Below are 479,581 nucleotides of genomic sequence, written 5' to 3' on the forward strand. Positions count from 1 at the left end.
ACAGGGACCGTAGTGAGTAACTGTATCCAGTACCAGATCAACTTTCTCACAAACAGGCATGGTGGAGAATCGGGAAACATCAGGCGGTGATCAAGTCAAGGACCAAACCAGCAGAGGTGACGCTTACAGAGCAGTCTTGTGTGTCAAGCCAAGGACTGAACCGGTCAGCAAGGGTGAAGATTGAGAAGTATCTGGAGTGTCAAACTAGGGACCCAGCAAGGAAGCGTGGGTGACGCATGAGGGAGATACCACTGCACAGATTAGAGGAGCTCAAGGGTTTCAGAGTCAGTGAATCAGTGGGTCTAGTGAGAGACTGGGAGCTCAGTGTTGAAGAGCTACAAGAGGCAGTTGTAGTGAAGTTGAAAGTACTGTTACATAGTTACATAGTTTGAATAAAGACACCAGTCCATCCAGTTCAAACTGAGTGAGTGTCTACAATTGTCCCTATCCCTGTACATTGCACACTCACATCAGTCCCTACCCTCAAGGAGCCCACAATCCAAGGTCCCTATTCATATACTAGGGCCAATTTTGGACAGAAGCCAATTAACCTACCTGCATGTCTTTGGAGTGTGGGAGGAAACCGGAGGAAACCCACGCAGGCACAGGGAGAACATGCAAACTCCAGGCAGGTAGTGTCGTGGTTGGGATTTGAACCAGCAACCCTATTTACTGCTAGGTGAGAGTGCTAACCACTACACCACTGTGTCCGCCCATAATGTTTGAGTTAGGAACTGTTAAAGACTACATGTGCAGATGTGGTGCCTTGCTGGGGCCTTTCCCTACACGGCTGTCATAGTTACATATTAGGTGAGGTTGAAAAAAGACACAAGTCCATCAAGTCCAACCTATGTGTGTGAGCAAATGACAGTATTATATTGTGTATCCCTGTATGTTGTGGTCGTTCAGGTGCATATCTGATAGTTTTTTGAAACTATTGATACTCCACGCTGAGACCACCGCCTGTAGAAGGGAATTCCACATCCTTCCCGCTCTTACAGTAAAGAACCCTCTATGCAGTTTAAGGTTAAACCTCTTCTAATTTTAATGAGTGGTCACGTGTCTTGTTAAACTCCCTTCCACAAAAAAGTTTTATCCCTATAGTGGGGTCACCAGTACGGTATTTGTAAATTGAAATCATATCCCCTCTCAAGTGTCTCTTCTCCAGAGAGAATAAGTTCAGTGCTCGCAACCTTTCCTCATGACTAATATCCTCCAGACCCTTTATTAGCTTTGTTACCCTTCTTTGTACTCGCTCCACTTCCAGTACTTCCTTCCTGAGGACTGGTGTCCACAATTGGATAGCATACTCTAGGTGCGGCCAGACCAGAGTTTTGTAGCGCGGGCATGGGCGTCCGCAGGTAGGGGCAAGGGGGCCCTCACCCGGGTGCCACCTGCCAGTGTGGTGACACCATCAAGGTGCTGTCAAGCCCCCCCATCAGTGTAGTGTGGCTTTGGCTCTTTTGTCTGCTCAGTCCAGCAGAGAACTCTGCGGCGTTGTGACAGGAGAAAGGCGAGCTGCGGGCTGTCAGAGGTTTCCCCCGCTCGCCCCTCCTATCTCCTGTCAGGGAGAAGAGACGTGGCTCCCACCAGGTTCCCTGCCCAGCTTTCTGCTTGCTCCTTCCCTACTGGCCATTACTGAGGACCAATCAAAGGAGACTAGGGGAGGAGAGCATCATGAGACATGTAGTCCCAAAGATTGGCGGCCCCATTTTCCACAGGGAGGAGGCTACAGCTCGATCAAGAGAGAGATTGAGAGACTGCAGCTTGGAAAAAAGCTGAGGGAGAGAGTGCTACAGGACAAAGAACGAGGAAAGTGCTGGGCGGAAGAGAGAGAGTCCCACTGCCAGAGAGTGTGCCACATGGCCCAGCGCCACCAGAGAGAGAGACACACTGCCTAGCGTCACCAGAGAGAGAGCCACACTGCTCAGCACCACCAGAGAGAGCCACGCTGCTCAGCACCACCAGAGAGAGAAAGGCTGAGCCACTACCAGGGTACAGACATACTAAACTACTGACCAGAGTCGCCCCCGGGGAACCCAGAGTGAGAGACCGTCCAGCCGGAGGGATCACTGCTGTAGTTTTCGCTGGGTCTGGTAAGAGGGCCTGTTGGATATTATCCATTACTTATCCTAGGGACTGTGCTATGTCTGCAGACTCTGACCATGATAATGTGATAATGACATTGTTGAAAAGGGGTAGTGCATGAGTGACCCTAAAATGGTGCCCCCCCCCCCGAAAAAAGTTCTACGGACACCCATGAGAGCGGGAGAATTATCGTTTTATCTCTGAAGTTGATCCCCTTAATGCATGCCAATGTTCTGTTTGCTTTGTTAGCAGCACCTTGGCATTGCATGCCTCTTCTGAGCCTATCATCTAGGACCCCCGGGTCCTAGATTCCCCCAGAGGTTCTCCTCCCAGTGTATAGATTGCATTCATATTTTTGCCACCCAAATGCATTATTTTACATTTTTGTGCATTAAACCTCATTTGCCATGTAGTTGTCCACCCCATTAATTAATTCAGATCTTTTTGCAAGGTTTCCACATCCTGTGGAGAAGTTGCCCTGCTTAGCTTAGCATTGTCTGCAAATATAGAGATTGAACTGTTTACCCCATCCTCCAAGTCGTTTATGAACAAAATAAATAGGATTGGTCCCAGCACAGAACCCTGGGGGATCCCACTACCCACCCCCGTCCATTCCGAGGGCCCTTTTTAAATATTGGTGCTACATTGGCTTTTCTCCAATCAGCTGGTACCATTCCAGTCAGTAGACTGTCAGTAAAAACTAGACACAATGGTCTGGCAATTACTTGACTGATTTCCCTACGTACCCTCGGATGAAAGCCATCTGGTCCTGATGATTTATTCATGTTAAGTTTCCCAAGTCTAACTTTAATTCTGTCCAATGTTTACCATGGAGGTGCTTCCTGTGATGTGTCATAAGGATGAACACTGCAGTTTTGGTTACTGAAGCCCCCCGCACAAATTAGAGGAGCTCAAGGGATTCAGAGTCAGTGAATCAGTGGGTCTAGTGAGAGACTGGTATCACAGTGTTGAAGAACAACAAGAGGTAGTTGTAGTGAAGATATGGCACCGTGCTGGGGCCTTTTCCTGCCAGGCTGTCTTCCTATTGAAGTCTCAGAGTCTACCAATTGAATCTACAACTACTTATGGGTGTCCTCACCCTAACCCTCTTTCCCACAAAAATACAAAAATGTTAAAAGAAATAAAACCTCTTTTACTTCCAAGAAGTGTCTGGCGTCCAATGACTTTCACCATCTTTGCATCCACTATGCCTCACAACCCACTACATATGGAAGGATGTCAGCTATCTTTGGCCTTAGAGGTCCTCATTAGACTGGAATAGGTTAAAGACTTTGCTACAGTTATATCAATTTCAAACATTAAACATGTAAGGCCATGGACAGAGTTAATGAAGATGATTCATTGTCTAAGGCCGCGTACACACGCGCGGACTGTTCGCCCAACTTTGTCCGTCCAACAGTTTCAGCAAACAGTCCGCTCAAAATTAGCATGGACGGACATGCCCACACACGACGAACGAACAGTTTGCTGAAACCGTGCGCGATGACGTGAACAGCACGTACGACGGGACGAAAAATACGACGTCCTATACACTGCATTATAGCTTTCGGCGTGAAAATCCTTTCTGAGCATGCGCGCAACTTTGTTTGACGAACAAGCCTACACACGAGCGGGCTGTTCGCTGAAACAAGGTTTCAGCGGACAGTTTTTCGGAAATTCCGAAAAACCTTGTCCGTCCAACTGTCCGCTGAAACTGTCCGCTGAAAGCCCACACACGAGCGGACTGTCCGCCCAAACACTGTTCAGCGGACAAAGTTGGGCGAACAGTCCGCCCGTGTGTACGCGGCCTAAGTTGAAACAAGAAGGTCAGCATGACAGCCAATTGACTAGCATTATGGGAAGAAGAGTTAAGCAATGGCAGCCTCCATGTTTTTCTCCAGACAGGTTGTATTTGAGTATACTGTAGCCCTTTGCTTAAACTAGTGATCAGAAATCTGCCCACCATCTGGAACATTTGTTCATAAAGGATTCTCCTTTTTATATACCGTATGCATTAGTTATAATTATGAGTGGGTGGCTTTTAAAATCCTTTTTCCTAGAACATCAGTTAAGTGAATATTCCATTCTAAAGGCTTTTGAGGATAATAAAATGTAAAATAATCAGCTAAAACCGGAAGTCCTATGGGTATTTTGTATAAGAACATACCGTATATACTCGAGTATAAGCCGAGATTTTCAGCCTCTTTTTTGAGGCTGAAAGTGCCCCCCTCGGCTTATACTCGAGTCATCGCTGTCTGCCCGCTCGATCAGCGTGTCGAGCAGACAGACAGCGGCCATTCTATTCAAAAGCCGCGCCTCCGGCTCCGCCTTCGCCTGTGATAGGCGGAACACTGAATTTCCCAGCAGCCTGTGTTCCGCCTATCACGGACATCGTATCATCCTCGTACTACGGACGAGGATGATACGACGTCTGTGATAGGCGGAACACAGGCTGCTGGGAAATTCAGTGTTCCGCCTATCACAGGCGAAGGCGGCGGCGCAGCTTTTGAATTTTACAATGGCCGCCGACGAAGAGGGCACGGGACGGAGGCAAGGCAAGGCACGGCACGGCACGGGACGGGACGGGACGGGGGCAAGGCAAGGCACGACACGGGACGGATGCAAGGCAAGGCACGGCACGGGACGGAGGCAAGGAGGCAAGGCACGGGACGGAGGCTCGGGACAAAGGTAGGCTGGACACACACACACACACACACACACACACACACACACACACACACACACACACACACACACACACACACACACACGGATGGATGGAGACACACACAGGGATGGATGGATGGATGGATGGAGACACACACACACAGGGATGGATGGATGGATGGATGGAGACACACACACACAGGGATGGATGGATGGATGGATGGAGACACACACACACAGGGATGGATGGATGGATGGACACACACACACACAGGGATGGATGGACGGACACACAGGGATGGACGGACACACAGGGATGGACGGACACACAGGGATGGACGGACACACAGGGATGGACGGACACACACACAGGGATGGACAGGCATGTCTCACCCTCGGCTTATACACGAGTCAATAAGTTTGCCAGTTTTTTTGGGGGTAAATTGGGGGCCTCGGCTTATATTCGGGTCGGCCTATACTCGAGTATATACGGTATTGTATTCTTTATTATGATTCAGATGTGATGCTCTCTTCAAAAATGCAATTATTCACTTGTAAAATGATTCACTTATCTGAAGGAAATGGATAGGGGGTCATTTATAATATCGCCACTGCGCTATTTACTGCAAATTAGCGCTAATCGCACTAATTAGTGCTAAAATGGTATTCACTATAGTGCTGGTGAGAAAATACTCCCAAAATCGAATTTACTATAGTTCCCTGAAACCAAATAGTGCCCAAACCCTTACTCCGCTAAAACCTGGAAAATTGCACATGAAAATATTGTTTAGAGCATGATATAATTTCCTAAATGGTACTGAAATATGCAGTATATTATTTAAAGGTAATCTTCTTTTAAGCTATGTGAAAAAGTGATTTCTACACTGAAATATCTTTAAAAGTCTGAGAAGAGACAAATTCCCCGTTTCTGTACAACTAGGTGCCAGCACAACTGAGCATGCTCAGACCTGCAAATGGCTCTAATTTTGTGGAAGTGAAAATCGGCGCTATTATAGTCCAATGCACGTTTTAGCCATTGATTTTAATGGAACAACTGTAACTTTCACAAATCATTTTAATGTTGAGATGAAATGTATCTTTCTCTGGAATAAATTTTTCTTTGCAACATTGTTGCTTCTACTTCAAATATTTAGTTTTTAAGACTACTAGAATGTGAAATGTTTTGATGTTTTAGTAAAATATATGTTTCTCTGTCACTTTCACTTGTTACTCTCCATCTCACAACAATCTTTACCTAAACTCACACAGGTGTCTTAAAGGGGTGTTCTAGCTGATTTTTTTTTTTTTTAAGTCAGCAGCTACAAATGCGAGGAGGAGAGAAGACTGAAGATCACCGCACAGTAGGAAGAGGCAGATTAGGAAGACTGCCTAGCAACAGGGGTTTCTGGTAAGTTAAACATTTTTTTTTTCAATTTTTGTTTTTACATTTTTTTAAGAATATTAATGCTATTGTTTTTTTCTTAGGGTGGCCCTGTACTTTAACAAAGTGCAAACAATACCATTGCTGACGCAAATTTAAAATGAGTCACAATTTTTAGTGCGTTTTATTATTTCCAAATAATTAGAGCCCAATACATGTGATATGTGTAGCAACATCAGAAATAAAAATGTAATTCCCCAAAATTTGAAGGTAATATCAATATTCTACACTCACCCACAAAAAAACATCAAATATCACGTAATATGTCAAGAAGAATAACTCTTGAGTAATGTAATTCCATCACCTGTATGTCCAAAGAAATGCAGTATTTATGTGTAGGAGTTTTTTAGTTTTTTTTTGCATATGGCAACTTAAAGGTTAGAATTTCTGCTTAGCATTCCTGAGAGTCTGGGTTCAAATCCCAAATGATGCCGCTTCATGTAGAGAAGTTGTCTCATCTCCCAGGTCCTAAAATTATGTCTAAATGTAGTATTTATGTGTAGGAGGTTTCCACTACCATTGTAAATCTTGGCAGATACCCTATCTAGTCAAAAGTATGGGGACACCTGCCTTTACACACACATGGGGGGTTATTTACGAAAGGAAAATTCACTTTGCACTGAAAGTGTAGTGACTCTAAATCTGAGGGGTAGATCTGAAATGAAAGCTAAAATGCTGTTTTTTTATTTTCTTTGCATGTCCCCCTCAGATCTACAGCGACTTTACTTCCAAGTGCACTTTAAGTGCAATTTCAAGTGCACTTGCAGTGCAAAGTGGATTTGCCTTTACTAAATAACCCCCATGAATTTTAATGGCAGCCCAATCTTAGTCCATAGGGTTAAAATGTATTTGGCCCACCCTTTGCAGCTAGAACAGCTTCTGTGAAGGCTAGCAAGGCAGAAGTGCATTTGTGAGGCCAGGCACTGATGTTGGATGAGAAGGCCTGGCTCACAGTCTCTGCACTAATTCAGCCAAAAGGTGTTCTATCAGGTTGAGGTCAGGACTCTGTGAAGCCAGTCAAGTTCCTCCACCCCAAACTCGCTCATCCATGTCTTTATGGACCTTGCTTTGTGCAGTCATGTTGGAACAGATAGAGGCTATCCCCAAACTATTAAGTTGGGAGCATGAAATTGTCCAAAAAGTCTTGGTATGCGAATGCCTTAAGAGTTCCCTTCACTGGAACTAAAAGGCCAAGCCCAACCCCTGAAAAATAACCCCACATCATAATCCCCCCTCCACTAAATGATTTGGACCAGTGCACAAATCAAGGTCCATAAAGACATGGATGAGTGAGTTTGGGCTGGCCTGGACAGAGTCCTGACCTCAACACAACAGAACCCCTTGGGGATGAATTAGAGCGATGAACTGTAAACTAGGCCTTCTCGTTCAACACAAATGCAATGAACCCTATGGACTAAGACTGGGGTGCCATTACAGTTCATGTGCATTTAAAGGCAGGCGTCCCAATACTTAGGCCAATATATTGTATATTGCTTGTGACACTGAGCATGGCTATGGACTTAGGGCTGGTTCACACCACAGAGATGCAGACAACATTTGTGAGGCTGCCTGCTGGCTAAGTGGGTAGCAATTCCATCTAGCAGCGCTGAGGTTGCTGGTTCAATTCTCCAACATGCTAATGTTTGTGTTGAAGTTTATATGTTCTCCCTGTATGGGTTTCTCACCACAATCCAAAGACATGCTGCCATTCTATTTGTCTCCTGTCGAAATCCTGTCTAATGCAAGAAAGTTAGTTTTGAACTTTAGATTGGAAGCTCATTGCAGCCAGGGACTGATGTTAATGTTTCTTAGTACTAATTATGCCTAGGGACTTGGACATTCAAAATTGTAGGGTTTACACTGCACAGTTAGATATGCTTAGAAAACGGTTGCTTTGTTTATGGCCTGTAGTTGGAGATTTGATGCACATAGCCAAGGACTAACACAGTTGCAAATAGTATTATGTGTTCCTGCTCATCAAGTGCAATCACTTTAGACATACACAAAGAGAAAGACTGAAAGATACTGGTGGGCATGCACTTCTATTGGGCGTGTGTCAGTGTGCTAACAATACAACCTACCTTATATAAAGGTCTGCAGTAGGGGGGTTCGTTGGGCCTGAGAAGGCCAGGTTTTTTGCTGTGGTTTGTAGGGGAGAAGGAATGATATTGTGCCTATTGACAAACACCCAACTAGGGCTGTTTTCTGAAATTATTGTGCATTTTTTCAATCAAAAGTGGATTTATGTGGCCATGCTGTCAGTGTTGTGTGTGTATTGTTCCTGTCTGACCATGCAAACATGGTTTGGGAGCATGTGCTGATCTTCTACTCTTTGATCTCATTGCTTAATCATGTACATAGAAATGCAGCTTCCAGCAGAACATGGTCACCAATGTAAGTATGTGTGTGGATTGTGAGCTGGTGGTGGGTGTTACATATTGAATATGTGCCGTTTTTACTACTATGTTGGAATGCTTTGAAAGAATGACTGTTAAAGCGGAAGTCCCACAATTTTTTTTTATTAAAGTCAGCAGCTACAAATACTGCAGCTGCTGACTTTTAAAATAAGGACACTCCCCTGTCCCAGGATCCAGCAATGTCGACACCCAAGGCCGAACTGTCCCTCAGTCCTTGGATGCTCCCACCGCCATCTTGGGTAAGGAAATCAGGAAATGAAGCCTTGTGGCTTCACTTCGCGGTTCCCTACTGCACATGCGCGAGTCACGCAGGGCAATCCGAATTGTCCCTGCTGTCTCTGAGACCCGTGTGTGTCCCAGCAGACAGCGCTGTGGGACAGGAAGAGGCATAGGCTCCCGTGGGAGTCTATGACCGGAAGTGGGTGAAAATACCTGTCTTAGACAGGTATCTGCACCCCCCTCCCCCCTGAAAGGTGTCAAATGTGACACCAAAGGGGAAGAGGGTTCCGAAAAGTGGAGGTTCAATTTTTGTGTGAACCTCCGCTTTAAGTATGTTTCTCTAATTTTGCAGATAAAAATGTGATGTGTTGCCCGTTGTAACTGAAAGTAAAGCTGTCCACGCTAAGGTTTAGACAAATTTAAGATTGAAGCTCCTATGAGCAGGGCCCTTAAAAACCAATTGCTAGCTGTTTTGCTAAATGTAGCACCATATATCCTGTAGAATTTTTTTTGAAGCTAGTAAATGTACACAATTTTGTTTCTGCTGGCAAAATAAAAGTACATTATTGAGCTTGTTTTTTTTTAATTAGTTTTGGGGAAGTGATCTTTTATATATTATAATTTCTATATGTATTTGTGCATTTGTGCACCAAAAAAAATCTGTTCAGCACACCTGCAAGTAAATAATAAGAGTCCATTCACACAGGGGCAACACGACTTCCAGTGCGACTTTTGGAGGCAACTTGGATACAACTTGAATATGAATAACAGCACGACTTGGAGTGACTTCAACACAACTTGGGGTGACTTACAACACGACTTTAAGTCGCCCCAGGCCAGGCGACTTTGGCCGTGGCCAATCATAGTATAATCAGCTCTCGAGGGGGAATTCCACGCCAAATTTTAAATAAAAAAACGTCATTGGATCCCCCTCCAGGAACATACCAGGCCCTTAGGTCTGGTATGCATTTTAAGGGGAGCCCCCTACGCTGAAAAAACAGCGTGGGGGTCCCCCCAAAATCCATACCAGACCCTTATCCGAGCAGCAGCCTGGCTGGTCAGGAAAGGGGGTGGGGACGAGCAAGCGCCCCCCCTCCTGAACCGTACCAGGCCATATGCCCTCAACATGGGGGGGTGGGTGCTTTGGGGAAGGGGGGCGCCCTGCAGCTCCCCCACCCTAAAGCACCTTGTCCCCATTGTTGATGAGGACAAGGGGCCTCTTCCCGACAACCCTGGCTGTTGGTTGTCGGAGTCTATGGGCGGGGGCTTATCAGAATCCGGGAGCCCCCTTGATAAGGGGGCCCCCAGATCCCGGCCCCCCACCCTATGTGAATGAGTAAGGGGTACATCATACCCCTACCCATTCACCTGGGGGAAAAAGTGTCAATAAAAAAAACACAATACAGGTTTTTAAAGTATTTTATTAGCCCCGGGGGTCTTCTTCTGACTTCGGGGGGGTCTTCTTCTGACTTCTCCGCTCTGTTCAGCCTCTTCTCCCGGTGTCCAGCCTCTTCTCCCGCTCTCTGGTGTCATCTACCGCTCTTCTGCCGGCTCCTCCGTTATCACCCCCTTTCCTGACCAGCCAGGCTGCTGCTAGTATAAGGGTCTGGTATGGATTTTGGGGGTACCCCACATAATTTTTTCAGCGTAGGGGGGTTCCCCTTAAAATGCATACCAGACCTAAGGGCCTGGTATGCTCCTGGAGCAGGAACCCATGCTGGTTTATTATTTAAAATTTGGCGTGGAGTTCCCCCTTCGAGAGCTGATTATTCTGTAAGGCAACATTGTCGCTTCAGTATAGATGGAGATCTGACTTGGAGGCAACTTCCATTGAAATCAATAGGTAAAAGTCGCCTAGAAGTCAGATTGAAGTAGTTCAGGAACCTTTTCTGAAGTCGGAGCGACTTCAGTAATGTGCATTAAGACGGCTCTCATTCACTTACATTGATTTTTACATGTAACGTGACTTGAGGTGACTAGGGGCGACTTGGGGTGATATATATACCTCATCCATGATCCGCTGCCAGAGAGGTGGAGCTGGGGCTATGCCAAAAACCATGCGGTTATATTGGAATAATCCTTTATGCGTGTTAACGGTCAACAGATGGCGAGAATTTGGGTGTACTTGCAGTTGCAAGTAAGCTTGCTTTAAGTCTATTTTTGTAAACTTTTGCCCCCCAGCCAGTGAGCCAAATAGATCTTCAAGTTGAGGCAATGGGTCTTTTCAGCCAATAGATGGTCCAGCTCTGCTTCCACTTTCTTTCGCAAGGCAAAGGGCACTGATCTTGCCTTACAAAAATGAGATGTAGCACCAGGCTTTAAAATAAGGTGGGCCATTTTTCCTTTTACTGAGCCCAAAGAGTCCTCAAAAACCTCCTTAAAGCGTGACTTCAGGGATTCCACCCAATCGTCTACCTCAGAAAGCAATGTACATTGGGCAATGGCAAGAGGGGGCATGCCCAGGGCTTTGATCCAGTCCCTACCATACAGCGGAGGACCTCCTTTACTTTCAACATAAAGGCGTAGAGGTTTACTGCGCTTGCCTAATGTCACAATGGGTTTCACATAACCTAAGCAGTTCATTGCTGTAGGTTTGTAGTGTGAGATTTGTAGGTTGGAGCGTCAGGGACAGACCCGATGCCTTTAAATCAGTCCATGAAATGACAGACACAGCTGCCCCTGTATCAAATCCATGGAGAGAGGACAGCCATTGAGTGTGACATCCACTTTTATCACCGGAGTGTTCCCAGCTACCCGAAACAGTCCAACATGCTGGACACAGGTCTCCTCATCAGAGTTGGAGCCGTTCTTGTCAGTATCCACATGAAATGTCTGTTTATCTCTACCTTTTGTGGTAGTGTTCGGGGAGTGTGAGCTGCGGCAAACACGCCCAGTATGACCAGTCTTTCCACAAAGAAAACAAATGACATCTTTGAACTTGCAAGCATGTGCACTGTGAGAAGTGTTACCACTAGGGATGGCCGAAAGGTTCGCCCGGCGGTCATTTCGCTGCGAATTTCGGCTGTTCGTGGCCCACCTGATCGGCGGACTATTGCCGCTGTATGCCCGGCGGACTTCCGTGTTTACTGTGTAAAAGAACTTTGGCCTATAATGACACATCCATCATGTGGTACAGGACAGCCAATTGAGACATTAAAGCACATGGACACTTGGACATTCCCCCTAACTTATAAATAGACCCGATCCGGCAGCCATTTTACATTCTTTCATATGTCACTATAGGGAGAGGTTGCTGTGTGGAGCAGGGAGAGACTGCAGTGACCCAAATCGCTAGATATTAGGTCCAGGTTCTTTTAAGGACTGGTATGGTATAGGTGTTAGGTGTAGTTCAGGATATAGGTTTGAGGCACTGCTATTCAAGTCATTGTTGCAGCAGCCTGTCTTTTCTCAGTGTAGAGAGAGGGACAGGACACTGTGTGCAGCAGGGACAGTCAGTTTAATCATTAGCTGTTACTATTAGGTCCACAAAAGTCCTTTTCAGGACTGGTATGGCAAAGTAGTACAGGATATAGTTTTGAGTGCTATTCAAGTTATTGTTGCAGCAGTCTGTGCTTTGTCAGTTTAAATAGGGACAGGCAGAAGGTTGTGTGTGGCAGTGAGGGACAGTCAGTTTAATCAGTAACTGTTACTATTAGGTCCACAAAGGTTCTTTTCAGTACTGGTATGGTAATAAGCTTGTACATGTATAATATTCTTTCTTCCAAATATAGAAAGAATATTATACTTGACTGCTGCCCTTCTGCTGCAGTAGTCCTTTATGAGTATAGGGACTGAGGTACAGTCTGCTAATCACAACCTACTAGCTCCACAAAGGTCCTTATAAGGACTGGTAAGGTATAGCGTACTACAGTACATAGGGTTGAGTGAGGTACAGTCTGCTATTCCTTAAGGACTGGTATAGGTCCACAATATATAGGGTTGAGGTGCACTACTGCTGACTGCTGCCCTATTCTGCAGCAGCCCTTTATCAGTATAGGGACTGAGGTACAGTCTGCTAATCACAACCTACTAGTTCCACAAAGGTCCTTATAAGGACTGGTAAGGTATAGTGTACTACAGTACATAGGGTTGAGTGAGGTACAGTCTGCTATTCCTTAAGGACTGGTATAGGTCCACAATATATAGGGTTGAGGTGCACTACTGCTGACTGCTGCCCTATTCTGCAGCAGTCCTTTATCAGTATAGGGACTGAAGTACAGTCTGCTAATCACAACCTACTAGTTCCACAAAGGTCCTTATAAGGACTGGTAAGGTATAGTGTACTACAGTATATAGGGTTGAGTGAGGTACAGTCTGCTATTCCTTAAGGACTGGTATAGGTCCACAATATATAGGGGTGAGGTGCACTACTGCTGACTGCTGCCCTATTCTGCAGCAGTCCTTTATCAGTATAGGGACTGAAGTACAGTCTGCTAATCACAACCTACTAGTTCCACAAAGGTCCTTATAAGAACTGGTAAGGTATAGTGTACTACAGTATATAGGGTTGAGTGAGGTACGGTCTGCTATTCCTTAAGGAGTGGTATAGGTCCACAATATATAGGGTTGAGGTGCACTACTGCTGACTGCTGCCCTATTCTGCAGCAGTCCTTTATCAGTATAGGGACTGAGGTACAGTCTGCTAATCACAACCTACTAGTTCCACAAAGGTCCTTAAGGACTGGTATAGGTGTCCTATTTGGTGTGCAGTATATAGCTGTGTAATACACGTATAAAATACTTGCACATACTTGACTTCCTCCTGAGGCTGCTTATTATGAGGGGCTTCCACCATCCCTGTGCTGTGCTGACTTCCTCCTGGGGCTGTACCTCTGCTGTGCATATTATGAGGGGCTCCCACCATCCCTGTGCTATGCTCATTATGAGGGGCTCCCACCATCCCTGTGCTATGCTGACTTCCTCCTGGGGCTGCTTATTATGAGGGGCTCCCACCATCCCTGTGCTATGCTGACTTACTCCTGGGGCTGTACCTCTGCTGTGCATATTATGAGGGGCTCCCACCATCCCTGTGCTATGCTCATTATGAGGGGCTCCCACCATCCCTGTGCTATGCTGACTTCCTCCTGGGGCTGTTTACGGTGCAGGTGTCAGTGTTGTATATCACGGTGCTGGTGTCAGTGCTGTATATCACGGTGCTGGTGTCAGTGCTTTATGTCACGCTGCTGATGTCAGTGCTCTCTATCACGGTGCTGGTGTCAGATCACTCTATCACGGTGCTGGTGTCAGTGCTTTATGTCACGCTGCTGATGACAGTGCTCTCTATCACGGTGCTGGTGTCAGATCACTCTATCACGGTGCAGGTGTCATTGCTGTATGTCACGCTGCTGATGTCAGTGCTCTCTATCACGGTGCTGGTGTCAGATCACTCTATCACGGTGCTGGTGTCATTGCTGTATGTCACACTGCTGATGTCAGTGCTCTCTATCATGGTGCTGGTGTCAGTGCTGTATATCACGGTGCTGGTGTCAGTGCTTTATGTCAGGCTGCTGATGTCAGTGCCCTCTATCACGGTGCTGGTGTCAGATCACTCTATCACGGTGCAGGTGTCATTGCTGTATGTCACGCTGCTGATGTCAGTGATCTCTATCATGGTGCTGGTGTCAGTGCTGTATATCACGGTGCTGGTGTCAGTGCTTTATGTCAGGCTGCTGATTTCAGTGCTCTCTATCACGGTGCTGGTGTCAGATCACTCTATCACGGTGCAGGTGTCATTGCTGTATGTCACGCTGCTGATGTCAGTGCTCTCTATCACGGTGCTGGTGTCAGTGCTGTATATCACGGTGCTGGTGTCAGTGCTTTATGTCACGCTGCTGATGTCAGTGCTCTCTATCACGGTGCTGGTGTCAGTTCACTCTATCACGGTGCAGGTGTCATTGCTGTATGTCACGCTGCTGGTGATCATCTCCTGCACCCTCTTCTTTGCCTACCCTGACCTTCCCTCTCCTCCATTGCCTTCATGCGCTCCACAGTCCTGAATTGTCACAATTTCACATATAAAAAAAGAATGCTTGTAGTTGTCGATCCCAGATTCACCTCATACATGTGTTATGTCATTGGCCATGTGGTGGGACTATGTTTGCACAGCTAGTAATTATTTTGTGGCTGCAAATGTGACCTGTAATTTTGCAAAGTTCGCCTCCCGTTGAAGTCAATGGGGCCCGCCGCGAACGTTACGGTTCGCGAACTATCGGCCGCGTTCGCGGTCCGCATTCGCGAACCATCCTGTCGGAAGTTCGTCCATCACTAGTTACCACAACGGTAGAAAGTTGGTATCCTAGAGACAGAAGAATTAGGGTGGCGAGGTTTAGGTTGATTTGGCGACAGCCGTCGTGGGTGTCAGGTGATAGCAGTGTGGAATATTTCCTCTCTCTGGCTTGCAGGAGGTTCAGGTGGGGACTTCAGTAGGGTGGCGTCCCGTGTAGCCAACTCCATGACCGTAGCAAGGTCCGTGGCTTTTATCAGAGTCAAGTCGGGTTCTGTGAGTAAATGTTTCTGTATGGCTGGGTCGCAGAGTCCCATGACAAACATGTTGCGGAGAGCCGTCTACAGGTAGTCTCCAAACTGACAAGTGAGAGGTAATTTATGTAAAGCAGTGATATAAGTCTTTATATCCTCCCCAGCATGCTGCCTTCTACTGTTGAATTTAAACCGCTCTGCGATTTCTAATGCCTTTGGGTTGTAGTGCTCATGTAGACTCTGAATTAACTCAGGTAAGGGCTTAGAGGCTGGATGGTCTGGAGAAATTAAGTCTCTGAGAGCAGCCTGACCTAATGCTACGAGGAAAACTGAAACTTTGTTTTCTACAGTCACACTATTTGCTTCCTTATACTGCTCCAGCCTCTCCACCCAGGAGATCCATGATTCAGCAGCAGGATCAAATGGTTGAATAAACCCTATGAAAGCCATGTGTGTTAAAATCCACAATCCTCGTTGCCACTGTTATGTCCCTTTGACACAGGGTCTTTCAGGGCGTTGCTAGCAATGCTGCCTGTATCTGCTCGGCAAGTTACACACAGGCTGGATGCACTTCTTAACCAGGGAAGGGTTTATTACTCACTCAGAAAGCAATGTACATTCTTACATGGAGGAGTCCTATACAACAGATCTGGGGGTGTCATTAGCTTTCTACTGACACTCCCAGCAATTTGCATGTGGCAGTGTGAACTGCCTGGATTTGCAGGGTTCCCAAATCACTCCAGTGTGAACTGGCCCTGACCCTAGGTTCACACTAGGGATGAGCTTCGTGTTCGAGTCGAACGTACGTTCGACTCGAACATTGGCTGTTCGTCCGTTCGGTGAAATCCGAACTCTTGGTCCGTTCGCGTCAAAATTCGTGTGGCGCGCACGGCCCACAATGCACTGCGATGGCGCAGTGCATTGCTGGCTCGTGATTGGCCAAGCATGCACTGTGACCCCGCATGCTTGGCCAATCGCAGCGCCAGCAGCGAGGAGAACCATGATTGGCCACAGGCAGGATGCCTGTGGCCAATCATAGCTCAGGCTGTGTAGTGCACGCCCCACACTATATAAGGCCACCTTTGAGGCGGCCTCGTGTAGTGTGTTGGCATCTGAAGCAGTGGGTGTTCTGTGTACCTTCAACACAGTTACACACCAATCGTTTTTGGCTGATTTCCTATCTTGCTCTTGTGTAGTGGTTATTGTCTGTGCCCTGACCGCAGTATACACCACTATATTCACCTCACCTATATAGCTAGTGATCTAGCTTTAATAATAGAGCTTGCAGTCAGTAGTGTTAGGAGATAGTGCGTGCTGTCTGCGTGCTCTGTACCCAGTACATACCGCTATAATCCACCTACATAGCTGTTCTCTATTTGAGCCCAATTGTCATCTGCAGGAGTTATTGGAAGTTGTGTGTGCTTCCAGCACAGCACAGTATACATCTGTATATACCCCTTTATCTCTGCTGTTTTCTGGTTATTGTCTGCGTGCCCTGACCGCAGTATACACCGTGATATTCACCTCACCTATATAGCTAGTGGTCCATCTTTAATAATAGAGCTTGCAGTCAGTAGTGTCAGGAGATAGTGCGTGCTGTCTGCGTGCTCTGTACCCAGTACATACCGCTATAATCCACCTACATAGCTGTTCTCTATTTGAGCCCAATTGCCATCTGCAGGAGTTATTGGAAGTTGTGTGTGCCTCCAGCACAGCACAGTATACATCTGTATATACCCCTTTATCTCTGCTGTTCTATAAAAAAGGCATCTGCAGGAGTTAGTGGGTGTTGTGTGCCTCCAGCACAATATAAACTACCCAACTACTGTTTTACCCAACTCCCTTCAGGCCATTACCATGTCTGGAAGGCCAGCAAGGAGAGGCAGACAGGCGCGAGCCGATAAAAGAGGGCAAGCAGGCTCTGTGTCTAGAGACAACAGTGCTGGTCGTGGACGCGGTGCATTGTCATCAGCACATGGCCATGGGACATGCTTGTCCTTCTTTTCTGCAGCTGGACATGTTGAACCGCAACATGCCAACGACTTGGTAGAGTGGATGACCAAGCCCTCTTCATCCTCCTCATCCTCTCTCACCCAGTCTCAGGGTAGTAGCAAAGCAGCTGCCAACGCATCGTCTTCCCTCCTCTCAATGTCATCATCAGTGACTCCTTCCCTAGACCCACCACGTCCTCCTGAGGAGTCTCCTGAACTCTTTGAGCACAGTGTTGGGTACATGCTCCAGGAGGATGCCCAGTGTTTGGTGGGCTCTGATGATGACACTCAGCTAGAGGAAGGCAGTAGCGTGAGCGCAGAGAGAGGGGATGCTCAAGAAGGACAGCAATCTGGCAGTCATGTTCCACAAGCTGCAGCATACTGCCAGGTTTGCTACAGTGATGAAGAGGGAGGGGATGATGAGGGCACTGACTCCACGTGGGTGCCTGGAAGGAGGGAGGAGGAGGAGGAGGAGGAGGAGGAGGAGGCACATGTCCAACGAGTCAGGATGCCCTCCGGGGGCCAGCTTAGGGGCAGCACACCGACTGAATCACACCGCAGAGCTCCGCCTGCGCAGAGCGCTTCCTCTGCGCGTTATTCTAAAAGTTCTTTGGTGTGGGCCTTTTTTGAGACGAGTGCATCAGATCGCACCGCTGCTATTTGCAACATATGTCTCAAGCGTATCTCACGTGGCCAAAACATCAGCCGCTTGGGCACCACATGCTTGACCAGACATATGTTGACCTGCCATGCAGCTCGTTGGCAAGCGTACCTCAAAGACCCACACCAAAGAACAAAGCGGACCTCTCCTTGCTCCTCATCAGCTGGCATCTCCAACCCCACTAGACCTTCAGTCCTCTCTGAAACCTGCTCTGAGAGGAATGAAGGTGTAGAATTAGGTGTGTCACAGCCAAGTGCTTCCGGGAACTCTGCTAGTGGTACATCCACGTCCGATTATAGCAGGCAAATGTCCCTGCCCCAGCTGCTGGACCGGCGGAAGAAGTTTACTCCCAGCCATCCACATGCCCAGCGGTTGAATGCTAGCTTGGCTAAATTGCTAGCACTTCAACTGCTGCCTTTTCAGTTGGTAGACTCGGCCCCCTTCCGTGAGTTTGTACAATGTGCGGTTCCTCAGTGGCAGGTCCCCAAACGCCACTTTTTCTCAGGGAAGGCGGTTCCGGCTCTCTACCGGCATGTGGAAGGCAATGTCCTTGCCTCGCTGGACAGGGCGGTCAGCGGTAAGGTGCATATTACCGCTGACTCATGGTCCAGCAGGCATGGACAGGGACGTTACCTGTCTTTCACGGCCCATTGGGTCACTCTTCTGGCTGCTGGGAAGGATGCAGGACAAGGTGCAGTAGTGTTGGAGGTTGTTCCGCCACCCCGCCTCCAAAATGCTACTATTGGTTGTGACACACCTCTCTCCTCCACCCCCTCCTCTTCTTCTTCCTCCATGGCCTCTTCCAGTGCTCTGTCCTCAGAACCAGCGGTGCTCCGTAGGCGTTCCAGGGGCTACGCAAGTACGCAGGCAAAACGATGCCATGCCGTGCTTGCGCTGGTTTGTTTGGGGGCAGGAGCCACACTGGGGCGGATGTTTTGTCAGCTCTGCAGGGGCAGGCCGAGAGGTGGTTGACGCCACGCCAGCTTAAGCCAGGAATGGTGGTTTGCGACAATGGCACCAACCTCCTCTCCGCCCTCCGACAGGGACAACTGACCCATGTGCCCTGTGTAGCTCACGTCCTTAACCTGGTGGTGCAGCGGTTCTTGGGCAGGTACCCCGGCTTACATGATGTCCTGATGCAGGCCAGGAAAGTCTGTGTGCATTTCCGCCGATCATTTAATGCCTGTGCTCGTCTGGCTGAGCTCCAAAAGGAGTTGAACCTGCCCAAGAACCGCCTTATATGTGACATGCCCACCAGATGGAACTCAACATTGGCCATGCTGCAGCGGCTGCACACGCAGCAGAGGGCCATCAATGAGTACCTGTGCGACTACGGCACCAGGGCAGGGTCAGGGGAGCTCGGTTTTTTCTCACCACGCCAGTGGGGCATGATCAGGGATGCATGCACTGTCCTGTCACCGTTTGAGGAGGCCACAAGGATGGTGAGCAGTGACAGTGCATGCATCAGTGACACTGTACCTCTTGTCCACCTCTTGGAGCATACGCTGCGTGGAATAATGGACAGGGCACTTGAGGCAGAACAGAGGCAGGAAGAGGAGGACTTCCTTGCCTCTCAAGGCCCCCTTTATCCAGACAGTGTTCCTGCTGTGCCACCCATCACACAGGAAGAGGGTGAGGAGGAGGAAGAGGAGGAGGAGGATGATTGTGTCAGCATGGAGGTGGAGGCTGGCACTCAGCATCAGCATCAGCAGCAGCAGTCTTATAGGGATGATTTACAGTCCCAAGAAACACATGGACTTGTACGTGGCTGGGAGGAGGCAGCTGCGGATCATGTTGTCCTTAGTGACCCAGAGGGCTCCGGACCGAATGCCTCAGCTAACCTACGCTGCATGGCCTCCCTGATCCTGCAAAGCCTGCGGAAGGATCCTCGTATTCTTCGGATCAAGGAGAGGGACCATTACTGGCTGGCCACTCTCCTTGATCCACGGTACAAGGGTAAGGTTGCCGACCTTATCTTGCCATCGCAGAGGGAGCAGAGGATGAGACATCTCCGGGAGGCCTTGCAGAAAGCTCTGTGCAACGCGTTCCCAGAGACTGGGAGGTTACAAACTCCTGGTCCTGGGCAACGTGTTGCTGAGGCATCGGTCAGAAGGAGCGGTGGAGAAGGTGGCCGTCTGACTGATGCTTTCAGACAATTTTTTAGTCCGCAGCCCCAAGGTATGATTGGTTCCAGCACCCATCGCCAGCGTCTAATTTACATGGTGCAGGAATACCTAGGGGCAAGGTCAGACTTGGACACCTTTCCCACCGAAAATCCTCTGGCTTACTGGGTCTTGAGGATGGATCACTGGCCAGAGCTTGCACAGTATGCAATTGAGCTACTGGCCTGTCCTGCATCCAGCGTTCTTTTCGGAACGCACCTTCAGTGCTGCTGGTGGCTTTGTTACCGATCACAGGGTGCGCCTGTCCACCGAATCAGTTAATCGACTGACCTTCATCAAGATGAATCAGTCTTGGATCACCCACAGCTACCAAGCACCTGAAGCTGATGTAACCGAATAATTTTTTTTGAAATACCACATCCCTTCAAGACTGCCTATGCTGATGCTGAGTGACTGTCCTGTTATGTTGATTGTCTATCCTCTTCCTCCTCCGCTGATATGTTGGAAGAACATTTTTGGTTCTGGGTGATGCCAGCAGCCCAATTTTTCTGCCCCTGTTTAACAGGGGCGTTTAATTACAATTTTTGATGCAATGCTTTGCAGCAGGGCTAATTCCTGCAATAAAACTAGAGTATATGGCAGAGGTTGGAGTGTGGTGGCACCAGCACCAGTGCCTAAGGCCCAATTTTTCTGCCCCTGTTTAACAGGGGCGTTTAAGTACAATTTTTGATGCAATGCTTTGCAGCAGGGCTAATTCCTGCAATAAAACTAGAGTATATGGCAGAGGTTGGAGTGTGGTGGCACCAGCACCAGTGCCTAAGGCCCAATTTTTCTGCCCCTGTTTAACAGGGGCGTTTAAGTACAATTTTTGATGCAATGCTTTGCAGCAGGGCTAATTCCTGCAATAAAACTAGAGTATATGGCAGAGGTTGCAGTGTGATGGCACCAGCACCAGTGCCTAAGGCCCAATTTTTCTGCCCCTGTTTAACAGGGGCGTTTAAGTACAATTTTTGATGCAATGCTTTGCAGCAGGGCTAATTCCTGCAATAAAACTAGTGTATATGGCAGAGGTTGGAGTGTGGTGGCACCAGCACCAGTGCCTAAGGCCCAATTTTTCTGCCCCTGTTTAACAGGGGCGTTTAAGTACAATTTTTGATGCAATGCTTTGCAGCAGGGCTAATTCCTGCAATAAAACTAGAGTATATGGCAGAGGTTGCAGTGTGATGGCACCAGCACCAGTGCCTAAGGCCCAATTTTTCTGCCCCTGTTTAACAGGGGCGTTTAAGTACAATTTTTGATGCAATGCTTTGCAGCAGGGCTAATTCCTGCAATAAAACTAGAGTATATGGCAGAGGTTGCAGTGTGATGGCACCAGCACCAGTGCCTAAGGCCCATTTTTTCTGCCCCTGTTTAACAGGGGCGTTTAAGTACAATTTTTGATGCAATGCTTTGCAGCAGGGCTAATTCCTGCAATAAAACTAGAGTATATGGCAGAGGTTGCAGTGTGATGGCACCAGTGCCTAAGGCCCAATTTTTCTGCCCCTGTTTAACAGGGACATGTAATTACAATTCTTGATATAATATTTCACAGGAGGGCCCCTTCCTGTGCCCACCCAGAGTAACGGTGAGGACTTATAGTGTTGTGGCACCAGCACCACAACCACCAAAGGTCAATTTTTCTACCACTGTTCAACAATGGCATGTAATTACAATTCTTGATATAATCGTTCACAGCAGGGCGCTCCAGCGCCCACCAAGAGTCACTTTGAGGGCTTACAATGTTGTTGCAAAACCAACACCTTGTTCCGCCATTTCTGCAGAGCATATAGGGCAGGCCCCTACTTTCAAACATCCAACTTACAAACATCAGACAGCAGCAAGTGAGATGAAAAAAGATGGACGACAAAACAAATTATACAGGGGTGATAACCCTTCCCTATGTTTTCCAAAAAGCTTAAAAATAGTTTTTTTGACTGGAGCTACACTTTAAAAATGTACCAGTTGAAAATTACAAACAAATTCAACTTAACACAACAAACCTACACAGTCCCTGTCTTGTTTGCACCGCCTGTATACTGCTGTTCTGAGTATATAGGGCCTGGGGGCCACACGCATTTCCTTTTTTTAATATGGGTACAGGGTTCCCCTTAATATGCGTACAAGACCCAAATAGGCTGGTAATGGGCAGGGAGGGCTACCCATGCCATTTTTCTGAATGATTTTCAACCATATTGCAGGAACCAGATATAACATTAAAACCGCAAGCAGTTTTAAATGGTGTTATTTCCGTTTAATGTCATTTTGTGCAGGGACTGTTCTAAACACGGGAAACACGTGGCACTTCACAGACATACTACAGACACCCCCCAGGCACCATATTTAAAGGAATATTTCACTTTTTTTTTTTCACTTTAATTGTCATTAAAATCAGTGCTCCCGCCAAAACGGCCGTTTTTAAAACTTTTTTTTGCATTGACCCATGTCCCCTGAGGCAGGAGTAAGGTCCCCAAACCCTTTTTAGGACAATATCTTGCATATTAGCCGTTAAAATTAGCACTTTCCATTTCGAACGTTCGAGTCCCATAGACTTCAATGGGGTTCTAATATTCGTAACGAACGTGGGGTCCGTTCGAAAGTTCTGGTGCGAACCGAACCGGGGGGTGTTCGGCTCATCCCTAGTTCACACCTATGCATTTTTTTGTGCGTTTTGCATTGTTCAGAAACAGTCCATTTAACATGGTTTCCTATAGTACTAGTTCGCATCTATGCGTTTTGCGGCCAGTGCGTTTTTGGAAATGGTCGGGACTTTTTTTCACGTGATTTGCGGGTAATAGATTTCAATGGAACTGCACCAGAAATGCAACTGTCGCATTTGTGATGTGATTTTTGATGTGTTTTATGGTTATTATTTTAACACTGTATGTAGCTGGTTGCTAACTGGGGGTCCAGGAAGCCAGCTGCAGCATCCTTAACAACCAATGAATCTTCAGCTGTCAGTGGATTCCCCACTGAAAGTAAAAAAAATGCCAGCCAAAAAACCGCAAAAAAACTGCATGCCCCCCAGGTCTATACCAGGCCCCTTGAGTCTAGTATGGATTCGGAGGGGACCCCTCACGCCAAAATTTTACAAAAATGGCATGGGGCCCCCCCAGTCCATTACCAGGCCCTTAAGGTCTGGTATGAATATTAAGGGGAACCCTGCATCAAAATAAAAACATGCGTGGGGGTCCCCTCAAAATCCATACCAGGCCCTTCAGGTCTGGTATGGATATTAAGGGGAACCCTGCTCCAAAATTTGAAAAAAAATTAGTGTGGGGCCCCCAAATCCATACCAGACCCTTATCTGAGCACGCAAGCTGGCAGGCCGCAGCAAAAGAGAGGGGATGAGAGAGCAGCCCCCTCCTCCTGAACCATACCAGGCCACATGCCCTCAATGTGGACAGGGTGCTTTGGGGTTCCCCCAAAACACCTTGTCCCCATGTTGATGGGGACAAAGGCCTCATCTCCACAACTCTTGCCCGATGGTTGTGGGGGTGTGCAGGCAGGGGGCTTATCGGAATCTGGAAGCCCCCTTTAATAAGGGGGCCCCCAGATCCCACCCCCCTACTATGGGTATTGGGTACATTGTACCCCTACACATTCACCAAAAAGCAGTGAAATGTGATAAAAGACAATAGCCGGTTTGTGACCAATCCTTTATTTAAAATGCCTTTTTCTTCTTTCCCCGCTCCTTCCTCCGATCTTGTTTCAGTTTTCTTCTTCTTCCCCTCACTTCTTTCTCCGGTCTTCTCTATCTTTCTCCGGTCTTCTCCATCTTCCTCCGGTCTTCATCTTCCCCACTTCGTCCTCCAGTCTTTCTCCTCCGTAGCTCCCGCCAGCGACATGAAAACAACAATGCTCCGGCCAGCGATCTGTCAGCTTCCATAGCACACATATCATATATAACTATGGGGCGTGGCCGCCAGATTACGTCATCAGAAGACCTCGCCCCTTGTGACATCACTGACCTATCATGCCCCATGCGGTAAAGTCACAAGGGACAGGGTCTCGGAGTGATGTCATCGCCCCATCGCAGCATCGGAGGAGGTTTGCTTTTTGAATGTTCAGCGGGAGCAGCGGAGGAGAAAGCCCAGAGGAAGATAGAGAAGATTGGAGGAAGAAGCTGGAGGAAGATGGAAAAGATGGGGAAGAAGAAGATGAAGACCAGAGGAAGAAGCAGGGAAAGAAGAAGACATTTTTACTAAAGGAATTGTCAAAACCTGGCTATTGTCTTTTGTCACATTTCCCTGCTTTGTTTGGTGAATGTGTAGGGGTACAATGTACCCTGATACTCATTCACATAGGGGGCGGCCGGAAACTGGGGGCCCCCCTTATAAATGGGGGCTTCCAGATTCTGATAAGCCCCCCCGCCTGCTGACCCCTTCAACCACCGGGCAAGAGTTGTGGGGATGAGGCCCTTGTCCCCATCAAACTGGCTCAAGAAACAAAGCCAATAAGTATATATTAAAATAGTCCACGGACAAATGTCTGCTGTCAGATTTTCGTGTGTACACAAGTCTGTCGGACAAAAGTCCAAAGTACAAACACGCTCAGAAGAAAGAAAGAGCCGGAAGCGGTCGATTTTGTAAACTAGTGTTTGTAATGGAGAATTAACATTACGTGATGTGGCAAATTATGAAATCTCGAAATGCAGCGCACATTCTCTTCTTTAATGGGATAATAATGAAGCTGCTTTGCCAGCGATACTGATGGAGTTATGGCAAACAAATTTTCAAAGGCTTTTTTTTTCTAGTGATATCAAGAATATTATTATGCTTGTTATTTATTTATTTATTTTTGGTGCAAGTTACCACAACACCATTATCCCATAGTTTTTAAAATCAAAGCTACAACTATGTTGATGTCGCTTTTTTTTTTGTTTTTTTGTTTTTAAATGTAACTGCCTACTCCCAAATTCTCATTTGAAGTAAAACACATAGCCAAGTATTATTTGCTACAATTTTTTTATTGTGCATTAAAAAAAGAAAACAAATAAAATTAGACATGCTATCTGCCAATAGAACTTAACCAAAAAGTGCATTCTATGCATCCAAAAATATAGAAAATATACCAAATCAAATCATTGTTCAACCAAAAAATTAAATAAAAGCCTCATGCATGTGTCCTGCTTCATAAAGTGGGGTGCCCCTAAAAAAAAAGAAAAAAATTAAAAGTCAGCAGCTACAAATACTGCAGCTGCTGACTTTTAATAATCGGACACTTACCTGTCCCAGGGTCAAGCGATGAGGGGGAACGAAGCCCCCCCTCGTTCCCGCTCCACTCACGGCGCCGTCATTCGTACTGTGGGCACCCGGCTGTGGCTTCACAGCCGGCCACCCACTGCGCATGTGCTAGCGGCACAGGGTGCCGTGATACGCCGCACAGTCATCTGGGACACATGACAGGTCCCAGATAACCGTGCGGCACGAGGGGAAGTGATATCACCAGCCTGGGCAAGGAAGAAGGCAGACTGCGAGGGACCCCCTAGCAACAGGTATTTAGAGGTGAGTAAAACATTTTTTTTTCCAATTATTTCTTTCTTTCTTTTTTTAAGAATTTTAAACACTTTTCAATTTTTTGGTGGCAACACCACTTTAATATAGGGGGTCAACAATGCCAAGAGTTGGTGAAAGCAGGGGTCTGTCATCCGGAGATAATTCCGAAAATCATCTGAATTATTCTCCTGGAGCTCCCGCAGCAAAGGCATATGACATAATTGGTCACGAATAATAAAGCAACCACTTTTTGGTCCAAGAAATCCTTCTCCTCCTGTTCTTGGACTGAACTTGGGTAACAGCAATAACTCCAAGGCCAATAATAAATAACATGCTATCCCTCTGATTCTGCAACATGGCTGGTTGACGAACAGCCGCTCTGAAACAAACTGAAAAGCGTTAAATGAAAAGCGTGAAATGAAAAGCGTGAAACGAAAAGCGTGAAATTAATAGCATGATTACACTCTCACCAAACATCTACTAACTCGAAATTAGCAGAAGGAGCCCAAAGTGTGGCGCTAAAGAGGTGAAAAAACACGTAGTATGTCACTACGTTCGTGTTTGTTGCCTGACAATTCCTTGCTGTTTGTATGCAAGACAAGTTCCTGGCCAACGCCCTTTGAACAAAAGTCTGAGGTTTTGTCTGTGGAAAATCTGATCGTGTGTATGAGGCGTAAGTCCAGAGTACAAGCCTTTACCTGGAAGCTCTAGTCTAGAGGAATGAATAAAAGGAAACAGGGTTGTTTACCCGTTATGAGATGGAGAAGGTACCAAAGTAATTGATTCTGTGCACATCTTTGCAGACTGAATGGAAAAGGAAACAATAGTTTTGAACATCATACAATCACCTGCCTGGACAGGTCACCTGGACAGGTTTGTCATTCACAGCCAGATGGCCATCAGAAGTGCAATTATAGCAAAGTTTATACTGTGTTCAAACGTTGCCCTTCTGGTGCAAAATTACAAATTTTTTTAAATGCATTGAAGGCATCACGTGGAGAATTTTTAAGTCCAAGAAGTGAATATTGTGATGTTTAGTGATGACATTTTTTTATATTTTGTTTTAATCCATTCACTAAAATGTATTTTATTGAGCAAGTTTTAATTCTTCACTGGGATATTTTGAAATTACATTAGTTTGAATTATTTACTGATGATGTGTACATTGTTTGTCATAATTTGTAGTAATTTTTTTTTTTTTAATATAATGAGGTTGCACAGCATCATTTATTTATTTATGTATTTACTCACTGGTAATGTTGTGAGAATACAATTGATGTTTGCAGCAACCTGCACAAAATATTATTTGTAGTTATTGTTATCACCTATAGCTGTTCTGTTATACAGTAGTTAGCGCAGGAGTGATATATTTATGAAGGCACTGTAATTGTTTTTTAAAAGCTTAATATTATTACATTTGCCTTACATTTATAAGTGAATGTATTTTTTTTTTTTTTTTTTGCTAAAGTCAATTTGTTTCTTATTTATTAGCGTTTCCTTTTTTTTGCCACCACAAAAATGATTTTAAAAAGACAGAGAAAGGCATCAACAGCTATTTTTCTGTACTTGTTTTTTATAGAGACAAAAGGTGAGAACTTTACATGTATATGGGAATATACATGTATATACTGAATATTTTTTGTTTTTAATTTAGCCCAGACATACACATTAAAAAAGTCTCTATACAAAAATATTAGGAAGTATCAAGAATTATTTTTTTTAAAAGGTGTTTATTTTAGTTTTCAACATTAAAACTTAAATGTTAAGCAGTATGCATAGTATATAATGATACCTAACTAATACAGACAGCTGTATATACCCAAGTATCAAGGAATTTATTGGCCATATCAGTGCAGGAGTCCGCACGTAAAAAACAACTGATAAAGGGTTATATAATAAATATGTAATGTCATCAGAGATGTCTAAAGGGAGTCTTTTCCTCTTGATGTGATGAAAATGGATGTTACACATTTAATCTATTTATTGGCACAGATTAGGTAGCAGGTGGAAACAGTCGAAATAAGTCTTTTGGTAGCAGTGGTGAATCTGTAAATTCTCGGTTGAGATTTAGATATTTTACAAAGCAGAAACCTTCAGATATTATTTTTATATAAAACTGACAGATCCGAAATGATAGTAGTGTTTAATTTATATACAGTAATGTCTCTTATACTTACACTGGTGCTTTTGTACATTGCATGAAAAAACTAAATGGCTCCCTCTGGTGGTCACTATAAATTTCAGCTTGGATGAGCATTTTACTTGCGTCTAGTCAAAAACACGTAAAGAGTGCTATAAAATGCAATGATAATAATGTACCACCATATTAAATGTCTGAATAGTTTACTTTACAATGGTGATATCTTTAAGAGCCAATTTGCATCTATATATTGCTTGAATGAGCACCTTAATGTGTGGCAACACATGTTGAATGCACTGTCGCATTGCGGTGCCATTAATTTTAAAGATGGCAATGAAGGCAATGAAAATGTGTTGTAGCATGCTACAACATATGTAAATGTACCATAGTACGCTGAGGGTGTGTTGCTTTTAAAGTTTGTGACAGATCCAATTTTTAAAATGTCTTTGATGCATTGGCAACCCATTGATTTCAATAGGCTGCCTTAATCCAATGTACATCAACAAATGATATAGCGCATATTAACTCACCACCCAAATGTAAATGGGCCCCTATACTTTTAAATTGTAATTAAACTCTTGCAAAGCATTTAGGTGTGTGAAGCATTGTAAGTAAAACTGGTTCACATTATTTTTTTGCAAAAAATTTCATTTTTACCCTCAGTTCAGTTTTTTTTGCCTGTGGGCTGTTCATATACTGTGGACTCATATGAACTTCCTGTGGTTACGTGCCGCTACAGCTGAGTTGAATAATTATTAACAATTTAGGTAAATAAGAGCTGGTGTTTACACCTTTCTGGTAGGATCACCTTGAATGATTTAGCATCACAGGAATATGAATATTTGGTTGTGCTGGTTGGGTTTAGGCATACTTATATGTTTGTGCTTTTAATATATGAAGGTCATAGAATTAATTAGCTAAATTATTAAATTGTGTTTTTAAAAACAACTTTTTTATTATTGTATAAGAAGTCACCTGAAAGAGAAAATGTTTGCAAGGTGCTGTTAAGGCCTACACCTGGGTTCTGTAAAATGTACTAACAAAGTGGAAGCCCCCCTGCACTGCATGGGTTAAATGCTCATTTGGTTAGGGGGAATATAGTTAGAAATACTTTCCCTGCTCTTTTTACATTTCCTCCACTCCTTGCAACCAGTCCCTGGAAGCCACTGCATTGGTCACAGCTCTCTGACATTATCACATACAATGCAAAACCAGTAGTCCTGTAAAGCATGGCAAGACATCAAGGGTCTGTTCACATTCTGGAATGTTGGAAAGTGGAGGAGAATGCCGGCTGCTGGGAGGGAGTAAAAGAATAAGGTAAGTATTTTTACTGTTTCCTTTCCCCTCCAGTCAAATGTTTCATTTATCCTATTAGACACATAGTGAACCCCACCGCATCAGTAAATTGAACAGCAGCCAGGACCAGGACTTTAAAAAATACAACTCAGAACATGCATTACTTTATTTTAGACCTTCCAAAGGTGTTAGGCTGAGCTAAAATTAAAAATTTGGATGAATTAAGCAGTGATTGTGAGCCTGTAGAGATGAATGCTTAATTACCATAATCAATGTTCCCACTACAGGCTGCTGAGGTCCAGGGGGCACACATAATTTATCAAAAAAAATAAAAATCATACGCAAAGATTTCTTTAGTGAAAACCATGTCAAAAGATCAGTAGATCCCGAGATATACGAGTGGGCATTCAAAAAGTTTGTGGAAAATGATTTTAATTGAAAAATTAAGCAAGCGTTTTAATATCTGTTTATAAGGTCAACATGGACTTGCGTGTTGTAAAATGTATGTATTTAAAGTGGCAATAAACTCAAAAGCAAACATTTATTATATTGCAAGTTGCCAATTATTATATTTGATGTCTTCATTTATTTTCTTTTTTTAGGCTTTCTTTCTTTTATTTTCATCTGGTGATCTGGCCTGTAAATCATTTGTTTTTCAAAAGAACAAGCTCTCCTTCAAATGTATCAAGTTAGAGTGTTCAGACAAACCATTTACCACTGACAAGGATTCTTACAACAATCAGCTTTTATATATTTATGTATATTAGTTATGTATTTATCCCAAAAGAACAAAAAACAGGTACTGCAGTGTGAGCTGGAGTTTGGCTTCAGTTTGTAAATGTATCTAAATTGCTAGTCCATCTAACATTCCCCTCCCCCAGACTGACAATGCCGCTGAGCCCTCTGTGCTCTTTCACTCAGAGTGGGGGTGCTCTAATGCAAAAGATGTGTTACTGGCCAGATCAAAAGGTGTTTTAATACCGCTTTAATTGTCTCAGATTGAAACTTTTGCCAGTGTGGAGACAACTTTCTGTGGAGCATAAGAAATTCTGTTAAAATTGAAGCAAGAACTAACATCAAATTGATGGTGAAACTTGGTTGGAAGAATGAAGCCATACAGTAAAAACAAATCAGCAATTTACAAATGGATACACATAGTAAGGTTGAATAAAGACACAAGCCCATCCAGTTCAATCTGAGAGAGTGTGGGTGCATGTCTACATTTATCCCTATTTTATTTAAGGTACCCATATAGCGCTCTCAATTTGCACAGCGCTCCACACAGACATTGTACACTCACATCGGTCCCTACCCTCACGGAGTCCACAATCCAAGGTACCCAACTCACATTTATATACTAGGGCCAATTTTGGACAGAAGCCTATTAACCTATCAGTATGTCTTTGGAGTGAGGGGGGAAACCGAAGTACCCGGAGGAAACCCACGCAGGCACAGGGAGAACATGCAAACTCCAGTCAGGTAGTTTCGTGGTTGGGATTCGAACCAGAAACCCTTTTTACTGGTAGGTGAGAGTGCTACCCACTACACCACTGTGCTGCCCGAAATAGGTCGAAAGAAAGTTGAAGAGTATGAATGAACCATTGACATCAGTTTGTGGGGAAAGAAATTGATGCTGTTCAAGATTTAATCAAGAATGGCTGATGACAGAAAAAGTAGCTAACAGCCTGGACATCTCAGTAGGTTCTGTTTACACAATTTTATCTCCCACAGTTTTATCTGAGAAAAACTAAGCAAACAGTCTGCTCATTGGGTACTGAAATTGCTGCGCCCATATCAGCAACAGACAACGGCAAAGCTTTCAATGGAGATTCTGAACAAATGGGATCAAAATCCAGAGGAATTTCTGAGGCGAATTGTAACTGTAGATGAAACATTGCTTTATCATTATAATCCTGAAGTCAAAGCAATGGCTACCTAAAGCAGGAAAGGGTCCAGTCAAAGCAAAAGCAAAAGCAAACTTGTCAGAAGAAAAGATTGTGGTGATTCTCTGATGAGAGAATTCTGGTAGTTGACATTTTGGAAGGGAAAAGTAACATCTGCTTATTATGAAAGTGTTTTGAGAAAATTACCCAAACAGCTAGTCAAAAAGATCAGTAGAAAGCTTAATCAGAGAGTCCCCTTCCACCACAACAATGCACCTGCCCATTCCTCTCATCTATAGACATGTGCAAAAGGAAAAAATTTGTTTAGTTTTGTTTCGTTTTAATTTGTTAATTCATTAATTTCGGTTAGTTATATTTGTTAACTTCCTTAAATTTGTTTTCGGATTTCGTTTAGTTTTCTACCGAATTCCAAAAATCAGCCACATTCGAAAATATTTCAACCAAAGTCGAAAATATTTCTACCGGATTCGAAATGATTTCAACATGATTCAAAATTATTTCAACCGCATTCCAAATGATTTCAACATGATTCGAAATAATTTCAACCGCATTCAAAATTATTTCAACATGATTCGAAATTATTTCAACCGCATTCAAAAATATTTTGTGACCCGACTTTAGGGCCATGTATCTCGGGGTCACTTGGTGCTAGAAACTCCATTTGGATATGTTGTAGTGCTGGTACTATTGTGTTTGCATACCAAACTTGGGGTTTCGAGCTATAAGTGACCCCGAGATATGTGGCCCCAAAGTCGGGTCGCAAAATGTCATTCTCTGTTGCAGAAAAGTACTTGACATATTGCCTATATCTATGGGTCACTTGGTGCTAGGAACCCCAACTTGTGGCAGGTGACGCGGCAAGTGGCCAATCCACAACTTGGTCATGTGGCAGGTCATTTGGCACTTGTGGCAGGTCACGTGGTACACGTGGCACTCATGGCTGTTCACGTGAAACTCGTGACAAGTCACGTGGCACCCGTGGCAGTTCCCGTGGCACCCCTGGCAGGTCACGTGGCATCAGTGGCAGGTCACGTGGCACCCGTGGCAGGTCACGTGGCACCCGTTGCAAGTCACGTAGCACCGGTGGCCGGTCACGTGGCACCCGTGGTCGGTCACGTGGCACCCGTGGCAGGTCACGTAGCACCCCTGGCAGGTCACGTGGCACCCGTGGCCGATCACGTGGCACTCTTGACCGGACAAGTGTCACTCATGGCTGGTCACTTAGCACTCATGGCCGATCATGTGGCACTTGTGGGAGGTGTTGTGGCAAGTGGACAATACACAACTTGTGGCAGTTGATGTGGCAAGTGGACAATACACAACTTGTGGCAGGTGATGTGGCAAGTGGACAATACACAACTTGTGGCAGGTGACGTGGCAAGTGGACAATGACATACAGCATATGTACTTGCCTTAAGATCGACATCCGTACTTCTTCAATCAGGCATGCTGACAACTTCATTGATGTGATAAATATAAATGAAATAAGATGTGTGTGTTTTTTTGCACTGGTACACTGCAAGTATGAGAAGTTGATGTGACAGATATATATAAGTAAGTAACTAACCATCTTCCAAAATTTCTAATTCAAATAGAAAAGATTAGAAAAAAATATAATTTAATAGAATAAAATAGAAAGAATATACAACCATCTTCTGAAATTCGAATTTCAAATTGAATGAATAAAATTTTTTAAATTAATTAATTTTAAATTTGGATAGAAAAGATTATAATAAAATAGATAAAATAGAAAGTTGACTAGAAAACAATAGAATAGAATATATTATATTTTATTCTGTTCTTTTCTATTGTTTTTCTAGTCTATTCTTTTATATTCTATTAAAATCTTTTATATTCAAATTCGAATTCATTCTATACGAAATTCGAATTCATTCTATACGAAATTCGAATGTCGAAAAAAAAAAATTATATATATATGTGTATATATATATATATATATATATATATATATATATATATATATATATATATATATATATATATATATATATATATATATATATATATATATATATATAAATTTTTTTTTTGTTTTAGACATTCGAATTTCATATAGAATGAATTTAAATTTGAATAGAAAAGATTTTAATAGAATATAAAAGAATAGACTTATTCGAAATCTTTTCTATTCAAATTCGAATTCATTCTATACGAAATTCGAATGTCTATATAATTTTTATTTTTTTTAGACATTCGAATTTCATATAGAATGAATTCAAATTTGATAGAAATGATTTTGAATAAGTCTATTCTTTTATATTCTATTAAAATCTTTTCTATTCAAATTCGAATTCATTCTATACGAAATTCGAATGTCGAAAACAAAAAAATATATATATATATATATATATATATATATATATATATAATTTTATTTTTTTCGACATTCGAATTTCGTACAGAATGAATTCGAATTTGAATAGAAAAGAATAGAGTATAAAAGAATAGACTTATTCGAAATCTTTTCTATTCAAATTCGAATTCATTCTATACGAAATTCGAATGTCTAATTTTTTTTTTTAGATATTCGAATTTCGTATAGAATGAATTTGAATTTGAATAGAAAAGATTTTGATAGAATATAAAAGAATAGACTAAAAAAACAATAGAACAGAACAGAATAAAATAATATATTCTATTCTGTTCTATCGTTTTTCTAGTCTATTCTCTTTTTCCATTCTAATCTTTTCTATTCAAATTCAAATTCATTCTATATGAAATTCGAATGTCGGAAAGAAATATATATATATATTATAAAACCACCATCTTCCGAAATTCGAATTTAGTATATAATGATTTCACCAAATCACCAAATTTGGGGTTTCTAGCACCAAGTGACCCTCAGATATGTGGCCCCAAATTTGGGTCACAAAATGTCATTCTCTGCTACAGAAAAAGTGCTTGACATATTGTCCATATCAGAGAATGACATTTTGCGACCCGAATTTGGGGCCACATATCCCGGGACACACACTCTAGCTGTAAGTGGCCCCTGAGATACATATCTCGGGGTCACTTGGTGCTAGGAACCCCATAACTTTTGACAGGTGATGTGGCAAGTGGACAGTCCACAACTTGGTCACGTGGCACTTGTGGCAGGCCACGTGGCACCCGTGGCCGGTCAAGTGGCATCCGTTGCAGGTCACGTGGCACTCGTGGCCGGTCACGTGGCACCAGTGGCCGGTCAAGTGGCACTCGTGGCCGGTCACGTGGCACCCGTGGCCGGTCAAGTAGTACCCGTGGCCGGTCAAGTGGCACTCGTGGCCGGTCACGTGGCACCCCGTGGCCGGTCAAATGACACCCATGGCCGGTAACGTGGCACTCGTGGCCGGTAACGTGGCACTCGTGGCCGGTCACGTGGCACTCGTGGCAGGTGTCATGGCACTTGTGGCAGGTGTCGTGGCAAGTGGACAATACACAACTTGTGGCAGGTGATGGGGCAAGTGGACAATCCCCAACTTGGAGTTTGAGTTAGGTTTAGGGTTAGGGTTGGGGTTCGGGTTTCCCCTTGAAGAATAAGGCTTGGACTCAGTGATAGAATAAAAATAAATAGAAAAATAATATTTGATACTATTCTGTTCAATTGTTTTTCTAGTCTATTCTTTTGTATTCAAATCTTTTCTATTCTAATTCATTCTATAGGAAATTCGAATTTCGGAAGATGGTATATATATATATATATATATATATATATATATATATATATATATATATATATATATATATATATATATATATTCATTCTATTGTGTTATTATTTTATATTCTATTTTACTGCATTCTTTTTTAGAAATCGATTTATATTTTTTCGATTTTTATTCAAATTTGTTTTCAAATTCGATTCGACTAGAATTGTTTTCTAATTCGATGTCGAATGCATTCAAATTCATTCGAATTCATTCCTTATATTTCTTTTGTATTCGTTGTAATTCGTTATTTTTTTATTCGGACATTCGGATGCATCCGAATGTCCGAAAGATGCAAAATTCGGCCGAATTTCGATTCGTTACGAAACAAATTGCACATGCCTACTCATCAATCAAGATCAACATTGTGTGAGAATTTTGGTGGGAAATCATAAAACATCCACCTTACAGTACTGATTTAGCACCTTCTGACTTTTTCTTATTTCCAGACTTGAAAAAAATGTTTGAAAGATACCCATTTTGATACCATTAATGATGGAAGGCTGCTTTAACACAGTTAAGTTCTCAGGACCCTCAGTTCCTTTGAAATGGTATAAATGGCTGGTATTATCACTTACAGAAGTGTCTCAATGTGGATGGAGCTTATGTAGAAAAATAAAAGTTATTTCTAAAATTGTGTGCTTTTGATTACATTTATCTATGAACTTTATGAATATAGACGGAGATTTTAAATGCTATTTTTCCTCTAAAGCTTTACCCCACTTCCTTCTTCTTCTTCTTCTTCTTCTTCTCACAACTTCTTAGAGGTCCTTTACTGTGAATATTAGGGGAAAGCTTGACAAAATAGAAGGTTCAGCCTCAGTAAGCAAAAGGGAATATATTTAGACTTGACTTTAAGAAAATCTAGACTAGCATATAACATCAGCTGCTGGAGTCTCTGATTGTAATGCTATGCAATTTCCTAATACATCAGAATTTATGTTATACACTATGCATCTATTTCTGGTCCGACTGAATCTATTTACAGCATAGACTTGTTCTGGCTGCCTATGGTGCTTGCAGCTACTGTATAATGAATATTCTGTGAAATGTAATAGACTTGGAGCTATTTAATGTTTGCATACATCTATTTGCTTATGCCGCTTAATGCCTTAGATTGTTTTAGTATTTTCAATTTGAAATCATTTGTACAGTGATTATAAAGTGATTTATAAATAGAGTGAACTAGAGGATTTGCTACTTTTGACTCCTCTGAACATACTTTATAGGTATGCAATTATTTATGATCTGCAGAGAATCATGAAATGTAGGGATCCAGACAGTCTTTATTCAGCTTTTTAGTATTGGTTGTGATATTCAATGTAAAAGTGATAAAAAAAAATCTCTACTATTCTGCTACTTCTATACATTGATTATTTTATCATCACCAATATTTAATACTTAATTCAGTAATGAAAGATTGATTAATGTAGGGCTACAACTAACAATTATTTTCATAATCGTTAGTTAGCTGATTATTGTTTTGATTAATCGGATAAAAACCTCAAAAAAAGTGTGGTATATAATTTAGTTAATATGTACGTTTAAAAAAAGACAATTTATTCTTGAATATCTATATACAGTGGTAGATATAAATAACCAGCTATATGGTTAGGGAACAAAATATCTAATCCAGTCTGAGAATAACAGACAGAAGAGATGTATACACTATTAAAGGTTGAATCTTGTAGATATAATCAAATACATTTTTTAAATGCCCTAAAATGCTGTTTTGCAGATTTTCAGACAGGACTATAATATAATATTGTACATGACAGACTCCCTTGTTATAGAGAGAAAGCTTGACACAAGCTACCTGCACATGCTGTCACTTATGCTGGCCATACATGAACAAATTTTTCCTTTGAACATTTTTGTTCGATTTTTTAGTTGTTACTGGGGTTTGTTTTCTACCACAGTGATGGGAAAATTTGAAGGAGCAGAACAGAAAACTTTTCTCGATTGAACTAATTTTTGGGCAGTGTGTGTGGTTTTCATACAGAAATTACATTCATTTTAAAATTGAATGTTGAAAGCAAGTGACATTTTTGAATGCCATATGGTCATTCATTGAATTTACAAAGGAAGTGAGTAAGAGTATTCTCGTCTGAAAATCGATACATGTATGGCCAGTATAAGACATTGAGTAGCAGCAGCATGCTTTTTTCTATCACCTGTCATGATGGGGTTAAAAAACAATAATTAGCTCTTTATAGTACAAAAACAGCAGATAATCACTACTATAAGGAGTTAATTTATACAGTGAAGACAATAATGATAATAATATATATAACTGATATCATAAATATATAATAATAAATATACACAGTTGGATATATAGGCTATTTTAACTGGGAGTCATACATGAAGCTACGTGGACCTTGGAGGGGGATATATATATATATATATATATATATATATATATATATATATATATATATATATATATATATAGTAATCCTAAAGGCTGAAACTTTTTTTAAGGATATAATCATTTTAAATATAATGCACAATACCTTTTTACTAAACTTTTACTTTTATTGTAATGCCTTATATTGCCTTCAGTCTGTCAGCCTCCAGCTTCACTGGGTTCAGATGCTGATCTTCTCTGCACAGAGCCCCTAAAGTGACTGTAAATGTTGGATTTGTTTTTTTTTAAATAACACACTTGTCATACTTACCTGCTCTGTGTAATGGTTTTGCACAGGGCAGCCGCAATCCTCCTCTTCTGGTACCTCCTGCTTTCAGAGTGCCCTTAAGGCAAGCACAAATTATAGTATAGAGTATCCCTATCGTAAGGTAGAACAACTCTGCCTTTACAATCACTTTAAGTCACTTCCTTCTCCTGCCCAGGACTATATGTCCCACAAAGCATTGCTCCTCACACATTCGCATTCACAAGTTCCCAGGTACTTACTGATATGTAAGAATGTTGTACTGAGCTGTATGCGTGCTGCACTGTGTAAACTGACATGTATGGACGGTGTACTGAACTGTATGTGCACAGCACTGTATTTCCTGATATGAAAACAAATAATGCATTCTGTATGCAGGCCAACTAATCACCTGACCAACTAATCCATTCTGAAAATAGTTGACAACTATTTTCATAATCAATTTTAATCGATTATGTTGATTCGTTGTTTCATCCATAGATTAATGTGCATTTTGTACTTTACATATTTAGAAATGTTCAGAGAAAGCATTGTTTACGATGACAGCACTATATGATAATTTTTGTTCCTAGTTTCAGCAAATGACTTTTTCTCAGTTGCTTAATCCAGTGTATCAAACAATTGGGCACTGTTTTTTAATGTGTTGGGTCATCGGCAGCTGCTGGAGACAGTGTTGTATGTAGTGTTCATTCAGTGTTATACACAAAGCTTTAATTTAGTTGTGGTTACTACTGAGCGTTACACTAGCACATTTTGGGAATGCTTCATTTGTTGTAAATTAAAGTCGATGTAACCCAATTGGTGAATATCATATTAGCTTAAAATGGTAACGTCTGGAAGAGTGAAAGACCTCCCTTGCAGTGGGGCTGTGCCTGCACTGCATGGGTTAACTGCTCATTCCTGTCTAGAGGACAGCAAAAGTACTTTTACTTACTTATCCTCTGCTCCCCCAGCAGATGATGCTCTCCTATTCCCTAGCAGTGGACTTCCCTTGGTGTTCTTAAAGTTGTAGTTAAATCTATTTGCTTATGTTTTACCTACAGGTAAGTAGTGGCGGCTGGTGCTCCATGTTTTGGGGGGGGGGGGCTCGTCCGTGGCAAGTCCAGGAGAGCTGAACCGAAGTGTCAGGTGCGCCTGAATGACCTGCAGCATACCAAGCTGGATGGATGAAAGGTAGGAAAATGGAAGCCCGTGCTTCTCCTCTCGGCCAATCGGGTCTCAGGACCTGCTTCCTGATTCGCCGGGAGGAGAAGCAGGAAGACAATATTGAATATTAATTTAAATTCATGTGCTTCAAGAAAGACATTGGAATACATGCCTCCGGTGCCCTGCATGCAGATTAGGGGTGGCAGCACCCCCTGTGCCACGTATGAATGGGCCAGCACTGCAGGAAAGCCTATAATAAGGCTTACCTGTATGTACTGTAAATATCTCCTAAACGTGCACTGTAAGCTCATCCACAGCAATCATGTGCTGCTAATGCAAGAGCATGTATACAGAGAGTGACTAAGGCTACTTTCACACTGGGGTGGGCGGGCCAACGTCTGTGGAAAATGGTTTCAAAGGCGCTTCTGTCAGGAGACAATCACTGCACATCAATGGACGTTTCCTTCCACCTGTGGTATGTGGTCATCCAATGGATTTCTGCAAAAAGTTATAAGGAGAAAAAAAGACTCCAATAGTGCAGAGATACCTTTGACTAATTTGTTCAAAAAAGGTACCAAAAGATTCACAATGCATAAGCGTTGCTTGCGAGGATAAAAAGATAAAAAAGGCCCTGCTAATCTCCAAAAAAGTGATTTGCACACTCGCACTGCGTGTATGCGCAACGTCCCTACTCCCTTTTCGTCACAGCTAACATCATCATGGATGCCTTTTTTTTCTCATTATAACTTTTTATCCATTGGATGATCACATCCCACTGGTGGAAGGAAACGTCCATTGATGCGCAGTGATCGTCTCCTGACAGAAGCGCCTTTGAAACCATTTTCCACAGACGTTGGCCTGTTACCTGTGAGGACAGTCGGTGGTACTTCAACAGCAAGCCTGCTGTTCTACTAAGCCTTATGTGAATCCTCTGAACAAGGGTGGTCACTGGCTTTTTGGTACGCTTCCATTGCTTATTCCTAGGTGACGGGCAGCACTAGTGGTGGAAACTTATTATTTGGATTTCATTTGTGAACACTTCTTTGTTGGATTATTTCACCCATGAACTGTTTTTGTGTTTGATAGATGTGTGTGTTGCTCATGGATTGATCATATTAACACATATGGACTATTATGATGTTGTTTTGATCACTTAATTATTTAGAATACTCCTTTGTATAATCACGGTTTTTATTCATAATCACTTCCTTTATTAGTTTATTACCCAGAGCTGTACTTTTTGTCTATTTATTTTTCTTTGTGCCCTATATCGGAGTTATAGTGCTCAGCTGCAGGGTATCCTTCACGATTTATTTATTCATTTATTTATGTATTGTTTATTTCACACCTAGCGCAATTCTTTTCTTTTTTAATTTTCTATATGATGCATATATGACCTTGATCCTATTAAGGGAATTAGGCTATAATGAAAAAAGCTCCCTTCAAGTTTAAAACAAATAACGACCACCCACACTCCACTTTTAGAACTTACCATAAAAAACAAAAAAAACAAAAAAAAAACAGTATTGCATTTTTTTATATTTAGATAATTGTACTCCATGATCACATCACATCAACTGTCTTCAAAAACTGAGCAGTCTTGTCAGTTACCCAACAGCGGCATCCACCACAATTGTAGCCCATTCGCGCCAAAGGGTAAAATAAATCTTAATGCCTAAGCCCCAATTTTGCAACTTTGACACATGTTAGAAAAACCGTACATATCATCAAAACTACTTTGTGCATCCAGGTGGATTATACCTGGATTTTTTTCAGGACAAATTGGGCTTTTATTCTGTGGTAAATGGTAATGAATATTTCCTTATTTCTTTTTTATTATCAAAGGAAAACTGGCCCAATATATATATATATATATATATATATATATATATATATATATACATATACATATATATATATATATATATATATATATATATATATATATATATATATATATATATATATATATATATATATATATTATATATATATATTTAATTTAGCTGTGTATTTCTTGCTACTACCATAACCTACCATCAAAGAACAACCAAAAATAAATTCTCCTGCTTCTGACGATCACAACAATACCACATATGTGTTGTTATGTTAGTTGTTTATTGAACCCGTAGTACAGCCCAGAAATAATAGTGCGCATTTTGCTTTTTTTTTTTATCCTGCCTACAACACACTTATACTGATACTAATTTACAAAAAAGAAAAAACTATCCTAAAAATACTGACCTTTGACCCTTACCGTGATCCAAACACTAACCCTGGCACTGACCTAGATCAAATCTTGAATTTTTAGTTTTTTGGTTTTTTTTCTACACCTACACACATTTTTTTTCTCTCCCTCTGCAAGAACAGAGAAAAGATGCAATGTATCTCTCTCGCCCATTCACAGAGACAGAAAATATGGGGGCGGGCTTCACAGTGACTGATCACTGTGATAGCCAATCAGAGGCTATCACTGTGATTAGGTGACCCGGAATCGGATGTTCGTTCTGGGTCCTGATCATTAGAACGGGGCCATAGGCTCTCAGTGAGACCCTGGTCTCTTAGCACGGCACTATCCCAGCACAAAGGGAGATACGCAAATATGCGCCCTACGGAAAAAAATCCCAGTCCAGTGTAGCCGCATATTTGTGTTACGTCAGCGCCAAGAGGTTAAAGTAGCTTTATACCTTTAGACCACATTCACACCAGAGTGTTTTGTAGCTTGAAACTCCAAAATGCTTAACATTCAAAATCCCATGTATTGCAATGGGGGCTGTTCATTTATGTGTCCTTGCAGCTCAACTCCTGATGCTTTTGATATTCTTTTTTCCCCTAGCCAAATGTATCATCTATACAGCAGATAGTTTAAAACAAAGTGCTTCTTGCCCATGAAAAAAATAAAGTTTATTAGAACTGCCCGGCCAGCGAGATATGTGGGTGGTCTGTTATTGTAAATGATAAGTTCTGTATTACAATCTGTGAAAGTAGAGTAATATGAGATAAAGAACAAGTCAACTTTTTCCCAAGTGCAGTTCAGTTATGTATACTGGATGAAATCAGACTGTGTTCATTACGTGCAGTAATATGTTTTATCCTGCACAGACACAGTGAGCGAGAATTGAAAGATGACATAAGCACTGTTATTATCAAATAAATTCAATTGATGACAACATTCTCCCTGTGGGTCCTGACATTAGGCTACAATTTTGAATATATCCGAAGCCCAAAAAAATATATGCTATTTGAAATATCTTTAGGACAAAAGCAGCTAGAAATCAGAAAAAAATTGTTAAGTTCATTGTAATATATGCAATGTATTTATTTTTCTTTTAAAGAAAACTGGAGTTTCAGTTAACCTTTTGTTTCACACTCAACCGGTTGCAATGCTACTATGATTTCTCAACCACCAATTGTACAATGCTGAGCATGTATGAAAATACAACATTACCCGGTTTGAGCCAACAATCCTTGTTTGTTGTACCTCTGCACTGCTAACTAGTACCCTCTAATTTTTAATATTGTATTTTCATTAAAGTTTTTTTTCTTTATTACAGTTCTACATTTTCATCCATAGTTTAACTGTAGCATTATTGCTACTACTATGATTAACGAATGACTCATAATTTATTACTGTCTTATATGGCTTTTATTAATCTCTGTTTCTGAACATTTTTTTAATAATGACCTCCCTCTATTGGTAATGATTATGTGAACCCTTCACTATTTTCTATGAATTATGAATATCACCACTACATATAATTATGACTTGCATTTTATTGTTTTTTAATTTATATTGTAAAATTATTTCTGCCCATACTAACAAATAGAGCAATGTTCACTTGCCACTACTCCCATCACAAATCTCAAGTTTCTAGTCGTCTTCTGTATGTGAACAAACTGGTCGTGTATCCTGGATAACCAAAATCTGTCATTATGTGGCAGGAGTGCAGCAGGTCAGCATCATCAGGTTGAGGGTTGTTGTAATTGATGAGGATGTGCATTGCTGAACAATGTAAAAGGAAAAGATACATAGAGTAATGGTATATAGTTCAGCCAGCACAAATATCTCTAAGAAAATAAATAATACAGGGCAAGATGAGGTCCATACAAGTCACTGTTCTGTGATATTGGCATATGCTGAAGGATATATGGGGCCACCTGTGGCTGCTGTCCTCTGAGTTATGATGTCTCTGGCGCATCTTTCCCTCTCTCCCAGGAGAGAGGGAAAGATGCGCCAACTAAGTGTCGTATCCCAGTAAGTTTATTACATCGAAAGGGATAAAAAAAACTTACAAGCTATACATGAATAATGGGCTCATCTGCGTGTAAATCTCTTAACAATCATCTCTGTGCATCCTGTAAGATGGTAAGTCATACAGTTCCAGCTGCTCGGCAAGGAGAGAGACAATTCCTGGAGCTTCAAGGAGTCAGAAAGTCACTCTGTACCAGCATGTAACGCACTGTGGATGTGATATCATCGGAAGGATCAGAGGTCGAAGATCACAGCCAAGTGGAAAGACAACAAGTATACGTGCTCGGACTCATTCTACAGGCCTACATAGGCCTTATGACTTACCATCTTACAGGACACAAAATGATGATTGCTAAGAGATCTACACACAGATGAGCCAATTATTCATGTATATCCTGTACGTTTTTTTAATCCCTAAGGACGTTGGCACATCCTTCCCTCTCTCCTGTATTTCTTGAACAATGTGATTGATGTTCAACTTATGCTGGAAAATATTGTACACTTGTTAATCACAAAAAATAAAGTTAATAAAAAACCACACCATGGAAACATTTCTTGTTTAGTGATGTACTGTAGATCCATGTAAATCATGGTAATCTGCTCTGATGAGATTGACCCACCAACACAATGACCTGCCATCCAAGTTTGTTACAAACAGAATTCAGACAGGGATCTGTCATTTATTGGGTTGGGATGTATTTTTGGTTATATAGGTCGAGTAGTTTTGATGTTAGGCGGAACCTCGTCTTGGGCATCCATTGGTTCTACTCTGGATGGCATGGTTCTCCAGTTGGCTGGTCAGAATGCTGCATACCAATTCGGAACTTCCAATTGTGGAATGTCCAGGGTATCATAGAATTGTGGGAGGTCTTTGGAAACTCTTAAAGTGGCTGTTCTGCCTTGGAATGTTGCTAGAAGGCAAAATGGGAACTTCCACTTATAGTGGATTCCTTTCGTACATAGGGTTTCCAGTAAGGGTTGCAGGTCTCTGCGGTGCTGCAGGGTAGTGGCAGACAGATCCTGGTATATTTTGTCATTGCCATCATGGCAGAGTTGAATTATATTATGGACTTTTCTTAGAATTTATTATTTTATCCAATAGTCTACCAGGCAGAAAACCACATCTCGGGGTGGATGGTTATATACAGTATAGCTTGCCTAGAAATCCAGGACCCAGTTGTGTAGCCTAACAGGGATAGTTGAACATTATTAGAAATCTTTAGGGAGGTAAAACTGTAAATATATTTGCATTTTGAATGTGCAATCATCTGTTTGCCTGAATGTCCGCTTTAACGAAAACAATTGAGCCCCCAATTTTGACCGCCTGTAAAAAAAACTAAAAAATACTTGTATTGCTATCTCCACCTTCACTATTTCCCAAGTCAAGCAAGCATACCCAGAGTTAACACATAAATTATTGAAGCCTTTAGATCACCATGACAGCCAAACGCATAGCGATCTAAATACAAAAATACTAAATACAAAAATATAAATATATATAGCAGCCTACATATTTTTTCAGTATGGGTTTTAGGACATAAAAACCAGGAAAAAAATTTAATTGGGTTTTCCACAAATGAAAAAAAATATATATACAGTATATATAAAAAGTGTATGCTCTAACACAATAAATAAATAAAAGAATAATTCTCTTCCAAACAATGTTTCTGAACTGTACTAAACCTTCAGTGCTAAATAACCCATTAATAAGGCACCACTTGTACTCTCTGCAGGGGGAGACTTACAAATTACAACATTATCATTATGTTACAATATTTTCCACTGAATGTGCCAATGTGAAAGTTCTTGTTTGGATTAAAAAGGTGAAACAGAATATGGTATTTAATACAAAAAGTCTTTAGCTTGTGAGGCAAATACACAGTGTTATAGAGGTAATGTACAATACTGAAACACCTTTCACTTTTTTAATACATGCTGCCTCTGCCAAAAAATCAGCAGTGGGAAAATGGCCTTTTTGTTGTCTTTTTTCAATCTTCAACACTTTGATACTTTTACAGAAAGAAAATGCACAGTATTGGAACCTCTTGTCATTTCTGTTTGCCTGGCTCTACACTCTGTAGGTAATAAATCATAATAGCTGTGCCTACAGTTCATTTTGTATTACATTGTAACATTGATACAAAGTCCAAACACTAATCGTTACCAAATATATTGCTCTGCCTAATTTGCAAATTTCTGCAAATATAAGCTGTTTTTCTTGGGTGAAAGATACCCTTTCAATTTAGCTGCATGCATATTGATTTTTTTTTTTTTTAAGTAGAGTAGAGTAAGAAATTTTCATCTTCCATTGCACTTCAAATGACAATTTTATGGTCATGCTACATTTTTATCATGTTTTATCAAAAAAAAGTACATTTTTATCATGTTGTTCACACACAACCTTTGGTGGTATTGGTGGTATTTCATAACCACTGGGTTTTTTACTTTTTGCTAAATAAACAAAAAAGACTAACAATTTTGTAAAAAAAAAAAAAAAAAAAGAGACAGTTCCAGGTATTTAGTAAGAGTTTTTTTGAAGTTGTAATATTTTTGGTCATAATTGTTTGTATACTGTGACCAGTGCAGTACAACATCACATATAACTGGTGTGGTGGTGAATGTGAACTGACAGTACACTGACAGTACAGAAAAAAACCTGTTCATTTTTTTTATTACTTTTTTTTTATGTTTAGAATACACTGTGATCAAAGCTATATAATGTTACCATAGTACCATTGTACTATTCTGGATAATATAAGCAAGCATTGCTATAAACAAGCATTTTACTGAACCGTTCAGTCTGTTTTGTTGTGATTAGCTGTGATTGGTCAAAGCTAATCACATGGCACAGATGGGTTGTGATTGGCCTTGTCCGTACAGTGTGATAAAATTAACCAATCACAGCTAGCAACTCAATGTACACAATGGTTGTCATGAAAGGAAGTCGTCCATTGGGTACAACTGTCTTACGGCCTGGTGTGATTTGTCATGGCGGTCACATGGTATCGGCAGTGACACGGTACTCTGATCAGTCACTGGCTGTGTCCACTGAACACAGCTGGAGACAGATTGCGCCACTGTGCAGCCCCATGGCTGCGCAGTTGGCGCTTCCTGACAGGACATCATATGATGTCCAGCTGGGACAGGAGAGCCCCCATCTGGCTATCAATCTGCTGTTGGCCGGGCAGGAACTGGTTAAGTGTTTTTTTTGTTTTTTTTTATCCGTGTCCCTTCACCTCCTGTTCCATAGCTACAACAGGAAGTGAGAGGAAATCCCTGCAAAGTGAGAAAATCCCAGCATGTCACCAGGGTCACCAGAACTACTTCCCCATTGGAAGATTTCCCTTTTATTAATGTTCTGATGTCAACCCAAAATTTGGTATTCTGTTATTTTTACTTTTGAGGATAATGGTCAACAGGAGAAATAGAGAGGGTGAATCTCGCTAGCAGGGACACTGACAGCAATAAATAAGTGTAAGGGGTTCTAATCCATCTCCACTAAAGCTAAAAAAAAAATTGCCTTTTGTTACACTTTCATTTTAAGTGTTCACAACACAAGCACTAAAATCTTAAACCCCACAGATTTACCAAATCCATGTAGTGCAAGGGCCTGCCTGATTGCATACACATTTAAACTTCTAAAGTTTGACCTCATATTATATGGTTTTGGTAAATCTGAAGGAAAAAATCAGCAGAAAATATGATAGTGTGCCGGCTATGTGCGATCGAAGGCATGAGAGCTAGAACAGAGATGTGTGTGTGTAAACAAATCCCTGTTCTGTGAGGAGATGAGAGACAGATCGTGTGTTCCTACTAGCTAGGAGACAAATCTTTCTGGCCCTGGCTCCATATCTACTTTACATCAATGTACTCTATCTCATGTAAGTATCCAGATTTGGCAACCTTGCCAGTTTCTGTTACTCTTAGTGCCATATTAGACTAATTATATCCTATATTTTGTAGATACTTTTGAGCAAGAATTGGGGATATTTATTATAGCAAAAAGTATAAAATATTGTTTTTTTTTAAAAATTGGCGCTCTTTTTTTGTTTATAGCGCAAAAAGTACAAACCGCAGAGATGATCAAATACCACCAAAAGAAAGCTCTATGTGTGGGGAACAAAGGAAGTCAAAGTTCTTTGGGTACAGTGTCACACGACCGCGCAATTGTCAGTTAAAGCGACACAGTGCCGTATCGCAAAAACCAGGCAGCCAAATCTTCCGGGGCTGAAGTGGTTAAAGTCTTTTTTTTAAAATAATAAACATGTTATACTTACCTGCTCTGAGCAATGATTTTGAACAAGGCAGCCCCAACCCTCCTCTTCTAGGGTCCCCTGCCTGTGCTCCTGGCTCCTCCTGCCTTCAGGTACCCCCCTAGTGAGGATACTCACGTGAGTTTGATCCCAAGCCAAATTGTGTGACTCTATTAATTCATACAGTGCAGCTCAGCCCCATCCCCCACTCCCTCGTGACTGAACATGATTAATAGCAGCAGGTGCCAATGGCTGCACATAAAATATGTTTTACCCTAATGCAGAGAATGCATTGAGTTAAAAAAAAAACTTTCTAAGAGTTTCTAAGCTGTTAGAAAGCTAACTTACTTTAGGGTTCATTCACCAATGTTAATCATGGCATCACATTTGGATTTCGTTTTAGTCATAGTCTTTTGATTAAAATCCCATTTTAGTTTTAGTCGCATCTTCTGCAATTGTTTTAGTCATATTCATTTGACTAAAATCTCCAGTACATTTTAGAAAACTAAAATCATTTTAGACAGCTAAAATGAAACGGGTTTAGTTAAATTGTTTATAAATTTTTCATGATTTAAGCATTTCTCTACAATTTACAACTGCTGCACAGTGCTCTGGATGTTAAACTGAGAAGGCCTGTAATGCACAGTGCCCTGGATGGTGGTTTGAGGAGGCCTGTAATGCACAGTGCTCTGGACGGTGGTCTGCGGAGGCTTGTAATGCACAGTGCTCTGGACGGTGATTTGAGGAGGCCTGTAATGCACAGTGCTCTGGACGGTGGTCTGAGGAGGCTTGTAATGCACAGTGCTCTGGATGGTGGTTTGAGGAGGCCTGTAATGCACAGTGCTCTGGACGGCGGTCTTAGGAGGCATGTAATGCACAGTGCTCTGGGACGGTGGTCTGAGGAGGCCTGTAATGCACAGTGCTCTGAACAGTGGTCTGAGGAAGCCTGTAATGCAGAGTGCTCTGGGATGGTGGTCTGAGGAGGCCTGTAATACACAGTGCTCTGGGCGGTGGTCTGAGGAGGTCTGTACGTGGTGACTAGCCTCTGCTTGGGAGTGATGGCTTGCCGCATGCAGGTATCCTGCCTGCTAATATAAGGGGACAGCAAAGCCAATAAATAATGAAAAATGGAGTCCGTCGTCTGGAGATAATTCTTGAAATCATCAGGGTTAGTCTCCTGGATCTCCCGCAGCTAAGCCATGTGAGATAATTGGTCACGCTGCAGCAACCAATTCTTCGTCCATGAACTCCTCCTCATCCTGTTCATGGACTGGGCTTGTGTCAAAGCAAGAAGCCCAACACCAAGCCCCCACACAGCACGAACCCTACGAGAAGTGCGTACCCACAACATGGCTTCAAAACGGTCGGCTGGTCAGAACGAACAAAACAGAAAGCCCTGAAAAACAGCAAGGCCTGGAAGAACGAGCTGAAAATCAGAAACGAGCAGACAAGAACCCACTGAAAATAAAATACAGTACTATAAATAGCACGCACTGACAAACAAATGCAAACTGACTACACACACTGAAAACCAGATGCGAACCAACAAGCACAAACTAAAGAGCAGCAACGATCTGAAAAGCACGAGGCTGAAAAGCACGAATCGTCTCTCACCAAACTTCTACTAACATGAGATCAACACGAGGTTAGCAGAAGGAGCCCAAAGGGTGGCGCACTGGCTATTGAACTTCCCTTTTCTAGTCCCGTCGTACGTGTTGTACGTCACCGCGTTCTTGGTAGTCGGAATTTGGTGTGACCGTGTGTATGCAAGACAAGCTTGAGTGGAATTCCGTTGGAAAATCCATCCAAGGCTTTTCTGACGGGAATTCCGATCGTGTGCATAAGACTTTTATGGAGCTGAGGTTAGGAGCTTTGGCTAAAAATGCCAAAAGCTCCTAAACTCAAGTTTAGGAGCTGCCAGTGTACATATAGCCAAACAGGTAGATTGTGGCTATCACAACAGTATCACCATTTTTTACAATGATTGTCAGCTTCTCCACTGGCTCATTAGGTATGAAATATGCATATTTACAATCCGCCAAGCTGGACCAATGGAAGTATGCTATATATTGTAGGTCATACCTGCTTTTCAGTTCTAACTATGACGTTACAAACTTTTAAGCCCTGTAAATTGCTTTGAAAGTCTTTTACTTTAATCATTATGCCTAGTTCCATTATTTTTCCCTATGCTATGCTGATTGTGTCCTGCTCTATGCTGAGTCACTCAAGCAAATCTGATTGTGTATTGGCACCTCCTGCTTTATGCTGTATAAAACCAATCAATGCTGTGGTGTCGTTGACCAATTGTACATATTTCACAATTAGAGAGTGTAGCACTCTGGCACTATTGGCACAAAGAATTCCTTTTGTGTTTATTGGAAACTTGGAGACCTGGCTTAGCTGATGACATTAAACGAATGAGAGCATAACTGCAGCAGTAAAAGGGTTAAATTATCATAAATGTATTTGTTGATTGTAAGAGCGTTTCAGTGCTCAGCCAACATAATAATGTACATTTATAAAGAGAATATAATACTGTGTGATACAAACTGTCCCTTAACTTGTTTATGATCCTAAAACAGAGCATATTCAGCCATTTGCAGTCTCAAGGGATCTATGGCTATGAGCATAATTTCCTTAAAAAATGTGTAGCAAAGTCCTGGGGACCTTGAAGCCTAATGGTGACCTCCAGAGTTAGGGGCAGCTGACATCCCTCTATGTAGAGTGGGTTACAAGGCATGGTGTGTGCAATGCAAAATTAAATGGTGGGCGTCAGACACTTTTAGAATGCAAAGAGATTTATTTATTGAACAGAACTGGGGGAGAAAGGGTTAGGGCCAGGACACCTTTAAGCAGAAGCAATTATAATTAGCAGACTCTGAGACTTCTATAGAAAGACAGCTATACAGGTGAAGGCCTCCGGCCGGACACCGCTTCTGTATAGGTAGGACTGCTGTCTCCTATGGCAACAGTCTTGTAGTGGTTACTTTAATTTAATTGTTTTTTATTGAAAAAGAAATTTCACTTCTACATACATAAATAAAACATAGTTTTGCATACATAGAGGGGGTATACATATCAGCCAAAAATACAGAGTTTTTCTTCCAAAGAAACTACTTGACGCCAATGACGTAGTCATATCTATCCCTCTAATTATCGCTAACGCCCCTGTAGGGCTAACCCCTCCTCCCCCCCATACCCCTGTTCTTCAAACACACGCTGCTAAATCCAAACAAGCTTATCTGGATAGCCGATAACGGAGTGGCGAATCCATTCAGGGACAGAAATAAGGAGCTTCCAGTAGGCTCCCAGACCGCCCCCGGCCTGAGACCAATAGGTGCACTCTAGGTCCCATCCTCCACTATCTCATCTAGGGGTAAGCCGATGTCCCTCAACCATGGATTCCATAGCAGCTTGAATTTTTTAAGGTTATTTTGTCTAATATACATTGCCCGTTCGCACCAAATTGTGGAATTGATGGCATTTATCCATGCTTGCAGTGCTGGAGGATTCTTTGCCTGCCAATTCATCGCGATTAAGCGTCTGGCCTGGTACAGGCATCTTAATATAGATGTTTTTGTTGCAGCAGAGATTCCACCCCTTTCCATAATCCCTAATAGACAAGTCCTAGCTTCAGGTTCTAAGGTGGTATTGAAAATTCTATTTATTCTGTGCACAATTTCTATCCAGTACCGATACAGTTTTGGGCACTTCCATACCATATGGAGCAGATCTCCTGGTGCTCTACATCTAGGGCACTCCCCGTTGGACTTATTGCTTATCCTCCGCATTTTTTTGGGGGTATAGTATGCCCTATATAGGAAGAGCTTATGGGACATACGCTGCGATGGGGAGATAGACACCAAATTCCCCTGTGCTAGGATCTCGTCCCATTGTTCCTGCTCAATTGGTCCCAAGTCTTCCTCTCATTCCCTCCTGCTCTTGTCCGGTCCTTCTCCATTCAAAACTTTATCCCTGAGTTTTGTATACAAGCTAGAGATCTGGCCCTTTGTTTGTCCTTGCTCAAGAAATCTCTGTAACAAGGGGTTCTTTGTCCTCTCAATAGTAAGTGTGCCAAACTGTGAATGTATCCCATGCCTCACTTGCAAATATATATAAAATGTTTTATTGGAGATGTCGTATTCCTGGCGGAGGTCTTCGAAAGATTTCATAGTGTTCCCCTGGTAGAGATGCACCAGTCTTCTAATCCCCCTCCTCTCCCACTCCTGGGACCGGGCTATACAGTTTAGTTCGGCCAGTTCTCCGTTGTTCCATAGGGGGGTATACTCAGTTACCCCCCCATAGGCCAAGAGTTGCTTAGTTATCTGCCATACTTTCCTCGCCAAGGTATTGGTGGGGCATTTACAAGCGAATGAGTTAGCCTCCAGAACTTCAACTAGAGTTCTATGATGTGCCTTATTAATCATCAATTTATGATTTGGACAGCCACCCTCTTCCAGTCCAGCCCCAGTCAAATGCTGGAGCTGGGCTGATAGAAAGTATGTTCTTAAATGTGGCAGCGCTACTCCTCCCTTTTTCACCGGGAGCTGCAGCGTCCGCAGCCGAATCCGAGGCTGTCGCTTTTTCCATATTAATTCTCGAATTAATCCCTCCAGTCTGTTAAACCATTTCTGGTTAATCCAGACCGGGGAATTATGGAGGATATATAGGATCTGTGGCTGCCAAATCATTTTTACTAAATTACAACGCCCCGCCACCGACAGGGGAAGGCGACACCAGCTATTAACCTTCTGTTTCAGCTTTGCCAATAATGGTGCCAGATTCTCCTCAACATACTGGTCTATCGCTCTGGGAATCCAGACACCCAAGTATTTCAGCTTGGGTACCACTTCTAGTCCCTCAACTATAGACAATGTTTGGTCTTCAAACTCCGATAGTGGCATAAGGGCTGATTTACTCCAATTGAGGACCAAACCTGATTGCTGCCCAAATTCATCCATCAGCCGTACTACCCTATTCAGAGTGAAGCGCACATCGTCAAGGAAAAACAAGACGTCATCTGCAAACAAAGCCAGCTTCTCCTCCTCTAGTCCACGCCGGAATCCCCGAATGTCCGAGCGTGTTCTCGCCATCACAGCCAGGGGTTCCATAGCTAGCACGAACAGGAGGGGAGACAGCGGGCATCCCTGTCTCGTACCTCTTTCTAGGTAGAACACTTCAGAAAATAGGGTCCCCATTTTAATCTTGGCCCTGGGTCCCCTGTATAGTAGTTTTACCCACTGGATGAATTGGGGGCCAAAGCCGAAACGTTCTAATACACCCCAAAGGTAGTCCCACTCCAGGCTGTCGAAAGCCTTGGCGGCATCCGACGCTAGTATGGCACCTGGGTTATCACTATCTCTAGGTATTTGTAGGTTTAGAAAAACCCTTCTAATATTAGTATTAGTTGTTCTGCCTGGGACAAACCCAGACTGGTCTGGATGTATTAATTTATGTATACAACTATTTAAACGAGTTGCTAGGGCCTTGGCTAGAATTTTTATATCTGAGCATAGCAGAGATATCGGCCGGTATGACGAGACCTCATGTTGGTCCTTCCCCTCTTTAAGGATTAAAGTGATATTAGCCTCGCTCATTGAAGCGGGGAGTTCCCCCGCCTCTAGTGCATAGTTTAACGTTTCCAGTAGTGCCGGGATCAGCTGTTCGCTGTATCGCTTATAAATTTCCACTGGAAGGCCATCGGGACCAGGAGATTTACAATTGGGCATACTATTCATTGCACCTTTTAGTTCTTCCAAAGTAAGTGGTAGATCTAAATTCAATTTATCCTGGTCTGAAAGCACGGGAATACCTGTTTGCTGCAAAAAGTTAGTGTCCAGAGCCTCCCGTCCCTGTGTGTTTGATTTATATAAGGTTCTGTAATAATCACCCAGCACCTTCATAACCTCGGAGGGCCTAGAGACAAAGTCACCCTTCTGTGTTTTAATTGCCTGTATTTCTGTGGGGGGGCTATTGGTGCGAGTCAATAAAGAAAGAGCTCGACCCACCTTCTCCCCTTCGCCAAAATAATATTGGCGTTGGAAAATGCGTTGATTTTCTACCCTTTTTAGAAGTGCCATTTTATATATCTGTTGGCTATCCTCCCAAATCTGTTGTTTCCCCGGCGATGGATCCTCCACGAACTCTCTCTCAGCCTGAATAACGTCATTTCGGATTTTCCCCTCTTGGTCTCGGGATTCCCGTTTTGTCCTTGCAATATTCTGTATGAGTATTCCTCTAAGAAAGGCTTTTAGGGAATCCCAAACCACTCCAGATGCCGCTGTCCCCCTGTTAGTCTGGAGAAATTCCCCTATTTGATCTCCTAAGAGGTTGGATCTATCAATTAGTTCCAGCCAAGCGGGGTTTATTCTCCATTCTCTCAGTGGGGCGCACTCTCCCGTGTTCAAAGTTATAGCCAAAGGGGAATGGTCTGAGATCCCCCGTACCCCGTATTCTATGTCTACCACCACTCCCACTGCCTCATTGTTCCCCAAGCCCATGTCTATTCTTGACAGCGTCTGATGGGTACTAGAAAAACAGGAGTACTGCCTATCCTGGGGGTGTCGCATAAGCCAGATGTCTCTTAAACCAACTTCCATAAGAAGTTTGTGTAATCGACCTGTTCTATTTCCAGTTGGACAAGGAAATCTATCTAGGCGTTTATCTATAGTTTCATTAAAATCCCCAGCAATTATCCATGGGACACCCATTTTACCCAGGCTGAACATGAGAAATTTATCCATAACCTCTAATTTGAAAGGAGGGGGTATATAGATATTTGCTAGAATACATTCTTGCCCAGCCACCTGACAGTGCAAGAAAACAAATCTCCCCTCCCATCTATCTGGGACTCTTTACATAAAAAATCCGTGCCCTTCCATACCAACACGCTCACGCCGCGGGAGTATGATGAATAAAAGGAGTGGTAGTATGCCTGGAATTTCCGATCATGGAGCAGAGGGGCCGTAGTTGGAGTCAGATGGGTTTCCTGCAAAAGAGTAAACCAGGTCCTCTTCCTTCCAGCTCCAACATCACAGACCTCCGTTTCTTAGGGTCTCCCAAGCCCCTCAAGTTCCACGAGGTTATATTCCACCTACCCATCGACTCCAATGATATTCCTCCCACTCATCGACTCCAGTGGTTAATGTGCCCATGAAGGGGAGGGGGTAGGGGGAGAGGGAACCGCTTCCTCCCCCCGTCGCCACTCCCCTTCTCAACCTGCCCCTCATCGCTGCCCCGTTACTCACAGCGTGTGTTCGAAGACTCCCCTCCCTCCCACCCCCCACCCAACCCTGCCCATCTGAGCCACCCTTAGGGGTCTCAATTGTAGCCGGTATAATCATACCCCATTCAAAAATTGTCCGAGCTCACCATCCCCCCACGTGATCTTATCACTCCCCATCAAAATTCTTATGGGGTGGGATCGTAATCCCTCCGTAGCACCCATCATGCCCTACCAAATCCCACACACCCAACTCAACTATAAAGTCTCATTACCCCTTCTAGTGTAGAATTGTGTGTGCTATTTTTTCGCCATATGGCATCACAGTGTTCTATATCCATAGTACTATACCTCAACTTTAATCATTTCATTTTCCCCCCACCCTGCTCAAGCAGCGGGCGACAACAATTTAACCCCCCGTCCCTTTACCAAAATGGGTTCACAAATAGAATTGTTTCCAATAGCATACCTACATAAAATTATATTCTCTCATACAACCCCCCCTCCAACCCCCACACCCCCACCTTCCCACCGTGTCTATAACCGTGTCTTTATATACAAAACAACTCATCTTATAGTGCTCAATTTCTCGTAATGCAAAAAAGGAAAGAAAAAAAAAAAAGGGGGGGGGGGCATGTATCCTCTTCCTTTTTACTCCTCCCCCTCCCTCAGCCCCCCCCCCCCCTCCCCTGGTCTTGTAGTGGTTACTAACGGTAGTATATTCAACTAATGACAACACAAACAGTTCTCTGTTTACTCCACAATCACTCACTGTGGATCATTGCTCAACGAACTCCCAGTCTTTCACTAGACTACGGATCCAATAGCCACTGGATCCCCTGAGCTATTTCATAGTTATCACTCAGTATCTTTCTTAAGCGTCACCCACACTTCCTTGGCTTGGCACTCCACAAGCGTCTCCTCTGCTGTACCGCTGGGTCCCTGATCTGGCATTTGCTGAGGTTTTCCCACTTCTTCAATGTCCCCGGCTGATGAAAAGTCTGCTCTGGTACTGTGCTTAGCTTACTCAGTGGAGTGGACTCCAGTAACAAGGTGGATGGTCCATTAGTGGGGACAGCTTCCCCTTCTACCTCCGACCACAGCTGGTACCCCGTCTGGCTTAACCACTGCTTTTGGTTGGACCACAAGCCCGCAGTCCCAAAGCTCTCCTGCTTCTGGTTAGGCTCTCAGACAACCTAGCAGCCAGATGCCCCCGGGATAGGCCTCAGGCATCTGGCTTAGCAGCCTAGGGCAGCATAACACATGTCCACCCAGACAGCCATCCAGATGGCACAGAGCCCAATCACCTGACTCCACCCAAATAAATAGGCTCTCCCAGGCCAAGGGGCTTAAAGAAACCACCAATTGGCTGAGACACCCCATTCATTCATAATCTGTACTTGCTATGCCCTTGTTTTATCCAATGTCACCAGCTATCATGCCACCTAGTGATAGAAGAGAGAAGTGCAGCAACTCCAGAATTAAGGGGAAATCACTTGATCTCCGAACAACTGGCCAAAGCAACTATCGCCTGACAGCTAAATTTGATAGCAGCCTTGCCTAAACTTCAGGATGCTACAAATGTATTGGCACACTGTGGTCAATATCAAATTTTTTTTCAGGTAATCTTGTCTCAATGTGTAGGAGGAACCTTAATATATGCATTTAACACTGTTAAAAATGAAACAAACTGCTAAATAAACAGATTCAATATGTAGATATGTATGTTTCACTTCCAAAAAAGATTTTGTGTTAGGCTCCATTCACACCTGGGCTTTTGAGATTGCCAGCAGAACCACTGTGATTCTTCCGCAATCCCAAAACACTGTTCAAAATGACAAATCGCACAATGTTTGTTCAGGTGCCATTCATTTTCAATGGCACCCAAAAGCGGGTGCGATATTGCCGCTCTTTGCAATGTGTGAAGTTTGTCGCAAAAAAAGGAGCAGGAGCTTCTTTTGCGTGACAGCTTTGCACAGTGCAGTTTGCCGCAATTGCAGTGTGATTTATCATGCCAGAATCGCAGCAAAATTTCATCCGCATTAAGGTGCCATTGAAAATTAATTGAATGCCACCTGAACCTGAACAAGCATTGTACGATTTTTGCACAGCATTTTGGGATTGTTGGCAGAATTGCAGCAATCACACCCAGATGTGAATGGAGCCTTATGTCGTCCATACACGGTTCTAATTTCAAAAGAATTTTCTTTTGAAAATCGTATCTAAGAATTTTCTAACGAATTTGGTACCATTAGTGGGCTGCAGCAACAGTCGATTTTCATGCGGAAATCAAATTTGAGGAATCGGACATGTTGGAAATTTTTTGAAAAACGAATGATTATCTAATCAATGATGGGAGAATCGTGCAAGAAATGCAATAAGAAAAGACAAATTACGGAGAGAAAAGAAGATTCCCAGCCATGAAAATTCTTTTCTGCAGCATGAGGTGAAATTGAAGGCTTGGTTGGCCGAATTTCGAAAAAAATGAACTTTCTGATTTTGAAAAGAAAATGTGTTCAAAATTTGACCATGTATGACCTGCGTTACTGTCTATCCAGTCCTAGGGTTTTTCACAGCACATCCCTGTCTAATTGTGCAGGGAGGGGATGGAGGCTCAGGGTGGTACTGATTTTTATCTGCTGCAGTTTCACTTTCATTCACAGGTCTGGACCCTTCTTCTAGCCCAGGGATGCCCAACCAGTGGCCCACAGAGCCCTCTGATGTAGCACACGACCTTCTGTTCTGGGATGGCTGTTTGGCAAGCCCAGATCACGGATGGCCGATCCACCATCCAAGAGTATCAGTGTTGTGAACGAAGCTGGTAGTAGAGGAAACAAGCAGATGCAGAGGAGAGCTGCATAAGCCTATTCTTCCTACAAAGCGCTGCCACCTGTCACAGACAGAGTGATACCAAATGCACTATGCCTGGGACAGCAACAGCCGGCGTTACCTGAAGAGAAAGCTGTTATTTTACCATTAAAGGTAAGTTTATGACTAAAATCACAATGTACAGTATATATGTGTATATATGGAAATATGTGTTCTGCAATGGTTACTGGTCTGCTTTCAAACTGATCTGCAGGTGCAGAGCAGTGCACCTGCTAGTTACCTTCACTGAGCCATAGACTTCTGTTATTACCTGTGGGTTTGGTGCACTTTCAGAAAGTGCTCTACACCTGCAGGATATAATAGAAGTCTATTGCAAAGTGCAGCTAACCTGCAGGAAAGCCAGGAACTGCTCTGCCACCTCATGTTGGGTAAACTGCAGAGCATCAGTGTGAATGCAGCCTTAGGCCCCTTTCACACAATCAGTCCAACTCAATCAGACCCTTCATTCAACTTTATGAAGCAGCAGATGTAAACAGACTTGTGTACGTTTACACCCCCCTATCTGCAAAACAGAAGGGGATCTGCCTCCTTTCATCTGAGTGGATTAGTTGGGAGGGCCCATAGAGTATAGCGGGCATATGCAGAGTGGACACAGACCTGCCACCCGTGGCTCTGCTCATTGTGATCCGTGACCGGTTAGCAAGTCGCTTAAGTGGTCCTCGCTCTTCAAAAGGTTGGGCACCCCTGTTCTAGCCTGTGACTGGACAGTGAAATGGGAAGCAGCTGTCATTTTGCCAGTAATTTAATGCACTTGTAAATGTTGCTGTAGTAGGTTGTATAGATTGCACAGTTGCACAACCTCACAGGAAGGGCCAGGGCATCCCCTAGACATGTGATTTAACCACTTGGCACCTACACTATAACCGAAAGATGGCTACAGCTCAGGCTTACATGGCCGGGAGGGTGTACACGCGCTCTGTAATCACAGAGTTCTTGGTACTCGGCTGATCACACATTGGGTAAAGGGCCAATCACAGTGGGCCCTTTACCACATGATAAGCTATAAGCCAATGACAGCTGGTCACAGAAGTAAACAGAAGCTGGTTATTGACTTTTTTTCCCCTCACACTATCAGCATGAAGAGAAGAAGAAAGACGTTAACTGGCTTCTGTTAGAGGGACATTGGTCCCACACAGTGCAGATCAGTGTTGCTATTCAGCGCCCTCCAGTGCCACCTATAAGTGCCCATCAGTGCTCTCAATCAGTGCCCATCAGTGCCTCATCATCTGTTGCCTATAAGTGCCTATCAGGGCCCATAAGTGCCACCTGTCAGTGCCCATCAGTGCTGCCCATCAATGCCACCCATCAGTGTAGCCTCATCAGTGCCCACCAGTGTCGCATATCATTTCCCAGCAGTGCCACCTATCTGTACCACCTCATCAGTGCCCATCAGTGAAGGAGAAAAATTACCTGTTACATAACAAACTATGAAAAACTCCTTTGGTATTTTTTTGTTTAGCAAAAAATTAAAACCCCAGTGGTGATTAAATACCACCAAAACAAATTTATATCCGTGTGAAAAAAATTATAACAATTTTAAATGGGTAGAGTGTCATTTAACCACTTGACAACTGGGCACACTTAAACCCCCCTTGTGACCAGACCAATTGTCAGCTTTCAGTGCTCTCCCACTTTGAATGACAATTACTCAGTCATGTAACACTGTACCCAAATGATTTTTTTTGTCCTTTTTTTTGTACAAATAGAGCTTTCTTTGGTGGTATTTGATTACCTCTGGGATCTTTATTTTTTGTGCTATAAATGAAAAAAGACCAAACATTTTGAAAGAAAAACACATTTTTCTCAGTTTCTGTGATAAAATTTAGCAAATTATTATTTTTTCTTCATATATTTTGGCCACAATTTATACTGATACATATCTTTGATAAAAATAACCCAAATTAGTGGATATTATTTGGTCTTTGTGAAAGTTAGAGAGTCTACAATCTGTGGTGCAAATCATAAAAAATTGATCACACCTGATGTACTGGTGGCCTATCTCATTTCTTGTGACCTGAACAAGCCAGGAAAGTACAAATACCCCCCAAATCACCCCTTTTTTGAAAGTAGACATTCCAATGTATTTAGTAAGAGGCATGGTGAGGTTTTTGATGTTGTTATTTTTTCCCACAATTCTTTGCAAGATTTTTTTTTCCACAAAATTGTCATTGTAATAGGTTATTTCTCTCACATGGCATGTATATACCACAAATGACACCCCAAAACACATTCTGCTACTCCTCCTGAGTATTATGATACCACATGTGTGGGACTTTTTCCCAGCATGGCCACATAGAGAGGCCCAACATGCAGGGAGCATGTCACGTTTTCTAGGAGCATAAATTGCACATCTAACTTCTTGACTACTTATTACACTTTTGAAGGCCCTGGAGCACCAGGACAATGACACAGACGTGGCTCTGATGACAGATGGCACTGATACGTGGCACTGAGGACACATGACACTGATGTGGCACTGATGACAGATGGCACTAATACGTGGCACTGATGACATGTGACACTGATGACAGATGGCACTAATATGTGGCACTGACACATGGCACTGATGACACGAGGCACTAATACGTGGCACTGATGACACATGGCACTAATATGTGACACTGATGACAGATGGCACTAATATGTAGCACTGATGACAGATGACACTAATACATGGCACTAATACATGACACTGATGACAGATGCACTGATATGTGGAATTGATGACACGTGACACTGATAACAGATGGCACTAATAGGTGGCACTAATGACATGTGACACTGATGTGCCACTGATGACAGATGGCACCAATATGGGGCACTGGTGACAGATGGCACTAATACGTGGCACTGACAGATGCCACTAATAGGTGGCACTGATAACATGTGACACTGATGACAAATGCACTTATACCCTGGCACTGATGACAGATGCCACTTATACGTGGCACTGGGGACAGATGGCACTGAACGTGGCACTGGGGACAGATGGCCCTGGGGACAGGTGGCACTGGGGACAGATGGCACTGACGTGCTGTAGGCACTTTATTTTCCCCCTTTTATTTTTATTTTTTACTCACAAGCTGCAGCCGTTCGCTCTCCCTCCTCACACACTGTCTCTGTGAGAAGGGAGAGCAGGCAAAGAGAGATGATCTCATATGTTTACATATGAGATCATCTCCCATTGGACACTGCGATTGAGTGCTAAATGGCCGCTGTGATTGACCATTTAGCACGATCTGTGATTGGCTGTGTCCAATACAGAACTTCCCCGACGCGCGCCCGTGGCAGTGCGCATTGGGGAAGTAAACAGGAGGACGTCCAGGGACACCCTTCCAGGCAATTGGAGTTGGCGCTGTAGCCGTCTTTTAGCTATAGCGCGGACGCCTAGTGGTTAAAGTGTGACAGTGCTGAAAGCTAAAAATTGGCCTGGGCAGGAAAGGGGTATAAGTGCCCAGTAAGCAAGTGGTTAATAGAGCTTTGCATTTTAATGTGTCACTTTACTAAATTCACCGCTCTCAGCCAAATTAATTGCTATTTGTTTGACTTGTCACTTGCCTATTAGAATAGAAAATGTACAGAACTGTTTTTTAACATATGACAATGAGGTTCAGATTCGGCACTTGAACTCTAGTCATGTTCACCGAACCCTGCTTGAACCGAACCAAGATGATTTTGGCACATCATTAATATCACTAATTGAAACTATTTTAAAAAATGCAGTTCAAAAGTTGTGGGTAAAGCACATACACACAGAGAATGAGAGACAGAAAATTAAGGATTAACTACACATAATTAAAATAAATGACAACATAAATAAATGAAAAAATAAAATACACAACCATGACAGGCACATGAGCTTTAATTTGTACTATTAAAATAGGTTCCTCATTTATTGGTACTGCCCAGGCCCATTCACAACATAATGACCTGAGTTATAACAGGTGTTACCATTACACATAGTAATTCATACAGTAATTCAGTTGCACCCCAACAAGATACAATGCATTTAAAATGCATGTGCATTATAGTGCACCTCAATGCATTTCCTCGCCTTGCAGCTGTTTGTGCCCATGCTAAGGTACATTGACAACCTATTAAAAAAACTAGGATACCTATTCTATCCAGAATTTTAAAAAAAAGCTTTTATATTTAATTTGGCTCTTTCAAAACATATCTACATTTTGAGATATCCAAGAATAACATGTGACAATCTTTGACCTGAAAACTTTGTGAAATAACCCTAAGACAAATATATGAACCTAACTCTTTGGCAAATAATTAACTTGATTTGATACAGGTTTTTGCAAGTCATCATGCAAAGACTTTTTTTCATATTGCATCAATCTATTAAATACGCTGTCTAGTTTTAATATGTATGTGTAACTTGTCCTGTGTTTTAGTTTCAACTTTTTGGTGTTTCTTCCCATTTTGTCCCTTCCCATTTTTCCAGCTGATGTCTGGAATGGTTAGAATTCAATCAGGTCACACCGCAGCTTGTCACATGGCACCTCCTTTACCCTGATTCATCCCATCGCTTCATTTCCTTTCCACAGTGCCTGGTGAAAAGCTGGCCTCATTAGACTGAATAAAGCAATGATAACATAAGCAGACAATATTTTACTTCTCAGTTACCTGTCAGATCTCCTTTTTGTGTGCTGGAGGCTTAGAAAAAAATTAGAAAAGTAATGGTTAGATGAGTTAATCAGTCGTGTGTATTTTTTTTTCCTAGTTAAAGTTCTATATGATTAAATATTTCACAGCTTAAAAAAATTTACTGAAAGTTATGACTTGTGAGCATCCAGATTACAGTGGGAAATTTTATCATAAACCTTTAGGGCAATATATGAAATAATAAAATACTAAGGCAAATTTACACGAATATATAATTTCAGTACCTTCACACCTCTGTGTTTTAGAGTAGTGTTTTAACTGGGCACTGTCCTTCTGCTGTTTCAGGCCACTCTGGTGGAGCCCTATTAGTAGAGTGGGGCTTATGATTATGGGGGAGCACATGACCTTATCCATTTGACAGTGTTCAGGCCAAAAGAACCAATCACCAGGCCTTAACAATGTCACATGAGGGGGCCCTGTTTCCACAGCCAGGGGGCCCTTGAGGACTTACAACTTTTACATCACATCCTAGGAATCAAAGGAGGTTGTGCTCTAAAAGGACACATTATGTGACAGGCAATCAGGATATCTTCACTTTCTTAATCAAGGATGTATGTTCATGGCTTATGTAATGTTATGTAATGTTAATGTTAACAGTTTGGATATGAAATATACCCTATCCTCTGCACATGCTTCTTTGAGAAAGCAGACTCTGCCCCATGCAACACATTGGACAACTCCAAACATTTATAAAATATGATGGGACAATAAGCTAATTTTGTAAATAAGTGTGGATATAGCACATAATATACATCTTATGCCATAATTTCATCCTCAGATTTGCCTGCTAGAACCTGTTTTTTTAGCAAATTTAAATCTGCCTTTAGTGAGAAAATGCATGTAATAACGTTATATCAGTTTTTGCTGTTTATTATTGATGAAATGTTGAAATTTCCACCCTAAAATATCCCCCATTGCATTGTGTTTTTTTCTGTTCAAGTTCATATAAGAGATTAGATGTGGGAGATGGTGAAAGATTTAATCAAAGGAGTAATCAAGAAAAACGAGAGATGGATTAAACCCATCTCTGCACTACATGTCCTCATGTTGATTTGTTTCGGTCCGAATAAAAATTCAGACACATTTTTGGTTATTGGAAGATTCTGATGTATCCCAATCTCCAAATGAAATAGTAACTAATTTCCTTGAAATTTGTTAAAATTAGTTTTGTTTATTCGTTTTCTAACAAATTCCAAATTTTTGGAACAATTCAAATTTGGATCAGTCGAAAAATGACGACTTCTTGTGATATCATTGGCCGAGGTATGGTGGGTCATTGATGTCACAAGGAGGCAGGGTCAACAACTATTTAAAAAATGTCAGACAGAGGAGCAGGCAGTCGGTGGGAACCTTCGACTAGACCGGAGCTTTTTTTGGGTATGGTGGTGCGGTGGGCATCATAATTAATAATGGATCTACATGGGGGAACATTGTTTTTGATTTTTTAATAAAGGACGATCATTTTTTAACCGATCCTAATTTGAATATTTCCAAAAATTTGGAATTTACTGGAAAATGAATAAACTAAATAAATTTTAATGAAACGAAATTAAACTAAACGGATTCTGAAACGATACAACAAAACAAGATTAGTAACATAACAAATCTATCTGAAATGAAATGTGTCTTCTAACAAGCAGCACAATATTAACACCATCAAATCTCACTTAAAATATCTGAAGATTAGAAGTCAGTATTGCTAATGACTATAGACTTTCCATGCAAGAAAAAGAAAAAGTATTGATGCATTGTTCTTCTATAAAGTCAGTCTAATAGACACAGTGGAAATCAACTTCTGTTTTCCTTCCAGCCCCTAGCTTCATCCTTCTACATGTACTAATTGATTGTAGATGGCATTGGAATGGTGTAGGGTCTAGACCAAGGATATGCAATTAGAGGACCTCCAGCTGTTGCAAAACTACAAGTCCCATCATGCTCTGCCTCTGGTGTCATGCTTGTGGCTGTCAGAGTCTTGCTATGCCTCATGGGACTTGTAGTTCTGCAACGGCTGGAGGTCTGCTAATTGAATATCCCTGGCCTAGGCAATAACTGTTGGGTTATTAGCATGAACAATCGCAGAACCAGCTCTGGATGGTAGAAGAAAAACGTAATGCTTACATGTTATATGTGAGGACCCCTATGTGCTTTATCTGAGAAACCTCTGCCGCTGAAAACAGGAATGAGAATACAGATGCTGTATCACATGTAGGGCTCACGCATATGGGGTTTCAACAGACATTTTATATCCCTACCATATTTTTACAGGCCTTTCCTGCACCTGGGGAGCTGTATGTGCTGCATATAGCCTGTCATACAAGTAAGTGGCTGTATTCATCCTTGCTCTTGTAAATACTGATGCTTGTTTGCATCTGCATTTAACCAAATATGCGCACCCAGCATATTTTCTGAAAGTAGGACTTTCACGTTCAGAAAATAAATCAAATGTGTGTGCTTGGTTAAGCATCAGCATTTACGAGGTGTCCATGTACAGCCATTCACTGGTATGCAAGGATATACATGGATCCTGTGGCTCCATGGATGCAGGAAATCACCAAGAAAATATGCTAGGCATATGAAATGCCTCTTAAAACCAGGTGTGCGTGAACCCCCGTGTTACTTTTTTAGTTAGGATTACAGAGAGAATATTATCTATGAAACATGCACACATTTTGATAAATAGGGATTTAGGCATGAAAAGTGTGCTAATAAGAACATTTTGTTTCCCATAACAACCAATTACACACCATTGCCATTACTACAGAGCAGATTTGAAAATTAAATGTGGATTTTAGCTTATTGTTATGGACAGCAAGAAATGTTCCTATTAGAGCACCATTTCTACAAAATTCCAAGTGTAGACTGTGATATTAGACATGTAGACCATTTTTTAAATGTTTTTTTTTTTTATGCCTTTTGTCATGTGTCCCTTTATTCCAGAATGGGAAAAAAACAGAGGAGATGCATTGAAATGTTTTGAAAAATTGTAACCCTGCTTTATAAAAAATGTCATACCCTTTAAATGGAATCTCCACCCTGAATTACAATGCCCATATACTGTGTGCGCTACCTTGATTAATTGTGAAACATGGTAGATATTTAATTATCACCAAAAGTTCTGAATTATCAAGAGTTTTCAGTACTACTAAAATTCGACTGACCCATTAAAGTGGTTGTAAACCCTTACAAACCACTTTGACCTACAGGTAAGCCTAGATTAAGGCTTACCTGTAGGTCCAAGAAATATCTTATAAACCTATATGATTTAGGAGATATTTACAAAAAGACAGCCACCGCTGTCTACAGCGCATGTGCCATAGACAGCGACGCGCAGGTGCACTGGGTAGGCCACAGATCGCGGCAATATGCCACGAGTGTCATCTCCCGTGCGCATGCGCGGGAGTGATGTCATCGCCGCTCCGGCGAATCACAGCGACGGAGCAGCGAGACCCGGAAGTCACTCCGGGATCCATGGCAGCGGTGGACATAAGGACGGAGGACCGCTTCAGGGGCTTTGTTCTCAGGTAAGTTATTCATAATGAGCTAGTATGCTATGCATACTAGCTCATTATGCCTTTGCCTTGCAGGTTGCTTTTTTTTCCCATGGGTTTACAACCACTTTAAGCAGACCAGCCAAAGATACTGTATACTGTAGTGTAAACAACCTAGTTTATTTGGTAAGTAACACCCCTGTATAATATTCCACAATACTTACGACAAGGTTCTCCTTCTTTCTAAAGGAAGGAGCTGATTCTGGCTAAAACTTCCAGTATAGACGGGTATGAGCACAGGCTCACTGCTATCAAATGCTTTACCAGGTTCACATGGCAAGCTTGTGCACAGATACAAGAAATATGTTTGCAACCCAGAACTTTCACTTGCAGCACTGCTGGCGCCCCATGGACTTGCAAGCAGGGACAGATTCTGCATAGCCAACAATAGCCAACATAGGCTGTGGCCTAGTGTGGTATGGCTGCTAGGGTTGGCACACAGTCATTCAGACATCATGTTATTGTCTGAACTAGAAACCATACTGAAAGCAAAATAGGGTGACAGTTTGCACTATGGTTTTCATTTTGGCTCCAATATCATAGAATGGGCAGATTCTATTAGCCTCTTTGTCTCCAGCCTTGTGTCGTGCTTATGAAAATAATTTTTCCACACAATAATTAAGAATGAGTCATTTTTAAACAACAATATTTTTAAGATACAGGATCAATCTACTTTAACACATACTAAAATTAGGAGACTTATTCACCAGACATGTATTTATACAAAATAGTTATATATTTTGGTTAACAGAAATACATGTTGCATAAAATATTAAAAACCAATTGAAACACCCGCTAATGGGAATATTGTACTTATTAAATGACACAGAAATAATAAAACTTCCCTGTAGAGTCAATAACCGTGTATATATGCCGATTAGACTGAATATCTGTATTTCACAAATTCAACCGTTACTATACTGCAGGTAAGTGATCAACAGCGTGAAATAAAATAGATGCCTGCTATTTCAACAAACAGAAAAATGGCAAAAATTGTAAGGTAAAAATGAAGTTACAGAGCAATCTACAAGGTGGTTATCAACTGGAGAGAAATAGTTATCCAGCTGTTTATAATAATCAATAAATCAATATTTTCAAATAAAACAGTAGAATATGAGGTAAAAATCAATACAATATAATTACCCTTTCCAAAATGGCTGCTGGTTTAAAAATGGAGGTTACCAGTCTTCTAAAATGACTGCTGTGGTTTCCAAGATGGCTTCTATTTAAGGTAGAGAGAGCTGCGTCTTGTGTCCTCAGAGTTTCAGAGTGTAAGGCGTCAAGGAATCTTCATAATTGGGTGTATGAGTTGATGGATGAAGTATGTGTGTCTGTTTGAGTGTGTCCCTTGGGTAATTGCCAGTGGTCTTAAATAAATGAACAATGAACTCATAAAATATTTTCATAAACCTGGCCCAGAAGGTGTAACTTCTTTTCCATTGGTGGAACATTTTATTGATTACCTTTTTGTAGGTTTAGGTAACACCTCTTTCACCCACCAAGCATGTCATAGGGCAGACATTTTTAACCTGAAATATTTCTATGAGTAGTATATTGTAGAAATATTCATATCATCATGATGTGTATCTGTTGCTAGTATATTAATAATATTTAGAGCTCTGGTAACCAGTACAATATGAGGGTACAATGTTACTCATCAATATCACACATAATTATTGAATATAAATATATGTATTACACTTATAGACACTATGAATGCTTATTCATCTAGGTAAAAACACATACTATATGGATATATATTTATGTATACATGGTTAGAATATTGTATGTCATTAACAACAAAAATTGCTATACTTAAAGCTATTTCTACTTCTATTTCTGCTCCACATCAACATTACATAATTACTATTGTGCCAACATACACTGAAATCATGACTGTATCTACGAGATGGAACATGACATATATATATATTTGGACACCTTTGTATCATATACATTTAAATATAGACAGATATAAACTTAGTGGAACAAGTTTGTTTTTCTTGGATAGTTGCCTTAAAAAATACTTTGGACAACCTTCCAAACTATTTAGACAATGTCCAGCTGGATCAACAACTCGTAAAACCTCCTTGATAAATTTTGTTTAGACAATGGGGGTTATTTCCGAAAGGCAAATCCACTTTGCACTGCAAGTGCACTTGGAAGTGCAGTCGCTTTAAATCTAAGGGGTAGATCTGAAATGAGAGGAAGCTCTGCTGATTTTATCATCCAATCATGTGCAAGCTAAAATGTTGTTTTTTATTTTCCTTACATGTCCCACTCGGATCTACAGGAACTTTACTTCCAAATGCGTTTGTAGTGCAAAGTGATTTTCCCTTTAGTAAATAACCCCCAATGTGTGATTCCCTCTGGAAAGTCATTCAAATGATTGGGCTCATATCCTTTTATTACGGGTACAATGATCCTTCCATTCATTTTTTTAAGGAACAGAGATTGCAGGTTCTTTGGCCTAATGGCCCAGCTTTACAACCAGTTTGTTTGAAATGTTCAAGGATAGGTGATTCATTAAACATTTGGAAATAGCTGAAGTGATTGTGCTCTTATTTTGACTCTACATCATGAGGCTTATTCCTTGTAGAAATTAAGGAAAAAATGCTTTTATTTATTCTCTAAAAAGTCTAAAACTTGGCATGATTTGTCTGGCTATGAAATCTGATCTTTTTAGTGTGGTACCAATACTAACCTAGGGTAGAAGAGGGAAAACATTAGAGAGTTGGCCTAGAGAGAAAGAAGGCATCATCTTGCCCTGTTCACAAGTGCAATACACAGAAAGAATTGCAATATGGCTTGTATTGGGTTTTCTAATTAACTGGAATTATTGTGACTGGAACCTGGGACCTCTGATGTGCCTGTCAATAACTCTTTTCACTGAGTTACCTGATATGCTGGACAGCACCCTGACTAATTCATTGGAAAACCCAGCCTTGTGCCTTGACTTCTGCTGCACCTTAACCCCCCTAGCGGTAATCCCGAGTCTGGCTCGGGTTGGGAATTTACTAGCAGGAGCGGTAACCCCGAGCCAGACTCGTGATCGCTTCGCTGGATGCAGGGGAGGACACAGTGAGACTTACTTACCTTGTCCCCTGGATCCAGCAATGTCCCCCACGCTGTGTGATCGAGCTGTCTTCCGATCGATTCACAGTGCCGAATGCCGCCGAGCTCCGTTCCCTGCGGCGTTACGGCGCACGGGAGCGGGGAACGGCGGCAAATTCAAAAAAGTAAAAGACACAAAACACACACTGCACTGTAATCTTACAGATTACAGTGCTGTATTAAAAAATTACACACACCCTTTGTCCCTAGTGTCTGTGCAGTGCCCTGCATGCACTTTTATATTATAAATACAGTTTTTTCTGCCCGGAATTTGGAGATTGTCCATAGCAACCAAAATGTATCCCTTTTTCAGTGTTTTAGGATTTAATTACATTATTGAATAATTTTTATTATTCTTTATTATATTATAGACTTTATCATACCTGTCTGCTAGACTCTGGTTTGAAGAGATTTAAGAGCGTTATTCCTAAGAATTACAGGACTACAAAATAAAACGCCAGATTTCCATGCAAAATAATTGTACCACTTTCAGCACCTAATTCCAGACTGAATCATACCGCCAGGGAGGTTAAACTCTGTGCTCCTCCCATAAATGTCCTGATTCAAGCCATGTCTCTGCACTTCCTATTTGCCAGATTATTGTGCTCTCTTCAGACAGTATCTCGCTCTCGTCTTCCCTGCTGCCATCCCTATTGTGCTACCACTCATTATCAACCCTTGGCTTGTTCCTCAAGTACACTTGCACCTGATCCCAACCTGAAACTACCCATTACTGACTTTTGGTTTGTTTTACTGACTGCGCTTCTATTTGATCCTTACCAGCTTATCTGCTTCTAGACCCCGGCTTGCTCACCTCCTGGTGGGCTTTCCTAAGGACTGTGAACTAGTACTAACTTGCAGAAACTGGTTAGTACTTAGACTCTGCACCTCAGATGAGGCTGAGTCATCCACCTGGATGACTGCCTGTGTACCTATCCCGCTGGTCAGAGGTAGTCCTGCTACTGCTATAGCAATAGGTACTCCCTGTATTGGGGGGGATAGGGTAGTTAGAAGAGGAGGAGGGCTGTGCCTGTATGCAAACAGCAATTTGTTAGTGAATACAAGGGATGGCATTGCTAAACGAGGAAAGGGAGAAGGATCCTTGTGGCTGGAGCTTTAAAGGTAAGTAAAAAACATTAAATTGATAGTGAGTATATGTAATAATACTCCCTAACCTGAAGAATGACATGAAGATTGATCCCTGATTATAAGGAACTCCAGATATCAGGATATTGACTGGGCACACAGAACGGCTCACTCATCTAAGACTCGTTATTTCTTGACTGTCTGGCAGGACAATTTCATCTGTCAGTTGGTGGATGCCCCAACTAGAAATAATTCTCTGCTAGACCTATTAACCACTTACAGTCTGGAAGATTTGGCTGCTTAATGACTAGGCCATTTTTTGTGACACGGCGCTGCATCGCTTTAACTGAAAATTGCACGGCTGTGCAACACTGTACCAAAACAAAATTGACGTCCTTTTTTTCCCCACAAATAGAGCTTTCTTTTGTTAGTATTTGATCACCTCTGCAGGTTATTTTTTGCTCTATAAACAAAAAAGAGCGACAATTTTGAAAAAAAAACAATATTATTTACTTTTTGCTATTATAAATATCCCCAAAAATTTTCCTAAAAAACAAATTTCTTCCTCAGTTTAGGCCAATATATATTCTTCTACATATTTTTGGTAAAGAAAATCGCAATAAGCGTATATTGATTGGTTTGCGCAAAAGTTATAGCGTCCACAAACTATGGGAAAGTTTTATGTGATTTTTATCGGGACTGCGACATTGCGGCAGACAAATCGAACACTTTTGACACATTTTTGGGACCATTGACATTTATACAGCGATCAGTGCTATAAAAATGCACTGATTACTGTGTAAATGTCACTGGCCGGGAAGGGGTTAGCACTAGGGGATGATCAAGTGGTTAAATGTGTGTTCCCTAGATGTGTTCTAACTGTGAGGGGATAGGACTGACTGGGGAAGGAGACATATCATTGTTCCTACTCAGTAAACGAACGATGTGCCTCTTTTCTCCTGACATAACAGGGATTTGTGTATCTACACACACAAATCCCAGTTCCTGCTCTCCTGCACACAATTGTGATTGCGTTGTGCAGTTGGCCGGAGGGGCACGCAAGTCTGCTATCGTCTTTAAAAGTACAGATGTAGCATACAGCGATTCATGGGAATGAACCACTTTGCCGCCATATATCGGCATGAGCCGGTCAGCAAGGGGTTAATTACAAACAACACAGAGCTGATTGCAGATATGGAAGTAAGGGATAACTTAAAAAAAATAGCAATCACAGAGTAATTATGTTAAATGTAAATCATAGGAAAAGAAGACACAAGGGTAGGACAAGAACACTCAATTTCAAAAGAGCCAACTTTACTAAACTGAGCTCCCTACTACATGACATTAAATGGGATTACATTCTGGAAACAGAGAACACTGAAGAAAACATGAGTGTTTTAACCACTTAAAGACTGGCTCACACCGATATACGTCGGCAGATTGGCATGGCTGGGCAAACTAACTTACCTGCCGCAAGCTCCATGACTGTGCTAGCGGACTGGATGTCCACCGGGTGCCCGCGATCGTGCCACGGAGCTGAAGAACAGGGGCAGTATAAACACAGCATCTTCTTCACTGATCGTCTGCTCTCTCTCATCGGGAGCAGCGATTAATGTCGTGTCCCTGCTAGCCCATACTCCAGACAGTTAGAATCACTCCCTAGGACACACTTAACCCCTTCCAAGCCCCCTAGTGGTTTAATCCCTTCACTGCCAGTGACATTTTTACAGTAATCAATGCAATTTTATAGCATTGATCACTGTATTAATGCCAATGGTCCCAAAAATTTGTCAAAATTGTCCAATGTGTCTGCCATAATGTCGCAGCCATGATAAAAATTGCTGATCGCCGCCATTACTAGTAAAAACAAAATATTAATAAAAATGTCATAAAACTATCCCCTATTTTGTAGACGCTATAACTTTTGCGCAAACCAATCAATAATAGCTTATTGTGATTTTTTTGTACCAAACATATGTAGAAGAATACATATCAGCCTAAACTGAGGAAAAAAATTATTTTATATATATTTTTTGGGGATATTTATTATAGCAAAAAGTGAAAAATATTGCTTTTTTTCCAAATTGTCGCTCTTTTTTCTATAGGAGTTGATCAAATACCACCAAAAGAAAGCTCTATTTGTGGGAAAAAAAGGACGTCAATTTTGTTTGTGAGCAATGTCGCACGACCGCGCAATTGCCAGTTAAAGCGACGCAGTGCTGAATCGTAAAAAGTGGCCTGGTCATTTGGCAGCCAAATGGTCCGCGGCTGAAGTGGTTAATAAATAATGGCATTAGGCAGTGCATTCCAATGGGCAACAAATATAAAGGAACCAAAGTTAAACTGGGTGGCTGAATTCTAGAGTAAAAAAACATATTAGTGTGAATATATAAAATACGTTATCAGTAAAAAAGAGCATATTGGTTCTATAAAATACAATCAGGGGAAGTTGGTTGCAAGTGACAAGCAGAAAGCAACTGTATTAAATACATTATTTTTCTCAGTTATTACAAAGGAGGAGTATAATAAGATTTTGTATTGTTAGTAGCACAACACGGAATGTACCTTATATTCAAAAAACTAACGTGGTACCAATAACCAAAAAAGGGCAGAAATATATACCTGGAAACTACATACAATTAGTACAACCAGTAAACAACCAGTAGGGATGGGCCGAGCAGCAGAACTCCTGAACAGGGGAAATGTTCTAACCCGAACAGTGAACGGCAATGAGGTCTATATGAGGCGAACTGGAAAAATCCAAAGTTCCCATTTTGAAGGTTTATATGCAAGTACTTGGCCATAAAAGGGGTATAGGGGTCTGGGTACTGTCCTGGGGGACATGTATCAATAAACAATTTTTTTTTTCAGTGATTTTAACCGGTTAAGCCCTGGACCATTTGACTGGCCAAAACCAGACCACTTTTTGTGATTTGGCACTGCACCGCTTTAACTGTCAATTGTGCAGTCGTGCGACATGGCTCCCAAACAAAATTGACGTCCTTTTTTTTTCACAAATAGAGCTTTCTTTTGGTGGTGTTTGATCCCCTCTGTGGTGTTTATTTTTTGCGCTATAAACAAAAAAAGAGCGTTTTTTTAAAAAAAAAAACGCATTATTTTTAACTTTTTGCTATAATAAATATCCCCAAAAAATATATAAAAAAACATTTTTTTTCCTCAGTTTAGGCTGATACGTATTCTTCTACATATTTTTGGTAAAAAAAATCGCAATAAGCGAATACTGATTGATTTGCGCAAAAGTTATAGCGTCTACAAAATAGGGGATAGTTTTATGGCATTTTTATTAATATTTTTTTTTACTAGTAATGGCGGAGATCAGCGATTTTTATCATGCCTGCGACATTATGGTGGACACTTCAGACAATTTTGACACATTTTTGGGACCATTGGCATTAATACAGCGATCAGTGCGATTAAAATTGCATTGATTACTGTAAAAATGTCACTGGCAGTGAAGGGGTTAAAACTAGGGGGCAGTGAAGGGGTTAAAATGTATCCAAGGGAGTGTTTTAACTGATGGGACTGGGCAGGGAAACTAACAGATCGCTGTTCATACTCTGTATAAACAGATGATCTGTCAGTTCACTGCTCAGAAAACCGGAAACTGTGTTTACATACACAGCTCCCGGTTCTCTGTGTGCCCCGAGTGATAACGGGAGCCCGGCAGTGATCGAGACCACGGGAACTTACATCGGCTCAGGGAGCCGGCGGTACGCAAGCGCCCGTTTATGCTACTGACGTAGCATAACGCCAATTTGAGCAGCCGAGCCGAGTACAACTGCAGCGGCTGGTTGGCAAGCGGTTAATGATGCTTAAAGTGAAACAATGAAAATGAAAAATTCCTTTAAAGATTGTGCCTGGAGGCCCCCCTTAATGTGCCTGTAAAGTGGCTCATTTGTAGCATATGCAGAACCTGCATAAGAGCTGTCAAAGTGCGGGGCGAGCAGCCTGCAGGAGGCCTCCCAGAAGCCGAAAGCATCTTTTTTTTATATATATTTCTCGGTCCGTCCCAGACTGCATGCTTGGCATGTTCTGTATATGATACAAATGCACCACTTTACAGGCACAATATTTAAAGGAATTTTTTATTTTCATTTCTACATCATTAACCGGTTCTTGACCAGCGCACGCCAATGTACGTGGGCAGAATGGCACGGGCAGGCATATTGGCGTACAAGTACGTCCAATCTTTAATGCCGCCCTGCCATCGGGAGCGTGCCGCCGGCGGCGCGCTCGCGTGTCGGTCTGACCCCCATGAGTCCAGTCGCGGGTCCCGCGGACTCGATCGCCACGGGCATACCCGCGATCGTCTCAAGGGGCGGCTGAATAGAGAAATGCCGTTGTAAACAGCATTTCCCCATTCCGCCTAGCAACTAGTGATGCTGATCTCTGCTCCATGTGATTGGAGCAGAGATCATTGTTCACTAAATGAAAGCCCAGCCCCCCACAGTTAATAACACACCCCTAGGAACACTTAACCCCTACACTGCCACCCACTGGTTAACCCCTTCACTGCCAGTGTCATTTACACAGGAATCACTGCATTTATATAGCAGTGATTGCTGTATAAATGACAATGGTCCCAAAAATGTGTCAAAAATGTCTGATGTGTCCGCCATAATGCCGCAGTCACAATAAAAATCGCTGATCACCACCATTACTAGTAAAAAAAAAAATATTAATAAAAATGTCATAAAACTATCCCCTATTTTGTAAACGTTATAACTTTTGCGCAAACCAATCAATAATCGCTTATTGTGATTTTTTTTATCAAAAACATGTAGAAGAATACGTATCAGCCTAAACTGAGGGAAAAAAACTTTTTTTATATATTTTTGGGGGATATTTATTATAACAAAAAGGAAAAAATAATGTGTTTTTTTCAAAATTGTCGCTCTATTTTTGTTTATAGCGCAAAAAATAAAAACCGCAGGGGTGATCAAATACCACCAAAAGAAAGCTCTATTTGTGGGAAAAAAAGGATGTCAATTTTGTTTGGGATCCACGTCGCACGACCGCGTAATTGTCAGTTAAAGCGACGCAGTGGCGAATCGCAAAAAGTGGTCTGGTCTTTGACCAGCAAAATGGTCCGGTCTGTAAGTGGTTAAACTCACTGCTTCAGAAAAAACGATTGCTTAAAAAAAAAAAAAGTATTGATACATGTTCCCCAGGGCATTACCCAGACCCCCACACCCTTTTTATAGCCAATTACTTGCAAATAATGCCTTTTTTTGACAGCTGATGACTCATCGGTTGTTAAGGACATGGCGGCCAGCTTCCCGTCCCTGTTCCTTAACAACCAGCTTACACTGCACCCTGATTGGGCAAAGCCGGGGAACACTCTGCAAATTTGGATGTTTGGCAAATGACCAAACAGGCAAATGTTCGGCCCGAACACATGCTCGGGCTGAACTGTTCGCTCATCCCTAATAACCAGAATTGATTTATGAAAGATTATTCTTGCTAGACCAACCTGTTATCATATCTTAGTGAACACAATAAACAAGGACATACGAAATGTTAGTTACATAAACACATACACACACATATACACAGGTTGAACTGGATGGACAGGTGTCTACATTTAATCTTACCAACTATGTATGTAACTATGTGGAATGTACACTTACTGCCTACATATTGGACCATAAAATGAATTTTATCAAATATAAAGTAATGTTGTAAACAAAATATTTTAGAGAATCTATTAATTTGCCAATTTCCACTGATACATGCCTACTCCAATCACTCCTGTCAATCTGATTGTAGATACCTACACAGGGTTAATTACCTACTCCCCTCCAGTGTTAAGTCCAGTGATTGGCTGCTCGAGGGTGTGCACGTACCAAGTATTTCTAAGCACTCCTGTAGGTGAAAAGGGCAGCAGAGGGAGCATGCCAAAGGTGAGTATCAGTGGATGAGGGATGCTCTAACAAAAGAGCCTGTTGTCATTCAGGGCAAAGTGATACCTAAACAGCATATAAGTGGAAGTAAGGCAATATGATTTCCTTTAGACATTCAAGGGATACCAGATTCTATGCATAAACTGCATATTATTTTACTTCACCTTTTTTTGCAGACTTCTAAATAAAGCAGCATTCCATTACATCATTAAAGGGATGAATATGCTACAAAAGCCCATTTACAAAATGAATGTTGTTGCAAAGGTAACAAGAAAGAGAATTCCTACGTTTTTGGCAATTATAGAAAAGCATGGCTGATTTCTATACCACTATTGTGAAAAAATTGTATTCATATAACTGTATGTAGGCAATACTGTACCTGTAATGATAGTATTCTACATATGAATTATTTTGTTATTTCAAATTCCTAAATTTATATTTTTCTCCATATTTACAAGCAGGCCAACCTCTCCAGTAAAAGTGACAGGCATTGCGACAAATCTTTATATATCATTTTAAAATAATGTTGATAGAAACTTTATAATATTATATATTATATATAATCTATATATAATCTTTATATATAAATTTAAAAAAAATTATGTAAATGTGTATTTTGCCCACTGTTCTACATTAAATTGAATTGTATTTTTTTAGTTGGCATGGAAAAAAGCTTGTTTATCAGTTTCCAATAATATATTTGTTTTATTCAGACTGACATTTTCTGGCTGTTAATTTTATTATGCTACATAACATAGATACAGTACATAAAATGCTAGTGCATTTTGGATATATCAGCCTTACTCATAGCAATGCTATGAGAAAGGCTGTAATAGCCAAAATATTTTAGCATTTTATGTACTGTATCTACACTAAGTAACTAAAAAAGATTAAGAAGAGGAACACCGAATTGCCATTTTTTTTCTATGGTGGATTGTATTGTATAGGACAATGAACACCTCACCCTGTGCACTTGCCTTCAGCATCTTTCTGTATACTGTGTATTACATACCCCACAAAGTTCCACTATGTACACCATACTTTAGAGTGGTTGTCACATGTATTATTTACTTTGATTCTTACTGTTTTAGGTCCATATTCAGTACAGTGTGTGTGTTTTCCTAAAATTAGCATGCTAAATACCTTAATACAATATACAAGAGTGTACTAAAAAATTCCTATAAATGCCTGCCTAATTAGTACACCACACTGCGCTTTAGGAAACCAATATGCAAGATAAAAGAATAAAATGATATACAGATTGTAATTTTTTAAAAAAATACTTTTTTTTTAAAATACTCCTTTAAAAATATACTCTATTGGCGTAAAATCTCCTTTCTTTAGCTGCTGCTTTAAAACACAGAAATATAAACAATATACAAAAAATTGTAACTTTTTAAAGAAGTCCACTTTTTCATATATAGCAGCGCATATACACTCTTAAAAGATTTTTTATATATAAAGTGAGTTCATTGAAATTTTGATCCGTGTCCAGGATAGAAGGTGCTTATTTTATCTGTTCACTGTTGTGATTAAACTGTAGCTTCCACCATAAAATTCACCACTTGTGGGGCACACACGATCCCCCTTTGGGGATGCACTCACCGAACAGCAAGATCAAAAACGCCTTTAAACTGCCAATCAACAATGCTTCTTATGGCCACTAGATGTCTCTCTTGTTGGAATCCAGTTTTCTCATATAAAAAAGCAAAGATGCCCAAACATAGTGTGATATTGTTTAACACTATTTATTTAGATAAAACGAAACCCAACATATATATGCGTACCAAATAAACAAAGTATTTAAGCATTGAAAAAGTACTGTGCCTTATCCCATTGGTTCAGCTATGATCGAGGAGGAACGAACGTTTTCGCTGTCTCGTGCCTTACTACCGCTCGCTGAAACGCAGGGATTGAGGCGCACTCGTCACTTCCGGTATAGTTACGCCCTGACGCGTTTCGTCATATCCGACTTCATCTGAGGGCGTAACTTGTAATACCGGAAGTGTCTTTTTATCTACAGAACAAACCAATCAACATCCATCACCGCATGATGTGCGGGATTCTGCACCAATCGCTAATTTTATGTCTGAAGCAACTGTGACTAGTGCAGACCCACATCCAATGTAGAGATGTTTGGGAAAATTATGCATTTATAAACAGTATGCGCAAAGTTTAGCAATAGTCCATATGTAAAGATCCATGGTTCTCCACCAATCCAAAGGTATTAGTTAAAAAGAGTATAAAAAACGATCGTATATGCATATGAACACATACGTTAGATCTGATCGGCCGATACGACCGTTTATATTGTCTAATTACAGATTCCTGAGTTAACGTTTGAAGGCTTTATATAAACAGCTAATTAAAATATAGCCATATACGAATCATGCTTGGCTATAGATCACAACGTAATCTCACGTCATCAGCCGATGCGATCGTAATTTAGACATAATAAACCTTCTTTACATGATTATTTAAAATCAAGAAAACTATAAACAACAATATAAAATATCCAAAATAAACTACAATTGTAGATTACAGAATCAAACATTATTAAAAAATTATTAAAAAAAGATTAGTAGAAAAAAGTTAGAAAAGATATATTCTTTTTTATGCATAGGACTACACCTATATTAAACGGAACACCTATATTAAACGGGACGCATAGGCCTACACCTATATTAAACGGGACTGTGTTTCTCTAAAAACACCTAAAAATCGCATGTATAAAAAATCACATGTATTAAAAATTATATTGCTGTATGCACACAAATCCTATAAAATTATATGTATAAAAATCTTATATATAAAAAAACATATATCTAAAAAAGCACCAATTTCAAAACAAAATCAAATTTGCCCAATCGTCTAAAATACCACACATATAAAGCAATTATCTAAAAATTTAAATGAATGACCGATTATAAGTGTGTCCCTAAGTGTCACTTATAAAGCAATTAATGTCTAGTTCTATATTTAAGCCCTTAGGGCTAAGGACGTCAGCAGAATATATCCAATAGGTTTCGCGTTTTGACAATTCGCGAACTAAATTTATGCCTCTCCAGTGTGATTTTAATTGTTCCACTCCCCAAAAACGCAGGCCCGTAGCATCTCTGTTGTGTTTGAGCTTAAAATGTAGTGACACATTGTGGTCTTTGTATCCGATTTTTATATTGTGTATATGTTCGGCTATTCTTACTCGTAATTTCCTTTTTGTTCTACCGATATACATCAGATCGCAGGGGCATGTTAAAGCGTATACCACGTATGTACTATTGCATGTAATGAATTGTTTGATTGGGAAGCTAGAATTATTTGATGGTGAGCAAAAATTATCTAAAGATCTGATTGGGCTTGCTACTTCACGGCACGCCTTACATCTGCGACAGGCGAAAAAGCCGTTTTTCTCCCAAAAAGTGGGAGGAGGTTTAGGAGGGTCTATGACCTTTTTTACAATTTTATCGCCGAAGTTTGAAGCTTTCCTATAGATGAACTGAGGTTGAGTAGGTAATACGGAATACAATTTTTTGTCTAGCATCAAAACATGCCAATGATGTTTAAAGATGTCTTCTACATCTTTGTATTGTGAGTGAAAGTTAGAAATAAATCCCCATTCTTTATCACAATTACTTCTAACAGTCAGTCCTTGATCCGCGTTTAATTCCTCCTCTCTTTTGTCTTTTAGACATATCGATCTAGAAGTGTTCCCCACATCTCTAATTGTTTTCTGCAATTTCTGATAGTCATATCCTTTTGCAGAAAACCTCTTAGCTAGGATGTTGGCTTGCTCGATGTAATTGTCAAACTCCGAACAATTTCTTCGTACCCTAGTCATTTGTCCTTTTGGAATGTTACGCAGCCACTGGGGGTGGTGGCCACTTGTGATGGGTAAATAGCTATTTCGATCAGTATTTTTAAAAAATACCTTAGTTTCCAGTCTATCATCTTTTCTGTATACTGTCACATCTAGAAAATGTATCTCTTTCCTGCTCCACTCCGAAGATAAACTGATATTTCGGTCATTGTTGTTTAATTCCTTGATAAAAAAATTTAATTGTTCTTCGTTCCCCTCCCAAATCAAAAACACATCATCAATGAATCTTTTATAAAAAATTAATTCAGAAGGAGGGTTATTAAAAATCACTTTATCCTCCCATTCCGCCATGAATAGATTGGCTATGCTGGGTGCGAATTTTGCACCCATTGCCACACCTCTTTTCTGCAAATAAAATGTCCCATCATACCAGAAATAATTGTGGCCCAGACAAAAGTCTAGTGCATCTCTTAAAAAAACTTTTTGGTTGTGGGGGAGATCATCTCTTTTACTCAGTGCCCAGTTTAAGGCTAAGAGGGCGTCATCATGCTGTATAATCGAATACAGTGATGCCACATCTGATGTTACCATCAAAACATCACTTTTCTCTTTCAAATCTACTTTTTGTAAAGAGTTCAAAAAACTTTTTGTGTCCTTTAAATATGATCTTGTGTCTGTCACGCTTTTTTGCAGAAAAGTATCCAGATATTGTCCCAGTCTTGATGAGACCGAATCAATACTGTTTACAATGGGTCTGGCTGATGGATTTTTGGGATCCTTATGTATTTTGGGCAAAGTATACAGTGTGGGTATCCTGTTGCTCAAAGGAAGAAGATATCTCTCCTCCTTATTCGTGAGCACATTGATTCCTATCTTAGATTTCACCAATTTTTCCAACTGATCCTGATAGATCCGTGTTGGATCTGATTCGAGTTTTGTATACGTTTGGTTATCTGATAGCATGTCCACAATCTGACAGTGATAAAATTCTTTTGTGAGAATAACCACACCCCCTCCTTTGTCGGCTGGGCGGATGATAATATCTTTCCGTTTTTCTAACATTTCTATTCCCTCATTGATGTGTCTATACTGTAATGATTTTATGGGCTTTAAAATTTCTAAATCTTTTAAAACCAGACCTTTAAAAACCTCTATTTGGTGGTTAGGCAAATTGGGTGGATTGAACAGAGATTTATTTTTCAAACCACTATTAATCGGCTTGTTGGTATACGTTACGGGTGGTCCCACCCGTGGTTGGCTCCCTAGAAAATGTTTCTTTATATTCAATTTACGTATGTATTTGTGTACGTCCACAAATACATTAAATTTGTTAACTGGTTTTTTCATTCCACATTTTAAACCTAGATTTAAAATATTTTGTTCCTTATGGGATAAATCTACTTGCGCTAAATTAAAAATACCATCTACTCCGACTCTCTCCTTCTTTTGTTGGATCCGACGGCCGGCCCTGCACCCCCTGGGTTTGGATCTTTCCACATAGGAAACACCCTGTTGTTTGGTGTTGGATCCTCTTTCCGGGGATAATACAGAGGGCGCCCTGAGTTTTCCACGTCCTTTTGGCCATTGTATGTGTATTGCTGGTATGGTGGTTTTCCCCTGTGTGGATGGTTGCCCCGCCCTCTCCAGTGATTCCCCCTCCCTCTTCCTAAAAAAGGACGTTGTGGGGGAAAAACCTCCCAATTATTATGTGGTTGGAGAGATTGAAACCTATTATGTACAGGGACATTATAAGGTCTGCGTGGGGAATTTTCATATTGTTCATGAGTGTATATAGGGAGGTTTTGAGGAGCTCCCCAAGGGGTATTTTCCAAATGACGTTGGTTGCCTACCCCTCTTTTTCCCTTTCCTTTTCCCTTTATTTGTTTAAAGGGCGTAGATGAATACGTGGGGGGGTTTAAAAATGAACCATTTGGAATTTTTTCACTCATTTCCTGTGCTTGTGACCTGGCCGTTCCAAGTTTAAATACTTGGTCGAGCAGTCGTGGGGGTGGAGGTGGTGGACCTAATCCTTCATGATTAGAATTATCTGTCTGTTGTTGCCAAGCATACACAATATTTGTCTTAAAATCATTTAAATCCCTATGGTATTTCTTTAATTTCTTTTTTTGTGTGTCCCTGTCTACTTTTTCTAACTTTTTTTGTACTCTATCATTAAAATCTTTTAATTCTTGAGATCCCTTAATGGGGTCCAATTGTTCATGTAAGTCCTTAATTTTATTCTCAAGATTTATCATTTTGCGCTTTTTACGCTGTAAAACTAATTGTTGTAGTTTAAAACCTACACCATTAAAAAAATCTAGCCACTCCTGAGTGGAGTCTATATCATTTAAACCGTCCTGCGGGGCTACATCCCACCTTAGACTTCTTAAGATAATCTTATCTTTAGCATACTGTTCCAGGATACAAATATCCCACCAGGTCCGTACCTGTTTTTCTAATGTATTACTGAGTGCAGACATTGCTCCATTATAATTGATCTCAGTACTTATTGGCTCTAAATTAGTAAACAGTGATTGAACATCAATGTTCCTATTTCTTAAAAATTGCAAAACATCCATAGCAGCAGAGAAAGAAATCAATAAAACAATATACAAGAGTGTACTAAAAAATTCCTATAAATGCCTGCCTAATTAGTACACCACACTGCGCTTTAGGAAACCAATATGCAAGATAAAAGAATAAAATAATATACAGATTGTAATTTTTTTTAAAAATACTTTTTTTTAAAAATACTCCTTTAAAAATATACTCTATTGGCGTAAAATCTCCTTTCTTTAGCTGCTGCTTTAAAACACAGAAATATAAACAATATACAAAAAATTGTAACTTTTTAAAGAAGTCCACTTTTTCATATATAGCAGCGCATATACACTCTTAAAAGATTTTTTATATATAAAGTGAGTTCATTGAAATTTCGATCCGTGTCCAGGATAGAAGGTGCTTATTTTATCTGTTCACTGTTGTGATTAAACTGTAGCTTCCACCATAAAATTCACCACTTGTGGGGCACACACGATCCCCCTTTGGGGATGCACTCACCGAACAGCAAGATCAAAAACGCCTTTAAACTGCCAATCAACAATGCTTCTTATGGCCACTAGATGTCTCTCTTGTTGGAATCCAGTTTTCTCATATAATAAAGCAAAGATGCCCAAACATAGTGTGATATTGTTTAACACTATTTATTTAGATAAAACGAAACCCAACATATATATGCGTACCAAATAAACAAAGTATTTAAGCATTGAACAAGTACTGTGCCTTATCCCATTGGTTCAGCTATGATCGAGGAGGAACGAACGTTTTCGCTGTCTCGTGCCTTACTACCGCTCGCTGAAACGCAGGGATTGAGGCGCACTCGTCACTTCCGGTATAGTTACGCCCTGACGCGTTTCGTCATATCCGACTTCATCTGAGGGCGTAACTTGTAATACCGGAAGTGTCTTTTTATCTACAGAACAAACCAATCAACATCCATCACCGCATGATGTGCGGGATTCTGCACCAATCGCTAATTTTATGTCTGAGGCAACTGTGACTAGTGCAGACCCACATCCAATGTAGAGATGTTTGGGAAAATTATGCATTTATAAACAGTATGCGCAAAGTTTACCAATAGTCCATATGTAAAGATCCATGGTTCTCCACCAATCCAAAGGTATTAGTTAAAAAGAGTATAAAAAACGATCGTATATGCATATGAACACATACGTTAGATCTGACCGGCCGATACGACCGTTTATATTGTCTAATTACAGATTCCTGAGTTAACGTTTGAAGGCTTTATATAAACAGCTAATTAAAATATAGCCATATACGAATCATGCTTGGCTATAGATCACAACGTAATCTCACGTCATCGGCCGATGCGATCGTAATTTAGACATAATAAACCTTCTTTACATGATTATTTAAAATCAAGAAAACTATAAACAACAATATAAAATATCCAAAATAAACTACAATTGTAGATTACAGAATCAAACATTATTAAAAAAAGATTAGTAGAAAAAAGTTAGAAAAGATATATTCTTTTTTATGCATAGGACTACACCTATATTAAACGGAACACCTATATTAAACGGGACGCATAGGCCTACACCTATATTAAACGGGACTGTGTTTCTCTAAAAACACCTAAAAATCGCATGTATAAAAAATCACATGTATTAAAAATTATATTGCTGTATGCACACAAATCCTATAAAATTATATGTATAAAAATCTTATATATAAAAAAACATATATCTAAAAAAGCACCAATTTCAAAACAAAATCAAATTTGCCCAATCGTCTAAAATACCACACATATAAAGCAATTATCTAAAAATTTAAATGAATGACCGATTATAAGTGTGTCCCTAAGTGTCACTTATAAAGCAATTAATGTCTAGTTCTATATTTAAGCCCTTAGGGCTAAGGACGTCAGCAGAATATATCCAATAGGTTTCGCGTTTTGACAATTCGCGAACTAAATTTATGCCTCTCCAGTGTGATTTTAATTGTTTCACTCCCCAAAAACGCAGGCCCGTAGATAATTTTTGCTCACCATCAAATAATTCTAGCTTCCCAATCAAACAATTCATTACATGCAATAGTACATACGTGGTATACGCTTTAACATGCCCCTGCGATCTGATGTATATCGGTAGAACAAAAAGGAAATTACGAGTAAGAATAGCCGAACATATACACAATATAAAAATCGGATACAAAGACCACAATGTGTCACTACATTTTAAGCTCAAACACAACAGAGATGCTACGGGCCTGCGTTTTTGGGGAGTGGAACAATTAAAATCACACTGGAGAGGCATAAATTTAGTTCGCGAATTGTCAAAACGCGAAACCTATTGGATATATTCTGCTGACGTCCTTAGCCCTAAGGGCTTAAATATAGAACTAGACATTAATTGCTTTATAAGTGACACTTAGGGACACACTTATAATCGGTCATTCATTTAAATTTTTAGATAATTGCTTTATATGTGTGGTATTTTAGACGATTGGGCAAATTTGATTTTGTTTTGAAATTGGTGCTTTTTTAGATACCGTATATACTCGAGTATAAGCCGAGATTTTCAGCCTCTTTTTTGAGGCTGAAAGTGCCCCCTCGGCTTATACTCGAGTCACCGCTGTCTGACTGCTCGATCAGCGTATCGAGCAGACAGACGGCGGACATTAAAATTCAAAAGCCGCGCCTCCTTCTCCGCCTCCGCCTGTGATAGGCGGAACACTGAATTTCCCAGCAGTCAGTGTTCCGCCTATCACGGACATCCGTTCATTCTCATACTACGGACGAGTATGAGAGGATGTCCGTGATAGGCGGAACACAGGCTGCTGGGAAATTGAGTGTTCCGCCTATCACAGGCGGAGGACGGAGGCGCAGCTTTTGAATCGTAGAATGGCCGCCGAGAAGAGCGGCGATCCATCGGCACGACACGGGACGGAGGAGGCACGGGACGGAGGAGGCACGGGACAGAGGAGGCACGGGACACCGGAAGGCACGGGACAGAGGAGGCACGGGACAGAGGAGGCTCGGGACGACGGCGGCTCGGGACGGAGGCTTGGGACACAGGTAGGCTGGACACACACACAAGGCTGCACGGACACACACACACACACACACACACACACACACACACACACACACACACACACACACACACACACACACACACACACACACACACACGGATGGATGGATGGATGGATGGATACACACACACACACACACACACAGGGATGGATGGATGGATGAATACACACACACACACACACACACACACACACACACACACACAGGGATGGATGGATACACACACAGGGATGGATGGACGGACACACAGGGATGGATGGATGGATGGATGGATGGACACACACACAGGGATGGATGGACGGACACACACACAGGGATGGACGGACACACAGGGATGGACAGCCATGTCTCACCCTCGGCTTATACACGAGTCAATAAGTTTTCCAGTTTTTTGGGGGTAAATTGGGGGCCTCGGCTTATATTCGGGTCGGCCTATACTCGAGTATATACGGTATATGTTTTTTTATATATAAGATTTTTATACATATAATTTTATAGGATTTGTGTGCATACAGCAATATAATTTTTAATACATGTGATTTTTTATACATGCGATTTTTAGGTGTTTTTAGAGAAACACAGTCCTGTTTAATATAGGTGTAGGCCTATGCGTCCCGTTTAATATAGGTGTTCCGTTTAATATAGGTGTAGTCCTATGCATAAAAAAGAATATATCTTTTCTAACTTTTTTCTACTAATCTTTTTTTAATAATTTTTTAATAATGTTTGATTCGCATCGGCCGATGACGTGAGATTACGTTGTGATCTATAGCCAAGCATGATTCGTATATGGCTATATTTTAATTAGCTGTTTATATAAAGCCTTCAAACGTTAACTCAGGAATCTGTAATTAGACAATATAAACGGTCGTATCGGCCGATCAGATCTAACGTATGTGTTCATATGCATATACGATCGTTTTTTATACTCTTTTTAACTAATACCTTTGGATTGGTGGAGAACCATGGATCTTTACATATGGACTATTGATAAACTTTGCGCATACTGTTTATAAATGCATAATTTTCCCAAACATCTCTACATTGGATGTGGGTCTGCACTAGTCACAGTTGCTTCAGACATAAAATTAGCGATTGGTGCAGAATCCCGCACATCATGCGGTGATGGATGTTGATTGGTTTGTTCTGTAGATAAAAAGACACTTCCGGTATTACAAGTTACGCCCTCAGATGAAGTCGGATATGACGAAACGCGTCAGGGCGTAACTATACCGGAAGTGACGAGTGCGCCTCAATCCCTGCGTTTCAGCGAGCGGTAGTAAGGCACGAGACAGCGAAAACGTTCGTTCCTCCTCGATCATAGCTGAACCAATGGGATAAGGCACAGTACTTTTTCAATGCTTAAATACTTTGTTTATTTGGTACGCATATATATGTTGGGTTTCGTTTTATCTAAATAAATAGTGTTAAACAATATCACACTATGTTTGGGCATCTTTGCTTTATTATATGAGAAAACTGGATTCCAACAAGAGAGACATCTAGTGGCCATAAGAAGCATTGTTGATTGGCAGTTTAAAGGCGTTTTTGATCTTGCTGTTCGGTGAGTGCATCCCCAAAGGGGGATCGTGTGTGCCCCACAAGTGGTGAATTTTATGGTGGAAGCTACAGTTTAATCACAACAGTGAACAGATAAAATAAGCACCTTCTATCCTGGACACGGATCAAAATTTCAATGAACTCACTTTATATATAAAAAATCTTTTAAGAGTGTATATGCGCTGCTATATATGAAAAAGTGGACTTCTTTAAAAAGTTACAATTTTTTGTATATTGTTTATATTTCTGTGTTTTAAAGCAGCAGCTAAAGAAAGTAGATTTTACACCAATAGAGTATATTTTTAAAGGAGTATTTTTAAAAAAAAGTATTTTTTTTAAAAATTACAATCTGTATATCATTTTATTCTTTTATCTTGCATATTGGTTTCCTAAAGCGCAGTGTGGTGTACTAATTAGGCAGGCATTTATAGGAATTTTTTAGTACACTCTTGTATATTGTTTTATTGATTTCTTTCTCTGCTGCTATGGATGTTTTGCAATTTTTAAGAAATAGGAACATTGATGTTCAATCACTGTTTACTAATTTAGAGCCAATAAGTACTGAGATCAATTATAATGGAGCAATGTCTGCACTCAGTAATACATTAGAAAAACAGGTACGGACCTGGTGGGATATTTGTATCCTGGAACAGTATGCTAAAGATAAGATTATCTTAAGAAGTCTAAGGTGGGATGTAGCCCCGCAGGACGGTTTAAATGATATAGACTCCACTCAGGAGTGGCTAGATTTTTTTAATGGTGTAGGTTTTAAACTACAACAATTAGTTTTACAGCGTAAAAAGCGCAAAATGATAAATCTTGAGAATAAAATTAAGGACTTACATGAACAATTGGACCCCATTAAGGGATCTCAAGAATTAAAAGATTTTAATGATAGAGTACAAAAAAAGTTAGAAAAAGTAGACAGGGACACACAAAAAAAGAAATTAAAGAAATACCATAGGGATTTAAATGATTTTAAGACAAATATTGTGTATGCTTGGCAACAACAGACAGATAATTCTAATCATGAAGGATTAGGTCCACCACCTCCACCCCCACGACTGCTCGACCAAGTATTTAAACTTGGAACGGCCAGGTCACAAGCACAGGAAATGAGTGAAAAAATTCCAAATGGTTCATTTTTAAACCCCCCCACGTATTCATCTACGCCCTTTAAACAAATAAAGGGAAAAGGAAAGGGAAAAAGAGGGGTAGGCAACCAACGTCATTTGGAAAATACCCCTTGGGGAGCTCCTCAAAACCTCCCTATATACACTCATGAACAATATGAAAATTCCCCACGCAGACCTTATAATGTCCCTGTACATAATAGGTTTCAATCTCTCCAACCACATAATAATTGGGAGGTTTTTCCCCCACAACGTCCTTTTTTAGGAAGAGGGAGGGGGAATCACTGGAGAGGGCGGGGCAACCATCCACACAGGGGAAAACCACCATACCAGCAATACACATACAATGGCCAAAAGGACGTGGAAAACTCAGGGCGCCCTCTGTATTATCCCCGGAAAGAGGATCCAACACCAAACAACAGGGTGTTTCCTATGTGGAAAGATCCAAACCCAGGGGGTGCAGGGCCGGCCGTCGGATCCAACAAAAGAAGGAGAGAGTCGGAGTAGATGGTATTTTTAATTTAGCGCAAGTAGATTTATCCCATAAGGAACAAAATATTTTAAATCTAGGTTTAAAATGTGGAATGAAAAAACCAGTTAACAAATTTAATGTATTTGTGGACGTACACAAATACATACGTAAATTGAATATAAAGAAACATTTTCTAGGGAGCCAACCACGGGTGGGACCACCCGTAACGTATACCAACAAGCCGATTAATAGTGGTTTGAAAAATAAATCTCTGTTCAATCCACCCAATTTGCCTAACCACCAAATAGAGGTTTTTAAAGGTCTGGTTTTAAAAGATTTAGAAATTTTAAAGCCCATAAAATCATTACAGTATAGACACATCAATGAGGGAATAGAAATGTTAGAAAAACGGAAAGATATTATCATCCGCCCAGCCGACAAAGGAGGGGGTGTGGTTATTCTCACAAAATAATTTTATCACTGTCAGATTGTGGACATGCTATCAGATAACCAAACGTATACAAAACTCGAATCAGATCCAACACGGATCTATCAGGATCAGTTGGAAAAATTGGTGAAATCTAAGATAGGAATCAATGTGCTCACGAATAAGGAGGAGAGATATCTTCTTCCTTTGAGCAACAGGATACCCACACTGTATACTTTGCCCAAAATACATAAGGATCCCAAAAATCCACCAGCCAGACCCATTGTAAACAGTATTGATTCGGTCTCATCAAGACTGGGACAATATCTGGATACTTTTCCGCAAAAAAGCGTGACAGACACAAGATCATATTTAAAGGACACAAAAAGTTTTTTGAACTCTTTACAAAAAGTAGATTTGAAAGAGAAAAGTGATGTTTTGATGGTAACATCAGATGTGGCATCACTGTATTCGATTATACAGCATGATGACGCCCTCTTAGCCTTAAACTGGGCACTGAGTAAAAGAGATGATCTCCCCCACAACCAAAAAGTTTTTTTAAGAGATGCACTAGACTTTTGTCTGGGCCACAATTATTTCTGGTATGATGGGACATTTTATTTGCAGAAAAGAGGTGTGGCAATGGGTGCAAAATTCGCACCCAGCATAGCCAATCTATTCATGGCGGAATGGGAGGATAAAGTGATTTTTAATAACCCTCCTTCTGAATTAATTTTTTATAAAAGATTCATTGATGATGTGTTTTTGATTTGGGAGGGGAACGAAGAACAATTAAATTTTTTTATCAAGGAGTTAAACAACAATGACCGAAATATCAGTTTATCTTCGGAGTGGAGCAGGAAAGAGATACATTTTCTAGATGTGACAGTATACAGAAAAGATGATAGACTGGAAACTAAGGTATTTTTTAAAAATACTGATCGAAATAGCTATTTACCCATCACAAGTGGCCACCACCCCCAGTGGCTGCGTAACATTCCAAAAGGACAAATGACTAGGGTACGAAGAAATTGTTCGGAGTTTGACAATTACATCGAGCAAGCCAACATCCTAGCTAAGAGGTTTTCTGCAAAAGGATATGACTATCAGAAATTGCAGAAAACAATTAGAGATGTGGGGAACACTTCTAGATCGATATGTCTAAAAGACAAAAGAGAGGAGGAATTAAACGCGGATCAAGGACTGACTGTTAGAAGTAAATGTGATAAAGAATGGGGATTTATTTCTAACTTTCACTCACAATACAAAGATGTAGAAGACATCTTTAAACATCATTGGCATGTTTTGATGCTAGACAAAAAATTGTATTCCGTATTACCTACTCAACCTCAGTTCATCTATAGGAAAGCTTCAAACTTCGGCGATAAAATTGTAAAAAAAAGGTCATAGACCCTCCTAAACCTCCTCCCACTTTTTGGGAGAAAAACGGCTTTTTCGCCTGTCGCAGATGTAAGGCGTGCCGTGAAGTAGCAAGCCCAATCAGATCTTTAGATAATTTTTGCTCACCATCAAATAATTCTAGCTTCCCAATCAAACAATTCATTACATGCAATAGTACATACGTGGTATACGCTTTAACATGCCCCTGCGATCTGATGTATATCGGTAGAACAAAAAGGAAATTACGAGTAAGAATAGCCGAACATATACACAATATAAAAATCGGATACAAAGACCACAATGTGTCACTACATTTTAAGCTCAAACACAACAGAGATGCTACGGGCCTGCGTTTTTGGGGAGTGGAACAATTAAAATCACACTGGAGAGGCATAAATTTAGTTCGCGAATTGTCAAAACGCGAAACCTATTGGATATATTCTGCTGACGTCCTTAGCCCTAAGGGCTTAAATATAGAACTAGACATTAATTGCTTTATAAGTGACACTTAGGGAGACACTTATAATCGGTCATTCATTTAAATTTTTAGATAATTGCTTTATATGTGTGGTATTTTAGACGATTGGGCAAATTTGATTTTGTTTTGAAATTGGTGCTTTTTTAGATATATGTTTTTTTATATATAAGATTTTTATACATATAATTTTATAGGATTTGTGTGCATACAGCAATATAATTTTTAATACATGTGATTTTTTATACATGCGATTTTTAGGTGTTTTTAGAGAAACACAGTCCCGTTTAATATAGGTGTAGGCCTATGCGTCCCGTTTAATATAGGTGTTCCGTTTAATATAGGTGTAGTCCTATGCATAAAAAAGAATATATCTTTTCTAACTTTTTTCTACTAATCTTTTTTTAATAAATTTTTAATAATGTTTGATTCTGTAATCTACAATTGTAGTTTATTTTGGATATTTTATATTGTTGTTTATAGTTTTCTTGATTTTAAATAATCATGTAAAGAAGGTTTATTATGTCTAAATTACGATCGCATCGGCCGATGACGTGAGATTACGTTGTGATCTATAGCCAAGCATGATTCGTATATGGCTATATTTTAATTAGCTGTTTATATAAAGCCTTCAAACGTTAACTCAGGAATCTGTAATTAGACAATATAAACGGTCATATCGGCCGATCAGATCTAACGTATGTGTTCATATGCATATACGATCGTTTTTTATACTCTTTTTAACTAATACCTTTGGATTGGTGGAGAACCATGGATCTTTACATATGGACTATTGCTAAACTTTGCACATACTGTTTATAAATGCATAATTTTCCCAAACATCTCTACATTGGATGTGGGTCTGCACTAGTCACAGTTGCTTCAGACATAAAATTAGCGATTGGTGCAGAATCCCGCACATCATGCGGTGATGGATGTTGATTGGTTTGTTCTGTAGATAAAAAGACACTTCCGGTATTACAAATTACGCCCTCAGATGAAGTCGGATATGACGAAACGCGTCAGGGCGTAACTATACCGGAAGTGACGAGTGCGCCTCAATCCCTGCGTTTCAGCGAGCGGTAGTAAGGCACGAGACAGCGAAAACGTTCGTTCCTCCTCGATCATAGCTGAACCAATGGGATAAGGCACAGTACTTTTTCAATGCTTAAATACTTTGTTTATTTGGTACGCATATATATGTTGGGTTTCGTTTTATCTAAATAAATAGTGTTAAACAATATCACACTATGTTTGGGCATCTTTGCTTTTTTATATGAGAAAACTGGATTCCAACAAGAGAGACATCTAGTGGCCATAAGAAGCATTGTTGATTGGCAGTTTAAAGGCGTTTTTGATCTTGCTGTTCGGTGAGTGCATCCCCAAAGGGGGATCGTGTGTGCCCCACAAGTGGTGAATTTTATGGTGGAAGCTACAGTTTAATCACAACAGTGAACAGATAAAATAAGCACCTTCTATCCTGGACACGGATCAAAATTTCAATGAACTCACTTTATATATAAAAAATCTTTTAAGAGTGTATATGCGCTGCTATATATGCTAAATACCTTATTTGCAGAGCCCTTCTGTCCTGCCATGTGACCTCCCTCTGCTTCCATTCTCAAGTAAGTGAGAACAGTGGGAGGGGCTAAGATTTCCCTCATATAAATGCAAGCTAGCAGAGGGAGGTCACATGTCTGCACATCAGGGCTCTGCATAGAAGGTATTTAGCATGATAATTTTAGTAAAACACACACACTGTACTGAACAGGGATCTAAAACAGAGGGGATCAAACTAATTAATACATGTTTATTTACTTTATAAGCACGGGAGCACCTTCAGGGAATAGAATTACACAGGCAGGAGAGGAAGGGAGATTGGCTCTAACACAGACTACGGAACTGATAGGAAGAGAAGGAGAGGGAATGGGGGAGATATGCTCTGAGTTATTTTTGTGGATGAGACCTAAATTACTCTATTCATGAACAGGCACAAGTTCAGTTGCATATTTAATTTGTAACACCTTCATCTACACACTTGAAACCATGTCTGGCATCCACCCTGTTTGTGAGCTGGATGTCAGGACGTGTCTTCTTGAGGTTAAGGATACTTACAAGGTACAGTAACATCCCTGTCTGCAGACAGTAACTTTACAACTTAGATCAACTTAGTTGTGTCATACATTAGGACCCTACTGGTCTATCTCCATCTTTGATCACCAAGACCGCAATACTATAGGATATTTGGACTATGGCTTATCATCCTTTGTTTACAGATAAGAGCGCACTACCTATATGGGATAATCACACAAACATGTTACTTTTAAAATACAATCTCTATTACTATAGATTACACATAATGTCTGTTTCAATTTAAGCATATCATATAGCACACTAATATCAGCAACACTAGTTCAAAGGATGTTGCTATATTCCCGGTTCTTCTATATATATCCATAAGTACTTAATTGCCATGACTGTCGATATATTTGCATATAACTACACAACTGATTTGTTGTTTTATATATATATATATATATATATATATATATATATATATATATATATACACACACACACATTATTTTACAGTCTGTACCCTATTTATAGCTAAAGAGCTAACCTGCCTCTGCACTGTGCAGTTGCATGACTCAGGTATGAGACTCTTTGAACACACATTATATACTTAGATCTACTCACACGGATGTACAAACTCAGTTATACACTTGATATACATATGACTATACATAACCCCTATATTAAACTCTGTCATCATCTTTCTCTTACTTGCAGGTCCCTGTCCACCTTTGGCCTCTGTGCTTTCTGCTGTCCATCACCTCCATGGGGAGGCTAAGTACTATGAGAGTCTGTCTCTTAAATTAATTATTTGGTACAGTTCTAAGATCCATAGTCTGCAGAGACACCCGAGCAGGAAACTCTGAGACGCAGTCATTTTTATGTTTTCTTTGATTTTAACCATAGTCTGAAGGAATGTTCATCTGTGATACCATAGCATATGTGAGTGCATTTGATATAATTGTATATTTAGCCTATACAAGGATATACTTTATTACTGTACAATGATGCATCTTTAAACTCATTCTTTTTTTTTTTATTCTTTTTTTTTTGTTTTATACAATACATATTATAACAAGCCACACAAGGTGGGCTGCAACTGGCCACAAACCTCCCGGTACACTACAGAAAAACAATACAACATAAAAGTTCTCACAGAAACTTGTGATACATCCCCCCTAACTTTGCCCAGACAGGTACACAAACGTTCCTACCTCCAGCCGTAGGCAATGGACACAAGGATACAAGTCCGCGGATACAAGTACGCTTTCAACCCCCCCCCCCCGCTCCATAGTGACATGGTTTAATTAAGGAGAGTTACCCATCCCCAACTGTGTAGTGTGCAAATTCTTCAATCACTCACTAATCTATACTTATTCTTTCACAGCTATGTTATAGATATATTATCCTTTTCCTCAAACAACCCTGAAGAAGGAGACACTTATACTCTGAAACACCTCAGGTAAAGGAGGACTTTGTTTGCAATATTGTTTATATGTTGCAATTTACACAGATCTGTAATCATTTTCTATATGTTTCACTGTTTTTATACAATGTGTTTAATAAATATTACTTTTCTATAAATTGTCATATATACTTCGATTCAGTTTTTGCGCCTTAAAAGTCCACCTTAGGGGTACTTCGTTTGATCTGGATTATTGGATGTGGCACTATGAGAGGATACAACTATCGATACAAATCACCTTCATCTACAGTACATTAAATGTTTCACATGTGCCATGCATTTAGGGCAGGCGGGTGACATTTTCTCAATATTCCCCATAAGCTTGATGGGCGCAAAGTGTGGGTCACACGGGAGACCTACCCCGGGATGGGTTCTTTAGTCTAGGCGATGAACAAGATCACTCGTGTCAGCACAGGGGTAACACCTTGCCTGTTGTCACACATTAAGGTAGTCCCCCACCTCTGAGATGAGCCACTTGTGTGTGGTGTGTGGTGTTGTATGCAGAGCTCTTCCAAAGATATTGTCCCTTGTCCTACACACTTGAACAGGTGTATGTGTTGCATAATGAGGGGCATGCAGAGCCTATGCCTACTCCACCAGTCAGTGTACCTCTGTTACCTCACTCCCAGTAACAGAATAGGGTCCCTCCAAGCACACAGTAAAAACCCTGTGCATGCTTCTCTTAACCCTTCCCATACCATACCAAGTGACCAGGTATTAGATCTTCATAACGCTTATCCAGTCCTGGTGACTGATGGAAACAGACAGCTGGGGAGGAAGCCAAATGCTGATTCCTCTTGCTGCCACAGAATCATCACCTATTCAGGTAGCACGCCAACAACTGGTTTCTGTTCTTACTTGCGGTAACCCATAGCAACTTCTTTGCAAGTTGACCTTTTTCATTGAGTGATGTTTCTCAGATCCTATCACAATCAGGTTTTAGGCTCCAAGACCAGTTGCTATAACAGTAGCAGGACTACCACCAACCAGCAAGGTACACAGGCAGTCAACTTGGCAGGTGACACAGGCTCTCCTGAGCTGCAGAGTCTAAGTACTAATCAGTATTCACCAGAGCGCCTGATGGTGAAGATGGATTTTTCTGCATGCTAGTACTAGGTCGCAGTCCTTAGGATCGCCCCACCAAGAGGTGAGCAAGCTGGGGTACAGAAGAGTTATGGATCAAACAGAAGCGTAGTCAATAAAACAAACCGAAGGTCAGTAATGGGTAGTTGCAGGTTGGGATCAGGCACAAGCGTAGTTCAAGAACAAGCCAAGGGTCAATAACAAGTGGTAGCACAATATGGACAGCAGCAGGGAAGATGAGAGCGAGATACTGGCTAAAGAGAGCACAATAATCTGACAAACAGGAAGTGCAGAGAGATGGCCTAAATCAGGAGGTTTATGGGAGGAGCAAAGAGATCAAGGTTCAGCAGAAGTCAAGGCACAAGGCAGGGTTGTCCAGTGGATCAGACAGGGTGCTGGCCAGCACCTCTGGTAGTTTAGCAAGAAGGGTCATTGCCAGACTCATAAGAGGTCCCAGGTTTAAGCCCAGGCAGACCCCTGGTGTGCTAGTCCAGACCCAATTCCCTTAAATAAATATTCCAAGACCCTACATGCACCCCATGAGTAACTTCAGACCAGGCTTTGAGCAGAATAAACAACTTTACAGAGCATTAGGCACAAAATGCACAATATGCAAAAATGTCCTTTCCCTAACTAAACTGTGCCTGTAAGAGTTTAAAATATTTGGGAAAGTCAAAACTTGTGATAGATTGAACAAAGGAGTTTATGTTCTGGGAGTATTACAATGGGTCATCATTCCAACGAGCTTCTGAGGACATAATGCAGAGTCTTCGCGCATACTGAGCTGCTCTAGGGTACTCACTGCCATGTACTTGGTTCCCCTTCCCCCCTAGGATCTGGGCCTCTTCCCTTTATATCATACAGTAGGGAGGCTAGACCCCTGAGGAAAACCTGTGAACACACAAAAAAAGGGTTACATGGGCATTAACCCTTTCCTCCCAATATATAGCCGGTAGACTAACTAAAAAAAGATTAGGCCGCCTGCCTACATGCATATATGTGCTACAGAAGAATCTACTTTTTGTGCTTATATTCTTGATACAGTTGTTAAAGTGGAATCTTGGAATAACCCTAACTACATCTAGCCCCCCCCCCCTCCCATAACACCTATGTTTACAAACTGGTGTAAGAAAAATGTATATACTTACCTACTTTAATGCTACTCCAGTCCGATCATGTGATTCCGCTCCCATGTGTCAGCCAGCGGCAGAGCGCCAACAATTTATGTGTTATATCAAGCCTATGGGTGAGGTCACTGCTCAAGGCTTTATTAGCCATTGTCGGAATGCTCTATTATATCCCTTGCAGCCACTGCAGGCTGATACAGGGAATCACATGACCAGATTGGAGTGGCTTGAAAATAGGTTTTACCATAGTAGACCTTTGTTTCAGTGCTTGAGATGCAGAGGCTGCTTCATCCCTGGCTGTGATGGCATTAGTTTCTCTAGGCTTTAGCACCATCCTTTCACACCCTGATTTCACTTCAATCATCTACTCACCTGCAAGGCAAATTCCTGTTTCTTGATCATACATCACGGGACACAGGAGCTTCATTACATAGTGGGTTATATAGGCACCTCTGGTGATTGGACACTGGTTGACCCTAATTAAGGAGAATTCCTCCCCTATATAACCCCTCCCATTTGGGAGGCACCTCAGTTTTTTCGCCAGTGTCTAGGTGATGGTCACGTAAAACTTTAGCTCTATGCAGGTCCCTGCGAGGGCCGAAGGGCTACAACAAACCGGATCCATACCTCGGGCCGATATTTGACTCCCAAGATGGTATGGTACCCGGGCCTCGTCTGCCGAAGAAGCGAGGTTTTGCCTGTAAGTCCTCTCCATTGGAAGACTGGGCTCTGGGAAAACCAGACTTGGTGTACTCAGAGGCGGCTCTAGGCTTTGTGAGGCCTTAGGCAAAATTTAGACACGAGGCCCCACTCACACCCATAATGGATAAAAAAAAATTCAAGCAAGTAAAAATGGCTGCAGAAAGATGCGTGGATCTAGCCCACAGGCGATCAGCACCACCTCCAGAGCACCCTCCTCAGATATATGCAGCCAATACAACATCTGGGACAGGTGACAAGCCCTCTAGGATTTCCCCCTTTGCCTTGGGAGAATGGGAAGAGGTGTCATTGAATCATTCCACATCCACAGAGGAAGGAGAGTGGGAGGATCCCAGCGCAGTGAGGGAGGGTGACAGGGAGGGAAAGAGAGTGAGGGAGCGGGGGAGAGAGAGGGGGGAGGGGAAGAGAGGGAGTGAGAGAGGGAGAGGGAGGAAGAGAGAGGGAGAGGGGAGGGGGAGAGAGAGGGGGGGAGAGAGGGGGGAGAGAGGAAGGAAGAGATAGAGGGGGAGGGGAAGAGGAGGAAGAGAGGGGGAGGAAGAGGGAGGGAGGGGGAGGAAGAGGGAGGGAGGGGGAGAGAGAGGAAAGGGGGGGAGGGAGGAAGAGAGAGAGAGGGGGAGAGAGGGAGGAAGAGAGAGAGAGAGGGAGAGGGGGAGGGGAAGAGAGAGAGAGGGGGAGGGGAAGAGAGAGAGAGGGGGAGGGGAAGAGAGGGAGGAGAGAGAGAAGGGGGAAGGGAGAGAGAGAAGGGGGAAGGGTGAGAGGGTGAGAGGGGGGAAGGGAGAGAGAGGGGGAAGGGTGAGAGAGAGAGAAGGGGGAAGGGAGAGAGAGAGAGGGGGGAAGGGAGAGAGAGAGAGGGGGGAAGGGAGAGAGAGAGGGGAGGGGGGAAGGGAGAGAGAGAGGGGAGGGGGGAAGGCGGGAGAGAGGGGGGAGGAAGAGAGAGAGAGGGGGAGCGAGAGAGAGAGGGGGAGAGGGGGAGAGAGAGGGGAGAGAGGGGAAGAGAGGGGAGGGGGGAGGGGAAGAGAGGGGAGGGGGGAGGGGAAGAGGGGGAGGGGGAGAGGGAGGAAGGTGGAGAGAGAGATCTCTAGCCCTGTTCCTGTCTGTAGCCCCTCCTGTGTACCATGTCCCAGTCTGCAGTGCCTGTCTATGGGAAGCTGTGTGTGATGCTCGGTACGTTACCTTCCATGCCAGCAGGGTGTTCATGACGGCCAGCAGCAGGCAGGGTCCATTCTCAGTCTGGGTGGGGACAGTGTCCTGCTCCTTCCAGAGGATCTGGTACCTTCCATCTGTCCTCGTTTTCCGGCCCCAGTCAGCCTGTACTCCAGTCCTGGGAAGTCTTTAGAGCTCGTCTCCAGGACTATCGATCCTTGCAAGTCTCGCTGCTCAACTTGCCCACCAGGCCAGGACTGGGACAAAAAATAGACTGAGCAGCCCATAATAGCGGTCTCTTCCACACTCCCCAGCCTGAGAGACCCCTGCAGCAGCCTAAGTGAAAAGAGGGGAAACCTAGCAGAGCTGCCCGGGGGTGAACCCAGAAAGAGAACCAGAAAGAGAACAGGGGTGGCGGAGAGCATTGGAGTGAGGCTGAGAGCAGCAGGGGGGGCAAGAGTGTGGGGGGCATGAGCACTAGGGGGAAGAGAGCACTGGGGGAGCTAGGGCACTGGGGGGGTGCACTGGCGGGAGTGGGGAGCCTGGCAGGGGCAGAGAGCATGGGGGGTGATGGAGAGCATAGGGGCCAGAGAGACCTGGGGAAGGGGCAGAAGAGCATAGGGAGGGTGGGGGGTGGAGAGCACCGGGGGAGCTGGATAGCACAGTGTGGTAGAGAGCATGGGGGAAGCCAGGGAGCACGGGGGAGGTGGGGGGAGTTGGAAAGTACTGGGGGGAGCTGGATAGCATAGTGGAGTGGAGAGCATGGGGGGAGCCAGGGAGAATAGTGGGGGCTGGAAAGCACAAAGGGGAGCTGGAGAGCACAGGGGTAAGTTGAAAGCACAGCGGGAGCATGGGGGGCAGAGAGCACTGGGGGGGGACTGGACAGCACAGGGGGCAGAGAGCACTGGGGGTGCAGTTAGAACTGGGAGAGGTTAGGGAGCACGGGGAGCAGAGCTCTGGGGAGCTGGAGAGCACTGTTGGGGGGAGCCAGGGAGCACGGGTTGGTCGGAGAGCACTGGGGGGAGTGTATGGGGGAGACAGGGAGCACCAGAGAGCACTGGGGGGGGATCAGTGGGGGGGGAGCCAGGGAGCACAGAGCACTGGGGGAGAGGTGGAGAGAAGTGGGGGGGGGCGACTGAACATGACAGTGGGGGGAGAGCATGGGGGGAGCCAGGGAGCACAGAGCACTGTGGGGACCAGAGAGCACTGTGGGGGAGCACTGTGAGGGAGCACAGGAATGGGGGACTGGACAGCACAGTGGGGGGAGAGCATGGGGGGGGCTGGACAGCACAGTGGGAGAGCACGGAGGACCAGAGAGCACTGGGGGGAGCCAGGAAGCAGAGAGGGTATGCAGGGAGAACTGTGAGGAACCAGGAAGCATCGGGGCAGTAAAAGAGTTAGATAGGAGGAGCTCCGGTGATCCCGTCCCAGCGCTTGCTGCAGCCTGGCCGACCCCCGCCAGAGATCGTGAGTGCCCGGCCGTGCCGCCCTCCTGTGTGCCTGGATAGGAGGAGCGGCGGGGACAGCTGCATATGGAGGAATTGAGCTTTCCATATTCTTTCTGCAGCCGGCGAATGCCCGCAGAAGAAGCGGTCATTCAGCGGCTGCAGGAGGAATATGGAAAGCTCAATTCCTCCATAAGCAGCTGTCCCCGCCGCTCCTCCTATCCAGGCACACAGGAGGGCGGCACGGCCGGGCACTCACGATCTCTGGGGGTAGTCGGCCAGAATGCAGCAGGCGCTGGGATGGGATCACCGGAGCTCCTCCTTCCCCTTCACAGTCATAGGGCAGGGATATTTTCCGCAGCCTGGCCGGACTCCTGACCCCAATAGGCAGCCGGCCAGACGCGGAGAGGCCAGGTGGGTGAGCGGCGCGGGCTGCAGGAGCAGCTCAGTTGCTTTAGGGCCCCACATGGACTTGCGGCCCGCCCGGTGTGCCCTATGGCTGCCCGCACGGCTTTTACAGATGGCACCTGGAGCCTGTTGTTCAGTCCAGTGATCGAGCAGATGTAAATTAGGCGGCCACGAGGCCCCTGTGAGGGCGAGGCCTTAGGCGGCCGCCTAATTTGCCTAATTAGAGAGCCGCCTCTGGGTGTACTGTTTATACAGAGCGCACAAAAGTTTCTGGCAGAGCTTTCTACTTGGCCCAGGTGGGAGGTTCTTCCGAGTAAGAGCCCCAGATATACCTGAAGGTTGGCTAACAATACCCGCCGTGATGGGTGAAGGCTGGAATTTGTCTGGTTCAGCAATTCCTGCGGCGGGACAGGTAAGGGAAGTCATCCTGTATATTTAATATATGAATGGATTTCTTAATTGTGAGTAGTTGTATGTCTTACCTGGTTTCCACCACTAGAGGGAGTAAGAGCAGCCTGATGCATACTTACATGCCTTTCAATACACACGCTCAAGTGAAAGCCTGTTTCTCCAGCTAACTCACGTCTCCATTGCAGTCCCTGCCACAAAGAAGGTAAACAGGGGTCCCACGCAGTTCAGGGGTCCCACGCTGCTCCATTTTGGGTTCTCCTCTCCCCCCGGATTCCGCGGTCCTCGTGCACGCGCGCCGGGCGCGCTCCCGGCCTAATGGAGGAGGGGGGGTGTGGTTGCGAGCCGTGCACGTCAGTGTGCACGGCGCTGTACTGCGCAGGCGCCAGGCGGCAGTTTTAAAAGCCCAGAGCGTCAGGGGACTGTAATTGGAGACACAGGAGCTGTGGGCAGTAAGCATCCGTGGGGATTGGATCCAGGCAAACCTTAAGACACCTACTCAGCATCAGGTTGTGCAGTTTAAGCATATATTTATTATTGTGAGACTTTAAGCGCAACAGTGATCGCACTTGTACTAGTACCTCTGCTTTGTAGCCTAGTACTATGTCTCCTCGTAAGAGGGTCTCAGGGGGAGGTAATAAGAGCACTGGTAAGTCACCGCCTAGGTCCAGGGGTTCCAAAAGTGCCTGTAAATTACCATCCCCCCTGCAAGACTGGAGCCAGCCTCTCAAGACGAGTCGGTGCCCCTGTCAGGTTTTGCAGCCTCTCCTAATGTCGCAGCCCCGGTTTATGTCACTGAGGACTCCCTTAGGGCTACATTGGAGGGTTTTGAAGGGAGAATCATGAATTTTATTTCTGCTTCCCTAAAAGATAGCAGGAAAAGGGGTAGATCCCCTCCCTCTGCTGAAATCCCTCTCTCGGATGGTTCTTCTGAAAATGAGGAGGGATCCCTATCTTTGGATAGGGATCATGAGCAGTCGGACGAGTCAGAGGAAGAGGAGATAGTCCCCTCCTCCCAGGCACTCAGAAAGCAGGTGCAGTATTATACTGAATTGGTGCGTACCACATTCAGAATGCCTGCTGCTGAAGTCGCTACGTCCTCTGTTTCTTCCCTGGGAGTCAGGAAAGCCCCACAGACTGCTTATTCCTTCCCAATTCATCCTTTAATGGATAAATTGATGTATGAGGATTGGGGACATCCCGATAAACTGTTTACTCCTCCCAAGAGGTTTTCCATGCATTATCCTGTGGAGGAAAGTTTCACCAAGAAGTGGGGGGTCCCATCTGTCGATGCGGCTGTTTCTTGTGTGAATAAGAACCTAACTTGTCCTTTGGATAATGCGCAGGTATTCAAGGATCCAACTGATAAAAAGCTGGAAACCTTATTAAAAGCCTAATTTTCCATGGCTGGCACTGTGGTGCAACCTACAGTCACAGCCGTGGGGTTGTGTCAGTTCCTCAAGGAACAAGTTAAACAGATGCTTGGGCTCCTTCCCAGTGAGGAAGTAGAAAATTATGCAGAATTGCCTCACATCCTGTGTTTCATAATTGATGCGATTTTGGATTCCGTCCAACAAGCATCACGTTTGTCTCTCATGTTGGTCCACATGCGAAGGGCCCTATGGCTAAAGAATTGGGCTGCTGAGCTGTCATGCAAAAAGCATTTGACTGGGTTCCCGTTTAAAGGGGAGTGTTTGTTTGGGGAAGAATTAGATAAATTCGTCCAAAATATTTCAGGAGGTAAATCTACTCTCCTTCCAGTCAAAAAGAGCAAGCGTCCTTCATTTAGGCGTGCTCTTTCTCCCGAAGCATCAAGCTCTAAACAGTGGCGACGGCCTTCTCAGTCCTCCGCTGCTAGAAAGGCTCAAGGCCGAGCCCAGGGACAGAAAAAGACTTGGGGGCGAAAGTCTGCCAAGCAGAGCCCCAAAACTTCCTTGTGAAGGGGCGCCCCCGCTCGGCAGAGTGGGGGGAAGGCTCCTGCAGTTTGCAGGCGCCTGGCGGGAAGAGATCCAGGACAAGTGGGTGATCTCTTCAGTATCTCTGGGCTACAAGCTAGAGTTTCAGGAGATTCCACCTTCTCGTTTCCTAAGGTCAAGGATCCCCAGGGATCCAGTAAAGCAAAAACCGCTATTTCTGGCCTTAGATCAGTTACTATCCCAGGGTGATAGTAGAAGTGAGCCCGAAAGATCAGGGTTCAGGGTTTTACTCAAATCTCTTCACCGTTCCAAAACCAAATGGAAGTGTCAGACCTATCCTGGATCTGAAAGACCTAAACCGGTTTTTACACATCCAGACCTTCCGAATGCAGTCAATCCGCACTGTGGTCTCCTCCCTGCAAGGGGGAGAATTCATGGCATCAATAGATATCAAGGATGCATATCTCCATGTGCCAATTTTTCCCGCACACCAAAAATGTCTAAGGTTCGCGGTAGAGCGGCGCCATTTTCAATTTGTGGCCTTGCCGTTCGGGCTTGCTACAGCCCCTCGAGTCTTCACAAAGATTCTGGACCCTCTCTTAGCAATCTTAAGAGTTCAGGGCATAGCCGTCATGGCTTATCTAGACAAATTGCTTCTCATGGAGAAAACTGCAGCGTTCCTAAGTCGCAGCGCCACCAAAACGCTAGAACATCTAGAACGCCTAGGTTGGATTATAAACCTAGAAAAGTCATCCCTACAACCGACTACCAGGTTGGAATACCTAGGTATGATTATCGACACCGCTCAAGGCAGGGTGTTTCTTCCAAGGCTAAAGGCCTTGGCCATTGGAGATCTGGTGCGCCTGATTCTGGGCAGAAGATCTTCCTCCATTCGGTTGTGCATGAGACTATTAGGGAAGATGGTCGCCTCCTTCGAGGCCGTCCCATTCGCCCAGTTCCACTCAAGGCCTCTGCAAGGATGCATCCTTGCGGCTTGGAACAGGAAGCCCCAATCCCTGGATCTTCCTATGCGTCTATCCCCCGGGACATGCAAAAGTCTTGTCTGGTGGTTACAAACCAGGAATTTGCTGAAGGGCAAAACTTTTCTTCCCCTCTCATGGAAGATTATCACAACAGATGCCAGCCTGACAGGCTGGGGAGCTGTATTGGAGGGAACGTGCTCGCAGGGGAAATGGTCTGCGACCGAAAGTCTACTGCCCATAAATATCTTGGAGATTCGGGCAGTTTACATGGCACTCATAGAGTGGTCTTACAGACTGCAAGGTTTCCCGGTTCAGGTTCAGTCCGACAATGCCACCGCAGTGGCTTACATCAATCACCAGGGCAGTACCAGAAGTCTGGTGGCCCAAAAGGAGGTGAATCGCATACTTGTCTGGGCAGAAAAGCATGTTCCGTGTCTTTCTGCAGTCTTCATCCCAGGAGTGGAGAATTGGCAGGCGGATTTTCTCAGCCGCCAGCAGTTGTGCCCAGGAGAAAGGGCTCTGCACCCCGATGTGTTTCAGAACATATGTCACAAGTGGGGTACCCCAGACGTAGATCTGTTTGCGTCCAGGTTCAACAGGAAACTGGACAAGTTTGTGTCAAGGACAAGAGATGCACTTGCTCAGGGGTCAGATGCTCTGACGGTTCCCTGGGATCAGTACAATCTGATCTATGCCTTCCCCCCGAGCCCGCTGCTGTCGCGGTTCCTGGGAAGGGTCAAGAGGGAGACGAAGTCGGTCCTTTTGGTGGCCTCGGCTTGGCCCAGGCGACCATGGTATGCAGAAATCATGAAGTTGGCAGTAGGCAGGCCATGGACCCTCCCTCTCCGGCCAGATCTGCTCTCACAGGGTCCAATCTACCATCCTGCTTTACGCAGTCTGAATTTGACGGTTTGGCTGCTGAGACCCACATTCTGAGAGACCGTGGCCTTTCGGGGCCAGTCCTTTCTACTCTGGTCAATGCCAGAAAGCCGGCCTCCAGGCTTATTTATTACAAAATCTGGAGGACATATGTTTCCTGGTGTGAACTCAGGAAGTGGCATCCTAGAAAGTATGTCATTAACAGAATCTTGGCCTTTCTCCAGTCAGGCCTAGAAATGAATTTGGCCATAAGCACTATTAAAGTGCAGATTTCGGCCCTGTCGGTATTTTTTCAAAAACCGCTTGCATCACATTCCCTGGTACGGGCTTTTATCCAGGGGGCTATGCGGACAAAACCGCCAGTTAAACCTCCGGTATGCCCATGGGATCTGAACTTGGTTCTCTCGGCCTTACAGGGGCAACCATTTGAACCTTTGCATCTGGCTTCTTTAGCTCTCCTGACTAAAAAGCTGGTCTTCTTAGTAGCCATATCTACGGCTAGAAGAGTATCAGAGTTGGCAGCTCTTTCCAGTAAAGAGCCGTATTTAATTATCCATAAGGACCGGGTGGTCATGCGTCCCAACAGGTCCTTTCTACCTAAGGTGGTTTCGGGTTTCCATTTGAATCAGGATGTAATCCTACCATCCTTTTTTCTGGACCCTCAGTCCACAGAGGAAGAGTCTTTACACACTTTGGATGTGGTTAGAGCAATCAGTGTTTATCTTCAAGCAACTTCTCAGATAAGGAACACTGATTGTTTATTTATTCTGCCGGAAGGCCCTAGAAAGGGCCAGGCTGCGTCAAAGTCCACTCTCTCAAGGTGGATCAGACAAGTTATTTCTCAGGCCTATGGCTTAAAGGGGAAGATTCCTCCTTTTCAGGTGAAAGCGCACTCTACTAGGGCTGTCAGTGCTTCTTGGGCAGTGCATCACCAGGCCTCCCTGGCTCAGATCTGTAAGGCTGCGACTTGGTCATCAGTCCACACATTCACCAGATTCTATCAGGTGGATGTCAGAGGGCAAGAGGATATCGCCTTCGGGCGCAGTGTACTGCAGGCTGCAGTTTAGGTCCTCAGGTCCCTGGCGGTCTATATTTATGATCTGTGTCTCCCTCCCCTCAATCTGAGCATTGCTATGGGACATCCCACTATGTAATGAAGCTCCTGTGTCCCGTGATGTATGATCAAGAAAATTGCATTTTTATATACAGCTTACCTGTAAAATCCTTTTCTTGAGAGTACATCACGGGACACAGGGCTCCCGCCCCTCTTGGGTTTTACGTGGTTTCTTATTGCTTTGCTACAAAACTGAGGTGCCTCCCAAATGGGAGGGGTTATATAGGGGAGGAATTCTCCTTAATTAGGGTCAACCAGTGTCCAATCACCAGAGGTGCCTATATAACCCACTATGTAATGAAGCTCCTGTGTCCCGTGATGTACTCTCAAGAAAAGGATTTTACAGGTAAGCTGTATATAAAAATCCCATTTTTTATTAAACTACCTTGCACATAATTGATTATTTGAACTGAAGATAGGTACACTGGACTAAATAAACATTCCACTCCTTTGGTAAATTCGAGCTGGTACTATTTTGAAAAGTAAAGTTGAAAAAAATTGCTAGGAGGTAGAATTTATTGGTAGAAGAGTATTTCTATGTGTCGTCTGCAAAAAAAAAGTAAGAGTAATGTAACATGCATGCACAGAAGTTATATGATTAGAGGAGAAAGAAGGAGAGGTCTGCCCAGATATATGCCAGAGAAGATGGTGGTACAGATAAAGTGGTGACAGTGAGTATGGGCCTATAAGCACTGGAGGGGATAAGTCTGTTATGATATGACTGTATGCTGTGTTCCTATGCCATGGAAAAAAAAAATTCTGCTTTAGCAGACTGCAAATCTGTTCACACTGCTATCTTGCAGCACTGTGGCTTTGAACTCCACCCCATACAGAAACTTTACTGCTTTCTGAAAAATTGAGAGGATAGCAAAAATTACATTTGAGTCCCTTGACTTGTTTAAAAACAAATAGCTATTTACAAATTAATATACTACATGTATTGTCAAGTACATAACGTAAAAACCTCACAAACGTGACTATTCTTTGCTACTACTTAAAATTCAAGCAAAGCTTTAATGGTTCTTTTGCTTCTTTTCCTTTGTTAGATGTGTTTCAGCCTGATCTACTTTACTAATTGTCTAAGACAAACACTAGGTTGAGCTTTCTTCATCAAAAGCATCCCACTTTTCCTACTCTTTTAAGTTTCAATCAATTTTGCTAATAACAGAATGATTACTAATGACTTCCCTTATTTCCTAGGTAACAGTTTTTTTCAACTTAATTTGCAAAAGAAAGGCATCAGATTGACATGAAGGTGATGGAAGAAGAGAAATAGTCAACATGTCAAGATGACAATACATATTTCATGGTTAATAGGATGAGTGGTACGTGCCACTGCTTCTGCTGGCTAGTCCTCTGTACTGAATAAATTGCTTCTTTTACCAGGGGATCATGAGAATCTACTCCAGCATGACATGAAAAACATGTTATATTCCGCGCTCTCCAGATGAACAGAATTAGCTAATCGCTATATGTACCAAGTAAGGCTCAACATGTTTACTTGGCTTTTTTCTTTTGCTCTCTAGGGTTAATTTCTTCTTATCGGTAATTTGCACTTGTTATTTAGAGGACCCAAACTATATGCTTAATGTTATGATTTAATCATGTCCCTTTCTCTTTAAAGCAAAATATACTGAACTCTCTTATACTCTATATTATTAACTGTTAAAAAATATTGTACTATTATTATTATTATTATTATTATTATTATTATCAGAGGTCCACTTTCTTTGATTTTAAGAAAGCAATTTAGCATGGCTCCTAATAATACTATGGCAATTTTAGATTAAGGAAATCAGACATTTTGCATAAAAAAGAAAAAAAGAAAAGAAATTTGCAACAGAGCCTCGTTTGGATTTTTCTTCCAATTAAATGGAATCTGTTCGTAGAAATTCCTATTATTTTTTTCTGTCCATGCTTAGCCATATCCCTCTAAAATACTACTTACTATTATAGTGCTGTGATGTTTCCACTATTATTATATTTAATGTCTCAAAGACTTTCAAATCTATCTCATTGAACACTTTTTATTCTTTTTTTGCCATTTTCATTAGATTTTTTTTAATCTAAAATGCAAAAAAAAAGAATCTGTCCAAAGTCAAAAAGAATATTTTTGTCATACAATATAAGAAGATGTAAACAAATGTTGGCAGTAAACCTATGGGAGAATACATAAAATGTGATGTTCTGTTCTACTATGTGTACAGTGCTTTGGACAATAGAATAATTCAAACAATACAACGTGTTGTTTAAAATGATGCCAAGATGATACTCCTAGCCTGTATTTCCACATAGCAATGCATTATTCTAGTATATTAACTAAGTGGATTTGATAACTAGCTATGCTGCCCATTGTACAAAACAGAGCCAAATGGTTGCCCTTTAATTATATTTTATTTTGTGATTACATTGCATGTTAGGAATTTCCTAATTTCTGCTTAAAACCAAATGATGTCACAAATTCGCAATCTTCCACAGAAATTTGCAACAAATCACGACAATGTGGCAAACATCTATTCAGAAGAAATGATGCATTCAATATAACACAATCTTTCAGGCATTATGTTTCTTGATATATGTTTTTGGTAGCTAATTGCAAGAATGTTATACTTAGAAGTTTATGTAAACATATTTATTATATTATTGCGTATTTTTTAGTTGTTTGGTATGTCAGTTATAAAATGTCCTTAGACTAAACGTGCAAATAGCTATTGTGAGAAAAGATCAGAGAACCTCATACTTTTGCAGCGATTTCTGAAAACCAAAGTGGACCTAATTTCCAGCTCTGCATAGAACAATTTGCCTGTATGAATTATGCACCTATGAGATAGGAGTGTTCCTGCATGCTGGAAGATTTGTACAACCAATCCTACCAATTTTAATCTTCAAGAATACTCATGGTTTATCTCTTAACTTATATTCTGAGTAATATTAAGTTTATAGTTAGTGAGTGTTTAGTATTAAAGTCAGTCAGTAGTTATACTGAGTAAAGAGGACTGGATACTATTGAACTAGAAAATATAATTTTTATATGAATTTTATACAGTATATTCTTTTAAGTCTTAAAAAGTAAAGTTGCAAAAATGCATCTTATATTTCTTGCATTTTTTTTTCTTCAAAACTGTTCATTTATTATTTGGAACAGTGGAGCTAGTTAATCACATTTTTTTTTTTTTTTTATTGAATTGAAGTCAGCAAATCAACTAGCAAATGAAACGCCATGCTGAAAAAAAAATATTCGGTAGATTGTCTTGCTTTTAAATCTTGCAATTGCCTTTTAAGGTGCTCAAGGACCTTCTTGGACAGATGTAAAATGCAAATGTTCAGTGATCATTCATTTGAATGACTGTCCCATAAACATACACAGGAATATCAGCCATACCTGCATGTTTATCCTTTGTGCAGGAAGACTTATTTTCAAACAGAATGATGATCAGATAGAAAAATCAAAGCTGGCTAATGATGAATTCCTCTGCACAGATTGCTAATTGCCCATAGACACGCAAGCATTTCTAGATCTAGCCAAAATCACTTTATTTTACATAGCATTAATATAGATTTAAAGAAACATATCCAGATTAAAACAAATTCAGTAAATCATTTTACATTATGTTATATTCATTAAAGAGGTCTATAACTTAATATTGAATTTTTAACAAAACTTTTGTTGATTCGTTTGACAAAGTAATACCTGAAATCCATAGGGATTTTTCTCCGCTACAGTAAATAAGATGTTAAAATATATTCTGAAGTGGTCAAAAATTCTGCTAAATTATACATGGACAAGAAATAATACAGCTGGGTGGATGATCTCCATGCTTATAAATGAAGGAAGAGTAGCCCAGCCAAATTATCAAAGGACAATTATCACAGGACCAGTAAACAGTGATTGGCCATATTGGGAACCATATAGCCAATCCATACTGATGCAAGGATATCTATAAATATATGTTTATTTAAAAAACTGTTTTAATCAAAAAACATTTACAAAATGTAAATAGATTATGTCAACTATTTGACACAAATTTGAATTATATTTAACTAATTGCATTTGCAGCTATTAAAGTAAAACATGTAAAACAGTAGAATGTATAGTATTTTACATTCATAGTAAGGAATCCAATAAAAATTCCGAACCTGAGAGTGTGGTAACCTATTTGATAACAGCAGCCATTTGACAAGTCTGAAGACATTGCGAATAACCTTCCCTTCCACCCGTTACTGTGCTAATAAAAATAATCAAATTCATGTAAACTATAAAACATTACGATGAACATCTTAATAGTTCTCTCTGCCAGTTTTATAGGATTTGGGCATCTAAATCAATCTCTGGCTTGACTCTTCATATGGTCCTTTAACATCATGGATTTCTGGGCCCTCTAATCTGAGACCATAAAACATATGCCAATATCTTGGACTTTTCATTAGTCAGATGCCATTCTAGGCTATGCAACTTCAAAGTTAACACCTCTTCCACTTTTCTTACCCATTCTTATTATTTATATATATATTTTTTGTTTTGCTTTTTGCTCTTTTTTTTTTATCTTCTTCTTTGAAGAACATTTGGTTTATCTTTAGTCATTATCCACTTATAATTTTGTTTTGTTTTTTACCTACGTAATCTGAATGTATACAACCTTTCTACCTGATAGATTTATTTTAACTTTGTAAGCAAGAGGGGCCCCCTAAGAATTGTGGCATGCCTGATGTTAGAATGGCATGTAGAAAGTCCATAAAGCCCAGTTGACTAATAACCCTGGGCTAGTGAGGCTTCACCAGCTAAGGACATCAGGCTGCACAGTTCCTACAGCTCTATTCACTCGGCCCTGATGAAGGAAATGTAATGCAGAAGCATGCTGTTAGTCATTGACAATAATATAATAAACATTGTATGAGGCATAGCAGGAATTTCTGTAGTTTATTCTGCAATAAGCACTTGCACATTTCTACTTCCTAAGACATTTCCAGAAGGATCTGTTCCTTTGTTAAATGAGAAGCCCTTTTTACATTTGAGTCTATAAAGTGTATAAAAATAATGTCACCTCTAAATATGCTTTACACACTTCCTTTGACCCTCTGGACTTACACATGGCTAAAAGGACCTTTTTGTATTCTAATTCTACTTGCCACATTCTGTGCATCGCCCAGCCTCTACAGATACCTATCTGGTCTCTTTATTGTGATGTAGGTTAAGGGAGGCCATCTCTACATATTAATGCTATAGTTCCAAGCAGCATCTGCTATAAAATAGGGGAGAGTACAACACATCCAAATTTCCCAGGCGGTCTCAAAGAAGTAGGAATATTTCAATATGGTCATAGTGGGCACTAGGGATGAGCTGAACACCCCACGGTTCGGTTCGCACCAGAACTTGCGGACAGGCAAAAAATTTGTACGAACACGCGAAAGTCTATGGGACATTAATAATAAAAAATCCAAATTTTAAAGGCTTATATGTAAGTTATTGCCATAAAGAGTGTTTGGGACCCGGGTCCTGCCCCAGGGGACATGTATCAATGTAAAAAAAAGTTTTAAGAACTGAAGTTTTTACGGGAGCAGTGATGTTATTGAAACAATAAGGCAAGTGAAATAATAAAAATGAAATATTCCTTTAAATATCATGCCAGGGGGGGGGGGGGTTTGAATCCCTGTAAAGTAGCATGTTTCCCCCATGTTATAACAGTACCACAGCAAAATTACATTTCTAAAGGGAAAAAGTCATTTAAAACTACTAGCGGCTATAATGTATTGTCGGATTACAGCAATATAGATGAAAATCATTGAAAAAACGGCGTGGGTCCCCCCAGTTCATTAAGATCCCCTTTGGGTCTGGTATGGATATTAAGGGGAACCCCACACCCAAATTTAAGAAAGAAATTGTGTGGTAGTACCCTCAAAATCCATACCAGGCCCTTCAAGTCTGGTATGGATATTAAGGGGAACACTGCACCAAAATTTAAAAAGAAAATGGCCTAGGGGTCCCACCCAAAATCCATACCAGACCCTTATCTGAGCACGCAACCTGGTAGGCCACAGGAAAAAAGGGGGGGATGAGAGAGCGGCCCCCTCCTGAACCATACCAGGCCACATGCCCTCAACATGAGGAGGATGCTTTGGGGTCACCCCCAAAGCACCTTGTCTCCATGTTGATGGGGACAAGGGCCTCATCCCCACACCCTTTGCCCAATGGTTGAGGGGGTCTATTGGAATCTGGAAGCCCCCTTTAACAAGGGGACCCCCAGATCCCGTCCCCCCACTATGTGAATGGGTATCAGGTACATTGTACCCCTACACATTCACCAAAAAAAGTGTCAAAATGTTAAAAATGACAAGAGAAAATTTGGGACAAGTCCTTTATTTAAAAAAAAAAACTGTCCTGCGATGTCCATTCATCTTCAAACACAGCGTTCGAGAACCAATAAAAAAAATAGGTGACCCTGCCCCCTCTGTCATGTGATGTCACGTAGTGTCAGAGGGGGGCAGGGTCATCCGTTTACGTCACGATAGCTGTCATCGCGAAGAGGCTTCAGTCAGCGCGTTTTTTCTGTTTTTTTAATCGGGTCATCGGACGCTGTGATCGAAGATGAATAGAATTTTTTTTATTTCAATAAAGGACTTGTCCCAAATTGTCTCTTGTAATTTTTAACATTTTGACACTTTTTTGGGTGAATGTGTAGGGGTACAATGTACCCGATACCCATTCACATAGAGGAGGAAGGGATCTGGGGTCCCCTTGTTAAAGGTGGCTTCCAGATTCTGATAAGCCCACAAACCCCCACAACCACTGGGCAAGGGTTGTGTGGATGAGGCCCTTGTTCCCATCAACATAGGGACAAGGCGCTTTGGGGGCAATCTCAAAGCATCCTCCCCATGTTAAGGGCATGTGACCTAGTACGGTTCAGGAGGGGTGGTGCTCTCTCATCCCCCCTCTTTTGCTGCAGCCTGCCAGGATGCGTGTCCTCATATAAGGGTCTGGTATGGATTTTGGGGGGACCCCTACCCTATTTTTTAAAAATGTTGGCTCTGGGTTTCCCTTAAAATTCATACCAGACCTGAAGGGCCTGGTATGGATTTTAGGGGGGACCCCATGCCATTTTTAAAAAAAATTATGGTGCAGGGTTCCACTTAATATCCATAACAGACCTGAAGGGCCTGATGTGGATTTTGGGGGGCCCCCACTCAATTAAAAAAAAATGGGGTGCGGGGTTCCCCTTAATATCCATACCAGATCCAAAGGGCCTGGTAATGGACTGGGAGGGGGGAACTCATGTGTTTTTTTTCAATGATTTTTTTTATCTATATTACCGGGACCCAACGATAAATTACAGCTGCAAGCAGTTTTAAATGACTTTTTTTCCTGTAATTTTGCTGTGGTACTGTTATAAACATGGGAAAAATGTGCTATTTTACAGTCATACTAAGCACACCCCCCAGGCATGATATTTAAAGGAATATTTCATTTTTATTGTTTCACTTTAAGCATTATTAAATCACTCAAGTTTTTAACACTTTTTTTGCATTGATACATGTCCCCTGAGGCAGGACCCGGAACCCAAACACTTTTTATGGCAATAACTTGCATATAAGCCTTTAAAATTAGCACTTTTGGTTTTTCATGTTAGTGTCCCATAGACTTTAACTACGTTTCGCAGCTTTCGAATTTGCAGAGAACGCTGCATATTGTTCCCTGTTCATTGAACTGGCGAACACCCGATGTCTGGCTCGAATATCGGGGCCCATCTATAGTGGGCACTAACAAGACATTAGACTAAAACAATTTTAAATTATAACATAAATTACTATTACTTTGGATATGTGACCAAATTATGCGTATTCATGCAACAAATTGAAAATCCAAGCAATACTCATGTATCATTGCTAAAAAGCATTGAGATGAAATAAAATCTGTTGGAATTCTCCTACAAATCATTCTCTTTTTCCCCAAAAACAAGGACTTTACCATGAATGCATTCAAAAAATGCTTTCACCAGGAGCAGTAGTTGTCTTTATTTTGATTGCTAGGTGGTTACAACAAAGAGTAAACATTTCATCTTTTGTCAGAACTAAAGCTGGCTAGATTAAAACTGTAGTGTAAATGTTGGGTTCCGTCTGGCAAGATTGTATTACCTGCTTGCTTGCTGATTGTAGTAATTTAAACTGTGTGACTTTATGCCAATCACTAGTATCAACTGCTCTCTGCTAATTCACAGGCTAGGATAATTGATATGGTTAACCCTGCTAATTTTTGGTCCATGTTGGGAGGTAGAGAAACTAAAATATAGAGGACAAATTAAGTCAGCAACAAAATGTCAACAATTAATGAATAATAATTTATGTAGCAAACATATGAGAAAAAAGGTACATATGGCTTACATTTAACCTGTTCCATTACTTTATTTTAATAAAGTTTATATTTTTAATAAACAACATCATGTACTATGGCATAAGATTATTGAGAAAATGTGCTTATTTCCTGAAAATTTACATGAACCCGTTAATCTGTCAATAAAAAAATACCTGAAGCTCCCTGCAAAAGCAGAGGTTATATATTCACCTCGCAGGCATCCTATGTCTATTAACGGCTCTCATTTTCAGTGCTGCAACCACTTTGATTCTTTTTGCTTTATGATACTTCCACTAGTGGCAGATGCCTGTCCTCTGTTTACCTGCTGTGGCATCTTTTTCCTACCCTATATCACTGGTTGATGCTTTTGAGTTTTATGGAGGCTGCAGTGCTGGAAAAGAGGGAAAAAGAAAGATGGGGCACGCGGAGAGGTGATTATATCCCCCCTTCTATTGCAGGAAAATTCAGGTAGGATTTTTTTTTTGAGACTTACAGAGTATCTATAAAGTGTTGAGTCCAAAAAAATGTTTTGCATCATTTTTGGATAGATTGGGGGGAGAATGTAAAGCCTAACTTCAACCTTCTGTTACTTTGAAATGGGTTGGACCACGATGAGCTGGTCCAAAGGAACTGTAACCCTCACTAACAGATTTTCTCACTGTGAGCCCTTTATAAACTCTATGCAGAATCAACTAAATGCAGTATACAGTGCTCTGTTCTGGCAGTGGGACAGGGACATTCCATCCTCCTCTGGGAACAAAATTGAGTTAAGCTGAGTCCTGCTTAGCTATTCACTGGAAGCTTTGTTTTTTTATGACGGACTACAAGACTTCCTCTGATTGACTGTGGTAGAGATCGTGACATCATCCATCCACCTCTCCACCTCAGCCATTCGAGGGAAGCCTTGTATTCATTCATAAAAATACAAGGCCTCCTGTGAATGACTCAGCCTGTCCTGATTTTGTTGTGGGACCAGGACAGGAAGTTCTCATTTTGCTGCAGGAACACAACACTGTATACTGTGTGTAGCTGATGCTGTAGACAATTTATATAATGCTCACCTTCGGTAAATCTATTAGTAAAGGTAATAGTTAATTTCATTAAAGTGACAGAAAGCTGGAATTAGGCTTGATGAAGTAATTATTGCCCTTTGATGGAGTCATTATTGATGTAAAACATAGGGCGGGGTGCCACAAGGTATATAGCTAGCTGAGTGGAGATCTTGCTTGGAATCACAGCCCGATTTATATGATTGCTTCAGCTGTCAGTTGGACTCTACAGAGAGCCATACGCCGTTGGATGCATCCCGCTTTGGTTAGCGGTGTTCTGCCTCTTGTACAGTGATATTTGTAAGTGTGGTTTTAACACATTAAAAAAGGGATTAATACTTTCAAGTGAAGAACACTATTTGTTGTCCTTTGTATCCTTTTTGTGGCCAGATTTCCTACCATGGTGTTGTTGATCAGTTGAAAGAGGAGAACCATGTAAGCCAACAGTGTAGATGAGCTTTTAAAGGAAACCAGCATTATAAGACCTCTATAATGTGAAGGTCTAAATTTTAAGGTGAGAGTCCGTCTAACGGCTGCTTGTTGGTGGTGGAGATTTACACATACACACTGAGATTTGCTGCTGATTCAAGCAAAAGGATTTTCATGTTTTTGGCATGGAATGACAATTATATTTTGGCACGGACTAATAATGTGTTTCCGGTTGTTTACATATCAATTTATAGCACTGTAAATATTACAAGCCTTGTTGTATATTATCACAGTATTTTATTCATTTATATTCTGTACAATATTTCAAAGTGTACATTTGATTTTTACTTGTTTATATTAGCATTGCACATTTTGTAGTATATTTATAGAAATCTTGTGAAATTTTAAGTGCTGCCGATTTCTATTATCACATAATTTGACAGAAAGAAGGTGAGCGTGAAGGTTTTTTTTTTATATATATATATATTTAAAGTGTGATGACACTGCCACTTTCAATAATAAGAAAAATATGCAAAACATTTTAAAAATATATGGGACACAAAAAAATATAACAACATAAAAAAAAATCTAACAAATTATGCAAATTATATGTGTGTGTCAATTTTAAGGTACTTCTTTTTCAAAGGAAGCACATGATCTGAAGTGGCATTGAAGAGTCATAGATCAGTTAACCAAAACCACATAGAGGCTGATTTACTAAACAAGTTAAAAATGTTCACACAAAGAAGATTCACTTCAATAAATCGTTTTTAATTTCATAGTGTTCAAATAGTATTTAAATTAATCTTACAGTATTCATTTTAAAGCATTAAAAACCCTGCTAGAATCACAGTTAGGTCTAAACCCTCGTTTGAAATGCCGTTACTTCAGTGCGATTTCAAAGATGCACATCAGTGCAATTTGAACTGCCAATTTCATTGTGGTTTTTAAATTAATTTAACAGAATTCTATGCAAGTTGCAATGAAATAAAATAAATAAAAAAGTAATGCAGGAACCTTTTTCATAATCGCTGCGATTTGAGTAGCTGCGATATGAATGGTTCCATTGCCGGCACCCGTGTGAATGGGGTCAAAGACTAAGCTAAGTCTAAAACGAATGTAATTTTTTTTTCTAAAAAAATAAGTAATAACTGTCATTTTATAGCTATAATGACATGAGTGAAATAAAAAAGCAAATGTGTTTTCACTACTTGGAAAAAATAAATAAATTAGTATTTGTATTATTATTAATGAAAAATAATAATAATACATTAATTCTAAGGTAATAATACATACATTCGAAAGTACATACAATGCATGTTCCAAAAAGTTTTTTTAATAGTTGTATAATCTTGAAGTACTACTCCTCACCCCCTGTTCTGAATCATACCCCATTGATTTTTTAAAATCTTTTTAAAGAAGTTATAATGCAGTAATGTTCTTTTTTCAGATTCTTTTCCTGGCAGTGGGTGGTCCAAATTTTTCTCATAACCAATGCACTTTAAACTATTGTTAAGTAAGGAAATCTATCAGGCTGACCCTCCAGATTATCATATTAACTGTGCAATCTACGAAGGTTTTGCAAGATATTGGCAAAACAAAAAGAAAAAAAAATAGAGTGTTCAATAGAGTGTTCACTTAATGCTCTAGTATCTTGCAGATCAAATTAAACATATTGCATTTTCATTAAAAGAGAAGTATGACTTTTTAGTTTTTTTTCTTTTTACAAATCATACTTACCTAGGCGGACTGCAGAAAATGCAGTTAAAATCACACCTTTAATAAGATAGCAAAAAATAGCACTGTTCAGGAGCGTAGTCAAAAACTGAAGCCAGGGTTTGGATGTCAGAGCAGGTAATCAAACGAGCCGGGGGTCAGGAAGCCAGAAGTCTGCTTAATATGGAGCAAAAACAGGAGCAGGTATCGAAAGAGAAGTCAGCCATGTCAAGTTATACACAGGAACACATCGGACATCATAGACCACACAAGAGTGCTATAAATAAAAAAAGGGCGACAATTAAAAAAAAAAAAATGTACTGTCTGCTATAAAACATTTCCAAAAAAAAAGTATTCGTCAGTTTAGGCTGATATGTATTATGCTACATATTTTTGGTAAAAAAAAAATCCCAGTAAGTGTATATTGATTGGTTTGTGCAAAAGTTATGTCTACAAAAATGGGATAGATTTATGGCATTTTTTTTATTATTTCTTTTGTTTACTAGTAATGGCAGCGATCAGTAATTTTTAGCGGGACTATGACATTGTGGTAAACATATGCTGGGTCTGTATTTGCACTATGGGGTATGAAGCAGCACTACTACTAAGAGGGTTAACTTGGGACGACACTAGTGGAGGAGTGTAGTTGCTATGAGTAAACAAGCAAAGGAACAAGCTACAAGCAACCAGTCCATAGGCGTGTGCACAGGGTGTGCCTGGTGTGCCCAGGCACACCCTAATCACCCTGTGCAGCACAGATTCCCCCTACTACCCTGGCTCCCCCCTCCTTCCCTCTGCAGCACTGCCAGCTTTCCTCCTCTCCCGCCAGATGTTGCGGCGGGGATGTTTTAGGATGAGTGAGGGAAGGGGCCAGTAAATATGTATTTACCAGCCCTCTCTTTCTGAATAAATATTGTGCGAGATCAGTAATGTGTGTTTGAGCTTTGGGGTGCACACCCTAATGCAATAGGCTGCGCACACCTATGAATCAGTTTTTAGGTGTGGTACCTGGTAAGGTGGCAGGTCCTCCAGTAGTGAGGGAACCAATATTCTGGCTACCTCCCTAGATGTCTGTTAGGATCTTGATGACCGCAATCTTGGCATGGTTCCTGGCATTGATGAGAATGCTCTGCATGAAGAGTACGTCCTTGTGTACGGGTGTAGATGACCCTGTCCACATGCAGACTCCAATTGCAACAGTATATGCTTTAGAAACTGCAGCAGCCTTCATGATACTCCCAATATTTTCGGAGGCATTCTGTTCATTCCCTCTCCCTCCTCAAGTCTGGTACTCCAGTCCAGTCATCACATCTCCTTTGCTTGCTATATGAGGCTTCCTGAGCCTAGGGCCAAAAACAGTAGAACCACACTGGACAGGAAGAATTATTATGCTCCCAGACCTCTGTTCCAAGTACTTGTGCAAAGGCCTCCTGGTCTAGTCACTCAGTTGGGGAGATTTACTAAAACTGTAGCACTGGTGCAGCTGTGCATGGTTGCCATTCAGCTTCTAACTTCAGCTTGTTTGATTAAGCTTTGACAATAAAACCTGAAGTCTAACTGGTTTCTGTGCAGAGCTGCACTAGATTTTGCACACTCCAGTTTGAGTTAATGCCCCAGTAGCTTCACATAGGCACACACCCAGGCTGTAGCCCAGGAAGAAGAGAGAGCTCACATGGTCCACACTAAATATTGATGCTCTTCCCCTGCATGCACCAGTGGCAATAAACCTCTTGCTGGTTGGCTAAGGGAAACATAAACATTTATAACTCAGTATTGCTGTGGAATATCATTCTATTGCCAGAGGTACCAGTGACACTTACTGGCAGCAGAGAAAAAGTACAGCTTCACTGAGTTTAGGGGAAAACCAGATAAACAAGTAAACCATAAATCTGTCTAGGCCTACTATCACAAAGACTACATTTGGATAGTACCCCCTGTTTAGGACAGGGCGCTGCATTAAATACTAGTAACCCATAACAATCAATAACATTTCAGCTTTCTGGAGCTACCTAAAAATTTACTTTTGGTTACTTTGGGTCACTGCGCTATGTACAACTTTAGTGTTTTGCGCTGGCTCATTGCTTCCCTTCATCTTCTCTTCATCAGGAATCAGAAGTCTGGGTAGGATTATATTACAAAAGACGCTGGAAGATCTCAGCCAGGACGGTGACACAAACATTTCCAGGTATGCTGCTGAGCCATGGATGACAGTGATAGTGCCTGAGGCACTGTAGTTTACTATGGAACCAAGGTTTGGAAAGTGATATTTCAAGAAAAACTGCACTGAGTCATAAATGGCAGGGACATTTTGTTGCAGATCTGCAAAAGAAGGGCAAAGGGTATTTGTAGAGACATTGCTAAGTCAGAGATCAAAAATTTTTAGATTTCCAAAGACTACACAAGATTTTCAGGCATAGTGTACTGTACAGCTGTGCCGGGTATACCATTCCCAGGGGTGGTAGTGAAGCAAGTATAGCTGGCTTGGCTATAAGGTCATCATGCAGACATTTTGATCTTGATGGGACATAATGCAAATGTGTTGGCAGCACTGGGGGTCTTGTAGGACAGGATTAGGATAAGTAAAATGTGTTCATAACAGGATGAATATGAGACATGATAGAGTGATCAGGAGAGAAGGATCCAATAGGTTTAGGACTAGTATGGAACAGTATATTCAGCTTGCCTTCAATTCTTACCTAAATTTGACCTACTTCTAAGCTGCATCAAGCTGTTTTTGTGTTCCCATTGACTTATATTGGAGAGAAGTAGCTCTGATAGGATTAAAAGCTTGTCAAATCTTGTCAAATCAAGTTTATGCCACGTACACACCCATCGGAATTTTGGTCGGAAAAAGCTCTGATGGTTTTCCCGATGGAATTCCGACGGGATATCACTCAAGCTGTCTTGCATACACACGGTCACACCAAACTACGACCATCAAGAATGTGGTGATGTACAACACATATGATGGGACTAGAAAAAGGAAGTTCAATAGCCAGTAGCCAATAGCTTCTGAATCTGAGTATGCGTGAGTTTTTAAAAATAAAAGGGGTAGGTTGCGCTAAGGAACTTATGGGCGAATCCACATAAAATATAAAAAAGGAAAATAGGTAAGAGCTGCCTCTATTACTATCCACCTGGTGGGGTGGAAAATGTTAGATAAAGGAGTGCTATGAATAGATCTGGCGCTATACCCGTGTATCAGAAACTTAATTAATGTGCTAAATTAAATTTAAAATTGTTACATTAATCCGGTGTGTAAGAGTTGGTGTGCAATATATTAGTGTTGGGATAAAATATAAAATATAAACTGTAGGTGGGAAGTAAAAACTCAAAAATATATGTGTATAAATCGTTAAAAATTTACCAGCATGCTGGCTGGAAAATAAAATATTGTCTCAGGTGCGATAAACCTAAATGGGTGATTACCTTATGCACTCTTAATCACATGAATACCTTAAACATGTGAACTACTTAATAAATCAGGTAAAAATATTACATGTAAATATGAACCATAAACATAATACAATTGTGCACAAATGTGACAAATAAAATCTATGCGTGCAGTAATACAATTGTGCACAAATGTGACAAATAAAATCTATGCGTGCAATACTAAAATGTACAATAAATCCGTGATAAATATCAATACCCCACGTGAAACATGCCAAATATTACGAGTGCAAAAAGAAAAATTGAAAATGGAAATAAATTTAAAAGGAGGTGAAAAAATTCCAGAAATAGAATAAAAAAAAAAAAATAAAAATAAAAAAAAAAATAAAAAAAAAAAAAAAATAATGCGTGAGTTTTTGCTCGTCGGAATTGTATACACACGAACGCATTTTCGGAAAGGAATTTTTCCAACCGAAAAATTGAGAACATGCTCTCAAATTAGGCCAGCAAAAGCATACACACGATCACATTTTCTGACCAAAAGCTCTCATCGGTCTTTTGCTGGCCGAATTTTCGATTGTGTGTACGCGGTATTAGTGTTTTTACCAAAGAACTGTTACCATATTTTAGCAGTGTTGAAATCCAGTAAAACCACCAAAAAGAACAGTTCATAATTAGGGCTGTGGAAATTAAAGATTAATTCCTCGAGTAATCGATTCATTTTTTTGATCGATCAAAATTATTTTGATCGATACTCACCTCTCCGCCTTCGGGGTCTTCAGGGAGTTCCATCGGAGATCCGGTGATGTCACGGACATCGACGTCACTGGACTCCTCCCCCCTTCCCCAAGTGCCTCCGTCTGCTAATGAAGGGAAGGAGGGAGGAGTCTGGTAATGTTGAAGTTCTGACTGAACGTAGCGCATACGGGGAGGAGGTACGCATGACGTCACCCGCAGCTGCCCTACGGAACTAACACAATTGTCAGCTTTACATGCTGTGTTTTTATCATCTTTTTGTGAGTAGTTTGTGTTTGAACACAAAAATGAAATCTTATACTTAAGCGGTGAGCACTTAGATCTTTTCCTTCTATCCATGACCTGGCGTCCTTGCTGAGATCTAAGGAGACATGAGAGAAGCTTATAGTCCGAGTTAACTCTTTTGATACCCGCTTGCATGACCAACTGTTTGCACAGGGGTCCATGCCATAAGGTGAGAGTGATTAGTTAGATCGGAGTTGGAAAAAAAAAAGACTTGTGTCAGTGCTACAGTTTGAACTTAAAACGTATTTGTGTGAACTGTGAAGTTAAGTCATGGATTGTGGAAACGAACTAGTGTCGGGCAATTTTATATAGTGTATACCACACTTACCACTGACTAATGCAGAGTTTCAATGCAAGGAGATCAGCTAAAAGTAGCTGGATCTGTATGTGCATTATAATTAATTGAAATTAGTCTGTTAATCGATAAAAAAAAAAAAAAAGATTAATCAAACACAAAAATTTTAATCAGTAACAGCCCTATTCATAATCCATGGAGAAGAGGGGTGCAAAGCTTTTACCATATTCTTTCTAAGCGCTGAAAATTGTTAGTTGAATAAGGAAGAACAGATTGCACTGGCTCTTACGAGCTATGCAACTCATTTGAAAACAATTACTTATCTCGCCATTTATCAACAACAATAACATCTACAGTATGTCTGTGGTTTTCTCATTGTGTTATAAACAAAGTATGAAGCCTGCTTATACAGACAGAAGGAATGTCAAATCAGAATGAATAATATTATTGCACAACATAGTACTTCAGCAACTAATACAGCAATACAACAAACACTATTTTGTATAAACCACATAATATAGTACAATATGCTGTGTGTGTCAAGAGAAAAACTACTCGGCCTGGAAAAATCAACACAACAGTCACAATTAAACAACCTCTAAATAAAGCACTGTGTCAATGATAATAGCCTGACATCTACAAAAAAATAATAATAAAAACATTAATATTTCTAACAGCTATTATTATAAAACTGTAGTGGGGGAGATTATGCTGTAGCGTAAGCTATGTTGTTACAACAAATACATGCAAATTATAAGATACATCAGGGAGTTAAGTAAAAGCAATCATGAATTGCAGCAAAATGATCACCTATATATCATGTGAGATGGCTATACTATACACCTGATACATCAGCGGTTTATGAACTGCAGCCCGAGGGCCATATGCGACCCTTTGCTTGTCTTAAAGTGATTGTAAAGTCTCATTTTTTGTTTTCAAATAACAAACATGTTATACTTATTTGCTCTGTTCCAGCGGTTTTGCACAGAGCAGCCCAGATCCTCCTCTTCTCGTGTGCCTTTTTGGAGCTCCTGGCCCCTCCCACCTGTTGAGTGCTCCCACAGCAAGCAGCTTGCTATGGGGGCACCAGAGCCAAACTACAGCTCAGTGTGTCCATTCAGACACAGAGCTGCTATTCAGCCACACCCCTCTCTATCCTAATTGGCTAACTGACTTTGATTGCCAGCAGTGGGAGCCAATGGCGCCGCTGCTGCGTCTCAGCCAATCGGGAGCGACAGTCTTGGATGGCCGAGGAACTCGTGGAGATCGCTGGACAGAGATGAGGATCATGTAAGTATTAGGGGGTGTTGGGGTGGCTGCTACACACAGAAGACTTTTAGAATGCATTAAGATAAAAAAACCTTCTGCCGTTACAACTACTTTAATTCAGCTCTTGGTGCACTATTCCTCCCACTGACACAAAGCACTATTCCTCTTCAACAATGGTAAATGGGGAATTATTCCTCTCACGACACCAATGATGAGGCACTTTTCCTTCTACTGACTCCAGCAATGGTGATTTATTCCTCCAACTGACACCAACAATGTGAAACTATTGCTTCCACTGACACCAACGATAGGGCACTATTCCTGCATACGGATGGCAATGATGGGACACTATGTAGAAAAAAATGCAGTGCTAAAATATGAAGAAAGTTGTTGGGCACAAGTTACAAAAAAGTGAAAATTGGTGACCATATAATGTGAACAGTGTTACCCTAAATCACATATAAAACAAAAAAATGCTAAATACTGTAAATAAATAAAACTTGCATAGATCAAGCAAAACTGAGGAATATACAAGACCAAAAGATCATATATATATATATATATATATATATATATATATATATATATATATATATATATAAAAAGTTATACAAACAATCCGTCAATATATATATGAGAATATCAGTATAAAAACAGCGCTTATTTAAAAAAAGTCCTTTATAGAAGTCGTAATATACGAAAAATCACTAGACAGTTCCAAATGTGCAGATAAAGTGTCTATAGTGATCTAATCAGCGTTGTAAGGTGATCAAAGTGCTGCCAAACTTTCTTCCACCATAAACCGGGAGTGCTTCACCACATGCGATGCATACCCCCCTCGGGGGTTAAACTCACCAGACACTGCTGATAAGGTAAGCCTTAAGGAGTAGTCACTTCATTGGATATAGTAGTGTTCATATATATCCCCCTTTAGCGTTGCAGTCCCAAGCAGTCCTCCAAGTTTATCATAAAAATGAAACAGAGTGTGCACATAGCATATTACTGTTTTATTTTTTAAAAAGTTTCACACACATCTATAAAATCACCCACTTCAATATATGCGTACATTAACATAGAGCAACATCAGCGTTATAAAAACGTGTACTTCACCGAAACTTCCGATCCCAGAATCATTCACCAGTGTTTCCCTGTGTACACTGGGTATCACGGTCCGTGGTTAGCGGTGGAGCGCACACCTCACTTCCGGTAGCGTTGTGTAGGCCACGCCCTGACGCGTTTCGTCACTTCCGACTTCAACCGAGGGCGTGGCTACACGACGCAAGCGGCCAATATATGTACAACCCTCCCTCTCTCCGCCAGCCAATCAGACAGCAAAACAATGTCCAGCCCACACGACGCTGCACATCGTTGTGGAAACCGGACGTAAACAGCCTGATAGTGAAATACGGGGAGGAGATGTGTCCATAAGCATAAAAGATCGCCACATACATCGCGACCTCCTAATTACAGAAGCAAGACAAACATTATGTCACGAGCAGCACATGAATGAAAAAGACAAAAAATATCCCTAAAGATATAAAATTACAAATAAAAATATCCTCAATTTATAAACAACTACAAAAATCACAATAACTATGGATAACACAGGAAGATGATAAAACAGACCTAAAGTCATCATTTAATCCCTGTATGTGTATATAGTGCACAGACAGGGACTTTCTATATACACTCAGGTTTCCAGGTTGTCTCTCTAAAAAATAGGCCCTCTTAGAGCCAGAATAATATAAATGTTATATGCATCACCCAAAATATGTGTATATATATATATATACAACGATTACTGCATATGTAAAATACCTGCATCACATATCACCCTGAGACATGCATCCCAGTAAAACTGGAATAATAATTAAATTATAAGAAACCACCATCCCCAGGGTTTTTATTCTCACTAAGGGGTGCCATTTTAAGGGGCTTCCTACTAGTTGTACTCCTTTCATCCATACAAAAATCGCAGAAAAAATCGCAGACGGAAAAGGAAAGATAGAAACTACAAATATTTAAAATATTCAACATATTAAAAATGTTAAAAATATTACAGATATTACAAATATTGAAAAACTACTGTGAATATTATACATTTACCTCCAACAGAGGTAATCGTTCTATGGTAATCCCAATACCCATAATCATCAGCTCATATCAAAAATGAATGCTGCATAGTGTATCGGCCATGGGGTAAATACAGTAGCAAGGCACCAACCAATGCCAGTAAACCTCTATATGTATGTGATAATAATATGTAAAAGTAGGTATGGGTGAGTATAAAACACTTTATAGAGGTAATATCGCAATACATGCACAAAACTCCATATCATGGATGTCTTTGTTACTCCATTCGTTATACCTAATGCCCTACCTGCCCACTAGATATTGCTAAAAAAAAAATTAACATTAAAATATTACAACATTAAAAGAAAAAAAGGCTCAATCCAAAATTTAATATTCACTGATAAAGCAATTAATATCTAGGTCAACATTTAACCCCTTTGGTGTTAAAGTGTCAACCGAATATATCCATTCCGTTTCGCGTTTGGATAATTCTCGTACCAAGTTAGACCCTCTCCAGGAGGGTTTCATATGCTCTACTCCCCAAAATTTGAGTCCAGATGGATCTTGATTATGACAAATCTTAAAATGTAGGGACACATTATGGTCCTTAAAACCCAATTTAATATTAGCCACATGTTCCGCTATTCTTATCCTTAAAAGTCTTTTAGTACGGCCTATATATATTAACCCGCATGGGCATTGTAAAGCATACACAACATACGAAGTATTGCAGGTAATAAACCCTTTGATTGTGAATTCTTTACTGTTACCAGTTGTTATAAACCGTTCCATTGCTCTTATTGGTGCATTTACTTCTTTACAAGCCCTACACCGTCTACAGGCAAAAAACCCTTCTTTCTCCCAAAAAGTAGGTGGATGGGTGGGAGGGTCTATCACTTTTTTGACTATCTTGTCAGCATAGTTAGGAGCCCTTCTATAAATAAATCCAGGTTTTACAGGTAGCACTGGTTGTAGTGTTTTATCCATCAAAAGGAGGTGCCAGTGTGTGAGAAATATATTCTCCACCTCTCTGTATTGTGAATGATATCCTGAGATGAAATTCCATTCATGACTATTGGAACTGTGATTAATCTTATTGTTATTCAAGAGGATATCTCTTGATGTGGATGCTACTCCTTCAATCACTTTATCCAATTGTTTATCACAATAACCTTTTTCCAAAAATTTTTCTTTCATTATATTTGCCTGGGAATAGAAGTCATTATCATTGGAACAGTTTCTTCTGATCCTGGTCACTTGGCCCTTAGGAATGTTCTTTAGCCAGATCGGGTGATGACCACTCTGCATTGGTAGATAACTATTTGCATCCGTAGGTTTAAAATAGGCCTTGGTCTCCAGTCTCTCTCCATGTCTGTAGATACTAACATCAAGAAAGTTGATGCTTTCAGCACTTATTTCACTCGTCAAATTAATGTGGCTAGTATTATTGTTCAGTTCTGCAAGAAAATCAATGAGGGAAGATCTTGTTCCAGACCAGATGAAAATCAGGTCATCTATATACCGTCTGTATATCAGTAATTCTTGTCTCTTGATAGAGAAGATCTTCTTGTCTTCCCACTCCCCCATAAAAAGGTTCGCTATGCTAGGTGCGAACTTGGCACCCATTGCGACGCCGCGTTTTTGGGAGTAAAATTTTCCTCCATACCAAAAATAGTTATGTCCTAGGCAGAAATCAAGAGCATTTCTTAAGAAGACTTTTTGGTTATGTGTCAAATCATCTCTCTGACTAAGTGCCCAATTCAGAGCCAGAATCGCATCGTCGTGTTGGATGATGGTATATAGAGACGCAACATCAGCTGTGACTAAGTATACCTCTTCTTTACCAGTTAGGTCCACCTCCTCCAATATTTGTAAAAGATTTTTAGTATCCTGCAAATATGCTTTTGTTTGTACCACACTTTTTTGCAGATATAAGTCAAGATATTGGCCCATTCTAGATGTGATGGACCCTATCCCATTAACAATTGGTCTGCCAGGTGGACATTGTATACTCTTATGGATTTTTGGCAAAGTATAGATACCGTATATACTCGAGTATAGGCCGACCCGAATATAAGCCGAGGCCCCCAATTTACCCCCAAAAAAACTGGCAAACTTATTGACTCGTGTATAAGCCGAGGGTGAGACATGCCTGTCCATCCCTGTGTGTGTGTCCGTCCATCCCTGTGTGTCCGTCCATCCCTGTGTGTCCGTCCATCCCTGTGTGTCCGTCCATCCATCCCTGTGTGTGTGTGTGTCCATCCATCCATCCATCCCTGTGTGTGTGTGTCTCCATCCATCCATCCATCCATCCCTGTGTGTGTGTGTCTCCATCCATCCATCCCTGTGTGTGTGTGTCTCCATCCATCCATCCATCCCTGTGTGTGTGTGTATCCATCCATCCCTGTGTGTGTGTGTGTCTCCATCCATCCATCCGTGTGTGTGTGTGTGTGTGTGTGTGTGTGTGTGTGTGTGTGTGTGTGTGTGTCCAGCCTACCTGTGTCCCGAGCCTTTGTCCCGAGCCTCCGTCCCGTGCCTTGCCTCCTTGCCTCCGTCCCGTGCCGTGCCTTGCCTCCGTCCCGTGTCGTGCCTTGCCTTGCCTCCGTCCCGTCCCGTCCCGTGCCGTGCCTTGCCTTGCCTCCGTCCCGTGCCCTCTTCGTCGGCGCCTCGGCGGCCATTGTAAAATTCAAAAGCCGCGCCTCCGCCTTCGCCTGTGATAGGCGGAACACTGAATTTCCCAGCAGCCTGTGTTCCGCCTATCACGGACATCGTATCATCCTCGTCCGTAGTACGAGGATGATACGATGTCCGTGATAGGCGGAACACAGACTGCTGGGAAATTCAGTGTTCCGCCTATCACAGGCGAAGGCGGAGCCGGAGGCGCGGCTTTTGAATTATAGAATGGCCGCTGTCTGTCTGCTCGACACGCTGATCGAGCGGGCAGACAGCGATGACTCGAGTATAAGCCGAGGGGGGCCCTTTCAGCCTCAAAAAAGAGGCTGAAAATCTCGGCTTATACTCGAGTATATACGGTAGTAGGAATCCTACTACTACTGGGGGTTAAATATTTCATCTCTTTATTAGTTAGAACCCCAGTTGAGACACCAAAATCCACTAATACTTTCAGCTCCGCCTCATATTGTTTGGTAGGGTCTTTATCCAGTTTCTTGTACGTATCTTCTTCCATCAACATTTCTGTTAGTTGGTTATGATAAAATTCTTTAGTCAATAGAACAACACCGTCCCCTTTGTCAGCGGGTCTTATGATCAGCTCCTTTCTCTTTTCCAAGCTCTTAATGCCTTCATGTATATATCGAGGATTAGCATTTTTTTGGGGTATTAGAGTTTCCAAATCACGTAGCACCAGATTCCTAAAAACATCTATTTGTTGATTGGCACTATTAGCTAGGTTAAATAGTGACTTATTCCGTAGACCGCTATCAGTCTGCACTGATGAGGTCGCAGTAGCAGGTACATGAAAGAAAAAATTATAGTTAGAAGTTTACGGTGGGAGGTAACTCCCCAAGATGGGTTGGATGACCCAGACTCCATGAAGGAATGGCTGGAATTTTTTAATGGGGTGGGTTTTAAACTACAGGATTTAGTTTTAAAAAGGAAACATAGGAAGATGATGAATTTAGAAGCAAGAATTAATGAGTTAAAAACACATACAAGACCCTATTACAGATTCACAACAATTGGTAGATTTTAATACACGCATAAAAAAGAAATTGGAGAAAGTGGATAAGGATACACAAAGAAAGAAAACAAAGAAATTCCATAGAGACTTGGGAGATTTCCACACCAATTCCATCTATGTTTGGCAGCAGACGAGTCGATGCCCATTAGAGGAAAACAAAGAAATAATCAGACAGGATGATGATCCACAGATGGAATTTCAACATGTGGATAGTCATAACTATACAACTAGGACTCGCCCTACCAATGATGGACCTGTGCACCAACCGGTATACCAATCTACACCAGTTAGGAAGGTGAACAACAATGGGAGAGGTCAGAATGTAAGAGGAAAATCCCTAAATCCTCAAAGACCATCAACACAGAATAATTATTATCATGTCCCCGTTCATAACAGGTATAATCCATTACAATATGAAAAGGATGAATATCAACAGTCACCACGTCCTTTTTTAGGGAGAGGGAGGGGATGGCAGAAGCGAGGACGGGGACGTGGGTACCCCAGAAGGGGGAGACCCCCGATGCAAACCTATCCACCACAAGACCCCCATTGGAGGGAACAGACACAATGGGAAAGGAATCATACATATTCCCCAGACCACAGGAGAAACGAACGAGAGGCAGCAGAGCAGGACGAAGGGTCCAGGAAAAGAAGAAGAGAAAAGGATTAGGAGGGATTTTTAATCTAGCTGGAGCCCCTTTGACTCATAAAGAAATCAATATATTAAATTTGGGATTAAAATGTGGCCTGAAGAGGCCATTAAATAAATTTAATGTATTTATTGATGTACATAAATTTATGAGGCAAATTAATATGAAAAAATATTTTTTGAATAAAAATTCCCATCCTGCTACTGCGACCTCATCAGTGCAGACTGATAGCGGTCTACGGAATAAGTCACTATTTAACCCAGCTAATAGTGCCAATCAACAAATAGATGTTTTTAGGAATCTGGTGCTACGTGATTTGGAAACTCTAATACCCCAAAAAAATGCTAATCCTCGATATATACATGAAGGCATTAAGAGCTTGGAAAAGAGAAAGGAGCTGATCATAAGACCCGCTGACAAAGGGGGCGGTGTTGTTCTATTGACTAAAGAATTTTATCATAACCAACTAACAGAAATGTTGATGGAAGAAGATACGTACAAGAAACTGGATAAAGACCCTACCAAACAATATGAGGCGGAGCTGAAAGTATTAGTGGATTTTGGTGTCTCAACTGGGGTTCTAACTAATAAAGAGATGAAATATTTAACCCCCAGTAGTAGTAGGATTCCTACTATCTATACTTTGCCAAAAATCCATAAGAGTATACAATGTCCACCTGGCAGACCAATTGTTAATGGGATAGGGTCCATCACATCTAGAATGGGCCAATATCTTGACTTATATCTGCAAAAAAGTGTGGTACAAACAAAAGCATATTTGCAGGATACTAAAAATCTTTTACAAATATTGGAGGAGGTGGACCTAACTGGTAAAGAAGAGGTATACTTAGTCACAGCTGATGTTGCGTCTCTATATACCATCATCCAACACGACGATGCGATTCTGGCTCTGAATTGGGCACTTAGTCAGAGAGATGATTTGACACATAACCAAAAAGTCTTCTTAAGAAATGCTCTTGATTTCTGCCTAGGACATAACTATTTTTGGTATGGAGGAAAATTTTACTCCCAAAAACGCGGCATCGCAATGGGTGCCAAGTTCGCACCTAGCATAGCGAACCTTTTTATGGGGGAGTGGGAAGACAAGAAGATCTTCTCTATCAAGAGACAAGAATTACTGATATACAGACGGTATATAGATGACCTGATTTTCATCTGGTCTGGAACAAGATCTTCCCTCATTGATTTTCTTGCAGAACTGAACAATAATACTAGCCACATTAATTTGACGAGTGAAATAAGTGCTGAAAGCATCAACTTTCTTGATGTTAGTATCTACAGACATGGAGAGAGACTGGAGACCAAGGCCTATTTTAAACCTACGGATGCAAATAGTTATCTACCAATGCAGAGTGGTCATCACCCGATCTGGCTAAAGAACATTCCTAAGGGCCAAGTGACCAGGATCAGAAGAAACTGTTCCAATGATAATGACTTCTATTCCCAGGCAAATATAATGAAAGAAAAATTTTTGGAAAAAGGTTATTGTGATAAACAATTGGATAAAGTGATTGAAGGAGTAGCATCCACATCAAGAGATATCCTCTTGAATAACAATAAGATTAATCACAGTTCCAATAGTCATGAATGGAATTTCATCTCAGGATATCATTCACAATACAGAGAGGTGGAGAATATATTTCTCACACACTGGCACATCCTTTTGATGGATAAAACACTACAACCAGTGCTACCTGTAAAACCTGGATTTATTTATAGAAGGGCTCCTAACTATGCTGACAAGATAGTCAAAAAAGTGATAGACCGGGGGGGCGTGGCTAACCGCCGAGCAGGATGGACGTCTGACTCCTCAGCTCCCGCACCGACCGGACTATCAACCGGAGCATCGCCGTACAGAGTACCCGTACGAACTCCTTACCGCGACAGGGTGACTACCATAGAGCCCAGCTATGCCTCAGACGAACCGAAAGCGGAAGGAATACTGGACGCCGAAGAAATTGACCGACTATTTTACTCAGCCGCCTGACACAGAAATCCAAGATGGCGCCCGCGGCCCTGTCAGAGAATCTTCGGCTTACACTGACCTCCCTGATGCGACCGAATCTGCAATATCCCTCCAGCAGCACTCCCCTGCAATATCTCCACAGAATTCTCCCTCTTCAACCAGTAACAGCCCTGCCAAAGCGCGGATGCGAATGGATTCTGCGGGGCCTAACTCAGAGGTAAGCCCTGCATCCATCTTACCCACACACCAGCCCTCAGCTATTGCGGCCTTCCCCACATCAGACCAGCCTGTCCTGGACACTACTATGAAGGAGATGCTCATCTCCTTACAATCCTCTATCCATAATGAACTATCATCCATGTTTACCCAGTTTTCATCTCATATGCTACATATGGGGCAAAAAATCCAACGTATTGAACACCATATGAGTGACCTGACTATTACGGTTAATGACCTAGTGGATGCCCAAGACCACACACATGACGAACAAAAATGGATGAAATCCAAAATGGCGGACCTCGAAGACCACTCTAGACGTAATAACGTCAAGATCAGGGGTATCCCCGAATCGGTATTACCTCATGACCTTAACACCTACACCAGGAAAATGATCTCAACACTGCTACCTGACCTGTCACCGATGGAGACCATTATTGACCGCATACACCGCATCCCTAAGCCGTCGCACTTGGCAGACACCATACCCAGGGACGTCCTGATGAGGGTGCACTTTTATCATGCTAAAGATCAGCTAATGTTCAAGTCCCGGCATATGAATAGGCTACCAGAACCATTCTCTGATCTACAACTATTTGCGGACCTGTCTCAACACACCAGACAACTGCGCAAACAGCTGATAACGATTACCAAACCGCTGTTCAACCACAAAATCCCCTATCAATGGGGTTACCCGACTAAACTCATTGTATCCAGGAATGGGTCTAAACACATTATTACATCAGTCCCTGAAGGCATAAAGCTTCTACAACAATGGGATATTCTCCCGGAAGAGCCTACCGTACAGTCCAACAACCGCAGAGGGCCTTCTCCGCCTCTTTACCCCAAACAACCGCCTAATGCCCGCTGAATCTTTACTGCTGGCGATGCTCACCCGCTTCAATTCATGTTCTGCACCACATTACTCCGGTTGGTGCCCTGCTCGGGATGTGTTAACCATAAACTTTCACCCCGTATAGTTCCAACAGCCTAGTGTTTTTTTTTTGGCTGTTCTACACTACAGTATTAATTACCTTTTTATTGTTCTGCCTACCACTAACGAAGTACTAATTTCTACCCTTTCCTTCCACTGCTCCGGCTTCTCCTCTTCCCTGGTTTACCTCTGTTTTGAGAACTGCACCTGCTCCGGCTACAGGAACCCGCATCCGGACACCTTCTGACATCTCATAGAGAATCTCGCTCACTGTAAGTACCTACCACTACGCCTGACATCTGCACCTGACCTACATAATGCCGAAATTTCTATCCCTTAACACTAAGGGACTTAACCACCCAGCGAAGAGATCCTCCATGTGGAGGACCGCTCTCCAATCCAAATGTGATGTCCTCTGTCTCCAAGAGACCCACTTCAAAAAGCTAGGCAGCCCCCGCTGTTCCAATCGCCATTTTCCTCACATCTTTCAATCCTCAGGACCTGACAAACGTAATGGGGTTATGATAGCGGTAAAAGACACTGTCACCTTCACCCTCCACAATAGCATGGAGGACGAAGATGGAAGATATATAGCCCTGGATTGTACCCTCAACAAAACCAGATATACTATCGTAAACGTCTACTCTCCCAATACTGGCCAAATTAAATTCCTCTCTAGACTGATGAACAAGCTTAACAAGTTTCGACAGGGATGTCTCATTGTATGTGGAGACTTTAACATAGTTCCAGATAATTTCATGGATGCCTCCTCCGGTTCCTCCAGGCTATCCTCCCCTATGACTACCTTCATACGGAACAACAATTTATACGACATCTGGAGATGCCAACATACCACCGAAAGAGACTACTCCTTTTTCTCCCACAGACATAACTGCTACACGAGCATTGACTACTTCCTTGTAGATAAATGGACGCTGACCAACTCCACCGAATCAGGCATTGGTACGATCACTTGGTCGGACCACGCTCCAATCTCACTCACTGTCACCGATCATCTGAACTCTCCCCGGCATACGGTATGGAGAGCGAATGCGGACATCATTCACTCTCCGGAACACTCCTTGTACATACGTAACCAGCTTGAAGAGTTTTTTACCCTAAATACTGGCTCAGTCTCCAGTAATACTGTCCTCTGGAATGCTCATAAGGCATTCGTCAGAGGGATTATAATGCAACTCTCTGCTCGAGAGAAGAGGAGGAGATCACAGCGTCTAGACACCTTAATAGCCAAAATTCATGCACTCGATGTTCAAAACCAAACCACACCAGACCCTAATTTAAAAGACCAGTTAGTCCTCCTTAGACAGGAACTTAGAAATTGACTCCTAGAATATCACACTCGCACCAACACGAAATTCAAAGCACACTATTATACTACAGGTAACAAGGCGGGGAAAGCACTTGCTCTAAGGATCAAGGGTCACTATGCTAAATCTAGAATACATCATCTCTTTCATCCAACCACAAAGCAGAAACTTTTAGACCCTCAAGCTATTGCAGATGCCTTTAGCCAATACTACCATACTTTATACAACTTGAAAGATGACCCCAACACCACTCAACCCTCTATTGTTGACATCAATTCCTTTCTTCGAACGATCGACATACCAACATTATCACAACAACACATCTCTGACCTGAACACCCCTTTCACACAATTAGAAGTTCAAAACATTGTATCAACCTTGCCTTCCCACAAATCACCAGGGCCTGACGGCTTAACTAATGAGTACTATAAACAATTCAGTACTACCTTGGCTCCCTACCTATCCCAAGTGTGCAATGACGCTGCCTCCTCCTCTTCTCTTCCCAATGAAATGCTTAATGCTCTGATAATTACTCTACCGAAGCCAGGGAAAGAGCCCAACACACCACCAAATTTTCGGCCAATATCTCTTCTTAACACCGACACCAAAATCTTCGCTAAACTCATAGCCAATCGCTTAGTCCAAATTATGCCCACTTTGATACACCCTGATCAATCAGGCTTCACGAAGGGTAGACAAACTTATGACGCTTCAAGGAGATTGATAAACATAATTCATCACGCTGAGACTAGCAGAACACCTTCTCTGCTTCTATCTCTAGATGCAGAGAAGGCGTTCGATAGAGTCCATTGGGCTTACCTAGAAGCTACCCTTAAAAAAATTTGGATTCCAAGGCCATATTTTTTCAGCAATTATGGCCCTATATTCTTCTCCATCGGCACAAGTTTACACGGACGGAATAACCTCCCGTGCTTTTCCAATAACCAATGGTACCCGCCAGGGTTGTCCCTTATCACCACTTATCTTTAACCTGAGCATGGAACCCCTGGCAGCACATATCAGAAATTGCACAACCATCTCTGGCTTTAAAATAGGCCACATAGAACACAAAATAAATTTATTTGCAGATGATGCCATATTGATGCTTACTAACCCTATGACTTCCCTGGCTTCGGTACAACATGTTTTAACTACCTTTGGCTCCGTCTCTTATTATAAGGTCAATGAAACCAAATCATATATTTTAGAACTGGGCCTTGATGCTGTCACCAGCAATATTATAAGAAACCAATATGCATACCCTTGGGCCGACCAAGGAATACCGTACTTAGGCATTGTACTCACTAAATCGGTGTCTAGATTGTTTCAAGCCAACTATGTTAAAACCAAACAATTATTAATCAAAGATCTGTCCAACCTCGCCAAATTTGAACTTTCATGGTCGGGTAGGCTCGCTGCGTTTAAAATGCTCACATTACCTAAAATTCTATATCAATTTCGCACCCTTCCCATCCCCTTATCCAAATCATACCTAGCTTCTTTGCAATCTATTCTTAGTAAATACATGTGGCAAGATAAAAAACCTAGAAGCAACTATTCCAAACTTCTCAAACATAAGCATGCTGGGGGTATGGGATATACAGACATCCGGGACTATTACTTGGCCACCATCCTTTCCCAATTACGGGAATGGACTAACCCCCCCCATACTACGCTATGGGGAGATATAGAAAATCGTGCCACACCTGGTCCCGACCTCAAAAGCTGGTTATTTAGCTCCCTAGTCTCGGTGACAAATTTCAACATCTACTCACCCACCATAAAAGCATCGCTTTCTGCATGGAAAATACTTCGCAATAGCAAATGGTCATCCTTCCCTATGAAAGACATACCGGTATCTTTACAGACCCTCCAAATCTTATCACCTGATCTAACCATCCCTACATGGCTCACGTCCAGGGCATCCCACACTAATGACCTTAGGACCCTCACGGATAACAAATCTTTCCCTGAGATCCAGTCCATTTATGGGGCACCCTCCTCAGATTTTTTTAATTATCATAGGTTACGCTCCTGTCTGACCACACACACCCGCATAGAGGGTGCAATACCCTTGAAACTATGGAATTACTATTTCAAACAAGATTCCACATATAAAGGTATATCGATTATTTACCCCCTGTTGCAGGAGAAAAATATCTTCTTCAAATCCAAACCCTTTCTAGATTGGGAATCAGACACACTTCTCCACTTCTCTGACGCCCAATGGCAACAAGCCTTTACTTCTATATACAATAGACATGTGCATTCGTTTTCGTCCGAATGCATTTTCGTCCGAATTTCAGCTATTTTCGTTTTCGTTTTGACAAACGATAACGAAAGCACAAAATCCGAAAAACGAAAGATCCGACATAAATAAATGCTTTATTTTCGTTTTCATTGTTACAACAGTTCGATATAGAATCCGTCGCTGGATAGCAAGAGTGGATTACCGCCGCTGGAATCTTTTTTTTATTTTTTTATTTTTAATAAAGGAATTTTTCAAAAGTGTGTTTGTTTTATTTAACCATTTTTTACACTTTCTTTGTGAAATGGTAGGGGTACTTTTGTACCCCCCAACCATTTCAAACAGGGGGGGGCCGGGATCTGGGGGTCCCCTTGTTAAAGGGGGCTTCCAGATTCTGATAAGCCCCCCGCCCGCAGACCTCCACAACCACCGGCCAGGGTTGTGGGGATGAGGCCCTTGTCCTCATCAACATGGGGACAAGGTGCTTTGAGGGGTCACAGACCCCCAAAGCATCCTCCCAATGTTGAGGGCATGTGGCCTGGTACGGTTCAGGAGGGAGGGGGGGCCGCTCTCTCGTCCCCCCCTCTTTTCCTGCGGCCTGCCAGGTTGCGTGCTCGGATAAAGGGTCTGGAATGGATTTTTAGGGGGAACCCCACGTCAATTTTTTTTTAAATTTGACGCGGGGTTCCCCTTAATATCCATACCAGACCTGAAGGGTCTGGTTATGGATATTTAGGGGGAACCCCACGTCAAATTTTTTCTTAAATTTGAGGCAGGGTTCCCCTTAATATCCATACCAGACCTGAAGGGCCTGGTAATTGAATTTGGGGGACCCCCACGCTTTTTTTTTTATTTATTTATTTATTTTTTTATCAATGACTTTCAATGAGTGTTCTCTGTATTACGGAGCCGACAATTCATAATAGCTGCGAGTGATTTTAAAGGACTTTTTTTCCTGCATAAATGACACTTTGTGCAGGGACAATTCTAAGCACGGGAAACATGCGCCCCTTCACAGGCATACTATAGACAACCCCCCCTACGAAATTTAAAGGAATATTACACTTTTATTGTTTCACTTTAATCATTATTAAAGTCACTGCTCCCGAAAAACGGCCGTTTTTAAAACTTTTTTTTGCATTGATCCATGTCCCCTGGGGCAGGACCCAGGTCCCCAAACACTTTTTAGGACAGTAACTTGCAAATTAGCCTTTAAAATGAGCACTTTAGATTTTGAACGTTGGAGTCCCATAGACTTTAATAGGGTTCTAAAGTATGCTATATACTAGCTCTGTCGAATCTTCTTTATACATTCGACAGACACCATAAGCCTTCAAAGACAGATTCGACCGTGATTCATGTGGATTTTCGGACGAATGCAATTTTTGAACGAAAAACGAAATAAATAAAAACGAATTTCGGGAGTAACTAAATAAATTAAGTTTTCAGACGAAAACGAAATTCCGAAACGAAATATTTTACTCTGCACATGTCTAATATACAAAGCCACACGGTGCACAGGCTTATGGGAACTGACGTCAAAAATTACTCTTCGCTGGTATATGACTCCCCATAGACTCGCTAAATTTCAACCCGGCACTGCCCCACTGTGCTGGCGCAACTGCAACCATACAGGAACTTTATTCCACATTCTGTGGCAATGTCCACATATTAATCTCCTTTGGTCAGACGTTACGAAACGTATTCGGGACGTAAGCAATGTTCCAATCTCTTTGTCACCACAACTTGCTATACTCAACATATTTCCGGACGATGTCCCTCATACATGCCGCACAGTCATTACTCATATTCTTCTAGCAACTAGACTACTCCTAACCAGAAACTGGAAATCCTCTACCATACCTAGCATCCTAGACGTTACCACACTAGTGCACTCCCACTATACATACGAGCTGATTGGGTCCAGAGGCCTACCATCCTATGCAAAAACCCAGGCCCAATGGCTCCCATGGCACAAATGGTACTCATCCCAGATAACCTGACTTTGTTCCTGATGAATATCATTCTTGTTAACTTACTTGTGATTGCTGGTTCATCATTCCATACTTTGTTCTCAAAACCTCCCCCCCCCTTCCCTCCCACCCCCCAACCTCCCCCCCATCTTTTTCCCTTCTTTTTATCCGTCTCTCCCTCCCTTCATTACCCTACCCTCTACCCCACTTTTACTGCTGTACTATGTTCAAGGCACACCCTTGAGTTACACAATGCTAATACCTGTTTTTTGATTTAGATACACCTATGTGCCGAAGTTATTGTTGTTGATATCGTCATTGTTTATGCTGACTATATCTGTATGACATCCAAGAATTGTATTGGATGTAGTTGCTATGCATGCTTTTGTATCTTGTGAAATTTAATAAACATCATTTTGAAAAAAAAAAAAGTGATAGACCCTCCCACCCATCCACCTACTTTTTGGGAGAAAGAAGGGTTTTTTGCCTGTAGACGGTGTAGGGCTTGTAAAGAAGTAAATGCACCAATAAGAGCAATGGAACGGTTTATAACAACTGGTAACAGTAAAGAATTCACAATCAAAGGGTTTATTACCTGCAATACTTTGTATGTTGTGTACGCTTTACAATGCCCATGCGGGTTAATATATATAGGCCGTACTAAAAGACTTTTAAGGATAAGAATAGCGGAACATGTGGCTAATATTAAATTGGGTTTTAAGGACCATAATGTGTCCCTACATTTTAAGATTTGTCATAATCAAGATCCATCTGGACTCAAATTTTGGGGAGTAGAGCATATGAAACCCTCCTGGAGAGGGTCTAACTTGGTACGAGAATTATCCAAACGCGAAACGGAATGGATATACAGGTCCTTCTCAAAAAATTAGCATATTGTGATAAAGTTCATTATTTTCTGTAATGTACTGATAAACATTAGACTTTCATATATTTTAGATTCATTACACACAACTGAAGTAGTTCACGCCTTTTCTTGTTTTAATATTGATGATTTTGGCATACAGCTCATGAAAACCCAAAATTCCTATCTCAAAAAATTAGCATATCATGAAAAGGTTCTCTAAACAAGCTATTAACCTAATCATCTGAATCAACTAATTAACTCTAAACACCTGCAAAAGATTCCTGAGGCTTTTAAAAACTCCCAGCCTGGTTCATTACTCAAAACCGCAATCATGGGTAAGACTGCCGACCTGACTGCTGTCCAGAAGGCCATCATTGACATCCTCAAGCAAGAGGGTAAGACACAGAAAGAAATTTCTGAACGAATAGGCTGTTCCCAGAGTGCTGTATCAAGGCACCTCAGTGGGAAGTCTGTGGGAAGGAAAAAGTGTGGCAGAAAACGCTGCACAACGAGAAGAGGTGACCGGACCCTGAAGAAGATTGTGGAGAAGGACCGATTCCAGACCTTGGAGGACCTGCGGAAGCAGTGGACTGAGTCTGGAGTAGAAACATCCAGAGCCACCGTGAACAGGCGTGTGCAGGAAATGGGCTACAGATGCCGCATTCCCCAGGTCAAGCCACTTTTGAACCAGAAACAGCGACAGAGAAGCAGCACTGGACTGTTGCTCAGTGGTCCAAAGTACTTTTTTCGGATGAAAGCAAATTTTGCATGTCATTCGGAAATCAAGGTGCCAGAGTCTGGAGGAAGACTGGGGAGAGGGAAATGCCAAAATGCCTGAGGTCCAGTGTCAAGTACCCACAGTCAGTGATGGTCTGGGGTGCCATGTCAGCTGCTGGTGTTGGTCCCCTGTGTTTTATCAAGGGCAGGGTCAATGCAGCTAGCTATCAGGAGATTTTGGAGCACTTCATGCTTCCATCTGCTGAAAAGCTTTATGGCGATGAAGATTTAATTTTTCAGCACGACCTGGCACCTGCTCACAGTGCCAAAACCACTGGTAAATGGTTTACTGACCATGGTATTACTGTGCTCAATTGGCCTGCCAACTCTCCTGACCTGAACCCCATAGGGAATCTGTGAGATATTGGGAAGAGAAAGTTGAGAGACGCAAGACCCAACACTCTGGATGAGCTTAAGGCCGCTATCGAAGCATCCTGGGCCTCCATAACACCTCAGCAGTGCCACAGGCTGGTTGCCTCCATGCCACGCCGCATTGAAGCAGTCATTTCTGCAAAAGGATTCCCGACCAAGTATTGAGTGCATAACTGAACATAATTATTTGAAGGTTGACTTTTTTTGTATTAAAAACACTTTTCTTTTATTGGTCGGATGAAATATGCTAATTTTTTTAGATAGGATTTTTGGGTTTTCAGGAGCTGTATGCCAAAATCATCAATATTAAAACAAGAAAAGGCTTGAACTACTTCAGTTGTGTGTAATGAATCTAAAATATATGAAAGTCTAATGTTTATCAGTACATTACAGAAAATAATGAACTTTATCACAATATGCTAATTTTTTGAGAAGGACCTGTATTCGGTTGACACTTTAACACCAAAGGGGTTAAATGTTGACCTAGATATTAATTGCTTTATCAGTGAATATTCAATTTTGGATTGAGCCTTTTTTTCTTTTAATGTTGTAATATTTTAATGTTAATTTTTTTTTAGCAATATCTAGTGGGCAGGTAGGGCATTAGGTATAACGAATGGAGTAACAAAGACATCCATGATATGGAGTTTTGTGCATGTATTGCGATATTACCTCTATAAAGTGTTTATACTCACCCATACCTACTTTTACATATTATTATCACATACATATAGAGGTTTACTGACATTGGTTGGTGCCTTGCTACTGTATTTACCCCATGGCCGATACACTATGCAGCATTCATTTTTGATATGAGCTGATGATTATGGGTATTGGGATTAGCATAGAACGATTACCTCTGTTGGAGGTAAATGTATAATATTCACAGTAGTTTTTCAATATTTGTAATATCTGTAATATTTTTAACATTTTTAATATGTTGAATATTTTAAATATTTGTAGTTTCTATCTTTCCTTTTCCGTCTGCGATTCTTTCTGCGATTTTTGTATGGATGAAAGGAGTACAACTAGTAGGAAGCCCCTTAAAATGGCACCCCTTAGTGAGAATAAAAACCCTGGGGATGGTGGTTTCTTATAATTTAATTATTATTCCAGTTTTACTGGGATGCATGTCTCAGGGTGATATGTGATGCAGGTATTTTACATATGCAGTAATCGTTGTATATATATATACACATATTTTGGGTGATGCATATAACATTTATATTATTCTGGCTCTAAGAGGGCCTATTTTTTAGAGAGACAACCTGGAAACCTGAGTGTATATAGAAAGTCCCTGTCTGTGCACTATCTACACATACAGGGATTAAATGATGACTTTAGGTCTGTTTTATCATCTTCCTGTGTTATCCATAGTTATTGTGATTTTTGTAGTTGTTTATAAATTGAGGATATTTTTAATTGTAATTTTATATCTTTAGGGATATTTTTTGTCTTTTTCATTCATGTGCTGCTCGTGAAATAATGTTTGTCTTGCTTCTGTAATTAGGAGGTCGCGATGTATGCGGCGATATTTTATGCTTATGGACACATCTCCTCCCCGTATTTCACTATCAGGCTGTTTACGTCCGGTTTCCACAACGATGTGCAGCGTCGTGTGGGCCGGACATTGTTTTGCTGTCTGATTGGCTGGCGGAGAGAGGGAGGGTTGTACATATATTGGCCGCTTGCGTCGTGTAGCCACGCCCTCGGTTGAAGTCGGAAGTGACGAAACGCGTCAGGGCGTGGCCTACACAACGCTACCGGAAGTGAGGTGTGCGCTCCACCGCTAACCACGGACCAGGAAGTGATACCCAGTGTACACAGGGAAACACTGGTGAATGATTCTGGGATCGGAAATTTCGGTGAAGTACACGTTTTTATAACGCTGATGTTGCTCTATGTTAATGTATGCATATATTGAAGTGGGTGATTTTATAGATGTGTGTGAAACTTTTTAAAAAATAAAACAGTATTATGCTATGTGCACACTCTGTTTCATTTTTATGATAAACTTGGAGGACTGCTTGGGACTGCAACGCTAAAGGGGGATATATATGAACACTACTATATCCAATGAAGTGACTACTCCTTAAGGCTTACCTTATCAGCAGTGTCTGGTGAGTTTAACCCCCGAGGGGGGTATGCATCGCATGTGGTGAAGCACTCCCGGTTTATGGTGGAAGAAAGTTTGGCAGCACTTTGATCACCTTACAACGCTGATTAGATCACTATAGACACGTTATCTGCACATTTGGAACAGTCTAGTGATTTTTCATATATTACGACTTCTATAAAGGACTTTTTTTAAATAAGCGCTGTTTTTATACTGATATTCTCATATATATATTGACGGATTGTTTGTATAACTTTTTTTATATACTTTTATTATAACATTTTCTAATGGCTGCTATTATTGTCCGCACTGCTGGGTTTTAATATACTCAGCAGTTTTTATTAAGTATAGTGTGGTTCTGGCATTTATTATTTGTGCAGGTATCTGCATAAAGATAAGTGTATATGTGTTTGTGTATATATATGTGTGTATATATGTATATGTATATATATATATGCTCTTTTATTCACGTGTGTACGTCCACTATTTAGGAGGGCTCATATACGTGAATATATATATATAATTTTGGCAGGTGTGTGAAGGTCCTAGTTTGACGCAGAGAGGTATATGATAGGCCGTTTTAAAATATACCTGTTGTTGTTTGTTTATATATATATATATATATGGAGAGTGCTACAATAAAAGTGCAAAAAAATATGGTGACCTTTTTTTTTATAGTTAATATCTAAAGGAAGTTCATAAAAGTGACAAAAAAATCTTCATAGGAATATGTGACTTGGTGTGATTGCTTGAACTCATGATACCCATCACTAGTGATGGACGAACTTCAGACGGGACGTTTCGCAAAAGCGGACCGCGAACGCGGCCGATAGTTCGCGAACCGTAACGTTCACGGCGGGCCCCATTGACTTCAATGGGAGGCGAACTTTGCAAACATACAGGTCAAATTTGCAGCCACAAAATAATTACTAGCTGTGCAAACATAGTCCCACCACATGGCCAATGACATAACACATGTATGAGGTGAATCTGGGATCGACAACTACAAGCATTCTTTTTTTATATGTGAAATTGTTGTGACAATTCAGGACTGTGGAGCGCATGAAGGCAATGGAGGAGAGGGAAGGTCAGGGTAGGTAAAGAAGAGGGTGCAGGAGATGATCACCAGCAGCGTGACATACAGCAATGACACCTGCACCGTGATAGAGTGATCTGACAGCAGCACCGTGATAGAGAGCACTGACATCAGCAGCGTGACATACAGCAATGACACCTGCACCGTGATAGAGTGATCTGACACCAGCACCGTGATAGAGAGCACTGACATCAGCAGCGTGACATAAAGCACTCACACCAGCACCGTGATATACAGCACTGACATCAGCAGCGTGACATACAGCAATGACACCTGCACCGTGATAGAGAGATCTGACACCAGCACCGTGATAGAGAGCACTGACATCAGCAGCGTGACATAAAGCACTCACACCAGCACCGTGATATACAGCACTGACACCAGCACCATGATATACAGCACTGACACCAGCACCATGATATACAGCACTGACATCAGCAGCGTGACATACAGCAATGACACCTGCACCGTGATAGAGTGATCTGACACCAGCACCGTGATAGAGAGCACTGACATCAGCAGCGTGACATAAAGCACTCACACCAGCACCGTGATATACAGCACTGACACCAGCACTGTGATATACAGCACTGACACCAGCACCGTGATATACAGTACTGACACCTGCACCATAAGCAGCTCCAGGAGTAAGTCAGCATAGCACAGGGATGGTGGGAGCCCCTCATAATGAGCATAGCACAGGGATGGTGGGAGCCCCTCATAATATGCACAGCAGAGGTACAGCCCCAGGAGGAAGTCAGCACAGGGATGGTGGGAGCCCCTCATAATAAGCAGCCCCAGGAGGATGTCAACATAGCACAGGGATGGTGGGAGCCCCTTATAATAAGCAGCCCCAGGAGGAAGTCAGCACAGCACAGGGATGGTGGGAGCCCCTCATAATGAGCATAGCACAGGGATGGTGGGAGCCCCTTATAATATGCACAGCAGAGGTACAGCCCCAGGAGGAATTCAGCACAGCACAGGGATGATGGGAGCCCCTCATAATGAGCATAGCACAGGGATGGTGGGAGCCCCTCATAATATGCACAGCAGAGGTACAGCCCCAGGAGGAAGTCAGCACAGCACAGGGATGATAGGAGCCCCTCATAATAAGCAGCCCCAGTAGAAATATGACACCGCTCAACCTCTTCAAACAGGAGGGTACGGGCATATAGTACGGTGTGCTTTTTTTGGACAAGGAAGTGAGCCAAATGAAGAAAGAAGGTCTGTGTGCTCGATTAAAAAAATTGTTTCTAAACGTATTCATGGTCTACTGGTCACATGTGTTGAATTCCTCCGAGATCCATGCCTCATTCATTTTTAGAAATGTGAGGTAGTTAACACTGTCGTGAGCTAGGCGAGTACACTTTTTGGTCACAATCCCCCCTGCTGCGCTGAACGTCCTTTCGGACAGGACACTGGACGAGGGGCAAGCCAACAGTTCGATTGCAAATTGGGCAAGCTCTGGCCAGAGGTCAAGCCTGCCCACCCAGTAGTCCAGGGGTTCATCACTCCTCAGAGCGTCCACATCGGGCGTTAACCCGATGTAGTCGGACACCTGACGGTCTAGGCGTTCCCTGATGCTGGATCCGGATGATTACTGTCGATGGGTCGGCTGAAAGAATGACCTCATATCCGAAGTCACCAACACATCTTCAAACCGGCCTCTTCTTGCAGGCGCTGTTGGATTGGTACCCGCAACTCCTTCTCTGGGAGTGGGAATTGCTCCTCTGCCAGCGCACGCAAAAGCAGAATGCAGCATTTCTCGAAGCAAGGCCTGGAAGTGCTGCATTCTGACAGCCCTCTGTGACGGCGGTAACATTTCCGCCATTTTGTGTTTGTACCGGGGGTCTAAGTACGTTGCCACCCAGTACTGGTCCTTGACCCTTATGCTTTTTATACGGGGGTCCCTATTAAAACACTGGAGCATGAAGGCCCCCATTTACACTAAACTGGAAGCGGTGTGGTGGCCTGGCTCCTGCTCATCATCCAGGATAATGTCGTCCTCTTCATTCTCCTCTCCCCATCCACGCACAACAACAGGGATCCCAGAAAGGTTTAAAGCATGCTCTTCTTGCTCCTCCTCATCCGCCCCGGCACCATCCTCCTCTGACTCCTCTTCAGACTCCTGTTGTTGACTTGTCTCAGATAGAGTAGCCCCCCCTGGGAATTCATCCAGCATTGCGACTTCCTCATCTTACCGCTCCTGCTCCTCCACAGCTTGATCAATGACACGACGCAATGCACGCTCCATAAAGAAGGCATAAGGTACCATGTCACTGATGGCGCCATGGCTGCGACTGACCAGTTTGGTGATCTCCTCAAATGGCCGCAGAAGTCTGCATGCGTCGCGCATGAGCAGCCACTGGCGCGGTGAAAAAAAAACCAGCTCCCCAGAACCTGTTCTGCCACAGAGTTCATACAGGTAGACATTAACTGCACGTTTCTGCTGAAGCAGCCTATCAAGCATATAGAAGGTTGAGTTCCATCGCGTCGAGCAATCGCAAATAAGACATCTGACCGGCAGATTGTGTCGCCGCTGAATGTCAGCAAGGCGAGCCATGGCCGTGTAAGATCTTCTGAAATGGGCCGAGATTTTCCTTGCCTGCCGCAAGATGTCCTGGACCCCAGGGTATTTGACAACGAATCGCTGCACGACCAAGTTTAAGACGTGTGCCATGCATGGCACGTGCGTGATTTTGCCCTGTTTCAATGCGCTAAGCAGATTTGCACCGTTGTCACACACCACTTTACCAACTGTCAAATTGAGCGGTGTTAGCCACTGATCTGCCTGTGAACGCAAAGCTGAAAGGAGTGCCGGGCCAGTGTGGCTCTTGGATTCCAGGCACAACAGACGCAGCACGGCATGGCAACGTCTCACCTGGCATATCGAATAGGTTCTGGGGAGCTTGGGCGGCACAGCGGAAGAGACGCTAGCAGCGGAAAAGGAGGAGTCAGCCAAGGAGGAGAGGGAGGAGGATGGAGTAGGAGGAGGAGGAGAAGAAGAGCCAGGCCTGCATGCAATCCGTGGCGGTAAAACCAAATCTACATGGGTGCCACGGGTTACATGCTTGACGGCCATCAGAAGGTTCACCCAGTGGGCAGTAAAAGTGATATACCTTCCCTGTCCGTGTTTGCTAGACCACGTGTCTGTGGTCAGATGTATCTTGGCACCGACACTGTGTGCCAGAGATACATTCACTTGCCGCTGAACATGGCCATAAAGCTCTGGGATGCCCTTCTCTGAGAAATACTTCCTTCCTGGGACCTTCCATTGTGGTGTTCCAATGGCCACAAATTTTCGAAAGGCCTCCGAGTCCACCAGTTTATATGGCAGTAGTTGGTGGGCTATCAGTTCTGACAAGCCAGCCGTCAACCGTTGGGAAAGAGGGTTATCCGGCGTCATCATTTTTTTACGTTCGAACATTAGGCCCACGGAAGCCTACCTTTTTGCAGAAAAACGTGAGCTTGGCGTGATGGAAGGTGGAGTGGAGGACAATTGTGAGGAGAGAGGAGAAGTAGAAGACGAGGCTGGACGGTGAGAGCCTGGAGTGTGGCTTTGTGTGTTCTGTTGCTCCCACTGGGCTCGGTGATGGCTGCTCAAGTGCCTTCTTTAGGCGGTCGTCCCTAGGTGAGTGTTGGGCTTACCGCAACTAATGCGTTGACTGCAAAGATTGCAGATGGCAAAGCTATTGTCAGCAGCAGACACGTTAAAAAAGCCCACACTGCGGAGCCATGTGACGGCGTCCTGGGAGTGCCAGATGTGACAGTACATGGTCGATGACTCGCTCCTGATACTTTAGCAGTCTGCTTTATCCCTCCTGTGCAATGTAAGTTATTCCTGCTGCTCCTCCCTATCTGCTGGTCCATATCTCCCTCTGAACTCCCCTCCTCTTCCTCTCTTGTGGGCACCCACGTGACATCACTAGACACGTCATCATCGACGTCACCTTCCCCACCGCTATAAGTAGAGATCTCGGAGTAGGCAGCAACACCGGGGACCAACCTCCTCCTTGGGCTGATCTGGGTACTGTCGTCAGACTGCTGAGTGGCGGTTGTTGCTACCTCCTCTTCCTGATCCAATACCAAGAGTGGCTGCGCATCAGAAATGTCTTGATATGGATCGGAAAATAATTCCTGTGACTCAAGCAGAATGTATGTGGTGGTGGTGGTGTTGTTGGTGGTAGTGTCTTTGGGGGTGCACATGGCAGAGAGTGAAGAAGAGGGTGCAGATCGAGAGGATGAGTAGGGTGCAGAAGAGTAAGGCTGAGTGAGCCACTCAACCAAGTCTGGTGTGTCCTTTAAAGTAATTGAATGCACCTTCTGCAACCTCCCACTTTGGCTCAAGCCTGTTGCTCCTGCCCTACCCCTACCACCCCTGTGGAAGGGCCTGCCTCTTCCTCTGCCTGTCATTTTTTAAATGACCCTGTGACAAAACTCTCAGTCCCTATACTGATAAAGGACTGCTGCAGTATAGGGCAGCAGTCAGCAGTAGTGCACCTCAACCCTATATATTGTGGACCTATACCAGTCCTTAAGGAATAGCAGACTGTACCTCACTCAACCCTATGTACTGTAGTACCCTATACCTTACCAGTCCTTATAAGGACCTTTGTGGAACAAGTAGGTTGTGAATGATTAGCAGACTGTACCTCAGTCCCTATACTGATAAAGGACTGCTGCAGCAGAAGGGCAGCAGTCAGCAGTAGTGCACCTCAACCCTATATATTGTGGACCTATACCAGTCCTTAAGGAATAGCAGACTGTACCTCACTCAACCCTATGTACTGTAGTACCCTATACCTTACCAGTCCTTATAAGGACCTTTGTGGAACTAGTAGGTTGTGAATGATTAGCAGACTGTACCTCAGTCCCTATACTGATAAAGGACTGCTGCAGCAGAAGGGCAGCAGTCAGCAGTAGTGCACCTCAACCCTATATATTGTGGACCTATACCAGTCCTTAAGGAATAGCAGACTGTACCTCACTCAACCCTATGTACTGTAGTACCCTAGGGTCAGAGACTGCCGACAGGGTACAGGAGAGGGTCAGAGACTGCCGACAGGGTACAGGAGAGAGTCAGAGACTGCCGACAGGGTACAGGAGAGGGTCAGAGACTGCTGACAGGGTACAGGAGAGGGTCAGAGACTGCCGACATGGTACAGGAGAGGGTCAAAGACTGCCGACATGGTACAGGAGAGGGTCAGAGACTGCCGACAGGGTACAGGAGAGGGTCAGAGACTGCCGACGGGGTACAGGAGAGGGTCAGAGACTGCAGACAGGGTACAGGAGAGGGTCAGAGACTGCAGATAGGGTACAGGAGAGGGTCAGAAACTGCAGACATAATACAGGAGATGGTCAGAGACTGCAGACAGGGTACAGGAGAGGGTCAGAGACTGGGGACATGGTACAGGAGAGGGTCAGAGACTGGGGACATGGTACAGGAGAGGGTCAGAGACTGGGGACATGGTACAGGAGATGGTCAAAGACTGGGGACATGGTACAGGAGAGGGTCAGAGACTGGGGACATGGTACAGGAGAGGGTCAGAGACTGGGGACATGGTACAGGAGATGGTCAGACTGGGGACATGGTACAGGAGAGGGTCAGAGACTGGGGACATAGTACAAGTGTTTCCTAGGCTAGCAGTGACCAGTGTGGAAAATCATTGATCACAACACACATGTGTAAACAGTTTACAAGATATAACAATGTGCCAAAAAAAAAAACTAACAGTAATTTCTCAAGCAAAGGAGGACAGTAAATGGTTAACAGGTCTGAGACGCTCCCAGCCTGGCCAACCTAATTCCTTCAAAGATAAATAAAAGGTCAAACAAATCATGGATGGGACTCTAGCACATATAGCTATAGAAACAGCAGTGGTTGCAGGTCTTGCAGAAGTCTAATCAACATTCTCCTGTCCTGTGTTCAGTGTAAATAAAAACACAGATAAGAAGCAGCATGAGAAGACAAGGGGAAGTCATCCCTATCAGTGTGATCTCTGCATATCCTACACACAGCACCAGAGAAGGAGAACACTGATACCTGTCTGCAGCCAGCATTGTGACAGGTTTTATCTCATACCTTCACCATGCTCAGGTATGTCGGTGAGGTCCTCTCCATCCCGCCCTGCTCTGGCCAACATCTTCTGGTCAAATGTGGCGGGCTGGACAATATGATTGGCTAAGGAGTTAATAGGAGGCGGAGCAACTTAGCAGTCATGCCCTCCCACTCAGAAGAGGAGCGCTATTGGCTGCCTGCCATGTTACACAGACGTCCCTCTCGCTCCAGGCTCCATCATTGTGAAAGCCTGGGGGAGAGAGGGGAGAAGCTGCACACCACAGCGCAAGGCTACCACCCGCCCGCCACACTGAACTCCTTGCTCTCTGGGTCCCCTATAAGCGGCTCTGCCAGGAGCTTGGGGGTGGGAGAAGAGGAAGAAAGGGGGAGGCAAGGGTCGGCTGCGTCCTTAGGCGGCAGTGCGCCCTAGGCGGCTGCCTAATCCGCCTAGTGGGTGCACCGGCCCTGACCCCAGTGATAGATCAGTATCTTATTGCTTTTGGGGCAATAGGTCCACAGTAAGGGGAAATTAATATATATATATTTCAGGACAACTCTGGTCAGTGCACTACTCTGGTGACAGTATGTAAAGAAAAAAATGAATTTTTTTTTTAAATACATACTGTCACAGTCAGTGTCCCTAATCACCACCACCCAATCAGAGTTCCTAATCACTACTGCACCATTCGCATTGTCCCTGATCACTTTATTTAGCTTCCTGTACCTCCTGCCAAGTGAACATGGCATTCCCAGGGGCAGCCAAGGACTAGTAGGCTGCTTTTCCAAATGTGGTCATTTTTTGGGGTGTTTCTACTGTCCCGGTGCTCCAGGGCCTACAAAAAATGTAATAGATAGTCAGGAAATTAGATGCGTAATTTATGCCCCTAGAAAGCCTATTGCCGCATACACACGACCGTTTTTTCCATCAGAATAAACTCTGACGGTTTTTCCAAAGGAGTTCTGATGAAACAGACTTGCCTACCCGCGATCACACCAAAGTCCGATCGTTTAGAACACGGTACGACGGGACTAGAAGAAGGAAGTTCAATAGCCAGTAGCCAATAGCTGCCCTTGCGTCGCTTTTTGTCCGTCGGGAAAGAGCATACAGACGAACGGTTTTCCCGATAGGAATTGATTTAGTCAGAAAGATTTTAAACATGTTTTATTTCTAGGTCCATCAGAATTTTCGAGAAAAAAAATCCACTGAAGCCCACCCACGATCGGAATATCTGATAACCCAATTCCGTCTGAAAAAGGTGCTTTTTGGATTTTGGGCCCTTCTGTGTGGCTAGACTGGGAAAAAATATTTTTGGTATCTCCATACTCAGGAGGAGTAGCAGAATGTGTTTTGGGGTATGCCTATGAATTTCACCCCAAAAGCTGTGAAAAAATAAATATCTTATTTGACAACTTTGTGTAAAATAAATAAATAAATAAAGTAATTTTCTTTCCTGCATTTTCCAAGAAATTGTGTCAAAAAATTAAATATCAAAAGACTCATTTTACCTCTTACCTCTTCATTTTGTACAATGTTCTACTGTCCTGGTGCTCCAGGGCCATCAAAATTGTGATAGGTAGTCAGGAAACTAGACGAGTAATTGATGCTCTTTAGAGTTTGGGCCCTTCTATGCATTTAAGCTGTGAAAAAGTCCCACACATGTAGTATCCCCATACTCAGAAGGCAGAGTGAGGCACAATGTGTTTCAGGGTATAATAATAAAAAATATGACTATTCTGTGTGTGCAACGTGTTAAAATGACAACTTTGCAAAAAAACAAACAAACAAACAAACAGAAAAATGTAATTGAATTTCATAATTTTCAAAAAAATAGTGAGAAAAAAATTACAACTTCAAAAACCTCACTATGGCTCTTTTTAAACATTTTGGGTTGCCAGATTTCCAAAAGGGGTCCATTTGGGGTATTTGTACTGTCTTGGAATTTAAAGTCCTCAACAAATGAGATAGGCCATCAGTACATCAGGATTGATCCATTTGTAAATATATATACTATACAGTAGATTGTAAACTCAATAACTTTAACACAGACTGGATAACATACAGTGCTTTGGGTTATTTTTACCAAAAAAATGTAGCAGCATACATTTTGGCCTACATTTATGAAGAATTTTTTTTTTTTTACAAATGTTATAACAGAACTGAAGAAAAAAGATTTTTTTTTCTGTATTTTTTCGTTTATATAGCAAAAAATAAAAAAATCCAGTGGTGATTAAATACCAAAAAAAAATGGTAAATAAAGCAATTGTCATTCAAACTGTGACAATCCTGAAAACTTAAAAATGGCCTGGGCAGAAAGGGGGGAAAGCATCTAGTACTGAAGTAGTTAAGGAGACATCCCAGGATTTTTTTTAGTGAGCATCAATAAAAAGATTTTTGTTTGTACCTTAGAGTGACTGCCACCTATCTGTTCACATACCGTTATTACCTATTATCTATTATATTCTAAACCCTAAGGTGAAAAGTCTGCCCACGCTGTCTCTGAGTTCCCACCGTGCTTCCAGGGATTGGCGCCATTTAGAGCATAAATTGGAAAACTAGAAAGACCCTGTTTGCTTGTGACAATATGCACAATATGTCCATATTGTAACAAATTGGGGTCTCTGCTCTCCCATTTCCTGGCTTTTTATCAGACTACCAGCGATTCGGTTATAATAATGCTGCAAAACAAGGCAATGTTCTTGATGTTTACATCGGGCTTATAAAAATGTGCATTATTTTAGGTAATTTATGTTTGTTCTTAAAATGCATTTGCACAATTCAAAAATTAAAGTAAATCCATTTTACAATGTAGTGAGCCTATAACGGCCTTAAAAGATTTTCTGAACTCTTGAATAACAAAGCTGTTTAATAATTAGCTAGTTTATCTGTGACACATTACACAAATTCCCTTCTTATCAATAAGCAAAACATTATGAAAAGAGGTTTTTTTTTCTGATCCTAGAGATTGCACAGGATATGTACTAAAGTTCTGCTGCCAGGAAACTTTATAGATTATAGAATAAAGCATTTTGTAAAAAAAGTATAATAAGTTAAAATACATTTTTATTTGCAACATAATTAAAGTGGTTGTAAAGGTTTGGTTTAAAAAAAATAAACAACAAACATGTCATACTTACCTCCGCTGTGCAATTGTTTTTGCACAGAGTGGTCCAAAGCCTCCTCTTCTGGGGTCCCTCCGTGGTGCTCCTGGCTCCTCCTCTTCTTAAATGCCCTGGAGAAGTGCTCTCCTTCAGGGACACCTGTGAGGGCGCGCTCCCTTATCCTGCTGCTGCATCCGTAGACATAGACAGCAGGACTCTGTTCTGCCTCCCTGGCGCCTAGGTCATTGGATTTGATTGGAAGCAGTGGGAGCCAATGGCTTCCCTGCTATCAATATATCCAATCAGGACATGAGACATGGCCGGGGCTGGTGTGCTCGTTCCCACTGTGGGAATTACGGGGCTCAGTTAAGTATAAGGGGGACTCGGGACGCTGCTGCAGCACAGGAGGTTTTTCACCTTAATGCATAGAATGCATTAAGGTGAAAAATGGCTAGAGTTTACGACCCCTTTAATCCTTGCATGTAGTAGTAACAGAAGAAGAACTTTGATCTTGGCTTAGTACAATCACCAGCCTGGATTTGCAACAAACAGTACAACAAAATGTAGTAGACTAGAGAAGATAGGCACAGGCCTAAAAGTTTCATATATTGGAATAGTGATTAGGTTCTTGTCAGGATTCTTTGATAGTGAGCCCTTATAGAAAGCCAACTTGAGGCAAACTCCAAAGTATGGAGTCTAAGCCCCAACTTACTTCTTCACCAGGGCCCCACATGGTGGGGATTGACTTGCAGCACAGCACACTAGAACCGCCCAGTTACACCCACCTGACAATATGGAGACCCCGCACGTGTGCAGAGTACAGATGGCAAGGTGGATGAAAGACAAGAGAAAATGGTACAGAAAACAAGTCAAACTAGGAAGTTTCTCAGGCAACCTGGGCACTGAGCATGTCTATTAAGGCTGGCCATACATGATACAATTTTCTTGTACAATTTTCCTTTAGAGTTACCAAAACCATATAATATGAGGTCAAACCTAAACTCTTTCAATTGTCATGCAATCAGGAAGGCCCATGCACTACATACTGTAGTTGAAGGTAAATCTAAAGGGAGTTGAATAAGAACATTGTATAATGTATGGCCAGCTTTATAGGGAAGCAGATTGGGAGGCAGGCCAGGAAGTGATAGAAGGGAAAAGGATATAAATCCACAGTAGAGCAGGCGATCCTCATAGATAGATAGGAGCTTGAGCTTGTAGTGCACCTGGGTCTGAAAAAAGCAATTCTGAGCAAAAAAGAAGCTCAATACCTTATGCCTGAATCAGCAAGAACACCAATCATTTATTATTTACCTAAAATCCATAAGGACAAGACCAACCCTCCACCTAGGCCCATTGTAAACGGCATAGATTCCCTTACCTCAAGGATGGAATCCTATATAGATAACTTTTTACAGCCTACAGTACAGAAGACGAAGGCTTATCTTCGCGATACCAAGCACGTCTTGCAGATTTTGGAAGAGTTTGCACATGATGGACCTTTTACTTTGGTTACGGCAGACGTGACTTCGCTTTATACCATAATTCCCCATCATGAAGCATGCGAGGCCGTTAAGTGGGGTTTGAGAAATCACTCTGACCTCACTTGCTCTCAAAGAAAGTACCTAGTCAAATGTCTCGACTTTTGTCTAAAAAATAATTATTTTTGGTTTAACCGGACGTTTTATCACCAAACTACAGGTGTTGCCATGGGGGCTAAATTTGCCCCGAGCGTTGCCGGTTTATTTATGGCTAGATGGGAAGAGAACGCAGTATTTTCAAACCCACCTGAAGAACTAGTGTTGTATAGGCGCTATATCGACGATATTTTAGTACTTTGGAAAGGGAGTAGTGCCAGCCTTAATTTGTTCCAAAAAAAATTGAATGAGAATAATTTGAATATAATGCTGACCTGGAATTCAGATGAGAAAGAAATTGTCTTTTTGGATTTATTAATTTCACAAAAGGACGGGAGAATAGAAACCAAGACACACTTCAAAAGCGCAGATAAAAATAGCTATCTCCCGACGACAAGCTGCCATCATCAAAATTGTCTCTTTAATATCCCTAAAGGGCAATTTATGCGCTTACGGAGAAATTGCAGCAAAAAAGAAGTGTTCCTTGAACAAGCTGAGTCCATGGGACAGAGATTTCAGGAGAAAGGCTATGGCAAGAGTGTAATTCAAGAAAAAATATCAGAAGTGGAAAAGATGGATCGTGAATATCTCCTTAAAGACACGAAAACACAACGTAAAGATAAAAAAGGAGTAGAAGGAGCAATAATTTTGGATTATAATAATCAATATAAAAATATAGAAAAAATAATCAAAAAACACTGGCACATCCTCTTGAATGACAAAGATTTACACGAAGTTCTACCCCCTAAACCGAAGTTCATTTACAGACGCACCCCTAGCCTCAGAGACATGCTAGTTAAAAACATACCCGACCCTCCCGTGAACAACTTTACGTTTTTCACGGGGAAAGGCTTCTTCCCCTGTAAAAGGTGCTTGGCGTGCACAAGAGCGAGTAAACCGAATAAAGTTTTTGAATTTTTAGCCACAAGCACCGGCAATACACACAAGGTTAAAGATTTTAAAGAGCACATACAAAATATACAGAAGGGGTACGATAAACATAATGTTTCTAAACATTTCGCTATTTATCATAATAGAGACCCCAAGCATCTAAAATTTTGGGGCATTGTCCCCTATGTCAAACATTGGAGGGGAGGGCACAAGGTGAGGACCCTGAGTCAGATAGAGTCCAAATGGATATATACCCTTGATACTTTTGCCCCCAGGGGATTGACTATAGAGTTCGATTTGAACTGCTTTATTAGCGATTTTTAGCCCCCTAATGATACTCGTGTGTGCAACTTCGCGCCATGGATTTTTTAGGTTCTGTTTTGATATCTTCGTTTTTACCATTTATATATCTTTTAAAGCGATTCATTTATATACGTTTATTAAACCTCATGCGATTTCTTAAGACATGTTTTCATGCTTTTAGGATGTATGGTTTAAATCTCTCTTGCGATTTTATGTATTTTAGTTTTTTAGATATATCTTTTTTATTACATATACTTACCCATATCAATATGGTTTTAAATTAATTGCTATGTTTTGATGTTATCTAGAATATGTACGTCATCTCCGTGTCTCCATAAAATTATACACTTCTATGTATATACATTGTTGCCTAGTAAACTATTTTTGGATATATATTTTACTTAAAATTTTAAAAGAAAATTATTATCCGTCTCTCTAATATAGCTACTTATACACACCTTCTTGTACCTGTACTTATAGATACAAGGTGGACATTTTTTACTTTTTTGACATTTTCTTCATTATCCTTTTTTGATCTATCAGGATATAACAGTTTTTAATGCGTGGTTTTGTGTTTGGTGTGGTTCCATGTCTTCCTCATAAAACTCAGTTTTCAGTTATTGCTGACATGAAACTGTTGCCCCAGATACTGCTAGACCACCAAAAATATGGCCACCTGCATAACTTGAAATTAACTCCAACAAAATGGCCGCCGGGCGTGCTCTATCGCTGTATAATATTAGAGCGATAGTTAGTACGCTCTAAATCACAATACGGCGCTATTTGCAGCTGACATAATTCAATATCTGGCTATTATAAATCTTTTAGTAGGTTAAATAAGCATATTGCTCGTTCCGTCCCTCCCGCCCCTCTATCTGTCCTCCTCCTTGCGCTGCCGCCCATAAATGTTACATACTCCCAGATGTGAGGGTATCTAGCTTGTCTATTTTGAATTGGCCCGCCCCCACTAGCATTGCTGTGTCTGCACAGTGATGCAATGGTATGCTAATGAAATGGGCGGCGTAGCCCCGCCCAGTACACCTATAAATCACTTCCTGTACCCTGTGAAAATATCCCAGTTGAAGTCTCGACGACGTAACGCGTAGGAACCCGGAAGTGACGTCCATATCCGTTTTTTTCTGCTGTCTGTCAAATGTGCTTATCTCTGCTTCACTTGTGAGTAGTTTTAATCCTTACAATTAAAATTGATACATTTTAAAATACTACCCTATGGCGGTTTTCTCTGATCTATTTCCCTGAGTTTACCTACCATCCATGAGGAAGCTAGAGAAGTCTCCCAAAGAGTTTGTTATACAGCCATCCCTGCAATCATCTTGGTGTCCATTACTAATTTTGCTGTGTACCCACAGCAGTGAGGTAATTGCATAGCATTAACACTATCTGCACGGATCACCACGGATGGATTGACTACCCAGCACGCTGCACGTTTAATTTAGTGTGTTTACCGAATTGCACGATTTGATTTGATTGTGTATGGGACATTTTATTACAAATCACGATTATCACCTGGATTTAGAATCTGTTTATTTTTCTTTTTTTCTTTGTTCATATAAATTTTTGGCTCCATTTCTTCACACATTTTAATACGTTTACACATCCTATATATGAATTTTGATATGTATGCTAAACTTGCGTTTGTTTGCACATAGAGTCACTTTATGGTCTATGCACTAGGTTATCACTTTATGGTTTATTGTAGCTCTACTTTAGTTCATTGTTATATATGCACAGAGTGATTCTCTGATTTATTTATGCATGGTTGCACTTTATACAGTTCTATAATTGCACATTACTGGTTTTATTGTGGCTATTGAATGTTTTGTAATTAGCGCATCACATTTTTTATTTATTTATTTTCATTAGTGAGAGACAGCTCATTTAGTGACTGCTGCTTTTTTCATTAGTTATTCTCGCTCTCTCCTATTTTTTCCATAGAGCGCAGAAGCCTTTAGATACAGATCCTCATAGATAAAAACAGGAGCAAGCAGCACATGTGAATGCAATCACAAATCTAGCAGAATCAATCAAAAAATTGATGTTGGGAGTGATGTTCCATTTGGGGCCTAGTGCAAATAATAATCAATACTGTGCCCACTGATACATAAATATGTTGGAGGCTTTTTTCTGTTACTAAATTACACTCTAATGTAAATTTCTAGATTTAAAAATGGCTGTTGGGCATCCAGTTCAAATTGGAGACTAATGCAAATAACATATATACTCGAGTATAGGCCGACCCGAATATAAGCCGAGGCACCTAATTTTACCACAAAAAACTGGGAAAATGTATTGACTCGAGTATAAGCCTAGGGTGGGAAAATGCAGCAGCTACTGGGTATACAATGCCCATCTGCAGCCTCACTGTGCCCATTTGCAGCCTCACTATGCCCATTTACAGCCTCACTGTGCCCATTTGCCGCCTCATTGTGCCCATTTGCAGCTTCATTGTGCCCATCTGCAGCCGTACCTTTGATTACTAAAACAGCGGGTGTCTCCCGCTGTGTCATGCAGTCTGTTCGGTGCCCGTCCATTCTAACAAAGTCCTGCCTTCTCCTTGTCTGTGATAGACAGAAAACTGATACAGTTTCCCAGCACTGTATCAGTGTTCCTCTATCACGGATGAGGAGGAGGAGGGGCTTTGTTACAATGGACAGCCACCGAACAGACTGCATAAAACATCAGGAGACAGATGGGCACCCTCACTCTAGTATAAGCCAAGGGGGGCTTTCAGCCTAAAAAATGGGCTGAAAAACTCAGCGTATACTCAATATATGGTATATATATATATATATGGTATATATATATATATATATATATATATAATATAACAATATATGGTATATATATATATATATATATATATATATATATAGTATATATGGTAATCTAATTCTATGCACATAGGCACAATCATTTTTGGGGATTTTTGTGTTTGGAAAATAATCAAACACTGTAATTTTTTTTGTTCATCCTGTTCAAATTGGGACCTAGTGCAAGTCATTTAACACACACAGACACAGCAATCTTTTGGGGGCTTTTTTATGCAAATAAATTGCACTGTAATGTTTATTTCTTGATGTGTGTTTGACTGCCTTGCCCATTGATGCCAGAACATTCCCTTCCAAGTGATGGTAGAGAGCTGGAACAGCCTTACATGAAAAGTAGTAGCGACTGGGAACCTGCCATGGTGGTACAGCACATTGTACAAATTCATGGAAGAGGGCAGAATCCACCAGGTTGAAAAGCAGAAGTTGGCGAGCCAACAGCTTTTACAAGCTTGCATTCAGACACGGGCATGTGGGTGGCAGGGACTGTATTTTTTTTCCGCTGCAGCAGATGGGGCAGGGAAATTTGCCGGCTACAGTCTACCTGGGACATCCTGTGCTATACCATCATCCCTGTCAGTGGAGGCTGCTAAGAGGTAATGACTCAGTATCGCAGGGGCAGACTGAAGTGGGTAAGAAGGAGGAGGAGGACCAGATTTGTGTCCTTTTTGTGTGGCTTTTAGGTACTCTTGCCAACGGGCTGAGTGGTTGGATGTTAAATGGCTTGTTAAGCATGTGGTACCCAAATGGTTGGTGTTTTTGCCACGTTTGATGTGCCTGAGACACGGCTGTAGATAGCAACAGTGCGTTCTACTGAAGACGTGCTGAAAAAGGCCCAGACAGCTGAGCTTTGGGGATTGGGTCGGGAGATAACAGCTGCAGAATGTGATGGAATAGAGTGGCTGCTCTCAACTCTTTCTTGATGTCAGCCTCCTTGGGGTTTCCTCCTCTGCTCTATCTGGCACCCAAGTCGCATCAGTGACCTCATCATCGTCATCATCATCTCCATCGCCTCCATCTTCATCATTACCACTGGAGACAACTTGGCAATACGCTGCGGCTTGGGGAACATGAATGCCAATTTGTCTACCAGTGTTCCTCCCTCTCTCTAGGTTCATGTTCCTGTCATTCTCAACCTCAGAACCAACATCTGGATCCAGTAATGAGTGGGCATCTTTAAGGAGCAAATGGCTGATGCTGTGGTCAAATAACTCAGCCGGCTCCTCAATGGCTGATGTTGGGGCTATGGCAGGAATAGATGTGGACAAGGAGGCAGGTTTATCCATTCTGGCAACTGCAGGGGACTGCACATTTGTCTCTGCTTGAATGACAGAGGATGAAGAGGATGAGGAAGGTTTAGTAAGCCAGTCCACCACCTCCTCTGCATGCTGTGGCTGGATAGCATGGCCAAACTCACTAAACAGAGGAAATGATGCCCTGCCTGAGGACTCTGCCTGTGGACACATTTGTTGCTGGCACCCTTACAGTGACATGGGAATGTTTGTCTTCCTTGTTGTCCTCCCAAACATTATTGGGAGAGAGGGTGCGGTGTAAAGCAAATGTAAAGAATAAGTTGAAATCTGTACGTAGATGCACTTTAATCAATGTAAAGAGGTGTTTGGTGCACTTTAATTTGAGTACTCACACTACACAGACACACTCCACGGATACACTACAATATACTGCAATATAATGCGCCAAACGTACAGTGACACACAGAACTATATGGCGTTAAACTGGCAGTAACGCGCACAAAACGATATGGCATTAAACTACCAGTAACCCACACAGAACTATATGGCATTAAACTGGCAGTAACGCACACAAAGCGATATGGTGTTAAACTGGCAGTAACGCACACAGAAGTCAATGGCGTTAAGCTTGCAGTAACGCACAAAACTATATGGCGTTAAACTGGCAGTAATGCACACAGAAGTAAATGGTGTTAAACTGGCAGTAACGCAAACAGAAGTAAAAGGCATTAAACTGCCAGTAACTCACACAAAACTATATGACATTAAACTGGCAGTAATGCACAAAGAACAATATGGCGTTAAACTGGAAGTAACACACACAAAACAATATGGTGTTAAACTGGCAGATACGCACACAAAACAATATGGCGTTAAACTGGCAGTAACGCACATAGAACTATATGGCGTTAAACTGGCACTAACGCACACAAACGGATATGGCGTTAAACTGGCAGTAACGCACACAGAAGTAAATGGCGTTAAACTGGCAGTAACGCACACAGAAGTAATGGCGCTAATCTGGCAGTAATGCAATCAAATAGACGGTGTTCAGCCATCACTGAACTGACGCTTTCTGAACTGTCCTTACTCTAGCTGTACACTAATGTAAAGATTACTGACACGGCCTCACTACACTACATTGAAACTATCTGAGCTGTCTCAACTCTACACTAATGTATGTATGAATGACACAGTCTCACTACACTACACTGAAACTATCTGAGCTGTCCCTAATCTAGCTGCACATTATGCAAACTGAATGATAGTCCTCCTCACTACACTCGTGCTATCCCTAGACTGACACTAAACTAATATTCTATACTGACAATTGAAGCAAAATAGCACAGTATAGCACACTAACTAACTAAAAGCACTGAACAGAGCCCTATTCTATCGCTTTCCATGCCGAAATCACACTGAAAATGGCTGCCATTGAAAAAATACTGTGGGGCGGGAATGAGCCATGAATGGATAAAGTCATGATGACAGTATCCATTCATGACTCTGACAGTGCTCTGTGCCCTGATTGGCTAAAGCTTTCAACGCTTCAGCCAATCAGGGCTTGCAATGCATTGTGGTCAGTTCGGGGGGGCGAAAAAACAGTCAAACGATGCGTTTGTTCGGCTGTTCACCAAACGACTGAACAACGAAAGTTAGGCCTGAACTTATGCTCGGGCTGAACTGTTCGCCCATTTAAAGGGGACATGCTCTGGTCGGCTAGTGGTAAAAGGAATCTTAGACATATATAATTAAAAGGATTGGTATTTTCCAATATATCCTTTGAAGTTGCATTAAGTTGTATTTTACAATAGTGTTAATAGTAGCAAGCGCTGTTCTTCTCAGGCTAGAGTTAATGTTTTACTTTAGTGGATGATGGAATCTGTGATGAGCCTATTCATATAGGCCTTAGGCAAACCAATGCTTATGACTTAGAATAGCTAAAAAGTCAATAAGCATTTTAAATAGCACAATGATATTCTAGTTATCCTAGGGAAATTCCAAGATATCCCTACTAACATAAAAATTAAATACCATGCTTCATCCTTAGTGCAAAACGAAATGGTAATGGTGAAAAATATTTTATAATCTGCTAAAGAAGAAAAATCTCTCAGAAAATATTTAATAAAACACAGCCACACATTTGTTATTGTAGCTTTATACATGGTATAGGGTGCCAGTAAGTACTAGGAGTACCTTTGTTATTCAGTTGACCAGTCTGTGGTGTCTTGTGAGATGATTCAATTGCTGGCTTCTTATATCTTATGAAGAATTCAGGGGCTGAATCTCCTTGTCATAATTGCTAGCTCAATGCTTCCCCGCTTTAAATGTTTGCCTATTACCACACAAGTTTGGGTTTCTCCCCTTTTAGAAGTCTCCATAATGTAAAATAAAGCCAATGTCTAAGAGGAAAAATGTACCTACCTTGTAATAACCTACCTACCTTGTAATAGCAATGGCAGGTGTACTAACCTGTACAACTTCCAATATTAGGTTAAAAAGAAATTGGATGCATTGTTTACATCCTGATTGACCTACACAATTTGAATGCAGTCTGAAGAATAACAAAATTGACCTATGGATGATGCCATTGTATCTTTAGAATGTCATAGATGAGTAGGTCTAACTCAGGAGAAAACAGTTTTTACTTCTGTGCCAGTCAAATGATAACCGAGGGTGACTCCAGCTAAATCCCAATTGGCCTAAAATGAGGGGAAACATTTTATATAGGCTATAGAATTATAGCATAATCTGTCAGGACATAAAACTTAGCTTTGCTTTTACACCTTTAATGCTGCCTGGAGCCCTCCAAGGTTAATATACACATAGATAATTCATTCATAGTTAGTAAGGCTGAATAAAGACACCAGTCCATCCAGTTCAACCTGAGTGAGTGTCTACAATTGTCCCTATCCCTGTACATTGCACACTCACATCGGTCTCTACCCTCAAGGAGCCCACTATCCTAGGTCCCAATTCCTATACTAGGGCCAATTTTGGACAGAAGCCAATTAACCTACCTGCATGTCTTTGGATTGTGGGAGGAAACCGGAGTACCCGGAGGAAACCCACGCAGGCACAGGGAGAACAAGCAAACTCCAGGCAGGTAGTGTCGTGGTTGGGATTTGAACCAGCGACCCTTTTTACTGCTAGGTGAGAGTGCTAACCACTACACCACTGTGCTGCCCATTTCATGAAGATTGAAATATACAAATATTATATATACCTATTGTGTCCCACACAACAATGTGGCTACTGAAAGAATGCTGGGCCTCGGTTATTAAAATCTGGAATTAAAGCAAGGAACATGCAAGTTCTTGCAGTGGAGAAAAAAAAATCAGGCATTCTTTATTCAGCCCCATGGGGCAAATGGAAAGATAAATACTACTCGTTCATCTATCATATATCCCCATGACTTCCCATGATTTATAATAAGTGATACTATTTTTCACTATTATTTTTTACTATTTTTCAATTTGCATTATTCTGCAAACCTGAACTTTGTGGAAATTTCATTGAAGTCAAGGTGGTGACTACTAAACTATTGTCAAAAAAGGGCCTGGGCAACTGGGCATTTATCAAAGAAAAAATTATGAGCTATTCAATAAAGAACACCAGTTTCCCAGGGCCTTTCCTTGTACAATAATTTCACATTTACTCATATATGGTGTAGTCTTTGCAGCATGGCCATCATGGGGTCACTGACCTTTCATGCTGGGCCTGGAGAGCTGCCAGCAACTCTGACGCAATGTGTCTCCTGTCCCCAAGACATATGAGCTGCAATACAGCATGGTAAAAATTTGTCTGGGATGCAGCATATGCTCTGGGGTACTTGGGGGAACTGCTAATTTTGAGGCATCAGTAGATGCCAGTGAGGTGAACAGATTTACCGGTGACTGCTCTGTCACCATTGTCCAAGCCATATGTTGGATCTATATCCAGCTGTGTGCTCCATCCTACATTCTTCCCATGTTTCCATCAGAAAATTGACCTAGCAAGGAATATGTGGTGTCCCTGTGCTTGCATACTGGACCATGTGGGTAACGACATGCACCCGGCAGTGGGTTCCAGCAACACAGACACATTACATTTCACATGCTGGTAAAGGGCAGGGATGGCCTTTTGGGCAAAATAATGGTGGCTTGGTACCTGTCACTGTGGTGTGGCCAAGTTATAAACTTTCAGAAAGGGGCTAATTCCATTAAGGTGGAATGAAAACAGCTGCAAAGCCAGCAGTTTTAGCAAGGTGACATTAAGATACTAGGCTCGATGAAAATTGGGGATATTCCCTCTTCCACTCCAACAACTATAATGTACACTGATGAACCAAAGACTCTGACCCAGCGCTCACAATAAAATTTTAAGAGCCAAAACTGGATAGTAAGCCTATAAACCTAGGAATGAAATAGTGGCAAATGGAAGGTAGGAGATCGGAAAGAGAAACCACCAGTCAGTCAGATAGGAGCAGAAAACTAGGAGTGGAATGGATCCAAACACAGGCACAGATTATTATTATTATTATTCAGGATTTATATAGCGCCAACAGTTTGCGCAGCGCTTTACAATATGAGGGTAGACAGTACACTTACAATACAAATCAATACAGGAGAGATCAGAGGACCCTGCTCGTTAGAGCTTACAATCTAGAAGGGAGGATGAACAGATCTGCAGCTTTTGGAAAAGATAGATTCAAGGAAGATCCAAAAATATGCAAAAAAAAAAAAAAACTAAAAAGTGCAAGTATTTAATAAACAAATAAAATCCAGACTTACATGTAGACAAAGGTAAACCAGCATTGAGGTGGAGGGGAGAAACTGGCATTATACAGAATCAGGGATCAGCAGGGACCAATGAGCGGAATGGTTGGAAATCCAGACCCGCCAAAGACCATGCCGAGACTGGGAGCAGCAACGTACAATGGCTGGGCAGACGCGTTTCAGGGCCTCACCCTTTTTTCAAAGACAGGGTCAAGGAGGAGGAGTTGGGCCTTTTGCTGCTGACTTGATATATTGAGGTGCTGGTTTCTTTATGCATGTGGTACCCAAATGGTACATGGCATGGAAGGTGCAGCAATAGATACTTTAAAAAAGGTCCACAAAAAAAAATCTGACAACTACTCCTTGCCAGTTTTTGAGGCTATGGCTGGATTAGCAGAAGAGGAGACAGAAGAACTATTAGCAGCAGTTTCAGATGACTGGCTATTTTGCACCTGTGAGGAGGAACAAGTGGAAGCCTTTGCCAGAATATTCAACTATATCCTGCTTTTGCTGTGGCTGTATTTCACAGCCACGCTTAGAAAAAGTGGATGTGCCCTGGTTCTAGATGGTGTGACCTGACAACCCCTTTGTTATGCAGAACTTGCTCGCCTCCTACTACCTCTGTGTGCAGAAACTCTGCCTCTCAATCTGGGCCTTCACAATGTTTTTAATAATGGAGACTGCCAAAATGTAATTTCAGAATTGGAAGCGTGGGTAATAAATATGTGGTGCTTTGGTGCACACTACTTTACAGCACAAGTACAGTGTGTGGTGACATGCTGCAAACAAAGTGTCAGCAACAGTGTATGCTGTGGACCCCATAATTAAACAAGGAAAAATAAAATAAACTAAAATAAACCTATCCTTCCACCCCCAAGAAAACCCTGAAACACTAAACTCCAACCCATTTTTTGAACTTAGCAGATAAAATGGATAAGTGCGGGCCCAGCATTATTGAGTAGGGTTACATACCTAGCCTCGATGCCTGTTACAAAGCCAGGCACAGTGGCTAACAGCACTATGCATATTGATTCTGAACCTGCACTTTAAACATGCTCTGCATCACTGAAGAGGTTCAACCGCTGCACTTGCCCATATGACGGGCACAAAGGTTGGGCAGGGAGCTCATTAATGCTGAGCCTGTGGTTTTATCAGGCTCATCAATACTGAATTTCACTGAGGACAGATTGTCTGGTATAGACACACCCAAATCAATACCACCCCATCATATCTCCATTAGTGCCTCCTAAAGCAGCCACCCTAATTTGCATAATGGGCGTCATGGCCCTGACCACAGATTTTGAACATGCAGTATCCACTGTGAACTCATAATCATAATCATGGTAATGACTAAGCGCACGTAAAGTGTGTGAAACGCGTCTACCCAACATTCTGATTCCTGTCGTTTTTGGGACGTCCAAATAAAAAGGATTTTGATCTAGAGTGGTGCGTGGCCATTTCTTCTAAATTCATGAGGCAAGCTGAGGCGAGCACCTACTGGATCATTAGGCTTCCTGGTCTCACCTGAAGCAGCGGGTGTGTCTTTTTCCATTCCGCTGTGAACCCAACCAGCATCCCTACTTATTATTTATCACACTTGATATAAGATTATTATATGTGGTCAAGTACTTTTTCAATATCCTGTTTTTTCTGTAGATTATTTCAATAGTTTTAAAAATGTGTTATAAAAGAAAAAAAAATCTGAAAAAAAACTCAGCATTTACAAATGACATAGAAAAACATTGTTTAGACAGGGCTTTTTCAGCTTTGAGGCCTAAACCACCCTTATATATTGTCCTATACATTGCATTTATACTGCTTTGACTTTGTTTATTAGAAAAGCAAGTTACACACTGTATATTACATATATCTAATAATTTCTTTATTTTCTACAGAATTGCAGTGATTGTGCACACTAGCATCCGACACAAAATTTCAGCAATGTTATACTTACAAAGTGGTATGTATACATATGTAATATAAGGTAATATTATAATTGCTATACTGTACAATTTTCCAACAGGGAACACACAGTCTTTAATGTATGTTGTTTTTTTTTTTTTTTTTTTTTTTTGTGTCTGGTATATTGAAACTGAAATGCTTTTGATCTTAATAGTCAGTGAAGTGGGTAAAGAACCTGTACTGCTAAATTTAAGGGTTCAAGTATTTTATAAAGTGGTGCTCTGCACTTGAAAACCCTGGTAACCATACATTGCTGAATTATATATTTTAAAGTGGTTGTAAACCCTCCCCCACAACTTTGTCCCATGTAAATCAGCATAAAAAAAACCTAATGAACACTGTTTGTAGATATCTCCTTACTTGCTTAGTATTGTTGTAATCCTTTTTGTTCTGTAGAATGAAGTCACTGAGCATGCCCAGATCTCCCCTGGTTTACAGTACACTTTCTATGTGCTTATCTATCTGTTATCAGGACTTCCTACGGCACAACACTGAACTCCCAGGAGACTGCTAATCATGCAGAGCTTCCTCCTACACACCATGTGACCATGTGACTTCACATACAGTCTAAACGTGGCCATTACTGCAGTCTTATCAGCTGAAGCTGATAAGTCTGACATTAGACATCGGCACAGGTAAATACTATGAAATAAACAAGTAAGCTATGAACGGGGAAGGAAGGTTGCCATAGAAACGATGGATTGAGAAGGAGGCTTGGTTGACAGTACAGGAAGTGCTCAATGTAAGGGTGGAAATACACTCCACGTGGACTCAGAAAACAATACTTAAGATGGCGCTGCCTAACCCCTGGAAACAAGTTTTTTTAAAGTTTCTTTAAACAGTAAGTAATATGTGATTTGGGCTGGATTACAGTGGCTGTAGTCTGATAATGACTTATTATAATGGACTAAATGAAAAGAAGCATCAGAGTGGGAGAGTTTACTTCCTCTTTAAGGCATTGCCTGGCAGGATTGTGGATGGCATGTATGTGTCACCAAGTACACACTTATATATCTACCGAGGGGCTCAAGGCTTTATTATTGATAAAACAAACTTGTTCTTGGAGTTTTGGTTGGGAAAAAAGTCTCCATTCCCAGGTCCAAATTTATATTTACTTGCATATTGTATTTGAAAAAATGAATAAGTCTGACTTATCACGCGTTGATGACAGCGATTTGTGATAGCATCCTATGTCTAAAGAAATGCTGCATCATAGCAGGGGGAGGACCTCACTTTAGTCTTAACATTGTAAGGTATGCCTTGAAACTTGAAATCTGATCTCCAAGAAAACAGTAAGCTACACAGAGGGAAAAAAAAAACATCTGTACTGCTTTACCTGCCAAAATATTTGGAATTGTTTATAACCCATTCTAAAACCTTTCAGCAGCCTATGCTATGGTTATGCAATACAGCAATACAGCGTAGTCGAACGCTTGTCCCAGCCTGTGATTTGACAATGTATGATTACAGCATACCAATAAGCTCATCAATATGCAATAGAGTAGAGCCTGACTGCTTTATATTACTGCCTCTCCTGCTCTCAGTCCTGCAGCACAGGGTATAACAGGAGTTTTTTTTAAGAGTAATTTAGATACTTTTTCTTTAAAAATACATATAATATTTTTTAATAACCCCATAACTGAATAAAAGCAGTCCACTTAGGGACCAAGTCTATTTTTCACACTCGTGTGTTTACAAGTTAAAATCTTTTTTTTTTGGCTAGAAAATTATTTAGAACCCCCAAACGTTATATTTTCAGACACCCTAGAAAAAAAAATGGCGGTCATTGCACCACTTTATGTCACACCTCATTTGCGCAGAAGTCTTACAAACAATTTTTTTTTTTTAAATACACTTTTTTGAATTAAAAAATAATAAAACAGTAAAGTTAGCCCAATGTTTTTAATATTGTGAAAGATAATGTTATGCAGAGTAAACTGATATCCAACATGTCATGCTTCAAAATGATGCCCACTCGTTGAATGGCTTTGACACTTAAAAATCTCTATAGGCGTTGTTTAAAATTTTCTACAGGTTACCAGTTTTGAGATACAGAGGAGGTCTTTTGCTAGAATTATTGCTCTTGCTCTAACGATTGCAGCGATACCTCACATATGTAGTTTGAACACTGTTTACATATACATTTTTTTGCTAGAAAACTACTCAGAACCCCCAAACATTACATATATATATATATATATATATATATATATATATATATATATATATATATATATATATATATATATATAGCTATATATATATATATATATATATATATATATGTATATATGTATTTATTTCTAGCAGACACCCTAGAGAATAAAATGGTGGTCATTGCAACTTTTTATGTTACGTGATATTTGCGCGGTCATTTTTCAAACCCAATTTTTTTGGAAATAGTTTTTTTTCATGAATAAAAAAGAAAAACAGTAAAGTTAGCCCATTTTTTTTATATAATGTGACAGATGATGTTACACTGAGTAAATAGATACCTCACATGTCATGCTTTAAAATTGTGCACACTCATGGTATGGCACCAAACTATAGTACTTAAAAATCTCCATAGGCGGTGGTTTACATTTTTTTACAGGTTACCTGTTTAGAGTTACAGAGGAGGTGTAGTGCTAGAATTATTGTTCTTGCTCTAACAAGAGTGGTTTGGACGTTGTTTACATATGCGGGTGCAACTTAAGTATGCGTTTGCTTCTGCTTGCAAGCTCGCGGGGATGGGGGCACTTTCATTTTTTTTTATTATTATTATTTATCTATTTTTTACACTTTCCCTTTAGCAATGGTTTTTGTTAACTTTTATTCCTATTACAATATAAACATCCCTTGTAATAGGAATGGTGCGTGACAGATCCTTTTCATGGAGAGATATGGGATCTATACGACCTCACATCTCTCCTCAAAGCTGGAAAGTCTCAGATCAAAAAAAAAATTGATGATCTGATGCTTTTCTAGCCAAGGTCTCAGCTTTGTTTACATTTGCGGCCTGCACGTGACATCATAATGTCACACCCGGGCCCATGAAGATCATAGAGATTGCCGGGGACCATCTGTCCCTCAGGAATCTCGCTTCATTCTCCAAGTCCCCGATAGCACGGGAGAGCCCAGAGGAACACCGGAGAAGCACCAGAGGGTGGCGTGAGGTGAGACCTCACCCCTCCCCCCCCACACACACACACACACATTCCTATTGGCCCATCACCAAGATGGGCTACCTGGTTGGTCAATAAAAATGTGCAAGAAGCAGAAATGGGGTGGAGAAGCTTTGTCACTATTGGAAAGTGACAGTTCTACCGTGTTCTGAGAGCCCCCAGCTCTCAGGACACACTAGAACTGGCACTTTCCAATAGTGACAACGTTTCTCCACCTCATTCTGTAAAGTCAGGAATCATTTGTTATTTCTAGCATTTTTTTATGAAAGACATTTGAAAAAGAAAGTTGACAAGTGGCAGCCAACATTTTTATTCAGGTCTCTGTTAAGAAGGCCATTTGTGCATGTGAATCCATAATTTTAAGGTATAATATTTGCTTTAAATTTGATATATCTTTGATTTATTAAAACTATTTATTATCAACCGCCTGATAAAAGTTTTGGGTGAAGGAAGTTGACTGGCCTGACGTCAACCTGATAGAACACCTTTGGGATGGATTAGAGCAGAGACTGCGATCCAGACCTTCTCATCCAACATCAGTGCCTAACCTCACAAATACGCCTCTGGAAGAATGGTCAAACATTCCCATAGACACACTCCTAAACCTTGTGGACAGCCTTCCCAGAAGAATTGAAGCTGCTATAGCTACAAAGGGTGGGCCAACTCAATATTGAACTCTACAGACTTAAGTCTTGTACATACGATCAGATTTTCCAACAGGAAATGTGTGTTGACAGGCTGTTGTCGGAAAATCCAACAGTTTTTACGCTCCATCGGACAATTGTTGTCGGAATTTCCACGGACAAATGTTGGATGGCAGAATTTAAAATTTAAAAATGTCTGTTGTTGGACAAATTTTCCGTCGGACAAAAGTCCAAAGTGCAAACACGCATGCTTGTAAGCAAAGTCTATCTTGTAAACTAGCGTTCGTAATGGAGAATTCAATTCTCTTCTTATTTAATGGGATAATAATGAAGCTGATTTGCTGGTGATACTGATGGAGTTATTGCAAACAAAAGGCTTTTTTTTTCTAGTGATATCAAGAATAATATTATTATGCTTTTTATTTTATTTATTTGTGTAAGTTACCACAACACCATTATCCCATAGTTTTTAAGATCAAAGATACAACTATGTTGGTGTCCCTTATTAATTGTTAATTTATGTCATACTGTCATTTGAAGTAAAACACATTGGCAAGTATTATTCTACACAATTTGTTTATTGTGCATTAAAAAAAAGAAAACAAATAAAATTAGACATGCTTTCTGCCAATAGAACTTAACCAAAAAGTGCATTCTATGCATCCAAAAATATAGAAAATATACCAAATCAAATCATTATTCAACCAAAAAATATAAGCCGCATGCATGTGTCCTTCTTCTTAATATAGGGGTCAACAATGGCCAAGAGTTGGTGAAAGCAGGGGTCCGTCATCCAGAGATAAAACATCATCTAGGTTATTCTCCTGGAGCTCCCACAGCAAAGGCATATGACATAATTGGTCACGATTAATAAAGCAACCAATTTTTGGTCCAAGAAATCCTCCTGTTCCTGGACTTGACTTGGCTCAAAGCAATAATTCCAAGGCCAATAATAAATAACACGTTATCTCCTCCGATTCCGCAACATGGCTGGTTGACAAATGGCCGTTCAGAAACTAACTGAAAAGTACGAAACGAAGAGTGCAAAATGAAAAGCGCAAATCAACACTCACCAAACTTCTACTAACAGGAAAATTAGCAGAAGGAACACAAAGGGTGGAGCCTGACAATTGTACTTCCTCTTTTTTGGCATGTAGTACGTCTAGTATGTCCCTATATTCGTGTTTGTTGGCTGATAATTGTGTATCTTTTGTATGCAAGACAGAATCCAGGCACACGCCTTCAGACAAAAGTCTGAGGATTTGTCTGCGGACAATCCGATAATGTGTAGGAGGTTTAAGACTGGGATGCCATTAAAGTTCATGTGCATGTAAAGGCAGGCATCCCAATACTTTTGGTGATATTACAATTTGACAATTGATTAATCCTGATGTACTGGCTGCCTATCAAATTTTTTTGACGCCCTAAAATGTCAGGATAGTAAAATTACCCCTGAAATTACCCCTTTTTGGAAAGTAGACAGTCTAATGCCTCGTACACATGATCGGACTATCCGGCGGACAGTCCGACTGACTTTGCAGCTTAGGTCCTCTGGACGTTTGACCACTTCCCACCCGGCCAATGTACATATACGGCCGGGTGGGAGCTCTCTACTTCTGAGAGGACATTCAGGAACGTCCTTCAGAAGGTGGGGGATCGCGCACGGGATCCTGATGTGCTCGTGTCACCCGGACACGGCGCATCTCGGATCGGCAGGAGGGCTCTGTGATTGGCCCTCCTGATCACATTACGGCTGTGTCCAATCACGCCCGTCATGTGATGTAAACAAACAGCTGGTTGCTAGGCAATCGGCTCTCCTCTCCTCACACAGAAGTCGTCGCTGAGGAGAGGAGAGCAGATCGCTGCAGCCAGCTGGTGATCAGTGAGTATGAGCTGTTTTTTACAGCTTTTTACAAACTGATCACCAGTCTAGTGTAAACCTACAGTGTAAACACACATGTCACCACAATATACATGTCACCACACATGTCCCCAAAACACACATGTCCCCAAATAATAAAAAGACATGTCCCCAAATAAAAAAACATATGTCCCCCACATATGTCTCACTAAAATCACATGTTCCAATGATTATCTGCACACATATGTACGTGATCACCTGCACACATATGTACACGATCATTTGCGTACATATGTCCGTGATCACACAAACCAATTATTATACACTTAACAGAATTTTTTTTACCAAAACATGTAGCAGAATACATTTTGGCTAAAATTTATGACAAAATTTGATTTTATTGGATTTTTTTTAAAATAGAAAAACGAAAATATAGTTTTTTTTCCAAATTTCCGCTTTTTTGCGCTTATATCGCAAAAAATAAAAAACGGAGTCGTGAATAAATACCACCAAAATAAAGCTCTATTTGTGTAAACAAAATGATAAAAATTTCATTTGGGTACAGTGTAGCATGACCGCACAATTGTCATTGAAAGTGCGAGAGCGATGAAAGCTGAAAATTTGGCTGGGAAGGAAGGGGGCGAAAGTGCCCTGTATTGTAGTGGTTAAGCGAACGGACTTGGCCCCACACAATCATTCCAAAAGTCCAGCGGATTCTAAAGTGATGACGTAGAATAAGGAAGTTCATAGCCAGTAGCCAATAGCTCCCCTAGCGTCGGTTTTAGTCCGCCGTACTAGCACACAGACGAACAGATTGTCTGCTAAAAGCCGAGTCCGGCGGACAATCTTGAAGCAAGTCTTATTTCTAAGTCCGCCAGACTTTTGGGAAAAAAAAGTCAGCTGGAGCCCACACACGATTGAATTGTCTGGCAGACTCTGGTCCACCGGATAGTTCGATCGTGTGTATGCGGCATCAGACTGGGATGCCATTAAAGTTCATATGCTTGTAAAGGTGGTTGTCACAATACTTTTGACTATATATATATATATATATATATATATATATATATATATATATATATATATGAATAAAATAATTTTTAGTTTTTTTCATTAAAGATGTTTCAGCACAATAATTGTTATACATAACTATCAGGACCTTGTCCACCTTTTTCCGACTCATAAAGCTATGGTAAAATCCAGACTTATTAGCCCTTATAAACACGGTCAGACATTCCGACGGAAAATGTCCGATCAGACCGTGTTGTCAGATAATCCGACCATGTGTGGGCTCCATCAGACTTTTTCCGTCGGAATGTCTGACCAACCAAGTTTGAGAGCTGGATATAAAATTTTCCAACAACATGGTCCGATCGGACTTTATCCAATCGTTTTTAGAGAATTCCGATTGGACAAAGTGCCACGCATGCTCAGATCAAATTACGAGACCAAAGCTATTGGCTACTAGGCACAACGTAGTCCGGTCGCAACGAACGATCGTCATCACGTTATGAACGATCGGATTTTCCGACAACCGTGTGTATGCAACACCAGTTTTGGACAAAATCCGTCTCAAAAAATCTGATGGATTTTGTTCTCGGAATGTCCAACCATGTATGCAAGGGCTTAGGCACAATCAACCTTATTAATATTCATGTGATTACTAAAGCAGCTATGTTAGCTGAAAACCAAATATTTGTATTTATGTTCTTTCACTGTTATAACATGAAATGATATTCCACACAAGTAAATATTCAGCCTACTTTAGTGTTTTACTAAAACAGGAGATCACAAATACTATGTATTTCGCACATGGTAAAAACCAAAGACGCTACTAGAACCATGAAGATCCTCCCTGACCAGTGGGGTCCATTCCATCGGAGCTGGGACACTTTCTTGTCTGGTTTTGAGTGCCATAGACTGCAATGTTAAATCACAAAAGTCGCAAGCAAGTCGCAACAAAGTTGCAAACAGGTAGCAAACAAGTTGCACAACTTATGGGTCGCAGCAGTGGGAACCTAGCCTTACGGTCCCACAGCCATCTTGCCCCCCCCCCCCCCCAATGCGGCAGAATGACAGGGCCCAGACACATAAATAGCACTGCTGAGACACTGCCAGCCCAGGCCAATAGAAGGAGCTAATGCTCCAAGCATGTAGCCTGACAGCCCATCTTCTCTCCTTATGACAGCTCCCCCTGATGTGATCCCGCGGTCCGTGACGTCACTTCTGTGCGTTCCACGCTGGTTCCGGTCTCTTTCCTGGTGGCCACAGGACGAGCTGTGGATCAACGATCAACACAGCCATGCACTGGAACCTTTTCTGAATACAAGGAGCCCCTGGGACCACCGATACAGATGAGCTTATGTCCTTCTTGCTTCTTGTAAGTGTGTATTTGTACCTTGCCACTAAAGCCCTGATTTTAATACTGCACTTAGGTGGCGCTTCTGGTGTTCTCCCTTTTTATCTTTCTGTGTACAGAGTCAGCTCTCTGAGGACAGCAGCCACCCTTGCCACCCCATCATTGTACTTTTAACCCTTGGACTAATGATTTGTCTATGGACTGATGATTCCCTTATGAATTGATATAGACTTAGTAATAGTGATCTTTATTACTATTATTCCCTTTAATCACACTGTATCTTGCACAGACTTTACAGTTACACTACCACCACTGGTAAAAACAGACATAGTTCACCTAATTTTAGAGCAGCATAAAAAGGCACAAATACTACTGCTGCTCTGCAAAGTATATCCCAGTGCATGCAGTGTATCCCATGGTCAGAATATACTCAAGACCACATGCTAGTCAGTGCAAATGGGCTAGCAGGACAATGGAGCCCAAATGGGGCTCACACTTGAAAGGAACCATGCCACCACTGCACTCTAAACTTTAATTTCATAAACCTAAAGTGGTAATAAATATTTGTTGTTTTTTTTGTTGTTTTTTTGGTAACAAACAGGGCTCTACTTAATTGTTCTGTACAATGGAATTGCACAGCATGGCCCCAAACCTAATTTTCCCGGGTCCCCCCCTGAAGCTTTTATTGGGGCATTCATGTGGGCTCACTCCTGTCTACATACACAGACAGTGGGTCTTGGCCCCACCTCCCACTGTCTTTAAAGGTGTAATTGTATTGTATACAAACAACAGGTACACACAAACAAGCACAATAGAGCAAACAGTGCTCAATGATGGTTGTGCAAATCTAGAGCATATCCAGTCAATATACATTAATTAATAGGTAAGTGTCCAGTATATATAGGTAGCTCAAACAAATAGAGATAAATCAAATGTTCATAGCAGTGACACACAGTTAGTTAAACGAAAAGAGAAGGATGTAACTGGGATCTACATCCCTAACCTATAAATTAGGAAGTAGGCAGGGTATAGTGTGATCTGAACTCACCCAGCAGTCCTAGATTTGATAAAACTTACCAGCACAACCCCTGGCCTCATACATCAATTTGTGTAGTGGTAGTGCTTGATTAATAATAGTAAGCCAAAAAATGATGGTGGGTGGAGTCAGTCATTTCCAGTGCATGAGAGAATGAAAGGTAATTTGAAAGTTGTGGGAGTGGGAAGGGAGCTGTACAAATTAATCTCCTTATACCAATTCACAAACCAAAATACCAAAAGGAAATGTTGGACTATACCGGTACTAAATTGGATACATAAAGATCACAAAATATATAATAGAATTTCATATAAATTTTAATACAAAAAATAAAGCAAATTTACATAACACAAGAAGAAAAAAATTATTACACAAAGACATATCATATTTAAAAGCTAGTACACCCCAGGTTCGTATGTACAGTTACTCATGGTGGAGTTCCATTCTAGGGGTACAGATGGGGAGTTCCTCGACTAGTTTCGCTGAATTTTCCGCTTCATCCGGAGGAGGTCTAAAAATTGGATATACATTAGACAATGCGTACCTATTAATAGTTAATATAGTTGTACAGTCGTATGAATATATACAAAAGAATAAACAAAAATAAACAAGAATATATAATTGTATTTACAGAAAGGGGATTATAAGAGAAATGTATTACCTAGAAGGAACAAAAAAAACTATCCTCCAGAGAGAAACCCTCTGGATTGAGCGTCTTGAGGCCACTCACCCTCCCGGGTTGAATGAAACCATTTCATACAAATATTTTTTGTAATTTAGAATTTATAATTTTTTTTCCCTTTATTGTCCTCTCTGATGACTTTGGTAACCCCTTATGCCAATTTGTAATATTGTAATAACATTGTAAATTTATTTTATTCATTATGTATATATATTGTCTTATTATGTTCATTGTATTTCGTTCTATTATAATTGTACTATTGGAGACGTTTTTACTTAGATTTTTTTTTTTTTTTTTGCCCTCATTTGGATGATTGTATCATATGGTCTGTCTTTTCCTTGGAGTTGTTTGGTTCTCTCTCCTTTCTCCCCCTGGCAGACATGTACACCTCCTGGCCAGGAGGGGGAGTTAATTCCTTTCTCTTCCCCTCCTTTTAGGCTTGCTGGTTCTTTTGGGCTGGACATCGGTGTATCTGATGCCTTCCGCCATTCCCTAGCGCACTTCCGGTGTGACGCCAGATTGGCGCCCACCTGTTTAGTGTGGAGGTGTTGGCGGTGTGACGATGGGCTTCCTGCCGGCGGGAACGGCGGCGGCGTCTGACCTCACATCCGTTGGGGATCCCATATAACAGCGGTCTTGACTGACCGCTGTTCTGGGCTTGCATTCCATGTGATGGATGGGAACTTGTTGTCTCTCAGCTTGACTTATGCTATCTAGACTACCAGGTATGTGGTTATTTGCTAGACTGTTCCATTACCCATTTTACCACTTATCTATACTATGTATGGCCATATGAGGCACCCCTTTATATAAGACCCAATTTCTATATATATTTATTTATAGGAACATTCTACTTCCTTTTGGAACTACTGAACTTGAGAAGCCCTCACCCCTGTCGACCATTCTTGGATGGGTGTGGGATATCTTGGTCTCCATGCCTAGCAATTACTGGCAGTAATCTCTTTTAATATTGTGGCTAATTTATACTACCAATCTTACCATTGGGATACCCCCCGTGTCAGGTATATTCTTTGTCCTAATAAGCTTTATAATTTAATTTATAGTTTTATAACATACCTCATCATACTATTTGGATTTTCTTTTCCTCTTTCCTTGTCCCCTTCCGACCCCCTCCCCCCCTCTCTGTTTTACAGCTAGCGTGGTTAGCTAAAGCACATATTTAATCTTTCGGGTCAAAACCCCCAAACATATATTGGCCAACGTCACTTACCTGATGCACAGTCTCTAGCAGGTAACATTTATATCAAATTATGTCATTTTTTGACCTTCATATTTCATACCTATTATACTTCATTATAAGATCATAAATATCATTATAAGTTTCCCTTTTTTTTTTTTTTCTCCATTATATGCACTATATCCCCCATGTCCGCCGGTGGGGGAAATTTTTGGAGTGGACTCGACTCTTGTTTTATGTTTGGTATGCCTGTTCCCCTTCCCCTCCCCCCCCCCCCTTTTTTTTTTTTTTTGTTCCTTCTAGGTAATACATTTCTCTTATAATCCCCTTTCTGTAAATACAATTATATATTCTTGTTTATTTTTGTTTATTCTTTTGTATATATTCATACGACTGTACAACTATATTAACTATTAATAGGTACGCATTGTCTAATGTATATCCAATTTTTAGACCTCCTCCGGATGAAGCGGAAAATTCAGCGAAACTAGTCGAGGAACTCCCCATCTGTTCCCCTAGAATGGAACTCCACCATGAGTAACTGTACATACGAACCTGGGGTGTACTAGCTTTTAAATATGATATGTCTTTGTGTAATAATTTTTTTCTTCTTGTGTTATGTAAATTTGCTTTATTTTTTGTATTCAAATTTATATGAAATTCTATTATATATTTTGTGATCTTTATGTATCCAATTTAGTACCGGTATAGTCCAACATTTCCTTTTGGTATTTTGGTTTGTGAATTGGTATAAGGAGATTAATTTGTACAGCTCCCTTCCCACTCCCACAACTTTCAAATTACCTTTCCTTCTCTCGAATTACTACTGGATGATGGTACATCGTATATTAACAATTATCTTTTGTATTGAGGCTATACTTCAAAAAATTCTTCTGCTATTTCCAGTGCATGGTTACAGATTAGAACATTTTTAGAAATACCTTCATTATGAATGTAGCCCAGCAAGCATCTCAAGGGGTTACATACGTTGGGTATTTGGGTAATGAAGCTGATGAAAGCAGTGACCTCTTTGAACAAAACTTTCTGATTGGCGTCCACTCCCAACATATATTGATAAGCATAGCACGAGGAGGTGCACCATATGGAAGGGGGCGCAAGAGAATTCTATGCGCTCATTCTATAGCGAATAATGAAGAGAACTAAACCAGAAAATTCCATCCGTTCTGAGGAAAAACTCCAGCAGACATGGATTTCCCCATAAGTGAGCACTAGGTGAGTATATGTTGTTAGCATGGGAAGGTAATCATTTTGAGAGTTTAAATATATGTATCAAGTAGAAATATTGATACTTTTTTTCAAGAAGTACTCGCCGATACTGATTACCGATACTTTTTTTCTGTTCAAATTTTTTGTAAATAAGTACTTTTTCTCCTCCACTGATGTGCACTAATCAGGCTGCACTAATGGAGCACTGTTGAGACGGCACTGACGAGCACTGATGGGGTGGCACTGATGGGGAGGCACTAATATGCAGCACTGATAGCACTGATCGTGATCGTGCATTCAGAAAGAACACTGGATGCAGGACAGGCCAGTAGCTCAATTGCATATTGAGAAAGCTCTGGCCAGTGGTCCATCCTCAAGACCTAGTAACCCAGTGGATGTTCTGCTGGAAAGGTCTCCAAGTCTGATCTTGCCCCTAGATATTCCTGCACCATGTAATTCAGATGCTGGCGATAGTTTATGGAACTGAACAGACCTTGACGCTGAGGATTGAAGGATTGTTTGAAGGCATAGGTCAGCCGGCCACCTTCTCCACCACTCTTTCTGTGACTGAACGAAGCCTCAGCAACGCGTTGTTCAGCACCAGGAAATTGTAACCTCCCAGGCTCTGGAAACGCATTGCACAAAACTTTCTGCAAGGCCTCTCGAAGATGTATCATCCTCTGCTCTCTCTGCGAAGGCTGAATAAGTTCTGCAGCCTTACCCTTGTAACGTGGATCAAGAAAGGTTGCCAGCCAGTAATGACTATGGGTGCACTATTGGTGCACGGTACTGTGTACACCACCAAAAGTCTAATAGCAACTATGGGTGTACTGTATTGTGTACTGTGTACACCACAAGAAAAGTAGTAGCAACTGCACTATGGGTGTATGGTACTGTGTACACCAACAGAAGTGCAATAACAACTATGGGTGCACTGTATTGTGTACTGTGTACACCACCAGAAAAGTAGTAGTAACTGCATTATGGGTGCACGGTACGGTGTAGTGTGTACACTACCTGAAGTATATTGTAAATGTACACCAGGGATGGCCTGCAGTCAGATATAGGCTTCACTGGATGCAGTGTATATATATGTATGTGTATATATATGTGTATGTGTGTATATGTGTGTGTGTATATATATATATATATATATATATATATATATATATATATATATATATATATATATATATATATATATATATATATATATATATATATATATATTTTATATATTTATTTATTTATTTTATATATATATATACATATATATATATATATATATATATATATATATATATATGTCACTTGCCCAACGGATTAAATTCAAAATACTAATATTAAGTTACAAAGTCATCCACAACTCTGCCCCCAGCTACATCACTAGCCTAGTCTCAAAATACCAACCTAATTGCCCTCTTCATTCCTCACAAGACCTCCTGCTCTCTTGCTCCCTCATCACCACCTGCCATATTCGCCTCCAGCTCTTCTCCCGAGCTTCGCCCATCCTCTGGAATTCGCTACCCCAATCTGTCAGACTGCCTCCAAATTTATCCACTTTTAGGCGATCCCTGAAAACTTTCCTCTTCAGAGAAGCCTATCCTGCCTCCATCTAACAACTGCACTATTTTCTCCTTTAGCTCATCCCCCACAGCTATTACCCTTTTGTATAACTTGACCCTCCCTCCTAGATTGTAAGCTCTAACGAGCAGGGGCCTCTGATTTCCCCCCTGTATTGAATTGTATTGTAATTGTACTGTCTGCCCTAATGTTGTAAAGCGCTGCATAAACTGTTGACGCTATATAAATCCTATATAATAATAAATAATAAAATATATACGAGACTGAATGTATATATGTATATATGTATATATATATATATATATATATATTAAATACACTGCAGCTAACTGAGTAACTGAATAACCTGCCTGCCTGCCTGCTCAATCTAAATCACACTCTCTCTCTGTCCACAGTGCCAACAACACACTACACAGGGCCGACGTGCAGGCAGCCTCAGTCCCCCTGACCCTGCCTTTGGGCAATTATGGCTCACTTAGCTGAGGGCGCTGGGATTGGCCAAAGCATGCAGAACACGGTGCTCTAATTTGCTTTTTCAATGAATGGGCGAACACCCGATTTTCGCGTCAAACTCATGTTTGACCCGAACATAAAGCTCCTCCATATTCAGAAGATCCTGAAGTAGAAAGTCACATGCAGCGGGGTGGAGAGCAACTGTTCGGGCAATGTGGGTCAGGCGATCCCAAAGCGTCTACCCAGTGAGCCGCGTCCTTCGGATCTGTAAGCAGTAGGCTTTGTCCTGGTGGATGACATGCAGTCGTGCAGGATAGAGCATGCTATATGGCAATTGTAATTATCTTAGCCTCCGTTTAATAGCAAGGAAGGTCGCTCTCTGTTTTTGCGTAGCTGCAGAGAAATCAGGAAAGATTGTGAACCCGTTGCCATTAAAGGAGACACAGCCTTTTTTTTCTGGTGGCCCTCAAGACCGCTTCCTTATTCCGAAAGTGTAGTAGTTTGATAAACATAGCACGAGGAGGTGTGCCAGATGTAGATGTCAGCCGTTGTTCCATAAAGTTATGTAAATCCTGCTTCAAAAAGGATAAATACATCTGGATTGAATCCATCTGGATGGTCAAGGAAGCATGGCTATGCTGAATAGCCTCCATTTTTTGAGTCAGCTCTGCAAGGGCTGCAGCTGTGTTGGTAGTGCTGTGAAACACAGGATCAGTGTCCTCAGGAGAGGAGTAGCCCACCGCATCATAGTTTGACGGGCCAATTTTAACCATCCTCTGAGGATTCCGGATGACCAGAGAGGCTGAGGAGGCAGATGGAGCCCAAAAAGAGTGGCATGGTCAGCATGATTACTGCAGGATCAGCACGGGCAGCACGGAGTTCCAGCGGTGTGCATCCTCGCATCCCAGTAGTTGGCCGTGCCCCCAGATAGTTTTTTTTTTTTACATTGTTATGGGCATCACAGTGGTTTAGTTGGCATCTCTATTTTGTAGCACTTGAGTCATTGGTTTAAATCCTGACTAGGATGCTGGTAGATTAATTGTCTCCCTATTGAATGTATGTGAGATAGAAACCTCTGACTGTAAGCTACCTGAGGACAGAGACGGATGTGAATTTGCATTATGTAAGGTGCTGCATACATTATTGGCACTATATAAATGACTATAATAAATGACTGGAGATTTAAATGCCCTATTTTCAGTGGAAATACTGTCATGAATGCTCAAATGAAAGAGCTGTAACCAGAATTGAGTGATCAGTGTAATAAAAATGCCCATGGATTAGTTTGTCATTTATTTAGCGATAGTGTGCTTGCTGCAAGATGTGCATTGTAAAGTAATGTACTGTTTCCTGTGTGGGTGTGCTTTCTCCCTTGTAGATTCTGTTGGCTGACTTTGCTTGGCCTGACACCACCTGCTTGCTTAATCTGCTGACTGTCAAGCCAATTTGGCTCCAATGTTTTGGCTGACTTCCTACACTTAACTGTTGACTTTACCTTATCTTTCTCCTCTTGTACTGTAACTGCCTGTCTGGCATTGACTCTTGACATACTTCTGACCACATTCAGCCTGATTCTCTGTTTCCAGTGTCCCCATTCATATCTGCTCGTTCCAGGTATACACCAAATGGGTTGCTGTCACCTTACAAATCCACAAACATGTCATGCAGGTGTGAAAGGGGATAAGTATCTGGTATTTGCAATAGATAAATATAAAGAGGAGGCACAGGACCTAAGACTATAAAAGGCTTTGTAACTGGAGTCAATCTGTGGATAGTATGTCAAGGAACAAAGAGCAACAAAGAACATAGACCTGAAGTGTGCCGGGGTCACGTGGTCAGTATGCCTAAAAGGGGGCATACCCAAGTATAAAATATAATGAATGAAATGAAAAAAGGGAATGGGTGGGTGGCACACGAGAGCCGGCATCCACGAGAGGAGGAGGCAGAGGAGGGCAAGCTTTATGCAGCCTGACTCCTCCTACAAACACAGGCTGCCTTGCGGTCAGCCTTACCTTTGTACTCGGAGTCAATCTGTGGATAGTATGGCAAGGAACAAAGAGAAACAAAGAACATAGACCTGAAGTGTGCCGGGGTCACGTGGTCAATATGCCTAAAAGGAGGCAAAAAATACAGTAGGATGAAAGCTTTAATAACCAGATTACACTGTGAATTGACATTTAACCTGGGGTGGCGGCAACGAAAGTATGAACCTAGCTGCAGAAAGGGGGAGCGCTAGGAAAGGCAGCAGAGGACCATCCTAGGGTTTGGCAAATGTAACACACAAGCTCGTATAAACCAACCCGAGCACCACATCTTACTAGGCTCCAAGAACCTGATAACAGAGCCACCCCTGAAAGCTGAATCTCGAACATACAGATGTAACAGAAAGCCGGGGTGCAAATCAGTTGATTGACTAAAGTAAGCGAGACCTTGGGCCAGAAGCACCACTCCCCCTGGCCCTAGGAACAACAAAACAGCTATAGCCCTGCCTTGAGCACCGGGCTGGTAAACCAACGTAAAGGAGACCTGAGAGTATGACAGATATGTCACGAAAATGAGACCCACAATGGGAGGTCGGCTGAGCACAGTTGGGGGACTACTCTGCTGGATCCCCTGAGGATGGCTTCAACCGGAAGTGCCGAAAATAAACCAACCTGATCGGTTACCCAACCTGAAATGGTGAGACTCAACTCGATCCGACCTGAAAGTGCTGTGGCCTGATATGAGCTGGAAGAGGCAAAAAAAAGAAACAGAAAAGCAAGTAGGAACTGGATGTTAACCATCAGGACTGGAAACCTAGACCGGAAAACATGCCAAGCAGTGACATGAGACAAACCTAACCTGTGACAAAAAAGAAACCTGCGTGAAGGAAACATGACTGAACAGGAAACATGAGTAGCGAGAGCTGATACAACCGAGAGCAGAAAAAGAACTGAGGCTGCAAGAAAACACCATCTGCATAAGAAACGCAGTTTGCATGAGAACGTGAATTGATGAAACAACGAGAAAAACCTAGGAAAAATGAGAGAAACCTAGGGCCACTGGGGACACGAGAGGGAAACCTGGGGACACGAGAGGGAAACGTAACATAGCAAGAGAAACGTAACATAGCACGAGAACCAGAATATTCCACAAGAAACAATTTGCATGAAAACTTACCTGCATTAGAACAAACCACATGAGAAATGTAAGTTAAAAAGAAATGTGAGTGGTGAAAGAACAGATGAGGAGACTTGCCACCGAACAAGCCAATTAAAACGATCACCTCAATCTGTTAAACCCACAAGCGTGATGGGTAACCTGCGGTGGAAGAACATGGACAGCACAGCTGTGTGAAACAACCAGAGAACATGATAGACCACCTACTCATGACATAACCAGCCCCCTGGTATCTGCTAAATATAAGGACATGGGTGTTGAAATGACAGGACCAACAGCGCAGGAATGTGACCCTAATGACACTACCCTAATGTATGCAGAAGTGAGCCCGAGCAACCTGCAGCGCTAAGACAGGAAATTAAAACGAACACTCAAGGCTAAAGTACCCACAGACCGTGGTGGGTAGTAGAAGAGGTATAAAGGTGAACGTAAAGTATGACGTACGGACTACAGGCGAGAAGATTGTGGGACGACAATCAATCAATAACGAAACCTCAGATCGTAAGGACCTGTAAACGTGACAGACCCTGGATGCAGAACAGAAAAGCAGCGAACGAAGGGCAACGACAAGAAAAGCATAAGACATGAAACGTGCGGCATATAGGAATACGTAAGAAACACGAGAAAAGGCAAAAAAACACGAGAAACAAAAGAAACATGGGAAACGCGAGAAGATGCATGAGACACGCAAATAGCATCAGACTCGTACAATACATCCGACACGTAAAAACCATGAGGAACGTAAAATGCCTGAGAACCATGAAATTACACAAGGGCAATGACATGAAAGGCATAAGACATGAAAAGTGCGGCACATGGGAAACACGTAAGGAAACACGTGAATACGTCAGAACCATGGGAATACGTCAGGAAATGCTAGAAAAACAGACACGTACATTACATCTGATACGTAAATTGCATGAGAAATGTAAAATGCCTGAGAACCATAAATTCATGAGAACCATAAATGCGTAAGAACTGTAAATCGTTTAAAAAATGTCAACTGCATGCGAAACGCAAAACGCACGAGAAACCGTAAAATTGCATGGAAAACCGTCAATTGTATGAGAAACACCAACTTCATAAAAAAAGTAAATCACATGAGAGACCCAAATCGCATGAAAAACAAAATTGCGTAGGAACCGTAACTTACATGAAAAACATCAACTGCATGAAAACCGTGAATTGCATAAACTGTGAATTGCATGAGAAATGGCAATTGCATGTGAAACCGTAAAAACGAGTAAGAAAGGTGCGTGAAAACATAAAGCATGAGAATGTCAAACCGAATTAGAACGAAAAACGAAACGAGAACATAACTGCATGAGAACGTAAAACGAAATGAGAACATAACTGCATGAGAACGTAAAACGAACGAGAACATAACTGCATGAAAACGTAAAACGAAACGAGAACATAACTGCATGAAAATGTAAAATGAAACGAGAACATAACTGAATGAGAGCGTAAAACGAAATGAGAACATAACTGCATGATAACGCAAATGCATGAAAACGCAACTGCTTGAAAACGCAAATGCATGAAAACGCAACTGCTTGAAAACGCGAATGCATGAAAACGCAACTGCATGACAACGCAACTGCATAACAACGCAACTGCATGAAAACGCAACTGCAGGAAACGCAACTGCATGAAAACGCAACTGCATGAAAACGCAACTGCAAGAAAACGCAACTGCAAGAAAACGCAACTGCATGAAAGCACAACTGCTTGAAAACGCAAATGCATGAAAACACAACTGCTTGAAAACGCAACTGCATGACAACGCAACTGCATGAAAACACAACTGCAAGAAACGCAACTGCAAGAAACGCAACTGCAAGAAACGCAACTGCATGAAACGCAACTGCATGAAACGCAACTGCATGCAAATGCAACTGCAAGAAAAAGCAACTGCTTGAAACGCAAATGCATGAAAACGCAACTGCATGAAAAACGCAACTGCTTGTAACGCAACTGCTTGAAACGCAAATGCATGAAGACGCAAATGCATGAAAACGCAAATTCATGAAGATGTAATCGCTTTGAGAACGTAATCGCATGAGACCATAATCGCGTGAGAACGTGAATGGCCTGAGACAGAAATTGCCTGAGACCGAAATCGCATGAGACCGCAATCGCATGAGAAAACCATAAAATGCACAAGAACCTAAAATTGCATGAGAAAACCGTGAATAGCACGAGGACATGAATAGCACGAGAATATTAATAGCACAAGAATGCAAATTGCACAAGAACGTAAATAGCACATCGTACGTGGAGCTCAGGCGGGGGGAGGCCCGCCATGTGGAGGGAGGCCCACTACGTGGAGCTCAGGCAGGGGGAGGCCCGCCACGTGGAGCTCAGGCGGGGGAGGCCCGCCACGTGGAGCTCAGGCGGGGGGAGGCCCGCCACATGGAGCTCAGGCAGGGGGAGGCCCGCCACCTGGAGCTCAGGCGGGGGGAGGCCCGCCACGTGGAGCTCAGGCAGGGGGGAGGCCCTCCATGTGAAGCTCAGGCGGGGGGAGGCCCTCCATGTGAAGCTCAGGCGGGGGGAGGCCGCCACGTGGAGCTCAGGCAGGTGGGAGGCCCGCCACATGGAGCACAGGCGGGGGGAGGTCCGCCATGTGGAGCTCAGGCAGGGGAGGCCCGCCACGTGGAGCAAGACCCACCACGTGGAGCTCAGGAGGGCAGGTTCAGGAGAGGGGGAAGACCCACCAGAGGCCCTTTATCCATTGAGAAAATACAAGGCTTTTCCCTGAATAGTGACAAAGGATGAGTTAGAGGAGGAGCAGATGTAAAAACATTTCTCCAAAATCCCTTGAATTAACATGACATTACTGCCTGACTTCTGTATATCCAGTGTCAAATTATTTAATATTAAAGCTGAATTCCATGACTCATCCTCCCCCCTCCCCCCCCGGCGGGCGAAGCATTCTCCCCCTCCCCCCGGCGGAACACCGGGAGAAGGAGGCAGGCGGGAGAAGCAGCTTTCCGCAGTCCCCGGGCGGACGACCCCTCCGGCAGAAGCAGACCACCGGGAGAAAGGAGGCGGGCGGGAGAAGCGACCCCCGCCGCCGCTCAAAATACCCAGCAGAACACATGGAGCCGGACGAACCTCCCCCTCCCCCGGCAGCACGCCAGGAGAGGGAGAAACAAACAGATGTCCTCTCGTGGAGCTGGACAAGCCGACACGAGAGCCGGCATCCACGAGAGGAGGAGGCGGAGGAGGGCAGGCTTTATGCAGCCTGACTCCTCCTACAAACACAGGCTGCCCTGCGGTCAGCCTTACCTTTACGACCTGGGATTTATATTGAGGAATGGGAAATCCAAAAGGTAATTAGATCCAACTAGTGAAAGAGTCTGCTTTATAATTTTGGAAAATAACCTGTTTAGTAAATGGGTGTCAAATGATTAGTGAAGCAATCACGCATTTATTTAAAATTGCCTATTGCACTGAAATAAAAAAAAAAATTGGTATATGTTTCATTAAGACTATTGCATCCCCAAAGTTGCACGATTTTCCAGCAATTTTTTGGCGTGATTTTACCGTGACTTTTTTTTGTCGCACCTTGAAGCAATGCCTGTGTATTCTTGAGGTCTATGGACTTCAAGTCGCATCAAAATGGGACCAAAGTAGTGCAGGGACTACTTTGAAGTCGTTGCATCTTGAAGTTGCACAGATATGAACGGTACTCACTGGAAATCATGGAGTCATGTGACTTTTCAATCCCAAATCGCATGAAAAGTCACACTAGTGGAAACCTAGCCTAAGTCAGATAAAGAGTACCACATGCTTACAATTTTTTTCAAACTTTACTTTCCTTGTTTAATGTATTTATTAAGAATTTGATAAATTCAAACAAGAACAAACACAGTATTTCACATACAGGATATAGAATAGCCCAACAAGGGACATCAGAATAGAATAAAAATGGAAGAAGACACAATGATGGACAATTGCAATCACAACAATCACAGTAGTAAACAAAGTCTGCATGAATGCAGAGGAACAGTGTAAACATAAAAAGCCCTCCACCTTCCCAAAGAAGCCCCCTCCTTGAACATAACGCATATCTGGGGCAGAGCTTAGTGGGGTTATGTCATCATGTGGCCATCTTGGAATCGGTGTCAAATGCTGGCCGATGCTTGTACATGTATTTTGAAGTTAGTACTGGTTGCAGTGCTATTCATCTAAGTGCACTACGACTATTTCATTTTTATATATTTTTTTTAAACGGAAAGAACACTAGATTTTGTGTGCTTTCTCTTTGCTCCCATATATACATCTGTTGTCTCTGAGGATCAGTGTGCCCATTTTTGGGAGAGAGTGAAGACTCGCCGAATGATCATTGGACCCATTGTCCCTGAAGGTAAAAAAAAGCTTGCTTTGACCTTTCTGGTAATGCAGGGGGCATGGTCGCGAGGTGGCCATTTTATATGGTGGTGGAGACACAAAGCACACTATATAATCCAGTTCACATTGTCGCAGTGGTGGCTGAATAATTTATTGGACTTTTTTTATATTGTTATATATTTGAATAGAAACATATTTATATATATTTTTTCTTGTAAATTAGCACAGTGAATTGTTTTTCACTGCACATTTAATATTGAGTGTTTATTTGTTGAGTTAGATTGCACTAATCATAGTTATTTATGTTGTGACAGCACTGCTCTGTTTAGTTTCATATCAACAGCAAATACTGAGCTTGAACTATTCATACCAACCTTTATATCGTTTATGAACAAGTTAAACAAAATTAGTCCCATGACAGAGACTTGGGGCACCCCACTCACAACTCCAGACCATTCAGCAGCTATTCTATTTATCACCACCCTATGGACGTGCCCATGTAACCAGTTTTCTATCCAGTTAAATAAACTATCGTCAGTGCCAACATACCTCAGTTTGTAAATTTTGCATTGTCACCAAAATGCTTTGGTGACATCTAGATACACTAAATCCACAGGCTTTTCCCTATCCAGATTACAGCTTACTTCTCATAGAATGTTATCAGGTTCCTTATCACCACCATACCAGCATCACTAGACCTGAGTAAGCCAGCAACAGTGTCCCTGATTGTCACCACACCAGTCCCAGTGTCATCGGGCCAGTGTAAGCCAGCAATAGTGTTCCTGATCACTGACACACCAGTGCAATGTTTGCTTGCCACCTGTACTAACCCTGGCCTGTTTATTGACCATGTTTCTGCCTGCTGCCTGGATTGATCCTCTGCTTATTTGCTGACCATGTTTCTGCCTGCTGCCTGGATTGATCATCTGCCTATTTGTGACCATGTCTCTGCCTGTTGCCTGAACTGACCCATCTGCATGTCTGAGTGACTACATTCCTGTGAGACACAAGTCCCAGACATCCCTTTTGGATAACTGCACTCCTGGAACCACATCAACAGATTTGTTCTTCTTTTCTTCAGCCTCTTGTACTTCCTAGCCAGTGACCATGGTATTCCATAGGGCAGCCACATACCAGTAGACTAGGCTTGCTTGGAATAGAGGAATGGGAACTACTATAGGTGATGCTACTCTAAGCTATACTCCTTAACCATTCATATACCAGCAACCATTACAGTACATTGGGTTTGATACATTTGGTTGATTTGTGAGATACACAAGATACACAAGATAGAATGTAAAAGCGCTAGCATGAAGGGCAATCTGCAATATTGAGTCCAATGACCAAGGTTCAATAGAGAATCCAGCCTTTAAACAGTTAATAGGTTAATCACCCAAGTCTTGAATCTCTCTGAACCAATGAGAACTGGTAACTGTAAAACATAACAAACAAAAGAGCCTGCACTGGTGCAATAATCCTTCAATAAAGAAATAAGAACAAAGACAAACTTTAAACTTGTGACAGGCACATTTAAAAATGTGAAACAACTGTCCCAGACCTCTGTGACATTCCTGTGCTTTGGAGCTCTTCTGCTGTCTCACAGCCAATCTACTGAATAGTCCCAGGCTGATGATAAGATTGAACCGCCTGGACCAGCAACGCTGTACACTGACACACCACTAATGGTAGCTTGAGTGCAGGATGCACCTGGCATCTTAACTGGTTGACAACTGGCAGAGGATAGGGTGGGCTAGTGGTTGCTAGGACTACAGAACATAGGATGGGCTAGTGGTTGCTAATTCCTAGCAACTACTAGCTCATCCTACCCTGTCAGCTGTCAGCCAGTTGGGAGGTATAGCAGAATGTGTTTTTGGGTGTAATTGTAAGTATGACAATGCTGTGTGTGAAATATAGCTTGTTAAAATTACAAATATGCCTTTTACTAAATACCTTGGACTGTCTACTTTCCAAAAAGGGTCAATTTCAGGGGTATTTGCACTAACCCGGCCTTTTAGGGCATCAAAAAATTTGATCTGCAGCCAGTACATCAGGACTAATCAATTGTCAAAAACACTATAGTACCAAAAGTATTGGGACACCTGCCTTTACACGCACATACATTTTAATGGCATCCCAGTCTTAGTTTGCAGGGTTTCATATTGAGTTGGCCCACCCTTTGCAGCTATAACAGCTTCAACTCTTCTGGGAAGGTTGTCCACCAGGTTTAGGAGAGTGTCTCTGGGAATGTTGGACCATTGCAACTCGCAGTCTCCACACTAATTCATCCCAAAGGTGTTCTATCGGGTTGTGCTCAGAACTCTGTGCAGGCCAGTCAATTTCCTCCACCCCAAACTCGCACATCCATGTCTTTATGGACCTTGCTTTGTGCACTGGTCCAAATAACATGGTGGAAGGGGGATTAGGGTATGGGGTTTTTCAGGGGTTGGGCTTGGCCCCTTAGTTCCAGTGAAGGGAACACTTAAGGCACCAGCATACCAAGACATTCTGGACAATTTCATGCTCCCAACTTTGGATGAGCGAGTTTGGGGTGGAGCCCTGACCATAATCTGATAGAAACAAAGACAAACTTTATTTTTTTCTTTAAAATGTTTAATCTTTTTGCCTTTATATAGCTAAAAATAGAAAAAAAAAAACAGTGGTGATTAAATACAATCAAAAGTTTGCTAAAAACAATTAAATATGATTTATTTGGATACGGTGTTGAAGTGGATGAACAATAGATTTTTTTATCATTGAGATAATTCATTTAAAAAGTAAATATGATTTTAATCTGAAGAGATTTCTGCTTTTTTCGTTTTTTTTTCTACAACACTGTGTTCATGTTTCATATACAGTCAAGTGAAAAATCAAGCATCATGGAAATTGATGACTTTTCCAACATATCTGAACAGGCAAACATTAGAGCTTAATTTCATCAATGCTAAAGATATTTTATATAATTGAATATGAACACAATGAAAATTTGTCATTTTATTACATTATTTAATAAAATATCAATATATTTATTTATTGGCGTACTATAAAAAAGTGGGTACATCCTTGGACCCAGAAGCTGGTATTGACCTCTTACTTCTTGTAAGAGTTTTGCACAAATGCATACCAGTCTCTGATGTCAAATCAGTCGTTTTTTTTTTAGCACTCCTTCATCCAAAATTCTTCAGTTAGAAGATGTTTGTGAGTTTTTTTTGCATGGACTTCTTGCATACCAGTATACCATTTCAATGGGATTCAAATCAATGGTTTGACTGGGACAGCCCATAACATTTCTTTGTTTTAAAGCGGGAGTCCCCGTTTTTTTTTTTTTTTAAAGCCACCAGCTACAAATACTGCAGCTGCTAACTTTTAAAATAATGACACTTACCCACCCAGCGCGCCCGCGATGTCGGCACCCGAAGCCGATCTCTCGATCGTCTCTCGGGTGCTGCCGCCGCCATCTTGGGTATGGGAATCAGGAAGTGGAGCCTTGCAGCTTCATTTCCCGGTTCCCTACTGCGCATGCGTGAGTCGCGCTGCGCAATAAGGATGGTCCCCGCTGTCTCTGGGATCCGTGTGTTTCCCAGCAGGCAGCGGGGGACCTTCGGAAAGGGGCGTAGATTCTGCAGAAAGGGGCGTAGCTTTTGCAGAATCTACGCCGGAAGTGGGTGCAGATACCTGTACTGTACAGGTACCTGCACCCCCCTCCCCCTGAAAGGTGCCACTTGTGGCGCCGGAGGGGGGGAGGGTTCCAATGAGCGGAAGCTCCACTTTAGGGTGGACCTCCGCTTTAAGCCATTCATTGGTGAATTTTCTAGTGTGCTTCAGCTCATATTGGATTGAAAAATACATTTGGTTCAACTTAATTTTTTGAACAGATTGCCTCACATTTTCATCAAGCACACTTTAAAATGATGAAGAATTCATAGCTGACTGATAACTGCAGGCTTGACAAATCCTGAAGCAGCAAGGCAACCCAAACCCTAACATTTCCACCACCATGCTTAGTAGTTGATAAGAGGTGCTTCTCCTGAAATTCTGTCTTCGATTTGCACCGTGTCTATTCTTACTGTGGCCAAACAACTTTATCTTTGATTCACCAGTCCACTGCACATTGTTCTAGGTGGACCTTTCCCTACTTATATGATCAATCGTAAACTGCAATCTTGCTCTAATGTTCTTTTTTAGCAGCAAAAGCTTTTTTTCTGGCATGTCTCCTATGCAGGTTTAATTGGTGCAATCTCTTTCTGAATATAGATGAATGGACTTTGAAATTAACTGTTGCAAGAGATACCTGCAGATCCCCCAATTACATGTTTAGGTTCTTGAAGACCCCTTTACCAGCAAATGGTCAACTTTGGCTAAATTGGCTGGGACAAATTATCAGCCTATTAAAATCTATGGCTTTTGTGTGTCTTTTTCTCACAGTAGAATTAATGATTTTAAATCATTTGGTAATCTTTTTGAATCCCTTGCTAGACTCATGGGCATCCAAAACCTTCTTTCTGAGGTATTTAGAGTGCTCTTCTGATTTCTACATGATTGCATCACACACCTCAATAGCAAACAAGAGACCAGGTGCAAGATGCCTGAGGTTTAAATAATAAATTATCCACCAGCATACTCCTAAGTGGGTTCTAATCATAATTCAATCTGAAACACTTGATTCTAATATTATGGATTTGACGTGGCATTAAATGAAATGGTGTACTTGCTTTTTCCAGATAAAAATCTGCACTTTCATGAATTTAGAATAGATTATAATGAGAATGAATACACTGGGGTTGATTTTATAAAACTGGAGAGTCCAAAATGCGGTGCAGCTCTGCATGGTAGCCAATCAGCATCTAACTTTAGCTTGTTCAATTAAGCTTTGACAATACAACCTGGAAGCTGATTGGTTTCTTTGCAGATATGGACCAGATTTTGCATTCTCCAGCTTTGGTAAATCAACCCCACTCTGTAAATTTTACGTGCCATTTGTTCAGGTAGTAAAACATGTAAAAAACACTCAAACATAAAAGTATATAAGCAGCAAACCTCTTGTGAGATATATGCACAATAAAAGCATAAAAAACATATAGGTTGCTATAATAAATGAAAAGTTGAAATGAAGAAAAATAGTCCACAAGTGATATGATGTGTTGAATCCTGATGTCACTCTACACATTCACCACCATAGTGAATATATGACAGTGCCTCCACCAATCAGCAGAAAAGCTTGCTTACCAGTTCCAATTGATCCCTCATTACAAGGGATCAAATGCACTTGTGGCTTTAACCCAGCTTAGGCCTTTCTCCTGATCCAGATGGTCTCCTATGCAGGATCACCGCTTGGCAACAAATCAGATAAGGAGATTTCTCCAAAAAGAAACAAAGTGTTCAACATATAGTAAAATCCTTTTACCGTTTATTAAATTATGAAAGATTGCACATACAAGAGCCTTTTGTTTAAAGTGTATTGACGGTACACAAACAACGCCATCCTTCTAAAGCACATGTGGGATTGGTGACGTCAGCACTTTGCTCCGCCCTATGCATTTTGTCATAGATGACATCGTCCAGGGGCATTTGTTCAGGTATGCTACCTTTAAAGCGGAAGTAAACTTCCATCTTTAAGTTTTACCTGCAGCTAAGCCTATAATAAGGCACCGTCTAGGAGATATTTACTGTATACTGTGCTGATGACATCATCCATGCATGAGCTCTGTACCGTTGCTTCAGAGCCCTGTGCCTTGTTCAGCCTTGTTCAGCATGCCGTCATCACGGCTGTGGTCAGTCACAGAGCCGAAGTCTGTGAACTCAGAAGGAAGACTGAGTGAAGATGGACGCCACCTCCAGTGATGACATCGCTGGAAGGCTTTGTCTTGAGGTAGGTTTTACATAATGTGCTAGTATGTGGTGCATACTAGCACATTATACCTTTGTCTTGCAGGTAAGGAAAAAAAAGTGCAGCATTAAGTTGAAAAAACTTGACCAACCCCCTTGCCACCCCCCCCCCCATTTTACTCACATGACCCCCTTCCATCCCTCAGTGGAGATGCGCTATACCTCTCTATATACCCGGGTTCTTGTCTTTTGATTGGATTGATTGATAGCGCAGCCATTGAATCCCACTACTGTCAATCAAATCCAATGATGTGGGTGCCAGGTGGTTGGCCAGAGTCCCACATTCTGCATCTATGGATGCAAATGCTGGACGCGGGAGTGCACCTGTAGGGTAACTTCCCCGGGAGAGTGCTTCTTCTAGGGGGTTATATGATGCAGGGAGGAGCTGATAGCACTGCCGGGAGACCCCAGAAGACGATGATCAGGGCCGCTCAGTGCAAAACAAACTGCACAGAGGAGGTAAGTATGATATGTTTGTTATTTAAAAAACAAAAAAAAAGCAAAGCTTTACAATCACTTTAAAGTGTAAGTAAACCCCCCATCGTTTTCAGCCAAGGAAGCTGCCATCTTTGCCTCTGTTTAATATAAAACTACCATGATGCTGCACATGTGATCAGTCATGACACCAGCCATTGGATGGTTTAATAGTTTGATTGAGAGCACAGCCAATGGGAGTGTTACATTTCCAGCATGCCCCGGAAATGAAACTGTTTTATGGATGGGTTTACTTCAGCTTTAAGTCACTGTTTGGATAAAGATCCAATGTTTGCCTGTCCAAATATGTTAAATAAGTCAACAATGTTCTTGAAACAAACCTGAATAAAATAATTAAAGATAATTTTAACTGTTGGTAAAGAAAAAGTCATAAAAACAGCCAACACTTGGATGGACTTCACAGAACCATATTGAAAACAGTAGTGAGCTCTCCTCATGGAGTAACAACTTGACAGCAGTTGCTGAGAAGTAACTATGGTGCAAAAATATAGTAGACATAGTAGCACTACAAACCTGAATACTCCATTTTAAATACTCATAAATAGAGTTATGCTGTATATGATTGATATATATTGTAATGGTATTTTATTTTATGCTTGCAGTGTTTTCGTTTTGGGTATAATGTGTTGCAGCCAGCCAACTTGAGTACCTTTGTACACGTCACTGTTCCATGTGTACAAGTTGTCCACCCCTTCAAGCACTTGACCACCAGCTACGTAGCCTCCTCTAATGGACAGTGTAGGATGCAGATTATGATTTTGTAAGGGCTTGCAACCTGTACACTTACGTCTGCGTCACTGCTTGCATTCTTCTGGCAGATAAACATAACTTGTCAACATTCTGCTGAATTCAGTTAATGCTCAGAGGTACTGAAATTATATGGCATTATGGTCTAAAACATGCCGGTTCTGTACAATTATACTGATTATTTCAAATAGAGCATGTTTCTACAATAGACTGATTCATTACCCATTTATATGCCAGTGATTTTCTTCGAACATCTTTGTAAAGTTTAATTATGTGATCTAATTCCATAGTCTGTTTATAATCAGAATTTGCCTTCCGATTCTATGATGGGAGAGTCCCCAGTGTCCAAAACATGTGGAAAAACAAAACATTTATCAAAATAATACAAACTGTATAATTGTATACTGTTGTGTTTACTGCGATTATTGGTAAAGAGGGGTTATTTTCAGAAAATAAGATTTTTTTTTGTATTAATAAGAAAGTGCTAAATGTATATATAAAGGTATATTATCAAACAATTACTATGTATATTGTGTATAAAAATGAGAATATTATAATGAGCCTGATTTACTAAAGGTGTTGAGAATCTTAACACAATGAATTGTGTGAATGTTAATTTCCATGTATATGAAAAGCAAAGTCCTTCATCTCATCTGCACATAACTGGATAAGTAAAGTTAATACTTACACTATTTATTATTTTAAGATTCTCAACTCCTTGAGTACATCAGCCCAATCATCTTACATGTAAGTTTGATTAATGTAGATGTAAATAAAACTAAATTACATTTACTTTTCTTTGCTATGTGCACTGTCTATCATAAACAATTGCAACTTTTTTTTTTTAACATTCTGTTTCCCCGTTTTTCACTCTTTATTGATTCTTAGTACTGCTATCCTCCTGCAGCCTCTTTGCAGTGACTTCTTATCTATACGCATGCACTCCAGAGATGGAATACAGCATTTCTCAGAGCAGGTTTCTTGATGGTGACAACAGTGGAGCATGCCTGTGCAATGTGAGTTGATATGTCCACATGTAGTCTCCATCAGAAGCCTATGTGACTGGGTGACAATGCAATAGCATAACCAGTGGGTGGGGACAGTGTTTTCATCCTATAACACAGAGTGCCTGAATGTGGCAGGATCACTAGGTATTGTTTTAAAGTGTTACTAAACCCACGTTAGTAAAATCAGTCTCTATATGCAGTAAAGCATGCTTGTTATACTCACTGTGGTACCTAAAGGGTTAATCCTTTGCATTGTGTAAAAGGGCTGTTTGATCCTGTCTTCCTTGATCCTGCCTTCTTGCACTGTCCCCAGCCCATCTCCTGTTAGTACAGAGCCTTTCAAGTCATTCTGCACATGCTCAGTTTGGTGTGTATTGATAGAGATTTTATTTCTTGAGATGGTGTGGTGTACAGGACCAATCAGCACTGTTCAGACAGAGGGTCAGGTTGGGGCAGTCTGGGAGCCTCATAGGACAGTCAGAGTAGAATGAAAACTTTCCTACAAGTTTTAACCAGACACTGATAGAAGTCATGCTGCTGATGAGAAAAGGTATTTAGCAGTTTATATTTACTAAAATAATTGCATTTCTGTATTCTGTGTACTGTGGGAGACCAGACTTAATGAATGCAGGGTACAGGGTTTAGTAACACTCTAATAAAAATGTTAAGATGAAAAAAAAATGATACATTTGAATTAACATTAACATGTTAAAGTATATCTTGCAACTTTTTTTTCTACATTTTGGATAGGGTGGGTAAGGAGGATTCGAACTCCTGTCAGGTTTCACCATCATGGTCCCTAGAGTCCCCAAGATAGGGCAACACAGATATATATATTATATATATATACAGCCTCATCAGTGCCCATAAGTGCAACCTCTTCAGTGCCCATCAATGCAGCCTGATCTGTGCCCATCAATGCAGCCTCATCAGTGCCAATCAATGCAGCCTGATCAGTGCCCATCAATGCAGCCTCATCAGTGCCAATCAATGCAGCCTGATCAGTGCCCATCAATGCAGCCTCCCCAGTGCTCATCAATGCAGCCTGATCAGTGCCCATAAATTCAGCCTCACCAGTGCCCACCAGTGCAGCCTCATCAATGCCGATCAATGCAGCCTCACCAGTGCCCATTAATGCAGCCTCACCAGTGCCCATTAATGCAGGCTCACCAGTACCCATCAATACAACCTCCCCATTGCACATCGATGCAGCCTCATCTGTGCCCATCAATGCAGCCTCACCCATGCCCATCAATGCAGCCTCATGAGTGCCCATCAGTGCAGCCTCATCAGTGCACTTAAATGCAGCCTCATGAGTGCCCATCAATGGAGCTTCACCAGTGCCCATCAGTGCAGACTCGTCAGTGCCCATCAATGCAGCCTCATCAGTGCCCATCAATTCAGCCTCCTCAGTGCCCATCAGTGTAGCCTGATCAGTGCACATCAATGTAGCCTCATTAGTGCCCATCAGTGCAGCCTCATCAGTGCACATCAATGCAGCCTCATCAGTGCCCATCAATGCAGCCTGATCAGTGCCCATCAATGCAGCCTCACCTGTGCCCATCAATGCAGCCTCACCTGTGCCCATAAATGCTGCCTCCCCTGTGCCCATCAATGTAGTGGAATTGGGGCATAGGTGTGATAGATGGGGGTTGGAATTGGAGGCATAAATATGATTCAGACCTATGCCTGCAATTCTACCCCCCAATCCATTTCACCTTTGCCTCCAATGACCCCCCCCCCCCCCCGCCCACACCCAATCCAGCACATCTATGCTTTAAATCCCCCTTTTCCTTTTGGCACACATCTTGTTGAATTTCCCATTCAAGGCCTCCAACCCCCTCAAACACATGTACTGCTTCAAATCACAGCACATTTATTTATGTATTTAATTTATTTATGTATTTATTTATTAGAGAATGTGAGAACCTCTGCCACCTTTTAACTGTTGTCCATTTCCCTGGTGAAGATTTTCCTTCACTTTCTTTATGATAGAATGTTGTCCCCAGAACAGGAAGTAAGAGAAAAGCTTTTTAACAAACTTTGGAAAACATAAAAAATTGTACAGGGGACCTAACCATTCCCTATGAAGTGTGTTAAAGCATAGAAACCAATTCTACTTTACATAATTAACGCACAATATTACAGCCAGTGGTACATCTGCTCTAAAGCGTAATTCTGACCGATTCAAAGGGTATTCATGTACTTTAAGTCCCCTTTCACACTGAGGCAGTTTTCAGGTATTTTAGCGCTAGAAATAGTGCCTGTAAAGCGCCTGAAAAGTGTCTTCTTATGACGCCGGAGTGCTTTCACACTGGGGCGGTGTGCTTGTGGAAAATGTCCTGCAAGCAGCATCTTTGGGGCGGTTTGGGAGCACTGTATACAGTGCTCCCAAAACGCTGCTGCCCATTGAAATGAATAGGCAGTGTTTCCAAAGCACCTGAAAAGTGCTTTGGAAGTGCCGCAACACGGGCGCTTTTAAGCTTTTCCTCCGCCACTAGCGGGAAGGGGGTCTTAGAAAGATAGAACTGATAGAAACTATCCATTTAAAGTTTTAAAAATATTTCAAAACATACATAAAACAGATATTGGTAAGCACTTTTTGTTTTTAAACACAAAGGGGATTGTTCAGAAATCCATACATTTTAGGTTTTTGCTAAAATTGACAGGGGCACACTTCCACAAAACTGTACATTTGTACATCATTTGTCATCAATATGGGTACATCACGTGTCAGAGAAACATTAAAAGACTATTTAGGATCTGTTGCTATGGGTTACTGTTTTCGCTTTGTTTTTTTCGCGTTCCGTGTGCGTTTCCCACGCCACATTCAAATAGCACTTGCTCTTGCAATCTACAGCTGGTGTCAGTGCAATCTTAATGACACCCCAAACACAAGTCACAAAATGCAGTGCATTTTCCTGCGCTGGATCACATGGTAAAAACCAATCATATGAACTGATCGTGCTGCGTTCCCAAAATTGCTGCATGCACGATTTTTGTGCGATGTGATGCGATTTGAGCCCATTAAAAATGAATAGGCTCAAATTGCACTGCACTGAATTGCATGTGAATTGTACAGGAATTCATATGCGATTTATAGTGTGAACCTAGACTAAATATAAAAGATCTACAACTGAAAGCGTCTTCTTGAGGACTTGTTCATATGGGAGATAGCCCTTGCTACCTCTCTGTAAAAAGCGATCTGTGGTGTATTGCTGTTCAGAGGTGTTTGGCAAGCAGTGAGGAGGGTGAGGAGGCAATATGTCACCTTTTCACCATCTATTTCAACCCTAAAAATGCTCAACAACAGCACAGCAACTACACAGGGTTGAAGGACGGTTACAGCATGGTCCCATTTACTGGCATGAGTTGTGCCCAGGGAATGTGACACGCCATGTGACATGCCATTTCATTTTTGCCTCACCTGAAAAGCAAAGCATTGAGTCCAGGGCATGTGTACAGCCATGTTGCCTTATGAGTTTATGTGAAATCTCCATTAAGATCTGGAAAATATTGTAATTATGAACAGCTATATCTACCTCTTCCCAGTCTCACATCTGAATGAGCTAAAGGCTTTAATTGTTTAAAGCAGCGCTCCACCCAAAAGGGAAAGTTCCACTTTAAGCACTCCTCCTGTCCTCCTCTGCCACATTTGGCATGTCATTTTTTTTTGGGGGGGGGGGGGTTGTCGGCATCTAGTTTTGGCAGGTGCCTGCTCCCACTCAGATTGCCTAGGCTATCTGAGTGGAAGTTCTCCTCTCCCCTTCCTTCCCTGCAGTCTTCTGGGACATCCAGCAGCTACACTTTTTCTCACTTTAAACCCCTTGGTGCCGGCTGCACGCAAATATGCGGCCTCTGAGCGGGTGGGCCTTGGCGCAGAGCAGCCGCATATTTGCGTGAATTGGTGTAAATACACCTGTGCCGAGAGCACGCACTCCCAGCACAGTTACAGATAACTAATGGAAAGCTCATGATCGCTACTTGCGAATGAAAGTTTTCCGATCACGTGACTACCGTGACAGCCATTCACGGCAATCACTTGATCATAAACCACTCCCCTCCTCTCAGCATCCTAAATACCTTAGGCTGGGTTCACACGTTCACACAAATTTGATGTGGGTTTCCCTGCATCCAATTTGCATGATAGGAGAGTGTAACTGGCTCACATTGGAGCCCGTTCACACATCTTCGGGGCGGCTGTGGAGCACACAGCAGAAGGATCCTGTGCATCTTTGGCTCCATTTCAGGTCCACATTCAGGCAAAAATTCAGACCTAATTTAGACCTGAAACGGTGAACGGGGGCGCAATAGAACCTCCTGCTGTGCCCCACTCCGCACATAGGTGTCCGTTTATGAAGCAGTGATCAGCAGTGATCCAGAGCCCATAAACAGTTTATGAACCAGAGATAATGGGGGGAGAAGTGTTTGAACTTGTTCTCCCGCAGATTATCTCTGCACACTGTGAATCCTCATTGCATGACACAGTAACGGCCAGTTTATGAAGCTGCAATCTGAGCGCTTCACTGGTGATCTGTGTCAGAATTCACCTCCTCGATTCACCAGCTCAGAGGTGGAGAATCGGTGAGTGTAGAGAGAATGTGGGGGGATCTGAGGAGGAAAGAGGAAGATAATTAACTTCCTTATGTCTCGTTCAGACCCCCCCCAACACTGAAACCATGTCCCCCTGTCATATTTATGTGTATACATATATATATAGTGTGTATATACATGTATATATAATGTCTGTGTGTGTATACATGTATATATTATGTAGGGGGACTCTTTATTTTACTAACATTAATCACACCGTGTGTCAGTGTATTGAGCTGTGATTATTTATCACTGCTTAATAAATTGACATCTCTGTGTATCAGTGAATTTCTAGTACTGTAATCTCGTAAAGTCTCACGAGAATGCAGTATTAGGGGCCATTCTCCAGTGTTAGAAACGTTTGTAGATCGCTTCACTTCTCCAAGGGTCAAGCAATCTACTCCGCTTTATAAACTGGCATACAGAGGAGAAAGATCTCCTCTGTGAATGCCGGAGAATGAAGCAGTGAATAGATTTCACTGCTTCATAAAAGGACACCATAGTGTGAACCCAGCCTTAAAGCTCTGGGAGGCACCGGTGCCAAGAGGATAATAAACACAAAAATAACTGGAGCTCCTCTTTAAGTTCATCACTTTTCCTAATAATTTTTTAATAGGGAGAGATTGATCTGCCATTTGTATTCAACCTCAGCAAGAGGTATAGTTTGCATTTTTATATTAAGAAAAATACACCTGTCTAATGCCCCATACACACGATCAGAAATTCCGTCAGAAAAAACTTGGATGGTTTTTCTGACGGAATTACGCTCATGCTTGCCTTGCATACACACATTCACACAAAAGTTCTCTGAAACTTCGACCGTCAAGAACGCGGTGATGTACAACCCTACGACGAGCCATGAAAATGAAATTCAATGCTTCCGAGCATGCATCTAATTGTTTCCGAGCATGCGTAGGACTTTTACCCATCAGAATTTGTACAGACGATCAGAAGTTCCGTTCTGAACTTTTTCCGACTGAAAAATAGAGAACCTGCTCTCAATATTTTGCTGGCTGGAATTCTGCCAGCAAAAGTCCGATGGAGCATACACACGGTCAGAATTTCTGACCAAAAGCTCTCATCCGACTTTTGCTGGCAGAATTTCTGATCGTGTGTATGGAGCTTAACATAATCTTAATGAGAATTATTAAAAATAATTAAAATTATTAATATTATAAATTATTCAAACAGGGTGAGAAAGTATCAATAAATAATTTGTTATTTGTTTTGATGTATTTAAAAAGCTTGTTGTGTTATTTTTACATTTTTTTTGTATTTTTATATATATATAAAATAATGAGCTTTTAATTAAACAACCTATTTGAATAGGAACATAGATAACTAGATAGATAGATAGATAGATAGATAGATAGATAGATAGATAGATAGATAGATAGATAGATAGATAGATAGATAGATAGATAGATAGATGGATAGATAGAGGGATAGATAGAGGGATAGATAGATAGATAGATGGATAGATTAGATAGATAGATAGATAGATAGATAGATAGATAGATAGATAGATAGATAGATAGATAGATAGATAGATAGATAGATAGATAGATAGATAGATAGATAGATAGATAGATAGATAGATAGAAAAAAATAATACATAAAGAGAACAGACAAAAATAAAAATAGAAAACATAAACAGAACAGGAAAAAAAAAGAAAATCTTAAATCAGAGCAAAAGCATTTTTAGGGGAGGTACTACTTGGAATAGTGTTCTATTTCCTGACTATGGATGGATCTGTCCAATCATCTCTTTGTATGCAAATAAACTTGTGTCCAATCTTAAATAAAAGACAAAGGGGAAGCTAGTCTTCAGTCAGGACAAACTCGCTGAGCCTGACTAACACTATACTTTATTCCACCTGTGTTTCAGTAAATAGCCTCAAAATGTCATCCGACAATAAGCAAAAATCTGATGGGATAAGTGGACTGCCTGCTCCACTCAGCAACTTGGAAATTAAATACACCAAGGTAAGAATCAATTACACTAGTACTTATGCTATTTTTTTTTGCATGACAGTTTTCAGATTTCTTTTAGTTTTTCAGATTTTCTTCTAGATTTTTAGTATAATACTAGTTTTATCATTGCATTTCAGTACATTGTTACGTGGCTGTTCAGAAGTTCATTATTATAATGTATGAGAAGGGAGTAAACAACCCTACACCCTTGTGAGTTTATCTAAGTCTGTCAGAAGCTGAGACATATGCAGCATGTGTTATTTTGCTATGCAGCCAAATTTTGTGAACAAATAAGTTTGTACTTTTTTTTTTTTTTTTTTTTTTTTTAGGCATGGAAAAGTTAACATTCTTAGTGCTGTTAAAATAGTGTGAGTGGTACGTTAAGAAGAAACAACTGTTTAGAAAACATTTGCACAATTTCTCTGCACTATCCATCTGTTTTGGAATGCTTTCACTTGTACGTGGGCCAAGTAGATAGCAGAGAACAAGATTTTTTTATTTTTTTATTTTTTTTAACCGCTCGAAAACCAAATACTGAGTACATGTTAGGGAATGCTGTGTGTTAAATTCAGATCTTGGGTGAGGGTGACATGTTTTTTTTTTTTTTTTTCCGGTTTCCCCATCTGTAAGTAGCAAGCAATATTCACAAACACTTGTAGACTGATAAAACATTTCCATACAAAATGACTGTTGAACTTGTGTACTTTAGACTTTGCCAGATACTAATGGAATGTAGGCCTGCTGAACTTTTTGACTATGTTATATCTTTTAGAATGCAAAGTCTCAAAGTATTATGTGTCAGACTAGCACTGTGTACAATAAATCTGTTTTTTCTGTGCCTCCTGTTAGGTATAGAAGTGAAGATTCTGTGAACATTTGTAGAAAACAAAATAATAATCATTTTTATCCCTCTAGTTTATTGATTTTCTTTTAAAAATACACTTACCCAAAATGTAGTTTTATTCACAAGAGCTGAACAAATAGTACTTTATGCTCTTCATAATTATGTTACATGTAGAATGTTAATTTGTGAAATGTGCATGCTTGGCAGCGCAAGTATCTCGGCTTAACCATGTTATTTTCTTGAATAAAGAGGCTATTATGAATCGCTTCTAAAAACAGTTAGTTGACATGTTTTAAACCACATGCTGCATTGTGAAGCACTGATGTAAATGACACAGTATAATGCTTTCAGTGAATTCTGTCCTTTTTTCAAAATATATCACTTTCTAAAGTGTGCCGGTGGCTATCAACTTCTGATTTAAATTAATAAAGTCTTCACTACAAGACTTTTTTTTTTTAAGTAACGGCTCTAGTTAAAAATAACAGTGCTATTTCATCTGCCCTTTGAATGATATTTATGATTTATTTAAGTGATGAGCTATTGGCTTTTTAAATAGAGAAATTTCAATGTTCTTTTGCTTGAGATTGCAGATTTGTCCAATCTGCAGAAAAATGTGAATCACAATTTGATTCCGGACTGTAATGGCTTTCCTCAAAATAGACAGATCGACATACAAACATTCAAGCAAAGGCACCAATCACTAATTATCCTCATGTGATTAGCATTGAATGGCATTTTACAGCACAGGATAGGTATAGCTGTATGATATAGAACAGGGGTGCTCAACCTGTGGCTCTCCAGCTGTTGTGAAACTACAAGTCCCATCATGCCTCTGCTTTTGGGAGTCATGCTTGTACTTTTCAGCCTTGCCATGTCTCATGGGACTTGTAGTTCCGCAACAGCTGGAGAGCCACAGGTTGAGCACCCCTGATATAGAAGAACACCCTGTATAAACACTTAGAATATCATACAAAAAGTACTGCTTTTGAATCGATCGCACGATAATCTGATCATTAGTACACAGCTGTCATCCGAAAAGGGACAAACACTAAAAAAAATTCCGCATGATACCAGATCGTAGAATTTTCACTAAAGTGAATCAGTTTTAGTTTGAAAATACAATACAAATATACTTCAACACATTACATCACATATCACTTCCGAATTTTTATTCTGTCATATGAGAATCTTTATACTTTAGTAACCTATTAGTTTTCAATATGGAGATTAGCATCCAAAAAAAAATGATGATCTTTCATCCGATAATCTCATTGTGTGTACTAGGCTTTAGGGGGAGAGTTACTAAAAGTGGTGCACACAGAATCTGATGCAACTGTGCATAGTAACCATTCAGCTTCCAGGTTTTATTGTCAAAGCTTAATTGAACAAGGTTAGAAGTTGATTGGCTACTATACACAGAGCTATGACTAAGCACTGTTAAGGGTGAAATGCGTCAGTTCGTTTGTCCCATTTTTGGCTGTGGCTTGTATCTGTGAGAATTTTTACTAATAAAGGCTATATTCTGGAGTGTGACTATCCAGAACTTCCTTTTTGCCTCTGGTTACTATACACAGTTGCACCAGATTCTGTGTGCACGACTTTGAGTAAATCCTCCCAAATGTCTAAATTAAATGTATAGGCAGAGGAGATAATAACACAACACAACACTGAACTATGACTTTAATATTCTAAATATTTTAGAGTCTGGAATTATTAATTTGTTCAGGTTTCTGGAAAAGCACACCCCCAAATGTATGGTCATGCTCATGCTAAAAACAAGGCGAAAACATTATATTAAGGAAAACACTTTACTTCAATCTGTAAAATGGATGAGACGAGCTTATACTAAACTGTAGGCAATTTAAAACCAGCTATAATAAGTTACTAATTACATGATCACTTCTCAACCTTCCAGTATAATGTTTCTCCATAAATACGTTCCTTCTTGTATCCACCTGGAGAATTCCATGGAATTTTTCATTCATAAAGATAATGCTACTTTTGGAAGTCTTTTTGATCTGATCCCTTGAAGTGTGTGAATAATTTTCAAGGTTTCAATTGATAGTGCTAGTGAAAGGTGTAGGGCGAAGGTGTTCGTTTACAGAGCAAGGTGTGGTAGCTGTAAGCATACAGTATCAAATGTCCTCCATCCCTTCTAAAATTTTCACTCGTGGATACTCTCACTATTCTGATAGCTGTAGTGTCTAAGACACAGAAAAATACATTTTGACAAGAGTAAATTCTTGTTTCCACCTGTCAAATTTTATAATAGTAAGATAAAGGTGTGTCATAATTCAAATAAAATCTTGGATTTTGTGAAGCGGCAAAGTATTAATTTATCTGCCCGTGCATGAGACAATCAGCATAGTTAATTTATTCAATTAGACCTAAGATGATGATCATATTTGACTTCTGCTGGTGAGCGGATATTAGATTAATAATTATAGATGCATAACATAACTGAACTCGTCTGTGTATATGGTCATTATTAAATGACCACTTCAGATGACTGAATTTTACTAATATAAGATTATCTCATGCTTTCAGTTGTCACAAATTAGCCACCCAATCGCTCAATAATTTTTTTATGGACCTCTTTAGCATGTACAAACAGCATTATTTAACAACAGATGGACATGGCTTGACGTATACTGTATATTAAGTAGACATGTGCATTCGTTTTCGTCCGAACGCATTTTCGTCCGAATTTCAGCTATTTTCGTTTTCGTTTTGACAAACGATAACGAAAGCACAAAATCCGAAAAACGAAAATCCGACATAAATAAATGCTTTATTTTCGTTCGTTTTCGTTGTTACAACAGTTCGATATAGAATAGGAGATTGGGTCCTGCCCCAGGGGACATATCAATGCAAAAAAAAGTTTTAAAAACGTCCGTTTTTTCGGGAGCAGTGATTTTAATAATGATTTAAGTGAAACAATAAAAGTGTAATATTCCTTTAAATTTCGTAGGGGGGGGGGGGGGGTTGTCTATAGTATGCCTGTGAAGGGGCGCATGTTTCCCGTGCTTAGAATTGTCCCTGCACAAAGTGTCATTTATGCAGGAAAAAAAGTCCTTTAAGGGCCTCATCCCCACAACCCTGGCCGGTGGTTGTGGAGGTCTGCGGGCGGGGGGCTTATCAGAATCTGGAAGCCCCCTTTAACAAGGGGACCCCCAGATCCCGCCCCCCCCTGTTTGAAATGGTAAGGGGGTACAAAAGTACCCCTACCATTTCACAAAGAAAGTGTAAAAAATGGTTAAATAAAACAAACACACTTTTGAAAAATTCCTTTATTAAAAATAAAAAAATAAAGGGGAAACCCGGGGTTCCCTGTGACGTAGGGGTGACCCGCACCCCTCTGATGTAACACAGGCAGGTTTCCGTTACATCAGAGGGGGGCGGGGTCACCCATACATCACGGGGAACCCCGGGTTTCCCCTTGCGTCAGAGGGGGGCGGGGTCAGGTGACGGGTGGCCCCGCCCTCCGTATATAAGAAACGTCAGCCGCCGGAATGCCTGTAGTGTCTCCGTGGAGGAGACAGAAGAAGGATGGATCGCTGCGCTGGATGAGATGAGACATCGCTGGAGAGATGACCGTCCGTCGCTGGATAGCAAGAGTGGATTACCGCCGCTGGAATCTTTTTTTTTTTTTTTTTTAATAAAGGAATTTTTCAAAAGTGTGTGGGTCCCCAGATTCTGATAAGCCCCCCGCCCGCAGACCTCCACAACCCCCGGCCAGGGTTGTGGGGATGAGGCCCTTGTCCTCATCAACATGGGGACAAGGTGCTTTGAGGGGTCACAGACCCCCAAAGCATCCTCCCAATGTTGAGGGCATGTGGCCTGGTACAGTTCAGGAGGGAGGGGGGGCCGCTCTCTCGTCCCCCCTCTTTTCCTGCGGCCTGCCAGGTTGCGTGCTCGGATAAAGGGTCTGGTATGGATTTTTAGGGGGAACCCCACGTCAAATTTTTCTTAAATTTGAGGCAGGGTTCCCCTTAATATCCATACCAGACCTGAAGGGCCTGGTAATTGAATTTGGGGGACCCCCACGCTTTTTTATTTTATTTATTTATTTATTTTTTTATCAATGACTTTCAATGAGTGTTCTCTGTATTACGGAGCCGACAATTCATTATAGCTGCGAGTGATTTTAAAGGACTTTTTTCCTGCATAAATGACACTTTGTGCAGGGACAATTCTAAGCACGGGAAACATGCGCTCCTTCACAGGCATACTATAGACAACCCCCCTCTACGAAATTTAAAGGAATATTACACTTTTATTGTTTCACTTTAACCACTTGCCGACCGCCGCACGACGATATACGTCGGCAGAATGGCACGGGCAGGCATATGGGCGTATATATAAGTCCCTGCCTGCCCGCGGGTGGGGGGCCCGATCGGGCCCCCCCCCGGTGCCTGCGGCGGTCGGCATTTCTTCGAGAGCGATCCGGGATGAGGGGGCGGCCATTCATTCATGGCCACCCCCTCGCGATCGCTCTCGACGAATGGAAATCCCCGGTGACATCACTTCCTCTCCTGTAATGTAAACACAGGAGAGGAAGTGATGTATTCTCTCCTCCGTGTCGGTATTTTCCGTTCCGACACGGAGGAGAGCGGATCGGTGAGTTGCACCAACACTCTACACACACAGTAGAACATGCCAGGCACACTCACACCCCCCCTTTACCCCCCGATCACCCCCCCAATTACCCCTGCCCCCCAGTCACAGTGACACCAATGTCATTTTTTTTTTTTTTTGCATTGGTGTCATTTGTGACTGTAATAACTGTTAGGGCAGTTAGAGTTAGCCCCCTTTAGTTCTAATGTACCCCCCTAACCCCCCCAATAAAGGTTTAACCCCGTGATCACCCCCCGTCGCCAGTGTCACTAAGGCTGGGTTCACATTGCAGCGGTTTATGAGAACGAATGTGATTCGCACCGCACTGCAGTGCAAATCACATCCGATCTCTGTGCGATTCGAGTTCAGCCATTCGCCGCACCCGCCGCACCCGCCACACCCGCCGCAAATTCGCACGGGACCCTTTTTTTGGCCCGCAGCAGAATCGGATCGCATGGGTGTTCACACCATGCGATCCGAGTTTGCAGATCGCACTGCGATATGCGAACTGATCTGGGGGTGTCAGTAACATTTCACTGACACTCCCAGCAGTTCGCATAGGGCAGTGTGAACTGCCGCCGGGAGGCATGCGATGCGGGAACCCGCCGCGCATTCGTGGCGTTCCCGCATCGCTCCAGTGTGAACCCAGCCTAATAAGCGATCGTTTTTCTGATCGCTGTATTAGTGTCACAGGTGACGCTAGTTAGGCAGGTAGGTATTTAGGTTCGCCGCAGCTTTTTATAGCGCCAGGGACCCCCATATACTACCGCATAAAGCCCCCTGATTGCCCCCTAGTTAACCCTTTCACCAGTGATCACCATATAACTGTTACAGGTGACGCTGGTTGGTTAGTTATTTTTTTATAGTTTCAGGGCACCCGCCATTTATTACCTAATAAAGGTTTAACCCCCTGATCACCCGGCGGGTGTCATTTGTGACTAATAACTGTTAGGGCAGTTAGGGTTAGCCCCCTTTAGTTCTAAGGTACCCCCCTAACCCCCCCAATAAAGGTTTAACCCCGTGATCACCCCCCGTCGCCAGTGTCACTAAGGCTGGGTTCAGATTGCAGCGGTTTGAGAACGGATGTGATTCGCACCGCACTGCAGTGCAAATCACATCCGATCTCTGTGCGATTCGAGTTCAGCCATTCGCCGCACCCGCCGCACCCGCCACACCCGCCGCACCCGCCGCAAATTCGCACGGGACCCTTTTTTTGGCCCGCAGCAGAATCGGATCGCATGGGTGTTCACACCATGCGATCCGAGTTTGCAGATCGCACTGCGATATGCGAACTGATCTGGGGGTGTCAGTAACATTTCACTGACACTCCCAGCAGTTCGCATAGGGCAGTGTGAACTGCCGCCGGGAGGCATGCGATGCGGGAACCCGCCGCGCATTCGTGGCGTTCCCGCATCGCTCCAGTGTGAACCCAGCCTAATAAGCGATCGTTTTTCTGATCGCTGTATTAGTGTCACAGGTGACGCTAGTTAGGCAGGTAGGTATTTAGGTTCGCCGCAGCTTTTTATAGCGCCAGGGACCCCCATATACTACCGCATAAAGCCCCCTGATTGCCCCCTAGTTAACCCTTTCACCAGTGATCACCATATAACTGTTACAGGTGACGCTGGTTGGTTAGTTATTTTTTTATAGTTTCAGGGCACCCGCCATTTATTACCTAGTCTCACTAGTGTACCCCTAAATTTAGGGGTGTCTACTTTCCAAAATGGGGTCATTTGGGGGGGGGTTTGTGCCATCTTGGCATTTTATGGCCTTCAAAACTGTAACGCCCTTAGAAAGCCTGAAGGCGGTGCTTGGTTTTCGGGGCCCCGTACGCGGCTAGGCTCCCAAAAAGTCCCACATATGTGGTATCCCCGTACTCAGGAGAAGCAGCAGAATTTATTTTGGGGTGTCATTTCACATATGCCCATGGCATGCGTGAGCAATATATCATTTAGTGACAACTTTGTGAAAAAAAAAAAAAAAAAAAAAAGTTTGTAATTTTCCCGCAACTTGTGGCAAAATATAAAATATTCCATGGACTCAACATGCCTCTCAGCAAATAGCTTGGGGTGTCTACTTTCTAAAATGGGGTCATTTGTGGGGGTTTTGTGCCATCTTGGCATTTTATGGCCTTCAAAACTGTAATAGGTAGTGAGGAGTGAAGTCAAATATTTACGCCCTTAGAAAGCCTGAAGGCGGTGCTTGGTTTTCGGGGCCCCGTACGCGGCTAGGCTCCCAAAAAGTCCCACATATGTGGTATCCCCGTACTCAGGAGAAGCAGCAGAATTTATTTTGGGGTGTCATTTCACATATGCCCATGGCATGTGTGAGCAATATATCATTTAGTGACAACTTTGTGAAAAAAAAAAAATAAAAAAAAAAGTTTGTAATTTTCCCGCAACTTGTGGCAAAATATAAAATATTCCATGAACTCAACATGCCTCTCAGCAAATAGCTTGGGGTGTCTACTTTCTAAAATGGGGTCATTTGTGGGGGTTTTGTGCCATCTTGGCATTTTATGGCCTTCAAAACTGTAATAGGTAGTGAGAAGTGAACTCAAAAATTTACGCCCTTAGAAAGCCTGAAGGCGGTGCTTGGTTTTCGGGGCCCCGTACGCGGCTAGGCTCCCAAAAAGTCCCACATATGTGGTATCCCCGTACTCAGGAGAAGCAGCAGAATTTATTTTGGGGTGTCATTTCACATACGCCCATAGCATGTGTGAGCAATATATCATTTAGTGACAACTTTGTGTAAAAAATAAAAATAAAAATTTTTTTTTGTCATTATTCAATCGCTTGAGGCAAAAAAATAAAATATTCAATGGGCTCAACATGCCTCTTATCAATTTCCTTAGGGGGTCTACTTTCCAAAATGGGGTCATTTGGGGGGGTTTTGTACTGCCCTGCCATTTTAGCACCTCAAGAAATGAGATAGGCAGTCGTAAACTAAAAGCTGCGTAAATTCCAGAAAACGTACCTTAGTTTGTAGATGTGACAACTTTTGCGCAAACCAATAAATATACAATTATTGACTTTTTTTTTACCAAAGACATGTGGCTGAATACATTTTGGCCTAAATGTATGACTAAAATTGAGTTTATTGGATTTTTCTAATAACAAAAAGTAGAAAATATCATTTTTTTTCAAAATTTGCGGTCTTTTTACGTTTATATCGCAAAAAATAAAAATCGCAGAGGCAATCAAATACCATCAAAAGAAAGCTCTATTTGTGGGAAGAAAAGGACGCAAATTTTGTTTGGGTACAACATTGCATGACCGCGCAATTACCAGTTAAAGCAGCGCAGTGCCAAAGTGTAAAAAGACCTCTGGTCATTTACCAGCAAAATGGTCCGGTCTGAAAGTGGTTAATCATTATTAAAATCACTGCTCCCGAAAAAACGGCCGTTTTTAAAACTTTTTTTTGCATTGATACATGTCCCCTGGGGCAGGACCCGGTCCCCAAACACTTTTTAGGACAGTAACTTGCAAATTAGCCTTTAAAATTAGCACTTTAGATTTTGAACGTTGGAGTCCCATAGACTTTAATAGGGTTCTAAAGTATGCTATATAGTTAGCTCCGTCAAATCTTCTTTATACATTGACAGACACCATAAGCCTTCCAAGACAGATTCGAACATAATTCATGTGGATTTTCGGACAATTTTTGAACGAAAACGAAATAAATAAAAACGAATTTCGGGAGTAACTAAATAAATTAAGTTTTCGGACGAAAACGAAATTCCGAAACGAAATATTTTACTCTGCACATGTCTAATATTAAGGCAAAACTTTATTTTTGCATGATAGAGTATAAAATGGTGATAAATTATCCCTGTCAGTGTTTTTCTTTTGCATGTGTTCCATTGGGTGTTATCCCTTGACATTCAATCCTAAATACACATCAGGAAGTGACAGGAAATACCTCCAAGTTGTTGGACACTAGAACAGGGGTCCCCAATTAAAATCATTTGTTTTAGAAAATTGCTTTACAGGTTTTGTTCATTATTTTCTCTTTAGCCATTTTGCCTTCTGGAGTTTCCTCCTTCCAGTGTCACTTGAGCTTATAATTGCTCTTTTTTGGTAAAGACTCTAGAGACACTGGAATTATTTATCTATAACATTAACTTTCTGTGTGTTCTTTTGTAAAGCGTAAAACAAAAACTCTTGTAAAGATTGAAATTTCTAAATTATCAATGTCATTTGGCAATTGCTCCATCTTCTAAATAAGGATAATATAAAAAGAAAAAAAAAATCAGATTTTAGCACTAGCTGAATTTAAAAAGAAATTTCCTGATTTTGAATTAGGAACCATTAACGGGTCCTATGTTCCATGTTCCAGGTAGTTGCATGTTCGTGTTAATTGTTATTAATTGGCAATTGCTCCATCTTCTAAATAAGGATAATATAAAAAGAAAAAAAAAATCCGATTTTAGCACTAGCTGAATTTAAAAAGAAATTTCCTGATTTTGAATTAGGAACCATTAACGGGTCCTATGTTCCATGTTCCAGGTAGTTGCATGTTCGTGTTAATTGTTATTAATTGGCAATTGCTCCATCTTCTAAATAAGGATAATATAAAAAAAAAAAAAAAAAATCAGATTTTAGCACTAGCTGAATTTAAAAAGAAATTGCCTGATTTTGAATTAGGAACCATTAACGGGTCCTATGTTCCATGTTCCAGGTAGTTGCATGTTCGTGTTAATTGTTATTAATTGGGTCACTTATTGGTTCAGTGTCTATTTGGTTTTATCATGATCCAGGGTTTAGATGCCACCAGAGCATGATCTGCATGATGCATGTTGTCCCTGCAAGGGCATCCACTGGGTGCTCCAGTTTCTTCCCATATTCAACTTCATAATCACTTAATCACTTAAAGTGCACGCTGCTAGTTTTTTTTTTTTTGTTCAATCCAGCAGGCTGAACGGAAAAAAAAACCTGACAGCTCAGGAGGAGCTGCTGTACTAAGAATCCAAAGTTAGTACAGTGGTCTCCCCTGCTTTTCTTTTGTGTTCTGACAGAGGGGCGACCCCCCTGTCAGAACACTCCAGTCACTGTGATCAGGAGCCGATCGGCAGACCTTTTTCAGTCTTGCCCTGGCTGCAGTACACATGGGCCAAATGTTGGCCAATTCTATTGAGCCAGCCAATACCGATCAACATTCGGCCCATATGTACAGGGTTATAGCTGTAATTTGCAGTGTATTCGTGTATCAGAGGAGATACATTCAACATTTTAGGAGATTTAAAAGAATATTTGTGCATATATACTTATTGTGACTAGACTGTTTCCAGCAGCCATGGTCTTAGCGGAGGTTCATATTCCCTTTCTAAGCCCACTGTAAATTTTCTGTAAACTTCCCCATGCCAGGAGGGCATTCATTAAAGTCATTTCGTAGCAACTGCAGCACCGTCTGGATCACTTCGATCCCCAGAAATGGCTGCACACAGCTGTGGGAGAACCTAAAGACTTGATAGTTCACCACTTTGAGTTCTGCCTGTAGATTCAGAGGTAATTAAAAACACCCTGTCACCAGCCTACACAATTGCATGTAAAATACAGAAAATCCAATAACTTTAAAAGCTTACTTACAATGTTTTTTTCTTTTCCATAAACAGTTTTAAATCCACTTGCAATATGCTTTGAACTTGCTAGAACAATTGACTATTCCACTTCCTGGCACAGTCTCCTTCTATACCCCTACTCTCTATAAAACCTTTTATGTAGTTGCTGGGGGAGGAGTGAAGGGGGATAGTATAGATTGTCACTTGATTGACAGATGTGAGTCTTCTGGGACTGCTGGCATCACATCCAAACCCATCAGCAGCTTTTGGATGGATGCCTGCCCACAGTTAATTAACATGCATACAATATGTTAAATGCACATATAATCTTACATAAGAGCTGTTTAAATTAATAGTTTGGCAACAGGGTCCCTTTATGGCTTGTTTTAAAGTTCACTGCTTGTTAGGAATATGAAGATACTTGATTGTTTATAGACTGGCCCCAGGTTAAAAAATGTTGTGCATGTCTCTGTTTATTTGTAGCAGTAACTATAGTGGCAATTGTAGTGGAATCTGTCATAGCTCACTCAAAAGCCACTTATGTTTTTCTTATTTTTTTATAATGTAGAGACATAATGTAGAGCATATTTATGAATAACCTCCAGATAACTTCTAGAGATAGGGAAGAAATTAAAGTGATTGTAAAGCCTTGTTTTTTTTTTTTTTTTTTTTTTTTAAATAACAAACATGAAATACTTACCTCCACTGTGCAGGATGTTTTGCATAGAGTGGCCCCGATCATCCTTTTTTGGTGTCCCCCGGCGGCACTATCAGCTCCTCCCCGCATCGTATAACCCCCTAGGAGAAGCGTTCACCCAGGGGTTTACATTGCAGATGTGCTCCCAAGTCCAGCATTTGTGTCCATAGAAGCAGAATGAAGGACTCGGCCCCGCCCCCCGGAGCCTGCATCATTGGATGTGATTGACAGCAGTGGGAGCCAATGGCTGCACTGATATCAATCTATCCAATCAAGAGCTGAGAACCCCAGGCAGAGAGGTAGAGCGCGTCTCTGCCGAAGGAACGAAGGGGGTCAGGTGAGTAAAACGGGGGGGGGGGGGGGCTAGGGGGCTGTCACTGTCAGAAGTTTTTTCACCTTAATGCATAGGATGCATTAAGGTGAAAAAACACAAGGGTTTACAACCCCTTTAAGAAAGGCAGCCCAGTAAAAGCTAAAAAAAGTTATTATCCAACTAGGATTTTCACTACATCTGGTAAATATCTGACTGTTGCTGATTAATTACAAATTACTAATCTACAAGATCTTGCTCAAACGTACACTGAGCAAAATTATAAACGCAACACTTTTGTGTTTGCCCCTATTTATCATGAGCAGAACACCTCTCCAAAGTGCCAGACGCCATTGAATGTGAGCATTTATCCACTCAAGTCGGTTATGATGACAAACTGCAGTCAGGTCGATGAGGATGACAGGCATGCAGATGAGCTTCCATGATATGGTTCCTGACAGTTTGTGAAAAAATTCTTTGGTTATGCAAACCGATTGTTGCTTGCAGCTGTATGGGTCGCTGCTCTCAGACGATCTTGGAGGTAAAGATGCTGCATGTGGAGTTCTGGGCTGGTGTGGTCACATGCGGTCTACAGTTGTGAGGCCGGTTGGATGGACTTCCAAATTCTCTGAAACGCCTTTGGAGATGGCTTATGGTAGAGAAATTAACATTCAACTCAAGGGCAACAGCTCTGGTGGACATTCCTGCAGTCAGCATGCCAATTGCATGCTCCCTCCAAACTTGCGACATTTGTGGCATTGTGCTGTGTGAGTGGCCTTTTATTGTGGCCAGCCTAAGTCACACTTGTGCAATATTCATGCTGTCTAATCAGCATCTGGATATGCCACACCTGTGAGGTGGATGGATTATCTCAGCAAAGGATAAGTGCTCACTAACACAGATTTAGACAGATTTTTGAACAATATTTGAGAGAAAAAGGCCTTTTGTGAACATAGAAAAAGTTGTTAATCTTTAAGTTCAGCTCATGATAAATAGGGGCAAACACAAAAGTGTTGCGTTTATAATTTTGCTCAGTGTATATTCTATATAGACCTCATTTGTATTTTTGATATCCACATGCATTGACACCTTTACATGCTTTAAAAATGCATTAAACGCCCCCCAGGTATCTTAGTGCTAAATACCCAAAATACTACCACTCTTTGGACAGCAAAAAGAAAAGAGGAGTGGCTATATGTTTCCCTTTACCCCCATATCACCGTAGCAAAGGATAAAATTGGTAGATATATCATGGTGGTTGGCCATATCCACGATCAGCTAGAATCCCTTATCTCCTACTATGCCCCTAATTCAGGACAAGTTGAATTCTTTGCCATTATGCTCATGGTCTTAATGCCCAAGGTCCAAGGATAGGTGATTCTGAGGGAAGATAGTAACATCCCGCTTGACCGTACTCTAGACAGATCCGATCATGTTAGGGCAGTCCTCAAACAAGTACCCAAGAATAGCAATAAGATAGCTTGTCTACTACATCTTTATGGTCTGGTTGACGCTTTGTGGGAAGACAATCCCTCCACTAGGGACTTCATACATTTTTCTCATGTGCATAAAACCTATTCAGGCATAGATCACATATTCACTCACACAGCGCTATTACCATACATAATGTTGACAAAAATTCTGACTGTTCCATGGTCCGATCATTCCGCTGATAAAATGTTGTTCTCTAATCTATAGATGAAGCCATATCCCTCTCCATGGCGCCTCAATGCATCCATGCTAAATTATCCCACCTTGTACTCAGAAATAGAAACTGAATTATGCAAATATTTTTGGGATAATTTATCATTGGATAAATCTTCAGCCATAAATTGGGCTGCCCATAAGGCTACCATTTGGAGGAAGTTTATTCTGTTGGCTGCTAGATCTAAATGTAATCGTGACAGCACCATCAAACAGCAGGAAATAGAGTTACAAAACCTCCTAGAAGAACAGAGAGTGGCTCCTTTGATTGATATCAGACACAGAATTGACTCGAATTGGCTAGATGGCCATAAATTTGACTCTCACCACTCAAGCAGAAAAATCCATTCGCGGGTTAAAACATAAATACTACACTATGGGTGATAAACCTACTACCCTGTTAGCCAGGAAATAGGTGCATAAGTGAGGGATAAAAATCTCTTGATATTTCCGATAATATTGACCCAAAAATCCATCTGAGCCTGGGGACTTAGATGGGTGTAGGGAATTTTTAGCCGATTTTAATTTCTAGGCTCGGAAAATTATCCTTCCATAAGCTCAGTGTGGGCTTGCAGGAAATGAGTACCCCAGAAATATTCTCCGGCATTACCCAGACTGAAATTGTGTAATGGACAACTGACTCAGAACCCACAATCGATAGTACGAGAATTTCAAGACTTTTTCTCGACACTATATCGCCAACAGGCCCAATTCTCAAAAGAAAAAGCGCACGAATTATTTCAAAATATCCATCTACCGCAGCTTCAGCAAGCCCACACTGAGCTTATGGAAGGAGAATTTTCCGAGCCTAGAAATTAAAATCGGCTAAAAATTCCCTACACCCATCTCAGATGGATTTTTGGGTCAATATTATCAGAAATAGCACGAGATTGTTATCCCTCACTTATGCACCTATTTCAATGACATCCATAGGGGTAATTGCAATCCCAGCTCATGAAAGTACAGCGTACATACTCGTCATAACGAAATAGGGCAGGGGCCATGGAGATTGCTCTAATTACCGCCCAATATCCTTGATAAAAGTGGATCTAAAAATAATGTCCAAAATATTGACCAGTAGACTGAATTATTTTCTTGCACGTTATATACACCCCGATCAAGCAGGATTCATTCCTGGCCCACCAAGCGTCTGACCAGACCAGGAAAATAATAGACATCATTTCAGCTGTCTGCTCAGATTGGGATAGGAAGGGGCCTAGATGTGGCATGCTGTTATACCTAGATATTTGGAAGGCCTTTGACTCCCTATCATGGAACTACCTCTTCTATGCCTTATCTAGGTACAGATTTGGTCAGAATTTCTTGTCGACTCTAAAAGTCCTGTACAGTTCCCCTACAGCATCTTTAATGATTAAAGGCTAATCGTCCAATTCCTTTCCAATTCAAAGGGGGACTCACCAGGGCTGCCCGCTGTCACCTTTATTGTTTGTACTGGCTATAGAACCATTAGCTATCAAAATCCACGAGTGCCCAGACATAAAGGGTATAGAATGTGGGGTCAGAGAACATAAATGTGCACTTTTTGCAGACAATATCCTAATGATGGACTCCATTCCCATCACCACCCTTCCCAATCTCTATGGCACATAACAGCCCTTGTCATGGCTCTTGGGCCTCTCAATTAATCAAGAAAAATGCCAGGCACTAAATATCTCCTTACCGTATCAGATAATGAAAGCCCTCCAACTATCATATAAGTTTGTTTGGGAACCTGTAGCTCTCCCCTATCTAGGTATATGTCTATCTCCCTCCATACACGTCCTATATTCCCAAAATTACCCTGCACTCTTCAAACGCCTAACGGCATACTTGCTTAACTGGCAGATCCACCCCCCAACGGGGTTCGGTAGACTACACTCCCCCTGGGTTTTGTACCTTTTTCGCACTTTCCCAATTGCTTTGGTTAGAACTGATTTATTAATTTTTGCAAAATAAGCTCTTTCAGTTTCTCTGGGGTGACAAGAGGCCTAGGGTGAATAGACACACATTATACACCCCAAAACAAGGGTGATCTAGGAGTCCCCAACCTGCTAAAATATTTCTATGCCACTGAACTATGTCAGCTTATCAAGTTCCATTAATCTCAGCCACACTTATTGTTGATGCATTTAGAATCACACCCATGTCTGTCTAAATTGATATTCCATGCTATGTGGATACCGGCTCGGGGCCGACCTATGATTTTATGCCTTTCTCTCTCCTTATCATTTAGCATTTGGGATAGATTATCTAAATTTCATTTGTTTAAGTCCCAACATAGCCTATTGGCCCCTTTGTTGCAAAACAAAGATTTCAGTCCAGGCCTCACTCCTCATAACTTCAATTGGTGGACCAATAAAGGTCTCTTATGCATTGCAGACATTTGTGATCACAAGGGCATGTTAATTAAACAGACGCTAATAGATAAATATCAGGTGCCAGATTCTGAACAATATAGGTATATTCAATTGAAATACTATTGATGCACCCTATCACACAATGGCAATCTAACAACTATATCACCCATGGAATATCTGTGTCACAAATATGATAAAACTAAAGGTCATTTTTCAGAATTGTATACTATCTTAATGCATACCTCAGTCAAACAAGATTACATGGTGAAATTGGAGCAAGAACTCCAAGAAAATCTCGAACTAGAGGAGTAGCAATGTATCTTCCAAGCAGCTTCCAAATCACTTATTAACACCTCTATTATAGAGGCAAACTATAAGGTCTTTTTAAGATGGTACATGGTACCGACCATACTGGCTACATATGTTTTGGGAGCTTCCCCATAGTGCTTTCAAGGTTGTAGGAAGGATGGAATGACATACCATATATGGTGGCAATGCCCCAAGGTGCGATGATTTTGGATAAGGGTTTACAACTTTATTTTTACTCTTGCCCAAATCATTTGGTTGATGAGGACTCCAAACACTAGAGAAGGCTTCTCACTTTTATATTTATTTCTGCCAGAACCACTATAGCCAGAAATTGGAGTCAGCTGCCATCACATTTGACTTCTCCTGGCGCATGATAAATGAAAGGCTCTCGGCAGTCTTGAATGACAAAATAAAGGTTTTTGAAAAAGTCTGGGGTCGTTGGATCAGCTACCTGACTGGGGACCCCCATACGGCTCTGGTTGGAGGGGCCCTTGGGCGACGAGGACCAGAGCTTGGAGTCTTCTGTTCCCCTCCACTTCCACCCCCCCCCCCCTCTATTTTATTTCCTTTCTTCTTCCCACTTTTCATTTGCTTAATAAGGAGCTCTCTGAGTACCATCTATGTACCAATAAAAAGTACCCATTGTCTTTTCATTGACAAATGAGCATCCTGTACTGTGCAAATGTCTTGCTATTGTTTTTATACCTAATGTGAAAATGTTAATAAAAACAACGAAAAAAAATGCATCAAACAATATGTACAAGCATTGTATGTGAGTGTCTTACATGTCATTGTACAGAAATTGCAAAGTCCAGAGGTTATCTAAAATAAATGAATACTGTACTCACAGTGAGGATCATTTTTTGTATTATCACATACTCCAGAATTTTGTTGTCAATGTAAATAAGAGTATGAAGTGATTGAAACCTAATTTGTTTCTCAAATATAATTTCCACAAAATAAAAGTATGAAAATGATAAGCCAGTGGCAACACAGCTTTTAAGGGTGGTGCTGAACCACCCCTGGAAGGGTAAGGGAATTCAAGAGGATGTAAAGACTTCCATACAAATATGCATATATATTAAGAATGAGGTTCCCTGTGTAACTGTACTTTAAAAACAATAAGAACATACACAATTTACCTTTTGTTGGTGGAATTTCACGTCTGTTCTGTTCTCCTAGCCATTGTTGTGTCTGTAGGGGATTATGGGCACCAGATTTTTTTTTACGGCAGCAAGGAACATCAGTTCCCATGATCCTTGTTTATTATACCTTCCTACAATTTAAATGAGAAGATTGTAGGTATGAGCAGTGGCAGATTGGCAGCATAGTAGTGGATAATGAACTGCAATAATGTCTGGAAGCAAGCCCATCAATTGGATCCTGACATATTGCTGTGATTAAGTGACTGAAAGGGTGACAAGGCATCAGAAGTTTCAATGAGAATGTGAAGTTGACATTGTATTCCAACCTCAATATTATTATTAAACAAGGTAAAACATATTAGCCTCAACACAGAACCCAGGGGCACACCACTCACAACCTTAGTCCATTTAGAGAATGAACCATGGATCACGGCGGGTCTCTGGATATGTTCCTGTAACCAGTTTTCTACTCATATCCATAATTTTCATTCTACACCATTGGACCTTATTGTGTGAATTAAAAGTTTATGAGGTACAACATTGACTGCCTTAGCAAAATCTGATAATACTACCAAAAGTGGCATTCCTCTGTCTAAATCAATACCCACTTCCTCATGGAATGATAACAAGTTTGTCTGACAAGAGCGATCTTTCATAAATTCATGCTGTTTTTTTACATATGGTAGAATTATCATTAGCAAATTCTTGAAAACCATCCCTTGCCAGCACTTCAAGTGTTTTACAAACAATGGATGTTGACTGGTGTATAATTTCCTGACATACATCTCAACACTCTTTTAAATATGGTATTACATTGCATTGCTTTGCGCCAATCAGTTGATACTAATCCAGTCGGTAAGATTTCCTTAAAATTTAGACACAGGTCTGGCTTTAGCAAGCTATTTGAGGACTTGTAGGTAGGTGTAAGGCATCTGCAGATGATTTCCGTTAAAGCAACCCGACTTATTTCAAATAAAACTTTTCTCATTTAACCCTCTATTAACCTTAGTTTACCCTAATCAGCCCTAATTATTATTACAGGTACTTATAATGCACCATCACTTTATGCAGCAGTTTAGATATATTTTGTACTTTCACATCAGTCCCTGCCCTCAAAGAGCTTACAATCTCAGGTCCCTAACATGCATACATACAAGGGATAATTTAGACAGGAGCCAACCTACCAGCATGTCTTTGGAGTGTGGGAGGAGACCAGAGTACCCTGAGGAAACCCACTAAGTCATAGGTAGAAGATGCAAACTCTGTACAGGTAGTGCTCTGGTTGAGTAATTACATTTTATTCCCCTTCGCCCTTCAACTATTATTTTTATGCTGAGTTTTTTTTTTTGTTTAGTTTGGTTTTATTAACCAGTCATATTTAAAGTTGTTTTTTTTTGTATGTTTTGCTTGAAAAAGCACACTACCTAAGACCTTTCTTTATTTTATTTATTAATAACGTTGAAATGTTTTGTAACGGAATCATAATTTTAGTGTAATTTTAAACTGGACAAAGTATAGAATAAAATATATACAATTTACCTTCAGTAACACTATTTTTTTTTAAAAGGACACTGATCAAGAAAGAAAAAAATGTGTCTTTTTGTAGTTTTGCTATTTTTATGGAAGGATTGCATAAAAAGAATTTTGGCAAGAGAAAATCATGAAAAGAAAGCCTTGCGTGTCCTTAAAAATGTATATGTATTATTTCGTTATCTTAAGTAAAGAGAACGTTATTGCTGAATAAACAGGTCCATAACAGGAATGTAAACAGTGCTCTGGTTCATAGGGTATGTACAGGTGTGATTGCTGAAGTTGTTAACACATGTGCATTTCCCTTATCACTTGTGACCAACTCCACATATTAATCTGTTATGGGGCCTGCTGTATGTGTCTTTACCTTTTTACTATTATTATTTTTATAAAGATTTTTTTGTTTGTTTTATTTGTAGCAATATGTCAATTTATTTTAGTTGCCTTGCTCTTTGGCAGCTTTTGTTGTACTGTATGTTGAAACAAGTCCTTACCAATTCATATTTGAGATTTTTTAAATTCACCATTTACACTAAATTCCACCAATTCCGACTGTATTCTTAAAGATTATTAGGTGTTAAGAATATATGATTACATTAAATATTATGAAGAAATGAATTGCAGCTTAACTTGGCGAAGTTAGCCTCAAGTGCAGTTGCACTAATTTTCCCCAGAGCTTAGTGAATGTGATGAAGCTCTGCTGATTTCCATCATCCAATCTTGTTCAAACAAAAATATTTTTGATATTGTTCTTGTATCTGATTGGGTGTGCTGTACAATGTTAAGCTTTATCACATTCACTAAGCTCTGTGTAGAAAATGAGTACAACTGCACTTACAAGGTGCACAGTTTATATGCCTCAGTAAAGCAACCAGTTGGTGTTCTCGTCATACCAATATGCCTCTCTTTTATGCAGTTTGTATAACGGTGTACATTTGCTGTCCCCTCAAAATAACTCAACACACAGCCATTAATGTCTAAACTGCTGGCAACAAAAGTGAGTACACCCGTAAGTGAAAATGTCCAAATTGGGCCCAATTAGCCATTTTCCCTCCCCAGTGTCATGTGACTCATTGGTGTTACAAGGTCTCAGGTGTAAATAGGGAGCAGGTGTGTTAAATTTGGTGTAATCGCTCTCACTCTCTCATACTGGTCAACATGGCACCTCACGGCAAAGAACTCTCTAAAAAAAAAAAAGAATGGTTGCTCTACATAAAAATGGCCTAGACTATAGGAAGATCGCCAAGACCCTGAAACTGAGCTGCAGCACGGTGGCCAAGACCATACAGTGGTTTAACAGAACAGGTTCCACTCAGAACAGGCCTCGCCATGGTCGACCAAAGAAGTTGCGTGCACATGCCCAGCGTTATATCCAGACGTTGTCTTTGGGAAATAGACGTTTGAGTACTGCTAGCATTGCTGCAGGGGTTGAAGGGGTGGGAGCGGTCAGCCTGTCAGTGCTCAGACCATACGCCTCACACTGCATCAAATTGGTCTGCATGGCTGTCATCCCAGAAGGAAGACTCTTCTAAAGACGATGTACAAGAAAGCTCACATACAGTGTGCTGAAAACATTATTCAAATCATGTCCTGTGGTCTGATGAGACCAAGATAAACATATTTGGTTCAGATGGTGTCAAGTGTGTATGGGGGCAACCAGGTGAGAAGTACAAAGACAACTGTGTCTTGCCTACAGCCAAGCATGGTGGTGGGAGTGTCATGGTCTGGGGCTGCATGAGTGCTTCAGGCACTGGGAAGCTACAATTCATTGAGGGAACCATGAATGCCAACATGTACTATGACATACTGAAGCAAAGCATGATCCCCTCTCTTCAGAGTCTGGGCCACAAGGCAGTTTTCCAACATGATAACGACCCCAAACACACCTCCAAGACGACCACTGCCTTGCTAAAGAAGCTGAGGGTAAAGGTGATGGACTGGCCAAGCATGTCCTCAGACATAAACCTTATTGAGCATCTGCGGGGTATCATCAAATGGAAAGTAGAGGAGCGCAAGGTCTCTAACATCCACCATCTCTGTGATGTCGTCATGAAGGAGTGGAAGAGGACTCAAGTGGCAACCTGTGAAGCTCTGCGGAACTCCATGCCCAAGAGGGTTAAGGCAGTGCTGGAAAATAATGGTGGCCACACAAAATATTGACACTTTAGGCCCAATTTTCACTTAGGGGTGTACTCACTTTTATTGCCAGCGGTTTAGACATTAATGGCTGTGTGTTGAGTTATTTTGAGGGGACAGCAAATATACACTGTTATACAAGCTGTACACTCACTACTTTACTTTGTAGCAAAGTGTAATTTCTTCAGTGTTGTCACATGAAAAGATAAAATAAAATATTTACAAACATGTGAGGGGTGTACTCACTTTTGTGAGATACTGTAAGGGTAATTGAAATCCCCTGCCATAAGAATATTTCCCTGTTTCCCAGACATTTCACTCCATGAAAGGGGCTGAATCTCTTTCACATCTAATATGTTAGTGAGGCTACTGTTGTTATGGCTATGTTGTGTTAGCATTTACTACTTTATTATTGATCACTCTTGATTAACAGTTTGTTTCTTAAACGTTTTCTGTGTTGGACAGTAATCATGCAATCTCCCTGCCATCTAGTATGAGCCCCCCTCCTGTCTTGCCCTGTAACTCTTGCTCGCTATATGGTATATTTTTGTTTAAACCCTCCCCACGCCTCCAGATTCTAGTTTAAAATCTCCTCCAGCCTTCTAACAATCTTCTCCCAACACAGCTGCACACTCCTCGTTTCGATGCAGTTCATCCCTATCAATGAACAGACAGCCCAATGCTACAGGAACCCAAATGCTTCCTTCCTTCACCACAGTCTTATTATTTCAGCTCCATACGTTTCCATTATCTCCCTGGCATGGCTCATGGCATAGGAAATATTGAAAATACTACCTTGGTGGTCCTACTTTCAAGCTTGCTTCTCAAGTCCCTGGAAATTTTTTTTTGGACCCTCCATTTACCTCAAACTCTGCCATTCATACCAGTGTATACCATGGGAGCTTGGTCTTTCCCATCCTCATGCAGAAATCCGTCAACCTTATCTGTAATACATTGAACACAAGCACCCAATTGATAGAAGAGTGATTGGCCATCATTGAACTGGTGACAGATTTCCTTATCTGTCCACATAATAATTGAGCCTCCTATCACCAGTACAGTCTCTCTATACCCAATCCCATTACCACTCTACAGTTACAATAATGTTACAAAGTAGATTTTTTTCAAAGCTTTACCTTTTTCTGCTGTTCCTTGTGTTCAACTATGCCCTAGTGTTTACCAATGCACATAAAACTATAATTCACGTTACACAGCAAGATTCACACAGCTCAGAATCTCCCTTGCATTCACACAACTCAGAACATTGCTTGCAATGTCATATAAATTCATGCTTCAGTTGTCAGCATGTAGTGTACAATTGGCTGATTCGAGATTATTTTATTTTTGAATTGGTAATGAAAGATATTCTTTGGCAAGCAATCTGCTTATTTCCCAATCAGCTAGAGGCATTTTCACATATAAGCATTATTACATAGTAATATGTATCTGGTGATTTAGCAATTTGTATTTTAAACCACCCTTTAGTCAGACTTGTTGACAATGCAACAATCAATTATTTAGTTAGTCTCTTTCAAAATATTAGGCAGAAGTATAATGACTGTCCAACTTTTCATGACCAGAAAAAGCATGACTCTGGCTAAAGTTATAGGTGCATCAATTCATAGATGCTTTACTGTGGAAATGGAAAGGGTTTAAACAATACGCTGATCTCCTCCTATGCTTATTGTAAAAAAAGAATACAAAAAGTAAAATGTATTTGCAAACCGATATATAGAGATTGCAGGTTCAAAGTAACATTTAGAACTTCAATAGCTGTAATTCAAATAAATGCTTAGCTTGAAGATAAAAGAAATAAAGAATACATTTGGATGTTGAACTTATACAAAATAACTAGGATCGGTTTCATAGTAATGGATGTGCTGGGCATCTTAGTGTTTGGAAACCCTCTTCCTCCCAGCCCAGAAGTGTGTACTTCCTACCCCTTCCCTGGGAACACACACAACAAAGCCTCCAAAGGCCAGAGGACTGACCAGTAATAGAATATATGGTGGTGACTTGCTAGCTGACAGGTTCTTTGACTGGTGTGTTGAGGTTCAGTGACAGGGGTGTTACCCCTTCCCTATGCTATCCAAAAATCTTAAAAATGTTTTTTGTCTTGAGCTACACTTACAAAGTTACTTAAAATGTACCTGTTTCAACTTACAGTACAAACAGATTCAACTTAAGAACAAACCTACAGACCCTATCTTGTTTGTTACCCTGGGGACCGCCTGTAAATGCAAATAGTAAAACAATTAAATTTCTAAGTAATTTTGTAAGTGTAATTACAAAAAAACAGCCAAAAACAGCCAAAAAAAACATTTTTTAAGCTTTTTGGATAGCATAGGAAAGGGGTAACTCCTCTGTAATGTTTGTTTGGCTGTCTGTGTCCCTGTTCAGAAGATTTCACCTCACTTTCTGTCCCAACGACAACTGGATTTAGAAAACTTTGTGTTGTTGTAGAAACAAGCCTTGGTGACAAAGCATCAGTGGAGGTAGATTTCCTCTCACTTCCTGTTGTCTCCCTCCATTTGAAAGTAGGAGTCATTTGTAAGTCGAATGTTTGTAACTAGGGGACCACTTGTATATTGTGTTTTTTGGAGTTTATCATTTATGATTTTGAAAACTTAGCACTTTATAGTAGTTACTTTTACCTGTTTGCCATCACTTAGTGCAGTACCATCTATTGATTCTATTTATTTCTCCCTTGGCTATGGATTAACCAATCCGATGGCTGCTGCAACTGAGTGCCCTACCCTTCCTGGTTCAGGTAGTATTGAATATTCATTTTATCTATAAAGCTAAAAATTAATAAACCATAAAAACTAAAATAAATGTAAAACCATACTAATAATGTAAGTGCTTATTTACATCCTACGAACTACAAAATGCAGTCATAGAAATGCAAAACAAAGTTCAAACAAACTCCCAGGGGAGTGTAGTCTTATCTGTACAAATTTGCTTCACAGCTCCAAAGGGCATAGAGCACAAAGATAATCCATATCTTAGAAGGTTTAAATTCAGTGTTTCTTTGAAATCAGTGCTTTTGAGAAAAAAGGAAAATGTGTCCACTCTTTCAGCACAGTTTGCCAGTGGAAACAAACTCACCAATCCAAAATGACCACTGAAAGTGTATCTAAATCCAAAAACAAAAATGTAATACAGACATACCCCACTTTTAAGTACACATGGGGTTTATTTACTAAAGCTGGAAGTTGCAAAATCAGACTCACTTCTGCATAGAAACCAATGAGCTTCTAACCTTGGCTTGTTCAATTAAGCTTTGGTAATAAAACCCGGAAGCTCATTGGTTTCTATGCAGAAGTGAGCCTGATTTTGCACTTTCCAGCTTTAGTAAATCCCCATTGTGTACTTAAAAGTGGGGTATATGTAGATATAATGGTACATAAGTGACTAAGAAATTAACATATAAGCCTTACTCCAGCTTACACATTTTTTTCAGTTTCGCCTTTTGCAATAAAAACTTTTACGCATGCATGGCTTTTGGTGCGCTTTCACAAAACACACCAAAACCACAGAGATAAAAGCTAAGCTAACCCTCACCAAAACAGTGGGTACACTGTGCTGTGACCAAAGAGCAAGGGTTCAGTGTGAAGCCGCCCTAAAAGCTGACTACTGTAATCACCCCTGTCAGTGTTAAATGGTTTGTCTCAACCCTCTATGTACCACTTTTGCTGCACAGCTTGGCCTGTTAAAGTGGTTGTAAACCCTTACAAACCACTTTGACTTACATGTAAGCCTAGATTAAGGCTTACCTGTAGGTCCAAGAAATATCTCCTAAACCTATACGGTTTAGGAGATATTTGCCCGAAGACAGGCACCGCTGTCTACGGTGCATGCGCCGTAGACAGCGGCGCGCAGGCGCACTGAGCGCGGCATTTCCAACAACGGAGCTGCCGCGCGTGTCGGCTCCCATGCGAATGCGCAGGAGTGACGTCATCGCGGCTCCGCCGAATGACAGTGGCGGAGCTGCGAGACCCCACCGAAAAGATGGATGCGCCGGACTACAGGGGACAGCGGTGACATCGCTGGCTCCTGTGTCAGGTAAGTGACACATAATGGGCTACTATGCGATGCATAGTAGTCCATTATGCTTTGCCTTTGCAGGGAATGAAAGAGGAAGTAAAACCATCAGGGTTTACTTCCTCTTTAAAGGAAATTGAAAAATAACAACAGGATAAACTGGTAAAAATAAGCTGTCTTAGAGGTGATACTGCTTTGTCAATGCTAGTGACAGGCTGCATCATATACAGGCATGTCATTTGAAATTTTGCCTTATAGTACTTTAACCAGTTGCCGACCGCCGCACGACGATGTACGTCGACAGCATGGCACGGGCAGGCATATTGGCGTACATGTACGTCCCTTGCCTCCCGCGGGTCGGGGGCCCGATCGGGCCCCCGCCCGGTGCCTGCGGCGGTCGGTTTTCGTCCGGGAGCGATCCGGGACGAGGGGGCGGCCATTCATTCATGGCCACCCCCTCGCGATCGCTCCCGACGAATAGGAATCCCCCGTGACATCACTTCCTCTCCTGTAATGTAAACACAGGAGAGGAAGTGATGTATTCTCTCCTCCGTGTCGGTATTTTTCGTTCCGACACGGAGGAGAGCAGATCGGTGAGTTGCACCAACACTCTACACACACAGTAGAACATGCCAGGCACACTCACACCCCCCCTTTACCCCCCGATCACCCCCCCCAATTACCCCTGCCCCCCAGTCACAGTGACACCAATGTCATTTTTTTTTTTTTTTTTTTTTTTTGCATTGGTGTCATTTGTGACTGTAATAACTGTTAGGGCAGTTAGAGTTAGCCCCCTTTAGTTCTAATGTACCCCCCTAACCCCCCCAATAAAGGTTTAACCCCGTGATCACCCCCCGTCGCCAGTGTCACTAAGGCTGGGTTCACATTGCAGCGGTTTATGAGAACGAATGTGATTCGCACCGCACTGCAGTGCAAATCACATCCGATCTCTGTGCGATTCGAGTTCAGCCATTCGCCGCACCCGCCGCACCCGCCACACCCGCCGCACCCACCGCAAATTCGCACGGGACCCTTTTTTTGGCCCGCAGCAGAATCGGATCGCATGGGTGTTCACACCATGCGATCCGAGTTTGCAGATCGCACTGCGATATGCGAACTGAGCTGGGGGTGTCAGTAACATTTCACTGACACTCCCAGCAGTTCGCATAGGGCAGTGTGAACTGCCGCCGGGAGGCATGCGATGCGGGAACCCGCCGCGGATTTGCGGCGTTTCCGCATCGCTCCAGTGTGAACCCAGCCTAATAAGCGATCATTTTTCTGATCGCCGTATTAGTGTCACAGGTGACGCTAGTTAGGCAGGTAGGTATTTAGGTTCGCCGCAGCTTTTTATAGCGCCAGGGACCCCCATATACTACCGCATAAAGCCCCCTGATTGCCCCCTAGTTAACCTTTTCACCAGTGATCACCATATAACTGTTACAGGTGACGCTGGTTGGTTAGTTATTTTTTATAGTTTCAGGGCACCCGCCATTTATTACCTAATAAAGGTTTAACCCCCTGATCACCCGGCGGGTGTCATTTGTGACTAATAACTGTTAGGGCAGTTAGGGTTAGCCCCCTTTAGTTCTAAGGTACCCCCCTAACCCCCCCAATAAAGGTTTAACCCCGTGATCACCCCCCGTCGCCAGTGTCACTAAGGCTGGGTTCACATTGCAGCGGTTTATGAGAACGGATGTGATTCGCACCGCACTGCAGTGCAAATCACATCCGATCTCTGTGCGATTCGAGTTCAGCCATTCGCCGCACCCGCCGCACCCGCCACACCCGTCGCACCCGCCGCAAATTCGCACGGGACGCTGGTTGGTTAGTTATTTTTTTATAGTTTCAGGGCACCCGCCATTTATTACCTAGTCTCACTAGTGTACCCCTAAATTTAGGGGTGTCTACTTTCCAAAATGGGGTCATTTGGGGGGGGTTTGTGCCATCTTGGCATTTTATGGCCTTCAAAACTGTAACGCCCTTAGAAAGCCTGAAGGCGGTGCTTGGTTTTCGGGGCCCCGTACGCGGCTAGGCTCCCAAAAAGTCCCACATATGTGGTATCCCCGTACTCAGGAGAAGCAGCAGAATTTATTTTGGGGTGTCATTTCACATATGCCCATGGCATGCGTGAGCAATATATCATTTAGTGACAACTTTGTGAAAAAAAAAAAAAAAAAAAAAAAGTTTGTAATTTTCCCGCAACTTGTGGCAAAATATAAAATATTCCATGGACTCAACATGCCTCTCAGCAAATAGCTTGGGGTGTCTACTTTCTAAAATGGGGTCATTTGTGGGGGTTTTGTGCCATCTTGGCATTTTATGGCCTTCAAAACTGTAATAGGTAGTGAGAAGTGAACTCAAAAATTTACGCCCTTAGAAAGCCTGAAGGCGGTGCTTGGTTTTCGGGGCCCCGTACGCGGCTAGGCTCCCAAAAAGTCCCACATATGTGGTATCCCCGTACTCAGGAGAAGCAGCAGAATTTATTTTGGGGTGTCATTTCACATATGCCCATGGCATGCATGAGCAATATATCATTTAGTGACAACTTTGTGAAAAAAAAAAAAAAAAAAAAGTTTGTAATATTCCCGCAACTTGTGGCAAAATATAAAATATTCCATGAACTCAACATGCCTCTCAGCAAATAGCTTGGGGTGTCTACTTTCTAAAATGGGGTCATTTGTGGGGGTTTTGTGCCATCTTGGCATTTTATGGCCTTCAAAACTGTAATAGGTAGTGAGAAGTGAACTCAAAAATTTACGCCCTTAGAAAGCCTGAAGGCGGTGCTTGGTTTTCGGGGCCCCGTACGCGGCTAGGCTCCCAAAAAGTCCCACATATGTGGTATCCCCGTACTCAGGAGAAGCAGCAGAATTTATTTTGGGGTGTTATTTCACATACGCCCATAGCATGTGTGAGCAATATATCATTTAGTGACAACTTTGTGTAAAAAAAAAAAAAAATTTTTTTTTTTGTCATTATTCAATCGCTTGAGGCAAAAAAATAAAATATTCAATGGGCTCAACATGCCTCTTATCAATTTCCTTAGGGGGTCTACTTTCCAAAATGGGGTCATTTGGGGGGGTTTTGTACTGCCAAAGACATGTGGCTGAATACATTTTGGCCTAAATGTATGACTAAAATTGAGTTTATTGGATTTTTCTAATAACAAAAAGTAGAAAATATCATTTTTTTTCAAAATTTGCGGTCTTTTTACGTTTATATCGCAAAAAATAAAAATCGCAGAGGCAATCAAATACCATCAAAAGAAAGCTCTATTTGTGGGAAGAAAAGGACGCAAATTTTGTTTGGGTACAACATTGCATGACCGCGCAATTACCAGTTAAAGCAGCGCAGTGCCAAAGTGTAAAAAGACCTCTGGTCATTTACCAGCAAAATGGTCCGGTCTGAAAGTGGTTAAACTAATGAGTAGTACTGTTAAAAATATGTAACCTACAGCAATTCCAGCATGCACCAGCAAGTGGCTCCCAACACAGAAAGTCTACCCTCTCTTCTTTCTAAATCAATAAAATCTCTGTTTAGTAAATAAGGTGACATGTTGGAGCCATAAATAAGCTATAAGTGGCAGGAGATTTCCTGTGCTGGCAGCGGAGTATCTGCAAAGATCACTGCAGAATAGAGGAGATCAGCAGCACTGTCACTAAATGTCAGGTCTAATCTGGGGGTAATGGTGAGTCTTTGGTATGGGCCAAAAGGCTATACAGCACAGTTACATAATGGGGGTTATCTAAGAAAGGCAAAATCCACTTTGTACTACAAGTGCACTGCAACTGCAAGTGCACTTGGAAGTGCAGTCACTGTAAAGCTGAGGGTTAGATCTAAAATGAGGGGAGGCTCTGCTGATTTTATCATCCAATCATTTGCAAGCTAAAATTAGTTTTTTTTTTATTTTCCTTGCATGTCCCTTGGATTTACAGCGACTGCACTTCCAACTGCACTTGCAGTCCACTTGTAGTGCAAAGTGAATTTTCCTTTTGTAAATAACCCCCACTGTGTATCCTATGTCCTGATGGCTGCTGGTTATTGTGAACATTGTCTCTTCAGTGAGCCCTGATCCTCCTAACAGTAGTGAACTTCTAGTTCTGCATGGGTAACAGTAAAGGGTCATGCCTCTCATGCTCCCCTTTCTCTACACTCATGCTTTCACAAAACGCTGTGTATTATTTTCACAGAATGCAAAGTTCTGTGAATAGATGAAAGGGACACTGTCATTTATCCTTCTCTTCTAGTACTTGGGCCTAAGGGTATTTAAATTGGCTATGCACATGTGTTACCACATTCTACATGCCATTCTCAAGCTGAGCAGTTGGAGAAGGTTGGAAAGACCTGGTGACCAACTTTGTAAAAAAAAAAATTGCCAATAAATTGCAATTGAAAAAGGCTTTTGGGCATATCCGACATAGTGCTCAGAGAGCTGGTCCATAGATCAACTGAGAATCTGATACAACTTAACATATACACAGTGTACAACTGTACAATTCTGGATTAACTGTCTCTTTCTGTCATGGTGAAAGTTGTCACTACTCACTGGAACATGTAGAGAGAATAAATCCCTAGCAGTGAAGGCAATAAAAGCTTGAAGAAGGTTTTAACCTACAATTTTTAAAGCTAACAACCATATACAGTCGGAAAAAGAAAAAAAAAGGCTTTATATATTCTTTCGGGACAAAAGCACCAGTTCATAAGACATGTATATTCAGATTTAATGTCAATGAACAATTTGTGTTGCAAAATACTTTACTGATGTTAGTGGTGGGGGATGAATATTAATGTTACTTGCTGAGTGACATTACATGCATACCAGAAACATTATTTGTACAAAGAGTTATTTCATACATGCGTTGAAGAACTGGCCTCAGTTAAAGTGTACCTGTGGGCATAATAATGTTATAAAACTGCCATACACAAGCCACAGAAAGCATTCCCAGGTAGCTGTACATTGGCCCCATTTTTTCTATGCAGCACTTTGAGAGCCAAGAAACCTACTGCTCTACGTAATGCAAACAGCAACCAACTTCCATGGTTTTGGTCTCTTACCTGCCTCCCCCTACATTTTCACAATTCATCATTAGTTAGTGAGATTCCCTATTGCAGTGATGAATAAATAGTGAGTCACAAATGGTGGCACGAACCCACTACAACAAGTGGTAGTTTTCTAGTTTTATGACCAAACGTTTGCTTTAATTCCCTGCTGCAGCAAGCACAGATGATACTCTGCCTGCAATGTAAATGTGAAGCAAAGCTGGAAATAAATTTTTTAGATATCACCAGCTTACACAACTGTCTTATAGAAAGCCACATTTGAGTAACTCATACTGAATACGTTAACACACAGGGGTTGATTTACTAAAGGGAAATCCACTTTGCACTGCAAGTGCAGTCACTTTAGATCTGAGGGGAAGATCTGCTGATTTTATCATCCTATCATGTACAAGCAAAAATGCTGTTTTTTATTTTCCTTGCATGTCCCCCTCAGATCTACAGCGACTGCAGTGCAAAGTGGATTTGCCTTTAGTAAATCAACCCCAATCACAAAGGGTACCAGGTCAGCATAATGCATGGATGGGGAGTGAGGAATAAACAAAAATCTATTATCGTAATAAATGATTTCATATATCTATCTATATATATATATATATATATATATATATATATATATATATATATATATATATATATATATATACATCTATATACATATATATATCTTATTACCTCAAGATCTTATGCACTATTTGTGACTGCTAAGCTCACGACATTTTGAGTGAGATTAGGTGATCTCACTACTATGCTGCTTATTGTTCTCCTCGATGGAGGCTTTTACATGTGTAAGCAAAGCCCTAGCTCTACCAAAATGATCACCTCTACACAGAGACAGAGTGCAGGATAAGGTATGATAAGTCAGTAATAGGAAAAATTAGGTAAAGATCAATTGCAGGAAGACTACAGGCAATACAAATTAAATTTTTTGTCAGGTTTTTGTGGATTTCTTTATCCCTATTGAGATCTTTTCCCACAACCTGTCCTGGTGACAACCTGTGCTTTGGTGTGAGGCAGGGTGTCATTTAAACAGAAAATAGGAAGATGTCTTTAGTAGCAGGACAAACAGCAGTTGGAATAAAAAGTAAACTTATTCACAGCCGGACGTGCAGTGAGGTCAGTGGCTGGTGAGGCACTGGCTAATATCAGAGCCAGATACACAAAGTTTACATATGCCGTAGCGCTAGACCTCCTCTCTAACTCTAAACATGTAACCTGTAAAATTTTGGGGTCTCTGTGACCCCAGGTCACCGAGCTATGACCTTTTTTTTTGGTATTATTATTATTTTTTTATTTATGTTCATGGCAGGTGAGGCTCTACCTTACCTGCCTCCTCTGACTGCATGTCCCTGATTCACAGCATCCTGTATATAAGGCTCTATTTGCAAGCTAGCTTTGTCTATATTAGGGAGAAGTTTTAGTACAGCGTGAGTCTCCATTTATTACTGAAAGAAACTACGTGAAACATAATATTTAAATCAACCTTCCTGCTTGGCCATAATCTTAAACAAACTATTTCTATAGCTGTTGATTAAAACTATGCAGCCATTAATGGTTATTTTGCTTCTTTCTTGTATTAAAAACAGTACCTTACACAACCCTGACATTTTTTTAATGAAATGTTTGAAGACTGCTCTGATTATTGTAGGATGGCTACTTCTACCTATCGTAGAAACAGTGCTAGTTTTTTCCATTTATTAACTATCTGCCGTCTTTAGAAGCTGAACAACTATTCTCCTAAAGTCCCTTAAAATTGCTTTTGATCATTCCAATTTTCCCTCATCAAATTATAGTTGTGAAGAGGTATATCCCACATTTGAATTGATTTACACACCTGCCCTATTAATTGTCATAATTCACGCCTAGTACCCTCTTTTTAAAATGACATGATAATAAAACTACTTAATAAGTACAACCCCCAATTTTCACCTGAAAACACACTAATTCAAGTACACCCCATTAATGTGAATCTTAGGTAAGTAGTTTTTTACAGTACATTTTCAAATATGTGATTTTTTGTGCTTACCTGTAAAATTCAATTCTTGGAGTACATCATGGGACACAGATCAGGCTACAAACATTCCTGTGTGCCTGTGCTGTTTATTCTTTCAGTCTGGTAATAAAACAATACCATTATAAAACAATAATCATTATCCTGTTGGGGAGGGCGGCCACTTTCTTCTTTCTTATAAATTATGACTATCTGGGATGTCCCAAAGCAATGCACATGAGGGGAAGGGGATACAGTAGCCACCATCAGACCCGAAGAAACCACTCCACTGCTCACAAAAAACTGTGGGCAAAATCAGTATCCTTTGCGTCCACCTAGTGAAAAGCTTGTAAAGCCTTGCAAACCTAGGCCACTGAAGCCTGATGATGAATATCCCAAGAGGCTAGAAAACGCTTCTGGTAGAGTGAGACTACACCAGAAAAGGTGAAAACGTATCATTTAAGTCATAGGCATGGGCAATAAACAAACAAATCCACAGAGAAAAGGTCAACTTAGTAACCACCTGACCCTTCCTAGGACCTTCAGGAAGGAAGAACAATGAACTCAGCTGCCTGATTGCAGCAGACACATACCTCTTGACAGCCCAAACCACATTTAATATTTGAAGGGCTTTGTGTCCTGGTGACTGAAGTCTATGAAAAAGAGAAGGCAAACAACATTCTGATTTAGATGAAACAATGGTCATCAAAAAGGACAGGTCAGGATCAAAGGTTGGGATCAGTTTGTTTTAGGTAGGATAAAAAAAGCAAAATGCTTACCATTGTTTCTGGGCTATACTACGAGTACAAACAACAAATAACGTACACATATATGGTATCGCTGCAATTGTCAGGAGCATGCAAATTTGTTTTGGGTTGTTGTTTGGTGGTTGTATATTTTTTTTAAATATACAGCTACATTTTTTTATGTGCTTTTTCACTATTTTGGGCCAGTTTTCCTTTAATAATAAAATATCCGTTACCATTCACCACCAAAAGAAAGTTGCAAAATTGTGTTCAGGTATTAACGTTTGTTTTACACTCAGTCATCAATTAGACACCAAGGACTTGATGATTTCTTTGGGTCCTCTGCTCAGAACCTATACCACACCCATCAGAAAACAACTTGTTCAGTCATTACTGTGCAAGGTTCCAGATACACAGGGTCCACCACTGAACGTCTGCATTATTACAGGCAATCCCCACATGTTTGTTCCAATCTCAATGTAGTGGTGCCCGGGTACCACCCACCTTAAAATCCCATCTGTAGGATTGGATCCGGATAACCCCGATCTCCTAAACCCTGTTGAAACCATTGAGAATCTGGTAGCATCATACAGAGAGAGCTGCACATCAGTGACCATCACCTTCAGACAGTGGAGTGGTTTCTTTGGGCCTGACAGTGGCTACTTTTTCCCCCTCCTCTTATGTGAATTACTTTGGAACATCACAGTTAGTCATCATCCATAGCCTGCTCTGTGTCCTGTGATGTATGAAAAAGAAAATTAATTTGCATAAATCATTAATGTAGCAGTAATGTTTTTAGTAATTGCAAAAATGGTAAATGACATTGCCCAAGCATGCATGAGTGTTCGATGCTCATGCAATAAGTTAATTTTTTATTTTAAAAAATACAATATGTTCATTTGGGAGTACGTTTTTCTATTTTAATTTTCACACTAAAATATTAGAATAATCTACTGCTTGCTGTTATCAGGAAGCAGCAGACTAACACTGCAGTGATCGTTTACCTGGAGGGAAGTGTAGAACCATAAGCAGAATAATTGAGATTGCACTGTACTGCCAATCACTATTAGAGAGATAAATTGTAATGCCACGTACACACGAGCGGAATGTCTGACAGAAAAAGTAAAATGGGAGCTTTTCATCGTATATACCAATCATGTGTATGCCCCATCAGACTTTTTACATCAAAAATTCTGACGGACCTAGAAATGGAACATGTTCTAAATATTTCCGAAGGAACTAATTCCTAACGGGAAAACCGCTCGTCTATATTCTGTTCCGACAGACCAAAAACGACGCATGCTCTGAAGCAAGTAAGAGACAGAAGCTTTTGGATACTGGCTATTGAACTTCCTTTTTCTAGTCCCGTGTTGTACGTCACCGTGTTCTTGACGGTCAGACTTTGGTGTGATCGCGTGTATGCAAGACAGTTTCAGCGGAATTCCGTCGGAACTCCGTTGGAAAAACCTTCAGAGTTTATTTTGACCGGTCGTGTGTACAGGGCATGAGAGCGTTACTATGCAGGCAATTACTTTTGGTATCAGGACACATAATGGTAATGTATGTATGCTAGTTCTATATAAAAATACAAATAATATATAAAACCTTCCCCTTTTCAAAACACCCAACCTGCTCCCATTTATTTACAATTTTGTTTCAGCAAAACACTTCCTAACCTCATTTGACGTACTTGGATCCCATACCATATTGCTCTCTGCAATGCTTCCTCAGTGAGTGAAGACCGTTGATCCATTCCTGCAGTCTAGGCCCACCACTGACTTGTCTTGTTGCTGCCCCTAATCATTATTCTGCTGCTGCTGGAGCCTTTAGGGCCTTCTAGGAGCCATGTCAATGGACCAATTGAGAAGTGTCCACACCACAAAACACCAGTGTGGGAACTTGAAGCAGGACCCTCCATCTCAACAGTCCGGAAGAGGTAAGACACAGAATCTGGTGCAACCCAACAACAGATTTAGGTGAGTATTTAAGCCATTTAGTTAGGGCTTTTTAAATTACTGAAGCAACAACACAGAAGGGGCGTTGGGTATTGTTTGTGGATGGGATAGATTCAATTATATATTTTTTTATATTCCTCTGGAGTTCACAATGCAGCAAAACTGATTGTTCTGAATTGGTAGGGTAGCCAATGAAGGCTTGGATCAAAAGAATCATAAATTATATTAAAGAAGTTCAGTAAGCATAACCTTATCCTTTTCTTACTGTGTTATGCTTTGCAATATTGAACACAACAGATACTAAAAAAATGTATAGAGCCAGACAGGTAATTTATTACTTTACTGTCTTACATTATAGTATAATATTCATCAGATAGTGTTACCCTTTAAAGCATCTTATGATGGTCATACATTTTCTTACAAAGAATAAAAAAAATATAAAATAAAATATATTAACACAACATTAATATCACATACAAGTGGTTAATCAGTGGATCTAGACAATACAGTAATTCATATTCAGGGACCAGCTAACAGAGATGCTTCTGTGTGGGAGCAGATGCTGCTGCTTGAGCAGTATGACTGGGTCAGGTCAGTAGAGGTCCATTTGTAGAGAGCGGAATGAAATGAGCACAGTATGTGTTTGATACCCAGTCAAAACTACTGTACAACTCATTTCACTGTGTCATAGCCATTATTTCAGAATGCACCAAAAATAATAAAAAGAAATTTAACTTTCTGATCCAGCATTTCTCGCTAATCAAGCTAGTGCTTCCTGTGGGTTTTCAAGTAATTCCTTTTGAAATGGGTGAAGAACTTGCCCTGCATAGAGAAGTCAATAGTTGACCATATACAGATGAACACAGCTTGAGTTCTGCATAATGAGGTTCAGTAAACCATGCCTTCTCACTTCTGAGGGTAATATTTGCCTTTTGGCAAGTATACTCTACTATCACAGCCAAGCAGTGTGATTTCCGCAATCAGCAACCAAAAAAACCTTTGGCATACATTGAGAAACTCCTCAGCACCCTGTCCAACATCATTTTTAAACCCGTGAAAAGCAATTATAGAGAATTATCACTTGACAGTGTTAGAACATAATTTTCAATGCAGCAAAAACATTAATTTCATAATTATGCCCACATTTTGTAAAACACTTGAGTAGCCTTTTTTGCTCATGAACAAAATACAAAATTTTAAGTTGGACGTGTTTTTTTTGACAGTTTTGGCTGGTTACTAAAAAAAAAATGAATGCGGGATTATTAACGCAAGCCAGTTTTATCCTGAGTCTATTAATACTGTAGATTTTTGTTTTACACCTACATAAACAGAACTAAACCTAGTGGAAACAAATTACTTGATCACTCTGTAAACTTTAAATGACTGATAATTGCTGGTACTGATGCCAACCTGATTACAGACATACTGTGAGTTTTTATGTCATATGCATGTTTTTAATATATCTGTGATTTACAAGTTGTCTTTATTATGTTTTGATGAGCATCTCGTTTAGTATGGTGGCTGCTGTGCTTGTAAAGTTTCCACATGTAGTGTTATCAAGGAAGAATTTCAGTGATTTGAGCTCTCAGTTAGGACTTTATACCAAACATAAACGTTTCCCAGCAGTCAGCCCTGTTAGGCTGCAAAAGGAGCCTAATTAAAAGCCTCTTCTAATGTTTCAGTTAAAACAGAGGTCTCAGTTTCTCCCATTGTGCGCCTCAGCCCCTCCTGCTGTGCACTTTCCTAGTTCTTTATACATTATTGTCAATTCACTAAGCTGCATTAATTCATTTAACCCTGTTTGCTATTTTATTTAATAATAATATTCTCATTAAAATGTAAAATGTTTATACCTAAATAATACATACTGTAGGTGTAAATTTGCTATCCTAAAGCTATTAAAAGGTTAAAGCATAATTAAACCCACCCACCAAAAATCATAACGTCTCTAATATGTTTCTATGTTTGTGTATTTGTTTCTGTCTAATATTTCCGCTTACGTTTTAATTTTTCTGAACTCTTTTTTTCTTTGTGTACTAACCACTTCTGTGTAGCACCCTCCAATCCTTTCCACTTTGTGCACTTGGATGCGACTTTTCCCTTTACCCGTTAAATCACAAGCCAGCATGCAGCTGGCTTGTCAGTCGCTGCTACTAATGCTGTAAGTGGGCAATGAGACTTTACTTATGTGCAGGATTGATAATGTTTATGAATTGTGTTTTAAATGTAAAAAACGATTATAAACTACTATAAGGAGAAATGATGTATGTAGTAAATAAACCTGAAAACCTACAGCTCAAACTTTTTTTAAAGCAATGGAAGGTTTAGAACTTCTGTCATGTTTTTACTGTTGTCTATGTCACCATCAGGGAGATTTGCTTGTACTTCCTGCTCCAAGAAGCACAACAGGAAATAAGCAGAAATCTCTCCAAAACCAGTGAAAATCCCACTTCTGACAGTTGCTAGAAGGTATCCCCTCTATTCCTATACCAGTGACACAATTGGGGATTTGTGGTCACCATAGACAGCAATACAAAAAACTGATAGGGGTTATATACTTTTCACACACTATCCTACAATGTAAAACACAAAAATAAAGTTTTACTACAATTATACATTTTTCAGTTATTCAATTATAAATGATAACATTTACAACAAATATTCATACCAAAATTTAAAGTAATGAGAAAATGTAATAAAATATATTTAATTATTCAGTTTGTGAATACTTATCCATCACTATTCATTCTGGTGTAGGGTTTTCACTACAGGAGTTTTGAAAATAGTAAGGGTTTAGTAAAGGTTTACATTACACGCATCAAACCTTCACATCCCCAAGGTACATGCAGCAAAATGTAATTATTATAATTATTTGCTTTGACATACGGTGGGGGAGATTTACTAAAACTGGGGAACTCAGCATCTTCTGCAGCTGTCCGTGGTAGCTACTCAGTTTCAACTTATTCAAATAAGCTTTGGTAATAAAACCTGGAAGAAGACTGGTTTCTATGCAGAGCTGCACCAGATTTTGCACTTTCCAGCTTTAGTAAATCAACCCCTCTCTCTCTCTCTATCTATCTATCTATCTATCTATCTATCTATCTATCTATCTATCTATCTATCTATCTATCTATCTATCTATCTATCTATCTATCTTATCTATATATATATATATATATATATATATATATATATATATATATATATATATATATATATATATATATATATATATATATATATATATATATATATATATATATATATATATATATATATAGTGAGGGAACAAAGTATTTGATTCCTTGCTTATTTTGTATGTTGGCCCATTGATAAAGAAATGATACGTCTATAATTTTAATGGTAAGTTTATTTTAACAGTGAGAGACAGAATAACAACAAAAATATCCATAAAAACACATTTCAAAAAAGTTATAAATTGATTTCCATCTTATTGAGTGAAATAAGTATTTGACCCTTTATCAATCAGCAAGATTTCTGGCTCCCAGGTGTCTTCTATAGAGGTAAGGAGCTGAGATTAGGACACTCCCTCAAAGGGAGTGCTCCTAATCGCAGCTCCTTACCTGTATAAAAGACACATGTCCACAGAAGCAATCAATCAATCAGATTCCAATCTATCCACCATGGGCAAGACCAAAGAGCTGTTCAAGGATGTCAGGGACAAGATTGTAGACCTACACAAGGCTGGAATGGGCTACAAGACCATTGCCAGTCAGCTTGGTGAGAGTGTGACAACAGTTGGTGCGATTATTCACAAATTAAAGAAATAAAATAACTGTCAATTTCCCTCAATCTGGAACTCCATGCAAGATCTAACCTTGTAGAGTTTCAATGATCATGAGAACGGTGAGGAATTAGCCCAGAACTACACGGGAGAATCTTGTCAATGATCTCAAGGCAGCTGGCACCATAGTCACCAAGTAAACAATTGGTAACATACTACGCATCAAAGGGACAATGGATGGGGTCATGTACCATCAAATCTTGAGTGAGAACCTCCTTCCCTCAGCCAGGGCAATTAAAATGGGTTGTGGATGGTTATTCCAGCATGATGATGACCCAAAACTCATGGCCAAGGCAACAAAGGAGTGGATCAAGAAAAAGCACATTAACCGCTTCCCGCCCGCCCTATAGCCGAATGACGGCTATAGAGCAGACACTCTAGTCCGGGAGGCCATCCCTGGACGTCCTCGTGTTTACTTCCGCAATGCGCGCCACCGCGGGCGCACATCGGGGAAGTTTTGTGTTTGCCGTGTCCCCTGGAGACAGGCAAACACAGATGGCTGTAAACGGACAATCACAGCGGCCGTTTACAGCGCGATCGGCCTATCCAATGAGAGGTGATCTCATATGTAAACATATGAGATCATCTCTCAGCGCCGCTCTCCCTCCTCACACAGACAGCGTGTGAGAGGTGAGAGATGAACGGCTGCAGCGGCCATAAGTGAAAAAAAAAAAGTTAAAAAAGTGCCATCCTCCCCCAGTGCCATCCGCCCCAGTGCCATCCGCCTCAGTGCCATCCTCGCCCAGTGCCATCCTCCCCAGTGCCATCCTCCCCAGTGCTACCTGCCCCCAGTGCCACCTGTTATCAGTGCCACATAGTGCCATCTGTCATCAGTGCCACATATTAGTGCCATCTGTCATCAGTGCCACGTATCAGTGCCATTTGTCATCAGTGCCACCTGTCAGTGTCACGTGCCATCTGTTGTCAGTGTCACGTGTCATCAATGCCACTTATGCCACTTATCAGTGCCATCTGTCATCAGTGTCACGCGTCATCGGTGCCACGTATTAGTGCCATCTGTCATCGGTGCCACGTATTAGTGCCATCTGTCATCAGTGCCACGTATTAGTGCCATCTGTCATCAGTGCCACGTATTAGTGCCACGTGTCATCAGTGCCAAGTATAAGTGCCATCTGTCATCAGTGCCACGTATAAGTGCCATCTGTCATCAGTGCTACATATTAGTGCCATCTGTCATCAGTGCCACGTATAAGTGTCATCATTGCCACGTATCAGTGCCATCTGTCATCAGTGTCACGTGTCATTGTCCTGGTGCTCCAGGGCCTTCAAAAGTGTAATAGGTAGTCAATAAGTTAGATGTGTAATTTATGCTCCTAGAACACCTGATGGCGCTCCCTGCATGTTGGGCCTCTCTGTGTGGACAGGCTGTGAAAAAGTCCCACACATGTGGTATTGTAATACTCAGGAGGAGTAGCAGAATTTTTTTGGTGGTGTCATTTGTGGTATACACATGCCATGTGAGAAAAATAACCTATTACAATGACAATTTTGTTGACAAAAATTAAAAAAATTAAAAATCTCAATTTTGCAAAGAATTGTGGGAAAAAAATGATAACATCAAAAAGCTCACCATGCCTCTTACTAAATACCTTGGAATGTCTACTTTCCAAAAAGGGGTAATTTGGGGGGTATTTTTACTTTCCTGGCTTGTTCGGGTCACAAGAAATGAGATAGGCCACCAGTACATCAGATGTGATCAATTTTGTGTGATTCGCACCACAGATTGTAGACTCTCTAACTTTCACAAAGACCAAATAATATCCACTAATTTGGGTTATTTTTACCAAAGATATGTAGCAGTATAAATTGTGGCCAAAATGTATGAAGAAAAAATAATAATTTGAATAATTTTGTCACAGAAACAAAGAAATATGCGTTTTTTTTCAAAATTTTCGGTCTTTTTTCATTTATAGTGCAAAAAATAAAAACCCCAGAGGGGATCAAATACCACCAAAAGAAAGCTCTATTTGTGGGAAAGAAAGGACAAAAAATTCATTTGGGTACAGTGTTGCATGACTGAGTAATTGTCATTCAAAATGTGAGAGCACCGAAAGCTGAAAATTGGTCTGGGCAGGAAGGATGTTTAAGTGCCCAGTAGGCAAGTGGTTAAGGTCCTGGAATGGCCTAGCCAGTCTCCAGACCTTAATCCAATAGAAAATATGTGGAGGGAGCTGAAGGTTTGAGTTACCTTGACCTCTTTCACACTTAGGCATTTTTCAGGCACTAAAGGGCAAAAAATAGTGCCTGTAAAGCACCTGAATAACACCCCCCCCCCCCCCCCCCCCCTGCAGTCCCAGTGTGAAAGTCCGGCAAACAGTATCTTTGGAGCAGTTTAGGAGTGGTTTATACACTACTCCTCCACTGCCCCTGCCAATTAAAACGAAAAGCGCCTGCAAAGCGCTTTGACAGCAATGCTTTACGGACGCTTTTAACCCCTTTTTAACCACTTCTAGAGCGGTAAAAGCGCCCTGCACCCAGTTTGAAAGGGCTCTTAATGACTTGGAGAGGATCTGCAAAGAGGAGTGGGACAAAATCCCTCCTGAGATGTATGCAAACCTGATGGCCAACTACAAGAAGCATCTGACCTCTGTGATTGCAAACAAGGGTTTTGCCACCAAGTACTAAGTCATGTTTTGAGAAGGGGTCAAATACTTATTTCACTCATTAAAATACATATCAATTTATAACTTTTTTTTAAATGTGTTTTTCTGGATATTTTTGTTTTATAATGTTTGCCTGCAGTGTTCAAGAGTGGGCAGTGCGTCAGCAAAGTGGGCAATTGCCCTCTCACTAGTCATGCGATTAAAGCAGGAGGAGAAATGTCCTGGCAGATAGTTCTTCAGAAGCCCGTCTGGCCACCTTGCACCTTGATCTCCTCTTGCCCTTGGATTGCCTGCAGTGTTAACTGGAGGTGTCTCTCTGGCGGGACTGACTTCAACCATCTCTGGATGTTCCTTCACTGGGTGCCTGCAGTCTCTCTTGACACATCCATCCTCCTCTCTGCCTCGTGGTGATCTCCCCTTAGACCAAACAAGATGGATGCCTTAACTAGCCCCTCTCTTGCAGAGAAGGCTGGGCTATGCAGTTTTTGGAAAGTCAGTGGGGCTGTTTGGTAATAAGACTTCATGTCCCATGGTCCTCTGCAGCTGCTGCTCCTTCATTGGCTTCATTGGCTCCCTCTCCTTGTCAGTAGGGACACAGAGGAGAGAGCAGAGCGGGCAGATGCCTGTGAGCAACGCTCGTATTGCTTAGAGTCAGTGAGGAGGGGGAGGAATCCCCTGCAGGGACTAACAGGCGTGCTCTCCCTCAGTAGAGAGCCTGTGTAACCCTGTCCATTCTAGCGGCGTCCGGCGGGAGGTGCAGGACCGTGGGTGATAGACCGGCTCCCGCTACACACATCTTAATAAAAAGCCTTTAAATAATAAAAGGTACCAATCATAAATGCTAACTAATGTGACTATGTCTCTCTCTATTAACCAGTTGCCGACCGCCGCACGCCGATGTACGTCGGTACAATGGCACGGGCAGGCATAAGGACATACATGTACGTCCCTTGCCTCCCGCGGGTCGGGGGCCCGATCGGGCCCCCGCCCGGTGCCTGCGGCGGTCGGTATTCGTTCGGGAGCGATCCCGGACGAGGGGACGGCCATTCATTCATGGCCACCCCCTCGCGATCGCTCCCGACGAATAGAAATCCCCGGTGACATCACTTCCTCTCCTGTAATGTAAACACAGGAGAGGAAGTGATGTATTCTCTCCTCCGTGTCGGTATTTTTCGTTCCGACACGGAGGAGAGCGGATCAGTAAGTTGCACCAACACTCTACACACACAGTAGAACATGCCAGGCACACTCACACCCCCCCTTTACCCCCCGATCACCCCCCCAATTACCCCTGCCCCCCAGTCACAGTGACACCAATGTCATTTTTTTTTTTTTTTTTTTTTTTTTTTTGCATTGGTGTCATTTGTGACTGTAATAACTGTTAGGGCAGTTAGAGTTAGCCCCCTTTAGTTCTAATGTACCCCCCTAACCCCCCCAATAAAGGTTTAACCCCGTGATCACCCCCCGTCGCCAGTGTCACTAAGGCTGGGTTCACATTGCAGCGGTTTATGAGAACGAATGTGATTCGCACCGCACTGCAGTGCAAATCACATCCGATCTCTGTGCGATTCGAGTTCAGCCATTCGCCGCACCCGCCGCACCCGCCACACCCGCCGCACCCGCCGCAAATTCGCACGGGACCCTTTTTTTGGCCCGCAGCAGAATCGGATCGCATGGGTGTTCACACCATGCGATCCGAGTTTGCAGATCGCACTGCGATATGCGAACTGATCTGGGGGTGTCAGTAACATTTCACTGACACTCCCAGCAGTTCGCATAGGGCAGTGTGAACTGCCGCCGGGAGGCATGCGATGCGGGAACCCGCCGCGGATTCGCGGCGTTTCCGCATCGCTCCAGTGTGAACCCAGCCTAATAAGCGATCATTTTTCTGATCGCCGTATTAGTGTCACAGGTGACGCTAGTTAGGCAGGTAGGTATTTAGGTTCGCCGCAGCTTTTTATAGCGCCAGGGACCCCCATATACTACCGCATAAAGCCCCCTGATTGCCCCCTAGTTAACCCTTTCACCAGTGATCACCATATAACTGTTACAGGTGACGCTGGTTGGTTAGTTATTTTTTTATAGTTTCAGGGCACCCGCCATTTATTACCTAATAAAGATTTAACCCCCTGATCACCCGGCGGGTGTCATTTGTGACTAATAACTGTTAGGGCAGTTAGGGTTAGCCCCCTTTAGTTCTAAGGTACCCCCCTAACCCCCCCAATAAAGGTTTAACCCCGTGATCACCCCCCGTCGCCAGTGTCACTAAGGCTGGGTTCACATTGCAGCGGTTTGAGAACGGATGTGATTCGCACCGCACTGCAGTGCAAATCACATCCGATCTCTGTGCGATTCGAGTTCAGCCATTCGCCGCACCCGCCACACCCGCCGCACCCGCCGCAAATTCGCACGGGACCCTTTTTTTGGCCCGCAGCAGAATCGGATCGCATGGGTGTTCACACCATGCGATCCGAGTTTGCAGATCGCACTGCGATATGCGAACTGATCTGGGGGTGTCAGTAACATTTCACTGACACTCCCAGCAGTTCGCATAGGGCAGTGTGAACTGCCGCCGGGAGGCATGCGATGCGGGAACCCGCCGCGCATTCGTGGCGTTCCCGCATCGCTCCAGTGTGAACCCAGCCTAATAAGCGATCGTTTTTCTGATCGCTGTATTAGTGTCACAGGTGACGCTAGTTAGGCAGGTAGGTATTTAGGTTCGCCGCAGCTTTTTATAGCGCCAGGGACCCCCATATACTACCGCATAAAGCCCCCTGATTGCCCCCTAGTTAACCCTTTCACCAGTGATCACCATATAACTGTTACAGGTGACGCTGGTTGGTTAGTTATTTTTTTATAGTTTCAGGGCACCCGCCATTTATTACCTAGTCTCACTAGTGTACCCCTAAATTTAGGGGTGTCTACTTTCCAAAATGGGGTCATTTGGGGGGGGTTTGTGCCATCTTGGCATTTTATGGCCTTCAAAACTGTAACGCCCTTAGAAAGCCTGAAGGCGGTGCTTGGTTTTCGGGGCCCCGTACGCGGCTAGGCTCCCAAAAAGTCCCACATATGTGGTATCCCCGTACTCAGGAGAAGCAGCAGAATTTATTTTGGGGTGTCATTTCACATATGCCCATGGCATGTGTGAGCAATATATCATTTAGTGACAACTTTGTGAAAAAAATAAAATAAAAAAAAAAGTTTGTAATTTTCCCGCAACTTGTGGCAAAATATAAAATATTCCATGAACTCAACATGCCTCTCAGCAAATAGCTTGGGGTGTCTACTTTCTAAAATGGGGTCATTTGTGGGGGTTTTGTGCCATCTTGGCATTTTATGGCCTTCAAAACTGTAATAGGTAGTGAGAAGTGAACTCAAAAATTTACGCCCTTAGAAAGCCTGAAGGCGGTGCTTGGTTTTCGGGGCCCCGTACGCGGCTAGGCTCCCAAAAAGTCCCACATATGTGGTATCCCCGTACTCAGGAGAAGCAGCAGAATTTATTTTGGGGTGTCATTTCACATATGCCCATGGCATGTGTGAGCAATATATCATTTAGTGACAACTTTGTGAAAAAAAAAAAAAAAAAAAAAAAGTTTGTAATTTTCCCGCAACTTGTGGCAAAATATAAAATATTCCATGAACTCAACATGCCTCTCAGCAAATAGCTTGGGGTGTCTACTTTCTAAAATGGGGTCATTTGTGGGGGTTTTGTGCCATCTTGGCATTTTATGGCCTTCAAAACTGTAATAGGTAGTGAGAAGTGAACTCAAAAATGTACGCCCTTAGAAAGCCTGAAGGCGGTGCTTGGTTTTCGGGGCCCCGTACGCGGCTAGGCTCCCAAAAAGTCCCACATATGTGGTATCCCCGTACTCAGGAGAAGCAGCAGAATTTATTTTGGGGTGTCATTTCACATACGCCCATAGCATGTGTGAGCAATATATCATTTAGTGACAACTTTGTGTAAAAAAAAAAAAAAATTTTTTTTTTGTCATTATTCAATCGCTTGAGGCAAAAAAATAAAATATTCAATGGGCTCAACATGCCTCTTATCAATTTCCTTAGGGGGTCTACTTTCCAAAATGGGGTCATTTGGGGGGGTTTTGTACTGCCCTGCCATTTTAGCACCTCAAGAAATGAGATAGGCAGTCGTAAACTAAAAGCTGCGTAAATTCCAGAAAACGTACCTTAGTTTGTAGATGTGACAACTTTTGCGCAAACCAATAAATATACAATTATTGACTTTTTTTTTACCAAAGACATGTGGCTGAATACATTTTGGCCTAAATGTATGACTAAAATTGAGTTTATTGGATTTTTCTAATAACAAAAAGTAGAAAATATCATTTTTTTTCAAAATTTGCGGTCTTTTTACGTTTATATCGCAAAAAATAAAAATCGCAGAGGCAATCAAATACCATCAAAAGAAAGCTCTATTTGTGGGAAGAAAAGGACGCAAATTTTGTTTGGGTACAACATTGCATGACCGCGCAATTACCAGTTAAAGCAGCGCAGTGCCAAAGTGTAAAAAGACCTCTGGTCATTTACCAGCAAAATGGTCCGGTCTGAAAGTGGTTAACATAAACCTACCATTAAAATTACAGACTGATCATTTCTTTGCCAGTGGGCAAATGTACAAAATCAGCAGAGGATCAAATACATTTTCCCTCATTGTATTAAGTATATTGCTAGCTAAAATATGTAAGTGATTTCACAGTATCACATTTATGGCTTTTCTCCCCAGATATTTATAAACAATGAATGGCATAATTCAGTCAGTGGTAAAAAGTTCCCTGTCATTAATCCCGCTACAGAAGAAAAAATATGTGATGTGGAAGAAGGAGATAAGGTTGGTATAGCTTTTTTTTCTTTTAAAGTGGCTAAAATCTATAAAGCTCATATTTTTTTTTTTTTTAACAGTGAAACCAATAATCCAGTTACCTACAGCTATTTAGGAACCATTTTGCACACTTATTTCTCAACTGTAATGTTTTGGAGTCAAGGCTATTGTTTTAAAAATGTTAAATTGCTCCTCATAATTATTATCTCTTTTTTTATCTATCTGAAAAAAAAAAAAAAAAAAAATATATATATATATATATATATATATATATATATATATATTTTTTTTTTCCTTGATTATATAAATAAGCTTTTAATAAATGACAAAAGAATCCAAGTGCATAATGAGTTATCCAAAGGGACATCACAGTGGGACATCACAGTTATCTAACTTAAATACACATTACTTACAGTACATTCCTTTTAAACAAGATGCAGATTTCTACTGCCCATCCCCATTTACAACCACCTTTCACCCACTATGGTTTCCTAAATGTCACCTGTGTTTCTCTTTAAATCTGTTGAACATAATACCAGTGAAAGAGCTTTCATAGTAAATGTACATATTCTGCACTTTAGTTTAGTAATGACAAACACAGGAACATCTGACATCCATACATAATAATCCCTTATTTTATATGACTATGGTGAAATACAATCATAAATGTTTAATGTTTGCCAGAAAATTGCAGGATTTGGTACAGATCATTTAAAATTATATTTCAAAGTATACATGAGCGCTCTTTTGAAAAATTTGCAAAAAAATACAATGTATGAAAATGTATTATATTGTTCCTTAGCAAATAAATGCATGCCAACTGTCAACAAATCATGTTTTAGTACAAAGGCAGGTCTTTGCTAAATGTATTCTATATAAGTGAACACTGTTTTTGATTCCAGGCAGATGTAGATAAAGCAGTAAAGGCTGCAAGAGAAGCATTTGCTATTGGGTCACCATGGCGCAGGATGGATGCTTCTGAAAGGGGAAAACTCTTGAATAAATTAGCTGATCTTGTGGAACGTGATATCTTGATTCTAAGTGTAAGTAAATTTCATGTGTTAATATAGTGTGATTGACAAAAAGATGAGTGACAAAAAAAAGAGAAAAGTGAAACAGTTGTTCATCACATCCAATGTATTATTTTTTATATAAAACTTAAAGTGATACCAAAGCCTCATTTTTTTCTTTAAAAATAACATACATGTCACACTTACCTGCTCTGTGCAGTGGTTTTGCACAGAGCAGCCTGGATCCTCCTCTTCCCAGGTCCCTCTTTGATGTTCCTGGCCAATCCCTCCTGTCGAGTGCCCCACAGCAAGCAGCTTGCTATGGGGGCACCCAAGCTGAGCTGCAGCTCAGGGTGTCCAATTAGACACAAAGCCGCAGTTCAGCCCTGCCACCTCTCTGTCCTGATTGGCTAACTGACTTTGATTGACAGCAGTGGCGCCAATGGCGCCACTGCTGTGTCTCAGCCAAACAGGAGGGAGACTATACTCGTGTACATCGCTGGATAGAGATGGAGCTCAGGTAAGTATTATGGGGGCTGAGGGGGGCTTCTACACACAGAAGGTTTTTTCATCTTAATGAAATGCATTAACCTCCCTGGCGGTATTCCCGAGTCTGGCTCGGGGTGAGATTTAATTACCATAAGCGGTATTCCCAAGCCAGATTTGGGATTGCATCTCTGGATCCATGTAGGAGGTTACTTACCTTGTCCTCTGGATCCATCAATGTCTCCCTGCTGTGATCAGCGAGCCGCTGTGTCTCGCTCGATCTGTGACAGCGCAGAGCTCTGTCCCCTGCGAGCGTTGCGACGCACGGCGACTGAGTTCAGTGCCAAATTCAAAAAGCTAAAAACACAGTATAGATACAGTATACTGTAATCTTACAGATTACAGTACTGTATCAAATAATTACACATTCCCTTTGTCCCTAGTGGTCTGCCCAGTGTCCTGCATGCAGTTTTATATTATAAATACTGTTCTTTATGCCAGGAAACTGGAGATTGTCCATAGCAACCAAAAAATGTACGTTTACATCAAAAGTGGTTATAGACCAGCTAGAAAACAGCGATAATAAATTAGAATCACTCGCAGAATTGAGCGATAGTAATTTGTGGGGAAATTCGTCATCAAACACTAAAAGTAATGACAGCGACAATTCTGCAACTCAGCACATTTCAGTGTTTTTGATTTGATTACATTATTGAATAATTTTTATTATTATTATATTATTATTTGTTATAATTATTTATAGTTATTTATGTTATATATATATATATATATATATATATATATATATATATATATATATATATATATATATATATTTATATAATTTATATTTCATATTTCAAATTTTATCATACACAGGATGTCTAGGAGACTCTTGTTTGGATGGATTTAAGTGAATTATTTCTAAGACTTACAGGCCTACAATATAAAACACCAAATTTCCATGCAAAATAATGGTGCCGCTTTCAGCACCTGAAATATACATCTAACAAAACTGTAAAACTTGTATTTAGGACACATTATACAGTTTCACGCTGTTTTTTTCCCATTCTTGTTAGGACTCTTTTTAAAATTATACATACTGTACTGTATATCCAGCATATATATTAACACTTCTTTATTTTAATCATTAACATCCTGAACATAAGCACAAGGACTAGTTTGTCATAGAAAATATAATGGCAGGACAAAATCCAGTCGTTTATTACCTCTTTCCTAAGAGAGTGTTGACCTAGGTGAGGTGGCAGTAATAAGGGACTGGACATTTTCCTGACATCATACCCTATGACAAGCTGGCCTGCAAGCTGAAATTATATGGTGTCCTGACTTCCAAGGGGAGCCTGTACAACACTTTTTTTTTCTTTTACAAAAGCTATATTATGGGGGACAGTTTCAAGTTGTTATTATGAATGTCTTCAATGTAAAGGCATGCTCTGTGTAAATACTGGACCACTGCATTTGTGAGATTTATCAACATATTCATCTGTACTCAGTTCTGAATTGAGAATTGTCCATACAGTGTCCATACAATGTAGCAATTGATTAAGACTGTATTTTGGTTCTTATATTCTCAAAGGGACAGTTGTCATGCGACACTCTTTGGATACTGTGGTGCGTCATGCAAGCCTGTATACTGAGTTTATGCATGTGCATGCTTTTATACATGTGCGCTTTTATAATAATAAAAGTGTATATATTTTATGTAAAATTTGGTTGTTCTGCAGTGCTATGGGTAAAGTCCAAGCACAATTTTCTGGATCATTGGTTTTATATGGAGATAATAGCACTAGGGGAGGTAGAAATATTGGTGTTGTAAGTTTCACACCTTCGCTATTTTTTTATAACATGGTATGGTTAGTGTACATAAGGATGGGTAGTCTGGGAGATGGTATTGGAAGCATGCAATTAAACAGGTATGAAATTTGGATAATTTCTAATCTTTTTTGTGATTAGGCCTATGTCTGTCATCTCTTTTATGTATACAGAGAGAAAAGAATAGCTGAGTGGAGTGTGGCGTTAAGGAATATAGAGTTCGCAAATAAATAGGGAACTATTTTTCTTGATAATCTTAAAGTGATTACCAAAAAAGTGCATGTGGACCTGGGAGTGTCCAATGTGTATATTGGTACCAACATCCTGAGTATAAACAATATATAGGAGAGAAAGAGTAAAGCCGGCTACACACTACAGTCTTTTTCATGGACAAAAAAAACTGTCAGCTCAGTTTGGAGCAGCTGTACTAACCATGCAACGTTAATTCAGCGATTTTTACCCACTGAGCTGTTGTGCTCTGACAGGGGATGCCCCCCCCCCCCCTCCCGCCAGAATGCTCCGATCAGCGCTCTCTGTCATTGGCTGAGAGCGATGTTCGGGAGTCGGTTGGCTGCTGGTTTTCTAGCATACATGTTCGACAGAAGCCAGCCAAACAGATGGCTTCTGTCAGACAAACTGACACACACACACAGGCTGAATGTCGGTCATTTTCTTTTTAACCAGCCACTGTCGCCCGACATTCAGCTCATGTGTACCCAGCCTAAGGTACGTTTAGGGTACCAGAAAGAGTCAAGAAGTGCCTACAGTATAATAAAAGTTGATAGTGTTTATTTAAACAGCCATTAAAAAAAATGCTACATCACAGAGCCTGATGCAGACTTACACAAGGTAAAACACTACACCACCATGCTCATATTCCCCAGGTTGCTTGTCCATTATCTTAAATAATAAGAACAAAGTCTTCAAAAAGTCCTTATATAGCATAATTGCAACATAATTGGAGGCTGACGAGCAAGTAACTCTATATGTTTCCTTGATTTTGAACTTCTTTATGCATTAATGGCAAGTATACAATCCAAAAAGAAATAATAATTTCAAATATCAATAATATATACAAAATACATACTGAAGTAGAAATGTCTTATTGTATCATATATGCATACAGTGTACAATCAGCATTTACAAAGCAAGGAAAAGAAAAGGGAACTGCCAGGGACTACTGGAAAACCCCAAAATTCTACCAAGATGTATTTAATAATTGTTAATTTAAAGGCTCTATAAATAAGTAGAGTACACTCACCCATAACTATCTGCTTGTCAGGTTTCTGTGGTAGTGAGTCCTTGTAGATCACCAATCCGGGGATTCCCCAGGATGCAGAGTCTATGCTCTAGCCTGCTTCTTCACCAGAGCCGCTGATGATGGTGGGGATGGACTTGCAGCAAGCTGAAACCAGGTTGGGGCCCTCAGGTACACCCAGCTGATAATACGGAGACCACTCTCATATGCAAAGTACAGATGGAAGGAGACAGAAGAGGATCTGGGAAATGAGCCAAGGTCAGGGTAGGCAGCAGACAAGCACAAATGGAAGATGAAGCCGGGGGCAATACATGGGAAGTCAGACACTAAAAATACAAAACACTAGGCAAACAGTGTTTGCCTAGAGCTCAGAGAACTAAGATGTTGTAAGATGCACTGAGCATGTCTTATATAGAAAAGCAAAATGGGAGGTGGGCTCGGAAGTGATAGAAGGGAAAGAAATAAAAACCCACAGTATAACAGGTGACACCCTGAGCACAGAAGCCAAACATCACATGTGAAAAGAATAGGTCTAGCAGAAGGTCAGGGTGTAAAAATGTCACAGGCAGCAAACTGCAGGCTAAACCCTGACACTACTATTTAATCAATCATGTACCTTTTTAATTAAGTGTAATCGGCTCCAAATAGTCCACTGGAAATAAACACCCAAAAGAGCACCTCAAACAAAGCGCTTGTATGTGGAACTTACAACCTTTCAGAGTCTTCCAACCACTTCAAGCAAAACTGCCACCTAAAATATATAATGTCAGTAATATGTACCTCTGAGCCCACTAAAGGGGTTTCCCAATTAAGTTTAAAAACTGAAAAAAGAAAAGGAAATATTATTTTCCAAGTGGTAAAGATCTGTTTACCTCAAAGTTCTCCTGCAGGCATTTGTGATCCCAAGCATGGCAAACAAGTCATGTTGGGGGTGTATCTTTGGAAAAGGGGGTATGTCTCAAAAAGACTTTCAACCTCTTCCTTTCAACCACAAACAGACACATCCAGTCCCAGTGAATGTCTCTCTGGGGCTGAGTGTGTCTCTCTGCTGATGGGGTGGGAAACCTTTTTGTGATTGGTGAGTTTGGTGGCTGACATCACATGCACACCCATTTTGTGTGCTGTGAGCAATGATGGTGCATAGGACCACCGGGGGTGGTATTGGGCAGGGCTCCAGAACACACTGAGGACATATAGGGGAGACACACCCCAATATAGCTTCTTTGCCATACTTAAGCCCCGTACACACTATCAGATTGTCTGCTGAGTTTTTCCTTCAGATTTACCAAAACCATGTAGTAGAAGGGCCTGCCTGATTGCATACACATTGAAACTCCTAAGGTTTGACCTCATATTATATGGTTTTGGTAAATCTGAAGGAAAAACTCAGCAGACAATCTGATAGTGTGTACGGGGCTTTAGGATCACAAATGCCTGGAGGATAACAATAAAGTCAACAGACCTTTACCAGTTGAAAAATGTACTATTTTATGACTGTTTAAAAGAATCAACTTTTATTATATTGTATGCACTTTATGGCTTTTTCCGGTACCCTAAAAGTTCTTTACTCTTTCTCTTCTATGTATTCTTATTACTTTGTAGACACATATCTTTAAGACCGGTCAGATTTATTTTCAGCAGATTGACAGAGGAATATTGTGTTTTTTGGGTTCTTGTACAACTTCACAGATTCAGGTTGTATTAATTATGAGCTGCATCTCTTCCCTCTGATGTGTCAGGCGCAGGACACACTACTATGGTATACATTACTATGCCTTCACCCAGGGCTAGAAATCCATCACTGGAGCCTTTTGACACACAAACTCTATTACACAGAGAATTTTCCTGTTCTGCTGGTCCTAAACTGGTCTAGATTATTGTGACAGAGTGTAAACAAGTTCATATAAGATTTCTTTATTTATATACTATACAAAAAAATGCTGCTACTTTGAATTGGCCTACTGTACTTATTTGTAAAGCTGGTCTCCACAATACAAGTATCTGTTAATTACTGTACTGTCACACCCATTCTACACTTCCACCATTCCTTAAGATAATAAGCATTTTTTCTAAAAAAGCATTTGAATTGCAGTCAATGCAATTTTGAAATTGTGAAGTTATTCAAATTCATACATACATACATGTTTATGTAACTGCAAAACTACTAAAGTTTAAGAATAACGTGTTTATCAGCCGTATGTATTTGGTAAATATAATATACTTATGGTGTGAATGTTCTTCTCAGACTATGGAATCCATAGATGCAGGAAAACCATTTGCTGCATCCTACCTGGCAGACATTCCGGGAGCTGTGAAATCTCTACGTTACTGTGCAGGCTGGGCAGACAAAAACCACGGTCGCACAATACCAATGGGTATGTTCTAACACATGAATTTATTATGTCAGTACTATTATCATTGTTGCTGTCTTATAGTAAACCAATAATATAATGATTGGGTTTGGACGAGCAACCATCTCACTTCTGATCTTCCTATTGTATTCGATAAATATTTTTTCAAACTTTAGAAGGGAGCTTCCCCAAAAGGCTGGGATACCACCATTTTAACACTTCTGATTTTCATCTTCTGTGACACAAGTATAGTAGATGTACAGCCCACCTGCTTCAACACTCCCCATTTTTTCACAGAAAACAATAAACAAGACTACACCAAGGTCTATGAGTTCAGAAAGATTCTGCTAAAAATGCCTGTCGGTGGTCAGATTGGCAGAGATGCCCTTTGTCATATGTTGAGTCCAGTGTGGTGCTGTCATGCATGCTCTCTGGGTCTCTAGAAGCCTTCTAGAGATCCAACTGGCACAAGGTCAAACTGACACAAATAACAGTACCACACTTACTACTGACAGGCTTCTTTACAGATTCTCTCTGAGGTCAAAGATTTTTCACAGCCACCTGCATAGGACCCAGGATTGAGATCTCCATGGCATTAAGAGTGACCACTCTCATCCTGCGTAGAGACAGGTTTTTCTCCACCCGTGTACTTAGAAGGTTGTGTGTTCCCACCCCCTAGGGTAACCACAGCCTCAAAAGATGAAAGCAATTTGCCATTTCCATTTTTATCTATGATTCAACCATTTGTTTCTTTGAGACAATTTCCATTTTTTAAGCAACTTACTACACTTTAAATGTGTTCTCTTCTCTTTTGTGGTGGGCATCCAGTGCTGCACTAGGAACCACTGGGCAGTTTTTTGAGACTGAACACATCGTACCTTAGTTGACCACCACATCCCAGAACTTACACCAAGGTCTTGTTTTTAGTGGCAATGGCAATCTTTTCATTAACACTTCCAAATATATATTTGATAACATATTGTACACAGAAATAATAAGCATAAGTCTTTAGGGTCTATAAAGTCAGAAAAAAAAAACTCATACAAAGGAGGGCCCCCAGTTTCCTAACACTGACTCAAGACATTTTTACTATACTACCATAAATGTAATTATTACACAAACTTCCACTGCAGTTGGAGTACACACTTGGTATGCCTGCCCTATCTCCATGAAACCTGCTTAAAAATTACCAGTATTCACAGACCGTGAAGATGAGTGATACTCTTCTGTATGTTCTGGTTATGTAATGGGAAACTGGTGTGGTGTCATAACGGGATTTTACTCTGCTGGAGTTAAGTGGTTGCTGCATTTTGGATAGGTCCATGATAATGTTCAATGCATTTCAAGGTGGGAACACTGAGAGGAGTGTGCCCTATGACACCATTCTCTGTGCCATGTCTGCTGTTGAACAAAACATGCAAGAGGCCCCAAGAAAGTGTTGTTGTGACAATAAACAACTTACTGTTTTGTTGCTTTAGGAATAATGGCCTACCAGCATTCTCACATGACCTTGGCTAACAAAGAAAAACAATGAATTAGTTATTAGACTAACCCCTATTGAGCTAAAGTAACACTGATCAAGTTCCATAATTTACAGCAGGGGGAACCAAAGTACAAAGCCATGGGCATTAATCATACCTTAACAGCAGCAGTTAAATGGAAAGAGCTTTGTAGCAGCAGTGATCAAACCTGAGATAGAATATGTACCTTAAAGGCAGTATAAGTCACATGACATGACATGACTGATCCAGCAAAATATATATATAAAATATAAATATGAATATTTCAATCAGTATTTGCTACTCCGTAATCTTCACATCTAGTTTTAAATCTTGAATCAGAATAAAATAGTGTTTTTTTTTTTTATGTAGTTATTTAGCCAAAATTAAATTTATTAAAGCTTATATTCAGACAATTCTTTAGTTCTAAGAAAGGGGAAATCTCTATAATAGCAACACAGATGACAATAAAAGTTTGCAAAGGCTCAGTATACTGTAAATCCATTGTTTATCACTGTCCATATCTTGTTGCCTCAACCTGCACAACATTTCCAAAATACAACTCTTATTGACCAATGACACTACAAAGCTTCTAATTCACTCCCAGGTTATCTGGCGCCTTGACTACTGCAACTCATTTCTTATTGGCTTACCTTTACATAGGCTATCCCCTCTTCCATCCCTCATAAATGCTGCCACTAAACTCACCCACCTTCCCAATTGTTTGTTGTCTGCTACCCCTCTCTGCCAATCCCTCCATTGGTTTCCAATCACTCAACAAAATTAAAAAAGTCAAAAAAAGCTGCCCCGGCTGTATCACTAACCTAGTCTCTAAAGCTCCCTACTCCAATCTGTCCAACTATCTCCTACTTTGTCCACTTTTAGGTAATCCCTGAAACCCTTCTCTTTAGAGAGCCTATCCTGCTTCCACCTCACAACTGTACTTTTATTTTGTCCATTAGCTCATCCCCTCATCCCCGCATCCACAGTTATTACCTTTTGTATCACCCGACCCTCTCTTTTATATTGTAACCTCTAACAAGCAGGGACCTCTAATTCCTCCTGTATTTAATTGTATTGTAACTGTACTGTTTGCCCTCAAGTTGTAAAGTACTGTGCAAACTGTTTGCACTACATAAGTCCTGTATAATAATAATTAACTTAAAGCCATACAGTCTGCCAGATTGCCAAATACTTCCTTTGTGCACTTAGCTGTTGATTTTTTTACTTATAGATGGGGACTACTTCACCTTCACAAGACACGAACCAGTTGGAGTATGTGGTCAAATTATTCCTGTGAGTATGGAACTTATTTCCTGTAGCTTAATGTTCAGATGTAATAATTTAGTGATTGGGTGCATTCCCGGTGTTATGGCCAAGTCAGTTAGGGGGAACTGAAGGAGAATTTTTTAGGCATAAGTTCTGTTCCATGGGGAACAAAGTCTAAATGTTTTAGTTATTTGAATATTATACTGTAACTTTTCATAACTGTCTGTCCTGTCAGGCACATTAGCTACTGTATAGTTTTTTGTCATGTAGATATTATATGGTTCAAATACCACTATTGTGGCCTCCTCAATATTTATGTTCACTCTGGAAAGTCAGAGGCTATTCATACTTTAAGAATAGAGTTTTACTGGAGCCCAGATGTGGTGGGCATGCTCCAGGGCCAACTTTAAACAATGATGGCTATCGCAGCAACATATTCTAAGGTTAAGAAAGACACCATCATTATTCTCCAAGTCTGATCTACTGTAGTCATTCATCCAAGAAGACAAAACATGATTGCTGTGTTCTGCTCTGTTATGTTGTTACGGATAATAAATGTAATATAGGTGTAACATGGCAGTTGCATTAGTAGTTGAAATATTGGCAGAATTAATAATTGTTTATTGTTTTGTTTGCAGTGGAATTTTCCACTTGTAATGTTTGCCTGGAAAATCGCACCTGCACTCTGCTGTGGCAATACAGTTGTCATCAAGCCAGCAGAGCAAACACCACTGACAGCTTTGTACATGGGATTCCTTATAAAAGAGGTGAGTGTTTGTGTAATAGCAAACATTTTACATACGTTGATCTTTGCTTTCGTTTAAAAAGCAGTTAGTTTAGTTACATACATATACAATATATTACAACAGTAGAATTGCATTGCATTTGGTTATTAGTTATGCATTCATTTGAAACGTATTTGTTTTGCATTAAAGGGTAAATGTACCATTCTTCAGAAAAGCAAGACAGGATTGAACAAATCATGGCCTACATTAGGGCCATTTCATACCATATCATTTTCTAGATGCGCGCAGGTGCCTATAATTGTTAATGGCACCCCAAATGCATTTAACAAACATGCGAGTGTGTGACCATCAAAACACATGATACCACAGTACGATGTGGTTTGGTGCAGGCTCAATTTTAAAAGCCGCACTTGCTGTACTCTTTGCACAAACATGCATTCTGGTGTGTGCTAGCCTTTAAATCAATGAACAGACCATGATCTGCCATAAAGGAAACAAGCAAATACCTATTAATTCCAAAGATGCCTTTGTTATACAGCCTGCATATTGTCAGTGTAATCTTTTCAGCCTTTAGTGCAAGTTAGCGTCTGTTAACCAGAAGGATTTCTGTCTTGAGAGGAAAATGGAGGCTACCATTCTTGAGCTATCCTTCTGAGAAAGCTAATTGCCTGGCTGCAATGCTGGCCCACTTACCTTTATACTTTTTTAGCTACTGGATCAGTTTGCATGCTTCATTTATACAGGACCCACTGTCAACACTTCTAAAACATAGAGAGGAAGCTGCCTGTGAAAATGACAGCTGGGAATGAGCAATTGTGCAAGGGACTGGATTCCCTGGACTTTTGCATTAAAGCTAGCCTCACACATCAAGATCTTTAAACCCAAACCAAATGTGTAAACAATAAAGAAAAAAGAGAGCAGTGCTTAAATAATTATATATATAACACCAACAACTACGGTATATCATAAAGTGATATAAATAAATAACAAAAACATTTTCACAAATAAGTTTCAATCTTGACTGGTGATAGTCTTTAGTGATCTATAAAATGCTCTCGACCACTCCAACAAAGTGCTTCAATGTGTCCCACCACTAATCCAATGCACTTACCAGAAAATGTTGCTGCACAAGTCATAGGCAGCAAACTGGGTTCAAAGGTATCATTCATATTCAACGATGTAACCCTGGGGGCATACTACGAGGAGTGATGGCCTTCTGGAGATGAAAACTGCCAGGTCAATAGCCTTTGAGAACAGCAGATGAATGGCAGGACTTTGTGGAATGGATGCTCACCAAAGTACGGTACTAATAATTTGATAATAGTGCAGTATTTAAAAAAAGGAATATCTGTGTACTAATAATAAAATAAGCTGAAACACCACTGTGTGCACAACCATTAAAACGGTGTAATGCCCGGATCAAATGGCTGTGCAAAAACTGCAAAAACTGAAGCAGCATATAGGTGTAGTGAATAAACACACTTAAATCCAACATTTTGTTTGAGCTTCAGACCAATATCCCTGATAAATGAGGACGTAAAAAATATAGGCTCGGATTCTGGCCAAAAGATTGAGACCACTTATGCCTGATTGTATTGAGAAAGATCAAGTGGGTTTTGTTCCCGGGAGGGAAGCAAGAGATAATATCTTAAGAACAACTTTATTAATGCATGCTGAAAAAAAGGTAAAGAAATCTGCTCTTTTTCTATCAATAGACGCCGAAAAGGCTTTTGATAGATTAGATTGAGACTTTATGTTACGGACATTGCATAGATTTAGTATAGGTCCGCGAATGTTGAGATGGATAGAGGCTCTGTACACCACTCCTATGGCCAGAAGTCAAGTTAATGGAACCTTGTTTGAGACCTTTGGGTTGTTTAATGGTACACGACAGGGCTGCCCACTTTCGCCTCTACTTTTTGTGTTCTCCCTGGAACTCCTTTTAGCTTCTATAAGAGTTAATCATAATATTAGGGGTATAGAAGTTGTAGGACAGGAATATAAGATACATAACGAACCGTACACAAACACTCCCGGATATTTTGACAGAATTTAATAAATATGGAGGTATTTCAAACCTTAAGATAAATATGGAGAAGACTGAGATACTAGATATCTCGGTCCCCCCTGAGGAAGGTAGGGAGCTTAGGATCCTATATCCCTTTAAGTGGAGGAAGAGAGGATTGAAATATCATGGAGTGTTTTTGTCAATATTAACAGTGAATGTATATCAAGATAATTACCTGCCGCTACTGAATAAAATTAAACAAGAGTTGAAAGGTTATCCTGTTCATAGACTCTCATGGTTTGGCAGAATAAGTGTGATTAAAATGATGATCCTCTCAAAAGCCTTGTATATCTTCCAGTGTCTCCCGATTAACATTCCTGTTGTTTACTTTAAAACTCTTATATCAATATTACAAAGGTTTATATGGAATAATAGTGGGAATCGTATTGACTATAAAGTTTTGAGTGGATCAAAGGGGGGAGGGGGGGACTGTTTCTAGGCGATTGTCATCTCCAGAAATACCACTCCTGGTAGTATGCCCCCAGGGTTCCATTTTAGGATCTGAATGACACTTTTGAGCCCAGTTTGCTGTCTATAACTTATGCAGCAACATTTTTTGGTGAGTAGAAAAGAAAAGGATGGTGGCACTTCTGGAGAAAAAAAACAGCTCCTTTTATTGTGCAAAAATTAGAATGTAAAGTAAGTCACACACACAACCCACAGAGGGTCAGCAGACGCGTTTCACACTCCTGCCCTTAATCCTTGTTGAGTCCAGTTTGCTGCCTATGACTTGTGCAGCAACATTTGCTGGTGAGTACATTGGATTAGTGGTGGGACACATTGAAGCACTTTGTTGGAGTGGTCCAGAGAGACTTTTAGATCACTAAGGACTATCACTAGTCAAGATTGACACTTATATGTGAACATTTTTTTGTCTATTTACATCACAGTATGATAAAATTTTCGGTGTTACTGTATAGATATCTAAGCACTGTACTCTTTTTTTTTATATCAGTGGAATTGTAGTATGAGTAAATGACTACAGACACTTTATTTCTCTTATCACCGATTTGCTTTACCTGGTTAAAATTCAACATTTTTTATTTTTTTTTTTACAATTTGTATACGTATTATAATCAAAGAGAAAGCAATACAACTTAACAAACCAGGAAAATTGATTATATTTATTTTTGTATCCCTTCAGGCTGGGTTTCCTCCAGGTGTAGTGAATATCGTGCCTGGATATGGACCCACTGCAGGAGCAGCCATATCAAATCACATGGATATAAATAAAGTTGCTTTCACGGGTTCAACAGAGGTATTTGTCTTTTGTTACATTTCTTCTATGGCGGTTCTCAACATACTGAATAGTAGATTTGCATCTAACATGGTCAAAGGCTACTCATGTCTATCAAACTAAGCTTATTATAATGGATTGAATGTTAAAGCTAAACTCTAGGGAAAAGAATCCCTGTAGAAATATTCTCCCACACAGGGGCTGTCCACACAGCAAGGGTTAAATGCTTGTTTATGCCTAAGATACTAGAAAGACATTTACTTACCTTTATCCCATGCTCCCCCAGCAGCTGATGCTCTCCTTTTCTTCCTGACACTCAGGTTTGTGGGCAGTTTTTTTTTTGTGGGGGGGGGGGTCTCCAGCTACAATCATAGAGCCTGCCACTGTCCAAGAGTCTCAGAGAAGAGTCTATGGGTGTGGGGGTGTAGTAGCAAGTCCAAGCACTACGATGCACTTCCTTCAATACTTGGTGAATCATTGGCCTGAACCATGCATGTGCATATCATGTGTAACACATACAGTAATCTGCAAAAGTTTTACACACGTGTGAAAGAATACTGTAAATTAAGAATGCTTCCAGAAATAGCAGTGCTAATATTTTATTTTTATCAATTAACAAAATGGTAAGTAAATGAACAGAAGAGAAATCCAAATCAAACTAATATTGATTTGATTTTGATTTCCCTTCTATTTGTTTACTTTCCGTTTTGTTAATTGATAAAAAAAAGAAACTATTAATACTGCTGTTTCTGGAAGCATTCTTAATTTACAGCATTTTCGCACCTGCCTAAAACTTTTGCACAGTACTGTACATACTTGATTATGGCCAGTGAGTCACTAAACAGTGAAGCAAGGATAACGATGACAATCCTGGAGAATGTACCAAATAAAGTCAGATTTGGCACTGCCATATTACTAACTGGCACATTTCCTTTGAAAGGAATGAATCACTGCATATTTACTGCTGAATTCTCAGCAATGGCAGCCAGTTGACCAACTGCTAAAGGGGGGCTCAAGGGCCTGTTTAATAAAATAGGTGTTTCATGCTATCTTTTAACATTAATTTGTTTAATGAAACAAAATTGCCAGAATATCAGAGAATTATTACTTAAAATATCACTCCTCTCAGAGTGTTTAAGCAGGCATTTTCAATGCATGTTGACATGCTAAATGTTGTAAAATAAATTTAATGAATCTCTTTGTAATGGTAAATGCAGCTGAAAAGCTAAATTTCCTCCACACTTTGATAGACAGTGGGGGGGGGACTGAACAAGGCTTTTACATAATTTTCCTAGGTTTCTGCAGATCTAAAGGGTTGTCAGAGGAGCTAACCATGGTTTATAGGCTGCTACAGCATCATCAAGGGTGATAACACTGCAGAAGGAAGAGTGTTGTCATCTTATCAAAAGAAATAATCTAAACAACTGTTCTACTGGCAGGGTCATCAAGTTTTGAGAAAATGTTCCAGGGAGTACTTTTTCCAGGGAACCAACAGTATTATTGCTATGGGCAGCCAGCATCATATATGTTCTTTTATAGCGTGATCACAGTTTTCCTCTAAGTATACTGGTTTAAGAGCCTGTTTAGTGACCACCATAATCGGAGAAGATAAATGAATAGTATAGAGATAACATTACTGGTCATGATTTGTGATAGCTTGAAGAATTATCATAGCTAGTCTGTTTTTAATAAGGGAAGAGCGATATATGTTTCTATCTGGGTGGGTACTATATGTACTGTGGTACTATATGTTATTATCTGGATTAAAATGTTAAGCAACCATTCTTTTTGTTTAAGGTTGGAAAGCTCATAAAAGAAGCAGCTGGAAAAAGTAATCTGAAAAGAGTTACACTGGAGCTCGGAGGGAAAAGTCCAGTAATCGTATTTGCTGATGCAGATTGTTAGTAAAACTATATTGTCTTTACTATTTCCTACCTTACCTGGTTAATTTAAAACATCATTACTAGGGATGAGCTGAACACCCCCCTAGTTCGGTTCACCCCAGAACATGCGAACAGGCAAAAAATGTGTGCGACCATGCGAACACCATTAAAGTCTATGTGACGCGAACATGAAAAATCTAAAGTGCTAATTGTAAAGGCTTATATGCAAGTTATTGCCATAAAAAGTGTATGGAGACCCGGGTACTGCCCCAGGGGGCATGTATCAAGCGAAAAAGAGTTTTAAAAACAACCGTTTTGTGATTTTAATAATGCTTAAAGTAAAACAATGAAAATTAAATATTTCTTTAAATATCATGCGGGGGGGCCTTAGTTTGCCTGTAAAGTAGCACATCTTTCTGATGTTTATTACAGTCCCGGGGCAAAATGACATTTCTAAAGGAAAAAATTTAATTTAAAATTGCTCACAGCTGTAATATAGATGAAAAACCATTGAAAAAAATGGTATTTGGTCCCCTGCCCTCCCACTCAGTCTATACCAGGCCCTTCCTGGTCTGGTATGGATATTAAGATTTAAAAAAAATGGCATGGGGTCCCCCCAAAATCCCTACCAGACCCTTATCGGAGCATGCAACCTAGTAGGTCAGGACAGGGAGGATGAGTGAGCGCCCCCCCCTCCTAAACCGTATCAGGCCACATGCGCTCAACATGTCCCCCTCAAAGCACCTTGTCCCCACAACCCTTGCCCGGTGGTTGTGGGGGTCAGCGGGTGTAGGGCCCCAGATCCTGCCCCCCACAATGTGAATGTGTTTTAGGTTCCTAGTTTGGCCAGGAGTGCCGCTCTTGTCACCTGTGTGGACAGCAGGTAGGTGCTGAACCTCTCCCCGGTCGGGTCACATTTGCCACGAATGCCCCATAAGTTTGATTTCTTTTTGGCACAAATGAACACCCGATGTTCGAGTCAAACTTACATTCAACTCGAACCACGGGCTCATCCCTAATCATTACATACATTTGCAGTTTCATATACTTCTTGATCAGCCTTTAATAGTAAGGCAGATAGCAATGTGAAAAATGAAAACGTCATGGCAACCAACCAGCAATCATGTCCTATTTATTTGACTGTTCAAAACTGATAACTGTAAACTGTAAACCTCTTAATCTTCATTATTATTAAATTAGCAAGGCACAAAACTATCAGCCAGAAACTATGCATTCACTTGATGAAACAATTGATCATATTTAATAAACTTACGAAAAGCAATTGATATATTAGAAACCCATATTACAGCTCGGGGCAAATAAAACTCATGGCTGAATCAGTTATAGTACATAAAGAAGGCTAAGCAAGGACCCAACACCCCTAGTCAGGCAACTAAACACACTCAAAACAAAAGCTGGTTCAAGAACCAATACTGTGAGGATGGCAAACAGCAAAAAAGTATTGAATCTGGCTACATAGTCTACTACAACATCTTGATATATATGCATAAATATACCCATAAAGTACATAATTTATAATAGATATAAGTATATAATATACAGTATATGAGTAAATAATGTAAGTATAAACATCCACTATGCATAGTTGGATGTAGTTATTTTATAATTTGTTATGTATATTTGACATATTTGTTTTGCATCAACCTTATCAAAAGAGAATTATAGCCAAAGCTTTTTCGGCCATACTTCTCCTGTGGGTAACATAACTGCACCAACTTTTGCTTCCCTGTCACCCAGAATCACCTGATAGCAGGATATTGCCTGCTATTAGCTGACATGGCAGAGCTGCTCAAGGCTCTAAAAGGGTCCTGACTGTATTGCCGATATCCACACAACTGCCTGATTGACAGCTGGTTCCACCTCTCAGCATAGCCAAAGCTAGCACACATTTTATAATTTTATTTTCTTGTGCAATTTTCCTTTAGATTTACCTAAAATCATATAATATGAAGTCAAACCTAAACAACACTTTAAATCTGTATCCAATCAGGCAGGCCCTTGCACTACATAGTTGAAGGTAAATCTAAATGGTATTGTACATAAATTGTACAAGAAATGTATGGCCAGCTTTACAGTCACTGCTCTCCACTCTGAGCAGAACAAGAACTGAGCAATCAGCAGTCATGTGATCCCTCTGCAACATAGAGACGAGTGTGTATGTTTGTTTTTTGTTAACCCATTGTTCAGGGAGATGAAATATACTGTCATAAACACTGGGTGGCACCTTAACAGGTTAATATGTATAATGTTATGTTGGTACTTGTTGGTTAAAGGCATGGTGAAAGTCATTGTAGTTATTCCTGGCAAATGTTGAATATGCACTTTTTTGCAGCAAGCATGATTCTTGTGTCCTGACTTTTTCCAGATGTCAACTATTAGAACTCGCAGCAAAGCAGTGCATTGAATATTTAGCTCTGTTACATATAGCCATGTACAGTATCTCACAAAAGTGAGTACACCCCTCACATTTTTGTAAATATTTTATCATTTCTTTTCATGTGATAACACCGAAGAAATAAGATATAATAAAATATTTACAAAAATGTGAGGGGTGTACTCACTTTTGTGAGATACTGTATGTGCATGAACAATGCTGGGTCTTCCAGACTATATATATTTTCTTGGTACAGAATGGTATCAGTAGAATCATACAGATGATGTCATGGATGGGAAGTCTGTTCCCACTATGGACAGACTAGCTAACCAGGACTTGGTAGTAACAACCTGGGATAGTTGGTAGGTGGTTGTGTATTCCACAGACAAGACACAGACAGCTGTGTAGAGTAACAGACAGGCAAATGACATGGTCATGACTGGATACTTGATGGTACTGAAGGGAATATGGTCAGCATGCCAGATCATTCAGTGAAGGCGAGAGCTCTTACAAAGGCTAAGGCACAGGGAATAACAAGATGTCTGGTCTTTACCAGAGCACCCCACAAGGTGTTTAGGTTTTGCAACTGATGACTCTAAGACTCCTCTGACTTACCCAAGCAGGCAGCTATGTGAGACTGAATAAAGAAATACCAGGATGAGTTTCTTGCAGCGTTGGGGTGCTAGGCTTATTAGAAGTAATAGTAACAAGTCTATTGTAGCACTTGGATACTGGGCACAGAAAATATCTGTAGAGTACAAGAGACACACTAGTGTAGAGAGATTGGATGCAAGCTGGAGTGCTCAGATAATCACACAGTGCTGGTATGACTGGAATGCACAGGGAATCACAGAAGTATTGATATGCAGGTTGCTTGCTGGAATATAGAGGGAGTCATGGAGGTGAAGGAACATTGGATACTGGCTGTATTGTACAAGAAAGTAAGAGGTACAGGCACACTGGTTGGAGGCTGGAGTGTACAAAGAATCACACAGATGTTGGTATCCATGTTCCTGGCTAGAATACACAGAAAACTCACACAGAATCTAGTTGTAGGTAGCAGGCTGAAATAGACAGGGTGTTACAGAGGATTACTGGACTCAGGAACACTGGAGACACTGAGGAATATGCAGGGGTCACAGAGGATCACTGGAGATACTGTCATGGAGTCATTAGGAAACATTTGGGACTAGGCAGCTAGTGTTGAGATGCATTGCTCAAACACCAAACTTCATCATGTGCCAGAGAAAGCCTGACCACAGGTTGGCGGAGGCATGCCAATGGTCTCATACAGGCCAAAAGGTCAGGCACTGGGCCGTGGAACAGGTGCATCTGACTGTTCACTTTATGCCTTTAACAAGGCTTTAATCTGATGCTGCAAGTATGCAAGTAAATGTTTGTGTATGTATATGCTATATATATTGCCATTAACAGATAATTATTCAGTAATGTGGGTCATATTTTTCCTTTTCAGTGGACACCGCTGTAGAGATTGCCCACCATGGTCTGTTCTATCATCAGGGACAATGTTGCATAGCTGGATCTAGGATATTTGTGGAAGAGACAATCTATGATGAATTTGTGCGCAAAAGTGTTGAGAGGGCAAAAAAGAGAGTTCTAGGAGATCCTCTTACACCTGGAATACACCAAGGTCCACAGGTGAGTATGCCGCAATAGTGTATCAACTCCTAATGCTACTCAAGAGGGAACTTGGAATTTATTAAACTCAACAACAGCAAGGCAACATGAGATGGATTTCTAAATATGCAACATAGGCTAAGGCCTAGGGCTTTCAAGCCCAGCACACAGCCAAAAACATTTTTGCATTTCTTGCATGGTCTGTGCATCGTTTTCGGTGAAATAATGTACTGTGTGCTTACAGTTCACCCTCTCATAGTCTGTATACCTAAAACTGAATTGAAAGCAATTGACGATGAGAGTTTTCCTACTCTTCTAGTCAAAAGTCCTAGGTGTTATGATACAAAGTGGGCAATCTCTCTCTTTCAGCCTCTCCACCACAATACAAGTCTCAGGGTGCCTGCCTTACCATGATCTCTAATTAATGTCTATGGGTTACCACACCTTGCATATTATACTTGCTCTTTGCGCTGAATAAGCCCAAATAACTCCCTGTCCCCAATGTGTTGGTTATCTTCCCTTAAAGCAGGTGAGATGCTGATTGTATTTTGCTATCATATCACATAACCAGATGCACTGTGAATATAACACCTTTAGCTTCACAGTTATGCAAGAATGATTCATTTGTGTGCGTATTAACGAAGGAGTGTTGCTCATAATCAAACCCAAAGGTATTATAATTATACATTCAAGTAAAAGCTGCTGTATCAGTCCTGTGTGAATTTGCCAGGTTCCCAGGCTTTCTATGCTTAGGGATCAAAATGTACAAGAAAATAACTAGTCTAGCTTTTGGCCAGACTCCAAGGTGTTGTGTTCAGTCCTTGGCCTAGCCACATGATTAAACATACCGCTTGAACAGCTACCAAATTGAATTCTGATGTGTACATCTTTTTTACAGAAAAGAAGATAAGAAACCCATATCTTAGTAGTGGGAGATTATACTATAAAACCCAGTCTGTTGTTTGTAAGATTTTAACAAGCCGACTAGATTGTTCAATATAAATGCATTTTTGGTGCTCTTTTCTATTGGGTGTCTAATCAGACTATCACTTTCAACAAAGAAAGATCTAAAGCCTACAATCCCCTTAGAATTGCCCATTGTATTTCTCAACTGCATAAAGTTTGTTTTATGATGCAATGAAATATAAAACTGCTGTATGAGTTTTGTGTTTTTATTGTTCACCTATTGGCTTTTAGAGGTTTGTATGTTATGTTATTCAAAAGAATTTTTCAGCAAATCATTTTTTGGCAGTGAATTGTAAACTAGGTATTACCTTCAGTGTTTCCAAATGCATTTCATTCCATCTAGAACTAGCACCATTTGAAAGCTATGTGTTATTTTATTAAGTCCATTAAGGAGTGTTTATAGGAAAATAGTATAATAGAAAAAAGGTGATAATAACTACAGTACTCACAAAGGCAAGATAAATAATTTACTGGAAGAGGGAATTTGAAGCAGTGCATAGTAACTCTTGGTGACAGTCTTCATCGCACTGTATTCACAAGTCACCATGTCAGGCTAAGGAGTAGAGAAAACATGGCCACAGAGCACAACAATTACAATCCATAAAGCTGTGCTTATGCTAAAAAGAGGCAAGACCACAAAGTCATCATAAACACCTTTATTGTTTTATAGTTGTATGTGCTTTACATTAAATAACAATACATATTATCTAACACATTTGAATTTAGGATTTGTCTTTAACCTCCCTGGCGGTATGATTCGTTCTGGATTTAGGTGCTGAAAGCAGTACAATTATTTTGCATGGTAATTTGGAGTTTTATATTGCAGTTCTGTAATTCTTAGGAATAACTCTCTTAAATCTGTTCAAACCAGAGTCTAGCAGACATCCTGGGTATGATAAAGTTTATAATATAATAAATAATAATAAAAATTATTCAATAATGTAATCAAATCCTAAAACACTGAAAAAGGGACACTTTCTGGTTGCTATGGACAATCTCCAAATTCCAGGCAGAAAAAACAGTACCGTATATACTCGAGTATAGGCCGACCCGAGTATAAGCCGAGGCCCCCAATTTACCCCCAAAAAACTGGAAAACTTATTGACTCGTGTATAAGCCGAGGGTGAGACATGGCTGTCCATCCCTGTGTGTCCGTCCATCCCTGTGTGTGTGTCCGTCCATCCATCCCTGTGTGTGTGTCCATCCATCCATCCATCCCTGTGTGTGTATCCATCCATCCATCCATCCCTGTGTGTGTGTGTGTGTGTGTGTGTGTGTATCCATCCATCCATCCATCCATCCCTGTGTGTGTGTGTGTGTGTATCCATCCATCCATCCATCCCTGTGTGTGTGTGTGTGTGTGTGTGTGTGTATCCATCCATCCATCCATCCATCCCTGTGTGTGTGTGTGTGTGTGTGTGTGTGTGTGTGTGTGTGTCCGTGCAGCCTTGTGTGTGTGTCCAGCCTACCTGTGTCCCAAGCCTCCGTCCCGAGCCGCCGTCGTCCCGAGCCTCCTCCGTCCCGTGCCGTGCCTCCTCCGTCCCGTGCCTCCTCCGTCCCGTGCCGTGCCTCCTCCGTCCCGTGTCTCCTCCGTCCCGTGCCGTGCCTCCTCCGTCCCGTGCCTCCTCCGTCCCGTGCCGATGGATCGCCGCTCTTCTCGGCGGCCATTCTACAATTCAAAATTCCGCCTCCGCCTGTGATAGGCGGAACACTCAATTTCCCAGCAGCCTGTGTTCCGCCTATCACGGACATCCTCTCATACTCGTCCGTAGTATGAGAATGAGCGGATGTCCGTGATAGGCGGAACACTGACTGCTGGGAAATTCAGTGTTCCGCCTATCACAGGCGGAGGCGGAGAAGGAGGCGCGGCTTTTGAAAATTAATGTCCGCCGTCTGTCTGCTCGATACGCTGATCGAGCAGTCAGACAGCGGCGACTCGAGTATAAGCCGAGGGGGCACTTTCAGCCTCAAAAAAGAGGCTGAAAATCTCGGCTTATACTCGAGTATATACGGTATTTATAATATAAAAGTGCATGCAGGGCACTGGACAGACCACTAGGGACAAAGGGGGTGTGTAATTTTTTATACAGTGCTGTAATCTGTAAGATTACAGTGCTGTGTGTGTTTTTTTTTACATTTACTTTTTAGAATTTGGCGCCGATCTCCGATCCCGTGCGCCATAACGTCGCAGGGAACGGAGCTTTGCGGCATTCAGCACTGTGTGAATCGAGCGGAGGATGGCTTGATCACACAGCACGGAGGACATCGCTGGATCCAGGGGATAAGTTAAGTAACTCTCCCTGTGTCCTCCCTGCATCCAGCAATGTGATCCCGAGTCTGGCTCGGGGTTACCGCTCGTGGTGCTGAAATCCCAACCCGAGCCAGACTCGGAATTACCGCTAGGGAGGTTAAAAGACGTCTAAAAACAATGGGGTTGATTTACTAAAGGCAAATAGACTGTACGCTTTGCAAAGTGCAGTTGCACACTGCAAGAGCAGTTGCTCCAGATCTTAGTAAATGAGAAGAAGCTCTGCTGACTTCTATCATCCAATCATGTGCAAGCAAAAATGCTGTTTTTTTTTGTTTTTGTTTTTTTCCTTACACGTGATTGGGTATTCTTTGCAAAGTGAATCTTTACCTCATTCACTAAGCTCTGGAGCAACTGCACTTGCAGAGTGCACTGTCTATTTGCCTTTAGTAAATCAACCCCAATGTATGTTCAGTATGGCAATAACACAAAGGCGGTCTGCTTTTTCTAATTTAACACTCATCTGAGATGAAAGTGGCATTGGCCATTTTTTAACTACTTTTCTTTTTATTTAAAAATCAACCCTCCTGGGTCTGTTTTTCAAACCATTTTTAGCAAAAAACAAAAAAAAAAAACAAAGCTTAAATTCACTCTTTACATTACAGATTCTCAGCATGAAATATGTTTACCTAACTGCTGCCCAAGGCTGCTGAAGTGGGGATAAGGCACTGCTATTAAATGGAATGCTGACTGAGCAATATAATCAGAAAGACTAAAAAAAAAACTGATGTAATCACAAACTTTTTGGACTGCCATTGCCAGGGAGTAATAAAGCTTTAAGCCAATAGTTTTGTGATTTTCTGACAGCAAATTAGAATATAATGTAAATACACTCAGCCTCCAACTGCTATATTATGAGGGGGCCTGACATACTACATCAGGTGGCTTAATAGGCAGGCTCCATCTCTCTCCATTATAATACTTGCCCTTTTTTCTTATCAGCATTTTTGTATGTCGCTGGCCTAGTTGCAGGGTGATGATATTTACATAGAACTAGCATTGTTTAAGGTGTGCATAAATATAGTTATATCCTTGCAGCAAATAGTTTGTAATTCTAATAGTGTCTGAAGTTAGTTATAAGTAACACCTGCATCAGAAAACAATTATATTCACAACATTGACAACATTAGTAAAATATTTTAAGAGTTGTAGACAGGCGCAGTTCAGCCTCCCCTCTGTAGGTGGGACTGTTCCCGCTGCTGCTGTGCAGAGGGAATAGAGGTTCAGAGGAGTTTTTGTTCCTCTGGGGCCTCTGTAGTTGTTATGAGGGCAATGCTTATAAATAGCACTGCCTCACTGCAGTTGGTGTGCCTTTGCGAAGTTGACAGTGTAGGGACAGGATCCCCACTGGCTAGGGACAGTACACTAAGTGCTAAGGAGAGGTTCGAGAAGTTTAGAAAGAATAGTGCAGGGATGCTGCGCCTGACGCCGCCATCTGGAACCCCTAGAGACTTGGGATGAGGACCTTCCTATCTGGTTACAAAAGGCATCTGCACTGCTGTTCTGCCTATCAGCCACTCCCTTCATCAGATGCTGTTTTGGTACTGTTGCCTACCAAATTGTTTGCTCAAGCACAAAGACTGTGTTAAGGTATCACCAATGTTGTTAAAGTGGTAGTAAAGTTTGGAAAGTAAAAAATATGTAAAATTTCCCCTGCAAGGCAATGTTATAATGTGCGAGTATGCATCACAAACTAGCATTATGAGAGACTTACCTCAAAACAAAGCCTGCCAGCAGCGTGCTGTCACCGCTGACAGAGCTTCCATCTTCACCCGGTCTTCCTTCTGGGTTCACGGGCTCCAGCTACCTGACTGGCCAAGCCATGATGATGTTACTCCCACGCATGTGCATGGTAATCACAGTTTACGGCACAGAGCTCTGAAGGAACAGCACGGGTATGCTGTTCCTTTAGAGTGCATGCGCATGTGACGTTGCAGTGCACGTTTAGGAGATATTAATTATTCCTACAGGTAAGCCTTATTATAAGCTTATCTGTAGGTAAAAATGTCACTAACAAGTTTACTACCACTTTAAGAGCTGTTATACCCCTAAGTTGCCTGTAACACTGAGGCTCCATTGACATAGTGTTTGGAAAACTGTAAGTGAGCACCTTGCTGATGTCTTCCATGTATTAATTGTTGTTTCTACTTTACTAAATAATAACTGTGCCACCTGTATACCTTTACTCTATCTCAGGTACCAATCAGCTGGCCTCACCCATAAGCTGGTGATACATCAGGGGTAGTTGAATGTTTTCAACCCACAAGGCTTTGAGAACACTGGTTTGCATAATTATATGTAGTTTACAGAAATCAACATTGGGGATGCACTACAAAACTATAGAAGTAATGCATTGAAATTGTTCTTAACCATCACCTCTATTTTCTCAGGATACGTGCCTTTTATAACCTCCCTGGCGGTAATCCCGAGTCTGGCTCGGGTTAGGATTTCAGTACCATAAGCGGTAACCCCGAGCCAGACTCGGGATTGCATCGCTGGATACAGGGAGAAGTTACTTACCTTGTCCCCTGGATCCAGCGATGTCCTCCGTGCTGTGTGATCGAGCTGTCCTCCGCTTGATTCACACAGTGCCCGACTGCTGCCAAGCTCCATTCCCTGCGACGTTACGGCGTACGGGAGGGGAGATCGGCGCCAAATTCAAAAAAGTAAAAACACACAAAACACACACAGTACTGTAATCTTACAGATTACAGTACTGTATAAAAAAATTACACACACCCTTTGTCCCTAGTGGTCTGTGCAGTGCCCTGCATGCACTTTTATATGATAAATATTGTTTTTTCTGCCTGGAATTTGGAGATTGCCCATAGCAACCAAAAAGTGTCCCTTTATGTCAAAAGTGATTTTAGACCAACTAGAAAACAGCGCTAATAAATTAGAATCACTTGCAGAATTGAGCGATAGCGATTTGTGGGGAAATTCATCATCAAACACTAAATCTAATGACAGCGACAATTCTGCAAATGAGCAAATTTCAGTGTTTTTGATTACATTATTGAATAATTTTTATTATTATTTATTATATTATAAATTTTATCATACCCGGGATGTCTGCTAGACTCTGGTTTGAACAGATTTAAGAGAGTTATTCCTAAGAATTACAGGCCTACAATATAAAAAGCGAAATTTTTATGCAAAATAATTGTACCGCTTTCAGCACCTAAAATCAGAACTAATCATACCGCCAGGGAGGTTAATCATACTTTGTGTTAAAAAAAAAAGTAAAAACATTTGCAAAGAAAATTATGTGTGTATTTAGTGGTTTCCAAGAATGATAGTAATTATATAAAGGTCCAAAAACAAAAATGTATGTTTTGGATCCAGTCATTCCCATGTAGAAGACAATTTAAGTATCCAAACAGAATATATACACTATGGTATAAATTTATTGTGTTAAGAAGATCCACTGTCTAAGTTACAGAGAATTCCTTTCCATATTATGTCCTTACAAAACAGACAGCTACCCAGTGAAGCATAACACTTTTGTAGCTATTCTCATTATCTGGTATACAAATCGTGCATTATGAAGCTTGGCTCGAGTTACTGGTTAAACAAATTAAAATGAATTGTTAGAAAAGAAACCTGAGATTGAGAAAAGGGGGATTATACGATCCCTTAATTCAAGTGCTCAACTAAAAAAAAAAAAAACTTCACACCATATCTACTGTGTGATTTTCAGAGCAATTCTTTTCATCTAGTGATCATGAGTCGTTTTGGTTAAAGACATTGCACAATAGAGTTGCTATATACCACTATTATTTAGAATTGCATGCATTTTAAACATATGTTATTAAAAGGCAAGTACTAACAGTTCAATTTACTTGGCTTTCTATTTGAGGTTATGAAAATTATATAATGGGTAAAGACATCTTGTTTTCACTGCACATATGAAAGAGATTGCAAATAATTTTCAGCTTACATTTTATAAAAATGTTTTTCATCTTTTCAATTAGTAGGTTAAACAGTATAAAATAAGAAGGTCAGTGCTTTTAGGGCTTGTCCACGCTTGACTAAATTTCTAACGCTTAACAAACACTCCTATAGCATTAGTATGGACGTTAGACTGGAATTAATAAGCTTTACTATAGGCACTAGACTGGCATTTTACAAGCATTAATGAGGAGCTGCTCCCCAAATGCCCTATGGGCAGTTTTGAAGCGTTTCATAAGCATTAAAGGTGTGTTAAAACCGCTCCACAAATGCCTATTCCCTTACAGTAAATTAACTACCGTAATCTGTATGCCCCGCAACCGAACCGCAACTGCCTGCCAGAGCATTTGCTGAGCGTTACCATAGACTTGAATGGGAGGCATTGAAATGCTTTAAACACCTCCTGACCCAACTTGAGGCTTCAATTTTGAAGTAAAGCAATGCTAACACTTCATGTTTTGTGTGCTGCCTATTGTATCTTGTGCATAGGCATATGAGGGGTGTTTTTAACAGCTCTCAAACACCTGCTTTTAATGCCAGTGTGAACTTCCCATTATATGGAATGTGGAGGTGGCACAACCCGCTGAGTTGACCAAAAACAATGAATTGTGTACTAGGTTTGTATCTATAGAAAGTGCTTATACTGCAAAATTCTTGGGTAAGCTTAAGACAAAGCATTAATAGCTTAGTGAAAGGGCCCGGCATTCTGTGCATTTTGGATCATACATCTGTGATTAAAATAGGTTATGTCAATCTTTTGCAAGATGTGTGTTCTATTTTAACACAACAAAAAAACTCTGTTTTACAGATTGACAAAGAGCAGTACGACAGAATCATTGACTTAATTGAAAGTGGAAAGAAAGAAGGAGCAAAGCTGGAATGTGGAGGTGGCACATGGGGTGACAAAGGGTTCTTTATCCAACCCACTGTCTTCTCAGATGTCAAGGATGATATGCGCATTGCCAAAGAAGAGGTATGTTTAAATTAATATAGAATAATAGCTTTTTGTTTAAGAATAAAATGATAGTATATAAGATTCTGGTGTAGAGGTTGACCATTTTAAATGTAACACTTCAACATGTATTCAGTCTAATGATTTACTTTTACCAAGCTGAAGAATTATGCCCCATACACACGGTCGGACATTCCCACTATAAAATCCGTCTGATTTTTTCCGACGGATTTTGACCCAAACTTGTCTTGCATACACACAAAGTTGTCAGAACAAGGTGACGTAAAATAAGTACGTCGGGACTATAAATGGGCCAGTAGCCAATAGCCTTTGTCTCGTAATTTATTCTGAGCATGCGTGGCACTTTGTCCGTCAGAATTGTCTACACACAATCGAAATTTAAACGATCAGATTTTGTTGTTGGAAAATTTTAGATACTGCTCTCAAACTTTGTGTCGGAAATTCAGACGGAAAAAGTCCGATGGGGCCCACACACACACGATCGGATTTTCCGACAACAAGATCCGATCGCACATTTTCCATCAGAAAATCTGACTGTGTGTACAAGGCATTATATGTAAATTGCTGGACACCAGCTTCAGGTGCTCCACCACCTTACATTTTTTTCTAATTCTTAAACAGATATGTGCTTTTCTTTGATAGAAACAAAGTTTGATACCGTAGAGTTTTTGAGAGCAAAACATGCCAAGGTGGTCAGAAACACCAAAAAATGACCAGTGGATAGGAATATAATTAGAAACCATGGCATGGATATCTTGCTTTTGGGATTTCCAAAATATTTAAAAAATCAGGAGCCAGACTTCATTTAACAAAAATATAATTTTCTAATAGCCTGTACTTTTATTATTGAATAGTCAATCTTCTATATAATATATTAGGAGTTATAACCGATTTTACCTATTTTACCTTTATAGATATTTGGGCCAGTACAACAGATTATGAAATTTAAAACTACTGAGGACGTAATTAAGAGGGCAAACAACACAACTTATGGATTGGCTGCAGGAATTTTCACCAAAGATCTTGATAAAGCAATAACAGTTTCTTCCGCCCTTGAAGCAGGAACTGTCTGGTAAGCATTTGCAAACATTATAAATTGTTAGCAGAGTGAAAAATAACATTTGCAGAAATATTATGAATTACAGTGCCTAATTGCAACAAAAATACATTTTAAACCTTGGAGCAGTGTTAAACTCAAAAACAAAAATTCATGATATTCCAGCTTACCAATACTTTAAAGAGGAAGTAAACCCTTCCAAACAACTTGGACCTACAGGTAAGCCTAGATTAAGGCTTACCTGTAGGTCCAAGCAATATCTCCTAAACCTATATGGTTTAGGAGATATTTGCCCGAAAATGGGCACCGCTGTCTACGGCGCATGCGCCGTAGACAGCGGCGCGCAGGCGCACTAAATGCGGCAAATCCATGAATGGATTTGCCTAATTTGTCGACTCCCGTGCGCATGCGCGGGAGTGACGTCATCGCGGCTTGCCGAGTGGCAGCGGCGGAGCTGCGAGACGCGACTCCCGTGCGCATGCGCGGGAGTGACGTCATCGCGGCTTCGCCGCTGTGATTCGTCGGAGCTGCGAGACGCCACCAGCAACATGGATGCGGCGGACTACAGGGATCAGCGGCGACTTCGCTGGCTCCTGTGTCAGGTAAGTGACACATAATGAGCTACTATGCGATGCATAGTAGTCCATTATGCTTTACCTTTGCAGGGAAAAAAAGAGGAAGTAAACCCATCAGGGTTTACTTCCTCTTTAATGTGGTGGCTGCATTCATTTTATTTTTCAGACTGTACAGATTGGTAGATTGACTTATGCACGACACCCTGCCCATACATGGGTGTATGCTGAACCAGCTGAATTTCAATCCATGTATGGCCAGCTTAACATTACCCTCTCCTCAGATTGACAACACTGCTGTCTAAAAGTGTCCCTGTTGCAACTCCATTTAGAGTAGAGACACCCTAAGACAGAAAATGTGTTACTGGCCAGGTCACCAGGTAAAAAATAAAGGAAAAAAACCTAAAAGAAAAAAACTATTGTACCCACCACGTTTAAAGATTGGTACACTGCAATATATTATACAGTTCTTTTGTTTTTGGGGTGAATACTGCTTTAACCACTTTCCATCCAGAAGCTTTACCCCCCCCCCCCATGGCCAGGCCATATTTTGCTTTTTGGAACTTCGCTACTGACAATTGCATGGTCATGCAATGCTGTACATAAATTCAATTCATATCATTTTTTTTCCCACAAATAGAGCTGTCTTTAGATGGCATTTGATCACCTCTGCATTTTTCTTTTTTTTTTGCGCTATAAACAAAAAAAGACTAAGAATTATTTTTTAAAAAAAACAATATTTTTTACTTTTCTGCTATGACAAATATCCAATAAAAAAAATATTTAAAATCAAATTTCTTCATACATTGAAGCTGATATGTATTCTGCTACAAGTTTTTGGTAAAACAAAAACCCAATAAGCGTATATTGATTGGTTTGCACAAACTATGGTTTATATACTGGAGTTTTTATTTTTTTATATTTTTTTTATATTAGTTATGGCGGTCATTAGCAACTTACTATGATATTGCAGTAAGCTATCTGACACTAACTGACACTTTTGACACTTTGTGGGAACCAGTGACACTAATACAGTGATTAGTGCTAAACAATATGTACTGTTACTGTTCTAATAACACTGGCTGGGAGCGGTTTAACCACTTTAACCCCCCGGAAGATTTGGCTGCTCGATGACCAGGCCATTTTTTGCGATACAGCACTGCGGCGCTTTAACTGACAATTGCATGGTCATGTGGCGCTGTACCCAAACAAAATTTACATCCTTTTTTTCTCACAAATAACATTTTTTTTTGGTTGTATTTGATCATCTCTGGGGTTTTTATTTTTTACGCTATTAACAAAAAAAGAGCGACAATTTTGAAAAAAAACACAATATTTTGTACTTTTTGCTATAATAAATATCCCCATTTTTCATTTTTTCAAAAAGCTATTTTTTTCCTCAGTTTAGGCCGATATGTATTCTTCTACATATTTCTAGAAATAAAAATAAAAATAAGCATATATTTATTGGTTTGCACAAAAGTTATAGCGTCTACAAAATAGGGAATAGATTTATGGCATTTTTATTATTTATTTTTTTACTACTAATGCCGGCAATTTTTATCGGGACTGCGACATTATGGCAGACACATCGGACACTTTTGACACATTTTTGGAACGACTGACAATTATATAGTGATCAGTGCAATAAAAATGCACTGATTACTGTGTAAGTGTCACTCACAGGGAAGGGGTTAGCACTAGGGGGTGATCAAGGGGCTAACTGTGTTCCCCAGTGTGTGTTCCAAATGTGGGGGGATGGGACTGACTATAGAAGATGACAGATCATGGTTTATAGCTGTTTAAAAACACGTCCCTGTTCTGCCTCTTGTGCCAGTGATCGCGCATGTCTGGCAGTCATTTTGACCACCGGCCATGAGCATCGGCACCCCCTAGCGGGTGCATACACACCTGTTATCCCTCTTGAAGGAGCAGACATTGTGCTTACCTGTCACAGTATAATAACGGCGGCTGGTCGGCAAGCGGTTAAACATCTAGGGGGATCAAAGTGTTAAATGTGTGCCTAACCAGTGTTTTTGTGTTTACTATATGCTGTTTTTAACTAAGGGAGTGGTGGATTGTATACCCTGCTTTGTAGGGAAACAAAATCCACCACATCCCTACTGACAGAACAGAGCTCTGCCTTGTTTACATAGGCAGAGCTCCGTTACGTGTCTCTCCTCGCCGATCAGCGGGTGACGGCAGACATCCACTGGACAGCACCCGTTGATTGGCTTGTGCTGTGTCTAATTACAGCACAGCTGTGGCGTCAGCAGCATGCGCCCCCTACCCATAAATGGCGAATCATGTACTAGGTATGTGATCCAGCACAGGAGAGCCACTCTGTTGCCATACTCCTATGTGAGGCAGTTGGCAAGCGGCAAGCTTTGAGAAAATTAGTTTGGAACAGACTTATTGTTAGGTACAGCTTTAAAATCCAAAACTTAGATTACAAAGATTGTGAATGAAATACATGTATGATAGCTACTAAATAAATGTAAAAAACCTTTAACAAATATAAACTGTTAATGCTGCAAGTAGAACATTTAAGGTTTAGTATCAGTGCAGTTAACGGATTTTGGTAAATCATTAAAGGGTTAACAGAATTTCTACCTTTAGTTGTCTTTGGCTGAAGCTGGGAATAAATAACCTGCATGAACTTGGCTTATTTGTTTGATAGCATACTAAAGGTCACATATTTTCCCAGAGTTGGATGTGTTGAGTGAAGCTGCTCAGTAGGTAGTTCTGAGGATAAATGCTGACATAATCAGCTTCTTGAGCAATCGTCAGCCTTCATTAAAACAAGTCACATCCTAGACATATTAAATCATACTTCTGGAGTTTTAGTCGGTCTGTCTGACTGGGGTATGTTTAAACCGGTGGTACTGCCAGTTGCTGCCCATATATGATGAGCCCCCTTTAGTGACACCTATACTCTGTCCACTCCTCCTCAGGTACAGACTTGTCCAGGTTCATCTTGTGTAGTGTAATTGAAAGAATGGCAGCAGCACGCCAAGCTATAACCAACACACCGACACACAAGCACCTTTCACTGGTACATTTCATCCTAAAATTTTAATCATAGATTAAGAGGAAACTAGGGAAGATAGCATTTACACACTCTTCAATCACAGACTCTATCAAGTGCCATCAGCAGAAAGCCACATATATACAGACATACAGGTTTAAATACACACATAGAGGGAGATCTAATAAAACTGGATCACTCAGAATCTGGTACATCGGTGCATAGTAACCAATCAGCTTTTAACTTCAAGTGGTTCTAAACGCTGAAGATTTTTCAGCGACCCCACCTCCCGAATCCTTACCTGAGCTCCCTCTGATCCAATGATGTTCACAATAGCCTCGACTCTCCCTCCTCATTGGCTAAGACAGTAGAAGGAGTCCATTTGCTCCTGCTGCTGTCAATTACAGCCAGTGAGCCAATGAGGAGAGATTAGGGGGAGGCGAGCCATCGCTCTATGTGTCTTATGGAGGCATGCACCAGGGAAATAAGCTTTCTCTGGGTGTACTACTCCAGGGGGAGGGACCAGGAGCACCAGCCTGGGACGCAAAAATAAAAGGATCAGAGGTGCTCTGTGCAAAACCAGTGCACAGAGCATGTAAGTATTTAAAAAAAAACAGAAGCTTTAATACCACTTTTAGCTTGTTCAATTAAAGCAGTGTTCCGCCTAGGGACAAAAAAAACATTTAATATATGGACACTTACCTGTCCAGGGAGCCCACGATGTTGGCACCCCAGACGATTTCTGGGTCAGCTGTTGGCAGTTGCCACTGCCATTCGTCGTAAGGGAAACCAACAGTGAAGCCTTTCAGCTTCACAGCTGGTTCCCTACTGCTCATGCTCAAAGTGGGCAATGCTTTCTTACTGTTCTGGTGATGGAGGGGGACAAACTTCCAAGGGATGCTGCTGTCTCCCGGAAGTGGGGAAGGGTACCTATCAAAAACAGGTACCCATTTTACCTCCCCCAGAAAGATGCCAAATGTGGCACTGGAGGGGGGAGGAAGCTGATAAGCAGAGGTTCATTTTTTGGGTGGAACCTCCACTTTAAGCTTTGACAATAAAACCTGGAAGCTGATTGGTTTCTATGCAGAGCTGCATCAGATTTTGCATGTTTCAGTTTTAGTATGTATGGGTAAGCACATGTGCAATTTGGAGAGTGAAGACACAACTCCCTTGAACATGCACATTCTGCATGAGTGCTGTACGCTACATTCCATGTTTCCACCACCCCACTGTGTTCTTTGTGGTGTATGTTTTGAATACCATCTGCCTATATTCAGGGTTCTAATTAAGCTTTTGACAAAAACCTAGAAGCTGGTTACTATGTACAGCTGCAGAAGAGTCTGTGTGCTCCAGTTTTAGTAAATTGCCTCCATAGAGTAGCACAATGTGTTTTCTAAAATGCTGTATATAGCCTTAAAGAACAGACAGTGCACAGTCCACATGGACATTACTGCTTAACTGCAGACAGGAAACAGGAACAGAGGTCAGCTACAAATTCATAAACACTGCCATCTACAGGCTGAATAATATATCAGTAGTTATTGTACATACATAAACAATGTATTGCATCACAAAGGCATATTTATCAAGCACTAAATCTGACATTCTGCAAACATTCTCTGCAGAAGTCCATTTGTTTAAAATGAGGGTGAATGATTCTATACCTGAGGATGAGCATTATAAATAGACCCCTAAAGGTATATGTCAATGGCTATTCTAGTCAAACATTGTATTTTTAATTAAAATGCACATAGCTGCATTCAAATGGAAAATGTGGGTAATTGTACTGCTCAGTTAAAGTCAGTGGGATTTGGCTGACCTGTATTTGTTGTGATTTCCAAATGCAGGAAAACAACACTCATCAACATGAGCCCTAAATGCTAAAACTGCAACCAAAAAGATGTGATACAACACACATCCAGTTATTGGGCCTGGTCCTGTACAACTAACACATGTATAATAATTACACACATAAGATAAAGGGGAAATAGAGACAGACCTACATTTGTCAGCTAGTAGACTTTCCTGTGTTTTCTCGAAAGGATTGTATACCAGTCTAACCTTTCCAACCTCTGATGGTGCTCCTTTGATCTCCGCTCAAAATCTTTTTTAAGTGGGGATAGAAATTCAACATGGAAAACATATCAAAAGCATTTATTTTTATAAATGAGCCACATATTATGGGAGAAAAGTCTGCTTTTCTAACAACCGGAATAACTGGACAGTATTTCTCACCTACTGATAATTCTGGGCTTTCATCTAAGTACAACATGGCAGAGCTTCAGAGAAGAAGATGACCGGGAGAAACACTGGAACTTGGCATCACTGAATATCCTAGCGTGTACAGTACTCCCACAGTCATCCATATAAAAGAGGGTATTAATGAAACGACATACACTATCATTACAGTAACTGCTCTTTCAGGATACAATAGTGACTTGCACAAAATTGTATTATCATAGTATACTGGCATTATCATTATTGTATTATTTTATAAGGTTACTATGTAACACGTTATTATCAAAATGAATATACGTCATCCCTAAAGCTGGTCACAAAGATTTCAACATAGACATACCGTATGTGTAAAGTTAATTTCCATTATGATTACTAATATTGTAAATATGAAATATTACTTGTAAATACTTTTTTTTTCAATTAGCCATGTCTGTATTGCAGACAGCTGCTTCAAGCATAAAATGTGCCCCTTGTAGGGAAAAGGAGGAGACATGCCTGCTGCTCTGTAATCATGCCCCAACCTGCCACCTGGGTGTAGTAGTTTAAACTACATGTCAGGTCAAAAAACAAAGGCTGCAAATTTGCCTATGTTTAATCTCTTTTAAAAAAACCTGTATGTACAGTAAAACACCCTTTGATCTGCTAAAAATTCACTTGGCTCCTAATTTTCATATGCTGACAATTCACAATTAAATTACAAGAAAGGGTGTCAGCCTTGCCCCGTTGTCTTTTGCTAAACTAGTGAATACCTCCTCAACATAAAGCCCTCTACAACATAGAGAGCATTTGTTTTGTAGGTACTCAAGGCTGTTTAGGACAAATGAGTGACCCTTACTGGTATTAAACGTCTGTATAAAAGTCCATGGGTTTAATGCCCAATGATAAACAACAAGTCCATCAGGAAATGGAGTCACAAGATCAGGGGATAAAATCAACACTTCAGGGTGAGCATTCAAGTAGAGAGTAGAAGCGTTCTCCAAAAAACATGTGAAATAGAATATAAAGAGGCGCCTCTGAGTGTAGAGTATTAACTGATTTATTGCATAAAAAAAGTGATGTGTACTCAGGCACATCAACAGTCCATGTTCAGGGAGAGTCAAGCGTTCACGCTGCGGGTGTTCTGACAACACTCTGTGAGATCCTTAGCTCGCTCAATGGTGAGGACGAATGAGGGCTGGAACGCTGGTGAAGCGCAGGGTCGGACGTGATGACTTCACCGGAATTGTTTGTGACGCGTTTCGGAGCATGCAAGTCATTTACTGAGGACAATCACTTTTTTTTCAGAAAAAAATCTTCTGTGTGTATATTGTAACTTTTGGCCCTCTATATGTGCACAAAGGATGCGGCTTATAGGTGATCATAGGAGAGACAATGATCCTGGATGAAAACCATACCTATATTTTTTACCACTGGAGGGTACCAAAGCCCCTTACTTCAGTGGTTATTGTAGCAGACTCCACTGACATACTCTGGCAGGCTTCCTTTCCCCTGTGTGATATGAGTACACTTGACAAAATGGGGGTGTATTTTAACATTTTTTTATGCAATAAATTAGTATTTGTTCTGTAGTCAAAGAAAATAATTGGGAGGTCCAATGAGGCTCTTTAAGATAACAAAAAAGGGACAAGGAACAGGACAGCTCTGAATTTCTGACCAGACCAATAGGTATTTTTTGCAATTATTGAACAGATATAAAATATGCTTTCAGTTAAATATTTAACAGAGCAAATGTAAACAAATAAGTAGAGTTTATTATTCATAGCGTTTGCATATACTTTTAATAAATTGAATGTAAAAGACTAGTGCTCAATGCTGAGTCACAGGGCCAATTTAATTTTCACAAACACTTTAAATCACAAATTGAATATCACACATTCCAGAGCAACCCCTTGCTGATTCTATAAGCTGTTCCAACGAATATATATGGATTGATGGCCAGATCTTCAGCTCCTGGCATTGGTGTGTGTAATGTGTTTTTTCTTTTTCGTCTCCCTCCCAGCACATCATTCTTCCACTCCCAGCTAAGCAGGCCCATTAGGATTTATGAGAAATTTAATTCCCTTACTTTTAGTGACTCTGTTTGACTCGCTAAATTGCCTTAATAACACCCTGATTAGCTGCTTTCTAAAATTACAGTCCCCCATTCCAAGTGTAAACTCAGCCAAGCTCAGTCTGCAGCTGCAGTGCAGAGTAAGCATATAGTACTACTGCACAGCTTCTGGCTGGCATGACTCCATGCAAATACTACCTGCTAAGAACTCCTGTACACTTCAGCTGCTAAGCTCACTTTTAGGAGCAGTTGGGCAGTTTTTTCAGCATCCCTTGAACTCTTCTCAATGTTATCCTATATGTACATACACTGAAATAACTATTGAAATAAATATTAGGTGGGTGGTTATGGATGTTTTAACTTGTCTATTCATATGGTTAGCTAGCCTATTAAAGCTCTGATAATGTTAATCTTAATAGTACAATGATATAAGGTTAGCTATGAAAATAAACACACTGCTTAGTAAAACAGCGTCTTATTTATTTGCCAAGAAAATAAGAAATGCTAACATAAAAATACTAAAGGAAGATATTACAGAGCATATAACAAAAGAACATCAATGATACTTAACATAAGGTCATCCTCTAGATATTGTCTCATCAGCTGGGTTCAAAATGGCAAGAAAGGGCTATGAGGCAAGAGAGCCATCAGGCAAGAGAAGCAAGAAAGAGACCAGACCCAACCCCATTGCTAGCCCACTTAAGTTTTTGACAAATGAAAATAGTTAAAGAGTAAACGCTCTCTAAAAAAACAAACAAAAAAAACACCTTGCAGGACAAAGGCATAGTGAGCTAGTATGCATAGCATACTAGCTCATTATGAATTACTTACCTTGGATCAAAGCCCCCATAGCGACCCTTGTTCACCTCCTGCGTCGCCGCCATATCTCCCGGAGTGACTTCCGGGTATCGCTGCTCCGGCGCTGTGACTGGCCGGAGCAGCGATGATGTCACTCCAGTGCGTGCGCGCGGGAGCCGTCAGTGACAGCATGATGGCCTTCACTAACGGCATGCTCAGTGCGCTTGCTCCATTGTCATCAGTTCCCGTTTTTTGGAAAATATCTCCTTAACCGTGTAGGTTAAGGAGATATTTCTTGCACCTACAGGTAAGCCTTAATCTAGGCTTACCTGTAGGTTAAAGTGGTCTGTAAGGGTTTACAACCACTTTAAGAGCCAGCCCTTCTTAAAAAAAAATTCTGTCTTTCCTCCTGTAGTCCTCTAGGGGCAGCATTCGTCGCTATGTGACCTGAGTCATCTTCAGTGACCGCTGGTCCTTTGATCTTATGTAGCCCAACTCATCAATCATCTTGGCAGCCATTGCTCTCTTTGCCCATTCAGCGGTTGCCCATTCAGACATGGAGCCGCAGCCTGGCCCCGCCCCCTCTCTCCTCACTGGCTCAGTGACTTTGATTGACAGCAGTGGAAGCCAATGGTGCTTCGCAGCTGTCTCAGCCAATAAGGAGGGAGAGTCCCGGACAGCCAAGTCTCTCGTGCAACATTGCTGGATCTAGATGGGGCTCAGGTAAGTATTAGGGGGGCTGCTGCACACACAATGCTTGGTTATAACCATTCCTCCATACAGGCTTTTAGTTAGAAAGCTGGAGGATATGTCAGTGGACTACAAATGCACTCGTTTATTTATTCACGATTCCCTAAGAATGAATGGTGGTGCTGCATGGGCAGATCCTCACACAGCCATGCCAATTTTAAATCAGAAGAACCCCCTCATATTGTCAAGTAAGGGGGGGGGGACTCAGGGGTGCGGTGGGTGCTTCTGAACATAAATATGTTACAGATGGTGAACCTAGCCTTTAAACCAGAATCATGGAAATGATTGAACTGGCGGCCCCTGGGTAAAGCTTTCTCTTTTGCAAGCCCTCAGGAGATCAGTGCACAGTGAATTGTGCATCTTTCTGCATGCCTTTCTAAATGTATTTAAAACGAATAAACTGTAGTGGTATGAGGAAAAAATATTATTAAAGTTCACAGCATCAACTTGCTCTATGACATTTTTTTCTGTCTTTTATACTTCCTGTACTTTTTTTTTTTAAATATGCAATTTTATTTGTTTTTATTTATATTTCAGGATAAATTGTTACAGTGCCCTATCCCCACAGTGTCCATTTGGGGGATTTAAAATGTCAGGAAATGGACGTGAAATGTAAGTAAAGACAGACCTTTAGTACAAGATATTTAAAAAGGGATCATCTCTTAGAGTCACTGTATTTATCGTTACTTTACTTTTGTTGTTTGGAAGCTAATTCAAGCTATCCCAAACCTGTTCCAGCAGAAAACTCTTTATTGTGTGTTTAGGCCTAAGTTAAATTTTATTATGCATTTGCCTGGGCATGTTTTTTTTTTGGAGAATATAGAAATGGTGGATGTTTCAAACATCCAGATTGCACAGGCCACAACAGGAGTACCTGCCTAATGACTGCATATACAGAGGAATGCAAAAATGATATGCCCTTGTGTAGTATCCTTGATTGTACACAAATAGATATTAACTGCCATTGGCAATTGTAATCAAGTGGTTGTACAGCCTTAAGGCCTTAAACCATAAAGTTTTACCTCATTTACTAAGCTCTAGAGCAACTGCACTCTGCAAAGTGCACAGTCTATTTACTTTTAGTAAATCAACCCCTTAGTCTGTCCCCAGTCATCTGGGTTGAAAGATGTTGGGTGTCAAAAATCACAGAAAACCTAGTACATCTTGTTGCAGAGATCTGGTACTATATGGTACAACTCAAGGTCAACTTGAAGGTATGTAGCGGCCACCAGCAACAGGATCGTTAAAGCATAGCTCCCAACTGTCCCTGATTTTGAGGGACTGTCCCTGATTTGGAACAAAGTCCCTCTGTCCCTCTTTCCTCCTCATTTGTCCCTCATTTTTGTCTGATCTATATAGTTGTATATAAAATGCACTTTTTACCTTTCAAAATGTATTTCCCAATGCTAAATCTTTCATCCTCTTTTCATTTGTAAATTTCAAAAGCCAATATAAAGGAATAGTAAGTGGTAAAAAAAAGCACTTGTGGGTTTAATTTTTTTATAATTCACCTTTAAAAGGGGCGTGGCAGGGGGTAGGTCCTATGCCTACATACTTTTGCTAATAGGTTTCCCATCATTCTCATCTCAAAAAGTTCAGAAGTAAAGTGACAAGACCCTTATTTTGCATCCTTGGACTAAAGCCCTTGGGTTCCCTATGATACTGTAAATATGGCTGTCCAGGCAGGTTTGTAGTGTTGGAAATCAAATCCTCTTTTACAAGAGGGTTGGAAATGAAAATATATACTAGGTGAAATGCTTAGTCTGATGTTCCTAAAATCTGCCTAAAATTGCTAGTTGTCCTGGCTGTCCTTAGCTTGAGTACTTTGAGTTACTGACCTAAAACAAGCATGTAGCAAATCAGAACTCCTAATCTGCATACCCATTTCATGTCACTGACTCAAAAATTACAACATTCAGATGAATGAGAAATAGGAAACTAGCATTTTCAGGATAGGACAGCAGTGGCCTCCCTGCACATATTTCTTTTAGGATTAAATCAATTGTAAAGCCACTTATAAAACAAACAGAACATCAAACATTGCATTTACTGTTCACGTAAAAAAACAAAAAAAAAAAAACATATTTTGTTCTTTACTTGATTTAAGGCGTTGTCTTGCTCAACAGGAGCGCACATGGAAAACAAAAGGGAGTGGGACAGGAAAGAAGAGAATGGATGGATAGTGAAAAATATACCATTTAATAGTTGGATTTTGTTTCAGTATTTTGCTTTTAGTACAAATTAGCTAATCTATGTTAAATGAGGACATGACCAGAGTGTTTGCACTGTTCAGGCAAGCATGTTTAATTAGCAGATTCAGCTACTGATAAATGGGTAAAGGATGCATGACCTTACATTTTTCAGGTTTGCAACAATACAATACAATCCCTGTCCCCATCCTGTTTATCACTGTCACATCATGAATGTCTCTGTGTTTCGCCTTTGCAGTTACAATAAATTATCATAAGATCCTAAGAGGGCATGATAGTGATACAGTGATGGCAGATGATAACATACCAACTAGAAATTAGGTTGTATGGGAAAAAAATAGAAATGAATCATGTATAAACTGAATAGGTGACAGTTCAGCTGATGCTTTATTTAGTACATTTAACAGTTTTTGCATATAATAGACAATGTCATTCATATAACAGTGCATGGAAAAAGGAAATACTATATATGTTCTGCTCATTTTACAGCACCCATAAATCAGTCTAGCATTCTGTACATACAATAGTGCATACATATATTTATATATATACTGTATACTTAAAGTGGAAGTAACCCCCCTATTGTTTATTAGCCAAGGAAGCTGCCATCTTGGCCTCTGTTTAATCTTCAACTGCCATGATGCTGCACATGTGATCAGTTATGACACCACCCATTGGATGATTTGACAATTTGGTCAAGAGCACAAACCAATGTGACAGTTACATGGCTGGTGCCAGGAATGTAACTGTTTTTCAAAACCGGTAAATCAGTGGGCTTACTTCTGCTCGGATGTACAAAGCTGAAACTGTCAAGGAAAACCTCTGCTATTTACTGTTATGACTTTTAGTATTTCTTTATATTAACCCTTTATTTTTCTATTTTAGAATAACTGAAAAAAAAATAGCTAAACTAAAGCCTGCCATAGACGATTCAAATCTTAGCCAGTTCAGCAGGAATCAGCTGAAATTCAAACCATGTATGGGCAGGCTGAATGTACCCAAGTTGATTGATCGATCAACTTGGGTACAACCAGCCTGCTAGATTTTATGTGTGATTATTGCTAGTGGCTGTTATAGCCGCTAGCAATAATCACTGTGTTCTCCTGGCAGGGTTGGCTTCACCCGCCCCCCTGCCAGGAGAACACAATGGCTCAGCGGGAGGAATTCCTGTCAACAATACGTGCCTGGTTGCAGGAAAGAAAATCGCTCCCTCTATGGCTGGCCATACACAAATACCCCACTCAGTCTGTACTAAATGGTGAACATTTTATGCAGTGACGTCAATGTATAAAACATAAAAAGTAGACAATAAAAAATAATAAACTACAGTAAAGAGCCAAAAAGCTCACACGTATAAACAAATGTCATGAAGAACCTCTGCTATTTACTGTTATGACTTTTAGTATTTCTTTATATTAACCCTTTATTTTTCTATTTTAGAATAACTGAAAAAAAAATAGCTAAACTAAAGCCTGCCATAGATGATTCAAATCTTAGCCAGTTCAGCAGGAATCAGCTGAAATTCAAACCATGTATGGGCAGGCTGAATGTACCCAAGTTGATTGATCGATCAACTTGGGTACAACCAGCCTGCTAGATTTTATGTGTGATTATTGCTAGTGGCTGTTATAGCCGCTAGCAATAATCACTGTGTTCTCCTGGCAGGGTTGGCTTCACCCGCCCCCCTGCCAGGAGAACACAATGGCTCAGCGGGAGGAATTCCTGTCAACAATACGTGCCTGGTTGCAGGAAAGAAAATCGCTCCCTCTATGGCTGGCCATACACAAATACCCCACTCAGTCTGTACTAAATGGTGAACATTTTATGCAGTGACGTCAATGTATAAAACATAAAAAGTAGACAATAAAAAATAATAAACTACAGTAAAGAGCCAAAAAGCTCACACGTATAAACAAATGTCATGAAGAACCTCTGCTATTTACTGTTATGACTTTTAGTATTTCTTTATATTAACCCTTTATTTTTCTATTTTAGAATAACTGAAAAAAAAATAGCTAAACTAAAGCCTGCCATAGATGATTCAAATCTTAGCCAGTTCAGCAGGAATCAGCTGAAATTCAAACCATGTATGGGCAGGCTGAATGTACCCAAGTTGATTGATCGATCAACTTGGGTACAACCAGCCTGCTAGATTTTATGTGTGATTATTGCTAGTGGCTGTTATAGCTACTAGCAATAGTCACTGTGTTCTCCGGGCAGGGACGGCTTCACCCGCCCCCTGCCAGGAGAACACAATGGCTGAGCGGGATGAATTCCTGTCAAAAATACATGCCTGGTTGAAGGAAAGAAAATCGCTCCCTCTATGGCTGGCCATACACAAATACCCCACTCAGTCTGTACTAAATGGTGAACATTTTATGCAGTGACGTCAATGTATAAAACATAAAAATAGACAATAAAAAATAATAAACTACAGTAAAGAGCCAAAAAGCTCACACGTATAAACAAATGTCATGAAGAACCTCTGCTATTTACTGTTATGACTTTTAGTATTTCTTTATATTAACCCTTTATTTTTCTATTTTAGAATAACTGAAAAAAAAAATAGCTAAACTAAAGCCTGCCATAGATGATTCAAATCTTAGCCAGTTCAGCAGGAATCAGCTGAAATTCAAACCATGTATGGGCAGGCTGAATGTACCCAAGTTGATTGATCGATCAACTTGGGTACAAACAGCCTGCTAGATTTTATGTGTGATTATTGCTAGTGGCTGTTATAGCTACTAGCAATAATCACTGTGTTCTCCGGGCAGGGACGGCTTCACCCGCCCCCTGCCAGGAGAACACAATGGCTGAGCGGGATGAATTCCTGTCAAAAATACATGCCTGGTTGAAGGAAAGAAAATCGCTCCCTCTATGGCTGGCCATACACAAATACCCCACTCAGTCTGTACTAAATGGTGAACATTTTATGCAGTGACGTCAATGTATAAAACATAAAAAGTAGACAATAAAAAATAATAAACTACAGTAAAGAGACAAAAAGCTCACATGTCTAAACAAATATTGTCTTAAAAGTCTGAATCACGATAAAAAATCTATTATAACTAAACAAAGAGATAGGATTTTATAGGTATTTTAAATATTTTTACTAAATGGAATTGATATTCATTTTTCAAAATATTTCTTGGGTTTATGAATAATAATAACAACAACGCAACGACAATTATTATCTTGAGAAATAGTGTATTATTTATTGGCACAGTTGCTTCGGGCATAGATAGTTTTAAAATAATTTCATACCCAAATAACAAAATTATGAGGCTCAAATAACAGGAAAGTGAACAAGCTATCCTTAGCCTCAAACCCACTGTTCAGTCTAAAGCTCAAATTAACTAAAAGTGTCTACAGATATATTAAAACTACCAAAGCCAGCTACTTACAGTCAGATACAGTATCTCAATAGATCTTGGGCATAAACCTCCACTTGAGTTTTCTCGGGAGCATAATCAACTGGAGAAGCTGGATTGTTACATATCCATTTCTATTTTTTTTTTGTCTGAAAGAGGCTGGCACCAAGTACTGTTAAGTTTTTCTTATCCATAGGCATACATACGCGCAGTTGTCCAATGAAAATATGGATGTTTGTGTTGTGATCATTCAACACAATAAGGCTCCATGCACACTGAAGCTCAAAAAAGCTTTTTCTGGACGCCAGATTGCTGGCAGAAAACGCTGGTTGAAAAACTTGCTTTTAACAGCGTTTTGTACTAGCGTTTATGAGCGTTTATTAGCGTTAGCGTTTATGGGCGTTTTCAATAAAAATACACAGAGGACACTCCAAAAATCCCACAGTACATTCCAAACTCCCACAATACATTGAAAAAATAGAATGCCGAACACTAATTAACACGCGTTTATGAGCGTTTATAAGCGTTTGACGTTTTTTGCCGGTGAAAAACGGCACTTTGAACGCGAATTTCTGGCGTTCAGAAAAAAGACCATAAACTCCACTGCTCATTAAAGCTGAAAAACGTCCATGTGTGCCTGGACACATAGGCTAACATAGAGTGGAGTTTATGGGCTTTTAAAAAAAACGCCCAAACTCCAATAAACTGAAGTTTATGAGCTCCAGTGTGCATGGAGTCTAAATGTTAGGTCAGTGTGTATAGATAGTCCTTAAATCCTACCATAGCCTAAAAAAATCTTAATTTAAGTCTAAGCCCTACACTTAACCCTTTATCATAGCTCAGCCTCTAACCTATTTCTTCTCAAACAAATGCCAATAACATTATAAATAAAACAATAATAAGCTATATATAGCAGAGGACAAAAATAAAATATATTCTTTTGATGTGTGTATTTCTGAGAAAAATAATGCCAAAGACAACCCTTTCATGACTAAGCCTTTTTATGACATTTGTTGCTTACAAGTTAAATCCGTATTTTTTGCTAGAAAATTACTTAGAACCCCCAAACATTATACATATATTTCTTTTTAGCAGAGACCCTAGCGAATAAAATGGCGATTGTTGCAATATTTTATGTCACACGGTATTTGCGCAGCGGTCTCTCAAGCGCAATTTATTTTGAAAAAATACACTTTCATAACTAAAAAAAAATTAAAAAAAGTAAAGTTAGCCCCCTTTTTTTGTATAATATGAAAGATGATGTAATTCCGAGTAAATAGATACCTAACATATCATGCCTTGAAATTGCGCACGCACGTGGAATAGCGACAAACTACTATACTTAAAAATCTCCATAGGTGACGCTTTATACGTTTTTACAGGTTACTAGTTTAGGGTTACAGAGCAGGTCTTGTGCTAGAATTATTGCTCTAGCTCTAGCTATCACAGCAATACCTCACATGTGTGGTTTGAACACGGTTTACATTTTCAGGTGCGACTTACATATGTGTTTGCTTCTGTGCGCGACCACAGAGGAACTTAAAAAAAAAAATCGTATTCACTTTTTTTTTACACTGTCTCTTTAAAAAAAATTCTGATAATTTTTATTGTTGTCAAATAGAATGTAAACATCCCTTGTGACAGTAATAGTCAGTGACAGGTACTCTTTATGGAAGGATCTGGGGTCTATAAGATCCCAAATCCCTCCTTTGCACTCAAAACACCAAGTTTGGTTGTTTTGAAAACTAAATTTTTTTAAATTTGGCGCCTTTAAGTCTTCATTTAACTGGAAGTGATGTCATTACATCGCTTCCTGGTTACTAGATCCGAGCGAAGGAGACCCAGCTTCTTTGGGGTCTCCTGGCAGCCGCTCGGGCCTCCCAGTGGGACGGGAGAGCTCTGCAAGCCACGGAAGGTGGCGCAGGAGGGGGGCTTTTAGCTGCAAGGGCTGTTATCCCAAGAAAGTCGTTTTCTCTGTACTGGGGTGATGCATGCAGCTGTATGCATTACCCCGGTACAACCCCTTCAAGCCGAGGCCTCATATTTGCATACGGTCTGAGTAAAGGGGTTAAATTATATAGGTAGTGCTTAGTTAGTCAAGAAATATCCTTTGTACTTCTGTCTACTATGACTAAAATATGGAATGATTCAAAATAAACCTAAAACTTGAAAAATGTAGGGTTCAATTAAAAAAAAAAAAATGTAAAAGGTTTTAAGAACAACAAAAGAATAAGAAGTATGCTGTATAGGTATTTAGTGAATGAGGTGAAACTCTGCTGACCATCATTTTATCATCATTTTATCATATGCAAGCAATTTTTTTTTCCATGATTGGGTTTTGTTTATTATTCCCATGATTGGGTATTCTTTACAAGGTGAAACCTCCCCACATTCACTTGGAGCTTTGGAGCACATTCCCTTGCAAAGTGTAACTTGCCTTGCAAAGTGGATAGCTTTTTTGCCTTTAGTAAATCAACCCCAGTGTGTTCTTGTCCTTTCATAGTACATTTTTATGAAGATGAAGACACTCCCATCCTACTGCTGCTTACAAAGTTTTCTGAACTGACAAGCTACTATAAAAATACAATATGTACCCAACCCAATCAGGAAAAGACTTTTAATACAAAAGGCATTATTCTCAGCTCTATAATCTATCATCCAAAAACTCAAGGAACCCTAACCCCACTTCTCTAGATGACATGCAGGCTTATATCACTGAAACATCCTTACCCAAAATGTACCCATGGATTTGGACAAGCCCTTGTTTGAGCCTGAATTTGTGGGTGTAATCAAGAGATTGAAGATTGGTAAATGTTCTGGCCTAGTTGGGTTCAAATCTCATTTTTTTCTGAAACCTTTGCACCCCTCTTGACACCCCTCGCTCCTGACTCGAGCGTTCAATACTATAGACAGCTGCACTCTATTCTTCTAAAACCTGGTAAGGACCCTTCCCAATGCAGTAGCAATTGTCCAATCTCCTTGCTGAACATAGATCTTAAACTCTTTGCAAAGGTACTTGCCAACCACCTATCTCCTCTCCTACCTGGGGCTATCGATAGGGATCAGGTTGGTTTTGTCCCAGGCTGCTAGGTTTGCGACAAAACAACCAAAATGATCCACCTTATATCTTACATTCAATGCCACAATTTGAAAGCCTGCCCCCTTCATTTCCCTGGAACAAATAGGCCTGGGTGCGTCTTTCATCTCTAACGTGATGTCCCTTTATTCACAACCAGTTATTGAGCACCTGGTGTGTGACATTCATCAAAATGCTTCTATTCAAGGCATTCAAACACCCTTCTCCCATCATAAACTATCCTTATATGCGGATGACCTCTTCAACAACCCCACCCATCCTTGCCCTTGCTTTTTTCTGAATTCTGGCGCTTTGACTCTTTCAGCAACTTTAAACTCAACATATCCAAAATAGAGGCCCTTAATGTGTCTTTACTTGCTGCTACAATGTCATTGCTACCCTCAAATTATTCTTTCCAATGGCAATCTAAGGGCATTTCCTAACTGGGGTTATGATCCCTGCCGGCTTGCCCAACCTATTCTCCTTGAACTATGTTCCCCTCCCCTCTCTTGTATACGGAAGGACTTAGAGTCCTGGGGGGGGGTACCTCTCTGCCTTGGTTTGGTCGCATTAATACTCTTAAAATGGATATCCTACCCAAACTACTGTAGCTCTTTCAAACCATACCTATTCTAGTACCCAAATCCTTTTTTGTTTCTTTACATTCTCTCTCCATTCGATTCATATAGAATCGTGGTCTATCCAAAGTTAAGTATAATCTGCTCACCCTCCCGAAGCTCCAAGGGGGTAAATGACTGCCCAATTACAAGCTTTATTATAAAGAAGCTCTTATTAAATGCACTCTCTAGTGCAGGGGCGGACTGACCATTTGGCCACTCGGGCACTGCCCGAGGGCCCTGGGCCACTAGGGGGCCCCATCAGGGTTGCCAGCCTCAGTAAAACCAGGGACAGTATGTAAAAATTGGTGTATTTTTTTTACATCTGTCTCTGAAATGTCCTTTACCGACATCCTTTTGGTCTAAAAATCCTGAGATTATAGCTGCCCCACCTCTCCAGTACCTTCTCTGCCAATAGAAACACGTCTGTGTATACTGTGTGTACATGTATGTGTATACTGTTTGATGGTATACTGTGTGTGTGTATACTGTCTCCTATTGCCCGGGGGCCCCATGAGTTATCAGTCCGCCCCTGCTCTAGTGGTTCCCCCGTCCTTTCACAAAGGCTTCTGTTATGATCGAACAGGACTTAGCTCCTGTTGATCTACGAGCCCTCCTCTGGGGTTACAATGGAGATCTATCCTGCTTGACCTATTTCTCACCACTGACATTAGCTGCTCTTAAACTATGGTATAGAAGAGAGTTATACTTGGTTCTATCCTCGGGTCCCTCCCCTCTGACCTCTTTATTTGACAGTCTCACCTTCCCTCGGGGTATAGGAGTCCCCATTCTGGGTTTGTTCGCATGCTCCGATTGGCCACAGGCTCATATGTTTATCCAACCCCAACTGAGAACCCCAGCTGTCCCTGCGGGCACGCACGACTGGCTTACTGCCCTTCACATATCTTCATTCACTAAGCAACTGTTCATTTCCTCCCAAACGCATCACCCTTACACTAGCTTTGAAAGGCTGTGCTCCCTCCATGATATGCCTAGACATCTACTTTCTTCCTGATATTGTCTGATTCAAGTTACATGACAACTTATCCACATACACTAGGATGTGGTCCGCAGACTTGGGAAAGGAATTTTTGAGGGGGGGAATGGCAGACCTTGTTTAATTTCACCCACAAATCTACAATCTCTCGCTACTCACAAGAAAAGAACTTCAAAATCCTATCTCAGTGGTACAGGGACCCCTCACCATTGCACAACATTTTTCCGTCCATCCCTGCCGCCTACTGGCATTGTGGCTCAGCTTCAGGCACATACCTCCATTTCTGGTGTCAATGTGAGGGAATACACCCCTTCTGTACTCAGGTATTTCAAATATATAGTACAATCTACGAAGAACATCTAACACCAATTCCCACGATATCTCTTCTCTCTATGCTCCCCGGATCTATGGCATCACAGAAAAGGTGCATTCTTTGTTTCTTCCTGTCTGCACCACGGCACCTCATCCCATTATGTTGGAAGACTGCTACTACCCCGCCGCTATCATTGTGGGTTTCAACTGCGAATAACAATATGGGAATGGAAGAGATGATCTTGTAGTTTATTTGGCTCTGCTTCTTTTCCTCTGATACCATGGCTACTATGTTCTCGACCCAAACAGGGCCATGCCCGAATTAGCTTTGATACAGGGCTTCCAGAAATGGTATTCCCCTGTTATTCTGTTACTTCTTTTTAGGAATAATTTTCCAGAAGATCCCCCCCCCCTCCTATTATATAAATATATTCTTCCCTTTTTCATTTTCCTTTCTTCTGTTTTCAACTTTTCTTTTGTTTTTCCCTTTTTCTTATCTTTCTTATTTCCTCCTTTTTATATAAACAACAGAACAACACTTTTTTGGGGGATGCTTTATAATGACACCTGCCACAGTCTTTTATGCTGTATTGTTTGTTGGCACGAGTTAAGCTGTGGGCGATAGCCATTGAGCAGACTTGCTGCCCCATTTTATTAGTTGTAGTCATACTTTTGTATTTTGAATGTTGTTCTTAATAAAAACATTTTCAACCCTAAAAATACAATATGAAATGTGGAAAGTACAGTCCTGAATTGTTGGCAGTACAGAAACTCTAGAACAAGTGATTTCATTCTTCATAAAAACTGTGTTTTGAGCTTTTTAATCAAACACAAATGTTACAGAGACCCAAGTCATGGTATTAATTTTTTTTTTTATTTCCATTAGGGGAGAATATGGCTTACATGAATACACTGAGGTGAAGAGCGTTACCATGAAAATTTCACAGAAGAACTCCTAAACATCTACAGATTTCTCCTTTTCTTTTTCCTTCTTAAACTTTCAACAATCATGTAAAAGAGTATTATGTTTTTGTAAAAACAAATTAAAAACAGCTTTTAAAGCCTAAGTCTATATTTATTGTCCCTTTAAATAATTCACTTAGGCCAAGTTGGCCCAAGTGAACTGATTAATGCACTAAAAGGTGCACTTGCTAGGAATGTTGTTTTAACTGTATGCAGACTCAGCTATGTAGAGTATACAGTGCTGTGTTATTTTTGCAGTGGTACATGGACTTCCTGTCCCATCCCAAAACAAAATTGAGTTGGCTGAGCACTACTCGAAAAGAAGAGATTACAAAGAAGCTTTGTAATTTATGAAAAAAATAGAAAATGTCCTCTGATTAACTGAGGCAGAGATCGCAACGTCATCCTTCCACCTTTCTGGCTCAGGCAATCACAGGAAGTTTTCTATTCATTCATAGAATACAAAGCTTCCCATTAATGGCTGGACACCACTCAACCCAACTATTTTGTTTCAGGAGTGAAATGGGAAGTTCCTTTCCCTTGGCGGGAACACAGTGCTTTATACTTTAAAACAGCAAGCAGTTTGTGCCATCTTGACCCATATGAATTATTTAAAGGGACAATAAATGTGGCGTTAGTATAAAAAGTAATTCAAATGATATTCAGATATAACATTAAATCTTAGGGATATTTGGAAATAAACCACAATGTACAGTTCACACTACACAGCCTTGATGAAAGAGCTGCTGCAAAATACAAAACTTAATCCTAAATACATAAAGTGGAAGGTTTTCCATTTTATTTTTGAAAGCACAACATGAACTAGTAATAATTTTAGGCCTTAACGCTGAAATGAGGCCTGTGTCATGATCTTTTTTCTATGTGATCCTGACAACAATGAATTAATAAATATTGTGCAGTTTAACTCACCAGTAAATCTCTCGATTCATGTTATTAGGAACAAAAACACTAAAAAAGAAATGTTATTGCATGTACTGAGCAGACAACCACCTGATAAAAATAAACTCCAGGTTTTCATAATGTAAGATTAATAAGCTCAAATGTTATTTTTATCCTGACTGTAGTTCTCTCTTAGTAAGGCACTGTAAAGTGTGATGACTATAAGTAAAGTGCAGAATGTAGAGATAAGTGATCCAATATGGGTCACCAATCAACATCCAAAGAAGGGATGATTTACAAATAACTGTGAATAGAAGCTTATAATAAATAATAACTTATAGGCCTTTGACTTGTTTAATACCAGTCCATGTGTCCTTTGGTTTGATAAAAGGGCTTCATAGAGGAACCCAATAAAAAAAAATTAGGCGTTCCTCCCAAAACTCCATCTGGATGCTGGTGATGTATGATGGTTCTTCTTCTTTTTTAATGTCCCAAGAGGAGGATGTGGTGAACTTTAATGATTATGTGCAAGTGACCCAATCCTGGTGAACTAGCAAGGTGCTATTTATACCACTTATCCACTCCCTGAGATTTGTGTTTACAAAAAATGCCAGCCTAAAATGTTTGGAGGGACACTTTATTTTCCTTTTCTACTTACATTGTTTTTAAAGATTTACAACCACACTAGAACAATTAATCTCTAGCAGTACCCCATACTAGCCAATCATATTACAGTTTATTATTGGCTGGTTAGTAAAAAACCAAATCATACTTGTTGTCCTGAATTACTGTATGTTATACAGTCATTACACTTTACACTGCTTTGGTTAATATGAGGGTATGTTTAACCAAGGTCAGAGAATCTTGTCCTAGCTGGTTCCAATAGCTTAAAAAAAAAAAAAACAGTTTGGTCTATTGCTAAACTCATTTATTGCAAGCATGTCAGCCTTTGTAAAATTATACAACTAAAGTTCCTGCCTGCTGTTACTTTACTTAGCCAGAAAACAGTACTTTGTACTCCTTTCTTGTAGCTCACTCTCACTCTAAGGCAGGGGTCTCAAACTGGCGGCCCTCCAGCTGTTGCAAAACTACAAAGTCCCATCATGCCTCTGCCTGTGGGAATCATGTAACTGTCAGCCTTGCAATGCCTCATGGGACTTGTAGTTTCACAACAGCTAGAGGGCCGCCAGTTTAAGACCCCTGCTCTAAGGGCTTGACCTCTCTAACTTTGTAGTTAAACATGCCTTAAAACTAAGTCAAGCCCTTAGAGTGCATCCAGGATTAAAAGGACACACAGAAAATATTTTGTAATGCATAATAATTTTAATCAGCATTATATACAGCCTGCTTTTAGGCAGGACATTTATTTTAAAAATCCCAACAGTTGAATTTTAGGATTTGGTGCAAGAATGGGTTACAGTTCTGCTGGGACAACTGCTACTTTTTAAATATTGCATTTATTGACTGTTTAATTTAGAAACCATACAGAGACTAAAAGAAAATGTTGTCTTTGAATTCTGTTAAGTGCTATTCCATGTTCAAGTGCACATAACTATCACTAGTTTAGTTTTTTCCTATGCAGGTCTCATCTAACTAAAAGCTAATGTGTTATACTTATAATGTGCTCAGAATTATACGTTGTAATGTTGGTTGTAGGTGTAGCCACAATGATTAAACTCCCATGTTACCTACTAATTGTAGACTCGTTTTCATTCAAAGGTTTGTTTTCCAAACTACTACAACAACAAAGTGCTACATGTAATTGATAAATTGACTGTAATTCTAATGTGAACCATAAATAAATGTGTTGTATTTGATGAATGATGTTATGTTTTATTCATACATACATATAACAATGAGATATGTATTGTTTCACAACATAATACAAAATTATTGAAACAAGTATATTTTATAATTCCTATTCCTAAAACTCACGGAACAAATCTTAACATTTAAAATGAGAGTTGAGGGCTTGCCAGCCTTTTTCCCACAACTCCCTATAGTACATTTTCTTTTCTATCACCTTAAAAAAGCAAACAGGAATTACAAGAGTCAAGGTTTGCATATTAAAGCATTTTGGATTGAGGCGCTCCTCATTTGGCAAGTGGCTGTGCAATCACTATCACTAATGTAGCAAGGTCCCGAACCTCTAGAGCAGTGGTCGTCAACCCTGTCCTCAGTTCCCACTAACAAGCCAGGTTTTATGTATTACCTTGGAGAGATGCTGACTAAAATACTGCAATCACTGAGCAGCAAATAATATGACCTGTGATGTATGTATTTCAGTTATCTTGCAATCCTGGTCTGTTAGTGGGCCCTGAGGACAGGTTTGATGACCACTGCTCTAGAGGCCAAATGGTGACCTCCAGAATCAGGGAGAGCTGACATCCTTCTTTATAGAGTGGGTTACAAGGCATGGTGGGTGTGATGCAAGATGGACTGATGGGTCCCAGACACTTTTTTGAATGCAAAGAGATTTATTGAACGAGAACTGTGGGAGAGAGGGTTAGGGCCAGGACACTCTTAAGTAGATGCAATGACAATTGGCAGACTCCGAGACTTCTATATGTAGACAGCTATACATTGGAAGGCCTCCAGTCAGACACCACTTCTGTATAGGTAGGATCGCTGTCTCCTATGGCAACAAATCTTGTAACAGTCCCTAACGGTAGTTGTATTTGACTATTGGTAAGAAAAATTATTCTCCTCGCACTCTACAGTCTCTCACTGTAGATCTTTACTCACCGAGCTCCCAGTCTCTCACTAGACTCTTAGAAATAATCGCCACAGGATCCCCTGAGCTCTTCTACTTGGCACGCACAGATACTCCTTAAGCGTCACCCCTGCTGACCCGCTGGGTCCCTGGCTTGGCACTCACTGATGCCTCTCAAGTGTCACCTCTGCTGTCCCGCTGGGTCCCTGGCTTGGCACTTGCTGAAGTTGCATTTCACACGAGGGCATATAAATAGCAGATAATATATATAATTTTACATGTGGCGTACCACCCAAACAATATAAAAGGGGAAAATATAAAACAGTAGCTGTATATCCTAACTATCTATCTATTATGTACACCTTGAAAAATATAGAAAATATTAGCTTGGTTATAAAAACCGAAGTCACTGTCTCTCCTTAGCTAAGGAAGATGTGATGGTTGCAGGAACACCTGAAAGAAAGAAATGGACAACATAGAACGACATCCTATCCCAACAATAACACAGTGCAATATATACATATGTGAGTGTTGAGTAAATATTAATTACCCTCAGCCGAGAGCAGCAAAGCAGTGTAAATACACCCTATTACATATCTAAATATGAGTACAGATGAAACTGGGCCCCACCCCCATCCGAGGGTGACACCCCTTTTCCATAGCAAACCTAAAGAAACTTACTTAACAATTCTGATCAATACTTGCATAATGTGAACAATGGCTCACTCAGACTGGCACTCTCTTGCCACCTGGTGGCCAGCATATTCAGAAAACAGTCCTTGTGTACTTATCAGTCCATTATTTAATTTTAAGGTGAGAACTTGCCCTTTTTGCCACAGCTTATTATACCTAACTAACTAAACACCCCAGTGTCTTTGGAGCCACAGAGTCCATCAATCCTTTACTCAGGGTGGAATAACATTTCCCAGCAGTTTCCCTTCTTCATAGGGAAAACTTCGGGGACAGAATGCATGGCTGTATTCAAACAACAAGCAGCCATGCCATGGTACAAGGGACCGCACTTCTTAAAATAGCCCCCTTGCATTGGTAATCTCAGTCTGTCCACACAAGAATAATGACACAATCCAGTTTTACCATCATAATCATGGATAAATGATAGTGAGTTTCTGGACCCCCACTATGGGCCATAGGTAACAGCAACGATGACTTAACCCCCCTGACGGTATTCCTGAGTCTGACTCGGGGTGGATTTTTTATACCAAAAGCGGTATCCCCGAGTCAGACTCGGGACTGCATCGCTGGATCCAGGAGGAGGTTTACTTACCTTCTCCCTCGGATCCAGCGTTGTCTCCCCGCTGTACGAGCGAGCCGTGTCTCGCTCGATGCATCACATCGCCGATCTCCGTGCCCTGCGAGCGTTGCGACGCACGGGCACGGAGATCGGCGCCAAATTCAAAAAGTGAAACAAACAGTAAACATACAGTATAATGTAATCTTACAGATTACATTGCTGTATGTAAATATTTCACACCCCCGTTGTCCCTAGTGGTCTGCCCAGTGTCCTGCATGCAGTTTTATATAATAAAAACTGTTCTTTATGCCTGGAAACTGGAGATTGCCCATAGCAACCAAAACTGTCACTGTACATCAAAAATGATTTTAGACCAGCTAGAAAACAGCGATAATAAATTAGAATCACTCGCAGAATTGAGCGATAGCGATTTGTGGGGAGATCCGTCATCAAATACTGAAAAGTAATGACAGTGACAATTCTGCAACTGAGCACATTTCAGTGTTTTTGATTTGATTACATTATTGAATAATTTTTATTATTGTTATGTTATTATTTGGTACAATTATTTATAATTATTTATTATATTATAATTTATGATTTAATTTTTCAAACTTTATCATACCCGGGATGTCTGCTAGACTCTGGTTTGGACAGATTTAAGAGAGTTATTCCTAAGAATTGCAGGACTACAATATAAAACGCCAAATTTTCATGCAAAATAATGGTACCGCTTTTAGCACCTAAAATCCGAAATAATCGTACCGCCAGGGAGGTTAAATTAACACTTTATGTAAAGGGAGGAATCAGCAACTTTCACTGGCAACAAAACACTTTCTTTCTACTTCCATTACTTTTCATCACTACTTTACTTTCAAAATTGGGGGGGGATTTACTAAAACGGGAGAGTGCAAAATCTAGTGTAGCTCTGCATAGAAACCAATCAGCCTCCAGGTTTTATTGAAAATTGTTTTAGTAAATCTCCCTCACTGTGTTGCTACTACACATGTATAGTAGCACTGACATTTAAATGTAGACCAGCGGCATCCACAATAGCCATACCGTGTGAAAATCACATTCTGAATGGTCCCTGGAGCAGGTAAATCTGTGTTTCAGTGGGACATGGTTTTCTAATTTCTGACCCTCTCCCTCCTGATTGGCTTTGACACAGTAGCAGGTGCCAATGGCTTCCACTGCAGTCAATCAAAATCAGTGAGCCAATGAGGAGAGAAAGAGGGCAGGGCCGAGCTATGGCTCCATGTCTGAATGGACACACAAAGCAGTGGCTTGGCTCTGGTGCCACCAGAACAAACTGCTTGCTCTGGGGGCACTGAGCAAGAGGGAGGGGCCAGTAGCATTGGCGAGGGATCCGAGAAGAGGAGGATCTGGGCTGCAATGTACAAAGCAGGTAAGCATAACGTGTTTGTTATTTAAAAAAAACAAACACAAAAAAAAAATGTTCATATCACTTTAAAAACACATTTATTGATTTTATATTAATACATAGCTGTATTGATAAAGTACAGCTTTTATAGAATATGAAAGATATTTTTGAATTTTGTAGTTGGCCTGTGTATCATGAACGAGTTTGTCCTCTGCCTTTTCCAGGTGGCGGTGGTGCAGGAGCTTTAACATTTGGCTTCTTCATAGAGGTTGTTACTACCAGTGTAGTTTTCCTAGGTGGTTCTGTAACCATTACTCGTGGGCCTTTTTGAGAAGGTACAGTCAGCTTCCCGTTCTTAGTATTAGTTTCACTGGTTGAATTTGTAGTAAGCATCTTTCCATTCTCTATAAGCAAAAAATAAACATTCATATTAGGATGAGTTAAAGTGTGTCTTTTAATCAAAATAACAAAATAATTATACCAACCTGCTCTGTGCAATGGCATTGCAAGGAGCAGCTCCAAACCTCCTTTTCTGGAGCCCCCTCCCCCCCCACCTCTGGTAATCTTGTCTCCTCCTCTTCTCATCATGCCTCTATAGCAAGTCTCTTTCAGTGTGAATGAAACAGCAACTCAAAGCAGCTTAATGTACCTCTGAAGCAGTTTTACATTTTTTAATTGGCAGTGAGATCTTGAAGGGCTAATGTTCAAATGATAGGTATACAATATATCCAAGAGAATGAGCAGAGAATAAAATATTGGTTGTCATGGTTTAACAGTCTCTAATACAGGCATACCCCACTTTTAAGTAGACAATGGGGTTTATTTACTAAAGCTGGAAAGTGCAAAATCAGGCTCACTTCCGCATAGAAACCAATCAGCTTCCATGTTTTATTACCAGGCTTAATTGAACAAGCTGGGGTTAGAAGCTCATTGGTTTCTATGTAGAAGTGAGCCTGATTTTGCACTTTCCAGCTTTAGTAAATAAACCCTATTGCATACCTAAAAAGTGGGGTATGCCTGTACTGAGCTATTGCTTTCAGTAACCCATTAGAACACAACTTGATGGAATAATGTTCTAACTGTGCAGCTCAAAAAAGATGTTAATCATATATGGAGATGACCTTGTGGAGAAAATTTGGTTAACTGATATACTAGAAAGTCAATAATCTGAATGATCAATACTGTAAGTCCTTTCTATGTAAGCCATGTCTTTTTTATTCTATATTCTAATTCATTCTAATTAAAAGAGATCACTTTGAAAAAAAAAAATTCTTCCTATCTGATCATTTGTTCATAGTCCATAAGATGCAGCCACTCAACCTATATATTTGTTAAGAAAGCCATTGAATGGTCAGCTGGAGAGATAAACACAGGGCCGGCGCCCCCACTAGGTGAACTAGGCAGCCGTCTAGGGGTGTAGCTGACCCTTGCCTCGCCTCTTCCTCCTCTTTGTCACCCCCCAATCTCCCAGCAGAGCCACTGATAGGGAACCCAGACAGCAAGGAGTTCGATTCAGCGGGCGGGTGGTAGCCTTGCGGTGTGCGACTCCCCCCTTCTCCCTCTCATTTCACATGCTGAAGGGAGAAGGACATCTGTGTGTTACAGGGCAGGAAGCCAATAGCGCTGCTCTTCTGAGTAGGAGGGCTTGACTGCTAAGTTGCTCTGCCTCCCACCTCCTCCTTAGCCAATCAGATTGTCCAGCCTGCCCCATTTGACCAGAAGTTGCTAGTGGCCAGAGTAGGGCGGGATGGAGAGGATCCGACATACCTGAGCATGAAGAAGGTATGAGATCAAACATGTCACAATGATGGCCGCAGAAATCTATCAGTGTTCTCCTTCTCCGTCCTGTGTATAGAATATGCAGTGATCACAGTGATGGAGGGATGACTTCCCCTCCTCTTCTCACACTGCTTCTTATCTCTGTTTTTATTTACACTGCACACAGGACAGGAGAATGATGATTAGACTTCTGCAAGACACTGCAACTTCAACTCTTTCTATGGAGCTATTTGTGCCTGAGTCCTGTGTCAGCCATCCATGATTTGTTTGACCTTTTCTGTGTTATCTTTAACCTCCCTGGCGGTACGATTATTTCGGATTTTAGGTGCTAAAAGCGGTACCATTATTTTGCATGAAAATTTGGCGTTTTATATTGTAGTCCTGCAATTCTTAGGAATAACTCACTTAAATCTGTCCAAACCAGAGTCTAGCAGACATCCCGGGTATAATAAAGTTTGAAAAATGAAATCATAAATTATAATATAATAAATAATTATAAATAATTGTACCAAATAATAATATAACAATAATAAAAATGATTCAATAATGTAATCACATCAAAAACACTGAAATTTGCTCAGTTGCAGAATTGTCACTGTCATTACTTTTCAGTATTTGATGAAGGATCTCCCCACAAATCGCTATCGCTCAATTCTGCGAGTGATTCCAATTTATTATCGCTGTTTTCTAGCTGGTCTAAAACCATTTTGATGTAAAAGGACAGTTTTGGTTGCTATGGACAATCTCCAGTTTCCAGGCATAAAGAACAGTTTTTATTACATAAAACTGCATGCAGGACACTGGGCAGACCACTAGGGACAACGGGGATGTGAAATATTTACATACAGCAATGTAATCTGTAAGATTACATTATACTGTATGTATACTGTGTGTTTCACTTTTTGAATTTGGCGTCGATCTCGTCCCGTGCGTCGCAACGCTCGCAGGGCACGGAGATCGGCGATGTGATGCATCGAGCGAGACACGGCTCGCTCGTACAGCGGGGAGACAACGCTGGATCCGAGGGAGAAGGTAAGTAAACGTCCTCCTGGATCCAGCGATGCAGTCCCGAGTCTGGCTCGGGGCTACCGCTTTTGGTATGAAAATTCCACCCCGAGCCAGACTCGGGAATACCGTCAGGGGGGTTAAAGGAATTAGCTGGTCAGGCTGGGAGCTTCACAGACCTGTAAACCATTTACTATCCTCCTGTGCTTGCGAAATGAGTGTTAGTAAAGTTTTTTTTTTTTTTTTGGCACTTTGTTATATCTTGTAAACTTCTGTTTACACATGCAGTGATCAATGTTTTTCCACACTGGTCACTGCTAGCCTAGGATATGTCTGCAGTCCCTGACCATCTCCTGTACTATGTCTGCAGTCTCTGACCATCTCCTGTACCATGTCTGCAGTCTCTGACCATCTCTTGTATCATGTTTGCAGTCTCTGACCCTCTCCGCAGTATTTCTGCAATAAAGGGGGGCTACAGGCATGGTAGGTGGTGAGGGAAAAGGCCTGTAGGTGCGGTGGGTGGTAAGGCAAGGGAGGCTGCAGGCACAGTGGATAATGAGAAAAGGGGTCCCAGGCGCAGTGGGTGGTGATGGAAGGAGTGCCCAGGCACAAGTGGTGGTTAAGCGGGGCTGTAGAGAAAATGTTAATGTAGCATAAAGGGTAAGGGGCTTCATAATCCAGAGCCCACCAAAATCCTCAGCACCAGGCCCATGATGCTCAAAATCCAGGCTGAACGGTCACGGTCACAAAGGTCGAACTTACAACTGGGCCCTGGTGTTCTGCCACTAATATATTTTTTATAATGGCACACAGTGAAATAATTAAAAAGTGCCTTTATAAAATGAAAATACTGACAGATTTTCACACAATACACACTAGGATCTGGGAGGAAAGAGTGTGTTGTGCTATTATTTAACCACTTAAGCCCCGGACCATTTGGCTGCCACTTTTTGCGATTCGGCACTACGTCGATTTAACTGACAATTGCACGACGTGCGACGTGGCTCCCAAAAGAAATTGATGTCCTTTTTTCCCCATAAATAGAACTTTGTTTTGGTGGTATTTGATTGCCTCTGCGGTTTTTAATTTTTGTGCTATAAGCAAAAAAGAGCGACAATTTTGAAAAAAAAAACATTATTTTTTTACTTTTTGCTATAATAAATATGCCCAAAAAATATATAAAATTATTTTTTTCCTGTTTAGGCCGATACATATTTGTCTACATATTTTTGGTTAAAAAAAAAATTGCAATAAGCGTTTATTGATTGGTTTGCACAAAAGTTAGTGTCTATAAAATAGGGGATTGTTTTATGGCATTTTTATTAAAAAATGTTTTTTACTAGTAATGGCGGTGATCAGCAATTTTTATCATGACTGCGACATTATGGTGGACAGATTGGACACTTTTGGCGCTATTTTGGGACCATTCACATTTATACAGAGATTAGTGCAATTAAAAATGCATTGATTACTGTGTAAATGTGACTGGCAGTGAAGCTGTTAACCATTAGGTGGCGCTGTAGGGGTTAAGTGTGTCCTAGGGAATGATTCTAACTGTGGGGGGAGGGGCTATGTGTGAAACGACACTGATCACCACTCCCGATTACAGGGAGTGGTGATCAGTGTCCTGTCACTAGGAAGAATGGGGAAATTCTTGTTTATATCAGCATTTCCCCATTCTTCCTCTCCATGAGACATTGAGTCCATGGGACCCGCGATCACACTCAAAGAGCTTGGATGCAGTTAGGATTTGCCACTAAATGGTTTCATAGCAAATACTGCGCACTCATAATTTGCTATGCGGAACTTACAGTGGGTATAGAAAAAAATCGCCCCCTTTAAAATAATCACATTTTGTTGCTTTTGCAGCCTGAAATGAAGACACACACAAATTTTGTTTTATTTTTTTTGTTTTATGCAGCTGTATTTGCAACCTTTAACATCCAAGTGAAAGATAACACCAACATGTCAGAAAAAAATGTAAAATTCAAAAACAGAATCACTGAGTTGGAAAAATTATCCCCCCCCCCCCCTCCTAAAAATGATGTGTTATCTCAATCAGTTGTAGCTAATCACCTTCTGAATGGCACACAAAGCCATCTGACTTTCAACTGTGATCAGCTGTGGTCATTTTAATTAGCTCAGCATGAAATAAGCTTTCCTGGAGCATTTCAGCCTCTGGTAGTGCAACTTAAGCAAACAATCAACTACGGATGGCAATGTACTGTCAAAAGATCCCCAGAATAAAGTTGAGGATAGGCACAAGTCAGGGGAAGGATACAAAAATATTTCAAAGGCTTTATCAATGCCTAGAAGCACAGTGAAGTCTATTATTAAGAAGTGGAAGGTATTTGGTACAAGACAGACCCTTCCTGGAACAGGAAGTTGCTCCAAACTGGATGAAAGAGCCAGGAGGAAACTGGTCAGAGAGGCTACCAAGAGGCCTAAAGCAACTCTGAAGCAGTTGCAGGAAATTATGACAAAGAGTGGTCATTGTATGCATGTGACAATATCCCAAATTCTCCACAAATGTGGCTTGTATGGGAGGATTGTAAGAAAAAAGTCACTCCTCAAAAAGGCCACATGCAGTCACGACTCTGCTTTGCCAAAATGCACCTTGACGATTCTGAGGACACATAGAAAAAGGTGTCATGGACAGATGAGACTAAAATTGAATTATTTGGCCTTAAAACCAAATAATATGTCTGGCAAAAATCAAATACAGCTCACCATCCAAATAACACAATTTCTACAGTAAAGCATGTAGGTGGTAATATCTTATTATAGAGGTATTTCTCTCGCAGCATGCTGGAACACTTGTCAGGATAGAAGGAAATATAGATGGGGCAAAATACCATCAAATTCTTGAGGAACATCTACTGCCAGAAAGTTGTCAATAGGAAGAAGGTTTACCTTACAACATGACAATGGCCCAACGCACAGAGAAAAATTGACCACACAGTGGTTGAAAGAGAAAAAGCCGGATGTCCTTGCATGGCCTAGTCAGTTTCCTGACATGTTAGTGTTATATCTTTCTTGTGGATATTATAGGTGGCACTAATGAAATACCGCTGGATAAAACAAAAAACAGTGCCTGTCTTCATTTAAGGCTGCAAAGTAACAACATGTGATTCTTTTAAAGGATAGTGATCCTTTTCTATACCCACTGTATATCCAAACCTGTCAGACCAAATTTAGTTTTTAACAGAATGCACTACATAATCTTTGAACCATGACCAACAGTCTTGTAAGGGTCACTAAATGTGCTTTTAAATAAGCCAGACCCCTTACTATACAAAGGTGGCTCAGAGTGGCATAGTGTTAGTTTACTGAAGCTGCTGTAGAGAAAGCTGGCAAACTGCAGGCGGAGATTAGAGGTCTTTAGGAAACTTTGCTTTACTTGTGCTTGCTAGTTCTACCTCTGCTGCTATTTTCTGTGCTTATATTTGGGGGCTTTTTTGTCTTAAACCACTCACACTGTCATTCCTCTGTACTTATAAACCAGAGCAATTCTTACATTTCCACTATCAGCCTATTTATTCAACAATAATAATAATTTATTCAGCAATAGTGCAAGGAGGAATAGTTGATGTTCCACCCCAGAGTGTGGAGGAAGAGGAAGATTCCTTGTAAAGGCCTCCTGTGACCCACCACACAGGGGAACATCACCTATTCTGTTGGGTGCGAGTATGGAGACCAAGATGCTAAGACGGCTCCCCTTGCGGGTGTAGTGGATGACATTTTGGACAAAATGTCATTCATGTGTAAATTTAGTTTTTGCCTCAGAACCATAGGGGTTCTGAGGGTTAATTATGTAGGTTAACCTCAACATCAGTTTGGCTGGGCTGTGATAGAAGTTCTGCTTGGTCATGTGTACAGTGAAGTGCACATGGCAAGCCAGAACCAGGCCTGGTTGGACGTTTTGGGTATGAGCCTTATCGGAACCAATCAGTGGATGTGCCAGGCCCTGCTGAGGAGTCTGGGAAGGGGTACTTAAGATGTGGAGGTCACGTGTTCATCAGAGGAGTTTGTGAGGCCCGTGTGGTCTGTTCTGGTTCCAGGACCGGGGTAGCCCCACGAGGGGTCCCGGTCATGGGGTGTTCGACATTCCGCAACATGCTTCTGTTGGTTACCCTCAATAGACCCATCCGGTCTGGGGTAGGGATCCGTCTGTTCCCGAGTCTCGGAACCGGCTGGTCCAAGGCACAGTAACTGAGGGAGGATTCAAGGTGTCCGGGTGTGCTCTTGGCTTGGAGGGGCACCACAGCTCATGAAAGTGACCGGGGAAGGACTCTTTGGAGGAGGGCCGACAAGTGGCATCCTGAGAAGTGCCTGGTTACTGAGTTAGGAAGGACATTGACGAATCCACATTTTTTCCAGTACTATCAAGGAGACAGAGAACGTTCCAGGTACTGAAGAAAAAGGTTCCTGACCACTTTCAGTTCTAACTTGTACGCGTTCAGAGGTTTTGACAATTTCCCGATCAATGTGCTGATTGCCATGGTCTTTGGCTAGAGATCTGTTCAGCCGTGAGGTAACCAGCTGCGAGTGGCTACTCTCTGGGTGGTATTAGAGACTTGGTTATGTCTGCAGTTCAAGGTGCCTGAGCTCTTCACCCTTGCCCTCTGTTGCTATATGAGACAGTGCTATTGGATGTTACCCCTGCAAAATAAAACTTTTCAAAAGGACTTTATAGGTGTCAGCATCCAAGTTGTTGGGTATCAACCCTGGGAACCCCTAAACGTGGAAGAACAAGCCAAGCGGAGGTAATCGGTAAGCCCAATAAGTCAAGGCCGCCCTACAAAGGGTTATGGCCACTACACGGGTAAGCACAGCAAGCCCCTGGAGTTGTGAACAGGAAGCACGGTGCTCAAAGAAGCTCGGTTTGCCAAGTGCTTGCTTGTAGTCAGATGAGCTGATCACCGAGGGATGACTGTAGCAGGCTGTTAGCAACAGCTGTACTTGTGGTGCTTGTTAAGGAGAGAAGCCAGGAGCCAGGCCAAAGGTCATACAGGGTAAATCAGTCCAGAAAGTGTTAACAGGGGCAAGCCGAAGACATACACAGGAGATGGGAATAGCAGAGTAGAAGAACCAAGCTGGGGTTATACACAGGAGACGGGAACAGAGGCAAAGTCCAGAGTGAAAGGTCAAGGCAAGCCAGGTCAGTAACAGGTAGTCAACAGATCAGGATACAGAATCACAAGGAGCACAGAGAAGCTGAGATAATCCAGTAATGTTCTGTCTTTATTGGCTGGTTTAAAAAGGGGCCGCGCGTGTGTCATATTGCTCATGCGCCGATCCATGGCACACACTCCTGCACACACATGGATGCTCTGTTGGATATGGGCAACATTGCCAGTCCTGTGACGGCCATGTCCTTGACATATTCAAAGCTGTCAATGGGAGTGAGGAAGCCAAGCAGGGCTGTGGAAGCCAGAAAGGCAGTGCCATCTCCATCTGCAGGTCGTTTACACAGTGGTCCAGACTCTGTGAGCTGCAACTGATCCATCCACTCATCCTGACTGTGGGGCTTGACTTGATGCAGTTGGAGTGCTCTCCCTCTCCCCCCTTTGACCACGTGTTTCCTGTGTTCACCCTTGTGAGTATACTACTATTGTTTTTAATAAACACTAAACACTATAAACACTATTGAGTGTGTGCTGTCTCTCCCCCTTTGCTTGGTTGTAAAGTACCTGGTGCCTGATTTAAAAATTTAAGCCAGCTACCATTGGGTCCCATCTGTATGATGATGCACTTGTTGCTGTCTCTTTAAATCTACACACAATGGATGACTGTTGGGCTGCTAAGTAAGGAGCAGTCTCTACTGGCACTAACTGTGGACAGTGGTACTCATCAGTTCCGGCCTGGATTGCTTGGCGGTCTGTTTTTTTCAAGTGGCTCGGTCCTCACAATGGGGTCATCTCAAGGCTCTGTTCTCTGTGGCGTAGGCACTCACATGACAACAAGTCTCTTCAGCTCTGGTCCCAGTGCAGTGAAGACCTTTCTGTGGCTCAGTCCTCATAGCTATAAGCCTGGGAAAAGTCTTCCCTCTTCTGTTCCTCTGGTGCAGGGGATAGTGGGAATAGTAGTTTACAGCCCATTCATCCCCATTGCTCAGCGCTCCTTGGAGACTACATATCCCATGATCCATTCTGGCCACATCTCTTTAGAGTGCTGCCTCCCTCTCACACTACTTCTCCCATGGTCCCCTGGAAGGAGACACCTAGTTTCCCAGTTACCACCGCCGCTGCATCCAGCTCTGGGCAGGCGAAGGAGAGCAGACAGATGTGAAGAGCCAACAGCTACACTGCTCTGTAGCAAAGAAGGAGAAAGGAGGAGAGCGGGCACAGGGACACAAACACAGACCATGACTCCAGAGTAAATTACTTGTATTATTACTTACATAATTGCTGAATAAACAGGCCCATAGTGGAAATATTAAAAAGGGCAATGTGTAGGAGGGAAATGTGTGTAGGGCTTGAAATGTGTGCAGTGTACATGGGAAAAGAAGGACAGTGTGTACAGTGAGGGGGATACTGTGTACAGGGAGGGAGCAGTGTGTGCAGGGGGAAAGGGAGGCAATGTGTACAGAGTGGCAGTGTGTACAGGAAGGGGGATGCTGTGTACAGGGAGGGGGCAGTGTGTGCAGGGGGAAAGGGAGGCAATGTGTACAGAGTGGCAGTGTGTACAGGAAGGGGGATGCTGTGTAGAGGGAGGGGGCAGTGTGTGCAGAGGGAAAGGGAGGCAATGTGTCCAGGGTGGCAGTGTGTACAAGAAGGGGGATACTGTGTACAGGGAGGGGGCAGTGTGTGCAGGGGGAAAGGGAGGCAATGTGTACAGGGTGGCAATGTGTACAGGAAGGGGGCAATGTGTACAGAGGGTAGTGTGTATATGGAGGGGGGCAGTGTGTTCAGGTAAAGGAAGGCAGTGTCTATAAGGGAAAGGGGAGACAACATGTGCTTGGAAGGGAGAAGGATGCATGTAAGGGGAGAAATATGTTCAGGGGAAAAGGATGACAGTGTGTGCAGGAAGGCGGTAGTTGGAACAGTCAGTGAACTTAATTTTGGAAAAGTCCCAGGTGATGTTTATTTGTTTTTTAAAATTAAATTCTATTAGAGCCCAACTATGGGCAAAAAAAAGCTTTCCCACAGTTCATTTTGTCTAGGGGAAGGGAGAAAGCTTATACTCATCCAATCCTTCATTCCATTGGAAAATGGCACTCCCACATGGTCCAGTGGTTTACTGTCTCTAGTCTATGAAGCCTCCTCTGGGCTTAAAGACATCAGGAACAGTCCACAACTCAAAACCGCTGGAGTGCCGAGGTGCCGGACTGGTCTTGTTGTGGGAGGACTGGAGAATTAGGTAAGTATATCTCCTTTCTCCTCTTCCCTAGACAAAAATTAGCAGTTAACCTGTGCAGTGGGAGCACACCCTCACTGCATGGGAAAACGTTTTCCTTGCCCAGGGATGGGCTTTAAAACATTCCCAACATTTAGCATAATGTTGGTGAAGCCCCTCCTCCTTGTTGACAGCCGCACCGATTCTGTTGTTAGCAAGCTTCTTTTCTAGTTTCAAGGCCACTGGCTCATTGGTTTGGTTTGCATTTGCACATTGTACGATTGTTCTATTCTTGTTACTTTGTATTGAGTGTATTGCATTTTCATTTAACCAGGGAGAGTTTGAGCACTGTCAATCAAGCCCTTGTTTTTTGGCAGTTGGATTTTTGGGTTGTTTTGGTTGTTGTAGCCACGTACTTTACAACTATCCCCCAGGGGTACCCTACTCAGGAAACATATACAGTACATATACCAACATCCAGTGGTATAATTTCAGAGTGCACTCTGGGAAAATTTTGATTAATTAATACAAAGAGTCACTGTAGGACATCATTTATTGCTGTTCACAATTCTTCATGGTTTATGCTGTTCTGATTATACAGCACCAGTTTAATTTGATTTAGCATTATTGCAGTCAGTAATTTGTCATATCTGAGGCTGGATTTCCCATCAGTTAGTCTAATGCATTCTGGTTAGGTTAACTAAAGGTTAATAAAGGCTGATTAAATAGGAATACACTTTATTTAAAATAAAACTTTTTTTCTAAACTTTTAAGGTTTCTTTAACCAATGTCATATGGCCATAACTTTTATCTACACACTGTATTAATGAAATAGTAAGTTTAGTGTAAAAATACATTGTTAGACTATGATACTCAATTACACTTGCAGACTATCTGCATTTTGACAGCCGCTCCTGTTATGCAGTACAGAGCAATTCCTGGCCAGTAATCGCTGGCAATAGTGGCAGGTGAACAGTCATTGTTTAGAACATTTGTCCTACTTTTAGAATCTTTTTTTTGTACTAATTCTTCTTTATTAAAAAAAAATGTAAACACAAAATAACAATGATTTTCACAGTTCACAAGAATATTCATTTCATACATAAGAAATACAAAGGCGAAACTGTGCACAACCCACAAGTTGCCACAGGCTCGCCTTACAATTTTTCCCCTGCCCACCCACCCAACCCACCCCCCCTCTTCGAACACACACTGCTGGTACCAGCCTCCCCAATCATGGTTGGCTGGTTGGAGGATGAAGGGCGCCGGTCGATACAGAGAGGAAAAAGAAAAAAAGAAAGGCGGAACAAGAAGCAGACAAGAGGCCCCCCCATCCCCCCCGAGGGCACCCCCTTAAGGAGGCCCACGGGGGGGGGGGCAAGAAGGGCCCCCTGCCCTAAGCCAGCCAGGTCGATACTAGGGTCGCCCCTCGGCAGACTCGTCCAGGGGGTAGCCCATGTCGATCAGCCAAGGTTTCCATAGTGCCCCGAATGTTTTTTAATTGTGTTGTTTTATAAACATTGCTCTTTCACACCAAATTGTGTAGTTAATTGCATTAACCCAATGTTCAAGTACAGGGGGATTTTTAGCTTGCCAATTTATTGCTATCAGCCGTCTAGCCTGGTACAAACACCTTAATACGGACATCTTAGTTGGAGGGGAGATTCTACCCTCCTCCAAAATCCCCAGTAAACAAGTCCTGGCCTCTGGTTTCAGGGCGGTCTTAAAAATCCTATTTATTCTGTGTACAATTCCTATCCAATACCTATACAGTTTTGGGCATTTCCATACCATATGATAAAGATCCCCCGATGCCCCGCATCTGGGGCAGTCGTCTCCAGGTTTTCTACCCATTTTCCACATCTTATGGGGGGTGTAATATGCCCTATATATAAGGAGCAGATGAGACACTCGCTGTGATGGAGATATAGATACCAAGCTCCCCTGTTCGAGGATCTTATCCCATTGTTCCTGGGTTATCGGCCCCACATCCCCTATCCACCCCCTCCTACTCTTGTCAGGGCCCTCTCCCTTCAGGATCCTTTCCCTAATCTTTATATATAGCCTAGAAATCTGGCCTTTTGCTTGCCTTCGGTCCATAAGTCCCTGGAGCAAGGGGATTTCAGTCCTCTCAATCGCGAGTGACCCATATTGGGCTTGAATTCCATGTCTCAGCTGTAGATATTTGTAAAATGACTTGTTGGAGATACCAAATTCCTGTCTAAGGTCTGCAAAGGATTTCATAACATTCCCTTCATATAGTTGCACCAGCTTGTTAATCCCTTGCCTTTCCCATTCTAGAGATCTATCTATATTATTTAATTCAGCTAGGTTTCCATTATACCATAGAGGGGTGTAAACGGTCACTCCCACATAACCCATGGACTGCTTTACTATCTGCCACACCTTCCTCATTAGTGCGTTGGTAGGGCATCTATGAGAAAATGAATTGGCCTCCAGGACTTCAGCCAGTGACTTATGGGGTGCCCCAGCTGTCATCAATTTATGGTTTGGGGACCCTCCCTCTTGGAGCCCAGCCCCAGCTAAATGCTGGAGTTGGGCAGCCAAGAAGTATGATCTCAAATGGGGTATGGCCTCTCCTCCCCCCGCGACGGGAAGCTGCATCGTCTGCAGCCCAATCCGAGCATGCCTCTTCTTCCAGATTAAATCCCGGAAGAGCGATTCCATTTTTTTGAACCACTTCTGGTTGATCCAGGTAGGAGAGTTGTGTAAAATGTATAATATTTGTGGCTACCAGACCATTTTAATTAAATTGCAGCGCCCCGCCACGGATAGAGGAAGGCCACACCAACTATCGACTTTCTGTTTTAATTTCATCAATAATGGTGCTAAATTTTCATTGACATACTGATTTACTTCCCCAGAGATCCAAACACCCAAATACTTCAACCTGGGTACCACCTCTAAACCTGCGATTATAGGTGGCAGTTGGTCCCCGGGTCTAGTCAATGGCAGTAGAGCTGATTTGCTCCAGTTGATCACCAGACCAGATTGTTGCCCAAACTCCATCATCTGCACAACCCTATTTAGTGTAGAGTTCATGTCTCCAATAAAAAACAAAACATCGTCTGCGAATAAGGCGATTTTGTCTTCCACTACTCCGCGTTGGAATCCCTGGATGTCCAGGCATGATCTTGCCAGGATAGCCAGGGGTTCCATGGCCAACACGAACAAAAGGGGAGACAACGGGCACCCCTGTCTTGTTCCCCTCTCCAGCTGGAACACTTCAGAGAATTCAGTTCCCAGCTTAATTTTTGCCCTGGGCTTATTATAAAGTAGTTTTATCCATTGGGTGAATAGAGGGCCGAAGCCAAACCTCTCCAACACTCCCCACAGGTAGCCCCATTCCAGGCTATCAAAAGCCTGAGTAGCGTCTAAGGCTAGAATAGCTCCCGGCCCGTCATTATCCCTGGGTGTTTGAATATTAAGAAAAACTCTTCTGATGTTAGTGCTAGTTGCCCCACCCAAAATAAAACCCGACTGGTCTGGATGTATTAGTTTATGAATGTGTTTATTTAGGCGGGTCGCTAGGGCCTTGGCTAGTATTTTAATGTCGGTACACAACAAGGATATTGGCCGATATGATGAAACCTCCTGTTTATCCTTCCCCTCCTTGAGTATTAGGGTGATGTTGGCCTCCAGCATCGAGGCGGGAAGTTCACCCACCTCCAATGCATGGTTCAATGTCTCCAAGAGTTCCGGCAATAGCACTTCACCATAGCGCTTATAGATTTCTAGAGGAAACCCATCTGGGCCTGGAGATGTATAGTTGGACATTTCAGCCGCTGCATTTTTTAGCTCCCCCAGCATAAGTGGTAGTTCGAGACTCATTTTATCCTGTTCTGATAGTGATGGAATTGTTGTTTGATGTAAGAAATCAGTAGCTAGGCTGCCATGATCTCGTATAGCTGATTTATATAGGTTGTTATAATAATCATGCAATACCTTCATGATCGCAGGGGGGCTGGAAACGAGATCGCCATTTGGCGACTTAATCACCTGGGCTATTGTAGAGAAGCTGTTAGTTTGGACCAATAGGGAGAGAGTTCGACCCACCCTCTCCCCTTCGCCAAAATAATGTTGGCTTTGAAATATATGCCTATTCTCTGCTTTTTTTAAGAGTGCCATTTTATAAACTTGTTGACTATCCAGCCATACCTTCTGCCTACTGGGTGATGGGGCTTCTATATATGCTCTCTCTGCCTTAGTAACGTTGTTTCTTATTACCATCTCCTGTTCTCGAGTTTTCTTCTTGATTATTGCAATTTGCTGTATTAGTATGCCTCTGATATAGGCTTTTAGGGAGTCCCAAACTATTCCGGGTATAGCTGTATCCTTATTGATTTGGAGAAATTCCCTGATCTTATCCAAAAGAGGGCTTGAGCTACCAATTAACTCCAGCCAACCGGGGTTTATCCTCCACTCCCCTGGGCCAGTTCTATCTCCCGTACTCACAGTAATGGACAGGGGGGAATGATCTGAGATCCCCCTTGCACCGTATTCTATCTCCTGCACCAACCCTGACGCCTCCTTGTTCCCGAGAACCATATCAATTCTTGATAGGGTATAGTGAGTACTGGAGAAGCAGGAATACTGCCTCTCATGAGGATATCGCATTCGCCATAGATCACTCAGTCCTATTTCTGATAAAAATCCCTGCAGTCGCCCTGTTCTGGCCCCATCAGAGTTAGGGAATCTATCTAGGCTTCTATCTAGTGTTTCGTTAAAATCGCCTAGTACTATCCACGGGACTCCTGGTTTGTCCAGGCTAAACGCCAGTAATTTATACATAACCTCCAATTTGAAAGGGGGGGTATATAAATATTGGCTAAAATATAATATTGCCTGCCAATCAAACCATATAGGAAAACAAATCTCCCCTCCTCATCAATAGAGGACTCCTTGCATAGGAAGTCCGTACCCCTCCTAACAAAAACACTCACTCCCCTTGAATATGATGTATGGAAGGAATGGTAGTATGCCTGGAATTTCCGGTTGTTTAGCTGCAGGGCTGTACTAGGGGTTAAGTGCGTCTCCTGAAAGAAGAGCAAGCCAGGGCCTCCCCTCTTGGTTTCCAACATAACCGCAGCTCTCTTCTTTAAATCTCCCAAGCCCCTCATGTTCCATGAGATGATACACACTCTGCTCATAGACATTGATGGTTGCTAAATCGGCTGGGGATAGGAGGAGGGGGAGAAGGGAAACCCATCCTCCCTCGATGGGCCTCCCCGCCCCACCTCCCCCACACACCCTTGCGTCCACCATTCCTCCCATACCCACAGTGTGTGTTCGAAGTTGAAACTTCCCCCCATCCCCCTTGCGCACCCACCCACCCCTGCCCATCTGGGCATCCCCTAGGGGTCTCTATTGTGGCCCACATACTTCAAAATACCCAAGCTCTCCACTCCCCCCTCCCCCCGCCAGCCCAGCCTCCCAAGGTCTGGGATCAATATCTAGATGTCGCAGCCTTTTATGGCTTCAATTAATCCCCCCTCGATCAAAAGGAGGGGAAAATAGGAACAACCACAACAACAGCAAAAAAAAAAAAAAAAGGTATTTGGGGGGGAGGGGGGACGCTGTCAATCAGAAACCCATCCCTAACAACTTATATTTAGATCATGCAGTGTAACCTCTTATTTCGTATCTATCATTCTGGGCCAGGTATTCACACCTGCCTATCCTGTCTATTTAACCCCCACCTACCTGGCCTGCCTATTTATCCCCCACCTCATACGTGAGTTTATAACAAAAAATTAAATAAAATGTATTACTTTTATACCGTGGTCATGTCATACTAAAGTCCCCCTCTCCCCCTATCCCATAATAAATGCTCGTGTCTGGAGTAACATACATTATCAATTAACTTCGCTATTTGTGGATTTAGACTATCTAATAATTCATTTTTTTTTCCTTCCCCTTTTTTCCAAAAAAAAAAGAAAAGCGTATATAACGTTATTGTGTCATGCTATAATCTCCCTATCTCATAGTAAGTGCTCATATGTGGCATGGCATACATTGTCAATTAACTAGCAACTATTTGTGAGTTCAAACTTTCTAAAAAATGTAAGGGGAAAAGAAAGAAAAAGGGGGGAAGGGGAAAGGCTCCCCAGGGAACCCAATCATTGCGTCCCTAGGAGACATAGGCAGTCATAATGACGTCTACATACCCTTTCCCCTCCCTCCCCACACTAAGTACTATCAATGGCACAACACGCCCCAACCTGAATTCAAGTGCTCAATATTTCTAGCCATAGTTCCAAAAAAAAAAAGGAGAAAAAAAGGTAAGAGACAAGAGAAAAAAAAAAGAAAAAGGGGAAACCCCCCTCCGCAACCCCCCCCCTCTTCGCCCCCCCCTAAAGGCCCTCCCCAAGGGCAAAACACTACTAAATAATTCTACAAAGTCCCTTTCTGCTCCTCCAGCCAATTTGCGGCTTCCATGGGAGAATTAAAAAACAAGGTTGAACCCAGGGCAGACACTCGCAGGCGAGCAGGGTACAGCAATGCATAGGTTATCTTATGTTTTTGCAAGGTGCGTTTTATGGGGATAAAATCAGCTCTCTGTTTCTGCAAGTTAAATGAAAAATCTGGATAGAATGATACTCTAGTCCCTTTATAGAAAATGTCCCCTAATTCTCGAATCCTTCGCATTAAAGTCATTCGATCGTTATAGTTGACGAATTTCAAGATCAGTGGCCTGCAGCGTTCCCCTGTTGGCCGAGATCCAGGGGGGACTCTGTGGGCCCTTTCGATGGAAAAAAAGGGTGAGAAAGGGGTGTCTTCCAATAGCTCCTTAAACCAGTTCTCCAAAAAAGTAATACGGTTAGGGCCCTTGCTTCCCTCTGGCAGACCGATTAAACGCACATTGTTCCTGCTATTTCTATTGTCCATATCGTCTAATTTCGACGCCTGTATAGTAATTTGTTTCTCAAGTCCTATTATTTTTCGTTGTAGGGGAAAGAGCTCATCCTCCACCGTACTTAGTCTTCCCTCGAGTGCGGTCGTTCTACCGACAGTATTGCTCAACAGTTGGCTCATAGAGTGAAGTTCATTTTTGATATTGCTGGAGTAACAGGGTTAGAAGCCGAGTAGCTAGTACTTCTCCTATCTCCAGTCGAACCCTGCGATTTTGTTTGCCCTGCTAGAGAGTGGTGGCCTTTCCTGCCGGGGGAGGTCGCATGGGCAAATCTTTCAAGTTTTGCTGCCGCGGAGGCTTGATTTAGTTTCTCCTTGGCTGCTCTTGTTTTATGGTTCCCCTCCCCATATAATACATCCTTTGTGGCTCTTTTACTAAGCATTGTAATATCGATGTAGTATTGGCAGGACCGTCAGTGTAAAAAATGTAAAAATATATAGTAATAAACCAGGATATGCAGCGGCAGCTCTGCAGTCAGTACGGCAGTCTGGGCAATGTAGTTAAGCGTCTTTAACTTGAGGCTCCAATATATCGGCCCCTAAGGGGGGGTGAGAAAAAAAAAATAAAAAAGAAAAAAAAAAAAGAACGTTTCACCAAGGCAGGGGGTACAGAATAGTTTTCCTGCACTTAAATATTTAGCAATATCTGTGCTCCCCCACCTCCACCTCACCCCCCTGGGTTACCGTTCGCCTGGGCTGGTGCACCAGGCTATTCTGTGTCCAGACGCTCCGCTGGTCCTGTCCAAGGCTGTCATAAATTTATGCAGGCATAAGGTTCATCACTCGAGCCATATTATACTGTAGGGGCTTGCACGAGCGTTTTCCTTGTGCAGCGTGGTAAGAGCAGCCACGCTCGTCAGGATCCCCTGTCGGCTCGAGCCAGCCCTCTTCCGACTTGTCCTCGGGCGGTTTCGGAGTCTCGCGACAGCCCGAGGCAACAGCGGGGACTCCTTCGGGTACCTTCGGCTGTCTCCGGAGCCGTAAGCAATAGCTGCCGTAATCGCCCCAGATCCTGTGAGACTCGATGGAAAGCTGGGGCAGCGGCGTTTAGGTAGCGAAAAGGCTGGTTACACACGCGGCATACTTTTCCCAATCAAGGGAGGCGGAAGGCGGTATGGGTGGAGAGCCCAGGCATTCCCGTCCTACTCTCGCTCACACTCACACACCTCCATTCCGGCCACACCCCCAACAACTCTGACTTTTAGAATCTTAAATTGTGTAATAATTTCAGCTTGTGGCAATTTTAGCTTTGAAGGCAATGGACATTTTTAGTTTTTTGTTCCCTCCCTTATGCAAAATTTACTTTTTTTGTTCCAATGCTTTCCTTACAAAAGAGAGGTTCTGTTTCAGGCAGTACTATTTTGGGGAGGAGGTATATTAACTTTAATTATATATTGATAAGGTTTTTATTTAAGTTTGGAGTGTTCAAAGCACAGCACTTGCTTGTTGCTCTTGGAAATGCCTTTTGTTTAAAAAATAAATAAATACTATTTAGGCAGAGTGGTTACACCTATTCTTCTCTCATGTTTAAAATGGTCTTGTCACTGGCCAGTTTTACACTGCCTTACTGTCTGTGGTTTCTTAATTCTTGTAGTAATACGTGCCTGAGCCCTGTTTCCCTAGTACTTTTTGGCCCAGTTTTGCTCATTAAAACTGTCCTGCTACTAGCAAATTCCAAATTGATGTATCATCCTTTAGGTTAGGGTCCCCCCAATCTCTTTTACAAGTGCCCAGCTGGCGGCGCGCTCACGACCCGCGGCTGGGCACTTAAAGGGAACATACAGGTACATGATTGTGCCCAGCCGTGCCATTCTGTTGACGTACATCGGCGTGAGGCGGTCCTTTAGCGGTTAAAAAGAAAATTGATCACTTTCTTCACACGGATTATAAGAACTTTAATTGATTTTTATTGTAGACATTTATCACATATTTGTTGCTATATATATATATATATATATATATATATATATATATATATATATATGTATCTGTATTGCAATATATTTAGGGGTGTTTGGGTGCACGCTCTTTTTCTTCTTTATACATCACATTTTTGAGATTTAGCGCTACACTATTTACTTTCCGATAAGACTCTATGAGCTTGCCACATCTTACCACTAGAATTTTTGCCCATTCCTCCTTGCAAAACTGCTCCAGCTCCTTCAAGTTGGATGGTTTGCGCTTGTGAACAGCAATCTTTAAGTCTCACCACAGATTTTCTGGATTGGATTGAGGTCTGGGCTTTGACTAGGCCATTCCAACACATTTACACGTTTCCCCTTAAACCACTCAAGTGTTGCTTTAGCAGTGTGTTTGGGTCATTGTCCCGCTGGAAGGTGAACCTCCATCCTAGCCTCAAATCTCACACAGAGTGGTACAGATTTTGCCAAGAATATCTCTGTATTTACCACCATCTTTCCCTCAACTCTGACCAGTTTCCCAGTCCCAAATGCTGAAACACATCCCCACAGCATGATGTTGCCACCACCATGTTTCACTGTGGGGATGGTGTTCTTTGGGTGATGAGATGATGTATTGGGGTTGCACCAGACATAAGGTTTTCTTTGATGGCCAAAAAGTAAAATTTTTGTCTCGTCAGACCAGAGCACCTTCCCCCATTCATTTTGGGAGTCTCCCACATGCCTTTTCGCAAACTCAAAACGTGCTATTTTGTTTTTTGCTCAAAGTAATGGCTTTCTTCTGGCCACTCTGCCATAAAGCCGAACTCTATGGAGCGTACGGCTTATTGTCATCCTATGTACAGATACTCCAGTCTCTGCTGTGGAACTCTGCAGCTCCACCAAGGTTACCTTAGGTCTCTGTGCTGCCTCTTTGATTAATGCTCTCCTTGCCCGGTCCGAGTTTTGGTTTGCAGCCGTCTCTTGGCAGGTTTTCTGTTGTGCCATGTTCTTTCCATTTGGTTATGATAGATTTGATGATGCTTCTAGGGATCATCAAAGATTTGGATATTTTTTTATAACCTAACCCTGACTTGTACTTCTCAACAACATTATCCCTTACTTGTTTGGAGAGTTCATTGGTCTTCATGGCAGTGGTTGGTTAGTGGTGCCTCTTGCTTAGGTGTTACAGCCTCTGAGGCCTTTCAAAAAGGTGTGTATATGTAATGACAGATCATGTGACACTTATGCCTCGTACACACGATCAAACAATCCGGTGGAAAAGTCTGGCGGACTCAAGTCCGCCGGACAATCCCCCTGTGTGTAGGCTCCGGCTGACTTTTTTTACCCAAAAGTCCGGTGAACTTAGAAAGTAGTTTTGCACTCCAATCTGCCTGTCGGACTCGCATTTCGGCGGACAATCCGGCCGCGTGTGTGCCAGTCCGCCGTACTTTTGAAATGAATGGACTTTTCCCGCCCGGAGAAAAGTCCGCTCATTTTGAGGATGCTGGGACTGTGACATCATAATGGGTGGGGACATCATCCGTTGATGTCCCTATATAAGTCGCCGCACGCCGCGTCCCTGCCATTGTGAGTGGAGGCAGCGACAAGGCAACATCTGAAGAGAAGAACAGAAGACAGTGACAGCGGCAACAGAAGACCGGGCCACCGCCTGTAAGAGAGCTAGAAGAAGGCACGGTGGCCCAGCAAGAAGAACTGAAGAGGGGGGCAAGACCCTCGAAGTCGGAAGAAGAGGGTGGCGGCGAAGAAGAAAGCCGGGCTCCTCCGCTAGCAAAAGAGCTAGCAGAAGATAACGGAGGAGTTCGGCAAGAAGACCCCCGAAGACGGACAGAAGACCCCCGGAGCTGTGCAATAAACTATTTTAACCCTTGCGTGTTGTGTTTTTTTTTTTACTTTTTTTCACAGGTGAATGGGTAGGGGTACATTGTACCCCATACTCTTTCACATAGGATGGGGGGCCGGTATCCGGGAGCCCGCTTATTAAAGGGGGCTCCCAGATTCCGATAAGCCCCCCGCCCGCAGACCCCGACAACCAACGGCCAGGTCTGTTGGGAAGAGGCCCTTGTCCTCATCAACATGGGGACAGGGTGCTTTGGGGTGGGGGGGCCTTTCCCAAGGCACCCCCCCATGTTGAGGACACGCAGCCTGGTACGGCTCGGGGGGGGGGGGGGGGGGCGCTCGCTGGCCGGCCGGGTAGCATTCTCGGATAAGGGTCTGATATGGACCTGGGGGGGACTCCCACGCCGATTTTTTGGCATAGGGGTTCCCCTTTAAGTCCATACCAGGTGACGGGGCCAGTGACACCTCCTTCACTGGCCCTGGCTACCTGGAGACACGCTCAAAATGAGCAGACTTTCCTCCGCGTGTGTGGGCGAGTCCGTTCAAAAGTACGGTGGATAGTCCGGCGGACTTAGTACGCCGTATTAGTCCGCTGAAAAAGTGCCGTGTGTGGGCAAGTAGCTCGTTCGGAAAAAACGGCGGGAAGTCCGCCAGACTAAGTCCGCTGGATAGTTGGCTACGTGTGTACGCGGCATTAGATGCACATAGATGGACATCATTTCACTAATTATGTGACTTCTGAAGATTATAGGTTGCACCAGAGCTTTTTATGGGCTTCATAACAAAGGGGGTGAATACATATGCACATGCAAATTATCAGTTTTTAATTTCTGAAAAATTGTTTTATGTATTTATTTTTCTAATTTCACTTCACCAACTTAAACTATTGTGTCCTGATCCATCACATATAATTCAGATTTTAAAAAAAACATTGAACTAAGGGCTGTAATGTAACAAAATAGGTAAAAAGCCAAGGGGGGTGAACACTTTTTCAAGGCACTGTATGTCACCTTATTAGGTTTATATATGTTTGCAGATTGATCTTCCTTGTTTATTTGGATTTATCCTTTAAGCAATTACCACAATAACTTAGGAACGCTCTCCATGTTATGTGGACTCTACCTATGCGTGTGTTTTTCTTTTCATTCTCCCCTTAATTCGGGTTGCCTCAGACGGTCATTAGGTATTTAAATATACATTTTCAATTATAATTATTTTATTTTTTTTCTCCCCCTTTCTTTGGAGTGCCACATGTATTTCGTTTTTGGATTATGTACAGATTTGTTTATATGTGTATTTCTGTCTGTAAACAGATTTTGAGCAAATCAAGAAGCAACCAAGCCTTGAAGAAGCAGATTGCTATTGATTGCCTTCATGTAGCAATATTGTTGTACATTTATCATTGTTCTTTGATATAGGAGTGTAGGTTTTCCTCCTCCCTATATATGTATGTATTTTCTCAATTTTCTATGTTCAATAAATGATATACTTTTATATCCTGTTGTAATATTATACATGTCTGGAGGTTCAACGCCCAACACTTTTTCTTCCCTTTCCATTACAATAAATATCTGCATCGTTTAGGAGATATTTACTTTAGATGTAGCCAGTGACATCACCGGCACATGCGCTCTGAAGGAACAGCATACCCGTTCCTTCAGAGCTGTGCCATAGTGACTCCCACATGCATGTGTGGGAGTGATGTCATCGCCAAAGCCCACAAACCCGTGAGGAAGACCGGGTGAAGATGGAAGCACCTTCAGCGAGGAAAGCGTGCCACTGGAGGGCTTCATTTTCAGGTAAGTCTGTCATAATGTGCTAGTATTCGACCTAAACTGCCCACTGCCTATTTTTTTATGGAGTTTATTACTGCTTTAAGGTATTCTTTAACCACTTGCCACCCGGTATATAGCAATATGACATCAGCAAAGTGGTTCTGTTATCCTGACCGTGATTAGGATAACAAGCCGGGGGGCCCACAGCGCAGTGATCAGAGGTGCTGTGTGTCAGTCTCTGATGGAACCTCTGACAGAGGCTTCTTACATGATTCTTCACATGATTAGCTGTGACCAATCAGGAGGTGGCGGTAAACGGCTTTTCTCAGTTCGTACTGACAGGGAGAGCCGATCTCTGTCGGGGGGGGGGGTCTGCTCTGATAATCAGCACACTGATTATCAGTGCAGCCCCCATCAGAGGTGCCCATCAGCTGCCAATCACTGCCCATCAGCTGCCAACCTGTGCCCCATAAGTAACGCCTGTCAGTGCCTATCAAAGTTCCAATCAATGCTCATAAATGTGACATTCATTGCCCATAAAAGTACCAATCAGTACCCCATCAGTAATGCTTGACAGTACCCTTCAGATGCCACTCAGTAATGCCTGTCAGTAGCTCCTCAACAGTGCTGCCTATCCAACGCCATCTATCAGTGCCCATTAGTGCCAGCTATTAGTGCCCATCAGTGCCCATCAGTTTTTTTTTCCAAAAATGTTGGTCTTTTTTAGTTTGTTTAGCAAAAAATAAAACCCCCAGTGGTGATCAAATAGCACCAAATAAAGCTCTATTTGTGGGAAGAAAATGATAAAAATGTAGTTTGGGTACAGTGTTGCATTACCGCACAATTGTCATTCAAAATGTGACAACGTAAGTGCCCAGTATTGAAGTGGTTAAACTGGTACTTTAAAGAATTCATTCTATTTTTCATTTTGAAAAGAACCCTCTCCAAACAGTTTTTGGCATTAGTACATGTTCCCCATTGTATTATTTCACTCGTCTTGCCTATTAGCCCTAAAAATGGACAGAAGTTATTAACAATATGAGTCCTCTATAGCAGGTGTCCCCAACCAATGGGCCGCGACCTCTCTGCAGCTGGGGGCGGGTGCCATGGGAAAGTCAGGTGGGTGGGTGGCTTGAGAGAGCCAGTCGGGCAAGCGGCATGAGAGAGCAAGGTGGGCGGGCAGCATGAGAAAGAGAGGCGGCCGGGTGGATGAACGAAGTGGGTGGAAAAATGAGAAAAGTGAGCGGGAGGGCATGCAGAGATGACATCATCTCTCTCCGCCGCTCAGCATCACCGCTCTTCTGCCCTCACAGCACAGGCCTCTTCATTGTCGGATGTGCAGCAGGGAGCATAGAGATAACATCATCTCTCACCGCCCACCCCACATCACCGCTCTCCTGCCCTCACTTATAACTGACCAATGCACAGACGCCTGCCTCTGTGCTAAATGGACCAGTGCTGCCACCAGTGCAGTGACAATCTACATCTGGTGGCAATGGCAGGTGATGCAGCAAGTGACAATCCACATCTGTTGGCACTGGCAGGTAGCGTGGCAAGTGACAATCCACATCTGGTGGCACTGGTAGGCAATGTGGCAAGTGACAACCTGTATCTGGTGGGAGGCGACGTGGCAAGTAACAATCCATATCTGGTGGCAGGCAAGATCACAAGTGACAAACTGCATCTGGTGACAGGCAACGTGGCAAGGGACAATTCATATCTGTTGGCAGCTGACATGACAATCCACATCTGGTGGCCGGCAACGTGGCAATTGACAAGCTGCATCTGGTAGCAGGCAACATGGCAAGTGACAAGCCACATCTGGAGGCAGGCGACGTGGCAAGTGACAATCCACATCTGGTGGCAGGCGACGTGGCAAGTGACAATCCACATCCGGTGGCAGGCGACGTGCTAAGTGACAATCTGCATCTGGTGGCAGGCGATGTGGCAAGTGACAATCCGCATCTGGTGGCAGGCGACATGGAAAGTTACAAGCTGCATCTGGTTGCAGGCGAGTGGCAAGTGACATGCTCAGGGCTCCCACTGATTCTGCATTATGGTGAGTTGAACTATTTAATTTTACAATGTAATAATAGAAATAATGCGCTTCAATCATCCTGACACCATATCAATCATGATGCTGGGATGATTGAAGCACTAACACCAGGCATTGCCCTGACAAATTGCCCATAAAAAATTACGCAATATCTAATCCTCCAATCCTCCCAGCACAAGACCAATCCGACACCCCTACACTCCAGTGATCTTGAATTGCAGACTGTACCTGATGTCTTCAAGCCCAGAATAGGCTCCATAGACCAGGACCATGGACCGTGGGGGAGTGCCTTTTTCCAATGGAATGAAAGATTGGGTGATTATAAGCTTTCTCCTTACCCCTAGACAAAACGAACTGTTGACCTGTGCAGTAAGGGCACAGCCCAACTGCATGGGAAAAAATGTTTTTGCCCAGAGTTGGGTTTTAATAGAGTTTGATTTGAAACAACAAATAAACATCACTTGGAACTTTGCCAAAATGTAATTCACTGACTGTTCAAACTGCCCCCTTCCTGTACACATTGCCATCCTTTTCTCCTGAACATTTTCCCACTCTGCATCTTTCTCCCTTACAAGCACAAATAACCTCCCATTTTCCTTGCACAAACTGCCTTCCTTTCCCTGAACACACTGCCCCCTTCATATACACACCGCCTTCTGTACACATTGCCACCTTGTACACATTGCCTCCCTTTCCCCCTGCACACACTGCCCCCTCCCTGTACATGCTGTCTTCTCTATACACATTGCCTCCCCTTCTTGTACATGCTGTCCTCCTTTTCCCCTGCATACATTTCAAGCTCTACACACATTTCCCTCCTACACATTTCCCTCTTCCTGTACACAATCAGCCACTTTTGCTGGTAATTCAAACAATGAGCACTGACTTGGTAAACCATCCACCAGAGCAGCTGTGTCACCCAAAGTAATGCCTAGGCCCAGCTGCTGATAGCTAGTGAAGGTATCTGCCTTCTGATCCACAAGGCAGTGGTGCACTTTGTTCAGACACTGTAGGGTACGTGCAGAAGCTGCCCCCATGACACTCAATGGAGGACACTTGCCTGGATCTGTGGGACACCAGGATTTTGTTGAAATCCTGGGACGGCCCCATGGAATCTGGGATGGTTGAGAGAAATGGGTATCATTATTGAACTGCCAATAAACTTTACCTTTGTCTTCTCTTTCTTTTTTGATACCAAATCTTACACTAGGAGGCAGAAGGTCTTCTATATCTTTCATTAATTCGTTGGTTGATGCTGTATTGTTCCGTCTGCTTTTTTCCTCATCCCTTTTCTTTATAAAATTCAAAAAAATAAATAAATGTATTAAAAAACTGGCTGAGTAACAAAAAAATTATATTAAAACAATGATTCTTAGTAATTAGATAACTTTTTTTCTGAAATTCTCAAAATGTGTCAAATGGGCCAATAAAATAGGCATATGAAAGGAATGAGTGTTCAAGAGATCCATCCTAGGCTTGGGCATTAGTATTTCAGAAAGTAAAAGATGGCTAGACAACTGGAAAATGAATAGGACCCTTTGCTAAATAACTATGGCAGAGGTAGTCTTTTGCTCAATGTGGAAAAGTGGTAAACTGTCCAATATACTTCAGCTGAACTTCAAACAAATATGATCAAATCACATATTCTATGTAGGTTCAGACTGATGCAGATGTAGTAGAGGCCTTTGCCTTGGCTCATGTGCTGTGGGTAGGTTGAACAACTTGTAGGGCAGGATCTTCACTCACCCCCACATTGCTATGGGAGTTCACTGCACTGTGTGATACTGAGCTAGCTGTCAAATTTACATTGCCTTCCTGGATAAAATAAAGGGGAAAAGTTAAAAAGTAGAGGGGAGGAATAGAACCAGAAACAGAGAAACTGGAGCAAACCTAAAAAGTAAAAAATGAGAATGAATGAAAATTAAAATAACGACAATGACAAAGACAGACTAAGGGACAGAGCAGTAAAGACCAGAATAGTTCTCAAGGGGAAAGACATTTAAGCAAAAAAAAAAAGTGGGTTAATTCCACTTCAAATTCATTGCTTTGAGGAACCTAGTGTCCATCTTGTACATATAATAAATCCCCCTTTTACTCAAGCTAGGGAAGTGATCGCCTCCCCTAATGGGTTGGTCTACACTCTATTACTTGTATTTTAAAGGAGGACAAGTCTCCACTATGATAATTTGCAAAATGTTATACAATTTTGTATTTATTTTGCCCTGATATGACTTGACAATATGTGAATTGCTTAAATAGGCACAATTTGAACAAAGACTGTGTCCACATCTGTATATACCTGTCAAGTTCATTCATGTGCCCATATTATTATTAAAGAAAAATTGTCATGCTTACCCTCTAACGCAGGTGGTCAGACACTATAGCTATCTTCTGTGTTCCTCACCTATAGTAGCCCCCTTTCCCATAAGGAAAGCAGACCTACTTGGTTGGCCCCAGGACTTATACACAATGCTATAGTGCCTGGCCACCTGGCCAGGGCAGACATAAGCTGAGCAAAGCAAATAGGTACTTGGAGTTGGCAGACAAGCAGAATGTTTCAATGGCAGTCTAGGTACAAGGCAGGCAAGGTTCAGAAAAGTCAGGGTCAATCCGTAGTCAAAAGGAAGGCAGAGTTCTGAGACCTGAACAAGGAGGCCACGCCCTCTGAAATGCATTGTCATAGCAACCCTTAGAATCTCTCATCAGCTGTTCCAGGTCGCGCATCAGGTGTCTGTGTAGTCAGGCTGTGTTCCCTTACTATCGAAGGATCTCCGCTGTGAGCGCGCGGCTCATGTGCAGCTTGTACATCTTCCCACTGGGACTATCCATCACTGTTTGCCCTGGATCCTGCATGTAGCCCTGCGGGCCAGAGCGGTACTATTGCTTAACACAGATGCTTTTGTTGTAAAAACACAATGTGAGTGTTTTATTACTCCTTATTTCTATCCATTAAACTGTGTTGCACTAGGGACCGGTGCGCTCTGTCTCTTTCTTTGTATTGAAGATTTCAGAGAGTAGTCAATATCCGATCTGAGGTCATAAACAAAAGAATCCAAACAGCAGAGCAGGACAGACAAACAGAGAGCTTGGATCACGTGTGACAATAACAATATCACAAGCACGACCAAAACCAGGATCCTGGAATGAGGGGCAAAAGCATAACATGCTCCTGACAGAAACAGATTAGGTGATAACATATCACCAATAGTGGGTGCTCTTCTACCATCACCTCAACTCCCATATCCAGATATTCTCTTAAATCCATGAAAGATTTGTAAATATCTATGAACAATGCATTTAATCTCTTCAGTGTGTATACACTAACAGGTGAGAAAGTAATGGCAGGAGAAAGGCTGCAAAGTAAGTTAGGAATCCAGGAAGTTGAGGTAATAGATGGCCAGCAGGCAGGCAACACTCACAACATGAAGGGAGATTTTTCAAGTAAGCATCTATTGGATTGTCAAATATAACTGTTGTTTGTATTGCTATTACAATGCTGATGTTATAAAATATCCGTGACCATAGATTTCTAGAAAGGTTATTCACATTAATCCATGGCAAACAAATCAAATTAACATGATGGTGCAGCCTCCAGCACAGCACAATATACACCTGTATCTACCCTTTATTGCTGGTGTTCTCTAATACAGCCATCTGCAGGAGTTAGTGGGTGTTCTGTGCCTCCAGCACAGCACAATATACTCCTGTATCTACCTTTTATTGCTGGTGTTCTTTAATACAGCCACCTGCAGGAGTTAGTGGGTGTTTTGTGCCTCCAGCACAGTATACACCTGTATCTACCCTTTAATTGCTGGTGTTCTATAATAAAGGCATCTGCAGGAGTTAGTGGGTGTTGTGTGCCTCCAGCACAGCACAATATACACCTGTATCTACCCTTTATTGCTGGTTTTCTCTAATATAGCCATCTGCAGGAGTTAGTGGGTGTTGTGTGCCTCCAGCGCAGTATACACCTGTATCTACCCTTTATTGCTGTTCTCAAATAGAGCCATCTGCAGGAGGTAGTGGGTGTTGTGTGCCTCCAGCACAGCACAGTATACACCTGCATCTACCCTTTATTGCTGGTATTCTATCATATAGGCATCTGCAGTTACTGGGTGTTGTGTGCCTCCAGCACAAATTACACTACCCAATTGCTGGTTTTGCCATCTCCCTGTCTCTGTTCACAAGGGCAGGGACGCGGTGTGCGGCGACTTATATAGTGACATCATCGGATGATGTCCCCGCCCATTATGATGTCACAGTCCCAGCATCCTCTGGAACTGTGACATCATAATGGGCGGGGACATCATCCAGTGATGTCCCTATATAAGTCGCCACATGCTGCATCCCTGCCATTGTGGCTGGAGACAGCGATGAGGCAACATCTCCAGAAGAACAGAAGACAGAGACGGCGACAGCGACAGCGGCGACAGAAGACCGGGCCACCGCTTGTAAAAGAGCTAGAAGAAGGCGCGGTGGCCCAGCAAGAAGAACCGAAGAGGGGGACAAGACCCCCAAAGAGGGGAACAAGACCCCCGAAGTCGGAAGAAGAGGGCGGCGGTGAAGAAGAAAGCCGGCTCCTCTGCTAGTGAAAGAGCTAGCAAAAGAGCAGAAGATAGCGGAGGAGTCTGGTGAGAAGACCCCCGAAGACGGAAGAAGACCCCCGGAGCTGTGCAATAAACTATTTTAACCCTTGTGTGTTGTGTTTTTTTTTTACATTTTTTCACAGGTGAATGGGTAGGGGTAAATTGTACCCCATGCTCATTCACATAGGGTGGGGGGCCGGGATCCGGGACCCCCCTTATTAAAGGGGGCTCACGGATTCCGATAAGCCCCCCACCCGCAGACCCCGACAACCAATGGCCAGGGTTGTCGGGAAGAGGCCCTTGTCCTCATCAACATGCCGCGCCGTCCCCCTTGTTGAGGGCACCCCCGCGTGCCCAAGGCACCCCCCATGTTGAGGGCATGCGGCCTGGTACGGCTCAGGGGGGGGGGGCTCGCTCGTCCCCACCCCTTTCCTGGCCGGCCGGGTAGCGTGCTCGGATAAAGGTCTGATATGGACCTGGGGGGGGGACCCCCACGCCGATTTTTCTGCGTAGGGATTCCCCTTTAAGTCCATACCAGGTGACAGAGACAGCGACGCCTCCTTCGCTGGTCCCGGCTACCTGGAGATGCGCTCAAAATGAGCAGACTTTCCTCCACGTGTGTGGATGAGTCCGTTCATTTCAAAAGTATGGAAGATAGTCCGGCTGACATGGTACGCCGTATTAGTCCGCCGCAAAAGAACCGTGTGTGGGCAGGTAGCTAATTCGGAAAGTCCGCCAGACTAAGTCCGGCGGAAAGTCCGCCAGACTAAGTCCGCCAGATAGTCTGCTACGTGTGTACGCGGCATTACTCGCTTTTTCTAAATGTGTGCGAGTGAGTCACAATATGTTATATATAGTACCGTATATACTCGAGTATAGGCCGACCCGAATATAAGCCGAGGCCCCCAATTTACCCCCAAAAAAACTGGCAAACTTATTGACTCGTGTATAAGCCGAGGGTGAGACATGCCTGTCCATCCCTGTGTGTGTGTCCGTCCATCCCTGTGTGTCCGTCCATCCCTGTGTGTCCGTCCATCCCTGTGTGTCCGTCCATCCATCCCTGTGTGTGTGTGTGTCCATCCATCCATCCATCCCTGTGTGTGTGTGTCTCCATCCATCCATCCATCCATCCCTGTGTGTGTGTGTCTCCATCCATCCATCCATCCATCCCTGTGTGTGTGTGTCTCCATCCATCCATCCATCCCTGTGTGTGTGTGTATCCATCCATCCCTGTGTGTGTGTGTGTCTCCATCCATCCATCCATCCGTGTGTGTGTGTCTCCATCCGTGTGTGTGTGTGTGTGTGTGTGTGTGTGTGTGTGTGTCCAGCCTACCTGCACCTACACCCGCAGCAGATCGCAAAACGCAGTGCGGAAATGAATAGGGTTTGCAGTGTTAGCTGCATGGCAATATAGTGTGAACCAGGGCTGAGGACCCATTCACTTTGGCAGGGAAAAGGGAATAGTTGAGTCGCAGATTTATTCCCGCTGGCCACCCACACAGAGAAGACCATCCAGCAGCCACTTTGCGTCATAGCCACGACAAAAATCCCATCATGTTTAGTGGGCAGTACAGGTGTGTGTGTGTGTGTGTGTGTGTGTGTGTGTGTGTCCAGCCTACCTGTGTCCCGAGCCTTTGTCCCGAGCCTCCGTCCCGTGTCGTGCCTTGCCTTCGTCCCGTCCCGTCCCGTCCCGTCCCGTGCCGTGCCTTGCCTTGCCTCCGTCCCGTGCCCTCTTCGTCGGCGGCCATTGTAAAATTCAAAAGCCGCGCCTCCTCCTTCGCCTGTGATAGGCGGAACACTGAATTTCCCAGCAGCCTGTGTTCCGCCTATCACGGACGTCGTATCATCCTCGTCCGTAGTACGAGGATGAGACGATGCCCGTGATAGGCGGAACACAGGCTGCTGGGAAATTCAGTGTTCCGCCTATCACAGGCGAAGGCGGAGCCGGAGGCGCGGCTTTTGAATCATAGAATGGCCGCTGTCTGTCTGCTCGACACGCTGATCGAGCGGGCAGACAGCGATGACTCGAGTATAAGCCGAGGGGGGCACTTTCAGCCTCAAAAAAGAGGCTGAAAATCTCGGCTTATACTCGAGTATATACGGTATATAAAGCCATTTCTAAATCGTAAACAGTGACAATGATTCTGAATCATAACAACAGTACTATAACAACTTACCGTCTGCATTTTCTTCTTCATCTCAATGTTAGCTCTCTTGTAGGCCTTTGATATAGCATTGAGGTAATATATAGCCAGACTAAAGAAAACAACATTTAAAAGATAAAAAAAATATGAATGAATAGGTTTTATTAGATTTGCTGTATCATATCTTATCATATCTTCTTCACTAAAGTGGGTCACGCTGACTTATATTTAAAAAAAACAAACAAAAAGTACCCACTTCCATAAATATCTCACAGTATAGCAAGTCACAATGTTTAAAATTTAAGGCTTTCATATGATTGAATAAATCCAATAAGTGAAGTAATTTTTTATCATCAGGTCACATATTAACCAGTAGACATGTGCATTCGTTTTCGTCCGAATGCATTTTCGTCCGAATTTCAGCTATTTTCGTTTTCGTTTTGACAAACGATAACGAAAGCACAGAATCCGAAAAACGAAAGATCCGACATAAATAAATGCTTTATTTTCGTTTTCATTGTTACAACAGTTCGATATAGAATAGGAGATTCGACGTGACTCTGACAATAACAATCTGTCTATAGAACCTGTGGTCGAATGTGCCTAGCCTTACCTCTATTAGTCCAAGATTGTATAGAGAAAATATTCGACAGAGAAAAAAGATTTGACAGAGAGAAAAGATTCTGCAAGTTACTGTCCTAAAAAGTGTTTGGGGACCCGGGTCCTGCCCCAGGGGACATGTATCAATGCAAATTTTTTTTTTAAAAACGGACGTTTTTTCGGGAGCAGTGATTTTAATAATGATTAAAGTGAAACAATAAAAGTGTAATATTCCTTTAAATTTCGTAGGGGGGGGGGGGGGGGGGTGTCTATAGTATGCCTGTGAAGGGGCTCATGTTTCTGGTGCTTAGAACTGTCCCTGCACAAAGTGTCATTTATGCAGGAAAAAAAGTCCTTTAAAATCACTCGCAGCTATTATGAATTGTCGGCTCCCGTAATACAGAGAACACTCATTGAAAGTCATTGATAAAAAAAAAAAAAAAAAGCGTGGGGGTCCCCCAAATTCAATTACCAGGCCTTTCAGGTCTGGTATGGATATTAAGGGGAACCCTGCCTCAAATTTAAGAAAAAATTTGACGTGGGGTTCCCCCTAAATATCCATAACCAGACTCTTCAGGTCTGGTATGGATATTAAGGGGAACCCCGCGTCAAATTTAAAAAAAAATTGACGTGGGGACCCCCTAAAAATCCATACCAGACCCTTTATCTGAGCACGCAACCTGACAGGCCGCAGGAAAAGAGGGGGGGACGAAAGAGCGGCCCCCCCTCCCTCCTGAACCATACCAGGCCACATGCCCTCAACATTGGGAGGATGCTTTGGGGGTCTGTGACCCCTCAAAGCACCTTGTCCCCATGTTGATGAGGACAAGGGCCTCATCCCCACAACCGTGGCAGGTGGTTGTGGAGGTCTGCGGGCGGGGGGCTTATCAGAATCTGGAAGCCCCTTTAACAAGGGGAACCCCAGATCCCGGCCAACCCCTGTTTGAAATGGTAAGGGGGTACAAAAGTACCCCTACCATTTCACAAAGAAAGTGTAAAAAATTGTTAAATAAGACAAACACACTTTTGAAAAATTCCTTTATTAAAAGTAAAAAAAATAAAAAAAAGATTTCAGCGGTGGTAATCCACTCTTGCTATCCAGCGACGGACGGTCATCTCTCCAGCGATGGCTCATCTCATCCAGCGCAGCGAATCCATCCTTCTTCTGTCTCCACGGAGGAGACACTTCAGGGATTCCGGCGGCCTGACGTTTCTTATATACGGAGGGCGGGGCCACCCGTCACCTGACCCCGCCCCCTCTGACGCAAGGGGAAACCCGGGGTTCCCTGTGACGTATGGGTGACCCCGCACCCCGCTGATATAACACAGGCAGGTTTCCGTTACATCAGAGGGAGGCGGGGTCACCCATACGTCACAGGGAACCCTTGGTTTCCCCTTGCGTCAGAGGGGGGCGGGGTCAGGTGACGGGTGGCCCCGCCCTCCGTATATAAGAAACGTCAGGCCGCCGGAATCCCTGAAGTGTCTCCTCCGTGGAGACAGAAGAAGGATGGATTCGCTGCGCTGGATGAGATGAGCCATCGCTGGAGAGATGATCGTCTGTCGCTGGATAGCAAGAGTGGATTACCACCGCTGGAATCTTTTTTAAATTTTTTTTATTTTTAATAAAGGAATTTTTCAAAAGTGTGTTTGTCTTATTTAACTATTTTTTACACTTTCTTTGTGAAATGGTAGGGGTACTTTTGTACCCCCTTACCATTTCAAACAGGGGGGGCCGGGATCTGGGGGTCCCCTTGTTAAAGGGGGCTTCCAGATTCTGATAAGCCCCCCGCCCGCAGACCTCCACAACCACCGGCCACGGTTGTGGGGATGAGGCCCTTGTCCTCATCAACATGGGGACAAGGTGCTTTGAGGGGTCACAGACCCCCAAAGCATCCTCCCAATGTTGAGGGCATGTGGCCTGGTATGGTTCAGGAGGGAGGGGGGGCGCTCTCTCGTCCCCCCCTCTTTTCCTGCGGCCTGCCAGGTTGCGTGCTCGGATAAAGGGTCTGGTATGGATTTTTAGGGGGACCCCCACGTCAATTTTTTTTTTAATTTGACGCGGGGTTCCCCTTAATATCAATACCAGACCTGAAGGGTCTGGTTATGGATATTTAGGGGGAACCCCACGTGAAATTTTTTCTTAAATTTGAGGCAGGGTTCCCCTTAATATCCATACCAGACCTGAAGGGCCTGGTAATTGAATTTGGGGGACCCCCACGCTTTATTTTTTTATTTTTTATTTTTATCAATGACTTTTAATGAGTGTTCTCTGTATTACGGAGCCGACAATTCATAATAGCTGCGAGTGATTTTAAAGGACTTTTTTTCCTGCATAAATGACACTTTGTGCAGGGACAGTTCTAAGAATCAGAAACATGCGCCCCTTCACAGGCATACTATAGACACCCCCCCCCCCCTACGAAATTTAAAGGAATATTACACTTTTATTGTTTCACTTTAATCATTATTAAAATCACTGCTCTCGAAAAAACGGCTGTTTTTAAAACTTTTTTTTGCATTGATACATGTCCCCTGGGGCAGGACCCGGGTCCCCAAACATTTTTTAGGACAGTAACTTGCAAATTAGTCTTTAAAATTAGCACTTTAGATTTTGAACGTTGGAGTCCCATAGACTTTAACAGGGGTTCTAAAGTATGCTATATACTAGCTCTGTCGAATCTTCTTTATACATTCGACAGACACCATAAGCCTTCAAAGACAGATTCGACCGTAATTCATGTGGATTTTCGGACGAATGCAATTTTTGAACGAAAAACGAAATAAATAAAAACGAATTTCAGGAGTAACTAAATAAATTAAGTTTTCGGACGAAAACGAAATTCCGAAACGAAATATTTTACTCTGCACATGTCTATTAACCAGTATAAATACAATTTAAATTATAAAAAACATTTTATTAAGGCATGGTTTCTGCTTATTAAATACATTTTGAGCATAAATACTATTCTCATTTCCATATTATTTACATATGTTATAGATATCTGTATACTTTTTAAATGCATTTGTTCATAATGCTTACACCAATAGGATAACTGCTGCCATGATGATTCCTGGATTAGATGCATAGGCAAGTACTGTTGTCATAAAAGGTGGAAAATCGATTTGGATGGTTTCCTGTAGAACATCATACATCCTGTTTTTCCCACTTGGAAAACAATAGAAACAATGCACATATTAAAGTAACATCTTATAAATTTTTTCAAAATGAAAGAAAATGTGAATATCGTGCAAAAGATAATTTATTTCACTAATGCAACTTAAAGCGGAGATCCACCCTAAAGTGGACCTTCCGCTCATTGGAATCCTCCCCCCCTCCGGCGTGACAATTGGCACCTTTCAGGGGGGAGGGGGTGCAGGTACCTGTACAGTACAGGTATCTGCACCCACTTCCGGGATAGCTCTCTGCGGAAAGGGGCGTAGATTACGCCCCTTTCCGAAAGTCCCCCGCTGCCTGCTGGGAAACACACAGATCCCAGAGGCAGCGGGTCCATCCTTATTGCGCAGCGCGACTCGCGCATGCGCAGTAGGGAACCGGGAAATGAAGCTGAAAGGCTCCACTTCCTGATTCCCATACCCAAGATGGCGGCGGCAGCACCCGAGAGACGATCAAGAGATCGGCTTCGGGTGCCGACATCGCGGGCGCGCTGGGCGGGTAAGTGTCCTTATTTTAAAAGTCAGCAGCTGCAGTATTTGTAGCTGCTGGCTTTTAAAAAAAAAAAACGGCGGAACTCCCGGCGGACTCCCGCTTTAAAAGGTGAAACTAATATATGCGATAGACTCATTACATGCAAAGCAATATAGTTCAAGCCGTGATTTGTCATAATTGTGATGATTATGGCTTACAGCTCATGAAAATAACCCCAAATCCACAATCTCAGAAAATTTGAATATTACATGCAATCAATAAAACAAGGATTGTAGATAGAACAATATCAGACGTCTGAAAATTATAAGCATGCATATGTACTCAGTATTTGGTTTGGGCCCCTTTTGCAGCAATTACTGCCTCAATGGGGCGTGGCATGGAAGCTATCAGCCTGTGGCACTGCTGAGGTATTATGAAGACCAGGAAACTTCAATAGCGACCTTCAGCTCTTCTGCATTGTTTGGTCTCATGTCTCTCATCTTTCTCTTGGCAATGCCCCATAGATTCTCTTTGGGGTTCAGGTCAAGCGAGTTTTCTGGCCAATCAAGCACAGTAATCCCACGGCCATTGAACCAGGTTTTGGTGCTTCTGGCAGTGTGGGCAGGTGCCAATTCGTGCTGGAAAATAAAGCCAGCATCCCCATACAGCTTGTCTGCGGAAGGAAGCATGAAGTGCTCCAAAATCTCCTGGTAGATGGCTACGTTGACCCTGGACTTAATGAAGCACAGTGGACCAACAACAGCAGATGACAGGGCTCCCCAAATCAACACAGAATGTGGAAACTTCACACTGGACTTCAAGCATCTTGCAGTGTGTGCCTCTCCATTGTTCCTCCATACTCTGTGTCCTTGGTTTCCAAATGAGATGCAAAATTTGCTCTTATCAGAACGAGAACTTTGGATCACTGAGCAACAGATCAGGTCTGTTTTTCTTTAGCCCAGGTAAGACACTTCTGATGTTGGTTGTTGTTCTGGAGTGGCTTGACAAGAGGAATGCCCATGCCCAGGATCCGTCTGTGTGTGGTGGCTCTTGATGCACTGACTTCAGCCTCAGTCCACTCCTTGTGAAAGTCCCCAACACTTTTGAATGGCCTTTTCCTGCCAATCCTCTCCAGGCTGAGGTCATCCCTGCTGCTTGTGCACCTTTTTCGTCCACACTTTTCCTTTCCACATAACTTTCTACTAATGTGCTTTGATACAGCACTTTGGGAACATCCAACTTCTTTTGAAATAACCCTTTGAGGCTTTCCTTCCTTATGGAGGGTGACAATGATGGTTTTCTGCACAACTGTCAGGTCAGCAGTTTTTTCCATGATTGTGATTCCTACTGAACCAATCTGAGAGACCATTTAAAGGCACAGCAACCCTTTGCAGGTGTTATGGCTTAATTAGCTGATTAGAGTGGGACACTTTGAGCCTAAAATATTTCATCTTTTCACAATATTCAAATTTTCTGAGATTGTGGATTTGGGGTTTTCATGAGCTGTAAGCCATAATTATCACAGTTATGACAAATCACGGCTTAAACTATCTTGCTTTGCATGTAATGAGTCTATCTCATATATTAGTTTCACCTTTTAAGTTGCAATGAAAGAAATTAACTTTTGCACGATATTCAACATTTTTGAGTATCACCTGTAGATAGTAAAAGTTTTAATTTCTCTGTAGATCCCTTTAAAATAATGTCTATCTACAGTATTCTGAAGGCAGATCACATAAGACACATAAATAACTGTCAAATTAATTAAACGGGGACTGGAGGAGGTGTTGCGTTTAGATCAGAGGAGCTGGGAAGATTAAGAATGGTTATTTATAGGTATGATAAAAAGAAAATAGTGTAAATGAACTGAAATCTGAATTCTGTGTATATGCAGCTAGGAACCCAAGAACTCAATGAGGTTAATTTGCTAAAACTAGAAAGTGCAAAATCTAGAGCAGCTGTGCATGGTAGCCAAATAGCTTCTAAATTCAGCTTGTTCAATTAAAGTGGTTCTAAAGGCAAAGGTTTTTTTTTTATCTTAATGAACATTAAGATAAAAATCCTTCAGTGTGCAGCAGCCCACCTCAGCCTAATACTAATACTAATAACCTAATACTTACCTGATCCCCATCTCGATCTAACGATGAACACGAGTGCCTCGACCACCTGGGACTCTCCCTCTTAATTGGCTGAGACATAGCAGCAGCGTCATTGGCTCCCGGTGCCAATCAAAGTCAATGAGCCAATGAGGAGAGAGAGGGAGCCGGACTGAACGAGGCTCCATGTCTGAACAACATCAACACAAAGCTGGTTTGGGTACCCCCATAGCAAGCTGCTTGCTGTGGGGGCACTCGACAGGAGGAAGGGGCCAGGAGCGCAAGTGAGGGACCCGAGAAGAGGAGGATCTGGGCTGCTCTGTGCAAAACCCCTGCACAAAGCAGGTAAGTATAACATGTTTGTTATTTTTAAAGAAAGGAAAAAAAAAACAAGACTTTAGTATTACTTTAACCAGTTCCCGACCAGCGCACGCCGATGTATGTTGGCAGAATGGCACAGGCAGGCATATTGGCATACAGTTACGTCCAATCTTTAATGCCGCCCTGCCATCGCGAGCACACACCGCCGGCGCCGTGCTCGTGCGCTGGTCGGGACCCCTGTGAGTCCAGTCATGGGTCCCGCGGACTTGATCGCCGCGGGTATACCCGCGATCATCTCACGGGGCGGCTGAACGGAGAGAGGCCATTGTAAACAGCATCTCCCCATTCTGCATAGCAACAAGTGACGCTGATCTCTGCTCCATGTGATTGGAGCAGAGATCAGTGTTCACTAAATGAAAGCTGAGCCCCCAACAGTTAGTAACACACCCCTAGGAACACTTAAATCCTACACTGCCACCCACTGGTTAACCCCTTCACTGCCAGTGTCATTTACACAGGAATCACTGTATTTGTATAGCAGTGATTGCGGTATAAATGACAATGGTCCCAAAAATGTGTCAAAAATGTCCGATGTGTCCGCCATAATGTTGCAGTCCCAATAAAAAACGCTGATCGCCGCCATTACTAGTAAAAAAAAAATTATTAATAAAAACGCCATAAAACTATCCCCTATCTTGTAAACCCTATAACTTTTGCGCAAACCAATCAATAATCGCTTATTGCGATTTTTTTACCAAAAATATGTAGAAGAATACGTATTGGCCTAAACTGAGGGAAAAAAATGTTTTTTTTTATATATTTTTGGGGGATATTTATTATAACAAAAAGTAAAAAAAATGCTTTTTTTTCAAAATTGTCGCTCTATTTTGGTGTATAGCACAAAAAATAAAAACTGCAGGGGTGATCAAATACCACCAAAAGAAAGCTCTATTTGTGGGAAAAAAAGGACGTCAATTTTGTTTGGGAGCCACGTCGCATATCCGTGCAATTGTCAGTTAAAGCGACGCAGTGCCAAATCGCAAAAAGTGGTCTGGTCTTCTGCCAGCAAAATGGTTCGGGGCTGAAGTGGTTAAGCTTTGACAAAAAAAAAAACTGTAGTAAATCAAACACAATGTTTTTTTTTTGTGTTCACTACTAATCTCATTATCCTCCATGTCGAGGAGATGAGCAAAAGCAGACATATTTAAAGTCTAGCCTGAGTAATAATAATATATAATACATATAGTGGAGGATTTCTTATAGCCACTCACAGCTGCAGGAAGTACTGTATTTATTGGCGTATAACACTCACTTTTTCACCATGAAAATCGGATGCAAATAGCGTGTGCGTGTTATACGCCAATACAAAAATTTATATTTTTTCCCTGAAACTTCCCTCTTAAAATGAATGTGCGTGTTATACGCCGATAAATACAGTATATTATTTGTAGTATTTGGCTGTTTTCACACTGATCAGTGTTTCTTCTGTTTATGCGTTAAGAAAAGCAGAAGAAAAATGCATGACCATTAAATGTTATGGAACTTTTCACACTGATCAGTTGCAGGTCTACTGCATTAAAAGGAATCCTGCTTGCCACATTTTTGGTGCATGTTTGGTGTGGTAAAAAAAATGCACCAAAAATGCACCTCCCATTGACATGAATGAAAACACATCAAAAATGCGGATTAAAAGCTATGTGTCTTTTTTTCATAAGTGTTAAATGCACTAGAAACACAGCAAAAACATAGTAAAAAACATGGCAAAACACCAAAAAAATGTGCCATTTTTGAAATGTCACTGTAAAAGTAGCCTTACTCATTAAAAACAAATGAAAGCCCCTAAAAAGAAAAAGCAATGCAGGAACCTCATCTATGGACATATATTGCATTTTTGCTTTCGAGTTTAGATAATCTTTTAACACACTACTCCCAACGCACACCTTTCTGTAGAAATGGCTGTGCATATAATTGGGTGCTGAAGCAACCATCGACCAACCGGAGAAAGAGAATGTCACTAGCACATCAAGGATCTCCAGAGCAAGTTCAAAGCTTTAATCAGTGATCATATCGTTACAGCAGATTGCAACGTTTCAGAACCCCACAGGACCCCTTTATCAGGCATGTTACCCTGATCACATGCCTGATGAAGGGGTCCAGTGTGGCCCCAAAAGGTTTCAATCTGTTGTGATGATGTGATCGCTGAATAAAGCTTTGTACCCACTCTAGAGATCCTTGGTGTGCTGGTGACATTCTCTTGCTCTAGATATTATTTTAGGCTTGGTTTACACTAGCCTGATTTCAACATTGCGTGACTTTCAGTGCAACTTTGGAGTCCGACTTTGATGTAACTTTGATGGGCTCAGACCATATACCGCACGCTGTATCAAATTGGTCTGCATGGCTGTCATCCCAGAAGGAAGCCTCTTCTAAAGATGAAGCACAAGAAAGCCTGCAAACAGTTTTCTGAAGACAAGCAGACTAAGGACATGAATTACTGGAACCATGTCCTTAGTCTGATGAGACCAAGTTAACCTATTTGGTTCAGATGGTGTCAAGCATGCTTGGCGGCAACCAGGTGAGGAGTAAAAAGACAAGTGTGTCTTGCCTACAGTCAAGCATGGTGGTGGGAGTGTCATGATTTGGGGCTGTATGAGTGCTGCTGGAACTGGGGAGCTACAGTTCATTGAGGAAACCATGAATGGCAACATGTACTGTGGTATACTGAAGCAGAGCATGATACCCTCTCTTCGGAAACTGGGCCTCAGGGCAGTATTCCAACATAACGAGCCCAAACACACCTCCAAGATGACCACTGACTTGCTAAAGAATCTGAAGGTAAAGGTGATGGACTGGCCAAGCATGTCCCCAGAGCTAAACCCTATTGAGCATCTGTGGGGCATCCTCAAATGGAAGGTGGAGAAGCGCAAGGTCTCTAATATCCACCAGCTCTGTGATGTCGTCATGAAGGTGTGGAAGAGGATTCCAGTGGCAACCTGTGAAGCTCTGGTGAACTCCATGCCAAGAGAGTTAAGGCGGTGCTGGAAAATAATGGTGGCCACACAGAATATTGACACTTTGGACATTTTATGGGGTGTACTCAGCAGTTTAGACATTAATGGCTGTGTGTTGAGTTTTTTTGAGGGGACAGCAAATTTACACTGTTATACAAGCTGTACACTCACTACTTTACATTGTAGCAAAGTGTCATCTCTTCAGTGTTGTCATATGAAAACATATAATAAAATATTTACAAAAATGTGAGGGGTGTACTCACTTTTGTGAGATACTGTATATATATATATATATATATATATATATATAGTTAGTAATTTGTTGCATATCAGATACCATGACTGCAAATCACAAACTGGAAAATCACATGAATATGTTGGTGGCTTCAGGATACATGAAACCCACCAAATGCATACTGAAGCAGATTCTATCTATCTATCTATCTATCTATCTATCTATCTATCTATCTATCTATCTATCTATCTATCTATCTATCTATCTATCTATCTATCTATCTATCGATCTATCTATCTCTACTACTAATTTATTCTTAACATTTTTTTTTTACCTAAAAGGTCCACAGTCAAAGGATGGCGTTATAGTCATTACTGTGTATGCCACCGGCAGCAGACTCATGAACAGGATAAGTAGCAGAAGAGCCATGTAGAAATTGTTTGATTTTGAAACTTTGAAAAAACGTTCTTGTGGGACATTGCTGCTCATTACTCCCCAGCACTGTAGGTACATTGAAGAGAAGAGACGTAGTACATTCACAACTATCAGTCCAGGTGCATAAAATATGCCCATCCTGTAGAGAATAAATAATACAATAGTGAATAACAAATCATCTTTAATTGCAAAATAATTCACATGTTATTGCTTTAAAGCATATAAGAATGGAAAGAGCAGCAAAGACAAATTTACAAATAGTAACATTCTGTACAGCCTTAAACAGTTATTAGCCCGAGTCCCAAGGCCAGCGGCGTTCTGTCAAAATAGCCAGAGTCTATGTTCTTTCCGGTGTTGTGTTAAAACAGCAATTCGTCGAAATCTCCAATTACTGATTCTTTAACCACTTCAGCCCGGACCATTTTGCTGGCCAAAGACCAGACCACTTTTTGCGATTCAGGGCACTGCGTCGATTTAACTGACAATTGCGCAATCATGCGACGTGGCTCCCAAACAAAATTGGCGTCCTTTTTTTCCCACAAATAGAGCTTTCTTTTGGTGGTATTTGATCACCTCTGTGGTTTTTATTTTTTGCGCTATAAACAAAAATAGAGCGACAATTTTGAAAAAAACACATTATTTTTTACTTTTTGTTATAATAAATATCCCCCAAAAATATCTAAAAAAACATTTTTTCCCTCAGTTTAGGCCAATACGTATTCTTCTACATATTTTTGGTAAAAAAAATCGCAATAAGCGATTATTGATTGGTTTGCGCAAAAGTTATAGCGTTTACAAAATAGGGGATAGTTTTATGGCATTTTTATTAATATTTTTTTTTTTACTAGTAATGGTGGCGATCAGCGATTTTTATTGTGACTGCGACATTATGGCGGACACATCAGACATTTTTGACACATTTTTGGGACCATTGTCATTTATACAGCAATCACTGCTATATAAATGCAGTGATTCCTGTGTAAATGATGCTGGCATTGAAGGGGTTAACCAGTGGGTGGCAGTGTAGGGGTTAAGTGTTCCTAGGGGTGTGTTACTAACTGTGGGGGGCTGGGCTTTCATTTAGTGAACATTGATCTCTGCTCCAATCAAATGGAGCAGAGATCAGTGTCACTAGTTGCTAGGCAGAATGGGGAAATGCTGTTTACAACGGCATTTCTCCATTCAGCCGCCCCGTGAGACGATCGCGGGTATGCACGCGGCGATCGAGTCCGCGGTACCGGCGACCGGACTCACTGGGGCGCTCGCGATGGCAGGGCGGCATTAAAGATTGGACGTACCTGTATGCCAATATGCCTGCCTGTGCCATTCTACCGATGTACATCGGCGTGCGCCGGTCGGGAACCGGTTAAAGTAATCGGAAATGACGCGATTGGAGATATCGATGAATTGGCTATTTTGGCAGAACACCGGGAACTCGGGGCTATACGGGACCAGACTACCCGATGAGGCCAAATGATATACCAAGTCCTGCCTCTAGTAGATCGGCTCCTATGATGGACGTCACACTGGTCCAATGCCGGGACCAGGAGGCGGGACTTAGTGGACACTGCAGCTGCGTTGGGAAGTGGAAGATCCCCACTCTGTGTAAACCGGTGGGCGATGGCTCTCCTCTCCCTATGTCTATGGCATGCACTGGTGAGGCTGCACTGATGGCCGCTGGCAAGACTGTGCTAATGGTCACTGGCGAGACTGCACTGATGGGCACTGGCAAGGTTGAGCTGATAGGCACTGGCAAAACTGCGCTGATGGGCACTGGCAAGGCTGCGCTGATGGGCACTGATAAGGCTGCATTGATGGGCACTGGTGAGGCTGCATTGATGGGCACTGATCAGGCTTCATTGAAGGATACTGTTGAGGTTGCATTGATGAGCATTGGTGAGGCTGAGCTGATTGGCATTGATGAGGCTGCATTAATGGACACAGGTAAGGCTGCACTGATGGGCAATGATAAGGCTGCATTGACGGGATTGGCTTTGTCCCTGCATGTAGGCTACATCGTAACACTACACCCGCCCCTGCCTGCACAGTACATTGTACCATGGTCTGAGCGACAGGAGAATGGAGCAGGTAGGCACATACAGGCATCAGTTCTCCATGCTTTCTTGATGAACTTTTCTGCTCCTCTCCTTGCCTGGACAGTTGCTTCTCTCCTCTTCTCCAGTCATCTCTATCTCTGAGTCCTGCCTTATCTCTCACAGTGTCCTGATGTCTGTTCTTATCTCTCCCTGCTCAGGACATCTCCAAGCCCCTTACTCCTCTGTATAGTGACCCTTTCCTTCTGTGAGTATGAGTACTAACAATGACAAATGTTTTCCCTGTTATCTTTATAACACCTATATATTGTTAAAACCCTGACACATTATATAAAGCTGGGTACACACTGGGGTTGCGCCAATACTCGTTTTGTACTGGCAATTACGAGTACCGATACTTGTGCTCAAGTTCTCACTGATATCAGTAATTGAAACCTTTGTGTTGAGATTTGAGCCCATACAAAATGAATGGGCTCATATCACACCGCAAAGAATCTTGTGGAATGAAGTGCCATTCCTGCGCATTTTGGCATACTCGCCCTGGGCGGCAGCACGCATGCAATGGCAGGGTGGCGTATAAAAATGGACGTACCTGTACGCCAATATGCCTGCCCGTGCCATTCTGCCGACGTACATCAGCGTGCGCCAGTAGGGAACCGGTTAAACCAAATCCATCATCTTTCTAAATTTTCCAACAAATTGCAAAAGTTGATCATAGGATGGTTCTGTCTTCATCCACCATGCCACAGCCCTCCCCTTAAAAATGTTTTTTGTAAAATTTGGAGAAGAAATGTTCCTTGCTCCCCAAAGTGCAACTTTACTCTTATGCCGCGTACACACGAGCGGACTGTATGGCGTACTTAGTTCGTCATACAATCCGACGGACGGTCCGTCGTACTTTCCACTGAACGGACTTGACCACACACGGATGCACAAACAGTCCGTCGAAAGCTTGCGCGATGACGTGTACAGCACGTACGACGGGACTAGAAATAGGAAGTCCAAGACACAGCAAAGCACCCTTCCGCCGTGTAAATCCTTTCTGGGCATGCGCCATTCTTAGTCCGTCGAACTAGCATACTGACGAGTGGATTGTCCGCTGAAACCAAAGTACGGCGGACAGAATTTAGAAAAATCCGAAATTAGTACGCCGGACTGCACGCTGAAAAAGTCAGCTGAAGCCCACACACGAGAGGATTGTCCGCTGAAATGTGTTTAGACGGACTAAGTACGCCATACAGTCCGCTCGTGTGTACGCGGCAATAAACATCTTAACAGAAGTTTGTTTTGTCTAAATCCATTGCTCCCCAGCATAATATTGTCTTTATTTTAAAGAGGAAATCCAGTTATTTTTTGTTTATTAAAAGTCAACAGCTACAAAATCTGTAGCTGCTGACTTTTAATAAACAGACACTCACCTTTCCCAGGATCCAGCGATGTTTTAATCTGAGCTGTCCCTACCCTCTGCTCTCTGTCCCTGGCACCTGCATCTCAACTGTGGGCACCTGGCTGTGGCAGCTTGCGGCTTTACAGAGGGAGCGACAGGCTTATGGCAGAACAACCCCTTTTGGGTGGAGCTCTGCTTTAATAGGAAGCATCGCAGCTGAAATATTTTGGAATGAAGCAATTACTAATTTAAAATGTCATTCATGAGATTAGACTGTGTCAATCTTCCAGAATAACAGTCCATATAATATTAGGTCTTGTTGAAACAGGCAATTAAGCCCATCCTCCATGAAAAACCATTGGCAGATGCGTGTGCTTCCACCTCAGAGCTGGGTGCAGGCATCCCATAGAAGTTGATGCACATGCAACAGCTGCACAGACACAATCACATCAAAGTTAGCCCCCTTACACACGGTCGGACATTCCGACCACAAAATCCATCAGATTTTTTCTGACGGATTTTGTCCAAAACTAGTGTTGCATACACACGGTCGGACAGAGTTGTCGGAAAATCCGACTACATTCAGGCTAGTAGCCAATAGCCTTGGTCTCGTAATTTGGTCTGAGCATGCATGGCACTTTGTCCGACCGGAATTCCCTACAAACGATCGGACAAAGTCTGATCGGATCATGTTGTCGGAAAATTTTATATCCAGCTCTCAAACTTTGTTGGTCGGACATTCCGACGGAAAAAGTCAGTTGGAGCCCACACACAGTCGGATTGTCCGACAACACGGTCCGATCGGACATTTTCCGTCGGAATGTCCGACCGTGTGTACGGGAGCTTAGACATGTGGGCTGAAGCAGACGGAAGTATGCAAATGCAGAACCTTTTCATTTGGATCAGTGCACCCACTCATGCCCATATGTGAAACTTTTTCATGTGATTGTGTCCTTGCAGTCATTGCATGTCTATTCACTTCTATGAGCTGCCTGCATGCAGCTCCAAGGTGGATGCACACACATTTGCCAGAGCTCTGCATGCAGGACAGGATCAAGGCCAGTACAGACGATCAGAAAGTCATGCAAAAAAATATAATACATTATAATTATATTATATATATAATTAATCTGATCATTAGTATACAGCTTTCGTCCAAATTTTCCGAATTTTTTTTTTCTGTAGTATGAGAATTTTTCGGAATTTGTAAACCTCTTCATTTTCGATATGGATACTAGCATGCAAAAAAAAAACAGACAATCATTCGTCCAATCATCTCATCATGTGTTCTAGGCTTTAATCGCCCATCTGAATGAGCCCTTAGGATTGTGAATCTATTCAACCAGGAGCTAAATCACTAAAAAGCGGCCATATAGATTTTGATTATAGTATCCAACTGATGTGCGATTCTATCAAAACAATCGAAACAGGGAACCTGCAAATAGTTCTAACCTCCCTTGCAATTGGTTTAGACACAATTTAGATCACATTATATAAAACTGAGGTAGATATAATGGATAGTTTTGCATCAATGAGCAGCAATGAGATGCTTTAATCATGGATTTAATTGTTTTTCAAATGATCAGATTATGAGATTACATGGTTGAAATGAAGATATGATAATAATGATAATTTATAATTGTATCTTCCAACCATTGATCAAAATGATCTTCCTTGTGTGTAGCATGATGATCAATTGGGTTGTCAACTGTAGAGTATATTGATTATTCCTATATAAAGAGAATAATGGAAAAATAATTTATCTAAGCAGGTAAAACCACCATTGTTTTTGCACGCTGGTTATAAATATGTCTCTTTAGCCATTCCTTCTGGAACCAATCCTGCATGTAGATGCATATTTTTGAAATTATGTAAATAATTGATAAATCTAATAATAATGCAAAATTATCTAGCAAGAGCTGTGTTCTTCTGCATGATGAGATGTGCTGTGATCTATTTTTCATATGCTTGAGTCTAGTCTGTATTTACTAGTCAAGTAAAATACCTAAATGCATGCGGGGCACTAGGTGTGATGCATCTATTGCATCTATTGAGATTGCAAAGAACTACTCACAAAGGCAGATAGAATTCAGCTTTTAGCTGCGGATAAATGAAGTTATCTACTGCACCTAAACTCAGACAATGCTTTCCTATGGCCCCGTTCACACACTGCATTTAGCAACGGTTTCGTTACATGGGGTTTTGTGCGGTTAGAAAAAATTTATTTGACTGCATCCACAACTGATTTATTGCAGCTATCTGCACATAACTGCACATAACTGCAAATAATCACAGTGTACTATTTCTCCAGTGGATAGCAGCAGCAACAAGAAAAGAAAAACAACAGGAAGCCCATGAGAAATGGCAAGAATGTTCCAACGCAGCTAAACGCAGCCGCATGTAAACGCAAGTAAACGCAGCTAATCGCAATGTACAAATGCAAGTGATCACTATGCCTGGAGTCTTGGAATTTCAAAATAACAATCCATGCTTTTAACAGCAGCAGAACAGCCGCATGTGTCAAAGGGGCTGAATAAGCAGTGGTTTTCTAGACACAACATTCAATTATCTTACCATATCATGCCTTGATTGAAAATAAGGCCAAGAACATTTTCACTTACAGGAAATTCTGAATAGGATGGCTGTAAAAGAAACAAGAGGGTGATCTGTATTTAGAAATATACTTTTTTTTAAAATTATTTATAAGGTGCATAATTAAGCTACAGAAGTTCCATGTGTAACCCTATTATGCCACGTACACACGACCGGACTTTTCGACAGCAAAGGTCCGATGGAACGAATCCGCCGGACAATTCGATCATGTGTGGGCTTCATCAGACCTTTGCTGTCTAAATCTGACGGACTTTAGAAATAGAACATGTTTCAAATTTTTCCGCTGGAACCAGTTCCTATGGAGAAATCCGTTTGTCTGTATGCTAGTCCGACGGACAAAAAACGACGCTAGGGCAGCTATTGGCTACTGGCTACGAACTTCCTTATTCTAGTCCGGTCGTACGTCATCACGAATCCGTTGGACTTTTGTGTGATTGTGTGTGGCCAAGTCCGTTCATTCGGAAAGTCCGTTGAAACTCCCCCGAAAGTCAGTCGGGAAGACCGTCGGAACTTGTCCATCGAAAAGTCCGGTCGTGTGTACGCAGCATAAGAATCTGAAGAACAGACTGATTCTATTAAGGCATACTATACATGCAGCTTAGACAAAGAGACTTAATACAAGCAGGATTGCTGCTGGGCAATGTAACAAGAATAATTAATGGTCATTACCATGTACCAAAATACCATAAACAATACAACACTTAAAACATGTGCAACTGAAGATGCCTAAACCTGTGGATGCTGCTGACGTAAGATTGGTAGTAACTGTGGCTTTTACACACCAACAGCTGCACTTTACAAGCAATATACTTTACAAGCCAACTGTCAACTTCCTCCTGGAAGTAAGTTATAGTCACCCAATCATTTCCACAAGCACCAGAACACACCTCCCCCCCCCTCCCCATTTCCCCGCTAGGTACACATGGCATGACAGGTGTCACTAGGTAGGGCTGAGTGATCTCTGAACATATGTTAACTGATCCTCCCTCTGGGGAACTAACCAGGTTGCAATATAATAGACGATGGACTTACAACATTTGATGATTTCTTTAAAGACTTGTCAAATGTTTTTGTTTGTGTATTGTGTTATGTGTGTTCATTTATCTATTTGTCTTTTTGGTGAATGGGTAGGGATACTACGAGGGGTACAGCTGTGGCCTGTCCATTAGGGGCTCAAGGGCGCTTCCCCCTGTCTCCTCTCTACCACGCACATAGCATGAATCTATCCACGGCCACTGCTGCCGCCCCCTATTCATGTGTCCGGACCCTTTTGGGTCTCCAAGCACAGGAATTACAGCGGCCAGAGTTTTTTTTAGCACCTGATTAGAGCCATAGGCTCTAATAGGCTTAACCTCCCTGGCGGTATGATTATTTCAGATTTTAGGTGCTGAAAGCGGTACAATTATTTTGCATGAAAATTTGGCGTTTTATATTGTAGTCCTGTAATTCTTAGGAATAACTCACTTAAATCTGTCCAAACCTAGTCTAGCAGACATCCCGGGTATGATAAAGTTTGAAAAATGAAATCATAAATTATAATATAATAAATAACTATAAATAATTATACCAAATATTAATATAACAATAATAAACATTATTCAATAATGTAATCAAATCAAAAACACTGAAATTTGCTCAGTTGCAGAATTGTCACTGTCATTACTTTTCAGTATTTGATGACGGATTTCCTCACAAATCGATATCCCTCAATTCTGCGAGTGATTCCAATTTATTATCGCTGTTTTCTAGCTGGTCTAAAACCATTTTTGATGTAAAGGGACAGTTTTGGTTGCTATGGACAATCTCCAGTTTCCAGGCATAAAGAACAGTTTTTATATTATAAAACTGCATGCAGGGCACTGGACAGACCACTAGGGACAAAGGGGATGTCAAATGATTACATACAGCAATGTAATCTGTAAGATTACATTATACTGTATGTAATGTGTGTGTTTCACTTTTTGAATTTGGCGCCGTTCTCCGTCCCCATGCGTCGCAAGGCTGGCAGGGAACGGAGATCGGCTCCATGATAGATTGAGCGGAGGGCGGCTCGCTCGTACAGCGGGGGGGCATCGCTGGATCCAGGGGACAAGGTAAGTAAACTCCCCCTGCATTCAGCGATGTGATCTGGCTCTGGGTTACCGCATTTGGTATAAAATCTCCACCTCGAGCTAGACTCAGGAATACGGCCGGGGGGTTAAAATATTGTTACATAATGGGTTTATGTGAAATCTCCATTAACAGCTGTAAATAATATTGCAATTAGAAATATATTTCAGTTAGAAGGAAATATATTTAAAGTATTGAGTGTTGTGTTGGTGTTACGGTAATTAGTTCAACTTCAAAGGTTGGCCTTTTGTTTTCCCTGATAACATCTCACCTGGGAAGTAAACAACAGCCTTCTCTGACTCATCCAATCAGGCTGTGCCTAATATACATTTACTAGGTACAGTGACCAATTAGGAAGAATTATATTAGCCACAGTATAGAAAGGAGAGGGGGGATATAATGCTTTGTGACCAAGTCCCTCTTTGGTGTGGGAACAGACAGCAGTCACCATGGGCCGATCTGAAGTTAACAGGTGATCTAACACTATACTTGCATCTTATATTGTATTGTAAATATGGTTGCTGTGGGTAATTTGTAAATATCACGTAAGCCAGGGGACCTACACTGTACATTGGGTTGCAAATACTGTCTGGTGTGTAATTTTTATATATTATGTAAACCTATCAATAAATGTGTATTGTAGATGGAACTACCTCTTTTGTATATGATCTCTCAGATCTAGATATGTATATGTCCAAAATCTCCATAGGCAATGCTTTAAAAAAATGTAACGGTTACCAGTTACAGAGGAGGTCTAGTGCTAGAATTATTGCTCTCACACTGACAACTACGATGATACCTCACATGAGTGATTTGAACATGTTAACATTTGCAGGTGCGACTTAAGTTTGCATTTTCTTTGCTTTACTATAGGCAAGGGATTATGTGACCGTATATAGTGTTTAGGAATGAAGACTAGGCAGGGTATTTAGTGTAGTGTGCAGTCAGTAAGCTTAGTGTACAGTATATACCATAGTGTAAGACAAAGTATATATAAAAGTGTAGTGTAGAATATGAAGCAGTGTAGGGCAGGAGTACTGTGGAGTATATAGCACAGTGTACTGTGGAGTATGTATCACAGTGTAGGGTGGAGTATATAGCACAGTGTACTGTGGAATATATAGCACAGTGTAGGGTGGAGTATATAGCACAGTGTACAGCAGAGTATATAGTACAGTGTAGGGTGGAGTATATAGCACAGTGTAGGCCAGAATATAAATATATAACACAGTGTAGTGCGGTGTGTATAAGCCCTTGTACACACGGTCAGAGAATCCGTCGGAATGTGTCCTATCGGACCGTGTTGTCGGATAATCCGACTGTGTGTGGTATGCATCGGACTGATTCCGTCGGAATATCCGTCGGACCCAATTTTCCAACTTGTTGGAAATATTTTCCAACCAACTGGTTCGATCGGACATACTCCGATCATGTGTAGAGAATTTTGATCGGACCAAGTGCCACGCATGCTCAGATCAAATTTCTACATCAAAGCTATTGGCTACTAGCCTGAACGTAGTCCCATCGTAACGAAATTACGTCATCACGTTCTGAATGATCGGATTTTTCGACAACTTAGTCCGACCGTGTGTATGCAACAGTTTCGGTCAAGATCCGACGGACAAAATCCGGCGGACAAAATCCGCCGGATTTGGTTGTCGAAATCTCCGACCGTGTGTACAGGGGCTAACACAGTTGTGATACTAATGAAGTGTTGATGTGTACAATACTTCTGTGTCACCACTGATCCCATTTTTTTTTTCATTAATATATTTAAAAAATTTTTTGCAGTATCAGGTTCTGTTGCTGCATTATCAATACTCCCACTTTTGTGTCACAAGCGGTATTCCTTCTGCATCAGCACAACAGTGGTATACTTTTTTTTCTTGATTGATTTATTTTTTGGTGGCGCAGCAGCACTAAGAATTTTTAGAGTATGCTTGCTGTACCCCCTTCTGCGTCGGAGATGTCCCTCTTTCTGCAGTGGTTCCTTTTTTTTTTCCCTGGGCTTTTTGTTTTTTGTTTTTTCAGCAGCAGCAAAAAAAAATGTCTCCATAATTGCTATTCCATCTTCTGAGTCGCGGTTTTTGCTTTTGTTTTGTTTTCATTTTTTTTTTTGGAGCAACAGTAAAAAAAATTCTGCACAGTTGCTACACCCTTATTTTCTTTATTGAAAAAACTAAAATTATAGAACAGTTTATAGTGCACCAAGCACAAAAGTATTGCACCCAAGCACCATATTTCCATCCCACATGCTATAATAAAAAAAGTTATAAAAATCCCCCCAAAAAATCCTCATCATACCCCAAAGCACCCTTCCCATGCTTGGATAAGGGTCTGGTATTAACCAATTTTTCTTTACATTTTGGCCTGGAGTTCCCCTTAAAATTCATACCAAACTCAAAAGGCCTGGTATAGACTGGGGGGGAGGGGGACCCTACGCCGTTTTTTTAATTGTTTTTAATCTATATTGCTAGGAGCCGTCAATACATTACAGCCGCAAGCAAGTATAAATACACTTTTTTCCTTTACAAATGTTATTTTGCTGCGGCATGTTCTAGATATTGCACAGTTGCATCACTTTACAGGCAGACTAAGGGGACACCCGGGCACAATATTTAAAGGAATATTACATTTTTATTGTTTCTCTTTAAGAATCATAAAAAATCACTGCTCCTGAAAAAGCTATTGTTTTAAAAACCTTTTTTTGCATTACTACATGTCCCCTGGGGCAGTATCGTTTTATGGCAATAACTTGCATATAAGCCTTTAAAATTAGCACTTTTGATTTTTCATGTTCGTGTCCCATAGACTTTAATAGGGTTTGCATGTTTGCTAAAACCTTTTATCTGTTTGTGGTGTTCTGGTGTGAACCGAACTGGAAGGGTGTTTGGCCCATCCCTAATCAGAAAGACTAAAATGTAAACTTCAAGACCATGTCCTAGCATAATGGAACTAAACACTGATAATGCAGTTGATTATTTGCTTTACAATAATAACCTAGCCAAAAATGTGTATAAAGATAGAGTTACCATTAAAATATAACAGTCAAAGGTTTCCCATATTTCCCTTAAACAAAAACTTACAAATCCACCTTCTAAATCCCAGCACCAGCAGTTGTTGAGAAATCTAACCACGACTGCTCGCAAAAAGTCTCCTACAAGAATCATGAGATACGTCATCTGTGTATCTGAGACTGTCAGTTTCACAAATTCCTGTAAAAAAAAGTAAAAAAAAAAAGTTGGGCATTTGTTTAAATAATAAAAACTCAGCACAATGCATTAAAAACTTTTTAATTTGGAGAAATAGATTGGTATCATAAAACTGTGATTTTCATTCTCTGGTCAGTCACGAACCACGAACATGACATTTGTATGTCTGATTACAACTATACTAATAAATAGCTAATAAAAGCTAAAATTTTTCCTAAATAAAAGTTGGTGTTTCTGCCACAATGTCAGTGCCTCTGTACATAACTTTTACCATGCACTGGAACTGCTAGAGCTCTATTGTTTCACTTCTACCTTCCTTACCTTCCTACTCATAGCTCTACCATCTTTCACTTCTACCTTCCTTACCTTCCTACCCATAGCTCTACCATCTTTCACTTCTACCTTCCTACCCATAGCTCTACCATCTTTCACTTCTACCTTCCTACCCATAGCTCTACCATCTTTCACTTCTACCTTCCTTACCTTCCTGCCCATAGCTCTACCATCTTTCACTTCTACCTTCCTTACCTTCCTACCCATAGCTCTACCATCTTTCACTTTTACCTTCCTTACCTTCTTGCCCATAGCTCTACCATAAATTTTTGCTAACTTTCTACAGGTCATCCTGAGCATTATGTTCAAAGTATTGCATAAAATTGTCAGCATCATGTCAGGATGCTAATGTCTTCAAAATGGTCTCTGGAGCCCATGTGCATAAGTCTGCTGTGTACTTTTTTGGTTGCTTGACAAGTACAAGCAGCTGTTGTGGAGACTCGGTACTCTTTAAAAATATTCAGTGTTTTGAGCTGTCCAACCTTGCTTTGATTTGCATAGTTGTGCCTTCTACCATGAAGGGACCACAAGAAGTTACCAGGCTGCAGTTGCATTAGCCACATTGGTCAAAAGAAGGTGAAAGAAATAAAGGAAGTGAATAGTACCAATCACTGTTTACTACGTTATAGTTAGAAGCTTTTATGGAAGAGATGTTACAGGATAATGAAACCAGTCAATAAAATTTTGCATTTCTGAACTTTCAGCCCAGTAAATTATCAGCATGGGCAGCAAAAAGACTTCCTGGCCTTTGAATTTAGATAAAATGTCTTAGAAGGGCCAAAATGGGGGGAAAGGGCTTGTAGGCACTGATCTCTTAAAGTACATATAAAGACTTACTGAAACCCTGTGGGTAGCACAATGTTATAGATCATGGGGAATCTGGGGGTAGTGGGAGGGAAGGATTTTTGCATCTTAATGCTGCTGATATGTGTCCTTCAGCTTCTTTATAGCCTTCCCCTGTCCATGTGCACTATAGTCATAAACAGGGTGCATGTGTGTGTTTTTTTTTTGTTTTTTTACAAAGCATATTTCCTAATTGTTGCTGAGTGGAATGTACATCAGCCTATTTTAGTTTTTTATTGTATTTTTTACACGCCATCCCTGACCACATGCACAACACTGATAACAGCCTGTCCCTGTGCTCATGCACTACAGTGATAACAGGCTGCATATTTCCTAATTGTTGCTGAATAATTTTCTGTTAATGGGCCTTTTTCATAAATGCTATCAACAGTGGAATGTGCAATGTGCCTCAGCACGTGACAGGAAGATTTATAGGGTCAGGTCACACCATAGAAACACAGTCTGGATGCGTTCCAGATGCTGTTCTGCATGCGCATTTTTGATGCATTCCAGTGCATTTTTGATGCAGAACTCTTTTATCTTAAATTTAAATAAGGACATCTGTGTTCCAGTGCATTTTTGGTGTGTTTTACAGTGTTCCAGTACAGTCCAGTGCAGAAAAAATGCAGCAAGTTCTACTTTTTTTATGGAACTGGAACGCACTGGAACTGCAAGTGCTGGTGGAAACTATGCCATTGAAAAACATATAACCAAGGCGTTCGACAGGATCCACTGGGGATACATGAAGCAGGTTTTGATGCAGTTTGGTTTCTCAGGCCCCATACTTTTGGCAGTGCTGGCCCTGTACTCTTCTCCTTCTGCACAGGTTTACACATCTAATATGTTGTCATCAGTTTTTGATATATCGAATGGTACGAGACAGGGGTGCCCCCTGTCCCCCTCCATTTTCAATCTCCTCATTGAGTTACTGGCGGAGAGGGTGAGATCCGACCCCTCCATCACTGGCTTTAAAGTCCAGGGCAGGGAACACGTGCTGAATTTATTTGCAGACGACATTATCTTATTTTTAACCACCCCAGCCATCTCTCTTAGACAGGTTCATCAGACCCTGAAGGAGTTTGGAGATATCTCTTTCTATAAAATTAATTCAACTAAATCCTTAATCCTGGGTCTGGACATTCCCCCTCCCCTAGAGGCCGCATTGAAACAGGAATTCCCTTATAGCTGGAGCACGGAACACATTACCTACCTGGGAATCAAAGTAACGAAAAAATTAGTTTTCATCAGTTGTCATCAGTTTTTGATATATCGAATGGTACGAGACAGGGGTGCCCCCTGTCCCCCTCCATTTTCAATCTCCTCATTGAGCCACTGGCGGAGAGGGTGAGATCCGACCCCTCCATCACTGGCTTTAAAGTCCAGGGCAGGGAACACGTGCTGAATTTATTTGCAGACGACATTATCTTATTTTTAACCACCCCAGCCATCTCTCTTAGACAGGTTCATCAGACCCTGAAGGAGTTTGGAGATATCTCTTTCTATAAAATTAATTCAACTAAATCCTTAATCCTGGGTCTGGACATTCCCCCTCCCCTAGAGGCCGCATTGAAACAGGAATTCCCTTATAGCTGGAGCACGGAACACATTACCTACCTGGGAATCAAAGTAACGAAAAAATTAAAACAATTGGCCCCTTCTAATTTTTCCTCCTTATTGACAAAACTTAAAGCTGAAACCGCCCAACTGAACAAAACTGAACTGACCTGGACAGGACGGCTAGCCACCTTTAAAATGATTATTCTGCCACAAATTCTGTTCCGAACCCTCACGATTCCCCTAGGGGATGCTCATTTTGGTCCCTTTAATGCACTACTCAAACAATTTATTTGGAGAGGCAAAAAACCAAGATGTGCTAAATCATTGCTGGTGATGCATAGACGGGCGGGAGGTATGGGGCTGGTGGACCTCCGGGATTACTATAGGGCCTCACTTCTTACACAACTTAAACACTGGTTTAATCCCTCCTGCGAAACTCCTTGGGTCGCGCTGGAAAAGGCCCTATGCCCGACAGACGACCTGAAATTATTGCTTTTCTCAGACACTTTGAAACCACACCCTGTGCATACCCTTCCTCCTACTATCCGGGCCTCCTTGATGGCCTGGAAAAACATATAACCTACTTTCCATGCGTTTTTGATGCAGAAAAAAACACAATGGATTGCACGTGGTGTGAACTGGCCCATAGAGAGGAAATTGTGGAAGACATAACACAAAACATGTCTAAACAAGGACCTTTATATCAGTATCACAAGCTGTTATTAGATTTTAATGGTTGGGTTTGCATCTACTTTAATAAACTTAGCTTTTTTAATGCAGGGTTGAGGAACATCTTCTTATGTTTCCTGCTTTTGTGCACAAATCTGTACTCCCAGAAAACCTTTTAAGGACAAGTCTGTCTGAAACAATTGATTGACAGCTAGCTCTTTAATTGTCAACATCTTAGCTTTGGTTTTAATAAATGTGGTATTTTCCCTTTTTTTGCATTGTTTGAAAAAAATAAAATACGTGCAAGAACAATGTGTACCTAAACCACCTCACAACATAACACTCACATTCACTGCACTCCTCTATTCCCATAGATTGCCATAGATCTTTCTGCAGTATAGAGGAGAGGTTTGTTTACACATACCTCTCCCCGTTCTTCAGCTATGTGACCCAATCCCGGGACACCAGTGGCGATCGGGTCGCGCGACCCATGGCTGGGCACTTAAAGAGCAACGTACCTGTACGTTGATGTGCCCAGCCATGCCATTCTGCTGACGTAAATGGGCAAGAGGCAATCCTTAAGTGGTTAAAGTGGTTGTAAACTCTCCCCCACAACTTTGTCCCATGTAAATCACAATAAAAAACATCATGAGCATTACTTGTAGATGTCTCCTTACTTGCTTAGTATTGTTGTAATGATTTTTGTTCTTTAAAATGTGGTCACTGAGCATGCCCAGATCTCCCCGATTTACGGTACACTGTGCTTGTCTGTCTATTATCAAGACTTCCTATGGCACAACACTGAAATCCCACGAGACTGAATAATAACTTAGAGCCTCCTACTGCACCCCATGTGACCATGTGACATCACATGCAGTGTAAACCTGGGCATCGGACAGCATTACTGCAGTCTTATCAGCTGAAGCTGATAATACTGGCATAGGCATACACTAGATAATTGGCACAAGTATATACTATGAAATAAAACAAGTCAGCTATGAGCAGGGAAGCAGGGTTGCCATAGAAATGTTGGATTGAGAAGGAGGCTTGGTTAACAGTACAGGAAGTGCTCAATGTAAGGGCGGAAATACACTCTACTGGGGACTCAGAAAACAATACTTAAGATGGCGCTGCCTTACCCCTGGAAACAAGCTTTTTTAAAGTCTCTTTAAACAGTAAGTAATACGTGATTTGGGCTGGATTACAGTGGCTATAGTTTGATAATTACTCATTGTAATGGACTAAATGAAAAGAAGCATCAGAGTGGGAGAGTTTACTTCCTCTTTAAGGCCTGGGGCTTCCTTATTGCCTAAGAAGATTACCCACTTTTCATTGCTGTCCATGCCTGTGTTTACTTGACTAGGACAGAGATTATATTACATTACAAGGAAAATAATTAATTAATAAAATGGAAATCTGTAAATGGTGTAAATAAAATAAAATCATAAAAACTACTTCTCATACAGAAGCTCTGTCTCTGAGCTGGAGAAAGCACAACAATTTGGTAAACAGGAAGTGCAGAGACACAGCGTAAATCAGGAAGCTCATGGAAGGAGCAAAGAGTTCAAGGTTCACGGGGAAACAAAACATAATGCAAGGTTGTATAAGCAATCAGGCAGGGAGCTGTTCAGCATCTCAGAAGGCTCATTGAAAAGAGTTACTGCCAGATACATCAGAGGTCCAGAGCAGATCCAGACCCTGACACTTGACATCATCAAGAACTGTGGCAGAGAGGTTGTTTGCAACACATCCTCAAAGTACAGTGTACTCACCCTGTATTTCAGGGGTGTCCAGTAAATTTTACATTTGCGGTTTGCCTGGGAAAATTAGCATTTTCTAAAATGGCTTCTCCTCTATGTTTTAGAATTGTTGCAGTATCCTACTGCCGCCACTAAGTGTCAGTGACACTAAGGGCAATAATTATGGTTTAGTAGAAAATCTTGTGCTATTGATCCGTTATGCAAAGAGGTCAGAGATGGATGTGAGAAAATTTTAACCCTACATAGGTACCATCCCAAGCAGAGCAAAAATCTAAAACAAAATGTGTGGGGTGGGACTTTGTGTTATTTGTAGGGTTTAATAAATGCATATACTAAAAGGCTAAAATATAATTCATCTTTATTTTCCATATACAAATGCTTGAATAAAAACATTACAATTAAATGTTGACAAGATTATAAATATAGATATTGGTAGATATTTTAATCATCATTAACTAAAGAAACAAGGGGTTCAAAATTTTTTGATCACTCGAATAACAACATTACAACATATTACAAAGCCAGCGGAGTAGAGCTCAATTTCATTTATTTAATGCCCCACAGTGTGTCAAAAACCTCCCCACTGGACTGACTGAATAATTGGTATTATACAGGTGAAAAGGTTTCATTATATAATCTTGCATAATTAGACGCTTAGGCAGAAATATAGCCATTAATCAATATTAAAATAAAATTATATTTTCTAGGGACCTATACCCTCCTGTCTGTTTTCCTACTTGTCCCTTTGCTTCTTGCTTGGTTTGACACACTGTGGGGCACCAAATAAATGCACCAAATAAATGTAATTTAGCTCTAATCTGCTGTCGCATTTTGAATGACAGTTACGCGGTCATGCTACACTGTATCCAAACTAAATTTTTATTATTGTGCCCACAAATAGAGCTTTCCTTTGGTGGTATTCAATCACTTCTAGGATTTTTATTTTCTGCTAAACAAATAAAAAAAGACAGAAAATTTTGAAGAAAAAACATTTTGTTTTTTGTTTCTGTTACAAAACTTTGTAAATAAGTAAGTTTTCTCCTTCATTGACGGGCACTAATAAAGCGGCACTGATGAGCACCGATGAGGTAGCACTGATGGGCACTGATGATGGGCACTAATATGCTGCACTGATAGGCAGGGCAGGATTTACCATTGGGCTTGACTGGGCTCAAGCCCATGGGCCCCGCCCAATAGGGGGCCCCGCAGGCCCCGCCGAGATACATAGCCAAATGTACTCGGCTCGGCTCCACTCACAGTCCCGCCCTATGATGGACATAACACAGGGACTGGGCGTGACTGTGAGCTGAGCCGAGTACTCTTGACTACTCTTGGCTCCGCTCGGGACTGCGAGAGGACCTGAAAGCCTTCGAGAGGACCCAAGAGGACCTGAGAGACATTTTTAAACTTCAAGACTGCAATGACAAGGCTACACTGACAAGGCTGCAAATGACACTGACAAGGCTGCAATGACACTGGACAAGGATGCAGATGGACACTAATAAGGCTGCATTGATGGGCATTTAAATGTAAGTTTTTTTCCCTTAAACTTCCCTCCTAAAAGTTTTTTTCCTTAAAATTCCCTCCTAAACTTGGGGTGTGTGTTATACTCCGGTGCATGTTATACGCTGATAAATACAGTAATGTATAGACAGTAGGGCCCGAAAGTGACTCAAGCCCTGGGGCCCCCACCACCCTGAGTCCTGCCCTGCTGATAGGTGGCACTGATATGCAGCACTGATGGGTACACATAGGCAGCACTGATGGACACTGAAAGGAGGCACTGATAGGTGGCACGGATTGGCACTGATATGCGGCATGGATGGGCACTGAAAGGTGGCACTGATGTACACTATTGAATGGTACCGAAGGGCATCACTGATTGGCAGGCATCCATTGTGGGCACTGATTGGCATCCATTCTGGTCACTCATTGTTATCCCTGGTGGTCTAGGGATATTTAATATTTTGCCACAAGTTTCGACAAACTTTTTTTCTTTTTTTTGCACAAAGTTGTCACTAAATGAAATATTGCTCAAACAAAATATAAAATATTTCATGGATTTAACATGCCTATCAGCAAATAGCTTGGAGTGTCTACTTTTCAAAAAGAGGTACTTTGAACCCCCAAACATTATATATATTTTTTAAAGCAAAGACCCTACAGATTAAAATGGGCGGTATTGCAATTTTTTCCACGCAGTATTTTCGGAGCAATTTTTCAAACGCAATTTTTTAGGAATTTTTTTATTTTATTTTAATGCACTAAAACACACTATATTGCCCAAATGTTTGATGAAATAAAAAAAGATGATCTTATGCAATACATGGATACCAAACACGACATGCTTTAAAATTGCGCACAAATGTGCAGTGGCGACAAACTGCTGTATTTATTGGCGTATAACACTCACTTTTTCACCATGAAAATTGGGTGCAAATAGCATGTGCGTGTTATACGCCGATACTTAAATTTTATGTCTTCTTTAAAAAAAAATATTTTTTCCTGAAACTTCCCTCTTAAATGAATCTTAAATTGAATGTGCGTGTAATACACCTGTGCGTGTTATACACCGATAATTACGGTACATACATTTTTAAAATCCTTTACAGGTTACCACTTTGGATTCACAGAGGAGGTCTACTGCTAAAATTACTGCCCTCGATCTGACCTTTGCGGTGATACCTCACATGCATGGTGCAATTGCTGTTAGAGACTCTTGGTATACTTTAGTCTTATGCCGCATACACACAATCGGAATTTCGGCCAGCAAAAGACAGATGAGAACTTTTCATCAGAGAATGCTATTGTGTGTATGCTCCATCGGAATTTAGCTGGCCAAATTCCCAGCAGCAAAAATTTGAGAGCATGTTCGGAAATTCCGATCGTGTGTATGCAATTCCGAAACACAAAAACTCACGCATGCTCAGATTGAACTACGAGATGGAAGCTATTGGCTACTGGGTATTGAACTTCCTTTTTATAGTCCCTTCGTACGTATTGTACGTCACCGCGTTCTTGAAGGTCGGAATTTGGTGTGACCGTGTGTAGGCCAGACAGCTTGAGCAAAATCCCATCGGAATTCCGTCGGGAAAACCATCAGAGCTTTTTCCGACCAAATTTCTGATTGTATTTATGCGGCATTAGGCTATGTTTAAACGGTGGTTGGGGGTGGCAAAAATGTTTGGTTGAGCCACGTTTTTACCACCCACCAACTGTATTGTACTTCTCAAATATAACTACTAAGATTGTACCCAGTAGACGATAACTCTTTCCTGTATTCATGCATCCGTGGTCAAAAGGATAAAATAGGTTAGTTTTAAATTGTATAATGTCTGAGTAGAAAGGTTATCTTAACGAGAGAAACAAACAATATATTCTCTGGTCTACACATACAAAACAACTTACAATTCCCACATTCGTTTCCCAGCAGGGACCTCTGGGCATATCAGCTGGATGAATATAAGGTGTTGATGTGCTCCCATTGCTTTGCGAAGAGTTATAAAGGTTGTGTAATAATATTTCAGTTTGGTTCTTTACTGCTTCTTCCTCTACTAACTGAAAACAGAATGATCATTAGAAGACCATACAAGTAGTGATTACTAATGTGATAGCAGAATCATAGACTGGCAAATTTCAGTATCTAAATGCACATAAGAAAAGAATAAAGTTTGTATCAATGCCTGGTGAACATTATTCAAATTCAGAACCCTGGATTTATTGGCAAAAAAAACCCCTTGCCGAGACACTCTTATCAATATGTGTTGTAGGAAGTGGAAAACTTGGGCTGATGCAAACGGGGATATTTTCTAAAACTGGTGCAAACAGAATCTGGTGCAGCAGTGCATAGTAACCAATCAGCTTCCAGGTTTAAAGCCCCATACACACTATCAGATTTTCTGCTGATTTTTGTCTTCAGATTTACCAAAACCATGTAGTGCAAGGGCCTGCCTGATTACATACAAATTGAAACGCCTAAGGTTTGACCTCATATTATATGGTTTTGGTAAATCTAAAGGAAAAAATCTGCAGAAAATCTGATAGTGTGTATGGGGCTTTATTGTTGAAGCTTAATTGAATAAGCTGACATTAGAAGCTGTTTGGTTACTATTCACAGCTGCACCAGATTACGTGTGGACCAGTTTTTGTAAATGTTTTATCTATCAAACGGAACTTTTTTCTAAAAGCATAAAACAAGAAAAATTTGCATAAAAAGACGGGCAAAAATAAATCCCATGTAGTACACCCCCTAGAGAGCCGCTGATAGTTTGTGTCAATTTCATCCCCTTAGCATACACATTCTCTCTCTGGATCAAGAAGCAGTCTTTTTTTTTCTTTCTTTCTTTTTTATTAGGAAACAATGAACTTGGAAGGAGATAGGGAGCATGGCATACCCCAGAACTGTAGAAATTAAATGGCTGCACTTGTCCACTTCTTTACAAAAAGACTTCAGCTGCCCCTATACAACACCCGACAGTAATGTACCCCTGCTTGGTTGTTCTGGCTGTACTTCTCTCAGCAAATGTTCCATATAATCTGTATGCTGTCTGTGATCCCAAAGACTAAAGCACTACACAGTCACTCTTGCAGCACTGGGGTCTTACACTCACTCAGCCACAGGATCAGTTGCCTCCTACCGACATCGACAAGCTATTTCTCCTTAAAGGAAGATGAGGACTCACTCAGCCCCTGAACAACTTGGGCTCTGTCCCACAGCTTCCCTCCCTACTCTCTTCCCATGAGCTCTCTCCTGACTAGGGGTGAGCTTCGAGTTCGAGTCTAACTCATGTTCGGCGTACAGTGAAAAATTTGGGGTGTTCTTGGCAAATTTGAAAAGCCGCGGAACACCCTGTACAAGTCTATGGGAGAAATCTAAAATGCTAATTTTAAAGGCTAATATGCAAGTTACTGTCCTAAAAAGTGTTTGGGGACCTGGGTCCTGCCCCAGGGGACATGTATCAATGCAAAAAAAAGTTTTCAAAAATGCCATTTTTTGGGAGCAGTGATTTTAATAATGATTAAAGTGAAACAATAAAAGTGTAATATTCCTTTAAATTTCATACCTGGGGGGTGTCTATAGTATGCCTGTGAAGGGGCGCATGTTTCCCATGCTTAGAACTGTCCCTGCACAAAGTGTAATTTCTGCAGGAAAAAAAGTCATTTAAAATCACTCGCGGCTATAATGAATCGACGTGGGGTTCCCCTAAAAATCCATACCAGACCCTTTATTCACGCAACCTGGCAGGCCACAGGAAAAGAGGGGGGATGAGAGAGTGCCCCCCCTCCTGAACTGTACCAGGCAACATGCCCTCAACATTGGGAGGATGCTTTGGGGTCCCCCCCAAAGAACCATGTCCCCATGTTGATGGGGACAAGGGCCTCATCCCCACAACCCTGGCTGGTGGTTGTGGGGGTCTGCGGTCAGGGGGCTTATCAGAATCTGGAAGCCCCCTTTAACAAGGGGACCCCCAGATCCCAGCCTCCCCCTGTTTGAAATGGTAAGGGGATACAAAAGTACCCCTACCATTTCACAAAGAAAGTATAAAAAATCATTAAATAAGACAAACACACTTTTGAAAAAGTCCTTTATTAAAAAAAAAAAAATGAAAAAAGATTCCAGCGGTGGTAATCCACTCTTGCTATCCGGCGACGGATGATCATCTCTCCGGGGTCCAGCAATGGCTGATCTGATCCAGCGACGGGTGATCTCTCAGTCCAGCGCAGCGCAGTCCAACCTCCCTCTGTCTCCACTGTCGGAAACACTGCGGGATCCCAGCGGCCTGACGTTTCTTATATGAGGAGGGCGTGGCCACTTGTCATCTGACCCCGCCCCCTCTGACGCAAGTGGGGAAGCCGGGCTTCCCCAATGACGTATGGATGACCCCGCCCCCCTCTGATGTAATGCAGGTTTCCACATCCACATCCCCCTAGGTATGAAATTTAAAGGAATATTACACTTTTATTGTTTCACTTTAATCATTATTAAAATCACTGCTCCCGAAAAAAACTGCAGTTTTTAAAACTTTTTTTTGCATTGATACATGTCCCCTGGGGCAGGACCCAGGTCCCCAAACACTTTTTAGGACAGTAACTTGCATATTAGCCTTTAAAATTAGCACTTTAGATTTTGACCATTCGAGTCCCATAGACTTTAATAGGGTCCTAAAGTTCACACGAAGTTTAGGTCTGTTCGCAGGTTCTGGTTAGGTGTTAGGCTCATCCTTACTCCTGACCCCTTGGATTCCAGGGATCCTCTTCATCTAGCCTAGCTGGGATTTCACTGTCTTCCTGCCCACAGGGCCCCCCTCCAGGCTGGACCCTGAAACTCTGTTTTATCATCAAAAATTACAAAATTTACACCAGTTAAATACACCAACGTTGTTATAAATTTCTCTGGAAGCAGCTGTTCACATACAACCAACCATAATGCCAGTGCTAATTGTAAAAGGCAGAGGTAGCCTCATATTTGTAGTTAGCTGAGGTACTATTGAGCAAATCCCATATGAAGGGGAAGACAGAAGGGAGGTAACCAAGGGACTATGAAATCATCCCAGGCAAATTTGGCCAATACTCATTAAGGTAGACCTCAACCCTCAGTTAACCATACATAGAACCCCCTAGGGTACTGCTCAAATAGTGCTGGCCACGTATTAATTTTCACTGGGATATACAGTATCTCACAAAAGTGAGTACACCCCTCACATTTCCTCTTCTATTTCACACAACGTTGGCAGAAATTTCTCCAGAAGCAAATGCCAGTAACTACTGTATTTTGATTTTCAGCAACATTGCAGCTTGAATTAAACTGTGGTCTTACTGACAGCTATAAATTAGCCCTGGTGCTACCATTGGAGTCACTGCTTTGACAAGTCCATATTTAAATCAGAATTGTTCTGACCCTAGTACAGTATGTGACAAAAGTGAGTACACCCCACACATTTTTGTAAATATTTTATTATAACTTTTCATGTGACAACACTGAAGAAATTACACTTTTTACTCACTTTTTTGCCAGCGGTTTAGACATTAATGGCTGTGTGTTGAGTTATTTTGACGGGACAGCAAATTTACACTGTTATACAAGATGTGCACTCACTATTTTACATTGTAGTAAAGTGTCATTTCTTCAGTGTTGTCGCATGAAAAGATATAATAAAATATTTACAAAAATGTGAGGGGTGTACTCACTTTTGTGACATACTGTACTGTACTGATTGAAGACTATGTTATTCCGCAATCAGACAGCTACTGATGTTCAAGTGGGAGCTCCGGAAGTTGTAGAGAACAAGCTCAAGGGCCTAATGGTCTCCAAGTCGAAAAGACGTCCACTCTTTGACGTAACAACGGCAGGTATACTCTCACTACACCATCAAGGAGAGTGGACGTCTTTTCAACTTGGAGACCATTAGGCCCTTGAGCTAGTTCTCTACAACGTCCAGAGCTCCCACTTGAACATCAGTAGCTGCCTGATTGCAGAATAAACTAATGACTGACATGGATATCTCCACTTGAATTACGAGCCAGCCCAATATACAGCTTGTTTAAAGAGCGGGGCGTCGATTTGAATTGGCCGACAAGTGGATCCGTGTATGACCGTGGACTATAATTGTTATTGTACACGAGAAAAGTTGTTTATCGGGACACTACTAATTGATTTATATCATCAAGGGTAAGCAGCCTGTGAGGAGCCTGGATATTAGTAAAATCTGCTAGCAGTTCTCTGAAAACCATCTGAAAGCTAAGTATAAAAATTGATGAACACTGATACATATAGCTGTGCACGGTATGCAAAATGAAACATTGTGTTATATGCCTCTCACTGCAGTCTGTTATCTAGATAACTAAGGACAATATTGATTGATCGTTTAATCGTGCAATGGAAGCATTTGCTTTGAGCAACGGACTTTGGCTAAAGTGAGAATTCCTTTAAAGTGCACTCAACGTTTTGAAAAGTTGGAAACTGACTGACACCTGAAAAGTATCAAAATTTTAAATAATTAAGTTAGCTTATAACTGTATAGAAACGTTTCTATTTGAAGAATAGAGACGGCTTTACTAAGGGAAGCTATAAGTCCGGACGTTTACTATTCCTGGGAAATCCATGTGCTGAGATTCCAACTATCTAGAATTATTTATTATTTGATTATATATATAAAGTGACTAGTGTCTTTCTTGGAATCTCAGGATATGGTTGGTGTGTGAGATACCTCCGTCTGTGTATATGTTTTATGTTGGTTTATTGTTTTGTATGTGTCATCTTTATTTTTGGTTACAGGTATATAGAAATATTTTTTGAATAATCACATAGGTGGTATGAAGTCATGAGGGTATGTATATTTAACACGTCTAGGATTATTTATGAATTAGTTATTGTACTTTATGAATTTTTGGCAGTTATGGTATTTTATCGCTAATTAAATAAATAACTTTTTTATTTATTTATTTATACTTCATTATTGCAGCCTATAGTAGCTATCTGTTTTGCTCCCTTGTTTTCTTTGAAGGTGAACCTTCCTTGTGTTCCCCTCAGGGGAGATATAGTTTTTTATACTTAGTAAAATTAACTTTGTAGTACAATAACCTTCCAAATGATTCCAGTATTTCATGAGTGAATGGTAAAGACACGACCGGGTTTGATAGGAGAAGAATAATATCGTCAGCAACAAGATTAACTATATGCTCTTTTCGCTGGGCTTTGAACCCTGAAATGTATGGGTGAGATCTAATGGCTTCCGCCAGGGGTTCTATCATCAGGTTGAATATTGAAGGTGATAGTGGGCACCCCTGGCGGGTTCCATTCGTTATTCTAAAAGTTTTGGACAGTAGCCCCGAAGTGAATACCTGAGCAGAAAGATTTGAATAAAGTGCCAATATAGCTGATAGAGCTTCATTGAAAGCCAGATTTATGCAACACCGCCTCCATGTTACCCCAATAAACTCTACCAAACGCCTTCTCTGCGTCTATTGAGAGAAGCAGAGAAGGCGTTTTCTGGGTTTCAGCTTGATGTATGATATTTAGTAAGCGTCTCGTGGCATCTGATGCTTCACTCCCTTTTGTGAATCCTGTCTGGTCCGGTTTTACCAGCTCTGGCATAATGTCAAAAATCCTGCTCGCTATCACTTTGGCATACAACTTGATATCTCCATTAAGTAGGGATATGTGGTGAAAGTTAGCTGGTGTATCTGGGGATTTCTCTGGTTTGGGCAGAGTGATTACATAGGCCTTGAGCATTTCTGCTGGGAAAGTACCGGTTGTCCTGGCTTCGTTAAATACAGACAATAGTTGAGGTATCAGTGTGTTGCTGAAATGCTTATAATAACCATTAGAAAGACCATCTGGTCCCGCGGCTTTTCCCAAAGGCAGGGATTGGATGCCTTTTTCTAATTCGGCTGATGTGAATGGGGCACTTAATTCTTGAAGTTGGGTGTTCGATATCGAGGGTAAGTGTAATTTAGCTAAAAAGGTGTCTATGTGCTCCTTTGTTGGTTTAATTGTGTTGGAGTAATAGTCTTCAAATTCGTCCGCTATTGCCTGTGAGTTTTCTATTCTATCTGCCATTGTTGGATGAAGCAAATGTGGGATTATTGTCCTAGATCTTCTTTCTTTTAAACGGTTGGCCAGGAATTTACCTGCTCTATTTATATTTCCATAGTAATTAAGTTTAAGCCTTTTCATAGCTTGTTCATGTTGCATGCAGTACAATTACCTAAGCTTAAATCGCAAATGAAATAATTTTGTGGCTAGGCTCGTGGATGGGTTTGATTGGTCACGTTGTTCTAGTAAGCGGAGCTTGGTTAAAAGGTTAGTTAATTTGGCTGAGTGTGCTCTATGAATGTTAGAGTTTAATTCAATTAGAACTCCCCTGATAAAAGCTTTATGGGCGTTCCAATTAGTATAGGGACTAGTACTATTGGGGTCGTTAAAGCGAAAGTATTCCTCGAGCTGTTGGGATATTTCCTTTTGATATTTTGGATCTTGTAATATTGTCTCGTTACTTCTCCAGATGAGTGTCGTGGCATGGGCATTACCCCCTTCAATTTGGACCAGCACGGGAGCATGATTGGACCATGTGATATCTTGAATAGATGAGTGTATAATTCTATGAATCAGACCCTTATCTGTCAAAAACATATCTATTCTGGCATAGGAATTAAATCTGGGAGAGTGATATGTGTAAGATCTGTCATTTGTGTTTAAGCAGCGCCATACATCGTACAATCCTTCTTTGAGCAACAGTTCACAAAATTTAGGGAAATGGTTCCTGACTCCAGAAGAGGTATCTAAGTCCTTATCTAAAATCATATTAAAATCACCACAAATCCATATGCTCCCCACTCGCATATGCTCTATTTTTTTAATGACTTTTTTTAGAAATTTGAGTTGGTGCGAGTTGGGAGCATATATACATGCAAAAGTGATGGGAATCTTGTTGATATTACAAACCAATACGATGAACCTTCCGTCCGGGTCAACAAAGAAATCTTTAGGTTCAAAGTTCACAGAATCTTTCACAGCCACCATTACTCCTCTTTTCTTCGCCGTGAAGGAGGAGTGAATTATATATGGAAAAGTTCTGGTGCAAACATTTAGGCATGGCTAGTTTATGAAAATGCGTTTCCTGAACCGCCAGTATGTCTTCTTTGTGCTTAACTGTCTCTTGCCATAAGGATTGCCTCTTGACAGGATGATTAAGTCTTCTTGCGTTGAGTGAAAGTATTCTAATACTCATAGAAGTTCTTCCTGGGATGATAGGTGTTGCTGTGCCGAAGTTCTCTATGTTCAGATCCAAGGGAATGTCCTTTCTTGTAGATAAAGTCTTCATTCTGTTGTCGTGTGTAGAGGGCTTCTGTGGATATACGTTGTACACTAATTCTGGCTTTTAGTGTGGACCAATAGTTGGTTGCTGTACTGCACAGTGCATCACGTGTATCAAGATTGTGCAATCTTTGCTCATTCGGATTAACAAATAGTGATTGTTTGCATAGGTGATTTTTGGTATTCGTAACTCATGTATTCTTTGAAAAACTGAACACTTCTTCTCGCCAGAGACAAATAAAAAACAGGCGCCAAAAAATAAACAAAAAAAGAAAAAACAAAACAACAAAACTGGAATAAGAAGCAAGGCCCATTCGGGTCGGGCAGCTTAGATGCCCAATTGTGGGGTCTACGGTATGGTGACTTGTACCTTGAACACTCAGGGAATCCTATTGGAAACTGTGGATGGGGAGTAAATTGAGTAAGTTTCAAGTATAGCTCACATTCGATCTTCTTTGTTGTTTGACTTGCCAGTCTTGGTGTAGCTTGTTTGGAGGTGGTCCAGCCTGCTGGGGTGGCTCTGAGACTGAGTTGGGAGGGATGATTTGCCAGTTTTTCAAAAGTTGCAGTCCTTCTTCCAAGGATTTGATGAGGTGAGTGGATCCTTTATAGGTCACCTGTAGTTTAGCTGGGTATTTCCATTTATACAGTATCTTGTGATTTCTCATGGCTTTTGCGATTGTCGCCATGTTGCGACGTAGCTGTAGAGTGTGTTGTGACAAGTCCGGTAGAATCTGTAGGTTAGTAACTAGATCTGGGAGATTGTCACCCTTGTGTAGCGCCTCCAGGATTTTTTCCTTGGTGTGGAAAAAGTGCACTCTAAGCAGGACATCTCTAGGTACCTCTTGAGGAAGAAAGGTTGGCTTTGGGACCCTGTGGATGTGGTCGATCATGAGGTCCAATGATCAAAGAGACAGGACAATTGTTTGAAAGCAGTCCCGAGCGTAGACAGGGAGTTGTTGTGCCGTAACCATCTCAGGGATCCCCCGAATCTTTAGGTTGTTCCTGTGGGAACGATCTTCGAGGTCCGCTATTTTTGATTGCATTTTATAAATGACATCCTGATGTGACGCGTGAGAGTCCACCAACGCGTTAAATGAAGAAGTGACATCACACATTCTCGATTCCACCTGGTGTACTCTATTACCCAGATCATTAATTTCAGCTCTACATTGTTGAAAACATGTCAGCATATCAGTTTGTAGGGATGTTCTCAGTGACATCAACATCTCGTTTAGGGTAACATTTGAAATTGGCTGGCCTGTAGTTGTAAAGATTGAAATTGGATCTACCTGTTGCTGGGTTACCGATTCACTGCCTTGCGATCCACTCACCTCCATATCCAGCCCAGTTGTTCTATTGGATGTAGGAATATCAGATTCTAACCTGGGTTTGGATTTGACAGGGCTCCTTGTCGATGGGGAGTTGCAGAGAGTGTCAGAATCCGACAAGTGTGCTCCTGTCCCAGCGTCCATCCCCGCTGTTTGCATGTCATCCGCTCTGCTTACTGAGTTAGCTGGCGCTGCTGGCACATGAGGTTGGGGAGTACCGTCCTGCGCTCTGTCCTCCCCGCCATCTTGCTGAAGCCCACGGTTTATGGCCGGGTAGAAGTCCGGCAGTTTCAGCACATTCGGTTGGTCCTGCGCCCTTCTCCGCATAGTTGTCTAGTAGCTGGGTGCCTCCCGTGTCACCGCCGGGTGCGCTGCTATTGATGGCTACCATTTAACGGGCTGTGTGGCGTTGATTCCCCGAGTGTTGAGCGGAGCTCTCTTAATGTGCGGCCATCATGCTGCGCGGTCGCCACCCCCCCCCATATCCTGACATTTTGAGCGATCGTAAGCCTCTATTAAGTGGAAGGAAAGGATCCCCCCTGGCTCTGCTCCATACACAGTGGGAACGCACAGGAACATACCGTTCCGAAGGGATCCAACTCCCCTCACCTTCTCTACATTCTGTTTACCCTACAGCAGTAAGGTAATCATTTAGTACAACCACGGGTGTCAGTGACACTGAAGACACATCTTTGCACTCAACGTCACAGTAACAGCGGATATTATCACCACTTAGTGTTCCTGTGAAACACTTGCACATTTGCACTATTTTGCACACTGGACCCTGAAGAGCATCCAACATTGCACTATAGACTTTATATATTTATGTTTATCCCTGTGATTTATTTTGCTTATTTGCACACTTTTGTTTATTTTTACACATTTACGTTTACACCTATTTATATATTTTGCACATTCATGGATTGCACTCAGTAATACTGTCAATTACGTTTGTTTGGATTTGCACACTGTATAAATATTTTTATATTTTTTGCACGTTAGCACTTTATTGCGAGAATTAAAACTGGTGATTATTTATCTTATATGAATAAACTCTTTCCACATGAACGATAATTATGTATTCTGATTTCACAAAATCTATTGCTAGGAGCACAACACCACCCACTATTTGAGTTACTGGCAGTTGCTTCTGGAGAAATGTATGACAACGTTGTCATTTTTAACTGGTGTGAAGTAGAAGAGGTTTTGGATTTTTGTAAATTTTGTAATTTTTGATAATAAAAGCATTATTAGTCATATTACCAGGTCTTCCTATGTAACATCTTCTCTTTGAGTTTCTTTTTGACCATTTTTGTAATATGCTTTTTGGTTACAAGGACCGCACCTATAGATATTGATGGACATATGCTTTTTGTAAAAACTGGGAATAATTATCCCTTTATTTCTCTCTATTTAACTAAAAATGCAACAATCAGACAACCAAAGATGTCTAAAATCATCCCCATACTAAGAGCAATCCATCATAAAACCATTTTATGAAGAAGGATATATTCTGTTCCTGCATTAAAAAAAAAAAAAATTGGCTGCCAACAGCACAGGTTTTGAGTAACCGTACTGATGTACTGTAAAGTACAGATACTAATCTAATAAGATTTTGTTATTTTAATATAAAAAGATTACACTATAGTGCTGTCTCTCATGTTCTCCATCTCTCCATCCTTATTTTGGTGACCCCAAAAAATCTTTTGGAGTCTACTCGATGGAAATCATTTAAATTCACCCGTTGTCTCAATACAAACATGTACAAGGTTCTGAAGCACCTCTTAAAGTTCTAAAAGCTCAACATTTTTACCACATGCATTCTATGCATCAATGTAAAAAACCTTGTTTGTGCAGCAACCTGACAGTTTTCCTCCAATGGATTGTTTTCAGGATAAATCTGACAGTGGCAAGAGATGTGCAGTTAAAGTCAGGGCCCTTAGTACTTTCGTAGCTGATTAGCTGCCAAAAATACAAAAAAGATATTTGTGCCCATCCACTTGATTACACCTTTTTACTGTGGTAAGGAATTTTTTTTTTCATAAACTATACTTAGACACATGGAAACACCATAATATGTGTTTCTAGAAACAGGTCTTGGAAATCTTAAATGTTTTTTAATGATACATTATGTTTGCTTATTTAAAATGCTGCATAATTTTAATATGTAAAGCTTTCTTACTTGTGCATTAACATCATTTATTAAAGCCAAAAGGAAGGTGTACAGATTTCCCAGGAATAATGCAAATATCCGTCCAAGCTGCCATTTCAAGGCCAGCCTAGGATGATAATTTTCCAGCGCAGCTATTGTTTCAAACAATGGAGGGCAAAACATTGACAACAAATTCATTACGATTTCTATCTGAAAAGAGAAAAGAGAAGATAAGAATTGCAATACATTAAATTAAAAATAATATGGACTACAGGATACAATAAGGCTAGGTTCACAATACTGCACTGAGATTTTGATCCAATCTTCAATGCGATTTTGTAGTGCATCTGCAGTGCGACTGTTTTCTATACAATTTTAATGTGTATTTTACTACTGTGACTCATCCCTGCTGTCAGTCAGCAGGGATGAGTTATATGTTGCCAAGGAGCTGGGACGTGCCAGTATCCTAACAACCAGTGACTAATCTCTGCTGTGAGCAACAGGGATGAGTTAAGGACCCGCTGGTGCGGGTGTGTCATCCCTGCTGTCAGCTGGGGATTCCCCACAGACAGCAGAATGTAGTCCCCCCTCAAAATCCATACCAGACCCTTTTCCGAGCATGTAGCCCAGCAGGCCAGGAAAGAGGGGGACAAGCGAGCATCCCCTTCTGAACCATACAAGGCCACATGCCTTCAACCTGGGGAGGACCTTGTCCCCATGTTGATGAGGACAAGTGCCCCTTACCCACAACCCTGACCCAGTGGTTGTGAGGATGCAAAGGGTAGCTTATTGGAATTTGCACCTGCCGAACATGGTCACTCCCATTGTTTGACACGAATGACTCCGCCGTATACCCTTTCTGCTAAGTAAACAAAGTGGCGGTGTCATCTGGTAACCCTGTCCAATGATGTCCATCCCCATGACGTTATGGGGCAGGGTCTGTGGAAGACATCATAGGGATGGGTCACCTGATTACGCCACCAGGAAACCCCGCCCCTTTGTTTACTAAGTAGCGTGCATCGTGATTGACAATAGATTTACAGCAGGGAACATTTTTCTATTTTGTTTTTTAAAAAATTACTTGTCAAAAACTGTCTTGGGTTTTTATTTACTTTGGCCATTTTTTTGGTAAATGAGTTCAATTACTATGTACCCCATGCGCATTGGGGGGGGGGGTAGGATCTCTTAACGGGGGCTTGCAGATTCTGATAAGCTACTCTCCTTGCACCCCCACAACCACCAGGCCAGGGTTGTGGAAGGAGGCACTTTGTCTACATCAACGTAGGGATAACATGCTTTGCCATGTTGAGAGCATGTGCCCTAGTATGGTTTGGCAGGGGAACTTGCTCATCCCCCTTTCCTTGCCTGCCAGGCTGCATGCTCTGATAAAGGTAGGGTATTGATTTTAGGGGAAACCACTCCAAAACAAATGGCATGAGGTTCCCCTTAAAATCCATACTAGACCCAAAGAGCAGGGATGAATCATCATGGTTAAGACACTGGCAGGTGCTGACTCCTTAACAATGAATGACTTATCCCTGCTGCTCATAGCATTGAAGAGTCACTGGTTGTTAGGATGCTGGCAGGTGCTGGCGTCCTAACAACCAGCATAAATGGCACAAAGTATTGCATGTAGATGCAATTTAATGCACTTCTTTTAACATCTATGGACCACAGAAACTCACTGCATCACACCAAAGTAGCACAGAACCTACTCCAAAGTCACATCACAGTTGCGATGCATTGATTTGACCAAGCATCATTGGAAGCAACATTATTTCTATTGTCATGCGATTCAGTGCGACTCAAGTCACATCTGAAATTGCATCAGTGTGAACCAGGCCAAAAAGAAAGTACATCAATTCTGGAATCTGTATATAAAGGTGGTCTGCCAGCTCAGATTCTATGGCCACTGCAATGCACTTCACCTATAGCATATATGTACTTGCACCTGTATGTAGCTCAGAGCTTGGGTGCCCCCAGGACTTTTTGTGCCAGAACATAGTGTCTGTTATGCTAACATTCTCAATTTTCAGGTGAAACAAAGTCACAAATAACAAATACTAACTACTAACCTAACTACTTTTAGGTCAATCTGAAACAGCAAATTAAATCACATTCACTAGCCAGCTAAATGCTTTAATGTAAAAGGCGAACAGAATGTGAAATTAGCTGTCTGTCAATGCTAAGGCTAAGGCAATGCTTAGGCTGCCAAAAAACTGATCACAAATCAACCAATCAACACATCATGGACAATGGATTAGGGTTGCCACCTTTTCTTCAAGCCAAACCCGAACACTTTTGAGGTGCACGGCAATTTTTTTATAGTACACGCTACAGGATTTTTAAATACCTGGGACACCTTTTGGGTTACCCAAAGAGAGTAGTAATGAGGTGTGCTACGGTAAACAGTGGCTGTGGCCAAATTGCATTAACAGTGGGGTGGAGGACTTAAAGGGACATGGTTAAATAAAACAAAAGCATTCATGTACCCATAACATATGATTTGATTAATAAAAAAAATGTCAGTTAAATTATGAGTAGTAATATGAGAAGTGGACGGTGTCAGTAGAGCAGAGGACGGTGTCAGTAGGGCAGTGGATTGTGTCAGTAGGGCAGTGGATGGTGTCAGTAGGGCAGTGGATGGTGTCAGTAGGGCAGTGGATGGTGTCAGTAGAGCCGAGGACAGTGTCAGTAGGGCAGTGGACGGTGTCAGTAGGGCAGGGGATGGTGTCAGTAAGGCAGTGGACGGTGTCAGTAGGGAAGTGGACGGTGTCAGTAGAGCAGAGGACAGTGTCAGTAGGGCAGTGGATGGTGTCAGTAGAGCAGAGGACAGTGTCAGTAGGGCAGTGGACGGTGTCAGTAGGGCATAGGACGGTGTCAGTAGAGCAGTGGACGGTGTCAGTAGGGAAGTGGACGGTGTCAGTAGGGAAGTGGACGGTGTCAGTAGGGAAGTGGACGGTGTCAGTAGGGAAGTGGACGGTGTCAGTAGAGCAGAGGGCGGTGTCAGTAGAGCAGAGGGCGGTGCCAGTAGAGCAGTGGACGGTGTCAGTAGAGCAGTGGACGGTGTCAGTAGGGCAGTAGATGGTGTCAGTAGAGCAGTGTACCTCCATCCAAAAACCTGAATCGGCTCTACTGAACCCAACCCCATATAAATGTTCACAAAGTGGCACTGTGCATTCTACAACCCTTTCAAGCACCATTTTAATTATAAAAAAAGCCAAAAAAATGCAAAGTAATCCAGTGCCCCCTCAAGATACCTCCATTACACCTTACCTTCCAGGAGCCGCTGCAAAGATGTGTGTGAACCTGTTAGGGGGCGGAGTCTGTAATGCCATGCTTTCTCCTGAAAAAGTGTCCCTGGTTGCTAGGACATCAGTCCAGTGGCCCTCCATTCGCTGTCTCTGGTGGCATTGGCGCCGGCAGCTGGGTGGGAGAGAGAAACTGCACAGATAGAGAGTGCAGTGAGACCCGGCTGCAGGACATTAGCCACCCCGGAGCGGGGGAAGAAAGGGGGGTTTTGTATGCTGTTTGGGGGTAGCTGACGGGGGGGATAGCTGACAGAGGAGGGGGGATAGCTGACAGAGGAGGGGGGTAGCTGACAGAGGAGGGGGGTAGCTGACAGAGGGGAGGGATTTAGCTGACAGAGGGGAGGGGTTAGCTTACAGAGGAAGGGGTGGCTTACATAGAAGGGGGGTTGCTGACAGAGAGGGTTGCTGACAGAGAGGGGGCTGATAGGGGGGGTTGCTGACAGAGGGGGGTTTTTGACAGAGAGGAGGCTACTAACAAAGAAGGGAGCAGGCTGACAGATGGAGGTGTCTTATAGAGAGGGGCAGGCTGACAGAGGGGGGTGGCTTACAGAGAAAGGCGAGCTGACAGAGGAGGTGGCTTACAGAGAGGGGCAGGCTGACAAGGGGGTTGCTGAGAGAGAGGGGGGCTGAGAGAGAGGGGGACTGATAGAGGGGGGGTTGCTGACAGAGGGGGGTGGCTTACAGAGAAGTGCAGGGCTGACAGATGGGGATGGCTTATAGAGAGAAGCGGGCTGACAGAGGGAGGGCTTACAAAGAGGGGCAGGCTGACAGGGGAGTTGCTTACAGAGAGGGGGGCTGATAGAGGGGGGTTCCTGACAGAGGGGGGTGGCTTACAGAGAGGGGCAGGCTGACGGGGGTTGCTGCCAGAGAGGGGGGCTGACAGAAGGGGGCTGACAGAGAGGGGGCTGATAGAGGGGGGATGCTGACAGAGGGGGGGGCTGACAGAAGGGGGCTGATCGAGGGGGGATGCTGACAGAGAGGGGGGGCTGACAGAGAGGGGGCTGATAGAGGGGGGTTGCTGACAGGGGGGGTTGCTGACAGAGAAGGGAGCGGGCTGACAAATGGGGGTGGCTTATAGAGAGGGGCGGGCTGACAGAGGGGGGTGGCTTACAGAGAAGGGCGGGCTGACAGAAGAGGTGGCTTACAGAGAGGGGGGTGACAGAAGGGGACTGACTGGAGAGTTGCTGACAGAGAGGGGGGCTGACAGAAGGGGGCTGACAAGGGCAGTTGTTGAGAGAGAGGAGGGGTGACAGAGGGGGGCAAGCTGACGGGGGGGTTGCTGACAGAGAGGGGGCTGACAGAGAGGGGGCTGATAGAGGGGGATGCTGACAGAAAGGGGGGCTGACAGAAGGGGGTTGATAGAGGGGGGATGCTGACAGAGAGGGGGTTGACAGAGAGGGGGCTGATAGAGGGGGGATGCTGAAAGAGGGTGGTTGCTGACAGAGAAGGGAGCGGGCTGACAGATGGGGGTGGCTTATAGAGAGGGGCAGGCTGACAGAGGGTGTGGCTTACAGAGAAGGGCGGGCTGACAGATGGGGATGGCTTATAGAGAGGGGTGGGCTGACAGAGGGGGGCTGATGGGGGGTTGCTGACAGAGAGGGGGGGCTGACAGAGAGGGGGCTGATAGAGAGGGGATGCTGACAGAGAGGGGGGGGCTGACAGAAGGGGGCTGATAGAGTGGGGGATGCTGACAGAGAGGGGGAGCTGAGAGAGGGGGCTGACAGAGGGGGGTTGCTGACAGAGGGGGGTTGCTGACAGAGAAGGGTACGGGCTGACAGATGGGGGTGGCTTATAGAGAGGGGCGAGCTGACAGAGGGGGGTGGCTTACAGAGAAGGGCGGGCTGATAGAGGAGGTGGCTTACAGAGAGGGGGGGTGACAGAAGGGGGCTGACTGGAGAGTTGCTGACAGAGAGGGGGGCTGACAGAAAGGGGCTGACAAGAGCAGTTGTTGAGAGAGAGTAGGGCTGACAGAGGGGGGTTGCTGACAGAGAGGGGGCGCTGACAGAGGGGGGCTGACAGGGGTTGTTGAGAGAGAGGGGGGCTGAGAGAGAGGGGGCTGAGAGAGAGGGGGGTTGCTGACAGAGAGGGGTGCTGACAGAAAGGGGCTGACAAGGGCAGTTGTTGAGAGATAGGAGGGCTGACAGAGGGGGGTTGCTGACAGAGAGGGGGCGCTGACAGAGGTGGGCTGACGGGGGTTGTTGAGAGAGAGGGGGCTGAGAGAGAGGGGGGCTGAAAGAGAGGGGGGTTGCTGACAGAGAGGGGTGGCTTACAGAGAAGGGAGTTGCTGACAGAGAGGGAGGCTGACGACAGAGAAGGGGGCTGACAGAAGGGGAAGGTTGCTGACAGAGAGGGGGCTGACAGAGGGGGGTTGCTGACAGAGGGGGTTGCTGACAGAGAAGGGAGCAGGCTGACAGATGGGGGTGGCTTATAGAGAGGGATGGGCTGACAGAGGGGGGTGGCTTACAAAGAAGGGTGGGCTGACAGAAGGGGGCTGACAGGGGGGCTGAGAGAGAGGGGGACTAAGAGAGAGGGGGTTGCTGACAGAGGGGGGCGGCTTATAGAGAAGGGGGTGGGCTGACAGATGGGGATGGCTTATAGAGAGGGGCTGGCTGACAGAGGGGGTGGCTTACAAAGAGGGTCAGGCTGACAGAAGGGGGCTGACAGGGGGGCTAATAGAGGGGGTTGCTGGCAGAGGAGGGTGGCTTATAGAGATAGGCAGGCTGACAGGGGGGTTGCTGACAGAGAGGGGGCTGATAGAGGGGGGTTGCTGACAGAGGGGGGGTGACTTATAGAGAGGGGCGGTTTACAGAGAGGGGAGGCTGATAGGGGGGGTTGCTGAGAGAGAGGAGGACTGACAGAGAGGGAGCTGACAGAGGGGTTGCTGAGAGAGAGGGGGGCTGATAGAGGAGGGTGCTGATAGAGGAGGGGTTGCTGACAGAGGGGGGCTGACAGGGGGGTTGCTGAGAGAGAGGGGGACTGACAGAGAGGGAGCTGACAGAGGGGTTGCTGAGAGAGAGGGGGGCTGATAGAGGAGGGTGCTGATAGAGGAGGGGTTGCTGACAGAGGGGGGCTGACAGGGGGGTTGCTGACAGAGGGGGGGGGCTGATTAGGGGGTGGCTTATAGAGAGGGGCGATCTGACAGGGGGGTTGCTGACAGAGAGGGGGGCTGATAGGGGGGTGGCTTATAGAGAGGGGCAGGCTGACAGAGGGGGTGGTTTACAGAGAGGGGCGGGCTGACAGATGGGCGGGTGGAAGAGCGGATCACAGAGAGACCTCACCTCAGTTAGGAGAAACACAGCGCGCCAGGCAGGGAGCCGGGACTCCGGGCAGCTGCGATCACCCCCAGTCCAGCCCCACCTCCACATGTGACCACTTACCAGCTCCACAAGGCCAATCACAGACTTGAGCACCCACGCACATAACTCATTCAGTCAGTCACAGGGAGCCCGCTGCCCAGCTCTTGCACAGGCAATATGTGACAGTGTACATTGATGGCAGGCTCGGGAATCGATGCGCCACTGTAGATGTTGCGGCCGGGGCCACAGGACAGTTCAACTGTTGCTATATGTGTCCGGGTTTCAGGCAGGTTGAAACCCGTGCACATGTGTCAAAACCCGGACTGTCCGGGTCAAAACCGGACAGGTGGCAACCCTACAATGGATGCCTATATGTCTGGATGAGTATACCAAAGATATACCCTCTGAAAATGTATAGGCCTGTTCTTATCAACAAAAGAATTAATATCTTGTTGATAAAACTAATGCTAAGAAAAGTATGGTTACATGCATCTGATGCCCACAGCTTTTCAAAGTCTGGGTTTTATTAAAGATAAACTCTTTACCGGTTTGTATTGAATCCCACTTTAACCTTGGTTCCTAGGAGCAGAAACTAGCTTTAATACACAGCCAATGCACAGCCAAAGTTTCTTGGCTGCTGGTTTCTAAACTGCCCTCTAAGGAGTGAACTCCCTCACTCCATGGGCCCCACCCGCAAATATACACTTGGGAGAAACACATTTGAAAAGACAGTTTATTTTTGAATGTTGTTTGCAGAATATTCTTCCAGCCTATCAATTTATCATCCATACCTCATTATTCTGATACCAGGTTGGGTTATCCAATTTTTTAAATTCTTGTGCCCTCTGTACAACAAAATAAATGAGGTAGCCACTTCCTCCAAGACAAGCAAGAACCAAAACATTTGCCAATATGATTAGAAAGCGTTGAAGATGAACATTTTGTTCCTTTGTGTTCTCTTGCTCTTCCACAATAGTTTCCTGTTGACAAAGAATATTGATTGATTTTTGCAGACATCTACGAAGTAAAGGTCATTTGTGCTTAAACTGCATCTGTGCCCAAACAATGAACATTAGACTATTGATATATTCTTTACAAGCAGTAATAATCCTTAAAACCAGCCCTCACTCATGTTCTATTAGTTGCTTGTAAGGTGAATTAACTAATTCTCAAAGATCATCAATGGTCACAAAAAATATTGTTAACATTAAAGGATTGGCAGGCAGCCAAGATCTGGTCTCATTGAGGTTGATTTACTAAAACTGCAGAGTACAAAATCTGGCACAGCTCTGTATAGGAACCAATCAGCTTCCAAGTAATTTTATTAAAGCTTAATTGAACTAATTGTATTTAGAAGCTGATTGGCTACCATGCACAGCTGCACCAGATTTTGCACTCTCCAGTTTTAGTAAATCAATCCCATAGTGTGTTAAGCCTCATACACACTATCAGTTTTTCTGCTGAGTTTTTCCTTCAGACTTACCAAAACCATGTAGTAGACGGGCCTGCCTGATTGCGTACAAACTGAAACTCCTAAGGTTTGACCTCATATTATATGGTTTTGGTAAATCTGAAGGAAAAACTCAGCAGAAAAACTGGTAGTGTGTATGGGGCTTTACCAACTTTATTGGTGAAAAGTTTTCTGCTCCTAATATTTGCATGCTCTGTTGTGCCTACATTTTGAACATTAAACTATTGATATATTCTTTACAAAAAGTAAAATGCCTTAAAACCAGCCCTCACTCATGCCGTATCTGCTGGTAAGGTGAAGTAATTAATTCTCAAAGATCCTCAATGATCACAACAATACTGTTAACATTAAAGGATTGGCAGGCTGCCAAGATTTTAAATACCTTGTAAAAAAAACTCTTCTAAGTGAATCTTGCACACAACAATAGTGTTGTTGGGCATACTGACACAATGCATTACTCATTTTTAGTACATACAAACAAAAAAAAACACAAACAAAAACAACACAGACAAGTGAGACAGGTCATAAACAAATAATGGCCACTGTTATTGGCTGACCATATAGTAAGCAAATATGTGGAGGAACAACCACAAATTACCTACAGATGAGCCAAATCTTTGAAGGACCGCTTGGTCCAAAGCCACTACGGAGTCCCGGTACAATTTATTAAGACTACTAGCTGTCAGGGTTGGCTTAGCCCTTCCTCCTCTGGGCTGGCCGCTCAGCTGTCGGCTAATTGCCAGCTCTCTTCTCTTTCCACAGTTACCAGCTGTTCCTGATGATGCTCATCTGACCTGCCTATTTAAAGCCTTCTCCAAGTCCCTGGAGAGCCACCACACAGATGTCTGTCGTGTACTTCAGAAACTAAGGGAGAACAATCTCTATTGTAAACTGGAGAAGTGTGAGTTCCATCGTGAACAGGTTACATTCCTGGGCTATGTCATTTCCACTGCTGGTTTTTCGATGGACCCAAAGAAACTGTCGGCAGTCTTACAGTGGCCTCGACCTGTGGGTTTACGTCCTCTGCAGCATTTCCTGGGCTTTGCCAACTACTATCGGAAGTTTATTCGTAACTTCTCGTCTCTGGTCAAGCCTCTGACTGATATGACCAGAAAGGACGGTAACCCACAGTGTTGGTCTCCAGAGTCCATTAAGGCCTTTGAGACTCTCAAGGCTGCCTATGTTTCTGCTCCTGTGTTGGCACATCCTGATCCTACGTTGCCTTTTATACTAGAAGTTGATGCTTCTGAGACTGGAGTTGGCACATCCATGTGGCTACTTTTCCAAGAAATTGTCACCTGGTTAGCCCTGAAAGAATGGAGACATCTCCTTGAAGGTACCACTGTGCCCGTTCTTATTCTTACTAACCATAAGAATCTTACATTCTTGTCTGAGGCTAAGGGACTCTCTCCCAGAAGGGTGCGATGGGCTCTTTTCTTGTCGAGCTTTAATTACATTGTCTCATTCTTACCCGGTACTAAGAATGTAAGGGCTGATGCCTTGTCACGACAATTTTCCTCCACTTCCAAGTCGGATTTCTCCTGATCGTATCTTGGCTACGGTTCACACCAGTCTTACTTCTCCTTTGGGTGACAAAATTCTTGCTTCTCAGGTCCATGCTCCTCCTGATAAACCTTGTGATCGCTGCTTTGTCCCAGAGAGTCTCCGTACTGCAGTGCTCCAGATTTACCATTCTCCCAAGGCAGCTGGCCATCCTGGGAAGAATCAACTCATTTGGGCCATCTCCCAACAATTCTGGTGGCCTAGTCTACGGGCTGATGTTACTGCCTTCGTAGCTGCCTGTCCCATGTCTGCTCAGAGTAAGACTCCACAACACCTTCCAGTGGGCCTACTACAACCCATACCCAATGGAGAGAGGCCCTGGACTCACATGTCTATGGATTTCATTGTGGAATTGCCCAACTCCCAAGGCAACACTGTTATCCTGATGGTGGTTGACCGGTTCTCAAAGATGTGTCATTGTATTCCACTTATGAAGTTGCCCACCTCTAAGGAACTGGCTTCCATTTTTGCTCGGGAGATCTTTCGCTTACATGGGCTACCCAAGGTGATTGTCTCAGATAGGGGCAGTCAGTTTGTCTCCCAGTTCTGGCAAGCCTTTTGTGCACAGTTGGGAATCCAACTTGCGTTCTCTTCTGGGTATCAACCGCAGTCTAATGGGGCCGCAGTTGCTATATTTCTGACCATCATAACAACTGGTCTGACCTATTACCTTGGGCAGAGTTTGCTCACAACAGTGCCTTGAATTCTGCCTCCCGATTGTCTCCATTTATGGCGAATTATGGTTTCCAATCTTCCATGTTGCCTGACTCGTTTGATCCGCAGAGTATTCCTGCGTTAGAGGAGCATCTCCGTGGTCTTCGTTCCACTTGGGTACAAGTCCAGGAGGCTCTGCGTCATGCTAATGATAGGTACAGACTCCATGCTGACCACAGATGCCTTCCTACCAGGTTGGGGACAGGGTATGGCTGTCATCTCGCAACCTCCGGCTTCGTGTTCCCTCACTGAAGTTTGCACCTCGGTTTATTGGGCCTTTCCGTATCCTTCGCAGGATTAACCCAGTAGCTTACGCATTGGACCTTCCTCCTAGTATGCGCATCTCAAATGTGTTTCATGTCTCCTTATTGAAACCATTGGTCTGTAACCGATTTACCACCTCGGTGCCACGTCCTCACCCTATTCAGGTTGAGAACCATGAGGAGTATGAGGTACAATCAATTGTTGACTCCCGTAGGTTCCATGGGTGCATACAGTATCTGGTGCATTGGAAGGGGTACGGTCCGGAGGAACGCTCCTGGGTTTCATCCTCTGAGGGAAAGGGGTCATTGAGGTGGGGGTACTGCCCTTCCTCCTCTGGGCTGGCCGCTCAGCTGTCGGCTAATTGCCAGCTCTCTTCTTTTTCCCCAGTTACCAGCTGTTCCCAATGATGCTTGTCTGACCTGCCTATTTAAAGCGTTCCAGCTCACTCTTTCCTTTGCCTTTGTATTGGTCACATCACAAGGAACCATCTCCTGCTGTTTGTTTCAAGACTGGCTTACTGACATCCCTCCTGGCTTCTTATCCTGCTTGCAGTTGCTCTCCTTGGATCCCTGACTTCTGGCCTGGCTGATTATCTGATCTGGTTAATGAACTTTGGACTGGCTGACTACCCGATCTGGCTACTGGACTCTGGCTATGCTTGACTATGCTTTTTTCTATTTACCTTTTTATTTTTTATTAATAAACAAGTGTGATTTGATTGTACTTCTGTCTCAGTCTGTTTTATGGTTTCTGACACTAGCTCATTTTCATGTAGAAAATGTGATCACTGTCAATTTATGCTAAATAGTGATAAGGTAGTATTGCCTTATGGTAAAATTATTAGAATTAGACATAGAGTAACTTGTCAAACTCCTGGAATAGTACATCTAATCAAATGTACTTGTGATTGTTTCTGTGTTGGAAAAACCAAATGCCCCTTTCTGAAACGAATCAAGGATCATGTTTCCCTTATTAAAAAAAATCAAATGGAAACCCCAATTAGCCGTCATTTTGGTCTATTTCATGGCTTCAGTTCGCACACCATAAAATGTATGGCATTGGAACATATATGAAACTGATGTTAGAGGAGGAAGTAATGACCAAAAACTTTTACAGTTAGAATCTCATTGGATTCATTTGTTAAAAGCCACAGCCTTTTCTGGATTAAATGAAATGCTAAGTTATAAACCCTTTCTGTAGGAACTATCCTTGCTTAAAGGATACTCCCCTCTGTCTCCCCCCCCCCCCACCTTTATTTTGGTCACTACCTAGAAACATCTGATAAGAAAAAAAAAAACATTTTTTGCCTCTCCCGGACTTTGGTTATTAAATATGGTTGGTGATTTATTCACATTAGAACCCCTAACAGCGTATTATTTTGTGATTAAAAATATTGTGGCTGAACAAGGGGCTATACAAAATTGGTCATTATTTTAATTCCTTCGGGTCTATTCACTCTCAATCACTGTATCAATATCCTTGAAATGCCCTCAACTGAAAATTACAGATACCAAAAATTTCTCACTTCCTACACTCCATTTGGAAATCCAAACCCTTACCGCCCATATGACACACCATATGAATAATAGTGAGGTCAGCTTACGGAGCAGAGGAGAGGGATCACAGTGATATATGAGTCACTATCAGTAGAGCACTCTAAAACAAAATATATGATGGTCTGGGAAAGAGCTCAAACAGGAATGGGAGTTGGATGAATGGCACAGAGTGATAACATGGTCAACCCGTGGTATACTCAACGTATATCTTTTTTTATTATTCTTTATTTATCTCAAATTTTTTATATATACTATTTTCCCAACAAAGAGTGTATAAAACATTTTACAAAAAAGAGAAAAAGAAAAACCTTATTACACCTAAATACAAACATTTCTTAATTTCTTTATAACTTATAACTATACCATCCAAATGTTAAATACCCCTCTGCCTTCACCCGCCCCCCCCCCCCCCTTGCCTTGCAGATTACTTATGGGTACCATAGTTGTATCTATTATTTCTGGCCGGGTATTAGTTTTTCCCATCATCCTATTTTTCTCTTTTTTTTTTTTTTTTTTTTTTTTTTCCTTCCCCCCTTTTTCTTCCCCTTCTCCCCCTTTTTCCTTCTCCCCTTCGCCCTTTCTTTCCCTTATATTTATTGTGTAATTTCCTCTACATATCTCCAAGAGTTTTTAAATTCTTCCCATGGAGTCCATTTATCTAGGCCTCCCACTTCTGCTGTTAGATCTTCGTCCCCTTCCTTATAGTATTCAATTTTTTGTATTTCATTTACATGAAAAATCCATTCCGATATTTTAGGACTTTCGGTCTCTCTCCATTTTTTTGGGATTAAATTCTTGGCGGTATCTAGAAGAATGGGGATTAACGAGGTTTTGTATAGCTTTATGGGTTCATCTGTCCCATGAAATAGAATCGTCCAAGGATCTTCTCTTATTTCCTTTTTAGTTACAATCTTTATTATCTCTATGATCTTCCTCCAATATTTTTTAATAATGGGACAGTCCCACCAAATATGGGCCATAGTCCCAGTTTTTTTACACCCACGCCAGCAATCCGCAGATTGCGCTGCCACAAATTTGGCCGTTTTGTCAGGAGTAGCGTACCACCTTGATAAACATTTGTAATTTGTCTCTATCAGCTTATTATCTACTACCCCGGAGTGAGTTAATTTGAATATCTGCTTACGAATTTGAGTGCTACATTGTGACCCCAAGTCCTTTTCCCACTTTTCGATGTATGGCGGGGCCTCCCGCTCGTCTCCCTCTGAGAGAATCTTATATATTCGAGTTATATTTTTTTTCGATTTTTCTCTCAGGCATAACCGCTCTAGAGGTCTCAGATCCTCTTCACTTCGAATTGGCTGAGGGAGATTTGAGATAAAGTGACTTAACTGGAGGAACCGCCATGCATCGATCTTCATAAGTTCAGTGTCTACGCTCAGTGCTTGAAATGGAATTAATTTACCATTAACTAATATATCTTTTAATTGTGCATTTCCTTTTATTATCCAGTTACCCCCTACTTCCTGTTTTCCCGGTGTGAAGTAATCGTTTTCCTTGAGAAAAATCAACGGTGAATTATACCCCCAATTATTTTGTGAGTGTGTGCGATCCCATATCTTAAATGCTAAACGTGTTATCTCGTGTGCGTCGGATCCTATTGTCCTATACTGTGGAGGGTTCCAAATTATACGTCCTAAAAGTGCTTGACTCATTACCTTTTCTAAACTCACCCATCTCTTTTCATTTACCTCTTTCGCCCATTCCACTACTCGTGACAAAACTACCGCATTGTAGTATCTTTTTAGATCCGGGGCTGCCAGTCCCCCTTGTCTTTTCCCCCTGCTTAATACCGCCCAGCTAATTCTCGGCTTTTTAAATTGCCATATATATTTAGAGATTATATTTTTCAGTGTTCTGAAGTAGGCCTGAGAGAGCGGGATGGGCAACATTTGAAACTTATATATAATCTTTGGGACCAGAAACATTTTGACCGCGTTAATCCGTCCTAACCAGGAGAGGGGACATGTTGAGATTTTTTTTATTTCTCTTTTAATTTCATCAAGTAATGGGATATAATTATTCATGTATATTTTCCTGATCGTATTCGTGAGGTAAACTCCCAAATATTTAATTTCCTTACGCCAGGGAAAGCGGAATTCTGCCTGGAGTTTCTCCTCTTCCTGGATGCTAATATTAACATTCAAGACTTCGGACTTGCTGAGGTTTATTTTCAAATTCGATATTTTGCCGAATTTTTCCAAAGTCCCCAGCAAGTTCGGAATCGTAATCCTAGGATTGGTAATAAAAAAAAGCACATCGTCCGCATAGGCTGCGAGTTTGTGTCCATCCCTTCCCATCTCCCTTTATGTCCTGGTTGTTTCGGATAGCGGCCAGTAATGGTTCCAAAGATAAAGCAAAAAGGAGCGGGGATAACGGGCACCCCTGTCTGGTGCCGTTTCCCATTTGAAATTGAGCAGAGGATTCACCGTTAATCTTTACCGAGGCCTGCGGATGATTATAAAGTACTTGGATCCATTGGATCATTCTCGGTCCCACACCCATTACTTCTAACGTTTCTATCATGAGTCCCCAGTCTACCCTGTCAAATGCTTTCTCCGCATCTATAGACAGGAATAGGCCTGGGGTCCCACTATTTTTTAGGGCCTGGAGGAGGAGCAATGCCCTTACTCCATTATCCCTCCCTTCTCTTTCGGGAATAAACCCGACCTGGTCTGGATGCACTAGTTCATTCATCTTTTCCTTCAATCTAGACGCCAATATTTTTGCGAATAGTTTTGTATCAGCATTCAATAGTGCTATCGGCCTATAACTGGAGCAGAGCAAATGATCCTTTCCCTCCTTTGGTAATACCGTGATGGTGGCCTGTAAGGCCTCTGCATTCATTTCGTATTTTGTACCTAAACCGTTCATGTATTTACATAATCTGGGGACTAATATCTCCTTAAATTTTTTATAGTAAAAAGTTGTGTACCCGTCGGGTCCCGGACTTTTACCCGATGCCGTCTCCTTTAACGCTTTATGAATTTCCTCTTCTGTGATAGGTCTATCTATATTATCTCTATCACTTTCTTGTAAATGCGGTAGTTTGGGGTCGTACAAAAACTCTTTAATAATTTCCTCATCCCCTTTACCTCGCCCCCCTTTTTGGCCTACGTTATATAGAGCTTCATAATATTGCCTGAATACCCCCGCAATTTCCTTGGTAGTATGGACCATCTTCCCATTCTTGTCCTGAATTTTATCAATAAAGTTAGTCTCCCTCTTCCCTTTTAGCTGTCTCGCTAGATATTTACCTGTTTTATTTTTCCCATAGTATCTCTCTCTGGCTCTTCCCTCACATGCCCTCCTTGCTTCCTGATCCATCAAGTCCTTAAGTTCCTCTCTCGTGTTGATCAGTAGATGATATGGTTCCTGCTTTTGACCCTTATGTTTTTTATGCTCTTGCTCTAATCTATAAACTTCTTTTATCAGATTCTCCCTTTTCTCTATTCTATCTTTTTTCTTTTTTGCTCCTATGGAGATGAGGATACCCCTGATGTATGCTTTATGTCCTTCCCATAGGGAGGCCCCCGAAATTTCCCCTATATTATTCATCAAGAAGTAAAATTCTATTTCTTTCCGGATTATCTCTACAGTTTCTTTATCCTGTAAAAAATTTTCATTTAATCTCCATGTAAAAGGTTTTCTATGAATTCCGGGTATCCTCATTTTCATTATCACTGGGGAGTGATCTGACAGCGACACTATTCCTATCCTTGTTTCAGAGACTTCTTCTAGCAGCCTGTGATCCACCAATATGTAGTCCAGCCTGGAGTGTGTCCCGTGCACGGGGGAGAAAAAGGTATAATCTTTTATTTTTTCATGTTGGATCCTCCAAGCATCCATCATTTGGTGTTGTTTCAGGCGATGCTTAATTATTTTCCTCTCATTCGACCCCCTTGCACGGGACGTGCTGTCCATGGCCGGATCCATACAAAAATTTAAGTCCCCTGCCAGTATTACATCTCCTGATTTAAAGTCTGCTAGTCTCCGTAGTATTTGTTTCAAGTATCCAACTGGATTTTTATTTGGACAGTATACATTTGCGAGCGTAAACACCCTGTTTCCTAGTTCTCCCTTAAGGAACAAATATCGACCCTCAGGATCAGTCAGCCTATCAAGCAATGTAAATCTTGTATGTTTCTCAAATCCAATCGCCACTCCCTTCGCCCTCCTTATTGGGGAGTCCCCATAGAACCAGATCGGGAACCTATCTGAATATAAATTAGTATTCGTATCCTGGGTTAGATGGGTCTCCTGCAAGAATACCACTTCTGCACTATATTTCTGCAGTTCCTTTAAAACTTTATACCTTTTATTAGGAGAATTTAATCCTTTTACATTGTATGACAAAAACTTTACCTCAGTCATCCAAGGTTGTCTGATGGCCTATTTATTCTGTAAATTTTTACCCTACCCATAATTTTCCCTTTTTTTTCTTTCCCCCCTTCTGCAAGGCTTTTCTTTTCCCACCTAACCCCCCTCCCCACCCACCCCTCCTCACCCCCCCCTCCCCACCCACTGGCCCAATCCTGGCCTTTACTTGTCATTGGGGGGCACAGCTCCCCTCTGCAAGCAATACCTACTAGGGTGTAACTCCAACTGCGACCCTCCACTTCTGTATCCCTTCTCCCCCCCCCCTTGGGAGAAGGATTCCCCCTATACAGACAAGGAGTGGTGGAGCCCGGATCAGCCCATCCGATCCTTCCTCCTGTCAATCCCCCCCCTGCCCTTGTCTCCCCGGGCTTTCCCTCCCCCCCCCCTCCCCAACCCGAAAAAAAAAAAAACAAAAAAGAAAAAAACAAAAACAAAAACAAAAAGGAAGACCATTTCAAACCAGAGCCATAGCAAAAAAAAGAAAAAAAAAAAAAAAAAAACAACCATCGCCCTCCACCCCCACCCCCTTATTGAATAGAGTCCCTTCACATTAAATTTCACGTGGATCTCGAGGGATCTTGGGAGGTGGAATTCCCAGTTTATTACAAAAATCTTCTAGTTCATCTAGGAACTTTAGCTTGATAGTCGTTCCCTCTCTCTGGACTAACAGGGCTGTCGGGAACCCCCATTTGTACTTTATGTTTGCGCTTCTCAACTGTTCCAATAGGGGTTTTAGTTGTCTTCTCCGTGCCAGGGTTCCTGCAGAGAGATCTGTGAAGACTTGCAGTATTGTACCCTCATATTGTATTGGAGACGGTCCTCTTAGTCTGCTCCATATCTTGGCTTTATCCTCATAGAGGTGAAGTTTTATGATCACGTCTCTTGGTACCTCTTCCCTTAGTCCTGGAGGTTTCCTCACTCTGTGTGCTCGATCGATCTTTAATTCTTCTCCTTCCACTCTACCTAGTAAAGGGTTAAATATCTTTGCCATTTTTGCTCCTAGATCTTCTCCCTGTTGTTCTGGCAGGGCTCTGATCCTAAGATTTTGACGTCGGCTCTGGTTCTCCTGTTCCTTCATTCTATATAAGATATCCCTGTGAGCCTCTTGCATCCTTCTAGTTTGCAATTGTAAGTCTATTATTTCCTGAGCCTGTTTAACCGTTAGTTCCTCTGTTTCTTCTATCCTCCTTAACAGGTGTCCCATATCCGCCCTTACGGTTGAAATCTCTGCTTTGATTGTATGTTCCAAGCTCGTGAACATTTCCTGTATTTCGCCTTTTGTTGGTATTTGGGAAATATCCCTCTGCTCCTTTCCCTTACCATCCGAATCCAAATCCAACTCCTCACCGGAAGTGTCAGGCTGTGACCCAACTAATCTTTCTGCCTCCTTCCTCTTCTCTCGTGTGCCCAGCTGTTTTTTTTCTATACCAGGACTTTTTTGGCTGGTTTCTTTAAGGTACTTCTGGATTGTACTTGTATTTAGACTCTCTCTTGGGTTTTTGGGATCATTAACTTTTGGGTTTCTTCCCCTCATGTTGTCCCTCTTTATCTTTCTCCTCCCCAGGACTCCCCTTTCACTTAGTGGTCACTGTATAAGTATCGGGGAATATCTGAGACCCCCTTTTTTTTTCTTTTCTTTTCCAGGGATTCTTCACTGACGGTCTACCGTTGGTGCACTCTACCGACAATAGGGGAGATTACCTATACTTCTCCGTGTCCTTAAATATACCCCTTATGTGTCCGTGTCTTGGCTATAATGGCCCAAAATATGTCACCAAAAAAAAAAAAAAAAAAAAAAAGAAAAAGAGAGAGAGTATCGAGCAAAGGCTTTTACCTTTGTCACACTGAAGTATTCCCTTGATAATGAGATATGGAGAAAAAAAAAAGGGACCAGAGGTACTAATTCCTCAGCACTATTTTTGAAACCTTCGGATTCACCTTCAATAAGGAGACACAGGTGCAACACATAGTCAATATCATCCTCTGCTTCTCATCTCATTCTAGCGCTAAGCATAGTGACTGTACTATACCGGCCTCAAACACAGGTGATGCTCAGTAGGAACAAAAGGAAAAAAAAACAGGAAAACAGGAAAGACACTCAGTTCAAAAGTGTTTCAAGGTTCCCGGCAGAACTTTTCAAGGCTTATTGAGCCTATACATTTTAACCTGTCTTCTCAGGGAAACTATTTATTAAGAACTCAGCTTCGTTTTCCAGTCCATCCGCTTTATCCAGCTAATTTCTCCTGAGTACACGTATTTTAAATGCACGTTTCCGCTCCATGGAACATAGTTCTACAGGTTTCAATTAACACTGCTCACCTGTATTACTCCTGTTATACTGCTGCTGTGTATTTAACAGGCCTTGAAGTAACATTCAGGGTATAAGCAATGCTTAGATCTAACCTGTTTGTCGTCTTCTTTGAATTCAGATTCTTCAGCTCACAGGGAAATCTCAGCGTCGGGTGTACGGGGGGGGGGGGAGGGGGCTCCGTTCGCTCCAGCGAGGTCCTCAGCTCCGTCAGCCGGCGGTACGCCTCCGAGTCCCGCTGGAGGAGTACTCAGTCTCGTGCGTGCAGCGTTCGATTGCAGGCGAAGGGGTTGATGCTGGCTGCATTACGGAGCGCTGCGCTCTCACACCGCGCCCAGCTCCGATCGATACGGCGGGTCCTCCTCCATCCGCTCGCGTGGAAGCCGCAGTCAGGCTCCTCCCCTCTCACGTGCACAGCATGACCGCCCACCTACTCAACGTATATCTGATGGAGGCAGACCTAAAAGATCTAACTCGATGGTACTTGGTTCCCATTAGACTTGCAAAATTATATCCTTCACCCTCCCCTCTATGCTTCAGAGGATGCAATTACATAGGCAACATGTTACATGTTTGGTGGGAATGCCCAAAACTAAGAGGGTTCTGGAACAGGATATTTGCAATCATCAGAAAGACTACAGGTTTGTCCACCCCTATGTCCCCCCACATAGCATTGCCAATCTTCCCAATAGAAAAGACTTCTAAAAGTAAATGGAGCCTTGTTCACTTTATCCTCCTAGGAACTTAAATAACGATAGCAAAAGCATGGAAACAGCCCACGGTATCCAGTAACCAGGCCAAACAAAAAATATCATGGATCATGGCCCAGCAAAAAATGGTAAGCATCCTCCAAGATACAGTTAAAACATTTGAGGCCACTTGGAAACCATGGGCAGATTACAAGCACATACCCCTGACACTCTTGTAGAACTTGGATAAAACTAGCGTGGTAGAACATTCCGGAAGGACATTATATTCTTATTTTCATATATCTCCTTCCTTTTCTATCCTCTTCTTCTCCCTTTCTTTCTCTCTTTCTATTATTCCTCCTTTATACCATCTCTGCCAACTATTACCTGGTAAGGTGGGTAGTATTATTATTATACAGGATATACACCGGCTCTGTCTTTTAAAATGGGGGTGTTGGCAGTTAAAGGGTTAATTGCATAATTAGCCCAGTGACAATAGCTCTCAGGCTGCTCACACCTAGATTGTGGTCCTGCAAGCTGGAAAATCTTTGTGCTGGGCGCAGCTGAGAGTGGCATTGTTACGTAAGTGACAGCGTGGTGTGAGGTTGGCCGGTCCTTTGTCACAAGTTAGCGAGAAGGGCAGGGATCTGACACCCGTGTTGTCACATGGGTATTTAAGGCCACTTTAGTGTTGCTGGAACCACAGGGACATACATGTCAGGATGTTAGGTACTTGTAATATGATAATTATACTTTCTCTGTATACTTTGCACTTAATGAAATATTCTGATGCTACTTTTTGTTTTCTATTGTTGTGAAAAGCTCATTTGAACGCTTCACACTAGTGATTTAATTTTTCTTTCACTATTTTAATTGGAAGACTTTCTGTTTTTGCTTGTTCTTTTGAGCTCCAGACACAAGTACCCTGTTTATTGAGCTCTACTGCAAAACTTTGTTTTATAAGTTGCTTTTTCCCTTGTCCGCCTTTTTTACATTTTGCTGTTGGAGATTCATCTCCAGTTTTTTATATATAATTTGATATAATTGCCCTTTATGTATAGCTGGTCCATTAATGCCCTCTATGGTCACCTGTAGTTCTTGGTTTCCATGATGGTTGCAGATATTCTGAACTATTTCTTGATTGTAGCATAAAAATACTTCAGGAGACCAGGGTGAGTAGAGATGTCCTCGGATTGAATGTGCACATGTATGTCAATATTTATACTCTTTGAAACTTGATCTTTAATGTTTTTGACATGATTGTAAAATATATATGAGGAAACCCAGGATATGGGCATAACATGTTGGGAGCTCCATCTAAAGTCCTGTATCCATATTAAAATTGTGCTCTATGTACTTGTCATTATTGTTTTTAAACATTTTAAATAAAATGTTATCTGTGTCTAAATAAAATATTTTTTATATTACTATTTGATATCACTGTACTTTAAAAACCTCATAAAACCTCATTGTATCTACTTAATCAGGGATGTGGTGCTAAATAGTGGTTTGTCCATGGTTACAAAATCCATTTTTAATACATACTTTTATCACATAATCACCTGATCATTCAGCAATTTGAATGCCTTTTTATTTACTGTAACTTCATAAAACATTTTAGTATTAGATTGCAGAGTTGGGAACTATACTCAAGACACCACAATTATATAACTAGTTACTCTTTGGACATTATCACTGGAACTATATAAAAGATTCCACAAAAGGTAAAACAAGAATATTATGAAAAGCATGTAAACTTGCACCAACAATTGTAACGAACATGGATGGCAGGAAGCTGTAATAAAGGCACAACATTTTTTTGTATCGTAACCTCAAGAAAGAAATACTTCCTGCAACATCTTATGGGATTGCTTTTGGTGGCTGTAGCCTTGTCCTTTATATGTACAACCTTACAATTACCTTGAAGCTAGTTGTTATTGAAGCAAATTTGTTATCTGCAGTCTCTGGGTTTCCAATAAGATAATCCCAACTAGTAAATATCTTCCAACTGAAGGTAAAATTGTCATCATCTCCATCAACTGCACTTTCATTCATATTTTTTGCCATTCTGTGCACAAGTGAAGAAAGAATGCATTAGATATGTAATCAAAAGGCTATAGAGACTAGGGGAAATTGGGCTCATAAATATGCATAAGGTGATATTGATTATGAGGTACAAGTACAATGCTACAAGTCAGGGAACAATAATTACACCATGGCACCTCTGTAGATCTGTGGATGAAGAAATTCAGTTGCAGGAGAGATAAGTGTAGAGGAGCTGCTTAGAAGAGTCCCAAGAATTCCAATATTTAAACATTATGCAGTTAGCGTCATTTTCTGTGCATATTATTTTTATTGGTGATTTGTATCAATTCGTATTAGCTCTATAGGAAAGGCAGGCAGCATGCAAGAGTCAAAAAGGGGTAGACCCTATGGAAGTGGGTGTCATCATCAGCCATATACAGTACACTTAGTTGAGCATAAACCAAGCACAGTATACATCTATCACTGTTTTGTTAGGTTCTCTTTAATATGCAGAAATAATGCATTAGTAGACATTAACTACATGATGCCAATCGCTTCATTTTTTCATACTTTCTGAGGATTGCTCATGACTGATTTTAGAATCTTTATCAATACAAATAATTAAAGTGAATAATGTTATAGGGCTTTTAATTTTTAATCTTGCCATCTTGAAATTACATTTGCTGGGACTTATTATGTACTTCACCAAACTAATAACACAGATATATGAGACCCTACAGTTAATTAAGCAGTATTACTTACGTTCTTATCAAAACTACTAAGCTGTATCCAAACACACCAACACCACATAGAAAATAGCCCAAGGGAAGTCTAAATTGTAAAGGCCCAATAGTTCTTTCACTGTTGTAGTAGCCATAGAAAAGGGGTGAGTACTTTAAAATGCCCTGTAAAATAAAAACACTTAAATATTACATGTAAACTTCCAATACATTGTTAATTTTTACGTCAAATTTCTATTTAGTTTTAGTCATAGTCTTTTGACTAAAATGTCATTTTAATTTCAGTTGCATTTTAGTCATCTGAATTGTTTTAGTCATATTTTAGTCAGCAAAAAATCTCCAGTACATTTTAGTTGACTAAAATCTCCAGTACATTTTAGTAGTCTAAAATCAAATGGGTTTAGTTAAATTGGAATGCATTTTTTAAGCATTTCTCAAGAATTGGCAAGCTCATTATATACTGGAGTAAAGATCTAATAACATATCATTATTTATGGTATTAAGGTTTGAACATGCACTACAAACACAGATTAAGCCATTGTGATATATAACATCTTTATAAATAAAACCAAGTTTCATAAACAAACAAAAATATTGCACTCATTGACGAAAATTGGAATTGATTTTTGTCATAGCTTTGGTCAATTGACATAATTAAAATTTAATTTTTGCCACTGAAAAAGAAGCCAAAGGGTAGTCACACTATATATATACATTTGATTTAGACTTTTATTCTGTTTACTTACTTTTCATTTTGTAAAATGATAAAAATAAACAGTTAAAATATATATTTTTTAAAGCATCCTTACTTTACAGCATTTCTTCATACCTGCCTAAAACCTTTGGATAAAAGGAATGGATGGCTGCACACCAAGGTAGTGATGAATCTCTTTATTGTAAAATCCGTAATATGAGTAACACCACAGGACAGGCAATCAGGTACTGGTAGGAGCGTTTCACACAGCGATGCTGCGCTTATTTATTAATATAATAAATAATGTAATGAATAAGCGCAGCGTCGCTGTGTGAAATGCGTCTACTTGTACCTGTTTGCCTGTCCATTGGTGTTATTCTTGTTACGGATTTTACAATAAAGAGATTCATCGCTAGCTCTTTGTTCAGACAATCATTCCTTTTATCCAAATTGCACGGCCGGCCAGCCAAGGCTAGCACACTACCTTCGGCACAAACTGGTCCGAGGGTCTGAGTACAACCCTGTCTGGGTAAAAAACTAGGTGTGGTTCTTTAATTAGCAGAGCTTGCAGTTCGGAAACTCTCTTAGCCGACGTGATTGCAATAAGAAATGATAGCTTGAGTGTCAAGTCCCATAAGGATATTGATCCTAGTGGCGAGAAAGGTTCTTTTGCTAAAGCTTCCAGAACGGTTGACAGGTCCCAGGTTGGAAAAATTGGTTTTCTGGGAGGCCTTATTTTTAGGCACGCCTTCTGGAACTGTACGATGAGGGGTTTGAAGCCCATTTGATTCCTATCATTGCAGATAGGGCAGAAACGTGTACTTTTAGGGTACTTGAGCTTAACCCCTTCTCTAGGCCTAGTTGTAGAAACTCTAACACTTGAGAGACTGATGGAGAGAGGGGATCCCAGGACCGCTGTTGAGCTACTGTGGAGAATTTTTCCCAAATCTTTTTATATACCGTATATACTCGAGTATAGGCCGACCCGAATATAAGCCGAGGCCCCCAATTTACCCCCAAAAAAACTGGCAAACTTATTGACTCGTGTATAAGCCGAGGGTGAGACATGCCTGTCCATCCCTGTGTGTGTGTCCGTCCATCCCTGTGTGTCCGTCCATCCCTGTGTGTCCGTCCATCCCTGTGTGTCCGTCCATCCATCCCTGTGTGTGTGTGTGTCCATCCATCCATCCATCCCTGTGTGTGTGTGTCTCCATCCATCCATCCATCCATCCCTGTGTGTGTGTGTCTCCATCCATCCATCCATCCATCCCTGTGTGTGTGTGTCTCCATCCATCCATCCATCCCTGTGTGTGTGTGTATCCATCCATCCCTGTGTGTGTGTGTGTCTCCATCCATCCATCCATCCGTGTGTGTGTGTCTCCATCCGTGTGTGTGTGTGTGTGTGTGTGTGTGTGTGTGTGTGTGTGTGTGTGTGTCCAGCCTACCTGCACCTACACCCGCAGCAGATCGCAAAACGCAGTGCGGAAATGAATAGGGTTTGCAGTGTTAGCTGCATGGCAATATAGTGTGAACCAGGGCTGAGGACCCATTCACTTTGGCAGGGAAAAGGGAATAGTTGAGTCGCAGATTTATTCCCGCTGGCCACCCACACAGAGAAGACCATCCAGCAGCCACTTTGCGTCATAGCCACGACAAAAATCCCATCATGTTTAGTGGGCAGTACAGGTGTGTGTGTGTGTGTGTGTGTGTGTGTGTGTGTGTGTCCAGCCTACCTGTGTCCCGAGCCTTTGTCCCGAGCCTCCGTCCCGTGTCGTGCCTTGCCTTCGTCCCGTCCCGTCCCGTCCCGTGCCGTGCCTTGCCTTGCCTCCGTCCCGTGCCCTCTTCGTCGGCGGCCATTGTAAAATTCAAAAGCCGCGCCTCCTCCTTCGCCTGTGATAGGCGGAACACTGAATTTCCCAGCAGCCTGTGTTCCGCCTATCACGGACGTCGTATCATCCTCGTCCGTAGTACGAGGATGAGACGATGCCCGTGATAGGCGGAACACAGGCTGCTGGGAAATTCAGTGTTCCGCCTATCACAGGCGAAGGCGGAGCCGGAGGCGCGGCTTTTGAATCATAGAATGGCCGCTGTCTGTCTGCTCGACACGCTGATCGAGCGGGCAGACAGCGATGACTCGAGTATAAGCCGAGGGGGGCACTTTCAGCCTCAAAAAAGAGGCTGAAAATCTCGGCTTATACTCGAGTATATACGGTATGTTGTTTGTCGATTTTTTTCCTTGCTTGCTGCAGTGTAGATACTACTCTTAGCGAACACCCCTGATCTAACAACCTTTCCCTTTCAATTTCCAAGCTGTCAGGTGTAATCGCTCTGGAGACGGGTGTAGGAATTGTCCTTGTGAGAGCAAATCCGGGAACAGTGGGAGTGGGAGCGGCTCCTCTGTGTTTAGTTGCAGGGTGGTCGCAAACCATGGTCTCCTGGGCCAAAAGGGTAATACCGCTATCACTGTGGAAGACGAACTCCTCAGTCTAGACAGAAACCTGGCTATCAGGGGCACCGGAGGGAATATGTACCCTAGGCGAAATTTCCAAGGGTGGTGGAGACAGCCGATTCCCATCGATGTTTGATAGGCGGTCCTTGCTAGGAAGCGGGTACATTTACAGTTCGCTGGTGTTGCCGCTAAATCTATATCTGGAGCACCCCACCTGCGTGTGAGAAGAGCAAAGGCCTGGTGACTGAAAGACCCTTCGTTGTTCGATATAAATACTCGACTTAGGTCGTCCGCGAGTTGTTAACCTGTGCCCACTCGATTATGGGTTGAACTTCTTGCATTAGAATTTTGCTTCTGGTGCCCCCTTGCCTGTGGACATAATTTACAGCCACTGTATTGTCCATGTGCAGAAGGACACACTTCCCTGAGAGAAAGGGACCGAAGGTTAGGAGTGCTTGCCATGCGGCCCTGAGCTGCAGAAGGTTTGAGACTACCCCTTGTGGGCAGAAGGACCAACAGCCCTGTGCTCCCCGGTCTAGATGGTGCGCTCCCCACCCGTGACGACTGGCGCCTGACGTTACTATTTCTGGCAGTGGGTGTACAATAGGATGACGGCGTACTAAGTTGCTGAGTTGTTTGAGTCCACCATCGTACAGATTCCTTTACTGACCTGGTGATCGATATTTGTTATGACATTGAGGACTCGTTCCACTGTGTTAGGAATGAATTCTGGAGTACCCTCGAGTTCCACTGGGACCACTGAACCATTAGAAAGGTTGATGACATTGAGCCCAAGATGCTTAGGCACGTTCTTGCTGACAGGTGGTCTGCCGACAGGAGCCTTTTTACTTTGCAGACGAGTGGATATAGTTTCTCTTGGGGAAGCCCGACTGTGTTGGAACTGGTGTCTAATTCGGCTCCTAAGAAGACCATTTTCTGTACTGGGACCAGGCTGCTCTTCCTCCAATTTATTATCCACCCGAACTGCTGGAGTGTGGAAATTAGTATTGATCGATGTCGTAGGAGTGTTTCCCGACTGTCGGCTAGAAGAAGAATATCGTCCAGAGGACTCTTAGTCCCCTCTCTCTCAGGAGTCCTATAACTGGAAGTAAAACCTTTGTAAAGGTCCTGGGTGCCGTTGATATCCCAAACGGGAGAATTTTGAACTGAAAATGTTGTTTGCCTATCGCAAAGCGTAGGTACTTTTGAAAGGTTTGATGCACGGGAATGTGTAGGTAAACGTCGGACAAATCGACCGAGAGCATCCAATCTTTCTCTTCTACTGTTAGTAATATTGATTGGAGACTCTCCATCTTGAAGGATTCAACTAGAATCATTTGGTTCAAGTTCTTTAAATCTAACACCGGCCTCAGATCTCCTGTCTTCTTTGTAACTAGGAAAAGAGGAAAGTAAAAACCCTCTCCTCTCTGCTCCTGTGGGACCTCTATGATTGCCTGCTTCTGAAGTAACTCCATGATGTATTTGACTAGAAGCTTCAGTTTCAGACGCAAAGATGGTAGCTTGGTGGGTTTGTAGTGTTTTTTTGGCGGTTTTTGTTTGAACCTCCACCTGTGGCCCTCTTGAATGGTGGATATTGTCCAGGGATCTTTTATTCGGTCTATCCATACTTGGGCAAATAACCTCAGCCTTGCACCTACTATTGCGGGCTGGGCATGCGTGGCATCAAAAAGATTTTTGTTGATCTCCTGGAATGGTTGTCTTTGATTTTTGGACTCTCACGAAGGAGGGTTGTGTGCTTCGCCAATTTCGTTTGAATTCCTTCCTGGGTCTATAAGATCTTGCGTCCCGGTACCTCTCGGGCAAGTTTTGTCTGAAGGGCGGATTTTTTTGCTCTTTAGATCTTCTGTCCGATGGTATTAGACCCGATTTCCCCCCTGTGACTTTTGATATTGCGGAATGTAACTTTGGGCCGAAAAGATTAGTACCGTCATAAGGGATCTTGCACCAACTGGATTTGGAAGTTGTGTCAGCGACCCAAGGCTTCAGCCAGAGCGCTCTCCTGGAGGTTACTGAAGCCAGCATCGAGATCGATCTTACGGTCCATCACATCCTTAAATGTTACGGCTGCTTCCCTTGCATCGGCTTCCTTGTCTTGAGTTGCTTCCTCCAGACAGATTTGGCATACGAGTTTATTCGGTAACGCTTGCGCTCCACAAACCCAGCAGATGTTAACCGCAGGTCTGGTATGGTGCTCCTCTCGATGCTGGTGCGAGGATGGTGACTCTCTGCGGTGGCGGCAAGATCTTGACTGACTGCGCTGAGAGTGGTAGTGTCTCGAGGGGGAACGTTCCTTCCGTTTAGAATGGGATGACCCCGATGACCTGCCAGAGCTACCAAAATGAGAGGTATTAATGGGCAGTGCTCTCTTTTCTCCTCTTCATTACTTACCAATCCATACGCCCCTTACCTTGTAGTTCTTGGATGGTCTACTATGGCAGCAGTCTCCATAGGGCAGAATAGAGTATACCTGTGACCAGAGGTTTTCAGTGTGAGAGACAATGCACAGTATAAGCAGCAGGTGCTGGCATAGAATAAACAGTAAAATGACAGAAAAATTACAAAAAAAAAAAAAAAAACCTTACCAGAGTCTAGGGCGGACTTGTCTTGCAAGGCAGCAGGCTGTGTGATCAAACCAGGATGGAGAGTGGTGTAGAAATCACAGGCAGCATCAGAAGTGGAAAAGAGCAGTTTTTAAATAAACCGCCGTCGCAGAGGGAATGACGTCACCGCCACGCATGCACCCTGGCCGCCCATGCCGCCCTACGCCATCTTGGATGCTGGCAAATGGAGAGGGCAGAGGCAATGTCACGTCCTGATCGCTGAGCGTCCTAATGTGGCCCCCATGATGGAGAGGGCATACCGCTATAGGACTACAGGGCTCAGCATGCACAGAGGGGCAAAAGCAAGAAAAAAAGAAAGGAAAAGAAAAACTAAATGTAAGAAAAGGAAAAAGGTATGTGGAGAATCATTAGATCAGGCCAAGAGGTGGAAGTAAATCAGAGGGAGACCGCTGCAAAATTTAAAAAACCTCTTTAAGGCTTTGTATAAAAATGTGGAATTTTTGCCTTGCCCCTGAGACCATCAGAGTGGGGCCCCCTGCGTTATAGCTAATTTAGAGACTGTAAGTAAGGAAGTAAGGTATGTATTTTACCCTAAACTCACTAAGAACATCATAGTTGACTGATGTTGCCTCCTCAGCTCTTGGTACAATCTTTCTTGGAATGCTTCCATATGGAAGGCCCATTAGCATCTGTGTTGTAAAGAAAAATATACTCAGCATTATGACAATTTATTATATTTTTTTCATATTTTTTTTTAAGTGCATTAATATAAATTGTTAAAAAGATATATCATCTACAAAAGAAAAATAATGCTTAGGCATGCAACAATTATCAGATTAAATAAAGTACAATATTCATACAAAGTTATAATGTTATAGATATAAATGCTGTTTTCCACCACCGTGAAAAATGTATTTGGGACAGCAATGTTATTAGAATGTTTGACATAATGCTTTAAAAGATCCATGTGCTAGCTTTGTGATTTGAACCTACAGTGTGCTTTTTTCTATACAATACTATACATAGAACTTTTAATTTGGTATTAGTTATTTTATTCTGTGTAACATTAAGTCATACATGTATACATGCTCTTTTTATTAAATATTTGTTATAGCTTTTATTCTTTGGAATTACAATTGTATATTATTGTGGAGGTGTTTTTTTTTAAATAAAATTTCGGTTAATAATACAAAGTATTATTTATTTTTCTGTAGTGATTTATTTCCTTTCTAATCACTCCCCTCTCTATTCTCCCCTCCTGCCTTTCTTCCCTCTTGCCAGTGAGTTCACTATGATCACTCCTTTCCAGGACCTTATGTAAATATGAAATTGCACATTTTAGTGATAGTATTCCTTAAAGGCTCCATTCACTCTGACCCTATTATACTATTCAGCTGTTACTGTATTTTGAAGGCTAAAACCAGATAGTGAAGCAGCATACTGCTGAACACTGCAATAGACTACATTACCGATTTAGAACCTTTAAAGTAACAAACAAACAGATGGCTTCTTTTTCTGCTTCGCCATCTTTTTTCAGAAGGTCATTGTACTCTTTGCTTTGCATGCAACTCAGCAGTGGCCAGGCAATCAGGAAAAAAGGTTTAAAATTTAAATTACAAGGTCATGCTTTAGTGCTGCCTCCATACTATCCTGCTGCCATATTGTACTGACGTTTGAGTACCTTTTGGTAAACAGATACCTCCTCCCTCCGCTGTTCATGCTGCATCAAACAACTCACCATCATCATAGTCCAGGGTAGTGTTACTTGAATGCGCCTCGATTTGTGAGTAGTTTGGCCAAACAGGTCAAAATGTTTGGAATTTGGAAGATATTGAATACAAACCCCAATGGGGAAAAAATCTGGTAATTTGTCTCTGGGGGGTATCTATAGCAGCCAAATGCAACAAAATGGCATGGAAACATCATCAAATGTTGGATGGGGTCATTTGATGCAGCTTCAAAGGCAACATAGGAAAGATGAAAATCACAGCTTTGTGCAGTCTGTTTTTTTTTTTTAATCAAAAGTTTTTTATTGCAAAAGGGAACCGGCTCAAATCAAAACATACATCAAATTGCACTTCAATTTGTTCGTGATAGAACATTGAGATAACCATCAGTCATTCCCTTCAAGAACCGAGTAGGAGTGAGTATTCAGAGTGTGGCATACATAATGTTTATTTCTGTATGGTGTTACTCTGCGATCCTCTGTCATGGTTCTGGCAGCTTTGACATCCCTGCTTTTTTCCCTGCAGTATTGCTTTACGTTTAAAAAAAGACTAGCATTTCCTCGGGTATCCATTATGTTTATGGGCATCTAAGCAGCCACATCTGTTCCCTGGGGCTAATCCCGGGCATATCAAGCCATGCGTCCCATAATCTGTCAAATTTCTCAGGGTTCCCCCTATGCTGATATATGTATTTTTCCATGGTAAGGATATTACCCATGTGCTGAATCCAGGATTTAACCATCGGCGAAGTGACAGATTTCCAGCTCATAAGTATTGTTTTCCTAGCTTGGAATATGGCTCTGGCAAAAGTCATTCTGGTCATTTCCTCTGAGATTGCCTCCTCCAGTACTCCCAGAAGGCAACATAGTGGATCAGGTGGGACATTTGTTTGGAAAACCCATTTAAGCGTGGCCAGGACCCCCTTCCAATATCTCTGGAGTTGGGGCAACGCCAGAGGAGGTGTATCAGGTCACCTGGCACTTGTCACACATCTAGTCAGGTATTTTGCCCATTTTATAAAGTTTTACTGGGGTATAATGTGCCCGCAACAGGATGTACAATTGGGATATTTTTTGAGATACATTTAGAGAACAAGTGTTGACGGCTTGAAAGGCCTCTTCCAGCTGCTCTCCTGCAATAGGTCCTAGGTCTGCCCTCCACTGGGTCAATGCTTTCATGGAAAATCCCTCTAAGAGTGCAGATAGAAGCATAAGATAACATTGGGATATTATACCCTTTGTGTCCGTTGTATTTTGTAGTATGTGGAAGAAAGGAGTGGGTGATTGTACCCATTCCATTGTGATACCTTGTGCTTTAACAGCGTGCTTTAGTTGTAGGTAGTAAAATAACATGCTGGTGGGGCAGTGCAGATTGCAGGTCAGCAAAAGAGAGTAATCTCCCATTGTGAAAGAAGTGCCTGAGGTGAGTTATTCACATGGGGCACCACCTAGGTCCCTATTGGAGCTTGGCCAGTTCCTCATACAATTTATTCTCCCCGAATGGGCTGTAAACAGTGTACCTTGTTATTTTCTGTAATTGTTTTACCTTATTCCACGCATTCTGAAGGAGTGTGTATGTGGGCATTTGTTTGCTGGACCGTTGGAACAGCTGTGCCTCCAGGCCCTCCAGTATGGACTCTGACCCTGTGGCAGTAAACAGGAGTTTGGCTGATGAGCCAGCAGGCCTGGGAGCCATAGCTCCAATCAAGTGCTGCAGCTGTGCAGCCAAATAGTATATCCAAGGGTTGGGGAGTGCCAAACCACCCCCCTCCTTTGGATATTGTATTTGTTCCATTTTGATCCTGGGGGGCTTGTTGTGCCAAAACAGTAATCTGAATGGGGAGTTGACCACTCTAAAAAAATTTAAGTGGGATAACCACAGGTGTGTTGTGAAGCAGGTATAGGAGTTGGGGCATAAGGATCATCTTAATAAGGTTTGTTTTCCCCGCCAAGGGCATTTTAAGTCGGTTTCATATGTTTATTTTGTCTCTGAAGTGAGTCAGTAAGGGGTATATATTTTGATTGTAGTAGTCAGTCGGCTTGGGCGTAACGTGGATACCTAGGTATTTAAAGGAGGTTACTACAGGGACAGGGCAGGGGAACTCTGCTTCCGACCCAGGTGTCCCATTCAGAAACATTATTGTGGATTTGGACCAGTTAATGGTTAAGCCTGAGTAGTGTCTAACATCTGTGATGAGCGACATTGCATGTGACAAATATTCGTCCTCCAGAAAGAGGAGCATGTCATCATCATAAAAGCATTCATTTCTGGGGGGCGTGGCCAAGATGGCACTGTGAGCGGCAGCTTTTTCTAGTGAGCTTCGCTCTTCCACCTTTAATCTGGATCCAAGACTGTAGTATTTCCCTACGTTTAGCCCCTCCAGGGAGCGGGGATCGAGGGTTGGCACAGCGTGGAAAGGGGAGGGAGATTGGAGGCCGGTGCACTTCCCCCGGCCACATCTTGGCCCCCCTCGAGAATTTAGGCCGAAGCCACGGCCTTTCCTGATGGCCTCCGGACGGAGGAGCCCGGCGTTCCCTGCGATCCCAATCGGGGCCCTCCAAGGCCCGTGGACAGCGCACGGCGGGGGAGCAGTCTGTCCCCCGGTGGATGTCGGCTACCTCGGGAGCTCATCTCCGCCTTTAGCGGTGAGTAGGCCGTAGCCTTTCCTAACGGCCTCCAGCCGGATGGAGGCTCCAGGTCCCTCCTTCACCTGCGTGCAGAGCCATCCATATCTCACAGGCCACATACAGTGGATGCTGGCTCTCCCTGGGACACATAGCGTCCCCCACTTGTGACTAGGCTGCAGCCGCAGCCTTTCCTGATGGTCCCCCATGGAGCCGGACCGGGCCGGAGACCCCATCTGACCCTGCTTCTGGGGACTCCTGTGTGGCCCCCAGCTCACGGACGGCGGGCCAAGGGGTAGCCCCAGCACACATCCAGGCCTTCTCATACACACAGGCCGCGGCCGAAGCAGGAGTAACCTTCCCTGATGACACCTGGATATCCGGAGTCACTGCTATACACTCTGGGAACTGCTGGTAAGGGGGACGGACTGCCTGGGGGGCCCCAATTGATGCTAGTGACTCTCCCTGGCGCCCCCGGACCCCACTTATACAGGCCCTAAATTACCCAGGCTGCACACAAATACCAGCGTGGGCTCCAACCACCTGAATGAGGCGCCGGAACTCGGGCGCAAAGTTTTGCAAAGGGGGTAAGCGACTGACTTTTCCATCACAGCCTGACCCCTCCCCCAGACTCCGACAGACCCCCGAGAGGAGGTTCGCACTACACGGAGTGCCCACAAGGCCTCACAGACAGGCCCCATGGACCCGGCCGAGTCTCGGCCTCCCTGGCTGGCAGAGGTCATGGCGGCCATCGCCACTTACCAAACCATGCTAACGGCAAAGATAGAAGCTGTGCAGCTGGATATGGGTCTCATCCACTAAGATATAGACAAACTCAGGTCCAGAGTCGCCGAGACCGAGCAAAGGGTGAGTAATACTGAAGATACAGTGTCAGAACATAGAGCAGCACTCCGCACCCTTCAAACCAAATTAAAGGCCCTGGAGTACAGAGCTGAAGATGGCGAAAATAGGAACCGGCGCAATAATCTCCGTCGGCCTGCTGGAGGGTGCTGAGGGGAGCAATCCCAAGTGTTTTGGGGAGGGTATGCTGCATGACCTCCTCCTTGATGCTCGCCTGTTGCCCCACTACGCAGTGGAAAGGGCACACCGCATACCACCTAAACCAGGGCCTCCTGGATCCCCCCACGAACCTTCATCCTCCGCCTCCTCAACTTCAGAGACAGAGATGAAATTCTCCATGCCTCTAGAATTGTCGGGGACTTCCGATATCAGAATGCCAAGTTGATGATCTTCCCTGACTATTTGGTGGAGACTTAAAGGCTCAGGAAATCCTTCGACCATGTCCAAGCAACCTTGAGAGCACATCTGAAATAGTATCTTCTTCCCTGGCCCGTCTAAGAGTCCAGGACGGTGAGACGACCCACTTCTTTAACACCCCCAGAGAGGCTTCTACTTGGATCGACTCGCTGCCACCAGCCCGCTGACTGACCATACGACACCCTTAATTATACTGGATTGACCACAAACTATCCCACAGTTGAGACTCCCATACCTTTTGTTGCACCTGTTGTGCCCTGTTTGCACCCACAGTGGGTTCGCCTTCGACAGAGGAAGTAAACTCCTCTGTAGAGGGATTTTAAGTCGGCACCCCTAACAAAAGACACAGTCAGGAGAATGCTGCGACCTGCTGCTCCTCTTTGCCTGCTTTTGTCCCTCCTGAGGCATGGGGCTCATGTTATGCTTACCATTTTCCTCTTGGATCGATTTTACTGATGGGACACAATACAGGTTTCCTTTCTCCTCTTAGATCTGTGTCCCTTGCAGCTTCCTATGTTGAGGCGGCGGCTGTCTCACGCTAAGAAGGTTGCTCATTCTGCTGCCTGATCCCCCCCAAAGAAGGGAACTCGCCTCTTGCACAGACCCCCTGTTGCAGCCGGCGAGCTGACACGGTTTGGGATGTATACCCTCCACAGTTTCAGGGGGTTGGGTATTTTCCCCTAATGGGGCCAGTGGTTTAATTTTTTTATTTTCATTATGGTTATTGGGTTTTTACAACTGTTCTTAGTTTGGTTTTGTTACATTTGTACACTAAAAATCTTGATATTTCAGTGTTGCATTGCCTTGTCTCGGGTCCAGTGGTCCGACCTGGGAGCCGAGATCTATGATGATCCTTACCCCTCTATTGCCTTCAGAGTCCATGTCTACTCTTAACATCCTCTCATGGAACACCAGAGGGTTGAACTCCCCGGTTAAACGATCTCTGGTGTTCCAATTCCTTAAAACTTATAACCCACATATATGTGTGCTCCAGGAGACACACCTCATCTGGAGCAGGATTCTCTCCCTTAAAAAACCCTGGGTGGGATACCATTATCACTCCACCTATTGTAGTTTTGTAAAGGGCGTCAGTGTCCTGGTAGTGAAGTCCCTCCCCTTCAGGCTTCTGGATCTGACCCTGGACCCGGACGGTAGGTATGTCATTATTCATGCGATGATCTACTCGATGACCTGGACCATTGTGGGTTTATTTTTGCCTCCGCCGGCCTCCTTGCTGGTGTTGAATCAAATCACTAGCAAGATGGCCTAGTTTGCCTTGACAATACTCTCATTCTGGGTGATTTCAATCTAGTTCCTGACTCAGACATGGATAGACTGATGCCTGGGGGGCACCACTGCTCTGGGCTGGTTGAGTGGGCGGACACCTATGGCCTGACAGATGTCTGGAGATGGAGACACCCCAGATCTCAGGCATTTACATGTCACTCTGCCTCTCACAGAACGTTCTCGCATAGACTTGTTTTTTGCGGGGAGCCCAGTTCTTCCAAGAATCATGGACACACAAATACTGCCGAGGGGAATCTCAGACCATGCACCCTAGCTCCTGACACTAGACCTTTCCCTGTGGCCAGCTGTTTGACTATGGAAACTTTCCAGATTTTGGATTTCGGACACTGCTGTGGACGCTCAATTCAGGACTGAATTGAACGGATACTGGGCGGTGAATGCTGGCTCAGCGGAGGCCACGGTTGTGTGGGATGCCTTCAAGGCTACAACAAGGGGACACTACCAGACCATCATTGCCAGAACTCACAGGGAACACAGAGAAGAACTGACTAGGGCTGAGGGGGAATCGGTCAGTGCAGAGGCACTCTTTCTTCGCACCCGTGATCCCCAACACTATTTGCAACTGCATGCACTAACTAAAGAGGTTATCTGCCTCCGTACCTCTCTCACCCGGAAGAAAATGCTAGCCCAGTCCCAATGGATCTTTGAGCAGGGGGAGAGGTCGGGGAGATTGCTGGCCTGGCTATCCAAGGAAGGGGTAGGGGGGCATCTCGTATTTCAATTCAGATACGGGCAGCTGAGGCATGCCTTTGAGGCCCAATTCCCTTCCCCCCTTGACTTTGGAATCGGACTCCATTGAGCGTCTACTGACTTCCAGAGTAATGGGGAGACCTCTCTCGACTTTATACCTTTACCTTACAGTAGAATATGACACCAAACTGATCAAATCCTGGGAAAAATGGAGGGCAGACATCCCTTCCTTGGGTGCGGAAGAGTGGAATGAGTGTCTAACCTTATACATTCCCTCTATGATTGCCGCAAAAGATATGTTTATACAATTTAAGTTCCTGCATAGGACTAACTTCACCCCACAGAGGTTGGCCCGTATTTACCCTCACAGAGATCCTACCTGTCAAAGATGTAAAGAAGAGGTGGGTACCTTCTGGCACATGGTCTGGTCCTGTCCCAAACTCTAGCCCTACTGGACGGCAGTGGTTTCTACGCTGAGCGGGTCGAATCTCCAGGTTGACCCTCAAACCTTACTATTAAGCCATCTGGCAGACATTGAGGGGGACAGATATAGTAAACTGTGTCTTTCCTTCTCATTGTACTATGCCAGACGTGAGATTCTGTTGAGATGGAAATTAAAAGAGCCCCCTACCCTGGCCTCGTGGAGGTGATCAGTGACCATGGTTCTCCCCCTGTATAAGCTGACCTATGAAAATAGACAATGCCCAGGGAAGTTTGATAAAATCTGGTCCTCTTGGATAGATGCCTCTGCTGACCTTGATCCCCCCTCCCCCTAACTATGATTCAGACCACACCAGTTGAGATCTCCCCTCTCTTGTCTAACCACCATATCCCCTCCCACCCAGTCCACTACCACCCTGATCTCCTCCCCCCCTTTTTTTTTCTTCTCTTCCCCCCTCCCCCCCCCCCCCCCCCCCCCGGGCTCACATGACCTACAAAATGAATGATGTGAGATCTTACTAAAGATGTCATGTATTTATGATTGTGTGTAATTGGTACTCGTGACACCTGTATTATTGGATCATTAACTAAAGGATGACCGCCAGATGAAGATGGCTTCTCCTGTCTATACCTGTATGCCACCAGACTTACTATGTTGTTTTGCATTGTAATGCTGATTTGTCTAATAAACTCTTCTGTTAAAAAAAAAAAAGCATTAATTTCTCATGCAAATCACCATATTGAAATCCCCTAATCTGTGGAGGATCTCACATTGGGCCGCAAGAGGCTCAAATCGATAGTGCAAAGAGCAGGGGGGACAAGGGGCAGCCCTGTCTGGTCCCCCTGCCCAGTGCAAAGGCATGAGACATCCTGTCCGACAAGCATATGGCGGCCTGTGGAGAGCTATACAGTAACTTTGTCCACTTGATAATATTAGGGCCAAATCTAAATTTGGACAGTACAGCCCAGAGATAGCCCCAGCTGACACCATCGAATGCCTTAATGGCGTCAAGAAACAACAGTGCCCCTTTGCCCGCATTATCTGCTGGTGTCTGCATGTTCAAAAAAGTATTCTAAGATTAGTTGCGGTTGATTTTCGGGGCATGAAACCTGCCTGGTCTGGGTGGATAATATTTAGAATAATCTTGTTAACTCTTATGGCTAGGATCAGGGCCGCTGATAGGCCAGTACAACTGGCCCTGCTGTACCGGGCCTGACCAGCAGGGGGGGCCCGGGCAACCTGAACTGCAAAGTAAATAAAAAATTAAAATTAAAATAAAAAAAAGATTCTCCTCCACCGATCATCGTCCGCACAACCCCACCTCCGTTCGGTAAGGTTTTTTTTTTATTAGATGCGATTAGTCTATGCTGTATGAGGCTGCAGGGGAGGGACTATTTGTTGTATTTCGGGCGCGGAAGAATACGCCTTCTGCACCCGCTCCTCCTGCTCCGCACACCGCACAAGTCCCCCGAGTCTCTTACCTGGTGCTGTGGCTGTGTTTAAATGGGAGAGAGAGAGAATCGCTCGCTATTCTCCAATTGGGGAGGAGGCTTCCGCCTTCAATCCACACCCCTCGTCTCTCATTGGCTCCAGAGAAGCTGAATTTGTGGCGCCAAATCTGAGTCCTGAGCAGGAGAGGAGCTAGCTGAAGGAAGCATCGGAAATGTCAGCACTGACAACTCGCACACATAGGACACTGAGCTGAGCCTACTGAGTGAGTGAGGGAGGGAGGGAGGGAGGGGGAGAGCACCACCCCAGGAGCCTGGACATTGTCACTAGTCTGCTCATATAAGACACCCTCAGGTCAATGGATAAAGGTGTAACTCGATCTCTTCCATGCTTGTGTGTGTCAGGCAGCACCGAGCCTCCTCCCCCCCCCCTCCCCTCCTGGGGGGAGAACAGAGCAAGCAGGACAACACAGTAGCGATCATGGCTACCCATAAAGTAGTCACTGGAGCTCCCCCAAGACAAGATAACAGGACGGATGGCAGACTGCATTCTTCTACTGTGAGTCGCAATTGTTCTGCCTTCCACACTGTATAAATATGTGCTTTAAACTTGTCCTGTACATCAGCAGGACAGGTCTGGTGAAAGTAAAATTCTTGAATATGTTAAGAATCAACTGGGACTTTTCACCTACTACATACATCACATGCATTTTCACAAAATAATTCTTTTTAATATATGTGTATGTACAATATTTCTGTAGCACCTGAAAAGGCCCAATATATTTCTAACGTATTCATGAATTTGTGCAATAACAGCAAAGGACGTGGTGCCACAATACAGCCCATCTCCAGGAAATTAAGATAAAGTCAATTTTTGCAGTGTGTGTGTGTGTTTGCTGTTTTCATGCTCCAGCCAGCTGCACTGCTCTCTTCCTCTAAAACTCCAGCCTCATCACATACCATAAAGTAACATTAACCCTGTATGGTATGATGAGGGGGGCTGGAGTGTCCTCTGCACATGCACCGCCGCCGCGTGGGCAAGCCCTTACACGCTCAGTCATTTTCAAACATGCATGCGCAGTGACATAATGGCACCGGGCGGCACCATTTTTAAATGTAAGGCAGCAGTGGCATTTTGTGCGGTTTCAGGAGTGGCACGCACCTCTCATCACAGCCTAGTAAGACCCCTCCGCAGCCTCTGACCCCTGTACCATGACGCAGCCTCTGACCCCTGTACCATGTCCGCAGCCTTTGCAGTGTGTGTGTGTGTGTGTATAATATATATACTTTCTTTACTTTGCTGCTATGGGCTCTGGCCTCAGAATCTAATTTCTCCATCAGTTTAGGCCAATATGTATTTTCTACATGTTGGTAAAAATCCCAATATGCTATGGGATATTTTTATAGAATTTTTTACTAGTAATGGTTAACTATACTAATGACACTGGTAGGGAAGGGGTTAACACCAGGGGAAGATCAAAGGGTTAAATGTGTTCCTAGGAAGTGCTTTCTAACTGTGTGGGGGAGGTGCTTTTAAATGTGGGAAGACATATCTGTGTTCCTGTTTAGCAGACACACAGAATCTCGGTTTTCCTACTAACAGAATGGCAATCTAACTTGTTTACATCGGCAGACCACCGTTCTGCCTCTGATGGAAACAATCGTCTGGACCCAGTGGACATTGGGTCCACCAGACCCACTAATTAGCTCTCGGTGTGTCCAGTCAAGGCGGCAGTGGGTCAGACAGCGCACGTACCCGCAAGTGTAGAAGTACCATACCTGTACGTGATTCTGCTCACAGGAGACGCAGCCCCACAGAAAATGTACGTGGTTATATGTGCGTTTTTTGTTCTTTATTTTCTTAACTCTTTAAACATTTATTTTGAACATACAGTAGAGAAATTATGTGACCAATGCATGTAATGTAAGTGCAATATATAGGTGTGGCTTGTGCGTGGGTGGGTGGTGACAAAGGGGGCCCCATGATCCCCTATTGCCCGGGGGCCCCATGAGTTGTCAGTCCGCCCCTGCCTATAGTGTTGCGGAGTGATATTCCTCTCTCTCTCTCTCTCTCCGTGTGAGAAGAAGTAGCAGAGTGCAGGGGCCGGGCGATCTAGCTATTGTGGACACTCAGGAAGAGGGAGGAAGTGATCTCTGCTGCCCTGCTGGAGCTAACAAATACACAGGTGAGGTGTATGCTTGAAGTTCAACATCTACTCATACTCTGCAATACATACTCTGCCAATACATACTCTGCCAATACATACTCTGCCAATACATACTCTGCCAATACATACCCTGCCAATACATACCCTGCAATACATACTCTGCCAATACTCTGCAATACTTTATACCTACCCTGCCAATACTCTGCAATACTTACCCTGCCAATACTCTGCCAATGCTCTGCAATACTTACTCTGCCAATACTCTGCAATACTTACCCCGCCAATACCCCGCCAATACCCTGGCAATACCATGACAATACTCTGCAATACTTACCCTGCCAATACTCTGCAATACATACCCTACCAATACTCTGCAATACATACCCCGCCAATACCCTGGCAATACTTACTCTGGCAATACTTACCCTGCCAATACTCTCCAAAATACCATTTTATTTATTCATTAATGGTTTGTATTACATATAGATATTAAAGAGGTATGTTCTCATCTGAAAACAGTATTTCTTTTGGATAATCAAACCTATAACTGACTGGAGAAAAACAAATATCACTTGTAGACAAACCTACACTTTGTTTCAAGGCGGGGTCTGGGGAGGGACAATGGGTGGGGTCAGGGGTGGGGCTAAAGGAGGGACCAGGGGCGGGGCCAGGGTGGAGCTGAAGGGGGCCCCATCAGGTAGGCTGTACGGGGCCCCATGATTTCTATCAGCGGCCCTGGCTAGGATTTTGGCTAGTATATTAATGTCACTTTGGGGCAATGAGATGGGTATGTATGAGTTGGGATCTAATGAGTCCTTGCCTGGTTTGAGTAACAGTATGATATTTGCCATAGTGCTAGGTAGCTGTCCCAAGTCAAGCACGGTATTAAATACTTACAGGAGTTTAGGCAAAATTACCTCCCCATATTGGGTATAGACTACCATGGGAAGCCCGTCATCCCCTGGTGCCTTGCAGGATGTCAGAGAACTTCCCAAAATGGACTCTGTGCTGGGCGCCCTGAGTTGCGCCTGTGTGCGCTGTTGTGCGGGTGCACCTGTACGTGTGCCTGTGCATGCTGTTGTGTGGGCACTTGCGGGTGAGTGTGCGGGTGTACGCACCTGTGTACAATGGCGCTTGGCACCAAGCGCCCTATTTAAGCTTTGCTCGGTGCTGTCCGATCTGCAGCTCCCTGTGTCCTTGTTCCTGTCTGAACACCTGATCTCCTAACTACCTGGTTTGCCCTTTGAATTATTCTCAGTCTTCTGCCTGCATCTGACCCTGGCATGTCTTTGACCTTGAACCTGCCTGCTCCTCTGTACTACACTGCCTGTCTGTTGCCAACCCTGCCTGTGACCTGGACTCTGAACCCGCCTGCTCCTCTATACTGTGCTGCTCGCCTATTGCCAACTCTGCCTGTTACCTGACCTGCCTGTTGAGCTCCTGCTCTGCATCTGCTGTCTGTGTTCCAGCTGACTAGTGATCATCAATCCACTTGCACCAGGATCCTGGGCGAACCAATCACGTAAGGGAGACCTTCCCCTGCTATTTCGGGCTCATCGGTCAGGTACGTGGAAGTCTGACACAGGTAGAAAAGGAGGCAGCAGCCTCCTTTAGCTCCTCTAGCGTGAACGGAGCTTCCATCTCCAGGCTAGCTTGATGGGTCAAATGCGGTAGGGGTATTGTTTCTAGATAGTCCTTTAGTGCCTCATCTAAGTAATCATCACTAGGCCTGTACACTTCTGCAAAGAAAGATGCTAGTTCTGTAATTATTAGCTCTAGGTCATTCACCAGCCGTCCATTGCTACAGCAAATGGCTCCTATTACTGGGTAAAAATTCTTACCTTCCTCATAGAGAGCCTGCTTAGTGAAAAAGTGTTTCCTCTCTGCAGTAGAGGATCTTAACTGGTCCAGGGAGTCCTGTCCCAAATCCATGCCTCCCTCGTAGAGTCAAATGGGTCAGTGACATGAGAGTTCCAACTGCCATACCTGATCTTCCACCCCTTCATGGAGGGCTAACAAGTTTTGTTTTATGGCCTCAATTTCTGATATGAACATGCCTATAAGGCATGACTTAAAGGTATCCCATTTCATTAACAGATTTGGGTATGATTGGTTATTCTGGAAAAATCCCTCTATTTGTTTGACCACTCGCTCTGGTGAAGAAAAGAGTTTTCGTCAGAAGGCGGTTAGTTTCCACGGGGGTCTCAGCGGGGAGATAGCTGGACGGGTAGTTAAATGTGCCACCATAGGGGAGTGGTCTGATGTCCCCCAAGGAAAATATTCCACCTTGGTAACCAAGTTAAAGATATGTGAGGAGCCTACACAGAGATCAATGCGGGAGAAAAAAACATGAGTTTTTGAGAAGCAGGAGAATTGCTTAGTAGTGGGATATTTCAACCGCCATATGTCTGTCCAACCCACCTCTGACGACAGACGGTTTAAAATAGTGCCTCTGTCACCCAAGGGAGTTTGGACTGGAAGATACCTGTCCAGCCTGGGATCCAAGTAACCGCTAATGTCTCCCATAATCATGGTGTGGACTTCAGGCTTGTCAACTAGGTATCAGAGAAGAAGCTGCAATACTTCTCTAGAAAATGGAGGGGGAATGTACACAAAGGCAATAATCACATTCAAAGTAAACAGTTTACAGTACAGAAACACATATCTTCCCATGGGGTCCACTACAGAGTCTAATTCCTGGTACGCCAAGGACTTATGGACCACTACACTCACTCTGCGAGAGTATGCAGAGTGCGTGGAGTGGTAAGCCTTGCCCACCCAGGAATATTGTAAGGTGGGTTTCCTGTAGGCTTATTATGGTCGGGTGGAATTTCTTGAGACAAGAGCTAATCATGGTGCGTTTTAGTGGGTCATGCACTCCCCGAACGTTCCATGACGCTATTAAAGTGGTAGCCATATTAAACATAGTAGTTTAGCACAGCACTAGTGTGCAAATTTCCAGATCATGCGCCTGAGCACGGTAGTGCCACAATCTGCTGGGTAATCGGTTATTTTCTCCAGGAGATAAATGGTTAAATACTTAAAAATTGTCTGGAGCAAGTAAAAAAAAACATTGAAGTGTTGGTTTCAAAACAAAGCGCAACTGCGCAACTAGAGCGCATATAGGAAAATAGCACGTAACCTGGCCACCGAGCAGCCGTCACCCTCTTGGATGGGGTGGTAGCAATTCGCCGCCTTCTCCTCTCAGGCCAGGTGCCAACTGGGCACCAGCAAAAGGGTCCCTGCAACTGGGACATGATGGAACCCAGTAAGAGCGTGCAAGCTTGACTCTCACACTGAGACATAGAACTAAACTTGGTGCTTAACGCTGCATCTGAAGCTATTCAAATCGCTGGTTTAGGCAACCTGTAAAGTGTCCCACTGTGTGTATGGTGAACTTGTAGTGTCAGCAGACATCATACCTGCCGTGCCATGTTTAGTCACCATGTTTCAGTCTCCCCTGTCAGCGTCTTGGCATCTCCGGAGGTCCTGCTCATTGTGGTCCAGCCAGGTAGCTGCATCCGAAGCTGATTCAAAGAAAGTGGCTTGCCCTCTAACTGTGACCTGCAATTTGGCTAGGAACAGCATGGCGTAGGTCACCTGAATTTTTTGTAGGAGTTTCTTCACCTCTGCATATTTAGCTCTTTTCGTTGCACCTTGGTCGAAAAATTAGGATAGAAAGTCCCATTAAAATGAACATAGCCTTTTTCCCTTGCAAGTCTAAGTATGATTTCACAATCTTTGTAATTCAAGAGCCAACATGGATTTTGGTGGATTGCCAGGGGGGGGGGGGGGGGGCGCGGTGGTGTGTGGTGGGCCCAATCAACCACAAACAGTGAGGAGAAGGCCTCCCTGCCCAATATATCTTGCAGCCATTGCTCTGTAAATGCTGCGGGGTCTCGGCCCTTGACTTTTTCGGGGAGCCACACGATGCAGACATTGTTCCGCCTTAGGTGGTTCTCGATGTCATCTGTTTTGGCGTTGGCCTGTGCCACTTGCTGTAGTGCTGTCCTGGTGTCCCTGGTGAGTGGAAGTATCTGATCTTCCACCTCGCTAATTCTGATCTTCCACCTCGCTAATTCCGCCGAGGTTCTCTCCCTAATTTTTTGGAGGTCCTGTCTCATAAGGGACACTGTTTCGGTGAGACCCCCAAACTGCTCTTTCAGGCCATCCACGGAAGCCATGCAGCGTTGAACATCACGCAGGATTTCATTCAGTGTGGGTTGCTGTGTGTCTTCCTGCAGTGTATAAAACAGGTCTGGTGTAGGGACAGGGGAGCAATCCAGAGGCAGTGTATCATATAATGCTGTATGGCTGTGCTGTTTGTCTGGCTCATGTGCTGGAGTCTGTGCTTGTGGGGGGATTGACCCTTGCAGCTTTTGTGTATAATATAGCATATCCATGGGCTACTCCTTCCCCTACTGCTTATGAGCCCTAAGGGACTTACCGCCTGTCTCTTGTTGTTTATCTGCACCTTGCGCAGTTCTCTGGGGCTGGGGAGAGCCAGTACCATCTTGGGTCTCCATGGCTGCCGTGGCTGCAGTGTTTTTTTCACCTTTGCGGGTCATCATGGGCCTCGTGCAGTGCAGAAAGCTCTCCTGGGGTACCATGGGTACCTTAGCTGGCGGATTGGGTCGGTGTTGGTAGTGGCAAAAGGGTTGGAAGAGGATCTACAGCGGGACCTCCGTAGAGTGCGTCCACTCACAAACCAGTTCAGGCCACACCCATCTTTGTGCAGTCTGTTAATGCTCTACCAGATTCATCATGTGGATCAGGCAAGGTATGTTTCTCTGCGCTTTCCCAGGCAAAGGGGTGAAAGCAGGTTCAACCACTTTATCATATACACACTTGCCTGGCTTGTGCTTGTGTCTGGTCACCCCAGTGTTAGTCTGGCTTTCAGAGGTGCGAAAAGCTCTGTGGCAGTTTTGCTTGTGCATGGCACCATTTCACTTTCACTTGTTATCCTAATCATTCACTTGTCACCTGCAGAATGGAAATTCTGGTGGATGACAGCTGTTATACAAGGAGCAGGGCATCCAGTGATATCATTGACCATATATGCACTTGACTATATATGGTCAGTGACATCACTGGCATTCTTCTCCTTTGCTTACATGGGATTAATGGGATCCATGTAAGTGAATAAGACTGGTGATCACTGGTTGTTAGGGACTTGGATCGGCAGCATCCTTATCAACCATTGACAGTGGAAAGCTGCCATGTATAATAGCAGCAGTATTACTGCTATACTACAAGACAGTCAGCTCCCACCAAATAGGTACATTTTAAGGCATTCGTCCAAACACCCTATCAGACAAAGTTCGCACTTGTGTTCGTGATCATTGTGTGTTAATTTCTTGTGACCACTTCTCCTTGTAACAACTAGGAGACAGTTCAGGAGAGACAGTGCAGAACACTAGTCCTCCCACTAGTCCTCCCAGCAGCTCTTCCTAACATTCAGCTTCTTTTAGACTATACCTGAAGGTAAAGGTCAGGAAGGGGACCACTCCTTTACACATGCAAGGCCTTGCAACTCCATGGTTGCAGGCTAAGACCCTTATTTTAGCCCCATGCGTGGCTGAAGACCATATAATGGTAGCCCAGACACCCAGGGGTTGTGTCTCAACCAAATGACTAAGTCCTGTGGCCGGGGAAAAATATGTTGGGGGTGTGGCTTGGACGGAGTGAAGGCTGTGGCTGCTTCCACTCTTTACATGAGGGTTTTGTGTGATGAGTGGCTCCTGGGACTTCTTTTTTTTCTTCATTGATTTCTATGGAGCTGAGACAAGCTCTTTCCCTGCTTGCACTCCCAACAGTTGTCTGCATTTAGGATCTACTTGAGCCTGAAGCTTCAAACATAATTTCTTTGTATGGGGTCTCAAGCTCATTGACCAGCCCACTCTCGGATCACTCTGTCACCCAGGCCACCACTGCTCTCATCCCAAGATGGTTGCTCCTCCTTCCCTTTTTCCAAATCTTATTAGTAAACATAAGGCCACAGGCCACACAGTGCATTTTTCCAATGCTTTTTTATGCTGATATACTCATTTCCACTTCATCCCCAATTACTCCTTCTCTTATATTTATACTGTAACTCCCTACCCAAAAAGGGCACAGGAAGCCACACACACAATAAAAAGTGCACCACAGCAGAAAAATATTTACCTTTTTTGCCCCAGCCTACAGGATCATACTCCAATGTCATGAGACATTCATAACATTTTATCTCAATAAGAAAGTATAGGTGAGTGAAATATTTGGAGAATAATATGAAAACACCAAAAAAGGAAAAATATAGATGCTAAAGCTTGTTTAGCAAAGCAAATATTTTGCTAGTAGCGTTTTACATTTTTTTCTAATTTTTTATAAAAGTAACCATTTTTATTTATTTCTTTAGTACGTCTGCTTGCTTTCACTTGCCTCAGGTATGATAATCAGTCCAAGCACCATGCACAAAAGAACTATGTTAACTCCATACATCCATCTGAGAAATATAAAGTATGATGCCACAGATGATCCAAAGTGACCTTAAATACAAAATGTGTTTTTAACAGTTTGATGCTTAAAATAGAACAAAATTATTTTAATTCATCAGATACATTTCTCTAATCTGAAACTTACCTGAAACCTAGATAGATAGATAGATAGATAGATAGATAGATAGATAGATAGATAGATAGATAGATAGAAAGATAGATAGATAGATAGAAAGATAGATCGACAGATAGATAGATATTTTACAGTATCACCTAAAATATTTAGAAGGTATAATTTGTCTGGGATGCACATAGTAATCAAAAATGTAAATGTTAATAGTGAATTGATATTCAGAATTTTAAAGACAGAAACTAATATTGTTAACTAGAATGTTCTCTTTTGAAGCTAGTTTCACTAGGACGAAGGCGGACAGAACTGATAACTATTATACTAAAATAATAGCTCTTTTTTTGTTTAAAGAGACTGTCACCAAATAAAAAAAATTATTTTCATGTAAAAGAATAGAAAAATATTTCATATGGTTACTGATCGCATAGCCCTCTCCACTTCTAGGATTATGTATTTATTTACTCTCTATTAGGTATAGTCTTAAAGTTCAGTTAAGACTAAACCTTGGCTGTTTGGGCGATCAATCCTTCCAGCTATTCGCCTGTGTTACCAGAGCTATCATGTACTTGACTGTGATGGATGCTGTTTATGAGGATAATCACAGGTAACTTTGTTCTTTACTTTTTTTCTGAAGTAATTATTCTCTTCACGACTCTCTGATGTTATAAAGTATTTTTTAACAGTAGCGTTTTATTGAATATGATAGGTAGCCATGCCCCCGTAGGTGTTTCTGATAATTGTGGTTCACCTGTCACCCTACCCAGCCCGGCATCCATCTCTCAGGCACTCAGAGACATAGAACAGTCCATAAGCTTTGTTTTTTTTGTTTTTAATTGAGGAGATTGAACTTAGATGGGGATGGGAAATTATGGGATGCCCAGGAAAGTGAGTCCCGCAGCTAAACATCCACAAGGGGGAGGTAGGCGCAGGGATGGCATGACATGTGCTGGACTGCACAGTCGCCGTCTTAAGGGGTGTGTATGGCCGCTTTAAGGGTTAGAGGTGGGCGGAGCCAGGGGCGGAGCCACGGCGTCCATTACATACTAGCAGGAACCATGCTAGCAGTTGGAGAGCGGAGGAGGAAGCAATCGGACGTACCCTCCCGCTCTGTGCTTTGGTGTACCAAGATGGCGGCGGCGGATTTTCTGGCGCAATTGCGCTCGGATGGAGACGCAGGGCACCGCATGGATCCAGGAACAAATAGCGGCCATGGCGGCAGACGGAGGTGCGGCGGCCGGCGGGGGAGCGGTGATGACACCTCGGGCGCGGCGTTCTCGGCCGCCCGAGCGGTACAGCCCGGATGTCGGTCCGGGGGGCCCCCAAGGAGCTGCTACAGAGACGGATCGGAGGGGGAGCGGGGGGGAGCCCCCAGCTGCAGGACGCCCCCCGCCTCCACCCCATCGGGGGTCAGGAGCGGCAGGTATGCCATGAGGGGGGCAAGGAGGAGGGGCCCAGACATTGCAATGGAGGAGGCCAGCTTTTCACAGGTCCCCCCCCCCACCAGCCCGGCGCAGATGTTTGGGGCGCAGCACAGACGCCAGAGGGACGGGGGCTGCAGGTCCATCCGGACAGCGGGGGCAGGAGGCTCAGCGGGTGGGGGGCCGGGCGTCAGGCGCGCCCCCCAGTCCCAGCCCAGGCAGCGGTCAGCGGACGGGTGGCCAGGGTGTTGGGCGGCCATCCAGTGCAAGTGGAGGTGCAGCAGGCAGCCGGCCTGGACGGCGTGGTCAGGAGGGTCGGCAGGTGGGGGACCAGGCATCAGGAACGGCCCCCAGTCCTCGACGGACCGACTTTGGGCGGAGGAGCGGTCAGAGGGCCAGCGGGGTGGTCGCGGAGTCGCTGGACAGAGGGAGTCGGTTGGAACGGCGACGTAGGAGCATGTCGCCAAGATGGGAGGGCGGGGCTGGCGGGCGGAGGAGCAGGTACTCTCTTCCACAGCGCACCAGACCCCAGGAGGAAGGAGCAGGCTCGTCCGGGATTCGCACCCCACGCCAGCAGCAAGTGGTCGCAGACGGGAGGTCCGAAGGCGAACTTTCGGAGTCGGATGGAGAGGGAGATCGTGGTCGGTCGTCTCCGTTGGGTCCGATGTCGGCGGCTGTGAGGCCCGGTCCTGGGCAGCCCGGTGAGTGCGAATCTTCTGTTTCCATTACATCCTTGTTACATGACTTGCTTGCACAGGGTAGGTCGCGAGGGGGGCAGGGCCGGGGGGGCGGAGGTGGTCCTGCCGGCGTCGGGGGCGAAGGACTCGCATGTGGGGCGGAGTGGCCTGGGGGGTCTTCTCTTGGGGCTCAAGGAGCTGGTTGGGAGGTTCGAACATGGGGCGGGTGGTCCGGCACAGGCGTGGCGCCCGGCGACTGAACCGGCCGCTGGCGCGGTTGTGACCGGGGTGCAGGCGCCCCCAGGAGCTTCGGGGGCACCTGCCGAGCTGCCAGTCAGCTCGAGTGCGGGCGGGGAGGCGGCTAAGGCGCCGGAGAAGAGCACGGATGCGGTGCGGCTGGCGGATGCGGCAAAAAGCGAGGTCTACGTCTGCTTTGAGGGCCCGTTGGAAGCCCATCTGAAGCCGGAGGTGAAGGAGAAGATTTGGAAAGGTGAGTATATTGAGATCTTCACCCTGCTGCCGCTGGAAAAGTTCAACCTGGACAGGTTGAAGCCCGAGGAGCGGAAGAAGAAGGACGAGGAGAAGCGTAGGTATCGGTTCATCCCTCGTACCTTTGCTAACTGGCTGCAGGCGTTCGCCATTTTGGCCAGTGTGGTGGGGGAAAAGGCTCCGGAACACTGTTCCACGCTGTTTGTGTACTTGGAAGCCATCAGTGAGGCACATAGGACTTACGGTGGTACAGCATGGCTTTGGTATGACCAGCAATTCAGGCAGAGGATGGCAGTCTGACCGTCGCTTCGCTGGAACCATAAGGACATTAGCCTATGGATGAAGTTAATGACGGCTGCGCGGGCACCTAACCAGTTTTTTCAGCCAGGGGTCGGAGGTTCAGCGACCTCAGGGCAACCGACCGAAAAATGTTGGGGTTTCTGCTGGCAGTTTAATGAGGGCTCCTGCAAGTTTGGGGCCAACTGCCGATTCAAGCACACGTGTTCAGGCTGCGGGGGATCCCACGCTCTGGCGAAATGTTTCCGGAAAGGAAAGGGTCGTCCTGGAGATCTTGCGAACAAGAGGGACGACTCCGGTGCGGGTGGCAAGGATGCTACCTTTTCTGCGTAGATATCCGGACCAGGTGCTGGCGGACAGTTTTACGTACAGTTTCAAGATCCCTTGTTCTCTTACGGCCGTCCCGCCTTTGGCACAAAATTTGAAGTCTGCGTTGCTGCACTCGGCGGTGGTTACCGAAAAATTGGGAAAGTAAGTTGCGTTGGGCCGCATGGCCGGCCCTTTTCCGACGGCGCCCCTTCCGGATATGGTGGTCTCCCCACTGAGGGTTGTGTTGAAGAAGGAGCCCAATAAGTTTCGGTTAATTCACCACCTGTCCTTCCCAAAAGGGGCGTCCGTCAATGATGCCATTCCCCCGGAGGAGTGTGCGGTGTCGTACACTTCTTTTGATGCGGCCATGTCGTGGGTTCGGCGCTATGGCCAAGGGACTATGATGGCAAAATCGGACATCGAATCGGCTTTTCGGCTGCTGCCAGTGCACCTGGATAGCTTTCGGCTGTTAGGCTGTCTGTGGGATGGGGGGTTTTACGTCGATCAGTGCCTGCCGATGGGTTGTTCGATTTTGTGCGCCTTTTTCGAGCAGTTTAGCTCCTTCTTGGAATGGGCAGTTCGGGAGGTGTCGGGCATCAACTCGGTCATCCACTATTTGGATGACTTCTTATGTGTTGGCCCGGCAGGCACCAATGTCTGTGCAGTTCTTTTGGGGACGCTACAACACTTGGCGGAGCGCTTTGGAGTTCCGTTGGCCCCGGGGAAAACGGAAGGCCCCACGGATTGCATTGTGTTCTTAGGAATTGTGATCGATTCAGTGAAAATGGAGTGTAGGCTGCCGGTGGACAAGCTCGAGCAGCTTCAGGCAGAAATTTGTGGGACCATGGGGATCCGGAAGATGCAACTGCGACAGTTGCAGTCGCTCCTTGGAAAACTAAATTTCGCATGTCGGATTATGCCAATGGGCCGTGTGTTTTGCCGCCGGCTGGCGGCCGCTACCGCTGGTGTCCGGGCTCCCACGCATTATGTGACCCTTACGCGGGACCATAGGGAGGACCTGAAGGTTTGGCAGGGGTTCTTGGAGTCATTTAATGGTCGGGCGCTGTGGATGTCCGGTCCGATCAGCAATGCGCCGCTCCCTGGCCAGTGGAATGGTCTGAGGCGGGGTTGCTGAAGAACTTGGTTTTGCTGGAATTGTTCCCCATCGTGGTGGCGGTGGAGTTATGGGGGGAGGCGTTCAGAAATATGAAGGTGAGGTTTAACTGTGATAACTTGGGAGTGGTTCAGGTGGTCAATCGGCTGACGGCGGCCTCTGGGCCGGTTGTCAGGCTTCTACGACATCTGGTACTGCGGTGTTTACAGGTGAATGCTTTCATTTATGCTGTGCACTTGCCTGGAGTGGAGAACACGATGGCTGACGCTCTGTCTCGTGTTTCAGTGGGACAGATTTCGGGGACTGGCGCCAGAGGCGGAGCGTCAAGGGATCGACTGCCCCACGTGGTTGTGGGGCGTTGCGCTGGAGTAACAGCGAGGTGGATTCAGCAGTCTGTGAGTGAGGCGACCTGGAGGGCCTACTCGAAGGTGTGGCAAGAGTGGTCGGATTGCCTAGAGGTTATCGGCATGGCCCCGGGCGACGCGGGCATGGCTCAGGCGGTCTTTTATTTTTTGAATGGGGCTATGGATAGAGGGGTGTCGGCGGCCACTATCGACCGGAAACTGTCAGCATTGGCCTTCTTATTCAAATGGCAGGGGCAGCGGGATCATAAGAAGGAGTTTTGGTTGCGTCAGGCGGTGAAAGGCTACAGGAGGGCACACAGGAGTAGGGATGGGAGGCGGCCGGTTTCTTTTGGCCTCTTTCAGGGCTTGTGCCGGGTGGTGGCCGGTATCTGCAGTTCAGTGTATGAACAGGCGCTGTTTCGGGCAGCATTCGCCCTCGCTTTCTTTGGGGCGTTGAGGGTCGGTGAACTGGTTAGCCGGTCAAGAAAGGCGGTAGGGGGTTTGGCGCTGGGGGATGTGGAGCTGGGCTGGGACAGGGTTCGCCTCTGGATCCGTCGGTCCAAGACTGACCAAGCCGGAAAAGGGGTTGCTGTGGAGGTGGCTGGGATTGAGGACGACGATATTTGCCCGGTGAAGGCGGTGGACAGATTCCTAGCGGTTCACTGTCCAAGTTTCAGTTTGTTTCGATTTTTCGTAAGTGCGTAAGGGTGTCAGGTTTTGACCCACTGAATTTTTCTTCCCATTCCTTTAGGATTGGGGCGGCTACGGAGGCTTCCAGGGCTGGTTTGGGTTCTGCGGCGGTCAGGAGGATTGGGAGGTGGGATTCGGATCGTTTTAAATTGTATGTCCGCCCGCAATGGTTAGGTTATTGAGCGGGTTGTGGGGACTGGGTAGGGTTGATGGGGTAGGCTTAAGTTGGTGATGGCTGTTCTAACCCCCCCCCCCTTTTTTTTTCCTCTTTTTGTTTTGTCATTTGCAGGTTATGAAGTTGGTCTGGTGTGGATACTGGGCCATTCTTTTGTTTTTTGGGGTGCAAAGAGAGCTGACATTCGGCCGAACGGCAGACAACTCCGCATACCTAGACAGGAGGCGCAGGTTCGGTGGATTGGGGTTCCGGGCATGCGTTGGAATAGGGTCTTGGGAGAAGTCCATAGATTTGCTAGACTGGACAGGCCTCCGAATGTTCTGTTATTTCATGTTGGGGGCAATGACATGGGTGCTAGGTCTATGAGGCAACTGATCAGGGATATCAAGTGGGATTTCCTGCGGTTGAAGTCGGATTACCCGGGAATGGTCATGGTCTGGTCGGATATGGTGGGTAGGTCATCCTGGCGTTGGGAGTTATCTGATAAAAAGGTTGACAGGGCCAGGGTGAAGGTAAACAAAGAGGTCAGCCGGTTCTTCATCAGGAATGGGGGCCTGGCTATCCGCCATAGGGAGTTGGAAGTTGACACCTGGCGGTATTTGCGGAGTGACGGGGTCCACTTGAATGATGTGGGTACTGATCTATGGTCACTGGGCCTTCAGGACGGCATTCAACGGGGGCTGTGTGTGTGGAGGTGCTCGAAAGGGTAAGGGGTTACCCCTTTCGGGCTGTGGCGGTTCTGGGGGCTTTAGATGAGGAAGTGAGGTACAGGTAAAAGGCCTGTTGTACCCATCCATGGGATGGGGGTGGTTATGTACTTCCAGGTTACGAGGGTTTAACCTGGAAGGGTTTAAAATGGGTAGGTCACTGCTACAGTTGTTTATAGCCTCCGAGACAGGGGTTGCCGTCTGGAGGTCAAGAGGTTACAGTTGAAGTTGTTGGCAGTGACCATTTTATGTTGTGATGCTACGTATCCATGACCCCTTGGAAAGGCTGGGAAAGTTTTTACCGTATTTAAATGTTGGTATTTATTAAATATTATATTTTTGTTTAAAAAAAGTTTAGGCCTGATGGCCATTTACTCCAAAACTGTCCAGTCGTTTGTTAAGAGGGACAAGGTTTGGGAGGGGGCGGTTAAGCTGGGTTATAAGGGTTCCAGGTATCTAAAACATAACACTGGGTTGAGTCCTACAGATGTCAAGTGAGTCCCGCAGCTAAACATCCACAAGGGGGAGGTAGGCGCAGGGACGGCATGACATGTGCTGGACTGCACAGTCGCCGTCTTAAGGGGTGTGTATGGCCGCTTTAAGGGTTAGAGGTGGGCGGAGCCAGGGCGGAGCCACGGCGTCCATTACGTACTAGCAGGGACCATGCTAGCAGTTGGAGAGCGGAGGAGGAAGCAATCCCCACCCACCCTCCCTGGTTTGGTACGGGGCTTCGGCCTCGGGTGATAGTGTGTTTCATTGGGCGGTTCTGGGGGCTTTAGATGAGGAAGTGAGGTACAGGTAAAAGGCCTGTTGTACCCATCCATGGGATGGGGGTGGTTATGTACTTCCAGGTTACGAGGGTTTAACCTGGAAGGGTTTAAAACGGGTAGGTCACTGCTACAGTTGTTTATAGCCTCCGAGACAGGGGTCTGGAGGTCAAGAGGTTACAGTTGAAGTTGTTGGCAGTGACCATTTTATGTTGTGATGCTACGTACCTATGACCCCTTGGAAAGGCTGGGAAAGTTTTTTACCGTATTTAAATGTTGGTATTTATTAAATATTATATTATTGTTTAATAAAAAGTTTAGGCTGATGGCCATTTACTCCAAAACTGTCCAGTCGTTTGTTAAGAGGGACAAGGTTTGGGAGGGGGCGGTTAAGCTGGAATATGAAGGTTCCAGGTATGTAAAACATAACACTGGGTTGAGTCCTACAGATGTCAAGATTCAGTGTAACTTGTTTGTCTTGTCTTCCTGTATATACACTCCAATCTTCTCTCCAGCACAAATCTTAGTCAAGACCTCTTTCCCTTCACACCTTCAGCACTTCACTTGCTGCAGACCGTTACTCCTCCAGCACTTCACTTGCTGCAGACTGTTAACACTTCATCTGCTGCAGATTCCCAGACCAGCTAGCACCACATGGTTAGGCCTGATGCTAACTCAGCCAGGCCTTAGTGAACTTCCTTTTGTGAGCAGGGGCCCTATTCCCCTATAGTGTAGAAATAATTACGGTGCTAACCGTCCTCAACTCTGCTACTGGTGCCAGTAAACCCTCTTCAGGCCCTGAAAGCCAGCTTGGCTGCAGCGAACTCTTTCCACTGCCCTTCTCACAGTCCACTCTTTTGGATCTGCACCCATGTCAAACTTCAAACTTCCAATTCTCTCAGGTGTGCCTCCCCAGTGTTTCGGACTGTGCTTCACTCACCAGCCCTGCTGGCTGCCACCAGTTGTCCTCTCTGGGGTCTCTTAGCAGTGCTCTCTGCCGCTGTCCTCTCTCTGCTCTCTCATGTGCCTCTCCTAAATGGTCTCTTCTTCTCCTGGTTGTACCCGAGCCCAGGCCCAAGGTCACCCCCCCCCAGACTGGGGAGCTCCCTGTGGGCCCCGACACCCTCCACACTCTCTCACTCCAGCTCTTCCGCCCAGCAAATCCTCCCCAGCTGGGATGACCCAGGGTATTTAAGGAGGCCTGCCCTCTTCCAATCCAAGTTGGGTTATTGGTCTAGGCTCCTCAGAATACCACAGACATAACAGAGAATACCTCTCCTCCTCTCTTTCTAGCACCTTCTTGAAAGAAGAGGAAAGTGGCAGTGATGCTACCTGCGAGTCGCCTAGCCCTACCCTGAGCCATTCCCAGCCCAGAATGAAAACAAACAGGCTTAGCCACCAGCTAGGCCTGCTTAAATTTTCCTACTCTATAGAAAAATCCTCACTCTAGCACCTACCTGACTAGAGGGTGCTACAGGTACAAAAAGAAAAAGGTACACCATAAGCCAAATAGCAACAGATTTTGTCCAGTACAGTAAATGCCAACATGAGAGAAAGGAAAGCCAAAGCTTTATAAACTTGGCAGTCAGCATGAAAAAATACACACAAAATAGAAAAAAGTTAACCATATTCGTTAACACATTTCCCAAAATGTGACACAGAAGAGGGGAATAAATCGTAAATATAAAAAATACATAAATAAAAAAGGGGGGGGGGGGGGGGTTCAAATGAAAAAAGGGTGGACAGGCTACAGCTGAATAATTAATATATTATTAAACTACAATACCATATAGGTATAGATAGAGACTAAACTTTATACTCATCAGCTGTAGGGAGTTCTTATAACATTTAATGTCCTTTAATTAGCCTTCTATACAGTATAACATAATCATGTTTGTTCTCATATTGTTTAGTATTTTATGCTGCATTCAGATATATTCTTGTTATTAATGTAGCACTAACATGTCAGGATCAGGGATGAGCTTTATGTCCCCCCAAAAATCCATACCAGACCCTTATCCGAACACGCAACCTGGCAGGCAGCAGGGAAAGGTGGGGACGAGAGTGCCCCCCCTCATGAACCATACCAGGCCACATGCCCTCAACATTGGGAGGGTGCTTTGAGGTAGCCCCTCAAAGCACCTTGTCCCCATGTTGATAGGGAGAAGGGCCTCATCCCCACAATCCTTGCCCGGTGGATGTGGGGGTCTGCGGGCTGGGGGCTTATCGGAATCTAGAAGCCCCCTTTAACAAGGGGACCCCCAGATCCCACCCCCCTGTGTGAATTGGAAATGGGGTACAAATGTACCCCTACCATTTTACAAAATAAGTGACAAAAAGGTTAAAAAACACAAGAGATGGTTTTTGTCAAGTCCTTTATTAATTTCTTCTTTCTGCTTCTTCTTTCTTCTGGTCTTCCTTCGGTGTTCTTCCTGTTCCTCTATCTTCTTCTTCTTCCTCCGCTCTTCTCGTCCCGCATCTTGCTCTGGCTTCTTCTCTGCTCCGTCCACACGTTCTGCCTCAGTGGGAGTCTTCAGCCACGTGAAGCTTTGATTCTTCTGACACTTCTTAAATGTAATCCGTTATTTAAGAAGTGTCAGAAGAATCAAAGCGTCACGTGGCTGAAGACTCCCACTGAGGCGGATCGTGCAGACGGGGCGGAGAAGAAGGCGGAACAAGATGTGGGACGAGAAGAGTGGAGGAAGAAGATGAAGAAGAAGATGGAGAAGAAGAACATGGGGTAAGAAGAAACTGAAGAAAGAAGAACATGGGGGCAAGGTGCTTTGAGGGGCTACCTCAAAGCAGCCTCCCAATGTTGAGGGCATGTGGTCTGGTACAGTTGGGGGGGGGGGGCTCTCTTGTGCCAGGTTGCATGCTCAGATAAGGGTCTGGTATGGACTTTTTTTCCTTGTCATTTTGCTGTCAGACTGTTCTAAACACGGGAAACATGCTCCCCTTTACAGGCATACAGACACCCCCCAGAAACGAAATTTAACCACTTGCTTACTGGGCACTTAAACCCCCCTCCTACCCAGACCAATTTTCAGCTTTCAGCGCTGATGCACTTTGAATGACAATTGCGCGGGCATACAACACTGTACCCAAATGAAATTTTTATAATTTTTTTCCCACAAATAGAGCTTTCTTTTGGTGTTATTTAATTACAGCTGGGAGTTTTATTTTTTGCTAAACAAACAAAAAAAGATGCAAAAAAAAAAAAATCATGTTTAATAGTTTGTTATAAAATTTTGCAAACAGGTCATTTTTCTCCTTCATTGAAGTGCGCTGATGAGGCGGCACTGATAGGCTGCACTGGTGGGCACTGATAGGCTGCATTGGTGGGCACTGATAGGCTGCACTGGTGGGCACTGATAGGCATAGTTAAGGCGGCACTAATAGGCACAGATAAGGCGACACCGATGGGCACAGATAAGATGGCACGGATGGGTGGCACGAATGGGTGGCACTAAGGGGCACTGATAGGTACCACTGATAGATGGGACTGATGGGCACTGATAGGTGGCACTGATAGGTGGCTCTGATAGGTGGCACTGCTGGGCACTGATGGGCACTGGTAGATGACACTGATGGGCATGGATATGTGGCACTGGGGTGCAGCACCTTTGTTGAGGCAGATTGTGGGCACTGCTGGGTGGCACTGCTGGGTGGCACTGTGGGCACTGCTGGGTGGCACTGACGGGGGGCACTTATTTTTTAATGAGGTGGCACTGGCAGGGGGCAGGTGGGCACTGGCAGGAAGTCCACAGTGAATATAATGGGAGTAATTTTGCTCTACACAAACATAAATAAAAGGTATATCCAATTTACAAGATTACTGACAAAAGGGAAGATATGCCAGAGAAATGCCTTAAAAAACAGAGCCATGGGCTAGTAAATTGCATTCTCCTTACGCTTGATTTAAGGAATATCTAATGTAGCCAGGTGCTTTGTTAGAGGAAAAAAAAAGCAATTTAGGATACTGTGCTGCAGTGCTTTCTGTGTTTTCAAATCCACCAGGGGGAGCTGACAAGCAGAAGAAGCTCAAGAGAAGTGATGGTTGCCAGTACTGAATCATGGGAGATGGCATTCGGGAAATAAACTTTACTATAGCAGTTAATGGACTATTGGACTACAATTCCCAATGCGAGCTGGGTATAAAGAGAGAGAGCGCTGTATTTTCAAAGTCTGAATACCGAGGGGTTTCCTTTTTGTTGCAAGGAGACCAAGGTGTGCACATTGCTGCTCCTGTGTGCACATCAATCTGCTGCAAGCCTGTGGCCACATGCTGAGGACTGGAGTCACTCCAGGCAGATCTGGAAGTGAGCTGACATCTGAATAGGGGGACCCCTGTTGCTGTATCGCTGGGACTGTTGAGAGGACACCACTGCCATTATGCTGAGAATGAGCACATAGGGACTGGCCATCTAACTAGCAGCATTATTTACTGCATGCAGACTTTACTGGAACTTTGCTTGTGTGCACTTCCATAAGGACTGGGCCCCGCATCCAAGTCGCATAACAGGAGATTGTGACTGGCTCTCGATGGAGCACACCTCTGTGGCGGCTGCGGAGTGAATTGAATCTTTGGCTCTATTTCAGGTCCGAATTTAGGCAAAAATTCAGGTCTGAGTCATCCCTGAAATGGAGAACAGGGGCTCACCAGACCCCAGCTGTGAGCCGCAAGCGATCTTAGTGTGAACCCAGCCTAAAAGTGATAAAAAAAATGTAACAGAATAAACAAAAAAAAATGAAAGCGTATTTGAAAAATTGCTGCGCAAATATCGTGTGACATAAAAGATTGCAATGACTGCAATTTTATTCCCTAGGGTCGCTGACAAAAAAATATATATAATGTTTTGGGGTTCTGGGTAATTTTATAGCATGTAGGAGAGGAATGGCAGAATTGGCCCAGTATGGAAGCAGTTAATATGTTCAAGGAAATGTATTCCTTACAAGTATAATCATGGTAATTCCACTTACTTTCAATTTCTTTTATTTTCATTTCCCAAGGTATGCAAGCAGTTTTAAAATTTTCAAAATCTCTCTTGAATTTCATCCATTTCTACAAGTAAAATACAGATTTTATGCTATAATGAGGTAAAATATAAGTGCATTGAAGTTTACATTGCTAAAAATGTACATAGCACTGCAATGAATGCAATGATTGGAGAGGCATTAACAATCACTGCTGACACTGGTGAAAAAGCTACATGCATTCTTGTGCACATGGGTACCTACTCCATGTCCTCCCATTGGTTTTGTAGGGGGTAGCTCTGGACTGGTTATAGTTGGTGGAGTGCCATCATCCCTACTAGATACAAAAGAGAAAACCCTCTAGGAGTGGGACTATGTAGGCACTAAACAGACAATTATATAAAAATATTATTTATTGGTACAGAAAAGATATATATATATATATATATATATATATAGATATATATATATATATATATATATATATATATATATATTGTACCAATAAATAATATTTTTATATAATTGATGTCTGTTTAAGCAAAAAATGGAAGGTATACTGTAAAACAGCAAGATTTCCATAAATGATTTCCCTTGTCTATGCAATACTGGAATGCCACATACAATGGCGCAAACAGTGAATTTTAATTGCAGCTGAAATTAGTTGAGGCAAATTTCGTTTTAGCTTGCAACTTTTTAGAGATCAAAATTTGGTAAAACCCACATGTGAAATAACAATATACACTAAATGTTGAGGATAAGAATCCATGTGGAAGTGTACTGTGTATATATATATATATATATATATATATATATATATATATATATATATATATATATATATATATTTATATATTTATATATTTATATATACAGTATCCCACAAAAGTGATCTCTCACATTTTTGTAAATATTTTATTTATTGTATCTTTTCATGTGACAACACCGAAGAAATGACACTTTACTACAATGTAAAATAGTGAGTGTACAGCTTATAACAGTTTAAATTTGCTGTCCCCTCAAAATAACTCAACACACAGCCATTAATGTCTAAACCGCTGGCAACAAAAGTAAGTACACCCCTAAGTGAAAATGTCCAAATTGGGCTCAATTAGCCATTTTCCCTCCCCGGTACACACTATCAGATTGTCTGCTGAGTTTTTCCTTCAGATTTACCAAAACCATATAATATGAGGTCAAACCTTAGGAGTTTCAATGTGTATGCAATCAGGCAGGCCCTTCTACTACATGGTTTTGGTAAATCTGAAGGAAAAACTCAGCAGACAATCTGATAGTGTGTACGGGGCTTTAGTGTTACAAGTTCTCAGGTGTGTATGGGGAGCAGGTGTGTTAAATTTGGTGTTTTCGCTCTCACTCTCTCCTACTGGTCACTGGAAGTTCAACATGGCACCTCACGGCAAAGAACTCTCTGAGGATCTGAAAAAAAGAATTGTTACTCTACATAAAGATGGCCTAGGCTATAAGAAGATTGCTAAGACCCTGAAACTGAGCTGTAGCATGGTGGCCAAGACCTTACAGTGGTTTAACAGGACAGGTTCCACCCAGAACAGGCCTGGCTATGATCGACCAAATAAGTTAAGTGCACAAGCTCAGTGTCCTATCCAGAGGTTGTCTTTGGGAAATAGATGTATGAGTGCAGCCAGCATTACTGGAGAGGATGAAGGGGTGGGGGGTCAGCCTGTCAGTGCTCAGACCATACACTACACAATGCATCAAATTGGTCTGCATGGCTGTCGTTCCAGAAGGAAGCCTCTTGTAAAGATGATGTGCAAGAAAGCCTGCAAACAGTTTGCTGAAGACAAGCAGACTAAGGACATGGATCACTGGAAACATGTCCTGTGGTCTGATGAGACCAAAATAAACATATGTGTGGCGGGAACCAGGTCTGGAGTACACAGACAAGTGTGTCTTGCCTACAGTCAAGCAGGGTGGTGGGAGTGTCATGGTCTGGGGCTGCATGAGTGCTGCTGGCACTGGGGAGCTACAGTTCATTGAGAGAACCATGAATGCCAACATGTACTGTGACATACTGAAGAAGAGCATGATCCCCTCCCTTCAAAGACTGGGCCGCAGGGCAGTATTCCAACATGATAACGACCCCAAACACACCTCCAAGGGGACCACTGCCTTGCTAAAGAAGCTGAGGGTAAAGGTGATGGACTGGTCAAACATGTGTCCAGACCTAAACCCTATTGAGCATCTGTGGGGCATCCTCAAATGGAAGGTGGAGGAGCGCAAGGTCTTTAACATCCACCAGCTCCATGATGTAATCGGGGGTGAGTGGAAGAGGACTCCAGTGGCAACCTGTGAAGCTCTGGTGAACTCCATGCCCAAGAGGGTTAAGGCAGTGTTGGAAAGTAATTGTGCCACAAAATATTGACATTTTGGGCCCAATTTGGACATTTTCACTAAGGAGTGTACTCACTTTTGTTGCCAGCAGTTTAGACATTAATGGCTGTGTGTTGAGTTATTTTGAGGGGACAGCAGATTTACACTGTTATACAAGCTGTACACTCACTACTTTACATGGTAGAAAAGCGTAATTTCTTCAGTGCTGTCACATGAAAAGATATAGTATAATATTTACAAAAATGTGATGGGGTGTACTCACTTTTGTGAGATACTGTGTATATATATATATATATATATATATATATATATATATATACAATCATTCTAGATTGTAAACTCTAACGAGCAGGGCCCTCTGATTCCTTCTGTATTAATATATATTGTGCCTCTACTCATTGCCCTCACATTGTAAAGCGCCGCGCAAACTGTTGGTGCTATATAAATCCTGTATAATAATATTAATATACAGTAATAATATATATAACTTACTATATTCTTTTACCAGGTGGTATATGATTATTTTATAAATCACAATATACAGTTGCTTCTGTCTAACTTACATTCATGTTTACATAAAAAACTGTTGCAGTAATGAAATATCAGTAAGGTTCCTTTCACACTTCTGCGACTTTTCCTGCTACTTGGGACTACAAAATCACATGACAAGTCATACTCTGGGATTTCCAATGAGTACCATTCATATCTGTGCGACTTCTAGTCGCGGCTACTTCAAAGTAGTCTCTGCTTTAATTTAGTCTGACTTTGATGCGACTTGAGGTCCATATACCTCAAAATTACACAGGCATTGCTTCAAGTCACGTCAAAGTCGCACAACTTTCAGGTCGTACAAGTGGGAAAGGGGCCTAAGTGATATTATTTTAAAACCATTATATAATAATACATACTGTTCATATTTTCAGCAAAAATTACTGTTTGTAAAAATACCTTAGCCATCATGATTTTATATGCATAGAGCTTTCTTCCTTTTCCTCTTCCTAGAGTTCCTTCAAATCTCTCAACAAAATCATGTGCCTCCCTGATTAAAGAAAAGGTGCAGTTAGCACAAAAAATAATAGCTTTTTTTTGGAAGCCAAATCATTACCTTTAAAACTGTAGGTTACAAGAAGTCTACTAAATGTTTTATTTATAAAGCAGCGGTAGTACCACACATTTACTAAGCACAGCAGTATTCTTCACAAATATGTATTGTGTTCTGCTAAATTCAGGACTCTGATCAAGTAGAACACATTTAAAATTAATATTATTATTATATATATATAGCACCGTCAATTTATGCAGCGCTATATATATACATTGTACATTCACATCAGTCCTTACCCTCAAGGAGCTTACAATCTAAGGTCCCTAATGCCCTGTACACACGGTCGGACTTTCCGACGACAAAATCCGTCAGATTTTTTCCGATGGATTTTGACGCAAACTTGTTTAGCATACACACGGCCACACAAAGTTGTCGGAAAATCCGATTGTACTGAATGCGGTGACATAGAACATGTACGATGGGACTATAAATGGGTCAGTAGCCAATAGCTTTCGTCTCGTAATTTATTCTGAGCATGCGTGGCACTTTGTCTTTCGGAATTGTCTACACGCGATCGGAATTTAAACAATCGGATTTTGTTGTCAGAAAATTTTAGATCCAGCTCTCAAACTTTGTGTTGGAAATTCCGATGGAAAAAGTCTAATGGAGCCCACACATGATTGGATTTTCTGACAACATGATCTGATTGCACATTTTCTGTTGGAAATTCAGATATACTAGAGCCAATTTGGACAGAGGCCAATTAGCCTACCAGCATGTCTATGGAGTGTGGGAGAAGGCCGGAGTGCCTGGAGGAGGCCCATGCAAGCTCCAGGCAGGTAGTGTCAGTTGTGGGATGCAAGCCAGTGACCCTTCTTATTGCTAGGCAAGAGTGATACCCACTACACCACTGTCCCGCCCCATAAAATAAAGAAGAAAGCCATAAGTCATTAAAGCAGCCTGTCTTCCAATCACAGATTTCTTTATAGAGCGTTAAGCAGAGACAGGTCAGAGACACACTGCAGGTTACACATTACAGCCTGAATTTTGTGGGATGTAAAATGCAGGTCATAGTGTGGCCTAAGTTTGCAGTGTATAGTAGATAGGGATGAGCTCAGTGTTCGAGTCGAATGCATGTTTGCACGTTCGGCAAAGCCAGAACTCTGTGGGCCGTTTGCGCCATATTCGTGTGGCGCTCACGGCGCCCACAATGCACGTCAGCAGCTGGACGTGTTGAGCCGCATCATGCTGAAGACTTGGTAGAGTAGATGACCAAGCCCTCCTCATCCCCCTCATCCTCTCTCACCCAGGCTCAGGGTACTAGCAAAGCAGCTGCCAACGCGTCCTCTTCCCTAGTCTCAATGTCATCAGTCACTCCTTCCCTAGACCCACCATGTCTTCCTGAGGAGTCCCCCGAATTTTTACCACAGTGTTGGGTATATGCTCCAGGAGGATGCCCAGCGTTTTAAAGGCTTTGATGATGATACCCAGCTAGAGGAAGGCAATAGCAGGAGCGCAGAGAGGAGATGCTCACGAAGGACAGCAATCTGGCAGTCATGTTCCATCAGCTGCAGCATACTGCCAGATTTGCTCCAGTGATGAAGAGGGAGGGGATGATGAGGTCACTGACTCCACGTGGATGCCTGATAGGAGAGGGGAGGAGAAGGCACATGTTCAATGAAGCAGGATGCCCTCCGGGGGCCTGCTTAGGGACAGTACATCGACTGAATCACACTGCAGAGCTCAGAGCTGCCTCTGTGCATTATTCCAAAAGTTCTTTGATGTGGGCCTTTTTTGAGACGCGTGCATCAGATCGCACTGCCGCTATCTGCAACATATGTCTCAAGTGTATCTTGCGTGGCCAAAACATCAGCCGCTTGGGCACCACATGCTAGACCAGACATATGTTGATCTGCCATGCAGCCCGTGGGCAAACGTACCTTAAAGACCCACACCAAAGAACAAAGTGGACCTCTCCTTGCTCCTCATCAGCTGGGATCTCCAACCCCACTAAACGTTCAGTCCTCTCTGAAACCTGCACTGAGAGGAATGAAGGTGTAGAATTGGGTGTGTCACAGCCAAGTACTTGAGGGCACTCTGCTAGCAGTACACCGATGTCCGATTGTAGCAGGCAAATTTTCCTGCCTCAGCTGCTGGACTGTCAAAAAAAGTTCACTCCCAGCCATCCACATGCCCAGCGGTTGCATGCTAGCTTGGCTAAATTTCTAGCACTTCAACTGCTGCCTTTTCAGTTGGTAGACTCAGCCCCCTTCCATGAGTTTGTGCAATGTGTGGTTCCTCAGTGGCAGGTCCCCAAACGCCACTTTTTCTCACAGAAGGCGATTCCGGCTCTCTACCGGCACGTGGAAGGCAATATCCATGCCTCGCTGGACAGGTGCATATTACTGCTGCCTCATGGTCCAGCAGGCATGGACAGGGACGTTACCTATCTTTCACGGCCCATTGGGTCACTCTTCTGGCAGCTGGGAAGGATGCAGGACAAGGTGCTGTAGTGTTGGAGGTTGTTCTGCCACCACGCCTCCAAAATGCTACTACTGGTTGTGACACACCTCTCTCCTCCACCCCCTCCTCTTCTTCTTCCTCTATGTCCTCTTCCAGTGCTTTGTCCTCGGAACCAGTGGTGCTTCATAGGCATTCAAGGAGCTACGCAAGTACGCAAGCAAAATGATGCCATGCTGTGCTTGCGCTGGTTTGTTTGGGGGACAGGAGCCACACTGTTATATTTTGCCAGATCTGCAGGGGCCGGCTGAGAGGTGGTTGACGAAACGCCAGCTTAAGCCAGGAATGGTGGTTTACGACAATGGCACCAACCTCCTCTCTGCCCTCTGACAGAGACAACTGACCCATCTGCCCTGTGTGACTCATGTCCTTAATCTAGTGGTGCAACGGTTCTTGGGCAGGTACCCGGGCTTACGGGATGTCTGTGTGCATTTCCGCCGATTATTTAATGCCAGTGCTCGGCTAGCTGAGCTCCAAAAAGAGTTGAACCTGCCCAAGAACCGCCTTTTATCTGACATGCCCACCAGGTGGAACTCAACATTGGTCATGCTGCAGCGGCTGCACACGCAGCAGAGGGTCATCAATGAGTACTTGTGCGACTACGGCACCAGGACAGGGTCAGGGGAGCTTGTTTTTTTTTCACCATGCCAGTGGGGCATGATCAGGGATGCATACACTGTCCTGTCATCATTTGAGGAGGCCACGAGGATGGTGAGCAGTGACAATGCATGCATCAGTGACACTGTACCTCTTGTCCACCTGTATACGCTGCATGGAATAATGGACAGGGCACTTGAGGCAGAACAGAGACAGGAAAAGGAGGACTTCCTTGTCTCTCAAGGCCCCCTTTATCCAGACAGTGTTCCTGCTGTCCCGCCCATCACACAGGAAGAGGATGAGGAGGAGCAGGAGGAGGAGGATTGTGTCAGCATGGAGGTGGAGCCTGGCACTCAGCATCAGCAGCAGCAGTCTTTTAGGGATGATTTACAGTCCCAAGAAACCCGTAGACTTGTACGTGGCTGGGAGGAGGTGGCTGTGGATCATGTTGTCCTTAGTGACCCAGAGGACTCCGGACCGAATGTCTCAGCTAACCTACGCTACATGGCCTCCCTGATCCTGCAAAGCCAGCTACCTATCACCTTAAGCTGAGGTAACCCGAATAATTTTTTTTTTAAATGTCACATCCCTTCAAGACTGCCTATGCTGATGCTGAGTGACTGTCCTGTTATGTTGACTGACTATCCTCTTCCTCCTCAATGATCCTGCTGATAGCTTGGAAGAATATTTTTGGTTTTGGCTGACGCCACCAGTGGCTAAGGCCCAATTTTTCAGCCCCTGTTTAACAGGGGTGTGTAATTACAATTTTTTGATGCAATGCTTTGCAGCAGGGCTCATTCCTGCTCTCCAACTAGAGTACATGGGAGAGGTTGCAGTGTCGTGGCACCAGCACCAGTGCCTAATGCCCAATTTTGTAGCCCCTGTTTAACAGGGGCATGTAATTACAATTTTTGATGCAATGCTTTGCAGCAGGGCTCATTCCTGCTCTCCAACTAGAGTACATGGGAGAGGTTGCAGTGTCGTAAGTGATTAGTTTATTAGACAAGCACAAACTGATCACAGGTATTCAAGGATGGTAAGGTTTTAACAAATAATATGACTGCCAGAACTCTAGCCACATATACAGTATATAGCTCCTATACTCTATGAGTGTGCCCATGCACACAAGAGGCACACACTTTGGCACCATTTTTTAAACCAATTTATAAACTGTGCCAATCAGGCAGTTTGACAGTTCACTACTTTTTCAACAAACTGCAAGTTGGATTGATAAGAGATTGTGATTAGCCTGATCTTCAGAATCCTGAATCTTCATAGCCTCTACCAAGATTCTAGTCTTCATGAATTGTCTGATTAAATGCAAACTGATAGCAGGGGAAAGGAGATGAGCAGCCCGTAGAAGCAAATTACCAGGCCTTTGTCTATTATAATATGGAATCATGTGATCAACAGAGGTGTAAGCAATCAATGTTTAACCAGCCTTGTCTCTCTGTTGGATAGACATGGTTGTAACTTTTTTTTTTTTTTATTATTTGATTGACTTCTACAAAATGTTTGCTCATTTGACCAATAGCGGGACAGAGGGATTGTAACAATATTTTTGACTTGGGTATCCCCTTACAGGATCCCACCTCGTATTGCTTTCTTTTCTCTCTAGCTTTTAGTACAGTTGCAGGTGCCCTTTTTGGTCAAAGTAAGTACATGAGTAATTGTCGAATTCCTGTCAGCTTGCACAACTCTGTCCAATCTCATTTTAATCCACAGGGCTTCTCCAAGGATGCTTTTTTTTACCATTATCTTTAAACACTAAAGCACTTTTTGATGCTGCAATCATGACCTAAGATACCAAACAAGGCACTTATGGGTCTTTAACAGTGGCAGCTGATGTTTTTTTGTGGCAAACAACCACCCACCCCCCCCCCCCCCCCGAGCAGCACCCACCCCTCTGCTGTTTGCCAGTTGGTCCAGCACTTACCCCTTATCATGGTGGGTGGTGGGTGGCAGGCAGCGCGGTGCAGCGGCTCGGTTCAGAGTCCTCTCCTCCATGGCGGTTTCCAGCTCCTCCCCTCCTCCTCCTAGGTGTTCAATAGGATTGCCTGTCCTTTCAGCAAAACCCACTTCCTGATTGGCCAGGAGGAGGAAACCTGGGAGGGCTCGGAGCACACTCTCTGCGACCCAAGCCCACCTTATATTGTAGTCTATTAGAGCCTCTGGCTCTAATCGGTGCTTCAAAAAAACAAACAGCACCCCATATTGGAATCCTTGCACCGATTTCCTGAAAGGAGCCGGACACATGGATAGGGGAAGCAGCGGAGGACAAGGGGGCAGCGCCCATGCGCCCTTAATGGACGGGCCACCCCTGGTCTTTAAAGAAGAAAACTTCACTTGAATAAAACTCACCCATTGTGTAGTTCTATTAGTCTAATAGTTCTAAGTCAGGTGCACATCTTTAAACTCTGAGTGTAAGCTGAGTATACATGTATAAAAATTTGGTTGGTTCAGCAGAAACTGCCAAAATTTTAGATCTGTGTGAAAACCCGTTGTCAGAATAGAATAATGTAGTGGGGAGATTTCTGCATTGGCATCACTTGTGTGGATGCTTATATCTGTGAGTTTTTGCTTGTTTTTTTTCATTCAGCCCCCTGGTTAAACAAGAATAAACTCAGTGTATATCCAGCTTTGGTCTCATAAATTGAACACAGATGTCAGCGCTCAAGCGTGGAGGGCAACAGATAGAAAAAGCAAGCAAAAGAGCTTTACCCCCATAATACTAATCAATTCTCATGGTGTATGAAAATCAGTCCAGGACTTGCAACTCTTTTTTGGCTGACGAGATCTTCAATACTAAGCAAACATAGAAAAATGAGCGTACACCAGTGCAATAACTTCTGACGCCGTTAATTGTTAAATTAAAGTGGTAGTAAAGTCCACTGTGCAACTTTTACCTAACGGTTAAGCTTATAATAAAGCTTACCTGAAGGTAAAATGAATATCTCCTAAACATGCACCATTTAGGAGATATTCCTTTGAGTAGCTGCTGGTGACATCACAGGCGTATGCGCACAGTGCTCTCAATGGGTGGCATGCCATCCATTGAGAGAGCTGTGCTAATGACTCCCGCATGCATGTGCAGGTGTGACGTCATTGCAGCTCGGCCATTCAAATGGTCAGAGCTGCTGAACACAGAAGGAAGACAGGGTGAAGATGGAAGTCCTATCAAAAGTGAGGTGACAGCATGCCATTGGAGAACTTCGTTTTGCAGGTAAGTCTTTCATAATGCTAGCCCATTATGCCATTACAATGCAGGGGGCCTAAAGGATTTTTAATTTAGTTTTAATTTACTATTGCTTTAAAATACTCGCAAAAAAAAAATGACAATCATGTCAAAAGCCAAATGCAAGGCCCCTTTCACATCCTTGGGGCCTAATGTGAATTAAGACCTCTCCAACACCAACATAAATTGGTAGTAAGTGCAGAATAGCTAACACACTTCAAAGGTCAATCCCTCTTCCTCTGAACTGAGGTAGAAAGCTTTAGTATTTTAACATCTTTTTAACAATTTGATGGTGTCAGAAAGTTTTGCATTAGGCTGGTGTGAACTCTCTTTCTTTGTTTTCATTTTTTTAACTTGGTCAGATTTGGCTCTTTTGTGCCATTACCCCTTCTATATCAGTTATTATCATTGTATTTTAAATGCAGTAAAGAATTAAACATGCATCCATACAAGATGTAGGTAAACACATGACCAATGTATGGTGCCTAATTAGTGTGTATGCATATAGCTGCCCCTAACCCATTTATGAATGGAATGAATCTATTTGTAACATTAAAAAAAATACAATAAAGGTATGGCACTCATATACAAAAATAACCATATGTGAATACAATGATCCTAGTATTCCATCAAAACATAAGTGAATATAAACATATAAAAAATAAACAAATATTTAAATCAGTCCAATGTGATATAATCCCAAAACCAAAAGACCACTTTTTATGAGGCAAGATCCCATAATGTACATGCTGTTCATGCAGGTGTCAAAATCTCCAATTACGTCACTTCCGGTTTCTCTCCAGCAGCAGTAATTGCAGATTATGTTAACTTGCCTGTTTTCACTAAACACTGGCAGCATATACACTACAGTACATGGAGGGTTGGCTGTTTTGATAGAACAATGGCTAAGCAGTAAAAAGCAGTAAGCGCCACACCTTTATTGTATTTTATGTTATATATACAAGATGGCATCCCGTGAAGCTTGGCTGTAACCTGCACCAATGCCTAGTCACTGAAACTGGAGAAAAATGGGCTAATGAACAAAAATCTATAAGCCATTGTGGCAGGGCGATGCTCCACCAGGGTGAAGTTTACTCAGGATTCTCAACCAGGCAGTTTGAGGGGCTCCAGGAGGTTTGCTTAATTAGGAGGATACTGGCTTTTCAGTTTCCTCATTATTTAGAAAAATCTATTTTGTGACCTGGAGCCTGAAGATCTCTTATGGCCCGTACACTCGATTAGACTATCCGGCAGACTTAGTCCGGCAGACAACCCGCCGGACTTTGCAGCGGAGGTCCGCCGGACTTTTGAAATGAACGGACTTGCCCACACACGGAGAAAAGTCTGTTCATTTTGAACGTGACTCCAGGTAGATGGAACTAGCAAAGGAAGCCAATGTCGCCGCCTCCATCGGCGAGATTGATACCTCTCTGGCCCCGTCACCTGGTATGGATTTAAAGGGGAACCCCTACGCCAAAAAAAACGGCGTGGGGGTCCCCCCAAAGTCCATAGCAGACCCTTATCCAAGCACGCAGCCTGGCGAGTCAGGAAAGGGGGTGGGGATGAGCGAGCACCCCCCCGAGCCGTACCAGGCCGCGTGCCCTTAACATGGGGGGTGCTTTGGGGAAGGGGGGCCCTACTATTAGATTACCTTGATGGTATCTAACTAGTTAATCTGACACTCCAGCGCTCCGTTATCCACTAATTACCATCTTGAAAGGCTTCCAAGGTAACGGCTGACTAGTCCTGGCCACAACAGACTATATATACCTCCTCCAAAATGGCCACAGTCATAGCCTGATGAAGGAGCACACATGCACTGAACAAGCGCTTCTCCCCGCTCTCTCTCAAATCGGAAGTGACATACTTTGATGTCTGTGGGCCGTCCTCAGTGTCTGGAAGCATAGGTCCCTGGAACTATCAGCTGACTGTTCACCAGTGAGAAGATCTTCTTTCCCACGAGCGGATGAACCACATTATTAATCCCACATAATCTTGTGAGTTACCAATTGCCTTTTATGGAATAAAATTTCTTAATAATGCTGCACTTAGATGGGGCTGCTCTCCTTCCGTATTTGCCTTCCCACAGAGTTACTTCTAGCCTGTCACGAGCTGGCAACCGCCCACAGTCAGCTTATCTAAGAACACTTCAACTGTCCTTGTGCCACAAATGTTCCCCTCTACATGAACTCAATGTGAAAGAGAGTTCTAATTACCCATTCTCTCTTTATTCAGCTGATCGAGCGCAAATGATGGAATGCACTTTTTCGTGTGCTGGGCTATTAGTAGTGACCTGGATTTCCTGAGGGGTCCAGGTGTGTGCAAGGGAGAAGCCAGATGGGTGCATGTGTGCACTGGAAAAAACAAAGACTCAAGCCTGGGAGCCAGAGCAGCAACTAGTTGTATGAACAAAGCATGTGTCTGTGAGAGAACAGTCTGTAGGTAACAGACAAGGGCCTGAGGAATAAGGCCACAACCATAGGGCTATATGTGTAAGCCAGGAGGCTCAATGCTGAATACCCCTGTGAAGGAAACTCGTGTTTTGTTTTTTAACTTTCTTTTAAATAAAAGTGGGCCAACAAGCCCTGAAATAAATTCTGGTATGGACTGTACTCGCTAGCGAGCGCTACACTTGAGCTAGATAACCCTGACCTTCATACCATCTAAAAGACCTTTCCTATAAATTATATTTATGCAATATTACAAAAGTGAAAATGGTTTTTCTTGTGATTGTTTTTTTTTTTTTTTTTTTTTACGGAATGGCATTGGTTGAAGTTAAGTCAACGGTTTTCCACAGGTACCACTAGTTAGCAAATAAAGGGCATAGTCTTTTTATGAAAAACTTCTGTGGCTGCAGACACCAATAGATGTGAGCTGATTCCCTATCATTTTAAAATATGAACAATAAACACCCCTCTCTATTTTTCTGGCAAAACATTGCCTTATAGGAAATTATGTTTCAATATACAGGCATTGTACTTTTATTAGTACCTTACTTTAGCACATGAAGTTTCTTTGACATGCGCCAAGGTTTGCTTCTCATGTTTGAAATTATTATTTTTTTCTCTTCGACTTCTTTCATTAGCCTTTCTCTTTCTCCTTCTGACATACTTTCTTCATCAGAGCTCGAGGAGCTTGAGGAGCTACAAAAAAAATATTAATATATAAATGTCACATGACAGTTTCAATGTAGCAAACAAATCAAGTAACTTGATGCTAGCCACCAACATACTTGTCATTTGTCACAAATCAAGAACCCTGATGCTAGCCACCAACATATTTGTCTACTGTTACCAGGAATGAAAGGAAAATCCAAAAATTGTGAGTTGTCACTAGGGATGAGCTTAGGGTTCAGTTTGACAGAGGCTTCAACCTGAACTCTAGAAGAGGTTTAAAATGTTTTTAAAAAAAAGGACAGGACAAAAACCCTTTTAGCATTAAAAGGCCTTAAATTCCAAGACATGTTGCAGGAGTTTTCCAACAATATAAACACAGGAGTGCAGTTAGTTGTGACACGTTGGCTGATGTCACAGAGCCGATCCAGTCTGGGGAAAGATCACGACCATATGGTTGGGATCCACCCAGATGTTTGGAGCGGCATCTGGCTCATCCTCTCAGCAATCTGCCTCCCAGCTGCTCCCAACCCCTCCACAGCTCAGTACTCCAGTGAGTGCAGGGAGATTGAGCCGCTGATTGACAGTCATGGCTCTCTGCACAGAGTGGCAGGGAGAACCGAGCAATCAGCAGTGTTTTATTGCTCAGTTCTCAGTCTTATGCCACATACACTCAGTCTGATTTTCCAACGGGAAATGTTGGATATGAGCTTGTTGGCTGAAAGTCCGACCATGTGTATGCTCCATTGAACATTTGTTGTCAGACTTTCCACCAGCAAATGTTGGCTAGCAGGTTCTCAAATTTTCCGATCATGTGTACACAATTCCGTCGCACAAAAGTTCACACATACTGAAATACGAGCCAGAAGCGCTCGGTCTTGTAAAACTAGCGTTCATAATGGAGATATCACGTGACTATTGAACTTCCTTTTTATCAGCTCGCTGTACATCTTGTACGGCATCACGTTCCCGCGTTCGTAATTGTTGGCCAACATTTGTGTGACCGTGTGTATGCAAGACAAGTTAGAGCCAACAACCTTCGAACAAAAATCCATGGTTTTGTTGTTGGAAAGTCCGATCGTTTGTATAGTGGGGGACAGATGCAGCATCTCATCTATGCTCTATCCACCTAGGTAAGTAAGATATAAAAAAAAAAACTGCAGACAGGAAACAGGAAACTTTATTCAGCGAAAGACATAGAACATACTATAGATGCAGCTACAAACTTACATTCTCCAGCCAGTAGATGGCAGTGTTTATATCTCTACTAAATACTGATGTACAGTAGTTGTTGCACAAAATACAATTCTGCATACCAACACCTCCACTCAACAAATACTCCTTAACCGGTTCCCGACCAGCGCACGACGATGTACGTCGGCAGAATGGCACGGGAAGGCATATTGGCGACAGTTACGTCCAATCTTCAATGCCGCCCTGCCATTGTGAGCACGCCGCCAGCGGTCGGGACCACCGTGAGTCCAGTCGTGGGTCCCGCGGACTCGATCGCCGCGGGCATACCTGCGATCGTCTCACGGGACGGTGAATGGAGAAGTGCCGTTGTTAACAGCATTTCTCCATTCTGCCTAGCAACTAGTGACGCTGATCTCTGCTCCATGTGATTGGAGCAGAGATCAGTGTTCACTAAATGAAAGCCCAACCCCCCATAGTTAGTAACACACCCCTAGGAACACTTAACCCCTACACTGCCACCCACTGGTTAACCCCTTCACTGCCAGTGTCATTTACACAGGAATTACTGCATTTATATAGCAGTGATTGCTGTATAACTGACAATGGTCCCAAAAATGGGTCAAAAATTTCCAATGTGTCCGCCATAATGTCGCAGTCACAATAAAAAAATCGCTGATCGTCAGCATTACTAGTAAAAAAAAATAAAAAAAATTATTAATAAAAATGCCATAAAACTATCCCTATTTTGTAAACACTATAACTTTTGCGCAAACCAATCAATAATCGCTTTTTGCTATTTTTTTACCAAAAATATGTAGTAGAATACGTATCGGCCTAAACTGAGGGAAAAAAATGTTTTTTTATATATTTTTGGGGGATATTTATTATAACAAAATGTAAAAAATAATGCGTTTTTTTTCAAAATTGTCGCTCTATTTTTGTTTATAGCGCAAAAAATAAAAACCGTAGAGGTGATCAAATACCACCAAAAGAAAGCTCTATTTGTGGGGAAAAAAGGATGTCAATTTTGTTTGGGAGCCATGTCGCACGACCGCGCAATTGTCAGTTAAATCGACGCAGTGCGGAATCGCAAAAAGTGGTCTGGTCTTTGACCAGCAAAATGGTCCAGTCTGTAAGTGGTTAAATTAGTCCCATTTTGCATCTTAGTTCTATAAATCTGTTTCTTTTAAGCTGTTTTGTCAAATTCTCTGATCCACTTTTGTTTCTCATTGGTTTGAATTTGCATTTTATTCCATGAATCTGGCTCTGGTTTATTGCTACAAGAGCAACATAGGACAGATGTTTAGCTGGGTTTACTATAGTTGTCTTTAACTGGGCTCTCAGCTTTTCTTTGGGTCCATAACCTGTTAGAAGATCTGTATATAGCCCTACATAACAGACAGCGTACAGTCCACATGGGCTTTGCTGCTTAACTGCAGACAGGAAACAGGATACTTTATCCAGGGAAAGACATTGAGCATAGCATAGCTGCAGCTACAAACTTATAAACGCTGCCATCTACTGGCTGAAAAATATAGCTCTACTAAATACTGATGTACAGTAGTTGAGAAAGAAGGAGGATAGCTGCTAGGAGGTGGTTATGCTGGAAGCAATTGAGATGAAATCTGAAGTTGAAGTTTAATGTAGAACTATAGGCAAAAATACAATTTCCACTTTGGATAGACTAAGACCCCTTTCACACTGGAGGCGTCTTTCAGGTGCTTTAGTGCTAAAAATAGCATCTGTAAAGCGAGAAGAAAAAAAATAATATTAAATGGACTTTATACGGCACATGAGTACTCTATCTAAAAAATAGTAGAAATATTTTATTAGAAATAAAATATTTCTACTATTTTTTAGATAGAGTACTCATGTGCCGTATAAAATCCATTTAATATTCGTTTTTTTCTTCTCGCAATCTATATCGGGATGTTGGCACATTAATATTGATGTGTTCGCGATACATACAGTCTTTTTATACACTTCTTAATTCTCATAGCATCTGTAAAGCACCTATCTGCAGTCCTAGTGTGAAATCCCGGGTGCTTTCACACTGGGGTGCTGCGCTGGCAGGACGTCAAAAAAAGTCCTGCAAGCAGCTTCTTTGAGGCACTTTAGGAGTGGTGTTTACACCGCTCCTAAAGTGCCCCTGCCATTGAAATCAATGTGCAGCACCACCGAAGTGCCCGCAAAGCACCACTGCGGCAGCGATTTGCGGGCATTTTAACCCTTTATTCGGCTGCTAGCAGGGGTTAAAATCTCCCCCCAAGCCGTAAAGCTCCTCTAAAACTATGGTAAAGCGCCGCTAGAACTAGCAACACTTTAGCGCCGATGCCCCCACACTGTCAGCATGAAAGTGCTCTAAGGGAAGGTTACAGCCCCTGTCAGATCTTTTTTCGACATCTGTGTCCCCTTGCGCAGATTTCCCTTCACTTCCTGTTCCATAACCAAACAGAAAGTGACATGAAATCCCTGCAAATTAGGGGAATTCCATGGGAACCCCAAGGTCAGTAGAACTAGTGCCCATATTGGAAGATTTCTCTGCTGTTACCAGGGCTGGACTGACAACACTCAGGGTCCCCAGACCAAATATAGTAAGGGCCCCCCTTCATGCCCTGCCCATGACCTACACTGGCCCTGCCCATGACTCGTCCCTATATAATGCACAAAGTACAACTTTTTTATGCGACCTGGAGGTGGCTATCTCTCTAACAGTGCACATTAGACAGTCTTTTACAGTAGAAAGAGTCCCCTCCAGGCCCCATTAGAGTCTACAACAGAGTCTAATGGGACCTAGCGGGAGGTCCCTTTCTAACAGTGTCCATTAGAGAGTCTCTTTTATGCCACGTACACACAACTGGACTTTTTGACAGCAAAGGAACGAGTCCGTCAGACAATTCGATTGTGTGTGGGCTCCATCGGACCTTTGCTTGCCAAAAATCCGTCAGACTTTAGAAATAGAACATGTTTTAAATGTTTCCACCGGAACTCCGCCGGACTGAGAAATCCATTTGTCTGTATGCTAGTCCGACGGATAAAAACCGACGCTAGGGCAGCTATTGGCTACTGGCTATGAACTTCCTTATTCTAGTCCAGTCGTACGTCATCACTTTCGAATCTGTCGGACTTTGGTGTGATTGTGTGTGGCCAAGTCCGTTCATTCAGAAAGTCAGTCGGAACTCCCTTGAAAGTCCTTCGGAAAGACCGTCGGACCTAGTCCCTTGAAAAGTCCGGTCGTGTATACGCAGCATTAGAGAGAGACCCTCCTCCAGGACCCCTTAGAGACTACAAAGGAGACCTGGAGGGGGTGTCTCTCTAACAGTGACCCTTTCCGGGTCCATTATAGAGTTTGTTCCCCTCCACATCCCATTAGAGACTACAAAGGATTATAATGGGACCCGGAGGGGAGCCTCTTTCTAACAGAATGTACAGTAAACACCTTCACTCTGGTCCTCATGGACCCCTCCTTGTGCCATGACTCTCCCCCCTGCCCCAATCTCTACAAAGTAGAAATTACATTGCCAAGACGAGGGAGAGACTTGGAGGGAGGCAGCAGCCTTTGCCCTATCTGGGGCGGTAGAACTTGAAGGTTTGCAGCAGTCCCAGTGCGTGGAGGCATGCAGCGCAACACGTAATGATGTTGCATGCATGTACGGGTCCTCTCTGTGTCCATTTAAAAGTCTATGTTAGAAAGTGCCCCCACCAGTGTCCATCAGTGCAGCCTGATCAGTGCCCATCAATGCATCCTCATCAGTGCCCATTAATGTGACCTCACCAGTGCCCACCAATGCAGCCTCACCAGTGCCCAGTAGCACAGCCTCATCAGTGCCCATCATACCAGCCTCACCAGTCCCATCAATGCAGCCTCATCAGTGTATGGGGATTAGAGAGAGGAGAGCAGCCAGATCACACAGATCGGGGCTCTCCCACTGTGACACAGCATGGATTTGAATTAATTACCAGGTGGTCGCTGTCAAACAAAGTCGCGCCTCCTGGATTGGCTCATTTGATAGATTTGATCGCTCAGGCAAGCTTAATGAACTCAGCTCTTTGATTGGATGTAGAAAAGACAAGACTGCAGATAAATAGGTACAACTTAAGTAGGAGGAGTTAAGTCATTATCAATGGACACAGGAGTGATCAGTACCATTCACTCACTTTGCCCATTCAAAAAATATATCATTTAGCAGTCCCTTCCTCTGATCTCCATCCTGACACATGACCTGTACCCATGGCAGCTGGTGGGAGAGCAAAGCTGGCAGCACTGTGGGAATGTGTTGGGGGGGCTGGCACAGTGATGGGGGGCACTAGGCCCCTCCGTCTTGCCGCACCAATTTCCCCTGCTGTTCGGGCCCCCTACATGAATACCGATGGTCTTCTCTATCAGTGGCCCTGGAGTTACGTTCTTCCTCTGTGGTTGTCCCAAAAGCTTCCTGTCAGAAAAGAGTAAGGCTTGCACATCACTCAAATCATCCTCCTGCGGCAAGTTGGCAATGATATTCTCAAAAATCCTCCAGGCTCCTCAGTTTGTGGGGCTATAGTTGGATTGGGATTATCAGAGAAGGAGGGGGACAGTGCATTAATAATGTATTAATAATGCTAGCAGACAACTGCTCTGTACCTGGGAGAATGTAGGTTGTGGAGGTTTTCTTAGCCATTCAACTGTCTATTGCATTTGCTGTGAATAAATTATTTTGTCATGTTAGAAATAAAATGGCAGCATGCCCTACCTCCAATTTGTGTACCTCTGCTATGTCCTTTTTTTAACTCTAGGGAAATATTAAATTAAATAAAATGACCCCAATAAATCACTGCAATCCACAGTATAGCACATCACAGCAGTGCGTAGCACTGTATTTCTCCCTATTATTAGCTCTCTGCAACCTATCTGACCAGGAAGAAAGATTATGTTGTGCATAATAGGTATGTGTGCCAATTTTTATCCATAAAATCTGAGTTTTACTGTACAACCAAACTGTGAGATCTGCCTTGAACCCAACATGGCTCCAAACCCAAACCTCTTTCCTAATAATAATTAGTGATGAGCCAAACATACCTGTATCTGGGTTCAGTTCAAGCAAGGTTTGGCTAACATGGTTAAAGTTTTGTGGCCGAATCCACACCCCGATAAAATCAATAGGAGCTTATTTTAAAAAATTGCCAATTTTCTAGGCTAATAGGGAAGGGATTGTCAAACAAACGGCATGGGGTGCTGGGTGCTACCATGAGGAACATTTACCAAAGCAAAAAACTATTTTCACAAGCTTAGTTTGAGTGGTTACAGCAATTTTACTAATGCTTAAAGTGAACCATTAAAAATTACAAAAACACTTTAAATAACATGCCTTGGATTTGCCTTGACCCTGTCTGTAAAGTAGTGTACATGTGCAATATATACAACCTACTAGAGTAAAATTGAGATTTATAAAGAAAAACGTGTGCTTAAATTGCCAGTAAAATTACAGTTCTCAATTGGTTTGTTCTGCTATTTACTTCATCTATACCAGACCTTTATCCTATATGAGGGTCTGGTATAATGTTACTGAGGGACTCCCATACAAAAAAACAGCACAGGGTTCCCCTCCTAATTCATATCCGCCTTTCAGGTCTTGTATAGATTTTAATGGGGACCATTAAAATAGTATGAATTTTAAGGAGGAACTCCACACAAAAAAACAAGAAAAAAAGACTCGAATAAGCGCCTGGTTTTGGGGTGGCCCTCACACCTTTTTTTCTTACATTTTGCAGTCATGTTCAAGTGTTCATGTCAGCAGGTTGAGTTCTTTGCTTCCCTAGATGGGAGGGTGAGTGTTAATATGTTCCCTGGTTCTTTCTTTGCAGGCTTTCTTGAGTCAGACCCACTTCTCCTGTACTGTATAAAAATGGGACAGGGGTCCAATTCAGAGGGCGATGACTAAGTAGGTGTGCAGGTTGCTTGATATGCCATGGTTACCGTGGTTCATCCACGCAGCCTTCTGCTGAAACTTGAGCACCTATATATAAAGAGCCTCTACAGAGTATGGGACCACTGAGAAGCTACAAAACGCCCAAAGACACCAATGCTTGAATTCTGCCATAATGGACTCTATCCTGTGCAGGTATGCCTGAGTTATGGACTATAAATGTTAGAAAAAGACTAATGTTAGCTGGAATGATCAAGGTTTTCAGTAAAACGTTTTAAACTCTGTCCCTGTCTAGTCCAAAGTGACTCAAGGGGTGTAATGCAAATACACATGTGTACGTGTGACAGGTGGCATAGCCTCTTGCAGGAGGAGTTGTCGGCACTTTCTCTGTGAGTGGTCTGTCTGCTATGGCAGTGGAAGCAGAGCAGCACCACAGAGGTCCTCAGTCTGGGCACAGGTATGGAAGAGGAAGCGTTAAGTGTAGTGAAAACATGGAGTCTGCTCTAGGTGCATGGCAGGACCCGATTACATTAATGGAAATGAGGTAGCGGAGTTATGCTGGACAGGGGTAGAATGTGTAGGTGGGGTGCGTGCAGCGCAGTGCAGCGGAATAACACTCTCAGTCCCAGTTCAGTGAAAAAACTTATATTGAAATAATGAAGAAACACTTCACAAATAACCCCATGGGAAGGCCGCCTAAATGGAAACATGCACAATTCCAACAGCATGTAAGGAGTCAACTGTAGTCAACTGTCAGTGTTTGTAGAGAGGGCAAGAATGCTTCCTGACCGTCTTGTGCCCAATAGGGAGGTGTCCATAGAGGTTGGGGGCCCTAAGCTCCCCCCCCCCCCTTGTCAGGAACCTTTCACTGCTGCTAGTCCACCAACTTACAAATGCACATCAAACCTGGGAGCCAAGGCCTTAAAAAAGCTCTGCCAGACTCAAGATGTTTGCTAGAGTCACATGTGGTGGCAGCAACCAATTGGATGCTTCCCCAGTGACCCAGGAAACCATAGAGGAACTGTGTTCCTCTTGACTTCCTCTCCAACTGCAGAGATCACCACCTACAGTGGAGAGAGTAGACCTGCATAAACTTGCATTGGCTCTGTATGTCCCTCCTAAATGCAACAGTGACCATGGTGGTATATATTAACATCAAGAGAGTTAACTAAAGTTCAAGTTTGCCACAAAAGTAAAGGTACTCCATGTTTAGGACAAGTGACCCTCTTCTAGATGCCTAGTGTAGCCCAGAAACAACCCACCCCAGGATAGGCCTCCTATGTGACCCACATTTAGTGCCCAATGACAAGGGAAATATGGAGAATGTGACAATCACCCACCAACCTACCCTTACAAATGTACAAAGAGCCACATCACGGATTACTAAAATAGAGTGCTAGTTGACTGTGACATGCAGTAGTGATGATACCTGTTATCATTATTGCTGATGGTAGTGGCTTCTCTTCCTATAATAGACATGGGACTACAATATCATTTTTACAATATTTATTTAGCTCCTTTATTGTCATGTTAGCAGGCTGCAGTGTGCGTCTATGACCAATTTGTGTTGCTGCTGGAGTGACATCAGTGACCCGATTATGCTTTCTTGCAGAGGTATAAAAATGACAAAAATTACTGAAGAGAATTACAAATCTTTTGGCAGGTTAAACCTTTGCTCTCTATATATTTCAGTTGTGTACTTAGCTGTTTGTCTGAATTTCATCCCTAAATGGAATGTATAGTGGTTTTGTATTTACAGAAATAAATAACCCATGGTTCAGTCTATACACAGAACTGAATTCATACAATGAGCAACTATAAATTATTTATAGGTTATAAATAAATTTCCATACCTGCTATCTTTCCTATTCTTTTTGTGATCATCTTTTTTATTATTTTTGTTAGTCCTTTTAGCGTTGCCGTCATTTTTTTTATTGCTTACTTTCTCATTCTTATTCTCAGTCATGTTTTTTACTACATATGACTTTCTTTTGTTAGTTTGCTTTTCTTCAGATTCTGTTTCTGTTTCAGTCTCCTGTTCTTCCACTTTCCTCCTCCTTGTAGACTTTCTTACAATTCGTTTTCTTTTTGGCAATTCAAATTCTTCATCATGTTCACTGTCACTGGAGTCTTCTTGAATGTTAGATTTTTTCTTGGTATATTTTAATTGTGTTTTGTCTAATGAATATGTTGATTCAATATCTATATAAAAGATTGAAGATATTAAACATTGATTGACTAGTTAACTGAAGTCGAATATATAGTCTGCAAAGACAAATGAATAAATTCCCCCTAATAAATTAATTCTATGCATGAAGGCAAAAAGCCTAATGCAAACACCCCCTTATACTTACCTGAGCCCAATCTCGATCCAGCGATGTGCAGGAGAGCCGAGGTCCTCTTTGTTCTCTCTCTCGCTTCATTGGCTCAAACACAGCAGTGAGAGCCATCGGCCCCTGCTACTGTCAATCACAGCCAGTTAGAAGGGAGTTGGGCACAGGGCTGAGCCGCACTCTGTGTGTCTTATGGACTCACAGAACCAGCTCAGAAGGTAGTATGCATAAGTGCTCCCATAGCAAGCCCCTTGCTATTGTGGCACTCAGCGGGGGACAGGAGCACCAGGAAGGGACCACAGAAGAGGAGGATCGGTGCTGCTCTGTGCAAAGCCATTGGGTTTTGCAATGGTTGCACAGAGCAGCCCCAATCCTCCTTTTCTGTGGTCCCCTCGCCTCCCACTGGCACTCCAGGGCCCTCCCTCCTGCCTAGTGCCCCCATAGCAAGCAGCTTGCTATGGGGGAACCCAAGCAGGCTAGCTTCTGAGCCACTGCTCCATGTGTCCATTCACACATGTAGTACGGCTAGACCCAGTCCTCGCTTTCTCATTATTAGGTCACTTGCTGTGATTCACAGTAGCAGCAGCCAATAGGCTACCGCTGATGTCTCAGCCAATCAGTTTACATGCTGCCATCTAGTGACCTTTTGTGGTAATGCGCTTGTTTTCACGTGTTCATTTTCATGGATGTCATGGATGCAGCTACAAGCCACATGTAGCAGGGCACATATATTCTGCATTGTAAGCTACAGACAATATCATCTTTTGACCGCATAAATACTACAACCTATTCATCTGTTTGAATCCTGTCATCTGCGGTAACCCGATGTTCAGAATAAAAGCATCTTGTGAATGGAATCGGTTTTATATATTATACAGGCCAGGCATAGAGGTCTTACAAGGGATAGTCACTTCACAACAATCGGAGTCAGAATAACCACACATAGATAGTACAGTGTCACAAGGTAGACCAGTATGGTAGGCAGCAAAAGAAAGCTTAACAGCTCCCCCCCCACTCTCCCTGCCGCTGCAGGTTAAAGATTAGGAAATCTGCCCAAGTTTGGTTTGGGGGCATTTAGTTGAATGCCACTTGAAATCCCTAAAATGTGAACTTAGCTGCACACCCCACTAAAGTCTATGGTGGGGAGGGGTACATGGGGTGAATCCTAATACTAAATTCTAGCTATTTTTAAGCCTAATAGGCAAAATATTGTCAAAGAGGGCATGGGCAATGCTTTGGGGGACATTTAATAAACTAAAAAGAAATTTCTGAAAATATAACAGGGAGAGGGGTGGCTTGCCGCGCAGGAGAGATGGCCGCTTGAGGACGGAGCTCCGGCGGGGAAAGATTGCTCTCACAGCACGTCGATCGCTCATCAGCAACATGGGCAGAGTTTCTAAGGGGGCAACACACCACAACCACCCCCGCACACCGGGACCCTCAAAACCGAAACAGATTCCGGACATATTCCTGTCACAAGGACAAGGAAGGAGAGGACCCGAGGAGGACAAGATGGCGCGCTCCAACACGAGGGAGGAGGAAGAGGACTTTGACTCCGTATCACTAACAAACTCTGAGGACATGGTAAGAGACACCTCACCTACAGACCAACCGCTCACTCATGCTGCCATGATGGACATAGCTGCTGACATAAAGACATCGCTGTCCACAGCCACTACTGACTTGAAAGCTGATATTCTCATGCTCACAGAGCAAATGGCTGCAGGTGAAAGAGCAGGCAGGCAAAGAGACAGAGCTACCCAGAGACTGGAAGAGGTTTCCCTTACACATTCCCAGCACCTGATAAGTGTTAATAGGCACTTAGAAGATTTAGACAACAGGGGCAGAAGATGCAACATTAGGGTCAGAGGCATTCCTGAATCTGTGACCGCAGAACAGATCAGACCTGTCTTATGCTCAGTTTTTAACAAGCTTATGGACAGACCACAGGAATCTCCCATAGATTTCGACAGGGCCCACAGAGCACTGAGACCCAGAGCTCAAGAACCAGCACCGCCCCGTGACATCATCTGCTGCCTCTCCAGCTACACACTGAAAGAGGAAATCCTGCAGAAAGCAAGGCAAAACGATCAAATCACTTTCAATGATTCCAACATACAACTGTTCCAAGACCTATCACCTATCACCCTAAGGAACAGAAGAGCAATCAAGCCTCTCTTAGATGTCCTTAGGGAGAAAAGAATTCAGTACAAGTGGAGGTTCCCCTTTGCATTACAAGTTTCTTATAGTGGTAAACAATTCCTCCTACGCACTCCGGAAGACCTTCCTGGTTTCTGCGATAATATCCAGATTGATCAGATAGAATTGCCTGAGTGGTATCAAGAATTCCGATTACCCCCAATGGTGTCTAATTCCTCCTCCCCTTCACGCTTGCCACCATGTAAGTCGCCCTTCGCCAAAGGAATGAGTGGGAAGAAACAAAAGCTGTTTGAAAACCATCATCCAGCTACCCCTCCCCAAAAATCCTGTACCCTGAGTACCTGTACTTTGCAGCAGTATATCAAAGCTGTCTTCAATAACTTCCACAACGTGCTGAACAAATGACCACTAACATTTCCCAAGAACTTTTTTTTTCCTTTTTCCTTTCTTTTTCTTTTTCCATAGCTACCTCTTGTCATCCCGCTTTTTACCGCTAGATGGCTCCACTATCCAGCTTAACACACTCTGGCACGCAGATAAAACTTTCTAAACGATTTTCCACAGAGATTCTGTCATAGCTAGCCTGATGACTGTACCTCCCTTGTTCTCATTGTTTTCAACTTTCCCTCATTGTTCACTTTTTTTATTCACCTATGGATCTCAGGCCTATGGACCCTCAGACTAAAGAGAGATCCTGTAGCCTCAACAGAAAATGTCACTTACAAGGTTGACACATGAAAGAAGAGGTGAAAGATCAGATTGACCGAGACTTTTTCGTCTGGTGGACTAACATCTGCCATGAAGATATCGCCTGGTTTTTAGGGTAATTTAATTCTCGAGATTCAGTGACACTCATTCACCAATTTTGGTGTTTTGACTATCTGTTCTCGTATATCACTTGATGTTGCGATAAACAGTACTGTTGTCACCTCATAATCTACTACCATAGACTAGGTTCTGGACTCACCTCCTCAGTCCTGGGTTGTCTAGTTGAACTAAACCAGATAATTATTGATCTCTCGGACTGGGGAGTAAATGATAAGATCCCAAAGCCACTAGTCTTAACACTCTCTTATTTTCAACAGCTGCCCACCAGTAGAAAATCTATTCTTCAGGCATTCTCAGTCTTCGACTAATGTTTGATAGATATTATGCTGACTAAGGGTATTAATCGACGAAACTTTGATAGGCCAAAAGGTTTAAATAAGGAAGGATGGGACAACCATATAAACCACCTGTCTGTTTAATTTTATTAACTTGCCCTATTCTACATGGTTTACCAACCTTATCCCCACAATAGTGGGATTTAATTATTTACTATCAACACCCCAACTCACCGCATAAGTCCCATATTCCAGATATCACTACGGTCCAAACCATGTTGCCCGAGAAAGTTTCTAAGGTGTTCTGACCATGAACCTACTCACCAGAGACTTAATGCGCCCCATGGTGTTCTCCCCCTGCTGGACGTATATCAACGCACCCCTTGGATATTTTGCCCTAAAACATTAGTTATATGAGACACTATAATAAACCCTAAGGGTAATCTAAATTTATCCTTTCATTTTACAGCACTAAGTGGTTACCTTATATATGGTTTGTTTCAGCTTTCATGGAAGTTTTCTATTCATTTATCCTGCTGCGTTCTTACTTTCTCTTATGGTATTTTTCAAAGTTATAAGTTATGGTTCATGTATTAGCCCCAGCTGCCGACACGTCCTCAAGGCTTATGTGCTTTGATAGGACGACGGGTATCACAGGATGTGTTGATGGTGCGGATTCTGAGTTTTTTACTTTTGTTTAGGTTAATTATAACAGTTGATCGCTCGATGTACTACCACAGTTTGTTTCATGGAGAGCAGTCTTTCCCCCCATTTTCTTAACTCTGTCTACATTACATAGACTTTACACAGGTTTTGAATTTACCGTCTGTTCGGTGCTAACCTTTCCACTAACCCCCCAGATTACACTCTAAATATAACAGGATATTTTATTGCCTAATTTTATTCCCACATTCAGTCACGAAGGAGAAATTTTCCCCGTGATAGAATATTAACAATTCCCTCATCCCCCTTTTCTTTTCTTTTTTTCTCCTCTCCTTTTCCCCTTTTTTTTTTCCCCCCCTTTTATACAAGCGATCATTTTTAGGCCTTCCACAATATGGCATTTCAAGGCTTAGGACCAGCTCCTACAATAATCTCACATAACGTGAACGGCCTAAACACGCCTGAAAAAAGAAACAAATTACTCACTGAACTTAAAAAGGCTAGACCACAAATTGTCTTTATTCAAGAAACCCATTTTAAAGGACACCAGATACCCAGATTAACAAACAATTTTTTCACGGAAGCTTTTCATGCCACGAACCCACATGCTAAGACAAAAGGAGTTTCAATCCTCTTGAGCAAGGAGTCTTCCTTTGCTGCACATCACCAATTAATAGATCCGGATGGCAGATACATTTTTTTAAAAGGTTCCATGCATGGCAAACCAATCACGCTGGCTAATGTATATTTCCCAAATACTTCTCATGTCTCCTTCTGCCAGCTGATTATTGACGAGTTGAAAAGTTTTGCCGAGGGCTGCATCATCTTGGGCGGGGACTTTAACATCCCTCTAGAACCAACACTAGATGCTTCCTCGGGCAAATCATGCATAGCATACACCATCCTCAAAAAAATTAAGGCCCTACTTAAATCCCTGACTCTCTTAGACACCTGGCGTTTACTACACCCTACAGACAAGGATTTTACCTTTTATTCAAATGCACATAAACGCTACTCTCGAATTGATCTTCTTTTTATCACCCAAAGGGACTTGCAAGACCTTCAGAAAGCAGAAATAGGATCTATCATCCTATCTGATCACGCCCCCATCTCTATCAAATTACAGTCTAACATTAATCAAAAACGCACATTTTGTTGGAAACTTAATGCTTCCCTTTTAACAGATCCTGACATCTATACACAAATACATACAACCCTTACCGATTATTTTGCCTTGAATAACACACCAGATATGTCCCCCCTAACGATATGGGAGGCGCATAAAAGCGTGGTCAGAGGTGAACTGATCAGATGGGGAGCTAGGAAGAAAAGAGAAAAAGAAGAATATACAACCAAGCTACTACAGAAAATTACATTACTAGAACTCACTCATAAACACTCTTTAGCCCAAGCCAGCCTACATGAGTTAACGAGGACTAGACAGGAATTGCAGGAACTCCTAGATAATAGAACAAGGAAATTATTATTTTTTAAGAAGGCCATTTACTACGATCAAGGAGACAAAAGCGGCAGATTACTAGCCAGGGTATTAAAAGACTCAATTTTGTCCAACAATATCCATGGGATACGTTCCAAAGACGGGAAAATAACACACGATTCTTCCAAAATAGCCGATTTATTCCATTCATACTACTCATCCTTATATAATATTCAACCTCCAAATAAGTTACCAACAAGCCTGAGGGATAAGGAACAGGCCTTCTCCAATTATTTGTCCAATTGTAACATGCCTGTACTGCCACAAATAGACACGGATACTATTGACAACCCCATTTCTCCATCCGAAATAACAAAAGTTATTAAAGAAATGGCATCTGGGAAAAGCCCGGGACCCGACGGTCTCACCTCCGAATACTATAAGTCCTTTACAGACATCTTGACTGAACCTCTAACTAGAGCCCTAAACGCAATTTCTTCAGGACACCAAGCCTCCTCTGAATTTCTTATGGCCTATATAACTGTCCTCCCAAAACCCAATAAGGATCCCAGCGACTGCTCAATCTATAGACCCATCTCGCTCCTCAACTTAGACCTAAAAATCCTAGCGAAGATCATAGCAAACAGAATTAGACCTATGTTGGAGAAGCTTATTGGTCCTGAACAGGTTGGCTTCATGCCAAATCGCGAAGCGAAAGATAATACCACCAAAACTCTTAATTTAATCTACAGGGCGGTGCGGGATAAAGTCGAGGGCCTTCTGTTGTCTACTGATGCAGAAAAGGTCTTCGATCGAGTCGCTTGGGATTACATGTTCCGAGTCTGTGAACATGTGGGATTTGGCACCAATCTGATGAAATGGATAAGAGCTATCTATGCTAACCCGAATGCCAAAATCAAAGTAAATGGGACTCTCTCCAACATGGTGAAAATCCATAATGGAACGAGACAGGGATGCCCCCTCTCGCCGCTCCTAATTATACTTTCCATTGAACCACTTATTAGAACTATTAATCTTCAAACAGACATTAGAGGCCTAGTGATTTCTGGATGGGAATACAAGGTAGCAGCGTATGCTGACGATTTGCTCTTTTATATAACTCAACCCCACATCTCAATCCCAAATCTCATCAAGACCTTTCAAGAATTCCATCTTTTATCAAATTTTAAGATTAACCACAAGAAATGCGAAGCTTTGGGACTCAACCTCTCTCAAGAAACCGAACGACTGACTAGATCCAATTGCCCTTTTAAATGGGAAACTACTTCCCTACAATACCTGGGAATTCATGTCTCCCCAAAACTAGACTCCCTATTCACACTTAATTTCCAACCGTTACTTAAGAGAATCGGGACCGATCTTGAGAGGTGGGGTGGAGGGAGATTTCCCTGGTTTGGCAGGGCGGCCATTCTGAAGATGGCCGTCCTGCCAAGACTGCTCTACTTATTTCATACCCTCCCTATTGATATTCCTGACTCCTTCTTCAAGCATCTAAACAGAATGCAGAGTGCCTTTCTTTGGGCAAAAAAGAAACCTCGCATAAGTCTCAATTATCTGCAAAGACCTAAATCAAAAGGTGGCATAGGCTTACCTGACTTTAGAAAGTACTATTTTGCATCACACCTTGCCAGAATCATTGACTGGCACTGCCACAGAAAATGCAAAGACTGGGTGAGACTTGAAAAAGCGAGTTCTGATCTAAATGTCCTGTTTTTGCCCTGGACAAGGTACTCTTCTATTCCGCTCAACATTAAAGGAAATCCTGTCATCAACACCACTCTAAAGATTTTCCACAAGATAGCATCAAAACATATGATCTCGTCAGCCCCCGGCCCTCTCATGTCCCTGGTCAACAATCCTGATTTCCCCCCAGGTTTAAATAACAAAAAACTTTTTAGAGAATTTCCCAATGAACTTTTAACAGTATCTCAATGCCTTCAAAACAACCATTTGAAAGATTTTGCAGACCTCAGCCGCGAATTAGGGCACCACCTTTTGAACTCCTGGACTTATACCCAAATCCGTGATTTTATCCTAAATAGTAAAAGCAAAGAGGCCTTTCTCAGACAACTGACCAACTTCGAACGCATTTGTGCAGGGAGAGAGCCGACCAAAAAAAGCACTTCCCTTATGTACAAATGGCTTATTCAGCCGGTGTCGGACTCCCCAGACAGGCATAAATTGATGTGGGAAAATGACCTACAAATACAAATCTCTGAACCTCTTTGGGAGAAAGCAAACATCTTTACTCACAAATGCTCCTTGAGCACCCGCATGCAAGAAACTTCCTATAAGTTACGCTCCCAATGGTACATAACTCCGACTAAAAAGAAACAGTGGTTCTCTGGGGAGTCTGACGCATGCTGGAGATGTGGGGAGGAAGTGGGTTCTTTCCTTCATATATGGTGGAACTGCTCAAAAATCCAGCCTTTCTGGGCCCAGGTTGTACACTGGACAAAACACATTACAGGGTATAAAAATGACCTCAATGCTGCTTGGTGCCTCCTCCATATAACACACCTATCATATAAGGCTTACAATAAATCTCTCATCAGACATTTGCTGAATGCAGTGAAGAGTTTGATTCCAGCACATTGGAACTCTCAAAGTATCCCCTCTATCAAAGACTGGCTTATTAAAATAAACTATATTCAAAGTGTGGAAGAGATCGTGGCTATAAAAATTGAAAATACTGACAGGTTCCATCAAACGTGGGAACCTTGGCATTCTTTCACCTCATCAAACACTTACACTACTCTAGTTAAATAAACACACGAGATTTACAGCTCTGTAAATTTACTCAGATTAACCAACCCATGTTCTTCCAAATTTAGACCCCATTCATATACTGACCCTCTGATTCGGGTATCTGGTGGCCAATGATACTAGTCTTAAGTGGTCCTCATTCTATTTCTTATTTTACTGTATCATAATAGTATCAATATATTTATTTCAAGATTACTCTGATTGTAATAGAACCTTGCTCTCATTTATATTGTTGCATATTGAAATATTGCCTAATGTCAAAACTCATATTTAACTCGCTTTATGTCCTTATTATTTCCCTGTCACCTTTGTTATTACTTATTTTCATCAATAAAACCTATTGTGAAAAAAAAAAAAACAGGGAGAGGGTGCTTTTAAAGAGACGTTGGGGGGGGGGGGGGGCATGCAAAAAAACAACAATTCTTTAAATGACATACATGGGAGATGCCATATTCTGCAACATCACACATTTTGGATGTGCAATTGATTTTTTATATTTACATTTAGATTGCCCTACATACAACAGCACCCCAATATGATTAATTTTAACTTAAAGAAAAGGCTTTGAGGCTATGACAACTGATTTTTTAATTGGTAATAGGCCTAGACTGACCAGTAGAAGTAGTAACCACAATAGGTCCAAAAGCTATAGGAAAGTTTTATTTTAAAGCGGAGTTCCACCCAAAAGTGGAACTTCTATTCATTTGTCTCCTCTCCCCCCTCCGGTGCCACATTTGGCACCTTCCGGGAGTCCGGGCCATGGCACATTATGTCAGCAGCTCGGCTCCCTCCTCCTTCCTCCACAGCCGGGCCTATAGGAGAGCACAGCGGTGCCTCATGCAATGCTTCACTACCGGGTTCCCGTATCAGCAATGGCGGCGGCAGTACCCAACAACTGAAGGAAACATCAGCTGCGTTGTCGACATTGCTGGACTCCAGGACAGGTAAGTGTTCTTTTATTAAAAGCCAGCAGCTGCAGTATGTGTAGCTGTTGGCTTTTAATTTTTGCAGGGGTGGTCAGACCTACTCTTTAAAAAAATAAAGCTAAAGTCCTTATTGTGGGGGGCATGGTCTGGACAGAGACCAAGATGGCTGCTTAAGTTGATAGCTCATGTGACCTGGGGATTTAAAACTGCCTTTTGGGGCGCCCTAAACAACATACCACCATGAGCAGATCCACCCTCAACATCCTGAGCAGTGAAGGATGCTGGAATGCAGCTATGCTGAAATATCCCAGAGCTGTTCTGGACCCAGCACTCATCCACACACGCGGCTACACAGGCCCTGACACCATGCTCGCCTAATAGATCCTGCAGACGCAGGGCAGATCCGGCCACACCTAACTCCCGCTCGTCCCGTCAAGACCTATGCTAGTGTAGCCCGAGCTCTCTGTCACCTCCATCTCCCAGAAGGGACCGCCTAGAGGCCTAAAACAAAGCACACCCATTCGGCCATATACTGTGTGTCCTTGACCTCAGTCTTCCTGTTTGTACTTTCTATTTTTTCTTTGATTCCAACATGAAGTTACATTTTTTTCAAGAATTGAACTACCTAGCAAAAAATTTTCTTGAGACAATTCTTTCTACTTTGCAGTACATAGTGCCTATAGTTACCTAATTTCTTATGTGATTTTTCCTAACACAGCATAGGGGTTATAGTGGGGGGGGCGGAGTTCATCTTGGAAAGAATAGGGGCCAAGAAAGGAAAGAACCTATATGTTTCCGACATTTAGCATTTAGCTACTAGAGGGCTTTATGCTCTATTCACCTTGCACTTCCTTGCCCCAAACTACATAGGGGTGTCCTGTTCTCTCCGGCCTGGAAACTGAACTGCCCTTACCTCGGAATTGATCACTGGTATACCTCTATTGGGGATCCAACAACCCAAGGGCTAGTGGTGGGGTACTCCCTATCCCTGGATTCCCCACAAGGTGCTATCCTATGCAAAAAAGAATGTCCCAAACAGAAGGAGACAAGAAAGTTGAGGCTCACTGAAAAGCATCTCATCTCTAATCAAATGCTATTTATTCAAAAATATGATATAAGTATAAAGGTACAAAAAATCGCAATAGCACGCATGTGGGCGGGATCAAGCAACCACTTTCTAGATCACACAAATGTAAAATGTTACCAACTGGTCTGGATAAAACAGTCGGAACAAGCACAGACAAGGGGAGACACAGAACAACATACATACAACGTCCGGACACCGAAAAAATTGGTGCCAGTCCAGCCTGTGAGCATCTATAATACACCAGCAATTGCTGAATCTAATGGCAGGGCTGACATTAATCTCCCCGGGGGCTCGAGCCAGCTGAAGATGGGAAAGGCAGGGAACTCAACATGTGTAAGTGTATAATGAACACAGAAACAATTCTATTGTTTGTCCATGGGGTGGCACTGTATATGGGATGCAACAGCTGCTCTGATAGTGCTGAAGTAAACTTTGCACATTGGAAATAATTCCCTAAATAGGCAGTCATCAGATGGGTCAAGGTGATAGTATGCAAGTATGTGCCAAGAATCTAGAAAAATGATAAACACATAAATAGGTATCACTCCTGAACATGCATCCAAATGCTGTGCATTCTCATTCATGAACAATCGCTGGGAATTCTTGTTACCTCCAGTTAATGTTATGTATGGTGCGCTGTGCTCACAGGGTCCGAATGTGCATGGATAACTTAGAACCTGCGAAAAATGGTGCGATGTCATGTATAGCGCACTGCTCTCTGCTGGAATAGTTGATCAGAATATTGCACCGGCTCATTATACTCATTATACATGTAGAAGCTGATTTCCCCTAGTAACCGGGAACAATAGGTCATCCTCCCATTCACAATGTGTGGGCTCGCAACCCTGCTAGAGAGTATCGCCGTAGCGTGGCATCCGGCCAAAAGTGACATCAACGCATTTCACATTACAGGATGTGTAGCTTCGTCTGGAAGTATATTGTTTTATCCAGACCAGTTGGTAACATTTTATATTTGTGTGATCTAGACAGTGGTTGCTTGATCCTGCCCACATGCGTGTTATTATGATTTTTTGTACCTTCATACTTATATCATATATTTGAATAAATAGCAATTTGATTAGACATCTCAGATGATTTGCTTCTCAGTGAGCTTCAACTTTCTTGTCTCCTTCTGTTTGGGATATTCTTTTTTGCATATGGTTATATAGCGGTTAGAGAGCAATCACTCCTTAGCTTGGTACATACCGCACTCATGCTCATGTGACGGACTGGGGTTTATATGGTCACAAAACAGACACCCCAAAGCAAAGTACATATTCATTTTTTTTTAAATTTCTAAATATCTTCCTTCTATTCTATTAATAACCAGTAGATGGCAGAGAAGGTACACAAACAGAGTCTATATAAGGCCACACACTATGTGACTGGAAATGAAACTACTTCCAGCCATAAAGTCAGTGGTCATATCTCATGCTGTTTGTGTGATTCTTTGCAGGTATGTACTCTAAATTGTTCCTAATCTGTATTAACTTGTGATATAAAGATTTCTAAACATCTTGAGCAGATGCAGAAAAAGTCAGCAGATTTTATGCCATAGTTTTGCTGTAATTAGAAGTTTAAAACAGCATGTGTGAGAAACAAGTGAAAAGGGCATAAAAACATGAAAATACTGCATTAGTCAGAACAAATCTATTATAAGCACTAAACCGTTCTAAATAGGTATATTTAAACCCAATTTATGGAAAATTGCATAGATTATAAAGCACATGTTTTCTGCTATTAAACTGGAGAAAAAAAACTATTGTATGTAAAGCTTATACATTGCGTCATACAGACATGCAATGTGCACCATCTAGTGGTTAAAAAAGAGTACTACTGAGATAATATTTGTATTAAAGCAATACATTGCCAGTAGGATTATTGCACACTTAAAGTGTACCAGAGAGATAAAGATAATTATCTATAACACTGAATAACAGGGATATATATGTTATTAAAATATAGTAATATTCATTGTTGTAACTACGTTTTAAAATACTGTAGTTAAAATCTGTATTATATATTGTTAATGGTTATAAACGTGACTATAAAAATGTAAAAGATGTATTGTTATGTAAAAATGAAACTACTTCCAGCCATAAAGTCAGTGGTCATATCTCATGCTGTTTGTGTGATTCTTTGCAGTCCACGCCAAGCTGATCTACTTATCGCATCATGTCTACAATCATCGGCTCTCTTAATTCACATTTTGAGGCCGGTAACACTCAGTAGTTATTTTCTTTCAGTAATCTAAGGTGCTATCCTACAAGAGGAGCTTCTTAATTACTTTGCCACTCAAGCCTGTTTTCTCACTGATATATAATTGTGAATTTTTGTGTGCATTCCCCACCAAGGGAAGCACTGATGGGGTGTAATTAGAGGTCCACGGGCATCTTTCTTGGTGCACTGTTACCCAAACCAATAAGTTTCTATCTCTTTGGGAGCTATACTGTTACCCGCCTGTGGCTCCATCTAAGCATAAGGATTTAGGCTTAGCCTATACGGCCTAGCAAATGTTTTATAGCTTTTAAACGAACATTCTACAACAAATATTTTAGATGCGTACAACACTTAATGTTATATGTCATGACACGGTGCACCAGGGGAGACAGCACGCTAGCAGTTATTAGTATGCTTCCTTCCTCCCTCTTAAATATGGACATTAAGGTATATGTAAAGATTCTTGCCAACAGAATGCTCCGCCTTATCCCTAACCTCATCTCTTTAGATCAAGTTGGATTTGTTCCTGACAGGGAAGCCAGGGATAATACTTTTGCCACATTGAATCTCATCTCGCACTCATGGATTTTTTCTCTCCATCGATGTGGAGAAGTCATTCAACACAGTGGCCTGGGATTACATGCAAGAGGTCCTCAAAGCCATTGAACTCAAACCTTGCATGCTTGCTCATATAATGGCTTTATATTCCACTTCCTTAGCAAGTGTGAGCATTAACAGCTACCTCTGATCTATATTCTGACTAGGGATGAGCTTCGTGTTCGAGTCGAACGTACGTTCGACTCGAACATTGGCTGTTCGGCCGTTCGGCGAATTCCGAACGTTTGGGCCGTTCGCGTCAAAATTCGAGTGACGCGCGCGGACCACAATGCACTGCGGTGGTGCAGTGCATTGCTGCCCCATGATTGGCCAAGCATGCACTGTGACCCCGCATGCTTGGCCAATCGCAGCGCCGGCAGCGAGGAGAGCCATGATTGGCCACAGGCATCCTGCCTGTGGCCAATCATAGCTCAGGCTGTGTAGTGCACGCCCCACACTATATAAGGCCGCCTTTGAGGCGGCCTCGTGTAGTGTGTTACTTAGCATCTGAAGCAGTGGGTGTTCTGTGTACCTTCAACACAGTACACACCAATCGTTTTTGGCTGATTTCCTATCTTGCTGCTGTGTAGTGGTTGTTGTCCGTGCCCTGACTGCAGTATACACCACTATATTCACCTCACCTATATAGCTAGTGATCTAGCTTTAACCACTTAACAACTGCCCATTGCCGATTAACAGCTTCAGGGCGGTTGTTTAACTCTGAGAGGCCGTTAATTAACGACCTCCCAGAATTCTGCTCTCATGTGCCCCGAGGTGCGCGCACTCGAGAGCATCCAGATCACGGTAAACGGCCGCTCATAGCGGCCGTTTACCACGTGATTGCTCCGTCAAATGACGGAGTGATCACTTGGAAACAAACCGGCGTCATGTTATGACGCCGGTTCCTCCCTCCCCTCTCTGTACCGATCGGTACAGCGGAGGGGAAAGAGATCGGTGTCAGCAGCGATGTGGGCTGCATCTGCAGTGCCCACATCGCTGCTCACCGAATTTAACCCCTCAATTCCCTGCCAATACTCTGCAATACCAGTGCATACTCTGCAGTACCCTGCCATTACTCTGCAGTACCCCGCCATTACTCTGCAGTACCCCGCCATTACTCTGCAGTGCAGTACCCCGCCATTACTCTGCAGTACCCTGCCATTACTCTGCAGTGCAGTACCCCCCATTACTCTGCAGTACCCTGCCATTACTCTGCAGTACCCCCCATTACTCTGCAGTACCCTGCTATTACTCTGTAGTACCCCGCCAATACCCCGCCAATACTCTGTAATACCCTGCCATAAATTGCCATACCCAGCCATACTCAGAGATACCCAGCCATACTCGGTGATACCCTGAAATACCCAGCCATAGACGCCCCCCACCCCTCACCGCCCTCCGGTGCTTCTACCAACTCGCCAGTACGATCAAAGCCAGAATCTTTTTTTTATTTTTTATTTCAGGCTTCCCAGCCTAGAGGTGAGATGTGGGGTCATATTGACCCCCCAGATTTCACTGTAAAGAGGACCTGTCACCCCATATTCCTATTACAAGGGATGTTTACATTTCTTGTAATAGGAATAAAAGTGATCAAAAATATATTTTTGGGGAAAAAAATGTCAAACTAAAATAAATAAAGTAAAATGAACAATAAAAAAATAAAATAAAAATTAAAGCGCCCATGTCCCCATGTGCTCGCATGTGCCACACATGTGAGGTATCACCGAGAATGTTAGAGCGAGAGCAATAATTCTAGTCCTAGACCTCCTCTGCAACTCAAAACATGTAACCAGTAAAAAAAAAATTTAAAGCGTCGCCTATGGGGATTTTTTAAGTAGCGACGTTTGGCGCCATTCCACGGGCATGTGCAATTTTGAAGAGTGACATGTTTGATATCTATTTACTCAGCATAACTTCATCTTTCACTTTATGCAAACATTGGGCTAACTTTACTGTTTTTTTTGTTTGTTTTTTAAGCACAAAACTGTTTTTCCCCCCAAAAAACGCGTTTGAAAAATTGCTGTGCAAATACCGTGTGAGATAAAAATTTGCAACGACCACCATTGTATTCTCCAGGGTCTTTGCTAAAAAAAAAATATATATATATAATGTTTTGGGGTTCTCTGTAATTTTCTAGCAAATAAATGATGATTTTTACATGTAGGAGAGAAATTTTAGAATTGGCCTGGGTGCTCCAGAACGCCTGATGGCGCTCCCTGCATGTTGGGCCTCTGTATGTGGCCACGCTGTGTAAAAGTCTCACACATGTGGTATCGCCGTACTCGGGAGTAATAGCAGAATGTGTTTTGGGGTGTAATTTGTGGTATGCATATGCTGTGTGTGTGAAATAACCTGATAATATGACAATTTTGTGGAAAAAAAAAAAAGGAAATAGGCCGTCAGTACTTCAGGTGTGATCAATTTTCAGATATTGGCACCATAGCTTGTGGACTCTATAACTTTCACAAAGACCAAATAATATCCACCAATTTGTACTTATTTTTACCAAAGATATGTAGTAGTATGAATTTTGGCCAAAATTTATGAAGAAAAAATGACTAATCTGCTAAATTTTATAACAGAAACGAAGAAAAATTCTTTTTTTTCGCAGAATTTTCGGTCTTTTTTCTTTTATAGCACAAAAAATAAAAAAAACCAGCAGTGATTAAATACCACCAAAAGAAAGCTCTATTTGTGTGAAAAAAGGACAAACATTTCCTATAGGTCCAGTGTTGCATGACTGAGTAATTGTCATTCAAAATGTGAGGGCACCGAAAGCTGAAAATTGGTCTGGTTATTAAGGGTGTTTAAGTGCCCAGTGGTCAAGTGGTTAATAATAGAGCTTGCAGTCAGTAGTGTTAGGAGATAGTGCGTGCTGTCTGCGTGCTCTGTACCCAGTACATACCGCTATAATATAGGGCAGGCCCCTACTTTCAAACATCCAACTTACAAACATCTCCTACTTGCAAACGCAAGGAGACAGCAGCAAGTGAGATGAAAAAAGATGGACGACAAAACAAATTATACAGGGGTGATAACCCTTCCCTATGTTTTCCAAAAAGCTTAAAAATCGTTTTTTTGACTGGAGCTACACTTTAAAAATGTACCGGTTGAAAATGACAAACAGATTCAACTTAACACAACAAACCTACACAGTCCCTGTCTTGTTTGCACCGCCTGTATACTGCTGTTCTGAGTATATAGGGCCTGGGGGGCCACACGCATTTCCTTTTTTTAATATGGGTACGGGGTTCCCCTTAATATGCGTACAAGACCCAAATAGGCTGGTAATGGGCAGGGAGGGCTACCCATGCCATGTTTCTCAATGATTTTCAACCATATTGCAGGAACCAGATATAACATTAAAACCGCAAGCAGTTGTAAATGGTGTTATTTCCGTTTAATGTCATTTTGTGCAGGGACTGTTCTAAACACGGGAAACACGTGGCACTTCACAGGCATACTACAGACACCCCCCAGGCACCATATTTAAAGGAATATTTCACTTTTTTTTTTCACTTTAATCGTCATTAAAATCAGTGCTCCCGCCAAAACGGCAGTTTTTAAAACTTTTTTTTGCAGTGACCCAAGTCCCCTGAGGCAGGAGGCAGGTCCCCAAACCCTTTTTAGGACACTATCTTGCATATTAGCCGTTAAAATTAGCACTTTCCATTACGAATGTTCGAGTCCCATAAACTTCAATGAGGTTCGAACGTTCGTACCGAACGCGGGGGTCGTTTGCAAGTTCTGGTGCGAACCGAACCGGGGGGTGTTCGGCTCATCCCTAATTCTGACCTTAAAAACCCCTTTTGAATAGATTGAGACCCAACACTGATATTCAGGAACTGACTATTGGGGATAGGGATTTTAATGTCGCAGATTTCGCAGAAGGCATACTTTTATCTTTGAGGTTGCCTCGGATCACCCTGCCCAATCTATTGAAAGATATAGAACATTATGGAAGCTTGTCAAACCTGAAAATGAATTACTCAAAATCCCATACCCTGAATGTCACTCTTTCTCTACAGTAAGTGAACCACTGCCAGGAATCCTTTCCATTCCTGTGGAAAAAAGATGCTATTACGTATCTAGGCATCCAAATCGCAAGCCGACTGGCAGACATTTACACTCAAAACTTCCTTATGGCCCTAACTAAGACCCAAAGGAACTTTAAGGAATGGATAGGCCTAAACGTCTCGTGGTTATTGTCATTCAGCCTTGGTCAAAATTATTATTCTCTCATGACTACTCTATCTATTGCAGACCATCCCAGTACACCTCCCCCATAATTCTTTACAATATATAGGAAGGCATGCTCAGCATTAATTTGGAGAAACTCTCGTCCACGTATAAAATATGCTTGTTTTACACTCTCCAAAGCTAAGAGGGAATTGGTTTACCGGACCTACATAAATATTATTTAGAATGTGCAACTCACGTCACTTCCTGTGCCGTGGAATCAGCTGTATCTCCACAACGCATCATACATCCCTTTAGTGGATGATGTCGGTGCACAGAGGAATTTGCCTGACAAAATGCTCAACTGACTACTGCGCGTGGCAGAAATCATCTAACACTTATGATATTTACGTAGCTAAGAATCTAGTCATCTACTCTGCCAAGCAAAGAAAGTAACTGAGCATGCATGCACTCTACTGAATGATTGTCTGCATATCACATTCACAAACAACAATGATTTTATATATATTTGAAAAAATGAAGCAGTAGTCGGTCGAGCATTTTGACATGCAAATTCCTCTGTGCACTGATGTCAGCCACTGAAGGAATGTATGACACGTTACGCATGAGCTTAGTTTGGAGATACAGCTGATTCCAGTCATTGAAAGTGACGCGTGTTGCACATTCTGCCAGGTTGGTAATTTTGTCACAACACCGCATGTTAGGGTGGCACATCGTTATTGGACAACAACTCCCTCCCTCTAATGGAGTGTCATCCTGCTGGGGAGCGGACAGGAGCATATTGTGGGAAGAGAGTGCAGTTTGCTGGGTACAACCATGCCCATCACAGAATATGCTGCCGAATGCCGCACAGTAGGCTTTTTCCCTGCATGTAGATCGTAGCACTACACTCACCCCCTGTCTGCACAGTACACTGTACTAGTCCCTTAGCAAGAGTAGAGTGGAACAGGCAGCGCACATAAGGTTGGGAAGGCATCAGCTATCATCAGTGCTTTCTTGAGTGATTGTAGATGCATACTACTTTCCTGGTGCCTCCATGGCAGCATACCAATGGTTAGTTGCTCCGCCCCTGACCAACCCGCAGGACCACTTAAAACTCTAGTAAACAAAAGAGCTGTTCCCCCCTCAGGCATTATTTTTTCTGTCCTAATTCCTGCAGGGTCACCAATCAGCCCTACCTCACCGTCGTATGGTGGGACCATTGCAGGTTCATGCTCTACTGCAGTATGGAGTCCCTTAACTTGGGTTGCTAAAAGCGCCATGTAAGTATTAACTCTGTTTTCTCCACCATTATTGGCATGTCTTACCTTATACATCTGTGAGTAGGGTCTACTTGAACCTTTTTTTCTCCTCCGCAAGGGCTCCTGACTGAGTCCCTATGTGGAGTAACAGCATTCCCCTTTCCTGTGTGTGTGCCAGCACTTTGCTCACACCACTGATCACCGCTTTTCTGGCACCTGGGCGGAGCCATGGGATGACATCATGGCACCTGGGCGGAGCCATGGGATGACATGCAGTAGCATGTTGAGGCTAACGGCGGCCATCTTGGTACACCCTAATTGGCTTTCTCATATAAATTAGACTTTCGGTTCATTTGGGGCCAGCTGTCAGGGGGAAAAATACCTCCAAGAAGGTGTTCTCTCTATTCCTGCCTTCTCACTTTAGTTATGGAACCTTGCCAAGGTAGCGTGTGTGTGTTGTATATATATATATATATATATATATATATATATATATATATACACACACAGTACATATACAGTATCTCGAGTATACCTTTTACATTTTTGTAAATATTTTATTATATATTTTCATGTGACCACCCTGAAGAAATTACACCTTGCTACAATGTAAAGTAGTGAGTGTACATCATGTAAATTTGCTATCCCCTCAAAATAATTAAACAGACAGCCATTAATGTCTAAACTACTGGCAACAAAAGTGAGTACACCCCCTACGTGAAAATGTCCAAACTGGGCCCAATTAGTCATTTTCCCTCCCAGGTGTCATGTGAATCATTAGTGTTGCAAGGTCTCAGTTGCAAATGAGAAACAGGTGTGTTAAATTTGGTGTTATTATTATTAAGATCCTCAACATGCCACTAGGTATGGGCTGCAACAGTCAGGTAAGAGTTAAGAGTTAATGGCACCCCCATGTGTTTTCATAAAGAAGCGTGTTTTTTATACAGGTGTGGGAACGTGTGCAATTTATACTCGCTGACTCCCATACCCACACTGATGTGAATCTAGACAAATTTTTGGTGGACGTGTTTTTTTTTTTTGGGGGGGGGTGGGGGGGGCAGCATTTCATGCTCGGATCCAGGCAGCACAATGTCTTGGGCCAGCCTTGATTGTGCCCGTGTATTTAGAAGCTGCTGGTTGTAAATGATTAAATGGGTTAAGTCACTTTTCTTCCTACAATCCCCTGTGTTATATTACAGTTGGTGCCCCAGTGCATATTATTTATAAAAACAATGCCGCTTCATACCTAATTTCAGAGTGCCGCTCGGTGCTCACGTGACCACCTGCCACTGATCCGACAGGCTACAGCAGGCAGGGCTGAGAATACCCGGCCGACATCAGCTGGAAGGAGAGCCCCAGGTGGTCAGATGAGCACCGAGCGGCGCTCTAAAATTAACTATGAAGCGGCATTGTTTTTATATATTACATGCACTGGGGCACATACTTTAATACAACAGTATGATTGCAGGAAAAAAACAATATTTTTTGCAGCAGGAGGGAAGCAATCAGCGAGGACACAGCTGAGAGGTAGGGAGGAGAGGAGAGATGGAGCAACGAGAGAGCAGATGACGAAGACGCGTAAACTGACCATGGTGTCAGGGCTCACCAGCCATGAAATACCGTACTCCGTTTACAGGGAGGAGGGTATAGCTAGGCAGGAATAGCCAGGTATTTTAGATGATACAGGGAGGCAAATTACACAACACAAGCACTATACTGTATAACATACTTTAAAGGGGTTGTAAAACCTCAAATGCCACCTTAATGCATTCTATAAAAAAATATGAAGGGATCTATAAACCCCTTCCTCCTGCGCACCCTGAAGATATATTTGTAGTGCAAAATACATACCGTGAAATAAATTAAACAAACTAAAATATATGAAATAAACAGCAGGTAGTAGAAGTGCAAAGCCTCGATGGTACTATGGTGGTGGTGGGTTGCCTGCCTGATGTCCCCAATGCTGGTTCCAATGGTGACCCCCCCTCCCACCCCTCGGGTCTGAAAGTCTCCAATTAGGAATCCAACCTCCTCTTCTGGGAGGGCCAGGTGGGTCCCCATGCCCTCTCAGGGGAAAAGCCCTGGGATGTTGATTTCCCCTATAGGTGTCATGGGTGTACTGGAGGGGTTGGAACCGATTATGTAGAATTGTCCTAATATTGGTTGTTAGGTGTTCCAGAAATTGGCCTATTTTGAGCTGTGTGCATACGTCCCCTTCCTCATGCTTGCTCTCCAATTCTGACAGGAGTAGGAGTGGGGGCCAGCATATCCCCAACTGCTCCCTCACCTTGAACAGGCAATGATGCAGCGGAAACAATAGCTAACTCCCCCCCCCCCCCCCCCTCTGCTATTTATACACCAGATTATCTCTGTAATCCTGTAAATTCCTTTGGTACTTTTTGATCTTCTTAGTTTTTATATTCTTGTTTGTTTTTTCTATGAATTTTTGAATTTGGGTGGACTCTCCCTTATATTCTGGGGAATCCTTAAAAGACTTGAAGACTTAAAAGAGTTGTTCCTTTAACCACTTGACCACTGGGCACTTAAACACCCTTAATAACCAGACCAATTTTCAGCTTTCGGTGCTCTCACATTTTGTATGACAATTACTCAGTCATGCAACACTGGACCTATATGAAATTTTTGGCCTTTTTTTCACACAAATTGAGCTTTCTTTTGGTGGTATTTAATCACCGCTGGGTTTTTTATTTTTTGTGCTATAAAAGAAAAAATACAGAAAATTCTGTAAAAAAATGAATTTTTCTTTGTTTCTGTTATAAAATTTAGCAGATTAGTAATTTTTTCTTCATAAATTTTGGCCAAAATTTATACTACTACATATCTTTGGTAAAAATAAGTACAAATTGGTGGATATTTTTTGGTCTTTGTGAAAGTTATAGAGTCCACAATCTATCGTGCCAATATCTGAAAATTGATCACACCTGATGTACTGACGGCCTATTTCAATTCTTGAGACCCTAACATGCCAGAAAAGTACAAATACCCCCCAAATGACCCCTTTTTGGAAAGAAGACATTCCAAGGTATTTAGTAAGAGGCATGATGAGTTTTTTGAAGTTGTCATTTTTTCCCACAATTCTTTGCAAAATCAAGATTTGTTTAACTTTTTTTTTTTTTTCACAAAATTGTCATATTATCAGTTTATTTCTCACACAGCATATGCATACCACAAATTACACCCCAAAACACATTCTGCTATTACTCCCGAGTACGGTGATACCACATGTGTGAGACTTTTACACAGTGTGGCCACATACAGAGGCCCAACATGCAGGGAGCGCCATCAGGCGTTCTGGAGCACCCAGGACAATTCTGCCATTTCT

General features: G+C 42.3%; 2 protein-coding genes and 1 long non-coding RNA gene across 3 annotated transcripts; 2 read left to right on the forward strand and 1 right to left on the reverse strand.

Moving 5' to 3' along the window:
* The first annotated feature begins 106,505 nt into the window (after positions 1–106,505).
* Positions 106,506–165,792, forward strand: LOC143976004 (uncharacterized). Its single transcript, XR_013272443.1, has 3 exons — positions 106,506–106,601; positions 118,765–118,843; positions 165,728–165,792. It is a non-coding gene; the product is annotated as an uncharacterized LOC143976004 (long non-coding RNA).
* Positions 165,793–202,056: 36,264 nt separating this feature from the next.
* ALDH1A1 (aldehyde dehydrogenase 1 family member A1) lies at positions 202,057–301,108 on the forward strand. The gene is made up of 13 exons (XM_077474939.1): positions 202,057–202,228; positions 248,386–248,490; positions 249,384–249,524; positions 255,314–255,443; positions 258,153–258,214; positions 258,826–258,954; positions 262,146–262,259; positions 264,036–264,138; positions 267,991–268,175; positions 276,188–276,352; positions 277,267–277,424; positions 287,383–287,457; positions 298,315–301,108. The coding sequence occupies exons 1-13, from the start codon at positions 202,145–202,147 to the stop codon at positions 298,385–298,387; spliced, it is 1,524 nt and encodes a 507-aa protein (XP_077331065.1). The 5' UTR covers positions 202,057–202,144; the 3' UTR covers positions 298,388–301,108.
* A 3,724-nt stretch (positions 301,109–304,832) lies between these two features.
* On the reverse strand, positions 304,833–457,658 carry LOC143975838 (transmembrane channel-like protein 2-A). The gene is made up of 19 exons (XM_077478402.1): positions 457,337–457,658; positions 450,945–450,956; positions 448,270–448,407; positions 438,825–438,915; positions 435,513–435,594; positions 423,360–423,466; positions 405,845–405,943; positions 399,552–399,694; positions 398,685–398,832; positions 384,593–384,781; positions 377,225–377,404; positions 366,304–366,453; positions 357,608–357,736; positions 352,374–352,441; positions 346,258–346,497; positions 339,655–339,780; positions 336,048–336,126; positions 330,453–330,576; positions 304,833–305,044 (listed from the first exon to the last, which is right to left on the reverse strand). Exons 1-19 carry the CDS (start codon positions 457,447–457,449, stop codon positions 304,833–304,835), a joined length of 2,430 nt encoding a protein of 809 aa, XP_077334528.1. The 5' UTR covers positions 457,450–457,658.
* Positions 457,659–479,581: the final 21,923 nt, after the last annotated feature.

Source organism: Lithobates pipiens, unplaced genomic scaffold, assembly GCF_037356315.1.
Source record: "Lithobates pipiens isolate NorthernLeopardFrog02 unplaced genomic scaffold, aLitPip1_a1.2 Scaffold_13, whole genome shotgun sequence".
In the NCBI taxonomy this organism is placed as follows: Eukaryota; Metazoa; Chordata; class Amphibia; order Anura; family Ranidae; genus Lithobates; species Lithobates pipiens.

Coding starts and splice junctions, on each gene's coding strand:
- ALDH1A1 (XM_077474939.1), top strand. CDS start 202,145: ATGTCATCCGACAATAAGCAAAAATCTGATGGGATAAGTGGACTGCCT. Junction 262,260..264,035: donor CTTTCACGGGTTCAACAGAG/GTATTTGTCTTT, acceptor TTTTTGTTTAAG/GTTGGAAAGCTCATAAAAGA. Junction 276,353..277,266: donor TGCGCATTGCCAAAGAAGAG/GTATGTTTAAAT, acceptor TTACCTTTATAG/ATATTTGGGCCAGTACAACA.
- LOC143975838 (XM_077478402.1), bottom strand. CDS start 457,449: ATGACTGAGAATAAGAATGAGAAAGTAAGCAATAAAAAAAATGACGGC. Junction 399,695..405,844: donor ATGTTCTTAGTGAGTTTAGG/GTAAAATACATA, acceptor TTTATTTTACAG/GGCATTTTAAAGTACTCACC. Junction 352,442..357,607: donor GGGATTTAGAAGGTGGATTT/GTAAGTTTTTGT, acceptor TTTCTTTTACAG/CCATCCTATTCAGAATTTCC.